Below are 455,000 nucleotides of genomic sequence, written 5' to 3' on the forward strand. Positions count from 1 at the left end.
GAAACACAGCCCAGCTGTCATGCCGCGACTCTCAGGCTTCCCTCGTAAGGATGACAAACTCCCATGAGCAGCGGTGGGGCCCTTGACCCGGCTTGTCCAGGGCTTCCCCAGGGTTGAACTCCTGTCCTGCCCGGGTCGCAGCGGAGGGTGATCTATTGGTCGTGTCCGTCCGGCTCTGCTCTCCCCTGGCCCGGCCCTCCGCCTAGCTGGAACAAACGGTGCTGTGTTTTGTTAGCTACCGGAAACAGGCCCTTCCTCTCGGTAAACACAGGGACTCGTTCATGGACTGCATGGCAGCGGCACGTGATGTTCATTGTCAGAACAGCACTTAATCTTCGAGGGGGTAAATGGACGGTCAAGGGGGATGAGCGTGCATGTAGCCCCAGGGACGCGCAGTTATCTGGAACCGAGTGATGAGTCCTGAGTGCGTAAAGCGGCCATTGATAGTGGAGCGGCAGGGTAGCCTAGTGGTTAGTGTTGGACTAGTAACCGAAAGGGTGCAAGTTCAATCCCCAAGCTGACAAGGTACAAATCTGTCGTTCTGCCCTTGAACAGGCAGTTAACCCTGTTCCTAGGCCGTCACTGAAAATAAGAATTTGTTCTTAACTGACTTGCCAAGTTAAAAAAATAATAATAACATTGGATAATAGACCTATAATCCAAGTCGGTAACAATAATTATTCTACATGTTTACAATTATTAAACAAGATTTTTCTTTATACACGCAGAGTGTATAAAACATTAGGAAAACCTGCTCTTCCATGACATAGACTGACCTGGTGAATCCAGGTTAAAGCCACTTCATATTAATGTAGATGGGGGAGACAGGTTAAAGAAGGTGTGTATGTGTGCCATTCAGAGGGTGAAAGGAGGGGAGACAGGTTAAAGAAGGGTTGTGTATGGGTGCCATTCAGAGGGTGAAAGGAGGGGAGACAGGTTAAAGAAGGGTTGTGTATGGGTGCCATTCAGAGGGTGAAAGGAGGGAGACAGGTTAAAAAGAAGGGTTGTGTATGTGTGCCATTCAGAGGGTGAAAGGAGGGGAGACAGGTTAAAGAAGGGTTGTGTATGTGTGCCATTCAGAGGGTGAAAGGAGGGGAGACAGGTTAAGAAGGGTTGTGTATGTGTGCCATTCAGAGGGTGAAAGGAGGAGACGGGTTAAAGAAGGGCTGTGTATGGGTGCCATTCAGAGGGTGAAAGGAGGGAAGACGGGTTAAAGAAGGGCTGTGTATGGGTGCCATTCAGAGGGTGAAAGGGCAAGACAAAAGATGAAATTACCTTTGAACGGGTTGTGGTAGTAGGTGCCAGGCGCAACGGTTTGAGCGCTGCTGGGTTTTTCACGCTCAACAGGGTACCGAGAATGATCCACCACCCAAACCACATCCAGCCAACTTGACACAACTGTGGGAAGCATTAGATTCAACATGGGCCAGCATCCCCGAGGAACGCTTCGACACCTTGTGAAGTCCATGCCCTGATGAATTGAGGCTGCTCTGAGGGTGTAATCAATATTAGGAAGTTGTTCCCTATGTTTGTACACTCAGTGTATATTAAATGTTGGATATAATAATTGTAAAAATGTGCAATGATTATTGTGCACTAATGCCAGCTGGTAGGCCTATGGTGGAATTGAGTTTTATTAAGCAAGCCCATAGCGGAGTTGATTACAAACCATAATCTGTTTTTTTAAACCACCCGCATCGGCCAAGAGAGAATACAACAGGTTGTAGTCTTTAATGTCAAATATGTTGTCCAAATATTCAATTTAGAGTACAACGCGAGGATGTTGACTTTAATCAGGTTGCTCTCCCAAGACGCAGGCGCATCTGATCCACGTCAAAACTTGGGCCAGCATCCCTGATGTTTAATCATAACATGTAATTTATGCTGTTATGACAAATCTTACAAATATTGTTTTGCAAATTCAAAAAGAACGAAGACATGGGTCATACATAGGCTAACACACAAGATGTATTGCGTAAAACAGATATGATGCTGCATTCAAAACAACTAGGGAACTGGAAATCTGAAATCCTCCGACTCCGAATTTAGTGCATTCATGACAACTGGGAACTTGGGGGAAAACGAGCTCCGACTGGACAAATTCTTTTGAAAGGTCATCCAACTGAGAATTCTAAGCGACAAACTCGGACATCTTTCTAGATCTCCGACTTTCCACCTGTAGATCTAGGACGTCATGATTTGACCTCTTTTTCCCACGTTCCCAGTTGTCTTGAAAGCACCATGAGCTGCTTCCCACTGGGCACCGATGTCAATTCAACATCTATTCCACGTTGGTTCAACGTAATTAAATTAAAATGACGTAAAAAACAACGTTGATTCAACCAGAGCATGCCCAGTGGGTTCATCCTAGATCAACATGCAGAATAGCAATTTAATGTTATTAAAACATAGAATTAATTTAATTAAAACAGAATTAATTTGAGTGTTTTTTTCTTCAGAGGCCAAGGAAAACCCACAGGCCTACAGTCCAAAAGCTGATGCCTGCCTCCAAGCCATAAAACACGGGATAACCATCTGTCGTAGAAATGTGGGGAAACCATTGACTGTATACACTCTCACATTCAAAGTTCATTTATCATGTGGCAGAAGATAGAGGTCGTGTGAGTAGAACTTTTTCGACACCTAAACAAATGAACACATGGGGAGGGGAAGTTTTTACACACTAAACCGTGCCCCTCTCCCTGTCTCCCGTCTCCTTATGGAATGCAACGGGAGGAGAGAAATTGAGGATCCTAAAATGGACTTGTCTTGCTAAAGATGTCAGATAAAAACCTTGATAATTTGAATAGATCGATTCACTGCGTGTCATCTCTCCCGCCCGTCCTCCTGACACCCACAGATGGCCTAGCCGCCCGAGTCAGCAGTCTCCTACGACTCACTCTCCTCCTCGTGTCCGAGGTGAGGCGCTCAGACCAGGGGGGATCCAGAGGCTACAAGCCTAGGACATAATTAATGGTAAGATCCGCTGCAGGTTGTAAAACAGACAGCCTTGGCCACCACTGAGCGGCAGCCAGGAGGAACTGTTTACCAGATAGAGAGCTGATAACTGCGAGGCTCTCGTGTGCTAATGGTAGGAGGGGGAATGTGGCTGTCTCGAGTTGTGATGGAGCGATCGTCCCCTTTAGGCACTAATGCCGTGGAGTTTATATACAGACCGTCCTTCACTCACTCACACACTCTCTCTCACACACACACACACACACACACACACACACACACACACACACACACACACACACACACACACACACACACACACACACACAAACACACACACACACACACACACACACACACACACACACACACACACACACACACACACAAACACACAGCGAGAGAGAGAGAGACATACACACCACTTTTTTAAAGATGGATGAATAATACACAGATATGCTAGCAGCGCGAGACATAGTCATGTTCCAGAGTTATCTGTAATATATTTCATCATAAAAGACTTTCCCTGGGCACTTGGAAGCCCTAGGAAAATTAAGCCGCTATGATAAGATTAAACCGACAGCAGTGACGTTAAAAACATTTTAAATGTACCATTCATTATTCATTTTAGACCAAACGTCACAGCTGGGTAGCATAATCAACAGGTAGACCTGAGCCTATAGGCAGTCATAATTCCCGAACTACTAAATAGTTGGCAAACGACAACGAGTGGTGGGACATTCCTACTTAAATCAGAAGCAGCACAGATTTATCAGAGTGCTAAAACGTAACGGCATGTTTTTACTTCTAATGATAACAACGGAAGTGGGGCGCATTCATTGTTAATGATTTTAAACTCGGTGGTGATTGAATTTCTGCTTACATTGAAGAGAACCCGTTGTCTATATAAACCCGTGATCCCCACGGGATTTGGTTTATTTCTTCATTCTCCATCGAGTCATCTGAACCCCTAGAAGTATTTTTTTTAAATAAAGTATTTAAAAAAAATAGAGGATGGAGAGGACGCATTTGTCAAAATAACATGTTTTCTGCGTTGTGTATAAATAAAGCTAATGTTTTTACGGATCATTATTTGCATCCTATAAATGTTTCATTCCCGTTCCATTTCCCACATAAATCAGGCACCCCTCTGCTGGTAAAAGTCGGTCGTTTGTCACCGGGCTCTGGCGTGCTCCGTGACAGAATAGGAGAAACAGAAGTACCATTAGGTAAACTATTCAACGCCACAATTTATACAACACCCAACGCGCGGGTATAAACAGAGAGGGGTTGCGTCACCCTACAGTATTTAGGTTTCTGTCATGCAGGACCCAGTCACAGAGCTTTATGGCTCAGTCCGGATTCTAAATTAACATCGTTTTGCAACCCGTGCACTGCATTTCTTATGATATGGCCAAACCCGTCTGTTTTCAGTGCACATATAACCTACTAAGAAGGTTAGGAATTTTAGATGACACGTGGAAAACATTATGAGGACAGCAGAAAGTTTCGTTTAAAAAAATAGATTTAGTATAATTCGGACTATTATTATTATTATGAGCCTACCAATATATGCCTGTGGCTTTTAGGTCTACAGTGATATGAGAAAGTAAACAGATTACATTTCTTCCTCAATCATAGTCTTAATATAAACAGGCTATATGTGTTCGCACCTGTCCGGAAAAGGCTCACCTTATCCGAGAAGGGAAGCTATTTACGTGGCTTAGTTTAGGCTGCTTGTTGACAATCATTATTTTGGATCGCCTGTCGGGTGTCTGTCTGGCCGGTGGGCTCAGGGCAGGGAGGGCCAGGCGGAGACTTCACGGATCAGTGAGATAGCGTCTCCCACTGTGGCTAATGGACTATTAGTCCTATTAGTGACGCGACCGCCGCTCCACTGTCCAAACAACCCCGGGAGGCTGGAGCACCGCACCACACAGTGAAGTGCCACCACACACTTTTACGCGCATCTTTATTGGGCAGCAGTGGACAGTGCAAATTTGAGACCAAGTCTAAAGATAATTTATATACTGAAAAATTATTGATACTTGTTTTCTTGCCTTATTTTAATTTTCATAGTTTGCCATATACAATTGATTAAATATTAGTTTTTGTCTCATCGATCTACACACAATACCCCATATTGAGGAAGCAAAAACTTTTTTAGATATTTTTGCAAATGTATAAAAATAAAAAACAACTGAAATACCTTATTTACATAAGTATTCAGACCCTTTGCTATGAGACCTGAAATTGAGCTCAGGTGCATCCTGTTTCCATTGAACATCCTTAAGTTGTTTCTACAACTTGATTGGAGTCCACCTGTGGTAAATGCAGTTGATTGGACATAATTTTGAAAGGCACAAACCTGTCTATATCAGGTCCCACAGCTGATAGTGCCTGTCAGACAACAAAAACAAGCCATGAGGTTAAAGGAATTGTCTGTAGAGTTCTGAGACGACAGGATTGTGTCGAGGCACAGAGCTGGGGAGGGTACCAGGTTCTGTCTATATCAGGTCCCACAGCTGCCTGTCAGAGCAGAAAACAAGCCATGAGGTTAAAGGAATTGTCTGTAGAGCTCTGAAACGACAGGATTGTGTCGAGGCACAGAGCTGGGGAGGAGTTTGGGTGGCCCAGCCAGAGCACGGACTTGAGCACGGACTTGAACCCGATCAAACATCTCTGGAGAGACCTGAAAATCGATGTGCAGGACGAACCCCATCAAACCTGGCAGAACTTGAGATTATCTGCAGAGTAGAATGGGAGAACCTCCCCAAATACAGGTGTGCCAAGCTTGTAGCGTCATACCCAAGAAGACTCAAGACTGTAATCGCTGCCAAAGGTGCTTCAATAAAGTACTGAGTAAAGTGTCTGAAAACATACATGAATGTGATATTTTTATTTTTTATTTTTAATAACTTTGCAAAAATTCTAAAAACCTGTTTTTGCTTTGTCATTATGGGGTATTGCATGTAGATTGGTGAGGATGGAAAAACAAACAATTTAATCAATTTTAGAATAAGGCTGTAACGTAACAAAATGTGTAAAAAGTCAAGGGGTCTGTATTGTAGCTTATAAAAATATGCCTGCTTGTCTATAATGCAGTATCTTATGTATGCTTAACGACAATTAAAATGTGTTACAAATGAGTGTACACAGCAGGCTGAACAAAAATATGAACGCAACACCAACCCTTGGGTTTGGTCCTATGTGTTGGTCCCATGATTCATGATCTTAAATAAAAGATCCCAGAAATGTTCCATACACACAAAGAACGTATTTCTCTCAAATGTTTGGCACTCTACGTCCAACCAGGCCTCACAACCACCGAACACGTCTATGGCCTCCTGTGATCGGTTTGTTGATGTCAATGTTGTGAACAGAGTGCCCGTGTTGACGGTGGGGTTATGGTATGGGCAGGTATAAGCTATGGTCAAGGAACACAATTGCATGTTATCGATGGCATTTTGAATGCATAGAGGTACGGTGATGAGAGCCTGAGGCCCATTGTCGTGCCATTCATCAGTTATCATCATGAGCTGGTGGCTATGTCACAAGGATCTGTACACAATTCCTGAAAGCTGAAAATGTCCCAGTTCTTCAATGGCCTGCATACTCACCAGACATGTCACCCATTAAGCACGTTTGGGATGCGCTGAGTGGACGTATATATTATATATATATAGCGTAAATCTATAGGCATAATGAATCAACAACGGCAATATCAAGGCCAATAATAGATTTATGTGAGGTAAGTGTTTCTGATTTTTCTAGGGATTATATATATATATATATATATATATAATCCCTAGAAAAATCAGAAACACTTACCTCACATTTTAATTCTCTATACTTTGATATAAATAAACCCTTGGGTTTTTAAATAAATCCTTGATATTGCCGTTGTTGATTCATTATGCCTATTCTATAATAACCGAGGGATAAATATTTGAACGTTATTTTTGGATGCAATAATCACCTTTTTAACCCTATTTTTATGTTAGTGCGTCAAAGTGAGTAAAAGTCAGAAGAATAAGCCACTGTTAAACGGAAATCAATAGGACATCAATATATTATTTCACAGGATACTTCCTACAGCAATTTACAAATAAAATAAACATATTTTCGTTGATTTTAGAAACAAAATGCCATTCGAGAAAATAGAAAGACCTTAATAATGAAATTACAGTAGGCCTTATACCAATGTATGATCAATTATCATATACATAGCGTACATTTTCATAAACAAATCTTAAATTAAAACGTGTCACTGTGGAAGGAAACTATTTTATGCACCTTTATCCGAATAAAGAAATCAAGTAAAACCGCCTTGTATTGAAGAACTGTCAATACAAACTGCAGTCTGTTCAGCCGCTCCTGACTGAGTGACGTAGGGAAAGCCACCTGCAGAAACGATGCAAATGTCCATTAATCAAATCAGCTGACTGGTTATCTGACCACTGTTGTTGTAGTCGCAGCATGCGGCAAGAAAACATAACCGTTATCTACATACAGTAAGAACAAACAACAACACGGATAGGCCGAAATGTTTTGTGATTATACCGTGATATAAACTATTGCGGTGTAGTAGGCCTATCAAGTTCATCAGAACACTAATAACAGAAAGTAAGACCACAGCAGCACACCAACGTTTTGGCGCAAAGGAAGGACACATTTTTGGAAGCTACAAGACATCACTCTTCGATTGTGAAAGTGTTTTTTTTACGCATGGAAACGTTCCTTATTCATAGACCCTATAGCCGTGGTCTGGTCTCCCATCGTGTTTGTTATTGGATGCATCTTACCTTATGAAAATAACCTAATTGTCCATAGTCATTGTCCAAAACAAACAAACGAACCGGTCATCACACGTGCACTCTTCTCAGTAACTTTTAAGTACAAAGATTGTGTTTACTTTGAGCCCGGGCCTCCCTTTAACTCTCTCAAACCGGCCGCTGTAAACGGGCGCGAGGCTCGAGGCCCGGGGAAGAAGACGCTGTCCCAATCTAAACATCGCGAGCGGATGAGATTATCTCTCGTCTCGCTCCCTTCCCTTTTCTCTCCACTATAGGCTGCCCAATGGTTCCAACCGCAACCAAGCATTCGGCCCTGGCGCCTATACTTGGCCACAATTGACAGATGACAAGAGGTGTAGCATTTCCTTTTGTTGACCCCCCACCCACCCCCTTACCCTCTACCCTTTAGCCCCGACTCCTTTCCCAAAAGCCCGGAAAACGCGTAACACTGAAATGTCAGTGAAATCTCATCCCCTCCCGATGTGACACAGAAAACAAATGAAATATATCGAATAAACATTGTTTGAAACAGCAAAGACCAAGGCCGGCGACGGGCTATTGTTATACCATTTTGATGTATCGTAATACTTTAACACTTAGAACAAGGCGGCAACATACTTTAATACGTGCAATTAAACATATCAAAGAGTTCTGATATATATTAGGACTTGGTTTATGTGATACATCCCGCCATAAAAGCAACATCAGCATTCAGAGAGAGAGACTTGGCGAGGTTCGGTGTCCCCTTGTGCTCATGTTTGGACCACAGCCCGGCGCGGAGGAAAGAGACGTCATGGGGCGTAATAAGGTGAGAAAATCCGAGGGTTCTGTGTTTTGTCCAACAGCGTTTGATTCTCTACGCTTTTCCGGTTCTCGTCGTTTCTGTTCGGAAGCTAAGGCTGCAGTCTATAACGGGGTAATTAAATGTTGGGGACTGACTAACCGGTCTGTCATCCTATGCACCTAAAATAAACAGCAGGATAATGAAGAATAAAGGACAAAAAGGCACAGATATTTCTGAGCAAATTAATGCAAATAAATATAATCAACGTTAACATATGAGTTTGCCAAAAATAACAACAACGATTACTGTTATGAATATGTGATAAAAGCATAATAGCTCATGAGTTTGACAGCACAAATTAGTTTTTGCAAACGTTGATTGTGAATAATAATGATTATAATCATTATAATTATAATTATGATTCACAATCAACGTGTTCAAAAACGAATTTGTTCTGTCGTATCCAAATAGCCTTCACCTACTAATAACTTGAATTAATAAATCACAATTGTATAAATGGCATGATCATGAGTAGAACACAGTACAACTCTCTCTACAATTACTTTTTAGGCCTAGTTATATATTGGTTAGAGCGTTGGACTAGTAACCAAAAGATTGCAAGTTCAAATCCCAAGCTGAGAAGGTACAAATCTGTCGTTCTGCCCCTGAACAGGCAGTTAACCCACTGTTCATTGAAAGTAAGAATTTGTTCTTAACTGACTTGCCTAGTAAAATTAAAATATAATAAATATTCTATCTAAATTATTTTTTATTTTTCGTGAAGGCCTATTTTCATTGGATGTACCAAACAAATACAATTCAAAAAGGTTGATCACTTTTCGTTCATAGAACAAGCATATGCCACTATGACCATTTAAACAAGGAAAGAAGCGTTGCGTTTAAAAAATAGCCATATGAATCTGCACGAGGCTACCAAACAATCAAACAATAAAAATGTACTACCGTGCAATTACACTTTCACGCAGTATGATTCATACAGGAGAAACATTTGGCCGAAATGTAAACAACGTTTTAAAAGGCTACAATAAATGTATGTTTTTCGAGATGCTTGTTTTTTTAATAATAAGTTAATGGAAAAACGTTTCAGTCGTTCGTGTAGCTATCGAAAATATTTCATCCACTTAACCATCCATCAACAACGCATAGCCTAACTTTTCCCGCATGAATCTCCTGAGCATCAAATCAAATCAAATTTGTTTATATAGCCCTTCTTACATCAGCTGATATCTCAAAGTGCTGTACAGAAACCCAGCCTAAAACCCCAAACAGCAAGCAGTGCAGGTGTAGGAGCACGGTGGCTAGGAAAAACTCCCTAGAAAGGCCAAAACCTAGGAAGAAACCTAGAGTGGAACCAGTCCTCTTCTGACTGTCCCGGGTGGAGATTATAACAGAACATGGCCAAGCATGGGGGCAAAACTATTTTCCAATGCTTCCCTTGACCTCAGAACGCATCGCGTTACCCAACAGTCGCTTGGCGTCGTTGGATTTAATGCTTATTTAAACTACATGAACGGACATGGTGACTCGAGCCCCGTTGTCAGTCTAAACACAGTCCACCGGTGGCCTTGTTAGGCACTATTTTACTATTTTACGACTTCCACGAGGACATGACCGGTGGCGTTGATATACCACGAATCAGAATGCGCGCCGGCGTGTCTGCGAGCCGTGTAACCAGACTTCATCATCAGACATATATCTGACAATATCCGCCCTCCTCCTCCTCCTCTAGGTCTCTTTCTAGTCAGTGAATCATTGTGATGAGTAGGCCTATACGCCTCTGCAGTGTCTTGCTATGGTTTATGGTTGGGCCTCGCCGGCATCTGTATTAAATCAGATTTCAGGTCAGATTTCAGATTGCATTTGATTCGACTTTATGGCACAGATATGGTGCACGCACATTTGAACGAAGGAACACACACACACACACACACACACACACACACACACACACACACACACACACACACACACACACACACACACACACACACACACACACACACACACACACACACACACACACACACACACACAAGCAGCAAATGGGTGGACTAATCTGTCTGTCAGAGCTAATACTATGGCACCTCTCTGCGTTGTGTCTGGTGAGGGAAAACCCTGCCTCGCTGCCATGCATGAAAAACGTTACTCAGGCTACAAGAGTGCCTGTGTGAGTGAGAGCACAAACCGAGAACCGAGGGCACAAAGTGACAGCCGTGTGTGTGTGTGTGAAACGGAAAGGGAGTTGATAGGGAGCAGATTGTATTGGCTAAAAACGTCAATCAGTTTTGCTGGAGGAATGTTAATTGCCGCGGATACCCTGCTTATCGTCCCCACGGAGTTATTAATATACCCGGATAAGAAGTCACAGAGACACCCGCCATGGGCTACTGCTGCAGCTAGCTACTCTTCGCATAGTCTTTTTGTTTACTTATAATGTGTACGATGTGCATGGCATCTTTGGGCTAACGGGCTGCTGCAGCACGACTAGCTTATAGGCTAGTCTAGGGCTAGGCTACTCATGTTATATCGGTTATTGCCAATGACCTACTGTTCAAATTTGGGAAATTACAAATAGTGTTATGTTTGTTATCCTTGATCAAAAACGTAGATCTGTTGTTCCACAGCATTAATTAATGTGGGGACCGGTGCTGCGTTTTAGCATGCGGTCTGTGGAAGGTCGAAACGTGCACCTGCTGTGACACATCTGCTCTGACAATACATACAGATGTCGTGTTTTGAATGCAGTAGAGTTACACCCTTTCCTTCTTGATTCATTGGTGTATTGTGAAGCAGATACACTGAGTGCACAAAACATTAAGGACACCTTCCTAATATTGAGTTGCGCCCCCTTTTGCCCTCAGAACAGCCTCAATTCGTCGGGACATGGACTCTACAAGGTGTCGAAAACGTTCCACAGGGATGCTGGCCCATGTTGACTCCAATGCTTCCCACAGTTGCGTCAAGTCGTCTGGATCTCCTTTGGGTGGTGGACCATTCTTTATACACACGGGAAACGTTTGAGCGTGAAACACCCAGAAGCTCTGCAGTTATTGAAACACTCACACCGGTGCACCTACTACCCTACCCCGTCCAAAGGTACTTCAATATTTTCTCTTGCCCACTGAATGGCACACACACACACACTCCATGTTTCAATTGTCTCAAACATTAAAAATCCTCCTTTAACGGGTCTTCTCCCCTTTCATCTGCCTGGTACCGTGTGGCTCAGTTGGTAGAGCATGGCGTTTACCACGCCAAGGTAGTGTGTTCGATTCCCACGAGGAACAGTAGGAAAAGATGTATCTACTCAACAGTTTAAGTCAAGCTGGATGTGAGTGGCAGTTAAATGACCAATACGTAAACATTGAAATGGATTTAATAGGGTCTATCAATAAGGGATTTCAAATTCTCTATAGAAAGTGTTCGAGTCCAATATCTCTGTGTCCGGGAAACCGGCATGTCTCTGTGGAATATGTTGGCCTAGCAGAGGCCGGACACTTGACCTTCACGCAGTGACAGGCATATAGCTCGGCGTTTTCTCCTCCTGCTTTTGCTCGATAGCCTGTACAGATTTGTCACTCACGTGCCCCAGACATATGGCACATCCACAACCTGTCATTGACGCACTCCAACACAATATGTAGATGAAGTTGACAAGCTCACAAAAAGGGAAATTACTTTATGTTCAGTATTTCATTGTCACAGCGCATGATCAGCTGGGTTTCATTTCCTCGTTTTCGCCGTGCCTAAAAGTCACATTTGAATTCCAGTTGATGGTCTATTTTGAAAAATATGTATATTTTTTGTCACTGTGTATGCTATTTCATGCGCTCCTGGAAAGAGGGAGCATGCATATGCGTTTGGTGAGAGTTGTCTGTCTCTCCGTCGTTCTCAAATGTGATTCCGGACCAAGTTATCTTAATTAAACAAATCATCCAAAACACAAGAATAAGAATAACACTGATAAATGCGTAAATTAATGGGCAACCTATATGCCTATAGCGTAGAAAATGTAGGGAGGGTATTACATATAGTGAGGGGGTGTACAATGGAGGCGGTTCACCCTCTTCAATACCTCCGCTCTTCTCCCCTCCCAACGCGTCCAAATACTTATCTCGCTCGCGCACTGGCTCCTCTCACCACCTTCCCTTTCTTTCTGTTTCGTACATCCCCGCCCCAGACCCAGACCCAGTGACATCACGGGAAGAGACAAGGGGCTTCGCCCAGCCCTGCTCCCATCTCCAGTTACAAAAACACACAGGAACTCAATTGTCAAAAGATCGCACCGCACGGCTGGTTTGTCTATAGCCTATGGAGAACCAGGCCACACTTATAGGACTAAACCTTTAACCAAACCTTTGTTTCTTTTCATCAGGGGATGAGTTGGGATATCCAGCCGTTTAGCGCGCGCACCTCCGATTACCGAGCCTCTAAATCAAGTATTATTTAAAACGGGCGATATAGTATCATATGTTACTCAGCGGGTTCCATTTCCTTGATGCGCGCGAGCAGGACCTCGATGGCATGATGCTCCCGAGCCCGCTCACTTCCACGCCGTTCTCAGTCAAGGATATTCTGAAACTCGAACAGCTAGAGCAGCAGCAGAGGCAGCGATCTCAACAGCACCAATCTCGACATCTGGACCCGCTACAGATCCAACACCTGTCCCACACCCAACAACACTTAGTACACCCGGACTCGACCCAGCAACAGCAGACCCAGTCCCAGCACTTCCAGGCGCCACCGTCCTGTATGCTTGCTTCAGCGGTCGACAGCCCTCCGTTCTCGGACGGGGAAGACAACATGGCTTACCTGAGTTCTCTGGCGGCCCAGGACGGGCATGGAGAGGCCAGTCTGTCCCCGGAGATGTTCGTCCATCCCGGGATGGGTCACCTGATCGACCCGAAGCTGGAGGTAAACCTGGAGGATCAGGAAAACAGTGAGTTGAATAATAAGATGATTATTTTGATATTTTTGTTCTGCTGAAATTATGTATGAACAAAGGGACACGAAGCGTTGCTTTGAATAAAATACCTAATACAGCCTCTCAATATACACACTCATGATCGTTTGCATCGACAGTATATATACAACCAGAAAATGTAAGGATAAAGCAATACATTATTGCGGAAGGTGACAATGTGTCTTATAAAGTGTCTTGGTTTCAGGCTAAATGTTGGGCAGGAGTTTCGTGAGTGTGTTATGATTTCAAAAGACACAAACGAGGCCTGTTATAATTCGACAAAACTACATTTTAATCCCAAATGGGGCCTGGAGATTGTTATATAATTCAATAATCTCGTTTTTAAATATCTGACTTTTTGAACGTATTACAAATAAAACATTAATTTAGGTTGGCAGGAGAATAAATATCTCAACGGGTATACATATGTTTTCATTATGATATTGTCTTTATTCTAAGGGCTGCATAGACTGGGAAAATAGTTGAAATCATGACACATAAATGTTATTGGACTATAACTACTTTATAACCAACAGAATAGCATGAATGTTATAACTAATAGAATAGCTTGAATGTAAATATGTCTTTAAAATAAACGACACAGAGTAGGCCTAGCCTGCAACCAAGTGAAAGTAAACATTGTGGGAAAATGGTTGTCTTTGGTTTTGATTTATGGTCATAACTTTAGACAGTATTTCTCGCAATATTGCGCTTTTGTTTCTTTTACTTCATTTATCTAAATTCATTTATCGTGAAGTTTACACGTTTTGAATAGTTTGGACGTTTTACTGTCACGGTTTTCATAAGGTAGGACTATACTGACTGACAAAATAATTATACATTAATGTCAGTAAAACGAAATTAGTTAGCTATACACATTAAAATAAGTTACATTATGAAATATATTTCCCAAAATATATTTTATTTTTGTAGGCTACTTTAATAAAACTATATTCCTATTTTCCGAGTAGCCTACAAAATGTTTATGCTCATGTCTTGACACCACAGAGAGCTGTGGCGTGGTGTCCAAGCCGCTGGAGGGAGAGGACAGCGGCCAGGGGGACTCGGATCGGCCGGCCAAGCAGAGAACCAGACGGAAACCCCGGGTCCTCTTCTCCCAAGCCCAGGTGTTCGAGTTAGAGCGACGCTTCAAGCAGCAGCGGTACCTGTCCGCTCCTGAACGAGAACACCTGGCGAGCACTCTCAAACTCACCTCCACGCAGGTCAAAATCTGGTTCCAGAACCGACGGTACAAGTGTAAGCGGCAGCGGCAGGACAAGTCCCTGGAGCTGGCAGGACACCACCACCCTCCCCGCCAAGACGAGTCGCGGTGCCGGTCCTGGTCCGGGATGGGAAGCCCTGTCTGGGCGGGACTCAGAACTACAATACTCCGTACGGGTCGAACCCCTATAGTTACAACGGATACCCGGCCTACACGTACAACAACCCGGCATACAACAGCAATTACAGCTGTACTTACACCAGTATCCCTACTCTCCCGCCAACCACCACGGCTAACCCCTTCATGGCCATGAACTTGGGGAACATTGGGGGGCTTAGCGCCTCTCCACAGCCCCAAACGCACCAAGGGACAGCGGTCACGACATGTCAGGGCTCACTGCAAGGGATCCGGGCCTGGTAGCCCCACTCCGGTTACACCTTGGATAAAACCAGAGCATTGTTTTACACCCACACAGGTGACATTAATCGAATCCTCTCATGCCGTGTTTTAAAGGGTTCTTCCCCTTTTTAAAATAAAGGGAGTTATTTCTCTGCAGTATTTCGGAAACAGTGTTGTTTTTATCTAGTTATTGGCCTTCGTGTCTGCCTGGTGGAGTGGCTGTCGTTGGATTAAGACTGAAAAGGTGCAAATTCAACATGTTTACTCCACTCTCGGTGACGGTCATCAGAAAGAAGCTGTGCGTAACGGTTGAAATGGATTTATGACCAACAATGGTCGCATTTTATTTGAATGACAAACTATCCAGTTAACGTTGGATATATAGGATAGGCCTAGTCACGGGACTAGACGTTTGATAATTGTGATGTACGGACTAAGGGTGGTCTAGTTACTTGTAAGCATGTGTTTAAAAGGATGTCCGGATTATTCAACACGGATGGCCTATAGGTGAAGTTCCCAATCTACTGTTCTCAAGGATTTGCTTGATATTTCTAATGTTTCTTTAGCCACGATGACATGAGAAGTGAGAGAGAGTGTTTGATTGTTTTCAAGCTTATGTAATTCATTGACATTTATTTGATTAATTCCATTTTCTCAGTTAAAAAAGTCCTGAAATGGCAGAAATTGAAATGGAATCCAACCTTGGGCTCTGAACACAACTAACACAATTATATAAAATCTCATAACTTGCTTTCGAAAACGAATAAATTCCATATTTTGCTACTTTGCGCAAACTTTCCACGGTCCATTACATTCTTTGTGAGGCTCTTGAGAGTTTTCTATGGTGGGATCCTAATTCTCCCACTGTGCGTGTGCGTGAGTGTGTGTGTGAGAGAGAGAGAGATGGATAGGCTAACTTCCCGTTATCTACAAGTTGTTCTAATTTATCAAGATGTCTGATATTATTGAAATATCACCTGCTTTTCGATGCGCCTTTAATTACGAGTCTATAAAATGGGGATAGAAATAAGCAATAATATTACAACATGCTGGATAAGAATAGTCTCTGCAAATCACTTTCATCACAATCATTTTCAAAAAGCCACATCTAAAGTAGAAAGACGACTGACAATGAATAGGCGACATTGAGGCATGAATGGCCTCTTGGCAAGATACGACATGGATATCAAGACAAGAAAAGGCTCATTCTCTCTCTTTAGACACAATTCCACTCAACCGGTGCACAATATTTCAATGAAAGCTGTGCATTCGAAATGTCCTATTCCCGCAATAGCAGGTAAACGTATTGCAATTGTAGCCTACTTATTCGAACACATGAAAATAGCTTTTTTAGTGCTAGTCTGATTTAGGTTGTTAGCCACAGCTTTGTTATAAAATCTTGCCATTTGGAAATGTGTCGCGCCCGGAAGGCGGTTGGAGAAGGCCAGGCAACAGGCACACTCGAATTAATTGTGCGGGTGCCAGTCTGTGTGAAAAGAGGAAGTTACTCTCCATTTGAGGCGCTTTAAGGACGCGATTAGCAACCTAAAATACCCTGAAAGAAGCAGCTCGAGCGGGGCTGGAGAGGCCGAATAATAGGCCTTATTGGATTCCTGGACAAAAGGTGTATGGTAGGCTGGCCCGGACACTCAGCAAAGACAAAAGAACCCAAGAGCTGAGAGATTGACGTCCTAATATTCCAAATTGAGGCACAGGCAGTGCGTTATTTTAACTGGCTGCGCTATACTGCGATTGGGATGGGGAAAAAAAGTGTTCACTTTTGTTCGCTTTTGGGGAGGTTTTTGTTCCCGAAGAAAGGGCCTCTGATTGGGGCGGAGAGGGAGAGCCCCAGCCGGGGCAGCAGGGCTGGAGGTTAGGCAGCGGGGGGCGGCTGTGTGAATGAACCGTTATTATTGCTACAAGTTTCACCATTTCTGTCTATCTGCGGGAAAATGGAGGACAAGGAGCAGAGAGAATTCAAGGAGGAGAAGAAGCATGGCGGCCTGGTTATGAGAAATGGGGCATTGCTTTATGAGAGAATAATATTTTTACAGAATAGAAATATAATCCATAGGTATTTGATCTTTCTTATATCAATTTTGCGACATGTCGAAAATACCAGATGATGATAGCCTGGGCTCTTTGAAATAACCACCATCGGCTATAGACTCAATGTCAGTCATTCAATACACTCTGAAGATTTGATTACGATGCCTACATCTAAGAAACTTGACAAGTCTAATGAATTAAAAGATGAACATAGCAGCCCACTTGGACTGCAGTGAGTAGACAATATGATGTTTAATGTTCCCACTATGTGACCATCTGAATTCACTATTCCTTATGGGCGGCTCAAACCTGTCATCATGACCTTTTGTAACAGCCAAACGTTTTGGATAAACGTTTTATTTAAAACATTTTGTGCATACTTTTTCCGTTCACGTTAGCCTACAATTGTTCAATTTCTCATATGTTAACCATGACAGACAGAGCTAGCCTCTGGCGGCAATGCCGTTGTCCCGGCTCTGTGGGAAACCGCCAGGCTCACGCATACCACAGTGGGCAGATCTGCAGAGCGCGAGGAGAGAGGAAGTGGAAATTAGACAGACACGCGAGCAGGGGTTCAGGCCAAAGACATTATCCAGACGAGGAGCAGCCGTCATCACAAGGCCTTGTCGATGAGCGCCATAAATACTGGTCTGGGGAGAATCTCTGAGGATACCTCCCAAATGGCACCCTATTCCTTGTTTAGTCCAATATTTTACATGGGCCTTGGACAAAAGTAATGGACTAGGCGATATAGGGAATAAGGTGTCTTTTAGGACGCACAATGGGGAGAATCTCTTATTACTAAACAGCTAAACTAGAGCATCAGATGAACACACTCAATGCGTACCAAATTGCACCACATTCCCTTAATAGTGCACTACTTTTGACCAGGGCCCATAGGGCATTATATTGGAAATAGAGTTCCATTTGGGACGTATCCACTGTTACAGGGACTGGGAAAGGAAGGATCACTGTTGGCCTAGCTTAAGTGAGCTCCCCGTGGGAAAGCGTCAGAGCGCGATAATAGTTGAAGAGTTGTCATGCAGCATAATCTTCCGGGGACATATTTTGAAGGGAGGAGAGGGGAGAGGCTCCTATACTCGACACAAATATAGTATGATTTCAGATCAACGCTGGACCTGTTGGACAGGTTTGGTTAAAACAGGAACTAGCGATGGGCCTACGATACATTTTTAAAACGTAGGTCTATAGGCTACAATGTATATATATATTTTTTTAAAGGTAACCTTTATTTAGATAGGTAAGTCAGTTAAGAACAAATTCGTATTTACAATGACGGCCATACACCGGCCAAACACAGAAGACGCTGGGCCAATTGTGCGCCGCCCTCTAATAATAGTATAATACTAATAATACATAATAATTATTGGTAATATTGTTATTAGGCCTTTATTAGTATATATTGTTACTATTGAACAACAGTGTTGCAATAATAGGCTATTAGAATAAGTTGTAAAATCACAAGCAATCATGCAGGGTTCATGCGCTACAGGCCACAAGAACAGTTCAACTGAATAATTCAACGGGAACGTTTTTTGTCTGAAGACAGGATTTTGACTGCAAATAGCCACTTGTTGTATAATTATTTTCCCAAGCTCTCTGACAACTCTCATCCTCCTTTGCTTAATTTGTTTTTCATCTTTCCCTTATCCCTCAGAGTCGCAAGAGATGCTCCCTCCACAACCACATACTCAACCAGTTCGCCCCTCCTGCGTGTACCTCTTCCGCTATATTTGTCTAGATCGAAATAATCAAATAAACCCTGATGGTTTGGAGCGACTCGACTACTGTATTATCCTATCGGGGCTCTATTTCGGAACCATGCTCTCCCTAATCTCCTGTTGGGCCCAAAACAGATGTAAACCAATCAGGACTCGCCTAGTGTTCTCGCGCTACTAATGGGGATTAATTGAGACGTAAACAAAAGGAGGCCTCGAGCTTGTCACCCCACTGATAAGCAACGTTCTAGACTAGAGTCTAGCTGGCGTTCTCACTCCACCGCTGCTTCAGGAGTAGAGCCATAGAGCATACCTGCTGTCACAGTGCGGGACCAGCCACTTGATGTATGTAAATAGATTTGGAGACAGCATGGCGTCGCCTCAGGACGCTAGCAGCCTCGTCGGTGGCTGCTGCAGAGTTTACGTTTCTGATTTGCATCAGTTTTAGAATCAGCCAGGACACCCATGACACAAGCCAGTATTTGACGTCCATGCAGGTATGAGGACGTCGGGAGATGACGTTGAAACCGCAACACTAGGGGCAACAGTGAGCGCTGTTACCTTCAAGTAGGTTTCGCTAGGCGTTATGGGATGGGAATGACGGGCGGCTGTGTAAGCGTCTGCCTCTGATTCCAAAGAATGCAAGTTCGAATCCAGCAATATAAAGTTGTTTTTGATATTTTTGTTTTAAGCCTATCCCAAACCTTAACCTGTAGCTTAACCATTCGGATGAACGTCTAATTCTAACGTGAGACTGTGAGAGCTGGTAGTTTAGAATACCCAATTGTGGTGTGAGGCTCTCAAATTCAAAGGACCAGAGCAAGCTGCAGCTTGCTGTGTTGGAGTGACATGGAACGTAGATAAAGAGAAGCGGTGACCACGAGGAAGAACAGCACAAATAGGCAAATTAAGATTCTAATCGATTCTCCATGAGTGGATTGGGAAGGTTAATTTAGCCTTATGTTAATACAATAAAACAATAATTACCCAAATGTTTGTGTTTTTGATTTGACATCAACACCCATGGAAAAATAGCAGAAAAGGTTGGTTTCAATTAGGCTATTGACACACATGCAATTTGGTCAAGCTTTTTCAATAGGCATAGAGTTAAAGCAGCCAATGCTTAAATGTGATTTTTATGGATTAATAGGATTTATTTTACGACATTCATATATTTTTGTAATTATGCTATTATTCTTAAAATATTTTCTGACATTGTGACACACACGCAAACAGTTTGATTATGCGGTTCTCTCTCTACACTCTACTGAAGTAAACTCTTTACACTAAACCTAACCACAACCGCATCCGGAGCCGTTTGTGTGTTTTCCTCTCAGATGGCAGATTAAGACCCATTAAACACTTATTAGTCATTAATTCTCTTTAAATCTACACAGCTGTGTGTGTGTGTGTATCGAAATGTCAGAAAATACTTTAAGAATAAACAAATATGCATGTTTAAAATAAGAAAAACACAAAAAGATGCATGAAATCTAGGAGTTTACACAACATTATAATAAACAATAGTTGACAGGCACACAAATAATTACAAAGAGAGATTGGTTCCAAAAAGGTTCGGGCCAAATTCTCTGAATTGGGCCGTCTTTGGACAAAAGGTGTCCGATTGGGTGTCACTTCTTAAGATCCGTTCTGACCAGAAGAGAACTGTACGGAAACTAGAGTCTTTCAGAGTGAAAGAGAAGTGGATAGGGCCTTGGCCTTTGGTTTTGAAGAGAACGGGTGAAACAGCACGCCCTAAATAGGGCCTGGCACCCTATTCCCTATATTGTAGCCAGGGCTCTCATCAAAAGTAGTGCACAATATTGGGAATAGGGTGTAATTTGGGACGCAGTACAGCCTTTGCTGATGCGGGTTGAAGACACATGACACCGCCTCCAGTTGTTGCTTTACAGTACCGCGTTTGGTTTGATTAATCGCCGGGGCCTTTAGTAACATCTCCGCTAAAAGAGAGAGGTAGTTACAAACAGAACCGCCCGCACCTACTGTATTTACCTGTAAGTGCGGTTACCCCCCCGCCCCCCCACACACACACACTTTCCAAACTGAAGTACGTCATTAGCAGCTGTTAAAGACTCGTGCACACTCACACAATATAGCTCTCTTCCTTGCTTCGTCAACATCGATATAACAAAGCCATGTTTTCTCCAAGACGTGCCCAAACAGCGCGCGCGCAATCTTAACTGGGAGAGGAGGAAGAGGGGCAGGGAAGGAAGAAAGAAAGAATCAACTGCTGTCATCACATTCCCCAAGCAGAGAAGAAATGTTAGTTAAAGACTGCAGTTAACCATTGGATGGTGTGGGATGTCGGCAGTGCTTAATTTTAGCTGGATCCTGTCGGAACAGGATCTGGCATTTCTCGGTTTTGGGCGGTTTGGTTCCGGTGCCACTTTATTGCATGACCTTTTTTCTCTCTCACATGTCGCAATGTCACAATTATAATAAAAGCTATCAACAAGTGCATTCGATTTGCCTCTTCGTTAATTCTCAGTTTGTCAGTGTCAAAGTAGCCTGTCATTTCGATCATTTGTGCAGTAGGGCCTATTATGGTGCCTTCAAGACAACTGGGAAAAACGAGGTCAAATCATTACGTCAGTTATCTTTAGGTTGGAAGTCGGATCTCTAGAAAGAGGCCTGGGTTCCAGACTTGGAATTCCGAATTGGATGACCGTTCAAAATGAATTTGCACAGTCGGTGCTAGTTTTATTTCGAGTTCCCAGTAGTCCTGAATGCACTGAAGTAGTAAGTATGAGAATTTCAGTTCCGAGTTCCAAGTTGTTTTGAATGTAGCATTAAAAAGGATTATGCCAAATATATTCAGTCATGTAAAATGACGTAGAATTGCATGAAATGCGTTTATAAACCGTAGCCCACTAAACACTTTCCCGAACCCTAGCCCACTAAACACTTTCCCGGACCCTAGACCACTAAACACTTTCCCGAACCCTAGTCCACTAAACACTTTCCCGGACCCTAGACCACTAAACACTTTCCCGGACCCTAGACCACTAAACACTTTCCCGGACCCTAGTCCACTAAACACTTTCCCGAACCCTAGCCCACTAAACACTTTCCCGAACCCTAGTCCACTAAACACTTTCCCGGACCCTAGCCCACTAAACACTTTCCCAGACCCTAGTACACTAAACACTTTCCCGAACCCTAGCCCACTAAACACTTTCCCGGACCCTAGCCCACTAAACACTTTCCCAGACCCTAGTACACTAAACACTTTCCCGGACCCTAGCCCACTAAACACTTTCCCGAACCCTAGCCCACTAAACACTTTCCCGAACCCTAGCCCACTAAACACTTTCCCGGACCCTAGTCCACTAAACACTTTCCCGGAACCTAGTCCACTAAACACTTTCCCGGACCCTAGTCCACTAAACACTTTCCCGGACCCTAGTACACTAAACATTTTCCCGTACCCTAGTCCACTAAACACTTTCCCGGACCCTAGTACACTAAACACTTTCCCGTACCCTAGTCCACTAAACACTTTCCCGTACCCTAGTACACTAAACACTTTCCCGTACCCTAGTCCACTAAACACTTTCCCGGACCCTAGTCCACTAAACACTTTCCCGGACCCTAGTCCACTAAACACTTTCCCGGACCCTAGTCCACTAAACACTTTCCCGAACCCTAGTCCACTAAACACTTTCCCGAACCCTAGTCCACTAAACACTTTCCCGGACCCTAGTCTACTAAACACTTTCCCGGACCCTAGTCCACTAAACACTTTCCCGGACCCTAGTCCACTAAACACTTTCCCGGACCCTAGTCCACTAAACACTTTCCCGGACCCTAGTCTACTAAACACTTTCCCGGACCCTAGTACACTAAACACTTTCCCGGACCCTAGTCCACTAAACACTTCCCGTACCCTAGTCTACTAAACACTTTCCCGGACCCTAGTCCACTAAACACTTTCCCGTACCCTAGTCCACTAAACACTTTCCCGGACCCTAGTCCACTAAACACTTTCCCGGACCCTAGTCCACTAAACACTTTCCCGGACCCTATTCCACTAAACACTTTCCCGGACCCTAGTCCACTAAACACTTTCCCGGACCCTAGTCCACTAAACACTTTCCCGGACCCTAGTCCACTAAACACTTTCCCGGACCCTAGTCCACTAAACACTTTCCCGGACCCTAGTCCACTAAACACTTTCCCGGACCCTAGTCCACTAAACACTTTCCCGGACCCTAGTCCACTAAACACTTTCCCGGACCCTATTCCACTAAACACTTTCCCGTACCCTAGTCCACTAAACACTTTCCCGGACCCTAGTCCACTAAACACTTTCCCGGACCCTAGTCCACTAAACACTTTCCCCATGTGTGCAACTTCTGTAATGCCTCAACACTACTGCTCTGTGCCACTACAAACATGTAGTGATATGCATGCAATGTTTTATTATTATAAAAGAGATGTGTTTCTCATGCGTTCCGGTATCTCTTATTCCTGTACCTCATGATTTACTACTGAAGCACTGGATGTCGGTTGTGTATGCGGCTATGATGCATGATGCAGCATATAGGGCTGGCTGGACAACGGACTAAAGTAGAGGTCTATATTATAGGCCGTTAAATATGGGCACTATGGTTTACAGACAGTCTCAGACATCCGAACAGCTGAACATTTTCGTTTTCTTCTCCTTGCCAAGTTTGTCATCCAAGTTTTACTGTTTCTTGTGCTGGGAACCAGGCTTTGGCTGCGGGTGCGGACCTCCAACCGGGCCGAGGATCGGTCGTTCATCAGCCGCAAACATCTAAATATTTATCCCCTCTCTGATCTTGGCCTTACACGATAACCACCCAATGCTACTTTCTAGGTCAAAACAGACCTCGTTTCTGGGAAATTTTGCTGGGAATCATTCATCCAGAGCTGACCAACACAACTGTCATCGTTTACATGCGCGAGGCTAACAATAACATTGTATTATTGTTACGTGGCAACCGATTAGCACCCCAGCCTGGCTGAATCACACAGGACACTTAAACCCACCCCAAAATAAAACATACAAATGTTGTAGTCTATTTTAAAGCTTTTTTTTGTGACACTAACTATTCTTGCCAAATTGAAGCCATGGGACTACAAGGATCTATGTGCGCAAAGCACAGTTCTGATATATTGAGCATTACACGTTTTCACATCCCAGATCTCAGAACTGTTTTGTTATTCTTTATAACCCATTAATAGCATCACCTTAAAAGGTAGGCTACCTAAAATGCAGAGTATCAAAATCCTAAAACATTTGTAAATCTGTTTTTTTAGGGGGTGCAATCGCAGATAGAACCGCATGGCTCTGAAATGTCAACCTGGGTTCAGCCATGAGGTTCTGTCTGGCCCAGAATGTACAAATTCTTTCAATAGAGAAGTAGGCTACAGACTTTTCATGATTAAATAAAGATCTTCTTTCTAATCGCAACATCAAATATATTAATTAATGTTCATCACACATTTGTTAAAGCGATAGTTCCCTAACATGACAAATACACTATATCCTATGAAGAACTAGCAACAATGCTAAAGCTTAGCTCTGGATGAGTAAACTGATGTAGTATTCTGGTCTCTGACACCCAAAGTCAGTAAACTACGTGCTAGTTATCAATAAAATGTGGTAAGATTGTAATTTTTGTGAAATAACCCTTCCATGGAGGTTTTCGTATTAATATAAAACAAGACAAAAACAACAATGTCTTTCCTAACTATAGATGCAACATGCAACAATTTCAAAGATTTTACTGTGTTACAGTTCATATAAGGAGATCAGTCAATTGAAATAAATTAATTAGGCCCTAATTAATGCATTTCACATGACTGGGCAGGGGCGCAGCCATAGGCCCACCCACCGAGGAGCCAGGCATAGCCAATCAGAATGAGTTTTTCCTCACAAAAGGTCTTTATCACATACAGAAATAGTCAGTTTCATCAGCTGTCCGGGTGGCTGGTCTCAGATGATCCCGCAGGTGAAGGGGTCCATTGCTGGTGTGGATACACGTGGTGTGTGGTTGCGAGGCCGGTTAGACGGCTTGTGGTAGAGAAACTAACATAAAATTCTCCAGCAACAATTCTGGTGGGCATTCCTGCAGTCAGCATGCCAATTGAAACTGCACAGTGGCCTTTTATTGTCCCCAGCACAAGGTGCACCTGTGTAATGATCGTACTGAATAATCAGGTTATTGATATGCCACATCTGTCAGGTGGATGGATTATCTTAGCAAAGGAGAAATGCTCACTAACAGGGATGTAAACAAATTTGTGCACAAGATTAGAGAAATAAGCTCTTTGTGTGTATGGAACATTTCTGGGATCTTTTATTTCAGCTCATGAAACATAGTAACAAGACTTTACATGTTCCGTTTATATTTTTGTTCAGTGTATATAACACACACACACACACACACACACACACACACACACACACACACACACACAGAAAGTATTGAGACCCCTTGAATTTTTCCACATTTTGTTACATTAATCTAAAATTTATGTAATTGTTTTTTCCCCTTCATCAGTCTACACACAATACCCCATAATGACACAGCAAAAACATCCTCCAGAAGTGACACTTGGCATTCAGGTCAAAGAGTTCAATCTTAGTTTCATCAGACCAGAGAATCTTGTTTCTCATGGTCAGAGTCCTTTAAGTGCCTTCTGGAAAACTCCAAGTGGGCTACTGAGGAGTGACTTCTGTCTGGCCACTCTATAATAAAGGCCTGATTGGTGGAGTGGTGCAGAGATGGCGGTCCTTCTGGAAGGTTCTCCCATCTCCAAAGATGAACTCTGGAGCTCTGTCAGAGTGACCATCGGGTTCTCGGTCACCTCCCTGACAAAGGCCCTCCTCCCCCAATTGCTCAGTTTGGCGGTGCGGCCAGCTCTAGGAAGAGTCTTGGTGGTTCAAATCTTCTTCCATTTAAGAATGATGGAGGCCACTGTTTTATATGTGACTCGACACAATCCTTTCTCGGAGCTCTGCTGGCAATTCCTTGGACCTCATGTCTTGGTTTCTGCTCTGACATACACTGTCAACTGTGGGACCTTATATAGACAGGTTTTTGCCTTTCCAAATCATGTCCAATCAATTGAATTTACCACAGATGGACACCAATCAAGTTTCAGAAACATCTCAAGGATGATGAATGGAAACAGGAGGCACCTGAGCTCAATTTCAAATCTCATAGCAAAGGGGCTGAATACTTATGTAAATAAGGTATTTGTTTTTTATTTTCAAAACATTTCTAAAATGTCTAAAAGCCTGTTTTCTCTTTGTCATTATGGGGTATTGTGTGTTGTTTGATGAGGAAAACGTGTATTTAATCAACTTTAGAGTAAGGCTGTATTCGAACATAATGTGGGAAAAGAGAACAGGTCTGAATACCTTCCCAATGCCCTGTATATAACCCTACATACAACTATGTTTGATTGTCAACCCAGCAGTGTGATTGGATTGCAGACATAACCTGCAGGCACAACATTATGGTGTTTGCCCAGATAGAACGTTAAAAACTATTCTTTATTAAACATACTTAAAAAAACAACAACAATCTGACATCTCACATGTAAAGGACCACCTAAAGAGCAACTACGTCAATTAACTATTTCCTTACCAAAATGTCAGAACCTTATAGTCCTAAGGTCATGAAGTAAAGCATTGCTGTGTGTTTGGTTCAAATGAGAAACACCCTTTGAAAGAAAACCATCTGAGTAATGAACTGTTTGTTATGCTTCAGCCCTTTTCCATCAGGACTAACCAGCAGCTGGTTAAGTCTGGTCTGTTCTATGGCTTATGTTCAGACTCTGGCTTAGAGAGGCCTGGTCGCTGTCTCTGTTCAGCTTGTACACTCCTTGCCATTCCTGTCATTTGCCAAAGACAGGAGAGGCATGTTAGATAAAAAGACCTTGGTAAACACCTTAAGGGAAGTGCACAAAAATAAGGAGTATGACTAAATCATAAATCATTAAGTCTTTTTGCTTAGACCTACTTCACCAATGTTGTCCATCTAACAGGGTCGGGGTCAATTCCATTTCAATTCAGAAAGTGAAACAAATTCCAATTCCACATGTTCCATATTAAAGAGCTTTGAGCAGAACCGAAATGTCAGTGTATTTACTGAATTGACTGGAATTGAAATGGATTTGACCCCAACCCTGATATCCTAGTAATTTTATCCTAACCTAATGCAATGGATGATGTAAGCTAGGCCCCACATGCTATTGTAACACGGTATACCTCGGGCTGTCGTCCCTCTGGGTGCAACTCAGAACCAGTATGACAGTGGATAGCCTAAACATTCATCCTTCTCTGTGTATTTCCAGGAGATATTATTCTCGTGTAAAAGACACAAGTAACTGCCAAAATAAAGGAAACAATATTATGAAGTGTGTTAATAGGGCATTGGGCCACCATGAGCCATTAGAACATCTTCAGTGCGCCTTGGCATAGATTCTACAAGTGTAGGGGACGCGACAGTTCTTCCACCAGAAATACCATCATTTGGTGTTTTTTTGTTGGTGGTGGAAAATGCTGTCTCAGAATCTCTCATAAGTATTGAATTGGGTTGAGACCTGGTGAATGACACACACACACACACACTTTAAATCACCTATGCTCCTTTGAGACCCCTCTTACAAATCACTAAAATCTCTTCTAGTCATGGTAGGCAAAATAATGGTCAACTGGGTAGTTTTCTACATGACCCTAGCCATGATGGGATGTTAATTGCTTAATTAACTCATATTCACTTTCTCTCTCTCATGTACTTCAATGTTTCCTTTATTTTGGCAGTTACCTGTATATCTCAATAGCTGGATATCATAGGGGTGCTGATACAGCTGACACACGCCATATTACCAAACTTAATTATGACGGATGTTATTTACACATTATCCACTCAAGGCTACGATGATGTGAGTTATTATCCTCTGTCCCAAATGACCCTACAGAGTGCACTACTTTTGACTAGAGCCCTATAGGCCCTGGTCAAAAGTAGTGCGCTAAATAGGGAATAGGGTGCAATTTGGGCTGCAGCCATTGTCTGTGTGTGTTTCATCTGCCACCAGCGGCATCACTGATGAAAAGGGTTTTCATCCCACATTAAAACACCACTGACACACAGTTTAAACTATGGACAGGGCTGTATAGGCTGGCTACAGCTGAGGTTATTCTTGAAAATATAGGCCTACGCACACGGGCAGACAGACAGATGACACACAGGGTTTGTGAGGAGGAGGGGTAGTGATGGAAGAGGGGGTAAGGATTGAGGAGAGTTAGGGACGGGCAATACAAGCCACCTTGGTATACAATGTGCAGGGGCAATACTTTCTACGACAAAATAAAAAGTTACAGACTGCAGCTTTAAACATGCACTTTTCCAGTGTTTTACTGTTCAAATAAGACATTTCTTACAGAACATTTTCAGGAAAAAAGAGACAAGACACATGGTAATGGATAATTTGTCTCCAGCACGTGGGGGCAGCAGTCCCAAGAGAAGACCCTGCTTCTGCGTGGCGCTGCCCGTTAGCCACTATTTATTTACAATTCACAAAGTAATACAGGAAGAAGTTTCTCTTTCAATACAGATCAATCCTCTTCTCTAGCTTTTCCTCATTTTCATCACATCAAATTCACCCATCCCCAGTTCTTTCAGTCTTTGGTTTCCACTCCCAAACATGGCATACGGCAGGAAACACTCCTACATTCAGTTCTCTTTTCTCTCAGCAACTCCTTTAAAGGGGACGTTCAGTATTTTAGGAGCTAGCGGTGGCTAAAGTTGGCTGACGTTTGTAGTGGCTGTTTAAAAAGCCCTGAAGCATTGATAGGTTTCTTCTGGCCCATAGACTACTTTCAGGATGAGAAGCCATCTGACAAAGTTGTAAAATAGTGAACTTCCCCTTTAAGTTAATTGTTAACATATTCAAAACGTTGTTCGCTACTTGTGTATTCAGTATGTTGTAGTATGTTGTTTCTACCTATAGGTTCTATAGGGTGCCGTTCTGGGTGGCAGTTTCTACCTATAGGTTCTATAGGGTGCCGTTCTGGGTGGCAGTTTCTACTTATAGGTTCTATAGGGTGCCATTCTGGGTGGCAGTTTCTACCTATAGGTTCTATAGGGTGCCGTTCTGGGTGGCAGTTTCTACCTATAGGTTCTATAGGGTGCCGTTCTGGGTGGCAGTTTCTACCTATAGGTTCTATAGGGTGCCGTTCTGGGTGGCAGTTTCTACCTATAGGTTCTATAGGGTGCCGTTCTGGGTGGCAGTTTCTACCTATAGGTTCTATAGGGTGCCGTTCTGGGTGGCAGTTTCTACTTATAGGTTCTATAGGGTGCCATTCTGGGTGGCAGTTTCTACCTATAGGTTCTATAGGGTGCCGTTCTGGGTGGAAGTTGCTACTTATAGGTTCTATAGGGTGCCGTTCTGGGTGGTAGTTTCTACCTATAGGTTCTATAGGGTGCCGTTCTGGGTGGTAGTTTCTACCTATAGGTTCTATAGGGTGCCGTTCTGGGTGGTAGTTTCTACCTATAGGTTCTATAGGGTGCCGTTCTGGGTGGTAGTTTCTACCTATAGGTTCTATAGGGTGCCGTTCTGGGTGGTAGTTGGTTAGTCTATATGAGGGGGATATCCTGCCAAGTAATCGATTACAAGGATCCAAAATTCCCCTAACTTCCCAAAAATGCCAAGTTTTCCAACAGGTCATTGTTGGGGATTCAGGATGCCCTGCTTTCCCCCCTATTGATTACAGGAACATTACTGGATAAACTGAGAATTTTGAAAAGTTCCCAGAATTTTTCAACCATAATAATGAAGGAACCTATATATTAAAATCTTCACTTATCAGGTCGGTTCCAGAACACTTGGCTGAAACTCTACTCCTTTACAGATAGAATGAGTTGATCTAGGATAAGAGTAGTCCTACTCACACGTGTTCTTCTCTGTGATAATATGGCTTAGAAATGAAGGGTCCAGCAGGACTTTGTATTTGTGCGTTTGACTCATGGCGGCTGATTCGAAGGCCGTGTGTACGTAGTAAATGTTGCTAAAAGTTACCATAGGATAAGTAACCACATGTGTATAAGTTACTATTTAAAATGATTAGTTACCATAGGATAAGTAACTACATGTATGTAAGTTACTATTTAAATGATTAGTTACCATAGGATAACTGTAAAATGACTATAAGTTGCTATTTAAAGTGATTAGTGGTCAGGTTCTGTCCCAAATGGCATGTAACTATATAAATGACTTTTGACCAGATCCATATGAGCCGTGATCAAAAGTAGTACACTAGATAGGGGTTCTGTCCCAAATGGGACATTACACCCACTCGCAAGGGAAAGGTCTTCTGACCAGATCCCTATGAGTCCTGATCAAAAGTAGTACACTATATAGGGGCCAAGATGCCATTTGGGACATTACACCCACTCGCAAGGGAAAGGTCTTCTGCTCCCTGTGGGTCCTGGCCAAAAGTAGTGCACTATATAGATGCCATTTGGGACACTACACAATCTCAAGGGAAAGACCTTCTGCTCCCTGTGGGTCCTGGCCAAAAGTAGTGCACTATAAAGGGGATAGGGTGCCATCTGAACCAAACCCCATAAATCTCAAGTCTGGTAGACTGGAGGTGTAGCACACCCTCCTACCATCCTCAAAGGTTCTGTCTCAAATGGCACATTATTCTCTATATGGTGTCCTAGCGCTTTGCACTCAGTGTTCTAGCGCTTTGCACTCAGTGTTCTAGCGCTTTGCACTCAGTGTTCTAGCGCTTTGCACTCAGTGTTCTAGCGCTTTGCACTCAGTGTTCTAGCGCTTTGCACTTGTTCAGCGCTTTGCACTCAGTGTTCTAGCGCTTTGCACTCAGTGTTCTAGCGCTTTGCACTCAGTGTTCTAGCGCTTTGCACTCAGTGTTCTAGCGCTTTGCACTCAGTGTTCTAGCGCTTTGCACTCAGTGTTCTAGCGCTTTGCACTCAGTGTTCTAGCGCTTTACACTCCTATTTGATTTATTTCTCTCTTCCTCATTCAGTCAGCCACATCCACACACAGTCAACTCCAATGGGTTAAGTTGAACATTTCAAGTCAAAATACTCATATTCCTCAATGTCTACATACAGGCGGAGAAATACGTGAACACAAGCCCAGTCACTATCTCAAAGATGGAAAAGGCAGTTATTGTTTTAAATAGCATTGCATGAAAGCATTTCTGGTGAATTTAATTCCCATTTCAGAATGCTAGACGTTAATCTAAATATAGCCCAGTGGTAGTCGTGACTATAGATATATCCTTAATGCTGAATCCACTGACTCCAGTAATCACACAATACAGAGGTCTTCACTTGGTCTACGTCCCCATGACCTCACCTTCCTCCCAAAGTGTGCCCTTGTTCACTTCCCTTCACTGGTTTGAAAGGAAATGACTGGTATAAGAAACACGGTGGAAACTAGCCCATTCCTCCACCAACCCAATACTATTAGATTAGTGGGAAGTAGTGAACGAGTGCACATTTGCAGGAGAAAGTAGATATTATTGGGGCTCTTTTAGATCTGTCCATAAAGTCAATGGAGGAGGGAGGTCGAGACTCAAAGCCCCTAGTGGTTATAGTAGGGAAATGCAGAAACATAATTCTAATATATACAGTAACTGGACAGTTTATTAGGTACATCACCTCATTCACCAAAATGGATCGCTCCTACAGACAGTGAGTAACGTGGCTGTGGCTTGCTATATAAAGCAGGCAGACAGGCATTCAGTTACTGTTCCATTGAAAGTTAGAATGGGCAAAACGAGTGACCTAAGCGACGTTGAGCGTGGTATGATTGCTGGTGCCAGGTAGGCCAGATCCAGTATCTCAGAAACCTCTGCCCTCCTGGGCTTCACACCAGACAGTCTAGGGTTTACCGAGAATGGTGCGACAAACAAAACACGTCCAGTCAGTGGCAGTACCGCGGGCGAAAACAGCTCGTTGATGAGAGAGGTCAAAGGAGAGGGGCAAGAATGGTGCAAGGTAACAGGCAGGCCACAAACAGACACATAACGGAGCAGTACTACAGTGGTGTGCAGAACATCATCTCAGACACACAACTTGTCGGTCCTTGTCACTGATGGGTTATTGCAGCAGACGACCACACCGGGTTCCACTCCTATCTAAAAACAACAGGAAGCAGCTCCAGTGGGCACACCATCACCAACACTGGACAATTTAGGAATGGAACAACATCTCCTGGTCTGACAAATCCCGGTTCCTGTTGCGTCAAGCTGATGGCAGAGTCAGAATTTGGCGTATGCAGCACGAGTCCATGGACCCATCCTGCCTGGTGTCACCGGTACAGGCTGGTGGCGGTGGTGTACTGGTGTGGGGAATGTTTCCTGGCACACCTTAGGTCCCTATATACCAATTGAGAAAATAACTTTTCCGACACCTTGTAGAATCCATGCCCCAAAGAATTCAGTCTGTTCTGGAGGCGAAGGGAGTCCGACCCGGTACTAGATGGGTGTACCAAATAAACTGGCCAGTGAGTGTATATTTGAATTAAAGTGCCATGTAAAGTATGTCTATAATAAACTATGTGAAAGATGGGGACTTGTTCTCTTATGTGAGAGGATAAGAGGAGGTCAGGTGTAGATGGGACACAGCTTTTGGCAACAAAAACAAAACTTCACTTTTGCTAACCCTTACACTTTTCCTAACCTTAACCTAATTCTCCTGAACTGCTACGACAATTCTCCTAACCTGCTGAGTAAGTTCTAAACCTGCTGTGTAAGGTGAATTTTGACAAAAGCTGTATCTCTTCTAGTCAAAAATACTAGGGGGGGCTTTTATTTCCTGGGTAGTTTAGAAGGTCAGAGGTCAAATGGTTAGAGGTGGGGTTACTGTGGGGTGGTTATAGAGTTAGATAGAGGGGGAACTTGGCCCAAAGATAGGAGCTGAGCCCTCTAGTACATATCTATGGGGGTGGGTTCCTTGGGGACATTTTGAATGAAGGTCTTCCCTCCCTCTCTACTTCTCTCCGTCTCGGTGGTGCAGCCTTCTCTCGTACTGGCGCTTGGTGATGATGTATTTGAAGAACTCGTAGACGGACCAGCTGATGGCGGTGGAGGGCATCTGATAGATGATCCTGGCCTGGACGCCCTTAAAGAACGCCGCCCCACCCCCATCCTGTACACAGTCCGGAACGCCTCCCCTAACCCCGAGATGTGGCGCCCCCAGTGGCAGACGCCGTCCCTACACTCGCTCCAACCCCAGTGCTCCTGGGACCTCAGCATGGACCGCTAGGGCCTCCTGGGTGTTGAGGAGGGTCTTACAGACATCAAGCGGGGTGGTGGCGGCGGCAGCAATGGCCCCGGCAAGCGCCCCAGAGATGACGTGAGAGGAGGGGTTGTACTGTCTGTGGGGGTTGAGCAGCTCCTGGAGGTACTCGTAGGTCATGAAGTGAAGAGCCTGGAAGGGGACGTTCATGGTCAGCTGGGTGGTGTAGGAGCGGTAGAAGGCCCCGGGGCCCTCACGCCTCCAGATGGAGCCCACGCAGTCAGACACGCCGCGGTACGGGGAGTTGTACATCTGCATACGCTGCTTCACCACTGGAGGGGAGAGAGACGGTTTAGAAAGAAAAATAACAGATGTTGAAAACACACTGGAGCTTTTAAAATACACAACCAGACAGAGCAAGGTCAGCCCAGAGGAAAAGGAAGGTCAGCCCAGAGGAAAAGGAAGGTCAGCCCAGAGGAAAAGGAAGGTCAGCCCAGAGGAAGAGGAAGGTCAGCCCAGAGGAAAAGGGAGAGGAAGTTCAGCCTGGAGGAAGAGGAAGGTCAGCCTGGAGGAAGAGGAAGGTCAGCCCAGAGGAAAAGGGAGCGGAGAGGAAGGTCAGCCTAGAGGAAAAGGGAGAGGAAGTTCAGCCTGGAGGAAGAGGAAGGTCAGCCTGGAGGAAGAGGAAGGTCAGCCTGGAGGAAGAGGAAGGTCAGCCTGGAGGAAGAGGAAGGTCAGCCTGGAGGAAAAGGGAGAGGAAGGTCAGCCTAGAGGAAAAGGGAGAGGAAGTTCAGCCTGGAGGAAGAGGAAGGTCAGCCTGGAGGAAGAGGAAGGTCAGCCTGGAGGAAGAGGAAGGTCAGCCTGGAGGAAAAGGGAGAGGAAGGTCAGCCTAGAGGAAAAGGGAGAGGAAGTTCAGCCTGGAGGAAGAGGAAGGTCAGCCTGGAGGAAGAGGAAGGTCAGCCTGGAGGAAGAGGAAGGTCAGCCTGGAGGAAAAGGGAGAGGAAGGTCAGCCTAGAGGAAAAGGGAGAGGAAGGTCAGCCTGGAGGAAGAGGAAGGTCAGCCTGGAGGAAGAGGAAGGTCAGCCTAGAGGAAAAGGGAGAGGAAGGGCAGCCTAGAGGAAAAGGGAGAGGAAGGTCAGCCTGGAGGAAGAGGAAGGTCAGCCTAGAGGAAAAGGGAGAGGAAGGGCAGCCTAGAGGAAAAGGGAGAGGAAGGTCAGCCTAGAGGAAAAAGAGGAAGGTCAGCCTGGAGGAAGAGGAAGGTCAGCCTAGAGGAAAAGGGAGAGGAAGGTCAGCCTAGAGGAAGCGGAAGGTCAGCCTAGAGGAAGAGGAAGGTCAGCCTAGAGGAAGAGGAAGGTCAGCCTAGAGGAAAAGGGAGAGGAAGGTCAGCCTAGAGGAAAAGGGAGAGGAAGGTCAGCCTAGAGGAAAAGGGAGAGGAAGGTCAGCCTAGAGGAAAAGGGAGAGGAAGGTCAGCCTAGAGGAAAAGGGAGAGGAAGGTCAGCCTAGAGGAAGGTCAGCCTAGAGGAAGAGGAAGGTCAGCCTAGAGGAAAAGGGAGCGGAGAGGAAGGTCAGCCTAGAGGAAAAGGGAGAGGAAGGTCAGCCTAGAGGAAAAGGGAGAGGAAGGTCAGCCTAGAGGAAAAGGGAGAGGAAGGTCAGCCTAGAGGAAGGTCAGCCTAGAGGAAGGTCAGCCTAGAGGAAGGTCAGCCTAGAGGAAGGTCAGCCTAGAGGAAAAGGGAGAGGAAGGTCAGCCTAGAGGAAGGTCAGCCTAGAGGAAAAGGGAGAGGAAGAAAAAACAGGTAATGGCAGGACAGAGAAGAAAATAGTTGAAAGGAAAAGACTACCACATCTAGTCAAAACAGAGATATTAGGCTTTCAATGAGGGATACAGTTGGGACACACACCATCAAGGGATTCCCCATTGCAGCCAATCAGAATGAGATGAAACCAGTCTCTAAAAGAAACACTACTTAGGAAAGTAAAAGGAAATGGGGCTTATGGAATTCAGAACACCAGAAAGTTCAAAGCGTCCAATCCGTCCCTAGTGACCCAGCCGGTGGACCAATGGCACAGCTGGCTGGCACACCTGGTCCCGGTCAGGTTGCTATGGAAACACCAATCACCACGGCCACATGTGTGAGAGCCAACGGATGTTAATGCTATAGAGCTATACACTTGAGGGAGCAGAATGTAAACACACACCTGCAAACCGGTCGACTAATGACACTCACAGATGTGTGTCCCGATGCCCCTTTAGTTAGATGATGCTAACCCTCAACACTGATCTAAGGCCAGTTTTACTTTTCCTGCCCTCAAGGTCAAGGATAGGATATGACTCATGTAAGCTGATCCTGTATCTGTGCCTACTAGCAACTTCTACCCAGGTGCTGCTCCTAATGGCCACCTAATGGCCGTCCAGTCTCAGAGCTCCCCCTAGTGTCCTGTGGCAGTATATAAAGAGTTGTGCTATAAATATTCAGACAGAGAAGGGATTACTGTTCTATTAATGTATCAGGGAGTCTGACGCTGCAGATATCTACAGTGTGTATCAGGGAGTCTGACGCTGCAGATATCTACAGTGTGTATCAGGAGTCTGAGGCTGCAGATATCTACAGTGTGTATCAGGGAGTCTGAGGCTGCAGATATCTACAGTGTGTATCAGGGAGTCTGACGCTGCAGATATCTACAGTGTGTATCAGGGAGTCTGACGCTGCAGATATCTACAGTGTGTATCAGGGAGTCTGAGGCTGCAGATATCTACAGTGTGTATCAGGGAGTCTGAGGCTGCAGATATCTACAGTGTGTATCAGGGAGTCTGACGCTGCAGATATCTACAGTGTGTATCAGGGAGTCAGACGCTGCAGATATCTACAGTGTGTATCAGGGAGTCAGACGCTGCAGATATCTACAGTGTGTATCAGGGAGTCTAGCTGCAGATATCTACAGTGTGTATCAGGGAGTCTGACGCTGCAGATATCTACAGTGTGTATCAGGGAGTCTGACGCTGCAGATATCTACAGTGTGTATCAGGAGTCTGAGGCTGCAGATATCTACAGTGTGTATCAGGGAGTCTGACGCTGCAGATATCTACAGTGTGTATCAGGGAGTCTGACGCTGCAGATATCTACAGTGTGTATCAGGAGGAGGCACCAGAACATCACATGTTATTTATTAGGTCCTCAAATCAGCAGTCTGAATACCTTACCTTCTGACGCTGCACCAGACATCACATTCATCAACATTTTGAAGATTGCTCCACAAATGAGGTATCAAAGAACTAAACGCTGCAGATCTACCTACACTGTGTAGAGACCACAGTAGATTCCCAGAGTTAACCATCCCTGAGACTGCAGATATCTACATGTGTATCAGTGAAGAGTCTGAGGCTGCAGGGGGATATAAACAGGCTTTAGGAATGAATGCACATATCAATGGATCAACCTGCTGCAGATATCATCAGTGTGAATGCAGTGATGAGTCTGAAATGGCTGCATCATAAAACACACCTCAGGGAGTCCGCGGTGCAGATATGACAGTGTGTACACCATGACCCACGCTGCAGATATCTACAGTGGCCAGGGAGTCTGCACTGACCTACAGTGTGTAATGAGTCCGACGCTGCAGATATCCCGTGTGCACAGGGGCCTGAGCTGCAGTATCCACAGTGTGCACCAGGGAAGGCTTGGCAGATATCATACAGATGATGTATCAGGGAGTCTGACAGCTGCGATAGAATCAACTGAACATTTATCAGAGGAGGACCTATTTCTACAGAATACCATCTACAGTGTGTATCAGCTTTTTACCAACTTATCAATATGCTTTGAAAAGTGTGTATCCAGAGATCTGAGGCTGCAGAGATCTATAGTATCCAGAGTCTGATGCTATCTATCCAGAGATCTATCTAGGCTCCAGATCTAATCTATCCAGAGATCTATCTACAGAGATGTATTCCAGACGCTGCCCAGTGACACAATCATGGACGGCATCCAAATATCACATGGATCAGGATTTTTACATGTGCTCCAGAGAACAACATGTGCTGATAGTCTGACCTGCATTCAATATCTACCCAGTGCTGTTCAGGTCTGCTGCAGATATCTACAGTTTCTGTTATACAATGAAGGCAGTCTGTACGTGCAGATCTGCCTGGTCAACAGAATGTCGCATAAACTGTATTACCGGCAGTACAAGTGCAGGTTACAATGTTTTTACAGGAGTCGATACTAAATATAAACAGACAGTATCAGGGATTGACTGCTGCTATTTTGTGTATCAGGAAGTCTGACGCTGCAGATATCTACAGTGTGTATCATTTCTGAAACTGCAGATATCTACAGTGTGTATCAGGGAGTCTGAGGAAAGCAGATATTACAGTGATATCAGGAAGTGAAAGAGTCTGAAGAGGGCAGATATCACAGTGTGTATCAGGGAGTCTAACGCTGCAGATATCTACAGAGACAGTGAGTCTAGCCATGCAGTTATCACACCAGTGAGTATCAGGAGTCTGAGGCTGCAGATATCTACAGTGTGTATCAGGGAGTCTGAGGCTGCAGATATCTACAGTGTGTATCAGGAGTCTGATGCAGATATCTACAGTGTTAGCCAGGGAGTCTGACGCTGCAGATATCACAGTGTGTATCAGGAGAGTCTAGCCATAGCTGCAGATATCTACAGTGTGTATCAGAGTCTGACGCCTTTGCCATAGATATCCAGTGTGTATCAGGGAGATGCAGATATCTACAGTGTGTATCAGGGAGTCTGACGCTGCAGATATCTACAGTGTGTATCAGGAGTCTTTGACGCTGCAGATATCTACAGTGTGTAAGGAGTCTGAGCTGCAGATATCTACAGTGTATCAGGGAGTCTGAGGCTGCAGATATCTACAGTGTGTATCAGGAGTCTGAGGCTGCAGATATCTACAGTGTGTATCAAGGAGGCACCAGAACATCACATCCGTTATTTATTAGGTCCTCAAATCAGCTTTCTGAATTACCTTTCTGAAGCACCAGAACATCACATTCATCAACATTTTGAAGATTGCTCCACAAATGAGGTGCAAAGAACTAAAAGCTGATCTACCTAACTGTGTAGAGACCACAGTAGTTCCCAGAGTTAACCATCCCTGAGAGGCAGTGGTAACACAGTCTCACGTTTAGTGAAGAGTTAACCGGTGCAGGGGACGTTTTGTAAAAGGGACAGGAATGAATAAACATATCAATGTATCAACCTGCATGACATCAGCAGAATGCAGTGATGAGCACTGAAATGGTCCCCCATCATAAAACACAGTGCACTATGAGAGATGCACATTTTTTTAGCCATAGTAACCACACTATGACCCGCGGTGCACTAGCCATGTTACCCATGGCACCAAGGAGGTGCAGCAGAGACAGTGATTTAGCCATAGTGCACTAACCACACCACTAGGAGAGATGCAACAGAACAGTGCGTTTGCATAGTTAACCACACCAAGGAGAGATGCAGCAGAGACCATTTTATTCCAGCTTTTAACCACACTTATCAAGATGCTTTTGAGACAGTTTCATCTATCCAGTTAATCACTACCAAGGAGAGATCTATCTAGACAGTCCAGCCATAGTTCTATCTATCCAGAGGAGAGATGCCAGAGACATCTCCAGAGTTTCAACCAGAGAGATCAATCCAGAGATCTATCTACAGTGCTATCTAGCCATAGTCTAACCAACTAAGGAGAGATTTAGCAGAGATCCTTTAGCCATAGTTATCTACACCAGGAGATCTATCTATCCAGAGATGCCTATCTTTAATTCAATCAGATGCATCAATTTTAGCCATAGTCTAACCACATCAGAGATATGCAGCAGAGACAGTGCCTTTAGCCATAGTTAACCATCATCCAGAGATCTATCTATCCAGAGATCTATCTATCCAGAGATCTATCTATCCAGAGATCTATCTATCCAGAGATCTATCTATCCAGAGATCTATCTATCCAGAGATCTATCTATCCAGAGATCTATCTATCCAGACGCCCAGATATTTGTAAGCAGGGACACAATCAATATGGACGCCATCCAAAATACATGCTTAAGTCAGAGCTATTTTTACATGTGCTCCAGAGAACAACATGTGCTTAGTTTGACCTGCATTCAATGCTAATTTCAGGTCAGTAAAGTTTCTGTTATACAATGAAGGCAGACTGTAGTTCAGATGCCTGGTGCCGTAGGGAATAATAGTTAACAACCAAGGATACAAGTGCAGGTTACAATGTTTTTACAGTCACCTCGATACTGTTAATGTAAACAGTACAAAGTACAGTACCCAGAATCCACCCCTGCGGGACACCTTTTGTAATATACAGGAAACCTGATACACATTGAGTTCTATCTGTGAAGTCATTTTTAAACCAGTTACATGCAGGCTGGTCCAGACCAATTGAGGAAAGACACAGAATTGGCAGTGATGATCAACAGTATCGGAAGCCTTTGAAAGGTCAATGAAGAGGGCAACACAATGTTGCCTTTTAGCCATAGTTAACCACACCAAGGAGAGATGCAGCAGAGACAGTGCCTTTTAGCCATAGTTAACCACACCAAGGAGAGATGCAGCAGAGACAGTGCCTTTTAGCCATAGTTAACCACACCAAGGAGAGATGCAGCAGAGACAGTGCCTTTTAGCCATAGTTAACCACACCAAGGAGAGATGCAGCAGAGACAGTGCCTTTTAGCCATAGTTAACCACATCAAGGAGAGATGCAGCAGAGACAGTGCCTTTTAGCCATAGTTAACCACACCAAGAGAGATGCAGCAGAGACAGTGCCTTTAGCCATAGTTAACCACACCAAGGAGAGATGCAGCAGAGACAGTGCCTTTTAGCCATAGTTAACCACATAAGGGAGAGATGCAGCAGAGACAGTGCCTTTTAGCCATAGTTAACCACACCAAGGAGAGATGCAGCAGAGACAGTGCCTTTTAGCCATAGTTAACCACACCAAGGAGAGATGCAGCAGAGACAGTGCCTTTTAGCCATAGTTAACCACATCAAGGAGAGATGCAGCAGAGACAGTGCCTTTTAGCCATAGTTAACCACATCAAGGAGAGATGCAGCAGAGACAGTGCCTTTTAGCCATAGTTAACCACACCAAGGAGAGATGCAGCAGAGACAGTGCCTTTTAGCCATAGTTAACCACACCAAGGAGAGATGCAGCAGAGACAGTGCCTTTTAGCCATAGTTAACCACATCAAGGAGAGATGCAGCAGAGACAGTGCCTTTTAGCCATAGTTAACCACATCAAGGAGAGATGCAGCAGAGACAGTGCCTTTTAGCCATAGTTAACCACATCAAGGAGAGATGCAGCAGAGACAGTGCCTTTTAGCCATAGTTAACCACATCAAGGAGAGATGCAGCAGAGACAGTGCCTTTAGCCATAGTTAACCACACCAAGGAGAGATGCAGCAGAGACAGTGCCTTTTAGCCATAGTTAACCACACCAAGGAGAGATGCAGCAGAGACAGTGCCTTTTAGCCATAGTTAACCACACCAAGGAGAGATGCAGCAGAGACAGTGCCTTTAGCCATAGTTAACCACATCAAGGAGAGATGCAGCAGAGACAGTGCCTTTTAGCCATAGTTAACCACATCAAGGAGAGATGCAGCAGAGACAGTGCCTTTTAGCCATAGTTAACCACATCAAGGAGAGATGCAGCAGAGACAGTGCCTTTTAGCCATAGTTAACCACATCAAGGAGAGATGCAGCAGAGACAGTGCCTTTTAGCCATAGTTAACCACACCAAGGAGAGATGCAGCAGAGACAGTGCCTTTTAGCCATAGTTAACCACACCAAGGAGAGATGCAGCAGAGACAGTGCCTTTTAGCCATAGTTAACCACACCAAGGAGAGATGCAGCAGAGACAGTGCCTTTTAGCCATAGTTAACCACACCAAGGAGAGATGCAGCAGAGACAGTGCCTTTTAGCCATAGTTAACCACACCAAGGAGAGATGCAGCAGAGACAGTGCCTTTTAGCCATAGTTAACCACACCAAGGAGAGATGCAGCAGAGACAGTGCCTTTTAGCCATAGTTAACCACACCAAGGAGAGATGCAGCAGAGACAGTGCCTTTTAGCCATAGTTAACCACACCAAGGAGAGATGCAGCAGAGACAGTGCCTTTTAGCCATAGTTAACCACACCAAGGAGAGATGCAGCAGAGACAGTGCCTTTTAGCCATAGTTAACCACACCAAGGAGAGATGCAGCAGAGACAGTGCCTTTTAGCCATAGTTAACCACACCAAGGAGAGATGCAGCAGAGACAGTGCCTTTTAGCCATAGTTAACCACACCAAGGAGAGATGCAGCAGAGACAGTGCCTTTTAGCCATAGTTAACCACACCAAGGAGAGATGCAGCAGAGACAGTGCCTTTTAGCCATAGTTAACCACACCAAGGAGAGATGCAGCAGAGACAGTGCCTTTTAGCCATAGTTAACCACATCAAGGAGAGATGCAGCAGAGACAGTGCCTTTTAGCCATAGTTAACCACACCAAGGAGAGATGCAGCAGAGACAGTGCCTTTTAGCCATAGTTAACCACACCAAGGAGAGATGCAGCAGAGACAGTGCCTTTTAGCCATAGTTAACCACACCAAGGAGAGATGCAGCAGAGACAGTGCCTTTTAGCCATAGTTAACCACATCAAGGAGAGATGCAGCAGAGACAGTGCCTTTTAGCCATAGTTAACCACATCAAGGAGAGATGCAGCAGAGACAGTGCCTTTTAGCCATAGTTAACCACACCAAGGAGAGATGCAGCAGAGACAGTGCCTTTTAGCCATAGTTAACCACACCAAGGAGAGATGCAGCAGAGACAGTGCCTTTTAGCCATAGTTAACCACATCAAGGAGAGATGCAGCAGAGACAGTGCCTTTTAGCCATAGTTAACCACACCAAGGAGAGATGCAGCAGAGACAGTGCCTTTTAGCCATAGTTAACCACATCAAGGAGAGATGCAGCAGAGACAGTGCCTTTTAGCCATAGTTAACCACACCAAGGAGAGATGCAGCAGAGACAGTGCCTTTTAGCCATAGTTAACCACACCAAGGAGAGATGCAGCAGAGACAGTGCCTTTTAGCCATAGTTAACCACACCAAGGAGAGATGCAGCAGAGACAGTGCCTTTTAGCCATAGTTAACCACACCAAGGAGAGATGCAGCAGAGACAGTGCCATGACCTGGTCTAAAACCCAACGGATGTACATTTACAATACATTTCAAAGATAACAAAGATCTTGGCTGAAAATGAATCAAGGATTCTAATAGTTTAGCAAGACAGTTCAGAAATAGCGCAGTGCCTTTTAGCCATCAATCATTATTTAGGTCACAAGGACATTATTCTGGTGACATGATGATCGATGTGGCTGCAGTTTGTGACAATTTAAAATAATCATGCTCTTTTGTCCAAAATCATCTCATCATCTAGGCTAGAGCCCTGCATGGGTAAGAATCATTTTAAGACCAAGCCCTACCACTACCCAGGCCCGCTGGCTTCTGCCAAAAGTAAGGCCCGGCCTGGCCCTGCCCGAAATCAGAAATAACTGTTAGTTAATCCATAAACTGCTCCTCTGTCTGTCATTCGCTCCATGTGCACAGCTCGCTCTGCACGCCGCGTATCCATAGCAACGGCTCAGCTTGGGCTGCTCTGCTCAATAAAGAGACATGCATACACACACAGTACACACAGAGTACACACACACAAAGTACACACAAAGTACGCGCCACACACACAAACACAATGTATGCATGCACAGTATACACACACAAAGTACACACAATACGCACACACAGTTCGCGCACAAAACACAAAGTACATGCACACACAAAGTACATGCACACACACACACACAATGTATGCACGCACAGTATACACACACACACAGTACACACACACAGTACGCGCATACACATAGTACACGCGCACACACACACGCACACAGTATACACACGCACACAGTATACACACGCACACAGTATGCGCGCACACACACACAGTATGCACACACACACACACACACACAGTATGCACACACACACAGTATACACACACACACAGTATGCACACACACACAGTATGCACACACACACACAGTATGCACACACACACACACAGTATGCACACACACACACAGTATGCACACACACACACAGTATGCACACACACACAGTATGCACACACACAGTATGCACACACACACAGTATGCACACACACACAGTATGCACACACACACACACACAGTATGCACACACACACAGTATGCACACAGTACACACACACACACACACACACACACACAGTATGCACACACACACAGTATGCACACACACACAGTATGCACACACACACAGTATGCACACACACACACACACAGTATGCACACACACACACAGTATGCACACACACACAGTATGCACACACAGTATGCACACACACAGTATGCACACACACAGTATGCACACAATCTACACACACAGTTTTACCTTCTGCTGGGTTCATGATTGCATCATGGAGTACAGTGGCCATGCAGCCTGCCATTCCTGTTAAAAGAGACAGCAGAGGGTAGAGAGATGGTTGGTTACCAGTGCAGTAAGACAAACACACAGCAGTAGAGAGATGGTTGGTTACCAGTGCAGTAAGACAAACACACAACAGTAGAGAGATGGTTGGTTACCAGTGCAGTAAGACAAACACACAGCAGTAGAGAGATGGTTGGTTACCAGTGCAGTAAGACAAACACACAGCAGTAGAGAGATGGTTGGTTACCAGTGCAGTAAGACAAACACACAGCAGTAGAGAGATGGTTGGTTACCAGTGCAGTAAGACAAACACACAACAGTAGAGAGATGGTTGGTTACCAGTGCAGTAAGACAAACACACAGCAGTAGAGAGATGGTTGGTTACCAGTGCAGTAAGACAAACACACAGCAGTAGAGAGATGGTTGGTTACCAGTGCAGTAAGACAAACACACACACAGCAGTAGAGAGATGGTTGGTTACCAGTGCAGTAAGACAAAAACACAGCAGTAGAGAGATGGTTGGTTACCAGTGCAGTAAGACAAAAACACAGCAGTAGAGAGATGGTTGGTTACCAGTGCAGTAAGACAAACACAGCAGTAGAGAGATGGTTGGTTACCATTGCAGTAAGACAAAACACAGCAGTAGATGCCGCAACTTTCCTTCATCTGTCGGTCTCTCAGTGACCGTTGGTCAAATTAGCATCATTGCTAATACCTCTAAGGTACAATACGTATGCACATGTTAATGTCTCAGGGAATGTGTGGCTGTAACACCGTACCATTAGCAAAGTGGCTATTAGCTCCCGGGTGGACCACGTTGCTGAGTGAGAACTTGAGTTTCTCATAACAGGCAAAGTACAGAGCATGGGCTGGCCCCGCCCCTATCGCCATGACGTTCAGCCCCCTCACAGGTCGCCACACCCCCTCGGTACGCACGATCTGACGTAGCGCGTCCATCACGTTACGGTAACGCGCCCCCGGCTCGGGCTGCAGGCTCTGCATCCGCGTCTGGAGAGAGAAAGAGAGACACAGAGACAGAGAGAAAGAGAGAGAGAAAGAGAGAGAGAGAAAGAGAGAGAGAAAGAGAGAGAGAGAGAGAGAAAGAGAGAGAGAAAGAGAGAGAGAAAGAGAGAAAGAGAGAGAGAAAGAGAGAGAGAGAGAGAGAGAAAGAGAGAAAGAGAGAGAGAGAGAGAGAGAGAGAGAAAGAGAGAGAGAGAGAAGAGAGAGAGAGAGAGAAAGAGACACAGAGACAGAGACACAGAGAGACAGAAAGAGAGAGAGACAGAGACACAGAGAGAGAGAGAAAGAGAGAGACAGAGAGAGAGAGACACAGAGACACAGAGAGAGACAGAGAGAGAGAGAGACACAGAGAGAGACAGAGACAGAGAGAGAGAGAGAGAGACAGAGACAGAGACACAGAGACAGAGAGAGAGAGAGAGAGAGAAGAGAAAGACAAGAAAGGGGGATAAAAGAGGGGAGGAGAGGGAGGGGGCGGGAGAAACGAGAGGGAAGGGCATCAATGCATGGTCAATCAACTATTTCAAAGTTCAGCTAATTAGTGGGTCAAGTGAAAGGTAACAGAGCAGTCACAGTGCAGTTCACCAGGTCCAATACACTAGACATTTCTCTGTATAGCCTAACAGTATGTTCCTGTTTACTGGCTCAAAGTCAGTTAGGTAGGTAGATGCATCACAATGCCAAGACATAATAACCAGGCCTGAGGCTACTGGGTTCCACCCTTCCTCTGTCAACAGGGCACCAGTCACTGTGTCACAACAGAATAATGCTCTGTATGGGAAGGATGGAGCAATAACCAAACTTCTGAGATTGCATCAACAGTAGAATAGCCTCCTTTATCCAATCACAGAGGACACCAAGATGGAAGGTTGGGGAAATGACTTCTGGAGGGCAGGGATGGAAAATCCCACTCATGACTACACACACTTCTGGGAAACGGAAAGTCAGAATGAATGTGGAGGAACAGTGTTTTGTTGTCATGTATATATATATATATATTTTTACACAAGGCTCTAAAAGACTGCCCCAACTTTCATTGTTTCTAAAGTGGTAAGTGTTTTATTTTGCAGCGACAGATCGCACAGGCCTTTTTAAAGGCCATTTCTGCACCTCACCAATTCTCAGAACCAATACAACAGTGTTAGATAGACCTCCACACCAGTCTGTCCTTGGCATCCCACTCCAACCCATGTTACTAGAAACACTGAGCTAACAGTCAACACCATCTCTACACAAATCACAAGTACTACCATATTTATTTCCATTTTACTGCCCTGTTCGTTTCACATGCGGCGGCATCTACGCCCTGTAGAAGTTCATCACCCACTCCTCTTCAGGAAATGTAAACATCAGAACACACCCGGTAGCATAACGTTCATGTAACCAGACTTAACACTACCAGGGTATAGACAGACACCTGAGAGTCCAGCTTCAGGGGAAATGAAAGGATAGGGGTTAACTTAACAGGGCTGAATCCCCTAGGAAAGCCCCCCGTCTCTCTGGTCCCCCTGATTCTCTTTCCCGCCCTCGTCTCTCTGGTCCCCCTCGTCTCTCTTTCCCCCTCGTCTCTCCGGTCCCCCTAGTCTCTCCGGTCCCCCTCGTCTCTCCGGTCCCCTCGTCTCTCCGGTCCCCCGTCTCTCTCTTTCCCCCCTCGTCTCTCCTTTCCCCCTAGTCTCTCCGGTCCCCCTCGTCTCTCCGGTCCCCCTCGTCTCTCCGGTCCCCCTTGTCTCTCTGGTCCTCCCTCGTCTCTCTTTCCCCCTAGTCTCTCTTCCGGTCCCCTCGTCTCTCCGGTCCCCTCGTCTCTCTCCGGTCCCCCTCGTCTCTCCGGTCCCCCTCGTCTCTCTTTCCCGCCCCGTCTCTCTGGTCCCCCTCGTCTCTCTTTCCCCCCCCTCGTCTCTCTGGTCCCCCTCGTCTCTCTTGGTCCCGTTCCCCCTCGTCTCTCTTTCCCGCCCTCGTCTCTCTGGTCCCCCTCGTCTCTCTTCCCCCCCGCCCCTCCCGTCTCTCTGGTCCCCCCTCGTCTCTCTTCCCCCCTCGTCTCTCCGGTCCCCCCTAGTCTCTCCGGTCCCCCTCGTCTCTCCGGTCCCCCTCGTCTCTCCGGTCCCCCTCCGTCTCTCCGGTCCCCCTCGTCTCTCCACTATATTGAGAAGCCCTAGATGTGCAGTCCAGTCAGGCCACAGCCCCTGCAGCAACAGAGTACAGACAGGACGGGGAAACCAGCTCAACATATTACTGGTCTTCTCTCCTGTGTGAGAAACCTTGTATCCCAAATGTCACCCTGTTGCATAGCCTATATTTCAGTGCCTCTGACTGGAGACCTACTGTAAGGGCCTTGGTCAAGTAGAGCACTATAGAAGGAATATGGTGTCATTTGGGATGCACATAAAAACAGTGTTTGGCCTTGTCTTGTGAGGAAAGTCATGGTTGCTGTGGCTGCCATTGACACTTCCATGTTGGTTTATACCAACTCAAGCGCTCATGGCTGCTATAACACTCGTCCTCATGGCTGCAATAACACCGTCCCATGGCTGCATAACCCTCGTACCCTCATGGCTGTTATAACACTCGTCCTCACGGCTGTAATAACACTCGCCCTCACGGCTGTTATAACACTCGTCCTCACGGCTGTTATAACACTCGTCCTCACGGCTGTAATAACACTCGCCCTCACGGCTGTAATAACACTCGTCCTCACGGCTGTAATAACACTGCGTCCTACGGCTGTTATAACACTCGTCCTCACGGCTGTAATAACACCGTCCTCACGGCTGTAATAACACTCGTCCTCACGGCATAATAACACTCGTCCTCACGGCTGTAATAACACTCGTCCTCACGGGCTGTAATAACACTGGCCCTCACGGCTGTAATAACACTGGTCCTCACGGCTGTAATAACACTCGTCCTCACGGCTGTAATAACACCGTCCTCACGGCTGTCATTAACACTCGTCCTCACGGCTGTAATAACACTCGTCCTCACGGCTGTAATAACACTCGTCCTCACGGCTGTAATAACACTCGTCCTCACGGCTGTAATAACACTCGTCCTCACGGCTGTAATAACACTCGTCCTCACGGCTGTAATAACACTCCCTCACGGCTGTAATAACACTCGTCCTCACGGCTGTAATAACACTCGTCCTCACGGCTGTAATAACACTCGTCCTCACGGCTGTAATAACACTCGTCCTCACGGCTGTAATAACACTCGTCCTCACGGCTGTAATAACACTCGTCCTCACGGCTGTAATAACACTCGCCCCTCACGGCTGTAATAACACTCGTCCTCACGGCTGTAATAACACTCGTCCTCACGGCTGTAATAACACTCGTCCTCACGGCTGTAATAACACTCGTCCTCACGGCTGTAATAACACTCGTCCTCACGGCTGTAATAACACTCGTCCTCACGGCTGTAATAACACTCGTCCTCACGGCTGTAATAACACTCGTCCTCACGGCTGTTATAAATTACACTCGTCCTCACGGCTGTTATAACACTCGTCCTCACGGCTGTTATAACACTCGTCCTCACGGCTGTAATAACACTAAACTCGTCCTCACGGCTGTAATAACACTCGTCCTCACGGCTGTAATAACACTCGTCCTCACGGCTGTTATAACACCTCGTCTTCATGGCTGTAATAACACTCGTCCTCATGGCTGTAATAACACTCGTCCTCACGGCTGTAATAACACTCGTCCTCATGGCTGCTATAACACTCGTCCTCATGGCTGTAATAAACACTCGCATCCTCACGGCTGTAATAACACTCGTCCTCATGGCTGCAATAACACTCGTCCTCATGGCTGTAATAACACTGGTCCTCATGGCTGTAATAAACACTCCCTCATGGCTGTAATAACACTCGTCCTCATGGCTGTAATAACACTCGTCCTCATGGCTGTTATAACACTCGCCCTCATGGCTGTAATAACACTCGTCCTCATGGCTGTTAAAACACTCGCCTTCATGGCTGTAATAACACTCGTTCTCATGGCTGTAATAACACTCGCCCTCATGGCTGTTATAACACTCGTCCTCATGGCTGTTATAACACTCGTCCTCATGGCTGTAATAACACTCGTCCTCATGGCTGTAATAACACTCGTCCTCATGGCTGTAATAACACTCGTCCTCATGGCTGTTATAACACTCGCCCTCATGGCTTATAACACTCGCCCTCATGGCTGTAATAACACTCGTCCTCATGGCTGTAATAACACTCGTCCTCATGGCTGTTATAACACTCGTCCTCATGGCTGTTATAACACTCGTCCTCATGGCTGTTATAACACTCGTCCTCATGGCTGTTACAACACTCGTCTCATGGCTGTAATAACACTCGTTCTCATGGCTGTAATAACACTCGTCCTCATGGCTGTTATAACACTCGTCCTCATGGCTGCTATAACACTTGTCCTCATGGCTGTAATAACACTCGTCCTCATGGCTGCTATAACACTTGTCCTCATGGGTTTTGGGGGCTTTGATCCTCAGGGCTGGCAACTGCCATTCCTCTTCGCTGTCACAGTGACCTCAATATAAACAGTCTCATCAGATCCAATACCACATTTAGAAGCTACTAGCGTCGTCCATTAATTCATACCAAGAATGATTCTTATTGTTAATCCCTTAAAGGTCTAGTGTGATCATGCCTCATACTGGCTGTGCATTGCAGTAAATCTCTATTGGCAGCTTTCTGAAATAGTTTCTGTACTGTAGCTGAATGGGCCTAACTGGAAATCATGCAACTACACTGATGATGCCAGGCTCAGGTCAACCGGCGTTACGGCACCCACGGGCCGGCAGGGCGCACGGCACCCACGGGCCGGCCGGCGTTACGGCACCCACGGGCGGGCGTTACGGCACCCACGGGCGGCGTATGTATGCACCCACGGGCCGGGCGTTACGGCACCCACGGGCCAACTGGTACAGTGCCAAGCTAGATAAGCGGCAGACCTGTCTTCTAGCTAAAGGTCCTTTAGAAGTCCTGGGTCGTATTCAAAAGGGGCGGGCAGTGAAGAGAAACGGCTCCTCAGCTCAGAACAGGGTGAGTGTGTCCTAAACGGCACCCACAGGCCAGTGTTGCAGCACCCTGTACCCTGAATAGTGCACTACTTTTGACCAGAGTCTTATGGCACTACAAATGGAATACGCTGCCATTTGAGACACAGAGAGACAGTGACACACCTTGTAAAAAGGTCCCAGCAGCAATGAGGAAATGGGTATTTTGAAAATCTATGGAGGAAACAGCAAGAGATGAGAAGGAAGGAGCGCCAACGCAAATTCCTTTATTTAACCACGAGTGACGTCTGTCAGAGCACCGTTTCAACAAGGCAGGACTCCGGGCTGGGAAATCAACCAGATCAAATGAAGAAGTAGTGGTCTCTAACTAGCCCATGAACACCAGTATCAGCCTTACAGCAACCCAATGACTTGAGACATGTCCCTAGTAAAATGAGTGACAGGAAAGTGTGCAACAGTCAAGATTGATCCTGAAAAGGTCAGGACAGTGAAAATACAGTACCTTGCCTTCAGACAGTATTCACACCCTGGACTTTTCACACATTTTGTTGTACTACATCTTCAACTTAAAATGGATTCAAATGTAGATGTTGTGTCACTGGCCGACACACACACACAATATCCCATAATGTAAAAAGTGGAAATATTTTTGAAAAGTTGACAAATTATTAAAAAACAAAATGCTGAAATGTCAGTGAATAAGTATTCAACCCTTTGTTATGACAAGCCACAACACATTAAGGAGTAAAACTGTGCTTCAGTCACATAATAAAGTTACATGGACTTAAACAATGTGCATAATAGTGTTTAACATGATTTATGAAAGACTACCTCATCTCTGTACCCCACACATACAGGTAGGTGTAAGGTCCTCAGTCAAGCAGTGAATTTCAAACACTGATTTAACTACAAAGACAAGGAGGTTTTCCAATGCCTCGCAAAGAAGGGCCCCTATTGGTCGATGGGTAAAAAGAAGCAGACATTGAATATCCCTTTGAGCCTCTGGTGAAGTTATTAATTACACTTTGATGATGTATCAGTAGACCCAGTCACTACAAAGACACTTCCTTCTCAGTTGCCGGAGACAAAGGAAACCGCTCAGGGATTTCACCATGAGGCCAACGGTGACTTTAAAACAGGTGCAGAGTTTAACGGCTGTGATGGGAGAAAACTGAAGATGGATCAACAAACTTGTAGTTACTCCACAATACTAACCGAAATGACAGAGCGAAAAGAAGGATGCCTGTACAGAATTAAAAATAATCCAAAATATGCATCCTGTTAGCAATACGGCACTAAAGCAAAACGCCAAAAAAAATGTGGCAATGAAATTAACTGTATGTCCATAATATAAAGTGTTAAGTTTGGGGCAAATCCATCACAACACATCCCTCACTGATTATTGTCAAGCATGGTGGTGGCTACATCATGTTATGGGTATGCTTGTCATCGGCAAGGATCAGGGAGTTTTTTGGGGGATAAAGCTAAAGCTGAATAGAGCTAAGCACAAGCAATAACCTATTGGAAAACCCGATTCAGTCTGCTGAGAGACCAATTCACCTTTCAGGAGGACAATAACCTAAAACACAAGGCCAAATATACACTGGAGTTGCTTACCAAGATGATAAAGAATGTTCCTGAGTGGCCGAGTTAGTTTTGACTTAAAAATCATCTTGAAAATCTATGGCAAGTCTTGAAAATGGCTATCTAGCGAAGATAAACAACTAATTTGACTGAGCTGGAGAAGTTAATAAATGATACTCTTAGAGACTTACCCAGAAAGACACACAGCTGTAATTACAGCCAAATGTCAGTCTAACATTTATTGACTCAGTGGTGTGAATACTTATGTAAATGAGATATTTATGCATTTCATTTTCAATAAATTTGCAAACATCTCTAAGAACATGTTTTACTTTGTCAATATGGGGTAGTGTGTGTAAATGGGTGAGAATACAATTATTAAATCAATTTTGAATTCAGTCTAACAACAAAATGTGGAATAAATCAAGGGGTATGAATTATTCCTGAAGGCTGTAAATGACAGGCCTTATGGTCGGCCAGGGCTCCAAAGCTTTCAGACATTAATAACTGATTTAAGGCAGACTGCCCAGAGCCAAAAGCAGACATCACAGTATACAGTGGTAGTATGGGACAGTGGTATTCTAGACCAAAGGGTATGTATGGGTGTACCATGGTTGTACAGGACAGGGGTATTCTAGACCAACGGATATGTATGGGTGTACCATGGTTGTACAGGACAGGGGTATTCTAGACCAACGGATATGTATGGGTGTACCATGGTTGTACAGTGACAGGGGTATTCTATGGTATGTATGGGTGTACCATGGTTGTACAGGACAGGGGTATTCTAGACCAATGGGTATGTATGGGTGTACCATGGTTGTACAGGACAGGGGTATTCTAGACCAACGGATATGTATGGGTGTACCATGGTTGTACAGGACAGGGGTATTCTAGACCAATGGGTATGTATGGGTGTACCATGGTTGTACAGGACAGGGTATTCTAGACCAAAGGATATGTATGGGTGTACCATGGTTGTACAGGACAGGGTATTCTAGACCAAAGGATATGTATGGGTGTACCATGGTTGTACAGGACAGGGGTATTCTAGACCAACGGATATGTATGGGTGTACCATGGTTGTACAGGACAGGGGTATTCTAGACCAACGGATATGTATGGGTGTACCATGGTTGTACAGGACAGGGGTATTCTAGACCAAAGGGTATGTATGGGTGTACCATGGTTGTACAGGACAGGGGTATTCTAGACCAACGGATATGTATGGGTGTACCATGGTTGTACAGGACAGGGGTATTCTAGACCAAAGGGTATGTATGGGTGTACCATGGTTGTACAGGACAGGGGTATTCTAGACCAACGGATATGTATGGGTGTACCATGGTTGTACAGGACAGGGGTATTCTAGACCAAAGGGTATGTATGGGTGTACCATGGTTGTACAGGACAGGGGTATTCTAGACCAACGGATATGTATGGGTGTACCAATAGACCAACGGATATGTATGGGTGTACCATGGGTACAGGGTATTCTAGACAAAGGGTATGTATGGGTGGGTATTCTAGAAACGGATATGTATGGGGTACCATGGTTGTACAGGCAGGGTATTCTAGACCAACGGATATGTATGGGTGTACCATGGTTGTACAGGACAGGGGTATTCTAGACCAACGGATATGTATGGGTGTACCATGGTTGTACAGGAAGGGGTATTCTAGACCAAAGGGTATGTATGGGTGTACCATGGTTGTACAGGACAGGGGGTATTCTAGACCAACTGTATGGGTGTACCATGGTTGTACAGGACAGGGTATTCTAGACCAACGGATATGTATGGGTGTACCATGGTGTACAGGACAGGGGTATTCTAGACCAAAGGGTATGTATGGGGTGTACCATGGTTGTACAGGACAGGGGTTTAGACCAAAGGGTATGTAGACCACAGGACAGGGTATTCTAGACCAACGGATATGTATGGGTGTACCATGGTTGTAAAAGGGGTTTTAGACCAACGCATATGTATGGGTGTACCATGGTTGTACAGGACAGGCATTCTAGACCAAAGGGTATGTATGGGTGTACCATGGTTGTACAGGACAGGGGTAAACCAAAGGGTATGTATGGGTGTACCATGTACAGACAGGGGTATTCTAGACCAACGGATATGTATGGGTGTACCATACCAGGGTATTCTAGACCAAAGGATATGTATGGGTGTACCATGGTTGTACAGGACAGGGGTATTCTAGACCAAAGGGTATGTATGGGTGTACCATGGTTGTACAGACAGGGGTATTCTAGACCAACGGATATGTATGGGTGTACCATGGTTGTACAGGACAGGGGTATTCTAGACCAACGGGTATGTATGGGTGTACCATGGTTGTACAGGACAGGGGTATTCTAGACCAACGGATATGTATGGGTGTACCATGGTTGTACAGGACAGGGGTATTCTAGACCAACGGATATGTATGGGTGTACCATGGTTGTACAGACAGGGGTATTCTAGACCAAAGGGTATGTATGGGTGTACCATGGTTGTACAGGACAGGGGTATTCTAGACCAAAGGATATGTATGGGTGTACCATGGTTGTACAGGACAGGGGTATTTAGACAGGGGTATTCTAGACCAAAGGATATGTATGGTGTACCATGGTTGTACAGGACAGGGGTATTCTAGACCAAAGGATATGTATGGCTGTACCATGGTTGTACAGGACAGGGGTATTCTAGACCAACGGATATGTATGGGTGTACCAGGGGACAGGGGCATTCTAGACCAATGGGTATGTATGGGTGTACCATGGTTGTACAGGACAGGGTATTCTAGACCAATGGATGTATGTTGGTTGTACAGGACAGGGGTATTCTAGACCAAGGATATGTATGGGTGTACATGGTTGTACAGGACAGGGGTATTCTAGACCAATGGGTATGTATGGGTGTACCATGGTTGTACAGGACAGGGTATTCTAGACCAATGGGTATGTATGGGGTACCATGGTTGGACAATAACCTAGACCAACGGATATGTATGGGTGTACCACACAGTGACAGGGGTATTCTAGACCAACGGATATGTATGGTATGGTTGTACCATTCTAGACCAACGGGTATGTATGGGTGTACCATGGTTGTACAGGACAGGGTATTCTTAGACCAACGGATATGTAAAACAGGACAATTCTAGACCAACGGATATGTATGGGTGTACCATGGTTGTACAGGACAGGGGTATTCTAGACCAACGGATATGTATGGGTGTACCATGGTTGTACAGACAGGGTATTCTAGACCAACGGGTATGTTAAACAGACAGGGGGTATTCTAGACCAACGGATATGTATGGGTGTACCATGGTTGTACAGTCATTCTAGAAAAGGGTATGTATGGGTGTACCATGGTTGTACAGGACAGGGGTATTCTAGACCAACGGATATGTATGGGTGTACCATGGTTGTACAGACAGGGGTATTCTAACAAAGGATATGTATGGGTGTACCATGGTTGTACAGGACAGGGGTATTCTAGACCAACGGATATGTATGGGTGTACCATGGCTGTACAGGACAGGGGTATTCTAGACCAAAGGGTATGTATGGGTGTACCATGGTTGTACCAATGTATACCATGGTTGTACAGGACAGGGGTATTCTAGACCAAAGGGTATGTATGGGTGTACCAACAGGACAGGGTATTCTAGACCAAAGGGTATGTATGGGTTACCATGGTTGTACAGGACAGGGTATTCTAGACCCGGATATGTATGGGTGTACCATGGTTGTACAGACAGGGGTATTCTAGACAACGGATATGTATGGGTGTACCATGGTTGACAGGACAGGGGTATTCTAGACCAAAGGGTATGTATGGGTGTACCATGGTTGTACAGGACAGGGCATTCTAGACCAACGGATATGTATGGGTGTACCATGGTTGTACAGGACAGGGGTATTCTTATGTTGGGGGTACCATGGTTGTACAGGACAAAGACCAAAGGGTATGTATGGGTGTACCATGGTTGTACAGGACAGGGGTAGATTCTAGCTACCAACATCTCTGCACACAGGGGTATTCTGACCAACGGATATGTATGGGTGTACCATGGTTGTACAACAATTCTAGACCAAAGGGTATGTATGGGTGTACCATGTTTAGGACAGGGGTCTAGTGTAAATGGTTGTACAGGACAATTCTAGACAACTGGGTGTACCATGGCTGTACAGGACAATAGACCAACGGATATGTATGGGTGTAATGGTTGACAGGATGTGGGGTATTCTAGACCAAAGGGTATGTATGTACCATGGTTGGAATTCTATAATACCATGGTTGTACAGGAAGGGGTATTCTAGACCAATGGGTATTATGGGTGTACCATGGTTGTACAGGCTAGACCAACGGATATGTATGGGTGTACCATGGTTGTACAGGACAGGGGTATTCTAGACCAAAGGGTAATGGGTGTACCATGGTTGACAGGACAGGGGTATTCTAGACCAACGGATATGTATGGGTGTACCATGGTTGTACAGGACAGGGGTATTCTAGACCAACGGATATGTATGGGTGTACCAAGGGGTATTCTAGACCAACGGATATGTATGGGTGTACCATGGTTGTACAGGACAGGGGTATTCTAGACCAAAGGATATGTATGGGTGTACCATGGTTGTACAGGACAGGGGTATTTTATGGGACCAAAGGGCATGTATGGGTGTACCATGGTTGTACAGGACATATTTAGACCAATGGGTATGTATGGGGTGTACCATGGTTGTACAGGACAGGGGTATTTAGACCAACGGATATGTATGGGTGTACCATGGTTGTACAGGACATATTCTAGACCAATGGGTATGTATGGGTGTACCATGGTTGTACAGGACAGGGGTATTCTAGACCAACGGATATGTATGGGTGTACCATGGTTGTACAGGACAGGGTATTCTAGACCAATGGGTATGTATGTACCATGGTTGTACAGGACAGGGTAGACCAATGGGTATGTAACCATGGTTGTACAGGACAGGGGTATTCTAGACCAACGGATATGTATGGGTGTACCATGGTTGTACAGGACAGGGGTATTCTAGACCAACGGATATGTATGGGTGTACCATGGTTGTACAGGACAGGGGTATTCTAGACCAATGGGTATGTATGGGTGTACCATGGTTGTACAGGACAAATAGACCAACGGATATGTATGGGTGTACCATGGTTGTACAGGACAGGGGTATTCTAGACCAACGGATATGTATGGGTGTACCATGGTTGTACAGGACAGGGGTATTCTAGACCAACGGATATGTATGGGTGTACCATGGTTGTACAGGACAGGGGTATTCTAGACCAACGGATATGTATGGGTGTACCATGGTTGTACAGGACAGGGTATTCTAGACCAACGGATATGTATGGGTGTACCATGTTGTACAGGACAGGGGTATTCTAGACCAATGGGTAATGGGTGTACCATGGTTGTACAGGACAGGGGTATTCTAGACCAACGGATATGTATGGGTGTACCATGGTTGTACAGGACAGGGGTATTCTAGACCAATGGGTATGTATGGGTGTACCATGGTTGTACAGGACAGGGGTATTCTAGACCAAATATGTATGGGTGTACCATGGTTGTAACATTCTAGACCAATGGGTATGTATGGGTGACCATGGTTGTACAGGACAGGGGTATTCTAGACCAATGGGTATGTATGGGTGTACCATGGTTGTACAGGACTCTAGACCAACGGATATGTATGTACCATGGTTGTTATTCTAGACCAACGGGTATGTATGGGTGTACCATGGTTGTACAGGCAGGGGTATTCTCAATAATGGGTGTACCATTTTACAGGACAGGGGTATTCTAGACCAAAGGGTATGTATGTGTACCATGGTTGTACAGGGGTATTCTAGACCAATGGGTATGTATGGGTGTACCATGGTTGTACAGGACAGTATTCTAGACCAATGGGTATGTAACCATGGTTGTACAGACAATTCACCAAAGGGTATGTATGGGTGTAATGGTTGTAAACAGGGGTATTCTAGACCAAAGGGTATGTATGGGTGTACCATGTTTGTACAGGACAGGGTATTCTAGACCAACGGATATGTAGTACCATGGTTGTACAGGACAGGGGTATTCTAGACCAAAGGGTATGTATGGGTGTACCATGGTTTACAGGAATTCTAGACCAACGGATATGTGTATGGGTGTACCATGGTTGTACAGGACAGGGTATTCTAGACCAAAGGATATGTATGGGTGTACCATGGTTGTACAGGACAGTATTCTACCAACGGATATGTAGTACCATGGTTGTACAGGACAGGGGTATTCTAGACCAAAGGGTATGTATGGGTGTACCATGGTTGTACAGGACAGGGGTATTCTAGACCAACGGATATGTATGGGTGTACCATGGTTGTACAGGACAGGGTATTCTAGACCAAAGGATATGTATGGGTGTACCATGGTTGTACAGGACAGGGTATTCTAGACCAACGGATATGTATGGGTGTACCATGGTTGTACAGGACAGGGGTATTCTAGACCAAAGGATATGTATGGGTGTACCATGGTTGTACAGGACAGGGTATTCTAGACCAACGGATATGTATGGGTGTACCATGGTTGTACAGGACAGGGGTATTCTAGACCAACGGATATGTATGGGTGTACCATGGTTGTACAGGACAGGGGTATTCTAGACCAACGGGTATGTATGGGTGTACCATGGTTGTACAGGACAGGGGTATTCTAGACCAAAGGATATGTATGGGTGTACCATGGTTGTACAGGACAGGGGTATTCTAGACCAATGGGTATGTATGGGTGTACCATGGTTGTACAGGACAGGGGTATTCTAGACCAATGGGTATGTATGGGTGTACCATGGTTGTACAGGACAGGGGTGGAAGCTTGAAGCCCGTGGAAGTCAGACTCTTACAGGATTCTTTATTAAAGGGCCAGTGCAGTCAAAATATTTTGTTTCCCTGTGTTTTACATCATATTGTACAGCAGCTGATGAAACTAACACCATCAAAAACTAAGTTATTTCATGATAGTTGCTGGTTGAAAATACATTCTAGCATTAGAATGTACAGTACTAGAGGCCACCAAAGTAGGCAGAAATAAAAAGCTCAGCACCCCGAGCTGAGAGGGAGCCCGCCTTGCTACTTTTTCTATCTGGCTGGCTACTCCATGTTCTTTCTGAAAACACTAGGTATTCTAGACCAAAGGGTATGTGTGTATCATGATCGTATGGGGCAGGATTATAAGGTAACAGAGGTTATAGGTGTTCAGTTGAGGTTCTCATTCTCACCCTACAACCTATTAATCTGTCCAGGTGGTGGGAGATCAGGGGTGAGGACAGCCAATGGGTGCCAAACCCTGTTTAAACTCAAACTAGTTGGATCAGTCAGTGGCTGGACAAAGTTCAGATACACAACCTAGCTATGCAAATAGAGCACAGGATGAACCAAAAACTCCATGTTGAGTTGAGAATCAATGGCATCCATTCTATAAAATAGCTACATTTATCTGCAGTTCTGTTTCAGTGAACCCTCCAGAGGTAATAACTCAAGTAAAAGCTTGTAATCATGTGCAACAACAGCAGCCCAGCTGACATCAGTGAGTAGACAGGAGTCTATTGAGTATCTCCAATCCAGGGCCTTGTGACCAACATACACTTTAACCAAGACTAACCAACTACTTTCCCTTCTCCTTGTGGATTATGAAACAAAGTGGTGATTATGCAATGATCTAGTCTAGCTCGATACAAATATGGATTTGATAACAGCCATAACAACTGTGCCTTTATAGCCTTTAGCTAGTGTTACTGCTCCAAAACAAACCGGTGTCATATAGTTAGATTGACAAGCTTCAATGCATTATAGTTGAGACTAGGAATGTATACAGTGTGAGGCAAGTGTGTACAACTAACTAGGCCCTACATGGGTACATAAGAGCACTTTGTGTGATACTTGGTTAGGTAGCTAACGTTTCATTACACACTTCTCAGTGTACATGTGTCACGTAACCTGGCCGGCTCCTCTCCTGTCGGTCAGCTAACTAACGCGGGAAATGATTAACCTTGGCTTAAAAGTACAACTACATTTAAAAAATAACAAACGAGCAGCCTAGATCATTATTTGGCGACATGTCACTTTCACCGTCGCTAGTTAGCAACCTACTCGAGCTCAGGCTTGGGCCTACCCACGGGATGCAGGTCAACAACGGTGAGATTCTGAATAACACCGTTAGCTAACGAACTAACTTAGCTGGCAATTTAAACAACTGCCGGTGGCTCCTCTGACAACGTACATGTCACCGGGGAATGTGTATATGTGTTATTTTAGCAACACTTGTGTGCAGACGTGCTGTATCTACACAATTAGTTAGCTAACTATTCCTCCCTCTTTCCATTCTGGAATAATTGTGAACAGCCAACTAGCCTCAGACACCGGTAACTGACGCTACAAGCTTAGCTACATAATAGCAATCAAGCGCCTGGCTAAAGGCTCATTTATTCATGTTGACTAGTTAGTTTTTTCTAGTTTTTATTTTATTTAACCTTTGTTCTTTTACCTTCACACAGTCGATGGGATACATTAGGCAGTGTTCCATGATGCCAGCCACGGCTCCGGCTAACATGTGTGTACTGGTGGCTACACCCTGGGGGAGCCCCTCGTAGTCTATTTCGGTCTCCGTAGCAGCCACCGTGGGCTCCGGGGCTGCTCGGAGTTGCAACACCGCAGTAAAGTCCGGTTCCGCTGTTATCCGTGGCGGTGACAGACCACCAACAAACCCCTCCGTAGCGTCCAAAATCCTCCCGCCGAGCCATCGAATGTCTGCCCCTGCAGCTCCAGCAGCAACCCCGGCATCGACGCTTGGTGTGTCCACCCGCCTGGACACGAAACCATTCGCTTCCATGCAGATACGATATAATACAGTCCAAGCTGCGCGATTATTCCTCGCTTTCGACACTTTCGCCGCCAATCTCTTGAGGGTTGTCGAGGATAGCTCCAGCCGATAACGGCCCCACCAGACCGACACTGGCTCAAGGGGAGGCTAAAGTCGGCAAGGGGAATAATGCACTTGGCGGACTGGAGAGGGCTTGTCAGTGAGTCACGCCGGAAACGGTTACATGATTGTGTATTTCACCGGTCAAACATTATGAAATATGGAATGAATCCCAGCGATTGGCTGATTTGCAGTGTAATTATTCATAAAATAAGGCGGGAATAGACCAAAGGGGAGGGATGTGGAAGGCTGGCAGTGACAATTTTATAATCTCCATTTTGGTAACCACAGCAGTCACATGTTTTACTGTAGTTGTTTCCGAATCCAGGGGTGTGTAATCACCACCAAGGTCAATCATTTGATTCAAATGACATGCATCGGCGCTTATTGCTCATCGGGTTTAGTTCTATTAAAATGTGTCCCTAACATTGGCTTCGAAGGTCATCACTGTTCTGTCTACTGTGAAATTACTGCGTGAAATGATGCATGACAGGCTCACTGTGCATGCAATGGAATCAATGCAAGAATATAAATGTATGCAGATAAATAATATACATCAAAAGATACACAACAGCTATAGATTTTAAACTGACCAATATCAATATGCATTGGTCAAACATGAATGTACAAATCGCACGCACCACACGGGGGCATCATTCAGCACATTGGACAGCGACGTGTTCCGTGACGTGTCCACGTCGGCTACCGGAAGCGACGTGATCTGATGGATTTAAAGCTTTTATTTTATTTTGCTGGATAAAGATTAATCTCGTTCGAAGAAAATTGATTTTTTTGTCGTTAATCTGTGACTCAGGGGTAGGATCCACCCGGGATTAAAACGACTGGTATGACGTGACGGCCAGTGTTAATTTGTATCAAAGTGAGTTTGGAACGGTGACAATGTCACAATGTATGACTATATCTCGCCACCTGGCTACAGCTGTAACATTCACCGGAAACCGGTTAGTTATCAGTATTGTTGTTCTAGTTTTAGTCAATCCAAATCGCTATGTTAATACAAATTCTCTGCACAGGCCACATATTCATTATTTGTTAAATTGCAGTCAGTGGGTGAATTGAGATTAGTTTAGCTTGTAGAGCTAACAATTTACTGGCAAGTAATACATCTTACATAACGTAAAACACTGTTTAAATAATATATTAACTCGTTGGCAGAGCAACCTGGACTCAGGGGTAGACGTAACATGTGGGGGATCCCCATCATCCATTTCGTATGATATGTTACGAATTGCAATTCGTTAGCTAGGTGGCTAACGTTAGCTAGGCTAGAAGGTAGGGTTAGGCGTAAAGTTAAATGGTAAGTGGAAGGTTTAGCTAACATGCGAAGTAGCTAATCGTAGTAAGAACTTGCAAGGTTGCCTAAACATCAAATTGTTGCCCTGGTTTCTCCATGGATATTCAGTTTGAAAGAAGTCACTGTAAAAAAAAAAGACTCCATAGTCTCTACAGGCCAGAATGTTGATTAAAAACATGTATTTGAGGTTACTTTACAGGTTGTCCTTTTGTCGGAAAGTAGTGGGCATCAAATGTACACAGTATTGTTAAATAAATAAAAATACAATTGTTTTGCGGCACTGGTAGGTTCTGTCATGTGTATTTTCCATCTCCTGACACATTTCATGTGATGCACAAAAATGTAACAGTAGCCGAATGTAACCAAACATAGACCAAAGCACATTCCCTCACACTCAGCTGGAAGTGCTTGTGAAATTTGCCAGCTGATTGCGCGGGACAACATTCGGTCTGTGCTTGACATTCAGCCATTGTTGACATTTTATGCAAGTTGCGTGCGGGTGCGTCTGCATTGAAAATATAAAACTGATATACAGACCAGCGTACGGAGAGTCTAGTTAATAACACTACTTTGTACATATTTAGCCTCAGATTACCTTCTACATAAGGATAAATCAGCGGACAACAGGTAATGTACATTCAAATGATTTTTTTCAGCATTCTGACTTCTGATGGGACTAACGTCAAGAAAGGAGTTTATTCATAGAGGCTAAAGTTGTCCGTGATGAGATTCGAACGCGCAACCTTTGGGTTGCTAGAAGTTTGCGTTCTACGCCCACCCTAACCAACCCCACTCTTTTCATTTTTTCCTTATGTAACCCTACCAAACGTAACATATACTAATTTGAGTTGCCCGGATTTTTGTTTACTATGTTACGTCTAGTCTATGACACCAGTCTGGGCAGAGGTAGGAGGGTGCGTTTCTATTGCACATGCATGTACTGTATCTATTCCTGTTGACACTGCTTTGAACTCAACACATCTAGCTAGTTGGCTGTTCCTTGGTGCCTCTGTGATTTACGAATGATAGGCCTAGCTACCTATGTTTCATGTCCACAACTAACTTGAAGGGATACGTGGTGACAGACTTTACTTCCGGCGTGACTATGTCTATGTCCTTCTCTCCAGATCACCAGGGGAAAGCAACACCTGGGTCCACGTAGTACGTTCCCAACCATGAGGAGGTGACAGCCAGATAACTCTGCTGCTAGGTCTTGCTGCTTGGACATATGGCAAGGTAACACACACTCTTTATTTGTGGGTTGTATTATTAGCCAATCTAGCTCGAATCTCCACCCGCGTAGGATAACCATCCATCGAAATACAGGGATATGTCTAGAGCTAGACCAGGGGTAGTATGTCTAGAGCTAGACCAGGGGTAGTATGTCTAGAGCTAGACCAGGGGTAGTATGTCTAGAGCTGGACCAGGGGTAGTATGTCTAGAGCTGGACCAGGGGTAGTATGTCTAGAGCTGGACCAGGGGTAGTATGTCTAGAGCTGGACCAGGGGTAGTATGTCTAGAGCTAGACCAGGGGTAGTATGTCTAGAGCTAGACCAGGGGTAGTATGTCTAGAGCTGGACCAGGGGTAGTATGTCTAGAGCTGGACCAGGGGTAGTATGTCTAGAGCTGGACCAGGGGTGGTGTGTCTAGAGCTGGACCAGGGGTAGTATGTCTAGAGCTGGACCAGGGGTGGTGTGTCTGGAGAGCTAGACCAGGGGTGGTGTGTCTGGAGAGCTAGACCAGGGGTAGTATGTCTAGAGCTGGACCAGGGGTAGTATGTCTAGAGCTGGACCAGGGGTAGTGTGTCTGGAGAGCTGGACCAGGGGTGGTGTGTCTGGAGAGCTGGACCAGGGGTGGTGTGTCTGGAGAGCTGGACCAGGGGTGGTGTGTCTGGAGAGCTGGACCAGGGGTGGTGTGTCTGGAGAGCTGGACCAGGGGTGGTGTGTCTGGAGAGCTGGACCAGGGGTGGTGTGTCTGGAGAGCTGGACCAGGGGTGGTGTGTCTGGAGAGCTGGACCAGGGGTGGTGTGTCTGGAGAGCTGGACCAGGGGTGGTGTGTCCATAAACACTCTTCCCAGGTGGTGGATCAGAGAGGATAAAAAAAATAGAACAAAAAGTTAATCGACACACTGGTATAATAGTGTTCTCAAAGGACAACGTCTGGATCACAAACTGGTTGTTCTTCAGAAGGACCACGAGGCAACACACACTAACTGGACTGCTGTGTTCACGTGATGGCAGGATGTGAACTTCAGCATGTGTTTAGGTGACAAGGTCTAATGTTTATGATTGATTGAGATGTTACCACAGTGTTATGTTATACAGAACTAGTAATGTAATAACTGTGTGTGTCCATGCGTTATGTTGTAGTAGGCCATATCTATGAAAGTAATGAAAACCTCCTCCTCCAGGATCACTTTCTCATGCCTGCCAGCCTCCTGGTACTGCAGTGTGTCCTTGCTGTCTCTGGGTTGTGTGCCCAGGCAAAGGGCCTTCTTCCTGGTGTTCCTCACCTGCTCTGCCCTGGTTTTCCTGGGGGTCTACCAGACTGAGCTCTGGGGGCCCCAGCGCCACAGGGGACACGTCAACAAGTGAGTGAGACGTCAGATGAACGGACAGACAGAATGACAAAAAGAGAGCGAGAGAAACAGGCACACACACACATGCATACATACACACACACATAAACACACAAAAAAAACACACCAGGCAAAGTGTTTGCACTACTACTAAGTCAACCCAGACTCTGCATTAGTGTATGGTGTCTAACATGTTTCTCTCTCCATCTCCCGCTCTCACCCCTAGATACCTCTCATCTGTGGAGACCATGGAGGCGACTGATGTCACCAACGCAGCTCTAAACTATGGGATCATGGTGGACTGTGGCAGCAGCGGCTCCAGGTGTATGTGTACTACTGGCCCCCCACCATGGAAACCTCCACACCCTGCTGGACATCAGGCAGATGAGGGACCACGACCGTCACCCTGTGGTCAAGAAGATCAAACCTGGTGAGGAAAGAGTGGGGGGGTAATGCCAATAACATCACAGCAGAGAACAAGTCTTAACTCTGAATGTCACCAGGTGAAAAGGATGTGAGTCTCTGGATAAGAGCGTCTGCTAAATGAGCAGAAACGATTAAATGTACTCTGTCAGATGCCCCTCTACCTCTTTACCTCTGGTACAGGGAGAGCTAACATACAGTAGCTAGTTACCGGTAACTGTCAAAATACAGGAAGCGCCAACAGAAAGTGTCTTAGTAGGGCGTTGAGCCATTACAACTACCAGAACAGATTCTACAATCTGTGTCTGGAACTCTACTGGAGGGATCTTCCATTAGAAATTCCTTCATTTGATGTTTTGGGTGGTGGTGGAAAATGCTGTCTCAGGTGCAGCCCAAGAATCTTCCATAAGTGTTCAATTGGGTTGAGATCTGAACACACACACACACTTTAAACACACTAAGCTCCTTTTGACCCCTTTTTCAATGTCCCTGAGATCCTCTTGTTCTAGCCATGGTTGCCAAAATAATGAGCAACTGGGTGTTTTTCTACATGACCCTAAGCATGATGGGTTGTTAATTGCTTAATTAACTCAGGAACCACACTTGGGTGGAAGCACCTGCTTTCAGTATACTGTGTCCCTCATTTACTCATGTCTTTCCTTTTATTCTGGGAGTTCTGTGGGAGTTCCTACATGTTCACCATGTAGGGGCATGTAGGGGCATGTTCAGGGGCATGTAGGGGCATGTAGGGGCATGTTCACCATGTAGGGGCATGTAGGGGCATGTTCACCATGTCAAGGGCATGTAGGGGCATGTAGGGGCATGTAGGGCGTGTAGGGGCATGTAGGGGCGTGTAGGGCGTGTAGGGGCATGTAGGGGCATGTAGGGGCATAGGGGCATGTAGGGGCGTAGGGCATGTAGGGGCATGAAGGGGCATGTAGGGGCATTCACCATGTAGGGGCATGTAGGGGCATGTAGGGGCATGTAGGGGCATGTAGGGGCATGTAGGGGCATGTTCACCATGTAGGGGCATGTAGGGGCATGTAGGGCGTGTAGGGGCGTGTAGGGGCGTGTAGGGGCATGTAGGGGGGCATGTAGGGGCATGTAGGGGCATGTAGGGGCGTGGCACCCCAGAAGAAGTTAGTTGTTGTCATACAGTGTGGAGGGTTTCTACCAGTTTTCCCATGTTGTCAGGCAACCTGCTCCTTATCTCAACATTCTTTCCATTACCACCTATTGGCCTGATACCTGAACACACTGGGACTGAGTGGGACCGAGTGGGACTGAGTGGGACCGAGTGGGACTACAATTGCTAAGCAGTTAGCAGCTGCTTTGTTCCCACTAAATTAACTGTAGAATTGACAGAGAAATAGTGAATCTGCCCTGTTACACCCCAGCCAAGGCCACTGCCTCGTCCTCAACTCAGATATCGCTAACCTCTCTCGCTTTTCTCTCTCTCTCCTTCCTTTCTCCCCTTTCCTCTCCAGGTATTTCCACCATGGCGCTGAGCCCAGCCAAGGCCAGTGACTACCTCCACCCCCTCCTTTCCTTCGCTGCCACCCATGTCCCCAGGAAGAAACACAAGGAGACTCCTCTCTATATCCTCTGTACTGCTGGCATGAGACTGCTTCCTGAGAGGTAGGCCTCAGCCCTCCACCTCCACTTTGTCAGGGTTCAAGGGTCAGCAGGGGGTCAAGCACAGTATCCCCCCCTAGAGATCTGTGGGAGGTTTAGAGCATTGATTTATACATCCCTAACAGCGGTTTAAAAAGTGTTTATTTCTCCCCATGTGACCCCCAGTCAGCAGGCTGCTATCCTGGAGGACCTGGTAAGAGATGTTCCAGTGGAGTTTGACTTCCTGTTCTCCAGCTCCCATGCAGAGGTGATCTCTGGGAAACAGGAAGGTGAGACAGAGCTGTGAGCCTGATGGGAATATGGTACAGTTATACCTAGACACTGTTCGGTTCCTGGGATCACCCAAACACAAACTGTATGCGCCACTAAGTGGCTTTGGATAAAAGTGCCTGCTGAATGTGTTTATACTGGTGTGAAAAGGACAAATGGTGTAATGGAACTAATATACTGCACCTGTCCTCTGTGTGCTTTGTGGCGTTAATGTTAACACTGCCTTTCTGCCTGCAGGTGTGTATGCATGGATTGGTATTAACTTTGTGTTGGGACGCTTTGACCATGCCGCTTCGTTGATGATGTCGCTTGTTTGTCCACTGCAAAGGATGAGGCTGGATTTTGTATGGAGTTATGGCTTAGCTGTAGGCCTGAAACATGTCGCTAGCCACCATTTTATAGGGCGTTAGATGACGTACATGGCGGCTATGCACACAACACGATTATTGTGAATGTTCAGATGAATATAATAGTTTGATCTAAGCGTTTAGCCTACATGCGCTGCAAGAAGAACGGTTTTCCTGATAGTCCTGTTTACATGGACACATCTGAAATCAGGCTACCCGATGGCCATTTTCACCATTTATCAACGAGGATAAACGTTCTACCACAGCGACCATGTTATTTTGGGTAAAGCCTATTTGATTCTGAGTTCGGACATGTAAAGTTTGTAAGTGAAAAGTGTGTCTAAGATGCACAGGGGAGAGCCAGGGAGAAAGTAACGCACCCATTTGCTCAGAGAACACAGAATTTAGAACGACGTGGTGAAGTCCGCAGGTTCCCAATGCAGAGGAGGATCTCTCTCAAAACAGCCCGGTCCAAACATGTTTCACCGAGTTACGAACAAAAGTGGTTTTGAGTGACGTTTAGAAAATACCGACCCGGAAGTGCTTTCCGGCTGTGGAGTTGTTTCTGAGTTTTACGGTTCCAAACATATTTATTTTTCTTCACCAATCTAGTGACTAAATGACATCACAGGTTCCATCTATCATGCTAGCTAGTCTTGTGTGTACGTCTGGGAGAAGTTACAGGAGAGAATGTGGGGCGGGACCTAAGTAACACAATGTAAACTGATGACCTGGAATAAAATCAACTCTACTTCTAAGCACATTGTCTCATCTCCCTCTAGTTCATATTGCTTTTATAATGTCAGCAAAACATTAACATGTGACAGAATGTTTGCAAATGATATGACATCATTACAATTCTGCCTTAATCAATTGACTTGACAGATCAGCTTTTCACAAACTTTTATCTAAAGGCAGGTTAGTGGTTAAAAAAATATATCTTATATAATATATTCTGGTGGTCAGTTACCTTCTGTCAAGCCGTGGAAATGTGATGAGCAGGATAATTGTGCCGTTTTGTGAAGAGAATGAAGTGTTTATTCTATCAAGACACGAGAAGCGCCTGACAAGGACCGCTGCAGAGCACCTGATTGGTAGAGCTAATCATGAATAGTCAGTGATTATTGTGAACAACATCTCCTACTACGTACCATTTAAAGTGAGATGAGAAAATGATGGTTAATATAGCTATTATGTGATCCATTTTAGTCCCATTTTTAGTATTGTGGTTGGTTCATTTTCATAAATTACGAACCTATAGCATTAATTATTCAAATTGACACAAACATGAAATGATGGCTGATGGTACATTTGTTGAAAGTAACGAGCATGACAAACTAGGAACATGGAGATGCTGTAGATATTGTGCTTCTCGCCAGCTGTTGTTTCCTTCCCAAAGCTGTGTTCCTCCCTCTCTGTTGGCAGGTACAAAAGTAACTCTGCCGTAGTTCTGTGTTCTCTGTCTATTTTTAAACTACTTTCACTTTTATTTCACTACATTTCTAAAGAAAATAATGTACTTTTTACTCCAAACATTTTCCCTGACACCCAAAAGTTTTCATTACATTTAGAAAAAACAGCCCGGTCCGAACATGTTTAAATTTAAACTCATTTACCCTAGAACTGCTATAACAGTTGCTAATGGTAGAGGACATGTATAAGATGTGTGTCATAAAATATGGTGTCTCCAGCTCTGTTGATCTCTGAGTAATTAGGGTCACAAAAAAAGTGTTACTTTTGTCCCAGTTCTCCCTTTCAGTTTTCACTGACTCACTTCACTCACATGCACAGATCAAATACAGAACTGAAGCAAGTTGTCAAATCTGTCCAGGATGATCAAGATTTTTATTTGGTAACATTGCGCAGTGTGACATGATAATTGTAAAAGACTGAATCCGACTAGCTAATCATGATGATGAACCAGATTTGACAGCATCTGATGACTTGTTTGCCAAAGGGTGATGTATATATGGACATGTTGTCAGGTCACAAAGGGTGATGTAAATATGGACACGTTGTCAGGCCACATGGACATGTTGTCAGGTCACAAAGGGTGATGTATGGACATGTTGTCAGGTCACGTTGTGGACATGTTGTCACAAAAGGGTGATGTGTATATGGACATGTTGTCAGGCCACAAAGGGTGATGTAAATATGGACACGTTGTCAGGTCACAAAGGGTGATGTAAATATGGACATGTTGTCAGGCCACAAAGGGTGATGTGTATATGGACATGTTGTCAGGCCACAAAGGGTGATGTGTATATGGACATGTTGTCAGGTCACAAAGGGTGATGTGTATGTGGACATGTTGTCAGGTCACAAAGGGTGATGTGTATATGGACATGTTGTCAGGTCACAAAGGGTGATGTATATGGACATGTTGTCAGGCCACAAAGGGTGATGTGTATATGGGACATTGTCAGGTCACAAAGGGGTGATGTGTATATGGACATGTTGTCAGGCCAAAGGGTGATGTGTATATGGACATGTTGTCAGGTCACAAAGGGTGATGTGTATATGGACATGTTGTCAGGTCACAAAGGGTGATGTGTATATGGACATGTTGTCAGGTCACAAAGGGTGATGTGTATATGGACATGGCCACATGGACATGTTGTCAGGCCACAAAGGGTTGTATATATGGACATGTTGTCAGGTCACAAAGGGTGATGCCGGGGACATTGTGTGATATATGGACATGTTGTCAGGTCACAAGGGTGAGGGTGTGTATATGGACATGTTGTCAGGTCACAAAGGGTGTGTATATGGACATGTTGTCAGGTCACAAAGGGTGATGACATGATGTGGGCCTAAAGGGTGATGTGTATATGATGCTGGCTGCCGGTTTGTGTATATATGGACATGTTGTCAGGTCACAAAGGGTGATGTGTATATGGACATGTTTGTTCACAAAGGGTGATGTGTATATGGACATGTTTCAGGTGTGATATATGGACATGTTGTCAGGTCACAAAGGGTGGTGATGTTGTCAGGCACAAAGGGTGGGACACGCTTGTCAGGTTTGTGTATATATGGACATGGGTTTGTGTATATATGGACATGTTGTCAGGTCACAAAGGGTGATGTGTATATGGACATGTTGTCAGGTCACAAAGGGTGATGTGTATATGGACATGTTGTCAGGTCACAAAGGGTGATGTGTATATGGACATGTTGTCAGGTCACAAAGGGTGATGTGTATATGGACATGTTGTCAGGTCACAAAGGGTGATGTGTATATGGACATGTTGTCAGGTCACAAAGGGTGATGTGTATATGGACATGTTGTCAGGTCACAAAGGGTGATGTGTATATGGACATGTTGTCAGGCCACAAAGGGTGATGTGTATATGGACATGTTGTCAGGCCACAAAGGGTGATGTATATATCAGGCCACAAAGGGTGATGTGTATGTGGACATGTTGTCAGGCCACAAAGGGTGATGTGTATGTGGACACGTTGTCAGGCCACAAAGGGTGATGTGTATATGGACATGTTGTCAGGCCACAAAGGGTGATGCCGGGGTTTGTGTATATATGGACATGTTGTCAGGCCACAAAGGGTGATGTGTATATGGACATGTTGTCAGGTCACAAAGGGTGATGTGTATATGGACATGTTGTCAGGTCACAAAGGGTGATGTGTATATGGACATGTTGTCAGGCCACAAAGGGTGATGTGTATATGGACATGTTGTCAGGCCACAAAGGGTGATGTATATATGGACATGTTGTCAGGTCACAAAGGGTGATGTGTATATGGACACACAAAGGGTGATGTGTATATGTTGTGGACAGGGTGATGTGTATATGGACATGTTGTCACAAAGGGTGATGTGTATATGGACATGTTGTCAGGTCACAAAGGGTGATGTGTATATGGACATGTTGTCAGGTCACAAAGGGTGATGTGTATATGGACATGTTGTCAGGCCACAAAGGGTGATGCCGGGGTTTGTGTATATATGGACATGTTGTCAGGCCACAAAGGGTGATGCCGGGGTTTGTGTATATATGGACATGTTGTCAGGCCACAAAGGGTGATGTGTATATGGACATGTTGTCAGGTCACAAAGGGTGATGGACATGGGGTTTGTGTATATATGGACATGTCACAAAGGGTGATGTGTCAGGTCACAAAGGGTGATGTGTATATGGACATGTTGTCAGGTCACAAAGGGTGATGTGTATATGGACATGTTGTCAGGTCACAAAGGGTGATGTGTATATGGACATGTTGTCAGGCCACAAAGGGTGATGTGTATATGGACATGTTGTCAGGCCACAAAGGGTGATGTATATATGGACATGTTGTCAGGCCACAAAGGGTGATGTGTATATGGACATGTTGTCAGGCCACAAGGGTGGTGTATGTGGACGTTGTCAGGCCACAAAGGGTGTGTATATGGACATGTTGTCAAAGGGTGATGCCGGGGTTTGTGTATATATGGACATGTTGTCAGGCCACAAAGGGTGATGTGTATATGGACATGTTGTCAGGCCACAAAGTGATGTGTATATGGACATGTTGTCAGGGTGATATATGGACATGTTGTTTGTGTATATATGGACATGTTGTCAGGCCACAAAGGGTGATGCCGGGGTTTGTGTATATATGGACAGGCATTTTTGAACAGACTGTTGGTTACCCATCGTTGACCTGACACTCAATTCTCCATTTTCCTAGAAGATGATGCAATGGTGGAGGTCACTACAGGGTCACAGAACCATCACCCAATTAGCCGGCGGCGTACAGTGGGCATCATGGACATGGGCGGAGCCTCGCTGCAGATAGCCTATGAGGTGCCTAGCGCGGTCCACTTCAGTTCACCTGAACAGGTAAGGAAGGATCCAGCTGAGTGCTCGTATTCTCATTGTATTTGTGTGGTATGACTGGCTGTTGTGTATACTGGTAGGCCTGATGTTAGGTTTAGTAAACCACACCATGTATTAGAGATAATGTCTGCGTCCTGATTCTCAACACCAGGGTCATATTCATTAGGGCACACCGTAGCGAAATGTTTTGTAACGGAAAAAATAACATGAGCATTTCGTATTGGACACATTCAGGTAGTCCCTCCCTGTTTCCATGTGTTTTCTTCCATTTGGTGCCTTTATGAATCTCCCATTTATCGCAAATAATTTAACGCCAAGATCTTTACAAAGCTATTATTCAAGGAGTAGGGTGAAGTTGCTACTGATCTTGGGCCAGTTTAGCATTTTCCACACTAAGGGTTAAGGTTAGAATTGGGAAGGGGAAGCTGACTCTAGATAGGTACCCAGGGGAAACTTCACCCCAGAGCATGATTTTATGGTTGAAGTCATGTATGTGGTTCTCTGTCTCCCTCTACAGGAGGAGTCGGGGAAGAGCCTGCTGGCAGAGTTTAACCTGGGCTGTGATTCAGAGCACACGCAGCACGTCTACCGTGTATATGTCACCACATTCCTGGGCTTCGGGGGAACATGGCTCGACAGCTACGAAGACCAGCTGGTCAACTCCACCATCACCAAGAACAGGTAGGACCGGCAGGGACACACACACACACACACACACACACACACACACACACACACACACACACACACACACACACACACACACACACACACACACACACAGTGCCTATTCAGACCCCTTGGCTCTTTTTCTTCATCAATCTACACACAATACCCCATAATGATAAAGCCAACAGGTTTTTAGAAATATTTGCTAAGTTATAAAAATCAGTGGCTTAAAGTACTTAAGATACTTTAAAGTATCTTTACTTAAGTTGAAAATAATGTACTTTTTACTCCAAACATTTTCCCTGACACCCAAAAGTTTTCATTACATTTAGAAAATGGTCCAATTCACACACTTATTAAGAGAACATCCCTGGTCATCCCTACTGCCTCTGATCTGACGGACTCACTAAACAGAGAACATCCCTACTGCCTCTGATCTGACGGACTCACTAAACAGAGAACATCCCTACTGCCTCTGATCTGACGGACTCAATAAACAGAGAACATCCCTGGTCATCCCTACTGCCTCTGATCTGACGGACTCACTAAACAGAGAACATCCCTGGTCATCCCTACTGCCTCTGATCTGACGGACTCACTAAACAGAGAACATCCCTGGTCATCCCTACTGCCTCTGATCTGACGGACTCACTAAACAGAGAACATCCCTGGTCATCCCTACATCTCCACTAAACAGAGAACATCCCTGGTCATCCCTACTGCCTCTGATCTGACGGACTCAATAAACAGAGAAGATCCCTGGTCATCCCTACTGCCTCTGATCTGACGGACTCACTAAACACAAATGCTTCATTTGTAAAATGTCTGAGTGTATGAAAATGGTGCTCGTCTGGTATGCGTAATATAAGGAATCTGAAATTATTTGTTTTACTTTTGATACTTAAGTATATTTAAAAGCAAATAATTGTAGACTTTTCCTTTTGCCTTCTTGGGTATGACTCTACAAGCTTGGCACACCTATATTTTGGGAGTTTCTCCCATTCTCTGCAGACCCTCTCAAGATCTGTCAGGTTGAATGGGGAGCGTTGTTGCGCAGCTATTTTTAGGTCTCTCCAGAGATGTTCGATCGGGTTCAAGTCTGAACTCTGGCTGGGCCACTCAAGGACATTCGGAGACTTGTCCAGAAGCCACTCCTGCTTTGTCTTGACTGTGTTTTTATTTGACCATTATTTAACTCGGCAAGGCAGTTAAGAACAAATTCTTATTTACAATGATGACCTACCCCGGCCAAACCCGGACGAAGCTGGGCAAATTGTGCGCCGCCCTATGGGACTCCCAATCACGGTCGGATATGATGCAGCCTGGATTTGAACCCGGTACTGCAGTTACTCCTCTTGAACTGAGATGTGGTGTCTTAGACCACTGCGCCACTCGTTGTCCTCTTGGAAGGTGAAACTTCGCCCCAGTCTGAGTGCCCTGGAGCAGGTTTTCATTAAGGATCTCTCTACTTTTCTCTCCATTCTTCACCGTAGGGATGGTGCCAGGTTTCCTCCAGATGTGACGCTTGGCATTCAGGCCGAAAAGAAAGTTCAATCTTGGTTTCATCAGACCAGAGAATCTTGTTTCTCATGGTCTTGAGAGTCTTTAGGTGCCTTTTGGCAAACTCCAAGTGGGCTACTGAGGAGTGACTTCCGTCTGTCCGCTCTATAATAAAGGCCTGATTGGTGGAGTGCTGCAGAGATGGTTGTTCTTCGGGAAGGTTCTCCCATCTCCAGAGAGGAACTCTAGAGTTCTTGGTCACCTCCCTGACCAAGGCCTTTCTCCCCTGATTGCTTAGTTTGGCGGGGAGGCCATCTCCCTGACCAAGGCCTTTCTCCCCTGATTGCTTAGTTTGATCTCCCCTTGCCTTTCTCCCCTGATTGTTTGGCGGGGAGGCCATCTCCCTGACCAAGGCCTTTCTCCCCTGATTGCTTAGTTTGGCGGGGAGGCCACCTCCCTGACCAAGGCCTTTCTCCCCTGATTGCTTAGTTTGGCAGGGAGGCCATCTCCCTGACCAAGGCCTTTCTCCCCTGATTGCTTAGTTTGGCGGGGAGGCCATCTCCCTGACCAAGGCCTTTCTCCCCTGATTGCTTAGTTTGGCGGGGAGGCCATCTCCCTGACCAAGGCCTTTCTCCCCTGATAATTCAGTTTGGCGGGGAGGCCATCTCCCTGACCAAGGCCTTTCTCCCCTGATAATTCAGTTTGGCAGGGCGGTCAGCTCTAGGAAGAGTCTTGGTGTTTCTACATTTCTTCCATTTTAAGAATGATGGAAGCCACTGGGTTTTTCGGGAACTTCAATGCTGCAAACATTTTTTGGGTAACCTTCCCCAGATCTGTGACTCGACACAATCCTTTCTCGGAGCTCTGCTGGCAATTCCTTGGACCTCATGTCTTGGTTTTTGTTTTGACATGCACTGTCAACTGTGGGACCTTATATAGACAGGTTTGTGCCTTTCCAAATCATGTCCAATCAATTGAATTTACCACAGATGGACTCCAGTGAAGTTGTAGAAACATCTCAAGGATGATCAATGGAAACAGGATGCACCTGAGCTCATTTTTGAGTCTCATAGCAAAGGGTCTGAATATTTCTTCATGTGAATAAGGTATTTCTGTTTTTTATTTTTTATTCATTTGCAAACATTTCTAAAAACCTGTTTTCACTTTGTCATTATGGGGTATTGTGTGTAGATGGCTGAGTTTTGAAAAATAATAAACATTTTAATAAGTCTAATGTAACAAAATGTGGAAAGAGTCAAGGGGTCTGAATACTTACCAAAGGCACTGTGCGTGCATGCATGCATACATACACAAAGGCACGTGCATATACAGACACTTGCATAAACAGAGGGTCACATTCTTAAATTCATCACCTTCCTACAATTTCTTCTCAACACCTTGAGTCTGAGAACTTAATGATTGATTGATCAACTGACTATCCCTTCCTTCGTGTCACTTCCTGGTTGTCCTCCAGGCTGACAGGCGATCAGACAGGCATGATGGAAGCCACTCCCCTTGCAGACCCATGCCTCCCTGTCGGCCTATCAGACGTGGTGCGTCGGGACGGCCGTGCGGTTCACCTGAGAGGGCAGGGGGACTGGGCGCGGTGCCAGGGGGCAGTCAGGCCTTTCCTGGGTCTCCACAATGGCACCATGGGATCCCCCAGGGGGGTGTACCAGGCCCCCATCGACTACAGCAACTCAGAGTTCTACGGCTTCTCTGAGTTCTTCTACTGCACTGAGGATGTACTGAGGATGGGGGGACCATACGACAGCGCTAAGTACTCCAAGGCTGCCACGGTAACCACAGCTCATCATTCTAAAACTTATCATGATCAGATATTCTAGACCTGGGTTTCCTCTGTCATTACCTAGGCAGGTTAGGTTTCTCCTCACTTAGCCCTCTTGTTCCTGATTTGTATTTATTTATTTATTTTAAGTCTGGTTTCAACAACAACAAAAATCCTTTGAAGAAGCCTTTCTGTGCACTGCCTAAGAAATCTAAGGGAAAATATTGGTTTTGTGAAAGGCAAGAAAATTACTTTTGTCATTCTCTTCAAGTTAGCCTGGTACCCGTCTGTTTGTGTCGTCAAGCCACTCCCTGTCAGGTTTGGCATGATGAGGAGTTGGAACGATAGCACAAACAGATCTGGGAACAGGCTGTCACGCCACTCCTTGTCAGGTTTGGCATGATGAGGAGTTGGAACGATAGCACAAACAGATCTGGGAACAGGCTGTCACGCCACTCCTTGTCAGGTTTGGCATGATGAGGAGTTGGAACGATAGCACAAACAGATCTGGGAACAGGCTGTCTTTTTAAGCTCTTATATCACCAAGAGATCTTTCCAGGAGGTAACTCTCTGTTCTCTCCTGTCTGTCTGCAGGACTATTGTGCCACCAAGTGGTCAACCCTCACCAAGCGTCTGGACAGCAAGCTGTTCTCTAAACAAGCAGACTCCTCCAGACTGAAGTAAGAAACCCTTCAACCCAGTTACCCAGGCAACCACTGTACTCAATATGTCTAGTAGATATTCATCTGTAACCCCAGTTACCCAGGCAACCACTGTACTCCATATGTCTAGTAGATATTCATCTGTAACCCCAGTTACCCAGGCAACCACTGTACTCCATATGTCTAGTAGATATTCATCTGTAACCCCAGTTACCCAGGCAACCACTGTACTCCATATGTCTAGTAGATATTCATCTGTAACCCCAGTTACCCAGGCAACCACTGTACTCCATATGTCTAGTAGATATTCATCTGTAACCCCAGTTACCCAGGCAACCACTGTACTCCATATGTCTAGTAGATATTCATCTGTAACCCCAGTTACCCAGGCAACCACTGTACTCAATATGTCTAGTAGATATTCATCTGTAACCCCAGTTACCCAGGCAACCACTGTACTCAATATGTCTAGTAGATATTCATCTGTAACCCCAGTTACCCAGGCAACCACTGTACTCAATATGTCTAGTAGATATTCATCTGTAACCCCAGTTACCCAGGCAACCACTGTACTCAATATGTCTAGTAGATATTCATCTGTAACCCCAGTTACCCAGGCAACCACTGTACTCCATATGTCTAGTAGATATTCATCTGTAACCCCAGTTACCCAGGCAACCACTGTACTCAATATGTCTAGTAGATATTCATCTGTAACCCCAGTTACCCAGGCAACCACTGTACTCAATATGTCTAGTAGATATTCATCTGTAACCCCAGTTACCCAGGCAACCACTGTACTCAATATGTCTAGTAGATATTCATCTGTTACCCAGGCTACCACTGTACTCAATATGTCTAGTAGATATTCATCTGTAACCCCAGTTACCCAGGCTACCACTGTACTCAATATGTCTAGTAGATATTCATCTGTAACCCCAGTTACCCAGGCTACCACTGTACTCAATATGTCTATAGATATTCATCTGTAACCCCAGTTACCCAGGCAACCACTGTACTCAATATGTCTAGTAGATATTCATCTGTAACCCCAGTTACCCAGGCAACCACTGTACTCAATATGTCTAGTAGATATTCATCTGTAACCCCAGTTACCCAGGCTACCTCTGTACTCAATATGTCTAATAGATATTCATCTACTACCATCTGTCTGGAAATGCCTATCTAATAAAAATGGAATGCGTATTGTGCATACCTTACCTCAGCATACCTCACCTCATCAACCACCTCTCTCCCTGTCCAGGTACCAGTGTTTTAAGTCAGCCTGGATGTTCCAGGTGCTCCACTCAGGCTTCAGGTTCCCTAAGGACTACCCCAGCCTGAAGACTGCTCAGCTGGTCTATGACAAGGAGGTGCAGTGGACCCTGGGAGCCATCCTGTTTAAGACGCGTTTCCTGCCTCTCAGGTCAGTAGGCACTTCTTGTGTGTGTCTGTCTGTCTGTGTGTCTGTTTGTTGTTAATCCATCTCTCTCCTCTCTAACAGGGACCTCCAGGCAGAGTCATTTAAACAGAGCCACTCCAACTGGCTGCGTTCCTCCTTCGTCTACAACCACTACCTGTTTTTTGCCTGTATCCTGGTGGTCCTGCTGGCCATTCTGCTGTACATCCTCCGCCTCCGCAGGATCCACCAGCGAGAACAGAGGCAGGCAGAGGCCCTGGACCTGCTCTGGGTGGAGGAGGGGGAGGCTCTTCTGGCCTGATCCAGGATCAGTTTAGACTCAGAATCTTTCTTGACCTGAGGCCTTGGGTGTGGGGGGGGGTTACTGATCTAGGATGAGTCGAGATGCTCTCAGTAACTGGTGTTCATAGCCTGGTATGCACAGCTCTAGGACCAACCTTTCACCCTCTGAGTTGTAGGCTTGACTGGGGCTCTATTTGTTAAGAGGCACTGATCTAGGATCAGATTATCAACCCGCAAATCATGACCTTGACTGGGACCAACGCCTGTTGGGACAATGATCTAGGACCAGCTTAGTCACGCTGAATCATAACGTTGACTATTGGCTAGAAATGCAATAGCAACGTCATCCTACAACGAAGGTTTTAATTATGGGGGTGCTGGACACTCCCGTTTCTTACAAATCTTTACACCCCAGATACAGATATCAACGTTGACCTGACCGTGAGCACCCTCGTAAAACAGAAAATATCAACCAAGGTCCAAATCACTATTTATAGTAACCTCTGACCTAGAGTGTTGAAACATAAGTAGGAGGGGCCATGTAACCGGAACCTTCAAAAGGGGGAGGAGAATTGCAGGATGTGGGCGAAACATCATGAAGGGAGAACTAGATCGTTAAAACAACGAAACAGGAGAATCCCAACAGGTGAAGGACTGAGGACCGAGCCATTCTATTTCTATTGGAGATAATTCACTGTTGCAGAGGGACCACTGTGTTGGACATTTTGTGTGAAGGAAGGTGAAGCTTGACATCTGAGGCTGAAGTTGCCCTTAACCACAGATCTAGAATCAAGTAACTTACTCCTAATCCTAACATTAACCATGAGGGGGATGCAAATAAAATCTGACCCTGTATCTGTGGTTAGTGGTAACTTCTAGCTACTCTTTGACGAAAAGGGTGCCTCTATGATTGTCTGTTTTGGACAGTATTGTAACCATGATGATAGTTTCTATCTGACCAGTATACTTCCTGTAAGTCTCACAAACAGGAAGTGCATTAATTCCTTAATAATCCCACTGTGGGAATGCTTTTGTATTGAAAAACTACAATCAGGAATCAAACATGGGGCGGCAGGGAGCCTAGTGGTTAGAGTGGAGGGGTGGCAGGGAGCCTAGTGGTTAGAGTGGAGGGGCGGCAGGTAGCCTAGTGGTTAGAGTGGAGGGGTGGCAGGGAGCCTAGTGGTTAGAGTGGAGGGGCGGCAGGTAGCCTAGTGGTTAGAGTGGAGGGGCGGCAGGTAACCTAGTGGTTAGAGTGGAGGGGGGCTGGTAGCCTAGTGGTAGAGGGAGGGGCTGGTAGCCTAGTGGTTAGAGTAGCCTAGTGGTAGAGTGGAGAGTGGAGGGGCGGCAGGTAGCCTAGTGGTTAGAGTGGAGGGGTGGCAGGTAGCCTAGTGCTTAGAGTGGAGGGGTGGCAGGTAGCCTAGTGGTTAGAGCGTTGGGCCAGTAACCGAAAGGTTGCTTGATCGAATCCCCGAGCTGACAAGGTAAAAATCTGTCGTTCTGCCCCTGAACAAGGCAGTTAACTCACTGTTCCACAGGCGCCGAAAGACGTGGATTTCGATTAAGGCCCCTCTCTGATTCAGAGGGGTTGGGTTAAATGTGGAAGACATTTCAGTTGAATGCATTCGGTTGTACAACTGACTAGGTTTCCCCTTTCTCTTCTCAAACAATTTATTACAGGGGTTCATTGAATGTCCTTAACGTTTTTAAACGGTTTGTTTTGGTGCTGGGAACAGATTGTTCTGAGCCAGTTATGTTGATGACAAGCTAGGAGTGAAACGGGTTGTCAGTGTTCAATGGATTGTAGTTGATGCCTTCTGATTGCATTGTGTTGAACTGTGGTACACACACAGCACACACAGTTGACACACACATTGTGTTGAACACACACACACACACACACACACACACACACAACTGAACTCCAAGTTGTGTGTTACGATGGGTCTATGTCAGACTGTCAATGTTAGTGACCCACTAGCTCCTCACCTGCCCTGTACTGTAAATATCCATTCAGACTATCGGTCTGCTCTACTCCTCTTCATAATGTTGGGAGGTATTGCTGTTGTTAAATGAGATGCATTGAATTGCTAATCAAAGGAGCTCTCTTGTTATTTTGAAGCTGTATAATTTGAGTCGTCACAGTGGAAGTGTAGCGTCAGTGATTTTAATGTCAATTCATCTTCCTTTTCTCTTTGGACTCTTTCTCCGGCTGAACCCTTCAGTGCAGCATCTGAATGGGGTCTTATACCTCCCCTCGGTTTGACCCGTTTGTTTTGTTGTTTAAATCTACAAGAGGAAGGGGCCTCTAATTGTTGCAGCTTTATTTTGAATTTTGACTCTTCCTAAAGAAGGACCAATGATCAACTGGACCAAGTGTGTGTTCCAAATGGCACCCTATTCCCTATATAGTGCACTACGTTAGTGGGGCCCTATTCCCTATATAGTGCACTACTTTAGAGCAGGTCCCATAGGGCTTGGGTTAAAAGTATTGCACAGTGTAGTAAATAGGGTGCCATTTCGGACATAATCCTAACTGTCTTGTCGGTCTCTTATTGAGGAAAAATAACTACATGGATGTGGAAAACAAACATCTGTTTTAAATAAATCAATGTTTTAAAACGTGTTGCTTCTCTTTGGGTACTTTCTCTTGGTACATGTTTAGGACCAGGGTTGCATTCATTAGTGCACATGGTAGCAAAAATGTTTTGCAATGGAAAACCAAGTTTTCTTATTGAACAAGTTCAGGTCGTCCCTCCCTGTTTCATTCCAGTTCTTCTGTTTGGTGCCTAGTGTATATGACTGAGCTGGTTTAGCAGGTCTTGGTAACGTGTGTCAATGTGCCCTGACATGAACCGAGGTTGGCAGCTGGCACTTTCCAGGGCATTCTGGGTGTTCATATCATCCAGGTACGAGAGACGGGTGCAGGTCGATGTGCCAACGGACCAAGGCTGACTCTCCCCGTTTTACTTTCTTCAGGGATGGAATTATCCAGAATAAAACTCTTGTGTTTGGCTTTCTCTCAGTTTGCTAACAATGTAGGAAAGGAAACAAGAAGGTGGAAGCTTTAAGAAGATTTGGCCACTGTCCAAACAAATTCTTCTCTAGGGGAAACAAAAAGAGCACCCTTACCAACCAGTTTTCTTAAAAATATACTTTAATACAACAGCTGCATATAAATATTAAAATATACATTATAATGGTGTACAGTACACTCACACAAAACAAAAAACAAATATTAGGCTTTATTTGTACGGCACTTTGTACTTTTTTTTTCTTGCTGCTTTTTAATGTTAAAAAAGTTATTCCTTTCTGTATTTTGCCAATCCAAAGCGTTTATTGTACTATTGTGATTATTGTAGGTTATTGAAAACGGAGAGGGGGGTTAGAGGAGTTGTGAAAGGATATGGGGGGTGCTGTACATGACATGATGACACTGTGTTCTGGAATGTATCCTGTTTGTAGTCCAGAAGAAATGTTTACAGTTCCAAAAGAGCTCGTGTCCTAGAATCTGTGTTCTAGAATGTCCATTCCTCTTCTTACTTCGCTCTGTTAGAAAATCATTGGTTTGGGTATCATTTGTCTTCCTCTGTCTGTGTGTCTGACAGTCCTGATGGGGTTTAGGGTAAAAAAAGTCTCCGAGCTCTCCGTCTCTCCTGTCTCGGGGCGTCACGTCATCTTTGAAACAGGAGAGGGCCTCCAGTCTCTGGGAGGACAATGTGTGAGTCTGTAGTGTGTGTGTGTGTGTGAGTGAGAGAAAGTCTTCAGTTCAGGACCAGTCACTGAGGGGTCGCTGTAGTCCCACCAGGGTCATCTTACATCCGAGCCCATTCAGGCTTTAAACAAAGCACACACAAGCCTTCTTCAGCTCTCTCTCTCTCTCTCACACACACACACACACACACACACACTGATTGAGCTAAGGTGGAATTCACCTCAGACAGTGAATGGAGAGAATCGTGTTCTCCACCTACAGAAGACCAACTAGATTAGAACACGAGGTAATGCTCCATTCTTCCTGGTATGAACATGGAAAAAGTAGCAAGAATACTTTGTATTGTTGTCAACCTCGTTATAACATACTACAGTATAGGCCTAGACATTTGGCAGAAAAATGCATCCTACAGATGTGTAATACAGTGCTCACACTTGTTGAACCGTCTGTCAGTTCAAACTGGATTCAGCCCTTGTTGTCGATTTGCTCAAAGGCATTCTAGAACTGGGTTTCTAAAGGCAGTATTATCAGGAAGGATCCGTCTCTGGGATCGGCTAGCTCTCCCTGTTGGTATGTCAGAGCCCACTCGTTTAGTTTCCCTTTAGTGTGAGGCTGTGTTAGACCAAGGAGCTAGGTAAATGGCTGGTCTGAAATAGCACCCTATTCCCTATAGGGGACTACTTTTGACCAGCGCCCTACAACCTGAGTCCTATGGGCCCTGGTGAAAAGTAGTGCACTATATCTTGAACAGGGAGTCAGTTCGGATGCACCCAATCTGTGATCGACCAGATGGCTGGCTTGTCCCCCCATATGCCAGGTGGCAAATCGGGCTGAAGGTGGAGATCTGACTCGACTACTTTCCCCTGGCACCCCCCTTCTATTCAAGGTAAAACATAAACAGTGTTCTGAGAAGCAGAGTGAGTGGGAGGAATGCTAGCAGAGTGTAGAGAGAGTCCTTGCCAAGACCTCGCCGCCACTCCTGCTCCATCAAAGTTAACCCAAAACACAACCCATGAAACGGTACATGAACAGGAAGGGGAAAAACTAATCCAGTTAGTGTAGGCCTAAGTGGGAGGGAAAAAAACAACAGTTTGTGAGTTTGTTAGTTATTTCTACAGTTGTTGTTGTTGTTGCAGAAAGCAGCAGGAGGGCAGTGCTCCTGCCAGAGAAGAGATCGTGTGACTGTTCTGGCACGGGTGTGTGTGTGTGGAGAAGAGAAGCCTCCCAGAGAGAGAAATATATAACCACAGTACAGTAACACTCACTCTCCACCATTTTACCAACACCGATGCGAGGCAATCCACCAAGGCTTGCATTCCAATTTCAATACTAACCAGCTCGAAAGACATGACAGAAATGACTTTATCAGGACCAGATTACAACCAGTTCTGGTAATAAACTAGTTGTAAATATGACTTCAACCAGCGTTTGCCCACTGGGTACACAACACTATCTGCCCACTACATTGCTCCATAATACATAGTATGGACATTTGGAACACAGAGGTCCTGACTTGGAGTTGAAGTTTCACTCAGTCGTGTATTGAAATCAATGGGAAAATGTCACTTACGCGGAAGTTACTATTCACCCCTAAAAGAGATGATGATGATCATTACTAGCCACTGTGAGCTCAAATCACAACGTGTGTTTGTGAGTTCATCATGATACACATTATGAGTAGTGTTAAAAAACCATTCAGAGAGCATTGTGTTGTTTTGGGCGATTTGGAAGAGGCCTGTCCCCTAGTAAAAGGTGCCTCAACGTAATGTCAGACCGGACTGTCCATTTGGTCGTCCTCTCCAGTGTCTCTTCTTTTAAATCCAGCCACCATCTGTCTTTGGCATCGTGTTCCCTTAGTGCTCCGGGCTGCATTCAGGACTACCAAAGTTACACGGAAACGTTCCAGATTGAAGCCCGATAGGAGTTTTCACATTTTTGTACTGTGTAATAACCATCCCGTGTCCTCTTGCTCTGTTTGAAACTTTTACAATGCTGCATTCCTTCTTTCCTCTCCTCCTTGAAAATCATATCAGTGATAATGTCAAGGAAGAGAAGGATGTTTTTTTACAGTATTGAAACAGGACATTGGTGTTTCTATGTATCTTCACAGCTCAGTTTGAGGACCATCACCACAGCAGCAGCCGGTGCACCTGAGCGCCAAATAGTTGACGGTAAAGGACCCTTTAGCCCGCTGGTGGGGCGTTCTAATGGATGGACTTTCCATAGGTGAGAATGGAACATTGGCTCTGGAACGCAGCCCGGGTTTCTCAAGCTTGGTTCTCTTTGAAAAAACAAAACAGAACAGTATTGCTTAACATCGCCATGGTGATCTGTCACTCCCACTTCTGAAATTGTCCTGCCGTGTATTTATTTATTTCTTCTCTTGTTTGGTTGCTTTGACTTCGTACATCGTTGGGGGAAAACCTACAGACGTTTATTCCACGTTGGGTCAACATAAATTCATTGAAATGAAGTGGAAACAACGGTGATTCAACCAACCCGTGGCCAGTAGGTATGTTCATTGCTAGGTTGTTTTGTTCAGGCATACTTTAGGTTATGTGGCTCATAGATCTAGTAGGCACTTCAAACACAACATTTGCCTTTCAACTTGAACACAACATTCCACTCTCTATGTTAACACAACATTTCCCTTTCAACGTTAAAGGCCCAGTGCAGACACAATTTAGATTTCCTGTGTTTTATATATATTTCCACTGAACGGCACGGCAAGAGGTACAGGAGCGCCAAGTCTAGGTCCAAAGGGCTCCTTAACAGCTTCTTCCCCAAGCCATAAGACTGATGAACAAAGTCAGGTACTTTATTTTCACCCAGAAATATTTGATATTAAGATAAAATGGCTGCATTGGTTAACACAACCTTTAACACAACGTTGTTCTTTCAAGGTTAACACAACATTGCTCTTTCAGGTTAACACAACGTTGTTCTTTCAAGGTTAACACAACGTTGCTCTTTCAAGGTTAACACAACATTGCTCTTTCAAGGTTAACACAACATTGCTCTTTCAAGGTTAACATTGCTCTTTCAAGGTTAACACAACATTGCTCTTTCAAGGTTAACACAACATTGTTCTTTCAAGGTTAACACAACATTGCTCTTTCAAGGTTAACACAACATTGCTCTTTCTAGGTTAACACAACATTGCTCTTTCAAGGTTAACACAACATTGCTCTTTCAAGGTTAACACAACATTGCTCTTTCAAGGTTAACACAACATTGCTCTTTCAAGGTTAACACAACATTGCTCTTTCAAGGTTAACACAACATTGCTCTTTCTAGGTTAACACAACATTGCTCTTTCAAGGTTAACACAACATTGCTCTTTCAAGGTTAACACAACATTGCTCTTTCTAGGTTAACACAACATTGCTCTTTCTAGGTTAACACAACATTGCTCTTTCTAGGTTAGCAGAATGTTCTGCCACATTGATGCTCAGGTGAGAAGTTAAATGTCACCAGAGCACCGTATATTATAGTATACCGAACCAAAAACCATATTCACCATTTACAGACCCAGACAACAATAGTTTCTGTTGCTGAAAACCATGACCAAATACAACAAATAGGCTGTCAATCAATCATCATGTTTTTTTTTTAAAGGTGCAGATACATGACTCTTTAGAAGGTGTTTGGTTGTACCCACCGCAGTGCAAATAGGTTTTGTGACTGGCGTGACCAACGACACTCTCTGGCCTTGAAAACACAATGTTCTCTGGTCTGCATCACGTCAGACTTCTGCTACAACACCACCTTTGGCTTGGCCAACAAAGGCAGCACCATAGAGGTAGAAAGAGGGCTGTAAAAAATAAAAAGATAGGCCCTCTTTCTAACTGTATGGGCAGAACAGAACTCAGACACTCTAGTCGCTAAAAGACCATCCCCACTTTGTGGGAGCATGGCTTTGTGAGTAAACAAAACACAAACAACTTTAACGACAAATGGAACAAAAACGCTCCACCACAATAGCTGTTGACTCTTGTTGCCTTTAAGAAAGGAAGGTGCACTACAGGTTGACATTAGGAGTGGGACGAAGCAGACGGCGTGGAGGACAGACGCATCCCTTAGTGTTCTGTTTATATCGAACACAAACACCCAGACAGCGTTATGCTGTAGCACTGAAGGCAGACCTATAGGAGCTTTCAGTCACTTCCATAGAGATGGGAAAGTGCACCCTCTATTCATCTCTATGGGCATGTCCTGTATACGCTAGCCTTACCCAACACTCCTCTCAGATTTAAATGTTAACAGTGATTTAATGAATGTCTGATTGATGTATCAAATCAACCTTTTTTTTTTTGGCAATAATACAGGTAGCAAAAGGCATCCTTTTCATAAAGGATGTGTGAGGGTAAACATTAAAACGATCAACGTTTTTTTAATTAATCAATTCAACTTCATCTTCAGATTGATGATACAATGATTGGGTAACGGCAGTAGGAGGGAGAGGGTTGGGTAACGGCAGTAGTAGGAGGGAGAGGGTTGGGTAACGGCAGTAGGAGGGAGAGGGTTGGGTAACGGCAGTAGTAGGAGGGAGAGGGTTGGGTAACGGCAGTAGGGTTGGGAGTGAGAGGGTTGGGTAACGGCAGTAGTAGGAGGGAGAGGGTTGGGTAACGGCAGTTGTAGGAGGGAGAGGGTTGGGTAACGGCAGTAGTAGGAGGGAGAGGGTTGGGTAACGGCAGTTGTAGGAGGGAGAGGGTTGGGTAACGGCAGTAGTAGGAGGTGAGAGGGTTGGGTGACGGCAGTTGTAGGAGGGAGAGGGTTGGGTAACGGCAGTAGTAGGAGGGAGAGGGTTGGGTAACGGCAGTAGTAGGAGGGAGAGGGTTGGGTAACGGCAGGGTTAGTAGGAGGGAGGGAGGGTTGGGTAACGGCAGTAGTAGGAGGGAGAGGGTTGGGTTAACGGCAGTAGTAGGAGGGAGAGGGTTGGGTAACGGCAGTAGTAGGAGGGAGAGGGTTGGGTAACGGCAGTAGTAGGAGGGAGAGGGGTTGGGTAGGAGGGAGACGGCAGTAGTAGGAGGGAGAGGGTTGGGTAACGGCAGTAGTAGGAGGGAGAGGGTTGGGTAACGGCAGTAGGAGGAGTTGAGAGGGTTGGGTAACGGCAGTAGTAGGAGGGAGAGGGTTGGGTAACGGCAGTAGTAGGAGGGAGAGGGTTGGGTAACGGCAGTAGTAGGAGGGAGAGGGTTGGGTAACGGCAGGGAGAGGGTTGGGTAGGAGTAGGGAGAGGGTTGGGTAACGGCAGTAGTAGGAGGGAGAGGGTTGGGTAACGGCAGTAGAGAGGGTTGGGTAACGGCAGTAGTAGGAGGGAGAGGGTTGGGTGAGAGGGTTGGGTAACGGCAGTAGTAGGAGTGAGAGGGTTGGGTAACGGCAGTAGTAGGAGTGAGAGGGTTGGGTAACGGCAGTAGTAGGAGGGAGAGGGTTGGGTAACGGCAGTAGTAGGAGTGAGAGGGTTGGGTAACGGCAGTAGTAGGAGTGAGAGGGTTGGGTAACGGCAGTAGTAGGAGTGAGAGGGTTGGGTAACGGCAGTAGTAGGAGTGAGAGGGTTGGGTAACAGCCGATCACTTCAGCTTTCATTTCAGTTCTTTGAAATGTCAGCTGTTCGTGTCATCTTTGGTCGGTTGGATTTAATAGCTACTTTTTAAAAAGTTAATTTTTCTTTCTTCTAACTGTGACGAAAGCTCCGCAAGTCTTAGCTGCTACAGTTGCATTGATGTTTGGTGTGATCACAGTTCATCCTCTGTTGGTTCTGAGAGAAGGAACTTGCATTTTCAGGGTCATGTTCATTCGGGCACCTAACAAAACGTTTTAAGATGTTTTGCAATGGAAAAAACAAACATTTGCATTTCTTATTGGAGAAGTCCAGGTAATATTCCCTGTTTCAGTCATTTTTGTTACGTTTGGTGCCTGATGAACAGGACCCAGGTATTTCTCAAGGGGGAATAGACAGGATACAGCTACGAATCAAAGTGCTCATCTATGCCCTCTGTGGCAAGCACCAATTATGTCGCTCGCTGGTCAAAAGAGGCTCATCCCACTGATCTTTACTAGCAGGGTTGATTCCAGGAGGGTGTAACCAAGCCTGCTAAACGTTGCAGATAGCAATGTTGTGAATAGAGAAGACATTACTCCTGACTCTAGATGTCAGAGATGCATGTCTGTTCCATACAGTCTATTTTTTTCTGAGCCTTCCAAGGAACGTTGTGGCCTACTGAACATGACCCCCCCCCCCACTTCTCTTTTTACCCTACCCTCATACCAACCCCCTGCCAACTTCTCTATCATCTACAAACAGTGCAATGTCTATTCATATAGGCACAATGGGATACCAATACAGTTTACTGAAGAAGGGAGAGATTAAACCAACCACACACATTCATACTACACACACACGCACACACACACTCACATAGAGCCACAGATCAGCTGACTCACACACATGGTCAGCAGCTAGCCTGTGTTGGTGATTAGCTGAAGGTGAGGAGTTACAGAGCGCTACTGAAGAGACAGAAGGAAACAGAGCTGAAACAGAGGAGGATTGAACTCAAACCTCAGTCTCCCCCACCTCCTCCATCTGCTCCTCCCTCTCTTTCTCCATCCCTTTCTCCATCCACCTATTCTCCAGGTGACAGAGTGTAGTGGGGGACGGTAGGAGTGGGTGGCTGTGTCCGAGGGGTGTCGCAGGGGAGCTGGTGGTGTTGGCCAGTCCATTAGGCAGCTGTCTCCTCTCCTGGTCCAGGATGGGGCAGGGGTGATGGGGGGTACATTAGGCAGCTGTCTCCTTTCCCGGTCCAGGGGGGGGGGTCAGGGGTGATGGGGGGTACATTAGGCAGCTGTCTGCTCTCCCGGTCCAGGGGGGTCAGGGTGATGGGGGGTACATTAGGCAGCTGTCCCCTCTCCCGGTGCAGGGGGTCTGTGTGTCTTTGCCCTTGGCCCCAGCCTTGGTCAGCCCCCTCCACTCACCTCCAGGATCCTCTGGACAAACTCTTTGGTCCGTCCAGCCACTAGAGGACCTGAGAACACACAGATGTTGAGGTTAGAATAGAGATACAAGCTCTTTGGTCCGTCCAGCCACTAGAGGACCTGAGAACACACAGATGTTGAGGTTAGAATAGAGAGCTCTTTGGTCCGTCCAGCCACTAGAGGACCTGAGACAGATGTTGAGGTTAGAATAGAGATACATGCTCTTTTTAGAGGACCTGAGAACACACAGATGTTGAGGTTAGAATAGAGATACAGAAGAGACAGAACTTTTCCCCCTGTTGAACTCTGTGTCTTTACGCTTCTAATCTGTGTCTTCCCCTCTCCCTTCCTTTCCATCCGCCACCCCCTCCATCTACTCTCTCCCTTCCTTTCCCTCCGTCCCCTCCCTCCATCTACCTCTCTCCCTTCCTTTCCCTCCCTCCATCTACCCCTCTCCCTTCCTTTCCCTCCCTCCATCACCTCCTCTCCCTTCCTTTCCCTCCGCCCCATCCATCTATCTCTCCCTCCATCTTCCCTCCCTTCCTTTCCTTCCCTTCCTTCCCTCCCTTCCTTCCTTTCTTTCTCTTTACCTCTCTCCCTTCCCTCCCTTCCTTCCCTCCCCTCCCTTCCTTTCCCTCCCTTTCCCTACCTTCCTTCCCTTCCTTTCTCTTTACCTCCCTTTCCCTCCCTTCCTTTCCCTCCATCTCTCCCTTCCCTCCCTCCCTTCCTTCCCTTCCTTTCCCTCCCTTTCTTCCCTTCCTTTCCCTCCCTTCCTTTCCCTCCATCTCTCCCTTCCTTTCCCTCCATCTCTCCCTTCCTTTCCCTCCATCTCTCCCTTCCTTTCCCTCCATCTATCCCTTCCTTTCCCTCCCTTCCTTCCTTTCCCTCCATCTCTCCCTTCCCTCCCTCCCTCCCTCCTTCCTTCCCTTTCTTTCCCTCCCTTTCTTTCCCCTCCCTCCCTTTCCTTTCCCTCCCTTTCCTTTCCCCCTCCCTCTCTCCTTTCCTTTCCCTCCCTTTCCTCCCTCTCTCCCCTCCCTTTACCTCCCCTCTCTCCTTTCCTCCTCCCTCTCTCCCTTCCTTAACCCTCCATCTCTCCCTTCCTTTCCCTCCATCTCTCCCTGCCTTTCCCTCCATCTCTCCCTTCCTTCCCTTCCTTTCCCTCCCTTCCCTTCCCTCCCTTTACCTCCCTTCCTTTCCCTCTGTCCCCTCCCTTCCTTTCCCTCCCTTTACCTCCCTTCCTTTCCCTCTGTCCCCTCCCTTCCTTTCTTTCCCTCCATCTCTCCCTTCCTTTCCCTCCATCTCTTCCTTCCTTCCCTTCCTTTCCCTCCCTTCCCTTCCTTTCCCTCCCTTTCTTTCCCTCCCTTTACCTCCATTTCTTTCCCTCCATCTCTCCCCTCCTTTCCCCTCCATCTCTCCCTTCCCTCCATCTCTCCCTTCCTTTCCCTCCATCTCTCCCTTCCTTTCCCGCCGTCCCCCCCTCCATCTACCACTCTCCCTCCATCTACCTCTCCCTTTCTTTCCCTCCATCCCTCCCTTCCTTCCTTTCCCTCCATCTATCCCTTCCTTTCCCTCCATCTATCCCTTCCTTTCCCTCCCTTCCTTTCTTTCTCTTTACCTCCCTTCCTTTCCCTCCATCTCTCCCTTCCCTCCCTTCCCTCCCCTCCCTCCCTCCCTTCATTTCCCTCCCTTTCCCTCCCTCCCTTCATTTCCCTCCCTTTCTCTTTACCTCCCTTTCCCTCCCTTCCTCTTTACCTCCCTTTCCCTCCCTTCCTCTTTACCTCCCTTTCCCTCCCTTCCTCTTTACCTCCCTTCCTTTCCCTTCATCTCTCCCTTCCCTCCGTTCCTTTCCCTCCCTTTCTTGGGGCGGATGGTCAGGGGGCCAGAACATAATTACAATTAATTAGTAGACTGGAAATTGACCACAAGAAGCCCAAACATACACTTTCCTGGTCAAAAGTTTTAGAGCACCTACTCATTCAGGGGTTTTTCTTTATTTTCTACATTGTACAATAATAGTGAGGACATCAACACTATGAAAGAACACATATGGAATCATGTAGTAACCAAAAAAAAAGGTGTTAAACAAATCAAAATATATTTTATTCTTTAAATAGTCTGCTTTTGCCTTGATGACAGCTTTGTGCACTCTTGAAATTCTCTCAACCAGCTTCATGAGGTAGTCACCAGGAATACATTTCAAATAACAGGTGTACCTTCTTAAAAGATAATTTGTGGAATTTCTTTCCTTCTTAATGTATTTGAGCCAATCAGTTGTGTTGTGACATGGTAGAGGGTATACAGAATATTTACCCTATTTGGTAAAATATCCATATTATTATTATTAATATGGCAAGAACAGCTCAAATAAGCAAAGATAAACAACAGTCCATTATTACTTTAAGATATGAAGGTCAGTCAATATGGAAAATGTCAAGAACTTTGAAAGTTCAAGTGCAGTTGCAAAAACCATCAAGTGCTAAGATGACACTGGCTCTCATGAGGACCGCCACAGGAAAGGAAGACCCAGAGTTACCTCTGCTGCAGTGGATAAGCTCATTAGAGTTACCAGCCTCAGAAATTGCAGCCCAAATAAATTATTTACAAAGTTCAGGTAACAGACACATCTCAACATCAATTGTTCAGAGGAGACTGTGTGAATCAGGCCTTCGTGGTCGAATTGCTGCAAAGAAACCACTACTAAAGGACACCAATAATATGAAGAGACTTGCTTGGGCCAAGAAACATGAGCAATGGACATTAGACCAGTGGAAATGTGTCCTTTGGTCTGGAGTCTAAATTGGAGATTTTTGGTTCCAACCGCCGTGTCTTTGTGAGATGTGGTGTGGGTGAACGGATGATCTCCCCATGTGTATTTCCCACCGTGAAGCCTGGAGGAGGTGTTATGGTGTGGGGGTGCTTTGCTGGTGACACTGCCTGTGATTTATTTAGAATTCAAAGCACACTTAACCAGCATGTTTACCACAGCATTCTGCAGCGATACGCCATCCCCATTTGATTTGGGTTTAGAGGGACTATCATTTGTTTTTCAACAGGACAATGACCCAACACACCTCCAGGCTGTGTAAGGGCTATTTTACCAAGAAGGAGAGTGATAACCCCGGACTCCACAATCCCCCGACCTCAACCAAATTGAGTTGGTTTGGGACGAGTTGGACCGCAGAGTGAAAGAAAAGCAGCCAATAAGTGCTCAGCGTATGTGGGAACTCCTTCAAGACCATTGGAAAAGCATTCCAGGTGAAGCTGGTTAAGAGAATGCCAAGAGTGTGCAAAGCTGTCATCACCCCCCCCATCCTCCCTCCCTCACCACTGGACTCTTTCAGTATGTCCTCCAGTCTCTGGGTCATCCCTCGTTCATCTTTGTCCACCTCCTCTCCGCTGCGCTCCACCCTCTGACCAATCACGTCCTTGATCCTCAGCAACGCCCCCAAAAGGTTCTCTATATACACACACACACACATCAAAATCTGTTGAAGTAGCAGTATACTATTCAGTTCATAGTATAATGAAATCAATGTGCTCTATTTGAATGGGCTTCAGTTGGCAGGCAGTTAGAAGATGGATAATGCAGCATGATGTACGACAGTTCCCATAATGCTCTCTGTCTCCTTAATACAGATAATAATCTCCCTGTAGGGGACACAGCCCTCCCCTCCTCTCACACACATCCTTCGCTCCAGATTTCCTTCTATTGCCTCCAAAGGACAGGCTCTCTGGGAGACACTAAACACACACACACACACACGGACATACACACACACACACACACTACTTTGTAGAGTAATGGAGGTCAGGCTGTCCAGAGTTGGCAGGTGTCCCAGCTCCAGTCATTTTGAAGTGAACTCCCCAGTCCACTGCTTATACACATGGAAACATGAGGCTTGTACACACATATAAAATGAGGAGGAAGAGAGAGGGGAGTGTGTGTGTTTATGGGTTGATGGGGGGTGAGAGAGAGAGCAAGGAAGAGAGGGAGGAAATGAAGAGGGGGAGCAAATGAGGTGAAACTCCTGCCTAGCCTCTAGCTCCTAGACCTCTGTTAGTGACGGATGGAGGGAAGGAAGGGGACGAAGGCCAAATCACAAGACCCCGCCCGTTCAGGCAGCGGAATGTTGGCCCGCCTTCTGGAATGTTTGGAATTCCAGCAACAAAAGAGCTGTTGGGAAGATTCCAACAGGTTAACCCGGGGTTGCCAGGTTTGACTGGGGAAGCGGAGGGGAGATTTGACTGGGGAGAGGATGGAGAGCAGAGGGAGATTGTCAGGTTTGGATGGGACTTGGTAGGGGAGGGAGGTGGGGAAGTTGCCGGGTTTGGTCAGAGGAAAGGGGAGAAGAGGTTTTGAGTTGCCAGGTTTGGTTTGGGGGAGGGTAGGGTTGCCAGGTTTGGTTTGGGGGAGGGTAGGGTTGCCAGGTTTGGTTTGGGGGGGAGGGTTGTCAGGTTTGGTTTGGGGGAGGGTAGGGTTGCCAGGTTTGGTTTGGGGGAGGGTAGGGTTGCCAGGTTTGGTTTGGGGGAGGGTAGGGTTACCAGGTTTGGTTTGGGGGAGGGTAGGGTTGCCAGGTTTGGTTTGGGGGAGGGTAGGGTTGCCAGGTTTGGTTTGGGGGAGGGTAGGGTTGCCAGGTTTGGTTTGGGGGAGGGTAGGGTTGCCAGGTTTGGTTTGGGGGAGGGTAGGGTTGCCAGGTTTGGTTTGGGGAGGGTAGGGTTGCCAGGTTTGGTTTGGGGGAGGGTAGGGTTGCCAGGTTTGGTTTGGGGGGGGAGGGTAGGGTTGCCAGGTTTGGTTTGGGGGAGGGTAGGGTTGCTAGGTTTATCTGGAGGGAAAGGAGGGTTAGGTCCAACTAGGGAAAGAGGGAGGGAGGGTTACACTTCAGCTCCACTACAGGCGTTGTGCTGTGTTGCATTCCCATCAGCGTCACTTCAATGTTCTACCTGATACACAGAGCGGGTTGTTTTACAGAGGAGAGGAGCAGCGGGGGACAGCGTCTTTGTTCTATGTTCCCCTACTGCTGTACCATAGAAACCATTATGCAGATGTACAATACAGAGATGGAGGATCTTCATTTGATCCGTCTTCTGTTGCTGAGAATTTTCCTGCACAGCAGGAAATTAAAACTTGCAGTGTATTCGAGGTTTACAAAGGCTTCTAAAGTTTGTAATTTCCACTTTAAAATGTCAGACTTATTTTGCCCTAATGTAAAATGTATCAACCCCTACAAGAAATTATAATCCACATAATAATTCAGATTCCCTGTTGTTGCAGGATTATTTTCCCACTGTAGCAAACTCAAAATGAAGATCCTGCATCTGTAGCTTCCCAATGGGCACCACGTCATTTCAACGAGGAAATGTGGGTCATATTTGGTGTCTAGAAAACTGTAGGATATTACACCGTTATTTATCATTACCGCATGTCAGATGCATGAGAAATGAGCAAATGGACATGAAAACGGGTGGTATAGCCTACGCTCCAAAACGCCATGTGGGTGGACGAGAACACTGACATTTTGCCAAGGCAGAGAAGAGTGGCTGAAAGGCCCGCGGACAGCAGTGGACACATTCATTCTGTCTTTACACTTCTTGGTGTTTCGTGTAACAGACGTCTCTTTCCATTCCCCGCTGCTGGGAGGTAATACGTTGTGAGTGGATGAGCACGGACAGCCTAGTAAAGGAGACCTGGGAAGGGATTGTTTTATGAACGCTGCTGGGAGGTAATACGTTGTGAGTGGATGAGCACGGACAGCCTAGTAAAGGAGACCTGGGAAGGGATTGTTTTACGAACGCTGCTGGGAGGTAATACGTTGTGAGTGGATGAGCGCGGACAGCCTAGTAAAGGAGACCTGGGAAGGGATTGTTTTACGAACGCTGCTGGGAGGTAATACGTTGTGAGTGGATGAGCACGGACAGCCTAGTAAAGGAGACCTGGGAAGGGATTGTTTTACGAACGCTGCTGGGAGGTAATACGTTGTGAGTGGATGAGCACGGACAGCCTAGTAAAGGAGATCTGGGAAGGGATTGTTTTACGAACGCTGCTGGGAGGTAATACGTTGTGAGTGGATGAGCACGGACAGCCTAGTAAAGGAGACCTTGGAAGGGATTGTTTTACGAACGCTGCTGGGAGGTAATACGTTGTGAGTGGATGAGCACGGACAGCCTAGTAAAGGAGACCTGGGAAGGGATTGTTTTACGAACGCTGCTGGGAGGTAATACGTTGTGAGTGGATGAGCACGGACAGCCTAGTAAAGGAGACCTGGGAAGGGATTGTTTTACGAACGCTGCTGGGAGGTAATACGTTGTGAGTGGATGAGCACGGACAGCCTAGTAAAGGAGACCTGGGAAGGGATTGTTTTACGAGCGCTGCTGGGAGGTAATACGTTGTGAGTGGATGAGCACGGACAGCCTAGTAAAGGAGACCTTGGAAGGGATTGTTTTACGAGCGCTGCTGGGAGGTAATACGTTGTGAGTGGATGAGCACGGACAGCCTAGTAAAGGAGATCTGGGAAGGGATTGTTTTACGAGCGCTGCTGGGAGGTAATACGTTGTGAGTGGATGAGCACGGACAGCCTAGTAAAGGAGACCTTGGAAGGGATTGTTTTACGAGCGCTGCTGGGAGGTAATACGTTGTGAGTGGATGAGCACGGACAGCCTAGTAAAGGAGACCTGGGAAGGGATTGTTTTACGAACGCTGCTGGGAGGTAATACGTTGTGAGTGGATGAGCACGGACAGCCTAGTAAAGGAGACCTGGGAAGGGATTGTTTTACGAACGCTGCTGGGAGGTAATACGTTGTGAGTGGATGAGCACGGACAGCCTAGTAAAGGAGACCTGGGAAGGGATTGTTTTACGAACGCTGCTGGGAGGTAATACGTTGTGAGTGGATGAGCACGGACAGCCTAGTAAAGGAGACCTTGGAAGGGATTGTTTTACGACGCTGCTGGGAGGTAATACGTTGTGAGTGGATGAGCACGGACAGCCTAGTAAAGGAGACCTGGGAAGGGATTGTTTTACGAGCGCTGCTGGGAGGTAATACGTTGTGAGTGGATGAGCACGGACAGCCTAGTAAAGGAGACCTGGGAAGGATTGTTTTAGAGCGCTGCTGGGAGGTAATACGTTGTGAGTGGATGAGCACGGACAGCCTAGTAAAGGAGACCTGGGAAGGGATTGTTTTACGAACGCTGCTGGGAGGTAATACGTTGTGAGTGGATGAGCACGGACAGCCTAGTAAAGGAGACCTGGGAAGGGATTGTTTTACGAACGCTGCTGGGAGGTAATACGTTGTGAGTGGATGAGCACGGACAGCCTAGTAAAGGAGACCTGGGAAGGGATTGTTTTACGAACGCTGCTGGGAGGTAATACGTTGTGAGTGGATGAGCGCGGACAGCCTAGTAAAGGAGACCTGGGAAGGGATTGTTTTACGAACGCTGCTGGGAGGTAATATGTTGTGAGTGGATGAGCGCGGACAGCCTAGTAAAGGAGACCTGGGAAGGGATTGTTTTACGAGCGCTGCTGGGAGGTAATATGTTGTGAGTGGATGAGCACGGACAGCCTAGTAAAGGAGACCTGGGAAGGGATTGTTTTATGAGCGCTTGCTGCTGGGAAATGGTACTTTCACCTCAATCAGATTTCAACCTTTATCTTCTTCAAAAAGACAGCCAGAAGTAGTGGATGAGCACTATGGACAGCCTGCCTCCTAAAAGACAAATCCCAGTGTTATCACTATGCTTTCAACGCTGCTCCTAAAAGACAAATCCCAGTGTTAATATGCTTTCAACCAACCGTCCAGTGTTATTATGCTTTCAACCAGCCTCCTAAAAGACGGACAGTGTTATCACTAGCTTTCAACCAGACCTAAAGACAAATCCCAGTGGACTTGCTTTTACAAACGCTCCCAGCCTCCTAAAAGACAAATCCCATGTTATCACTTGCTTTGAGTGGATGTGTTATCACGGCTTTTCAAGCCTACTAAAGACAAAGACACTGGGCCTCCTAAAAGACAAATCCCAGTGTTATTGTTAAAAGACAATTCCCAGTGTTATCACTATGCTCAACCAAGCCTAAAAGACAAATCCCATATTATCACTTGCTTTGAGTGACTAATCCCAATGGGAAAACATGTTTTGGTTACAGATGTCTAAATGTGTTTCACTGACTTTTCTGCATTTAAACGCACAACACAGTTGAAGTGGGAATATGAACGTGTTATATCACTATCTGACAGCACAACCAAATGACCTGGATTACAGATGGTGAGCGACCTCTGGATTACAGATGGTGCAAGCGACCTCTGGATTACAGATGGTTCGACCTCATTACAGATGGTGCAAGCGACCTCTGGATTACAGATGGTGCAAGCGACCTCTGGATTACAGATGGTGACGACCTCTGGATTACAGATGGTGGAAACCTCTGGATTACAGATCACCTCTGATTACAGAACCAGCCTCTAAATTACAGATCCCAACGCTGTTTAAGATTCTGTTCAGATTATTATAGTAATCATCTCCTACCTGCTTTCATGAGGACATGAGAAGACATGTAGGTGAACCTCAACAAGACAAATCCCAGGCTGTACTATTACTTTGCTGCCTTCAACCAACCAGAACCTAAAAGACAAATCCCAGTGTTACCACTAATGTTAAAGGCTTTCTAAAAGTGATATTGAATTGTGTTGAGATGTAGATTTCTTTGTGACTGAGTCTTTCAATCGTCTCAATCCCAGCCTCCTAAAAGACAAATCCCAGAATGGCGAATAACTTGAGATAAAATTGAAAAATCAAATTAAATTGATGTTCAACCAGCCTCCTGGTTGAAAAAGACAAATTCCCAGTTGATTATCACTAACAAATTTCAACCAGCCTCCTAAAAGACAAATGTTTAGTTGGACCCAGAATTGTTATGTTTAGTTGGACCTAGGTTGAATTGTCTATGTTTAGTTGGACCCTAGGTTAAAAGTTGGACCCTAGGTTGAATTGTCTATGTTTAGTTGGATCCTAGGTTGAATTGTCTAACCAGTTGGACCCTAGGTTGAATTGTCTATGTTTAGTTGGACCCTAGGTTGAATTGTCTATGTTTACAGACCCTAGGTTGAATTGTCTATGTTTAGTTGGACCCTAGGTTGAATTGTCTATGTTTAGTTGGAGGTTGAATTGTCTATGTTTAGTTGGACCCTCTGGTTGACAGTCTATGTTTAGTTGGACCCTAGGTTGAATTGTCTATGTTTATTGGACCCAGTTGAATTGTCTATGTTTAGTTGGACTTTCTGTCTATGTTTAGTTGGACCTAGGTTGAGATTGTCTATGTTTAGTTGGACCCTAGGTTGAATTGTCTATGTTTAGTTGGACCCTAGGTTGAATTGTCTATGTTTAGTTGGACCCTAGGTTGAATTGTCTATGTTTAGTTGGACCCTAGGTTGAATTGTCTGTTTAGTTGGACAGATGAATTGTCTATGTTTAGTTGGACCCTAGGTTGAATTGTCTATGTTTAGTTGGATTTCAGTTTAGTTGGACCCTAGGTTGAATTGTCTATGTTTAGTTGGAGATAGGTTGAATTGTCTATGTTTAGTTGGACCCTAGGTTGAATTGTCTATGTTTAGTTGGACCCAGTTGAATTGTCTATGTTTAGTTGGACCCTAGGTTGAATTGTCTATGTTTAGTTGGACCCTAGGTTGAATTGTCTATGTTTAGTTGGACCCTAGGTTGGTCTATGTTGAATTCTATGTTTAGATGGTGCTAGGTTGAATTGTCTTTTAGTTGGACCTCTAGGTTGATTACAGATGGTGGACCCTAGGTTGAATTGTCTATGTTTAGTTGGACCCTAGGTTGAATTGTCTATGTTTAGTTGGACCCTAGGTTGAATTGTCTATGTTTAGTTGGACCCTAGGTTGAATTGTCTATTTTTAGTTGGACCCTAGGTTGAATTGTCTATGTTTAGTTGGACCCTAGGTTGAATTGTCTATGTTTAGTTGGACCCTAGGTTGAATTGTCTATGTTTAGTTGGACCCTAGGTTGTCTGGACCCTAGGTTGAATTGTCAGATGGAATTGTCTATGTTTAGTTGGACCTAGGTTGAATTGTCTATTTTAGTTGGACCCTAGGTTGAATTGTCTATTTTAGTTGGATTACTAGGTTGAATTGTCTATTTTAGTTTAGTTGTCTATTTTTAGTTCCTAGGTTGAATTACATTGTCTATTTTTATGTTGAATTGTCTATGTTTAGTTGGACCCTAGGTTGAATTGTCTATTTTTAGTTAAACCCTAGGTTGAATTGTCTATTTTTACTAGGTTGAATTGTCTATTTTTAGTTGGACCTAGGTTGAATTGTCTATTTTTAGTTGGACCCTAGGTTGATTACAGATGGTTGAATTGTCTATTTTTAGTTGGATTAGGTTGAATTGTCAGATGGTGTCTATTTTTAGTTGGACCTAGGTTGAATTGTCTATTTTAGTTGGATCCTAGGTTGAATTGTCTATTTTTAGTTAAACCCTAGGTTGAATTGTCTATTTTACAGGTTGATGGTCTATGTTTAGTTGGACCTCTGAATTACAGATGGTGTTGAAGTCTATTTTTAGTTAAACCCTAGGTTGAATTGTCAGGTTGATGGTCAAGGTTTGGATAGGGGAAGGTCTAAAGTTGGAAAGGTTGAATGGCCTTGGTTGCCAGGGAATGGTCTATTTTTTTGATCCTAGGTTGAATTTAAAACAATAGAGGATCCATTTAATTTAATTTGTGTGGAATGTATTTGTATAAGGAAAGGGAGAGCAGGGTTAGGGTTGCCAGGTTTTGAAAGGAAGGAAAGGGAAAGGAGGCCTTGGTTGCCAGGTTTTGTAGAGGAAGGAAAGGGAGAGGAGGGTTAGGGTTAGGTTTTATAGAGGAAGGAAAGGGAGAGGAGGGTTAGGGTTGCCAGGTTTTGGAAGGAAAGGGAAAGGAGGCCTTGGTTGCCAGGTTTTGTAGAGGAAGGAAAGGGAGAGCAGGGTTAGGGTTGCCAGGTTTTGAAAGGAAGGAAAGGGAAAGGAGGGTTGGTTGCCAGGTTTTATAGAGGAAGGAAGGAAAGGTTTTGGAGGAAAGGGAGGCCTTGTTTGCCAGGTTTGTAGAGGAAGGAAAGGGAGAGGAGGGTTAGGGTTGCCAGGTTTTGAAAGGAAGGAAAGGAAAGGAGGCCTTGGTTGCCATGTTTTATAGAGGAAGGAAAGGGAGAGGAGGGTTAGGGTTGCCATGTTGGTACTAACCGTACTCCTGGTTGAGTCCCCACAGCTTGATCTTGTTGGCTTCGTGTTGCGCTTTCTTCTTCAACCGAACAGGCCCTGTGAACACACAAGTACTGTCAGGACACACTCCATCAGATTAGATAGATAGAGATGGTGTTGTTCTGTGGGCCTAACAACGAATAAACTTCTCTCCCTCCCTCCCTTCGTACCTGGAAGCTAGTTTGTTCTTCTCTTTGCGTGAGCGTGCCCTGGCCACAACAGGCAGGTCGTTAACAGGACCCATCCCATCTATGGTGGCGTTGAGTTTCTGCAGCTGTTCGCCGATGTTTGTGAGCTTCACAGGGTTAGGGGTCAGGTCACTGGCGTCAGTCTTCCTCGCTTTGCGCCTTCCTTTCTTTCCTGAGGAGAGAGGGATGAGTTACGAACCAGCAGCACTAAGCACTCACGATAAGTTAATGACCGCAGAGAAGAAGAAGTGACGAGGCAGAGTGCCTACCCTCTGGGTAGTGTACTAGGTAGTTTACAAGGTGTGCTAAGTAGTTCTAGTGTGCTTACCCTCTGGGTAGTGTACTAGGTAGTTTACAAGGTGTGCTAAGTAGTTCTAGTGTGCTTACCCTCTGGGTAGTGTACTAGGTAGTTTACAAGGTGTGCTAAGTAGTTCTAGTGTGCTTACCCTCTCTGCCGTATAGGGTACTAGGTAGTTTACAAGGTGTGCTAAGTAGTTCTAGTGTGCTTACCCTCTCTAGGTAGTGTACTAGGTAGTTTACAAGGTGTGTGCTAAGTAGTTCTAGTGTGCTTACCCTCTCTGCCGTATAGGGTACTAGGTAGTTTACAAGGTGTGCTAAGTAGTTCTAGTGTGCTTACCCTCTCTGCGGTATAGGGTACTAGGTAGGGTGCTAGCGTGCTTACCCTCTCTGCGGTATAGGGTACTAGGTAGGGTGCTAGTGTGCTTACCCTCTCTGCGGTATAGGGTACTAGGTAGGGTGCTAGCGTGCTTACCCTCTCTGCGGTATAGGTACTAGGTAGGGTGTAGGGTGCTGTGCTTACCCTCTCTGCGGTATAGGGTACTAGGTAGGGGTAGGGTGCTAGAGCTCCAGGAGAGGGACCATCTCCAGGAGAGGGACCATCTGACCTCCCCTCCAGTCTTCTTCTGTCTCCCAGAGTCCCGTGCGTGAGCGTGGCGGTACTCCCAGAAACACCTTCTCTTCTGGGGCCGTTCCCCTGGACCACCCCCCTGCTCTGGTTCCACCTCTGGAGAGGGACAGGGACGTCAGAGATGATACACAGACACACACACGTAGACACACACACACACGTAGACACACACACACGTAGACACACACACACGTAGACACACACACACACCGAATAGAAAAATATGTTAACATATGCGCACACACAACTAAATGCTCCTCTATAAAAATAAACCCACACACACAAATAAGAAGATCTGCATAGGCAGCAGGTTCTTTCCCAATACATAATCCACTCCAGTGCTCTCAACATTCCTCCAGTCAGCACTCATGTCCCTGTTCCCTGTAAACTGGGCTTCACCCCCTGGCTTTCAACTGGAGGCTGTCTGACTCAGACTGAGAGCCTTCACTGCTTGGTTATGTAGCTAGTGATGTAACAGTGTGTGTGTGTGTGTGGGGGGGGACCAGGGTCATCCAGTCTGTCTCAAACACCTTGACTTCTAGAGGGAGTAACACAGACAGACACACATATACACACCACCGGACAAAGACACACACACACCACAGACCAGGCACACATACCGCTCACTCTCGCTCTCACATACACAGCCAGACCAGTGGAGGCTGCTGGGGAGGACGGATCATAATAATGTCTGGAACGGAGAAAATGGAAACCATGTTTGATCTATGGGACCATTCCACTGATTCTGCTCCAGCCTTTACCACCAGTCTCCTCCCCAATTAAGATGCCACCAACCTCCTGTGAGCCAGACACACACACACACACACACACACACACACACCGCCAGACAAACACACACACACACCACACACACCGCCACACAAAAACACACACATACACATTCCGCCAGACACAACACACACACACACTCCGCCAGACAAACACACAAACACACACTCACTCAGACAAACACACACACCGCCAGACAAACACACACACCGCCAGACAAACACACACACTCCGCCAGACAAACACACACACAAACACACACACACACTCCGCCAGACAAACACACACACACACACACACACACACCACACACACACACACAACACACACACACACACACACACACACACACACTCCGCCAGACAACACACACACTCCGCCAGACAAACACACACACACACCGCCAGACAAAACACACACACACACACACACCGCCAGACAACACACACACACACACAGACAAACACACACACACCGCCAGACAAACACACACACACACACACAGCCAGACAAACACACACACACACTCCGCCAGACAAACACACACACACACACACTCCGCCAGACAAACACACACACCATACAACAATAGGAGTGTGACAATAGCCACCAAAACAAGGCAGAGTGATGTTTCATGAACACAATTCAGTTACTGTCTTGTCTGATATCAAATGGCTGAGATTGGCTCAACCGAAACATTTCAAATTTGCAGGAATGACAGAAGATACGCACAAGAAAATAGAGTAGAAAAAGTGACATAGCTATGACCTAATAGGTCATATCAAGTCTCTGAGATGACATCATAAACTCCAGAACTCCAGAATCCAGAACTCCAGAACTCACCAAATTCTGTTTCTGACGAGCTGGACAGTTCTGCTTCCACCGCAGTCTCATCCCCTGCTCCGTCCTCCCCTTCCTCCTCCTCCTCTTCTTCCTCCTCCTCCAACAATACCCCTTCTTGCTCTTCCCTCTCCTCCTCCTCCCTCTCTCCCTCCTCCTGCCCCTCTACCTCCTCTTCTGTCTCTGTCTCAGAGCTGGGGCTGGAGGGCGAGGGTCTATCCCCCCCCTGGGTCAGAGAGTAGTTGTGTTCCAACACTGACCCCCCCGGAAGAATCCCAGACGGCTCCGTCACCGCAGCAACGACTTCCGCGGCTGCCAACACAGCTGCGGCAACCTCCTCCTCCTCTGCCACCTGGTACACCTCCACCGTAGGAACCCTCATCCCCCCATCCTGTCCTCCTTTTTCTGTCACCCTTTCCATCGCCATGGTAACATCAAGTCCCACCTGCTCTCTGACCACCCTGCCTCTCTGGGCGTGGCCTAGACAGGGGTCGGGGGTCATTGTGATGCCGTTTCCGTGGAGATGCGTTATCATCATCGTGGTTACATGTGAGGTCTGCTGCTGAGCTATGGCCTGTGCCTTCCTCTTCCTCCTCTCCTCCTCCTCTTCCTCCCGGGTCCCGCTCCAACGGCCCATCAGCACGGCGTCCTCGGTGCTCGCAAGCTCCCCCCCGAGGCCCAGCTTGGTGTAGCGCGTGATGTCATCCAGCGCCGACACGTCCCAACGCTCCACGTGCAGCTCCTCGCCGAAGCCCCCGTCGTCCACCAGGTCGCTTAGCAACTCGAAGGGCCGTTTCCGCGGCGTCGCTGGAGAGCCCAGCATCAGGAGCACGCTCTGAGGTAAGGAGAGAGGGAGGGAGGGAGGGAGGGAGGGAGGGAGGGAGGGAGGGAGGGAGGGAGGGAGGGAGGGAGGGAGGGAGGGAGGGAGGGAGGGAGGGAGGGAGGGAGGGAGAAGAGCATTGTTCATTGTTGACATGGCCAGAATGTGTCGTTACTTTACATTGATCTATGTTACAGAAATAGAGTCTTGTTCATTACAGCTCTGTGGTGACGTCACCATAATAAACAGGTATGTCTGTTAACACTGTTATTACTATGTTCTGCCAGTGTAATAACATGCAGTCCAGGCAGTGTGGTAGTAGAGCAGAATACAAGGACAAGACTGACACATTATAAACACATGTTCATGTGTCAGACACCTGGACCTTAGAAGCAATTACAAGCAGTTAGTGAGTTAGTTACCTGGTCATATTCGGTCCTGCCCCCTAGAGGGGAGACAGCCAGGGGGTAGGGGCTGAGGAGACAGCCACGGCTCCCATACGCCTCGCCAAACGCAGGCTCCATCCCATTCATGCCCGGCTATAGGACACACACACAGACACACATTACTCTGCTGAGCTACCATTTTCACGAGCACCATTACAAACAGAATAGAACGTCCGTCTAAATATATTGTCTGTAATCAGAATCACAATCTCTGTTGTACATGTATTATTACCGGACAAGATATTTAGACAGTCAATTAATATCGATATTCAAGTTGGAAAGCAATTGTATCACCTTCACTCAAATAAAACAGCTAAAAAACAACTCTTAGTACGACACAGAATATACAGAGATCAGTGGTGTACCTGAGGCATGCCCAAGGTGGTGGGTGGTGTTAGGATATACAGAGATCAGTGGTGTACCTGAGGCATGCCCAAGGTGGTGGGTGGTGTTAGGTGGTGGTCAGGATGCCGTTGGAGCGTTCAGCCGGAACACAACACACTGCTCACTGACTGATGTTGAGGATCAGGATGGAGGAGGAAGTCTCCTGGGTCGGGCCAGATATGGACCATCTGTGACCTCACGGGGTCAGGGGTGAGAGGTCAAGGCTTTAGGGTCGACAGACACACTTCACATCACATGACGCGGTGCTCGCTGCTCACTGTTGGGACCGCTAAAGGGGGAGAGGAGACAGGGAGAGAAAGGCATCATGGGGTCAATAGTCTAAACAAGATGTGTGAGAGAAGTCTTCTAAGGACATAAGCAATGCTCTTGGGGCCAGTTTCCCAGACATGCAGTGCATTCGGAAAGTGTTCAGACCCCTGGACTTTTTTCACATTTTGTGACGTTACAGCCTTATTCTAAAATTGATTAAATGTTTTTTTCCCCTCTTCAATCTACACACAATACCACACAACGACAAAGCAAAATAGGTTTTTAGAAATGTTTGCAAATGTATAAAAAATAAACAGATATATGACATTTATAAGTATTCAGACCCTTTACTCAGTACTTTGTTGAAGCACCTTTGGCAGAGATTACAGCCTTGAGTCTTCTTGGGTATGACACTACAAGCTTGACACACCTGTATTTGGGGAGTTTCTCCCATTCTTCTCTGCAGATCCTCTCCAGCTCTGTCAGGTTAGAAGAGGAGAGTCGCTGCACAGCTATTTTCAGGTCTCTCCAGAGATGTTAGATCGGGTTCAAGTCCTTGCTCCGGCTGGGCCCTTCAAGGACACTCCGGAGTTGTCTTGGCTGTGTGCTTAGGTTCGTTGTCTTGTTGGAAGGTGAACCTTTGCACCAGTCTGAGGTCCTGGGTTCTCCGGAGCCGGTTTTCATCAAGAATCTCTCTGTACTGTGCTCCGTTCATCTTTCCCTCGATCCTGACATGTCTCCCAGTCCCTGTCGCTGAAAAACATCCCCACAGCATGATGTTGCCACCACCATGCTTCACCGTAGGGATGGTGCCGGGTTTCCTTCAGACGTGATACTTGGCATTCAGGCCAAAGAGTTCAATCTTGGATTAATCAGACCAGAGAATCTTGTTTCTCATGGTCTGAGTCCTTCAGGTGCCTTTTGGCAAACTCCAAGCAGGCTGTCATGTGCCTTTTACTGAGGAGTGGCTTCTGTCTGGCCACTCTACCATAAAGGCCTGATTGAGAGAGATGGTTGACCTTCTGGAAGGTTCCTGCATCTCCACAGAGGAACTCTGTCAGAGTGACCATCGGGTTCTTGGTCACCTCCCTGACCAAGGCCCTTCTCCCCCGGTTGCTCAGTTTGGCCGGGCGACCAGCTCTAGGAGGAGTCTTGGTGGTTCCAAACTTCTTCCATTTAAGAATAATGGAGGCCACTGTGGTCTTGGGGACATTCAATGCTGCAGAAATGCTTCAGTACCCTTCCCCAGATCTGCTTCTAGACACATTATTGTCTCTGAGCTCTATGGACAATTCCTTCGACCTCATGGCTTGGTTTTTGCTCTGACATGCACTGTCAACTGTGGGACCTTATATAGACAGGTGTGTGCCTTTACAAATCATGTCCAAGTAATTGAATTTACCACAGGTGGACTCCAATCAAGTTGTAGAAACATCTCAATTATGATAAATGGAAACAGGATGCAGCTGAGCTCAATATCGAGTCTCATAGCAAAGGGTCTGAATACTTATTTAAATAAGGTATTTCTTTTTTTTCCTTTAAATTCTTTTTTTATACATTTGTGAAAAATGATAAAAACCTGTTTTTCGCTTTGTCATTATGGGGTATTGTGTGTAGATTGAAGAGGAATTTGTTATAACGAACTCCACTCATCACTGTAAAACGCTCCCTGAAACACTTCAGCGAGCAGGCCTTTCTAATCGACCTGGCCGGGGTATCCGTCAGTAGAGGATGCCTTTTAAATGCCTTCCAAACCATCTTAAATAAACATGCCCCATTCAAGAAATGTAGAACCAGGAACAGATATAGCCCTTGGTTCTCCCCAGACCTGACCGCCCTTAACCAACACAAAAACATCCTATGGCGTTCTGCATTAGCATCGAACAGTCCCCGTGATATGCAGCTGTTCAGGGAAGCTAGAAACCATTATACACAGGCAGTTAGAAAAGCCAAGGCTAGCTTTTTCAAGCAGAAATTTGCTTCCTGGAACACTAACTCAAAAAAGTTCTGGGACACTGTAAAGTCCATGAAGAATAAGAACACCTCCTCCCAGCTGCCCACTGCACTGAAGATAGGAGACACTGTCACCACTGATAAATCCACCATAATTGAGAATTTCAACAAGCATTTTTCTACGGCTGGCCATGCTTTCCACCTGGCTACTCCTACCCCGGTCAACAGCACTGCACCCCCAACAGCAACTCGCCCAAGCCTTCCCCATTTCTCCTTCTCCCAAATCCGTTCAGCTGATGTTCTGAAAGAGCTGCAAAATCTGGACCCCTACAAATCAGCCAGGCTAGACAATCTGGACCCTTTCTTTCTAAAATGATCTGCCGAAATTGTTGCCACCCCTATTACTAGCCTGTTCAACCTCTCTTTCGTGTCATCTGAGATTCCCAAACATTGGAAAGCAGCTGCAGTCATCCCCCTCTTCAAAGGGGGGACACTTCTGACCCAAACTGCTACAGACCTATATCTATCCTACCATGCCTTTCTAAGGCCTTGAAAGCCAAGTCAACAAACAGATTACCGACCATTTCGAATCTCACCATACCTTCTCTGCAATGCAATCTGGTTTCAGAGCTGGTCATGGGTGCACCTCAGCCACGCTCAAGGTCCTAAACGATATCTTAACCGCCATCGATAAGAAACATTACTGTGCAGCCGTATTCATTGATCTGGCCAAGGCTTTCGACTCTGTCAATCACCACATCCTCATCGGCAGACTCGACAGCCTTGGTTTCTCAAATGATTGCCTCGCCTGGTTCACCAACTACTTCTCTGATAGAGTTCAGTGTGTCAAATCGGAGGGTCTGCTGTCCGGACCTCTGGCAGTCTCTATGGGGGTGCCACAGGGTTCAATTCTTGGACCGACTCTCTTCTCTGTATACATCAATGAGGTCGCTCTTGCTGCTGGTGAGTCTCTGATCCACCTCTACGCAGACGACACCATTCTGTATACTTCTGGCCCTTCTTTGGACACTGTGTTAACAACCCTCCAGGCAAGCTTCAATGCCATACAACTCTCCTTCCATGGCCTCCAATTGCTCTTAAATACAAGTAAAACTAAATGCATGCTCTTCAACCGATCGCTACCTGCACCTACCCGCCTGACCAACATCACTACTCTGGACGGCTCTGACTTAGAATACGTGGACAACTACAAATACTTAGGTGTCTGGTTAGACTGTAAACTCTCCTTCCAGACCCATATCAAACATCTCCAATCCAAAGTTAAATCTAGAATTGGCTTCCTATTTCACAACAAAGCATCCTTCACTCATGCTGCCAAACATACCCTTGTAAAACTGACCATCCTACCAATCCTCGACTTTGGCGATGTCATTTACAAAATAGCCTCAAATACCCTACTCAACAAATTGGATGCAGTCTATCACAGTGCAATCCGTTTTGTCACCAAAGCCCCATATACTACCCACCATTGCGACCTGTACGCTCTCGTTGGCTGGCCCTCGCTTCATACTCGTCGCCAAACCCACTGGCTCCATGTCATCTACAAGACCCTGCTAGGTAAAGTCCCCCCTTATCTCAGCTCGCTGGTCACCATAGCATCTCCCACCTGTAGCACACGCTCCAGCAGGTATATCTCTCTAATCACCCCCAAAACCAATTCTTTCTTTGGCCGCCTCTCCTTCCAGTTCTCTGCTGCCAATGACTGGAACGAACTACAAAAATCTCTGAAACTGGAAACACTTATCTCCCTCACAAGCTTTAAGCACCAACTGTCAGAGCATCTTACAGATTACTGCACCTGTACATAGCCCACCTATAATTTAGCCCAAACAACTACCTCTTTCCCAACTGTATTTAATTAATTAATTTATTTTGCTCCTTTGCACCCCATTATTTTTATTTCTACTTTGCACATTCTTCCATTGCAAAACTACCATTCCAGTGTTTTACTTGCTATATTGTATTTACTTTGCCGCCATGGCCTTTTTTGCCTTTACCTCCCTTCTCACCTAATTTGCTTACATTGTATATAGACTTATTTTTCTACTGTATTATTGACTGTATGTTTGTTTTACTCCATGTGTAACTCTGTGTTGTTATATGTGTCGAACTGCTTTGCTTTATCTTGGCCAGGTCGCAATTGTAAATGAGAACTTGTTCTCAACTTGCCTACCTGGTTAAATAAAGGTGAAATAAAAATAAATAAATATTTAATCCATTTTAGAATCTTGCAGACACCTGATTGGATTTTACACATATTACATTGATTTACAAATTCTGTGTTTTCAGATCAGACCAGAAGAAGGAGAGTATACAGGGTGAAGACTATTGTGACCCACCCATAGAGCTTATGTCCTTAGGTGACTCCTTTCAACGCTCACACAGCACTCCAAATATAGATAGATACGATGCAATGAAAAGAGCACAGCCATATATACAGTACCAGTCAAAAGTTGGGACACACCTACTCATCTATAGGTTTTTCTTTATTTGGACTATGTTCCACATTGTAGAATAATAGGGAATACATCAACACTATATATACAGAAGATGGCCCTATTTCATAAAATACCAAGCCCATATCATTGCAAGAACAGGTCAAATAAGCAAAGAGAAACTAAATTATTGATTGACCTTCGTGTCTTGAAGTAATGATGGACTATCATTACTTCAAGACACGAAGGTCAATCAATAATTTCTCTTTGCTTATGGACTTGACCAAATAGGGCCATCTTCTGTATACCCCCCTACCTTGTCATAACACAACTGACTGGCTCAAACGCATTAAGAAGAAAATACATTTGACAAATTAACTTTTAACAAGGCACACCTGTTAATTGAAATGCATTCCAGGTAACTACCTCATGAAGCTGGTTGAGAGAATGCAAAGAGTGTGCAAAGCTGTCATCAAAGCAAAGGGTGGCTACTTGAAGAATCTCAAATCTATTTTGATTTGTTAAACACTTTAGTTACTACATGATCCCATGTGTGTTATTTCATAGTGTTGATATTGTCACTATTATTCTACAATGTAGAAAATTGTAAAAAATAAAGAAAAACTCTAGAATGAGTAGGTGTGTCCAAACTTCTGACTGGTTTATACATGTTAATATATGGCCCTGGTATAGAGGAGAGGGAGGCATTTGAGATATTTTATGACTATTGAGATCCGCCCCTAGAGTGTGGCTATGTGATTATAGGTGACCCATAAAGTTTTATACAGTATTCCTGATGTAGATAAGATTCGTAGGGATCCACCCATAAGGCTGTCCCACAGTGCTCCACTAACAGACAACATGGAATGTATAAAACAAAAGAATGGAATGTATAGATGTAATGTATAGAATGGAATGTATAGAATGCCAGACACCGCAGCCCGTCTGGTATAGCTGGCTTTTGGAAAAATACGTCAAGCTCCTGCTCTCTCCACTGGCTTCCAGTTGAAGCTCGCATCTGCTACAAGACCATGGTGCTTTACGGAGCTGAAAAAAAAACCTCAAAATACCTCCAGGCTTTCAGGAAAATACACCCAAACAAGGGCACTGCGATAAATTTACCTTGCCTGCTCGCCTCCCTACCACTGAGGAAGTACAGTTCCCGCTCAGCCCAGTCAAAACTGTTTTTGGCCCCCAATGGTTCAAATCCCGGGACCGACGCCAGGAATGGAGTCAATCACCACCTTTGACTGAAGTACATTTGAAACCCCACCTCTTTAAGGAATACCTAGGATAGGATTATTTTTGCATAATTTAGTGGACTATTTAAAGTGACTATTCTACTGGATGTCATGAAACAGCAAACAGGTACAGAACCTAGTTGGAGCAGAAAGCGTCTGTAAATGACTTAAAGTAAATGTAAATGGAATGTATAGAATGGAATGTATAGAATGGAATGTATGAACATACACACCAGGGTTCAAACAGCCGTTAGCCCGTAATAGCTGGCTGGAAAATACAAAACTGAAAACAGATAAATTTGCTGCTGCCGCTCGAACAGCTTTTTTGGGGCTGAAAAAAAAATCTCCATTGCAAAATAACGTTTTTTGCCAATTCATTCCTGGAAACAGCATTTGATTGCATTTGCAGGTCATACTTATACAGCTTAGGTTCATTTGCATAATTTAGTGGAATTAAAACAGCTTGTTTAATCACATGAAACAGCAAACAACAGAACCTAGTTGCTGCAGAGAATCCTCCAACAGCTTGTTGCTGCTGCTCCTCCAACAGCTTGTTGCTGCTGCTCCTCAAACAGCTTGTTGCTGCTGCTGCTCCTCAAACAGCTTGTTGTTGCTGCTGCTCCTCCAACAGCTTGTTTCTGCTGCTCCTCCAACAGCTTGTTGCTGCTGCTCCTCCAACAGCTTGTTGCTGCTGCTGCTCCTCCAACAGCTTGTTTCTGCTGCTGCTCCTCAAACAGCTTGTTGTTGCTGCTGGTCCTCCATCAGCTTGTTGCTGCTGCTCCTCCAACAGCTTGTTGCTGCTGCTCCTCAAACGGCTTGTTGTTGCTGCTCCTCAAACAGCTTGTTGCTGCTGCTCCTCCAACAGCTTGTTGTTGCTGCTCCTCAAACAGCTTGTTGCTGCTGCTCCTCAAACAGCTTGTTGCTGCTGCTCCTCCAACAGCTTGTTTTTGCTGCTGCTCCTCAACAGCTTGTTGCTGCTGCTCCTCAAACAGCTTGTGCTGCTGCTGCTGCTCCTCAAACAGCTTGTTGCTGCTGCTGCTCCTCCAACAGCTTGTTGTTGCTGCTGCTCCTCAAACAGCTTGTTGTTGCTGCTGCTCCTCCAACAGCTTGTTGCTGCTGCTCCTCAAACAGCTTGTTGTGCTGCTGCTCCTCAAACAGCTTGTTGTTGCTGCTGCTCTCAACAGCTTGTTGCTGCTGCTCCTCAAACAGCTTGTTGCTGCTGCTCCTCAAACAGCTTGTTGTTGCTGCTGCTCCTCAAACAGCTTGTTGCTGCTGCTCCTCAAACAGCTTGTTGCTGCTGCTCCTCAAACAGCTTGTTGCTGCTGCTCCTCAAACAGCTTGTTGTTGCTGCTGCTCCTCAAACAGCTTGTTGTTGCTGCTGCTCCTCAAACAGCTTGTTGTTGCTGCTGCTCCTCAAACAGCTTGTTGTTGCTGCTGCTCCTCAAACAGCTTGTTGTTGCTGCTGCTCCTCAAACAGCTTGTTGTTGCTGCTGCTCCTCAAACAGCTTGTTGTTGCTGCTGCTCCTCAAACAGCTTGTTGTTGCTGCTGCTCCTCAAACAGCTTGTTGTTGCTGCTGCTCCTAAAACAGCTTGTTGTTGCTGCTGCTCCTCAAAACAGCTTGTTGCTGCTGCTCCTCAAACAGCTTGTTGCTGCTGCTCCTCAAACAGCTTGTTGTTGCTGCTGCTGCTCAAACAGCTTGTTGTTGCTGCTGCTCCTCAAACAGCTTGTTGCTGCTGGAGTGAAACATGCTTTTATAAGCCCAATCATTGCACAACTATCCTAAATACAATTGTGTGTTAAAAACAGTTTTGATGGCCACAATTAAAAAGAGATACTATTTTCTATTTGTCAACTGGTAATTAAAGAACGTTTCCCGTTCACCATTCCAGTGCATAAGCAACGGTAGGGAGGCTATCAGTGTGTCACCCACCACTTTGCAATGAGTTGGAGGCCGTATGCATTTTGAAAACATATACTTCGTTGTTTGAAACCTGAACGTTTTACTTCATATTATGAGGCATGTCCCACCTTGCTTCAAAGTAGCCGAGTCAAAATCCCACCATACAAAAGCAGAAGCAGTTATTTATTTTATAAAGACTTCCATATTGCTCTTTATCAACAAGTGAAAAGTTCTGATCTGTTGCATCAGCCTCATTGCTTTTTGAAGTTTTGTTTTATTCTAACATCTTCAAAATGTCCATCAGAATTCAGTAAGAAGGATGAGCGTCATTGCATCCTCAAGTTTCATCAAATCAAATGGATTTATATAACTTACATCAGCTGATATCTCAAAGTGCTGTACAGAAACCCAGCCTAAAACCCCAAGCACTGCAGGTGTAGAAGAGTTTCATGCTCTGTTAGGATGAATAACCATAATCTGAATGTGATTTGTGTCATTCTGAGCACCGTGGGTAGACACCCGGATCAGGTTACAATGCAGATGGGCCCGGTGCATTTCTCAAATGCCCGGTCAATTAAAAATGCTGCCGGTCAAAAGCCCGGCATCACATTTTACTAATGGAAAACACACACACACACACACACACACACACACACACACACACACACACACACACACACACACACACACACACACACACACACACACACACACACACACACACACACACACACACACACACACACACACACACACACACACACACACGATAATCCGAGGTGTTAAGAGAAATAGCAGCGGTAAGAACAGATCAAGGATCAGTCCACCCTGACCTCAACACAGGTCACCACTGACCTTAGAACTGTTCTTAAAGGAACAACAACATCATGCTACGCTTCTGAGCTGACCTAAGGCACATAGGAATGAGGAAACAAAGTGTGTCTGCGTGTGTGTGTGTGTGTGTGTGTGTGTGTGTGCTGTGCTGTGGAAGAGTGTGTCTGACATGTAGCCATTGTGTGTCTGCGATGTGTACCTATGCTGCTGTGTTTCATGTGTGTGTGTGTGTGTCTGTGTGTGTCTGTGTGTGTGTGTGTGTGTGTGTCTGTGTGTGTCTGCTGTGTGTGTGTGTGCGGAGAGTCTGCTGTGTGTGTCATGTGTGTGTGTGTGTGTGTGTGTGTGTCTGCGTGTGTGTGTGTGTGTGTGTCATGTGTGTGTAACGGTCTCAGACAGGCTCACTGTAGCTGCTGAAGTGTCTGATGTGTTGACATCATATACGGTTATGTAGCCATTAGCTGCTGTGTTTCCAGAGTCTCAAACTCCCCACTGACCTCCTGCTGTTTACTACGGTCATTACCTCACGATGTGTCACTGTACCTCTGCTGCTGTGTTTCATGTGGTGTCTCCATTTAGCCTACGGTCACTGTACCTCTGCTGCTGTGTTTCATGTGGTGTCTCCATTTAGCCTACGGTCACTGTACCTCTGCTGCTGTGTTTCATGTGGTGTCTCCATTTAGCCTACGGTCACTGTACCTCTGCTGCTGTGTTTCATGTGGTGTCTCCATTTAGCCTACGGTCACTGTACCTCTGCTGCTGTGTTTCATGTGGTGTCTCCATTTAGCCTACGGTCACTGTACCTCTGCTGCTGTGTTTCATGTGGTGTCTCCATTTAGCCTACGGTCACTGCTCCTCCAACAGCTTGTTGCTGCTGCTGCTCCTCAAACAGCTTGTTGCTGCTGCTGCTCCTCAAACAGCTTGTTGTTGCTGCTCCTCAAACAGCTTGTTGCTGCTGCTGCTCCTCAAACAGCTTGTTGCTGCTGCTGCTCCTCAAACAGCTTGTTGCTGCTGCTGCTCCTCCAACAGCTTGTTGCTGCTGCTTCTGCTCATCCAACAGCTTGTTGCTGCTGCTTCTGCTCCTCAAACAGCTTGTTGCTGCTGCTGCTCCTCAAACAGCTTGTTGCTGCTGCTGCTCCTCAAACAGCTTGTTGCTGCTGCTGCTCCTCCAACAGCTTGTTGCTGCTGCTGCTCCTCCAACAGCTTGTTGCTGCTGCTCCTCCAACAGCTTGTTGCTGCTGCTGCTCCTCAAACAGCTTGTTGCTGCTGCTGCTCCTCAAACAGCTTGTTGCTGCTGCTGCTCAAACAGCTTGTTGCTGCTGCTGCTCCTCCAACAGCTTGTTGCTGCTGCTGCTCCTCCAACAGCTTGTTGCTGCTGCTGCTCCTCCAACAGCTTGTTGCTGCTGCTGCTCCTCCAACAGCTTGTTGCTGCTGCTGCTCCTCAAACAGCTTGTTGCTGCTGCTGCTCCTCAAACAGCTTGTTGCTTGCTGCTGCTGCTCCTCAAACAGCTTGTTGTTGCTGCTCCTCAAACAGCTTGTTGTTGTTGCTGCTCCTCAAACAGCTTGTTGTTGTTGCTGCTCCTCAAACAGCTTGTTGCTGCTCCTCAAACAGCTTGTTGTTGCTGCTGCTCCTCAAACAGCTTGTTGTTGCTGCTGCTCCTCAAACAGCTTTTTGCTGCTCCTCAAACAGCTTGTTGTTGCTATGCTGCCTGCTGTTAGGTTGCATCCCAAATACACCCTATTCAGTGCTCTGTTGCTATGGAGCGATTTCAGTGCCAAAAGAAACTGTATTTGAATTCAACACATCTGAATTTGCATTTAGATATTGTAGTTGAATTCGATATTATTTTATTTGTAATGCTCAAATTGAATCATCGAATTAATACATTTAACTCGTATTTAATGATTTGAAACTGGAATGAATGAATATTGCATTCAATTAAAAAATTATATTTCTATGCATTTGAATATTCAAATGCAATATGTATATATTCAGTTTCATTATGGTAGATATTGCATTGGTTGTCTGTGTATCAAGTCTACGAACTATAAATTCAGTGTTACCCATTCAACTAAGAGACATTCAGATTCCGTTTTCAAATTCAGTTCTCTAAATTCTGATTCAAAAACAGAGACAACATCCAGATACTTTGCCAGCCAGGAAAGGTAGAGGAGAACAGATAGAATCAAACGCTCTCTGTGGTAAACAGAGACAACATCCAGATACTTTGCCAGCCAGGAAAGGTAGAGGAGAACAGATAGAATCAAACGCTCTCTGTGGTAAACAGAGACAACATCCAGATACTTTGCCAGCCAGGAAAGGTAGAGGAGAACAGATAGAATCAAACACTCTCTGTGGTAAACACTCTCTGTGGTAAACAGAGACAACATCCAGATACTTTGCCAGCCAGGAAAGGTAGAGGAGAACAGATAGAATCAAACGCTCTCTGTGGTAAACAGAGACAACATCCAGATACTTTGCCAGCCAGGAAAGGTAGAGGAGAACAGATAGAATCAAACGCTCTCTGTGGTAAACAGAAGGTAGCGGTACGGCTCTCTGTGGTAAACAGAAGGTAGCGGTACGGCTCTCTGTGGTAAACAGAAGGTAGCGGTACGGCTCTCTGTGGTAAACAGAAGGTAGCGGTACGGCTCTCTGTGGTAAACAGAAGGTAGCGGTACGGCTCTCTGTGGTAAACAGAAGGTAGCGGTACGGCTCTCTGTGGTAAACAGAAGGTAGCGGTACGGCTCTCTGTGGTAAACAGAAGGTAGCGGTACGGACAGAGGGGTTTCTGGCTGTTTTCTGAAGCCAATGTGGCATGTTGAACGCATGTTCTTCCTATGAATTTCACTCTAGAGTTTGAACGGTTTGGGCTATAAGCTATTATGACCCCATTCCCGAAAGCTAAGACTCCCTGGAACATGGACGCGTCCTCTGTTCCCTTCTGTGGTGATCACAGGCCGCGCAGGATACGTTAGCAGGGCGCGTGGGTCCCATAAAAATATAATTGAATAGCCTTGTCATGGTTCTTCGTAGGACAGCTTTTCCACGTCCTATTCTTGTGACTGACTGGGTGCGAACCGGATCTACTGCATGTCACAAGACTGTGTTATCCCACTTAGCTAAAGCCCATAGGGATGTGACTAGACTGTGTTATCCCACTTAGCTAAAGCCCATAGGGATGTGACTAGACTGTGTTATCCCACTTAGCTAAAGCCCATAGGGATGTGACTAGACTGTGTTATCCCACTTAGCTAAAGCCCATAGGGATGTGACTAGACTGTGTTATCCCACTTAGCTAAAGCCCATAGGGATGTGACTAGACTGTGTTATCCCACTTAGCTAAAGCCCATAGGGATGTGACTAGACTGTGTTATCCCACTTAGCTAAAGCCCATAGGGATGTGACTAGACTGTGTTATCCCACTTAGCTAAAGCCCATAGGGATGTGACTAGACTGTGTTATCCCACTTAGCTAAAGCCCATAGGGATGTGACTAGACTGTGTTATCCCACTTAGCTAAAGCCCATAGACAACAGATACTTTGCCAGGTGAACAGATAGATGTGACTAGACTGTGTTATCCCACTTAGTTAAAGCCCATAGGGATGTGACTAGACTGTGTTATCCCACTTAGCTAAAGCCCATAGGGATGTGACTAGACTGTGTTATCCCACTTAGTTAAAGCCCATAGGGATGTGACTAGACTGTTATCCCACTTAGCTAAAGCCCATAGGGATGTGACTAGACTGTGTTATCCCACTTAGCTAAAGCCCATAGGGATGTGACTAGACTGTGTTATCCCACTTAGCTAAAGCCCATAGGGATGTGACTAGACTGTGTTATCCCACTTAGCTAAAGCCCATAGGGATGTGACTAGACTGTGTTATCCCACTTAGCTAAAGCCCATAGGGATGTGACTAGACTGTGTTATCCCACTTAGCTAAAGCCCATAGGGATGTGACTAGACTGTGTTATCCCACTTAGCTAAAGCCCATAGGGATGTGACTAGACTGTGTTATCCCACTTAGCTAAAGCCCATAGGGATGTGACTAGACTGTGTTATCCCACTTAGCTAAAGCCCATAGGGATGTGACTAGACTGTGTTATCCCACTTAGTTAAAGCCCATAGGGATGTGACTAGACGGTGTTATCCCACTTAGTTAAAGCCCATAGGGATGTGACTAGACTGTGTTATCCCACTTAGCTAAAGCCCATAGGGATGTGACTAGACTGTGTTATCCCACTTAGCTAAAGCCCATAGGGATGTGACTAGACTGTGTTATCCCACTTAGCTAAAGCCCATAGGGATGTGACTAGACGGTGTTATCCCACTTAGCTAAAGCCCATAGGGATGTGACTAGACTGTGTTATCCCACTTAGCTAAAGCCCATAGGGATGTGACTAGACTGTTATCCCACTTAGCTAAAGCCCATAGGGATGTGACTAGACTGTGTTATCCCACTTAGCTAAAGCCCATAGGGATGTGACTAGACTGTGTTATCCCACTTAGCTAAAGCCCATAGGGATGTGACTAGACTGTGTTATCCCACTTAGCTAAAGCCCATAGGGATGTGACTAGACTGTGTTATCCCACTTAGCTAAAGCCCATAGGGATGGGTTCAATTCGTGAATTCAAAAATATTCTATTCAAATGCAATTAACTGATAGAAATTCTAAATGATGGAATTCAAATTAAACTTCTGTTGGCACTGAAATGTCTCCATATATGGACCCTGGTCAAAAGTAATGCACTATATAGGGAATAGGGTGCCGTTGCTATAGTAGCCTGGATATTAAAACAATGCATGTATTTTGTCTAGCTGCCTACTAGGCTTCATGGGGTAACTACCTGCCTGTACTGTAGCCTACTAATGTTATACAGTACCATAGAATAGTGGATCTCAAAAGATCTCCTCAACTTCCAAGTATTTGATCTATTTCAGAGCTAGCATACCTGACTCAACTGATCCACTATTCATCATACCCTCGACTAGGTGAATCAGGTAAGCTAGTTCAAGGCTACAACAGAAGAGTGAAACGTCTGAGGTTCCCCGGGAGAGGTTTGAGAACCACTGCCCGAGAGAGAGATAGAGATAGAGATATATATATATATATAAAAAGTGCAGTGTGGTTCCTGCCTAATACTAATCCTAATCCGAACTGTAAACTGCTCTGGATATGAGCTCACACTAAATTACTCAAATGTCCAATTGAATGCCTACGCTGCAATGCATACCTGCCTACAGCCTACCATAGTAGTCTGAATATAAAAACAACAATCTATCAATCATTTGTTGAGTGTTGATATAACTTAGACCGAGTCCAAAGGCCACTGGTGCCAGCCAACCAGGTCATAAGCACAGCCTTACTGAGACATTCCAGCCTGGACACTGGGACGATGTCCTAAATAGCACCCTATTACCTATACATTCGACCAGGGCCCATAGGGAATAGGGTGCAATTTGGGATGCAAACGGAGGCTCCCATAGGGACAGCTCTATGATCAGTTCAGCATCTTACTAGAAAGCCAAACCATGTAGACGTTTCCCCTTAAGGACACACCTAGGATCAGTTTAAATTTCCCCTAAATGCCGATCTTGGGTCAGTTTTGCACCCCCCGATCCTAGATCGATACCCAGGGGAAAACTTCACCCCAGAGCCCTAACGAGGGTCGATGACAGAGGGGAAACGTAAAACTGACCTTAGATCAGTGTCAATCGGACAATTTATCGAATTCCTGAAACAACGTTCCAGGTAGACATAGCCCCTTAGGGACAGATATAGGATCAGTTTACCTTCCCCAAGACCCTAACCTTCAACATGAAGAGGAGGGAACTAATAACTGACAATAGATCAGTCTCTAGAGAGGCTACTTAAACCTATATCTGTAAAACAATAGCAGTACATGAAAGGACCAGAGGGACACTAATGACCCAGTCAAATGTGACCCGTTTCAGGAAAGCTAGCCGCATGTCACATGACACTATTTCACAGGAGAGGCATTTGAAGGTCTTTTCAAAAAAAATAAAAAATGTCAAACATATTGATCAAAATACGTTTTTGGCAGAAATGCCTTCTGGAACATGTGAACTTTCATCTGCCTTAATAACAAACATGTATTCCATTGGTAAATACGAGTAAAATTGTTAAATGATGAGCCTAAGATAAAACGTTACCTATCGAGAACTACAAAAAAAGTTTTGCTACTTTTCTCAACAAAATTGATGCACTGAATTTAGCAGGCGGTATCGACAGATCAGTTTGAAAAAGTTGTGGCGAGATACTTTCTGCACACGCCACGGTCAGTGTGAACCGAGTGACTTGACACAATGCCAAACAAGATGTAGCTACAAACAAACCGGTGTTAAAAGGTTCCAGTCTGCCGTGAAGCATTCATCCATGTACATGGTTAAGAGTCTAGCTACATTTTCAGATATTATACGTTTCTAATTTAGTCAGAAAGTCATTTTCATTGCAAGTTAAAGCGTAATATTAGCTACCTAGCAAACGTCAGCTTGCTGGGCTCGCTAGCTAATGTTACGTGTATGATCTGTGTAGTAATATTACCAGAATCAGAAATCCATTTTCATTGCTAGTTATAGCCTAATGTTAGCTAGCTAGCTAACATTGAACCTAGTTGGTTAGCTTTAGCTACCTGCAGATTCATACTACTCATACTATGACAAACAGTTTGTATTGGTGGTAGTAGTATGAGTTGGGATTATACTGGTTCATTGTTTAGGTAGCTAGCTTCATGTCTAAACAAAAGTTAGCCAGATGTGTCTGGGGGTGATTACAGCCATCTATTGTATTTCAAGGACATGTGTACATGTCTAGACAATAGTGACTGGCTGGGGGTGGTTATAGCATTTCTTTCACATGACTCATCAATTTAGACAAGTGTGTCTGGGTAATAATTATAAAATATATTTTTATTGTTTTTGATATTGCTACTATGCAAGTGTAACGGATGTGAAACGGCTAGCTTAGTTAGCGGTGTGCGCTAAATAGCGTTTCAATCGGTTACGTCACTTGCTCTGAGACCTTGAAGTAGTAGTTCCCCTTGCTCTGCAAGGGCCGCGGCTTTCGTGGAGCGATGGGTAACGATGCTTCGTGGGTGACTGTTGTTGATGTGTGCAGAAGGTCCCTGGTTCGCGCCCGGGTATGGGCGAGGGGACGGTTTAAAATTATACTGTTACACAAGTAACCTTCTGTATCCTGTGCAACTTAGATTTGATTTGATACAGAGAGTGTTTACCAGAAGGTGAGAAGGTGATGCGAAGAACAACATGATATGCACTAAAGTCTGATTAGGATATAGGACTATATAAAGGGTATTTTTACCTGGAGTTTTTCCTTATTGTAGGCTACTACTTTTACCACTTTTAGTCTTGAAATCTGTGGTTGTTTACTACACTACTCACTCTGTTTAGCACATGGCCTCACATGTGAATCGTTAAAGAGATGGGTGGGGCTAAGTCTTAACTTCTTATGGATGGGGGGCAGTATTGAGTAGCTTGGATGAATAAGGTGCCCAGAGTAAACTGCCTGCTACTCAGGCCCTGAAGCGAAGATATGCATCTCATTAGTAGATTTGGATCGAAAACACTCTGAAGTTTCTGAAACTGTTTGAATGATGTCTGTGAGTATAAGATAACTTATATGGCAGGCAAAAACCTGAGAAAAAATCCAACCAGGAAATGGAAAATCTGAGGTTTGTAGGTTATCCAAGATACAGTGTAAATTTGGTCCGATTGCACTTCCTAAGGCTTCTACTGTGAAGGGGGAGCGAATAAGAGCTGTTTGACTAAGAGGTCTGGCAGAATGCCATGAGCTAAATCATGCGCGCAGCCGTGAGAGCGAGCTGCGTTCCTTTTCATTTCTAAAGACAAAGGAATTGTCCGGATGAAACATTATTGAAGATTTATGTGAAAAACATCCTAAAGATTGATTCTATACATCGTTTGACATGTTTCTACAAACTGTAATATAACTGTTTTTACTTTTTGTCTGGACTAAGTGCCTGCGCCTCGTGAATTTGGATTCGTGAACTAAATGCGTGAACAAAAATTAGGTATTTGGACATAAATTATGGACTTTATCGAACAAAACAAACATTTATTGTGGAACTGGAATTCCTGGGAGTGCATTCCGATGAAGATCAAAGGTAAGTGAATATTTATAATGCTTTTTCTGACTTCTGTTGACTCCACAACATGGAGGGTATCTGTATGGCTTGTTTTGGTGTCTGAGCGCTGTACTCAGATTATTGCACGGTGTGCTTTTACCGTAAATAATTTTATAAAATATCTGACACAGCGGTTGCATTAAGGAGAAGTATATCTTTAATTCCATGTATAACACTTGTATTTTCATCAACATTTATGATGAGTATTTCTGTAAATTGATGTGGCTCTCTGCTAAATCACCGGATGTTTTGGAAGCAAAACATTACTGAACATAACGTGTCAATGTAAACTGAGATTTCTGGATATAAATATGAACTTTATCGAACAAAACATACATGTATTGTGTAACATGAAGTCCTATGAGTGTCATCTGATGAAGATCAACGGTTAGTGATTAATTTGATCTCTATTTCTGCTTTTTGTGACCCCTCTCTTTGGCTGGAAAAATGGCTGTGTTTTTCTGTGACTAGGTGCTGACCTAAAATAATCACATGGTATGCTTTCGTCGTAAATCCTTTTTGAAATCGGACACTGTGGTGGGATTAACAACAAGTTCATATTTAAAATGGTGTTATAATACTTGTATGTTTGAGGAATTCATTTTAATTATGAGATTTCTGTTGTTTGAATTTGGCGCCCTGAACTGTCACTGGTTGTTGTCAAATCAATCCCATGATCGGGATTTCAGCCGTAATAAGTTAACCTCTTGAACCTCTGGGGGCAGTATTTCATTTTTGGATGAAAAACGTTCCCGTTTTAAACAAGATATTTTGTCACGAAAAGATGCTCGACTATGCATATAATTGACAGCTTTGGAAAGAAAACACTTTGACGTTTCCAAAACAGCAAAGATATTGTCTGTGAGTGCCACAGAACTAATGCTACAGGCGAAACAAAGATGTAATTTCATACAGGAAGTGAGCCAGATTTTTGAGGCGCTGTGTTCCAATGTCTCCTTATATGGCTGTGAATGCGCAAGGAATGAGCCTACACTTTCTGTATTTTCCCCAAGGTGTTTGCAGCATTGTGACGTATTTGTAGGCATATCATTGGAAAATTGACCATAAGAGACTACATTTACCAGGTGTCCGCTCGGTGTCCTCCGTCGAAACTATTGCGTAATCTCCAGGTGCGTGCATTGTTCCATTTTGAACAGAGGAGAAACCAAACTGCCACGAGTGACTTATCATCGAATAGTTATGTGAAAAACACCTTGAGGATTGATTCTAAACAACGTTTGCCATGTTTCTGTCGATATTATGAAGTTAATTTGGAAAAAGGTTCGCGTTGTGATGACTGAATTTTGGGGTTTTTTCTTAGCCAAACGTGATGAACAAAACGGAGCGATTTCTCCTACACAAATAATATTTTGGAAAAACTGAACATTTGCTATCTAACTGAGAGTCTCCTCATTGAAAACATCTGAAGTTCTTCAAAGGTAAATGATTTTATTTGAATGCTTTTCTTGTTTTTGTGAAAATGTTGCCTGCTGAATGCTAGGCTTAATGCTATGCTAGCTATCAATACTCTTACACAAATGCTTGTTTAGCTATGGTTGAAAAGCATATTTTGAAAATCTGAGATGACAGTGTTGTTAACAAAAGGCTAAGCTTGAGAGCCAATATATTTATTTAATTTCATTTGCGATTTTCATGAATAGTTAACGTTGCGTTATGGTAATGAACTTGAGGCTATAATTACGCTCCCGGATACGGGATTGCTCGTCACAACAGGTTAAGAGGAATTGAACAATGCTGAATGGGTGTAGACAAAGAAAACATCTCCAGTAGGTGTACCAAAACATTCAAGAGCCATTTTCTCAAAAATGGGTCTAGAAATGTATTGTTCCTCAACTGCAGTGTTGAGGAACAATACACCGTTTTCTAACTCTGAGTCTCTACTTGTATCAAATGTAAAAAACAACAACCATTTTGCTACATAAGACGGAATCCAGGTAGTAGGTCACAAATGAGGACAACACCAGGGCCTGTATTCATAAAGCATCTCAGAGTTGGAGTGCTGATTTAGGATCAGTTTAGGCTTTGAGACCATATTGAATAAGATACCCCAGTAGACAACTACAAATAAATCACACTGTATAGAGATCAGGAAAGGTTATTATCAAGGTTCCCATCTCCTTGAAGCTATTAGAAGGTCATGGGCCCTATTGGCCCTAGTCAAAAGATGTGCACTACATAGGGAATAGGATTCCATGTTCCCACATTTTGCAAACCCAATAGGACAAGAACAGTATGCTATATGCTACAAAATAACACCACAGCTTAGAGCAGTGGTTTTCAAACCAATCTTTTGGAACCCCAGACGTTTCACAATGTTGTCGCCCTGAACTAGCTCACATAATTCCCCTAATTAAGGACTTGATTATTAGTTGATAAGTTATTATCAAGGTTCCCAGACATCCCCTTGAAGTTATCAATAGGTTATGTATTAGGCCTAATATATACTCTATATACCTGTATATGAGACAATTATCCAACGTAAACAACATATCATATTGTGTGCTTCCGGTCTCAGTTCAGGAAATACCCGATCCTGTGTGGTTGGTGAATGGTGGACTAGTCTACACCCGACCTTGGCCGACCCTGAACAGAATATAGGCGACACCATATCACTAGAGCAACAACATATACGACCTTGGTGTGATTTTACACATATTTCATGTCTCGGAGGCCTGGATAATAATATAGGTCAAAAGGCAGTGTGACATATTGGAACAAGCCACATGGCCTATACGCTATAGGCCTACAATAATTTGACCACACACATAGCCTTTGCACTTCAGACAAAATCTCTATAAAGCCTACCATTAGTAGTCCTACTAATAACGCAATACTGTTTACATGCCACTCTTAGGTTGCATAACACGTTATATAGACTAAACAAAAAGTGTGAATAATAAGTAAGTTAGACATTTACATATGTAATAAAAGTGTCAAAAAAGTGCACCTGCTCGTCGGGACAGAGAAAGAGACGAGCCGTCCAGACAGCTCGTGATGTCAGCGTGGAACCGATCGACTCGCGTGCACCGAGTAGCCTACACAGCCACGAGAGAAGACCGGAGGCCAGCCCGATCAGTGAGACTGTCTGGAAAGCCAATTTGCCAAATTGGGTCCGACGCACGCACTGTCTATTCGTCTGGGGAAATACTTTAATTTATAATGTTCTTTTCCCATCTTAACGAATATTACTGGAAGACTTTTGATGAAACGGTGGTTTATTTCAGGACTAACTGGTGCCCAGCTTTCGTCCCCTCTCTTTCACTTCCCTTGTTTATTTACTCCTGAATGAAAGATAAACAAACTAACCTATTTCATTCTCATCCGCGCTTGTTTGCGTGCCCATCCGATGATCCCTTAATTAAGCGGTTTCCTCATCACCTCATCCTAACGATAAACCCCATCATAATAACCCACAACATGTGAACTTGGGGCAGCGTCTTGGTCTCACAGTGGTCTGGTCTGACTGCACCACTGGCTGATCACTGCACAACAACAAAGATAAAGAACCGTCTAGAGGAGGGTGCTATGGCAGACAGCAGGGTCCCGCATGGCATGAGACCGAGCGAGGGAGAACACACGACCCTCAAAACCCGATGGCTGCGCTCAAGCAAGGCATCTCACATCGCCAACAATGTTTTCATTTGTTTAAAATTGTAATAACATCTCTAAAATACCGGGCCAATATGATAAAACTCGATTTGACAGACAATGATAATCCCAAAATTCTCGCGCACCGCACACCACCCCCAAAAAATAAATTTGGGGCGCAGCTGGCACCATGCAACGCCGGATGTCCATTATTAATTTTTAATACCGCACGAAACGCGATTTAGAAAGCGTGTGGAGTGGCTTCGCACGCCACAATGGAGCCTACATTACAGTCTACATTCTTTATAGTCATGACCTAAAAAAAAACGAATAGGTTGCGAGTAAAATATTTCGATATAAAAGAAGTTACCTCGTTTCCCCTTTTGTCATTTCTTACACCTGACTGTGTAGGCTACAGTAGCCTAACCGACTCGAATGTGTACAGTAACAGCCAGTGACAATAGCCTACGGCCAAAGTTGAAAGGGTTTTCAGGAGATCGAAAAGCATGCACCGCTCTCAATATGCAGTTGAACCCTCCTCCCTAAATATACTTTGTATCGGTTCTACTAAAAATAATGTAACAAAATAATAGCGCAAATACTTAGCCAAAATACGAGGTAAATCCAAGAGGGGATAACTACCAACTTCAGTAAATTACAAAGCTTAAGTGACTAGCTACATAGCTATACCTTATTAGGTTTCGTCCGTGTCCCCTTGAAAGAATCCTCTTCAGACAAGTAAGGCTACCAGGTTACTAACCCACACCAGTGTAAAATGTCTGCCTTAACCACTCCAAAGATTATTACGCACATACAAGTGTGATAACACGGCGAAAGTCATAATACCCAAAACACATCATTTATCCTGACATAAAGGAAGTTAGTTTTAAACAGCTGGTGTCGAGCTAGTCCATAGTTGATCAAACGGGGACATCAAGGCTGTACAGGATAATGTCTGATCCAAAACAGATCAGATTTCGAAATGAGACCAGACACAATTAATACATTTTGAATGATTGCCTCCATAATGCCTATATAAACCTAATTATATTTTATAGAAGGTCGTAAATAACTTACACATCTCCACGGAGCGGTCTAACCCCCTTACGCATCACATGGTGTCGCCCGTATGACTCACAATTAAAAAAGAGCGAACTGGTAGCCTAGTCTACTTTCAATTTTTCGGCGGAATGATAACACTTTAGTTTCTCATCAGCTTTTTGGAGGGGAGGGGGGGGGCGTGAACATTGTTCCGAGGATGTTATATGTTTTGTTATTGTGCTTACATGTTAATGGTAGGATGGAATACACACTCGGTTAAATTTGACACGGCCTTCCCTTAAAAGCGAAAGGACCAACACACGCGCGCTCCGCTCGCAGAGCAACGGAGGAAAACTCCTGATGCAAAATGGAAACTGTGTCAACGGGTAAACACAGGCTCTCGGTGTACGAGGGCATACGAGTTCATGGCAGCGCTCAATTCTAGTGGTCGAGTTCGTTTTGCAAGTCCCGGTGCCCCGGTTTGCAGGATTTTGCTTATTTTAGACCACTCTCTTGGTCCTTAGGTGACGTCTTCATTCAACCGGGGCAACGGACCATGCAAAACGAACTCGCCTAGTGAAAACGGATATGGCTGGCGTAACGTCAGAGCTGGGGCGGGTTCATGTGAACCATCTTTAGGACACGGTGAAGAATGAGGGCCTGAACCCGGTGAACCGCACGACTACTTACTGTACCGAGGGCTCTAGCCTGCTTCCTGCTGCGCCGCTCTATAGGCAGATAATTACATTAAATCCGAGAATATGGGTCAGATTCCTATTAAAATGTAATGTAAAAAGTGTCTAGCCTAGCTAGCCTACTCTGCTACATGCAGACCAGTATCACAATGATAAGCAGCCCAGGCCTACAGACAGTAATCATATGTTCCTTTTCTATTTTAAATCTGAATGTCACACAAAAGTAGGTAGCCACTTGCCTGTGTGTGTGCAGAACGTCAAGTTACATTACCATGAATAATACAACAGTTTAGTGTGTGTGTGAGAGAGACAGGGAGAGTACGTTATCTTTCATTAATTATAGAACAGTTTAGTGTGGTGTGAGTGACAGAGAGAGACAGACACAGCGAGTGTGTGTTTGTTTGTGAGAGAGGGTGTGTACTTGTGTGTACTGTGAGAAACACAGCGAGAGAGAGAGTGTGTGCATGTTCATGCGCGCCTGTACAGTACAGTATGTCCTCTCCCAGTCGGCAGTAGATATAGGCCACAACATATGACACATTCCATATTCAATGGAGAGAACAACGCAGCTGACAGAGAATGATCACAGATATTTTGGCAAAGTGGGTGGGGTTATATCCTGACTGTTTGGCCCTGTCCGAGGGTATCATTGGATGGGGCCACAGTGTCTCCTGACCCCCCCTGTCTCAGCCTCCAGTATTTATGTTGCAGTAGTTTATGTGTCGGGGGGCTAGGGTCAGTCTGTTATATCTGGAGTATTTCTCCTGTTTTATCTGGTGTCCTGTGTGAATCTAAGTATGCTCTCTCTAATTCTCTCTTTCTTTCTCTCTTGGAGGACCTGAGCCGTAGGACCATGCCTCAGGACTACCTGGCATGATGACTCCTTGCTGTCCCCAGTCCACCTGGCCGTGCTGCTGCTCCAGTTTCAACTGTTCTGCCTGCGGCTATGGAACCCTGACCTGTTCACCGGGCGTGCTACCTGTACCAGACCTGCTGTTTTCAACTCTCTAGAGACAGCAGGAGTGGTAGAGATACTCTCAATGATCAGCTATGAAAAGCCAACGGACATTTACTCCTGAGGTGTTGACCTGTTGCACCCTCTACAAACACTGTGATTATTATTATTTGACCATGCTGGTCATTTATGAACATTTGAACATCTTGGCCATGTTCTGTTATAATCTCCACCCGGCACAGCCAGAAGAGGACTGGCCACCCCACATAGCCTGGTTCCTCTCTAGGTTTCTTCCTAGGTTTTGGCCTTTCTAGGGAGTTTTTCCTAGCCACTGTGCTTCTACACCTGCATTGCTTGCTGTTTGGGGTTTTAGGCTGGGTTTCTGTACAGCACTTTGTGGCACCAGCTGATGTAAGAGGAGCTATATAAATACATTTGATTAGATTTTAATCCAATCACTGAACAAGCCTGTCAGAACCATAGATATTCTAGAGTGTGTAGGTCTGTGTTCTCATTCTATCTCTATGGCCAGAACTGTGGAACATGGTAACTATGAGACACCAAGGCCATTTCATTCTGTTGAAAACAAGTCATAGCCCAGGTGGGTCGTTGTTAAAAATGAGACAGAGAGGTTTAGACTGTTGAAAGTGTGTGTGTGTGTGTTTGAGATTGTTGAAGGCCAAATAGGAATTTCAAAGTGAAAGCTTCCCTCCACTGTCTACAGTTCATCTCATATAGTCCTGTATCTTCTTCAGTCATCATTGTCTGTAGGATGCCATTTGGGATTTTCCATCACCTTCACACAGCAGCAGGCCCATAATGTTGAGTAATGACAACTGTCTGATCCTAGATGATGAATGATGTCTGTAATTTTATGTAACCCTGTAATCCCTAATCCGCTGGTTGCACAAATGGCTCAATAGTTTTTCCCCTCTATAGCCGTACGGCTAGAGGTTTCCTTTAGCTATAGCCTTAACGCCCATTTTAACTGTCTAAACGTCCCTTTAAACGCCATTCTAACTGTGTAAATGTCAACTTTAACTGTACAAACCTCCATTCTAACTGTGTAAATGTCAACTTTAACTGTACAAACCTCCATTCTAACTGTGTAAATGTCAACTTTAACTGTACAAACCTTCATTCTAACTGTGTAAATGAATGGTAAAGAACAGTGCTCATAATATCAGGTGTGTGTGTGTGTGTATGTGTCTGTACGATAGAGACAAGTGTCAGGTGCAGGCTGAGGAGGATTCAGAAGGAGACATGACACAGTGTACCAGACATTGAAATAGGGTTTTTACTAAGGGATTCACATGGACAATGTCACTGTATAAACCTACACATTAGATCACACTTACACAAGGCCTGAGTCAGACAAGTCTTTTTCCAGTGTCAAAAACACACACATCTATACGCTCAATGTTTCCATGGTGACCACAATGAACGAGCTGTTGTGCCCGTTGCAACCTCAGTCTAGTGTTCATAATAATGGACTGATGCTTCCACATATCCACATAGCTGGAATACATGGAACAGCTTTCTCTCATGTAAACGGATCTATTCATGTCAGCCCTGGGCTGAATCATGTCTACTTCAGGGAGCGTCCTAAATTACCCCCTATTCCCTACATAGTGCACTACTTTTGATCAGAGCCCAATGGGCCCTGGTTAAAAGGAGTGCGCTATAGAGTATAGGCAATAGGTTGCCATTAGGGACGTGGACTTGATCTATCACTTTTGATCCCTCTGTAAACCTGCCACCACAACGATCAACAAGGCTTAAAGGAAAACACAACATCATTTGGTCTTTCTCAAAAGTAGCTGTATATTGATGTATCTTTCTTGACTTTTTGGCTGAGCTGAGGAACAAGCTGTCTCAGAGATATGAGGCCCTAGCCTGGTCCCAGATGTGTTTGTGCCATCTTGACAACTACATTGGTGTGATTGTCAAGCCAAACATGTTTAGTATGACAGCGAATGACAAGGAGGAGTTGGCATGATGGCACTAACAAGACTGGCACTGAGGCTAAGATGGCTTTCTCTGGGTGGGGGTGGAGGGAGGGCAGGGAAGGTTGTTGTGGCTGGCTGGAGCTGGGGTGCCTTCCTACAGAAAGCATCACACATCGTTTACACAAGAAGGGGCAGAGGTTGATAGCAAGCACTTGCAGCGTTTGGAGTCAATTCAAGTTCAACTTATTTAGGAATGGAAATGTTTAATTGTGATTTTTCAGTTCATTAATAGGGAAATTTCCATTCAATTCCTGAATTGATGAGAGTTAATTGTTGAATTGGAATTGAGTCCTCCAACCCTGTCCCTGCAGCAAGACTAGTTGTATTGTGGTCGACGACAAACAACGGCTGATATTGTGATCATGATCACCATGGTAACTAGGAGGACCTAGGGTTGAAAAATTGTAGGAAATTTCCCCAAATTCCTAGTTTTCCAGAAATCCCAGTAGGGATATTCTTGGAATTAGAAGGGAATGTGTAGGAAATCTGGGTATCCTCCAACCAGGATTTCTGACCAGGGAATTTGGGGAAAGTTACTGGAATTTTGCAACCCTAGGAGGACCATAACGATCCTGGAGAGTGATGATGGGAAAGGAGAGAGGCTAGAGTAAATAGTTGTCCTAGTGGTTGAGATTTTAAAGACGCTTAAAATGGAGTGGGGCTCTCGAGTGTAGTTTCTCATGGCCGTCGGCCAGCCAACCCCTCCTGGAAATGTACTAGTATTTACACACAGAATGACTCAACAATAATCATCAAGGAAACATAATACAGACACTGACTCCACATAACAGTCAACTTATGTAAGAGCCTGGACGTCAGTCAAAATAAATACTACACTTCTATTAATAGTAATAATAACAACAACAACATGTAGAGGAATTGTAAACAATAACAGGTCAACTAAACCTCCAAGATTACACGTTTTAACTGTAGCTAGAGATGCAAATGACATCTATATGCAACCTGGTAATATCAGGTTTATCAGTGTGAGCTATGCCTTCCAGTGCATTATCAAAGCAAATACATCGTTTCGCTCAAAAATAGAACATTTCCCACATGTAAGGATGATATGTAACATATACAATTATATTATATAATTTGATATTTCATATGACTTTCATACCTGCTATCCAATAAATAGAATTCTGCATGCATTCTACAACACGTTGGAACAGCAGCAGCATGATGACCTCGATATATGTTTCATATAATCCTTACATATATAGTGTCATATACTTTTCTGTCTAAGGAGTATTATACATTGCTTATCTATGTTGACACAGATTTGATGAGACATTAGAACATGATTGTTTAAAACCCCCAAATTTTCACCTAAAATAACATACCCAAATCAAACTGCTTGTAACTCAGGACCTGACGCAAGGATATGCATATTCTTGATACCATTTGAAAGGAAACACTTTGAAGTTTGTGGAAATGTGAAATGAATTTAGGAGAATATAACACATTAGATCTGGTAAAAAAATAATACAAAGAAAAAAAACGGTGTTTTTTGTATTTTTTTACCATCATCTTTGAAATGCAAGAGAAAGGCCAAAACGTATCATTCCAGCCCAGGCACAATTTAGATATTGGCCACTAGATGGCAGCAGTGTATGTGCAAAGTTTTAGACTGATCCAATGAACCATTGCATTCTGTTCAACATTTTGTATCAAGACTGGCCAAATGTGCCTAATTGTTTTTTTCATAACTTTTCAAGTTCATAACCCCTCAAACAATAGAATGGTATTCTTTCACTGTAATAGCTACTGTAAATTGGACAGTGCAGATTCTCTCCTATCTGACTTGACTGCTGCAGGTTCAGATGGCGATGCAAAACATTCTGACAACGTTGCAGTGACGTAAGAAAGACATTGGGATGGAGGGATAGAGGAATGTAGCCGGGGATGTAAAGAAGAGGGTATAGACGGGTTTCAGGAGTCAAGTTGTAAAAGAATCCAGTCCAGGATGGATGAAGGGAATAAAGATATGTGGTCAACGGAGCATCAAAGAGAACCCAACCCTGAAGAGAGAAAGAGAGAGAGGAGCCATTATAAACTCTATATACCTAGTTTATTAATGATGATTCTTTTTACAATTATTTTTGTGGGGTTTTATGTGTTTTATTGAGCTAGGCCAGTGAAGAGAAGACAGGAAAGGTAGGAGAGACTGCGAGTCTGAATGACAGTAGGTCAGATTCCAACCCATGCCACCTCTGGTATCCTAGGCTGTGTGTGTCAGGGTTCGCGGCCCTGACACATTAACGCTTATTCTTGAAAGCTATTATACAGTGCTATGTCAGGCGTTATAATTAGACAGTAGGACTGACCTGGTGTTACTCCCAGAAGTAGCGGAGGTACCAGATAGTCTCGTTCTTCAGCTGAGGTCCAAACAGAGGGTTGGCCTGGGCTAGGATCGCTATCAGCCAGCTGCACACACACACACACACACACACACACACACACACACACACACACACACACACACACACACACACACACACACACACACACACACACACACACACACACACACACACACACACACACACAGTAGAGAACCTGGCATTAACTTATACAGCAACTAGAGAACCTGACATTAACTTATACAGTAAGTAGACTAAGAGATAACACAGAGTAGAGAACCTGACAGGACATTCATACTCACAATAACCAACAACAAACAGCTGTCAAGATCAAACTAGTGATGACAACCCTGTGAACAGAAAGAGTTAATACACATTACCATATCAGCTATCATCGCAAGCACACACTATAACCTGCTTAATATGAACGACATCTTTGATATACAGTAGCTACTACTGTGACAACTGCATTGCGAGCGGGCCAACAGCAGGGATGAGAGAGAGGATCGATGGGTATAAATAAGGCTTCTGTCCAGGGCCCATTGTTTCCATCCCGTTCATTCATTACAATCCGAGATATAGGAACACATCCTTACAATGCAAAATATTTGCCTTAAAAAAAAAGCAAATATAAATATTTACCAGATTACCATTAAATCAGATTACCATAATACACAATTTTTCGCTTCTGTTATGCGTTTGTATGGATAACGGTAGGTAGGACACCTACCCTCGGTTTGGTCCTTTGGGCACGAAAAAGGGTGCTACAATACCAACGAGCGCCCATAACGTGGTGAAACAGATCATCGGCAGCGCGAAAGAGCCCATCGTTACACCGAATAGATCACCGGCTGAAAGATAAATAAATATCAAATTGTGTCCTTAGCTAGAACAACAGCATCAACGGGTCCGCTGCGTTCCTTATCAAGAACCCCCTTGCAATTTTCTCCCGCCTTCTCCCATTAAAACGCCTCTGATTGGCCGGGAGCGTTGTGATTGCAGTCTTTGATTGGTTTAGCTTGTGTGTCCGTCAGTATTAAGAAAGGAGCGACTGGCTAGTGGAATGCGTATAGGCCTAGTCTGACAGCAGATCGGAAGTGAAATGTAACAATGTTGCCGAGTTAAAAGTAAGTATAGTTTGGACCACACATTTTCCTAAAATTAATACACTGGTCACTGTAATGGCGTTGGTTATAGCTAATTATAAACTGGGTAATTCGAGCCCTGAATGCTAATTGGCTGTGGTAAATCAGACTGTATACCAGGGGTATGACAAAGTATGTAATTTTACTGCTCTATTTACATTGGTAACCACTTGTGACATATGGCCAATATACCACGGCTACGGGCTGTATCCAGGCACTCCGCATTGTGCATAAGAACAGGCATTAGCCGTGATATATTGGCCATATACCACACCTCCCCTGGCCTTATTGTGTAATTATAAACTGGGTGGTTCAAGCCCTGATTGCTGATTGGCTGAATGCCGTGGTCGAGCAGACCGTATACCATGTTATGACAAAACATGCACTTTTACTGCTCTAATTTAGTTGGTAACCAGTTTATAATAACAATAAGGCACCTCAGGGGTTTTAGAATATATGGCCAATATGCCACAGCTTTGGGCTGTGTTTTAGCGCTCGTACCTAAGGACAGTCTTTAGCCATGGTAAAGCCATGGTATTGGCGATATACCACACCCCCTTATGGCCTTACTGCTTAAATATAATATGCTTAATCCGTAGGTTATTTTCAATGTGTTGCCACATTTAATAGCATAAATGCCAAGTAACAAACAACATGTTACTTGAATGCTAAGTAGCCATGTTCCCAGCTGCTGTCATGCTGTAGCGCAAGTCAACAGCATGAATTAACCCATTCACCAAAGACACGGATTTAGTTTTGTACTGTAGGATATCTACATCTTTTCTCATACACTGAGTATACCAAACAATAGGAACACCTTCCTAATGTTGAGTTGGGCCTTCATCACAGCCTCAGTTCGTCAGGACATGGACTGACTCCACAAGGTGTCAAAGGTGTTCCACAGGGATGCTTCAAATGCCCCCCACAGTTGTGTCAAGTTGACTGGATGTCCTTCTAGAAGGTGGTGGACCATTCCTGATGCACAAAGGAAACTGTTGAGTGTGAAAACCCCCAGCAGTGTTGCAGTTCTTGACACAAACCAATGTGTGTGGCACCTACTACCATATCCTGTTCAAAGGCACTTTTCTTGCCCATTCACCCTCTGAATGGCGCACACACACACACACACACACACACACACACACACACACACACACACACACACACACACACACACACACACACACACACACACACACACACACACACACACACACACACACACACACACACACACACACACACACACACACACACACACACACACACACACACACACACTTAATGTCTCAATTGTCTCAAGGCTTAAAAATCATTCTTTAACCTGTCTCCTCCCCTTCATCTTTAACCTGTCTCCTCCCCTTCATCTTTAACCTGTCTCCTCCCCTTCATCTTTAACCTGTCTCCTCCCCTTCATCTTTAACCCGTCTCCTCCCCTTCATCTTTAACCTGTCTCCTCCCCTTCATCTTTAACCTGTCTCCTCCCCTTCATCTTTAACCTGTCTCCTCCCCTTCATCTTTAACCTGTCTCCTCCCCTTCATCTTTAACCTGTCTCCTCCCCTTCATCTTTAACCTGTCTCCTCCCCTTCATCTTTAACCTGTCTCCTCCCCTTCATCTTTAACCTGTCTCCTCCCCTTCATCTTTAACCTGTCTCCTCCCCTTCATCTACACTGATTGAAGTGGATTTAATAACAAGTGACATCAATAAGGGATCGTAGCTTTAACCTGGATTCACCTGGTCAGTCTGTCGTGGAAAGAGCAGGTGTTCTTAATGTTTTTTTATACTCAGTGTATATATAATAAATATAGCTGGACAATGTTACTAATGGAATCATAACAGCATCATTTCTCTTCACACCAGATGAGCACTACTTTCAATTGAAATTAATTCAATTTTATTTGGGGTAAAAAATAATGCATCCAACAAGATGTGCATTTGTTTACTGAAGGATAACATGTGAAAGCATTATATAGGCCCAATGAAAACACTTATTTCCATAGTGGTCCTAGATGGTACCCTGGGTACCGGTCTTTTTGGGGTAAAATCCTTGTCACTGCTGTCATTTGGCAAAAAAGACATGGAGTGTCCGGGAGTGTTTCTCCTTTGCCAATATAATCTATCTACCTGACAGGTGTGGCATATCAAGAAGCTGATTAAACAGCATTATAATTACACAGGTGCACGTTGTGCTGGGGATAATAAAAGGCCACTAAAATATGCAGTTTTGTCACAAAACACAATGCCACAGATGTTTCAAGCTTTGAGGGAGCGTGAAATTTGCATACTGACTGCAGGGATGTCCACGCCAGCCCAACCTACACACCCAGCGGGATCGTCTGAAACCAGCCACCCGGACAGATGATGAAACTTAGGAGTCTGTCTGTAATAAAGCACTTTTGTGGGGAAACACTCATTCTGATTGGCTGGGCCTGGCTCCCCAGTGGGTGGGGCTATGCCTTCCCAGGCCCAGCCATGGCTGAGCCCCTTCCCAGCCATGTGAAATACAGTTATATGAACTGTAACTCAGTAAAATCATTGAAATGTTTGCATGTTGCTTTTATATTTTTGTTCAGTATATGTTGAAAGCAGGTGCTTCCACACAGGTGTGGTTTCTGAGTTGATTAAGGAATTAACATCCCATCATGCTTAATTAGGGTCATGTATAAAACATGCTGGGCAGGGCATGAAACAGCATTTTACACCACCGTCAAAAAAACACCAAATTCTGGAATTTATTGTGAAAGAATGGTGTCGCATCCCTCCAATAGAGTTCCAGACACTTGTAGAATCTATGCCAAGGCACATGGAAGCTGTTCTGGCTCGTGGTGCCCCAGCACCCTATTAAGACACTTTATGTTGGTGTTTCCTTTATTTTGGCAGTTACCTGTATGCGCTCCATTGTATCAACTGTAGGGTTGTACTGCCAAACTACATTCTGTACATTTCCTTTTCAGACAAAGGGCATAGTGTTACATCACCTCCCGTTGAAATCTAGCCCTCTCTCTCTCTCTCTCTCTCTCTCTCTCTCTCTCTCTCTCTCTCTCTCTCTCTCTCTCTATCTACAGTGGGGCAAAAAAGTATTTAGTCAGCCACAAATTGTGCAAGTTCTCCCACTTAAAAAGATTAGAGAGGCCTGTAATTTCCATCATAGATACACTTCAACTATGACAGACAAAATGAGGGGAAAATCACATTGTAGGTTTTTAATGAACTTATTTGCAAATTATGGTGGAAAATAAGTATTTTGTCACCTACAAACAAGCAAGATTTCTGTCTCTCACAGACCTGTAACTTCTTCTTTAAGAGGCTCCTCTGTCCTCCACTCGTTACCTGTATTAATGGCACCCGTTTGAACTTGTTGTCAGTATAAAAGACACCTGTCCACAACCTCAAACAGTCACACTCCAAACTCCACTATGGCCAAGACCAAAGAGCTGTCAAAGGACACCAGAAACAAAATTGTAGACCTGCACCAGGCTGGGAAGACTGAATCTGCAATAGGTAAGCAGCTTGGTTTGAAGAAATCAACTGTGGGAGCAATTATTAGGAAATGGAAGACACTGATAATCTCCCTCGATCTGGGGCTCCACACAAGCTCTCACCCCGTGGGGTCAAAATGATCACAAGAACGGTGAGCAAAAATCCCAGAACCACACGGGGGAACCTAGTGAATGACCTGCAGAGAGCTGGGACCAAAGTAACAAAGCCTACCATCAGTAACACACTACGCCGCCAGGGACTCAAATCCTGCAGTGCCAGACGTGTCCCCCTGCTTAAGCCAGTACATGTCCAGGCCCGTCTGAAGTTTGCTAGAGAGCACTTGGATGATCCAGAAGACGATTGGGAGAATGTCATATGGTCAGATGAAACCAAAATAGAACTTTTTGGTAAAAACTCAACTCGTCGTGTTTGGAGGACAAAGAATGCTGAGTTGCATCCAAAGAACACCATACCTACTGTGAAGCATGGGGGTGGAAACATCATGTTTTGGGGCTGTTTTTCTGCAAAGGGACCAGGACGACTGATCCGTGTAAAGGAAAGAATGAATGGGGCCATGTATCGTGAGATTTTGAGTGAAAACCTCCTTCCATCAGCAAGGGCATTGAAGATGAAACGTGGCTGGGTCTTTCAGCATGACAATGATCCCAAACACACCGCCCGGACAATGAAGGAGTGGCTTTGTAAGAAGCATTTCAAGGTCCTGGAGTGGCCTAGCCAGTCTCCAGATCTCAACCCCATAGAACATCTTTGGAGGGAGTTGAAAGTCCGTGTTGCCCAGCAACAGCCCCAAAACATCACTGCTCTAGAGGAGATCTGCATGGAGGAATGGGCCAAAATACCAGCAAAAGTGTGTGAAAACCTTGTGAAGACTTACAGAAAACGTTTGACCTCTGTCATTGCTAGCAAAGGGTATATAACAAAGTATTGAGAAACTTTTGTTATTGACCAAATACTTATTTTCCACCATAATTTGCATATAAATTCATTAAAAATCACTACAATGTGATTTTCTGGATTTTTTTTCAAAATTTGTCTGTCATAGTTGAAGTATAACTATGATGAAAATTACAGGCCTCTCTCATCTTTTTAAGTGGGAGAACTTGCACAACTGCTGACTAAATACTTTTTTCCCCCACTGTCTGTCTGTCTGTCTGTCTGTCTGTCTGTCTGTCTGTCTGTCTGTCTGTCTCTCTCTGTATCTCTCTTTCTCTTCTCTGTCTCTCATATATATATATATATATATATACAGTACCAGTCCAAGGTTTGGACACACCTACTCATTCCTGAGTTTTCTTTATTTTTACTATTTTCTACATTCTGTACATTTCCTTTTCAGACAAAGGGCATAGTGTTACATCACCTCCCGTTGAAACCTAGCCAGACTCCCTCTCTATCTCATCATCTGTCTGGTATGACGCCATGTCAACATGACATCTCCTATGCTTTAACAGACATGCTACAATGTCATAAGAATGTCACAAAAAACCTGTAGGCAACAAACAGAGATTTTATTTACATTTTATGGCATAAATCATCCCCATACATTTCCAGAAATGATAAATAAATGTTTGAATGAACTCTGACCTACAAAGCAAACCAATCAATATTTAGATCAGGGGTAGGCAACAAGGTTCAGAGGCGGGACGATTTTTGTCGGAGCAGATGGTTGGGGGTCCGGTACATAATAATCATTTGGCTGTCTGCTTTCCCCCTGCCGCAAGGTACTACCAAGGACACCGTGACTTGTGTGTACACTGTGACATTCAACACTGTGTGCTTGTTAAGAGTATTGTCCTTTAAACGGCGCAGTGTTCTGTTACCATGTGACGTGTGGCACCGCCCACCACTGGGGAACACATCACACACGCTGCACACACACACACACACACACACACACACACACACACACACACACACACACACACACACACACACACACACACACACACACACACACACACACACACACACACATTCACACACTTGAGTCTGTTTGTTTTGTCCATAGAATTTTAAATATTCAGATGTCACTGCATCCTTCCAAGTTCTTTGTGTCATCTCTAGCTGTGTAAACACATTATCACCAGTAAAACACCAGCCTCTAGAGTCTAGAGTCTAGACCCATAGAAAGGCCTCTCCACACCAGGGTCTCTAGACCCATAGGAAAGCCTCTCCACACGAGGGTCTCTAGCCCCATAGGAAAGCCTCTCCACACCAGGGTCTCTAGCCCCATAGGAAAGCCTCTCCACACCAGGGTCTCTAGCCCCATAGGAAAGCCTCTCCACACCAGGGTCTCTAGCCCCATAGAAAAGCCTCTCCACACCAGGGTCTCTAGCCCCATAGGAAAGCCTCTCCACACCAGGGTCTCTAGCCCCATAGGAAAGCCTCTCCACACCAGGGTCTCTAGCCCCATAGGAAAGCCTCTCCACACCAGGGTCTCTAGCCCCATAGAAAAGCCTGTCCACACCAGGGCTGCAATAGGAAAATGACAGTAGAGGGTTTAGTCATATTAAAGCTCTATAGCAGCTCATGGTTATCATGTCACTGCAAGAATGGTGATGGTCATTCCTTCATTCTAGAATCAACTCTTTTTTCTCTCTCTCTCTCTCTCTCTCTCTCTCTCTCCCACTCCCTCTGTCTACCTACTTCTTCCCTCGCTCGTTCTTTCTCTATGACAGTGAACTATCGCCACCTAGTGGTTTAAGGGATACTTTACTAGTCTGACTATGGACTCCAGTCTGTAACTTTACCCGGGTTGTTTACCGGACACAGATCATGTCAATGTACTAGAATAAATTCGTTTAACACTACAGTATATTGTAGCGTTCAGTTTTTTCCCCAAATGTCCTTTAGGTAAGTAGGAACTGAAGTTTCAATATCCCGAAACAAGCATATCAAAACATGTTTCATTTCAAAGCTCCCCTGATAGTTTTAATGACATTCACATCACAGTCCGCGGTTAATTTTAAGTTTCAGCTTTCATTTATTCATCTTCAGATGATATCTGAGTTTCATTATTGCTTTTCCAATAGAGTGGTCGTGGCAGGCAGACACATGCCCACATGCAGGAAACGTTGCGGTCAAGCTAGTCTCGTGTAGCCCTACCTAACTAAACAAGCTATGCATGCGCAACCACACATAGGAACACGGTATCAGGTGGAACTCGGATTTGGACGAGAGAGCGCTCGTAAAGCTTAGTGTAGAGGCGCATTGATTATGTCTGTCGGATAGCTTTATCATTTACGAGTGTCAGATGTAGCTCGTCTGCATTCAGGAAACGGCGCAGATAAAGGCAGTTGAACCAACAACGAAGATTGATTCACCCGGCGGTTAAACTGTGGGGTAACCGCGGTCAATACTGGCCCTTTTATCTAGTTTTAAAGTGATATACTTTCAGTGTTTTGTATATTTTGTATTCGAGTTGATAATGCTGGATGGTCGAACTGATGAAGTTCACAAGAGACATTTGCCGACTGCTGGGTATTGGAGGCGGTAAGTAAAAGTAACTGCGAGGCCACTGTAAAGTTATTGAACTCATAAATGTCTATGTATTTTACGTGTGTAGTGTTTATCGATGATCGATTTCTCGCTGGCGAGTCTACTCGACTGAAGACAAGTTACACAAGTTAACATGCTCCTATGCTGTGTGATAGCCTATTGTGATCACAAATAGGAGTGATATTATTTTGTTTATGTTAGTCATGTATGTTCCTATAAAAGGTTGCCTTGTATTTAAAGCGGCAGTCCGCAGTTGAAACCATAACAAGTCTGAGGGATGAAGTTGGAAGAATTTAACCGCTCTCAAATTCATAGTTCGAGTTACGGATGTAAGGATGGATCAGCCGTGATATCAAAATTATAGTTTTATTCATTTTTTGAGCCTGTATAGTGTTTGTTTACATATACTTTGTTTACAAACATTGGAGTAAAACAAGCTTATATTTTGGGTTCTGATGAGGTGCAACAGTTGAACTTAGCTCAAAAATGTATCTAGGAACTGCAGATTGGTCCTTTTTTAAATCAAGTATATTTGCTTTTTGGTTCCCGAGCGGCACAGCGGTCTAAGGCACTGCATCTCAGTGCTAGAGTTGTCACTACAGACCCTGGTTTGATTCCAGGCTGTATCACAACTGGCCGTGATTGGATGATCCATAGGGCGGTGCACAATTGACCCAGCGTCGTCCTGGTTAGGGTTTGGCCGCTGTAGGCCGCCATTTGTAAATAAGAATTTGTTCTTAACTGACTTGCCTTGTTAAAAAAGGTTAAATAAATAAAAATAAAACAATTTTTGCCCTCTCACTCACATAATCAGTATGTTTCTTCTTCAGTCCTTTGTGTGTTGCTTTTCTGTCTCTCTGCTCTGTCTGCATGTGCCGACACGCCACATCGGAATCTGAGACTTTGTTTCCATTATGCTTACAAGACACGGTGCAGTGCACATAGCTCAGGGGACACAGTCCTCTAAGCTCGAGGGTTGTGTGTCTTTGTGGAACAGATCTGGTCCTGTGTAGCTCAGATGCTAGGACCATGGGGCCTGTAATTCCAGGGTAGTGGGTTCAATTGCCGGGACCACCCATATGTAAATTGTATGACTAAAAGTCGCTTTGGATAAAAGAGTGTGCTAAATGGCATATGTTATGACATTAACTCTAGATGAAACTCTACCCTAAATGTAAGAGAACAAATTGATGACTAATTCCAATAGAACGCAGTCACCAGTAATTCCCAGACTCTTGTTTAAATCTAAAGGCCTTCTATTCCCTAGTTCCCGGTTTAGTCTTTTGTCTCAAATTGGTGGTGAATTCAGGACGCTTCTTCTATAAGTCAAGGCCACAGAGGACCGTAGTGTGTATATAAGCCAAGGCCACAGAGGACCGTAGTGTGTATATAAGCCAAGGCCACAGAGGACCGTAGTGTGTATAAGGCTGCAGTGTGTGTATAAGGCCACAGAGGACTGTGGTAGTTGAGGACTTAATTAAGAGTTGATCCGCTTTAAGGTTCTGTGGTAAAGTAATTGTTATATTGATTGTATGTTTAATACTGGGTTTACGCTACACGGAACGAACGGACAAACATCGCGTGACAAAAGTCACTTGAGTTCACTGAACTCCTTTACCGGGCAGGACTCTTTTTAGGCCCGAGGTACAGGACATTTCTGGAGGAACCAGAACTCATTGTGATATTATTATATATGTGTGTAATCATTGTTGTTGCTAATACAACCCTGCAACAGAATATAATTGTTTTTGAAGTTCTTTTCAATGTTTTAAGGGTTTATGAAAAGTTTATTTCCATCCTGACTTTTACATACGTCCTTTGTATTGGTGTAGACTTGACGGACCAGATGGGACTCATTCCCACCCAAACTAAAAGGAGAAACTAATGTTTTCTCTGGTAGGCACAACCTACCTGGCACCCCTATAAATAATAACCTCAAGTCAAAACCGTTACATAAAAAATGGCACCTCCAGATGGGACAGCTCAACATTGAGAACTAACCAAAGCAAATATTTTGTGTGGAATTAAACAATGGATTCACCCCAAGATAATGTGCTCATCCATGTCATACCTGTCAATGGGAATACACAGGGCCATTCTGACCATCAAGCTGACAATACAAATCATAATGTGAATGGAGATAATGGAGTTGATTTGGGCCAGAGCCCTGGGAATCTGAATGCTCGGCCTGAGCCACAGGCCACAGGAGGTCTAACCAGTTACTCACTTATTGACATGGATCTGTGTGGAAGTACTGAGCTAGTCCTCCCTCTGACACCCAACCTTCCTCCATTGTCTGGTTTATCTCCAGAGGTTGTAGTCTTACAACTTCAAGGTGACATCCTTGATATTCGTCGGACTCAACAACATCTCCAAACTCTTATCCACCATAAATTCAAATGTCTGAGGGAAGAGCAACAACAGAGTGCCATGGAATTCAGAAACTCACTGAGCACTCTAACCCACACGCTGACAGAGCTCAGTGAGAGTGGAAGACGGGAAATGACTAGTGCCATGGACAGGCAGTTTGACTACCAACGAAACCAACTCACTGCCACTCTCCAATGGCGCCTGCAACATCACCACACTGAGGTCCTCAAGGATGTTAATTCTGTTTTTTCTCCCATGGTTAACACTGTAGACCACTTGCAGACAGAGCTCTCTAATTGTGTTAAAATGTTGGATGACGTGTCTGTGGACATGGCCTCCATTAGGCACAACTCCTTACACAGAGTTTCCCTGGTGTCCACTTCAGTTCAGACCACTGAGGCCAAGCTGGCACCTCTGAACAGCCAAGACCAGACCATGCTGCAGCCACCCCTTGCAGGATGCAATCCACCATGCATCCTGGTGTTCATTTTCATTGTCCGATAACGCACTCCCCCTCTACTTCCTCAATCCCTCCTAGCTCGTTTGTTCGTGGTGATTTGAGTAGACTTCATCTGGGGGCGATGCCCATTAAATTGCAATTTCCCACCTTTGGGAAAAAAGATGACAGTCCTGATCCGCTAATGTATCTAGAAAGATGTCGTGACTTTCTTGCCCTCAATCCCCTGGCTGACGAAGAACTCCTTGCCACATTGAGGAATGTGTTGCATGGAACAGCTCGAGACTGGTGGGATGTGGCACGTCTCACCACTACCTCCTGGGCTGACTTTGAGGCCAAGTTTTCCTCTGCATTTCTGTCTGAGGACTACACAGATGAATTGGCAGACAGAGTCAGAAATCGAGTACAAAGAGAGAAAGAGAGTATCCGTGACTTTGCATACGGTTACCACTCCCTGTGCAGAAGGTGGAAACCTGGCATTGAGGAGGAAGAGGTCATTAAATTGATCTTGAAGAACATCAACCCACTACTAGCCAGTCAACTCCGAGAACGAGTCACCACTGTCGATGGACTGGTTCGCTTGGGACAGCAGTTTGAGAAGGACAGAGAATGCCAACAGCAATATGACCAGAGAAAGAAACAGACACCCAAGACAGACTATCAACAACAGCCCGAGTCTCCAACCAAGACCCTCTCATGTTTTGTTGGAGATGTAGCCAAAAGGGACATTCTTCAGCTACATGTCCAAGACCGTATCAAGTAAACCCTTCCAGAAACCACAAATCACAACAGGCCAACACACCTAACTCTCTTTGCAGCAATGACCATCCTTCTCTGGGTGCTTTAACCAGAGCTGAAACCCCAAGAGTCACTGCCTACCCCCCCATCGACATCCCCTTCCTTTCAGTTAATACCGCACCAACTGGTGTTACCCCTGTCCATAGGCCCATGGACAGGAAGAGCCATCTTGGATACCGGGTCATCCTACACCCTGCTCAATGAGAAACTGTGGAAGGAGGTTAACGGTCCACAATACCACTTGAAGCCGTGGACAGAAGGTCCACTCTATCTGGCTGATGGTGAGGCTAGACGACCACTTGGATGGAGTGAGGTAGAGTTCCGCCTGTGTAACCGCTCCTATATGATTCCTTCTGTTATCCTACAAACCAGGAACCTTGCTTTTCCTGTCGTGTTGGGAATTGATTTCATGTACTTCAGTGGTGTCCAGATTGATATCGCACACAATTGCTACTGGTTTCCATACAATCCGAGCGAGAAGCATTTCTTCCAATCAGAAGCTATGAAGTTACATGATTGGGGTTCAAATGTGGCAGTCTTCTCTGCCATTGCTCCGGTACCACTAACCCTCGATAATCCTTCTGACGATCTCCTTTTACAGGCTGTGAGAAGAGCTCAGCTGGAACAGCCAGAGGAGTTAAGGCTGTTGGAACAGCTGCAGAATAATGCTGATGTATGTACTTCAAAGCTGGGACGCACCAGGCTCCTGAAGCACAAAATATTCCTTACACAGGAAATGCCAATTAAGCAAAAGCCATATCGTTTGTCCCCAGCGAAGCTAATCATCCAAAAGGGACTCATAAATGATATGTTAACCCAAGATATAATAGAACGTTCCTCCTCTCCCTGGGCTGCTCCTGTTGTCCTCATCCCAAAAAAGACTGGTGGTCTTAGATTTTGTGTGGACTATAGGAAGACCAACAATGTTTCCCAGACTGATGCCTATCCTCTTCCCACCATCCATGAGATCCTGGAGTCATTATCTGGCGCTGTTGTGTTCACTACCCTTGACCTCAATAGTGGTTATTGGCAGGTTGAGATGGACCAGGAAAGCAAGGACAAGACTGCTTTTGTCTGTGCTGAGGGCTTGTTTTCCTTTAAGGTGATGCCCTTTGGATTAAAGAATGCCCCTGCCACTTTCCAAAGACTCATGGAGATTGCATTAGGTGAGCTCAAAGGGAAGATCTGTTTCGTCTACCTGGACGATATAATTATCTACTCTCAGAACAGAGAAAGACACTTTCAAGATCTTCAAGCAGTGTTGGACAAGTTAAGAGAAGCTGGTCTGACCTTAAATATGAAGAAGAGCAACTTCTGCCAAACCTCCTGAAGTTCCTTGGCCATATTGTGTCTTTCGACGGCATTCATGTGGATCCTGAAAAGACAAAGGCTGTACAAGACTTCCCTGTGCCAACCACACTCAAGGCCCTTCAACGGTTCCTTGGTATGGCTGGATGGTACCATCGGTTTGTGTCGAACTTCTCCCAGGTGGCAGAACCCTCAACGCGATGAAGCGAAAGGAGCGAAATTCCAATGGACGGCAGAGTGCCAGACTTCCTTTGAAACCCTGAAACGACATCTCGTAACACCTCCCATTTTAGGTCATCCCAACTTTGATTGCCCTTTTGTTGTTTACACTGATGCAAGTGATGTTGGACTTGGTGCTGTCCTAGTCCAACAGACTGGACTTGGCACTGAAGAAGTGCTAGCGTTCGCCAGTCGGACATTGAATGGAGCAGAACGGAACTACTCCACAACAGAGCAAGAGTGCCTTGCAGTGGTCTGGGCTTTGGAAAAGTGGAGGTACTACTTGGAGGAAGACACTTCACTGTGGTCACTGACCATTCCTCCCTTGTGTGGGTGTTCAAGACCAACAAACCAAGCACCAGACTCATAAGATGGGCTCTACGGTTGCAAGAGTTCACATTTGCAGTGGAATACAGGAAAGGAAAATACAACACTGTTCCAGATGCCTTGTCCAGAGCTCCTACTTGTGATAACGGTGGCCCTGATCTTACATGTGCTACTGTCCTGTCAAGCAGTCGAGACTCGCCCAAAACAGACTTTCCCATCTCTGATGAGGCAATATGGAAAGCTCAACAGGATGATCCAGAAGTACAGGCTTTGTACCAGACTATCCTGGAAGATGGAGAAAAGATGGTCAATCCTACCACAAAGCTGACCATCATTGAAGATAAAGTCTACCGAGTCGTACAACTACCTCACAGAACACTCTACCAAATGTACATACCGGACACTCTACGCCTACAACTGCTTCAACATTTCCATGAAGACCCATTAGCTGGTCATTTGGGCAGGTTCAAAACCTACAAGCGGTTGCAAGCGTTACTCTACTGGCCACATCTGAGCATGGATGTGAAGTCACACATCCGAAATTGTCAGGTTTGTCAAATGTACAAACCAGAAGGTAGAAAGCCTGCTGGCAAGTTGCAGCAAACGGTGGTTACCCGACCTTGGGAAATGTTAGGAGTGGATTTGATGGGTCCATTTCCTAGAAGCTCCAATCAGAATGTGTACATACTTGTTTTTGTTGATTACTATTCAAAGTGGGTGGAACTCTTTTCCCTGCGTCAGGCCACAGCAAGGACCGTCTCTAACATCCTTACGAAAGAGATCCTGACTCGCTGGGGAGTGCCTGATTACATCCTGTCTGATCGAGGTTCCCAATTTGTCTCTGATCTCTTTGAGGAGACCTGCCAAAGATGGAACCTGAGGCAGAAGTTGACCACGGCCTATCACCCACAGACCAATCTCACTGAGAGAGTAAATCGAACCTTGAAGACAATGATTGCTTCCTATGTAGGGACCCAGCACAAACACTGGGACAAGCACCTTCATGAGTTTCGATTTGCCCTGAATTCTGCTGTGCAAGAGTCCACTGGAGTCACACCTGCAGAGCTGAACCTAAGTCGTCCTCTCCGAGGACCCTTGGATATGGTGCTACAGCCCCAGCAGCTTACTCCAGACGCTGCTTGCTATGACCAGGTAGGCCATCTCCATGACTTGAGAGCTCTTGTCTCAAAGAACATGATCCAGGCTCGACTCAAGCAGAAGAGAAATTATGATAAGAACAGACGAGACATGCAGTTCCAGCTTCGTGATCGGGTGTGGCTTCGCTCTCATCCTTACTCGAAAGCTGAACAATTCTTCTCGGCCAAGCTCGCTCCTAAATGGCAAGGACCATATAGGATTGTGGAGCAGATGGGCCCTTTGAACTACCGAGTGGTGAAAGAGGACACAGGTGAAGATATGCGCATCGTCCATGTCTCACGCCTTAAGGCCTGTTACCCCTCGGCTGAGGAATTAGAGGCGATTGAGCGCCGCAAGGTCCTGGATATCTTTGAAGAGGATAGTGAGGATACTTTTCTCGGATTCCCAGACCCAGAAGTCTCGCACCTTAAGGCCTGTGACTCCTCAGCTGAGGAGCGTGAGCTCCAAAAAGTAATGAATCTTTTTGTAGAGGAAAGTGATGAGGAGACCTTTCGGTTTCCCGACCAAGATGTGCCTTCCAGGGCAATGGTCGGCTTTTTCCAGGGGAGGGGGTGTGACGGCCCTGAATTTTTCTGAACCGTCTCAGTGCAGCTCCTTCCAATAGGGGCGCTTTCCTTTAATTCCCAATTAAATAGCCAGCATCAGCTGCACGAAAGTGGGGTTGTGATGGAGACGTGCATGAGGATGTGTTCAACCCTCAGTTCCGAAGCATCTCTATTCCGTTTGTTTTGTTGCCGTTAAACGTGTGTTTTGTAGCCTAAGAGAGTTTACCCAGGATCGGATCCACTCTTTGCGTCCCTGGACTACACCTCTCCGTTCTTCGTGGCCTTTCTCCGCGGGAGATCTATTGGCGGATTGGATTGTCTGACTGACCGACTGACTACCACCTTTTTGTATACGGTATTTCATTTGTTTGGATGTGATGTATACTGTGATTTGTGTAGTTAGTGGTAGTTGAGGACTTAATTAAGAGTTGATCCGCTTTAAGGTTCTGTGGTAAAGTAATTGTTATATTGATTGTATGTTTAATACTGGGTTTACGCTACACGGAACGAACGGACAAACATCGCGTGACAAAAAGTCACTTGAGTTCACTGAACTCCTTTACCGGGCAGGACTCTTTTTAGGCCCGAGGTACAGGACATTTCTGGAGGAACCAGAACTCATTGTGATATTATTATATATGTGTGTAATCATTGTTGTTGCTAATACAACCCACGCAACAGAATATAATTGTTTTTGAAGTTCTTTTCAATGTTTTAAGGGTTTATGAAAAGTTTATTTCCATCCTGACTTTTACATACGTCCTTTGTATTGGTGTAGACTTGACGGACCAGATGGGACTCATTCCCACCCAAACTAAAAGGAGAAACTAATGTTTTCTCTGGTAGGCACAACCTACCTGGCACCCCTATAAATAATAACCTCAAGTCAAAACCGTTACAGTGTATACACCAAGGCCACAGAGGACTGCAGTGTGTATAAGCCAAGGCCACAGAGGACTGCAGTGTGTATAAGCCAAGGCCACAGAGGACTGCAGTGTGTATAAGCCAAGGCCACAGAGGACTGCAGTGTGTATAAGCCAAGGCCACAGAGGACTGCAGTGTGTATAAGCCAAGGCCACAGAGGACTGCAGTGTGTATAAGCCAAGGCCACAGAGGACTGCAGTGTGTATAAGCCAAGGCCACAGAGGACTGCAGTGTGTGTATATAAGCCAAGGCCACAGAGGACTGCAGTGTGTGTATATAAGCCAAGGCCACAGAGGACTGCAGTGTGTATACGCCAAGGCCACAGAGGACTGCAGTGTGTATACGCCAAGGCCAGACTGTAGTGTGTATATGCCAAGGCCACAGAGGACTGCAGTGTGTATATAAGCCAAGGCCACAGAGGACTGCAGTGTGTGTAAGCCAAGGCCACAGAGGACTGTAGTGTGTGTATAAGCCAAGGCCACAGAGGACTGTAGTGTGTATACGCCAAGGCCACAGAGGACTGCAGTGTGTATAAGCCAAGGCCACAGAGGACTGCAGTGTGTATAAGCCAAGGCCACAGAGGACTGCAGTGTGTATAAGCCAGAGGACCACAGAGGACTGCAGTGTGTACATAAGCCAAGGCCACAGAGGACTGCAGTGTGTGTACATAAGCCAAGGCCACAGAGGACTGCAGTGTGTGTACATAAGCCAAGGCCACAGAGGACTGTAGTGTGTATATAAGCCAAGGCCACAGACAGCCAAGGCCACAGAGGACTGTAGTGTGTATACGCCAAGGCCACAGAGGACTGTAGTGTGTATATAAGCCAAGGCCACAGAGGACTGTAGTGTGTATATAAGCCAAGGCCACAGAGGACTGCAGTGTGTGTATATAAGCCAAGGCCACAGAGGACTGCAGTGTGTATATATAAGCCAAGGCCACAGAGGACTGTAGTGTGTATAAGCCAAGGCCACAGAGGACTGTAGTGTGTATATAAGCCAAGGCCACAGAGGACTGTAGTGTGTATATAAGCCAAGGCCACAGAGGACTGTAGTGTGTGTATAAGCCAAGGCCACAGAGGACTGTAGTGTGTGTATAAGCCAAGGCCACAGAGGACTGTAGTGTGTATAAGCCAAGGCCACAGAGGACTGTAGTGTGTGTATAAGCCAAGGCCACAGAGGACTGTAGTGTGTGTATAAGCCAAGGCCACAGAGGACTGTAGTGTGTGTATAAGCCAAGGCCACAGAGGACTGCAGTGTGCCAAGGCCACAGAGGACTGCATAAGCCAAGGCCACAGAGGACTGTAGTGTGTATAAGCCAAGGCCACAGAGGACTGTAGTGTGTATACGCCAAGGCCACAGAGGACTGTAGTGTATATAAGCCAAGGCCACAGAGGCCACAGCCAAGGCCACAGGACCGTAGTGTGTATATAAGCCAAGGCCACAGAGGACTGTAGTGTGTATATAAGCCAAGGCCACAGAGGACTGTAGTACGCCAAGGCCACAGAGGTCTGTATATAAGCCAAGGCCACAGAGGACTGTAGTGTGTGTATAAGCCAAGGCCACAGAGGACTGTAGTGTGTATATAAGCCAAGGCCACAGAGGACTGTAGTGTGTATACGCCAAGGCCACAGAGGACTGTAGTGTGTATACGCCAAGGCCACAGAGGACTGTAGTGTGTATAAGCCAAGGCCACAGAGGACTGTAGTGTGTATAAGCCAAGGCCACAGAGGACTGTAGTGTGTATATGCCAAGGCCACAGAGGACTGTAGTGTGTGTATAAGCCAGGGCCACAGAGGACTGTAGTGTGTAGCTAGGCCTGGGCTATTGCACTCACTAACTGACATTGCTCAAGATGCACTCTACATGACCAAGATGCACTCTACATGACCAAGATGCACTCTACATGACCAAGATGCACTCTACATGACCAAGATGCACTCTGCTAGACCAAGATGCACTCTGCTAGACCAAGATGCACTCTGCTAGACCAAGATGCACTCTGCTAGACCAAGATGCACTCTGCTAGACCAAGATGCACTCTGCTAGACCAAGATGCACTCTGCAATTGACCAAGATGCACTGCAATTGACCAAGATGCACTGCAATTGACCAAGATGCACTACAATTGACCAAGATGCACTCTACTAGACCAAGATATAGGAATCAAACCTGCAATAATTGGGCCATGCTTTTAACAAAATGTCAATGCACACTTCTGTGAAACACATAATGAACCCTTGTATGTAGATACCTGTAATGTTCCACACTTCCACAGTAGGCTAACAACATGTATTTAAACAGTAATAATCCACACTCTAATTGATACCCCCAATCAACAAGTTGCTAGAGAGAGAGCCGGCTGGGATATACATAACATTCCTTTCTTCCACAGTAAACCTAAACTAGTTAAACATCATTCCCAGGCTTTCAGCACCTCTGATTCCGTCAGATGAAGGTGTTGCAACAGCATCAGAGCAGAGAGTCAGACAATCTGGACGTGTCATCAGTCTACCAGGTCATCGTTGTTGTTGTTGTGGTATTCAAATGAGAGGCACCTGATCGCTGTCATCACACTGAAGAGGCCGTGTAGGTTTGACGATAACATCTGGGGCTGTCCTCGTTCTAAATGGCGTTCCACCAGGAGGAAATATTTTACTTTCAGTTTGATTGTCCTCTGACTTTTAGCTGCCTGAGAAATCCTCTTCTGTGACGACTCACACACACACTACAGTCCTCTGTGGCCTTGGCTTATATACACACTACAGTCCTCTGTGGCCTTGGCTTATATACACACTACAGTCCTCTGTGGCCTTGGCTTATATACACACTACAGTCCTCTGTGGCCTTGGCTTATAAGTCGCTGGCCTGGCTTATATAACTACAGTCCTCTGTGGCCTTGGCTTATAACACTTAAATGTGGCCTTGGCTTATATACACACTACAGTCCTCTGTGGCCTTGGCTTATATACACACTACAGTCCTCTGTGGCCTTGGCTTATATACACACTACAGTCCTCTGTGGCCTTGGCTTATATACACACTACAGTCCTCTGTGGCCTTGGCTTATATACACACTACAGTCCTCTGTGGCCTTGGCTTATATACACACTACAGTCCTCTGTGGCCTTGGCTTATATACACACTACAGTCCTCTGTGGCCTTGGCTTATATACACACTACAGTCCTCTGTGGCCTTGGCTTATATACACACTACAGTCCTCTGTGGCCTTGGCTTATACACACTACAGTCCTCTGTGGCCTTGGCTTATATACACACTACAGTCCTCTGTGGCCTTGGCTTATACACACTACAGTCCTCTGTGGCCTTGGCTTATACACACTACAGTCCTCTGTGGCCTTGGCTTATACACACTACAGTCCTCTGTGGCCTTGGCTTATATACACACTACAGTCCTCTGTGGCCTTGGCTTATATACACACTACAGTCCTCTGTGGCCTTGTTTGGTCAAACCAGAAGGATGTCTTTGAAGTGTCATAAGAGAATGTAGGGAGGGAATGGATTAGAGCTGAACTGATCCATTATACTACAGGGGAAACATGGATTTTTTTGCTGACACAGACAGAACCCACCCCACCCGTCTGTTTCATTGGGCCGATGAGGGTGATGAGGGTGGTATGGAGATGGGTTGTGTTGTGTGTATTCTTTGTGGTTTACTGTGTGGAGGCTAACTACTAACAAAGTGTTCCGCTTTGATTTGACTCCCTTCTGTCTTCTTCTCTGGTCTGTCAGCCTAAGGCATTATGGGTGATGGGGGGGAGGGGTACTTTGTCTCTGAGTGGCAGGAAACCACAGGCATGCACAGAGAGAGAGATATATAAATACCACCAATATTTATCTGTTTATCGTCCTCTGCTATTCGAACTACAACTATTTACACATTGTTAAAACAGCTGATAATATAACACTTCAAATGTCTATTTTTTTTCAACCTTTTTAAGTGCAATGTTTACTGTTAATTTCAAATAGTTTTTTTGTTTGTTGTTCAATTAGTTTCTTCTCACTTGTTTATTTCACCTGCTTTGGCAATGTAAACATACAGTATGTTCCCCATGCCAATAAAACCCTTTGAATTTAATTGAGAGAGGCAGAGAGAGAGAGAGAGAGAGAGGGTGGCAGAAGAGGGAGAAAAAGAGATGTTCAGAGAGAGAAGGAGTGGCAGAGGGAGTGAGACTGAGATCATGGCAGAGAGAGAGACTGAGATCATGGCAAAGAGCGAGAGACTGAGAGCATGGCAGAGAGAGGAGTGGCAGAGGGAGTGAGACTGAGATCATGGCAGAGAGAGAGACTGAGAGCATGGCAGAGAGAGGAGTGGCAGAGGGAGTGAGGCTGAGAGCATGGCAGAGAGAGAGACTGAGATCATGGCAGAGAGAGAGACTGAGATCATGGCAGAGAGAGAGACTGAGATCATGGCAGAGAGAGAGACTGAGAGCATGGCAGAGAGAGAGAGACTGAGAGCATGGCAGAGAGAGGAGTGGCAGAGAGAGAGACTGAGATCATGGCAAAGAGCGAGAGACTGAGAGCATGGCAGAGAGAGAGAGACTGAGAGCATGGCAGAGAGAGGAGTGGCAGAGGGAGTGAGGCTGAGAGCATGGCAGAGAGCGGAGGAGTGGCAGAGGGAGTGAGGCTGAGTGCATGGCAGAGAGAGAAGGAGTGGCAGAGGGAGTGAGACTGAGAGCATGGCAGAGAGAGGAGTGGCAGAGCGAGTGAGACAGAGCATGGCAGAGAGAGAAGAGGGAGAGACTGAGAGCATGGCAGAGAGAGAAGGAGTGGCAGAGGGAGTGAGGCTGAAAGCATGGCAGAGAGAGAAGAGGGAGAGGCTGAAAGCATGGCAGAGAGAGAAGAGGGAGAGGCTGAAAGCATGGCAGAGAGAGAAGAGAGAGAGGGGGAGGTAAAGTCCTTTCCCATTTTTCTGTTCCCTATCAAAGTAGTGTAACACAAACAGCTTCTCTGCTGGCCTTGGGAACCAGATTCACAACATGGTTTTCATATCGCACAAGAAAGAAGGGTGTTTTTTCTGACAATGATGCTGCTTGTTTCTTAGCAGTGTAAGTTGTGTTTCAGTCATTGTTTATTTCTAACATGGGCTCAGTAAGAATTGATGGAAACAAAGACACAAAACTAACTAATATAAACTAATATGAGGTGTTTAGACGAGGGTCGTTAAGTAGGGCACTGAAAAGTTTTGAAACGGAAATGAGTTTCTTATTTGAAGAGATCAGGAAGTACCTTCCAGTTTCTAAAAGTTTCCCCAGTTTTGTGACTACTAAACATGACCCAGGGAGGAGCCGTTGTGCGTTTAAGGGGAGTGAGCCGTTGTTGACCGAGGTAACCCAACATTCCAGAATGTTCCGATAGAAATGCATTGTGTAGATATGATTGTCTATCTATCATGTCGAATAAGGCATGCTCTATATTATTCATTGCATTTCTATCTGCAATGTTCTGAACGTTTCACCTTACGGAACAAGAGCCCAGATGTCAGCCAGCCAGCCAGTCAGAAGTGCTGACAACGGCATGCAGGCTTCGCTCTCTGTCCTTGTGAGAAGCAAACATACTGGTTGGATCAGGCCCTTTTCCTGTGTGAACTTTGCAGCTTGATTACTCCATTATGAAGATGGAGAATATCTCATTCCACACATGGTTTAACACATGCGTCAAGATGAGGTTGTTTTGAGTATATTTGTCATGGTTGGAGTTGAGTTGGTCCGCATCTCAAATGGCTCCCTGTTCCCTTTATAGTGCACTACTTTTGCCCAGGGCCGATAGGGCTTCGGCATGCTTTGGTTCAGCTGGCGCCTAGCCCAACTCTGCCAGGTGAACTGAACGAGTGTGCTCGCGTACTCCCTTAAAAGACCTTTGCTTAAAAGAAACAGAAAACGGTAATAGTACGTTTTGTTCATCTTGAGTCGCTGCAGCCAGTATACACTTCCTCAAAATAGTTAGAATTCACCGAACTCATGAAATCTGTCATTCATTTGGACTTTTTTTTTGCTAAGGAGATCTTAGTCAAACAATTGTACATTTAACTAAGATGTTTGGTGCAGTATTTTTCAAGGGGAAGGGAAGGGGGATACCTTGTCCGTTGTACATCTGAATGCATTTAACCGAAATGTGTCTTCCACATTTAACCCAACCGCTCTGCATCAGAGAGGTGCAGGGGGCTGCCTTGTTGTTGGCTAACTGCCTTGCTCAAGGGCAGAACTGCAGATTTTTCCACCTTTCCGGCTTAGGGATTCGAACCAGTGACCTTTCGGTTACTGGCTCAATGCCCTTAACCGCTAGGAAATGAGTGTTCTATAAATGAAGTGTTCTAACAGACACTTCACTGAAGAATCCCTACTGTTGACCAATAACCAATGAAGGGGTGTCGACTTCAGTTTGCCTTGTGAAACGTTGTGCGCCCGTACAGCCACAAACACCTGCCGAAGACCAAAACAAACAAAAACATCACAGAAATACATGTATAAACTGTTTCTGCTGGGAAGAACACAGAGGCCTTTACATAATGTAAAATAACATCCTATTACTTATAGGCCTGTTGGGTCCCAGAGGTCACACGCACGGATGCATACACACACACAGGCACACACGTTCCTCCTCTCTTCCGTTGCTCCTCTCTGGGTGTGTTTGAGTCTGGCTGCTAATGCCAAACAGATAGAGTTTCTCTTCCTTCCTCAGGCCCAGGCGACAGGCCTGCTGCTGGTTGGTCAGTGGTGGTTCTATTTCTGGACTTACAGGGATCCTTCTGTAAGGCTGAGTCCCAAATGGCACCATTTCCCTATTTAGTGCACTTCCTTTGACCAGGGGCCATAGGGGAGTGGTGGAGGATAGGGTTTCACTTGGGACGCACCCCAGTTCTTCCGTCTCTGAACATCTGTTCTGGCTGCCGTCAGGTGGAATCACAAGGCAAACATATTCCTTTAGCCCTCTGTTTGGTTTCAGGTCTTCTGGCATTCTTTTTGATTGGCATTGTTTTGTTGAGAGAGAGGATTTGAAAACGAATTAAACAAATCCAGCATTGATAACACCCATATCTTCTAGATGAAATACTGCAGTGTGTAATCACAGCATCGAGATGTGTGGCCCGTTGCCATGAGAAAAGGGCAGCCAGTGGAGCACAAACAGCATTATAAATACCACCAATATTTATCTGTTTATCGTCCCCCACTATTCATACAACTATTTGCACATTGCTAAAACATAGCTGATAATAACACTTACATTGTCTATATTTTGTCAACCTTTTTGAGTGAGACGTTCACTTGTAATTTCTAATAGTTTTTTGTTGAAGTTGTTCAATTAGTTTCTTCTCACTTTTGTTATTTCACCTGATTTGGCAATGTAAACATACAGTATGTTCCCCATGTCAATAAAACCCCATGTAAACATACAGTATGTTCCCCATGCCAATAAAACCCCATGTAAACATACAGTATGTTCCCCATGTCAATAAAACCCCATGTAAACATACAGTATGTTCCCCATGTCAATAAAACCCCATGTAAACATACAGTATGTTCCCCATGTCAATAAAACCCCATGTAAACATACAGTATGTTCCCCATGTCAATAAAACCCCATGTAAACATACAGTATGTTCCCCATGTCAATAAAACCCCATGTAAACATACAGTATGTTCCCCATGTCAATAAAACCCCATGTAAACATACAGTATGTTCCCCATGTCAATAAAACCCCATGTAAACATACAGTATGTTCCCCATGCCAATAAAACCCCATGTAAACATACAGTATGTTCCCCATGTCAATAAAACCCCATGTAAACATACAGTATGTTCCCCATGCCAATAAAACCCCATGTAAACATACAGTATGTTCCCCATGTCAATAAAACCCCATGTAAACATACAGTATGTTCCCCATGTCAATAAAACCCCAATGTAAACATACAGTATGTTCCCCATGCCAATAAAACCCCATGTAAACATACAGTATGTTCCCCATGCCAATAAAACCCCATGTAAACATACAGTATGTTCCCCATGTCAATAAAACCCCATGTAAACATACAGTATGTTCCCCATGCCAATAAAACCCAATGTAGACATACAGTATGTTCCCCATGTCAATAAAACCCCATGTAAACATACAGTATGTTCCCCATGTCAATAAAACCCCATGTAAACATACAGTATGTTCCCCATGCCAATAAAACCCCATGTAAACATACAGTATGTTCCCCATGCCAATAAAACCCCATGTAAACATACAGTATGTTCCCCATGCCAATAAAACCCCATGTAAACATACAGTATGTTCCCCATGTCAATAAAACCCCATGTAAACATACAGTATGTTCCCCATGTCAATAAAACCCCATGTATTGAGAGAGAGAGACTGAGAGCATGGCAGAGAGAGAAGGAGTGGCAGAGGGAGTGAGACTGAGAGCATGGCAGAGAGAGAAGAGGGAGAGACTGAGTTATGGCAGAGAGAGAGAGGGGGAGGTAAAGTCCTTCCCTATCAACGTAGTGTAAGACAAACAGCTTCTCTGATGGCCTTGGGAACCAGATTCACAACATGTGGTTTTCATTTCGCACCAGATTTGTTTTGTGTCCACACTGCTTGTGTCACGTATACTCTCTCTCCGGGCTCGAGGTCGTCAGGCTCATTATTACGCACACCTGTCACCATTGTTATGCACATCAGCGCCTCGTCAGACTCACCTGGACTCCATCATCTCCCTGATTACCTTCCCTATATCAGTCATCCCTTTGGTTCCTTCCCCAGGCGTTATTGACTCTGTTTGTGTTCCATGTCTGTACACTACGCGTGTGTCTCGTTCTGGTCTATGCCTGTTTCGTTATTAAAGATCCACTCCCTGTACTTGCTTCCTGACTCCCAGTGTAGACGGTACCCCTTGTTTAGTTATTAAAGATCCACTCCCTGTCCTTGCTTCCTGACTCCCAGTGTAGACGGTACGGCTTGTTTAGTTATTAAAGATCCACTCCCTGTACTTGCTTCCTGACTCCCAGTGTAGACGGTACCCCTTGTTTAGTTATTAAAGATCCACTCCCTGTACTTGCTTCCTGACTCCCAGTGTAGACGGTACCCCTTGTTTAGTTATTAAAGATCCACTCCCTGTACTTGCTTCCTGACTCCCAGTGTAGACGGTACCCCTTGTTTAGTTATTAAAGATCCACTCCCTGTACTTGCTTCCTGACTCCCAGTGTAGACGGTACCCCTTGTTTAGTTATTAAAGATCCACTCCCTGTACTTGCTTCCTGACTCCCAGTGTAGACAGTACGGCTTGTTTAGTTATTAAAGATTCCTGTACTTGCTTCCTGACTCCCAGTGTAGACGGTACCGGCTTGTTTAGTTATTAAAGATCCACTCCCTGTACTTGCTTCCTGACTCCCAGTGTAGACGGTACCCCTTGTTTAGTTATTAAAGATCCACTCCCTGTACTTGCTTCCTGACTCCCAGTGTAGACGGTACGGCTTGTTTAGTTATTAAAGATCCACTCCCTGTACTTGCTTCCTGACTCCCAGTGTAGACGGTACCTCTTGTTTAGTTATTAAAGATCCACTCCCTGTACTTGCTTCCTGACTCCCAGTGTAGACGGTACCCCTTGTTTAGTTATTAAAGATCCACTCCCTGTACTTGCTTCCTGACTCCCAGTGTAGACGGTACCCCTTGTTTAGTTATTAAAGATCCACTCCCTGTACTTGCTTCCTGACTCCCAGTGTAGACGGTACGGCTTGTTTAGTTATTAAAGATCCACTCCCTGTACTTGCTTCCTGACTCCCAGTGTAGACGGTACCTCTTGTTTAGTTATTAAAGATCCACTCCCTGTACTTGCTTCCTGACTCCCAGTGTAGACGGTACCTCTTGTTTAGTTATTAAAGATCCACTCCCTGTACTTGCTTCCTGACTCCCAGTGTAGACGGTACCCTTGTTTAGTTATTAAAGATCCACTCCCTGTACTTGCTTCCTGACTCCCAGTGTAGACGGTACCTCTTGTTTAGTTATTAAAGATCCACTCCCTGTACTTGCTTCCTGACTCCCAGTGTAGACGGTACGGCTTGTTTAGTTATTAAAGATCCACTCCCTGTACTTGCTTCCTGACTCCCAGTGTAGACGGTACCCCTTGTTTAGTTATTAAAGATCCACTCCCTGTACTTGCTTCCTGACTCCCAGTGTAGACGGTACCCTTGTTTAGTTATTAAAGATCCACTCCCTGTACTTGCTTCCTGACTCCCAGTGTAGACGGTACCCCTTGTTTAGTTATTAAAGATCCACTCCCTGTACTTGCTTCCTGACTCCCAGTGTAGACGGTACCTCTTGTTTAGTTATTAAAGATCCACTCCCTGTACTTGCTTCCTGACTCCCAGTGTAGACGGTACCTCTTGTTTAGTTATTAAAGATCCACTCCCTGTACTTGCTTCCTGACTCCCAGTGTAGACGGTACCTCTTGTTTAGTTATTAAAGATCCACTCCCTGTACTTGCTTCCTGACTCCCAGTGTAGACGGTACCCCTTGTTTAGTTATTAAAGATCCACTCCCTGTACTTGCTTCCTGACTCCCAGTGTAGACGGTACCCCTTGTTTAGTTATTAAAGATCCACTCCCTGTACTTGCTTCCTGACTCCCAGTGTAGACGGTACCTCTTGTTTAGTTATTAAAGATCCACTCCCTGTACTTGCTTCCTGACTCCCAGTGTAGACGGTACGGCTTGTTTAGTTATTAAAGATCCACTCCCTGTACTTGCTTCCTGACTCCCAGTGTAGACGGTACCCTTGTTTAGTTATTAAAGATCCACTCCCTGTACTTGCTTCCTGACTCCCAGTGTAGACGGTACGGCTTGTTTAGTTATTAAAGATCCACTCCCTGTACTTGCTTCCTGACTCCCAGTGTAGACGGTACCCTTGTTTAGTTATTAAAGATCCACTCCCTGTACTTGCTTCCTGACTCCCAGTGTAGACAGTACGGCTTGTTTAGTTATTAAAGATCCACTCCCTGTACTTGCTTCCTGACTCCCAGTGTAGACGGTACCTCTTGTTTAGTTATTAAAGATCCACTCCCTGTACTTGCTTCCTGACTCCCAGTGTAGACAGTACGGCTTGTTTAGTTATTAAAGATCCACTCCCTGTACTTGCTTCCTGACTCCCAGTGTAGACGGTACCTATTGTTTAGTTATTAAAGATCCACTCCCTGTACTTGCTTCCTGACTCCCAGTGTAGACGGTACCCCTTGTTTAGTTATTAAAGATCCACTCCCTGTACTTGCTTCCTGACTCCCAGTGTAGACGGTACCTCTTGTTTAGTTATTAAAGATCCACTCCCTGTACTTGCTTCCTGACTCCCAGTGTAGACGGTACCTCTTGTTTAGTTATTAAAGATCCACTCCCTGTACTTGCTTCCTGACTCCCAGTGTAGACGGTACGGCTTGTTTAGTTATTAAAGATCCACTCCCTGTACTTGCTTCCTGACTCCCAGTGTAGACGGTACCCCTTGTTTCTTAGTAAGTTGTGTTTCAGTCATTGTTTCATTCTAACAGGCTCTGTAAAAAAGGGAATGAAAAAAGACAAACTAATATGAGACGTTTAGACAAGGGTTGTTAAGTAGGGCACTGAAAAGTTTTGACACGGAAATGAGTTTCTTATTTGAAGAGATCAGGAAGTACCTTCTAGCTTCAATCAGTTTCTCAAAGTTTCCCCAGAACTCAAATGTGTTTCACTTGAATTGAAACTGAATGAATGAGCGATCAGGCTGGATCCACCAGGCGAGCGGTTTCCAGATTGTGAGGCTTGAGTGAATAAGCCAGAAACAAGGACGCTGATGGAAATAAAGAATGAAACCATTGTAGGCAGCTTCCCTGTGTGCAGGAATACTATGGACCCTGCCAGGCGCAGCACCAATAGGTCTAGGCTGCTTCCCTGTGTGCAGGAATACTATGGACCCTGCCAGGCGCAGCACCAATAGGTCTAGGCTGCTTCCCTGTGTGCAGGAATACTATGGACCCTGCCAGGCGCAGCACCAATAGGTCTAGGCTGCTTCCCTGTGTGCAGGAATACTATGGACCCTGCCAGGCGCAGCACCAATAGGTCTAGGCTGCTTCCCTGTGTGCAGGAATACTATGGACCCTGCCAGGCGCAGCACCAATAGGTCTAGGCTGCTTCCCTGTGTGCAGGAATACTATGGACCCTGCCAGGCGCAGCACCAATAGGTCTAGGCTGCTTAAATGGCACCCTTTTCCCTAGGTAGTGCACTACTATTGACACTATGGGCCCTGGTTAAAAGTGGTGCACTACATAGCGATAGGGAATAGGGCTCCATTTGGGACACAGCTCCAGCACAAGGTACAGGAGGTTATCAGGGTCAGGTAAGGGAAGCACCCAGGTGGCAGACAGTGGGGTGTTTAAGGGGGAAGGTTCTGATCTGTCTGTGCTGCCCTCAACAAGCTACAGTTGGTCTGGATTGAACCTTTTTGTTAACCGTGTGTTCCAAATGTCACCCTATTCCCTATATAGTGCACTAATTCTGACCATGACCCAAAATAGTGAACTATATAATATAGGGTGCCATTTGGGATGTACTATATGAGTGTGTTGGGTGGAGGGGGAAGAGTCTAATTTCTTGTTGGTAAGGCAACGATACACTTCCTGTATGAATCCACTGGTCCAATATGTTTCCACCCAAAGAACAAAGGAGAATCTCTAGCAGCATGTGCACTGTACTGTGTTCTCTCATCTCCTCCCTGTCCTCTTTATTCCCTCTCCTTTCCCTCCAGTCCCCATCTCAATGACACTAACCTGTAGGGGAGAGTGGGGTATGTTGAGACATTTCTTACATTCAGCATCACTACGTCAAGGGAAATATAGTATTCTTTTTAACAACAATATCTACATATATTTCAGGATGTTGTGTATCCCTGGAAAGAATCAGAATCCATTCAAACATGGATATATCTGGGCTGCTGCCTCCTCCTTCTCATCTTTCTCCTCCTCTTCCTCTGTCTCTTTGTCCTCCTCTTCCTCTGTCTCTTTCTCCTCCCTGTTCTCTTTGTCCTCCTCCTCCAAAGTCGATAGGTCTAGGGCTTCCATTTGAGACCAGCTTCCTCTGCAAAGGTCAGGAGGTTATCAGGGTCTTTGTAAACAAGCTTCCCAGGTGGCAGACAGTTCTTTGTTTCTTTGGGGAAGGTTCTGATCTGTCTGTGCTTTGCTCCCCTCTTTGTCCTCCCAAGCTCTTTGGTCTGGATTGAGCCTTTGTTCCCTGGTCTCTTTGTCCTCCCTGTTCCAAATGTCCACCCTTTATGTCCTATCCTGGGGAGTGCTCTTAATTCTTCCTGACCATGACCTCAAAATAGTGAACTATGTCCTAATATAGGGTGCCATTTGGGATGTACTATATGAGTGTGTTGGGTCAACCTGGTCCTCCTCTTAACTCTTCAAATGTCCCTCTCTTCCTTGTTTCTCTAGGCACTCTTCCTCTGTCTCTTTGTCCCTGTACAGGAGGTTATTGTCCACTGGTCCAATATGTTTCCATTCCAAAGAACTTTGGAGTTCTCTTAGTCCTTATGTCCACTGTCTCTTTGTTCTGAATGAATCATCTCCTCCCCCTTTGTCCTAGAGTTTTTGTCCTCCTCCCTCTTCCTGTTCCCTGTTTTTTGTCCCCATCTCAATGAACTCTTGTCCTAACCTGTCTCTTTGTCCTCCTCTTCCTGGGTCCTCCTCTTCCTCTTATGTTGAGACATTTCTTACATTCAGCATCACTCTGTCATCAAGGGAAATATAGTATTCTTTTTAACAACAATATCTACATATATTTCAGGATGTTGTGTATCCCTGGAAAGAATCAGAATCCATTCAAACATGGATATATCTGGGCTGCTGCCTCCCTCCTCCTTCTCATCTTTCTCCTCCTCTTCCTCTGTCTCTTTGTCCTCCTCTTCCTCTGTCTCTTTCTCCTCCCTGTTCTCTTTGTCCTCCTCCTCCAAAGTCTCTAACTTTCTCAGTGAGACCAACCTGTAAAGATCATGTTACAGAAGTAACACTAAACAAACCCCAAAGTGTTTTCTTTGGTTCATTTGTGTTCGATCTCTGGTTATGTGTGTTTCTAGATGGGCCAGGTGAGCAGGAGGAGATGGAGCGGGGAGGAGGGAGGAGGAAGAGGGGGTCCAGGTCCAGCCGCGGGTGGAGAGGTCCTGAGTGGGGAGGAGGAGTTGAGTGAGGAGGAGAAGACCAGAAGGAGAGCAGAGAGACGCAGGGCTAAGAGAAAGGTGAGTGGAACACACACACACTTGTACTACGTCAGACCTATACCACATCATAATCAACCTGGTAACACTTCAAATGAAGTTTCTCTTCTACCTGTGTAACCTGTAATAACACTGTCATTACTACAGTAACATTGTTGCTACATAGTCATTAAGAAATGTCTGTAATTATTGTTAATGAATGAATAATTAATGATGTAATAGAGTTGAATAATGGAGTTGGTTTTTGATATTGCACCAGAGAAATAAGGAACCAGTGACTATTTGTTTATCTCTGTCATACCTGGTCCACCTGTCATTATCTCTGTCATACCTGGTCCACCTGTCATTATCTCTGTCATACCTGGTCCACCTGTCATCATACCTGGTCCACATGTCATTATCTCTGTCATACCTGGTCCACCTGTCATCATACCTGTTCCACCTGTCATCATACCTGGTCCACCTGTCATTATCTCTAGTATACCTGGTCCACCTGCCATCATCTCTGTCATACCTGGTCCACCTGCCATCATCTCTGTCAAACCTGGTCCACCTGCCATCATCTCTGTCGTACCTGGTCCACCTGCCATCATCTCTGTACCTGGTCCACCTGTCATCATACCTGGTCCTACCTGCCATCATCTCTGTCATACCTGGTCCACCTGCCATCATCTCTGTCATACCTGGTCCACCTGCCATCATCTCTGTCATACCTGGTCCACCTGCCATCATCTCTGTCATACCTGGTCCACCTGCCATCATCTCTACCTGGTCCACCTGTCATTATCTCTGTCATACCTGGTCCACCTGCCATCATCTCTGTGGTCCACCTGGTCCACCTGCCATCATCTCTGTCATACCTGGTCCACCTGCCATCATCTCTGTCATACCTGGTCCACCTGCCACCTCATCATCTGTCATACCTGGTCCACCTGCCATCATCTCTGTCGTACCTGGTCCACCTGCCATCATCTCTGTCATACCTGGTCCGCCTGCCATCATCTCTGTCAAACCTGGTCCACCTGCCATCATCTCTGTCGTACCTGGTCCACCTGTCATCATCTCTGTCGTACCTGGTCCACCTGTCATCATCTCTGTCGTACCTGGTCCACCTGTCATCATCTCTGTCGTACCTGGTCCACCTGTCATCATCTCTGTCGTACCTGGTCCACCTGTCATCATCTCTGTCGTACCTGGTCCACCTGTCATCATCTCTGTCGTACCTGGTCCACCTGTCATCATCTCTGTCGTACCTGGTCCACCTGCCATCATCTCTGTCGTACCTGGTCCACCTGCCATCATCTCTGTCGTACCTGGTCCACCTGCCACCTGGTCCACCTGTCATCTCTGTCGTACCTGGTCCACCTGGTCCACCTGTCATCTCTGTCGTACCTGGTCCACCTGTCATCATCTCTGTCGTACCTGGTCCACCTGCCATCATCTCTGTCTGTACCTGGTCCACCTGTCATCATCTCTGTCGTACCTGGTCCACCTCCACCTCCATCGTCATCTCGTCATCTCTGTCGTACCTGGTCCACCTGCCATCGTCATCTCTGTCGTACCTGGTCCACCTGCCATCGTCATCTCTGTCGTACCTGGTCCACCTGCCATCGTCATCTCTGTCGTACCTGGTCCACCTGCCATCGTCATCTCTGTCGTACCTGGTCCACCTGCCATCGTCATCTCTGTCGTACCTGGTCCACCTGCCATCGTCATCTCTGTCGTACCTGGTCCACCTGTCATCATCATCTCTGTCGTCCTTACCCTCCCTCAACACATCTTTTACCATTCTCTCTTTACAGAGACAGAAAGAACGAAAGAAACTGGAGAAGGAGAAGAGCACGGATGCTGAGCAGGAGGGAGAAGCGTCAGAGTCTGAGAGTGAAAGTGAGGAGGAGGAGGAGGTAGAGAGGGTAGTACCTCCTGCCAAGAACAAGCCCACGCCTCCTCTCGCTGTGTCTGGGAACAAGAGCAACCGCCAGCCCCCTGTCAGGATCCCAGAGGAGGTAGGGGAGGGAGGGAGGGACATGGAAGGCAGGGAGGTATGGAGGGGAGGATACACCAGAGAAAAATAGATATAGGATGATAGAAAGTATTTCTTTGTCTCTTTCTGTCTATTATATCTGCGTCCCAAATGGCACCCCATTCCCTATATAATGCCCTACTTCTGACCAGAGCTATATGATTCTATGGGCCCTGGTCATAAGCAGTGCATTATAAGGGTGCCGTTTTGGTTTATATCTCCTCCTCTAGGAGCCAGAGTGGGACGTCCGCAGTGCGTTTGTGGCCAACGCTGCCAGTCACATCAGACCCAAAGCCAGGACCAGTGCAGGCCACGCCTCTAGAGAGAACAAGGAGAACGAGTCTAGGACCAGCGAGGTGCGGAGGGCTGGATACACACACACACACACACACACACACACGCACACAGAGGCAGTGTTAACTGAGTTCTCATTTCAGGTGGTGAGTTCAGACCCTGTGAAGAAGAAGGGAGCTTCACTAACAGGTGACATGAACACAATTGTCTCAGAATGATTATTTCTATTCACTGAAATGACCCCAGTTTAACACTGTATGTGTGTGTTCTCCTCTAGAGAAGGGTATTCAGTTGTTTAAGCAGGGCCAGTACTCTCAGGCTGTGGACATGTTCTCTGAGGCTCTCCACTGTGACCCCAAAGACCACAGGTACACAACACCTTAAAGCTTGACCTCTGACCCTAAATACAACGTATCGCACCACTATGCTCTCTGACCTGAAATTAGATTTCTGTCAACTTGTGTTTTAATGTGTCCCCTCTCTCTCTCCTTCTTCCTTCCCTCTCTCGCTCTCTGTCTCTTTCAGGTTCTTTGGGAATCGTTCATACTGCTACTGGTGTCTGGAGCTCTACCCCTCTGCCCTATCAGACGCTCAGAGGTCCATCCAGCTCGCCCCTGATTGGCCAAAGGGATACTTCCGCAAGGGGAGTGCACTGATGGGGTTGAAAGTCAGTGTCTGAGCTCTCTACTGTCAACGTGAACATTCCTGTGTGTGTGTGTGTGTGTGTGTGTCTGTCTGTCTGTCTGTGAAATCTGACTCCATCTTCCTCCCCTCTTCTCTCTCCAGCGATATGGTGAGGCAGAGGGGGCCATGCAGCAGGTGTTGAAGCTGGATCAGGACTGTGAAGAGGCCTCCATTGAGCTCTTCAACTGCAAGGTCCTGCAGCTCATGGTGAGGGGAGACTGGGGTCAGGGGTCAAATCAAAATGTATTAGTCACTTGCGCCGAATACAATAGGTGTAGTAGACCTTACAGTGACATGCTTACTTACGAACCCCTATAAAAGTAACAAGTAATTAAAGAGCAGCAGTAAAATAACAATAGCGAAGACTATATACGGAGGGGGTACCGGTACAGAGTCAATGTGCGGGGGCACTGGTTAGTTGAGGTAATATGTACATGTAGGTAGAGTTATTAAAGTGACTATGCATAAATGATAACAACAGAGAGTAGCAGTGGTGTAAAAGAGGGGAGGGGGGCAATGCAAATAGTCTGGGTAGCCATTTGATTAGATGTTCAGGAGTCTTACGGCTTGGGGGTATAAGTTGTTTAGAAGCCTCTTGGACCTACACTTGGCGCTCCGGTACAGCTTGCCCTGTGGTAGCAGAGAAAACAGTCTATGACTAAGGTAGCTGGAATCTGACCATTTTTAGGGCCTTCCTCTGACACCGCCTGGTATAGAGGTCCTGGATGGCAGGAAGCTTGGCCCCAGTGATGTACTTGGCCTTTCTCACTACCCTCTATAAATCAATTTTTTAAAATGTATTTGTCACATACACATGGTTAGCAGATGTGCGAGTGTAGCGAAATGCTTGTGCTTCTAGTTCCGACAATGCAGTAATAACCAACAAGTAATCTAGCTAACAATTCCAAAACTACTACCTTATAGACACACGTGTAAGGGGCTAAAGAATATGTACATAAAGATATATGAATGAGTGATGGTACAGAGCGGCATAGGCAAGATACAGTAGATGGTATTGAGTGCAGTATATACATATGAGATGAGTATGTAAACAAAGTGGCATAGTTAAAGTGGCTAGTGATACATGTATTATTACAAGGATGCAGTAGATGATATAGAGTACAGTATATACGTATACATATGAAATGAATAATGTAGGGAACATTATATTAGGTAGCATTGTTTAAAGTGGCTAGTGATATATTTTACATCATTTCCCATCAATTCCCATTATTAAAGTGGCTGGAGTTGAGTCAGTGTCAGTGTCAGTGTGTTGGCAGCAACCACTCAATGTTAGTGGATGCTGTTTAACAGTCTGATGGCCTTGAGATGGAAGCTGTTTTTCAGTCTCTCAGTCCCAGCTTTGATGCACCTGTACTGACCTCACCTTCTGGATGATAGCGGGGTGAACAGGCAGTGGCTCGGGTGGTTGCTGTCCTTGATGATCTTTATGGCCTTCCTGTGACATCGGGTGGTGTAGGTGTCCTGGAGGGCAGGTGGTTTGCCCCCGGTAGTGCCTTGAGGTCAGAGGATGAAAAGTTGCCATACCAGGCAGTGATGCAACCAGTCAGGATGCTCTCGATGGTGCAGCTGTAGAACCTTTTGAGGATCTTAGGACCCATGTCAAATATTTTCAGTCTTATGAGGGGAAATGGGTTTTGTTGTGCCCTCTTCACGACTGTCTTGGTGTGCTTGGACCATGTTAGTTTGTTGGTGATGTGGACACCAAAGAACTTGAAGCTCTCAACCTGCTCCACTACAGCCCCATTGATGAGAATGGGGGCGTGCTCGGTCCTCTTTTTCCTGTAGTCCTCAATCATCTACTTTGTCTTGATCACGTTGAGGGAGAGGTTGTTGTCCTGGCACCACACTGCCAGGTCTCTGACCTCCTCCCTATAGGCTGTCTGGTCATTGTCGGTGATCAGTGCTACCACTGTTGTGTCATTGGCAAACGTAATGATGGTGTTGGAGTCGTGCCTACCCATGCAGTCATGAGTGAACAGGGAATACAGGTGGGGACTGAGCACGCACCCCTGAGGGGCCCCCGTGTTGAGGATGTGTTGTTACCTACCCTTACCACCTGGGGGCGGCCCGTCAGGAAGTCCAGGATCCAGTTGCAGAGGAGGTGTTAGTCCCAGGGTCCTTAGCTTATTGATGAGCTTTGAGGGAACTATGATGTTGAACTGTGAGCTGTAGTCAATGAGAATAGAATTCTCACATAGGTGTTCCTTTTGTCCAGGTGGGAGAGGGCAGTGTGGAGTGCAATAGAGATTGCATCATCTGTGGATCTGTTGGTTTGATATGCAAATTGGAGTGGGTCTAGGGTTTCTAGAATAATGGTGTTGATGTGAGTCATGACCAGCCTTTCAAAGCACTTTATGCCTACAGACGTGAGTGCTACGGGTCGGAAGTCCATCTGGCCCTGCGGCCTTGTGAATGTTGACCTGTTTAAAACCTCTTGGAACTACCCATCCTGGATCTGGGAGAATTGTCATCAACTACACTAATTAGCATAGCGCAATGGCCAAATAATCTTACTAGAAAATATTAATATTCATGAAATCACAAGTGAAATATAGTGAAACACAGCTTAGCCTTTTGTTAATCACCCTGTCGTCTCAGATTTTGAAATTATGCTTTACAGCCAAAGCAAGACAAGCGTTTGTGTAAGTTTATCGATAGCCTAGCATAGCATTATGTCCAGCTAGCAGCAGGAAGCTTGGTCACGAAAATCAGAAAAGCAATCAAATTAACCGTTTACCTTTTGATCTTCGGATGTTTTCACTGACGAGACTCCCAGTTAGACAGCAAATGTTCCTTTAGTTCCATAAAAAATATTTTTATACCCAAAATACCTCAGTTTGTTTGTCATGTTATGTTGAGAAATCCACTGGAAATAGCGGTCACGACAATGCAGAAAAAAAATCCAAATTATATCCATAATATCGACAGAAACATGGCAAACGTGTTTTATAATCAATCCTCAAGGTGTTTTTCAAATATCTATTCGATAATATATCAACCGGGACAATTGGCTTTTCAGTAGGACCGGGAGGAAAAATGGCTACCTTTTTTGTCTTTTACGCAAGAATCACTCTGAGAGCCCTCAGCTGGCCACTTACGCAATGTGGTCCTTTACGCTCATTCTTCAACATAAAGGCGTGAAACTACGTCTAAAGGCTGTAGACACCTTAGGGAAGACCTGGAAAAAGGAATCTGGTTGATATCCCTTTCAATGGTCAATAGGGATGCATAGGAAAACAGAGCGTTCAAAATAAGAGTCACTTCCTGATTGGATTTTCCTCAGGCTACACCTGCATTATCAGTTCGTTATACTCACAGACAATATTTTTTACAGTTTTGGAAACTTTAGAGTGTTTTGTATCCTAAGCTGTCAATTATGTGCATATTCTAGCATCCGGTCCTGAGAAATAGGCCATTAGGATAGAATTAGGTCAGATTTGCCAAATGGAGGGTGAGGGAGAGCTTTGTATGCGTCTTTGTGTGTGGAGTAAAGTTGGTCCAGTTTTTTCCCCCTCTGGTTGTACATTTAACATGCTGATAGAAATTTGGTCAAACAGATTTAAGTTTCCCTGCATTAAAGTCCCCAGCCACTAGGAGCGCCGCCCCTGGGTGAGCATTTTCCTGTTTATGGCGGAATACAGCTCATTCAGTGTGGTCTTAGTGCCAGCGGAGGTGGTATGTAGACAGGTAGACAGTGTGGTCTACAGCTTATCATGAGATACTCTGAGCAAAACCTTGAGACTTCCTTAGATATGGTGCACCAGGAGTTATTTACAAAAATACATAGTCCGCCGCCCCTTGTCTTTTATTTTTTTATTTAACTAGGCAAGTCAGTTAAGAACAAATTCTTATTTTCAATGACGGCCTAGGAACAGTGGGTTAACTGCCTTGTTCAAGAGCAGAACAACAGATTTATTTTACCGTGTCAGCTCCTGGATTTGATCTTACAACCTTTCGGTTACTAGTCCAACGCTCTAACCACTAGGCTACCTGCCGCCCCAGGTCTGAACGACGACACTGTTCTTTCCTGCCGATACAGCCTATAACCAGCCACCTGTTGATAATAATGTCAGCCACGACTCTGTGAAGCAGCAGATATTACAGTCCTGTATGTCCCATTGGTAGTTTCATCTTCCGCGTAGGTCATCGATTTTATTTTCAAGAGTTTGCACGTTTGCTAACAGAATGAAAGGAATTGGAGGTTTATTCGATCGCCAACGATCGGGTCAGGCTCTAGTCTTTTGTTATAGGATAACTTTGGTGTTGATTGGTGAACTTGTGATGAGATTTTTTTGTCTTTTCTGTTTTGTTCCTGAGATCTGATATCAGTTTATCAATTCACCCCTTCTCTCTCCTGTAGGATCTGGGCTTTGAAGAGGGGCAGAGTGTGTTGCTGTTGGAGAAGTTTACCACGGTTCAGGCTGCTCTCGGCTCCCCTGAGGCTGATAGAGGTATTGGGACAGGCTGCTCTACCAGACCCCACCACAGGGGGCGTAGTATAGACATGCTGCACTACCAGACCCCACCACAGGGGACATAGTATAGACAGGCTACTCTACCAGACCCCACCACAGGGGGTGTAGTACAGACAGGTTGCACTACCAGACCCCACCACAGGGACGTAGTATAGACAGGTTGCACTACCAGACCCCGCCACAAGGGGGCGTAGTTTAGGCAGGTTGCACTACCAGACCCCACCACAGTGGGCATAGCCATTGCATTTTAAGAGTTTGATTTACCAAATATACTACAACAATATAGAAATACTTACTGTACATCTAACATTGATTTGTTGTGAGGTTTCGCTACAATGTTTCATAGTAAAGTGAACCTTTTCCTCTTCTTTCTGCAGTGGTGGACCTCTCCTCCCCTGAGGACTCTACTGGGTGAGTGTTGAACTGGGTATCATACCTGGATTGTTAGTGTGACTCTCTACCATGTTATCCCACTGAGCTAAAGTCTAGGCATTAGCTTCGGGAGCTAACATGAATCTTCATGTCTCAGACAAGGTTCTCGTCATTTGAGACCAGCTTTGTTGAGGCCACCTCCACTCTGTTTGTTATTCGTCATCTAAATGGTCCTATAATACATCATTTCATTTACATCCCTACAGTTATAGAAGCTATAGACTGTCCCAAATGGCCTCCTATTCCAGGGTTTCCGGTAGGAAAATGTTGCGCTGGACATTTGGCAAGAAGCATTTGAATTTACCCGGACATTTGAGAAATTTAACGGACCTCATATGCATTGGGTGCTTAAGCTGATTAGGGCGTCCACCATCTGTCAGAATGACAGAAATCACATTTAAATGATGGTAATTCATATTAACAGAACATGCAAGTCCAAGATGCAACAATGTGTGGTCCTTATTACCAAATTCTGATGCACACTTTGAAGATGTTAGAATAACTGTCCAAATGTACTTTTGCTCAACCAACAAGACGAGTAACAAACAGCAAAATAACTAGCCTGTCAATCTTCTATCCCCCATAGGAGAAACGTTCACCGATTCTATTGGTCAACTTGTGGAGAAAGAAATAGCCTTTACCAAACAGACGCTGGGACAGTTGTGGGAAGACAGATCCCAAATTCATTCAACCAGTAGGACCAGGCTACATTAAAAAACATTAAAAAGTCATGAATCTGATGCAGAGCAGAAGGCTTAGATCAGTGGTCGCCAACCGGTCGATCATGATCGACTGCTCGATTTCCAAGCCACTCCTAGTCGATCACCAAGCATTTCTGTGAAAAACCCAACGATAAAGCCTTGCGTTCCTATAAAAAAAAAATTGGTTTCGCGCTGTTGATGGTAGGTGCACTTGATTCAGGAGCCCTGGTGCCGGGAAGGCAAAGTGTTTCCATTTTAAACCATTTCATGTGTCTAAAGGTAGAACTCCGCCTACTCGGCAGGCCCAGAGAGCAAATCAAGTGCACCTATAGGCCTACCGCTGCCCAATCAGATAGCTCAGATCACCGAGTCTGCACAGTTTCCTCGCTCCATAGACTGTAAAACGAATCCTTGAACTCACAGCAAAGTTGATCCTGTGAGATTTCAAAACGTTTAAAACCACGAGTAGAGAGACAACGAATACAGCAGAGAGCTGCTTTTTTCTTGACTGAGTTCATGTTTAAGTTGTTATTCAGCACGGTCAATACTTAGTTCATCCGTTTTATAAGCCATAAAATGCGAGTGTTTTCAATAAGCTTGCGTTGTTGTTATTTCTCTGGTCATAGGAGTAACAACATTTAATTGATTCATGAGGCAGAAGTAATGCAGTGCGACTTAAGCCTCACCATCAGCTGGAAGACTGTGTCCCCTTTTCTCAGCTGAAGGAGGGACAGAGGAGGGACGGTGAGGAGGGACAGAGGAGGGACGGTGAGGAGGGAGAGAGGAGGGACGGTGAGTCGGGAGAGAGGAGGGACGGTGAGGAGGGACAGAGGAGGGACGGTGAGGAGGGAGAGAGGAGGGACGGTCAGTTGGAGGGACCCTCCGCTGCTCCCTCCCCCAGACTGACCATCAGATGCTCCCTCCCCTCAGACTGACCATCAGATGCTCCCTCCCCTCAGACTGACCATCAGATGCTCCCTCCCCTCAGACCCATCAGACTGACCATCAGATGACCATCAGATCCCTCCCCTCAGACTGACCATCAGATGCTCCCTCCCCTCAGACTGACCATCAGATGCTCCCTCCCCTCAGACTGACCATCAGATGCTCCCTCCCCTCAGACTGACCATCAGATGCTCCCTCCCCTCAGACTGACCATCAGATGCTCCCTCCCCTCAGACTGACCATCAGATGCTCCCTCCCCTCAGACTGACCATCAGATGCTCCCTCCCCTCAGACTGACCATCAGATGCTCCCTCCCCTCAGACTGACCATCAGATGCTCCCTCCCCTCAGACTGACCATCAGATGCTCCCTCCCCTCAGACTGACCATCAGATGCTCCCTCCCCTCAGACTGACCATCAGATGCTCCCTCCCCTCAGACTGACCATCAGATGCTCCCTCCCCTCAGACTGACCATCAGATGCTCCCTCCCCTCAGACTGACCATCAGATGCAGGCCATCAGTACAGTACAAAAAATAAGCAAATTATTGTGTTCACTCAGCTGTGCCTCACAAGCAATAGAACAAATGATCTATTACCAGTGTGATCATATACCTACAATTTTTGAAATGGTCTGAGAAGAACAACATTGGCAGGCCAATTCAAGCACAGCCAATATGCAGTGATGATATATAGGGCCTATAGTCTACTGTACAAACCTCATTGCTACAGAACTGTGTTGAATTAGTTAATGTTGCAAAGGCTTATGTTTAAGTCATGTTTTTTAAATCTGAGCCGTAGATGTCTGCTTGCATTTTGACTCCGTGATCTTGACTCAGAAAAGGTTGTTGACCGCTGGTTTTGATTAAAATGTTCAACTATTTCCTCACATTATAAATGCAACAATGTGCACAAGGCAGTAGGCGATGCGTGAATGTTTGTTCCATAATGACATTAGCGGGAGAACACCATTGTCAAAAGGGCACTGCACATGCGAGCGGTTTCATGTGACAGAGATGAAAATATCTGTTAGAAATTTTGAAAGAGGGGACATCTGATATGCAACAACTAGCATGGGTTGCTGGTATGACTCGGCTTGTGCCTTTGTTTAGTGGACGAGAAAGAACGTTGATATAAAATAATTGCCTCCACAGGCTAGGCTACTTTGACGCAAAGTAAGACATGCCTAATAATGTGTAGTAAAACCAGGGGTTGGAACTGGTTTGGGGAACAGACTTCGAAAACGAAGAACAGAACCAGAACCGAGAACGAAAGTGATCTATACTGTACCGGAACAGAACTGTTATTTTAAAAGCATGGGAACCGGTTAATAATATTATTTTCTTTCTGGGATTTTTTTTCCAGTCCCACCAAAAACGAAACAAAGTGCCTATGCATAGCCCCCACTCTGTCACTCAGAAACTTAACCCAGTGTCTGCCTGCCTGCCAGCTGAAAATTGTGTGTGTGTGTGTGTGTGTAGGCTAACTGCCCCTCCCTCTGAAGCATAGTCTACTGTAGCTACTGACGTTACACGCTTGATTAAAATATTTTTTATTAGAGAAGAATGGATGAACCTTTTCATTGCTAGTTAAGGATACTATAGTACTATATACATGTTTTTATTTGAATTCTGGTGCTGCTCTGCACACACAAGCTTGTTAGCTAGCTAGTGTGTGACTAGGTGATGAAGCCTTCCGTTGCCTGTTCATAGTGTTGTGTGACGCGGTGATGAAGCCTTCCGTTGCCTGTTCATAGTGTTGTGTGACGCTGTGATGAATTTTGCCTGTTCTGGGAAGCCTTTTTTTTTTGACCGGTGATGAAGCCTTCCGTTGCACGTTCATAGTGTTGTGTGAAAAGCCTTCCGTTGCCTGTTCATAACTGTGATGAAGTGCCTATGCATAGCCTTCCCCCACTCTGTCACTCAGAAACTTAACCTGTTCATAGTGTCTGTGCCTGCCAGCTGAAAATGCCTGTGTGTGTGTGTGATGAAGCCTTCCGTTGCCTGTTCATAGTGTTGTGTGACGTGTGATGAAGCCTTCCGTTGCCTGTTCATAGTGTTGTGTGTGTGTGTGTGTGTGTGTGTGATGAAGTGTTGCCTGTTCATAGTGTGTGTGTGACGTGTGTGTGTTGTGGGGGTTGAACTGCCTCCCTCTGTTCATAAGAGGTGATAGTTCTACTGTAGCTACTGAGCCTTCCGTTGCCGTTACACGCTTGAATTAAAATATTTTTATAGTACGCTGTGATGAAGCCTTCCGTTGCCTGTTCATAGTGTTGTGTGACGCTGTGATGAAGCCTTCCGTTGCCTGTTCATAATGGATGAAGCCTTCCGTTGCCTGTTCATAGTGTTTTGATGCCTGTTCATAGTGTTGTGTGACGCTGTGATGAAGCCTTCCGTTGCCTGTTTAGTGTTGTGTGAGTGATGAAGCCTTCCGTTGCCTGTTCATAGTGTTGTGTGACGCTGTGATGAAGCCTTCCGTTGCCTGTTCATAGTGTTTTTGATGAATTTGTTCATAGTGTTGTGTCTGTGTGAAGCCTTCCTCTGACGCTGTGATGAAGCCTTCCGTTGCCTGTTCATAGTGTTGTGTGACGAGGTGATGAAGCCTTCCGTTGCCTGTTCATAGTGTTGTGTGACGCGGTGATGAAGCCTTCCGTTGCCTGTTCATAGTGTTGTGTGACGAGGTGATGAAGCCTTCCGTTGCCTGTTCATAGTGTTGTGTGACGCTGTGATGAAGCCTTCCGTTGCCTGTTCATAGTGTTGTGTGATGAAGCCTTCCGTTGCCTGTTCATAGTGTTGTGTGATGAGCCTTCCGTTGCCTGTACGCTGTGATGAAGCCTTCCGTTGCCTGTTCATAGTGTTGTGTGACGAGGTGATGAAGCCTTCCGTTGCCTGTTCATAGTGTTGTGTGACGCTGTGATGAAGCCTTCCGTTGCCTGTTCATAGTGTTGTGTGACGCTGTGATGAAGCCTTCCGTTGCCTGTTCATAGTGTTGTGTGACGGTGATGAAGCCTTCCGTTGCCTGTTCATAGTGTTGTGTGACGCTGTGATGAAGCCTTCCGTTGCCTGTTCATAGTGTTGTGTGACGCGGTGATGAAGCCTTCCGTTGCCTGTTCATAGTGTTGTGTGACGCGGTGATGAAGCCTTCCGTTGCCTGTTCATAGTGTTGTGTGACGAGGTGATGAAGCCTTCCGTTGCCTGTTCATTTGCTGTTTGAGGAGCTGTAGCAGCATCTCTCCTGCTGTCTGACAGATTTACCTCTCAGAGACTCTGCATCTGTAGGCTGTACGCCTGATAAATATAATGCATTACGAATATACTGTACACACGTGCCAATTTAATTCCACTGAATTATGCAAATTAACCTATAGACTGATAAGCATGACCAGTCAAATGTATTTAGATCAGCTGGTATTTCCATCAATCCCAGTAAAAAAATCCCTGTTTTAGGTAGGATCACCACTTTATGTTAAGAATGTGAAATGTCAGAATAATAGCAGAGAAAATCATTTATTGCAGCTTTTATTTCTTTCATCACATTCTCAGTGGGTCAGAAGTTTACATACACTCAATTAGTATTTGGTAGCATTCCCTTTAAATGGTTTAACTTGGGTCAAACGTTTCGGGTAGCTTTCCACAAGCTTCCCTCAGTAAGTTGGGTGAATTTTGGCCCATTCCTCCTGACAGAGCTGGTGTAACTGAGTCAGGTTTTTAGGCCTCCTTGCTCACACACACTTTCAATTCTGCCCACAAATGTTCTATAGGATTGAGGCCAGAGCTTTGTGATGGCCACTTCAATACCTTCGTTGTCCTTAAGGCATTTTGCTTCGGAAATATGGTTGGGGTAATTGTCCATTTGGAAGACCCATTTGTGACTGATGTCTTGAGATGTTGCTTCAATATATCCACTCATGATGCCATCCATTTTGTGAAGGACACCAGTCCCTCCTGCAGCAAAGCACCCCCACAACATGATGCTGCCACCCCCGTGCTTCACGGTTGGGATGGTGTTCTTCGGCTTGCAAGACTCCCCCTTTTTCCTCCAAACATAGCAATGGTCATTATGGCCAAACAGATCTATTTCTGTTTCATCAGACCAGAGGACATTTCTCCAAAAAGTACGATCTTTGTCCCCATGTGCAGTTGCAAACCGTAGTCTGGCTTTTTTTATGGCAGTTTTGGTGCAGTGGCTTCTTCCTTGCTGAGCGGCTTTTCAGGTTATGTCGATATAAGACTCGTTTTACTGTGGATATAGATACTTTTGTACCCGTTTCCTCCAGCATCTTCACAAGGTCCTTTGCTGTTTTTCTGGGATTGATTTGCACTTTTCGCACCAAAGTATGTTCATCTCTAGGAGACAGAACGAGTCTCCTTCCTGGGTGGAATGACGGCTGCATGGTCCCATGGTGTTTATACTTGCGTACTATTGTTTGTACAGATGAACGTGGTACCTTCTGCCGTTTGGAAATTGCTCCCAAGGATGAACCAGACTTGTGGAGGTCTACCATTTTTTTCTGAGGTCTTGGCTGATTTCTTTTGATTTTCCCATAATGTCAAGCAAAGAGGCACTGAGTTTGAAGGATTGGCCTTGAAATATATCCACAGGTACAACTCCAATTGACTCAAATTATGTTAATTAGCCTATCAGAAGCTTTTAAGCCATGACATCATTTTCTGTAATTTTCCAAGCTGTTTAAAGGCTCAGTCATTTAGTGTATGTAAACTTCTGACCCACTGGAATTGTGATACCGTGAACTATAAGTGAAATAATCTGTCTGTAAACAATTGTTGGACAAATTCCTTGTCATGCACAAAGTAAATGTCCTAACCGAATTACCAAAACGGTAGTTTGTTAACAAAAAATGTGTTGAGTGGTTGAAAACGAGTTTTAATGACTCCAACCTATGTGTATGTAAACTTCCGACATCAACTGTATGTAGGGAATAGGGTGCCATTTAGGTTGCATTCATAATGTTGTGGTGTTATGTTGCTGTAATGAATGTGTTTTTCCTCTTGTCCTCAGGTCCCCCTGTCCCTCTCTCTGGGTGGGGAACGTCACCGTGGACCTCACTGAGAAGCACATATGGGACCTTTTCAAAACGTACGACCACCATGCCCCATTTCCATCTGTTTTAGTTCAGTAGCCTGACCTATCTATCTCCATATCCACTGCTTAGGCTTCTCTTGCTGTGACTTTCGTTCTTTCTTACATGGTGTGTGGTGATAATCATCAAGAAACATCACATTAACACCTTAAATGGTTTACTCAAAATGGCCGCCGGTCTACCATTCTAATACTATGACATTTATCTGTTTGTTGAGTTGGAATGGTGATCATTATTCTTTTACGTTCTAATTCTATGTCCTTTACTGTAGGTGTGGGGAAATAGAGAGAATGTAGAACTGATACTAATTCTATGTCCTTTACTGTAGGTGTGGGGAAATAGAGAGAATGTAGAACTGATACTAATTCTATGTCCTTTACTGTAGGTGTGGGGAAATAGAGAGAATGTAGAACTGATACTAATTCTATGTCCTTTACTGTAGGTGTGGGGAAATAGAGAGAATGTAGAACTGATACTAATTCTATGTTCTGTACCATAGGTGTGGTGAGATAGAGAGTATCAGAGTTCTACATGAGAGATTCTGTGCCTTTGTCAACTTCAAGAATGCTAACATGGCCGCTCGCGCCTTAGAGAGGCTCCAGGTGAGTGGTGGGATGAAACATAATGCTGTCTAAATGCCTTCAACTATGTGAGTTGTGCTTTCAATTCCTCAGCTTGAACTTTAGGGGAGTGTACTTATGGGACTATGCCATTGTACCTTTGGAACTATGCTATTGGTCCCATTGCACTTTTGGGACTATGCTATTGGTTCCATTGCACTTTTGGGACTATGCTATGGGTTCCATTGTACCTTTTGGACTATGCTATTGTACTTTTGGGAGTATGCTTTTGGTTCTATTGTCCGATTGGAAATATGCTATTTGTTCCATTGTACTTTTGGGACTATGCTTTTGGTTCCATTGTACTTTTGGGACAATGTTTATTTAACCAGGCAAGTCAATTATTAATAACAAATGATTATTTACAATGACGGTGAGGCTTTCAATCTAATTAACATAATCAAAATTGCCTAAACCTGTCCGTTCAAGATGGAGATATCAGTCCAACGCATCCGCCGATGTCACTTGCGCGTCTGCGGTGAAAGGTGGCAGAGCGAGAGTGATGTTTGTCAGACCATGAGGCATCCCGAAAAACCAAAATGTCTGTACAAAAACATGATAAGGAGAAAAAAATACGTTTGATTAAATAAGGACAACACAAGATCAGTAGACACTAAAACAGGGTGTTGAAAATAAAGCAAACAACAAGAAAAACAACAAACAGTTTGCTGGTGTGAGTCCATGTGTGTGACACCTGGCCCAGGTGTGTGTGTTATTCTGGGAGACACCTGCCCAGGTGTGTGTGTGAACAAAGAGAGTGTGGGAGGGTCGTGTGTGTGTGTGTGATTTAAAAATAAGTTTGACTAAAAGGACAACACAGACCAAAGACACTGGCAACAGCTCAAATACATCAGTGTGTGTGTGTGTGTAAAACAACAGGCTTCCTTACATAAGGCAATACAAACTAGTGTCATGTGGTGACAACTAGAAACAGTGATATGGCTCAACAACCTGTTCATCTATTTAACCTTTGAACTCCTCCAGACATCAGGTCCTGGGTTTTGGGTTGGCTTGGAGGGAATTCAAGATCAGGGGGCTGAATAATGAAAGGGACTATTAGCATAAAACACGATTGAGATCTGAGCTTGTATTATGTGTTCTCATTTGCTGGAAGAGCAATGTTTCTAAACTGAATAGGAATGGACCAGGGTTTGAGGCTGCGTGTTGCTACTGATGTCCACCTGACAGCACTGTAGAGATCTCAATGTTGAGTCAGACGTCTCTGCATGACACACAGAGTCAAGAGCCTTCAGTGGAGAGCTTGAGTCTTGCACATAAATAGTATCACCATGTGTGGTCCAACACAGAGAGAAAAGTACAACGATTCAACTCCTTTCTGGCTGCAAAGGAAAAACAATCTTTGTGCCGGTAATAAAACCCAATACGTTGTTATTGGATCCATTGTACTTTTGGGACTATGCTATTGGTCCTATTGCATGTAGTATTTTGAATGTGCCTGCTGTTTGTCCTCCTGTCCAGGGTGTGGAGCTGGAGAGCACCAGGCTGGTAATCAGGTACCCAGACCGCTGGGTCCAGAGAACCCCTCCCTCTCCTCAGAGGACCAACCCTATAGGCTTCAACACCTCCTCAGCCTCCCAGTACGCCTCCACAGGGTAAAGACATCCGTCTGTCATTCAACACATCATTATGAGTTATTCTAAAGTGTTACCAATCATCTCAAATAAACTTTTGAAATGTACAAAGTGTTGGAAGGAGGAAGCAGGAGCTCAGGTGCAGGTGTTTGTGTTTTCATACTGTTTGTGTGTCTCTCTCCCAGGACCAGGAGGATGGCTCCCATCAATGGTGATGAGTGTTTCTTCTGGAGGACCACTGGCTGTTTCTATGGTGACAGGTGTCGCTTCAAACACAAGCCTGACCAGAGAGGAAGAGACAGGAAACCATGGCAACCCTGACCACCACGCAGGGACTGGATAGTACGGAGGGAGGAGAATGATGAGGATGAGGGACTGTGTCCCTACTTTAAAAGGGAAGAGGAGGTTGAGGGTGGGGGGGGGGGGGGTCACCCCGTTTGTAGTCCTCTGGCACAGACCACAGATCCCAGACAGAACACTGGACATATATAACGAGTGTGTGAAGTGTCAATCAAAGTGAAGAGGAGTGCACCTCTGATTTCCTTCCCCCTCTCCCTCGGCCTGAGCTGTGAAACATGGAAATGACATCATCATTAGAAGTTGAAGGGATCTTTGCCCAGTGAACCTCCTCTATGATGACCATGTTGTAGACACTAAGGGGGATGACATCTGTTGTTATCATGTGTTTTACTGTGTATGTATGGTCATGTGACTGGACACCTGAATGTGTCGCTTTGAGACTCAGTGCCAGCCTGATGCCATAGGGTGCCAAGTAATTGTCCCTACAGGGGATGAATAAACAATGCTTTTTAATTGAATATGGGGCATGTTCCAGGCAGACTAAATTGCAGTCACCTGCCTTCTCTCACAACACCTGGATAAGTGTTTGTTTAAGATGTCAGCTGACCCATCATGATATAGCAAACTGATGCAGGACTGCACAGTCAGTGACGTGGCACACAACCATGAGTCAGTCTGGAACGTCACCAGTGTCCATGGGGTGTTCTAACATCCAGACCACCTTAAATGAAACAAGTCGTGTCCTACTGTGGATATTGGAACAAGACCCGTAACACCTTCCTAATATTGAGTTGCTCCTCCATCTTTCACCCTCAAAACAGCCACAATTCATCATGGACTCTACAAGGTGTCGAAAGCGTTCCACAGGGATGCTGGTCCATGTTGACTCCAATGCTTCCTACTGTTGTGTCAAGTTGGCTGGATGTCCTTTGGGTGGTGGACCATTCTTTATACACACAGGAAACTGTTGAGCGTGAAAAACCCAGCAGTGTTGCAGTTCTTGACACACTCAAACCAGTGCACCTGGCACCGAATACTGTACCCCGTTCCAAGACACTTCAATCGTTTGTCTCGTCCATTCACCCTCTGAATGGCTCACATACACAACCCATGTCTCAAAGCTTAAACATCCTTCTTTAACCTGACTCCTCCCCTTCATCTACACCGATTTGAAGTGGATTTAACAAGTGATCATATCTTTCACCTGGATTCACCTGGTCATTTATGTTATAGAAATAGCAGGTATTCCTAATATTTTGTACACACAGTGTTCGCTTGGTGGACTAATACATGTCTGTTCAGTGGACTAATACATGTCTGTTCAGTGGACTAGTACATGTCTGTTCAGCGGACTAGTACATGTCTGTTCAGTGGACTAGTACATGTCTGTTCAGTGGACTAGTACATGTCTGTTCAGTGGACTAGTACATGTCTGTTCAGTGGACTAGTACATGTCTGTTCAGTGGACTAGTACATGTCTGTTCAGTGGACTAGTACATGTCTGTTCAGTGGACTAGTACATGTCTGTTCAGCGGACTAGTACATGTCTGTTCAGTGGACTAGTACATGTCTGTTCAGTGGACTAGTACATGTCTGTTCAGCGGACTAGTACATGTCTGTTCAGTGGACTAGTACATGTCTGTTCAGTGGACTAGTACATGTCTGTTCAGCGGACTAGTACATGTCTGTTCAGCGGACTAGTACATGTCTGTTCAGTGGACTAGTACATGTCTGTTCAGTGGACTAGTACATGTCTGTTCAGTGGACTAGTACATGTCTGTTCAGTGGACTAGTACATGTCTGTTCAGTGGACTAGTACATGTCTGTTCAGTGGACTAGTACATGTCTGTTCAGCGGACTAGTACATGTCTGTTCAGCGGACTAGTACATGTCTGTTCAGCGGACTAGTACATGTCTGTTCAGCGGACTAGTACATGTCTGTTCAGCGGACTAGTACATGTCTGTTCAGCGGACTAGTACATGTCTGTTCAGCGGACTAGTACATGTCTGTTCAGCGGACTAGTACATGTCTGTTCAGCGGACTAGTACATGTCTGTTCAGCGGACTAGTACATGTCTGTTCAGCGGACTAGTACATGTCTGTTCAGCGGACTAGTACATGTCTGTTCAGCGGACTAGTACATGTCTGTTCAGCGGACTAGTACATGTCTGTTCAGCGGACTAGTACATGTCTGTTCAGCGGACTAGTACATGTCTGTTCAGCGGACTAGTACATGTCTGTTCAGCGGACTAGTACATGTCTGTTCAGCGGACTAGTACATGTCTGTTCAGTGGACTAGTACATGTCTGTTCAGTGGACTAAAGTGACAATAAGAGGAGTACAGAATGACTGTTTGAGAGCATCAATGTAAAAAGACAATCTGTCTGTATCCTCTCAGCATGTGGGGGAGCTGAGTGTACAAATGACTTAGTGGTTTATTATGTCAATCAGTTCTATTCATTCATAATAAAATATAGTTTTATCAAATCAGATGAAGTTTCATTATTAAATGTAAATGTTATCTGCTGCCACGTGTTGTATATTTATATGTATGTTTCCCTCTGATTGGATTGTCTGAATTCACTCGTCGAGTGACAATTAACGAAAAAAAACGACATTGATGAAAGATGTGAATCCCTCTACCCTGGCAAAGACATAGACCGTATCTAGGAAAACGATTTAGGCTTTGCCTGTTCCTCTCTGCCCCTGTTCCTCTCTGCCCTGTTCCTCTCTGCCCCTGTTCCTCTCTCTGCCCCTGTTCCTCTCTCTGCCCCTGTTCCTCTCTCTGCCCCTGTTCCTCTCTGCCTCTGTTCCTCTCTGCCCCTGTTCCTCTCTCTGCCCCTGTTCCTCTCTCTGCCCCTGTTCCTCTCTCTGCCCCTGTTCCTCTCTGCCCCTGTTCCTCTCTCTGGCCCTGTTCCTCTCTGCCCCTGTTCCTCTCTGCCCCTGTTCCTCTCTGCCCCTGTTCCTCTCTGCCCCTCTCTGCCCCTGTTCTCCTCTCTGCCCTTGTTCCTCTCTCTGCCCCTGTTCCTCTCTGCCCCTGTTCCTCTCTGCCCCTGTTCCTCTCTGCCCCTGTTCCTCTCTGCCCCTGTTCCTCTCTGCCCCTGTTCCTCTCTGCCCCTGTTCCTCTCTGCCCCTGTTCCTCTCTGCCCCTGTTCCTCTCTGCCCCTGTTTCTCTCTGCCCCTGTTCCTCTCTGCCCCTGTTCCTCTCTGCCCCTGTTTCTCTCTGCCCCTGTTCTCTCTGCCCCTGTTTCTCTCTGCCCCTGTTTTCTCTGCCCCTGTTTCTCTCTGCCCCTGTTCCTCTCTGCCCCTGTTTCTCTCTGCCCCTGTTTCTCTCTGCCCTTGTTCCTCTGCCCCTGTTTCTCTCTGCCCCTGTTTCTCTCTGCCCCTGTTCCTCTCTGCCCCTGTTCCTCTCTGCCCCTGTTCCTCTCTGCCCCTGTTCCTCTCTGCCCCTGTTCTCTCTGCCCCTGTTCCTCTCTGCCCCTGTTTCTCTCTGCCCCTGTTTCTCTCTGCCCCTGTTCCTCTCTGCCCTTGTTCCTCTCTGCCCCTGTTTCTCTCTGCCCCTGTTTCCCTCTCTGCCCCTGTTTCTCTCTCTGCCCCTGTTTCTCTCTGCCCCTGGCCCCAGTCCTTTTTTGCCTGCGTCCCTTTTCTCCACCCTTCCCGAAGTGTGCACTAACAATCACCAATCACACACGCACACAGAGGCAGTGTTAACTGAGTTGTCTCATTTCAGGTGGAGAGTTCAGACCCTGTGAAGAAGAAGGAAGTCTCACTAACATGGGACATGAACACAATTGTCTCAGAATGATTATTTCTATTCACTGAAATGACCCCAGTTTAACACTGTATGTGTGTGTTCTCCTCTAGAGAAGGGTATTCAGTTGTTTAAGCAGGGCCAGTACTCTCAGGCTGTGGACATGTTCTCTGAGGCTCTCCACTGTGACCCCAAAGACCACAGATACACAGCACCTTAAAGCTTGACCTCTAACCTATGACAAACACCACAGGCACACAACATGAAATCACACAATACTCACAAATTAGATTTGTGTAATCTTGCCCAAACTCTCTCTCTCTGGTTCTTTGGGAATAATTGCTACCGTTAAGGGTGTTTGGAGATCTACTCCTCTGACTTCAGATGCTCAGAAGTCCATCCAGCTTGCTCCTGATTGGCCAAAGTGATGCTTCCACAAAGGGAGTGCACTAACAGGGTTGAAGGTCACTATCTGATCTACTGTGAACGTGCACAATGCTTTGTGTGTCTGTCTGTCAGAATTCTGACTCTCTCGCCATCTCTCTTCCTCCCCCCTCCCCTCTTCTCTCCAGCGGTATGGTGAGGCAGAGAGGGCCATGTAACAGAGTGGAGGCTCCTCAGAGGAGGAAGGGGAGGGACATCCCCCTTAGTTTCATCTAAAAAGGATAACTTTTTAAATTCACTATGTAATCAAATAAATGATTAAAACACACTATTTTGCAATTAAGGTCTATAGTAGCCTCAACAGCACTCTGTAGGGTAGCACCATGGTGTAGCTGGAGGACAGCTAGCTGCCGTGCCCTGGTACATTGATTTCCATACAAAACCTAGGAGGCTCATGGTTCTCGCCCCCTTCCATAGACTTACACAGTAATTATGATTCAGAGCATGTCCTCCAACCTGTTAGAGCTCTTGCAGAATAAACTTGCAGAATAAACTGACATTTTGAAAGCATAAGCTGCAGCTAGCTAGCACTGCAGTGCATACAATGTGGTGAGTAGTTGACTCAGAGAGAAAGACAATAGTTGAACAGTTTTGAACAAACACATTTTTTCCAAAATGAAGGAGGAGCAAAATAGAGAGCGATAGATCAAACACCCTGCTCAAACAGAGGGATGTTATATTAGCTAGCTGGCTATGATGATCCAACTCAACACTGGAAGTCTTCCACGTCAAGGGAAGCTTTTGGTTTGACTAATTTATTGCCACCAGGGCTCACCTGTGTAAGTGCTAAACTGCTTACTGACTGTACACAGTAACGTTACTGCATGATTTTAGAGGGATTACAAACGCGTTAGTTCTATTAGCTATTGTAGCGACCCGCACAGTGTGTTATGGGTTAGGCTATTAGTTGGTTGTGTTGTACTTACCAGTACCCAGTGTTCGCGGGGCTGACATGCCAATCAACCTGCCAATCACGGAACGCCTGGAATGTTCTGATGCCGGGCATCCTGGTGGTTGGTGGGGGTGGGCGTGGGGATGGGCGTGGGGATGGGGGGGGCGTGGGGATGGGCGTGGGGATGGGGGTGGCGTGGGGTGGGCGTGGGGGTGGAGTGGCGTGGGGGTGGAGTGGCGTGGGGGTGGGGTTGGGGGTGGAGTATACATCTTGTATTTCCAGGTGTTTGTTCTCTCTCTTACGTCTCTCTTACGTCTGGCCTTCACAAGAGAAGTTCATGGTTGTTTTATAGGGTATCCTTCATTTATTTGACGTGGGCTACGGCCAAACAGTAGCCTGTGTGGAGTTGGGTTAATAAAACGTACATTCGTAAACTCAATCCTCTGTCTGGACAATTGTTCCTTTATGATCTAGCCAGGTCATTGCACTATGTTGACTAGGACATTACTTTAGCTAATATGGTGACAACGATATAGAGTGTGTGTAGTAGTTTGACTTGGGAAGGTTTTTTTCGCCTGGTCACATACAGCTGGTGTGTTGTACATTGCTACTATAACAACCTCCACTCTTCTGGGAAGGCTTTCCACTCGATGTGGTAACATTGCTACAAGCATTTCGCTACAGCATTTGGCTAACACCCGCAATAACATCTGCTAAACACGTGTATTTGACAAATACAATTTGATATGATTGCTGTGGGGACTTGCTTCCCTTCAGCCAGAAGAGCATTAGTGAGGTTGGGCAGTGATGTTGGGCAGTGAGGTTGGGCAGTGAGGTTGGGCAGTGAGGTTGGGCAGTGAGGTTGGGCAGTGATGTTGGGCGATTAGGCCTGGCTTGCAGTCGGTGTTCCAAAGATCCCAAAGGTTTTTGATGGGGTTGATGTCTGGGCTCTGTGCAGGCCATTCAAGATCTTCCACCCCGATCTCGCCAAACCATTTCTGTATGGATCTTGCTTTGTACACTGGGGCATTGTCATGCTGAAACAGGAAAGTGACTTTCCACAAAGCACAGAATCGTATAGAATATCATTGTTTGCTGTCGCGTTAAGGTTTCCCTTCACTGGAATTAAGGGATCTAGCCTAAACCAAGAAAAACAGCCCCAGACCATTATTCCTCCTCACCAAACTTTACAGTTGGCACTGTGCATTGGGGCAGGTAACGTTCTCCTGGCATCCGCCAAACCCAGATACGTCCGTATGACTGCTAGATGGTGAAGCGTGATTCATAACTCCAGAGAACGCGTTTCCACTGCTCCAGAGTCCAATGGCGGCGAGCTTTACACTACTTCAGCCGACGCTTGGCATTGCGCACGGTGATCTTAAGAAATGGAAACCCATTTCATGAAGCTCCCGACGAACAGTTCTTGTGCTGAAGTTGCTTCTTGCCGCAGTTCGGAACTCGGTAGTGAGTGTTGCAGCCGAGGACAGATGATTTCTACACGCTACGCGCTTCAGCACTCAGCGGACCCCATTCTGTGAGCTTGTGTGGCCTACCACTTCACGGCTGAGCCGTTGTTGCTCCTAGACGTTACCACTTCATAATAATAGCATTTACAGTTGACCAGGGCAGCTCTAGCAGGGCAGGAATTTTACAAACAGACTTGTTGTAAAGGTGGCATCCTATGAAGGTGCCAAGTTGAAAGTCACTGAGCTCTTCAGTAAGGCCATTCTACTGCCAATGTTATGCAGATTGCATGGCTGTGTGCTCGGTTTTATACACCTGTCAGCAACAGGTGTGGCTGAAATAATCTAATCCACTAATTTGAAGGGATGTTCACATACTTTTGTATAAAAACAAACACATTTTATTATATCCCCTAGATAGAGGACAGCCACTTCAAAACATTAGTCCTTATGATACCTTTTTTCACTGTTTAAAAAACCATTTATGGTAGTGTTACTCAATGCGTTTGTATTGTCAATAGTAGTAAAGGACTAATTCAATATTTTATCAAATCATTTTTATGTATTTAATTTTTTTACCTAAAGGGATACTATAATTCAAAATCAAATAGCTAAATGATCCAGCTAAATGATCCATGGTACGACCACCTTAAAACAATTCCAATGTCCAGCAGCAAATCAAATCTAATTGTATTTGTCACATGCGCTGAATACAACAGGTGTAGACCTTGCTGTAAAATGGTTCCTGACAAGCCCTTAAGCAACAATGAATGCAGTTGTTTTTATGTAAGAAAATATTAAATTTTTTAAATGACAAAAATGATTAAAAAATGAATTACACAATAAAATAACGAAGCAGCAATAAACAATTACATGAAAGATTATTCATTGTAATTTTCAAAAAAGACGCATCATGCAGATACAGTAGGACACAATAATCCGAGACACAGACAGATTTAGCTATATGGATGTCAAGGTTCACTTTGAGTCCATTGCTCTGAAGATCAGTGAGCTGAACACATGTCTTTCACACAAAAACACACTGGAAACTCAGAGCAGCTTGCCTTGGCCTTGGCATAATGACAGCTGACTGTTGTCTGTTGTTTCTAGCAAGCTAATGTTGATAGCTAAATGACAGCTAACTAGCTAGCTCACTAGCTAACTGTAGGGTCTTGATGTAGTTCAACGGCAGCATATCGTATTGTTCACAATCCAGTACATTCAGAGTAGCTGTGTGATGCACCGAAATGCTTGTTTATCACTGAATAACAGCCACTTCATGTAGCAAACAAGTTAGTTGAGATCACTAGTTCACTCAATTCAAACGCCAGTTCAATATAACTCCCAATATCACAGTATTTTTATGTGTGTGCCTGGTTTATTCTATATATATATATTTACATTTTCAAATGTTATTTTACCTTCTATTTTGTATATTTTCATCGGACTAGTAGGGACATATGAAGCCTGGAGGCTGCAGTAATGTAGAGATGTCAGTAGGGAGAGCTCTGGTCTAGGACACTGGTACCAAAGATACTCCCCTTTCATCTGTTCTGGAACCTTCAGTACCAGCTGATGAGAAGTGATGGGAATGGGTCACATGTTGTCTCTTGTAAAACATGTAGGTCCACTCCTCAAATAAAGAAATGTAACTACAGTATTCTGACTTTAGACCATTTTCTATTTAGATACAGTAACATCCCTTACAGTGTCTTGCGAAAGTATTCGGCCCCCTTGAACTTTGCGACCTTTTGCCACATTTCAGGCTTCAAACATAAAGATATAAAACTGTATTTTTTTGTGAAGAATCAACAACAAGTGGGACACAATCATGAAGTGGAACGACATTTATTGGATATTTCAAACTTTTTTAGCAAATCCAAAACTGAAAAATTGGGCGTGCAAAATTATTCAGCCCCGTTAAGTTAATACTTTGTAGCGCCACCTTTTGCTTTGATTACAGCTGTAAGTCGCTTGGGGTATGTCTCTATCAGTTTTGCACATCGAGAAACTGATTCCCATTCCTCCTTGCAAAACAGCTTGAGCTCAGTGAGGTTGGATGGAGAGCATTTGTGAACAGCAGTTTTCAGTTCTTTCCACAGATTCTCGATTGGATTCAGGTCTGGACTTTGACTTGGCCATTCTAACACCTGGATATGTTTATTTTTGAACCATTCCATTGTAGATTTTGCTTTATGTTTTGGATCATTGTCTTGTTGGAAGACAAATCTCCATCCCAGTCTCAGGTCTTTTGCAGACACCATCAGGTTTTCTTCCAGAATGGTCCTGTATTTGGTTACATCCATCTTCCCATCAATTTTAACCATCTTCCCTGTCCCTGCTGAAGAAAAGCAGGCCCAAACCATGATGCTGCCACCACCATGTTTGACAGTGGGGATGGAGTGTTCAGGGTGATGAGCTGTGTTGCTTTTACGCCAAACTTAACGTTTTGCATTGTTGCCAAAAAGTTCAATTTTGGTTTCATCTGACCAGAGCACCTTCTTCCACATGTTTGGTGTGTCTCCCAGGTGGCTTGTGGCAAACTTTAAACGACACTTTTTATGGATATCTTTAAGAAATGGCTTTCTTCTTGCCACTCTTCCATAAAGGCCAGATTTGTGCAATATACGACTGATTGTTGTCCTATGGACAGAGTCTCCCACCTCAGCTGTAGATCTCTGCAGTTCATCCAGAGTGATCATGGGCCTCTTTGCTGCATCTCTGATCAGTCTTCTCCTTGTATGAGCTGAAAGTTTAGAGGGACAGCTAGGTCTTGGTAGATTTGCAGTGGTCTGATACTCCTTCCATTTCAATATTATCGCTTGCACAGTGCTCCTTGGGATGTTTAAAGCTTAGGAAATCTTTTTGTATCCAAATCCGGCTTTAAACTTCTTCACAACAGTATCTCGGACCTGCCTGGTGTGTTCCTTGTTCTTCATGATGCTCTCTGCGCTTTTAACGGACCTCTGAGACTATCACAGTGCAGGTGCATTTATACAGAGACTTGATTACACACAGGTGCATTGTATTTATCATCATTAGTCATTTAGGTCAACATTGGATCATTCAGAGATCCTCACTGAACTTCTGGAGAGAGTTTGCTGCACGGAAAGTAAAGGGGCTGAATAATTTTGCATGCCAAATATTTCCGTTTTTGATTTGTTAAAAAAGTTTGAAATATCCAATAAATGTCGTTCCACTTCATGATTGTGTCCCACTTGTTGTTGATTCTTCATAAAAAAATACAGTTTTATATCTTTGTTTAAAGCCTGAAATGTGGCAAAAGGTCGCAAAGTTCAAGGGGGCCGAATACTTTCGCAAGGCACTGTATGTGACATGTTGTTCCTGCATATTAATGACCTGACTAGACGAGGCTACTTTAAAATGTGTCAACCACAGAACTCACACTTAGGCTACGCCTGCTTCTACTAACACTTACAGTAGACTACTTCTTGTTTCCACGCAGTGACAGTACGTTGACTGACTGTTCAAGACCTCTCCCCTTCACTTCACTCTGTAAGTACACTTGATGATATCTTGAAATATAGTTTTAGTTTTGATGTTTTTAGCCAAACATCACATGACTTCCTGTATCTTTGTACTTGTTGGTTTATTTTGAACTGTGTTTTGGTTGTTACATCAGGGCCTGTATTCATAAAGTGTCTCAGCCGGTCCATATAATTATGATCCAAAAGGCTAAACTGATCCCAGATCAGCTCTCCTACTCTGATACACTTTGTGAATACTGACCCTGGACTGTGTTTTCATGTGTTTAGTTTAGTTCAGTTTATTCATTTACATGTTTAAAACATGATCAGTAGAGTTTGCCAGTAATACCCAGATCTCTAATCAATAGGGTCATGTTCACTGTCAAAGTACAACTGTGTAAGTGTGCATGTGTGTGTGCGTGTGCGTGTGTGTGTGTACGCATGCGTGTGTGTGTGTGTGTGTGTGTATATTTATTTTTACATATTCATCTGATTGTTGTGTGTGACCAAAATGTGTGTGTGTGTGTGTGTGTGTGTGTGCTACAAATGATGGGATATATTTTACATATTCATCTGATTGTTGGATATACAGTCACGACCAAAATGATTGGCACCCTTGACAAATACTGAGCTATATATTGTGTGCTACAAATGATGGGATGTAAATTGTACATGTTACACAAAAACTTGTGCTTGTTATTTTAAGAGCTCTGAGTGCAATAGATTGTTGTGGAGACATTTTGAAAATGGCTTAGAGTAAGAGTGATTGAGTTGATGTTTCAAAAAAGCTTTAGGAGTAGTATTAACATGAGACAGTGATGGTGGGTTGTGTTTAGGAGTAGTATTAACATGAGACAGTGATGGTGGGTTGTGTTTAGGAGTAGTATTAACATGAGACACAGTGATGGTGGGTTGTGTTTAGGAGTAGTATGAACATGAGACAGTGATGGTGGGTTGTGTTTAGGAGTAGTATTAACATGAGACACAGTGATGGTGGGTTGTGTTTAGGAGTAGTATGAACATGAGACAGTGAGGGTGGGTTGTGTTTAGGAGTAGTATTAACATGAGACACAGTGATGGTGGGTTGTGTTTAGGAGTAGTATTAACATGAGACACAGTGATGGTGGGTTGTGTTTAGGAGTAGTATTAACATGAGACACAGTGATGGTGGGTTGTGTTTAGGAGTAGTATTAACATGAGACACAGTGATGGTGGGTTGTGTTTAGGAGTAGTATTAACATGAGACAGTGATGGTGGGTTGTGTTTAGGAGTAGTATTAACATGAGACACAGTGATGGTGGGTTGTGTTTAGGAGTAGTATTAACATGAGACAGTGATGGTGGGTTGTGTTTAGGAGTAGTATTAACATGAGACACAGTGATGGTGGGTTGTGTTTAGGAGTAGTATTAACATGAGACACAGTGATGGTGGGTTGTGTTTAGGAGTAGTATTAACATGAGACACAGTGATGGTGGGTTGTGTTTAGGAGTAGTATTAACATGAGACACAGTGATGGTGGGTTGTGTTTAGGAGTAGTATTAACATGAGACACAGTGATGGTGGGTTGTGTTTAGGAGTAGTATTAACATGAGACACAGTGATGGTGGGTTGTGTTTAGGAGTATTAGTATTAACATGAGACAGTGATGGTGGGTTGTGTTTAGGTATTAACAGTAGTATTAACATGAGACACAGTGATGGTGGGTTGTGTTTAGGAGTAGTATTAACATGAGACAGTGATGGTGGGTTGTGTTTAGGAGTAGTATTAACATGAGACACAGTGATGGTGGGTTGTGTTTAGGAGTAGTATTAACATGAGACAGTGATGGTGGGTTGTGTTTATGGTGGGTTGTGAGTAGTATTAACATGAGACACAGTGATGGTGGGTTGTGTTTAGGAGTAGTATTAACATGAGACACAGTGATGGTGGGTTGTGTTTAGGAGTAGTATTAACATAAGTATTAACATGAGACATGAGACAGTGATGGTGGGTTGTGTTTAGGAGTAGTATTAACATGAGACACAGTGATGGTGGGTTGTGTTTAGGAGTAGTATTAACATGAGACACAGTGATGGTGGGTTGTGTTTAGGAGTAGTATTAACATGAGACACAGTGATGGTGGGTTGTGTTTAGGAGTAGTATTAACATGAGACAGTGATGGTGGGTTGTGTTTAGGAGTAGTATTAACATGAGACACAGTGATGGTGGGTTGTGTTTAGGAGTAGTATTAACATGAGACACAGTGATGGTGGGTTGTGTTTAGGAGTAGTATTAACATGAGACACAGTGATGGTGGGTTGTGTTTAGGAGTAGTATTCAACATGAGACACAGTGATGGTGGGTTGTGTTTAGGAGTAGTATTAACATGAGACACAGTGATGGTGGGTTGTGTTTAGGAGTAGTATTAACATGAGACAGTGATGGTGGGTTGTGTTTAGTGAGTAGTGGTAACATGAGACAGTGATGGTGGGTTGTGTTTAGGAGTAGTATTAACATGAGACAGTGATGGTGGGTTGTGTTTAGGAGTAGTATTAACATGAGACAGTGATGGTGGGTTGTGTTTAGGAGTATTAACATGAGACAGTGATGGTGGGTTGTGTTTAGTATTAACATGAGACAGTGATGGTGGGTTGTGGTAGTAGTATTAACATGAGACAGTGATGGTGGGTTGTGTTTAGGAGTAGTATTAACATGAGACAGATGATGGTGGGTTGTGTTTAGGAGTAGTAGACACAGTGATGGTGGGTTGTGTTTAATATGAGACACAGTGATGGTGGGTTGTGTTTAGGAGTAGACAGTATTAACATGAGACACAGTGATGGTGGGTTGTGTTTAGGAGTAGTATTAACATGAGACAGTGATGGTGGGTTGTGTTTAGGAGTGAGTTTGGTAATAACATGAGACAGTGATGGTGGGTTGTGTTTAGGAGTAGTATTAACATGAGACAGTGATGGTGGGTTGTGTTTAGGAGTAGTGTTGTGTTTAATATGAGACAGTGATGGTGGGTTGTGTTTAGGAGTAGTATGAACATGAGACACAGTGATGGTGGGTTGTGTTTAGACACAGTGATGGTGGGTTGTGAGTAGTGGTATTAACATGAGACAGTGATGGTGGGTTGTGTTTAGGAGTAGTATTAACATGAGACACAGTGATGGTGGGTTGTGTTTAGGAGTAGTATTAACATGAGACAGTGATGGTGGGTTGTGTTTAGGAGTAGTATTAACATGAGACAGTGATGGTGGGTTGTGTTTAGGAGTAGTATTAACATGAGACAGTGATGGTGGGTTGTGTTTAGGAGTAGTATTAACATGAGACAGTGATGGTGGGTTGTGTTTAGGAGTAGTATTAACATGAGACACAGTGATGGTGGGTTGTGTTTAGGAGTAGTATTAACATGAGACAGTGATGGTGGGTTGTGTTTAGGAGTAGTATTAACATGAGACACAGTGATGGTGGGTTGTGTTTAGGAGTAGTATTAACATGAGACAGTGATGGTGGGTTGTGTTTAGGAGTAGTATTAACATGAGACAGTGATGGTGGGTTGTGTTTAGGAGTAGTATTAACATGAGACACAGTGATGGTGGGTTGTATTAACATGAGACAGTGATGGTGGGTTGTAGTTTAGGAGTAGTATTAACATGAGACAGTGATGGTGGGTTGTGTTTAGGAGTAGTATTAACATGAGACAGTGATGGTGGGTTGTGTTTAGGAGTAGTATTAACATGAGACAGTGATTAACATGAGACAGTGATGGTGGGTTGTGTTTAGGAGTAGTATTAACATGAGACAGTGATGGTGGGTTGTGTTTAGGAGTAGTATTAACATGAGACAGTGATGGTGGGTTGTGTTTAGGAGTAGTATTAACATGAGACACAGTGATGGTGGGTTGTGTTTAGTGATGGTGGGTTGTGTAGTATTAACATGAGACAGTGATGGTGTTGTGTTTGTGTTTAGGAGTAGTATTAACATGAGACACAGTGATGGTGGGTTGTGTTTAGGAGTAGTATTAACATGAGACAGTGATGGTGGGTTGTGTTTAGGAGTAGTATTAACATGAGACACAGTGATGGTGGGTTGTGTTTGGAGTAGTATTAACATGAGACAGTGATGGTGGGTTGTGTTTAGGAGTAGTATTAACATGAGACACAGTGATGGTGGGTTGTGTTTAGGAGTAGTATTAACATGAGACAGTGATGGTGGGTTGTGTTTAGGAGTAGTATTAACATGAGACACAGTGATGGTGGGTTGTGTGTTAACATGAGACACAGTGATGGTGGGTTGTGTTTAGTATTAACATGAGACAGTGATGGTGGGTTGTGTTTAGGAGTAGTATTAACATGAGACACAGTGATGGTGGGTTGTGTTTAGGAGTAGTATTAACATGAGACAGTGATGGTGGGTTGTGTTTAGGAGTAGTATTAACATGAGACAGTGATGGTGGGTTGTGTTTAGGAGTAGTATTAACATGAGACACAGTGATGGTGGGTTGTGTTTAGGAGTAGTATTAACATGAGACAGTGATGGTGGGTTGTGTTTAGGAGTAGTATTAACATGAGACACAGTGATGGTGGGTTGTGTTTAGGAGTAGTGGTAATATGAGACAGTGATGGTGGGTTGTGTTTAGGAGTCGTATTAAATCAAATCAAATAACATTTTATTTGTCACATACACTGAATACAACAGGTGTAGTAGACCTTACAGTGAAATGCTTACTTTAAAGCCCTTAACCAACAATGCAGTTTTAAGAAAATACCCCCCAACAGCAAGAGATAAGAATAACACATAATCGACCCCACAAATGCTGATGCTCCAGATACTCAACTTGTCACGTTCTGACCTTAGTTCCTTTTTTATGTCTTTGTGTTAGGTTGGTCAGGGCGTGAGTTGGGGTGGGTAGTCTATGTTCTTTTTTCTATGTTATATTTCTTTCTATGTGTTTGGCCTCGTATGGTTCTCAATCAGAGGCAGGTGTCGTTTGTTGTCTCTGAGAATCATACTTAGGTAGCCTGTTTTCCCCATTTGGTTGTGAGTGTTTAATTTCTTATAATTTCTCTTTTGTTTCTGTTCACCTGGCAGAACTGTTTCGTTTTCGCTTCGTTATTATTTTGTGTAGTGTTCAGTTTGTTCTATTAAAACATGACGGACATTTACCACGCTGCATTTTGGTCCACCTCTCCTTCCACCAACGAGAAGCGTTACACAACTAGTCTAAAGAAGGTGTGGTGGTTCATTTCTTTACTATCAAATAAGGAGAGACAAACTTATCACACCAGTCAGAGTTATACTTAAACTAAATCTTTAATAATAAGATCTTTGCAATGACTTTCAACGATTCATCATTTCTCATGAACCGTTGAGAGTGACAACATAATGGCTACTGAGATCTTTTATAGCAAAGATCCACCCCCCTATTTGACATAACAAACCAGAGATATTAGGAACAGTTCACAAAGTGAGACTTTATAAATGAGAAAGGAGTATCCCGTAGCCTGGTCCTCCATCCTCAGGGTCTGGTGGGCAGTATGGCACCTTCCTGCAGTGGCTGGCATGGATACAAGTAGACCTATCAGCTACGCGAACAGCAGTGGGGGTAATCAGCATCACCTGGTATGGTCGAGCCAACCTCTGCTGGTTCCAATGCTTTCGTCTCAGGTCTTTCACCACCACTCAGTCACCTGGTTGCAGTTTTTGCAGGATCCCCACCAGAGGCTGGGGTAGAGCCGCTTTCACCCTGGGGAAAATAGCATTCAGAACATTGTCTAGAGCTGTACGATAACTTACCATGTCATCGTCACAGCCCATCAGTGTCAGCTTGTTCTGTGGGAAGGGAGAATTGATCGTCCTCATTGGTCTACCTGTTAGAACCTCATGAGGAGCCAATCCAGTGGCAACGTTTCGGTTACTAGTCCAACACTCTAACCACTAGGCTGCCCTGCCACAGTTAGTTTGACCTCTATACTGTGTAGGATGTGTGTTTTAACTTTTCTACATCCATAACAACCAGCTCTTTTGACTTTGTTACAGACTCAATGGGCCTTACGGGCCTTCACTACAGATGCTCTGTGTGTGTGTGTGTGTGTGTGTGTGTGTGTGTGTGTGTGTGTGTGTGTGTGTGTGTGTGTGTGTGTGTGTGTGTGTTGCTGTTTATCCTCACAGCTTGAGGATAGGAGCTATCATTGAACCTGGTGGTCAGTCTTTAGTCACTGGCTGTTTAGCCTCACAGCTTGAGGATAGGAGCTGTCATTGAACCTGGTGGTCATTGTTTAGGCTGCTGTACAGCTTGATGGACTGTAGAGGATTGAACATTTATCCTCCTATATTTGGGTTCTGAGAATAAAACAGCTTCACAACAATCAATGTAGAAATATGTGTTTACAGTAATACAGACCTGTTGAATAAGTGATTGTTGTTGATGGTGATGATCATGATGACTTTATTGAATTCATGAGGAAATTATTTTTGCATCATACGACACGTCATCTTAAATAGACAGACATGCAACACGTCACACACATTACATCCATAGTGGAATAGACTTACAGACAGACAGTATTCACATAGACAACCATATATCACATTACATACATAGTGGAATAGACTTACAGACAGACAGTATTCACATAGACAACCATATATCACATTACATACATAGTGGAATAGACTTACAGACAGACAGTATTCACATAGACAACCATATATCACATTACATACATAGTGGAATAGACTTACAGACAGACAGTATTCACATAGACAACCATATAGCACATTACATCCATAGTGGAATAGACTTACAGACAGACAGTATTCAGCACAATACATCCATAGACAACCATATTCACATAGACAACCACAATACATCCATAGTGGAATAGACTTACAGACAGACAGTATTCACATAGACAACCATATATCACATTACATACATAGTGGAATAGACTTACAGACAGACAGTATTCACATATAGACAACCATATAGACACATTACATCCATAGTGGAATAGACTTACAGACAGACAGTATTCACATAGACAACCATATAGCACAATACATCCATAGTGGAATAGACTTACAGACAGACAGTATTCACATAGACAACCATATATCACATTACATACATAGTGGAATAGACTTACAGACAGACAGTATTCACATAGACAACCATAGTGGAATAGACTTACAGACAGACAGTATTCACATAGACAACCATATCACATTACATCCATAGTGGAATAGACTTACAGACAGACAGTATTCACATAGACAACCATATAGCACAATACATCCATAGTGGAATAGACTTACAGACAGACAGTATTCACATAGACAACCATATAGCACATTACATACATAGTGGAATAGACTTACAGACAGACAGTATTCACATAGACAACCATATATCACATTACATCCATAGTGGAATAGACTTACAGACAGACAGTATTCACATAGACAACCATATATCACATTACATCCATAGTGGAATAGACTTACGGACAGTATTCACATAGACAACCATATAGCACATTACATCCATAGTGGAATAGACTTACGGACAGTATTCACATAGACAACCATATAGCACATTACATCCATAGTGGAATAGACTTACAGACAGTATTCACATAGACAACCATATAGCACATTACAACACAACACAATATGAGCCTGGTTCATTTTCAGTAATGAGGCCCTGTACCCCATTTACAGTTTATACTTCAATGTATCAGGTGGAGTTATTCACCAGCTATAGAGTGAGTTGTTGTTTATGTTTCTAAGACTGCAGGGTGGGAGATGCAACAATGTCCTTGAGAACAGCAGGAAGTGTGTTGGTGGTCTTTCTCTGGTCTGTGACAGGTCTGGTCTCATTCATAACTTATATGTTTTTCAATCTACAGGCATCAGTGTCATTGGCTTAATTCTGATACCATTGTGTTGTGTGACTGTGTTTCAGTGGTACTGGGTCAGGATGGCTGGAGTGTTACATACACCACTCAGAGTATCTGTACCTTAAAGGGGTCAACAGTAGAGCTGTCCTCCTCTTACACATATCCCAGTGGTTATACAATCACAACAACTTTCTGGTTCACTAAATATGATGCTGAGGAGAATTATGTGAGTCTGAAGGATGACCCAGACTACAAAGGACGTGTGACGTACCGTGAGGATGAAGAGAATGGTCACACCCTGACAATCACAGACCTGAGAGAGAGTGACTCAGCTATGTACATGTTCAGATTTACAGATCAGACTGGGAAATGGAGATATACTGGCAAACCTGGAGTCACTCTGTCTGTCACAGGTACAGTTACATTCAATATAGGAAAATTGTCTTGGTTTGTATTTATGTCTGTATAACATAGGATTTCTTCCATCTTTGTATTAGAGTGATAAATCAGTAAAGGGATTTACAGTGATATTGTTTTTCTCCAGGTCTTCAGGTGAAGGTGACTGGTGGACATCAGGATAAGACACTGACCTGTAGCACCACCTGTACTCTGACTGACAACCCCACCTACATCTGGTACAAGAACGGACACAAAGTAAAGGAGGACTCTTCCAGACTGGACTCAGACTCCTTTAGTGATGCAGACAGTTACTCCTGTGCTGTAAAAGGCCACGAGGATCTCCCTGCTCCAGCAGTGTGTAAGTGTGGACTTTTACATACAACATTGGCTTCAGGTTGTCAGACAATCATTATTGAATTTGCTGTGAATGTGACGTCCACTTCTGCTTTAGTTCCGTATGCTTTGCCACGCAGTGTTGAATGTGCTTCAAGATATATAATCAAATTCATGAAAATAGAGTCAATGGATGAATTTACTTCTACCAGATACCTCATTATGTTGTTGTGCTTGTACACTATTGCACTCCTTTTTTAAACAATGAAAAAATGGAAAAAAAAACTACAAAACTCAGGGACTAGTCACATCCTTGTTACTTTCACAGCATATGATTTTAACTGGTGAAAACTCGTGTTCCTACTTAATCAACAGTGTGGACTTCTTTGAGTTAATTTTTTCGAGATGGGATCACCTCGTTAGTCAGTACGTGTTACACATGTGCTCGCTTGCCCATCTGGTTAGTGGGAAGGTATTTCACCTTTGTTGGCCCAGGTGATATTTAAATGATGAAGTTTAAGAAATGTGGAGAGTCAACACCTTTACTTGATTTACTGATTTCTGGAAAAACAATTCTTTATCTTCCCTGCTTTTGTTTTTCTCCACTTTTTGGTTTGTTTCCTGTCTTCAAGTTTGGTGTAGGTTTTTACTTTTTTCTTATTTTTCTTATCTTAAAATATTGTGGGTGCTCATGTCTCTGGTTCCAGTTGTTGTTGCTAGTCAACTTTTAATGGACACCCCCATGAGTGTCTTTCACAACCTTTCCTAGAAACCGGTCTCATTTTGGTCTTTTTTAGTGACTCTTTGGTATTTCCCCCTTCTGTTTGAGTGACTTTTGGTTTTCTTGCAGGTGAACATAGCAACATAAGTGTATTGGTAATATAAAGGGATTATATTGTCTTCTTGTCTTTCAGGTCAGAAGTGTTGGAGTGTGACTTACACCCATCAGAGTATCTGTGCCTTGAAGGGGTCAACAGTGGACATATCCTGCTCTTATACATATCCCAGTTATCATGAGATCAAACAAGCTTTCTGGTTTACTAAATGGTCTGGTATGGAGGCTGAAGATCTGAGCTCAGTGCCAGGGTATGAAGGTCATATAGAGTACCTTGGGGATAAGGAGAGTGACTGTACCCCGAGAATCACAGATCTGAGATTGAGTGACTCTGCTGGGTACAGATTCAGATTCATAACATCTGGAGAAAAGTTTTCTGGCTCACCTGTCTCCCTGACTGTCACAGGTAAGCTGTCACAAATTTCACACACAGTTGAAGTCAGAAGTTTACATACACCTTAGTCAATGTAAAGGTTTTCCTCCTCTTCGTCTGAAGAGGAGAGGCGAGAAGGATTGGAGGACCAATGTTAAGTGTCGATGTTTTTTTAATAAGAAATACTCCAAATGAATACAACTGATACAAAAACAATAAACGTGAAACGAACAAAAAACGAAACAGTACCGTGTGGTGAAAAACACAGACACGGAAACAAACACCCACAAACAAACAGTGAAACCCAGGCTACCTAAGTATGATTCTCAATCAGACATCTACTGACACCTGGCTCTGATTGAGAACCATACTAGGCCGAAACATAGAAATCCCAAAATCATAGAAAAACAAACAGACTGCCCACCCCAACTCACGCCCTGACCATACTAAATAAATACAAAACAAAGGAAATAAAGGTCAGAACGTGACAGTCACATACATTTAAACTCAGTTTTGAACAATTCCTGACATTTAATCCTCGTCAGAATTCCCTGTTCTAGGTCAGTTAGGGTCACCACTTTATTTTAAGAATGTGAAATGTCAGAATAATAGTAGAGATAATTATTTATTTCAGCTTTGATTTCTTTCATAACATTTCCAGTGGGTCAGAAGTTTACATACAGTCAATTAGTATTTGGTAGCATTGCCTTTAAATGGTTTAACTTGGGTCAAACGTAGCCTTCCACAAGCTTCCCACAATAAGTTGGATGAATTTTGGCCCATTCCTCCTGACAGAGAAGGTGTAACTGAGTCAGGTTTGTAGGCCTCCTTGCTCGCACATGCTTTTTCAGTTCTGCCCACAAATTTTCTATAGGATTGAGGTCAGGGCTTTGTGATGGCCACTCCAATAACATTACTTCGTTGTCCTTAAGCCATTTTGCCACAACTTTGGAAGTATGCTTGGGGTCATTGTCCATTTGGAAGACCCATTTGCAACCAAGCTTTAACTTCCTGTCTGATGTCTTGAGGTGTTGCTTCAATCTATCCACATAATTTTCCTGCCTCATGATGCCATCTGTTTTGTGAAGTGCACCAGTCGCTTTTGCAACAAAGCACCACCACAACATGATGCTGCCACCCCCGTGCTTCACAGTTGGGATGGTCTTCTTCGGGTTGCAAGCCTTCCCCTTTCCTCTAAACATAAGATGGTCATTATGGCCAAACAGTTCTGAGAGCTATGACGGCTGTGTGGTCGCATGGTGTTTATACTTGCGTACTATTGTTTGTACAGATGAAAGTGGTACCTTCAGGCGTTTGGAAATTGCTCCCAATGATGAACCAGACTTGTGGAGGTCTACAATTTTTTACTGAGGTCTTGGCTGATTTCTTTAGATTTTCCCAAGATGTCAACCAAAGAGGCACCGAGTTTGAAGGTAGGCCTTGAAATATTTCCACATGTACACCTCCAATTGACTCAAATGATGTTAATTATCCTATCAGAAGCTTCTAAAGCCATGACATAATGTTCTGGAATTTCCAAGTTGTTTAAAGGCACAGTCAACTTAGTGTATGTAAACTTCTGACCCACTGGAATTGTGATTCAGTGAATTATAAGTGAAATAATCTGCCTCTCACACAATTATTGGAAAAATCACTTGTGTCATGCACAAAGTAGATGTTCTAACCGACTTGCCAAAAATATAGTTTGTTAACAAGAAATTTGTGGAGTGGTTGAAAACGAGTTTTAATTATGACTCCAACCTAAGTGTATGTAAACTTCCAATTTCAACTGTAGATAATTGAATTACCTTATTAAGGGCAGTAATACAGTCTTAGTAGTGGTATGTAACAGAAAAATAACAAATCTTGTATTTCACATCAGAGGACATAGAGTTTAAGTCGGAAGTTTACAAACGCTTAGGTTGGACACCAATCCCGAAAAAGTTCAAACTTTCCACCTTCTCCACGACTGTCCTGTCGATGTGGATGGGGGGGGGGGCTCCCTCTGCTGTTTACTGAAGTCCACGATCATCTCCTTTGTTTTGTTGATGTTGAGTGAGAAGTTATTTTCCTGACACCACACTCCGGGGGCCCTCGCCTCCTCCCTGTAGGCCGTCTCGTCGTTGTTGGTCATCAAGCCTACCACTGTCGTCTGCAAACTTGATGATGGAGTTGGAACCGTGCATGGCACGCAGTCATAGGTGAACAGAGAGTACAGGAGAGGGCTGAGAACGCACCCTTGTAGGGCCCCAGTGTTGAGGACCAGCTGGTTGGAGATATTGTTTCCTATCTTCACCCCCTGGGGGACCCAGGGTCTTAATGACTAGTTTGGAGGGCACTGAGCTGTAGTCAATGAAGTGTAGTCATGTTTCCGTTCTTATGTAGATATTCTTCTTGTCCAAATGAGATAGGGCAGTGTGCAGTGTGTTGGCGATTGCATCATCAGTGGACCTATTGGAGCGGTAAGCAAATTGGAGTGTGGGTCTTGGTCTTGGTCTATCACCAAGTCAGGTGATATGAGACTTGACTAGTCTCTCAAAGCACTTCATGATGACAGAAGTGAGTGCAACGGGGCGATAGTAATTTATTTCAGTTACCTTAGCTTTTTTGGGAACAGGAATAATGGTGGCCCTCTTGAAGCATGTGGGGAGAGCAGACTGGGTAAGGGATTGATTGAATATGTCCGTAAACACACCAGCCAGCTGGTCTGCGCATGCTCTGAGCACACGGCCAGGGATGCCATCTGGGCCGGCAGCCGTGCGAGGGTTAACCCGTTTAAATGCTTTACTCACGTCAGCCATGGAGAAGGAGAGCCCACAGTCTATGGTAGTGGGCCATGTCAGTGGCACTGTATTGTCCTCAAAGCGAGCAAAGAAGTTGTTTAATTTGTCTGGGAGTAAGACATTGGTGTCTACGACGGGGCTGGTTTTCTTTTTGTAATCCCTGATTGACTGTAGAGCCTGCCACATACATCTCGTGTTTGAGCCATTGAATTGTGACTCTACTTTGTCCCTATACCGACGCTTTGCTTGTTTGATTGCCTTGCGGAGGGAATAGCTGCACTGTTTGTATTCGGTCATGTTTCCAGTCGCCTTGCCATGGTTAAAAGCGGTGGTTCGCACTTTCAGTGTTCAATTCTGCCATCAATCCACGGTTTCTGGTTAGGAAACGTTTTAATAGTCACAGTGGGTACCACATCTCTGATGCACTTGCTAATAAACTCGCTCACCAAGTCAGCGTATACATCAATGTTATTGTCTGATGCTATCCGGAATCTTGAAGGGTGGAATCCGATTGGTCAGACCAGCGTTGAATAGACCTGAGTATGGGAGTTTCCGGTTTCAGTTTCTGTCTATAGGCTGGGATCAACAAAATAGAGTCATGATCAGATTTGCCGAAGGCAGGGGGGGGGGGTTGTATGCATCACAGAAGTTAGAGTAGCAGTGATCCAGAATGCTACCAGCTCGAGTCACGCAGTCGATATGCTGGTAAAATTTAGGAAGGCTTGTTAACAGGTTAGCTTTGTTAAAATCCCCAGCTACAATAAATGCAGCCTTGGGATGTATGATTTCCAGTTTGAGGTTCTTTCAGGGCCGACGAGGTATCTGCTTGGGGGGGATATACACGGCTGTGACTATAATCTAAGATAATTCTCTTGGAAGATAATGCTGTCGGAATTTGATTGTAATGAATTCTAGGTCAGGTGAACAGAAGGACTTGAGTTCCTGCATGTTGTTATGATTACACCACACGTATTTAATCACAAGGCATACACCCCCTCCCTTCTTCTTACCAGAGAGATGTTTATTTCTGTCGGCGTGATGCATAAAGAAACCGGGTTGCTGTTCCGACTCTGACAACGTATCCATAGTGAGCCATGTTTCCGTTAAACAGAGAATGATACAATCTCTGATATCTCTCTGGAAGGCAACTCGTGCCCAAATTTCATCCACCATGTTGTCTAGAGATTGGACATTGGCGAGTAATATGCTCGGAAGCGGTGGATGGTGTGCTCGCCTTCTGCGTCTGACCAGTGGGCCGCTCCATCTGCCTCTCCTGTGGCGACCGCGTTGTTTTGGGTCGGCCTCTGGGATAAGATCTGATGTCAGGGTGGAGTTCCGAACAAGGGATCCACTTCGGGAAAGACATATTCCTGGTCGAAATGTTGGGAAGTTGACGTCGCTTTTATATCCAATAGTTCTTCCCGTCTGTATCTAATAACACTTGAGATTTTCTGGGCTAACAATGTAAGAAATTATACATTAAAAAAACAAAGAACTGCATCGTTTTCTAAGGACCTGAAGAGAGGTGACCATCTCTGTCGGTGCCATCTTGTGTCGCCGCTTGGCATAGCTCATGGTGATCTTAGGTTTGTGTACGGCTGCTCAGCCATGGGAACCCATTTCATGAAGCTCCCGACGAACAGTTATTGTGTTGAAGTTACTTCCAAAGGCAGTTTGGAGCTTGATAGTGAGTGTTGCACCCCAGAACAGACGATTTTAAAGTGCTAAGCGCTTCAGCACTCGGCGGTCCTGTTCTGTGAGCTTGACTTGTGTGGCCTACCAATTTGCGGAAGAGCCGCTGTTGCTCCTATATGTTTCCACTTCACAATAACAGTACTTACAGTTGAACGGGGCTGCTCTAGCAGGGCAGAAATTCGACGAACTGACTTCTTGGAAAGGTGGCATCCTATGACGGTGACACGTTGAAAGTCACTGAGCTCTTCAGAAAGGCCATTCTACTGCCAATGTTTGTCTATGAGGATTGCATGGCTGTGTGCTCGATTTTATACACCTGCCAGAAACGGGTGCGGCTGTAATAGCTGGATCCACTAATTTGAAAGGGTGTCCACATACTTTTGAATGTATTGTGTATTTAGGAGGATATTAATGATTTGTTTCCTTTAACTCCAGATGTTGTGTTGGAGATGGATCCTACATCTGTGTCAGAGAGGAAGAATGTGACACTGACATGTAGAACCAACTGTACACTGGTCCCCAACACAGCCTACAGTTGGTATAAGAATGGACAGCCTATAGCAAACAGCAACACCTCCTCTCCTGTCTATATCCTATTCTCAGTCAGCAGTGAGGATACAGGCAGATACTCCTGTTCTGTAGAAGGACATGAGGATCTCCCCTCTGCTGAAGAGACTCTCACTGTCAGATGTAAGTACATGGGGTTCAAATCATTAGCTTGGTATATTAACATTGTAATTATTTTGTATCTATCTCCAGTTGTATTCTTTATTAAGTAACATCATGTTGGAACCTCAGAGCATGTGCTTTTAATTTTTCTCAATGTAATTATTTTAATCTGTCTTGTAAAATGCACCGATGTACTTTATTTGTTAAATCTAATGTCTTCAGAAAGCCAAGATAATATATACAATAACCAAGATGTTAATGACTTTTTAATGGTCCTTTACCAGATGGCCCAAAGAACACCTCAGTGTCAGTCAGTCCCTCTGGTGAAATAGTGGAGGGCAGTTCAGTGACTCTGACCTGCAGCAGTGATGCCAACCCACCTGTGGAAAACTACACCTGGTACAAGAGGAATGTAACCTCACCAAAAGCATCAGGACAGAGTTACACCATCCATAACGTCAGCTCTAAGGACAGAGAGGGATACTACTGTGAGGCTCTGAACATTATAGGGAGAGAGACTATCCCTGTCCATATTAATGTTATATGTAAGTATGACACATTCTGTCCATTTTTGGTGCTCTGTAATTTTACAGATTTCATTCTGACATCATGCATTTATAAACTCATGACCCTGCAGCAGTGTTTTCCTGGGTTCCTGTGGTGGGGGTGGGGGCTGTCCTGACTGCTGGAGCTCTGCTACTCACCATCTACTGCTATATGAAGAGGTGAGCCAGCCATTTACATCTACTGTATTAGTAACATATCAACTTCCACTAGAGGTCAGTAGAGAGCAGAACTCACTCTGTCCCTCATTACAGGAGATCCACAGGAGGAAGTGATGCCACAGCAGACACACTGGTAATAATGTCAACAACCAAAGTTATTTCAATACCAATACAGCAGAAACAGACAGGAAGCAAATACATTTATGTATGTGTGTTTTATACAGTATTGTATTTCTGTGTCTCTCTCTCGACAGAGTGTCCATCCTGATCCTAACAGTGAGACGTACACAGCTCTGAACATGAAGACCAGGTCACCAGAGTACGACACCCTAGCGGTAAGTATTTTATAATGCAGTTTGTGTGTCTGTGTCTGTAAAAGTGTTAGAGGGAGGGGTTTGTAAAGTGCTCATTCAATGTGTCTTCTTTCAGAATGTGAGGGACTCCCCAGTGACACAGCCCCTCAAATAGACACTTGGCCCTCCGATTATGAAAACTTCAGAGAACCATCACAGAATCTGGACTGAAGAGAACCACCACATAACCTGGATTGAAGAGAACCACCACAGATCCTGGACTGAAGAGAACCACCACAGAACCTGGACTGAAGAGAACCACCACAGAACATGGACTGAAGAGAACCACCACAGAACCTGGACTGAAGAGAACCACCACAGAACATGGACTGAAGAGCTAAAGCATCAAACCAAAGCTAGGCCTCACAATGCTATTCTCTTACTATCATATTGCTTTCTTATCTATTAGGTTTTCCAGACAATGACCTTTAACTTTTGAGTGAATGCTGGAATTTAGATTATTTATCATTAGGAGAACACAGTATGTATATCGATGATCAATACAGTATGTATATAGATGATCAATACAGTATGTGTATAGATGATCAATACAGTATGTATATAGATGATCAATACAGTATGTATATAGATGATCAATACAGTATGTATATAGATGATCAATACAGTATGTATATCGATGATCAATACAGTATGTGTATAGATGATCAATACAGTATGTGTATAGATGATCAATACAGTATGTATATAGATGATCAATACAGTATGTGTATAGATGATCAATACAGTATGTGTATAGATGATCAATACAGTATGTATATAGATGATCAATACAGTATGTATATAGATGATCAATACAGTATGTATATAGATGATCAATACAGTATGTGTATAGATGATCAATACAGTATGTGTATAGATGATCAATACAGTATGTATATCGATGATCAATACAGTATGTATATAGATGATCAATACAGTATGTGTATAGATGATCAATACAGTATGTATATAGATGATAAATGGAATAGATTGTGCTTCTGCTCTTTTTCTATAAGATTTTGCCATTTCCAGACTTGATTACATTTCACGTCGAAATATGTTGAACTATTCATTAGCTCTGCTCCTTCGGGGTAGCAGTAAACTATAGGAATCCCCCAGCAGGAACACAGAACCTAACAGGTGGAGGCTGGGGTGGTGGGAGGAGCTAAAAGCCAGCTCATAATAGCAGCAAGTGGCAGCAGGATGAGTGAGCAGACCTGGTCATCCTAAATAGACTGCCAAATAAGGTAGGCGTATGTCACGCCTTGACCTTAGTTATCTTTGTTTTCTTTATTATTTTGGTTAGGTCAGGGTGTGACAAGGTTGGTTTGTTTAGTTTTTGTATTGTCTAGGGGTTTTTCTATGTCTTGGGGTTTTTCTAGTCTAGGAGTTTATATGTCTATGGTTGCCTAGATTGGTTCTCAATCAGAGGCAGCTGTTTATTGTTGTCTCTGATTGGGGACCATATTTAGGCAGCCATATTCCTCAGATATTTTGTGAGTTGTTATTCTATGTTTAGTTGCCTGTTTTGCACTAGCCATATAGCTTCACGGTTCGTTTTGTTGTTTTGTATAGTTTTGTTCAGTGTTCTCTCTTTCATTAAAGAGTTATGTACGCTTACCACGCTGTGCCTTGGTCTCCTGTTTATGACGACCGTGACAGTGCACCTCTTGGTGCAATCTTAGCTGATGCATCAGCTGAGACAGGCACTCAGGTTTTTTTTTTAATGAACTGGCTCCACTTAGTTTCAGAAAGAAAACACCACAGAGAAATATATTTAACCATTTACAGTGTATTCAGACCTCTGGACTTTTTCCAAATTTTGTTACATTGGAGACTCATTCTAAAATGGATGAAATAGATTATTTCCCTCGTCAATCTAGACACAATACCCCATATTCACAAAGCAAAATGTTTTCTCATTTATAAAAACAAATACAGAAATACGTTATTTACATAACTGTTCAGGCCCTTTGCTATCAGACTTGAAATTGAGCTCAGTTCCTGTTTCCATTGATCATCCTTGAGATGTTTATAGAACTTGATTGGAGTCCACCTGTTGTCAGGTTGTGCTCTACTGGTATAGAGGTCAGGTGCGGGAGAGCAGAGAGTTGTAAGGCACACACTTTAATTGGCAGAAGCAACAACAGACGGACGCAACTGCTTCAAAAAACCTCCAGCCAATGGCAAAAGTGAAAAGCGCGACAACAGTCACAATGATGCAAATGTTTAACAATTAAACATACTTTGACTTAAACAAGGTACCCGGGGAAAAACCAGTCTGGCGCGTCGCACAAAACACGTAACAAAATAATTCCACACAAAGACATGGGGGGGGAACAGAGGGAATATATATGTAGTGTGATTAGGGAATGTAAACCAGGTGTGCGGGGAAACAAGACAAAACACATGGAACAATGAAAAATGGAGCTGCGATGGCTAGAAGACCAGTGATGTCGACCGCCGAACACCGCCGCCCAAACAGGGAGAGGAGCCGACTTCGGTGGATGTTGTGACGCCTGTGGTGAATTTAAGTTGATTGGACATGATTTGGAAAGACACACATCTGTCTATATATGATCACACAGTTGACAGTGTATGTCAGAGCAAAATCCAAGTCACGAGTCGAAGGAATTGTCCATAGAGCTCAGAGAAAGATTGTGTTGAGGCACAGATCTGGGGAATGGTACCAAAACATTTCTGCAGCATTGAAGGTCCCGAAGAACACAGTGGTATCCATCATTCTTAAATGGAAGAAGTTTGGAACCATCAAGACTTTTCCTAGAGTTGGCCGCCCGGCCAAACTGAGTAATCGGGGGAGCATCTCAGGGATGAGACCAAGAACCTGATGGTCACTGACAGAGCTCCAGAGTTCCTCTGTGGAGATGGGAGAACCTTCCAGAAGGACAACCATCTCTGCAGCACTCCACCAATCAGGCCTTTATGGTTGAGTGTCCAGACAGAAGCCACTCCTCAGTAAAAAGGCACATGACAGCCCTCTTGGAGTTTGCCAAAAGGCACCTAAAGGTCTCTCAGACCATGAGAAAAAAAGATTCTCTGGTCTGATTAGACCAAGATTGAACTCTTTGGCCTTGAATGCCAAGCGTCACGTCTGGAGGAAACCTGGCACCATCCCTACGGTGAAGCATGGTGGTGGCAGCATCATGCTGTGGGATGTTTTTCAGCCGCAGGGACTGGGAGTTTAGGAAGGATCGAGGCAAAGATAAACGGAGCAAAGTACACAGAGAACCTTGATGAAAACCTGCTCCGGGAGAGCTCAGGACATCAGACTGGGGCGAAGGTTCACCTTCCAACAGGTCAAAGACTGTAAGCACACAGCCAAGACAACACAGCAGGAGTGGCTTCAAGACAAGTCTCTGAATGTCCTTGAGTGGCCCAGCCAGAGCCCGGACTTGAACCCGATCAAACAACTCTGGAGAGACAGCTGCCCAGCAATGCTCCCCATTCAACCTGACACAGCTTGAGGGGATCTGCAGAGAAGAAACTCCCCAAATACAGGTGTGCCTAGCTTATAGTGTCATACCCAAGATGACTTGAGGCTGTAATCGCTGCCAAAGTTTTCTCAACAAAGTAATGAATAAGAACCTGAATAATCATGTTAGCGTGATATTTCCGTTTTTTTTTAAATACATTTGCCACAATTCCTAACAACCTGTTTTTGCTTTGTCAGTATGGGGTATTGTTTGTAAATTGATGAAAAAAAAACTGGAAGGGATCGCCTCCCATGGGAACAGGTGGAGGCATTCAGGAGAGGAGGCAGCAGGTAAAGGGAGCCAGCGCTTTGCGGGAACACGGCTGGCAAGGAAGCCCGAGAGGCAGCCCCAAACATTTATTGGGGGGGCACATGGGGAGTGTGGCTAAGTCAGGTAGGAGACCTGAGCCAACTCCCCGTGCTTACCATGGCGAGAGGTGGACCGGGCAGGCACCGTGTTATACTGTGAGCTGCACGATGTCCCCGGTGCGCAGGCATAGCCCGGTGCGCTTCATCGCAGCTCCTAGTATCGGCCGGGCTAGAGTGGGCATCGAGCCAGGTGCTATGAAGCCGCTCAGCGCATCTGGTCTCCAGTGCGTCTCATCAGCCCGGGTTATATGGCACCAGCCCTACGCACGGTGTCCCCGGTTCGCCAGCACAGCCCAGTGCGGTCTGTTCCACCCCGCCGCACATGCCGGGCTACGGGGAGTATCCAGCCAGGACAGGTTGTGCAGGCTCGGTGCTCGAGACCTCCAGTGCACCTCCACGGTCCGGTCCATCCGGTGCCTCCTCCACGCTCCAAGCCTCCTGTGGCAGCCCCACACACCAGACTGTCTCTCCGTCTCCTCCTTCCAGGTGCTCCCGCCTGTCCAGCGCTTCCAGAGCCTCCCTCCTGTCCAGCGCTTCCAGAGCCTCCCTCCTGTCCAGCGCTTCCAGAGCCTCCCTCCTGTCCAGCGCTTCCAGAGCCTCCCTCCTGTCCAGCGCTTCCAGAGTCTCCCTCCTGTCCAGCGCTTCCAGAGTCTCCCGCCTGTCCGGCGCTGCCGGAGTCTCCTGTCTATTTGGGGCCCGCTGCAAGTGTCCTCAGTCCGAGGTCGGAGGCGAACAGATGCCCACCCAGACCCACCCTAGGTTTCGGGTTTTGCGGCCGGAGTCCACAACTTTGGGGGGTACCGTCACGCCCTGACCATAGATTGTTTGTATGTTTCTATTTTTAGTTTGGTCCGGGTGCGATGTGGGTGGGTATTCTATGTTGTATGTCTAGGTGTTGTGTTTCTATGTTTAGGCCTGGTATGGTTCCCAATCAGAGGCAGCTGGTTATTGTTGTCCATTTTTGAGAACCATCTGTCTTTGTGTGTCTGCACCAGACAGAACTGTTTCGTTTGTTCCACTTTGTTGTTTTTTGTTGTTCTTGTGTTCAGTTTCTTTATTAAATTTACCATGAACACGTACCACGCTGCATCTTGGTCCTCTTCACCTTCTTCCACCTACGACAACCGTTACATAATCACCCTAGACCTACAGTATAGTCTACCTGAGCTGAAGGCTAATGTTTAACGGTATATACCGGTAAGCCATGACAGAAGAATAAATTATGGCCTGATAACAAGAGAAATAGACCCCGTACATTACTAGAATACGCCTGCATATACTGTAAGTGTGTCAAGTAAATTACAACAGACATTTCCACAAGATACATAGAACGCGTGATCACCAACACTGATCGCCATGTGGGTGTTAAGTAAGACCACCACATACTAGATAATGCTAGTATCAACATCCCATCCAACACAGCAGAAACTATAGTAAGACCACCACATGCTAGGTAATGTAGTATCAACATGCCATCCAACACAGCTGAAACTATAGTAAGACCACCACATGCTAGGTAATGCTAGTATCAACATGCCATCCAACACAGCAGAAACTATAGTAAGCCCACCACATGCTAGGTAATGCTAGTATCAACATGCCATCCAACACAGCTGAAACTATAGTAAGCCCACCACATGCTAGGTAATGCTAGTATCAACATGCCATCCAACACAGCTGAAACTATAGTAAGCCCACCACATGCTAGGTAATGCTAGTATCAACATGCCATCCAACACAGCAGAAACTATAGTAAGACCACCACATGCTAGGTAATGCTAGTATCAACATGCCATCCAACACAGCTGAAACTATAGTAAGACCACCACATGCTAGGTAATGCTAGTATCAACATGCCATCCAACACAGCAGAAACTATAGTAAGACCACCACATGCTAGGTAATGCTAGTATCAACATGCCATCCAACACAGCAGAAACTATAGTAAGCCCACCACATGCTAGGTAATGCTAGTATCAACATCCCATCCAACACAGCTGAAACTATAGTAAGACCACCACATGCTAGGTAATGCTAGTATCAACATCCCATCCAACACAGCTGAAACTATAGTAAGACCACCACATGCTAGGTAATGCTACTATCAACATGCCATCCAACACAGCTGAAGCTATAGTAAGCCCACCACATGCTAGATAATGCTACTATCATCATGCCATCCAACACAGCTGAAACTATAGTAAGACCACCACATGCTAGATAATGCTACTATCAACATGCCATTCAACACAGCTGAAACTATAGTAAGACCACCACATGCTAGGTAATGCTAGTATCAACATGCCATCCAACACAGCTGAAACTGTAGTAAGACCACCACATGCTAGGTAATGCTAGTATCAACATCCCATCCAACACAGCAGAAACTATAGTAAGACCACCACATGCTAGGTAATGCTAATATTAACAGCCCATCCAACACAGCTGAAACTATAGTAAGACCACCACATGCTAGGTAATGCTAATATTAACAGCCCATCCAACACAGCTGAAACTATAGTAAGACCACCACATGCTAGGTAATGCTAATATTAACAGCCCATCCAACACAGCTGAAATTATAGTAAGACCACCACATGCTAGGTAATGCTAGTATCAACATCCCATCCAACACAGCAGAAACTATAGTAAGACCACCACATGCTAGGTAATGCTAATATTAACAGCCCATCCAACACAGCTGAAACTATAGTAAGACCACCACATGCTAGGTAATGCTAATATTAACAGCCCATCCAACACAGCTGAAACTATAGTAAGACCACCACATGCTAGGTAATGCTAGTACCAACATCCCATCCAACACAGCTGAAACTATAGTAAGACCACCACATGCTAGGTAATGCTAATATTAACAGCCCATCCAACACAGCTGAAACTATAGTAAGACCACCACATGCTAGGTAATGCTAATATTAACAGCCCATCCAACACAGCTGAAACTATAGTAAGACCACCACATGCTAGGTAATGCTAGTATTAACAGCCCATCCAACACAGCTGAAACTACAGTAAGACCACCACATGCTAGGTAATGCTAGTATCAACATGCCATCCAACACAGCTGAAACTACAGTAAGACCACCACATGCTAGGTAATGCTAGTATCAACATGCCATCCAACACAGCTGAAACTACAGTAAGACCACCACATGCTAGGTAATGCTAATATTAACAGCCCATCCAACACAGCTGAAATTATAGCTAGCCTTGTTTAGTAATCACAGCGTCAGCTTCCCCACTAAGGTCCAATGTGATAACTTGAAATCTGAGGAAGAAAGTCAGGTTTAAGAAGTAGTGTGACATTTTAAATGATGCCGTATATCTATGAATATATGCTTAATGATAAAAAGATCCAGTAATGCTCGACTGCTGAACAGCGCGTATAGCGGCCAACAGCATTTGGGCAGCATGATGGTGGTAGATATGACCCACTCTCACTGAAACTACTGTAGCAGAGTGAGTCTCATCAGGGTAGAAGATGCCTGCATACTCACTATGTACAAGCATACATGATGACATGCGTAAATGTATTACTAGCAGAAGATTAATAAGAATGAACAACAGTAGCTAATACATGATGACTAGATGGAAGTGATCGCTACAGTAGCATATAATGTAAAGATGGACGGACAGGGAGGACTAACTATGTCAGGATGGACGGACAGGGAGGACTAACTATGTCAAGATGGGCCGACAGGGAGGACTAACTATGTAAAGATGGACCGACAGGGAGGACTAACTATGTAAAGATGGACCGACAGGGAGGACTAACTATGTCAAGATGGGCCGGCAGGGAGGACTAACTATGTAAAGATGGACCGACAGGGAGGACTAACTATGTAAAAATGGGCCGACAGGGAGGACTAACTATGTAAAGATGGACCGACAGGGAGGACTAACTATGTAAAGATGGACCGACAGGGAGGACTAACTATGTAAAGATGGACCGACAGGGAGGACTAACTATGTAAAGATGGACCGACAGGGAGGACTAACTATGTAAAGATGGACCGACAGGGAGGACTAACTATGTAAAATACAGAACAGGCTTAGAATATGGCTAATACATCAGAGCCTAAACCTACTGTTGTAGATAAGGATGAAGTAAATATATAAAATGGAAACTAATAATGTGACTCATGCAACAGTATGAAATAGTATTTGTCACATGTGCGGAATACAACAGGTGTAGATCTTACAGGGAAATGCTTACTTACAAGCCCCTTAACCAACTATGCTTTCAGAAGATACAAAAAAATAAGTTACGAAAAAATAAGTGGTAAGTAAAAAATAGAAAATAATAGTAACAAATAATTCAACAGCAGCAGTAAAATAACATTATAGAGGCTATATAAAGGGAAAGGGGGATACCTAGTCAGTTGTACAACTGAATGTATTCAACTGAAATTTGTCTTCTGCATTTAACCCCACCCCTCTACAGGGGGTATCGTACAGAGTCAATTTGGGGGGCACCGGTTAGTTGAGGTAATATGTACATGTAGGTAGGGTTAAGGTGACTATGCATAGATAATAAACAGGTTAGTTGAGGTAATATGTACATGTTGGTAGGGTTAAGGTGACTATGCATAGATAATAAACAGGGTAATTGAGGTAATATGTATATGTAGGTAGAGGTAAAGTGACTGTGCATAGATAATAAACAGGTTAGTTGAGGTAATATGTACATGTAGGTAGAGTTAAAGTGATTATGCATAGATAATAAACAGGGTAGTTGAGGTAATATGTACATGTAGGTAGAGTTAAAGTGACTATACATAGATAATAAACAGGTTAGTCGAGGTAATATGTACATGTAGGTAGAGTTAAAGTGACTGTGCATAGATAATAAACAGGTTAGTTGAGGTAATATGTACATGTAGGTAGGGTTAAAGTGACTATACATAGATAATAAACAGGGTAGTTGAGGTAATATGTACATGTAGGTAGAGTTAAAGTGACTGTGCATAGATAATAAACAGGTTAGTTGAGGTAATATGTACATGTAGGTAGAGGTAAAGTGACTGTGCATAGATAATAAACAGGTTAGTTGAGGTAATATGTACATGTAGGTAGAGTTAAAGTGACTGTGCATAGATAATAAACAGGTTAGTTGAGGTAATATGTACATGTAGGTAGAGGTAAAGTGACTGTGCATAGATAATAAACAGGGTAGTTGAGGTAATATGTACATGTAGGTAGAGTTAAAGTGACTATACATAGATAATAAACAGGTTAGTTGAGGTAATATGTACATGTAGGTAGAGGTAAAGTGACTGTGCATAGATAATAAACAGGGTAGTTGAGGTAATATGTACATGTAGGTAGAGGTAAAGTGACTGTGCATAGATAATAAACAGGGTGTTGCAGCAGCGTCTTGGTCGCCCTTTGATTAGCTGTTCAGGAGTCTTGGCTTGGGGGTAGAAGCTGTTCAGAAGCCTTTTGGACCTAGACTTGGCGGTCCGGAACCTCTTGCCGTGTGGTAGCAAAGAGAACAACAGCCTATGACTGGGGTGGCTGGAGTCTGACAATTTTTATGGCCTTCTTCTGACACCGTCAGGTTAGAGGTCCTGGATGTCAGGAAGCTTGGCCCCAGTGATGTACTGGGCCATACGGGCCTTTTGATCGGAGGCCGAGCAGTTGCCATAACAGTCGGTGATGCACCCAGTCAGTCAGTATGCACTAATGCAGCCTTTCTTAAAGTTGGGTCACGGACCTGTTAATGGTGGGTCGTGACGTGTCAGTGTAAATACGTCATTATTTCATGAATTACTGGAATTGATTTGTCCAAGTGCATCTGCGCTCTCTGTACGGTGCGCGTTCTGCTTAAGCAGCGTCTCTGCTCAGTTTGGCAGCTGCACCAGTGTGAGAGGGAGATGCCTGTGTGCATCGGAGTTGTGTACCTGATCTCCTTTTCTGCAGTTTTCTTGAAGATCCCTCGGCTCCACACGACGCAGCGCTGTCGTTCAGATTGTTGTCATGTTATAACGAAGATGAAAAATGATCAGGCCTACTTTACATCTTACTGTAGAAATTATTGTTGAAAACTAGTCTAGGTTGGAACTGTTGCTAAATACAACAATAATTGTTATTCTTAACTGGAATTAACTGATTGACGCAAGATGCTTTTTGAGGCAAACACACTCAGTTCTGGGTTGTTCATGTACAATAGGAAGCGGTCTCCTGCCTGACTGAGAAAGCAGTAGATGTTCTGGGTTGTTCATCTACAGTAGGAAGCGGTCTCCTGCCAGACTGAGAAAGCAGTAGATGTTCTGGGTTGTTCATCTACAGTAGGAAGCGGTCTCCTGCCTGACTGAGAAAGCAGTAGATGTTCTGCGTTGTTCATGTACAGTAGGAAGCGGTCTCCTGCCTGACTGAGAAAGCAGTAGATGTTCTGGGTTGTTCATGTACAATAGGAAGCGGTCTCCTGCCTGACTGAGAAAGCAGTAGATGTTCTGGGTTGTTCATGTACAATAGGAAGCGGTCTCCTGCCTGACTGAGAAAGCAGTAGATGTTCTGGGTTGTTCATCTACAGTAGGAAGCGGTCTCCTGCCAGACTGAGAAAGCAGTAGATGTTCTGGGTTGTTCATCTACAGTAGGAAGCGGTCTCCTGCCTGACTGAGAAAGCAGTAGATGTTCTGGGTTGTTCATGTACAGTAGGAAGCGGTCTCCTGCCTGACTGAGAAAGCAGTAGATGTTCTGGGTTGTTCATGTACAGTAGGAAGCGGTCTCCTGCCTGACTGAGAAAGCAGTAGATGTTCTGGGTTGTTCATGTACAGTAGGAAGCGGTCTCCTGCCTGACTGAGAAAGCAGTAGATGTTCTGGGTTGTTCATGTACAGTAGGAAGCGGTCTCCTGCCTGACTGAGAAAGCAGTAGATGTTCTGGGTTGTTCATGTACAGTAGGAAGCGGTCTCCTGCCTGACTGAGAAAGCAGTAGATGTTCTGGGTTGTTCATGTACAGTAGGAAGCGGTCTCCTGCCTGACTGAGAAAGCAGTAGATGTTCTGGGTTGTTCATGTACAGTAGGAAGCGGTCTCCTGCCTGACTGAGAAAGCAGTAGATGTTCTGGTCCAGTTTGGCACCACATACCTATGTGAGTCGGGGTTCTCAACTCTGACACTTATAAAACATATACAGAAACAGTTTCAAGGCTGAGCTTGACCTCAGTGTTGCACTGTTAAAAACAGAGCCCAGAATAGACCTGCTCTCATCAGGACTGTGTGGGGGCTTTCTGGTCTACAGATGTGATCAGTCACTTTATTCCAATTCAGAATTAAAATGATGTATTGTTTTTTAACAGCAACAGTTCCAACCTAGACAGATAAGAGTGTTTTCAATGGGGGAAAATAAACATTAATAGATATTTAATGTCATTGTTATTTGTCTTTATTATTTGATTGACTACTCCTGAGGCTAATTCTACATGTCCCCGGCTATTAAGTGAAATCAGAGCAGCAACATGGTTGATCCTCACAATCAATCACATCACCGCAGCAGCCAAACATTGCAACATGAGCATATTGAACGATGTGGGTGAGGTTCAAACACAGCTAGTGAGCACTTACAAAGAAAACATATCAGAAATCAGCAGCATAGCGAGCAACAGCTAGTTACAGCAGCAGAGTCAATGGAGAAAAAGGAGCCAGCGCTTAGTAGCAGCAAGCGGCAGAAGGATGTAAGAGCAGATCAGGTCAATAAGGAAGTCGTGAATGATACTAGCCTCTAATTGGTTCCATTCTCAGTTGAGGCGGGCCCTCGGGCTTCCTTTCTGAACTTGGTGCGCTTAATAAATAGCCTACTTTTCTTGTGTACTTTATCTGTTTTTGCTATTTTTCTATGGGATTTAGCCAATTCCAGATTTTTTTTACAATAGATAAAGTATTGGCTTGTTTTAGTGACACAAAATGAATAATATTGATAAGAGCTTTTAAATAATTTTAGCCCTGGAGTTGCTCCTGATTTGTTTTAATACGTTTTACTTTGTATTGGTGTCAGATATTATTGGGCATTTTATATTTTATATTATGTTATACCATATTGTTCAGTGTCATAATATTGCTTATTTAATTATCAAATTATGAGTTATTACCTATTTTAGATACATTACATTTTCAGTTTTTTTACATTGAATATAGTACAAGTATCATGTAAATAAGCTCAAAGTTAAATAAATAGACAACAAATAAATCAATTATGTTTCTTGTATTTCTGCCTATTGTACACATGATGGCGCCATTGAGCAACATAATGCATGAGTGGCTAGCCTATAGGCCAGCCAGAGATACTCCATTACTGTCAGGAGATAAACTGTAATAGATCAACAATCAGCACGTTTCATCAAAAAACACACACACAAACATGCACGCACACACGCACACACACACTGAGTTGGAACTTGCCAGAGTCTTTCCCGGTAGATCAGACGTTGTATGGGTGTGTGCGTGTGTGTGTTTAAATGTGTGTGTGCGTGTGTGTGTTTTTGCATGTGTGTGTGTGTGTGTTTGTGCTTGCGTCTCTGTGTGTGTGTGTGTGTGGTATGGGTATGTTGCTCCCTAGACTACTGCATGAGAACTCTAATGTAAGTGGTCCAACAGATTTACTCGGTGGTAAAGGTCTGGATGGACTATTTCTACATTGATCTAATTTCTTTGGTTCTTTGGGAATATGGTTTAAACTGCTACTGGTGTCTGGAGCTCTACCCCTCTACCCTATCAGACGCTCAGAATTCCATCCAGCTCAACCCTGATTGGCCAAAGGGATACTTCTTCAAGGGGAGTGCACTGATGGGGATGAAGGTCAGTGTCTGAGCTTGCTACTGTGAATATGGAAATTGCTGATTGTGTGTGTCGGTCTGTATTCTCCCTCTCCCCACTCCTTCTATCTCCCCATCCTTTCCTCCCTTCACTCTCTCACTTCATCTCCTCTACCTCCCCTCCCCTCAGTTTTCCTTAAATGGCCTTCTGAATGGACCAGGGTTTGAGGCTGCGTGTTGCTACTGATGTCCACCTGACAGCACTGTAGAGATCTCAATGGTGAGTTAGACGTCCCTGCATGATACACAGAGTTAAGAGCCTTCAGTTTAGAGCTTCAGTTTAGAGCTTTAAATCGTATCACCATGTGTGGTTCAACACAGAGAGGAAAGTACAACGATTCAACTCAGTTCTGGCAGGAAAGGAAAAACAAGCTTTGTTATTGATTCCATTGTACTTTTGGGACAATGCTATTGGTCCCATTGCATGTATTTGGACTGTGCCTGCTGTTTGTCCTCCGGTCCAGGGGGTGGAGCTGGAGAGCACCAGGCTGGTGATCAGTTACCCAGACAGCTAGATGCAGAGAACCCCTCCCTCTCCTCAGAGGACCAACCCTATAGGCCTCAACACCTCCTCAGCCTCCCAGTACGCCTCCACAGGGTAAAGACATCCGTCTGTCATTCAACACATCATTATGAGTTATTCTAAAGTGTTACCAATCAACTCATATTAACTGTTGAAATGTACAAAGTGTTGGAAGGAGGAAGCAGGAGCTCAGGTGCAGGTGTTTGTGTTTTCATACTGTTTGTGTGTCTCTCTCCCAGGACCAGGAGGATGGCTCCCATCAATGGTGATGAGTGTTTCTTCTGGAGGACCACTGGCTGTTTCTATGGTGACGAGTGTTTCTTCAAACACAAGCCTGACCAGAGAGGGAGAGACAGGAAACCCTGACAACCCTTACAACCCTGAACACCACGTACCGTCCGGATATGACAGAGTAAGGAAGAAGAGAAGGAATAACAGAATAATGAATATGAAGATTGAGGAAGGGGAGGAGGGACTGTGTAGCTACCTGAAAAGGGAACAGGAAGCTTGGAGAGAATGGGGCTGTTGGGAGGGTGTCACCGCTTTTGTAGTCCTCTGACACACAGCACAGACAGTACACTGGACACACAGTAGGAGTAAGTGTCAATCAAAGTGAAGAGGAGTGCTCCTCTGATTTCCTTCCCCCGCCCCCTCGGCCTGAGCTGTGAAACATGTTTGATTATTGATGTTAGATGATGGAGATGATGTCATCATTAGAATCTTGAGGGGGTTGTTGCCCAGGCCAACGCCTCTACAACAACCATGTTGTAGACACTAAAGGGGGTCCGTGCAGGGTCTTTGATGCAGCTGATGAGGAGTGTACATTAAATGGGTTAGTAGAATAGAATGAATAGAATGACATCATGACCAAATGTAAATGGAACTTTGACCTGTTCCATGTAGAACTCAGAGGGACAAGGCAACACATTCTAAGATATTATAGACATTCCATATAGAATAGTCAACATATTGTTAACATGGTGCTGTATTTAAATGAAAGTGGAAATGGGGGACATTTTGTCCATTCTAGAAATGTAGGACCCATTTTGCTACATTAACTTCCCCTTTCTGATGTGCTGGTCTGGTCGTCATGCATGTTAATGTCTTAAAGAGGAAGGAGAGGACAGTTCTGTCTCAGCTACTTTAAATATGTATCAACCACAGAACTGACACTTACTAGCAGTTCCCACTCACTACCAGTAAGTTGACTCACTGTACAATACCTCTCCCCTTCACTTCACTCTGTAAGTACTCTTGACAATATCTGGAAAAATAGTTTTTGGTAATTTGTTTTTAGTCATAAGTCATATACTTGAGGGTAATGTATCATTTTACTTGTTGTTATGTTTTGAGCTGTGTTTTGGTTGTTACATCAGGTCCAGTATTCATAAAGTGTCTCAGTGTAGGAGTGTAGGAGGATCTACATAGTGATGAGATGATTAACCAGGGTAAACAAGACAAGCAAACAAACATTGTAACTTTGCTGTGTGTGTGTGTGTGTGTGTGTGTGTGTGTGTGTGTGTGTGTGTGTGTGTGTGTGTGTGTGTGTGTGTGTGTGTGTGTGTGTGTGTGTGTGTGTGTGTGTGTGTGTGTGCGAGTCACTTCTGTTTAGCCTCACAGCTTGGGGATAGGAACTGTCATTGAACCAAGTGGTCAGTCTTTAGGCTGCTGTACAGCTTGATGGACTGTAGAGGATTGAACATTTATCCTCCTGTGTTTGAGGTTCTGAGAATAAAACAGCTTCAGAACATTCAGAAATATGTAATACAGATCTGTTCAATAAGTTGTTGATGTTGTGGTTTATAATGATGGATATGGTGATGATAATGATGACTTTTTTGTATCCATTAGATAAATAGGTTTTGCATCATACATCATGTCATCTTAAATAGACAGACATGCAACACGTCACACACATTACATACATAGTGGAATAGACTTACAGACAGACAGTATTCACATAGACAACCATATAGCACATTACATACATAGTGGAATAGACTTACAGACAGACAGTATTCACATAGACAACCATATAGCACATTACATCCATAGTGGAATAGACTTACAGACAGACAGTATTCACATAGACAACCATATAGCACATTACATCCATAGTGGAATAGACTTACAGACAGACAGTATTCACATAGACAACCATATAGCACATTACATACATAGTGGAATAGACTTACAGACAGACAGTATTCACATAGACAACCATATAGCACATTACATACATAGTGGAATAGACTTACAGACAGACAGTATTCACATAGACAACCATATAGCACATTACATACATAGTGGAATAGACTTACAGACAGACAGTATTCACATAGACAACCATATAGCACATTACATACATAGTGGAATAGACTTACAGACAGACAGTATTCACATAGACAACCATATAGCACATTACATACATAGTGGAATAGACTTACAGACAGACAGTATTCACATAGACAACCATATAGCACATTACATACATAGTGGAATAGACTTACAGACAGACAGTATTCACATAGACAACCATATAGCACATTACATACATAGTGGAATAGACTTACAGACAGACAGTATTAACATAGACAACCATATAGCACATTACATCCATAGCGGAATAGACTTACAGACAGACAGTATTCACATAGACAACCATATAGCACATTACATACATAGTGGAATAGACTTACAGACAGACAGTATTCACATAGACAACCATATAGCACAATACATACATAGTGGAATAGACTTACAGACAGACAGTATTCACATAGACAACCATATAGCACATTACATACATAGTGGAATAGACTTACAGACAGACAGTATTCACATAGACAACCATATAGCACATTACATACATAGTGGAATAGACTTACAGACAGACAGTATTCACATAGACAACCATATAGCACAATACATACATAGTGGAATAGACTTACAGACAGACAGTATTCACATAGACAACCATATAGCACATTACATACATAGTGGAATAGACTTACAGACAGACAGTATTCACATAGACAACCATATAGCACATTACATACATAGTGGAATAGACTTACAGACAGACAGTATTAACATAGACAACCATATAGCACATTACATCCATAGCGGAATAGACTTACAGACAGACAGTATTCACATAGACAACCATATAGCACATTACATACATAGTGGAATAGACTTACAGACAGACAGTATTCACATAGACAACCATATAGCACAATACATACATAGTGGAATAGACTTACAGACAGACAGTATTAACATAGACAACCATATAGCACATTACATCCATAGCGGAATAGACTTACAGACAGACAGTATTCACATAGACAACCATATAGCACATTACATACATAGTGGAATAGACTTACAGACAGACAGTATTCACATAGACAACCATATAGCACAATACATACATAGTGGAATAGACTTACAGACAGACAGTATTCACATAGACAACCATATAGCACATTACATACATAGTGGAATAGACTTACAGACAGACAGTATTCACATAGACAACCATATAGCACAATACATACATAGTGGAATAGACTTACAGACAGACAGTATTCACATAGACAACCATATAGCACATTACATACATAGTGGAATAGACTTACAGACAGACAGTATTCACATAGACAACCATATAGCACAATACATACATAGTGGAATAGACTTACAGACAGACAGTATTAACATAGACAACCATATAGCACATTACATCCATAGCGGAATAGACTTACAGACAGACAGTATTCACATAGACAACCATATAGCACAATACATACATAGTGGAATAGACTTACAGACAGACAGTATTCACATAGACAACCATATAGCACATTACATACATAGTGGAATAGACTTACAGACAGACAGTATTCACATAGACAACCATATAGCACAATACATACATAGTGGAATAGACTTACAGACAGACAGTATTAACATAGACAACCATATAGCACATTACATCCATAGCGGAATAGACTTACAGACAGACAGTATTCACATAGACAACCATATAGCACATTACATACATAGTGGAATAGACTTACAGACAGACAGTATTCACATAGACAACCATATAGCACAATACATACATAGTGGAATAGACTTACAGACAGACAGTATTCACATAGACAACCATATAGCACATTACATACATAGTGGAATAGACTTACAGACAGACAGTATTAACATAGACAACCATATAGCACATTACATCCATAGCGGAATAGACTTACAGACAGACAGTATTCACATAGACAACCATATAGCACATTACATACATAGTGGAATAGACTTACAGACAGACAGTATTCACATAGACAACCATTTAGCACAATACATACATAGTGGAATAGACTTACAGACAGACAGTATTCACATAGACAACCATATAGCACATTACATACATAGTGGAATAGACTTACGGACAGTATTCACATAGACAACCATATAGCACATTACATACATAGTGGAATAGACTTACGGACAGTATTCACATAGACAACCATATAGCACATTACATACATAGTGGAATAGACTTACAGACAGACAGTATTCACATAGACAACCATATAGCACATTACATACATAGTGGAATAGACTTACAGACAGACAGTATTCACATAGACAACCATATAGCACATTACATACATAGTGGAATAGACTTACAGACAGACAGTATTCACATAGACAACCATATAGCACATTACATACATAGTGGAATAGACTTACAGACAGTATTAACATAGACAACCATTTAGCACAATACAACACAACACAATATGAGCCTGGTTCATTTTCAGTAATGAGGCCCTGTACCCCATTTACAGTTTATACTTCAAAGGTTAGTGATTCATTTTATCTATATTTTTGCATTTGTGACTGTGAAATATCGCTGTGTGTGTTTTGGAATTTGGTGGTCATCTAACATAAATATATGTTGTTTTTTCGCTGTAAATCATTTTAAAAAATCGCACACGATGGGTAGATTAACAAGATGTTTATCTTTCATTTGCTGTATTGGACTTGTTAATGGGTGTAAGTTAAATATTTTTAAATAATATTTTGTCAGCTGAATGGGAGGGGGTGTTTCCCTAAGGGAACTCCTTGAGGCCCCCTAGCCCCAACAGGCTTTAGACTATATGTGGATAACAGGATAAATTAGACTACATGTGGAAAACGAGCTAATTAGACTATATATGGATAACATGCTACATTAGACTATATATGGCTAACAGGATAAATTAGACTACATGTGGACAACGGGCTAATTAGACTATATATGGATAACATGCTACATTAGACTATATATGGATAACAGGATAAATTAGACTACATGTGGACAACGGGATAATTAGACTATATATGGATAACAGGATAAATTAGACTATATATGGATAACATGCTACATTCGACTGTATATGGATAACAGGATAAATTAGACTACATGTGGACAACGGGCTAATTAGACTATATATGGATAACATGCTACATTAGACTATATATGGATAACGTGCTACATTAGACTATATATGGATAACAGGATAAATTAGACTACATGTGGACAACGGGCTAATTAGACTATATATGGATAACATGCTACATTAGACTATATATGGATAACAGGATAAATTAGACTACATGTGGACAACGGGATAATTAGACTATATATGGATAACATGCTACATTAGACTATATATGGATAACAGGATAAATTAGACTACATGTGGACAACGGGCTAATTAGACTATATATGGACAACAGGCTAATTAGACTATATATGGATAACAGACTACATTAGACTATATATGGACAACGGGCTAATTAGACTATATATGGATAACAGGCTACATTAGACTATATATGGATAACAGGATACATTAGACTACATGTGGACAACGGGCTAATTAGACTATATATGGATAACAGGCTACATTCGACTATATATGGATAACAGGCTACATTCGACTATATATGGATAACATGCTACATTCGACTATATATGGATAACATGCTACATTCGACTATATATGGATAACAGGCTACATTCGACTATATATGGATAACAGGCTACATTCGACTACATGTGGACAACGGGCTAATTAGACTATATATGGATAACATGCTACATTAGACTATATATGGATAACGTGCTACATTAGACTATATATGGATAACAGGATAAATTAGACTACATGTGGACAACGGGCTAATTAGACTATATATGGATAACATGCTACATTAGACTATATATGGATAACAGGATAAATTAGACTACATGTGGACAACGGGATAATTAGACTATATATGGATAACATGCTACATTAGACTATATATGGATAACAGGATAAATTAGACTACATGTGGACAACGGGCTAATTAGACTATATATGGACAACGGGCTAATTAGACTATATATGGATAACAGACTACATTAGACTATATATGGACAACGGGCTAATTAGACTATATATGGATAACAGGCTACATTAGACTATATATGGATAACAGGATACATTAGACTACATGTGGACAACGGGCTAATTAGACTATATATGGATAACAGGCTACATTCGACTATATATGGATAACAGGCTACATTCGACTATATATGGATAACATGCTACATTCGACTATATATGGATAACATGCTACATTCGACTATATATGGATAACAGGCTACATTCGACTATATATGGATAACAGGCTACATTAGACTACATGTGGATAACGGGCTAATTAGACTATATATGGATAACATGCTACATTAGACTATATATGGATAACAGTGCTACATTAGACTATATATGGATAACAGGATAAATTAGACTACATGTGGACAACGGGCTAATTAGACTATATATGGATAACATGCTACATTAGACTATATATGGATAACAGGATAAATTAGACTACATGTGGACAACGGGCTAATTAGACTATATATGGATAACAGGCTACATTAGACTATATATGGATAACAGACTACATTAGACTATATATGGACAACGGGCTAATTAGACTATATATGGATAACAGGCTACATTAGACTATATATGGATAACAGGATACATTAGACTACATGTGGACAACGGGCTAATTAGACTATATATGGATAACAGGCTACATTCGACTATATATGGATAACAGGCTACATTAGACTATATATGGATAACATGCTACATTAGACTATATATGGATAACATGCTACATTCGACTATATATGGATAACAGGCTACATTCGACTATATATGGATAACAGGCTACATTCGACTATATATGGATAACATGCTACATTCGACTATATATGGATAACATGCTGCATTAGACTGTATATGGATAACATGCTACATTAGACTATATATGGATAACATGCTACATTAGACTATATATGGATAACAGGCTTTAGACTATATATGGATAACAAGATAAATTAGACTACATTGGACAACGGGCTAATTAGACTATATATGGATAACATGCTACATTAGACTATATATGGATAACAGGATGAATTAGACTACACGTGGACAACGGGCTAATTAGACTATATATGGATAACATGCTACATTAGACTATATATGGATAACATGCTACATTCGACTATATATGGATAACAGGCTACATTCGACTATATATGGATAACAGGCTACATTAGACTATATATGGATAACATGCTACATTCGACTATATATGGATAACAGGCTACATTCGACTATATATGGATAACAGGCTACATTCGACTATATATGGATAACATGCTACATTCGACTATATATGGATAACATGCTGCATTAGACTGTATATGGATAACATGCTACATTAGACTATATATGGATAACATGCTGCATTAGACTGTATATGGATAACATGCTACATTAGACTATATATGGATAACATGCTACATTAGACTATATATGGATAACAAGCTACATTCGACTATATATGGATAACAGGATACATTAGACTACATGTGGACAACGGGCTAATTAGACTATATATGGATAACATGCTACATTCGACTATATATGGATAACATGCTACATTAGACTATATATGGATAACAGGCTTTAGACTATATATGGATAACAGGATAAATTAGACTACATGTGGACAACGGGCTAATTAGACTATATATGGATAACATGCTACATTAGACTATATATGGATAACAGGATGAATTAGACTACATGTGGACAACGGGCTAATTAGACTATATATGGATAACATGCTACATTAGACTATATATGGATAACATGCTACATTCGACTATATATGGATAACAGGCTACATTCGACTATATATGGATAACAGGCTACATTAGACTATATATGGATAACATGCTACATTAGACTATATATGGATAACAGGATAAATTAGACTACATGTGGACAACGGGATAATTAGACTATATATGGATAACAGGATAAATTAGACTATATATGGATAACATGCTACATTAGACTATATATGGATAACAGGATAAATTAGACGACATGTGGACAACGGGCTAATTAGACTATATATGGATAACAGGAGAAATTAGACTATATATGGATAACATGCTACATTAGACTACATGTGGACAACGGGCTAATTAGACTATATATGGATAACATGCTACATTCGACTATATATGGATAACAGGATAAATTAGACTACATGTGGACAACGGGCTAATTAGACTATATATGGATAACAGGATAAATTAGACTATATATGGATAACATGCTACATTAGACTATATATGGATAACAGGATAAATTAGACGACATGTGGACAACGGGCTAATTAGACTATATATGGATAACAGGAGAAATTAGACTATATATGGATAACATGCTACATTAGACTACATGTGGACAACGGGCTAATTAGACTATATATGGATAACAGGCTACATTAGACTATATATGGATAACATGCTACATTAGACTATATATGGATAACATGCTACATTAGACTATATATGGATAACAGGATACATTAGACTACATGTGGACAACGGGCTAATTAGACTATATATGGATAACAGGCTACATTAGACTATATATGGATAACATGATAAATTAGATGTGATAAATTACATGTGGACAACGGGCTAATTAGACTATATATGGATAACATGCTACATTAGACTATATATGGATAACAGGATAAATTAGACTACATGTGGACAACGGGCTAATTAGACTATATATGGATAACAGGATACATCAGACTACATGTGGATAACAGGCTACATTAGACTATATATGGATAACAGGATACATTAGACTACATGTGGACAACGGGCTAATTAGACTATATATGGATAACAGGATACATTCGACTATATATGGATAACAGGCTACATTAGACCATATATGGATAACATGCTACATTCGACTATATATGGATAACAGGCTACATTCGACTATATATGGATAACATGCTACATTCGACTATATATGGATAACAGGCTACATTAGACTATATATGGATAACATGCTACATTAGACTATATATGCATAACAGGCTACATTAGACTATATATGGATAACATGCTACATTAGACTATATATGGATAACAGGATAAATTAGACTACATGTGGACAACGGGCTAATTAGACTATATATGGATAACAGGATAAATTAGACTATATATGGATAACATGCTACATTCGACTATATATGGATAACAGGCTACATTCGACTATATATGGATAACATGCTACATTAGACTATATATGGATAACAGGCTACATTAGACTATATATGGATAACATGCTACATTCGACTATATATGGATAACATGCTACATTAGACTATATATGGATAACATGCTACATTAGACTATATATGGATAACAGGCTACATTAGACTATATATGGATAACATGCTACATTCGACTATATATGGATAACATGCTACATTCGACTATATATGGATAACATGCTACATTCGACTATATATGGATAACAGGCTACATTCGACTATATATGGATAACATGCTACATTAGACTATATATGGATAACAGGCTACATTAGACTATATATGGATAACATGCTACATTCGACTATATATGGATAACATGCTACATTCGACTATATATGGATAACATGCTACATTCGACTATATATGGATAACAGGCTACATTCGACTATATATGGATAACAGGCTACATTAGACTATATATGGATAACATGCTACATTCGACTATATATGGATAACATGCTACATTAGACTATATATGGATAACAGGCTTTAGACTATATATGGATAACAGGATAAATTAGACTACATGTGGACAACGGGCTAATTAGACTATATATGGATAACATGCTACATTAGACTATATATGGATAACAGGATAAATTAGACTACATATGGATAACATGCTACATTAGACTATATATGGATAACAGGATAAATTAGACTACATGTGGACAATGGGCTAATTAGACTATATATGGATAACAGGATAAATTAGACTATATATGGATAACAGGATAAATTAGACTACATGTGGACAACGGGCTAATTAGACTATATATGGATAACAGGATAAATTAGACTATATATGGATAACATGCTACATTCGACTATATATGGATAACAGGCTACATTCGACTATATATGGATAACATGCTACATTAGACTATATATGGATAACAGGCTACATTAGACTATATATGGATAACATGCTACATTCGACTATATATGGATAACATGCTACATTAGACTATATATGGATAACATGCTACATTCGACTATATATGGATAACATGCTACATTAGACTATATATGGATAACATGCTACATTAGACTATATGGATAACAGGCTACATTCGACTATATATGGATAACATGCTACATTCGACTATATATGGATAACATGCTACATTCGACTATATATGGATAACAGGCTACATTCGACTATATATGGATAACAGGCTACATTCGACTATATATGGATAACAGGCTACATTAGACTATATATGGATAACATGCTACATTAGACTATATATGGATAACATGCTACATTAGACTATATATGGATAACATGCTACATTAGACTATATATGGATAACATGCTACATTAGACTATATATGGATCAGGCTACATTAGACTATATATGGATAACAGGCTACATTAGACTATATATGGATAACATGCTACATTAGACTATATATGGATAACATGCTACATTAGACTATATATGGATAACAGGCTACATTAGACTATATATGGATAACATGCTACATTAGACTATATATGGATAACATGCTACATTAGACTATATATGGATAACAGGCTACATTAGACTATATATGGATAACAGGCTACATTAGACTATATATGGATAACATGCTACATTAGACTATATATGGATAACAGGCTACATTCGACTATATATGGATAACATGCTACATTAGACTATATATGGATAACATGCTACATTAGACTATATATGGATAACAGGCTACATTAGACTATATATGGATAACAGGCTACATTAGACTATATATGGATAACAGGCTACATTAGACTATATATGGATAACATGCTACATTAGACTATATATGGATAACATGCTACATTAGACTATATATGGATAACAGCTACATTAGACTATATATGGATAACATGCTACATTAGACTATATATGGATAACAGGCTACATTAGACTATATATGGATAACAGGCTACATTAGACTATATATGGATAACATGCTACATTAGACTATATATGGATAACATGCTACATTAGACTATATATGGATAACAGGCTACATTAGACTATATATGGATAACATGCTACATTCGACTATATATGGATAACATGCTACATTAGACTATATATGGATAACAGGCTACATTAGACTATATATGGATAACAGGCTACATTAGACTATATATGGATAACATGCTACATTAGACTATATATGGATAACATGCTACATTCGACTATATATGGATAACATGCTACATTCGACTATATATGGATAACATGCTACATTCGACTATATATGGATAACAGGCTACATTCGACTATATATGGATAACAGGCTACATTAGACTATATATGGATAACATGCTACATTAGACTATATATGGATAACATGCTACATTAGACTATATATGGATAACAGGCTTTAGACTATATATGGATAACAGGATAAATTAGACTACATGTGGACAACGGGCTAATTAGACTATATATGGATAACAGGATAAATTAGACTATATATGGATAACATGCTACATTAGACTATATATGGATAACAGGATAAATTAGACTATGTGGACAACAGGCTAATTAGACTATATATGGATAACAGGATAAATTAGACTATATATGGATAACATGCTACATTAGACTATATATGGATAACATGCTACATTAGACTATATATGGATAACAGGCTTTAGACTATATATGGATAACAGGATAAATTAGACTACATGTGGACAACGGGCTAATTAGACTATATATGGATAACAGGATAAATTACTATATATGGATAACATGCTACATTAGACTATATATGGATAACAGGATAAATTAGACTACATGTGGATAACGGGCTAATTAGACTATATATGGATAACAGGCTACATTAGACTATATATGGATAACATGCTACATTAGACTATATATGGATAACAGGGACTATATATGGATAACATGCTACATTAGACTATATATGGATAACAGGCTACATTAGACTATATATGGATAACATGCTACATTAGACTATATATGGATAACATGCTACATTAGACTATATATGGATAACATGCTACATTAGACTATATATGGATAACATGCTACATTCGACTATATATGGATAACATGCTACATTCGACTATATATGGATAACAGGCTACATTCGACTATATATGGATAACATGCTACATTCGACTATATATGGATAACATGCTACATTCGACTATATATGGATAACAGGCTACATTCGACTATATATGGATAACAGGCTACATTCGACTATATATGGATAACAGGCTACATTCGACTATATATGGATAACATGCTACATTAGACTATATATGGATAACATGCTACATTCGACTATATATGGATAACATGCTACATTCGACTATATATGGATAACATGCTACATTCGACTATATATGGATAACAGGCTACATTCGACTATATATGGATAACAGGCTACATTAGACTATATATGGATAACATGCTACATTCGACTATATATGGATAACATGCTACATTCGACTATATATGGATAACATGCTACATTCGACTATATATGGATAACAGGCTACATTCGACTATATATGGATAACATGCTACATTCGACTATATATGGATAACATGCTACATTCGACTATATATGGATAACAGGCTACATTCGACTATATATGGATAACAGGCTACATTCGACTATATATGGATAACATGCTACATTAGACTATATATGGATAACATGCTACATTCGACTATATATGGATAACATGCTACATTCGACTATATATGGATAACATGCTACATTCGACTATATATGGATAACAGGCTACATTCGACTATATATGGATAACAGGCTACATTAGACTATATATGGATAACATGCTACATTCGACTATATATGGATAACATGCTACATTAGACTATATATGGATAACAGGCTTTAGACTATATATGGATAACAGGATAAATTAGACTACATGTGGACAACGGGCTAATTAGACTATATATGGATAACAGGATAAATTAGACTATATATGGATAACATGCTACATTAGACTATATATGGATAACAGGATAAATTAGACTACATGTGGACAACGGGCTAATTAGACTATATATGGATAACAGGATAAATTAGACTATATATGGATAACATGCTACATTCGACTATATATGGATAACATGCTACATTAGACTATATATGGATAACAGGCTTTAGACTATATATGGATAACAGGATAAATTAGACTACATGTGGACAACGGGCTAATTAGACTATATATGGATAACAGGATAAATTAGACTATATATGGATAACATGCTACATTAGACTATATAAGGATAACAGGATAAATTAGACTACATGTGGACAACGGGCTAATTAGACTATATATGGATAACAGGATAAATTAGACTATATATGGATAACATGCTACATTCGACTATATATGGATAACAGGCTACATTCGACTATATATGGATAACATGCTACATTAGACTATATATGGATAACAGGCTACATTAGACTATATATGGATAACATGTTACATTCGACTATATATGGATAACATGCTACATTAGACTATATATGGATAACATGCTACATTCGACTATATATGGATAACATGCTACATTCGACTATATATGGATAACATGCTACATTCGACTATATATGGATAACAGGCTACATTCGACTATATATGGATAACATGCTACATTCGACTATATATGGATAACATGCTACATTCGACTATATATGGATAACAGGCTACATTCGACTATATATGGATAACAGGCTACATTCGACTATATATGGATAACATGCTACATTCGACTATATATGGATAACATGCTGCATTAGACTGTATATGGATAACATGCTACATTAGACTATATATGGATAACAGGCTACATTAGACTATATATGGATAACATGCTACATTAGACTATATATGGATAACATGCTACATTCGACTATATATGGATAACATGCTACATTCGACTATATATGGATAACATGCTACATTCGACTATATATGGATAACAGGCTACATTCGACTATATATGGATAACATGCTACATTCGACTATATATGGATAACATGCTACATTCGACTATATATGGATAACATGCTACATTCGACTATATATGGATAACATGCTGCATTAGACTGTATATGGATAACATGCTACATTAGACTATATATGGATAACATGCTACATTAGACTATATATGGATAACAGGCTACATTAGACTATATATGGATAACATGCTACATTAGACTATATATGGATAACATGCTACATTCGACTATATATGGATAACAGGCTACATTAGACTGTGTATGGATAACAGGCTACATTAGACTATATATGGATAACAGGCTACATTAGACTATATGTGGACAACGGGCTAATTCGACTATATATGGATAACAGAGTACATTAGCCTATACAGTCAACACAGCATCACTATGGTGATGATGATGTTGATGCCTCTGCTACTACCTGTACTGTCCAGCAGAGGAGGCTGGTGGGCAGATATATAGAAAGAAATGCTCATTGTAATGGCTGGAGTGGAATAAATGGAACGGTATCCATTAATTATATTCCAGTCATTGCAATTAGCCTCTCCTCCTATATATCTGCCAACCAGCCTCCTTTATTGTACACAAGGTCCTTTATTGTAATACAACAGTGTATGTTTGCTTAACTGTGACTTTGTCAAGTAAACAGTTGAGTTTTTCACTAGTTTATCTTATGTATTTCCAGTGTGTTATGTTGTTATTAACCCAACATTATTGAGGACATTATTATTAGGATGGTGCAGTAATGTTGAGATACCAGTAGGTGGAGCTCTAGTCTAGAACACTGGAACCTTCAGTATTAATTTGATACAGCTGATGAGGAGTGATGGTCACGGGTATTAAATGGAATGGGTTCTAATTGAATGAGATCATAGATCTTTGATCTGTATATACTGAACTCAGAAGGAAAAGACAACACATTCTGAGCAATTGTTCACATTCTAAATAGTATAGAAGGCTTGTTGTAGGTGTGTCACAAATCACCTAGCAACCACACCAAGCCCTCTGTCGTCGACACATTGTTTAAATGGTTTTTATAAATGTGTGTGTGTGTGTGTGTGTGTGTGTGAGTGAGTGAGAGAGAGTGACTTGCTGTTTATCCTCACAGCTTGGGGATAGGTGCTGTCATTGAACCTGGTGGTCAGTCTTTAGTCACTTGCTGTTTAGCCTCACAGCTTGAGGATAGGAACTATCATTGAACCTGGTGGTCAGTCTTTAGTCACTGGCTGTTTAGCCTCACAGCTTGGGGATAGGAGCTGTCATTGAACCTGGTGGTCAGTCTTTAGTCACTGGCTGTTTAGCCTCACAGCTTGGGGATAGGAGCTGTCATTGAACCTGGTGGTCAGTCTTTAGTCACTGGCTGTTTAGCCTCACAGCTTGAGGATAGGAGCTATCATTGAACCTGGTGGTCAGTCTTTAGTCACTTGCTGTTTAGCCTCACAGCTTGAGGATAGGAGCTATCATTGAACCTGGTGGTCAGTCTTTAGTCACTGGCTGTTTAGCCTCACAGCTTGAGGATAGGAGCTATCATTGAACCTGGTGGTCAGTCTTTAGTCACTGGCTGTTTAGCCTCACAGCTTGAGGATAGGAGCTATCATTGAACCTGGTGGTCAGTCTTTAGTCTGCTGTACAACTTGATGGACTGTAGAGGATTGAACATTTATCCTTCTATATTTGGGTTCTGAGAATAAAACAGCTTCACAACAATCAATATAGAAATATGTGTTTACAGTAATACAGACCTGTTCAATAAGTGGTTGTTGCTGTTGTTGTTTTTGATGATGATGATGATGATGATGATGACTATTGTATCCATTAGGAAGTTATTTTTGCATTAAATAGACAGATGTAGACAGACATGCAACACATCACACACATTACATACATAGTGATATAGACTTACAGACAGACAATATTAACATAGACAACCATATAGCACATTACAACACAACACAATATGAGCCTGGTTCATTTTCAGTAATGAGGCCCTGTACCCCATTTACAGTTTATACTTCAATGTATCAGGTGGAGTTATTCACCAGCTATAGAGTGAGTTGTTGTTTATGTTTCTAAGACTGCAGGGTGGGAGATGCAACAATGTCCTTGAGAACAGCAGGAAGTGTGTTGGTGGTCTTTCTCTGGTCTGTAGCAGGTACGGTCTCATTCTTATCTTTTAGTTGCCCAGTTTGTCAAACTACAGATATTTCTAAAAGCACAACCATTTTTTATGTCTCCACTTCCCTTTAAATAGTTGTCTTTCACACCTCACTGAGTGAATCTTATCTGTGGTTTCCATTCACACTCAACCAAAGAGCATTAATGTCTCAACTCAGCAACTATGGAACAAAGTTTTAGCGTGAGTCAAAAGACCTTGAACTTAATGTAACGTCCTTGTGATGTCTAACTGTGTTTCAGTGGTACTGGGTCAGGATGGCTGGAGTGTTAGATACACCACTCAGAGTATCTGTACCTTGAAGGGGTCACCAGTGGAGATGTCCTGCTCTTACACATATCCCAGTTGGCATAAAGTCACAACAACCTTCTGGTTCATCAAAAAGTATGATGTGGAGAATTATGTGAGTCTGTTAGATGACCCAGACTACAAAGGTCGTGTGACGTACCGTAGTGATAAGATGAATGGACACACCCTGACAATCACAGACCTGAGAGAAAGTGACTCAGCTGAGTACATGTTCAGATTCATAACAGATCAGACTGGAGGGAAATATTGTGGCTATCCTGGAGTCACTCTGTCTGTTACAGGTACAGTGATATTATATATAGTGTTGATCTGTTTAATCACTCTGTCTGTTACAGTGATATTATATATAGTGTTGATGTGTTTAGTCACTCTGTCTGTTACAGGTACAGTGATATTATATATAGTGTTGTGTTTAATCACTCTGTCTGTTACAGGTACAGTGATATTATATATAGTGTTGATCTGTTTAATCACTCTGTCTGTTACAGGTACAGTGATATTATATATAGTGTTGATGTGTTTAATCACTCTGTCTGTTACAGGTACAGTGATATTATATATAGTGTTGATCTGTTTAATCACTCTGTCTGTTACAGGTACAGTGATATTATATATAGTATTGATCTGTTTAATCACTCTGTCTGTTACAGGTACAATAAACATTGTCTATAATCCTAATCTGTTTAAGTGGTTCTGGAAAATTGTCTTGATTTGTACAGAAATAATATAATTAATATGAATGTATGGTATAATATGAATGTCTGAATTGATGATTTGAGAACGTCCACTCCTGCCTCATTTGAACTAGACAACACGGCATTGATGGTTTTAATGTTGTTATCTACTCCAGACCTGCAGGTGAAGGTGACCACTACATGGTGGTCAATGACACTGACCTGTAGCACCACCTGTACTCTGACTGGTAACCCCACCTTCACCTGGTACAGTAACAGTAAGATTGTACAAAAGGACCCCTCCCCCTCATACACAATCCACTTTAAAACTGAAGACAGCTTCTACTGTGCTGTAAAAGGCATCAATTCTCCTGCAGTGTGTGAGTGTGACTAATACACTTTTTAAAGTCTGTCAAAATCCTCCAATACATCACTGGTCAGTGTTGATGTTTAGTGAAACAGACATGAGGTAGAGCTACTATTCCATTTAGATTAATGGTGGTTGATGTTTAGTGAAACAGACATGAGATAGAGCTACTATTCCATTTAGATTAAAGGTGGTTGATGTTTAGTGAAACAGACATGAGATAGAGCTACTATTCCATTTAGATTAATGGTGGTTGATGTTTAGTGAAACAGACATGAGATAGAGCTACTATTCCATTTAGATTAATGGTGGTTGATGTTTAGTGAAACAGACATGAGATAGAGCTACTATTCCATTTAGATTAATGGTGGTTGATTTTACAGTTCTACATACTGACACCATTTGAAAAATGTACTTGTGTTTCAGCTGTTGAGGGTCACAGTTATTTCCACGTGACTTACACCCATCAGAAGATCTGTACCTTGAATGGGACATCAGTGGACATATCCTGCTCTTATACATTTCCCAGTGGTCATACAGTCTCTGAAACAATCTGGTATACAAAAGGAAAACTTAATGAGGCGCCTCAAATCCTGAGCCCGGGGTATGGAGGTCGTGTGGAGTACCTTGGAAATATGCAGAGTTACTCCATCCTGAGAATCACAGACCTGAGAGAGGAGGATTCAGCTGAGTATAAGTTTAGATTCAGAACAGATCAGACAACCTGGGAGCCCACCTTCCCTGGAACAACTCTGACTGTCACAGGTAACACTGCAGGTCACATCCTATCAATACTGCAAACGATTACTTTATGACGTACTCAGTGTTTTAATCCTCTTTCATTTAGGTCTGCAGGTGAAGGTGACTCCTGCCACTGTGACAGAGGGACAGAAGGTGACACTGACCTGTAGCACCACCTGTACTCTGGGTGACAACCCCACCTACATCTGGTACAAGAATGGACACGTAACCAACCAATCTACCAGTCTGTTCCTAAACCCAGTCAGCAGTGAGGATACAGGCAGATACTCCTGTTCTGTAGAAGGACATGAGGATCTCCCCTCTGATGAAGAGACTCTCACTGTCACATGTGAGGATGTGTGATCCATCTCCAGTTGTATTCTTTTAATAACATCTTCTCTCATCTATTATATCCATTATTTCAATCTTTGTCCAAGTTCCATGATTGTACTCATCTCATTACTGTAGTAACTACAAGTACTTCACAAACACTGTATTGTTACATTATTGTCTAAGTTATACATATTTATATGAATATTTAATTTATTTTAATCATAAATCCAAGTTCCATGATGCTCCTCATGTAAAGCTCTATGTATGAACAATGTGTTACATATTGTCCACCAGACGGCCCAAAGAACACCTCAGTGTCAGTCAGTCCCTCTGGTGAAATAGTGGAGGGCAGTTCAGTGACTCTGACCTGCAGCAGTGATGCCAACCCACCTGTGGACAAATACACCTGGTACAAGAAGAACGTAACCTCACCAAAAGCATCAGGACAGAGTTACAGCATCACTAACATCATCTCTGAGGACAGAGGAGAATACTACTGTGAGGCCCAGAATAGAAGAGGATCTATGAACTCTACATCTCTGATGATCATTGTAGCAGGTAAAGTTACATCTTCAATACTTCAATACAAAACTACATGTTTCAATCTAATGTTAATACTTTTAATATGGCTTTTTATCATTAAACATTGAGTGTACAAAACATTAAGAACACCTGTTCTTTCCATGACATAGACAGACTGACCAGGTGAATCCAGGTGAAGCTTTGATCCCCCTTTGATGTCACTTGTTAGGAAGGTGTTCCTAATGTTTGGTATAGTGGCTGATTATAGTATAAATGTCCATTGTTAGTGTATATTCATTGTCAGTTCATAGGAACACCATTACAGTCTTGTATTACCATGTACTCATGTCATCCATATTTTATTATAGGGAAACAAACATCAGTTCTGACTGCTGCTGTAGGAATCATAGTGGTTGTTCTGGTTCTCATCCTCTGTCTCTCTGGACTCATGTGGTTCAGGTGACAGAATTTTTTCAAATGTTTTATAAATTCCCATTAGCACTCTGATTTGTTGTGAATGCATTAATATATTAATTTATTCATGTGCAAAACTGTATTAGTAACATATAAACTTCCACTAGTGGTCACTAGAGAGCAGAATTCACTCTGTCCCACTTTACAGGAGATCCACAGCAGGAAGTGATGCCACAACAGGGATACAGGTGACTATATCAGTTACACCTCCACCTCCACACCTGGTGACATTAATTTACTATGTCATGAAAGTCTCTCTCATACTATTTTCACTCTTACCGTGACAACTCTCTCTCTCCACAGAGTGTCCATCCTGATCCTAACAGTGACACGTACACAGCTTTGAACATGAAGACCAGGTCACCAGAGTATGACACCCTGGCAGTAAGTGTGTTTAATGTGTGTGTGTCTACAAAAATGTTACGGAGTGGTGTGTAATGTGCTCATTCAGTGTCTTATTTCAGAATGTGAGGGACTCCCCCACTGTCACAATCCCTCAGATAGATGCTGATGCCTCTGATTATGAGAACTACAACCCGTCCTGAAGAGAACCACCACAGAACCTGGACTAAACTGAAACACCACAGAACCTTGAGTGAAGAAAACCACCACAGAACATTGAGTGAAGAGAACCACCACAGAACCTGGACTGAAGAGAACCACCACAGAACCTGGACTGAAGAGAACCACAACAGAACCTGGACTGAAGAGAACCACCACAGAACATGACTGAAGAGAACCACCACAGAACCTGGACTGAAGAGCAACAGCATGAAACCAAAGCTAGGCCTCACAATGCTATTCTCTTACTATCATTATGCTTTCTTATCTATTAGGTTTTCCAGACTATGACCTTTAACCTTTGAGTGAATGCTGGAATTTAGATTGTTATCCTAATGATAAATACAGTATGTATATAGATGATAAATACAATTTGTATATAGATGATAAATGGGATAGATTATGCTTCTGCTATTTTTCTATAATATTTTGCCATTTCCAGATTTGATTACATTTCATGTAGAAATATGTTGACCTATTCATTAGCTCTGCTCCTTCAGGTGTTTAGTAAGCCCACCACATGCTAGGTAATGCTAGTATCAACATGACATCCAACACAGCAGAAACTATAGTAAGACCACCACATGCTAGGTAATGCTAGTATCAACATGCCATCCAACACAGCAGAAACTATAGTAAGCCCACCACATGCTAGGTAATGCTAGTATCAACATGACATCCAACACAGCAGAAACTATAGTAAGACCACCACATGATAGGTAATGCTAGTATCAACATGCCATCCAACACAGCTGAAACTATAGTAAGCCCACCACATGCTAGGTAATGCTAGTATCAACATGACATCCAACACAGCAGAAACTATAGTAAGCCCACCACATGCTAGGTAATGCTAGTATCAACATGCCATCCAACACAGCTGAAACTATAGTAAGCCCACCACATGCTAGATAATGCTAGTATCAACATGCCATCCAACACAGCAGAAACTATAGTAAGACCACCACATGCTAGATAATGCTAGTATCAACATGCCATCCAACACAGCAGAAACTATAGTAAGCCCACCACATGCTAGGTAATGCTCGTATCAACATCCCATCCAACACAGCTGAAACTATAGTAAGCCCACCACATGCTAGGTAATGCTAGTATCAACATCCCATCCAACACAGCAGAAACTATAGTAAGCCCACCACATGCTAGATAATGCTACTATCAACATGCCATCCAACACAGCAGAAACTATAGTAAGACCACCACATGCTAGGTAATGCTAGTATCAACATGCCATCCAACACAGCTGAAACTATAGTAAGCCCACCACATGCTAGATAATGCTAGTATCAACATGCCATCCAACACAGCAGAAACTATAGTAAGACCACCACATGCTAGGTAATGCTAGTATCAACATGCCATCCAACACAGCTGAAACTATAGTAAGCCCACCACATGCTAGATAATGCTAGTATCAACATGCCATCCAACACAGCAGAAACTATAGTAAGACCACCACATGCTAGGTAATGCTAGTATCAACATGCCATCCAACACAGCTGAAACTATAGTAAGCCCACCACATGCTAGGTAATGCTAGTATCAACATGCCATCCAACACAGCAGAAACTATAGTAAGACCACCACATGCTAGGTAATGCTAGTATCAACATGCCATCCAACACAGCAGAAACTATAGTAAGACCACCACATGCTAGGTAATGCTAGTATCAACATGCCATCCAACACAGCTGAAACTATAGTAAGCCCACCACATGCTAGGTAATGCTAGTATCAACATGCCATCCAACACAGCTGAAACTATAGTAAGCCCACCACATGCTAGGTAATGCTAGTATCAACATCTCATCCAACACAGCAGAAACTATAGTAAGACCACCACATGCTAGGTAATGCTAGTATCAACATGCCATCCAACACAGCTGAAACTATAGTAAGCCCACCACATGCTAGGTAATGCTAGTATCAACATGCCATCCAACACAGCAGAAACTATAGTAAGCACACCACATGCTAGGTAATGCTAGTATCAACATGCCATCCAACACAGCTGAAACTATAGTAAGCCCACCACTTGCTAGGTAATGCTAGTATCAACATCCCATCCAACACAGCAGAAACTATAGTAAGCACACCACATGCTAGGTAATGCTAGTATCAACATGCCATCCAACACAGCTGAAACTATAGTAAGCCCACCACTTGCTAGGTAATGCTAGTATCAACATCCCATCCAACACAGCTGAAACTATAGTAAGCCCACCACATGCTAGGTAATGCTAGTATCAACATGCCATCCAACACAGCAGAAACTATAGTAAGACCACCACATGCTAGGTAATGCTAGTATCAACATGCCATCCAACACAGCTGAAACTATAGTAAGCCCACCACATGCTAGGTAATGCTAATATTAACATCCCATCCATCACAGCTGAAACTATAGTAAGCCAACCAGATGCTAGGTAATGCTAGTATCAACATGCCATCCAACACAGCAGAAACTATAGTAAGACCACCACATGCTAGGTAATGCTAGTATCAACATGCCATCCAACACAGCTAGTATCAACATGCCATCAACACATCAGAAACTATAGTAAGCCCACCACATGCTAGGTAATGCTAGTATCAACATGCCATCCAACACAGCTGAAACTATAGTAAGCCCACCACATGCTAGGTAATGCTAGTATCAACATCTCATCCAACACAGCAGAAACTATAGTAAGCCCACCACATGCTAGGTAATGCTAGTATCAACATGCCATCCAACACAGCAGAAACTATAGTAAGCACACCACATGCTAGGTAATGCTAGTATCAACATGCCATCCAACACAGCTGAAACTATAGTAAGCCCACCACATGCTAGGTAATGCAAGTATCAACATGCCATCCAACACAGCAGAAACTATAGTAAGCCCACCACATGCTAGGTAATGCTAGTATCAACATGCCATCCAACACAGCTGAAACTATAGTAAGCCCACCACATGCTAGGTAATGCTAGTATCAACATCCCATCCAACACAGCAGAAACTATAGTAAGACCACCACATGCTAGGTAATGCTAGTATCAACATGCCATCCAACACAGCAGAAACTATAGTAAGACCACCACATGCTAGGTAATGCTAGTATCAACATCCCATCCAACACAGCAGAAACTATAGTAAGACCACCACATGCTAGGTAATGCTAGTATCAACATCCCATCCAACACAGCAGAAACTATAGTAAGACCACCACATGCTAGGTAATGCTAGTATCAACATGCCATCCAACACAGCTGAAACTATAGTAAGCCCACCACATGCTAGGTAATGCTAGTATCAACATGCCATCCAACACAGCTGAAACTATAGTAAGCCCACCACATGCTAGGTAATGCTAGTATCAACATCCCATCCAACACAGCAGAAACTATAGTAAGACCACCACATGCTAGGTAATGCTAGTATCAACATGCCATCCAACACAGCAGAAACTATAGTAAGACCACCACATGCTAGGTAATGCTAGTATCAACATCCCATCCAACACAGCAGAAACTATAGTAAGACCACCACATGCTAGGTAATGCTAGTATCAACATCCCATCCAACACAGCAGAAACTATAGTAAGACCACCACATGCTAGGTAATGCTAGTATCAACATGCCATCCACCACAGCAGAAACTATAGTAAGACCACCACATGCTAGGTAATGCTAGTATCAACATGCCATCCAACACAGCAGAAACTATAGTAAGACCAACACATGCTAGGTAATGCTAGTATCAACATGCCATCCAACACAGCTGAAACTATAGTAAGACCACATGCTAGGTAATGCTAGTATCAACATCCCATCCAACACAGCAGAAACTATAGTAAGACCAACACATGCTAGGTAATGCTAGTATCAACATGCCATCCAACACAGCAGAAACTATAGTAAGCCCACCACATGCTAGGTAATGCTAGTATCAACATGCCATCCAACACAGCAAAAACTATAGTAAGCCCACCACATGCTAGGTAATGCTAGTATCAACATGCCATCCAACACAGCTGAAACTATAGTAAGACCAACACATGCTAGATAATGCTAGTATCAACATGCCATCCAACACAGCAGAAACTATAGTAAGACCACCACATGCTAGATAATGCTAGTATCAACATGCCATCCAACACAGCAGAAACTATAGTAAGCCCACCACATGCTAGATAATGCTAGTATCAACATGCCATCCAACACAGCTGAAACTATAGTAAGCCCACCACATGCTAGGTAATGCTAGTATCAACATGCCATCCAACACAGCTGAAACTATAGTAAGACCAACACATGCTAGATAATGCTAGTATCAACATGCCATCCAACACAGCTGAAACTATAGTAAGCCCACCACATGCTAGATAATGCTACTATCAACATGCCATCCAACACAGCAGAAACTATAGTAAGACCACCACATGCTAGGTAATGCTAGTATCAACATGCCATCCAACACAGCTGAAACTATAGTAAGCCCACCACATGCTAGATAATGCTACTATCAACATGCCATCCAACACAGCAGAAACTATAGTAAGACCACCACATGCTAGGTAATGCTAGTATCAACATGCCATCCAACACAGCTGAAACTATAGTAAGCCCACCACATGCTAGGTAATGCTAGTATCAACATGCCATCCAACACAGCAGAAACTATAGTAAGCCCACCACATGCTAGGTAATGCTAGTATCAACATGCCATCCAACACAGCTGAAACTATAGTAAGCCCACCACATGCTAGGTAATGCTAGTATCAACATCCCATCCAACACAGCAGAAACTATAGTAAGACCACCACATGCTAGGTAATGCTAGTATCAACATGCCATCCAACACACGGAAACTATAGTAAGACCACCACATGCTAGGTAATGCTAGTATCAACATCCCATCCAACACAGCAGAAACTATAGTAAGACCACCACATGCTAGGTAATGCTAGTATCAACATCCCATCCAACACAGCAGAAACTATAGTAAGACCACCACATGCTAGGTAATGCTAGTATCAACATGCCATCCAACACAGCAGAAACTATAGTAAGACCACCACATGCTAGGTAATGCTAGTATCAACATGCCATCCAACACAGCAGAAACTATAGTAAGACCAACACATGCTAGGTAATGCTAGTATCAACATGCCATCCAACACAGCTGAAACTATAGTAAGACCACCACATGCTAGGTAATGCTAGTATCAACATCCCATCCAACACAGCAGAAACTATAGTAAGACCAACACATGCTAGGTAATGCTAGTATCAACATGCCATCCAACACAGCAGAAACTATAGTAAGCCCACCACATGCTAGGTAATGCTAGTATCAACATGCCATCCAACACAGCAGAAACTATAGTAAGACCAACACATGCTAGGTAATGCTAGTATCAACATGCCATCCAACACAGCAGAAACTATAGTAAGCCCACCACATGCTAGGTAATGCTAGTATCAACATGCCATCCAACACAGCAGAAACTATAGAAAGCCCACCACATGCTAGGTAATGCTAGTATCAACATGCCATCCAACACAGCTGAAACTATAGTAAGACCAACACATGCTAGATAATGCTAGTATCAACATGCCATCCAACACAGCTGAAACTATAGTAAGCCCACCACATGCTAGGTAATGCTAGTATCAACATGCCATCCAACACAGCTGAAACTATAGTAAGACCAACACATGCTAGATAATGCTAGTATCAACATGCCATCCAACACAGCTGAAACTATAGTAAGCCCACCACATGCTAGATAATGCTACTATCAACATGCCATCCAACACAGCAGAAACTATAGTAAGACCACCACATGCTAGGTAATGCTAGTATCAACATGCCATCCAACACAGCTGAAACTATAGTAAGCCCACCACATGCTAGATAATGCTAGTATCAACATGCCATCCAACACAGCAGAAACTATAGTAAGACCACCACATGCTAGGTAATGCTAGTATCAACATCCCATCCAACACAGCAGAAACTATAGTAAGACCACCACATGCTAGGTAATGCTAGTATCAACATGCCATCCAACACAGCAGAAACTATAGTAAGACCACCACATGCTAGGTAATGCTAGTATCAACATGCCATCCAACACAGCAGAAACTATAGTAAGACCAACACATGCTAGGTAATGCTAGTATCAACATGCCATCCAACACAGCTGAAACTATAGTAAGACCACCACATGCTAGGTAATGCTAGTATCAACATCCCATCCAACACAGCAGAAACTATAGTAAGACCAACACATGCTAGGTAATGCTAGTATCAACATCCCATCCAACACAGCAGAAACTATAGTAAGACCAACACATGCTAGGTAATGCTAGTATCAACATGCCATCCAACACAGCAGAAACTATAGTAAGCCCACCACATGCTAGGTAATGCTAGTATCAACATGCCATCCAACACAGCAGAAACTATAGAAAGCCCACCACATGCTAGGTAATGCTAGTATCAACATGCCATCCAACACAGCTGAAACTATAGTAAGACCACCACATGCTAGGTAATGCTAGTATCAACATGCCATCCAACACAGCAGAAACTATAGTAAGACCACCACATGCTAGGTAATGCTAGTATCAACATGCCATCCAACACAGCAGAAACTATAGTAAGACCACCACATGCTAGGTAATGCTAGTATCAACATGCCATCCAACACAGCTGAAACTATAGTAAGACCACCACATGCTAGGTAATGCTAGTATCAACATGCCATCCAACACAGCTGAAACTATAGTAAGACCACCACATGCTAGGTAATGCTAGTATCAACATGCCATCCAACACAGCTGAAACTATAGTAAGCCCACCACATGCTAGGTAATGCTAGTATCAACATGCCATCCAACACAGCAGAAACTATAGTAAGACCACCACATGCTAGGTAATGCTAGTATCAACATGCCATCCAACACAGCTGAAACTATAGTAAGCCCACCACATGCTAGATAATGCTAGTATCAACATGCCATCCAACACAGCAGAAACTATAGTAAGACCACCACATGCTAGGTAATGCTAGTATCAACATCCCATCCAACACAGCAGAAACTATAGTAAGACCACCACATGCTAGGTAATGCTAGTATCAACATGCCATCCAACACAGCTGAAACTATAGTAAGCCCACCACATGCTAGATAATGCTAGTATCAACATGCCATCCAACACAGCAGAAACTATAGTAAGACCACCACATGCTAGGTAATGCTAGTATCAACATCCCATCCAACACAGCTGAAACTATAGTAAGCCCACCACATGCTAGGTAATGCTAGTATCAACATCCCATCCAACACAGCTGAAACTATAGTAAGCCCACCACATGCTAGGTAATGCTAGTATCAACATGCCATCCAACACAGCAGAAACTATAGTAAGCCCACCACATGCTAGGTAATGCTAGTATCAACATCCCATCCAACACAGCTGAAACTATAGTAAGCCCACCACTTGCTAGGTAATGCTAGTATCAACATCCCATCCAACACAGCAGAAACTATAGTAAGACCAACACATGCTAGGTAATGCTAGTATCAACATGCCATCCAACACAGCAGAAACTATAGTAAGACCACCACATGCTAGATAATGCTAGTATCAACATGCCATCCAACACAGCAGAAACTATAGTAAGCCCACCACATGCTAGGTAATGCTAGTATCAACATGCCATCCAACACAGCTGAAACTATAGTAAGACCACCACATGCTAGATAATGCTAGTATCAACATGCCATCCAACACAGCAGAAACTATAGTAAGACCACCACATGCTAGATAATGCTAGTATCAACATGCCATCCAACACAGCAGAAACTATAGTAAGCCCACCACATGCTAGGATAATGCTAGTATCAACATGCCATCCAACACAGCTGAAACTATAGTAAGCCCACCACATGCTAGGTAATGCTAGTATCAACATGCCATCCAACACAGCTGAAACTATAGTAAGACCACCACATGCTAGGTAATGCTAGTATCAACATGCCATCCAACACAGCTGAAACTATAGTAAGACCACCACATGCTAGATAATGCTAGTATCAACATGCCATCCAACACAGCAGAAACTATAGTAAGACCACCACATGCTAGGTAATGCTAGTATCAACATGCCATCCAACACAGCTGAAACTATAGTAAGCCCACCACATGCTAGGTAATGCTAGTATCAACATGCCATCCAACACAGCAGAAACTATAGTAAGACCACCACATGCTAGGTAATGCTAGTATCAACATGCCATCCAACACAGCTGAAACTATAGTAAGCCCACCACATGCTAGGTAATGCTAGTATCAACATCCCATCCAACACAGCTGAAACTATAGTAAGCCCACCACATGCTAGGTAATGCTAGTATCAACATGCCATCCAACACAGCAGAAACTATAGTAAGACCACCACATGCTAGGTAATGCTAGTATCAACATGCCATCCAACACAGCAGAAACTATAGTAAGACCACCACATGCTAGGTAATGCTAGTATCAACATGCCATCCAACACAGCTGAAACTATAGTAAGCCCACCACATGCTAGGTAATGCTAGTATCAACATGCCATCCAACACAGCAGAAACTATAGTAAGCCCACCACATGCTAGGTAATGCTAGTATCAACATCCCATCCAACACAGCTGAAACTATAGTAAGCCCACCACATGCTAGGTAATGCTAGTATCAACATGCCATCCAACACAGCAGAAACTATAGTAAGCCCACCACATGCTAGGTAATGCTAGTATCAACATCCCATCCAACACAGCTGAAACTATAGTAAGCCCACCACATGCTAGGTAATGCTAGTATCAACATGCCATCCAACACAGCAGAAACTATAGTAAGCCCACCACATGCTAGATAATGCTAGTATCAACATGCCATCCAACACAGCAGAAACTATAGTAAGACCACCACATGCTAGGTAATGCTAGTATCAACATCCCATCCAACACAGCAGAAACTATAGTAAGACCACCACATGCTAGGTAATGCTAGTATCAACATGCCATCCAACACAGCAGAAACTATAGTAAGACCACCACATGCTAGGTAATGCTAGTATCAACATGCCATCCAACACAGCAGAAACTATAGTAAGACCAACACATGCTAGGTAATGCTAGTATCAACATGCCATCCAACACAGCTGAAACTATAGTAAGACCACCACATGCTAGGTAATGCTAGTATCAACATCCCATCCAACACAGCAGAAACTATAGTAAGACCAACACATGCTAGGTAATGCTAGTATCAACATGCCATCCAACACAGCAGAAACTATAGTAAGACCACCACATGCTAGGTAATGCTAGTATCAACATGCCATCCAACACAGCAGAAACTATAGTAAGACCACCACATGCTAGGTAATGCTAGTATCAACATGCCATCCAACACAGCAGAAACTATAGTAAGACCACCACATGCTAGGTAATGCTAGTATCAACATGCCATCCAACACAGCAGAAACTATAGTAAGACCACCACATGCTAGGTAATGCTAGTATCAACATGCCATCCAACACAGCAGAAACTATAGTAAGACCACCACATGCTAGATAATGCTAGTATCAACATGCCATCCAACACAGCTGAAACTATAGTAAGCCCACCACATGCTAGGTAATGCTAGTATCAACATGCCATCCAACACAGCTGAAACTATAGTAAGACCACCACATGCTAGATAATGCTAGTATCAACATGCCATCCAACACAGCTGAAACTATAGTAAGCCCACCACATGCTAGATAATGCTAGTATCAACATGCCATCCAACACAGCAGAAACTATAGTAAGACCACCACATGCTAGGTAATGCTAGTATCAACATGCCATCCAACACAGCTGAAACTATAGTAAGCCCACCACATGCTAGATAATGCTAGTATCAACATGCCATCCAACACAGCAGAAACTATAGTAAGACCACCACATGCTAGGTAATGCTAGTATCAACATCCCATCCAACACAGCAGAAACTATAGTAAGACCACCACATGCTAGGTAATGCTAGTATCAACATGCCATCCAACACAGCAGAAACTATAGTAAGACCACCACATGCTAGGTAATGCTAGTATCAACATGCCATCCAACACAGCAGAAACTATAGTAAGACCAACACATGCTAGGTAATGCTAGTATCAACATGCCATCCAACACAGCTGAAACTATAGTAAGACCACCACATGCTAGGTAATGCTAGTATCAACATCCCATCCAACACAGCAGAAACTATAGTAAGACCAACACATGCTAGGTAATGCTAGTATCAACATGCCATCCAACACAGCAGAAACTATAGTAAGACCACCACATGCTAGGTAATGCTAGTATCAACATGCCATCCAACACAGCAGAAACTATAGTAAGCCCACCACATGCTAGGTAATGCTAGTATCAACATGCCATCCAACACAGCTGAAACTATAGTAAGACCAACACATGCTAGATAATGCTAGTATCAACATGCCATCCAACACAGCAGAAACTATAGTAAGACCACCACATGCTAGATAATGCTAGTATCAACATGCCATCCAACACAGCAGAAACTATAGTAAGCCCACCACATGCTAGATAATGCTAGTATCAACATGCCATCCAACACAGCTGAAACTATAGTAAGCCCACCACATGCTAGGTAATGCTAGTATCAACATGCCATCCAACACAGCTGAAACTATAGTAAGACCAACACATGCTAGGTAATGCTAGTATCAACATGCCATCCAACACAGCAGAAACTATAGTAAGACCACCACATGCTAGATAATGCTAGTATCAACATGCCATCCAACACAGCAGAAACTATAGTAAGACCACCACATGCTAGGTAATGCTAGTATCAACATGCCATCCAACACAGCTGAAACTATAGTAAGCCCACCACATGCTAGATAATGCTAGTATCAACATGCCATCCAACACAGCAGAAACTATAGTAAGACCAACACATGCTAGGTAATGCTAGTATCAACATGCCATCCAACACAGCTGAAACTATAGTAAGACCACCACATGCTAGGTAATGCTAGTATCAACATCCCATCCAACACAGCAGAAACTATAGTAAGACCAACACATGCTAGGTAATGCTAGTATCAACATGCCATCCAACACAGCAGAAACTATAGTAAGCCCACCACATGCTAGGTAATGCTAGTATCAACATGCCATCCAACACAGCAGAAACTATAGTAAGACAAACACATGCTAGGTAATGCTAGTATCAACATGCCATCCAACACAGCAGAAACTATAGTAAGCCCACCACATGCTAGGTAATGCTAGTATCAACATGCCATCCAACACAGCAGAAACTATAGAAAGCCCACCACATGCTAGGTAATGCTAGTATCAACATGCCATCCAACACAGCTGAAACTATAGTAAGACCAACACATGCTAGATAATGCTAGTATCAACATGCCATCCAACACAGCTGAAACTATAGTAAGACCACCACATGCTAGGTAATGCTAGTATCAACATGCCATCCAACACAGCTGAAACTATAGTAAGACCACCACATGCTAGGTAATGCTAGTATCAACATGCCATCCAACACAGCTGAAACTATATCCACCACATGCTAGATAATGCTACTATCAACATGCCATCCAACACAGAAACTATAGTAAGCCCACCACATGCTAGGTAATGCTAGTATCAACATGCCATCCAACACAGCTGAAACTATAGTAAGACCAACACATGCTAGATAATGCTAGTATCAACATGCCATCCAACACAGCTGAAACTATAGTAAGCCCACCACATGCTAGGTAATGCTAGTATCAACATGCCATCCAACACAGCAGAAACTATAGTAAGACCACCACATGCTAGGTAATGCTAGTATCAACATGCCATCCAACACAGCTGAAACTATAGTAAGACCACCACATGCTAGGTAATGCTAGTATCAACATGCCATCCAACACAGCAGAAACTATAGTAAGACCACCACATGCTAGGTAATGCTAGTATCAACATCCCATCCAACACAGCAGAAACTATAGTAAGACCACCACATGCTAGGTAATGCTAGTATCAACATGCCATCCAACACAGCAGAAACTATAGTAAGACCACCACATGCTAGGTAATGCTAGTATCAACATGCCATCCAACACAGCAGAAACTATAGTAAGACCACCACATGCTAGGTAATGCTAGTATCAACATGCCATCCAACACAGCTGAAACTATAGTAAGACCACCACATGCTAGGTAATGCTAGTATCAACATCCCATCCAACACAGCAGAAACTATAGTAAGACCAACACATGCTAGGTAATGCTAGTATCAACATGCCATCCAACACACAGCAGAAACTATAGTAAGCCCACCACATGCTAGGTAATGCTAGTATCAACATGCCATCCAACACAGCAGAAACTATAGTAAGCCCACCACATGCTAGGTAATGCTAGTATCAACATGCCATCCAACACAGCTGAAACTATAGTAAGACCACCACATGCTAGATAATGCTAGTATCAACATGCCATCCAACACAGCAGAAACTATAGTAAGACCACCACATGCTAGATAATGCTAGTATCAACATGCCATCCAACACAGCAGAAACTATAGTAAGCCCACCACATGCTAGATAATGCTAGTATCAACATGCCATCCAACACAGCTGAAACTATAGTAAGCCCACCACATGCTAGGTAATGCTAGTATCAACATGCCATCCAACACAGCTGAAACTATAGTAAGACCAACACATGCTAGATAATGCTAGTATCAACATGCCATCCAACACAGCTGAAACTATAGTAAGCCCACCACATGCTAGATAATGCTACTATCAACATGCCATCCAACACAGCAGAAACTATAGTAAGACCACCACATGCTAGGTAATGCTAGTATCAACATGCCATCCAACACAGCTGAAACTATAGTAAGACCACCACATGCTAGATAATGCTAGTATCAACATGCCATCCAACACAGCAGAAACTATAGTAAGACCACCACATGCTAGGTAATGCTAGTATCAACATCCCATCCAACACAGCAGAAACTATAGTAAGACCACCACATGCTAGGTAATGCTAGTATCAACATGCCATCCAACACAGCTGAAACTATAGTAAGACCACCACATGCTAGGTAATGCTAGTATCAACATGCCATCCAACACAGCAGAAACTATAGTAAGACCACCACATGCTAGGTAATGCTAGTATCAACATCCCATCCAACACAGCTGAAACTATAGTAAGCCCACCACTTGCTAGGTAATGCTAGTATCAACATCCCATCCAACACAGCTGAAACTATAGTAAGCCCACCACATGCTAGGTAATGCTAGTATCAACATGCCATCCAACACAGCAGAAACTATAGTAAGCCCACCACATGCTAGGTAATGCTAGTATCAACATCCCATCCAACACAGCTGAAACTATAGTAAGCCCACCACTTGCTAGGTAATGCTAGTATCAACATCCCATCCAACACAGCAGAAACTATAGTAAGACCAACACATGCTAGGTAATGCTAGTATCAACATGCCATCCAACACAGCAGAAACTATAGTAAGCCCACCACATGCTAGGTAATGCTAGTATCAACATGCCATCCAACACAGCAGAAACTATAGTAAGCCCACCACATGCTAGGTAATGCTAGTATCAACATGCCATCCAACACAGCTGAAACTATAGTAAGACCAACACATGCTAGATAATGCTAGTATCAACATGCCATCCAACACAGCAGAAACTATAGTAAGACCACCACATGCTAGATAATGCTAGTATCAACATGCCATCCAACACAGCAGAAACTATAGTAAGACCACCACATGCTAGGTAATGCTAGTATCAACATGCCATCCAACACAGCAGAAACTATAGTAAGACCACCACATGCTAGGTAATGCTAGTATCAACATGCCATCCAACACAGCAGAAACTATAGTAAGCCCACCACATGCTAGGTAATGCTAGTATCAACATGCCATCCAACACAGCTGAAACTATAGTAAGCCCACCACATGCTAGGTAATGCTAGTATCAACATGCCATCCAACACAGCAGAAACTATAGTAAGCCCACCACATGCTAGGTAATGCTAGTATCAACATGCCATCCAACACAGCTGAAACTATAGTAAGCCCACCACATGCTAGGTAATGCTAGTATCAACATGCCATCCAACACAGCAGAAACTATAGTAAGCCCACCACATGCTAGGTAATGCTAGTATCAACATCCCATCCAACACAGCTGAAACTATAGTAAGCCCACCACATGCTAGGTAATGCTAGTATCAACATGCCATCCAACACAGCAGAAACTATAGTAAGCCCACCACATGCTAGGTAATGCTAGTATCAACATGCCATCCAACACAGCAGAATCTATAGTAAGACCACCACATGCTAGGTAATGCTAGTATCAACATGACATCCAACACAGCTGAAACTATAGTAAGACCACCACATGCTAGATAATGCTAGTATCAACATGCCATCCAACACAGCAGAAACTATAGTAAGACCACCACATGCTAGATAATGCTAGTATCAACATGCCATCCAACACAGCAGAAACTATAGTAAGCCCACCACATGCTAGGTAATGCTAGTATCAACATGCCATCCAACACAGCAGAAACTATAGTAAGACCACCACATGCTAGATAATGCTAGTATCAACATGCCATCCAACACAGCAGAAACTATAGTAAGACCACCACATGCTAGGTAATGCTAGTATCAACATGCCATCCAACACAGCAGAAACTATAGTAAGACCAACACATGCTAGGTAATGCTAGTATCAACATGCCATCCAACACAGCTGAAACTATAGTAAGACCACCACATGCTAGGTAATGCTAGTATCAACATCCCATCCAACACAGCAGAAACTATAGTAAGACCAACACATGCTAGGTAATGTTAGTATCAACATGCCATCCAACACAGCAGAAACTATAGTAAGCCCACCACATGCTAGGTAATGCTAGTATCAACATGCCATCCAACACAGCAGAAACTATAGTAAGACCACCACATGCTAGGTAATGCTAGTATCAACATGCCATCCAACACAGCTGAAACTATAGTAAGACCACCACATGCTAGATAATGCTAGTATCAACATGCCATCCAACACAGCAGAAACTATAGTAAGACCACCACATGCTAGATAATGCTAGTATCAACATGCCATCCAACACAGCAGAAACTATAGTAAGACCACCACATGCTAGATAATGCTAGTATCAACATGCCATCCAACACAGCTGAAACTATAGTAAGCCCACCACATGCTAGGTAATGCTAGTATCAACATGCCATCCAACACAGCTGAAACTATAGTAAGACCAACACATGCTAGATAATGCTAGTATCAACATGCCATCCAACACAGCTGAAACTATAGTAAGCCCACCACATGCTAGATAATGCTACTATCAACATGCCATCCAACACAGCAGAAACTATAGTAAGACCACCACATGCTAGGTAATGCTAGTATCAACATGCCATCCAACACAGCTGAAACTATAGTAAGCCCACCACATGCTAGATAATGCTAGTATCAACATGCCATCCAACACAGCAGAAACTATAGTAAGACCACCACATGCTAGGTAATGCTAGTATCAACATGCCATCCAACACAGCTGAAACTATAGTAAGCCCACCACATGCTAGGTAATGCTAGTATCAACATGCCATCCAACACAGCAGAAACTATAGTAAGACCACCACATGCTAGGTAATGCTAGTATCAACATCCCATCCAACACAGCTGAAACTATAGTAAGCCCACCACATGCTAGGTAATGCTAGTATCAACATCCCATCCAACACAGCTGAAACTATAGTAAGACCACCACATGCTAGGTAATGCTAGTATCAACATGCCATCCAACACAGCAGAAACTATAGTAAGCCCACCACATGCTAGGTAATGCTAGTATCAACATGCCATCCAACACAGCTGAAACTATAGTAAGACCACCACATGCTAGGTAATGCTAGTATCAACATCCCATCCAACACAGCAGAAACTATAGTAAGACCAACACATGCTAGGTAATGCTAGTATCAACATGCCATCCAACACAGCAGAAACTATAGTAAGCCCACCACATGCTAGGTAATGCTAGTATCAACATGCCATCCAACACAGCAGAAACTATAGAAAGCCCACCACATGCTAGGTAATGCTAGTATCAACATGCCATCCAACACAGCTGAAACTATAGTAAGACCAACACATGCTAGATAATGCTAGTATCAACATGCCATCCAACACAGCAGAAACTATAGTGAGACCACCACATGCTAGATAATGCTAGTATCAACATGCCATCCAACACAGCAGAAACTATAGTAAGCCCACCACATGCTAGATAATGCTAGTATCAACATGCCATCCAACACAGCTGAAACTATAGTAAGCCCACCACATGCTAGGTAATGCTAGTATCAACATGCCATCCAACACAGCTGAAACTATAGTAAGACCAACACATGCTAGATAATGCTAGTATCAACATGCCATCCAACACAGCTGAAACTATAGTAAGCCCACCACATGCTAGATAATGCTACTATCAACATGCCATCCAACACAGCAGAAACTATAGTAAGACCACCACATGCTAGGTAATGCTAGTATCAACATGCCATCCAACACAGCTGAAACTATAGTAAGCCCACCACATGCTAGATAATGCTAGTATCAACATGCCATCCAACACAGCAGAAACTATAGTAAGACCACCACATGCTAGGTAATGCTAGTATCAACATCCCATCCAACACAGCTGAAACTATAGTAAGCCCACCACTTGCTAGGTAATGCTAGTATCAACATCCCATCCAACACAGCTGAAACTATAGTAAGCCCACCACATGCTAGGTAATGCTAGTATCAACATGCCATCCAACACAGCAGAAACTATAGTAAGACCACCACATGCTAGGTAATGCTAGTATCAACATGCCATCCAACACAGCAGAAACTATAGTAAGCCCACCACATGCTAGGTAATGCTAGTATCAACATGCCATCCAACACAGCTGAAACTATAGTAAGCCCACCACATGCTAGGTAATGCTAGTATCAACATGCCATCCAACACAGCAGAAACTATAGTAAGCCCACCACATGCTAGGTAATGCTAGTATCAACATCCCATCCAACACAGCTGAAACTATAGTAAGCCCACCACATGCTAGGTAATGCTAGTATCAACATGCCATCCAACACAGCAGAAACTATAGTAAGCCCACCACATGCTAGGTAATGCTAGTATCAACATGCCATCCAACACAGCTGAAACTATAGTAAGCCCACCACATGCTAGGTAATGCTAGTATCAACATGCCATCCAACACAGCAGAAACTATAGTAAGCCCACCACATGCTAGGTAATGCTAGTATCAACATGCCATCCAACACAGCAGAATCTATAGTAAGACCACCACATGCTAGGTAATGCTAGTATCAACATGACATCCAACACAGCTGAAACTATAGTAAGACCACCACATGCTAGATAATGCTAGTATCAACATGCCATCCAACACAGCAGAAACTATAGTAAGACCACCACATGCTAGATAATGCTAGTATCAACATGCCATCCAACACAGCAGAAACTATAGTAAGCCCACCACATGCTAGGTAATGCTAGTATCAACATGCCATCCAACACAGCAGAAACTATAGTAAGACCACCACATGCTAGGTAATGCTAGTATCAACATGCAATCCAACACAGCTGAAACTATAGTAAGCCCACCACATGCTAGATAATGCTAGTATCAACATGCCATCCAACACAGCAGAAACTATAGTAAGACCACCACATGCTAGGTAATGCTAGTATCAACATGCCATCCAACACAGCAGAAACTATAGTAAGACCACCACATGCTAGGTAATGCTAGGTAATGTATCAACATGCCATCCAACACAGCTGAAACTATAGTAAGACCACCACATGCTAGGTAATGCTAGTATCAACATGCCATCCAACACAGCTGAAACTATAGTAAGCCCACCACATGCTAGGTAATGCTAGTATCAACATGCCATCCAACACAGCAGAAACTATAGTAAGCCCACCACATGCTAGGTAATGCTAGTATCAACATGCCATCCAACACAGCTGAAACTATAGTAAGCCCACCACATGCTAGGTAATGCTAGTATCAACATGCCATCCAACACAGCAGAAACTATAGTAAGCCCACCACATGCTAGGTAATGCTAGTATCAACATCCCATCCAACACAGCTGAAACTATAGTAAGCCCACCACATGCTAGGTAATGCTAGTATCAACATGCCATCCAACACAGCAGAAACTATAGTAAGCCCACCACATGCTAGATAATGCTAGTATCAACATGCCATCAAACACAGCAGAATCTATAGTAAGACCACCACATGCTAGGTAATGCTAGTATCAACATGACATCCAACACAGCTGAAACTATAGTAAGACCACCACATGCTAGATAATGCTAGTATCAACATGCCATCCAACACAGCAGAAACTATAGTAAGACCACCACATGCTAGATAATGCTAGTATCAACATGCCATCCAACACAGCAGAAACTATAGTAAGCCCACCACATGCTAGGTAATGCTAGTATCAACATGCCATCCAACACAGCAGAAACTATAGTAAGACCACCACATGCTAGATAATGCTAGTATCAACATGCCATCCAACACAGCAGAAACTATAGTAAGACCACCACATGCTAGGTAATGCTAGTATCAACATGCCATCCAACACAGCAGAAACTATAGTAAGACCACCACATGCTAGGTAATGCTAGTATCAACATGCCATCCAACACAGCTGAAACTATAGTAAGACCACCACATGCTAGGTAATGCTAGTATCAACATCCCATCCAACACAGCAGAAACTATAGTAAGACCACCACATGCTAGGTAATGCTAGTATCAACATGCCATCCAACACAGCAGAAACTATAGTCCAACACAGCAGAAACTATAGTAAGCCCACCACATGCTAGGTAATGCTAGTATCAACATGCCATCCAACACAGCAGAAACTATAGAAAGCCCACCACATGCTAGGTAATGCTAGTATCAACATGCCATCCAACACAGCTGAAACTATAGTAAGACCAACACATGCTAGATAATGCTAGTATCAACATGCCATCCAACACAGCAGAAACTATAGTGAGACCACCACATGCTAGATAATGCTAGTATCAACATGCCATCCAACACAGCAGAAACTATAGTAAGCCCACCACATGCTAGATAATGCTAGTATCAACATGCCATCCAACACAGCTGAAACTATAGTAAGCCCACCACATGCTAGGTAATGCTAGTATCAACATGCCATCCAACACAGCTGAAACTATAGTAAGACCAACACATGCTAGATAATGCTAGTATCAACATGCCATCCAACACAGCTGAAACTATAGTAAGCCCACCACATGCTAGATAATGCTACTATCAACATGCCATCCAACACAGCAGAAACTATAGTAAGACCACCACATGCTAGGTAATGCTAGTATCAACATGCCATCCAACACAGCTGAAACTATAGCTGTAAGCCCACCACATGCTAGATAATGCTAGTATCAACATGCCATCCAACACAGCAGAAACTATAGTAAGACCACCACATGCTAGGTAATGCTAGTATCAACATCCCATCCAACACAGCAGAAACTATAGTAAGACCACCACATGCTAGGTAATGCTAGTATCAACATGCCATCCAACACAGCTGAAACTATAGTAAGCCCACCACATGCTAGGTAATGCTAGTATCAACATGCCATCCAACACAGCAGAAACTATAGTAAGACCACCACATGCTAGGTAATGCTAGTATCAACATCCCATCCAACACAGCTGAAACTATAGTAAGACCACCACATGCTAGGTAATGCTAGTATCAACATGCCATCCAACACAGCTGAAACTATAGTAAGACCACCACATGCTAGGTAATGCTAGTATCAACATCCCATCCAACACAGCTGAAACTATAGTAAGACCACCACATGCTAGGTAATGCTAGTATCAACATCCCATCCAACACAGCAGAAACTATAGTAAGACCACCACATGCTAGGTAATGCTAGTATCAACATGCCATCCAACACAGCAGAAACTATAGTAAGACCACCACATGCTAGGTAATGCTAGTATCAACATGCCATCCAACACAGCAGAAACTATAGTAAGCCCACCACATGCTAGGTAATGCTAGTATCAACATGCCATCCAACACAGCTGAAACTATAGTAAGACCACCACATGCTAGATAATGCTAGTATCAACATGCCATCCAACACAGCAGAAACTATAGTAAGACCACCACATGCTAGATAATGCTAGTATCAACATGCCATCCAACACAGCAGAAACTATAGTAAGCCCACCACATGCTAGATAATGCTAGTATCAACATGCCATCCAACACAGCTGAAACTATAGTAAGCTATAGTAAGACCACCACATGCTAGGTAATGCTAGTATCAACATGCCATCCAACACAGCTGAAACTATAGTAAGACCACCACATGCTAGATAATGCTAGTATCAACATGCCATCCAACACAGCTGAAACTATAGTAAGCCCACCACATGCTAGATAATGCTACTATCAACATGCCATCCAACACAGCAGAAACTATAGTAAGACCACCACATGCTAGGTAATGCTAGTATCAACATGCCATCCAACACAGCTGAAACTATAGTAAGCCCACCACATGCTAGATAATGCTAGTATCAACATGCCATCCAACACAGCAGAAACTATAGTAAGACCACCACATGCTAGGTAATGCTAGTATCAACATCCCATCCAACACAGCTGAAACTATAGTAAGACCACCACATGCTAGGTAATGCTAGTATCAACATGCCATCCAACACAGCAGAAACTATAGTAAGACCACCACATGCTAGGTAATGCTAGTATCAACATGCCATCCAACACAGCAGAAACTATAGTAAGACCACCACATGCTAGGTAATGCTAGTATCAACATGCCATCCAACACAGCTGAAACTATAGTAAGCCCACCACATGCTAGATAATGCTAGTATCAACATGCCATCCAACACAGCAGAAACTATAGTAAGACCACCACATGCTAGGTAATGCTAGTATCAACATCCCATCCAACACAGCTGAAACTATAGTAAGCCCACCACATGCTAGGTAATGCTAGTATCAACATGCCATCCAACACAGCAGAAACTATAGTAAGCCCACCACATGCTAGGTAATGCTAGTATCAACATCCCATCCAACACAGCTGAAACTATAGTAAGCCCACCACATGCTAGGTAATGCTAGTATCAACATGCCATCCAACACAGCAGAAACTATAGTAAGCCCACCACATGCTAGGTAATGCTAGTATCAACATGCCATCCAACACAGCAGAATCTATAGTAAGACCACCACATGCTAGGTAATGCTAGTATCAACATGACATCCAACACAGCTGAAACTATAGTAAGACCACCACATGCTAGATAATGCTAGTATCAACATGCCATCCAACACAGCAGAAACTATAGTAAGACCACCACATGCTAGATAATGCTAGTATCAACATGCCATCCAACACAGCAGAAACTATAGTAAGACCACCACATGCTAGGTAATGCTAGTATCAACATGCCATCCAACACAGCTGAAACTATAGTAAGACCACCACATGCTAGGTAATGCTAGTATCAACATGCCATCCAACACAGCTGAAACTATAGTAAGCCCACCACATGCTAGATAATGCTAGTATCAACATGCCATCCAACACAGCAGAAACTATAGTAAGACCACCACATGCTAGGTAATGCTAGTATCAACATCCCATCCAACACAGCTGAAACTATAGTAAGACCACCACATGCTAGGTAATGCTAGTATCAACATCCCATCCAACACAGCTGAAACTATAGTAAGACCACCACATGCTAGGTAATGCTAGTATCAACATGCCATCCAACACAGCTGAAACTATAGTAAGACCACCACATGCTAGGTAATGCTAGTATCAACATGCCATCCAACACAGCTGAAACTATAGTAAGACCACCACATGCTAGGTAATGCTAGTATCAACATGCCATCCAACACAGCAGAAACTATAGTAAGACCACCACATGCTAGGTAATGCTAGTATCAACATGCCATCCAACACAGCTGAAACTATAGTAAGACCACCACATGCTAGGTAATGCTAGTAACATGCCATCCAACACAGCTGAAACTATAGTAAGACCACCACATGCTAGGTAATGCTAGTATCAACATGCCATCCAACACAGCTGAAACTATAGTAAGACCACCACATGCTAGGTAATGCTAGTATCAACATGCCATCCAACACAGCTGAAACTATAGTAAGACCACCACATGCTAGGTAATGCTAGTATCAACATGCCATCCAACACAGCTGAAACTATAGTAAGCCCACCACATGCTAGGTAATGCTAGTATCAACATCCCATCCAACACAGCTGAAACTATAGTAAGACCACCACATGCTAGGTAATGCTAGTATCAACATGCCATCCAACACAGCTGAAACTATAGTAAGCCCACCACATGCTAGGTAATGCTAGTATCAACATGCCATCCAACACAGAAACTATAGTAAGCCCACCACATGCTAGGTAATGCTAGTATCAACAGCCATCCAACACAGCTGAAACTATAGTAAGCCCACCACATGCTAGGTAATGCTAGTATCAACATCCCATCCAACACAGCTGAAACTATAGTAAGCCCACCACATGCTAGGTAATGCTAGTATCAACATCCCATCCAACACAGCTGAAACTATAGTAAGCCCACCACATGCTAGGTAATGCTAGTATCAACATCCCATCCAACACAGCTGAAACTATAGTAAGACCACCACATGCTAGGTAATGCTACTATCAACATGCCATCCAACACAGCTGAAGCTATAGTAAGCCCACCACATGCTAGATAATGCTACTATCAACATGCCATCCAACACAGCTGAAACTATAGTAAGACCACCACATGCTAGATAATGCTACTATCAACATGCCATTCAACACAGCTGAAACTATAGTAAGACCACCACATGCTAGGTAATGCTACTATCAACATGCCATCCAACACAGCTGAAGCTATAGTAAGCCCACCACATGCTAGATAATGCTACTATCAACATGCCATCCAACACAGCTGAAACTATAGTAAGACCACCACATGCTAGATAATGCTACTATCAACATGCCATTCAACACAGCTGAAACTATAGTAAGACCACCACATGCTAGGTAATGCTAGTATCAACATGCCATCCAACACAGCTGAAACTATAGTAAGACCACCACATGCTAGGTAATGCTAGTATCAACATGCCATCCAACACAGCTGAAACTATAGTAAGCCCACCACATGCTAGGTAATGCTAGTATCAACATGCCATCCAACACAGCTGAAACTATAGTAAGACCACCACATGCTAGGTAATGCTAGTATCAACATGCCATCCAACACAGCTGAAACTATAGTAAGCCCACCACATGCTAGGTAATGCTAGTATCAACATGCCATCCAACACAGCAGAAACTATAGTAAGCACACCACATGCTAGGTAATGCTAGTATGAACATCCCATCCAACACAGCTGAAACTATAGTAAGCCCACCACATGCTAGGTAATGCTAGTATCAACATGCCATCCAACACAGCAGAAACTATAGTAAGCACACCACATGCTAGGTAATGCTACTATCAACATGCCATTCAACACAGCTGAAACTATAGTAAGACCACCACATGCTAGGTAATGCTACTATCAACATGCCATCCAACACAGCTGAAGCTATAGTAAGCCCACCACATGCTAGATAATGCTACTATCAACATGCCATTCAACACAGCTGAAACTATAGTAAGACCACCACATGCTAGGTAATGCTAGTATCAACATGCCATCCAACACAGCTGAAACTATAGTAAGCCCACCACATGCTAGGTAATGCTAGTATCAACATGCCATCCAACACAGCTGAAACTATAGTAAGCCCACCACATGCTAGGTAATGCTAGTATCAACATGCCATCCAACACAGCAGAAACTATAGTAAGACCACCACATGCTAGGTAATGCTAGTATCAACATGCCATCCAACACAGCTGAAACTATAGTAAGCCCACCACATGCTAGGTAATGCTAGTATCAACATGCCATCCAACACAGCTGAAACTATAGTAAGCCCACCACATGATAGGTAATGCTAGTATTAACATCCCATCCAACACAGCTGAAACTATAGTAAGCCCACCACATGCTAGGTAATGCTAGTATCAACATGCCATCCAACACAGCTGAAACTATAGTAAGCCCACCACATGCTAGGTAATGCTAGTATCAACATCCCATCCAACACAGCAGAAACTATAGTAAGACCACCACATGATAGGTAATGCTAGTATCAACATGCCATCCAACACAGCAGAAACTATAGTAAGACCACCACATGCTAGGTAATGCTAGTATCAACATGCCATCCAACACAGCTGAAACTATAGTAAGACCACCACATGCTAGGTAATGCGGGTATCAACATGCCATCCAACACAGCTGAAACTATAGTAAGCCCACCACATGCTAGATAATGCTACTATCAACATGCCATCCAACACAGCTGAAACTATAGTAAGACCACCACATGCTAGGTAATGCTACTATCAACATGCCATTCAACACAGCTGAAACTATAGTAAGACCACCACATGCTAGGTAATAATACTATCAACATGCCATCCAACACAGCTGAAGCTATAGTAAGCCCACCACATGCTAGATAATGCTACTATCAACATGCCATCCAACACAGCTGAAACTATAGTAAGACCACCACATGCTAGATAATGCTACTATCAACATGCCATTCAACACAGCTGAAACTATAGTAAGACCACCACATGCTAGGTAATGCTAGTATCAACATGCCATCCAACACAGCTGAAACTATAGTAAGCCCACCACATGCTAGGTAATGCTAGTATCAACATGCCATCCAACACAGCTGAAACTATAGTAAGCCCACCACATGCTAGGTAATGCTAGTATCAACATGCCATCCAACACAGCTGAAACTATAGTAAGACCACCACATGCTAGGTAATGCTAGTATCAACATGCCATCCAACACAGCTGAAACTATAGTAAGCCCACCACATGCTAGGTAATGCTAGTATCAACATGCCATCCAACACAGCTGAAACTATAGTAAGCCCACCACATGATAGGTAATGCTAGTATTAACATCCCATCCAACACAGATGAAACTATAGTAAGCCCACCACATGCTAGGTAATGCTAGTATCAACATCCCATCCAACACAGCTGAAACTATAGTAAGCCCACCACATGCTAGGTAATGCTAGTATCAACATCCCATCCAACACAGCTGAAACTATAGTAAGACCACCACATGCTAGGTAATGCTAGTATCAACATGCCATCCAACACAGCTGAAACTATAGTAAGACCACCACATGCTAGATAATGCTACTATCAACATGCCATCCAACACAGCTGAAACTATAGTAAGACCACCACATGCTAGATAATGCTACTATCAACATGCCATCCAACACAGCTGAAACTATAGTAAGACCACCACATGCTAGGTAATGCTAGTATCAACATGCCATCCAACACAGCTGAAACTATAGTAAGACCACCACATGCTAGGTAATGCTAGTATCAACATGCCATCCAACACAGCTGAAACTATAGTAAGACCACCACATGCTAGGTAATGCTAGTATCAACATGCCATCCAACACAGCTGAAACTATAGTAAGAGCACAACATGCTAGGTAATGCTAATATTAACAGCCCATCCAACACAGCTGAAACTATAGTAAGACCACCACATGCTAGGTAATGCTAATATTAACAGCCCATCCAACACAGCTGAAACTATAGTAAGACCACCACATGCTAGGTAATGCTAATAATAACAGCCCATCCAACACAGCTGAAACTATAGTAAGACCACCACATGCTAGGTAATGCTAATATTAACAGCCCATCCAACACAGCTGAAACTATAGTAAGACCACCACATGCTAGGTAATGCTAATATTAACAGCCCATCCAACACAGCTGAAACTATAGTAAGACCACCACATGCTAGGTAATGCTAGTATCAACATCCCATCCAACACAGCTGAAACTATAGTAAGACCACCACATGCTAGGTAATGCTACTATCAACATGCCATCCAACACAGCTGAAACTATAGTAAGCCCACCACATGCTAGGTAATGCTAGTATCAACATCCCATCCAACACAGCTGAAACTATAGTAAGACCACCACATGCTAGGTAATGCTACTATCAACATGCCATCCAACACAGCTGAAACTATAGTAAGACCACCACATGCTAGATAATGCTACTATCAACATGCCATCCAACACAGCTGAAACTATAGTAAGACCACCACATGCTAGGTAATGCTAGTATCAACATGCCATCCAACATAGCTGAAACTATAGTAAGATCACCACATGCTAGATAATGCTACTATCAACATGCCATCCAACACAGCTGAAACTATAGTAAGACCACCACATGCTAGATAATGCTACTATCAACATGCCATCCAACACAGCAGAAACTATAGTAAGACCACCACATGCTAGGTAATGCTAGTATCAACATGCCATCCAACACAGCTGAAACTATAGTAAGACCACCACATGCTAGGTAATGCTAGTATCAACATGCCATCCAACACAGCTGAAACTATAGTAAGACCACCACATGCTAGATAATGCTACTATCAACATGCCATCCAACACAGCTGAAACTATAGTAAGACCACCACATGCTAGGTAATGCTAGTATCAACATGCCATCCAACACAGCTGAAACTATAGTAAGACCACCACATGCTAGGTAATGCTAATAATAACAGCCCATCCAACACAGCTGAAACTATAGTAAGACCACCACATGCTAGGTAATGCTAATATTAACAGCCCATCCAACACAGCTGAAACTATAGTAAGACCACCACATGCTAGGTAATGCTAATATTAACAGCCCATCCAACACAGCTGAAACTATAGTAAGACCACCACATGCTAGGTAATGCTAATATTAACAGCCCATCCAACACAGCTGAAACTATAGTAAGACCACCACATGCTAGGTAATGCTAATATTAACAGCCCATCCAACACAGCTGAAACTATAGTAAGACCACCACATGCTAGGTAATGCTAATATTAACAGCCCATCCAACACAGCTGAAACTACAGTAAGACCACCACATGCTAGGTAATGCTAATATTAACAGCCCATCCAACACAGCTGAAATTATAGCTAGCCTTGTTTAGTAATCACAGCGTCAGCTTCCCCACTAAGGTCCAATGTGATAACTTGAAATCTGAGGAAGAAAGTCAGGTTTAAGAAGTAGTGTGACATTTTAAATGATGCCGTATATCTATGAATATATGCTTAATGATAAAAGATCCAGTAATGCTCGACTGCTGAACAGCGCGTATAGCGGCCAACAGCATTTGGGCAGCATGATGGTGGTAGATATGACCCACTCTCACTGAAACTACTGTAGCAGAGTGAGTCTCATCAGGGTAGAAGATGCCTGCATACTCACTATGTACAAGCATACATGATGACATGCGTAAATGTATTACTAGCAGAAGATTAATAAGAATGAACAACAGTAGCTAATACATGATGACTAGATGGAAGTGATCGCTACAGTAGCATATAATGTAAAGATGGACGGACAGGGAGGACTAACTATGTCAGGATGGACGGACAGGGAGGACTAACTATGTCAAGATGGGCCGACAGGGAGGACTAACTATGTAAAGATGGACCGACAGGGAGGACTAACTATGTAAAGATGGACCGACAGGGAGGACTAACTATGTCAAGATGGGGGAGGGAGGACTAACTATGTAAAGATGGACCGACAGGGAGGACTGTAAAAATGGGCCGACAGGGAGGACTAACTATGTAAAGATGGACCGACAGGGAGGACTAACTATGTAAAGATGGACCGACAGGGAGGACTAACTATGTAAAGATGGAGGACTAACTATGTAAAGATGGACCGACAGGGAGGACTAACTATGTAAAGATGGACCGACAGGGAGGACTAACTATGGACCGACAGGGAGGACCGACAGGGAGGACTAACTATGTAAAATACATAACAGGCTTAGAATATGGCTAATATTGCACAGACCATACAATTGCACAGACCATACAAACGCTCCACACCGCGTGGCCGCGGCCACACTAATCTGGTGGTCCCAGCGCACACGACCCACGTGGAGTTCCAGGTCTCCGGTATTCTCTTGGCACTGACGGAAACATGGATCACCACAGGCAACACTGCTACTCCTACTGCTCTCTCTTCGTCAGCCCACGTGTTCTCGCACACACCGAGAGCTTCTGGTCAGCGGGGTGGTGGCACCGGGATCCTCATCTCTCCCAAGTGGTCATTCTCTCTTTCTCCCCTTACCCATCTGTCTATCGCCTCCTTTGAATTCCATGCTGTCACAGTTACCAGCCCTTTCAAGCTTAACATCCTTATCATTTATCGCCCTCCAGGTTCCCTCGGAGAGTTCATCAATGAGCTTGATACCTTGATAAGCTCCTTTCCTGAGGACGGCTCACCTCTCACAGTGCTGGGCGACTTTAACCTCCCCACGTCTACCTTTGACTAATTCCTCTCTGCCTCCTTCTTTCCACTCCTCTCCTCTTTTGACCTCACCCTCTCACCTTCCCCCTACTCACAAGGCAGGCAATACGCTCGACCTCATCTTTACTAGATGCTGTTCTTCCACTAACCTCATTGCAACTCCCCTCCAAGTCTCCGACCACTACCTTGTATCCTTTTCCCTCTCGCTCTCATCTAACACCTCCCACACTGCCCCTACTCGGATGGTATCGCGCCGTCCCAACCTTCGCTCTCTCTCCCCCGCTACTCTCTCCTCTTCCATCCTATCATCTCTTCCCTCTGCTCAAACCTTCTCCAACCTATCTCCTGATTCTGCCTCCTCAACCCTCCTCTCCTCCCTTTCTGCATCCTTTGACTCTCTATGTCCCCTATCCTCCAGGCCGGCTCGGTCCTCCCCTCCCGCCCCGTGGCTCGACGACTCATTGCGAGCTCACAGAACAGGGCTCCGGGCAGCCGAGCGGAAATGGAGGAAAACTCGCCTCCCTGCGGACCTGGCATCCTTTCACTCCCTCCTCTCTACATTTTCCTCCTCTGTCTCTGCTGCTAAAGCCATTTTCTACCACTCTAAATTCCAAGCATCTGCCTCTAACCCTAGGAAGCTCTTTGCCACCTTCTCCTCCCTCCTGAATCCTCCTCCCCCTCCCCCCCTCCTCCCTCTCTGCAGATGACTTCGTCAACCATTTTGAAAAGAAGGTCGACGACATCCGATCCTCGTTTGCTAAATCAAACGGCACCGCTGGTTCTGCTCACACTGCCCTACCCTGTGCTCTGACCTCTTTCTCCCCTCTCTCTCCAGATGAAATCTCGCGTCTTGTGACGGCCGGCCGCCCAACAACCTGCCCGCTTGACCCTATCCCCTCCTCTCTTCTCCAGACCATTTCCGGAGACCTTCTCCCTTACCTCACCTCGCTCATCAACTCATCCCTGACCGCTGGCTACGTCCCTTCCGTCTTCAAGAGAGCGAGAGTTGCACCCCTTCTGAAAAAACCTACACTCGATCCCTCCGATGTCAACAACTACAGACCAGTATCCCTTCTTTCTTTTCTCTCCAAAACTCTTGAACGTGCCGTCCTTGGCCAGCTCACCCGCTATCTCTCTCTGAATGACCTTCTTGATCCTAATCAGTCAGGTTTCAAGACTAGTCATTCAACTGAGACTGCTCTTCTCTGTATCACGGAGGCGCTCCACACCGCTAAAGCTAACTCTCTCTCCTCTGCTCTCATCCTTCTAGACCTATCGGCTGCCTTCGATACTGTGAACCATCAGATCCTCCTCTCCACCCTCTCCGAGTTGGGCATCTCCGGCGCGGCCCACGCTTGGATTGCGTCCTACCTGACAGGTCGCTCCTACCAGGTGGCGTGGCGAGAATCTGTCTCCTCACCACGCGCTCTCACCACTGGTGTCCCCCAGGGCTCTGTTCTAGGCCCTCTCCTATTCTCGCTATACACCAAGTCACTTGGCTCTGTCATAACCTCACATGGTCTCTCCTATCATTGCTATGCAGACGACACACAATTAATCTTCTCCTTTCCCCCTTCTGATGACCAGGTGGCGAATCGCATCTCTGCATGTCTGGCAGACATATCAGTGTGGATGACGGATCACCACCTCAAGCTGAACCTCGGCAAGACGGAGCTGCTCTTCCTCCCGGGGAAGGACTGCCCGTTCCATGATCTCGCCATCACGGTTGACAACTCCATTGTGTCCTCCTCCCAGAGCGCTAAGAAACTTGGCGTGATCCTGGACAACACCCTGTCGTTCTCAACTAACATCAAGGCGGTGGCCCGTTCCTGTAGGTTCATGCTCTACAACATCCGCAGAGTACGACCCTGCCTCACACAGGAAGCGGCGCAGGTCCTAATCCAGGCACTTGTCATCTCCCGTCTGGATTACTGCAACTCGCTGATGGCTGGGCTCCCTGCCTGTGCCATTAAACCCCTACAACTCATCCAGAACGCCGCAGCCCGTCTGGTGTTCAACCTTCCCAAGTTCTCTCACGTCACCCCGCTCCTCCGCTCTCTCCACTGGCTTCCAGTTGAAGCTCGCATCCGCTACAAGACCATGGTGCTTGCCTACGGAGCTGTGAGGGGAACGGCACCTCAGTACCTCCAGGCTCTGATCAGGCCCTACACCCAAACAAGGGCACTGCGTTCATCCACCTCTGGCCTGCTCGCCTCCCTACCACTGAGGAAGTACAGTTCCCGCTCAGCCCAGTCAAAACTGTTCGCTGCTCTGGCCCCCAATGGTGGAACAAACTCCCTCACGACGCCAGGACAGCGGAGTCAATCACCACCTTCCGGAGACACCTGAAACCCCACCTCTTTAAGGAATACCTAGGATAGGATAAGTAATCCTTCTCACCCCCCTTTAAGATTTAGATGCACTATTGTAAAGTGACTGTTCTACTGGATGTCATAAGGTGAATGCACCAATTTGTAAGTCGCTCTGGATAAGAGCGTCTGCTAAATGACTTAAATGTAAATGTAAAATGTCTAATACATCAGAGCCTAAACCTACTGTTGTAGATAAGGATGAAGTAAATATATAAAATGGAAACTAATAATGTGACTCATGCAACAGTATGAAATAGTATTTGTCACATGTGCGGAATACAACAGGTGTAGATCTTACAGGGAAATGCTTACTTACAAGCCCCTTAACAAACTATGCTTTCAGAAGATACAAAAAAATAAGTTACGAAAAAATAAGTGTTAAGTAAAAAATAGAAAATAATAGTAAAAAATAATTCAACAGCAGCAGTAAAATAACACTAGAGAGGCTATATAAAGGGAAAGGGGGATACCTAGTCAGTTGTACAACTGAATGCATTCAACTGAAATTTGTCTTCTGCATTTAACCCCACCCCTCTACAGGGGGTATCGTACAGAGTCAATTTGGGGGGCACCGGTTAGTTGAGGTAATATGTACATGTAGGTAGGGTTAAAGTGACTGTGCATAGATAATAAACAGGTTAGTTGAGGTAGTTTGTACATGTAGGTAGAGGTAAAGTGACTATACATAGATAATAAACAGGTTAGTTGAGGTAATATGTACATGTAGGTAGAGGTAAAGTGACTGTGCATAGATAATAAACAGGTTAGTTGAGGTAGTTTGTACATGTAGGTAGAGGTAAAGTGACTATACATAGATAATAAACAGGTTAGTTGAGGTAATATGTACATGTAGGTAGAGGTAAAGTGACTGTGCATGGATAATAAACAGGGTAGTTGAGGTAATATGTACATGTAGGTAGAGGTAAAGTGACTATGCATAGATAATAAACAGGTTAGTTGAGGTAATATGTACATGTAGATAGAGGTAAAGTGACTGTGCATAGATAATAAACAGGTTAGTTGAGGTAATATGTACATGTAGGTAGAGGTAAAGTGACTGTGCATAGATAATAAACAGGTTAGTTGAGGTAATATGTACATGTAGGTAGAGTTAAAGTGACTGTGCATAGATAATAAACAGGGTAGTTGAGGTAATATGTACATGTAGGTAGAGGTAAAGTGACTGTGCATAGATAATAAACAGGTTAGTTGAGGTAATATGTACATGTAGGTAGAGTTAAAGTGACTGTGCATAGATAATAAACAGGTTAGTTGAGGTAATATGTACATGTAGATAGAGGTAAAGTGACTGTGCATAGATAATAAACAGGTTAGTTGAGGTAATATGTACATGTAGGTAGAGTTAAAGTGACTATGCATAGATAATAAACAGGTTAGTTGAGGTAATATGTACATGTAGGTAGAGTTAAAGTTACTGTGCATAGATAATAAACAGGGTAGTTGAGGTAATATGTACATGTAGGTAGAGGTAAAGTGACTGTGCATAGATAATAAACAGGTTAGTTGAGGTAATATGTACATGTAGGTAGAGTTAAAGTGACTGTGCATAGATAATAAACAGGTTAGTTGAGGTAATATGTACATGTAGATAGAGGTAAAGTGACTGTGCATAGATAATAAACAGGTTAGTTGAGGTAATATGTACATGTAGGTAGAGTTAAAGTGACTATGCATAGATAATAAACAGGTTAGTTGAGGTAATATGTACATGTAGGTAGAGTTAAAGTGACTATGCATAGATAATAAACAGGTTAGTCGAGGTAATATGTACATGTAGGTAGAGTTAAAGTGACTGTGCATAGATAATAAACAGGGTAGTTGAGGTAATATGTACATGTAGGTAGGGTTAAAGTGACTGTGCATAGATAATAAACAGGTTAGTTGAGGTAATATGTACATGTAGGTAGAGGTAAAGTGACTATACATAGATAATAAACAGGTTAGTTGAGGTAATATGTACATGTAGGTAGAGGTAAAGTGACTGTGCATAGATAATAAACAGGTTAGTCGAGGTAATATGTACATGTAGGTAGAGTTAAAGTGACTGTGCATAGATAATAAACAGGTTAGTTGAGGTAATATGTACTCGTAGGTAGAGTTAAAGTGACTGTGCATAGATAATAAACAGGGTAGTTGAGGTAATATGTACATGTAGATAGAGGTAAAGTGACTGTGCATAGATAATAAACAGGGTAGTTGAGGTAATATGTACATGTAGGTAGAGTTAAAGTGACTGTGCATAGATAATAAACAGGTTAGTTGAGGTAATATGTACATGTAGATAGAGGTAAAGTGACTGTGCATAGATAATAAACAGGGTAGTTGAGGTAATATGTACATGTAGGTAGGGTTAAAGTGACTGTGCATAGATAATAAACAGGTTAGTTGAGGTAATATGTACATGTAGGTAGAGTTAAAGTGACTGTGCATAGATAATAAACAGGTTAGTTGAGGTAATATGTACATGTAGGTAGAGGTAAAGTGACTGTGCATAGATAATAAACAGAGTGTTGCAGCAGCGTCTTGGTCGCCCTTTGATTAGCTGTTCAGGAGTCTTGGCTTGGGGGTAGAAGCTGTTCAGAAGCCTTTTGGACCTAGACTTGGCGGTCCGGAACCTCTTGCCGTGTGGTAGCAAAGAGAACAACAGCCTATGACTGGGGTGGCTGGAGTCTGACAATTTTTATGGCCTTCTTCTGACACCGTCAGGTTAGAGGTCCTGGATGTCAGGAAGCTTGGCCCCAGTGATGTACTGGGCCATACGGGCCTTTTGATCGGAGGCCGAGCAGTTGCCATAACAGTCGGTGATGCACCCAGTCAGTCAGTATGCACTAATGCAGCCTTTCTTAAAGTTGGGTCACGGACTTGTTAATGGTGGGTCGTGACGTGTCAGTGTAAATACGTCATTATTTCATGAATTACTGGAATTGATTTGTCCAAGTGCATCTGCGCTCTCTGTACGGTGCGCGTTCTGCTTAAGCAGCGTCTCTGCTCAGTTTGGCAGCTGCACCAGTGTGAGAGGGAGATGCCTGTGTACATCGGAGTTGTGTACCTGATCTCCTTTTCTGCAGTTTTCTTGAAGATCCCTCGGCTACACACGACGCAGCGCTGTCGTTCAGATTGTTGGCATGTTATAACAGGTGATGATAAGCAGTAATACGGGAGTACTAACTAACTCATAGTGGTAGATGTGAGTTTCTCTTTCAATCCCCTGGCCTTGTACACAGCTAATAGCTAACATTCACCAAAACAAGCTAGCTACTGATAGTGCAACCCTAGTAACAGTACAGATGAAAATGAAAAAAATGATCAGGCCTACTTTACATCTTACTGTAGAAATTATTGTTAAACTAGTCTAGGTTGGAACTGTTGCTGTTAAAATACAATAATAATTGTTATTCTTAACTGGAATTAACTGATTGACGCAAGATGCTTTTTGAGGCAAACACACTCAGTTCTGGGTTGTTCATGTACAATAGGAAGCGGTCTCCTGCCTGACTGAGAAAGCAGTAGATGTTCTGGGTTGTTCATGTACAGTAGGAAGCGGTCTCCTGCCTGACTGAGAAAGCAGTAGATGTTCTGGGTTGTTCATGTACAGTAGGAAGCGGTCTCCTGCCTGACTGAGAAAGCAGTAGATGTTCTGGGTTGTTCATGTACAGTAGGAAGCGGTCTCCTGCCTGACTGAGAAAGCAGTAGATGTTCTGGGTTGTTCATGTACAGTAGGAAGCGGTCTCCTGCCTGACTGAGAAAGCAGTAGATGTTCTGGGTTGTTCATGTACAGTAGGAAGCGGTCTCCTGCCTGACTGAGAAAGCAGTAGATGTTCTGGGTTGTTCATGTACAGTAGGAAGCGGTCTCCTGCCTGACTGAGAAAGCAGTAGATGTTCTGGGTTGTTCATGTACAGTAGGAAGCGGTCTCCTGCCTGACTGAAAGCAGTAGATGTTCTGGGTTGTTCATGTACAGTAGGAAGCGGTCTCCTGCCTGACTGAGAAAGCAGTAGATGTTCTGGGTTGTTCATGTACAGTAGGAAGCGGTCTCCTGCCTGACTGAGAAAGCAGTAGATGTTCTGGTCCAGTTTGGCACCACATACCTATGTGAGTCAGGGTTCTCAACTCTGACACTTATAAAACATATACAGAAACAGTTTCAAGGCTGAGCTTGACCTCAGTGTTACACTGTTAAAAACAGAGCCCAGAATAGACCTGCTCTCATTAGGACTGTGTGGGGGTTTTCTGGTCTACAGATGTGATCAGTCACTTTATTCCAGTTCAGAATGAAAATGACTGATTGTATTTTAACAGCAACAGTTCCAGCCTAGACAGATAAGAGTGTTTTCAATGGGGGAAAATAAACATTAATAGATATTTAATGTCATTGTTATTTGTCTTTATTATTTGATTGACTAGTCCTGAGGCTAATTCTACATGTCGCCGGCTATTAACTGAAAACAGAGCAGCAACATGGTTGATCCTCACAATCAATCACATCACCGCAGCAGCCAAACATTGCAACATGAGCATATTGAACGATGTGGGTGAGGTTCAAACACAGCTAGTGAGCACTTACAAAGAAAACATATCAGAAATCAGCAGCATAGCGAGCAACAGCTAGTTACAGCAGCAGAGTCAATGGAGGACAAGAAGCCAGCGCTTAGTAGCAGCAAGCGGCAGAAGGATGTAAGAGCAGATCAGGTCAATAAGGAAGTCGTGAATGATACTAGCCTCTAATTGATTCCATTCTCAGTTGAGGCCTACTTTTCTTGTGTACTTTATCTGTTTTTGCTATTTTTCTATGGGATTTAGCCAATTCCAGATTTTTTATAATAGATAAAGTATTGGCTTGTTTTAGTGACACAAAATGAATAATATTGATAAGAGCTTTTAAATAATTTTAGCCCTGGAGTTGCTCCTGATTTGTTTTAATACGTTTTACTTTGTATTGGTGTCAGATATTATTGGGCATTTTATATTTTATATTATTTTATACCATATTGTTCAGTGTCATAATATTGCTTATTTAATTATCATATTATGAGTTATTACCTATTTTAGATACATTACATTTTCAGTTTTTGTTACATTGAATGTAGTACAAGTATCATGTAAATAAGCTCAAAGTTAAATAAATAGACAACAAATAAATAAATTGTGTTTCTTGTATTTCTGCCTATTGTACACATGATGGCGCCATTGAGCAACATAATGCATGAGTGGCTAGCCTATAGGCCAGCCAGAGATACTCCATTACTGTCAGGAGATAAACTGTAATAGATCAACAATCAGCACGTTTCATCAAAAAACACACACACAAACATGCACGCACACACGCACACACACACTGAGTTGGAACTTGCCAGAGTCTTTCCCGGTAGATCAGACGTTGTATGGGTGTGTACGTGTGTGTGCCTACGTGTGTGTGCCTGCGTGTGTGTGTTTAAATGTGTGTGTGCGTGTGTGTGTTTTTGCGTGTGTGTGTGTGTGTTTGTGCTTGCGTCTCTGTGTGTGTGTGTGGTATGGGTATGTTGCTCCCTAGACTACTGCATGAGAACTCTAATGTAAGTGGTCCAACAGATTTACTCGGTGGTAAAGGTCTGGATGGACTATTTCTACATTGATCTCATTTCTTTGGTTCTTTGGGAATATGGTTTAAACTGCTACTGGTGTCTGGAGCTCTACCCCTCTACCCTATCAGACGCTCAGAATTCCATCCAGCTCAACCCTGATTGGCCAAAGGGATACTTCTTCAAGGGGAGTGCACTGATGGGGATGAAGGTCAGTGTCTGAGCTTGCTACTGTGAATATGGAAATTGCTGATTGTGTGTGTGTGTGTGTCGGTCTGTCTTCCCCCTCTCCCCACTCCTTCTATCTCCCCATCCTTTCCTCCCTTCACTCTCTCACTTCATCTCCTCGACCTCCCCTCCCCTCAGTTTTCCTTAAATGGCCTTCTGAATAGGAATGGACCAGGGTTTGAGGCTGCGCTACTGATGTCCACCTGACAGCACTGTAGAGATCACAATGGTGAGTTAGACATCTCTGCATGATACACAGAGTTAAGAGCCTTCAGTTTAGAGCTTCAGTTTAGAGCTTTAAATAGTTTCACCATCGTTCAACACAGAGAGGAAAGTACAACGATTCAACTCATTTCTGGCAGGAAAGGAAAAACAAGCTTTGTTATTGGTTCCATTGTACTTTTGGGACAATGCTATTGGTCCCATTGCATGTATTTGGACTGTGCCTGCGGTTTGTCCTCCGGTCCAGGGGGTGGAGCTGGAGAGCACCAGGCTGGTGATCAGGTACCCAGACAGCTAGATGCAGAGAACCCCTCCCTCTCCTCAGAGGACCAACTCTATAGGCTTCAACACCTCCTCAGCCTCCCAGTACACCTCCACAGGGTAAAGACATCCGTCTGTCATTCAACACATCATTATGAGTTATTCTAAAGTGTTACCAATCAACTCATATTAACTGTTGAAATGTACAAAGTGTTGGAAGGAGGAAGCAGGAGCTCAGGTGCAGGTGTTTGTGTTTTCATACTGTTTGTGTGTCTCTCTCCCAGGACCAGGAGGATGGCTCCCATCAATGGTGACGAGTGTTTCTTCTGGAGGACCACTGGCTGTTTCTATGGTGACGAGTGTTTCTTCAAACACAAGCCTGATCAGAGAGGGAGAGACAGGAAACCCTGACAACCCTTACAACCCTGAACACCACGTACCGTCCGGATATGACAGAGTAAGGAAGAAGAGAAGGAATAACAGAATAATGAATATGAAGATTGAGGAAGGGGAGGAGGGACCGTGTAGCTACCTGAAAAGAGAACAGGAAGCTTGGCGAGAATGGAGCTGTTGGGAGGGTGTCACCGCTTTTGTAGTCCTCTGACACACAGCACAGACAGTACACTGGACACACAGTAGGAGTAAGTGTCAATCAAAGTGAAGAGGAGTGCTCCTCTGATTTCCTTCCCCCGCCCCCTCGGCCTGAGCTGTGAAACATGTTTGGTTATTGATGTTAGATGATGGAGATGATGTCATCATTAGAATCTTGAGGGGGTTGTTGCCCAGGCCAACGCCTCTACAACAACCATGTTGTAGACACTAAAGGGGGTCAGTGCAGGGTCTTTGATACAGCTGATGAGGAGTGTACATTAAATGGGTTAGTAGAATAGAATGAATAGAACGACATCATGGAACTGACCAAATGGAACTTTGACCTGTTCCATGTAGAACTCAGAGGGACAAGGCAACACATTCTAATATATTATAAACATTCCATATAGAATAGTCAACATATTGTTAACATGGTGCTGTATTTAAATGAAAGTGGAAATGGGGGACATTTTGTCCATTATAGAAATGTAGGACCCATTTTACTACATTAACTTCCCTTTTCTGATGTGCTGGTCTGGTCGTCATGCATGTTAATGACTTAAAGAGGAAGGAAAGGACAGTTCTGTCTCAGCTACTTTAAATATGTATCAACCACAGAACTGACACTTACTAGCAGTTCCCACACACTACCAGTAAGTTGACTCACTGTACAATACCTCTCCCCTTCACTTCACTCTGTAACTACTCTTGACATTATCTGGAAAAATAGTTTTTGGTAATTTGTTTTTAGTCATAAGTCATATTATTGAGGGTAATGTATCATTTTACTTGTTGTTATGTTTTGAGCTGTGTTTTGGTTGTTACATCAGGGCCAGTATTCATAAAGTGTCTCAGTGTAGGAGTGTTGATCTACATAGTGATGAGATGATTAACCAGGGTAAACAAGACAAGCAAACAAACATTGTAACTTTGCCGTGTGCGTGTGTGTGTGTGTGTGTGTGTGTGTGTGTGTGTGTGTGTGTGTGTGTGTGTGTGTGTGTGTGTGTGTGTGTGTGTGTGTGTGTGTGTGTGTGTGTGTGTGTGTGTGTGTGTGTGTGTGTTGCTGTTTATGTGTGTGTGTGCTGTGAGGATAGGTGCTGTCATTGAACCTGGTGGTCAGTCTTTAGGCTGCTGTACAGCTTGATGGACTGTAGAGGATTGAACATTTATCCTCCTATATTTGGGTTCTGAGAATAAAACAGATTCAGAACAATCAATGTAGAAATATGTGTTTACAGTAATACAGACCTGTTCAATAAGTGGTTGTTGTTGTTTATAATGATGATGATGGTGGTGATGACGATGATGATGGTGGTGACTATTGTATCCATTAGGAAGTTATTTTTGCATTAAATAGACAGATGTAGACAGACATGCAACACATCACACACATTACATACATAGTGATATAGACTTACAGACAGACAATATTAACATAGACAACCATATAGCACATTACAACACAACACAATATGAGCCTGGTTCATTTTCAGTAATGAGGCCCTGTACCCCATTTACAGTTTATACTTCAAAGTATCAGGTGGAGTTATTCACCAGCTATAGAGTGAGTTGTTGTTTATGTTTCTAAGACTGCAGGGTGGGAGATGCAACAATGTCCTTGAGAACAGCAGGAAGTGTGTTGGTGGTCTTTCTCTGGTCTGTGACAGGTATGGTCTCATTCTTATCTTTTAGTTGCCCGGTTTGTCAAACTACAGATATTTCTAAAAGCACAACCATTTTTTATGTCTCCACTTCCCTTTAAATAGTTGTCTTTCACACCTCACTGAGTGAATCTTATCTGTGGTTTCCATTCACACTCAACCAAAGAGCATTAATGTCTCAACTCAGCAACTATGGAACAAAGTTTTAGCGTGAGTCAAAAGACCTTGAACTTAATGTAACGTCCTTGTGATGTCTAACTGTGTTTCAGTGGTACTGGGTCAGGATGGCTGGAGTGTTAGATACACCACTCAGAGTATCTGTACCTTGAAGGGGTCACCAGTGGAGATGTCCTGCTCTTACACATATCCCAGTTGGCATAAAGTCACAACAACCTTCTGGTTCATCAAAAAGTATGATGTGGAGAATTATGTGAGTCTGTTAGATGACCCAGACAACAAAGGTCGTGTGACGTACCGTAGTTATAAGATGAATGGACACACCCTGAGAATCACAGACCTGAGAGAAAGTGACTCAGCTGAGTACAAGTTCAGATTTATAACAGATCAGACTGGAGGGAAATATTGTGGCTATCCTGGAGTCACTCTGTCTGTTACAGGTACAGTGATATTATATATAGTGTTGATGTGTTTAGTCACTCTGTCTGTTACAGGTACAGTGATATTATATATAGTGTTGATGTGTTTAGTCACTCTGTCTGTTACAGATACAGTGATATTATATATAGTGTTGATCTGTTTAATCACTCTGTCTGTTACAGGTACAGTGATATTATATATAGTGTTGATCTGTTTAATCACTCTGTCTGTTACAGGTACAGTGATATTATATATAGTGTTGATCTGTTTAATCACTGTCTGTTACAGGTACAGTGATATTATATATAGTGTTGATCTGTTTAGTCACTCTGTCTGTTACAGGTACAGTGATATTATATATAGTGTTGATCTGTTTAATCACTCTGTCTGTTACAGGTACAGTGATATTATATATATTGTTGTGTTTAATCACTCTGTCTGTTACAGGTACAGTGATATTATATATAGTGTTGATCTGTTTAATCACTCTGTCTGTTACAGGTACAGTGATATTATATATAGTGTTGATCTGTTTAATCACTGTCTGTTACAGGTACAGTGATATTATATATAGTGTTGATCTGTTTAGTCACTCTGTCTGTTACAGGTACAGTGATATTATATATAGTGTTGATCTGTTTAGTCACTCTGTCTGTTACAGGTACAGTGATATTATATATAGTGTTGATCTGTTTAGTCACTCTGTCTGTTACAGGTACAGTGATATTATATATAGTGTTGATCTGTTTAGTCACTCTGTCTGTTACAGGTACAGTGATATTATATATAGTGTTGATCTGTTTAATCACTCTGTCTGTTACAGGTACAGTGATATTATATATAGTGTTGTGTTTAATCACTCTGTCTGTTACAGGTACAGTGATATTATATATAGTGTTGATGTGTTTAATCACTCTGTCTGTTACAGGTACAGTGATATTATATATAGTGTTGTGTTTAATCACTCTGTCTGTTACAGGTACAGTGATATTATATATAGTGTTGATGTGTTTAATCACTCTGTCTGTTACAGGTACAGTGATATTATATATAGTGTTGTGTTTAATCACTCTGTCTGTTACAGGTACAGTGATATTATATATAGTGTTGATCTGTTTAATCACTCTGTCTGTTACAGGTACAGTGATATTATATATAGTGTTGATCTGTTTAATCACTGTCTGTTACAGGTACAGTGATATTATATATAGTGTTGTGTTTAATCACTCTGTCTGTTACAGGTACAGTGATATTATATATAGTGTTGTGTTTAATCACTCTGTCTGTTACAGGTACAGTGATATTATATATAGTGTTGTGTTTAATCACTCTGTCTGTTACAGGTACAGTGATATTATATATAGTGTTGATCTGTTTAGTCACTCTGTCTGTTACAGGTACAGTGATATTATATATAGTGTTGATGTGTTTAATCACTCTGTCTGTTACAGGTACAGTGATATTATATATAGTGTTGTGTTTAATCACTCTGTCTGTTACAGGTACAGTGATATTATATATAGTGTTGATGTGTTTAATCACTCTGTCTGTTACAGGTACAGTGATATTATATATAGTGTTGTGTTTAATCACTCTGTCTGTTACAGGTACAGTGATATTATATATAGTGTTGATGTGTTTAATCACTCTGTCTGTTACAGGTACAGTGATATTATATATAGTGTTGATCTGTTTAATCACTCTGTCTGTTACAGGTACAGTGATATTATATATAGTGTTGATGTGTTTAATCACTCTGTCTGTTACAGGTACAGTGATATTATATATAGTGTTGATGTGTTTAATCACTCTGTCTGTTACAGGTACAGTGATATTATATATAGTGTTGATCTGTTTAATCACTCTGTCTGTTACAGGTACAGTGATATTATATATAGTGTTGATGTGTTTAATCACTCTGTCTGTTACAGGTACAGTGATATTATATATAGTGTTGATCTGTTTAATCACTCTGTCTGTTACAGGTACAGTGATATTATATATAGTGTTGATCTGTTTAATCACTGTCTGTTACAGGTACAGTGATATTATACAGTGATATTATATATAGTGTTGATGTGTTTAATCACTCTGTCTGTTACAGGTACAGTGATATTATATATAGTGTTGATCTGTTTAATCACTGTCTGTTACAGGTACAGTGATATTATACAGTGATATTATATATAGTGTTGATGTGTTTAATCACTCTGTCTGTTACAGGTACAGTGATATTATATATAGTGTTGATGTGTTTAATCACTCTGTCTGTTACAGGTACAGTGATATTATACAGTGATATTATATATAGTGTTGTGTTTAATCACTCTGTCTGTTACAGGTACAGTGATATTATATATAGTGTTGATGTGTTTAATCACTCTGTCTGTTACAGGTACAGTGATATTATATATAGTGTTGATCTGTTTAATCACTCTGTCTGTTACAGGTACAGTGATATTATATATAGTGTTGATGTGTTTAATCACTCTGTCTGTTACAGGTACAGTGATATTATATATAGTGTTGATGTGTTTAATCACTCTGTCTGTTACAGGTACAGTGATATTATATATAGTGTTGTGTTTAATCACTCTGTCTGTTACAGGTACAGTGATATTATATATAGTGTTGATGTGTTTAATCACTCTGTCTGTTACAGGTACAGTGATATTATATATAGTGTTGATCTGTTTAATCACTCTGTCTGTTACAGGTACAGTGATATTATATATAGTGTTGTTGTGTTTAATCACTCTGTCTGTTACAGGTACAGTGATATTATATATAGTGTTGATCTGTTTAATCACTGTCTGTTACAGGTACAGTGATATTATACAGTGATATTATATATAGTGTTGATGTGTTTAATCACTCTGTCTGTTACAGGTACAGTGATATTATATATAGTGTTGATGTGTTTAATCACTCTGTCTGTTACAGGTACAGTGATATTATACAGTGATATTATATATAGTGTTGATGTGTTTAATCACTCTGTCTGTTACAGGTACAGTGATATTATATATAGTGTTGATGTGTTTAATCACTCTGTCTGTTACAGGTACAGTGATATTATATATAGTGTTGATGTGTTTAATCACTCTGTCTGTTACAGGTACAGTGATATTATATATAGTGTTGTTGTGTTTAATCACTCTGTCTGTTACAGGTACAGTGATATTATATATAGTGTTGTTGTGTTTAATCACTCTGTCTGTTACAGGTACAGTGATATTATATATAGTGTTGATGTGTTTAATCACTCTGTCTGTTACAGATACAGTGATATTATATATAGTGTTGATGTGTTTAATCACTCTGTCTGTTACAGGTACAGTGATATTATACAGTGATATTATATATAGTGTTGATGTGTTTAATCACTCTGTCTGTTACAGGTACAGTGATATTATACAGTGATATTATATATAGTATTGATCTGTTTAATCACTCTGTCTGTTACAGGTACAGTGATATTATATATAGTATTGATGTGTTTAATCACTCTGTCTGTTACAGGTACAGTGATATTATATATAGTGTTGATGTGTTTAATCACTCTGTCTGTTACAGGTACAGTGATATTATATATAGTGTTGATCTGTTTAATCACTCTGTCTGTTACAGGTACAGTGATATTATATATAGTGTTGATGTGTTTAATCACTCTGTCTGTTACAGGTACAGTGATATTATACAGTGATATTATATATAGTGTTGATGTGTTTAATCACTCTGTCTGTTACAGGTACAGTGATATTATACAGTGATATTATATATAGTGTTGATGTGTTTAATCACTCTGTCTGTTACAGGTACAGTGATATTATACAGTGATATTATATATAGTGTTGATGTGTTTAATCACTCTGTCTGTTGCAGGTACAGTGATATTATATATAGTATTGATGTGTTTAATCACTCTGTCTGTTACAGGTACAGTGATATTATATATAGTGTTGATGTGTTTAATCACTCTGTCTGTTACAGGTACAGTGATATTATATATAGTGTTGATCTGTTTAATCACTCTGTCTGTTACAGGTACAGTGATATTATATATAGTGTTGATCTGTTTAATCACTCTGTCTGTTACAGGTACAGTGATATTATATATAGTGTTGATGTGTTTAATCACTCTGTCTGTTACAGGTACAGTGATATTATATATAGTGTTGATCTGTTTAATCACTCTGTCTGTTACAGGTACAGTGATATTATATATAGTATTGATCTGTTTAATCACTCTGTCTGTTACAGGTACAGTGATATTATATATAGTGTTGATCTGTTTAATCACTCTGTCTGTTACAGGTACAGTGATATTATATATAGTATTTATCTGTTTAATCACTCTGTCTGTTACAGGTACAGTGATATTATATATAGTGTTGATGTGTTTAATCACTCTGTCTGTTACAGGTACAGTGATATTATATATAGTGTTGATCTGTTTAATCACTCTGTCTGTTACAGGTACAGTGATATTATATATAGTGTTGATCTGTTTAATCACTCTGTCTGTTGCAGGTACAGTGATATTATATATAGTATTGATCTGTTTAATCACTCTGTCTGTTACAGGTACAGTGATATTATATATAGTGTTGATCTGTTTAATCACTCTGTCTGTTGCAGGTACAGTGATATTATATATAGTGTTGATCTGTTTAATCACTCTGTCTGTTGCAGGTACAGTGATATTATATATAGTGTTGATCTGTTTAATCACTCTGTCTGTTACAGGTACAGTGATATTATATATAGTGTTGATCTGTTTAGTCACTCTGTCTGTTACAGGTACAGTGATATTATATATAGTATTGATCTGTTTAATCACTCTGTCTGTTACAGGTACAGTGATATTATATATAGTGTTGATGTGTTTAATCACTATGTCTGTTACAGGTACAGTGATATTATATATAGTGTTGATGTGTTTAATCACTCTGTCTGTTACAGGTACAGTGATATTATATATAGTGTGGATCTGTTTAATCACTCTGTCTGTTACAGGTACAGTGATATTATATATAGTGTTGTGTTTAATCACTCTGTCTGTTACAGGTACAATAAACATTGTCTATAATCCTAATCTGTTTAAGTGGTTCTGGAAAATTGTCTTGATTTGTACAGAAATAATATAATTAATATGAATGTATGGTATAATAGGAATGCCTGAATTGATGATTTGAGAACGTCCACTCCTGCCTCATTTGAACTAGACAACAGGTCATTGATGGTTTTAATGTTATCTACTCCAGACCTGCAGGTGAAGGTGACCACTACATGGTGGTCAATGACACTGACCTGTAGCACCACCTGTACTCTGACTGGTAACCCCACCTACATCTGGTACAGGAACAGTAAGATTGTACAAAAGGACCCCTCCCCCTCGTACACAATCCACTTTAAAACTGAAGACAGCTTCTACTGTGCTGTAAAAGGCATCAATTCTCCTGCAGTGTGTGAGTGTGACTAATACACTTTTTAAAGTCTGTCAAAATCCTCCAATACATCACTGGTCAGTGTTGAGGTTTAGTGAAACAGACATGAGATAGAGCTACTATTCCATTTAGATTAATGGTGGTTGATGTTGAGTGAAACAGACATGAGATAGAGCTACTATTCCATTTAGATTAATGGTGGTTGATGTTTAGTGAAACAGACATGAGATAGAGCTACTATTCCATTTAGATTAATGGTGGTTGATGTTTAGTGAAACAGACATGAGATAGAGCTACTATTCCATTTAGATTAATGGTGGTTGATGTTTAGTGAAACAGACATGAGATAGAGCTACTATTCCATTTAGATTAATGGTGGTTGATGTTTAGTGAAACAGACATGAGATAGAGCTACTATTCCATTTAGATTAATGGTGGTTGATGTTTAGTGAAACAGACATGAGATAGAGCTACTATTCCATTTAGATTAATGGTGGTTGATGTTTAGTGAAACAGACATGAGATAGAGCTACTATTCCATTTAGATTAATGGTGGTTGATGTTTAGTGAAACAGACATGAGATAGAGCTACTATTCCATTTAGATTAATGGTGGTTGATGTTTAGTGAAACAGACATGAGATAGAGCTACTATTCCATTTAGATTAATGGTGGTTGATGTTTAGTGAAACAGACATGAGATAGAGCTACTATTCCATTTAGATTAATGGTGGTTGATGTTTAGTGAAACAGACATGAGATAGAGCTACTATTCCATTTAGATTAATGGTGGTTGATGTTTAGTGAAACAGACATGAGATAGAGCTACTATTCCATTTAGATTAATGGTGGTTGATGTTTAGTGAAACAGACATGAGATAGAGCTACTATTCCATTTAGATTAATGGTGGTTGATGTTTAGTGAAACAGACATGAGATAGAGCTACTATTCCATTTAGATTAATGGTGGTTGATGTTTAGTGAAACAGACATGAGATAGAGCTACTATTCCATTTAGATTAATGGTGGTTGATGTTTAGTGAAACAGACATGAGATAGAGCTACTATTCCATTTAGATTAATGGTGGTTGATTTTACAGTTCTAAATACTGACACCATTTGAAAAATGTACTTGTGTTTCAGCTGTTGAGGGTCACAGTTATTTCCACGTGACTTACACCCATCAGAAGATCTGTACCTTGAAGGGGACATCAGTGGACATATCCTGCTCTTATACATTTCCCAGTGGTCATACAGTCTCTGAAACAATCTGGTATACAAAAGGAAAACTTAATGAGGCGCCTCAAATCCTGAGCCCGGGGTATGGAGGTCGTGTGGAGTACCTTGGAAATATGCAGAGTGACTCCATCCTGAGAATCACAGACCTGAGAGAGGAGGATTCAGCTGAGTATAAGTTTAGATTCATAACAGATCAGACAACCTGGGAGCCCACCTTCCCTGGAACAACTCTGACTGTCACAGGTAACACTGCAGGTCACATCCTATCAATACTGCAAACGATTACTTTATGACGTACTCAGTGTTTTAATCCTCTTTCATTTAGGTCTGCAGGTGAAGGTGACTCCTGCCACTGTGACAGAGGGACAGAAGGTGACACTGACCTGTAGCACCACCTGTACTCTGGGTGACAACCCCACCTACGTTTGGTACAAGAATGGACATGTAACCAACCAATCTACCAGTCTGTTCCTAAACCCAGTCAGCAGTGAAGATGCAGGCAGATACTCCTGTTCTGTAGAAGGACATGAGGATCTCCCCTCTGATGAAGAAACTCTCACTGTCACATGTGAGGATGTGTGATACATCTCCAGTTGTATTCTTTTAATAACATCTTCTCTCATCTATTCTATCCATTATTTCAATATATGTCCAAGTTCCATGATTGTACTCATCTCATTACTGTAGTAACTACAAGTACTTCACAAACACTGTATTGTTACATTATTGTCTAAGTTATACATATTTATATGAATATTTAATTTATTTTAATCATAAATCCAAGTTCCATGATGCTCCTCATGTAAAGCTCTATGTATGAACAATGTGTTACATATTGTCCACCAGACGGCCCAAAGAAAACCTCAGTGTCAGTCAGTCCCTCTGGTGAAATAGTGGAGGGCAGTTCAGTGACTCTGACCTGCAGCAGTGATGCCAACCCACCTGTGGACAAATACACCTGGTACAAGAAGAACGTAACCTCACCAAAAGCATCAGGACAGAGTTACAGCATCACTAACATCATCTCTGAGGACAGAGGAGAATACTACTGTGAGGCCCAGAATAGAAGAGGATCTATGAACTCTACATCTCTGATGATCATTGTAGCAGGTAAAGTTACATCTTCAATACTTCAATACAAAACTACATGTTTCAATCTAATGTTAATACTTTTAATATGGCTTTTTATCATTAAACATTGAGTGTACAAAACATTAAGAACACCTGTTCTTTCCATGACATAGACAGACTGACCAGGTGAATCCAGGTGAAGCTTTGATCCCCATTTGATGTCACTTGTTAGGAAGGTGTTCCTAATGTTTGGTATAGTGGCTGATTATAGTATAAATGTCCATTGTTAGTGTATATTCATTGTCAGTTCATAGGAACACCATTACAGTCCTGTATTACCATGTACTCATGTCATCCATATTTTATTATAGGGAAACAAACATCAGTTCTGACTGCAGCTGTAGGAATCATAGTGGTTGTTCTGGTTCTCATCCTCTGTCTCTCTGGACTCATGTGGTTCAGGTGACAGAATTTTTTCAAATGTTTTATAAATTCCCATTAGCACTCTGATTTGTTGTGAATGCATTAATATATTAATTTATTCATGTGCAAAACTGTATTAGTAACATATAAACTTCCACTAGTGGTCACTAGAGAGCAGAATTCACTCTGTCCCACTTTACAGGAGATCCACAGCAGGAAGTGATGCCACAACAGGGATACAGGTGACTATATCAGTTACACCTCCACCTCCACACCTGGTGACATTAATTTACTATGTCATGACAGTCTCTCTCATACTATTTTCACTCTTACCGTGACAACTCTCTCTCTCCACAGAGTGTCCATCCTGATCCTAACAGTGACACGTACACAGCTTTGAACATGAAGACCAGGTCACCAGAGTATGACACCCTGGCAGTAAGTGTGTTTAATGTGTGTGTGTCTACAAAAATGTTACGGAGTGGTGTGTAATGTGCTCATTCAGTGTCTTATTTCAGAATGTGAGGGACTCCCCCACTGTCACAATCCCTCAGATAGATGCTGATGCCTCTGATTATGAGAACTACAACCCGTCCTGAAGAGAACCACCACAGAACCTGGACTAAACTGAAACACCACAGAACCTTGAGTGAAGAAAACCACCACAGAACATTGAGTGAAGAGAACCACCACAGAACCTGGACTGAAGAGAACCACAACAGAACTTGGACTGAAGAGAACCACCACAGAACCTGGACTGAAGAGAACCACAACAGAACCTGGACTGAAGAGAACCACCACAGAACATGACTGAAGAGAACCACCACAGAACCTGGACTGAAGAGCAACAGCATGAAACCAAAGCTAGGCCTCACAATGCTATTCTCTTACTATCATTATGCTTTCTTATCTATTAGGTTTTCCAGACAATGACCTTTAACCTTTGAGTGAATGCTGGAATTTAGATTGTTATCTTAATGATAAATACAGTATGTATATAGATGATAAATACAGTTTGTATATAGATGATAAATGGGATAGATTATGCTTCTGCTATTTTTCTATAATATTTTGCCATTTCCAGATTTGATTACATTTCATGTAGAAATATGTTGAACTATTCATTAGCTCTGCTCCTTCAGGTGTTTAGTAAGCCCACCACATGCTAGGTAATGCTAGTATCAACATGCCACCCAACACAGCTGAAACTATAGTAAGCCCACCACATGCTAGGTAATGCTAGTATCAACATGCCATCCAACACAGCAGAAACTATAGTAAGACCACCACATGCTAGGTAATGCTAGTATCAACATGCCACCCAACACAGCAGAAACTATAGTAAGACCACCACATGCTAGGTAATGCTAGTATCAACATGCCATCCAACACAGCAGAAACTATAGTAAGCCCACCACATGCTAGGTAATGCTAGTATCAACATGCCACCCAACACATCAGAAACTATAGTAAGACCACCACATGCTAGGTAATGCTAGTATCAACATGCCATCCAACACAGCTGAAACTATAGTAAGACCACCACATGCTAGGTAATGCTACTATCAACATGCCATCCAACACAGCTGAAACTATAGTAAGACCACCACATGCTAGGTAATGCTAGTATCAACATGCCACCCAACACATCAGAAACTATAGTAAGACCACCACATGCTAGGTAATGCTAGTATCAACATGCCATCCAACACAGCTGAAACTATAGTAAGCCCACCACATGCTAGGTAATGCTAGTATCAACATGCCATCCAACACAGCTGAAACTATAGTAAGCCCATCACATGCTAGGTAATGCTAGTATCAACATCCCATCCAACACAGCAGAAACTATAGTAAGACCACCACATGCTAGGTAATGCTACTATCAACATGCCATCCAACACAGCTGAAACTATAGTAAGACCACCACATGCTAGGTAATGCTAGTATCAACATGCCACCCAACACATCAGAAACTATAGTAAGACCACCACATGCTAGGTAATGCTAGTATCAACATGCCATCCAACACAGCTGAAACTATAGTAAGCCCACCACATGCTAGGTAATGCTAGTATCAACATGCCATCCAACACAGCTGAAACTATAGTAAGCCCATCACATGCTAGGTAATGCTACTATCAACATGCCATCCAACACAGCTGAAACTATAGTAAGCCCACCACATGCTAGATAATGCTAGTATCAACATGCCATCCAACACAGCTGAAACTATAGTAAGACCACCACATGCTAGGTAATGCTAGTATCAACATGCCATCCAACACAGCTGAAACTATAGTAAGCCCACCACATGCTAGATAATGCTAGTATCAACATGCCATCCAACACAGCTGAAACTATAGTAAGACCACCACATGCTAGGTAATGCTAGTATCAACATGCCATCCAACACAGCTGAAACTATAGTAAGCCCATCACATGATAGGTAATGCTAGTATCAACATGCCATCCAACACAGCTGAAACTATAGTAAGCCCACCACATGCTAGATAATGCTACTATCAACATGCCATCCAACACAGCTGAAACTATAGTAAGACCACCACATGCTAGATAATGCTACTATCAACATGCCATCCAACACAGCTGAAACTATAGTAAGACCACCACATGCTAGGTAATGCTAGTATCAACATGCCACCCAACACAGCAGAAACTATAGTAAGACCACCACATGCTAGGTAATGCTAGTATCAACATGCCATCCAACACAGCAGAAACTATAGTAAGACCACCACATGCTAGGTAATGCTAGTATCAACATGCCACCCAACACAGCAGAAACTATAGTAAGACCACCACATGCTAGGTAATGCTAGTATCAACATGCCATCCAACACAGCAGAAACTATAGTAAGACCACCACATGCTAGGTAATGCTAGTATCAACATGCCACCCAACACAGCAGAAACTATAGTAAGACCACCACATGCCAGGTAATGCTAGTATCAACATGCCATCCAACACAGCTGAAACTATAGTAAGCCCACCACATGCTAGGTAATGCTAGTATCAACATGCCATCCAACACAGCTGAAACTATAGTAAGACCACCACATGCTAGATAATGCTACTATCAACATGCCATCCAACACAGCTGAAACTATAGTAAGCCCACCACATGCTAGGTAATGCTAGTATCAACATGCCATCCAACACAGCAGAAACTGTGCTGGGTTGTTCATGTACAGTAGGAAGCGGTCTCCTGCCTGACTGAGAAAGCAGATGTTCTGGGTTGTTCATGTACAGTAGGAAGCGGTCTCCTGCCTGACTGAGAAAGCAGTAGATGTTCTGGGTTGTTCATGTACAGTAGGAAGCGGTCTCCTGCCTGACTGAGAAAGCAGTAGATGTTCTGGGTTGTTCATGTACAGTAGGAAGCGGTCTCCTGCCTGACTGAGAAAGCAGTAGATGTTCTGGGTTGTTCATGTACAGTAGGAAGCGGTCTCCTGCCTGACTGAGAAAGCAGTAGATGTTCTGGGTTGTTCATGTACAGTAGGAAGCGGTCTCCTGCCTGACTGAGAAAGCAGTAGATGTTCTGGGTTGTTCATGTACAGTAGGAAGCGGTCTCCTGCCTGACTGAGAAAGCAGTAGATGTTCTGGGTTGTTCATGTACAGTAGGAAGCGGTCTCCTGCCTGACTGAGAAAGCAGTAGATGTTCTGGGTTGTTCATGTACAGTAGGAAGCGGTCTCCTGCCTGACTGAGAAAGCAGTAGATGTTCTGGGTTGTTCATGTACAGTAGGAAGCGGTCTCCTGCCTGACTGAGAAAGCAGATGTTCTGGGTTGTTCATGTACAGTAGGAAGCGGTCTCCTGCCTGACTGAGAAAGCAGTAGATGTTCTGGGTTGTTCATGTACAGTAGGAAGCGGTCTCCTGCCTGACTGAGAAAGCAGTAGATGTTCTGGGTTGTTCATGTACAGTAGGAAGCGGTCTCCTGCCTGACTGAGAAAGCAGTAGATGTTCTGGTCCAGTTTGGCACCACATACCTATGTGAGTCGGGGTTCTCAACTCTGACACTTATAAAACATGTACAGAAACAGTTTCAAGGCTGAGCTTGACCTCAGTGTTACACTGTTAAAAACAGAGCCCAGAATAGACCTGCTCTCATTAGGACTGTGTGGGGGTTTTCTGGTCTACAGATGTGATCAGTCCTTTTATTCCAATTCAGAATTAAAATGATTTATTGTATCTTAACAGCAACAGTTCCAACCTAGAGAGATAAGAGTTTTTTCAATGGGGGAAAATAAACATTAATAGATATTTAATGTCATTGTTATTTGTTTTTATTATATGATTGACCAGCTAGTTACAGCAGCAGAGTCAATGGAGAAAAAGGAGCCAGCGCTTAGTAGCAGCAAGCGGCAGAAGGATGTAAGAGCAGATCAGGTCAATAAGGAAGTCGTGAATGATACTAGCCTCTAATTGGTTCCATTCTCAGTTGAGGCGGGCCCTCGGGTTTCCTTTCTGAACCTGCTCCGCTTAATAAATAGCCCACTTTTCTTGTGTACTTTATCTGCTTTTGCTATTTTTCTATGGGATTTAGCCAATTCCAGATTTTTTTATAATATATAAAGTATTGGCTTGTTTTAATGACACAAAATGAATAATATTGATAAGAGCTTTTAAATAATTTTAGTCCTGGAGTTGCTCCTGATTTGTTTTAATACGTTTTACTTTGTATTGGTGTCAGATATTATTGGGCATTTTATATTTTATATTATGTCATACCATATTGTTCAGTGTCATAATATTGCTTATTTAATTATCAAATTATGAGTTATTACCTATTTTAGATACATTACATTTTCAGTTTTTTTACATTGAATATAGTACAAGTATCATGTAAATAAGCTCAAAGTTAAATAAATAGACAACAAAAAAATAAAAAATTAAAAACAAATAAATAAATTATGTTTCTTGTATTTCTGCCTATTGTACACATGATGGCGCCATTGAGCAACATAATGCATGAGTGGCTAGCCTATAGGCCAGCCAGAGATACTCCATTACTGTCAGGAGATAAACTGTAATAGATCAACAATCAGCACGTTTCATAACAAAACACACACACAAACATGCACGCACACACGCACACACACACTGAGTTGGAACTTGCCAGAGTCTTTCCCGGTAGATCAGACGTTGTATGGGTGTGTGCGTGTGTGTGCCTGCGTGTGTGTGTTTAAATGTGTGTGTGCGTGTGTGTGTTTTTGCTTGTGTGTGTGTGTGTGTGTTTTTGCTTGTGTCTCTGTGTGTGTGTGTGGTATGGGTATGTTGCTCCCTAGACTGCATGAGAACTCTAATGTAAGTGGTCCAACAGATTTACTTGGTGGTAAAGGTCTGGATGGACTATTTCTACATTGATCTCATTTCTTTGGTTCTTTGGGAATATGGTTTAAACTGCTACTGGTGTCTGGAGCTCTACCCCTCTACCCTATCAGACGCTCAGAATTCCATCCAGCTCAACCCTGATTGGCCAAAGGGATACTTCTTCAAGGGGAGTGCACTGATGGGGATGAAGGTCAGTGTCTGAGCTTGCTACTGTGAATATGGAAATTGCTGATTGTGTGTGTGTGTGTGTGTCGGTCTGTCTTCTCCCTCTCCCCACTCCTTCTATCTCCCCATCCTTTCCTCCCTTCACTCTCTCACTTCATCTCCTCTACCTCCCCTCCCCTCAGTTTTCCTTAAATGGCATTATGAATAGGAATGAACCAGGGTTTGAGGCTGCGCTACTGATGTCCACCTGACAGCACAGTAGAGATCACAATGGTGAGTTAGACATCTCTGCATGATACACAGAGTCAAGAGCCTTCAGTTTAGAGCTTCAGTTTAGAGCTTTAAATAGTTTCACCATCGTTCAACACAGAGAGGAAAGTACAACGATTCAACTCATTTCTGGCAGGAAAGGAAAAACAAGCTTTGTTATTGGTTCCATTGTACTTTTGGGACAATGCTATTGGTCCCATTGCATGTATTTGGACTGTGCCTGCGGTTTGTCCTCCGGTCCAGGGGGTTGAGCTGGAGAGAACCAGGCTGGTGATCAGGTACCCAGACAATGCAGAGAACCCCTCCCTCTCCTCAGAGGACCAACCCTATAGGCCTCAACACCTCCTCAGCCTCCCAGTACGCCTCCACAGGGTAAAGACATCCATCTGTCATTCAACACATCATTATGAGTGATTCTAAAGTGTTACCAATCAACTCATATTAACTGTTGAAATGTACAAAGTGATGGAAGGAGGAAGCAGGAGCTCAGGTGCAGGTGTTTGTGTTTTCATACTGTTTGTCTCTCTCTCTCCCAGGACCAGGAGGATGGCTCCCATCAATGGTGATGAGTGTTTCTTCTGGAGGACCACTGGCTGTTTCTATGGTGACGAGTGTTTCTTCTGGAGGACCACTGGCTGTTTCTATGGTGACGAGTGTTTCTTCAAACACAAGCCTGACCAGAGAGGGAGAGACAGGAAACCCTGACAACCCTTACAACCCTGAACACCACGTACCGTCCGGATATGACAGAGTAAGGAAGAAGAGGAAGGCTGTTGGGAGGGTGTCACCGCTTTTGTAGTCCTCTGACACACAGCACAGACAGTACACTGGACACACAGTAGGAGTAAGTGTCAATCAAAGTGAAGAGGAGTGCTCCTCTGATTTCCTTCCCCCGCCTCCTCGGCCTGAGCTGTGAAACATGTTTGATTATTGATGTTAGATGATGGAGATGATGTCATCATTAGAATCTTGAGGGGGTTGTTGCCCAGGCCAACGCCTCTACAACAACCATGTTGTAGACACTAAAGGGGGTCCGTGCAGGGTCTTTGATGCAGCTGATGAGGAGTGTACATTAAATGGGTTGGTAGAATAGAATGAATAGAATGACATCATGACCAAATGTAAATGGAACTTTGACCTGTTCCATGTAGAACTCAGAGGGACAAGACAACACATTCTAATATATTATAAACATTCCATATAGAATAGTCAACATATTGTTAACATGGTGCTGTATTTAAATGAAAGTGGAAATGGGGGACATTTTGTCCATTATAGAAATGTAGGACCCATTTTACTACATTAACTTCCCCTTTCTGATGTGCTGGTCTGGTCGTCATGCATGTTAATGTCTTAAAGAGGAAGGAGAGGACAGTTCTGTCTCAGCTACTTTAAATATGTATCAACCACAGAACTGACACTTACTAGCAGTTCCCACACACTACCAGTAAGTTGACTCACTTGTACAATACCTCTCCCCTTCACTTCACTCTGTAAGTACTCTTGACAATATCTGGAAAAATAGTTTTTGGTAATTTGTTTTTAGTAATAAGTCATATTATTGAGGGTAATGTATCATTTTACTTGTTGTTATGTTTTGAGCTGTGTTCTGGTTGTTACATCAGGTCCAGTATTCATAAAGTGTCTCAGTGTAGGAGTGTAGGAGGATCTACAAAGTGATGAGATGATTAACCAGGGTAAAAAAGACAAGCAAACAAACATTGTAACTTTGCTGTGTGTGTGTGTGTGTGTGTGTGTGTGTGTGTGTGTGTGTGTGTGTGTGTGTGTGTGTGTGTGTGTGTGTGTGTGTGTGTGTGTGTGTGTGTGTGTGTGTGTGTGTGTGTGTGTGTGTGTGTGAGTCACTTCTGTTTATCCTCACAGCTTGGGGATAGGAGTTATCATTGAAACTGGGCGTCAGTCTTTAGGCTGCTGTACAGCTTGACGGACTGTAGAGGATTGAACATTTATCCTCCTGTGTTTGAGGTTCTGAGAATAAAACAGCTTCAGAACATTCAGAAATATGTAATACAGATCTGTTCAATAAGTTGTTGATGTTGTGGTTTATAATGATGGATATGGTGATGATAATGATGACTTTTTTGTATCCATTAGATAAATAGGTTTTGCATCATGTCATCTTAAATAGACAGACATGCAACACGTCACACACAATACATACATAGTGGAATAGACTTACAGACAGACAGTATTCACATAGACAACCATATAGCACATTACATACATAGTGGAATAGACTTACAGACAGACAGTATTCACATAGACAACCATATAGCACAATACATACATAGTGGAATAGACTTACAGACAGACAGTATTCACATAGACAACCATATAGCACATTACATACATAGTGGAATAGACTTACAGACAGACAGTATTCACATAGACAACCATTTAGCACATTACATACATAGTGGAATAGACTTACAGACAGACAGTATTCACATAGACAACCATATAGCACATTACATACATAGTGGAATAGACTTACAGACAGACAGTATTCACATAGACAACCATATAGCACATTACATCCATAGTGGAATAGACTTACAGACAGACAGTATTCACATAGACAACCATATAGCACATTACATACATAGTGGAATAGACTTACAGACAGACAGTATTCACATAGACAACCATATAGCACATTACATACATAGTGGAATAGACTTACAGACAGACAGTATTCACATAGACAACCATTTAGCACATTACATACATAGTGGAATAGACTTACAGACAGACAGTATTCACATAGACAACCATATAGCACATTACATACATAGTGGAATAGACTTACAGACAGACAGTATTCACATAGACAACCATATAGCACATTACATCCATAGTGGAATAGACTTACAGACAGACAGTATTCACATAGACAACCATATAGCACATTACATACATAGTGGAATAGACTTACAGACAGACAGTATTCACATAGACAACCATATAGCACAATACATACATAGTGGAATATACTTACAGACAGACAGTGGTCCTTCTGTAGCTCAGTTGGTAGAGCATGGCGCTTGTAACGCCAGGGTAGTGGGTTCGATTCCCGGGACCACCCATACGTAGAATGTATGCACACATGACTGTAAGTCGCTTTGGATAAAAGCGTCTGCTAAATGGCATATTATTATTATTATTATTATTAACATAGACAACCATATAGCACATTACATACATAGTGGAATAGACTTACAGACAGACAGTATTCACATAGACAACCATATAGCACATTACATCCATAGTGGAATAGACTTACAGACAGACAGTATTCACATAGACAACCATATAGCACATTACATACATAGTGGAATAGACTTACAGACAGACAGTATTCACATAGACAACCATATAGCACAATACATACATAGTGGAATAGACTTACAGACAGACAGTATTAACATAGACAACCATATAGCACATTACATACATAGTGGAATAGACTTACAGACAGACAGTATTCACATAGACAACCATATAGCACATTACATACATAGTGGAATAGACTTACAGACAGACAGTATTCACATAGACAACCATATAGCACATTACATACATAGTGGAATAGACTTACAGACAGACAGTATTCACATAGACAACCATATAGCACATTACATACACAGTGGAATAGACTTACAGACAGACAGTATTCACATAGACAACCATATAGCACATTACATACATAGTGGAATAGACTTACAGACAGACAGTATTCACATAGACAACCATATAGCACATTACATACATAGTGGAATAGACTTACAGACAGACAGTATTCACATAGACAACCATATAGCACAATACATACATAGTGGAATAGACTTACAGACAGACAGTATTCACATAGACAACCATATAGCACATTACATACATAGTGGAATAGACTTACAGACAGACAGTATTCACATAGACAACCATATAGCACATTACATACATAGTGGAATAGACTTACAGACAGACAGTATTCACATAGACAACCATATAGTACAATACATACATAGTGGAATAGACTTACAGACAGACAGTATTCACATAGACAACCATATAGCACATTACATACATAGTGGAATAGACTTACAGACAGACAGTATTCACATAGACAACCATATAGCACATTACATACATAGTGGAATAGACTTACAGACAGACAGTATTCACATAGACAACCATATAGCACAATACATACATAGTGGAATAGACTTACAGACAGACAGTATTAACATAGACAACCATTTAGCACAATACATACAGTGGAATAGACTTACAGACAGACAGTATTCACATACACAACCATATAGCACATTACATACATAGTGGAATAGACTTACAGACAGACAGTATTCACATAGACAACCATATAGCACATTTTTTAATTTTTATTTTTTTTATTTCACCTTTATTTAACCAGGTAGGCTAGTTGAGAACAAGTTCTCATTTGCAACTGCGACCTGGCCAAGATAAAGCATAGCAGTGTGAACAGACAACAGAGTTACACATGGAGTAAACAATTAGCAAGTCAATAACACAGTAGAAAAAAATGGGCAGTCTATATACAATGTGTGCAAAAGGCATGAGGAGGTAGGCGAATAATACAATTTTGCAGATTAACACTGGAGTGATAAATGATCAGATGGGCATGTACAGGTAGAGATATTGGTGTGCAAAAGAGCAGAAAAGTAAATAAATAAAAACAGTATAAAAACAGTATGGGAATGAGGTAGGTGAAAAGGGTGAGCTATTTACCTATAGACTATGTACAGCTGCAGCGATCGGTTAGCTGCTCGGATAGCTGATGTTTGAAGTTGGAGAGGAGATAAAGTCTCCAACTTCAGCGATTTTGCAATTCGTTCCAGTCACAGGCAGCAGAGTACTGGAACGAAAGGCGGCCAAATGAGGTGTTGGCTTTAGGGATGATCAGTGAGATACACCTGCTGGAGCGCGTGCTACGGATGGGTGTTGCCATCGTGACCAGTGAACTGAGATAAGGCGGAGCTTTACCTAGCATGGACTTGTAAATGACCTGGAGCCAGTGGGTCTGGCGACGAATATGTAGTGAGGGCCAGCCGACTAGAGCATACAAGTCGCAGTGGTGGGTGGTATAAGGTGCTTTAGTGACAAAACGGATGGCACTGTGATAGACTGCATCCAGTTTGCTGAGTAGAGTGTTGGAAGCCATTTTGTAGATGACATCGCCGAAGTCGAGGATCGGTAGGATAGTCAGTTTTACTAGGGTAAGCTTGGCAGCGTGAGTGAAGGAGGCTTTGTTGCGGAATAGAAATTACATTATTACATACATAGTGGAATAGACTTACAGACAGACAGTATTAACATAGACAACCATATAGCACATTACATCCATAGTGGAATAGACTTACAGACAGACAGTATTCACATAGACAACCATATAGCACATTACATACATAGTGGAATAGACTTACAGACAGACAGTATTCACATAGACAACCATATAGCACATTACATACATAGTGGAATAGACTTACAGACAGACAGTATTCACATAGACAACCATATAGCACATTACATACATAGTGGAATAGACTTACAGACAGACAGTATTCACATAGACAACCATATAGCACAATACATACATAGTGGAATAGACTTACAGACAGACAGTATTAACATAGACAACCATATAGCACATTACATACATAGTGGAATAGACTTACAGACAGACAGTATTCACATAGACAACCATATAGCACATTACATACATAGTGGAATAGACTTACAGACAGTATTAACATAGACAACCATTTAGCACATTACAACACAACACAATATGAACCTGGTTCATTTTCAGTAATGAGGCCCTGTACCCCATTTACAGTTTATACTTCAAAGGTTAGTGATTCATTTTATCTATATTTTTGCATTTGTGACTGTGAAATATCGCTGTGTGTGTTTTGGAATTTGGTGGTCATCTAACATAAATATATGTTGTTTTTTCGCTGTAAATCATTTTAAAAAATCGGACACGATGGGTAGATTAACAAGGTGTTTATCTTTCATTTGCTGTATTGGACTTGTTAATGGGTGTAAGTTAAATATTTTTAAATAATATTTTGTCAGCTGAATGGGAGGGGGTGTTTCCCTAAGGGAACTCCTTGAGGCCCCCTAGCCCCAACAGGCTTTAGACTATATGTGGATAACAGGATAAATTAGACTACATGTGGAAAACGAGGTAATTAGACTATATATGGATAACATGCTACAATAGACTATATATGGATAACATGCTACATTCGACTATATATGGATAACATGCTACATTAGACTATATATGGATAACAGGATAAATTAGACTATATATGGATAACATGCTACATTAGACTATATATGGATAACAGGATAAATTAGACTACATGTGGACAACGGGCTAATTAGACTATATATGGATAACATGCTACATTAGACTATATATGGATAACATGCTACATTCGACTATATATGGATAACAGGATAAATTAGACTACATTTACATTTACATTTACATTTAAGTCATTTAGCAGACGCTCTTATCCAGAGCGACTTACAAATTGGTGCATACACCTTATGACAACCAGTGGAACAGCCACTTGCATCTAAATCTTGTTGGGGAGAAGGGGGGTGAGAAGGATAATCCTAGGTATTCCTTGAAGAGGTGGGGTTTCAGGTGTCTCCGGAAGGTGGTGATTGACTCCGCTGTCCTGGCGTCGTGAGGGGACTATTTGTTCCATTAGACTATATATGGGGGCCAGAGCAGGAACAGTTTTGAACGGGAACTGTACATTCCTCAGTGGTAGGGAGGCGAGCAGGCCAGAGGTGGATGAACGCAGTGCCCTTGTTTGGGTGTAGGGCCTGATCAGAGCCTGGAGGTACTGAGGTGCCGTTCCCCTCACAGCTCCGTAACAGGCGAGCACCATGGTCTTGTAGCGGATGCGAGCTTCAACAGGAAGCCAGTGGGATTAGCGGAGGAGCGGGGTGATAACAGAACTTGGGAAGGTTGAACATTAGACTTCTGGATGAGTTGTAGGGGTTTAATGGCACAGGCAGGGAGCCCAGCCAACAGCGAGTTGCAGTAATCAAGACGGGAGATGACAAGTGCCTGGATTAGGACCTGCGCCTGCTTCCTGTGTGAGGCAGGATAACGTACTCTAACGGATGTTGTAGAGCATGAACCTACAGGAACGGGACACCGCCTTGATGTTAGTTGAGAACGTCAGGGTGTTGTCCAGGATCACGCCAAGGTTCTTAGCGCTCTGGGAGGAGGACACAATGGAGTTGTCAACCGTGATGGCGAGATCATGGAACGGGCAGTCCTTCCCCGGGAAGGACTACATGTGGACAACGGGATAATTAGACTATATATGGATAACAGGATAAATTAGACTATATATGGATAACATGCTACATTCGACTGTATATGGATAACATGCTACATTAGACTATATATGGATAACAGGATAAATTAGACTACATGTGGACAACGGGCTAATTAGACTATATATGGATAACATGCTACATTAGACTATATATGGATAACGTGCTACATTAGACTATATATGGATAACAGGATAAATTAGACTACATGTGGACAACGGGCTAATTAGACTATATATGGATAACATGCTACATTAGACTATATATGGATAACAGGATAAATTAGACTACATGTGGACAACGGAATAATTAGACTATATATGGATAACATGCTACATTAGACTATATATGGATAACAGGATAAATTAGACTACATGTGGACAACGGGCTAATTAGACTATATATGGACAACGGGCTAATTAGACTATATATGGATAACAGGCTACATTAGACTATATATGGATAACAGGATACATTAGACTACATGTGGACAACGGGCTAATTAGACTATATATGGATAACAGGCTACATTCGACTATATATGGATAACAGGCTACATTCGACTATATATGGATAACATGCTACATTCGACTATATATGGATAACATGCTACATTCGACTATATATGGATAACAGGCTACATTCGACTATATATGGATAACAGGCTACATTCGACTATATATGGATAACATGCTACATTCGACTATATATGGATAACATGCTGCATTAGACTGTATATGGATAACATGCTACATTAGACTATATATGGATAACATGCTACATTAGACTATATATGGATAACAGGCTACATTAGACTATATATGGATAACAGGCTACATTAGACTATATATGGATAACATGCTACATTCGACTATATATGGATAACATGCTACATTAGACTATATATGGATAACAGGCTTTAGACTATATATGGATAACAGGATAAATTGGACTACATGTGGACAACGGGCTAATTAGACTATATATGGATAACATGCTACATTAGACTATATATGGATAACAGGATGAATTAGACTACATGTGGACAACGGGCTAATTAGACTATATATGGATAACATGCTACATTAGACTATATATGGATAACATGCTACATTCGACTATATATGGATAACAGGCTACATTCGACTATATATGGATAACAGGCTACATTAGACTATATATGGATAACATGCTACATTCGACTATATATGGATAACAGGCTACATTCGACTATATATGGATAACAGGCTACATTCGACTATATATGGATAACATGCTACATTCGACTATATATGGATAACATTGCATTAGACTGTATATGGATAACATGCTACATTAGACTATATATGGATAACATGCTACATTAGACTATATATGGATAACAGGCTACATTAGACTATATATGGATAACAGGCTACATTAGACTATATATGGATAACATGCTACATTAACTATATATGGATAACATGCTACATTAGACTATATATGGATAACAGGCTACATTAGACTATATATGGATAACAGGATAAATTAGACTACATGTGGACAACGGGCTAATTAGACTATATATGGATAACATGCTACATTAGACTATATATGGATAACAGGATAAATTAGACTACATGTGGACAACGGGCTAATTAGACTATATATGGATAACAGGATAAATTAGACTATATATGGATAACAGGATAAATTAGACTACATGTGGACGACGGGATAATTAGACTATATATGGATAACAGGATAAATTAGACTATATATGGATAACATGCTACATTAGACTATATATGGATAACAGGATAAATTAGACTACATGTGGACAACGGGCTAATTAGACTATATATGGATAACAGGCTACATTAGACTATATATGGATAACATGCTACATTAGACTACATGTGGACAACGGGCTAATTAGACTATATATGGATAACAGGCTACATTAGACTATATATGGATAACATGCTACATTAGACTATATATGGATAACATGCTACATTAGACTATATATGGATAACAGGATACATTAGACTACATGTGGACAACGGGCTAATTAGACTATATATGGATAACAGGCTACATTAGACTATATATGGATAACATGCTACATTAGACTATATATGGATAACATGATAAATTAGATGTGATAAATTACATGTGGACAACGGGCTAATTAGACTATATATGGATAACATGCTACATTAGACTATATATGGATAACAGGATAAATTAGACTACATGTGGACAACGGGCTAATTAGACTATATATGGACAACGGGTTAATTAGACTATATATGGATAACAGGCTACATTAGAGTATATATGGACAACGGGCTAATTAGACTATATATGGATAACAGGCTACATTAGACTATATATGGATAACAGGATACATTAGACTACATGTGGACAACGGGCTAATTAGACTATATATGGATAACAGGATACATTAGACTACATGTGGATAACAGGCTACATTAGACTATATATGGATAACAGGATACATTAGACTACATGTGGACAACGGGCTAATTAGACTATATATGGATAACAGGATACATTCGACTATATATGGATAACAGGCTACATTAGACCATATATGGATAACATGCTACATTCGACTATATATGGATAACAGGCTACATTCGACTATGGATAACATGGCTACATAATATGGATAACAGGCTACATTAGACTATATATGGATAACATGCTACATTAGACTATATATGCATAACAGGCTACATTCGACTATATATGGATAACATGCTACATTCAACTATATATGGATAACAGGCTACATTCGACTATATATGGATAACATGCGACATTCGACTATATATGGATAACATGCTACATTCGACTATATATGGATAACAGGCTATATTCGACTATATATGGATAACAGGCTACATTCGACTATATATGGATAACATGCTACATTCGACTATATATGGATAACATGCTGCATTAGACTGTATATGGATAACATGCTACATTAGACTATATATGGATAACATGCTACATTAGACTATATATGGATAACAGGCTACATTAGACTATATATGGATAACAGGCTACATTAGACTATATATGGATAACATGCTACATTCGACTATATATGGATAACATGCTACATTAGACTATATATGGATAACAGGCTTTAGACTATATATGGATAACAGGATAAATTAGACTACATGTGGACAACGGGCTAATTAGACTATATATGGATAACATGCTACATTAGACTATATATGGATAACAGGATACATTAGACTACATGTGGACAACGGGCTAATTAGACTATATATGGATAACATGCTACATTCGACTATATATGGATAACAGGATAAATTAGACTACATGTGGACGACGGGATAATTAGACTATATATGGATAACAGGATAAATTAGACTATATATGGATAACATGCTACATTAGACTATATATGGATAACAGGATAAATTAGACGACATGTGGACAACGGGCTAATTAGACTATATATGGATAACAGGAGAAATTAGACTATATATGGATAACATGCTACATTAGACTACATGTGGACAACGGGCTAATTAGACTATATATGGATAACATGCTACATTAGACTATATATGGATAACATGCTACATTAGACTATATATGGATAACAGGATACATTAGACTACATGTGGACAACGGGCTAATTAGACTATATATGGATAACATGCTACATTAGACTATATATGGATAACATGCTACATTAGACTATATATGGATAACAGGATACATTAGACTACATGTGGACAACGGGCTAATTAGACTATATATGGATAACAGGCTACATTAGACTATATATGGATAACATGCTACATTAGACTATATATGGATAACATGATAAATTAGATGTGATAAATTACATGTGGACAACGGGCTAATTAGACTATATATGGATAACATGCTACATTAGACTATATATGGATAACAGGATAAATTAGACTACATGTGGACAACGGGCTAATTAGACTATATATGGATAACAGGTTAATTAGACTATATATGGATAACAGGCTACATTAGACTATATATGGATAACAGGCTACATTAGACTATATATGGATAACAGGCTACATTAGACTATATATGGATAACAGGATACATTAGACTATATATGGATAACAACGGGCTACATTAGACTATATATGGATAACATGCTACATTAGACTATATATGGATAACATGCTACATTACATGTGGACTAATTAGACTATATATGGATAACATGCTACATTAGACTATATATGGATAACATGCTACATTAGACTATATATGGATAACAGGATACATTAGACTACATGTGGACAACGGGCTAATTAGACTATATATGGATAACAGGCTACATTAGACTATATATGGATAACATGCTACATTAGACTATATATGGATAACATGATAAATTAGATGTGATAAATTACATGTGGACAACGGGCTAATTAGACTATATATGGATAACATGCTACATTAGACTATATATGGATAACAGGATAAATTAGACTACATGTGGACAACGGGCTAATTAGACTATATATGGACAACGGGTTAATTAGACTATATATGGATAACAGGCTACATTAGAGTATATATGGACAACGGGCTAATTAGACTATATATGGATAACAGGCTACATTAGACTATATATGGATAACAGGATACATTAGACTACATGTGGACAACGGGCTAATTAGACTATATATGGATAACAGGATACATTAGACTACATGTGGATAACAGGCTACATTAGACTATATATGGATAACAGGATACATTAGACTACATGTGGACAACGGGCTAATTAGACTATATATGGATAACAGGATACATTCGACTATATATGGATAACAGGCTACATTAGACCATATATGGATAACATGCTACATTCGACTATATATGGATAACAGGCTACATTCGACTATATATGGATAACATGCTACATTCGACTATATATGGATAACAGGCTACATTAGACTATATATGGATAACATGCTACATTAGACTATATATGCATAACAGGCTACATTCGACTATATATGGATAACATGCTACATTCAACTATATATGGATAACAGGCTACATTAGACTATATATGGATAACATGCAACATTCGACTATATATGGATAACAGGCTACATTAGACTATATATGGATAACATGCTACATTCGACTATATATGGATAACATGCTACATTAGACTATATATGGATAACAGGCTTTAGACTATATATGGATAACAGGATAAATTAGACTACATGTGGACAACGGGCTAATTAGACTATATATGGATAACATGCTACATTCGACTATATATGGATAACATGCTGCATTAGACTGTATATGGATAACATGCTACATTCGACTATATATGGATAACATGCTGCATTAGACTATATATGGATAACAGGATAAATTAGACTACATGTGGACAACGGGCTAATTAGACTATATATGGATAACAGGAGAAATTAGACTATATATGGATAACATGCTACATTAGACTATATATGGATAACATGCTACATTCGACTATATATGGATAACATGCTACATTAGACTATATATGGATAACATGCTACATTCGACTATATATGGATAACATGCTACATTAGACTATATATGGATAACATGCTACATTCGACTATATATGGATAACAGGCTACATTCGACTATATATGGATAACATGCTACATTCGACTATATATGGATAACATGCTACATTCGACTATATATGGATAACAGGCTACATTCAACTATATATGGATAACATGCTACATTCGACTATATATGGATAATATGCTACATTCGACTATATATGGATAACAGGCTACATTCGACTATATATGGATAACAGGCTACATTCGACTATATATGGATAACAGGCTTTAGACTATATATGGATAACAGGATACATTAGACTATATATGGATAACAGGATACATTAGACTACATGTGGACAACGGGCTAATTAGACTATATATGGATAACATGCTACATTAGACTATATATGGATAACAGGATAAATTAGACTACATATGGACGACGGGCTAATTAGACTATATATGGATAACATGCTACATTAGACTATATATGGATAACAGGATAAATTAGACTACATGTGGACAACGGGCTAATTAGACTATATATGGATAACAGGATAAATTAGACTATATATGGATAACATGCTACATTCGTCTATATATGGATAACATGCTACATTAGACTATATATGGATAACAGGCTACATTAGACTATATATGGATAACATGCTACATTCGACTATATATGGATAACATGCTACATTAGACTATATATGGATAACATGATACATTCGACTATATATGGATAACATGCTACATTCGACTATATATGGATAACATGCTACATTCGACTATATATGGATAACAGGCTACATTCGACTATATATGGATAACATGCTACATTCGACTATATATGGATAACATGCTACATTCGACTATATATGGATAACAGGCTACATTCGACTATATATGGATAACAGGCTACATTCGACTATATATGGATAACATGCTACATTAGACTATATATGGATAACATGCTACATTCGACTATATATGGATAACATGCTACATTCGACTATATATGGATAACATGCTACATTCGACTATATATGGATAACAGGCTACATTCGACTATATATGGATAACAGGCTACATTAGACTATATATGGATAACATGCTACATTCGACTATATATGGATAACATGCTACATTAGACTATATATGGATAACAGGCTTTAGACTATATATGGATAACAGGATAAATTAGACTACATGTGGACAACGGGCCAATTAGACTATATATGGATAACATGCTACATTCGACTATATATGGATAACAGGATACATTAGACTATATATGGATAACAGGATAAATTAGACTATATATGGATAACAGGCTACATTAGACTATATATGGATAACATGCTACATTAGACTATATATGGATAACATGCTACATTCGACTATATATGGATAACAGGCTACATTAGACTGTGTATGGATAACAGGCTACATTAGACTATATATGGATAACAGGCTACATTAGACTATATGTGGACAACGGGCTAATTCGACTATACATGGATAACAGAGTACATTAGCCTATACAGTCAACACAGCATCACTATGGTGATGATGATATTGATGCCTCTGCTACTACCTGTACTGTCCAGCAGAGGAGGCTGGTGGGCAGATATATAGAAAGAAATGCTCATTGTAATGGCTGGAGTGGAATAAATGGAACGGTATCCATTAATTATATTCCAGTCATTGCAATTAGTCTCTCCTCCTATATCTCTGCCAACCAGCCTCCTTTATTGTACACAAGGTCCTTTATTGTAATACAACAGTGTATGTTTGCTTAACTGTGACTTTGTCAAGTAAACAGTTGAGTTTTTTACTAGTTTATCTTATGTATTTCCAGTGTGTTATGTTGTTATTAACCCAACATTATTGAGGACATTATTATTAGGATGGTGCAGTAATGTTGAGATACCAGTAGGTGGAGCTCTAGTCTAGAACACTGGAACCTTCAGTATTAATTTGATACAGCTGATGAGGAGTGATGGTCACGGGTATTAAATGGAATGGGTTCTAATTGAATGAGATCATAGATCTTTGATCTGTATATACTGAACTCAGAAGGAAAAGACAACACATTCTGAGCAATTGTTCACATTCTAAATAGTATAGAAGGCTTGTTGTAGGTGTGTCACAAATCACCTAGCAACCACACCAAGCCCTCTGTCGTCGACACATTGTTTAAATGGTTTTTATAAATGTAGTCCCACTCCTCAAATGAAGAAAAGTACATATAGATATGTTGTCTGTTGCACAATCTCTGTTGAAATACAGTAACATCCCTTTCCTGATGTCCTGGTCTGGTCATCTTGCATGTTAATGACTTAAAGAGGAAGTATAAGGGCAGTTAAATAGGTGTCAACAAAATAACTCACATTAACTGACAGTAAGTTGACTCTGTACAAGACCTCTCCCCTTCACTTCACTCTGTAAGTACAATTGTCAATATCTTGAAATATAGTTTGGGGTTATTTGTTTTTAGTCATGTAATTGAGGGTAATGTATCATTTTACTTGTTGTCCAGTTTTGAGCTGTGTTTTATGGCCAGTATTTATGAAGTGTCTCAGTGTAGGAGTGTTGATCTATGTAGGGATGAGATGATTAACCAGGGTAAAAAAGACATGCAAACAAACATTGTAGCACTGCAGTGTGTGTGTGCATGTGGGCCTGTGTGTGTGTCTGCGTGTGACACAGTTGATTTATCTGAGGGCCCTTCAGGACCAGACTGATAGGGAGTAGAGTTGACATCTATACTGTGTAAGATGTGTTTTAACTTTTCTACATCCATAACAACCAGCTCTCTAGACTTTGAAACAGACTCCATGGGCCTTATGGGCCTTCCCTACAGATGCAGGGTACCTACACTACATGACCAAAAGTATGTGGGCACCTGCTCATCAAACAAATCATTAAAAAATCATGGGCATTAATATGGAGTTTGTCCCTGCTATAACAGCCTACAGGTTTGGGAAGGCTTTCCACTAGATGTTGGAACATTGCAGCTTGGACTTGCTTCCATTCAGCCACAAGAGCATTAGTGATGTTGGGCACGGATGTTGGGCGATTAGGCTTGGCTTGCAGTCGGCATTCCAATTCATCCCAAAGGTGTTCGATGTGGTTGAGGTCAGGGCTCTGTCAGTTCTTCCACACCGATCTCGACAAACCATTTCTGTATGGACCTCATGCTGTAACAGGAAAGGGCCTTCCCCAAACTGTGGCCACAAACTTGGAAGCACATAATTGTCTCGAATATCATTGTCTGCCGTATCGTTAAGATTTCCTTTCAACTAAGGGGCCCGAACCATGAAAAACAGCCCCAGACCTTTATTCTTCCTCCACCAAACTTTAGTTGGCATTTTTGGGGGGGCTGGTAGTGTTCTGTCATCCACCAAACCCAGAAACGTCCGTCGAACTGCCAGATGGTGAATCATTATTCATCACTCCAGAGAACGCTGCTCCAGTGTCCAACGGTGACAAGTTTTACACCTCTCCAGCCAACGGTTGGCTTTGCGCATGGTGATCTTAGGCTTGTGTCCGGCTGCTTGGCCATGTAAACCCTGTTCTAGCAGGGCAGAAATTTGTCAAACTGGAAAGGTGTCATCCTTTGACGGTGCCACGTTGAAGGTCACTGAAGTCTTCAGTAAGGCCATTCTACTGACAATGTTTGTCTATGGAGATGGCATGGCTGTGTGCTCGTTGTTATACACCAGTCAGCAACGGCTGTGGCATAAACAGCTGAATCCACTCATTTGAGGAGGTGTCCACATTATTTTGTATATTTCGTTTCCCCACAGGAATAGTAAACCAACAAACATTTGACCAACTGGGGACGTTTTGTTGGTCCCCACAAGGTCAAATGCTATTTCTAGGGGGTTTAGGGTTAAGGTTAGAATCAGTGTCAGGTTTAAGAGGGTTTCTGTTTGTGCTGGTATCAACCCTTGTGTTGCACGGGCCTATTGCAACTTTCTGCCTCGTTTCTATATTGTACATCCAACCGGTCTGGAGAGGGTGGGAGAACATGACAGGCCGAAGTTCAACAGGAGGAAGACAATTATTGATTAAGTGCTGAGGTTAAAAAGGTTTAACTTTAAAACAAATGTTTTAATAAAATCATAATAAAAGATGCAAACTGCATCAATTAAATAAATAATCCCAAGTGTCACGATCGTCGTAATGATTGGACCAAGGCGCAACGTGAATAAAGTTCCACATCTTTTAATAAATTGAAACTCACCAAACAAAACAATAACGAACACGTGAACCGTGACACTACTTGTATGCACACAGGAAACTATCTGTAGACAAGATCCCACAAAACACAATGAGGAAATGGCTGCCTAAATATGATCCCCAATCAGAGACAACGATAAACAGCTGTCTCTGATTGGAAACCATACCGGACCAACATAAATCTTTAATCTATAACCCACCCTGGTCACTATCACGCCCCAACCAACATAGACAATAAACAGCTCTCTATGGTCAGGGCGTGACACCAAGAGATGAAGGGATTAAGTGCTCAAAAAATAAGTGCTAGGTTAAAGTGCATGGTATAATAAAATCCAATATTAAATACAAGACTAAACCAGTTAGAATCACTGTTACAGTTCGAATTAGGTTTAGGGTTTGGAGCTAGGGTTCGGGTTAGGGTTAATAGGTTTTGGGGTTAAGGTAAAGGATAATAGGATTGTGAATGGGACTGAATTTTGTGTCCCCACAAGGTTAGTTTTACAAGACTGTGTGTGTGTGTGTGTGTGTGTGTGTGTGTGTGTGTGTGTGTGTGTGTGTGTGTGTGTGTGTGTGTGTGTGTGTGTGTGTGTGTGTGTGTGTGTGTGTGTGTGTGTGTGTGTGTGTGTGTGTGTGTGTGTGTGTGAGTGAGAGGGAGAGAGAGTGACTTGCTGTTTATCCTCACAGCTTGGGGATAGGTGCTGTCATTGAACCTGGTGGTCAGTCTTTAGTCACTTGCTGTTTAGCCTCACAGCTTGAGGATAGGAACTATCATTGAACCTGGTGGTCAGTCTTTAGTCACTGGGCTGTTTAGCCTCACAGCTTTGGGGTTTATAGCTTGGGGATAGAACTGTCATTGAACCTGGTGGTCAGTCTTTAGTCACTGGCTGTTTAGCCTCACAGCTTGAGGATAGGAACTATCATTGAACCTGGTGGTCAGTCTTTAGTCACTTGCTGTTTAGCCTCACAGCTGGATAGGAACTATCATTGAACCTGGTGGTCAGTCTTTAGTCACTGGCTGTTTATCCTCACAGCTTGAGGATAGGAACTATCATTGAACCTGGTGGTCAGTCTTTAGTCACTGCTGTTTATCCTCACACTTGATGGACTGTAGAGGATTGAACATTTATCCTTCTACTGGCTGTTTATTTGGGTTCTGAGAATAAAACAGCTTCACAAGTCAATCAATATAGAAATATGTGTTTACAGTTCTAGCAGATCTGTTCAATAAGTGATTTGGGTTTGAATAAAACATATTGCTGTTGTTGTTTTTTGATGATGATGATGATGATGGTGATGACTATTGTATCCATTAGGAAGTTATTTTTGCATCATACATCATGTCAGGTTAAATAGACAGACGTAGACAGACATGCAACACATCACACACATTACATACATAGTGATATAGACTTACAGACAGACAATATTAACATAGACAACCATATAGCACATTACAACACAACACAATATGAGCCTGGTTCATTTTCAGTAATGAGGCCCTGTACCCCATTTACAGTTTATACTTCAATGTATCAGGTGGAGTTATTCACCAGCTATAGAGTGAGTTGTTGTTTATGTTTCTAAGACTGCAGGGTGGGAGATGCAACAATGTCCTTGAGAACAGCAGGAAGTGTGTTGGTGGTCTTTCTCTTGTCTGTAGCAGGTATGGTCTCATTCTTATCTTTTAGTTGCCCGGTTTGTCAAACTACAGATATTTCTAAAAGCACAACCATTTTTTATGTCTCCACTTCCCTTTAAATAGTTGTCTTTCACACCTCACTGAGTGAATCTTATCTGTGGTCATTCACACTAAACCAAAGAGTATCTATGTCTCAACTCAGCAACTATGGAACAAAGTGTTAGTGTGAGTCACAAGACCTTGAACTTAATGTAACGTCCTTGTGTGTTTCAGTGGTACTGGGGCAGTATGGCTGGAGTGTTACATACACCACTCAGAGTATCTGTACCTTGAAGGGGTCAACAGTGGAGATGTCCTGCTCTATCAGATATCCCAGAGGTTATATCGTCACAACAACCTTGTGGTTCACTAAAGTTTATGATGTGGAGAATTATGTGAGTCTGTTAGATGACCCAGACAACAAAGGTCGTGTGACGTACCGTAGTGATAGGATGAATGGCCACACCCTGAGAATCACAGACCTGAGAGAAAGTGACTCAGCTGAGTACAAGTTCAGATTTATAACAGATCAGACTGGAGGGAAATATTCTGGCTATCCTGGAGTCACTCTGTCTGTTACAGGTACAGTGATATTATATATAGTGTTGATCTGTTTAATCACTCTGTCTGTTACAGGTACAGTGATATTATATATAGTGTTGTGTTTAATCACTCTGTCTGTTACAGGTACAGTGATATTATATATAGTGTTGATCTGTTTAATCACTCTGTCTGTTACAGGTACAGTGATATTATATATAGTGTTGATGTGTTTAATCACTCTGTCTGTTACAGGTACAGTGATATTATATATAGTGTTGATCTGTTTAATCACTCTGTCTGTTACTGGATAAGTATTGATCTGTCTTGAGGTTTGTACAGAAATGTCTTGATTTGTACAGAAATAATATAATTAATATGAATGTATGGTATAATAGGAATGTCTGAATTGATGATTTGTGTTTAATCACTCCTGCCTCATTTGAACAGACAACAGGTCATTGATGGTTTTAATGTTATCTACTCCAGACCTGCAGGTAAGGTGACCACTACATGGTGTTCAATCACTCTGACCTGTTAGCACCACCTGTACTCTGACTAGTATTGACTGTTTAATCCTACATCTGGTACAGGAACAGTAAGATTATATAGTGTTGATCTGTTTAATCACCTGTCTGTTACAGGTACAATCCATTTTAAAACTGAATCTGACAGGTTCTGGAAAACTGTGATTTGTAAAAATAATATAATTCTCCTGAATGTGTGGTATAATAGGAATGTCTGAATTGATGATTTTTAAAGTCTGTCAAAATCCTGCCTCATTTAAACATCACTGGTCATTGATGGTTTAATGTTAACAGACCTGAGGTGAGCTACCATTCCATTTCAATTAATGACCTGGTTGCACCACCTGTTTGACTGGTGAAACAGAGGAACATGAGATAGAGCTACTATTCCATTTAGATTAATGGTTGAAACAGAAAGGAGCACCTTCATGTGGTGACTTACATGTTTTAAAGACTGAGATAGAGCTACTATTCCTTTACATCAATGGTCAGTTGATGTTTAGTGAAACAGACATGAGATAGAGCTACTATTCCATTTAGATTAATGGTGGTTGATGTTTAGTGAAACAGACATGAGATAGAGCTACTATTCCATTTAGATTAATGGTGGTTGATGTTTAGTGAAACAGACATGAGATAGAGCTACTATTCCATTTAGATTAATGGTGGTTGATGTTTAGTGAAACAGACATGAGATAGAGCTACTATTCCATTTAGATTAATGGTGGTTGATTTTACAGTTCTAAATACTGACACCATTTGAAAAATGTACTTGTGTTTCAGCTGTTGAGGGTCACAGTTATTTCCACGTGACTTACACCCATCAGAAGATCTGTACCTTGAAGGGGACATCAGTGGACATATCCTGCTCTTATACATTTCCCAGTGGTCATACAGTCTCTGAAACAATCTGGTATACAAAAGGAAAACTTAATGAGGCGCCTCAAATCCTGAGCCCGGGGTATGGAGGTCGTGTGGAGTACCTTGGAAATATGCAGAGTGACTCCATCCTGAGAATCACAGACCTGAGAGAGGAGGATTCAGCTGAGTATAAGTTTAGATTCAGAACAGATCAGACAACCTGGGAGCCCACCTTCCCTGGAACAACTCTGACTGTCACAGGTAACACTGCAGGTCACATCCTATCAATACTGCAAACGATTACTTTATGACGTACTCAGTGTTTTAATCCTCTTTCATTTAGGTCTGCAGGTGAAGGTGACTCCTGCCACTGTGACAGAGGGACAGAAGGTGACACTGACCTGTAGCACCACCTGTACTCTGGGTGACAACCCCACCTACATCTGGTACAAGAATGGACACGTAACCAACCAATCTACCAGTCTGTTCCTAAACCCAGTCAGCAGTGAGGATGCAGGCAGATACTCCTGTTCTGTAGAAGGACATGAGGATCTCCCCTCTGATGAAGAGACTCTCAATGTCACATGTGAGGATGTGTGATCCATCTCCAGTTGTATTCTTTTAATAACATATTCTCTCATCTATTATATCCATTATTTCAATCTTTGTCCAAGTTCCATGATTGTACTCATCTCATTACTGTAGTAACTACAAGTACTTCACAAACACTGTATTGTTACATTATTGTCTAAGTTATACATATTTATATGAATATTTAATTTATTTTAATCATAAATCCAAGTTCCATGATGCTCCTCATGTAAAGCTCTATGTATGAACAATGTGTTACATATTGTCCACCAGACGGCCCAAAGAACACCTCAGTGTCAGTCAGTCCCTCTGGTGAAATAGTGGAGGGCAGTTCAGTGACTCTGACCTGCAGCAGTGATGCCAACCCACCTGTGGACAAATACACCTGGTACAAGAAGAACGTAACCTCACCAAAAGCATCAGGACAGAGTTACAACATCTCTAACATCATCTCTGAGGACAGAGGAGAATACTACTGTGAGGCCCAGAATAGAAAAGGATCTATGAACTCTACATCTCTGATGATCATTGTAGCAGGTAAAGTTACATCTTCAATAATTCAACACAGAACTACATGTTTTAATCTAATCTTAATCATTCTACTCTGACTAATTACACCTTAGTTTACACTGGGTTATTAGATCCCTTAACAAGTATTGTATTACTGTCCTGTATTATAGTTCATTTGTAGTTCATTATATCATGCCATGTTCTCATATCATCTATATTTTATTGAAGGGAAACAGACCTCAGTTCTGACTGCAGCTGTAGGAATCATAGTGGTTGTTCTGGTTCTCATCCTCTGTCTCTCTGGCTTCATGTGGTTCAGGTGAGTGAAGTGAAAACACATTTTGCAGTTTTATTATTTAGCTTTAGTAACATTGATTGATTGATTCATTAATGTGTAAAACAGGAAGAAGGCCTCCACATCCACCTCTGACACAAGAGACACATCAGAGAATGTACAGGTGAGTCTGTTGTAATCAGAAGATGACTGTTTATTCTTTGTGAACATTTCTACTCCTCATGTTGTCTGTCCTCTTTCTCCATCAGGGAGACTCTAGTCCAGTGTATGACAACATCTCAAGCATGGCCATGACCCCTACTGCAGCACAGACAGCAGCCACCAACGACCAGGATGATGTTCACTACGCCAGCGTCCACTTCTCTGGCTCCAAAAACCAGGAAGTGCCTCTGTACTCCACCGTCCAGCTGCCTCAGTCCCAGAATCAGGACGAGGATGTCCAATATGCTGCTGTGAAATTCAGCCGCCCCAGTGCTGCCACCCGGTGAATGTTTTCTGCCATTACAACAGAGTCAATACTAGAACACTGAACTCACAGACATCATCAAGGGCATTCATATGCTGCTGTTTATTGGAAGAGTAGACAATGATGTCATCAATAAGCAAAACGGTTGACCCCTCGTGACAACTCATTGTTCCCTGAGATCTCCCTCCATCAATAGTTGAAGCACAGGGGGATGGTGGAACCTTCATTGGGGAGGATGGGCTCGTGGTAATTGCCGGAGTGGAATAAGTGGAATGGTATAAAATACATCAAACACATGGTTTCCACGTTCCAGCCATTATTATGACCCGTTCTCACCTCAGCAACCTCCTTCAGAACAAAGTGCATTTCCTTGAACTCATAATATGGTGTAACAATGGACATTTTGAAAAGTTGCACTCAGGGTTGGGGTCAATTCCATTTCAATTTAGGAAAATTCAAATTCCAATTGTTCTTCATTGAAAAGCATTGAGAAAAGATGACATTTCAGTTTCCTTCCTGAATTGAAATGTGTTTCTTAAGTGATTGTTTTAGGACAATTTCTAGTTGTCTTTAGAATAAACTTCAGCAAAAAAAATCTGCACAAGACTATACAGCTGCACTCTTATCTGATTCGATGTATGACATTAACTTGGCATTGATATTGAGACTGTCACGCATGATACTATAATGCTTATTTAATTGCTTATCTAAATGTGTTTCTTACTTTTTGTCAAATGTGATGAGTGGCCAGTGTTTGTTTATCCATGAGAAAAGGTTAATAAATGGTTTCATCCTCCATTGGTTCTCACGCTCTTCCATCTTGTCAAACAGTGAATGTGGCCTCCTATAAGTCACTGATATTTTAACAAAGTAAAACAATGACAGAGATAATGCCTATAGGGTTTATTTTAAAATAAGTTGAACAAAGAAGAAATATCAGTTTGACAAGAGAGTATTATGCTGATAGAACATATATAATTAATATCATGCAAATGAGCAAGCATTTCAGTTCTAGCATGATGTCACTGGTCCTCTTCTATACACCTGTGAAATTTACGTACGGTGTACATTTTAGGACATCCTGACTCCTTATGACAAAAGTTGACTATGGGTCTCCATCCAATGGTTTCACTTTCGTTTGCATTACAAGCAAAAGCACAACTACACAAAAATGACATTATTAACAAAATGTATTATATCATCTAAAACTACATTCTGTGATAAAACAAAACCACGGTCACTTCGCCATCTGTTTTGGTAAACAGCTGAGAATTCTGTCTGGAGAAATGTAACCACTCTGGAATTCTATCCATGAGATGGAAATGATTGTTTTAACCCTGTTTGAAAGGGTTCTGATGGGGTTGTACCGTTGAAAGAAGCTCCTAAGCATTTATGTTATATTCTTCAAGAATTAATGGCCATACATCATTCATTTAAAACTCTGAAAATGGATGTACCAATCACAGACTGTAGCTTTAAGCTGACTTAGACACATGCCTTTTGTTGTATAGAATTCACTGTTCCTGTACCCCTTGGTAGGACACAGGACATAAGAAAAATTGTTTGTTGATCTGAGAGTACATGATGTATCAACATAAATCCACATTATGCAAATGAGAATGCTTTCCAATTCTGACATGATGTCACTGATCCTCTTCAATAGACATGAAATGATCTTCTCTACGGTGTACATTTTAGGACATCCCTAAAACAAAGTCTACTATGTAATTTCATGGGACTCCTTCCAATGTGTTTACTATAAGATCACGGGTATTGTGTTTGCTGTTAATGACACACACACACACACACACACACACACACACACACACACACACACACACACACACACACACACACACACACACACACACACACACACACACACACACACACACACACACACACACACAAGCAAGTAATGTTATGGTATTGTGGTATTGTGGATTCTATAATGCAAATGTGAAATATTAGATGAATGATGTAATAATGTATTATATGATGTATTGTTTTATTGATGATTTTATTTGTATTATTTTATTTCACCTTCATTTAACCAGGTAGCAAGTTGAGAACAAGTTCTCATTTACAACTGCAACCTGGCCAAGATAAAGCAAAGCAGTGCGACACAAACAACAACAGAGTTACACATGGAGTAAACAAGACACAGAGTTACACATGGAGTAAACAAGACACAGAGTTACACATGGAGTAAACAAGACACAGAGTTACACATGGAGTAAACAAGACACAGAGTTACACATGGAGTAAACAAGACACAGAGTTACACATGGAGTAAACAAGACACAGAGTTACACATGGAGTAAACAAGACACAGAGTTACACATGGAGTAAACAAGACACAGAGTTACACATGGAGTAAACAAGACACAGAGTTACACATGGAGTAAACAAGACACAGAGTTACACATGGAGTAAACAAGACACAGAGTTACACATGGAGTAAACAAGACACAGAGTTACACATGGAGTAAACAAGACACAGAGTTACACATGGAGTAAACAAGACACAGAGTTACACATGGAGTAAACAAGACACAGAGTTACACATGGAGTAAACAAGACACAGAGTTACACATGGAGTAAACAAGACACAGAGTTACACATGGAGTCAACAAGACACAGAGTTACACATGGAGTAAACAAGACACAGAGTTACACATGGAGTAAACAAGACACAGAGTTACACATGGAGTAAACAAGACACAGAGTTACACATGGAGTAAACAAGACACAGAGTTACACATGGAGTAAACAAGACACAGAGTTACACATGGAGTAAACAAGACACAGAGTTACACATGGAGTAAACAAGACACAGAGTTACACATGGAGTAAACAAGACACAGAGTTACACATGGAGTAAACAAGACACAGAGTTACACATGGAGTAAACAAGACACAGAGTTACATGGAGTAAACATGGAGTAAACAAGACACAGAGTTACACATGGAGTAAACAAGACACAGAGTTACACATGGAGTAAACAAGACACAGAGTTACACATGGAGTAAACAAGACACAGAGTTACACATGGAGTAAACAAGACACAGAGTTACACATGGAGTAAACAAGACACAGAGTTACACATGGAGTAAACAAGACACAGAGTTACACATGGAGTAAACAAGACACAGAGTTACACATGGAGTAAACAAGACACAGAGTTACACATGGAGTAAACAAGACACAGAGTTACACATGGTTACACATGGAGTAAACAAGACACAGAGTTACACATGGAGTAAACAAGACACAGAGTTACACATGGAGTAAACAAGACACAGAGTTACACATGGAGTAAACAAGACACAGAGTTACACATGGAGTCAACAAGACACAGAGTTACACATGGAGTAAACAAGACACAGAGTTACACATGGAGTAAACAAGACACAGAGTTACACATGGAGTAAACAAGACACAGAGTTACACATGGAGTAAACAAGACACAGAGTTACACATGGAGTAAACAAGACACAGAGTTACACATGGAGTAAACAAGACACAGAGTTACACATGGAGTAAACAAGACACAGAGTTACACATGGAGTAAACAAGACACAGAGTTACACATGGAGTAAACAAGACACAGAGTTACACATGGAGTAAACAAGACACAGAGTTACACATGGAGTAAACAAGACACAGAGTTACACATGGAGTAAACAAGACACAGAGTTACACATGGAGTAAACAAGACACAGAGTTACACATGGAGTAAACAAGACACAGAGTTACACATGGAGTAAACAAGACACAGAGTTACACATGGAGTAAACAAGACACAGAGTTACACATGGAGTAAACAAGACACAGAGTTACACATGGAGTAAACAAGACACAGAGTTACACATGGAGTAAACAAGACACAGAGTTACACATGGAGTAAACAAGACACAGAGTTACACATGGAGTAAACAAGACACAGAGTTACACATGGAGTAAACAAGACACAGAGTTACACATGGAGTAAACAAGACACAGAGTTACACATGGAGTAAACAAGACACAGAGTTACACATGGAGTAAACAAGACACAGAGTTACACATGGAGTAAACAAGACACAGAGTTACACATGGAGTAAACAAGACACAGAGTTACACATGGAGTAAACAAAACAAGACACAGAGTTACACATGGAGTAAACAAGACACAGAGTTACACATGGAGTAAACAAGACACAGAGTTAACAAGAGTAAACAAGACACAGAGTTACACATGGAGTAAACAAGACACAGAGTTACACATGGAGTAAACAAGACACAGAGTTACACATGGAGTAAACAAGACACAGAGTTACACATGGAGTAAACAAGACACAGAGTTACACATGGAGTAAACAAGACACAGAGTTACACATGGAGTAAACAAGACACAGAGTTACACATGGAGTAAACAAGACACAGAGTTACACATGGAGTAAACAAGACACAGAGTTACACATGGAGTAAACAAGACACAGAGTTACACATGGAGTAAACAAGACACAGAGTTACACATGGAGTAAACAAGACACAGAGTTACACATGGAGTAAACAAGACACAGAGTTACACATGGAGTAAACAAGACACAGAGTTACACATGGAGTAAACAAGACACAGAGTTACACATGGAGTAAACAAGACACAGAGTTACACATGGAGTAAACAAGACACAGAGTTACACATGGAGTAAACAAGACACAGAGTTACACATGGAGTAAACAAGACACAGAGTTACACATGGAGTAAACAAGACACAGAGTTACACATGGAGTAAACAAGACACAGAGTTACACATGGAGTAAACAAGACACAGAGTTACACATGGAGTAAACAAGACACAGAGTTACACATGGAGTAAACAAGACACAGAGTTACACATGGAGTAAACAAGACACAGAGTTACACATGGAGTAAACAAGACACAGAGTTACACATGGAGTAAACAAGACACAGAGTTACACATGGAGTAAACAAGACACAGAGTTACACATGGAGTAAACAAGACACAGAGTTACACATGGAGTAAACAAGACACAGAGTTACACATGGAGTAAACAAGACACAGAGTTACACATGGAGTAAACAAGACACAGAGTTACACATGGAGTAAACAAGACACAGAGTTACACATGGAGTAAACAAGACACAGAGTTACACATGGAGTAAACAAGACACAGAGTTACACATGGAGTAAACAAGACACAGAGTTACACATGGAGTAAACAAGACACAGAGTTACACATGGAGTAAACAAGACACAGAGTTACACATGGAGTAAACAAGACACAGAGTTACACATGGAGTAAACAAGACACAGAGTTACACATGGAGTAAACAAGACACAGAGTTACACATGGAGTAAACAAGACACAGAGTTACACATGGAGTAAACAAGACACAGAGTTACACATGGAGTAAACAAGACACAGAGTTACACATGGAGTCAACAAGACACAGAGTTACACATGGAGTAAACAAGACACAGAGTTACACATGGAGTAAACAAGACACAGAGTTACACATGGAGTAAACAAGACACAGAGTTACACATGGAGTAAACAAGACACAGAGTTACACATGGAGTAAACAAGACACAGAGTTACACATGGAGTAAACAAGACACAGAGTTACACATGGAGTAAACAAGACACAGAGTTACACATGGAGTAAACAAGACACAGAGTTACACATGGAGTAAACAAGACACAGAGTTACACATGGAGTAAACAAGACACAGAGTTACACATGGAGTAAACAAGACACAGAGTTACACATGGAGTAAACAAGACACAGAGTTACACATGGAGTAAACAAGACACAGAGTTACACATGGAGTAAACAAGACACAGAGTTACACATGGAGTAAACAAGACACAGAACAAGTAAACACAGAGTTACACATGGAGTAAACAAGACACAGAGTTACACATGGAGTAAACAAGACACAGAGTTACACATGGAGTCAACAAGACACAGAGTTACACATGGAGTAAACAAGACACAGAGTTACACATGGAGTAAACAAGACACATGGAGTAAACAAGACACAGAGTTACACATGGAGTAAACAAGACACAGAGTTACACATGGAGTAAACAAGACACAGAGTTACACATGGAGTAAACAAGACACAGAGTTACACATGGAGTAAACAAGACACAGAGTTACACATGGAGTAAACAAGACACAGAGTTACACATGGAGTAAACAAGACACAGAGTTACACATAAACAAGACACAGAGTTACACATGGAGGAGTACATGGAGTAAACAACAAGACACAGAGTTACACATGGAGTAAACAAGACACAGAGTTACACATGGAGTAAACAAGACACAGAGTTACACATGGAGTAAACAAGACACAGAGTTACACATGGAGTAAACAAGACACAGAGTTACACATGGAGTAAACAAGACACAGAGTTACACATGGAGTAAACAAGACACAGAGTTACACATGGAGTAAACAAGACACAGAGTTACACATGGAGTAAACAAGACACAGAGTTACACATGGAGTAAACAAGACACAGAGTTACACATGGAGTAAACAAGACACAGAGTTACACATGGAGTAAACAAGACACAGAGTTACACATGGAGTAAACAAGACACAGAGTTACACATGGAGTAAACAAGACACAGAGTTACACATGGAGTAAACAAGACACAGAGTTACACATGGAGTAAACAAGACACAGAGTTACACATGGAGTAAACAAGACACAGAGTTACACATGGAGTAAACAAGACACAGAGTTACACATGGAGTAAACAAGACACAGAGTTACACATGGAGTAAACAAGACACAGAGTTACACATGGAGTAAACAAGACACAGAGTTACACATGGAGTAAACAAGACACAGAGTTACACATAAACAAGACACAGAGTTACAATGGAGTAAACAAGACACAGAGTTACACATGGAGTAAACAAGACACAGAGTTACACATGGAGTAAACAAGACACAGAGTTACACATGGAGTAAACAAGACACAGAGTTACACATGGAGTAAACAAGACACAGAGTTACACATGGAGTAAACAAGACACAGAGTTACACATGGAGTAAACAAGACACAGAGTTACACATGGAGTAAACAAGACACAGAGTTACACATGGAGTAAACAAGACACAGAGTTACACATGGAGTAAACAAGACACAGAGTTACACATGGAGTAAACAAGACACAGAGTTACACATGGAGTAAACAAGACACAGAGTTACACATGGAGTAAACAAGACACAGAGTTACACATGGAGTAAACAAGACACAGAGTTACACATGGAGTAAACAAGACACAGAGTTACACATGGAGTAAACAAGACACAGAGTTACACATGGAGTAAACAAGACACAGAGTTACACATGGAGTAAACAAGACACAGAGTTACACATGGAGTAAACAAGACACAGAGTTACACATGGAGTAAACAAGACACAGAGTTACACATGGAGTAAACAAGACACAGAGTTACACATGGAGTAAACAAGACACAGAGTTACACATGGAGTAAACAAGACACAGAGTTACACATGGAGTAAACAAGACACAGAGTTACACATGGAGTAAACAAGACACAGAGTTACACATGGAGTAAACAAGACACAGAGTTACACATGGAGTAAACAAGACACAGAGTTACACATGGAGTAAACAAGACACAGAGTTACACATGGAGTAAACAAGACACAGAGTTACACATGGAGTCAACAAGACACAGAGTTACACATGGAGTAAACAAGACACAGAGTTACACAGTCAACAAGGAGTCAACAAGACACAGAGTTACACATGGAGTAAACAAGACACAGAGTTACACATGGAGTAAACAAGACACAGAGTTACACATGGAGTAAACAAGACACAGAGTTACACATGGAGTAAACAAGACACAGAGTTACACATGGAGTAAACAAGACACAGAGTTACACATGGAGTAAACAAGACACAGAGTTACACATGGAGTAAACAAGACACAGAGTTACACATGGAGTAAACAAGACACAGAGTTACACATGGAGTAAACAAGACACAGAGTTACACATGGAGTAAACAAGACACAGAGTTACACATGGAGTAAACAAGACACAGAGTTACACATGGAGTAAACAAGACACAGAGTTACACATGGAGTAAACAAGACACAGAGTTACACATGGAGTAAACAAGACACAGAGTTACACATGGAGTAAACAAGACACAGAGTTACACATGGAGTAAACAAGACACAGAGTTACACATGGAGTCAACAAGACACAGAGTTACACATGGAGTAAACAAGACACAGAGTTACACATGGAGTAAACAAGACACAGAGTTACACATGGAGTAAACAAGACACAGAGTTACACATGGAGTAAACAAGACACAGAGTTACACATGGAGTAAACAAGACACAGAGTTAACAAGACACAGAGTTACACATGGAGTAAACAAGACACAGAGTTACACATGGAGTAAACAAGACACAGAGTTACACATGGAGTAAACAAGACACAGAGTTACACATGGAGTAAACAAGACACAGAGTTACACATGGAGTAAACAAGACACAGAGTTACACATGGAGTAAACAAGACACAGAGTTACACATGGAGTAAACAAGACACAGAGTTACACATGGAGTAAACAAGACACAGAGTTACACATGGAGTAAACAAGACACAGAGTTACACATGGAGTAAACAAGACACAGAGTTACACATGGAGTAAACAAGACACAGAGTTACACATGGAGTAAACAAGACACAGAGTTACACATGGAGTAAACAAGACACAGAGTTACACATGGAGTAAACAAGACACAGAGTTACACATGGAGTAAACAAGACACAGAGTTACACATGGAGTAAACAAGACACAGAGTTACACATGGAGTAAACAAGACACAGAGTTACACATGGAGTAAACAAGACACAGAGTTACACATGGAGTAAACAAGACACAGAGTTACACATGGAGTAAACAAGACACAGAGTTACACATGGAGTAAACAAGACACAGAGTTACACATGGAGTAAACAAGACACAGAGTTACACATGGAGTAAACAAGACACAGAGTTACACATGGAGTAAACAAGACACAGAGTTACACATGGAGTAAACAAGACACAGAGTTACACATGGAGTAAACAAGACACAGAGTTACACATGGAGTAAACAAGACACAGAGTTACACATGGAGTAAACAAGACACAGACACAGAGTAAACAAGACACAGAGTTACACATGGAGTAAACAAGACACAGAGTTACACATGGAGTAAACAAGACACAGAGTTACACATGGAGTCAACAAGACACAGAGTTACACATGGAGTAAACAAGACACAGAGTTACACATGGAGTAAACAAGACACAGAGTTACACATGGAGTAAACAAGACACAGAGTTACACATGGAGTAAACAAGACACAGAGTTACACATGGAGTAAACAAGACACAGAGTTACACATGGAGTAAACAAGACACAGAGTTACACATGGAGTAAACAAGACACAGAGTTACACATGGAGTAAACAAGACACAGAGTTACACATGGAGTAAAAACAAGACACAGAGTTACACATGGAGTAAACAAGACACAGAGTTACACATGGAGTAAACAAGACACAGAGTTACACATGGAGTAAACAAGACACAGAGTTACACATGGAGTAAACAAGACACAGAGTTACACATGGAGTAAACAAGACACAGAGTTACACATGGAGTAAACAAGACACAGAGTTACACATGGAGTAAACAAGACACAGAGTTACACATGGAGTAAACAAGACACAGAGTTACACATGGAGTAAACAAGACACAGAGTTACACATGGAGTAAACAAGACACAGAGTTACACATGGAGTAAACAAGACACAGAGTTACACATGGAGTAAACAAGACACAGAGTTACACATGGAGTAAACAAGACACAGAGTTACACATGGAGTAAACAAGACACAGAGTTACACATGGAGTAAACAAGACACAGAGTTACACATGGAGTAAACAAGACACAGAGTTACACATGGAGTAAACAAGACACAGAGTTACACATGGAGTAAACAAGACACAGAGTTACACATGGAGTCAACAAGACACAGAGTTACACATGGAGTAAACAAGTTACACAGAGTAAACAAGACACATGGAGTAAACAAGACACAGAGTTACACATGGAGTAAACAAGACACAGAGTTACACATGGAGTCAACAAGACACAGAGTTACACATGGAGTAAACAAGACACAGAGTTACACATGGAGTCAACAAGACACAGAGTTACACATGGAGTAAACAAGACACAGAGTTACACATGGAGTAAACAAGACACAGAGTTACACATGGAGTAAACAAGACACAGAGTTACACATGGAGTAAACAAGCGTAGTCAATAATACAATAGACATAATAGTACATGTGTTTAGTTAAGTCCAGATTATTATATTGTGTGTTTAAAATATGATCAGTAGAGTACAGTATGCCAGTAATACCAAAATGCATTTCTGCCGAAGGATTGTGTTGGGGTTGTGTTTAGGAGTAGTATCAACATGAGACAGTGATGGTGGGTTGTGTTTAGGAGTAGTATCAACATGAGACACAGTGATGGTGGGTTGTGTTTAGGAGTAGTATTAACATGAGACAGTGATGGTGGGTTGTGTTTAGGAGTAGTATTAACATGAGACACAGTGATGGTGGGTTGTGTTTAGGAGTAGTATCAACATGAGACACAGTGATGGTGGGTTGTGTTTAGGGAGTAGTAGTTAACATGAGACACAGTGATGGTGGGTTGTGTTTAGGAGTAGTATTAACATGAGACACAGTGATGGTGGGTTGTGTTTAGGAGTAGTATCAACATGAGACACAGTGATGGTGGGTTGTGTTTAGGAGTAGTATTAACATGAGACACAGTGATGGTGGGTTGTGTTTAGGAGTAGTATTAACATGAGACACAGTGATGGTGGGTTGTGTTTAGGAGTAGTATCAACATGAGACACAGTGATGGTGGGTTGTGTTTAGGAGTAGTATTAACATGAGACACAGTGATGGTGGGTTGTGTTTAGGAGTAGTATTAACATGAGACAGTGATGGTGGGTTGTGTTTAGGAGTAGTATTAACATGAGACACAGTGATGGTGGGTTGTGTTTAGGAGTAGTATTAACATGAGACACAGTGATGGTGGGTTGTGTTTAGGAGTAGTATTAACATGAGACAGTGATGGTGGGTTGTGTTTAGGAGTAGTATTAACATGAGACAGTGATGGTGGGTTGTGTTTAGGAGTAGTATTAACATGAGACACAGTGATGGTGGGTTGTGTTTAGGAGTAGTATTAACATGAGACACAGTGATGGTGGGTTGTGTTTAGGAGTAGTATTAACATGAGACACAGTGATGGTGGGTTGTGTTTAGGAGTAGTATTAACATGAGACACAGTGATGGTGGGTTGTGTTTAGGAGTAGTATTAACATGAGACACAGTGATGGTGGGTTGTGTTTAGGAGTAGTATTAACATGAGACAGTGATGGTGGGTTGTGTTTAGGAGTAGTATTAACATGAGACACAGTGATGGTGGGTTGTGTTTAGGAGTAGTATTAACATGAGACACAGTGATGGTGGGTTGTGTTTAGGAGTAGTATTAACATGAGACAGTGATGGTGGGTTGTGTTTAGGAGTAGTATTAACATGAGACAGTGATGGTGGGTTGTGTTTAGGAGTAGTATCAACATGAGACACAGTGATGGTGGGTTGTGTTTAGGAGTAGTATTAACATGAGACACAGTGATGGTGGGTTGTGTTTAGGAGTAGTATTAACATGAGACACAGTGAGGTTGGGGTATCAGGAATCTGTATAAACACATTAGACTGTACAGAATATAGTTCCCTGTAGCTCCGCTGGTAGAGCAATTTTTGTATTCCTATTACTTCCCAAATGAATGAGGACATCATATGAAGACTGGAGGCTGCAGTAATGTTGAGATGCCAGTAGGAGGATCTCTAGTCTAGAAAACTGGAACATTCACTAACACTGATGCAGCTGATGAGGAGTGATGGGAATGGGTCACATTTTTCCTCTTTAAAAAATGTATGGCCCACTCCTCAAATGAAGAAATGCAACCCTCTTCTGAGATGCTGTTTATGCATGTTAATGTCTTATCTCCCTGTTTAGAATTCACACTTACAGGAGGATACTTCTTGTTTCTCTGCACTGCCAGTAAGTGTTGTTGGTTCAGATCAGTGGTTCCCAAACTTTTTATAGTCCCGTACCCCGTCAAACATTCAACCTCCAGTTGTGTACCCCGTCTAGCACTCTCAAATATAGTTTTTTTTTGCCATCATTGTAAGCCTGCCACACACACACACTATATGATACATTTATTAAACATAAGAATTATTATTATTATATTATTATATAAGAATGAGTGTGAGTTTTTGTCACATCCCGGCTCGTGGGAAGTGACAAAGAGCTCTTATAGGACCAGGGCACAAAAAATACTATAATATTAGTGAATAATTTTTCTCATTATGTTGCCATCTTTCATGTAAAACCTTATTTGTTCATTGTGAGTAACTCAGCACAGGTTAATGAGATGGGTGTGCATGAAAGGATGCACATAACTCTGCAACGTTGGGTTGTATTGGAGAGAGTCTCAGTCTTAAATCATTTTCCACACACAGTCTGTGCCTGTATTCAGTTTTCATGCTAGTGAGGGCTGAGAATCCACTCTCACATAGGTACAGTTGAAGTCGGAAGTTTACATACACTTAAGTTGGAGTCATTAAAACTTGTTTTTCAACCACTCCACAAATTTCTTGTTAACAAACTGTAGTTTCGCAAGTCGGTTAGGACATCTACTTTGTGCATGACACAAGTAACTTTTCCAACAATTGTTTACAGACAGATTATTTCACTTATAAATAACTATCACAATTCCAGTGGGTCAGAAGTTTACATACACTAAGTTGACTGTGCCTTTAAACAGCTTGGAAAATTCCAGAAAATGATGTCATGGCTTTAGAAGCTTCTGATAGTCTAATTGACATGATTTGAGTCAATTAGAGGTGTATCTGTGGATGTATTTCAAGGCCTACCTTGAAACTCAGTGCCTCTGCTTGACATCATGGGAAAATCAAAAGAAATCAGCCAAGACCTCAGAAAACAAATTGGAGCCCTCCACAAGTCTGGTTCATCCTTGGGAGCAATTTGGCCATAATGACCATTGTTATGTTTGGAGGAAAAGGGGGAGGCTTGCAAGCTGAAGAACACCATTCAAACCGTGAAGCACAGGGGTGGCAGCATCATATTTTGGGGGTGCTTTGCTGCAGGAGAGACTAGTGCACTTCACAATATAAATGGCATCATGAGGAAGGAAAATGTGGATATATTGAAGCAACATCAAGACAGTCAGTAAGTTAAAGCTTGATCGCAAATGGGTCTTCCAAATGGACATTGACCCCAAGCATACTTCCAAAGTTGTGGCAAAATGGCTTATGGACAACAAAGGCAAGGTGGCCATCACAAAGCCCTGACGTCAATCCTATAGAAAATTTGTGGGCAGAACTGAAAAAGCGTGTGCGAGCAAGGAGGACTACAAACCTGACTCAGTTACACCAGCTCTGTCAGGAGGAATCGGACAAGAATCACCCAACTTATCGTGGGAAGCTTGAGGAAGGCTACCCAAAAGGTTTTACCCAAGTTAAACAATTTAAAGGCATTGCTACCAAATACACTCAATTAGTATGTAAACTTCAGACCGACTGGGAATGTGATGAAATAAATGAAAGCTGAAATAAATCATTCTCTCAACTATTATTCTGACATTTCACATTCTTAAATCAAAGTGGTGATCCTAACTGACATAAGACAGGATATTTTACTGGGATTAAGGAATTGTTAAAAACTGAGTTTAAATGTATTTGGCTAAGGTGTATGTAAATTTCCGACTTCAACTGTATATATGGACAACAGGCTACATTAGACCATATATGGACAACAGGCTCCATTAGACTATATATTGATAACAGGCTACATAAACCTACACATGGACAACAGGCTACATAAACCTATACATGGACAACAGGCCTATGGTAACAGGCTACATTAGCCTATACATTCAACACAGAATCACAATGGTGATGATGGTATTGATCCCTCTACTACTACCGGTACTGTACAACGGAGGAGGCTGGTGGGCAGAAAAATATAGAAGGACGGGCTCATTGTAAAGGCTGGAATGGAATAAATGGAACGATATCCCATAATTCTATTCCAGCCATTACAATGAGCCTCTCCTCCTATGTCTCTGCCCACCATCCTTCTCTATTGTACAAAATGCCCAACAGTGTAACAGAATATGATAGTGGCAAATTCTACTACAACAGTGTGTTTGCTAAATTTGGGATGCAATCCCGTTAACGGGATGATATGACAAAGCCAGTGAAAGTGCAGGGCGCCAAAATCAAAACAACAGAAATCTCAAAATTAAAATTCCTCAAACATACATGTATCCTATACTGTTTTAAAGGTAGTCTCGTTGTTAATCCCACCACAGTGTCCGATTTCAAATAGTCTTTACGGCGAAAGCACCACAAAAGATTATGTTAGGTCACCACCAAGCCACAGAAAAACACAGCCATTTTCCCAGCCAAAGAGAGGAGTCACAAAAAGCACAAATTGAGATTAAATGAATAACTAACCTTTGATGATCTTCATCAGATGACACTCGTAGGACACAATACATGTATGTTTTGTTTGATAAAGTTCATATTTATATAAAAAAAATATATATAAAAAAAATCTGATTTTACATTGGCGCATTACATTCACTAGTTCCCAAATAATCCATTGATTTTGCATAGCCACATCGATTCAACAGAAATACGCATCATAAATGTAGATGATAATACAAGTTATACACATGGAATAATAAATATACCTGTTCTTTTTTAAATTTTTATTTTTACCTTTATTTAACTAGGCAAGTCAGTTAAGAACAAATTCTTATTTACAATGACAGCCTAGGAACAGTGGGTTAACTGCCTGTTCAGGGGCAGAATGACAGATGTGTACCTTGTCAGCTCGGGGGTTTGAACTTGCAACCTTCTGTTTACTAGTCCAACACTCTGACCACTAGGCTACCTGCCACCCCATGACTCCTCATTGTAGTTTTTCAATACAAAAGCATTCCCACAGTGGGATTATTAAGGAATGAATGCACTTCCTGTTTGTGAGATTTACCGGAAGAATACTGGTCAGATAGAAACTGCCGCCCCGTCCTTAATGCAACCGCTGTGTCCGATTTTTAAAAAACTTTATGGAAAAAGCAAACCATGCAATAATCTGAGACGGCGCTCAGAACAATCAAGTCAAAATAGCCGCCATGTTGTGGTCAACATAAACCATAAATTACATGCTAAATATTCCCTTACCTTTGACGATCTCCATCAGAATGCACTCCCAGGAATCCCAGGTCCACAATAAATACTTGATTTGTTCGATAATGTACATTATTTATGTCCAATTAGCTACTTTTGTTAGCGCGTTTGGTATACATATCCATACGCTCGCTCTGGTCAGCGTTACGTCGGACAAAAACTTCAAAAAGTTATATTACAGGTCGAAGAAACATTTCAAACTAAGTACAGAATCAATCATTAGGATGTTTTTATCATTAATCTTCAATAAAGTTCCAACCGGAGTAATCCTTTGTGTCTTGAGGAGTCATGGAACGCAGGTCTCTATATCATGTGAAATGCACTTGACCAGGAAATGGCTGACTGTCAGCGACACCTGATTCATTCTGCTGTCATTCAGTCCCACAACACAGTAGAAGCCCCGTTCAAATTTCTATAGACGCTTGACATCTAGTGGAAGACCTAGGAAGGGCAACTTCATTAATATCTCAAGGGGATTCCAATGGGAACTGTGTTGAATACATACCAACCTCAGATTTCTCACTTCATTAATATCTCAAGGGGATTCCAATGGGAACTGTGTTGAATACATACCAACCTCAGATTTCTCACTTCATTAATATCTCAAGGGGATTCCAATGGGAACTGTGTTGAATACATACCAACCTCAGATTTCTCACTTCATTAATATCTCAAGGGGATTCCAATGGGAACTGTGTTGAATACATACCAACCTCAGATTTCTCACTTCATTCATATCTCAAGGGGATTCCAATGGGAACTGTGTTGAATACATACCAACCTCAGATTTCTCACTTCATTAATATCTCAAGGGGATTCCAATGGGAACTGTGTTGAATACATACCAACCTCAGATTTCTCACTTCATTAATATCTCAAGGGGATTCCAATGGGAACTGTGTTGAATACATACCAACCTCAGATTTCTCACTTCATTAATATCTCAAGGGGATTCCAATGGGAACTGTGTTGAATACATCAACCTCAGATTTCTCACTTCATTAATATCTCAAGGGGATTCCAATGGGAACTGTGTTGAATACATACCAACCTCAGATTTCTCACTTCATTAATATCTCAAGGGGATTCCAATGGGAACTGTGTTGAATACATACCAACCTCAGATTTCTCACTTCATTAATATCTCAAGGGGATTCCAATGGGAACTGTGTTGAATACATACCAACCTCAGATTTCTCACTTCATTAATATCTCAAGGGGATTCCAATGGGAACTGTGTTGAATACATACCAACCTCAGATTTCTCACTTCATTAATATCTCAAGGGGATTCCAATGGGAACTGTGTTGAATACATACCAACCTCAGATTTCTCACTTCATTAATATCTCAAGGGGATTCCAATGGGAACTGTGTTGAATACATACCAACCTCAGATTTCTCACTTCATTAATATCTCAAGGGGATTCCAATGGGAACTGTGTTGAATACATACCAACCTCAGATTTCTCACTTCATTAATATCTCAAGGGATTCCAATGGGAACTGTGTTGAATACATACCAACCTCAGATTTCTCACTTCATTAATATCTCAAGGGGATTCCAATGGGAACTGTGTTGAATACATACCAACCTCAGATTTCTCACTTCATTAATATCTCAAGGGGATTCCAATGGGAACTGTGTTGAATACATACCAACCTCAGATTTCTCACTTCATTAATATCTCAAGGGGATTCCAATGGGAACTGTGTTGAATACATACCAACCTCAGATTTCTCACTTCATTCATATCTCAAGGGGATTCCAATGGGAACTGTGTTGAATACATACCAACCTCAGATTTCTCACTTCCGCTTTTGATTTCTCCTCAGGTTTTTGCCTGCCATATGAGATCTGTTATACTCACAGACATCATTCAACGTTTTAGAAACTTCAGAGTGTTTTCTATCCAATACTAATAATAATATGCATATATTAGCAACTGAGACTGAGGAGCAGGCCGTTTACTCTGGGCACCTTATTCATCCAAGCTACTCAATACTGCCCCCCATCCATAAGAAGTTAACTGTAACTTTGTCAAGTAAACAGTTTCGTTTTTCTACTAGTTTATCTAATGTATTTTCAGTTTGTTATGTTGTTATTAACCCAACATTATTGAGGACATTATTATTAGGATGGTGCAGTAATGTTGAGATACCAGTAGGTGGAGCTCTAGTCTAGAACACTGGAATCTTCAGTATTAAGTTGATACAGCTGATGAGGAGTGATGGTCATGGGTTTAAAATGGAATGGGTTCTACTTGAGTGACATCTTGGAAATTTGACCTGTATATACAGAACTCAGAAGGACAAGACAGCACATAAGAAATTGTAAACATTCTAAATAGTATAGAGGGCTTTTGGATACGTCAGAAATCACCTAGCAACCGCATCAAGCCCCCTGTAGTCGACACATTGTTTAAATGGTTCTCTGTGTAGTCAAAATATCACATAGAAAATTTGAAACATTTAGCTAATTTAAAAAATGTAGTCCCACTAATTAAAATGAAGGCAAGTAGATATGCAGTCTGTTGCACAATTTGTATTGAAATACAAGAACATCCCTTTTTCTGAGATGCTGGTCTGGTCATCATCCATGTTAATGTCTTAAAGAGGAAGGAAGGACAGTTAAATATGTGTCAACCACAGAATTCACACTAACTGCCAGTATGTTGACTCCTGTACAATACCTCTCCCTTTCACTTCACTCTAAGTACTCTTAACAATATCTTGAAATATAGTTTCTGGTTATTTGTTTTCAGTCAAGTCATATTATTGAGGGTAATGTATCATTTTACTTGTTGTTACGTTTTGAGCTGTGGTTGTTACATCAGGGCCAGTATTCATAAAGTGTCTCAGTGTAGGAGTGTTGATCTACGTAGGGATGAGATGATTAACCAGGGTAAAAAAGACATGCAAACAAACATTGTAGCACTGCAGTGTGTGTGTGCATGTGGGCCTGTGTGTGTCTGCGTGTGACACAGTTGATTTATCTGAGGGCCCTTCAGGACCAGACTGATAGGGAGTAGAGTTGACATCTATACTGTATAGGATGTGTTTGAACTTTTCTACATCCATAACAACCAGCTCTCTAGACTTTGATACAGACTCCATGGGCTTATTTGCCTTCCCTACACATGGTCTCTCCTACAGATGGTATCCGTGTATGAGCATTATCAGCCAGAAGTCCCCACAAGAATAGTAAACGGACAAAAATGTTGTTAGTTCCCACAAGATCAAATGCATGTTCTAGGGGTTTAGGGTTAAGTTGAATGAATGAATGAGGTTTAGGAGCTAGGGTTAGTAGGTTTTGGGGTCAAGGTAAAGGAAAATAGGATTGTGAACAGGACTGAATTGTGTCCCCACAAGGTTTTAACACGGGGCGAGACACGTAATACACGGGGCGAGACATGTAATAACACGGGGCGAGACATGTAATAACACGGGGCGAGACACGTAATAACACGGGGCGAGACACGTAATACACGGGGCGAGACACGTAATAAACGGGGCGAGACACGTAATAACACGGGGCGAGACACGTAATAACACGGGGCGAGACACGTAATAACACGGGGCGAGACACGTAATAACACGGGGCGAGACACGTAATAACACGGGGCGAGACACGTAATAACACGGGGCGAGACACGTAATAACACGGGGCGAGACACGTAATAACACGGGGCGAGACACGTAATAACACGGGGCGAGACATGTAATAACACGGGGCTAGACATGTAATAACACGGGGCGAGACACGTAATAACACGGGGCGAGACATGTAATAACACAGGGCGAGACACGTAATAACACAGGGCGAGACACGTAACGTAAACACGGGGCGAGACACGTAATAACACGGGCGAGACATGTAATAACACGGGGGGGCGTAATAAGGCGAGACACGTAATAACACGGGGAGAGACACGTAATACACGGGGCGAGACATGTAATAACACGGGGCGAGACACGTAATAACACGGGGCGAGACACGTAATAACATGGGGAGAGACACGTAATAACACGGGGCGAGACATGTAATAACACGGGGCGAGACACGTAATAACACGGGGAGAGACACGTAATAACACGGGGCGAGACACGTAATAACACGGGCGAGACACGTAATACCACGGGGCGAGACATGTAATAACACGGGGCGAGACAGACACGTAATAACACGGGCGAGACACGTAATACACGGGGCGAGACACGTAATACACGGGGCGAGACACGTAATAACACGGGGGGCGGGGCGAGACACGTAATAACACGGGGCGAGACACGTAATAACACAGGGCGAGACACGTAATAAACGGGGCGAGACACGTAATAACACGGGGCGAGACACGTAATACACGGGGCGAGACACGTAATAACACGGGCGGGGCGAGACACGTAATAACACGGGGCGAGACACGTAATACACGGGCGGGGCGAGACACGTAATAACACGGGGCGAGACACGTAATAACACGGGCGAGACACGTAATAACACGGGGCGAGACACGTAATAACACGGGGCGAGACACGTAATAACACGGGGCGAGACATGTAATAACACGGGGAGAGACACGTAATAACACGGGGCGAGACACGTAATAACACGGGGCGAGACACGTAATACACGGGGGCGAGACATGTAATAACACGGGGCGAGACACGTAATAACACGGGCGAGACACGTAATAACACGGGGCGAGACACGTAATACACGGGGCGAGACACGTAATACGGGCGGGGCGAGACACGTAATAACACGGGGCGAGACACGTAATAACACGGGGCGAGACACGTAATAACACGGGGCGAGACACGTAATAACACAGGGCGAGACACGTAATAACACGGGGCGAGACACGTAATAACACGGGGGGCGGGGCGAGACACGTAATAACACGGGGCGAGACACGTAATACACGGGGCGAGACACGGGGCGAGACACGTATAACACGGGGCGAGACACGTAATAACACGGGGCGAGACACGTAATACACACACGTAATAACACGGGGGGCGAGACACGTAATAACACGGGGCGAGACACGTAATAACACGGGGCGAGACACGTAATAACACGGGGCGAGACATGTAATAACACGGGGCGAGACACGTAATAACACGGGGCGAGACACGTAATAACACGAGGCGAGACACGCGAGACACGTAATACACGGGCGAGACACGTAATAACACGGGGCGAGACACGTAATACACGGGGCGAGACACGTAATACACGGGGCGAGACACGTAATAACACGGGGCGAGACACGTAATAACACGGGGCGAGACACGTGAGACACGTAACACACGGGCGAGACAGGTAATACACGGGGCGAGACACGTAATACACGGGGCGAGACACGTAATACACGGGGCGAGACACGTAATAACACGTAGCACGAAAGCCAAAGGAACAATGCACAGGTACTCACAAGACCAACAGACATGGAAACAATACCTGACCAAGACAATGGTGAACAAAGGGCACATTTATATAATTGCTAATCAGAGGAAATGGGAACCAGGTGTGCGTAATTAGACAACTCAGTGATGCCTAGAAAGCCAGTGACGTAGACTTCCAGAACTGGTGCACAGAATGAGCAGCAGTACTGGAGGGATCCCTGACATTTAGAAGCCTTTATAAACCTTGAATACACTACAAGTTTGCATTTCCAGGAAGCAGGAAAATTATCGACAACAAAAGAGTGATCAAATTAAGATCCACGTCTGTAGCACAATACAACACAACGCAATATGAGCCTGGTTCATTTTTAGTAATGAGGCCCTGTACCCCATTTACAGTTTCTACTTCAATGTATCAGGTGGAGTTATTCACCAGCTATAGAGTGAGTTGTTGTTTATGTTTCTAAGACTGCAGGGTGGGAGATGCAACAATGTCCTTGAGAACAGCAGGAAGTGTGTTGGTGGTCTTTCTCTGGTCTGTGACAGGTAGGGTCTCATTCTTATCTTTAAGTTGATCTGTTTAATAATCTACAAACACTTATAAAAGGTTAAGAATCGTAATGTTATTCTGGTGTGTTCTGTTAGGCGTCTCCACTTCACTTTAAATAGTTATCTTTCACACCTCACTGAGTGATGCTTATCTGTGGTTTCTATTCACACTCAACTCTATGGCAACAACAACTATGGCAACAAAATGTGAACAAACCCTACAGTCAGTGTGAGCCAAAAGACCCCGTTCTCATTCTGATACCATTGTGTTGTCTAACTGTGTTTCAGTGCTACTGGGTCAGGATGGCTGGAGTGTTACATACACCACTCAGAGTATCTGTACCTTGAAGGGGTCATCAGTGGATCTGTTCTGCTCTTACACATATCCCAGTGGTCATGAAGTCACAACAACCTTCTGGTTCACTGAAATTGTAAATCTGAGAGACGACCCAGACAACAAAGGTCGTGTGACGTATTCACCGTAGTGATAGGATGAATGGCCACACCCTGAAAATCACAGACCTGAGAGAGAGTGACTCAGCTGAGTACAAGTTCACATTTATAACAGAATCTCAGACTGGAGAGAAATATACTGGTGATCCTGGAGTCACTTTGTCTGTTACAGGTACAGTTACATTATATATACTGGTGATCCTGGAGTCACTCTGTCTGTTACAGGTACAGTAACATTCTATATACTGGTGATCCTGGAGTCACTCTGTCTGTTACAGGTACAGTTACATTCTATATACTGGTGATCCTGGAGTCACTCTGTCTGTTACAGGTACAGTAACATTCTATATACTGGTGATCCTGGAGTCACATTTGTAACAGGTACAGTAACATTCTATATACTGGTGATCCTGGAGTCACTCTGTTACAGGTACAGTAACATTCTATATACTGGTGATCCTGGAGTCACTCTGTCTGTTACAGGTACAGTTACATTCTATATACTGGTGATCCTGGAGTCACTCTGTCTGTAACAGGTACAGTAACATTCTATATACTGGTGATCCTGGAGTCACTCTGTCTGTTACAGGTACAGTAACATTCTATATACTGGTGATCCTGGAGTCACTCTGTCTGTAACAGGTACAGTAACATTCTATATACTGGTGATCCTGGAGTCACTCTGTCTGTTACAGGTACAGTTACATTCTATATACTGGTGATCCTGGAGTCACTCTGTCTGTAACAGGTACAGTAACATTCTATATACTGGTGATCCTGGAGTCACTTTGTAACAGGTACAGTAACATTCTATATACTGGTGATCCTGGAGTCACTCTGTCTGTTACAGGTACAGTAACATTCTATATACTGGTGATCCTGGAGTCACTCTGTCTGTTACAGGTACAGTTACATTCTATATACTGGTGATCCTGGAGTCACTCTGTCTGTTACAGGTACAGTTACATTCTATATACTGGTGATCCTGGAGTCACTTTGTCTGTAACAGGTACAGTAACATTCTATATACTGGCGAACCTGGAGTCACTCTGTCTGTTACAGGTACAGTAACATTCTATATACTGGTGATCCTGGAGTCACTCTGTCTGTAACAGGTACAGTAACATTCTATATACTGGTGATCCTGGAGTCACTCTGTCTGTTACAGGTACAGTAACATTCTATATACTGGCGATCCTGGAGTCACTCTGTCTGTAACAGGTACAGTTACATTCTATATACTGGTGAACCTGGAGTCACTCTGTCTGTTACAGGTACAGTAACATTCTATATACTGGCGAACCTGGAGTCACTCTGTCTGTTACAGGTACAGTAACATTCTATATACTGGTGATCCTGGAGTCACTTTGTAACAGGTACAGTAACATTCTATATACTGGTGATCCTGGAGTCACTCTGTCTGTTACAGGTACAGTAACATTCTATATACTGGTGATCCTGGAGTCACTCTGTCTGTTACAGGTACAGTTTACATTCTATATACTGGTGATCCTGGAGTCACTCTGTCTGTTACAGGTACAGTAACATTCTATATACTGGTGATCCTGGAGTCACTCTGTCTGTTACAGGTACAGTAACATTCTATATACTGGTGATCCTGGAGTCACTCTGTCTGTTACAGGTACAGTAACATTCTATATACTGGTGATCCTGGAGTCACTCTGTCTGTTACAGGTACAGTTAACATTCTATATACTGGTGATCCTGGAGTCACTTTGTAACAGGTACAGTAACATTCTATATACTGGTGATCTGTTTAATGACTCTGTTACAGGTACAGTGATATTATATATAGTGTTGATGTGTTTAATTGGTTCTGGAAAAGTGTCTTGATTTGTATTTAAATAATATAAATATGAAAGTATGCATTTAATAGGAATGTCTGAATTGATGATTGAGAACATCCACTAGACAACAAGTCATTATGGGTTTTATTTATTTTGTTATCTACTCCAGACCTGCAGGTGAAGGTGGCCACTACATGGTGGTCAACTACACTGACCTGTAGCACCACCTGTACTCTGACTGGTAACCCCACCTACACCTGGTACAGGAACAGTAAGATTGTACAAAAGGACCCCTCCCCCTCGTACACATTCTACTTTAAAAGTGAAGACAGCTTCTACTGTGCTGTAAAAGGCATCAATTCTCCTGCAGTGTGTGAGTGTGACTAAAACACTTTTTAAAGTCTGTCAAAATTATCCAATCATTGGTTAGTGTTGATATGCAGTGGAACAGATATGAAATCTATCTATTATTTCAATCTTTGTCCAAGTTCCATGATTGTACTCATCTCATTACTGTAGTAACTACAAGTACTTCACAAACACTGTATTGTTACATTAATGTCTAATTTCCACATATTTATATGAATATTTAATTTATTTTAATCATAAATCCAAGTTCCATGATGCTCCTCATGTAAAGCTCTATGTATGAACAATGTGTTACATATTGTCCACCAGACGGCCCAAAGAAAACCTCAGTGTCAGTCAGTCCCTCTGGTGAAATAGTGGAGGGCAGTTCAGTGACTCTGACCTGCAGCAGTGATGCCAACCCACCTGTGGACAAATACACCTGGTACAAGAAGAACGTAACCTCACCAAAAGCATCAGGACAGAGTTACAGCATCACTAACATCATCTCTGAGGACAGAGGAGAATATTACTGTGAGGCCCAGAATACAATAGCTTCTAAGATCTCTACAGCTCAGATGATCATTGTAACAGGTAAAGTTACATCTTCAATACTTCAAAACAAAACTACATGGTTCATTCTAATGTTAATACTTTGAATTTGGCTTTTTTAAACTTTGGTTTATCATTAAACATTGAGTGTACAAAACATTAAGAACACCTGCTCTTTCCATGACATAGACAGACTGACCAGGTGAATCCAGGTCTTTGATCCCCCTTTATTTGATGTCACTTGTTAAATCCTCTTCAATCAGTGTGGATGAAGGGGAGGAGACAAATTTGACCAAATTATATTTGTTTTTAGTTCATTATATCATGCCATTTACTCATATCATCCATATTTTATTATAGGGAAACAAACCTCAGTTCTGACTGCAGCTGTAGGGATCACAGTGTTTATTCTGGTTCTCATCCTCTTTCTCCCTTGCTTCATGTGGTTCAGGTGACATACATTTTGTTTTACCTTAGCACCCTGATTTGTTATGAATGCATTAATATATTCATTCATTCATTCATTAATGTGCAAAACTGTTTGTAACATGTCAACTTCCACTGGAGGTCAGTAGAGAGTAGAGCTCACTCTGTCCCTCATTACAGGAGATCCACAGGAGGAAGTGATGTCACAGCAGACACACAGGTGATGATATCAGCTATGCCTCCACACCTGGTGACATGAATTTACTATGTCATGACAGTCTCTCTCATACTGTTACCATGACAACTCTCTCTTTCTCTCTGCACAGAGTGTCCATCCTGACCCTAACAGTGACTCCAACATGGACACGTACACAGCTCTGAACATGAAGACCAGGTCACCAGAGTATGACACCCTGGCAGTACGTGTGTGTGTGTTTGTGTTTGTGTGTGTGTTTGTATCCATAAAAATGTTATATAGTGGTGTGTAATGTGACCATTGCGTTTTCTTTCAGAATGTGAGGGACTCCTCTAGTGACACAGTCCTTCAGATAGATGCTGAGCCCTCAGATTATGAGAACTGTAGAGAACCACCACATAACCTGGACTGAAGAGATCCACCACAGAACCTGAACTGAAGAGATCCACCACAGAACCTGGACTGAAGAGAACCACCACAGAACCTGGACTGAAGAGAACCACCACATAACCTGGACTGAAGAGATCCACCACAGAACCTGAACTGAAGAGATCCACCACAGAACCTGGACTGAAGAGAACCACCACAGAACCTGGACTGAAGAGAACCACCACAGAACCTGGACTGAAGAGAACCACTACAGAACCTGGACTGAAGAGCTTCAGCACCAAACCAAAGCTAGGATTTACACCTCTATTCTCCTATCATACTGCTATCATATCTAGAAGGGTTTCCAGATAATGAGCTTTAACTTTTTTTTAAATGATGTCATTATTTTTATTTTCTTGTAAAGTTAAGGAAAGGGAAAGGGGGATACCTAGTCAATTGTACAACTGAATGCATTCAACTGAAATGTGTCTTCCGCATTTAACCCAACCCCTCCTAAACTTTAACTTCTGAGTAAATGCTGGAGCTGAATTATCTTTCCTTGTAATGATAATTGTGTATATTGATGAGAAATAAGATTGATTATACTTCTGCTCTTTTTCTATGGGATTTGACCATTTGTAGATTCTCTGTAACACATAAAGCTTCTCTGTTTACTCTCTGTAGATTAATATTATGTTTCTGCTCTTTTTCTATGGGATTTGCCTTTTCCAGATTTTACAACAAAAATAGGCCGACATTTCTCAGTGACTAAAATTGATTTACATTTACATTTACATTTAAGTCATTTAGCAGACGCTCTTATCCAGAGCGACTTACAAATTGGTGCATTCACCTTATGACATCCAGTGGAACAGCCACTTTACAATAGCGCATCTAAATCTTAAAGGGGGGGTGAGAAGGATTACTTTATCCTATCCTAGGTATTCCTTAAAGAGGTGGGGTTTCAGGTGTCTCCGGAAGGTGGTGATTGACTCCGCTGTCCTGGCGTCATGAGGGAGTGTGTTCCACCATTGGGGAGCCAGAGCAGCGAACAGTTTTGACTGGGCTGAGCGGGAACTGTACTTCCTCAGTGGTAGGGAGGCGAGCAGGCCAGAGGTGGATGAACGCAGTGCCCTTGTTTGGGTGTAGGGCCTGATCAGAGCCTGGAGGTACTGAGGTGCCGTTCCCCTCACAGCTCCGTAGGCAAGCACCATGGTCTTGTAGCGGATGCGAGCTTCAACTGGAAGCCAGTGGAGAGAGCGGAGGAGCGGGGTGACGTGAGAGAACTTGGGAAGGTTGAACACCAGACGGGCTGCGGCGTTCTGGATGAGTTGTAGGGGTTTAATGGCACAGGCAGGGAGCCCAGCCAACAGCGAGTTGCAGTAATCCAGACGGGAGATGACAAGTGCCTGGATTAGGACCTGCGCCGCTTCCTGTGTGAGGCAGGGTCGTACTCTGCGGATGTTGTAGAGCATGAACCTACAGGAACGGGCCACCGCCTTGATGTTAGTTGAGAACGACAGGGTGTTGTCCAGGATCACGCCAAGGTTCTTAGCGCTCTGGGAGGAGGACACAATGGAGTTGTCAACCGTGATGGCAAGATCATGGAACGGGCAGTCCTTCCCCGGGAGGAAGAGCAGCTCCGTCTTGCCGAGGTTCAGCTTGAGGTGGTGATCCGTCATCCACACTGATATGTCTGCCAGACATGCAGAGATGCGATTCGCCACCTGGTCATCAGAAGGGGGAAAGGAGAAGATTAATTGTGTGTCGTCTGCATAGCAATGATAGGAGAGACCATGTGAGGTTATGACAGAGCCAAGTGACTTGGTGTATAGCGAGAACAGCTTTTTATTACTTCTAGCTCTTGGACCAGGTTTCTCCTAATTATTTACTTTGTATTCCTGTCAGACATTATTGCACATTTTATATTCACTATTTTAGATACATTAAATACGTTTACCTTTGCAGTTTTTACAATTTGGTTTGGTGTCAATACAGTATAAGTGCAATGTTGTAAATAAGCTCAAAGTTTAGGACAATAAATATATTAATTAGTTCATTAACTATTAATACATTGATTCATAACTATTTCCATTCTGCTGTTGTTTCTTGTATTTCTGTGTATTAGACACATTGAACAGAACAACACCCAGCACTGATCCTCACCAGTTACATTGGTTTACGCTCGCTAGTGGTGCGCGGGTCAGCTGTTTGTTAACCCGCAACCGCCCACAACTAATAACCCATCTGCAACCGCCCGACTGTGATAAAGTGAATCTCTGAGGCCTGCACCCAAACCTAACTCTAAAATATAGAACATGTACTGTAGGCTCCAGTCAAAGATGGCAGAACACATTTATTTGTATTTTTTTTAACAGAGTGGCTGATCTTTTTTTGCCTGATTTAATTATGTTTCTGCCTTTAATTTGTGACATTTTGGCAGGCTATTTGTTAGTCAACTTGTCTATAATTTCTAGATATATGTAGTTTCTCTTTTGTCATGTTGCCCTAGAAGACTAAAGCCTAAACAGAATAATGTAATTGATCAATAGAAGGAATTCTTCAATCTAGGTGACATCTACAGTTTAGGGACTGGGGAGAAACTACAATAATGCAAAAAACAGGAAAGATATTCTGTGAAAAATGGCCAAATGACATCAGTTTGACCAGTTGTAAGGAAAAAGAGAGCTGTGACAACATAGTATAGACAGACTGTACTACCAGACCCCACCACAGGGGGCATAGTATAGACAGGCTGCACTACCAGACCCCACCACAAGGGGCATAGTAAAGACAAGCTGCACTACCAGTACCCACCACAGGGTGCATATAATATACAGACTGTACTACCAGACCCAACCACAGGGGATAGAGTATAGACAGGCTGTACTACCAGACCCCACCACAGGGGGCATAGTAAAGACAAGCTGCACTACCAGACCCCATCACAGGGATCCTAGTATTGACAGAATGTACTACCTTTTTGGACAATGCTATTGGTTCCACTGTACTTTTGGGACTTTGCTATTGGTTCCATTGTACTTTTGGGACACTGTTATTGATTTCATTGTATGTATTTGGACTGTGCCTGCTGATCGTCTTACTGCTCAGGGGGTGGTGCTGGAGAGCACCCAGACAGCTAGATGCAGAGAACCCCTACCTCTTAACCCCCCTCCCCAGTCCCCCAATAAGTCTCCACAGGGGTAAAGAAACCTGTCTTTGTCAAAACATCAACTATCATTAATAAACATATATAAGCAAGTTTTACGAATCAACTCATAACTTGATAAAAAAATAAATAACAGACAAATGCCGGATTGTGCAGGCAGGAGCACAGGCATGAGTACGCAGTTGTTTTCATATGTCCATAGAGATGGATAGATGGATAGAGGACTCTAGTGCCCAAAAGCTAGTTCTAGCATGGGCAGCACCATTGAGGACTTTCACATTCAAGGTTCTCTCTCTCTCTCTCTCTCTCTCTCTCTCTCTCTCTCTCTCTCTCTCTCTCTCTCTCTCTCTCTCTCGACCTCTCTCTCTCGACCTCTCTCTCTCGACCTCTCTCTCTCGACCTCTGAATGTTCGGTTTTGAAAAGCCAACTGAAATGTACTCCTGAGGTGCTGATCTGTTCCACCCTCTATAATCACTGTGATTATTATTTGACCCTGCTGGTCATCTATGAACCTTTGAACATCTTTGGCTCCTGAGTGGTGCAGCAGTCTAAGGCACTGCGTCTCAGTACTACAGACCCTGGTTTGATCCCAGGCTGTATCACTACCGGCCGTAATCGGGAGTCCAATAGGGCGGTGCACAATTGGCCCAGCGTCGTCCGGGTTAAGGTAGGGTTTTGCCAAGGTAGACCGTCATTGTAGAATACGATTTTTTCTAAATGTACTTGCCTAGTTAAATAAAGGTTAAAAAAATAAATACAAATAACGATCTGGCTTTAATGGCAATGTACTGTTATAATCTCCACCCATCACAGCCAGAAGAGGACTGGCCACCCCTCAGAGGCTAGTTCGTCTCTAGGTTTCATCCTAGGTCCCCTGTCTTTCTAGGGAGCGTTTCCTAGCCACCATGCTTCTACATCTGCAATGCTTGCTGTTTGTGGATTTAGGTTGTGTTTCTGTCTAAGCACGTGGTGACATCTGCTGATGTAGAAAGGGCTTTATAAATACATTTTATTTTATTTGAATGTGATTTTAGCTGTTAAATCATGGCCTGTGTTTGAGCTGTTATTTCAGGGCCTGTGTTTTTAGGTTCAAAGTTTGGTTTATTTGTCATATATATATATATATATAAATACATTGCACTGCTCAATGACAAGCGACCTCACCATACAATACATCAAATAATGAAGGCCTAAGCTACGGTCAAAGTACATCTATGTGTTTAATTCATAAAGGTCATCTTAACTGACTGATCTTAACTGACTGATATTAACTGACTGATCTTAACTGACTGATCTTAACTGACTGATATTAACTGACTGATATTAACTGACTGATCTTAACTGACTGATATTAACTGACTGATCTTAACTGACTGATCTTAACTGACTGATCTTAACTGACTGATATTAACTGACTGATCTTAACTGACTGATATTAACTGACTGATATTAACTGACTGATATTAACTGACTGATCTTAACTGACTGATATTATCTGACTGATCTTAACTGACTGATCTTAACTGACTGATCTTAACTGACTGATATTAACTGACTGATCTTAACTGACTGATATTAACTGACTGATATTAACTGACTGATATTAACTGACTGATCTTAACTGACTGATATTAACTGACTGATATTAACTGACTGATATAAACTGACTGATCTTAACTGACTGATATTAACTGACTGATATTAACTGACTGATATTAACTGACTGATATAAAAGACTGATATTAACTGACTGATATTAACTGACTGATATTAACTGACTGATCTTAACTGACTGATATAAACTGACTGATATTAACTGACTGATATTAACTGACTGATCTTAACTGACTGATATTAACTGACTGATCTTAACTGACTGATCTTAACTGACTGATCTTAACTGACTGATATTAACTGACTGATATAAACTGACTGATCTTAACTGACTGATATTAACTGACTGATATTAACTGACTGATATAAACTGACTGATCTTAACTGACTGATATTAACTGACTGATATAACTGACTGATCTTAACTGACTGATATTAACTGACTGATATTAACTGACTGATATTAACTGACTGATATTAACTGACTGATATTAACTGACTGATATTAACTGACTGATCTTAACTGACTGATATAAACTGACTGATATTAACTGACTGATATTAACTGACTGATATTAACTGACTGATATTAACTGACTGATATAACTGACTGATATTAACTGACTGATATTAACTGACTGATATTAACTGACTGATCTTAACTGACTGATATAAACTGACTGATATTAACTGACTGATATTAACTGACTGATATTAACTGACTGATATAAACTGACTGATATTAACTGACTGATATTAACTGACTGATCTTAACTGACTGATATAAACTGACTGATATTAACTGACTGATATTAACTGACTGATATTAACTGACTGATATTAACTGACAGATATTAACTGACTGATCTTAACTGACTGATCTTAACTGACTGATATAAACTGACTGATATTAACTGACTGATATAAACTGACTGATATTAACTGACTGATATTAACTGACTGATATAAACTGACTGATCTTAACTGACTGATATTAACTGACTGATATTAACTGACTGATATAAACTGACTGATATTAACTGACTGATATTAACTGACTGATATTAACTGACTGATCTTAACTGACTGATATAAACTGACTGATATTAACTGACTGATATTAACTGACTGATATTAACTGACTGATATAAACTGACTGATATTAACTGACTGATATTAACTGACTGATATTAACTGACTGATCTTAACTGACTGATATAAACTGACTGATATTAACTGACTGATATTAACTGACTGATATTAACTGACAGATATTAACTGACTGATCTTAACTGACTGATATTAACTGACTGATCTTAACTGACTGATATAAACTGACTGATATTAACTGACTGATATTAACTGACTGATATTAACTGACTGATATTAACTGACAGATATTAACTGACTGATCTTAACTGACTGATCTTAACTGACTGATATAACTGACTGATATTAACTGACTGATATTAACTGACTGATATTAACTGACAGATATTAACTGACTGATATTAACTGACTGATATTAACTGACTGATATTATTTGACTGATATTAACTGACTGATATTAACTGACTGATTTTACTGATATTAACTGACTGATATTAACTGACTGATATTAACTGACTGATTTTACTGATATTAACTGACTGAAATTAACTGACTGATATTAACTGACTGATATTAACTGACTGATATTATTTGACTGATATTAACTGACTGATATTATTTGACTGATACTAACTACTGATATTAACTGACTGATATTAACTGACTGATATTAACTGACTGATATTAACTGACTGATATTAACTGACTGATTTTACTGATATTAACTGACTGATATTATTTGACTGATATTAACTGACTGATATTAACTGACTGATCTTAACTGACTGATCTTAACTGACTGATATTAACTGACTGATATAAACTGACTGATCTTAACTGACTGATATTAGCTGACTGATATTAACTGACTGATATAAACTGACTGATATTAACTGACTGATATTAACTGACTGATATTAACTGACTGATCTTAACTGACTGATATTAACTGACTGATATTAACTGACTGATATTAACTGACTGATATAAACTGACTGATATTAACTGACTGATATTAACTGACTGATCTTAACTGACTGATATAAACTGACTGATATTAACTGACTGATATTAACTGACTGATATTAACTGACTGATATTAACTGACAGATATTAACTGACTGATCTTAACTGACTGATATTAACTGACTGATCTTAACTGACTGATATAAACTGACTGATATTAACTGACTGATATTAACTGACTGATATTAACTGACAGATATTAACTGACTGATCTTAACTGACTGATCTTAACTGACTGATATAAACTGACTGATATTAACTGACTGATATTAACTGACTGATATTAACTGACTGATATTAACTGACTGATATTAACTGACAGATATTAACTGACTGATATTAACTGACTGATATTAACTGACTGATATTAACTGACTGATTTTACTGATATTAACTGACTGATATTAACTGACTGATATTAACTGACTGATATTAACTGACTGATTTTACTGATATTAACTGACTGAAATTAACTGACTGATATTAACTGACTGATATTAACTGACTGATATTATTTGACTGATATTAACTGACTGATATTATTTGACTGATACTAACTGACTGATATTAACTGACTGATATTAACTGACTGATATTAACTGACTGATATTAACTGACTGATATTAACTGACTGATTTTACTGATATTAACTGACTGATATTATTTGACTGATATTAACTGACTGATATTAACTGACTGATATTAACTGACTGATTAACTGACTGATATTATTTGACTGATATTAACTGACTGATATTAACTGACTGATATTAACTGACTGATATTAACTGACTGATATTAACTGACTGATTTTACTGATATTAACTGACTGATATTAACTGACTGATATTAACTGACTGATATTAACTGACTGATTTTACTGATATTAACTGACTGATATTAACTGGCTGATATTAACTGACTGATATTAACTGACTGATATTAACTGACTGATTTTACTGATATTAACTGACTGATATTATTTGACTGATATTAACTGACTGATATTATTTGACTGATATTATTTGACTGATATTAACTGACTGATATTAACTGACTGATATTAACTGACTGATATTAACTGACTGATATTAACTGACTGATTTTACTGATATTAACTGACTGATATTAACTGACTGATATTAACTGACTGATTTTACTGATATTAACTGACTGATATTAACTGACTGATATTAACTGACTGATATTAACTGACTGATTTTACTGATATTAACTGACTGATATTAACTGACTGATATTAACTGACTGATATTAACTGACTGATTTTACTGATATTAACTGACTGATATTAACTGACTGATATTAACTGACTGATATTAACTGACTGATTTTACTGATATTAACTGACTGATATTAACTGGCTGATATTAACTGACTGATATTAACTGACTGATTTTACTGATATTAACTGACTGATATTAACTGACTGATATTAACTGACTGATATTAACTGACTGATATTAACTGACTGATTTTACTGATATTAACTGACTGATATTATTTGACTGATATTAACTGACTGATATTATTTGACTGATATTATTTGACTGATATTAACTGACTGATATTAACTGACTGATATTAACTGACTGATATTAACTGACTGATATTAACTGACTGATTTTACTGATATTAACTGACTGATATTAACTGACTGATATTAACTGACTGATTTTACTGATATTAACTGACTGATATTAACTGACTGATATTAACTGACTGATTTTACTGATATTAACTGACTGATATTAACTGACTGATATTAACTGACTGATATTAACTGACTGATTTTACTGATATTAACTGACTGATATTAACTGACTGATATTAACTGACTGATATTAACTGACTTACTTTACTGATATTAACTGACTGATATTAACTGATTGATATTAACTGACTGATTTTACTGATATTAACTGACTGATATTAACTGACTGATATTAACTGACTGATATTAACTGACTGATTTTACTGATATTAACTGACTGATATTAACTGACTGATATTAACTGACTGATATTATTTGACTGATATTAACTGACAGATATTAACTGACTGATATAAACTGACTGATATTAACTGACAGATATTAACTGACTGATATTAACTGACTGATATTAACTGACTGATATTAACTGACTGATATAAACTGACTGATATAAACTGACTGATATTAACTGACTGATATTAACTGACTGATATAAACTGACTGATATTAACTGACTGATATAAACTGACTGATATTAACTGACTGATATAAACTGACAGATATTAACTGACTGATATTAACTGACTGATATTAACTGACTGATATTAACTGACAGATATTAACTGACTGATATTAACTGACTGATATAAACTGACTGATATTAACTGACTGATATTAACTGACTGATATAAACTGACTGATATTAACTGACTGATATAAACTGACAGATATTAACTGACTGATATTAACTGACTGATATTAACTGACTGATATTAACTTACTGATATAAACGGACTGATATTAACTGACTGATATACACTGACAGATATTAACTGACGATATTAACTGACTGATATTAACTGACTGATATTAACTGACTGATATTAACTGACTGATATTAACTGACTGATATTAACTGACTGATATAAACGGACTGATATTAACTGACTGATATACACTGACTGATATTAACTGACAGATATTAACTGACTGATATTAACTGACTGATATTGACTGACTGATATTAACTGACTGATATACACTGACAGATATTAACTGACTGATATTAACTGACTGATATTAACTGACTGATATTAACTGACTGATATTAACTGACTGATATTAACTGACAGATATTAACTGACTGATATTAACTGACTGATATTAACTGACAGATATTAACTGACTGATATTAACTGACTGATATTAACTGACTGATATTAACTGACTGATATAAACGGACAGATATTAACTGACAGATATTAACTGACTGATATTAACTGACTGATATTAACTGACTGATATTAACTGACTGATATTAACTGACTGATATTAACTGACTGATATTAACTGACTGATATTAACTGACTGATATTAACTGACTGATATTAACTGACTGATATTAACTGACAGATATTAACTGACTGATATTAACTGACTGATATTAACTGACTGATATTAACTTACTGATATAAACGGACTGATATTAACTGACTGATATACACTGACAGATATTAACTGACAGATATTAACTGACTGATATTAACTGACTGATATTAACTGACTGATATTAACTGACTGATTTTACTGATATTAACTGACTGATATTAACTGACTGATATTAACTGACTGATTTTACTGATATTAACTGACTGATATTAACTGATTGATATTAACTGACTGATTTTACTGATATTAACTGAGTGATATTAACTGACTGATATTAACTGACTGATTTTACTGATATTAACTGACTGATATTAACTGATTGATATTAACTGACTGATATTATTTTACTGATATTAACTGACAGATATTAACTGACTGATATAAACTGACTGATATTAACTGACTGATATTAACTGACTGATATTAACTGACTGATATTAACTGACTGATATAAACTGACTGATATTAACTGACAGATATTAACTGACTGATATTAACTGACTGATATTAACTGACTGATATTAACTGACTGATTTTACTGATATTAACTGACTGATATTAACTGATTGATATTAACTGACTGATTTTACTGATATTAACTGACTGATATTAACTGACTGATATTAACTGACTGATATTATTTGACTGATATTAACTGACAGATATTAACTGACTGATATTAACTGACTGATATTAACTGACTGATTTTACTGATATTAACTGACTGATATTAACTGATTGATATTAACTGACTGATTTTACTGATATTAACTGACTGATATTAACTGACTGATATTAACTGACTGATATTATTTGACTGATATTAACTGACAGATATTAACTGACTGATATAAACTGACTGATATTAACTGACTGATATTAACTGACTGATATTAACTGACTGATATTAGCTGACTGATATAAACTGACTGATATTAACTGACAGATATTAACTGACTGATATTAACTGACTGATATTAACTGACTGATTTTACTGATATTAACTGACTGATATTAACTGATTGATATTAACTGACTGATTTTACTGATATTAACTGACTGATATTAACTGACTGATATTAACTGACTGATATTAACTGACTGATATTAACTGACTGATATTATTTGACTGATATAAACTGACTGATATTAACTGACAGATATTAACTGACTGATATTAACTGACTGATATTAACTGACTGATATTAACTGACTGATATAAACTGACTGATATTAACTGACTGATATTAACTGACTGATATTAACTGACTGATATTAACTGACTGATATTAACTGACTGATAACTGACTGATATAAACTGACTGATATTAACTGACTGATATTAACTGACTGATATAAACTGACTGATATAAACTGACTGATATAAACTGACTGATATAAACTGACAGATATTAACTGACAGATATTAACTGACTGATATTAACTGACTGATATTAACTGACTGATATTAACTGACTGATATAAACTGACTGATATTAACTGACTGATATTAACTGACGGATATTAACTGACAGATATAAACTGACTGATATTAACTGACGGATATTAACTGACTGATATAAACTGACTGATATTAACTGACAGATATTAACTGACTGATATTAACTGACTGATATTAACTGACTGATATTAACTGACTGATATTAACTGACTGATTTTACTGATATTAACTGACTGATATTAACTGACTGATATTAACTGACTGATATTACTGATATTAACTGACTGATATTAACTGACTGATATTAACTGACTGATATTACTGATATTAACTGACTTATATTAACTGACTGATATTAACTGACAGATATTAACTGACAGATATTAACTGACTGATATTAACTGACTGATATTATTTGACTGATATTAACTGACTGATTTTACTGATATTAACTGACTGATATTAACTGACTGATATTTGACTGATATTAACTAACTGATATTATTTGACTGATATTAACTGACTGATTTTACTGATATTAACTGACTGATATTAACTGACTGATTTTACTGATATTAACTGACTGATATTAACTGACTGATATTAACTGACTGATATTAACTGACGGATATTAACTGACGGATATTAACTGACTGATATTAACTGACTGATATTAACTGACTGATATTAACTGACTGATTTTACTGATATTAACTGACTGATATTAACTGACTGATATTAACTGACTGATATTAACTGACTGATATTAACTGACTGATTTTACTGATATTAACTGACTGATATTAACTGACTGATATTAACTGACGGATATTAACTGACTGATATTAACTGACTGATATTAACTGACTGATATTAACTGACTGATTTTACTGATATTAACTGACTGATATTAACTGACTGATATTAACTGACTGATATTAACTGACTGATATTAACTGACGGATATTAACTGACTGATATTAACTGACTGATATTAACTGACTGATATTAACTGACTGATATTAACTGCGGATATTAACTGACGGATATTAACTGACTGATATTAACTGACAGATATTAACTGACTGATATTAACTGACTGATATTAACTGACTGATTTTACTGATATTAACTGACTGATATTAACTGACTGATATTAACTGACTGATATTAACTGACTGATATTAACTGACTGATGTTAGCTGACTGATTTTACTGATATTAACTGACTGATATTAACTGACTGATATTAACTGACTGATTTTACTGATATTAACTGACTGATATTAACTGACTGATATTAACTGACTGATATTAACTGACTGATGTTAACTGACTGATTTTACTGATATTAACTGACTGATATTAACTGACTGATATTAACTGACTGATTTCACTGATATTAACTGACTGATATTAACTGACTGATATTAACTGACTGATTTTACTGATATTAACTGACTGATATTAACTGACTGATATTAACTGACGGATATTAACTGACTGATTTTACTGATATTAACTGACTGATATTAACTGACTGATATTAACTGACGGATATTAACTGACTGATATTAACTGGCGGATATTAACTGACTGATATTAACTGACTGATATTAACTGACGGATATTAACTGACTGATATTAACTGACGGATATTAACTGACTGATATTAACTGACTGATATTAACTGACTGATATTAACTGACTGATATTAACTGACTGATATTAACTGACGATATTAACTGACTGATATTAACTGACTGATATTAACTGACAGATATTAACTGACTGATATTAACTGATGGATATTAACTGACTGATATTAACTGCTGATATTAACTGACTGATATTAACTGACTGATATTAACTGACTGATATTAACTGACTGATATTAACTGACTGATATTAACCGACTGATATTAACTGACTGATATTAACTGACAGATATTAACTGACTGATATTAACTGACTGATATTAACTGACTGATATTAACTTACTGATATAAACGGACTGATATTAACTGACTGATATACACTGACAGATGTTAACTGACAGATATTAACTGACTGATATTAACTGACTGATATTAACTGACTGATATTAACTGACTGATTTTACTGATATTAACTGACTGATATTAACTGACTGATATTAACTGACTGATTTTACTGATATTAACTGACTGATATTAACTGATTGATATTAACTGACTGATTTTACTGATATTAACTGAGTGATATTAACTGACTGATATTAACTGACTGATTTTACTGATATTAACTGACTGATATTAACTGGACGGATATTAACTGACTGATATTAACTGACGGATATTAACTGACTGATATTAACTGACTGATATTAACTGACGGATATTAACTGACTGATATTAACTGGACGGATATTAACTGACTGATATTAACTGACTGATATTAACTGACTGATATTAACTGACTGATATTAACTGACTGATATTAACTGACAGATATTAACTGACTGATATTAACTGACTGATATTAACTGACAGATATTAACTGACTGATATTAACTGACTGATATTAACTGACTGATATTAACGACTGATATTAACTGACTGATATTAACTGACTGATATTAACTGACGGATATTAACTGACTGATATTAACTGACTGATATTAACTGACTGATATTAACTGACTGATATTAACCGACTGATATTAACTGACAGATATTAACCGACTGATATTAACTGACTGATATTAACTGACTGATATTAACTTACTGATATAAACGGACTGATATTAACTGACTGATATACACTGACAGATATTAACTGACAGATATTAACTGACTGATATTAACTGACTGATATTAACTGACTGATATTAACTGACTGATTTTACTGATATTAACTGACTGATATTGTGACTGATATTAACTGACTGATTTTACTGATATTAACTGACTGATATTAACTGATTGATATTAACTGACTGATATTATTTTACTGATATTAACTGACAGATATTAACTGACTGATATAAACTGACTGATATTAACTGACTGATATTAACTGACTGATATTAACTGACTGATATTAACGACTGATATAAACTGACTGATATTAACTGACGATATTAACTGACTGATATTAACTGACTGATATTAACTGACTGATATTAACTGACTGATTTTACTGATATTAACTGACTGATATTAACTGATTGATATTAACTGACTGATATTAACTGACTGATATTATTTGACTGATATTAACTGACAGATATTAACTGACTGATATTAACTGACTGATATTAACTGACTGATTTTACTGATATTAACTGACTGATATTAACTGATTGATATTAACTGACTGATTTTACTGATATTAACTGGCTGATATTAACTGACTGATATTAACTGACTGATATTATTTGACTGATATTAACTGACAGATATTAACTGACTGATATAAACTGACTGATATTAACTGACTGATATTAACTGACTGATATTAACTGACTGATATTAGCTGACTGATATAAACTGACTGATATTAACTGACGATATTAACTGACTGATATTAACTGGCTGATATTAACTGACTGATTTTACTGATATTAACTGACTGATATTAACTGATTGATATTAACTGACTGATTTTACTGATATTAACTGACTGATATTAACTGACTGATATTAACTGACTGATATTAACTGACTGATATTAACTGACTGATATTATTTGACTGATATAAACTGACTGATATTAACTGACAGATATTAACTGACTGATATTAACTGACTGATATTAACTGACTGATATTAACTGACTGATATAAACTGACTGATATTAACTGGCTGATATTAACTGACTGATATTAACTGACTGATATTAACTGACTGATATTAACTGACAGATATTAACTGACTGATATAAACTGACTGATATTAACTGACTGATATTAACTGACTGATATAAACTGACTGATATAAACTGACTGATATAAACTGACTGATATAAACTGACAGATATTAACTGACGATATTAACTGACTGATATTAACTGACTGATATTAACTGACTGATATTAACTGACTGATATAACTGACTGATATTAACTGACTGATATTAACTGCGGATATTTGACAGATATAACAGCTGATATTAACTGACGGATATTAACTGACTGATATAAACTGACTGATATTAACTGACAGATATTAACTGACTGATATTAACTGACTGATATTAACTGACTGATATTAACTGACTGATATTAACTGACTGATTTTACTGATATTAACTGACTGATATTAACTGACTGATATTAACTGACTGATATTACTGATATTAACTGACTGATATTAACTGACTGATATTAACTGACTGATATTACTGATATTAACTGACTTATATTAACTGACTGATATTACTGACAGATATTAACTGACAGATATTAACTGACTGATATTAACTGACTGATATTAACTGACTGATATTAACTGACTGATTTTACTGATATTAACTGACTGATATTAACTGACTGATATTAACTGACTGATATTAACTAACTGATATTATTTGACTGATATTAACGACTGATTTTACTGATATTAACTGACTGATATTAACTGACTGATTTTACTGATATTAACTGACTGATATTAACTGACTGATATTAACTGACTGATATTAACTGACGGATATTAACTGACGGATATTAACTGACTGATATTAACTGACTGATATTAACTGACTGATATTAACTGACTGATTTTACTGATATTAACTGACTGATATTAACTGACTGATATTAACTGACTGATATTAACTGACTGATATTAACTGACTGATTTTACTGATATTAACTGACTGATATTAACTGACTGATATTAACTGACGGATATTAACTGACTGATATTAACTGACTGATATTAACTGACTGATATTAACTGACTGATTTTACTGATATTAACTGACTGATATTAACTGACTGATATTACTTACTGATATTAACTGACTGATATTAACTGACGGATATTAACTGACTGATATTAACTGACTGATATTAACTGACTGATATTAACTGACTGATATTAACTGACGGATATTAACGACGGATATTAACTGACTGATATTAACTGACAGATATTACTGGCTGATATTAACTGACTGATATTAACTGACTGATTTTACTGATATTAACTGACTGATATTAACTGACTGATATTAACTGACTGATATTAACTGACTGATATTAACTGACTGATGTTAGCTGACTGATTTTACTGATATTAACTGACTGATATTAACTGACTGATATTAACTGACTGATTTTACTGATATTAACTGACTGATATTAACTGACTGATATTAACTGACTGATATTAACTGACTGATGTTAACTGACTGATTTTACTGATATTAACTGACTGATATTAACTGACTGGTATTAACTGACTGATTTCACTGATATTAACTGACTGATATTAACTGACTGATATTAACTGACTGATTTTACTGATATTAACTGACTGATATTAACTGACTGATATTAACTGACGGATATTAACTGACTGATTTTACTGATATTAACTGACTGATATTAACTGACTGATATTAACTGGCGGATATTAACTGACTGATATTAACTGACGGATATTAACTGACTGATATTAACTGACTGATATTAACTGGCGGATATTAACTGACTGATATTAACTGCGGATATTAGCTGACTGATATTAACTGACTGATATTAACTGACTGATATTAACTGACTGATATTAACTGACTGATATTAACTGACAGATATTAACTGACTGATATTAACTGACTGATATTAACTGCAGATATTAACTGACTGATATTAACTGATGGATATTAACTGACTGATATTAACTGACTGATATTAACTGACTGATATTAACTGACTGATATTAACTGACTGATATTAACTGACGGATATTAACTGACTGATATTAACTGACTGATATTAACTGACTGATATTAACTGACTGATATTAACTGACTGATATTAACTGACTGATATTAACTGACAGATATTAACTGACTGATATTAACTGACTGATATTAGCGGCTGACTGATATTAACTTACTGATATAAACGGACTGATATTAACTGACTGATATACACTGACAGATATTAACTGACAGATATTAACTGACTGATATTAACTGACTGATATTAACTGACTGATATTAACTGACTGATTTTACTGATATTAACTGACTGATATTAACTGACTGATATTAACTGACTGATTTTACTGATATTAACTGACTGATATTAACTGATTGATATTAACTGACTGATTTTACTGATATTAACTGAGTGATATTAACTGACTGATATTAACTGACTGATTTTACTGATATTAACTGACTGATATTAACTGACGGATATTAACTGACTGATATTAACTGACGGATATTAACTGACTGATATTAACTGACTGATATTAACTGACGGATATTAACTGACTGATATTAACTGGCGGATATTAACTGACTGATATTAACTGACTGATATTAACTGACTGATATTAACTGACTGATATTAACTGACTGATATTAACTGACAGATATTAACTGACTGATATTAACTGACTGATATTAACTGACTGATATTAACTGACTGATATTAACTGACTGATATTAACTGACTGATATTAACTTGACTGATATTAACTGACTGATATTAACTGACTGATATTAACTGACGGATATTAACTGACTGATATTAACTGACTGATATTAACTGACTGATATTAACTGACTGATATTAACTGACTGATATTAACTGACAGATATTAACTGACTGATATTAACTGACTGATATTAACTGACTGATATTAACTTACTGATATAAACGGACTGATATTAACTGACTGATATACACTGACAGATATTAACTGACAGATATTAACTGACTGATATTAACTGACTGATATTAACTGACTGATATTAACTGACTGATTTTACTGATATTAACTGACTGATATTAACTGACTGATATTAACTGACTGATTTTACTGATATTAACTGACTGATATTAACTGATTGATATTAACTGACTGATTTTACTGATATTAACTGAGTGATATTAACTGACTGATATTAACTGACTGATTTTACTGATATTAACTGACTGATATTAACTGATTGATATTAACTGACTGATATTATTTTACTGATATTAACTGACAGATATTAACTGACTGATATAAACTGACTGATATTAACTGACTGATATTAACTGACTGATATTAACTGACTGATATTAACTGACTGATATAAACTGACTGATATTAACTGACGATATTAACTGACTGATATTAACTGACTGATATTAACTGACTGATATTAACTGACTGATTTTACTGATATTAACTGACTGATATTAACTGATTGATATTAACTGACTGATTTTACTGATATTAACTGACTGATATTAACTGACTGATATTAACTGACTGATATTATTTGACTGATATTAACTGACAGATATTAACTGACTGATATTAACTGACTGATATTAACTGACTGATTTTACTGATATTAACTGACTGATATTAACTGATTGATATTAACTGACTGATTTTACTGATATTAACTGACTGATATTAACTGACTGATATTAACTGACTGATATTATTTGACTGATATTAACTGACAGATATTAACTGACTGATATAAACTGACTGATATTAACTGACTGATATTAACTGACTGATATTAACTGACTGATATTAGCTGACTGATATAAACTGACTGATATTAGCGACAGATATTAACTGGCTGATATTAACTGACTGATATTAACTGACTGATTTTACTGATATTAACTGACTGATATTAACTGATTGATATTAACTGACTGATTTTACTGATATTAACTGACTGATATTAACTGACTGATATTAACTGACTGATATTAACTGACTGATATTAACTGACTGATATTATTTGACTGATATAAACTGACTGATATTAACTGACAGATATTAACTGACTGATATTAACTGACTGATATTAACTGACTGATATTAACTGACTGATATAAACTGACTGATATTAACTGACTGATATTAACTGACTGATATTAACTGACTGATATTAACTGACTGATATTAACTGACAGATATTAACTGACTGATAACTGACTGATATAAACTGACTGATATTAACTGACTGATATTAACTGACTGATATAAACTGACTGATATAAACTGACTGATATAAACTGACTGATATAAACTGACAGATATTAACTGACGATATTAACTGACTGATATTAACTGACTGATATTAACTGACTGATATTAACTGACTGATATAAACTGACTGATATTAACTGACTGATATTAACTGACGGATATTAACTGACAGATATAAACTGACTGATATTAACTGCGGATATTAACTGACTGATATAAACTGACTGATATTAACTGACAGATATTAACTGACTGATATTAACTGACTGATATTAACTGACTGATATTAACTGACTGATATTAACTGACTGATTTTACTGATATTAACTGACTGATATTAACTGACTGATATTAACGCTGATATTAACTGACTGATATTACTGATATTAACTGACTGATATTAACTGACTGATATTAACTGACTGATATTACTGATATTAGCTGACTTATATTAACTGACTGATATTAACTGACAGATATTAACTGACAGATATTAACTGACTGATATTAACTGACTGATATTAACTGACTGATATTAACTGACTGATTTTACTGATATTAACTGACTGATATTAACTGACTGATATTAACTGACTGATATTAACTAACTGATATTATTTGACTGATATTAACTGACTGATTTTACTGATATTAACTGACTGATATTAACTGACTGATTTTACTGATATTAACTGACTGATATTAACGACTGATATTAACTGACTGATATTAACTGACGGATATTAACGGCGGATATTAACTGACTGATATTAACTGACTGATATTAACTGACTGATATTAACTGACTGATTTTACTGATATTAACTGACTGATATTACTGACTGATATTAACTGCTGATATTAACTGACTGATATTAACTGACTGATTTTACTGATATTAACTGACTGATATTAACTGACTGATATTAACTGACTGATATTAACTGGCGGATATTAACTGACTGATATTAACTGACTGATATTAACTGACTGATATTAACTGACTGATTTTACTGATATTAACTGACTGATATTAACTGACTGATATTAACTGACTGATATTAACTGACTGATATTAACTGACGGATATTAACTGACGGATATTAACTGACTGATATTAACTGACAGATATTAACTGACTAATATTAACTGACTGATATTAACTGACTGATTTTACTGATATTAACTGACTGATATTAACTGACTGATATTAACTGACTGATATTAACTGACTGATATTAACTGACTGATGTTAGCTGACTGATTTTACTGATATTAACTGACTGATATTAACTGACTGATATTAACTGACTGATTTTACTGATATTAACTGACTGATATTAACTGACTGATATTAACTGACTGATATTAACTGACTGATGTTAACTGACTGATTTTACTGATATTAACTGACTGATATTAACTGACTGTATTAACTGACTGATTTCACTGATATTAACTGACTGATATTAACTGACTGATATTAACTGACTGATTTTACTGATATTAACTGACTGATATTAACTGACTGATATTAACTGGCGGATATTAACTGACTGATTTTACTGATATTAACTGACTGATATTAACTGACTGATATTAACTGACGGATATTAACTGACTGATATTAACTGGCGGATATTAACTGACTGATATTAACTGACTGATATTAACTGACGGATATTAACTGACTGATATTAACTGGCGGATATTAACTGACTGATATTAACTGACTGATATTAACTGACTGATATTAACTGACTGATATTAACTGACTGATATTAACTGACAGATATTAACTGACTGATATTAACTGACTGATATTAACTGACAGATATTAACTGACTGATATTAACTGGCGGATATTAACTGACTGATATTAACTGACTGATATTAACTGACTGATATTAACTGACTGATATTAACTGACGGATATTAACTGACTGATATTAACTGACTGATATTAACTGACTGATATTAACTGACTGATATTAACTGACAGATATTAACTGACTGATATTAACTGACTGATATTAACTGACTGATATTAACTGACAGATATTAACTGACTGATATTAACTGACTGATATTAACTGACTGATATTAACTGACAGATATTAACTGACTGATATTAACTGACAGATATTAACTGACTGATATTAACTGACTGATATTAACTGACTGATATTAACTGACAGATATTAACTGACTGATATTAACTGACTGATATTAACTGACAGATATTAACTGACTGATATTAACTGACGGATATTAACTGACTGATATTAACTGACCGATATTAACTGACTGATATTAACTGACTGATATTAACTGACGGATATTAACTGACTGATATTAACTGACTGATATTAACTGACTGATATTAACTGACTGATATTAACTGACAGATATTAACTGACAGATATTAACTGACTGATATTAACTGACGGATATTAACTGACTGATATTAACTGACGGATATTAACTGACTGATATTAACTGACTGATATTAACTGCGGATATTAACTGACTGATATAAACTGACAGATATTAACTGACAGATATTAACTGACTGATATTAACTGACGGATATTAACTGACTGATATTAACTGACGGATATTAACTGACTGATATTAACTGACTGATATTAACTGACGGATATTAACTGACTGATATAAACTGACAGATATTAACTGACAGATATTAACCGACTGATATTAACTGACAGATATAAACTGACAGATATTAACTGACTGATATTAACTGACAGATATTAACTGACTGATATTAACTGACAGATATAAACTGACAGATATTAACTGACTGATATTAACTGACTGATATAAACTGACAGATATAAACTGACAGATATTAACTGACAGATATTAACTGACAGATATAAACTGACAGATATTAACTGACAGATATTAACTGACTGATATTAACTGACAGATATAAACTGACAGATATTAACTGACTGATATTAACTGACTGATATAAACTGACAGATATAAACTGACAGATATTAACTGACTGATATAAACTGACTGATCTTAACTGACTGATATTAACTGACTGATATTAACTGACTGATATAAACTGACTGATATTAACTGACTGATATTAACTGACTGATATTAACTGACTGATATTAACTGACTGATATAAACTGACTGATATTAACTGACTGATCTTAACTGACTGATATTAACTGACTGATATTAACTGACTGATATAAACTGACTGATATTAACTGACTGATATTAACTGACTGATATTAACTGACTGATATAAACTGACTGATATTAACTGACTGATCTTAACTGACTGATATTAACTGACTGATATTAACTGACTGATATTAACTGACTGATATTAACTGACTGATATTAACTGACTGATATTAACTGACTGATATTAACTGACTGATTAACTGACTGATATAAACTGACTGATATTAACTGACTGATATTAACTGACTGATATTAACTGACTGATATTAACTGACAGATATTAACTGACTGATATTAACTGACTGATATTAACTGACTGATATTAACTGACTGATATTAACTGACAGATATTAACTGACTGATATTAACTGACTGATATTAACTGACTGATATTAACTGACTGATATGATTTGACTGATATTAACTGACTGATATTAACTGACTGATATTAACTGACTGATATTAACTGACTGATATTAACTGACTGATATTAACTGACAGATATTAACTGACAGATATTAACTGACTGATATTAACTGACTGATATTAACTGACTGATATGATTTGACTGATATTAACTGACTGATATTAACTGACTGATTTTACTGATATTAACTGACTGATATTAACTGACTGATATTAACTGACTGATATTAACTGACTGATTTTACTGATATTAACTGACTGAAATTAACTGACTGATATTAACTGACTGATATTAACTGACTGATATTATTTGACTGATATTAACTGACTGATATTATTTGACTGATACTAACTGACTGATATTAACTGACTGATATTAACTGACTGATATTAACTGACTGATATTAACTGACTGATATTAACTGACTGATTTTACTGATATTAACTGACTGATATTATTTGACTGATATTAACTGACTGATATTAACTGACTGATATTAGCTGACTGATATTAACTGACTGATATTAACTGACTGATATTAACTGACTGATCTTAACTGACTGATATAAACTGACTGATATTAACTGACTGATATTAACTGACTGATATTAACTGACTGATATAAACTGACTGATATTAACTGACTGATATTAACTGACTGATATTAGCTGACTGATATTAACTGACTGATATTAACTGACTGATATTAACTGACTGATATTAACTGACTGATCTTAACTGACTGATATAAACTGACTGATATTAACTGACTGATATTAACTGACTGATATTAACTGACTGATATAAACTGACTGATATTAACTGACTGATATTAACTGACAGATATTAACTGACTGATATTAACTGACTGATATTAACTGACAGATATTAACTGACTGATCTTAACTGACTGATATTAACTGACTGATCTTAACTGACTGATATAAACTGACTGATATTAACTGACTGATATTAACTGACTGATATTAACTGACTGATATAAACTGACTGATATTAACTGACTGATATTAACTGACTGATATTAACTGACAGATATTAACTGACTGATATTAACTGACTGATATTAACTGACTGATATTAACTGACTGATTTTACTGATATTAACTGACTGAAATTAACTGACTGATATTAACTGACTGATATTAACTGACTGATATTATTTGACTGATATTAACTGACTGATATTATTTGACTGATACTAACTGACTGATATTAACTGACTGATATTAACTGACTGATATTAACTGACTGATATTAACTGACTGATTTTACTGATATTAACTGACTGATATTATTTGACTGATATTAACTGACTGATATTAACTGACTGATATTAACTGACTGATATTAACTGACTGATATTAACTGACTGATATTAACTGACTGATATTATTTGACTGATATTAACTGACTGATATTATTTGACTGATATTAACTGACTGATATTAACTGACTGATATTAACTGACTGATATTAACTGACTGATATTAACTGACTGATATTAACTGACTGATTTTACTGATATTAACTGACTGATATTATTTGACTGATATTATTTGACTGATATTAACTGACGGATATTAACTGACTGATATTAACTGACTGATATTAACTGACTGATATTAACTGACTGATATAAACTGACTGATATTATTTGACTGATATTAACTGACTGATATTAACTGACTGATATTAACTGACTGATATTAACTGACTGATTTTACTGATATTAACTGACTGATATTAACTGACTGATATAAACTGACTGATATTAACTGACTGATTTTACTGATATTAACTGACTGATATTAACTGACTGATATTAACTGACTGATATAAACTGACTGATATTAACTGACTGATATTAACTGACTGATATAAACTGACTGATATTATTTGACTGATATTAACTGACTGATATTAACTGACTGATATAAACTGACTGATATTAACTGACTGATATTAACTGACTGATATTAACTGACTGATATTAACTGACTGATATTAACTGACTGATATTAACTGACTGATATTAACTGACTGATATAAACTGACTGATATTAACTGACTGATATTAACTGACTGATATTAACTGACTGATATTAACTGACTGATCTTAACTGACAGATATTAACTGACTGATATTAACTGGCTTTCCAGAAAATTATGGCATGGCTTTAGAAGATTCAAATAATTGACATAATTTGAGTCAATTGGAGGTGTACCTGTGGATGTATTTCAAGGCCTACTGTCAAACTCAGTGCCTCTTTGCTTGACATCATTGGGAAATCAAAAGAAATCAGCCAAGACCTCAGAAAAAAATGTAGAACTCCACAAGTCTGGTTCATCCATTTGCAAACACCAGAAGATACCACATTCATCTGTACAAACAATAGAATGCAAGTATAAACACCATGGGACCACGCAGCCGTCAGACCGCTCAGGAAGGAGACGCGTTCAGTCTCCTAGAGATGAACGTACTTTGGTGCGAAAAGTGCAAATCAATCCCAGAACAACAGCAAAGGACCTTGTGAAGATGCTGGAGGAAACACGTACAAAGATATCCACAGTAAAACAAGTCCTATATAAACAACCTGAAAGGCTGCTCAGCAAGGAAGAAGCCACTGCTCCACAACCGCCATAAAAAACTGCACATGGGGACAAAGATCATATTTTTTGGAGCAATGTCCTCTAGTCTGATGAAACAAAAATAGAACTGTTTGGCCATAATGACCATCGTTATGTTTGGAGGGAAAAGGTGGAGGCTTGCAAGCCGAAGAACATCATCCCAACCGTGGAGCACGGGGGTGGCAGATTCATGTTGTGGGGTTGCTTTGCTGCAGGTGGGACTGGTGCACTTCACAAAATAGATTGCATCATGAGGGAGGAAAATTATGTGGATATATTGAAGCAACATCGCAAGACATCAGTCAGGAAGTTAAAGCTTGGTCGCAAATGGGTCTTCCAAATGGACAATGACCCCAAGCATACTTCCAAAGTTGTGGCAAAATGACTTAAAGAGAACAAAGTCAAGGTATTGGAGTAGCCATCACATAGCCCTGACATTAATCATTAACATTAATCTGAAAATTTGTGGGCAGAACTGAAAAAGTGTGTACCAGCAAGGAGGCCTACAAACACCAGCTCTGTCAGGAGGAATGGGCCAAAATTCACCCAACTTATTGTGGGAGGCTTGTGGAAGGCTACACGAAACATTTGACCCAAGTTAAAGTCAATTTAAATGCTACCAAATACTAATTGAGTGTATTAAACTTCTGACCCACTGGGAATGTGATGAAAGAAATAAAAGCTGAAATATATCACTCTCTATTAATATCCCGATTTCCGATTTCAACTGTACACTTTCAGTATTTTACAGTATTCTACATTCAAGCAAAAGAGACAGGTCTTACTTACCAATCATCATTATAGATCTAAATATATTTATTTTCCTCATTGTTAATATTATGTTGACAATCCATTTACATCAGATAAACCAAAGACCACAGTGTCAGTCAGTCCCTCTGTTAAAATAGTGGAGGGCAGTTCAGTGACTCTAACCTGCAGCAGTGATGCCAACCCACCTGCGGACAAATACACCTGGTACAAGAAGAATGTTACCTCACCAAAAGCATCAGGACAGAGTTACAGCATCACTAACATCATCTCTGAGGACAGAGGAGAATACTACTGAGAGGCTGAGAGTATATATGGACGTCTCATCTCCTCTTCTGTGTTTGTGTATGTTCAGTGTAAGTACACCTAATCTTCATATATTCATTGATAATCACACAGGTCAACAACCATAAATAATCATGAACAATGTTACACAGTTATCATACCATAAGATACAATTTGTAGGTCTCTATTTAAATAAATATTGTTTCATTTTCTTCTTTCCTGTTTCCCCATTCATATCTCCATCTCCGTATTCAACAGCCTGTGTCCAGCTCTCCAGACTCCAGTGTTTCTCTGGGTTCCTGTGGTTGGGGTGAGGCTTTCCTGACTGTTGGAGCTCTCCTCATTACCATCTCCTGCACGCTGAAGAGGTCAGTGTTCCCTAGCCAGGTTTAAATGTGATATATATCAACTTCCACTAGAGGTCACTAGAGAGCAAAACTCACTCTGTCCCTCTTAGCAGTTGATCCATAGGAGGAAGGGATGCCACAGCAGACACACAAGTGATTATATCAGTTAAAATTCCACCCCCACACCTGGTGACTTGAATTTACTGTGCCATAATAGTCTCTTTTCGACAATGTTCACTGTCACCTTGGCACAGCTCTCTCTCTCTGTCTCTCTTTCTATCTCCATATTGTCCATCCTGACCCTATCAGTGACTCTGAAAATGAGAACCAAGAGCCCTGACTATGAAACACTGGCAATACGTATGTTTTATTGTATTAATGTATGTGTTTATTTTGTATATAGTATTTATGTGTGTGTGAGAGTGTGTGAGAGGGCGAGAGAGAGAGTAAGGAGGAGGAGAGATAGAGAGAGAGTAAGGAGGAGAGAGATTAAGGAGGAGAGAGAGATAGAGGAGGAGGAGAAGAGAGAGAGAGAGAGAGAGCGAGTAAGGAGGAGAGAGAGAGGACAGAGAGATAGTAAGGAGGAGGGGAGAGAGAGTAAGGCAGAAGAGGAGGAGGAGAGAGAGTGTAAGGAGGCGAGAGAGAGAGAGAGAGACAGACAGAGACAGGAGGAGGAGGAGAGAGATGGACACAGAAAGTAGAAGTGAGAGAGAATACTATAGAGCAGTGTGTAAAGTGCTCATACTGTGTTTCCTGTGTCGCTGTCTCTCTCTCAGAGTGTGAGGGACTCGCCCAGTGACACGTTCACAGCTCTTCAGAGAGATGCTCAGCACTCTGTTTATCAGACCATCTAGGGGAGAAAACCACCACTGAACCTGGACTGAAGAGAACCACCACAGAAACTGGATTGAAGAGTATCATCACAAAATCTGGCCTGAAGACAACTAACATATTGTTATGATATCTAGAATGTTTTCCCGAAAATTAGCTTTAGAGAGATAATTCACCCAAATGACAAAATGGCACAGACTGCTTACAGGGTAAGGAAACCAATGGACATGGTATGACAGCAATCCATGCTTTGGTTTAGTTTCCATTGGCACAGTTTCCACTTGCAAATCCCATTCAAGCCATGCGACCAATATTAGCATTTTCGCGTATCTTTGAAGCTCAACAAAGTCACTTATAGAGGATTTGAACATGATGTGCGATTGTTAATATGTGAAATACTAATATCGGTCACATGACTTGAATGGGATTTTGCTACAAAGGCTATAATGTTAGCTGACTTCATAGGCGAGTCGAGATCTACAAATCACCTTGCTTGATGAATAACTACTCAATATTATTTATAGATCACTCAGTCAGTCACAATTTACCCATTATACATCACAGTCTTGATGCTCTCAAACAATGTCTGTGTGACTGCGGAAGGAAGCCCTCTGCATAAGCTTCTTGGTCCCTGACATAGAGTTGGGTAGAGGGTACATTTTTGCACCTTTGTCATGATGTCTTCTGTGACAGAATGAGCAGCATCATTGAGGGCTATTTCCATTTTAAAGTAGTTCATCTATTCTTCAACTTCCACAAGTTAAATGACAGTCGGTAAATCAGCTGAAATGGTGTATTCAATGGCTTTGAAGCAATTGTGCCAACTATTCAACTCTATTGTCCCTGACTAGTTCAAAGTTGGCCAACCACAGACCTCAAACCTCCAACCTCACACTCAGTGTCTATTTATATAGACTGATAGTAAGTTAACTTACAACACATCTCCCCTTCACTCTGTAAGTATGCTTGACGATATCTTACAATATTTATATTTTACAATTTGTTTGTAACCACGAACACCTAAATCCTGTTATGCGCATGGTGATGCTAATGTAATGTATGTTGTTTTGTTTTTCTGTTATGTACAGTACATTTTGTAGATGTATTTTTGCATATTAATCTGATACAGTATTGTACATGTTGTTTCACATACAATAATTTAGCATGCTATTTTAAGGTCTCTGAGAGTAATAGATTGTTATGAGGCATTTTTAAAAATGGTCTAAAGTAGGAGTAATAGTGATTGGGTGGATGCTTCATAAGAGCTTTAGGAGTAGTATTAACATGAGACACAGTGATGGTGGGTTGTGTTTAGGAGTAGTATTAACATGAGACACAGTGATGGTGGGTTGTGTTTAGGAGTAGTATTAACATGAGACACAGTGATGGTGGGTTGTGTTTAGGAGTAGTATTAACATGAGACACAGTGATGGTGGGTTGTGTTTAGGAGTAGTATTAACATGAGACACAGTGATGGTGGGTTGTGTTTAGGAGTAGTATTAACATGAGACACAGTGATAGTGGGTTGTGTTTAGGAGTAGTATTAACATGAGACACAGTGATAGTGGGTTGTGTTTAGGAGTAGTATTAACATGAGACACAGTGATGGTGGGTTGTGTTTAGGAGTAATATTAACATGAGACACAGTGATGGTGGGTTGTGTTTAGGAGTAGTATTAACATGAGACAGTGATGGTGGGTTGTGTTTAGGAGTAGTATTTTTTTTTTTTTTTTTTTTTTTTTTTTTTTTTTTTCTGTTTCAAATATTTTTATTAAACACACACAAGAATGGTGTATAGGTATACATGACAGGTATACACTTCTTATCTAAACATAAAAGAGCATACAGGAACAACAAGACCCAGAGTTCTGGGTGCAGAACAAATAATACAGAACACGACATACAAAACAAGGACACGTAGAAAGAAAGAGGGAAGATGTCCCCCCTATCCCCCCTCCCCTGTCCCCCCCCCCCTCCCAACTGCTCGGGTGGTAGGGCCAGCACACGCTGCCCAAAGGTAGATTAAAATTTTACCATTGCGAGTGCGTTAATAAGTACAAATTCACAGCGCCGACTCGTCCAAGTAGGAGAGGAAAGGCTGCCAGATTTTATCAAATGTTGATAATTTATTGTTCAGAATATATCTAATTCTTTCTAAGTGTACAGTGTTTGCCAATTCACTGAGCCATAATTTGGTGGAGGGCGCTTCCCTCCTTTTCCAAAACAACAAGATTAGTTTTTTTGCCGCGATCAGACCATACGAGATTAGTTGTTTTTGGGGGTTGGTTAATCTGTTTAGGGACTCAGATACTCCCAGAATTATCAGAAGCGGGTCTGGATCTATTGAAGTCTCCAAAACTTCAGAGAGGATCCTAAAATTCCACACCAATAACCATGCAAGCTAGAGCATAGGGCAAAGCAGTGGAGTAGTGTACCCTGCGTAGCCTGACATTTATCACATGTAGGGGATGTATCAGGAAATATCCTATGCAGTTTAGTTTTGGAATAGTGTAATCTGTGTAATACCTTGAATTGTATGAGACGATGTCTGGAATTAATGGAGCATGTGTGGATATACTCAAGCTCTCTTCCCAGTCTGCCACTGAGATGTCAGTCCCTAGTTCTTCCTCCCATTTTGCCTTGATGGCATCAGTAGAAGGTGTGCTAACAGATTGAAAAGCATCATATAGACGCGATATCAGTTTATCTGAGGTGGGGCATATTTTTATGCATCCGTCAAACATGGAAGGTTTAGCATTCCCAAATGTTGGGAGGTGTTTTCTAACGTAGTCTCTAATTTGTAGGTATCTGAAAAAATTACTTCTGGGAAGATTATAAGTTTCCCTCAGCAGCTCAAAGGAAGCAAAGGTCCCTTCTATGTATAAATCCCCTATGGTGCTTATCCCCAACTCTCCCCATCGCTCAAAGGTGTTGTCAAGGTTAGAAGGGGCAAAGGAGGGATTCCTGGCGACAGGGAGCATGAATGACATTGGTCTGAGCTCAAAGTGGACTTTAATTTGCTTCCAGATTCGGACTGTGCTATGTATTATAGGATTGTTACAATAAAGTGACATCTCCAGATTGACAGGCGACAAAATCACAGCGCCAATAGAGAAGGGGTGACACTCCTCACGCTCCATACTAAGCCAGCTGGATGCCGGGAGTACGTCATCCAACAGAAACGTAACAATACGGAGGTTAGCGGCCCAGTAATAAAATATTAAATTTGGGAGAGACAATCCTCCTTCCGTCTTGGATTTACAGAGGTGTTTTTACCTATCCTGTGTGTTTTATAATCCCAGATGAAAGGATTGATAATTGAGTCCAGTTGTTTATGAAAGGATTTAGGTATGAATACTGGGATGTTCTGATATAGGTAGAGCAGTTGTGGGAGGAAGACCATTTTAATGGCATTAATTCTTCCGAGCAGAGAAATTGGGAGAGTTCTCCAAAATAGTATGTTTGCTTTGAGTTTTTGTATCAGAGAGGGAAATTCTCTTTAAATAGTAAGGAGTATTGTTTGGTAACTACAATTCCTAGGTAGGTAAATTTTTCTGAAGATAACTTAAATGGGAGATGTTCTAGCCAGGAGGTATTTTGCGACCGTATGGGCATTAATTCACTCTTGTTCCAATTTATTCTGTATCCCGAGAAGGTACCAAACAAATTGATCACATCAAGAATAGCTGGGATACTAGCCTGGGGTTCTGTTACATAGAGGAGGATGTCATCTGCGTATAGGGAGATCTTATTTAGAGTATCTTTAGTATTATAGCCGTGTATTGCTGCATAAGATCTAATCGTCTGAGCGAGCGGTTCGATAATTAGGGCGAAGATCATAGGCGACAGCGCACAACCCTGCCTTGTCCCCCTGTTGAGGTTAAATCGGGCGACAATGATTGGTTAGTGAGTATTCTGGCACAGGGGTTCCTATATAAAAGCTGGATCCAATTTATGAACCTATCTCCAATATTAAATTTCTGTAGGACCTTGAATAGATAGGGCCACTCAACTTGGTCAAAGGCCTTTTCGGCGTCAAGAGATATGACGGCAAGGTCCACGTTGGGTAACCTCTGAGAATACATAATATTGAAGAGGCGCCTGAGATTGAAGAATGAGTTTCTGTTAGGGATAAAGCCGGTCTGATCCGAATGGACCAATTTGCCAATTAAAGTGCTAAGCCTGTTAGCCAGCGTTTTTGCTAAAATCTTTTGGTCTGTATTAAGGAGAGATATTGGTCTGTATGACCCTACCTCTTCTGGATCTTTACCCTTCTTATGTATAACTGTAATGAACGCTTCGTCCAAAGTAGAAGGGAGAGCTCCATTCTCATTGGCCTGAATCAACATTTTGTGCAGATAGGGGGTAGGAGTAGTATTAACATGATACACAGTGATGGTGGGTTGTGTTTAGGAGTAGTATTAACATGAGACACAGTGATGGTGGGTTGTGTTTAGGAGTAGTATTAACATGAGACACAGTGATGGTGGGTTGTGTTTAGGAGTAGTATTAACATGAGACACAGTGATGGTGGGTTGTGTCACTCCCTGACCATAGTTTGCTTTGTATGTTTCTATGTTTTGTTTGGTCAGGGTGTGATCTGAGTGGGCATTCTATGTTGGATGTCTAGTTTGTCTGTTTCTGTGTTTGGCCTGATATGGTTCTCAATCAGAGGCCGGTGTTAGTCGTTGTCTCTGATTGGGAACCATATTTAGGTTGCCTGTTTTGTCATTGTGGGTTGTGGGTGATTGTCTATGTTAGTTGCATGTGTCAGCACAGTTCTTATATAGCTTCACGTTCTTGCTCGTTTATTATTTTGTATATTTTGTTCAGTGTTTTCTGTTTTTTAAATTCACGATGAACACATACAACGTGGCATTTTGGTCCTCCGATCCTTCCAACTACTTCTCCTCGGACAAGGAGGACGACGATCGTTTTGGTCCTCCGATCCTTCCAACTACTTCTCCTCGGACAAGGAGGACGACGATCGTTTTGGTCCTCCGATCCTTCCAACTACTTCTCCTCGGACAAGGAGGACGACGATCGTTTTGGTCCTCCGATCCTTCCAACTACTTCTCCTCGGACAAGGAGGACGACGATCGTTTTGGTCCTCCGATCCTTCCAACTACTTCTCCTCGGACAAGGAGGACGACGATCGTTTTGGTCCTCCGATCCTTCCAACTACTTCTCCTCGGACAAGGAGGACGACGATCGTTTTGGTCCTCCGATCCTTCCAACTACTTCTCCTCGGACAAGGAGGACGACGATCGTTTTGGTCCTCCGATCCTTCCAACTACTTCTCCTCAGACAAGGAGCACCGTGCGCTCCACAGCATAACATGGTGCCTGCCAAGTCTCTCTAGCCCCCGGTAAGCACAGGAAGTTGGCACAGGTCTCCTACCTGGCTTCACCATGCTCCCTGTGTGCCCCCCATACATTTTTGGGGCTGACTCTCGGGCTTCCTTCCACGCCGCTGCGTTCGTCTCTCCAACTCCATTCTCCTATAACCTTCCTCACACTGCTCCAGCGAATCCCAGGCGGGCCCTGGCACTCTCCCTGGGTCGACCGCCCACCTGTCTATTTCCTCCCAAGTCGTATAGTCCATACTTCGCTGCTCCTGCTGCCTGTCACCACGCCGCTTGGTCCTGTTGTGTTGGGTGATTCTGTTTAGGTTTTCTTCCTTCGAAGGAGAGGCGGACCGAAACGCAGCGTGGTTATCTTGATACATCTTTAATAAAGATAATAACGAACAATACAAAACACTAAACGTAACGTTAAAAACCAAAACAGCCCTATTTTTTTAAATAAAAAATCATTTATTATCTTCAATACCATTCATTCTTTACAACTCATAATTTTCATACATACTCAAATAATGGTATTTTAATTAAACTAATTTAACTAAAGATAAACCCCAAACAAAACCTCAGGGAGCATCTTCCCTCCCCGTCACACTACAAAATAACTTTCCCTTTATCCCCGTCCCTAATCTATCCCTTTACAAATCTAAATGACACCCAGCCCTAAACCTCCCTTCCACCTCTCCCGAGCAGCATGCTGCCCCCACTTCCTCTCCTCCCTCTTCATCCTCCCCCTCAAATCTCCTTCCACCCTCCTCACTATCCCTTCCACCCCCAATCTTTCCCTGTCTTCACCATGTTCTGCCTGGCTTCCCACAGCCCCGTTTAAAGAGACTCATGAGAAGCCAGAGCAGAAACCTGTCCCTATCCGTCCCTCTCGCTCTCCCTACACCTCTCTCTAACCTGGCCCACGTCAATACAAAATCCCCCCTTATCAAACCTAACAACACCCGTGCCCTAGCCCATACTACTCCGGCAAAGGCACAGTCCCAAAAGACATGGCGCACAGTCTCCTCCCTGCCACAAGAGGATCTTGGACAGGTGGGGGATTGCACCAAACTATACCGGTACATGATGGAACGTACCGGCAAGCACTTATGGAGGCTCAACCAATTCAGGTCCTTGAGCCTGTTGTCCAGACCCCGCACCTGCACTCCCTCCCAGACCACTTCCGAGATGCCCACTACAGGCGCCGGACTCCCTGCCTTTCTGACCTCATCGTACAGGTGCCTGTGATCTAAACCTACTCGGGCTACTTCAACCTCAGGGTGCGCACGCAGCCACTTGGCCGCATGACCAAAGTGCCACGGCAGCTGTTCCGCCCGAGGACCCGTGTTAGACCACACCATTACGCTTCTCGCCTGATACGGGAAGAACACCCGCAGGAGATAACCGGACGGGTGTATCACTGGATGAGCAAGCTCCGTTAACAAGAAAGAAACGAAAATTGTGTCCAGCTTGAGGGGAAATGTGGTACCCCCTACCTCCCTCCCCCGATGGGACAGATCATGCGTGCCCTGGCGACCCACACGCACCTGCCACTCCACATAAACTGAAACACAAGCCTCACTAGAGGCCTCCTCAGACAAGCCGGCAATGGGTAGATGTACGCCAAATACAAAAGAGACGGCAAGACATCCACCTTTAGGACCAGGACTTTGCCCATAAAAGACAAATACCTAGCCTTCCACATTGCTAGCTTCCTCTGTACCACTGCGATACGCATGTTCCAGTTTAGCGTCGCTGAGCCGGAGGTCTCAAAATGGACCCGAGAATCCTCAGGGCCCCTCACAGAGAGATAACCCCCAGGCACATCCGTTCTATCGCGCCATCTTCCGAAAAACTTGAAGGAAGACTTTGCATGGTTCAGAACTGCTCCCGACGCTCGGGTGAAATCCCCAAAGATGGCAAGGGACCTTGTCAGGCACGAGTCCTTGCACAGTAGCAAGGAAGTGTCGTCGGCGTACTGCGTCATCTTAACACGCAGCCCACCACTTCCAGGGATCAACAATCCTTCCACCCCTGTGTCTGCCCTAATGGCAGCCCCCAGAGGCTCCATGTACAGAACGAAGAGGAGAGCCGAGAGTGGGCACCCCTGCCTGACCCCAGACGAGAGGTCAAAAACGTCACCCAAGTGACTATTTACACTAACTCGGCACCCCGCTCCAACATATAATGTACGAATCCATCCTATGAACTTCTCCCCAAATCCTAATCGACCTAACACTCTGAATAAAAAGGATCTATTCACGCGATCAAAGGCTTTCGCCTGATCTAGCGCTGCTACTATTAAAAGCAGTCCTCTATCTTCAACCCAAGCGATGGAGTCCCTGATTAACTGTAGGTTCCATCTAATAGAGCGGCGCTCTACCCCGCACGTCTGATCCTCATGGACGACGTAGGGAAGGGCTGTGCGCAACCGGTCTGCTAAAACCTTTGCAAGTAGCTTGTAATCTACACACAGCATGGTCAACGGCCGCCAGTTGCCAAGGTCTGTTACTTCCCCCTTCTTATATAAAAGTGACAGCACACCAACAGCCATTGATCCCCGGGACCCCGTCTCAAGGATGGCCTTCAAGACTTCGAGGACCACTGGTCCAAGTATACCCCAAAACTTGAGATAAAACTCAGCCAGCAGCCCATCCATCCCAGGCACCTTCCCTTTTCCCATCCTCCTAAGAGCGCTCTCAACCTCTCCTAGTGAAATCTGGGCCTCCATCACTTCTCTAATGTCCTCCAGCAACCGCCTGGACAAGTGTTCTAAAAACACATTTCCCAGCTCTACATCTATTTCCCTTTCCTTAAATAAACCTTGAAATGATCAGTTGTCACCCTGACCATATCCTCTGTTCTCTAACTATACTACCATTTTCTTCCCTAACGCCATGCATTACCTTCCTACTCTGTCTGGCCCTAACCGACTTAAAGAACATAGCAGAACAAGTCTCATTATGTTCTAGAAAGCCACTATGCACACGCTCCAGGAAAGCTGGAGCCTTCCGCTCCTGCAACTCTCTGAGCTGCGCCTTTAGGGTTGCGGATCTGTCCCAGTCAAACGACCCGCCGAGGTTGCCTGCCTCGTATTCGAGTTCAATTAACCTTTGGATACGATCCACCTCCCTCCTCTCCTCCCTTTTTTCCTCTTGCAATACCCGATTATAAAAGCCCTAATCCTCACCTTAACTAATTCCCACCACTCTAACACCCCTCGCACATGGACCGGAGGCCTTCAAGCCTCAAGAGAAACCATAAAACCCGTCAACAAAAGCCTGCTCCTCCAGCACATCCCGATCTAACTTCCAGTATCCCCTACCAAAGAGGCAGACTGGCGACCCCACCTGCAGGAGCACCCCGTCGTGATCCGAAAAGAAAACAGGCAACAGCCGCCCAGACAACTTACCCAAAGACCTGGGTACAAAAATATAGTCGAGCCTCCGCTCAACCCCCTGGAGTTGCGCCATGTAGGACCGTCCATTTTCGGAGTAGTGTGCAGACCACCATCTACCAGACCACGGCAAGCCATTAGCCCGGCAATGGTGCCTGCACTGCTATCCCCCATTCCTAAATCTGTATTAAAATCCCCCCTATCACTAATTTCCTATTTGTGACACACAGGGGCGTCAGACAGTCCACCATCTCCCTCCTGTCTGCCACCACCTGTGGCCCATACACCACCACTAATCTAAATGTACAATCCCTTATCGTGACATCCACCCCTATAACCCTCCCTGCATTACCACAAAAGAATCCTCCACTTTTACCTCCCTGTGCCCACACAAAATCCCTACCCCGATGAGTGCACCCCCAATACCCCAAACCGACTCCCCCTTGTCCCACTCCCTCTTAAACCTATTAACATCCTCTCCATCCCTCAGGTGAACCTCCTGTAAAAACAAAAATCAAACCCCACACCCTCCAAATAACTAAAAACCGCCCTCCTTTTAACACAATCCCTTAAACCCCTTACATTTAAACTAACAAAAGTAAAATTAGACCCCATGAAAGAATAAAATAAAAACATGTAATACACTCAAATTCTAAACCCAGACAGAAAAAAACAAAACCAGGAGACTCACCCGATGCTCCCCTGCTCCATATCTACCGGTGAGAACACCATCCGTACTCCCGACATCCCCCCTCTTCCTCCATCTCACCAACCCAGGATGCAGGAATAGTGTTTGGCTCCGGGGTGCCCCCCTGCACCCTGGGTCTACCCCCACAATCCTCCCCCTCCCCAGTGCTGCAGCTGGATTGGGAAAAAAATCGGGGAGGCTGAGTCCCCAAACAAAAAACTCCCCACCTCCTCCTGTACCCAGTCCTAAGTCTTGTTAGATGTGTCCACACCCAACAGAAGTTGAGGGCCTGGGGAAACCAGCAGCAACCCAGAGGTTTCTCCCACCCCCATCACTCTCTTGGCCATCCCTTCCCTCTCACTGTCGGCCAATCGCACCCTCCTCTTCATTCTCTTCTTTGGTGATGGCGGCAGTGGAGAGATACCACCCTCCCCCCTGCCAGCTCCTCCACCATACCCCTCATCTCTTCCACCAGGGCACTTTCCCCCCAGTCCACTTGCTCTTCCACCATCTCCTTCTCCAACACTCCTCCCTCGCTTTCTTCTCTCTCATGCTCCTCCACTCGGTTGCCTTCTTCCGCCGCTTTTCCTGGTTCTCCTACTCCTGTGCCTCCCGTTTCCTTCTCTCTTCCATCCGCTGCTTCTTGCTCCTCCTCCTTCCTTGCTGCCTTCCCCTCTGGACCTGTACTCTGGTCATGAGGCGTGCTTCCTTCCCCTCCTCTTCTTCCCCCATCCCCCGCTCCTGCTCCCCCCAGCCGCAGACCCATATGACCTCTAACGAGCCGGGCACCCCCGCCACAGGTGTGCTGACGAGCCACACCCGTGGCACGTCTTAGGCTTGTCACAATCCCTCGCCTCGTGTTCCTCAGATCCACAAAATCTGCATTTTCTTGTGCTGCACGAGGCGAATATGTGTCCGTAGGCCATACAGCGCCTGCAAAATGGGGGCTGACGTGCATAATACAACGTCCCCCTGTCAGCCCCTAGGGAGAACATAGCAGGAGGATGGAGGTAGCCACCATGTCCCTTTGGGTCCTCTCTGAGGAGGGCCTGGAAGCCTCTCCTCCCATTCCAAAACCCAAGGGAGTCTTTGAGGTGCCTTGCTGAGGAGACGTTATCCATGCATCTCCCCAAAAAGGCCCTCACCTCTTCGTCCTTAAAGTATGGGTTGTAAATGTTGACAGTTACAACCCTAAAGTTGTTCTTTGCCAGGCTTGTTATTTCATAGTGGCTCATCGGCCTCTCACCTCTCACTGCTCTTGCCCTTCTCAGGATATCATCGTGTTTCTCCTCTGTATATAGTGCCACGTCGTATGCTCCCTCCAACGAGTTGCCTTGGAAACAAAACACGTCCTTCACCGTCAGTTTTAGAATCCCCATCAATATTATCCTTCCAAAAGATTCCCGTCCTAAAGGCTCCAACTCCTTTTCCTTCCAAGCAAACCGAATGGTGTTGGCCAGCCCAATCCCATGGACCGACCGTGTTGATGTATTTTGCACCATCTCTGCAAGGAGAATGGCGCTCGTTCTCTTCTCTTCCAAGACAAGGAAAAAGAAAAACCAAAGTGACTGAGCCTATCTGGTGCAACAAACACAGAGACAGGAACAATCACCCACAAAACACTCAAAGAATATGGCTGCCTAAATATGGTTCCCAATCCAAGACAACGATAAACACTTGCCTCTGATTGAGAACCACTCCAGGCAACCATAGACTTTTCTAGACAACTATACTACACCACAATCCCATAACCTACAAAAAAACCTAGACAAAACACACCACATAAATAACCCATGTCACACCCCGGCCTGACCAAAATAATAAAGAAAACACAAAATACTAAGACCAGGGCGTGACACGCCCTCTGTTTGAGCCAGGTGTTTAAGTAGGCTAAACTAGGTAGCTAAGTGAAAGGGAAAGTTTAAAAAAAAATAAAACCAAATATTGCTCTCTCTCTCTCTCTCTCTCTCTCTCTCTCTCTCTCTCTCTCTCTCTCTCTCTCTCTCTCTCTCGCTATCTCTCTCTCTCTCTCTCTTGCTTATTATTAATTTTGGAAGAAATTAATTTGTTCAAAACTGTTCAACTATTGTCTTTCTCTCTCTTTGAGTCAACTACTCACCACATTTTATGTACTGCAGTGCTAGCCTATGCTTTCAGGACTAGATTCATTCTCTGATCACTTGATTGGGTGGATTACATGTCAGTTCATGATGCAAGAGCTCTGATAGGATGGAGGACGTCCTCCGGAAGCTGTCATTTATTACTGTGTAAGTTTATGGAAAGGAGTGAGAATAATGAGCCACCTAGATTTTAACCATAGTGCTACACTACAGAGTACTGCTGAGGCTACTGGAGACCTTCATTGCAAAATAGTGTGTTTTAATCAATTATTTGGAGACATGAGAATACATTTAGTATAGTTTTGTTAAAATGTATAACTTTTTTCATGTTTTACTATTTTTATTTATATGAAATTCACTGAGGAGGATGGTCCTCCTTGGCTCCTATGGTGTGTGTGTGTGTGTGTGTGTGTGTGTGTGTGTGTGTGTGTGTGTGTGTGTGTGTGTGTGTGTGTGTGTGTGTGTGTGTGTGTGTGTGTGTGTGTGTGTGTGTGTGTGTGTGTGTGTGTGTGTGTGACTTGCTGTTTAGCCTCATAGCTTCGGGATAGGAAATATCCTTGAACTTGGTGGTCAGTGTTTAGCTTGCCGAGCCGCAGAGAGTTCCTATATTTTGGCTCCTGGGAATAAAACAGCTTCTGTACAATCAATGTAGAAATATGTGTTTACAGTACTACAGACCTGTTCAATAACTGATTGTTGTTGATGATGTTGATGATGACTTTATTGTATCCATTAGGAATCCGGTGGAGTTATTCACCAGCTATAGAGTGAGTTGTTGTTTATGTTTCTAAGACTGCAGGGTGGGAGATGCAACAATGTCCTTGAGAACAGCAGGAAGTGTGTTGGTGGTCTTTCTCTGGTCTGTAGCAGGTATGGTCTCATTCTTATCTTTTAGTTGCTCTGGTTAATTAACAGACATTTCTAAAATGTTAAGTATCATAATGTTATTCTGGTGTGTTCTGTTAGGTGTCTCCACTTCACTTAAATAGTTGTCTTTCACACCTCACTGAGTGATGCTTATCTGTGTTTTCTATTCACACTCAGCAACTACGGCAGCAAAGTCTGGAAAGATGTTACTGTCAGTGTGAGCCAATAGACCTTGCCTTAATTCTGATACCATTGTGTTGTGTGACTGTGTTTCAGTGGTACTGGGTCAGTATGGCTGGAGAGTGACTTACAACACTCAGAGTATTTATGTCTTGAAGGGGTCAACAGTAGAGCTGGCCTGCTCTTACACATATCCCAGTGGTTATACAATCACAACAACCTTCTGGTTCACTAAAATATATGCTGAGGAGAATTATGTGAGTCTGAAGGATGACCCAGACTACAAAGGACGTGTGACGTACCGTGAGGATGAAGAGAATGGTCACACCCTGACAATCACAGACCTGAGAGAGAGTGACTCAGCTACGTACATGTTCAGATTTACAGATCAGACTGGAGGATGGAAATATTTTGGCAGTCCTGGAGTCACTCTGTCTGTCACAGGTACAGTTACATTCAATATAGGAAAACTGTTGAATTCCATTTAGTTCAGGACAATTGTCTTGGTTTGTATTTATCTCTGTATAACATAGGATTTCTTCCATCTTTGTATTAGAGTGATAAGTCAGTGATAAAGGGATTTACAGTGATATTGTTTTTTCTCCAGGTCTTCAGGTGAAGGTGACTGGTGGACATCAGGATAAGACACTGACCTGTAGCACCTCATGTACTCTGACTGACAACCCCACCTACATCTGGTACAAGAACGGACACAAAGTAAAGGAGGACACTTCTAGCTCGTACCCAGACTCCTTTAGTGATGCAGACAGTTACTCCTGTGCTGTAAAAGGCCATGAGAATCTCCACTCTCCTGCAGTGTGTAAGTGTTGACCTTGTAAACAACATTTCAATAAACATTTCAGTTGAGGGACTATCATATTTGTATATGCTTTGAGTGTGACGTTCACTTCTGCTTTAGTTCCGTGTCTATTCCCAAGCTGTGTTGAATGGGCTTCAAGAATATATAATCAAATTCATGAAAATGTGGTAATTTATTAAAATTGTGGTAAACCGTAGGGTGTTGGGTTGAGCGTGCAGAGATTAACACAGAGACCGGGAGGTTTTAGTCAGCAAACATAACTTTACTAGGCCATAAAATAACCATAACAAAGAAAATCACATAGGTTTGGCTCAGTAACTTCTTCTCAGCTTTGGCTCTGTGTCGGTCTCTCCCGGGTCTCCCGCGTTTTATGTGGCCTCCACGGCCGGTTGGCACTTTCCCTAATTACCTTCACTTGGAGACATCAATGTCGGGGTGCATTCATGTCACTGGGAGAATTTACTTTTTGAAGACCTTTGCACTATGTTTTTGCACATAGAACACCCGTTCAATTTTCATAAAATTAAAACTACAAATGTTGAAAAACTACAAACCTGAAGGGGTGGTCACTTCCTCGTTACTTTTACAGAATATAATTATGGTTTTACAAACGGTTAGGAAGTAATTATTATTTTCCTACTTTATGTGTGAGTGTATACTGGTAAATATTGTCATTAAAGATTTATGAAAGGTGTTCTGTTGTCTTCTTGCATTTCAGGTCAGAAGTGTTGGAGTGTGACTTACACCCATCAGAGTATCTGTGCCTTGAAGGGGTCAACAGTGGACATATCCTGCTCTTATACATATCCCAGTAATCATGAGATCAAAAAAGCTTTCTGGTTTACTAAATGGTCTGGTATGGATGCTGAAGATCTAAGCTCAGCACCAGGGTATGAGGGTCATATAGAGTACCTTGGGGATAAGGAGAGTGACTGTACCCTGAGAGTCACAGATCTGAGATTGAGAGACTCTGCTAGGTACAGATTCAGATTGATAACAAACGGAGATCAGTTTGCTGGCTCACCTGTCTCCCTGACTGTCACAGGTAATCTGTCACTCATCTCACATCTATTACTGTAATGACCTTATTAAGGGCAGTCATACAGACACAGTAGTGGTATGTGATGGAAAAATACAAATCTAGTATTTCATATAAGAGGACATATATAGGAGGAAAATAATGATTTGTTTCCTTTAACTCCAGATGTTGTGTTGGAGATGGATCCTACATCTGTGTCAGAGGAAGAATGTGACACTGACATGTAGAACCAACTGTACACTGGACCCCATCACAGTCTACAGTTGGTATAAGAATGGACAGCCTATACCAAACAGCAACACCTCCTCTCCTGTCTATATCCTATTCTCAGTCAGCAGTGAGGATACAGGCAGATACTCCTGTTCTGTAGAAGGACATGAGGATCTCCCCTCTGCTGAAGAGACTCTCAATGTCACATGTAAAGTACAAGGGGTTTAAACCTTTAGTTTGGTAAATGAACATTGTATTGACAGATATTGGCTCCAATGATACTTGAATTGATCATCTTCAATAAGAGGGTGAATCTAAAAGTCATTGTGTGGAAAAGTACATTTGTGGAAAGTTAATAGAATATTTTTAACTGACCTAATTAGTTATCTTACTAAATCCACTGTCTTTTACATCAGATGGACCAAGGAACACCTCAGTGTCAGTCAGTCCCTCTGGTGAAATAGTGGAGGGCAGTTCAGTGACTCTGACCTGCAGCAGTGATGCCAACCCACCTGTGGACAAATACACCTGGTACAAGAAGAACGTAACCTCACCAAAAGCATCAGGACAGAGTTACAGCATCACTAACATCATCTCTGAGGACAGAGGAGAATACTACTGTGAAGCTAGAAACATTAAAGGGACAGAGACTTCCATCCCTGTCCATATTAATGTCATGTGTAAGTATATCATGTTCTGTCTATTTCTGCTCTGTGATATGACTGTTTTAACAGATAAGCACTATAAACACATGTACACATGGATTTTGTGTTCTAGATATGTGGTAGTAGAGTATGGGCCTAAGGTCATATACATAATGTGTTGTGCAATCTGTAGTGAATGCATTGTAATGATTTTAAAATTGAATAATTGCCTTAATTTTACTGCCTAAATGTTGCTAATGAGGATCCATAATAAATACAAACAGATATATGTTCTAACCTACTGACACCTAAACCCATGATCCTGCAGCAGTGTTTCCCTGGGTTCCTGTAATGGGGGTGGGGGCTGTCCTGACTGCTGGAGCTCTTCTAGTCATCATCTACTACACTCTGAAGAGGTGAGGATTTTCTAACCAGGGTTAAATATGGAATGTTTATAAACCTCCAGTAGAGGTCAGTAGAGAGCATAACTCACTCTGTTCCACTTTACAGGAGATCCACAGGAGGAAGTGATGCCACAACAGACACACAGGTGATTTTTTCAGCTACACCTCCACCTCCACACCTGGTGACATTAATTTACAGTATCACAACAATCTCTTTCACACTATTTTCACTGTTACCATGTTCTCTCCCTCTCTCTATTTCCCGCTCTCTACACAGAGTGTCCATCATGATCCTAACAGTGACACATACACAGGTCTGAACATGAGGACCATGTCACCTGACTACGACACTCTGGCAGTAAGTCTCTTATTATGTGTTTGTGTTTTATACAGTATTTGAATTTGTTTAGAGAAAATGAAAGAGAGAGTGGTGTCACAAAGTGCTCATTAATTTCTCTCTCTCTACTCCCTCCCTCCTTCCCTCCCTCTCACGCTCTCTCTTTGCCTCTTTCTCACTCTCTCGTTCTCCCCACAGAGTGTCCAGCCTGACCCTAACAGTGACATGCGCACAGCTATGAAGAAGAAGACCAGATCACCAGAGTGACACCCTGGGAGTAGGTGTTTGTGTGTTTTGTGTGTGTGTGTGTGTGTGTGTGTGTGTGTGTGTGTGTGTGTGTGTGTGTGTGTGTGTGTGTGTGTGTGTGTGTGTGTGTGTGTGTGTGTGTGTGTGTGTAAGTGTCCATAAACATTTTGTGAAGTGGTGTGTAAAGTGTTCATTCAGTGTGTCTTCTTTCAGAATGTGAGGGACTCCCCTGTGACACAGACCCTCAGATAGTTGCTGAGGCCTCCGATTATGAGAACTGGAGCAAACCACCACAGAACCTGGACAGTGACACAGACCCTCAGATAGATGCTGAGCCCTCCGATTATGAGAACTGGAGCAAACCACCACAGAACCTGGACAGTGACACAGACCCTCAGATAGATGTTGAGCCCTCCGATTATGAGAACTGGAGAGAACCAACACAGAACCTGGACAGTGACACAGACCCTCAGATAGATGCTGAGCCCTCCGATTATGAGAACTGGAGCAAACCACCACAGAACCTGGACAGTGACACAGACCCTCAGATAGATGTTGAGCCCTCCGATTATGAGAACTGGAGCAAACCACCACAGAACCTGGACAGTGACACAGACCCTCAGATAGATGTTGAGCCCTCCGATTATGAGAACTGGAGAGAACTAACACAGAACCTGGACAGTGACACAGACCCTCAGATAGATGCTGAGCCCTCCGATTATGAGAACTGGAGAGAACCAACACAGAACCTGGACTGTAGAAAACCATAACAGAACCTGGTCCGAAGAGAAGAGAACCCCCAATGTTTTTTTCCTTGTAATGTTAATTAAATATATTGAAGATAAATAGGCTGGATTATACTTCTACTCTTTTACAATGGGACATTTCCCCCAAAATGTCCAAAGTTATTCTCATGTAGTAATGAAAACAACAATGCATCGGGCACCAGCTGGAAAATGTGAAAAAGTTTGTGCAGGTCCTGTTCTGACTGGAGATACGCAAATGTCTGCATACTTGATCTGAGGAAACAATTGGGAGGTGCTTGGGAAAGTTCGTCAGGCTCGGTAATTCCCAAAAAATTAATTGTCAGCAAAAGTGAAATGGCCTACTTTTATGTGAATTAATGAGGACCCCAACTCAAACTGTTGTTAGAAAATAAAACTTGTTAGAAAATCATATGAATTTGACAAGTTGAAACAGCCTATACATAAAAGCAGGCAGCGTGCCTTAGTTTGAGGGCAGCGCGGATTAAGACATTAACCTTTTCACATGAGTTCCAATATCTCTAACGGTTGCCCCAGCATACGTTTTTATGCACGTGATGTCAGAATGCCCTCACTGTTCCAAAATGTCATTGTTACGCAACAGGACAGTTGAGCTAACGTAGGCTAATGCAATTAGCATGAGGTTGTAAATAACAAGAACATTTCCCAGGACATAGACATCTCTGATATTGGCAGAAAGCTTACATTCTTGTTAATCTAACTTCACTGTACAATTTACAGTAGCTATTACAGAGAAATAATACCATGCTATTGTTTGAGGAGAGTGGACAATTTTGAACATGAATGTTATTAATAAAGAAATTAGGCACATTTTGAACAGAAATGCAATGGTTCATTGGATCACTCTAAAACTTTGCACATACACTGCTGCCATCGAGGGGCTAAAAATCTAACCTGGGCTGGAATAATACATTATGGCCTTTCTCTTGCATATCAAAGATGAAGGTCCAAAAAATTAAAAAGAACGGTTGATTTTTCCTTTGTATTATCTTTTACCAGATCTAATGTGTCATATTCTCCTACATTCCTTTCATATTTCCACAAACTTCAAAGTGTTTCCTTTCAAATGGTAATGTACCAAAAATATGCATATCCTTGCTTCAGGACCTGAGCTACAGGCAGTTAGATTTGGGTCATTTTAGGCAAAAATTGAAGAAAAGGGGCAGATCCTTAAGAGGTTTTAAAATATGATGAAAAGAAACATGACTGTAAATAATTAATTACAAACCTTCAAACGAAATGTAACTTCTTGGCAGGAAAAAACACATTTCAATAAAGGTGGGTTTTGACACTCTTAAGTAGGTGTCATAATCAGCCATAAAATAACACAATATATGTCACAGCAGGTGATAGGTCATGAGAGTGTTATGACCGTATTATGACAGGTTATGATAAGTTATGTCAGCTGTTATGACATATTGTGACATGGTCATGACAAAGTCATAGCGTGCTATGACACTGTGTCAAATAAATTGTTACCATTGGGGTCAATCCCATGTCAATTCCAGTCAATTCAGAAAGTAAACCAAATTCCAATTCTACATTTTCACTCATTGAAAAGGTTTGAAGATAATTGGAATTAGAATTTCAATCTACTTCCTGAATTGAGTGGAATTGAAATGGAACAACTCGCTTGTGGTTGACATCATTCTTATTCAGCTCCTGCTGCTGATGTGCAGAAGTGTGAATGAAACCTCAATGAGGTTTGAAATATAACTATTTAAAGTGAAGATGAGACACTTAACAGAACACATCGGAATAACATTGGGATTTTTAACCTTTTAGAAATGTTTTTAGATTGTTAAACAAAGCAACGAAAAGATAAGAATGAGACCATACCTGCTACAGACCAGAGAAAGACCACCAACACACTTCCTGCTGTTCTCAAGGACATTGTTGCATCTCCCACCCTGCAGTCTTAGACACATAAACAACAACTCACTCTATAGCTGGTGAATAACTCCACCTGATACATTGAAGTATAGCTTCTTAAGCTGGTGAATAATGTTGTGGAAAAAGCCTAACAGCCAGATCTTATACCCGGTCAGCAGTGAGGATGCAGGGAACTACTCCTGTGCTGTAGAAGGCGTTGAGAGAATCCTCTCTCCAGAAGAGACTCTCACTGTCAGATGTGAGTACATGGAGTGTTGATATATCTACAGTGAAAGTCATTGATATCATCTCTGTAATACATGGTTCTACATGTCAGTGTAATATACTAATCTCTACTAATTTACATCATCTCTGTAATACATGGTTCTACATGTCAGTGTAATATACTAATCTATACTAATTTACATCATCTCTGTAATACATGGTTCTACATGTCAGTGTAATATACTAATCTCTACTAATTTACATAATCTCTGTAATACATGGTTCTACATGTCAGTGTAATATACTAATCTCTACTAATTTACATCATATCTGTAATACATGGTTCTACATGTCAGTGTAATATACTAATCTATACTAATTTACATCATCTCTGTAATACATGGTTCTACATGTCAGTGTAATATACTAATCTCTACTAATTTACATCATCTCTGTAATACATGGTTCTACATGTCAGTGTAATATACTAATCTCTACTAATTTACATAATTTATTGGTTCCTTACATGTTATATGACTTGTTATTTGTTCTGTCATCTTCAACACCAGATGGTCCAAGGAAAACCTCAGTATCAGTCAGTCCCTCTGGTGAAATAGTGGAGGGCAGTTCAACCCACCTGTGGACAAATACACCTGGTACAAGAAGAACGTAACCTCACCAAAAGCATCAGGACAGAGTTACAGCATAATAATATAATAATATATGCCATTTAGCAGACGCTTTTATCCAAAGCGACTTACAGTCATGTGTGCATACATTCTACGTATGGGTGGTCCCGGGAATCGAACCCACTACCCTGGCGTTACATCACTAACATCATCTCTGAGGACAGAGGAGAATACTACTGTGAGGCCCAGAATGGAAGAGGATCTACAGCTCAGATGATCATTGTAGCAGGTAAAGTTATTGTATTGTTGATATTCTGAATTATGTTTGTTTTTACATTATAAGACATTTATTTATTTTACCTTTATTTAACTAGGCAAGTCAGTTAAGAACAAATTCTTATTTGCAATGATGAACTAGGAACAGTGGGTTAACTGCCTGTTCAGGGGCAGAACGACAGATTTGTACCTTGTCAGCTCGGGGTTTGAACTTGCAACCTTCCGGTTACTAGTCCAACGCTCTAACCACTAGGCTACGCTGCCGCCCCATATCGTCCATTTGATCTTTTAAGGAAACATACCTCAGTTCTCGCCTGAGAAAAAAAAAAAAAAAAGTTCTGAATGCAGCTGTAGGAATCATAGTGTTTTTTCTGGTTCTCATCCTCTGTCTCTCTGGACTCAGTTAGACGTCTTTGTCCTGTCGTGTCCCTTGTATATATCGTTTTACATCTTTTTCTTCGCATATCTTTTAAAATATTTTGCTAAACCTCAACATCTAAATACTCTCCTGCATCCTGCCTCACCCAATGTGGCGTGGATCTGCTTTTTTTTTCTAAAGTATTTATATTTACTTTGGATCTGGAATCACTCAACTGAAGCTAGCCAGCTAACTACCAGCTATCAGTCAGCAAACCATTGCCAGCGGTCTTCAGCTAACCTTCAACTCGGAAAGCTCTCGCCAGTTCGAACAACGTGACTCTAACCAGAGCATAACGAACCTATTATTTTATCCCTGGATTCCTACCGCAAACTGAACATTTTCATCCGGATCTTCACAACTAGCTAACCACAATCCCGGATGGCTACTCCTGGCTAGCGTTTCTATCCCAGAGCAAGCACCAATTAGCTTGAAGCTAGCCCGGCCAGGGCTACTGTGCTACCACCGAAGCATACTCCTGAGCTACAATATCCGGACCCCTTCTACAGCCGGTACGGGGCATGGAACCCCGTAGATCCCCTACAACTGGAATACCGACATAATCTGCCGAGGACTCCAACAGGTCCCTCAAGCGCGACGCCCGCTGAAGGCCCATTATGCTAACATACATTTACATTACATTACATCTAAATCTTTTAAGGGGGGTGAGAAGGATTACTTTATCCTATCCTAGGTATTCCTTAAAGAGGTGGGGTTTCAGGTGTCTCCGGAAGGTGGTGATTGACTCCGCTGTCCTGGCGTCGTGAGGGAGTTTGTTCCACCATCGGGGCCAGAGCAGCAAACAGTTTTGACTGGGCTGAGCGGGAACTGTACTTCCTCAGTGGTAGGGAGGCGAGCAGGCCAGAGGTGGATGAACGCAGTGCCCTTGTTTGGGTGTAGGGCCTGATCAGAGCCTGGAGGTACTGAGGTGCCGTTCCCCTCACAGCTCTGGAAGCCAGTGGAGAGAGCGGAGGAGCGGGGTGACGTGAGAGAACTTGGGAAGGTTGAACACCAGACGGGCTGCGGCGTTCTGGATGAGTCCAAAATAACAGTCCAAAATGTTGTCAAACTAGTAGTCAGAGAATTGTTCAGTGAGAATGTGATGTCATATAGAATGAGTGCTATTATTGTCCTGTGTTGCCATATATTAATTTTCAGTTTATAATAACATGTACTCATATCTTCTGTTTTACTGTGTCTGTTAGGCAAACAAACGATCATGACACAAGGCGAGACCCAGATGCAGAAACAGGAGACAGATGGTTGGAGTTTAAGATGTTTATTAATCCAAAGGGGTCGGCAAGAGAATGGTCGTGGACAGGCTCAAAGGTCAAAACCAGATCAGAGTCCAGGAGGTACAGAGTGGCAGACAGGCTCGAGGTCAAGGCAAGAGAATGGTCGTGGACAGGCTCAAAGGTCAGAACCAGATCAGAGTCCAGGAGGTACAGAGTGGCAGACAGGCTCGTGGTCAAGGCAGGCAGAATGGTCAGGCAGGCGGGTACAGAGTCCAGAGAACAGGCAAGGGTCAAAACCGGGAGGACTAGAAAAAGGAGAGTAGCAAAAGGAGTACGGGAAAAAAACACTGGTTGACTTGACTTAAACATACAAGACAAACTGGCACAGAGAGACAGGAAACACAGGGATAAATACACTGGGGAAAATAAGCGACACCTAGAGGGGTGGAGACAATCACAGGAACAGGTGAAACAGATCAGGTCGTGACACAAACATTAGTTATCAGCTGTTGGAGTCATAGTGGTTGTTCTGGTTCACATATTCTGTCTCTCTGGCTTCATGTGGTTATGTTGTGAAGTGAAAAAGCATCTTTCAAAAAATTATTCCACTGTATTAACAAACATTTATTCATATATTAATTCATTTGTTTACAAAATAGTTAGTTCCCCTTATCCATCTCTGACACAAGAGACACGGTAGACAACTGTCATGTTCTGACCTTAGTTCCTTTGTTTCGTCTTTTGTTTTAGTATAGTCAGGACGTGAGTTGGGTGGGTTGTCTATGTTAGTTTTTCTATGATTTGCTATTTCTGTGTTTGGCCTGGTATGGTTCTCAATCAGAGGCAGCCGTCAATCGTTGTCCCTGATTGAGAACCATATTTAGGTAGCCTGTTTTCTATTGTGTCTTTTGTGTGGCTGCACTAGACAGAACTGTTTCAGTTGTTGTTTTGTTATTCAGTGTTCAGTTTTCATTAAATAAGATGAACATGTACCACGCTATGCATTGGTCCTCACCTTCTTCCCACGACAGCCGTTACAACAATGGACAGGTGAGTCTGTTCAAACAGATGTAAGATATTTTGTATTGCTTTGTGGGAAACATCCACTCTACATGCTGTCTGTCCCCAGTTCTATTTATGTTGTCTGTTCTCTCTCTCCATCAGGGCGACTATGCCAACGTTAAATTCTAGCGCTCCAAAAACCAGGAAGTGCCTCTGGACTTCATTGTCCAAATGCCTCAACCTCAGGAATAGGATGTGGATGTCCAGTACGCTGCTGTTAAATTCAGCCACCCCAGTGCTGCCACCCGGTGAGCATATTCTGCCATTTGCAACATGGAGTCAACGCTAGAACATTGTAAAACACACACAGACAGCATCAAGGTCATTCATATGTTGCTGTTTATTGGAGGAGTAGACGTTGACGTGACCCACCTTATCGACCTCCCGGGGCTGAGTTCTCCCTGCTACTGAGGGATGAGGAGGATGACTCCCTCCTTCACTATCTCAAGGGTTGAAGGAGCATTATTCAAGTCAAATGACATTTCATTGAATTCATACTATGGTGTAACAGTGGACATTTTGAAAAGTTTCGGTTTTAATGTCTAAAGTTCCAGGAGTATTCTTCAGGCCAAATGGCATTTCCTGAAACTACAAACTGTACAATGGACATCTCAAGATCAATTACTATGACATGCCTATAATGAAGAAGTGATGTTGGTTTTAAGGAACTGTTCTGTCTGCAATCCAAATGGCACCCTATTCCCTATTTAGTTCACTACTGGTCAAAGTAGTGCATGCAAAAAGGGAGTAGGGTGCCGTTTGGGACTCTCATTCAGTTTAATGGATGTTTCTTTCTCCAGTCCCGTGGATGAACCCCCTTTTCTCAAAAGCACAGTCAACAAACCAAGAAGAACTGAACACAAACCCAGAACCAATAAGACCTGAACACAACAAGTTTGACAAAATGCTCTATATAGACCCATATATTTGAACTAAGTGATATAATAATATACAGTGTAGGAACATGATACCCTTTTCCATTCACCCTTGAAAGGCACACATATACAATCCACACACAATTTGACACAAAAATCCCAGACTGGCAGGCAGGCAGACAAACAGTTCAATATGTGTATCATTGGTCGTAGGAATGGTGTGCCAGTGATATCAACTGTGGAATTCAATGCTATCTATTTTTTATTTTTTGTTAGCCAGTGTTAGATTCTGTGGGGTGAAGTTTGTTTAAAAATAATTGAAAAGGGCAGGATAGTATCTGATACTTTGAGGTGAAATTGTCGGTGCTTGAGAAGAGGTTTGATTGTGTGTGTGTGAATACACCTCTGGTTGATGACCTTTGTGTTTGAGGAAGTTGAAGGAGTGGAAGAAGCACCCTCTGCTCCCCCTCCAGCCTCCTTGGGGTCTTGGAGCCACCCTCATCCCTCAGCAGCAGGGAGAACTCAGCCCCGTGGAGTTCGATAAGGTGGGTCACGTTACTCAGCACCCTCTGCTCCCCCTCCAGCCTCCTTGGGGGTCTTGGAGCCACCCTCATCCCTCAGCAGCAGGGAGAACTCAGCTCCGTGGAGTTCGATAAGGTGGGTCACGTTACTCAGCACCCTCTGCTCCCCCTCCAGCCTCCTTGGGGGTCTTGGAGCCACCCTCATCCCTCAGCAGCAGGGAGAACTCAGCCCCGTGGAGTTCGATAAGGTGGGTCACGTTACTCAGCACCCTCTGCTCCCCCTCCAGCCTCCTTGGGGGTCTTGGAGCCACCCTCATCCCTCAGCAGCAGGGAGAACTCAGCCCCGTGGAGTTCGATAAGGTGGGTCACGTTACTCAGCACCCTCTGCTCCCCCTCCAGCCTCCTTGGGGGTCTTGGAGCCACCCTCATCCCTCAGCAGCAGGGAGAACTCAGCCCCGTGGAGTTCGATAAGGTGGGTCACGTTACTCAGCACCCTCTGCTCCCCCTCCAGCCTCCTTGGGGGTCTTGGAGCCACCCTCATCCCTCAGCAGCAGGGAGAACTCAGCCCCGTGGAGTTCGATAAGGTGGGTCACGTTACTCAGCACCCTCTGCTCCCCCTCCAGCCTCCTTGGGGGTCTTGGAGCCACCCTCATCCCTCAGCAGCAGGGAGAACTCAGCCCCGTGGAGTTCGATAAGGTGGGTCACGTTACTCAGCACCCTCTGCTCCCCCTCCAGCCTCCTTGGGGGTCTTGGAGCCACCCTCATCCCTCAGCAGCAGGGAGAACTCAGCCCCGTGGAGTTCGATAAGGTGGGTCACGTTACTCAGCACCCTCTGCTCCCCCTCCAGCCTCCTTGGGGGTCTTGGAGCCACCCTCATCCCTCAGCAGCAGGGAGAACTCAGCCCCGTGGAGTTCGATAAGGTGGGTCACGTTACTCAGCACCCTCTGCTCCCCCTCCAGCCTCCTTGGGGGTCTTGGAGCCACCCTCATCCCTCAGCAGCAGGGAGAACTCAGCCCCGTGGAGTTCGATAAGGTGGGTCACGTTACTCAGCACCCTCTGCTCCCCCTCCAGCCTCCTTGGGGGTCTTGGAGCCACCCTCATCCCTCAGCAGCAGGGAGAACTCAGCCCCGTGGAGTTCGATAAGGTGGGTCACGTTACTCAGCATCCTCTGACTCCGCTCACTTCTTCTCAAATTGTCCCGATATAAAAAAAATAGGCGGGCTGAGCGGCATAGATTTGCATACTTCACTCTCTGATTGGATTGTTTGAATTCATTTTAATTCAGGACCAATCATGGAAAAACCACAGCATTGATTAAATACTTATTGGAAAATGTGAATCCCTCATCCGGTTTCCTGTTCCTGTTCCTTGTTCCTTGGCAAAGATTTCAGCTTCATCTCTTATTCTCTGCCCCTGACCAGAGCCCTTTCTGACAGCATCCCAATTCTCCACCCTTCCTGAAGAGTGCACTTGCATACTTTTTTCGCATGGATTTAGCTAACAAAGATGGAAAATCAAGCCAGTCAATGTTCACACCAATTCCATGATGGGAAGTGTGCCCTTGCACACTTGGGAAAGGGTGGAGAATGGGGAACTCTCAGGCCCCTTATTGCCAGTTTGTTATTGAACCAAGTGAATGAGGATATGATTGGGACATATTATTCACCCTAGGCAGAAAGGTTGCCTCCCACAATGTTAACAATGTTCTTGCTGTTTCACTAGGTGTGGGATTTCCTAGACTGGTAGAGACATGGAGACTGTAGTCTGCAGTAATGTTGAGATGCCAGTAGGGAGCGCTCTAGACCACTGGAGCCAAACATACTATATAGTCTACTTTCAGTTGCACATTGATGCAGCTGATGAGGAGTGATAGGAATGATGGGTCTCTTAATAAATGTAGGTCCACTCCTCAAAGAAAGAAATGCAAATATGCTGACTTTTGTCCATTTTCTATTTAGAAACAGTAACATCGCTTTTGTGACATGCTGTTTACACATGTTAACACCCTGACTAGGCTACTTTTAAAATGTATCAACCACAGAACTCACACTTAGGCTACACCTACTTCTACTAACACTTACAGTAGACTACTTCTTGTTTCCACACAGCGATAGTAAGTTGACTCACTGTACAAGACCTTCCCCTTCACTCTGTAAGTACTCTTGACAATATCTTGAAATATTGTTTGTCATGTTTTTCTTGTAATATATCATATATTTGAGGGTAAGACTTACTGTATCGTTTAATTTTTGTGATGTTTTGAGCTGTGTTTTGGTTGTTACATCAGGGCCAGTATTTATAGTGTATCAGAATAGGAGTGCTGATCTAGGATCAGGTTCACCTCATCCAAACAATTATGATCTAAAAGGCAAAACTGATCCTAGAACAGCACTCCTACTCTGATACTTTCTGAATACCGGCCCTGGACTATGTTGATGTGTTAAGTTTATTTGTGTGCATGTTTTTTGTGTGTATGTGGGTTGTGTTTAGGAGTAGTATTAACATGAGACACATTGTGAAACATTAGACTATGCAGAGTATGGTCCCCCTGTAACTTAGTTGGTAGAGCACGGCACCTGCAACACTGGAACCTTCAGTAGCAGCTGATGAGGAGTGATGGGATTTGGTCACATTTTGCCTGTATGGCCCACTTCTCAAAGGCAATTATTTTTTGACATGTTGTTTATGCATGTTAATGTCTTAACGCCTTGACTGGGCTACTATTAAAATGTGTCAACCACAGAATTCACACTTACAGTAGGCTACTTCTTGTTTCTATGTACTGCCAGCATCACCTTCCTGTCATCCATAGACCTCTACAGCCTGAACCATATCAGAGTTCTTTCTATGGACATTATACTGTATGTACTTAATTAGCACTTTATATTCACATAATAGTATATGAACAACATCCTATATTAGACTATACAGTCGGGCAAAAGAGTATTTAGTCAGCCAGCAATTGTGCAAGTTCTCCCACTTAAAAGATGAGAGGCCTGTAATTTTCATCATAGGTACACTTCAACTATGACAGACAAAATGAGAGAACATTTCCAGAAAATCACATTGTAGGATTTTTAATGAATTTATTTGCAAATTATGGTGGGCTAGCTAACTGTATGATCTTATTACTTGTATCTCAGATACATTTGCTTGGCCAGCTATAGCCGAATGTTAGCTAGCTAACATTGGACCTGGTTGGTTAGCTACCTGCTGATTCATGCAGGGTTGTAAAGTCATGAGTTGGGATTATGGTTCATTGGTTACCTAGCAACCTACATGTCTTAACAAAAGACTCCACTACGCAAGTAACAATTTGGGGTGCGTTCGTAAATTCAGTCTGGCCATCTAATCCAACATTAGACTATATATGGATAACAGGCTACATTAGACTATACAGTATATGGACAGCAGCAGTCAATACAGCAGACTATGGTGATGATACTGATTCCTCTGCTAACTAATGCTACTAGCAGTACTGTACACAAGGGTCAACAGTGTAACATAATATGATAGTGACATGTACTACTACAGACATCAGTGTTTGTTTGCTTAAACGTGACTTTATCAAGTAGCCAGTGTTGTTTCACCATTCTATCTGCTGTATTGTCGGTTTGTAATGTTGTTATTACCCCAACATTATGGATGACATTATTATTGGGATGGTGCAGTAATGTTGAGATGCCAGTAGGAGGAGCTCTAGTCTAGAACACTGGAACCTTCAGTACCACGTTGATGCAGCTGATGAGGAGGGTAAATTGAATGTGTTTGTAGAATAGAATGAATGACATCATGGAACTGACCAAATGTAAATGGAACTTTGACCTGTTCCATGTAGAACTCAAGAGGGACAAGACAACACATTCTAAGATATTATACACATTCCATATAGAATAGTCAACATATTGTTAACATGGTTCTGTATTTATATAAAAGTGGAAATGAGGGACATTTTGTCCATTTTAAAAATGTAGGGTCCACTATAATACAGTAACCTCCCTTCTGACATGCTGTTCTGATTATAATGCATGTTAATGTCTTAAAGAGGAAGGAAAGGACTGTTCTGCATCAGCTACTTGTGTCCTGACTATATAAATATGTATCAACCACAGAATTGACACTTACTAGCAGTTCCCACTCACTAAAAGTCAGTTGACTCACTGTACGGGACCTCTCCCTTTCACTTCACTGTGTAACTACTCTAGACAATATCTTGAAAAATAGTGTTGGGTTATTTGTTTTTAGTCATTTGTCATATTCTTGAGGGTAATGTATCATTTGACTTATGTTTTGAGCTGTGTTTTGGTTGTTACATTAGGGCCAGTATTCATAAAGTGTCTCAGTGTAGGAGTGTTGATCTACATAGTGATGAGATGATTAACCAGGGTAAAATAGACATGCAAAACAAACATTTGAATCTCTGCTCAGTGTGCATCTGTGAATGAAGCAGTAGGATTTGTGTTAACTTTTCTGCATCCATAATTACCAGCTCTCTAGACTTTGTTAAACTCCCTGGGCCTTATGGGCCTTCCCTACAAAGTGTGTGTGTGTGTGTCACTTGCTGTTTAGCCTCACAGCTTGAGGATAGGAGCTGTCATTGAACCTGGTGGTCAGTCTTTAGGCTGCTGTACAGCTTGATGGACTGTAGAGGATTGAACATTTATCCTCCTATATTTGGGTTCTGAGAATAAAACAGCTTCAGAACAATCAATGTAGAAATATGTGTTTACAGTAATACAGACCTGTTCAATAAGTAGTTGTTGTTGTTGTTTATAATGATGATGGTGATGACAACTATTGCATACATTAGGAATTTATTTTTGCATCCTACAGCATGTCAGATTAAGTAGACAGACATGCAACACGTCACACACATTACATCCATAGTGGAATAGACTTACAGACAGACAGTATTCACATAGACAACCATATAGCACATTACATACATAGACTTGGAATAGACTTACAGACAGACAGTATTCACATAGACAACCATATAGCACATTACATACATAGTGGAATAGACTTACAGACAGACAGTATTCACATAGACAACCATATAGCACATTACATACATAGTGGAATAGACTTACAGACAGACAGTATTCACATAGACAACCATATAGCACATTACATACATAGTGGAATAGACTTACAGACAGACAGTATTCACATAGACAACCATATAGCACATTACATACATAGTGGAATAGACTTACAGACAGACAGTATTCACATAGACAACCATATAGCACATTACATACATAGTGGAATAGACTTACAGACAGACAGTATTCACATAGACAACCATATAGCACATTACATACATAGTGGAATAGACTTACAGACAGACAGTATTCACATAGACAACCATATAGCACATTACATACATAGTGGAATAGACTTACAGACAGACAGTATTCACATAGACAACCATATAGCACATTACATACATAGTGGAATAGACTTACAGACAGACAGTATTCACATAGACAACCATATAGCACATTACATACATAGTGGAATAGACTTACAGACAGACAGTATTCACATAGACAACCATATAGCACATTACATACATAGTGGAATAGACTTACAGACAGACAGTATTCACATAGACAACCATATAGCACATTACATACATAGTGGAATAGACTTACAGACAGACAGTATTCACATAGACAACCATATAGCACATTACATACATAGTGGAATAGACTTACAGACAGACAGTATTCACATAGACAACCATATAGCACATTACATACATAGTGGAATAGACTTACAGACAGACAGTATTCACATAGACAACCATATAGCACATTACATACATAGTGGAATAGACTTACAGACAGACAGTATTCACATAGACAACCATATAGCACATTACATACATAGTGGAATAGACTTACAGACAGACAGTATTCACATAGACAACCATATAGCACATTACATACATAGTGGAATAGACTTACAGACAGACAGTATTCACATAGACAACCATATAGCACATTACATACATAGTGGAATAGACTTACAGACAGACAGTATTCACATAGACAACCATATAGCACATTACATACATAGTGGAATAGACTTACAGACAGACAGTATTCACATAGACAACCATATAGCACATTACATACATAGTGGAATAGACTTACAGACAGACAGTATTCACATAGACAACCATATAGCACATTACATACATAGTGGAATAGACTTACAGACAGACAGTATTCACATAGACAACCATATAGCACATTACATACATAGTGGAATAGACTTACAGACAGACAGTATTCACATAGACAACCATATAGCACATTACATACATAGTGGAATAGACTTACAGACAGACAGTATTCACATAGACAACCATATAGCACATTACATACATAGTGGAATAGACTTACAGACAGACAGTATTCACATAGACAACCATATAGCACATTACATACATAGTGGAATAGACTTACAGACAGACAGTATTCACATAGACAACCATATAGCACATTACATACATAGTGGAATAGACTTACAGACAGACAGTATTCACATAGACAACCATATAGCACATTACATACATAGTGGAATAGACTTACAGACAGACAGTATTCACATAGACAACCATATAGCACATTACATACATAGTGGAATAGACTTACAGACAGACAGTATTCACATAGACAACCATATAGCACATTACATACATAGTGGAATAGACTTACAGACAGACAGTATTCACATAGACAACCATATAGCACATTACATACATAGTGGAATAGACTTACAGACAGACAGTATTCACATAGACAACCATATAGCACATTACATACATAGTGGAATAGACTTACAGACAGACAGTATTCACATAGACAACCATATAGCACATTACATACATAGTGGAATAGACTTACAGACAGACAGTATTCACATAGACAACCATATAGCACATTACATACATAGTGGAATAGACTTACAGACAGACAGTATTCACATAGACAACCATATAGCACATTACATACATAGTGGAATAGACTTACAGACAGACAGTATTCACATAGACAACCATATATCACATTACATACATAGTGGAATAGACTTACAGACAGACAGTATTCACATAGACAACCATATATCACATTACATACATAGTGGAATAGACTTACAGACAGACAGTATTCACATAGACAACCATATATCACATTACATACATAGTGGAATAGACTTACAGACAGACAGTATTCACATAGACAACCATATATCACATTACATACATAGTGGAATAGACTTACAGACAGACAGTATTCACATAGACAACCATATAGCACATTACATCCATAGTGGAATAGACTTACAGACAGACAGTATTCACATAGACAACCATATAGCACAATACATCCATAGTGGAATAGACTTACAGACAGACAGTATTCACATAGACAACCATATATCACATTACATACATAGTGGAATAGACTTACAGACAGACAGTATTCACATAGACAACCATATATCACATTACATACATAGTGGAATAGACTTACAGACAGACAGTATTCACATAGACAACCATATACAGACACATTACATACATAGTGGAATAGACTTACAGACAGACAGTATTCACATAGACAACCATATAGCACATTACATACATAGTGGAATAGACTTACAGACAGACAGTATTCACATAGACAACCATATAGCACATTACATACATAGTGGAATAGACTTACAGACAGACAGTATTCACATAGACAACCATATAGCACATTACATACATAGTGGAATAGACTTACAGACAGACAGTATTCACATAGACAACCATATAGCACATTACATACATAGTGGAATAGACTTACAGACAGACAGTATTCACATAGACAACCATATAGCACATTACATACATAGTGGAATAGACTTACAGACAGACAGTATTCACATAGACAACCATATAGCACATTACATACATAGTGGAATAGACTTACAGACAGACAGTATTCACATAGACAACCATATAGCACATTACATACATAGTGGAATAGACTTACAGACAGACAGTATTCACATAGACAACCATATAGCACATTACATACATAGTGGAATAGACTTACAGACAGACAGTATTCACATAGACAACCATATAGCACATTACATACATAGTGGAATAGACTTACAGACAGACAGTATTCACATAGACAACCATATAGCACATTACATACATAGTGGAATAGACTTACAGACAGACAGTATTCACATAGACAACCATATAGCACATTACATACATAGTGGAATAGACTTACAGACAGACAGTATTCACATAGACAGCGTTGCCCCTCACCATATAGCACATTACATACATAGTGGAATAGACTTACAGACAGACAGTATTCACATAGACAACCATATAGCACATTACATACATAGTGGAATAGACTTACAGACAGACAGTATTCACATAGACAACCATTTAGCACATTACATACATAGTGGAATAGACTTACAGACAGACAGTATTCACATAGACAACCATATAGCACATTACATACATAGTGGAATAGACTTACAGACAGACAGTATTCACATAGACAACCATATAGCACATTACATACATAGTGGAATAGACTTACATACAGACAGTATTAACAAAGACAACCATTTAGCACATTACATACATAGTGCAGTAGACTTACAGACAGACAGTATTAACATAGACAACCATATAGCACATTACATCCATAGTGGAATAGACTTACAGACAGACAGTTTTCACATAGACAACCATTTAGCACAATACAACACAATACAATATGAGCCTGGTTCACTTTCAGTAATGAGGCCCTGTACCCCATTTACAGTTTCTACTTCAATGTATCAGGTGGAGTTATTCACCAGCTATAGAGTGAGTTGTTGTTTATGTTTCTAAGACTGCAGGGTGGGAGATGCAACAATGTCCTTGAGAACAGCAGGAAGTGTGTTGGTGGTCTTTCTCTGGTCTGTGACAGGTATGGTCTCATTCTTATCTTTTATTTGCTCTGTTTAACAAACTACAGACATTTCTAAAAGGATAAGAATCATAATGTTGTTCTAGTGTGTTCTGTTAGGCATCGCCACTTCACTTTAAATAGTTATCTTTCACACCTCACTGAGTGATGCTTATGCTATGCAGAGCAACAAAGGTCAAGCACTACGCCCACGTTGAAAGTCAAATCAGGGCCCAGAACCAACGACCCTTCGGCCACCGGCCCAAGCTCCCAACCGCCAGGCCACCAACCATCAAAGACCCCCCTGCAGTTCCCTGTGAGCTGCCCCTCAACCATCCTCACTCAAAACAAGCAGTGGATGTAACAGCGCTGCCCCTCAACCATCCTCACTCAAAACAAGCAGTGGATGTAACAGCGCTGCCCCTCAACCATCCTCACTCAAAACAAACAGTGGATGCCCCTCAACCATCCTATCAGCGTTGCCCCTCAACCATCCTCACTCAAAACAAACAGTGGATGTAACAGCGTTGCCCCTCAACCATCCTCACTCCAAACAAGCAGTGGATGTAACAGCGCTGCCCCTCAACCATCCTCACTCCAAACAAGCAGTGGATGTAACAGCGCTGCCCCTCAACCATCCTCACTCAAAACAAGCAGTGGATGTAACAGCGTTGCCCCTCAACCATCCTCACTGCCCCTCAAAACAAAAAACAGTGGATGTATCAGCGTTGCCCCTCAACCATCTCACTCAAAACAAGCAGTGGATGTAACAGCGCTGCCCCTCAACCATCCTCACTCAAAACAAGCAGTGGATGTAACAGCGCTGCCCCTCAACCATCCTCACTCAAAACAAGCAGTGGATGTAACAGCGCTGCCCCTCAACCATCCTCACTCAAAACAAACAGTGGATGTATCAGCGTTGCCCCTCAACCACTCATCCTCAGCGTTGCCCCTCAACCAACAAACAGTGGATGTAACAGCGTTGCCCCTCAACCATCCTCACTCCAAACAAGCAGTGGATGTGGAACAGCGTTGCAGTGGATGTAACAGCGCTGCCCCTCAACCATCCTCACTCAAAACAGTGGAAGCAGTGGATGTCAAAACAGTGGAGCGCTGCCCTCAACCATCCTCACTCAAAACAAGCAGTGGATGTAACAGCGCTGCCCCTCAACCATCCTCACTCAAAACAAGCAGTGGATGTATCAGCGCTGCAAAACAAGCAGGATGTAACAGCGTTGCCCCTCAACCATCCTCACTCAAAACAAGCAGTGGATGTAACAGCGTTGCCCCTCAACCATCCTCACTCCAAACAAACAAGCAGTGGATGTAACAGCGCTGCCCCTCAACCATCCTCACTCAAAACAGTGGATGCAGCGCTGCCCCTCAACCATCCTCACTCAAAACAAGCAGTGGATGTAACAGCGTTGCCCCTCAACCATCCTCACTCAAAACAAGCAGTGGATCCAAAACAGCAGTGGATGTGCCCCTCAACCATCCTCACTCAAAACAAGCAGTGGATGTATCAGCGTTGCCCCTCAACCATCCTCACTCAAAACAAGCAGTGGATGTAACAGCGCTGCCCTCAACCATGCCCCTCAACCACTCCAAAACAAGCAGTGGATGTAACAGCGTTGCCCCTCAACCATCCTCAGCGTTGCCCCTCAACCAAAACAAGCAGTGGATGGATGTCAACCATCAGCGTTGCCCCTCAACCATCCTCAAAACAACAGTGGATGTCAGCGCTGCCCCTCAACCACAAGCAGTGGATGTAACAGCGTTGCCCCTCAACCATCCTCACTCAAAACAAGCAGTGGATGTAACAGCGCCCCTGCCCCTCAACCATCCTCACTCAAAACAAGCAGTGGATGTAACAGCGTTGCCCCTCAACCATCCTCACTCAAAACAAGCAGTGGGATGCCCCTCAACCATCCTAACAGTGGATGTAACAGCTGCCCCTCAACCATCCCCTCAAAACAACCATGCCCCTCAACCATCCTCACTCAAAACAAGCAGTGGATGTACTCAGCGTTGCCCCTCAACCATCCTCACTCAAAACAAGCAGTGGATGTAACAGCGTTGCCCCTCAACCATCCTCACTCAAAACAAGCAGTGGATGTAACAGCGCTGCCAACCATCCTCAACCATCCTCAAAACAAGCAGTGGATGTAACAGCGCCCCTGCCCCTCAACCATCCTCACTCAAAACAAGCAGTGGATGTAACAGCGCTGCCCCTCAACCATCCTCACTCAAAACAAGCAGTGGATGTAACAGCGTTGCCCCTCAACCATCCTCAGCGCTGCCCCTCAAAACAAGCAGTGGATGTATCAGCGTTGCCCCTCAACCATCCTCACTCAAAACAAGCAGTGGATGTAACAGCGTTGCCCCTCAACCATCCCCTCAAAACAACCATGCCCCTCAACCATCCTCAAAACAAGCAGTGGATGTAACAGCGTTGCCCCTCAACCATCCTCACTCAAAACAAGCAGTGGATGTAACAGCGCTGCCCCTCAACCCCTCAACCATCCTCAACCATCCTCAAAACAAGCAGTGGATGTAACAGCGCTGCCCCTCAACCATCCTCACTCAAAACAAGCAGTGGATGTAACAGCGCTGCCCCTCAACCATCCTCACTCAAAACAAGCAGTGGATGTAACAGCGCTGCCCCTCAACCATCCTCACTCAAAACAAGCAGTGGATGTAACAGCGCTGCCCCTCAACCATCCTCACTCAAAACAAGCAGTGGATGTACCACAGCAGTGGCAGCGTTGCCCCTCAACCATCCTCACTCCAAAACAAGCAGTGGATGTAACAGCGCTGCCCCTCAACCATCCTCACTCAAAACAAGCAGTGGATGTAACAGCGCTGCCCCTCAACCATCCTCACAAAACAAGCAGTGGATGTATCAGCGCTGCCCCTCAACCATCCTCACTCAAAACAAGCAGTGGATGGATGCCCCTCAACCATCCTCACTCAAAACAAGCAGTGGATGTAACAGCGTTGCCCCTCAACCATCCTCACTCAAAACAAGCAGTGGATGTAACAGCGCTGCCCCTCAACCATCCTCACTCAAAACAAGCAGTGGATGCCCTCAACCATCCTCACTCAAAACAAGCAGTGGCAGCGTTGCCCCTCAACCATCCTCCTCAAAACAACCATGCCCCTCAACCACTCAAAACAAGCAGTGGATGTAACATGTCCAAAACAGCGCAGCGCTGCCCCTCAACCATCCTCACTCAAAACAAGCAGTGGATGTAACAGCGTTGCCCCTCAACCATCCTCACTCAAAACAAGCAGTGGATGTAACAGCGCTGCCCCTCAACCATCCTCACTCAAAACAAGCAGTGGATGTAACAGCGCTGCCCCTCAACCATCCTCACTCAAAACAAGCAGTGGATGTAACAGCGTTGCCCCTCAACCATCCTCACTCACTCAAAACAAGCAGTGGATGTAACAGCGCTGCCCCTCAACCATCCTCACTCAACCAAAACAAGCAGTGGATGTAACAGCGCTGCCCCTCAACCATCCTCCTCAAAACAACCAGCGCTGCCCCTCAACCATCCTCACTCAAAACAAGCAGTGGATGTAACAGCGTTGCCCCTCAACCATCCTCACTCAAAACAAGCAGTGGATGTAACAGCGCTGCCCCTCAACCATCCTCACTCAAAACAAGCAGTGGATGTAACAGCGCTGCCCCTCAACCATCCTCACTCAAAACAAGCAGTGGATGTCCAAACAGCAGCGTTGCCCCTCAACCATCCTCACTCAAAACAAGCAGTGGGATGTCAAAACAAGCAGTGGATGTTGCCCCTCAACCATCCTCACTCAAAACAAGCAGTGGATGTATCAGCGTTGCCCCTCAACCATCCTCACTCAAAACAAGCAGTGGATGTAACAGCGCTGCCCCTCAACCATCCTCACTCAAAACAAGCAGTGGATGTAACAGCGCTGCCCCTGCCCCTCAACCATCCTCACTCCAAAACAAGCAGTGGGTAACATGTAACAGTGGAGCGCTGCCCCTCAACCATCCCCTCAACCATCTGCCCCTCAACCATCCTCACTCAAAAAACAAGCAGTGGATGTATCAGCGTTGCCCCTCAACCATCCTCACTCAAAACAAGCAGTGGATGTAACAGCGCTGCCCCTCAACCATCCTCACTCAAAACAAGCAGTGGATGTAACAGCGCTGCCCCTCAACCATCCTCACTCAAAACAAGCAGTGGATGTAACAGCGTTGCCCCTCAACCATCCTCACTCAAAACAAACAGTGGATGTAACAGCGTTGCCCCTCAACCATCCTCACTCAAAAAACAGTGGAAACAGTGATCAAAACAAACAGTGGATGTAACAGCGCTGCCCCTCAACCATCCTCACTCAAAACAAGCAGTGGATGTAACAGCGTTGCCCCTCAACCATCCTCACTCAAAACAAGCAGTGGATGTAACAGCGTTGCCCCTCAACCATCCTCACTCAAAACAAGCAGTGGATGTATCAGCGTTGCCCTCAACCATCCTCACTCAAAACAAGCAGTGGATGTAACAGCGCTGCCCCTCCTCAACCATGCCCCTCAACCATCCTCAAAACAAGCAGTGGATGTAACAGTGGATGCAGCTGCCCCTCAACCATCCTCACTCAAAACAAGCAGTGGATGTAACAGCGCTGCCCCTCAACCATCCTCACTCAAAACAAGCAGTGGATGTAACAGCGTTGCCCCTCAACCATCCTCACTCAAAACAAGCAGTGGATGTAACAGCGCTGCCCCTCAACCATCCTCACTCCAAACAGTGGATGTATCAGCGTTGCCCCTCAACCATCCTCACTCAAAACAAGCAGTGGATGTAACAGCGCTGCCCCTCAACCATCCTCACTCGCTGCCCCTCAACCATCCTCTCAAAACAAGCAGTGGATGTAACAGCGCTGCCCCTCAACCATCCTCACTCAAAACAAGCAGTGGATGTAACAGCGCTGCCCCTCAACCATCCTCACTCAAAACAAGCAGTGGATGTAACAGCGCTGCCCCTCAACCATCCCCTCAACCATCCTCACTCAAAACAAGCAGTGGATGTAACAGCGTTGCCCCTCAACCATCCTCACTCAAAACAAGCAGTGGATGTATCAGAGTTGCCCCTCAACCATCCTCACTCAAAACAGTGGATGTAACAGCGCTGCCCCTCAACCATCCTCACTCAAAACAAGCAGTGGATGTATCAGCGTTGCCCCTCAACCATCCTCACTCCAAACAGTGGATGTATCAGCGTTGCCCCTCAACCATCCTCACTCAAAACAAGCAGTGGATGTATCAGCGTTGCCCCTCAACCATCCTCACTCAAAACAGTGGATGTATCAGCGTTGCCCCTCAACCATCCTCACTCAAAACAAGCAGTGGATGTATCAAAACAGCGTTGCCCCTCAACCATCCTCACTCAAAACAAGCAGTGGATGTATCAGCGTTGCCCCTCAACCATCCTCACTCAAAACAAGCAGTGGATGTAACAGCGCTGCCCCTCAACCATCCTCACTCAAAACAAGCAGTGGATGTAACAGCGCTGCCCCTCAACCATCCTCACTCAAAACAAGCAGTGGATGTAACAGCGCTGCCCCTCAACCATCCTCACTGAAACAAGCAGTGGATGTAACAGCGCTGCCCCTCAACCATCCTCACAGTGGATCAAAACAAGCAGTGGATGTAACAGCGTTCAACCATCCCCTCAACCATCCTCACTCAAAACAAGCAGTGGATGTATCAGAGTTGCCCCTCAACCATCCTCACTCAAAACAGTGGATGTAACAGCGCTGCCCCTCAACCATCCTCACTCAAAACAAGCAGTGGATGTATCAGCGTTGCCCCTCAACCATCCTCACTCCAAACAGTGGATGTATCAGCGTTGCCCCTCAACCATCCTCACTCCAAAACAAGCAGTGGATGTAACAGCGTTGCCCCTCAACCATCCTCACTCAAAACAGTGGATGTATCAGCGTTGCCCCTCAACCATCCTCACTCAAAACAAGCAGTGGATGTATCAGCGTTGCCCCTCAACCATCCTCACTCAAAACAAGCAGTGGATGTAACAGCGTTGCCCCTCAACCATCCTCACTCCAAACAGTGGATGTATCAGCGTTGCCCCTCAACCATCCTCACTCAAAACAAGCAGTGGATGTATCAGCGTTGCCCCTCAACCATCCTCACTCCAAACAGTGGATGTATCAGCGTTGCCCCTCAACCATCCTCACTCAAAACAAGCAGTGGATGTATCAGCGTTGCCCCTCAACCATCCTCACTCAAAACAGTGGATGTATCAGCGTTGCCCCTCAACCATCCTCACTCAAAACAAGCAGTGGATGTATCAGCGTTGCCCCTCAACCATCCTCACTCCAAAACAAGCAGTGGATGTGGAACAGCGTTGCCCCTCAACCATCCTCACTCAAAACAGTGGATGTATCAGCGTTGCCCCTCAACCATCCTCACTCAAAACAAGCAGTGGATGTATCAGCGTTGCCCCTCAACCATCCTCACTCCAAACAGTGGATGTATCAGCGTTGCCCCTCAACCATCCTCACTCAAAACAAGCAGTGGATGTATCAGCGTTGCCCCTCAACCATCCTCACTCAAAACATTTACATTACATTTAAGTCATTTAGCAGACGCTCTTATCCAGAGCGACTTACAAATTGGTGCATACACCTTATGACAACCAGTGGAACAGCCACTTGCATCTAAATCTTGTTGGGGGGGGGTGAGAAGGATTACTTACCCTTACTTACCCTATCCTAGGTATTCCTTGAAGAGGTGGGGTTTCAGGTGTCTCCGGAAGGTGGTGATTGACTCCGCTGTCCTGGCGTCGTGAGGAGTTTGTTCCACCATTGGGGGGCCAGAGCAGCGAACAGTTTTGACTGGGCTGAGCGGGAACTGTACTTCCTCAGTGGTAGGGAGGCGAGCAGGCCAGAGGTGGATGAACGCAGTGCCCTTGTTTGGGTGTAGGGCCTGATCAGAGCCTGGAGGTACTGAGGTGCCGTTCCCCTCACAGCTCCGTAGGCGAGCACCATGGTCTTGTAGCGGATGCGAGCTTCAACTGGAAGCCAGTGGAGAGAGCGGAGGAGCGGGGTGACGTGCCCGGAGGAGCGAGGGGGTGTCAGAGAACTTGGGAAGGTTGAACACCAGACGGGCTGCGGCGTTCTGGATGAGTTGTAGGGGTTTAATGGCACAGGCAGGGAGCCCAGCCAACAGCGAGTTGCAGTAATCAAGACGGGAGATGACAAGTGCCTGGATTAGGACCTGCGCCGCTTCCTGTGTGAGGCAGGGTCGTACTCTGCGGATGTTGTAGAGCATGAACCTACAGGAACGGGACACCGCCTTGATGTTAGTTGAGAACGTCAGGGTGTTGTCCAGGATCACGCCAAGGTTCTTAGCGCTCTGGGAGGAGGACACAATGGAGTTGTCAACCGTGATGGCGAGATCATGGAACGGGCAGTCCTTCCCCGGGAGGAAGAGGAGCTCCGTCTTGCTGAGGTTCAGCTTGAGGTGGTGATCCGTCATCCACACTGATATGTCTGCCAGACATGCAGAGATGCGATTCGCCACCTGGTCATCAGAAGGGGAAAGGAGAAGATTAATTGTGTGTCGTCTGCATAGCAATGATAGGAGAGACCATGTGAGGTTATGACAGAGCCAAGTGACTTGGTGTATAGCGAGAATAAGAGAGGGCCTAGAACAGAGCCCTGGGGACACCAGTGGTGAGAGCGCGTGGTGAGGAGACAGATTCTCGCCACGCCACCTGGTAGGAGCGACCTGTCAGGTAGGACGCAATCCAAGCGTGGCCGCGCCGGAGATGCCCAACTCGGAGAGGGTGGAGAGGAGGATCTGATGGTTCACAGTATCGAAGGCAGCCGATAGGTCTAGAAGGATGAGAGCAGAGGAGAGAGAGTTAGCTTTAGCAGTGCGGAGCGCCTCCGTGATACAGAGAAGAGCAGTCTCAGTTGAATGACTAGTCTTGAAACCTGACTGATTTGGATCAAGAAGGTCATTCTGAGAGAGATAGCGGTAGAGCTGGCCAGGACGGCACGCTCAAGAGTTTTGGAGAGAAAAGAGAGAAGGGATACTGGTCTGTAGTTGTTGACATCGGAGGGATCGAGTGTAGGTTTTTTCAGAAGGGTGCAACTCTCGCTCTCTTGAAGACGGGAGGGACGTAGCCAGCGGTCAGGGATGAGTTGATGAGCGAGGTAAGGTAAGGGAGAAGGTCTCCGGAAATGGTCTGGAGAAGAGAGGAGGGGATAGGGTCAAGCGGGCAGGTTGTTGGGCGGCCGGCCGTCACAAGACGCGAGATTTCATCTGGAGAGAGGGAGAAAGAGGTCAGAGCATAGGGTAGGGCAGTGTGAGCAGAACCAGCGGTGTCGTTTGACTTAGCAAACGAGGATCGGATGTCATCGACCTTCTTTTCAAAATGGTTGACGAAGTCATCTGCAGAGAGGGAGGAGGGAGGGGGGGAGGATTCAGGAGGGAGGAGAAGGTGGCAAAGAGCTTCCTAGGGTTAGAGGCAGATGCTTGGAATTTAGAATGGTAGAAAGTGGCTTTAGCAGCAGAGACAGAGGAGGAAAATGTAGAGAGGAGGGAGTGAAAGGATGCCAGGTCCGCAGGGAGGCGAGTTTTCCTCCATTTCCGCTCGGCTGCCCGGAGCCCTGTTCTGTGAGCTCGCAATGAGTCGTCGAGCCACGGAGCGGGAGGGAGGACCGAGCCGGCCTGGAGGATAGGGGACATAGGGAGTCAAAGGATGCAGTAAGGGAGGAGAGGAGGGTTGAGGAGGCAGAATCAGGAGATAGGTTGGAGAAAGTTTGAGCAGAGGGAAGAGAAGATAGGATGGAAGAGGAGAGAGTAGCGGGGAGAGAGAGCGAAGATTGGGACGGCGCGATACCATCCAGTAGGGGCAGTGTGGGAAGTGTTGGATGAGAGCGAGAGGGAAAAGGATACAAGGTAGTGGTCGGAGACTTGGAGGGGAGTTGCAATGAGGTTAGTGGAAGAACAGCATCTAGTAAAGATGAGGTCAAGCGTATTGCCTGCCTTGTGAGTAGGGGGAGGGTGAGAGGGTGAGGTCAAAGAGGAGAGGAGTGGAAAGAAGGAGGCAGAGAGGAATGAGTCAAAGGTAGACGTGGGGAGGTTAAAGTCGCCCAGAACTGTGAGAGGTGAGCCGTCCTCAGGAAAGGAGCTTATCAAGGCATCAAGCTCATTGATGAACTCTCCGAGGGAACCTGGAGGGCGATAAATGATAAGGATGTTAAGCTTGAAAGGGCTGGTAACTGTGACAGCATGGAATTCAAAGGAGGCAATAGACAGATGGGTAAGGAGAAGAGAGAAAGACCACTTGGGAGAGATGAGGATCCCGGTGCCACCACCCCGCTGACCAGAAGCTCTCGGGGTGTGCGAGAACACGTGGGCGGACGAGGAGAGAGCAGTAGGAGTAGCAGTGTTATCTGTGGTGATCCATGTTTCCGTCAGTGCCAAGAAGTCAAGGGACTGGAGGGAGGCATAGGCTGAGATGAACAGTGGATGTATCAGCGTTGCCCCTCAACCATCCTCACTCAAAACAAGCAGTGGATGTATCAGCGTTGCCCCTCAACCATCCTCACTCAAAACAAGCAGTGGATGTAACAGCGTTGCCCCTCAACCATCCTCACTCCAAACAGCGGATGTAACAGCGTTGCCCCTCAACCATCCTCACTCAAAACAAGCAGTGGATGTATCAGCGTTGCCCCTCAACCATCCTCACTCCAAACAGTGGATGTATCAGCGTTGCCCCTCAACCATCCTCACTCAAAACAAGCAGTGGATGTATCAGCGTTGCCCCTCAACCATCCTCACTCAAAACAGTGGATGTATCAGCGTTGCCCCTCAACCATCCTCACTCAAAACAAGCAGTGGATGTATCAGCGTTGCCCCTCAACCATCCTCACTCAAAACAAGCAGTGGATGTAACAGCGTTGCCCCTCAACCATCCTCACTCAAAACAGTGGATGTATCAGCGTTGCCCCTCAACCATCCTCACTCAAAACAAGCAGTGGATGTATCAGCGTTGCCCCTCAACCATCCTCACTCCAAACAGTGGATGTATCAGCGTTGCCCCTCAACCATCCTCACTCAAAACAAGCAGTGGATGTATCAGCGTTGCCCCTCAACCATCCTCACTCAAAACAGTGGATGTATCAGCGTTGCCCCTCAACCATCCTCACTCAAAACAAGCAGTGGATGTATCAGCGTTGCCCCTCAACCATCCTCACTCAAAACAAGCAGTGGATGTAACAGCGCTGCCCCTCAACCATCCTCACTCAAAACAAGCAGTGGATGTATCAGCGTTGCCCCTCAACCATCCTCACTCAAAACAAGCAGTGGATGTAACAGCGCTGCCCCTCAACCATCCTCACTCAAAACAAGCAGTGGATGTAACAGCGCTGCCCCTCAACCATCCTCACTCAAAACAAGCAGTGGATGTAACAGCGTTGCCCCTCAACCATCCTCACTCCAAACAGTGGATGTAACAGCGTTGCCCCCAACCATCCTCACTCAAAACAAACAGTGGATGTATCAGCGTTGCCCCTCAACCATCCTCACTCAAAACAAGCAGTGGATGTAACAGCGCTGCCCCTCAACCATCCTCACTCAAAACAAGCAGTGGATGTAACAGCGTTGCCCCTCAACCATCCTCACTCAAAACAAGCAGTGGATGTATCAGCGTTGCCCCTCAACCATCCTCACTCAAAACAAGCAGTGGATGTAACAGCGCTGCCCCTCAACCATCCTCACTCAAAACAAGCAGTGGATGTAACAGCGCTGCCCCTCAACCATCCTCACTCAAAACAAGCAGTGGATGTAACAGCGTTGCCCCTCAACCATCCTCACTCAAAACAAGCAGTGGATGTAACAGCGCTGCCCCTCAACCATACTCACTCCAAACAGTGGATGTATCAGCGTTGCCCCTCAACCATCCTCACTCAAAACAAGCAGTGGATGTAACAGCGCTGCCCCTCAACCATCCTCACTCGAAACAAGCAATGGATGTAACAGCGCTGCCCCTCAACCATCCTCACTCAAAACAAGCAGTGGATGTAACAGCGCTGCCCCTCAACCATCCTCACTCGAAACAAGCAGTGGATGTAACCGCGCTGCCCTCAACCATCCTCACTCAAAACAAGCAGTGGATGTAACAGCGTTGCCCCTCAACCATCCTCACTCAAAACAAGCAGTGGATGTATCAGAGTTGCCCCTCAACCATCCTCACTCAAAACAGTGGATGTAACAGCGCTGCCCCTCAACCATCCTCACTCAAAACAAGCAGTGGATGTATCAGCGTTGCCCCTCAACCATCCTCACTCCAAACAGTGGATGTATCAGCGTTGCCCCTCAACCATCCTCACTCAAAACAAGCAGTGGATGTATCAGCGTTGCCCCTCAACCATCCTCACTCAAAACAAGCAGTGGATGTATCAGCGTTGCCCCTCAACCATCCTCACTCAAAACAAGCAGTGGATGTATCAGCGTTGCCCCTCAACCATCCTCACTCAAAACAAGCAGTGGATGTAACAGCGCTGCCCCTCAACCATCCTCACTCGAAACAAGCAATGGATGTAACAGCGCTGCCCCTCAACCATCCTCACTCAAAACAAGCAGTGGATGTAACAGCGCTGCCCCTCAACCATCCTCACTCGAAACAAGCAGTGGATGTAACCGCTGCCCCTCAACCATCCTCACTCAAAACAAGCAGTGGATGTAACAGCGTTGCCCCTCAACCATCCTCACTCAAAACAAGCAGTGGATGTATCAGAGTTGCCCCTCAACCATCCTCACTCAAAACAGTGGATGTAACAGCGCTGCCCCTCAACCATCCTCACTCAAAACAAGCAGTGGATGTATCAGCGTTGCCCCTCAACCATCCTCACTCCAAACAGTGGATGTATCAGCGTTGCCCCTCAACCATCCTCACTCAAAACAAGCAGTGGATGTATCAGCGTTGCCCCTCAACCATCCTCACTCAAAACAGTGGATGTATCAGCGTTGCCCCTCAACCATCCTCACTCAAAACAAGCAGTGGATGTATCAGCGTTGCCCCTCAACCATCCTCACTCAAAACAAGCAGTGGATGTAACAGCGTTGCCCCTCAACCATCCTCACTCCAAACAGTGGATGTATCAGCGTTGCCCCTCAACCATCCTCACTCAAAACAAGCAGTGGATGTATCAGCGTTGCCCCTCAACCATCCTCACTCCAAACAGTGGATGTATCAGCGTTGCCCCTCAACCATCCTCACTCAAAACAAGCAGTGGATGTATCAGCGTTGCCCCTCAACCATCCTCACTCAAAACAGTGGATGTATCAGCGTTGCCCCTCAACCATCCTCACTCAAAACAAGCAGTGGATGTATCAGCGTTGCCCCTCAACCATCCTCACTCAAAACAAGCAGTGGATGTAACAGCGTTGCCCCTCAACCATCCTCACTCAAAACAGTGGATGTATCAGCGTTGCCCCTCAACCATCCTCACTCAAAACAAGCAGTGGATGTATCAGCGTTGCCCCTCAACCATCCTCACTCCAAACAGTGGATGTATCAGCGTTGCCCCTCAACCATCCTCACTCAAAACAAGCAGTGGATGTATCAGCGTTGCCCCTCAACCATCCTCACTCAAAACAGTGGATGTATCAGCGTTGCCCCTCAACCATCCTCACTCAAAACAAGCAGTGGATGTATCAGCGTTGCCCCTCAACCATCCTCACTCAAAACAAGCAGTGGATGTAACAGCGTTGCCCCTCAACCATCCTCACTCCAAACAGCGGATGTAACAGCGTTGCCCCTCAACCATCCTCACTCAAAACAAGCAGTGGATGTATCAGCGTTGCCCCTCAACCATCCTCACTCCAAACAGTGGATGTATCAGCGTTGCCCCTCAACCATCCTCACTCAAAACAAGCAGTGGATGTATCAGCGTTGCCCCTCAACCATCCTCACTCAAAACAGTGGATGTATCAGCGTTGCCCCTCAACCATCCTCACTCAAAACAAGCAGTGGATGTATCAGCGTTGCCCCTCAACCATCCTCACTCAAAACAAGCAGTGGATGTAACAGCGTTGCCCTCAACCATCCTCACTCAAAACAGTGGATGTATCAGCGTTGCCCCTCAACCATCCTCACTCAAAACAAGCAGTGGATGTATCAGCGTTGCCCCTCAACCATCCTCACTCCAAACAGTGGATGTATCAGCGTTGCCCCTCAACCATCCTCACTCAAAACAAGCAGTGGATGTATCAGCGTTGCCCCTCAACCATCCTCACTCAAAACAGTGGATGTATCAGCGTTGCCCCTCAACCATCCTCACTCAAAACAAGCAGTGGATGTATCAGCGTTGCCCCTCAACCATCCTCACTCAAAACAAGCAGTGGATGTATCAGCGTTGCCCCTCAACCATCCTCACTCAAAACAAGCAGTGGATGTATCAGCGTTGCCCCTCAACCATCCTCACTCAAAACAAGCAGTGGATGTAACAGCGTTGCCCTCAACCATCCTCACTCAAAACAAGCAGTGGATGTAACAGCGTTGCCCCTCAACCATCCTCACTCAAAACAAGCAGTGGATGTAACAGCGTTGCCCCTCAACCATCCTCACTCAAAACAAGCAGTGGATGTATCAGCGTTGCCCCTCAACCATCCTCACTCAAAACAAGCAGTGGATGTAACAGCGTTGCCCCTCAACCATCCTCACTCAAAACAAGCAGTGGATGTAACAGCGCTGCCCCTCAACCATCCTCACTCAAAACAAGCAGTGGATGTAACAGCGTTGCCCCTCAACCATCCTCACTCAAAACAAGCAGTGGATGTATCAGCGTTGCCCCTCAACCATCCTCACTCAAAACAAGCAGTGGATGTAACAGCGTTGCCCCTCAACCATCCTCACTCAAAACAAGCAGTGGATGTAACAGCGCTGCCCCTCAACCATCCTCACTCAAAACAAGCAGTGGATGTAACAGCGCTGCCCCTCAACCATCCTCACTCAAAACAAGCAGTGGATGTAACAGCGTTGCCCCTCAACCATCCTCACTCAAAACAAGCAGTGGATGTAGACTGTATTCTTGGATACGTCATTTCCGGTCACAACTTGCAGGCTTGTTTTCGAATTGCTGTGCGTTTTGTTGCCAACCTATTTTGCTACCTGACAACTTTACGGGTTTCACTTTTTAATTACCGTTCATATATTTATTTATTTTTTCCTCAACTTTTTCACTCCGGACGCTTTATCTGGACACGATTCGTCAGGACCTCCAACAGCCGAAGCTAAGTAGTAACATTAACATGATGCCTTCTAATTGCAGCCGCTGTGCTCGCCTTACGGCGAGGATAGCTGTACTGCAAGCCCAGCTTCAGACGCAATCGTTAGGCAAGGGTAATTTCAGTGTAGGAAAGGATGAAACAGCGTCTGTGCCACCAGTAAGTACAGATAGTAGTATAAATCCCCTGGCACAGTCCCCGCAGCCGGACAACTTTCTCACGGTTTCTGGAAGGAAATGCTGTAGGAAAGCTCAACCGGTGTCGCTCATTCAGCAGACAGAAACTTTCAACCGGTTCTCCCCATTAAGCAGCGGGTCGGTGTCAGAGGCCGAGTCTTCTCTGGTCTCTACTCCTCCCGTTACGGGGTCTGAGACGCCGAAGCTTCCCACCATTAGCTCTGACAAATTGAAAACTCTAGTCATTGGCGACTCCATTACCCGCAGTATTAGACTTAAAGCGAATCATCCAGCGATCATACACTGTTTACCGGGGGCAGGGCTACCGACGTTAAGGCTAATCTGAAGATGGTGCTGGCTAAAGCTAAAACTGGCGAGTGTAGAGAGTATAGAGATATTGTTATCCACGTCGGCACCAACGATGTTAGGATGAAACAGTCAGAGATCACCAAGCGCAACATAGCTTCTGCGTGCATATCAGCTAGAAAGATGTGTCGGCATCGAGTAATTGTCTCTGGCCCCCTCCCAGTTAGGGGGAGTGATGAGCTCTACAGCAGAGTCTCACAACTCAATCGCTGGTTGAAAACTGTTTTCTGCCCCTCCCAAAAGATAGAATTTGTAGATAATTGGCCCTCTTTCTGGGACTCACCCACAAACAGGACCAAGCCTGACCTGCTGAGGAGTGACGGACTCCATCCTAGCTGGAGGGTGCTCTCATCTTATCTGCCAACATAGACAGGGCTCTAACTCCTCTAGCTCCACAATGAAATAGGGTGCAGGCCAGGCAGCAGGCTATTAGCCAGCCTGCCAGCATAGTGGAGTCTGCCACTAGCATAGTCAGTGTAGTCAGCTCAGCTATTACCATTGAGACCGTGTCTGTGCCTCGACCTAGGTTGGGCAAAACTAAACATGGCGGTGTTCGCCTTAGCAATCTCACTAGGATAAAGACCACCTCCATTCCTGTCATTACTGAAAGAGATCATGATACCTCACATCTCAAAATAGGGCTACTTAATGTTAGATCCCTTACTTCAAAGGCAATTATAGTCAATGAACTAATCACTGATCATAATCTTGATGTGATTGGCCTGACTGAAACATGGCTTAAGCCTGATGAATTTACTGTGTTAAATGAGGCCTCACCTCCTGGCTACACTAGTGACCATATCCCCGTGCATCCCGCAAAGGCGGAGGTGTTGCTAACATTTACGATAGCAAATTTCAATTTACAAAAAAAAAATGACGTTTTCGTCTTTTGAGCTTCTAGTCATGAAATCTATGCAGCCTACTCAATCACTTTTATAGCTACTGTTTACAGGCCTCCTGGGCCATATACAGCGTTTCTCACTGAGTTCCCTGAATTCCTATCAGACCTTGTAGTCATTGCAGATAATATTCTAATCTTTGGTGACTTTAATATTCACATGGAAAAGTCCACAGACCCACTCCAAAAGGCTTTTGGAGCCATCATCGACTCAGTGGGTTTTGTCCAACATGTCTCTGGACCCACTCACTGTCACAGTCATACGCTGGACCTAGTTTTGTCCCATGGAATAAATGTTGTGGATCTTAATGTTTTCCTCATAATCCTGGACTATCGGACCACCATTTTATTACGTTTGCAATTGCAACAAATAATCTGCTCAGACCCCAACCAAGGAACATCAAAAGTCGTGCTATAAATTCACAGACAACACAAAGATTCCTTGATGCCCTTCCAGACTCCCTCTGCCTATCCAAGGACGCCAGAGGACAAAAATCCGTTAACCACCTAACTGAGGATCTCAATTTAACCTTGCGCAATACCCTAGATGCAGTTGCACCCCTAAAAACTAAAAAAATGTCTCATAAGAAACTAGCTCCATGGTACACAGAAAATACCCGAGCTCTGAAGCAAGCTTCAGAAAATTGGAACGGAAATGGCGCCACACCAAACTGGAAGTCTTCCGACTAGCTTGGAAGGACGGTACCCTGCAGTACCGAAGAGCCCTTACTGCTGCTCGATCGTCCTATTTTTCTAACTTAATTGAGGAAAATAAGAACAATCCGAAATTCCTTTTTGATACTGTGGCAAAGCTAACTAAAAAGCAGCATTCCCCAAGAGAGGATGACTTTCACTTTAGCAGTGATAAATTCATGAACTTCTTTGAGGAAAAGATTATGATTATTAGAAAGCAAATTACGGACTCCTCTTTAAACCTGCGTATTCCTCCAAACCTCAGTTGTCCTGAGTCTGCACAACTCTGCCAGGACCTAGGATCAAGAGAGACGCTCAAGTGTTTTAGTACTATATCTCTTGACACAATGATGAAAATAATCATGGCCTCTAAACCTTCAAGCTGTATACTGGACCCTATTCCAACTAAACTACTGAAAGAGCTGCTTCCTGTGCTTGGCCCTCCTATGTTGAACATAATAAACGGCTCTCTATCCACTGGATGTGTACCAAACTCACTAAAAGTGGCAGTAATAAAGCCTCTCTTGAAAAAGCCAAACCTTGACCCAGAAAATATAAAAAACTATCGGCCTATATCGAATCTTCCATTCCTCTCAAAGATTTTAGAAGGCTGTTGCGCAACAACTCACTGCCTTCCTGAAGACAAACAATGTATACGAAATGCTTCAGTCTGGTTTTAGACCCCATCATAGCACTGAGACGGCACTTGTGAAGGTGGTAAATGACATTTTAATGGCATCGGACCGAGGCTCTGCATCTGTCCTCGTGCTCCTAGACCTTAGTGCTGCTTTTGATACCATCGATCACCACATTCTTTTGGAGAGATTGGAAACCCAAATTGGTCTACACGGACATGTTCTGGCCTGGTTTAGGTCTTATCTGTCGGAAAGATATCAGTTTGTCTCTGTGAATGGTTTGTCCTCTGACAAATCAACTGTACATTTCGGTGTTCCTCAAGGTTCTGTTTTAGGACCACTATTGTTTTCACTATATATTTTACCTCTTGGGGATGTTATTCGAAAACATAATGTAAACTTTCACTGCTATGCGGATGACACACAGCTGTACATTTCAATGAAACATGGTGAAGCCCCAAAATTGCCCTCGCTAGAAGCATGTGTTTCAGACATAAGGAAGTGGATGGCTGCAAACTTTCTACTATTAAACTCGGACAAAACAGAGATGCTTGTTCTAGGTCCCAAGAAACAAAGAGATCTTCTGTTGAATCTGACAATTAATCTTAATGGTTGTACAGTCGTCTCAAATAAAACTGTGAAGGACCTCGGCGTTACTCTGGACCCTGATCTCTCTTTTGAAGAACATATCAAGACCATTTCGAGGACAGCTTTTTTCCATCTACGTAACATTGCAAAAATCAGAAACTTTCTGTCCAAAAATGATGCAGAAAAATTAATCCATGCTTTTGTCACTTCTAGGTTAGACTACTGCAATGCTCTATTTTCCGGCTACCCGGATAAAGCACTAAATAAACTTCAGTTAGTGCTAAATACGGCTGCTAGAATCCTGACTAGAACCAAAAAATTTGATCATATTACTCCAGTGCTAGCCTCTCTACACTGGCTTCCTGTCAAAGCAAGGGCTGATTTCAAGGTTTTACTGCTAACCTACAAAGCATTACATGGGCTTGCTCCTACCTACCTCTCTGATTTGGTCCTGCCGTACATACCTACACGTACGCTACGGTCACAAGACGCAGGCCTCCTAATTGTCCCTAGAATTTCTAAGCAAACAGCTGGAGGCAGGGCTTTCTCCTATAGAGCTCCATTTTTATGGAACGGTCTGCCTACCCATGTCAGAGACGCAAACTCGGTCTCAACCTTTAAGTCTTTACTGAAGACTCATCTCTTCAGTGGGTCATATGATTGAGTGTAGTCTGGCCCAGGAGTGGGAAGGTGAACGGAAAGGCTCTGGAGCAACGAACCGCCCTTGCTGTCTCTGCCTGGCCGGTTCCCCTCTTTCCACTGGGATTCTCTGCCTCTAACCCTGTTACGGGGCTGAGTCACTGGCTTGCTGGGGCTCTCTCGTGCCGTCCCTGGGGGGGTGCGTCACCTGGAGTGGGTTGATTCACTGTTGTGGTCGGCCTGTCTGGGTTGCCCCCCTTGGGTTGTACCGTGGCGGAGATCTTTGTGGGCTATACTCGGCCTTGTCTCAGGATGGTAAGTTGGTGGTTGAAGATATCCCTCTAGTGGTGTGGGGGCTGTGCTTTGGCAAAGTGGGTGGGGTTATATCCTTCCTGTTTGGCCCTGTCCGGGGGTGTCCTCGGATGGGGCCACAGTGTCTCCTGACCCCTCCTGTCTCAGCCTCCAGTATTTATGCTGCAGTAGTTTGTGTCGGGGGCTAGGGTCAGTTTGTTATATCTGGAGTACTTCTCCTGTCCTATTCGGTGTCCTGTGTGAATCTAAGTGTGCGTTCTCTAATTCTCTCCTTCTCTCTTTCTTTCTCTCTCTCGGAGGACCTGAGCCCTAGGACCATGCCCCAGGACTACCAGACATGAGGACTCCTTGCTGTCCCCAGTCCACCTGGCCATGCTCCTGCTCCAGTTTCAACTGTTCTGCCTTACTATTATTCAACCATGCTAGTCATTTATGAACATTTGAACATCTTGGCCACGTTCTGTTATAATCTCCACCCGGCACAGCCAAAGAGGACTGGCCACCCCACATATGCTCTCTCTAATTCTCTCTTTCTTTCTCTCTCTCTCGGAGGACCTGAGCCCTAGGACAGTGCCCCAGGACTACCTGACATGATGGCTCCTTGCTGTCCCCATTCCACCTGACTGCTGCTGCTCCAGTTTCAACTGTTCTGCCTTATTATTATTCGACCATGCTGGTCATTTATGAACATTTGAACATCTTGGTCATGTTCTGTTATAATCTCTACCCGGCACAGCCAGAAGAGGACTGGCCACCCCACATAGCCCGGTTCCTCTCTAGGTTTCTTCCTAGGTTTTGGCCTTTCTAGGGAGTTTTTCCTAGCCACCGTGCTTTTACACCTGCATTGTTTGCTGTTTGGGGTTTTAGGCTGGGTTTCTGTACAGCACTTTGAGATATCAGCTGATGTACGAAGGGCTATATAAATAAATTTGATTTGATTTGATTTGATTTGATGTAACAGCGTTGCCCCTCAACCATCCTCACTCAAAACAGTGGATGTATCAGCGTTGCCCCTCAACCATCCTCACTCAAAACAGTGGATGTATCAGCGTTGCCCCTCAACCATCCTCACTCAAAACAGTGGATGTATCAGCGTTGCCCCTCAACCATCCTCACTCAAAACAGTGGATGTATCAGCGTTGCCCCTCAACCATCCTCACTCCAAACAGTGGATGTAACAGCGTTGCCCCTCAACCATCCTCACTCAAAACAGTGGATGTATCAGCGTTGCCCCTCAACCATCCTCACTCAAAACAAGCAGTGGATGTATCAGCGCTGCCCCTCAACCATCCTCACTCAAAACAAGCAGTGGATGTATCAGCGCTGCCCCTCAACCATCCTCACTCCAAACAGTGGATGTAACAGCGTTGCCCCTCAACCATCCTCACTCAAAACAGTGGATGTATCAGCGTTGCCCTCAACCATCCTCACTCCAAACAGTGGATGTAACAGCGTTGCCCCTCAACCATCCTCACTCAAAACAGTGGATGTATCAGCGTTGCCCCTCAACCATCCTCACTCCAAACAGTGGATGTAACAGCGTTGCCCCTCAACCATCCTCACTCAAAACAAGCAGTGGATGTAACAGCGCTGCCCCTCAACCATCCTCACTCAAAACAAGCAGTGGATGTAACAGCGTTGCCCCTCAGCCATCCTCACTCAAAACAAGCAGTGGATGTAACAGCGTTGCCCCTCAACCATCCTCACTCCAAACAGTGGATGTAACAGCGCTGCCCCTCAACCATCCTCACTCCAAACAGTGGATGTAACAGCGTTGCCCCTCAACCATCCTCACTCAAAACAGTGGATGTATCAGCGCTGCCCCTCAACCATCCTCACTCCAAACAGTGGATGTAACAGCGCTGCCCCTCAACCATCCTCACTCAAAACAAGCAGTGGATGTAACAGCGCTGCCCCTCAGCCATCCTCACTCAAAACAAGCAGTGGATGTAACAGCGCTGCCCCTCAACCATCCTCACTCAAAACAAGCAGTGGATGTATCAGCGTTGCCCCTCAACCATCCTCACTCAAAACAAGCAGTGGATGTAACAGCGCTGCCCCTCAACCATCCTCACTCCAAACAGTGGATGTATCAGCGTTGCCCCTCAACCATCCTCACTCAAAACAAGCAGTGGATGTAACAGCGTTGCCCCTCAACCATCCTCACTCAAAACAAGCAGTGGATGTAACAGCGTTGCCCCTCAACCATCCTCACTCAAAACAAGCAGTGGATGGAACAGCGCTGCCCCTCAACCATCCTCACTCAAAACAAGCAGTGGATGTAACAGCGTTGCCCCTCAACCATCCTCACTCCAAACAGTGGATGTAACAGCGCTGCCCCTCAACCATCCTCACTCCAAACAGTGGATGTAACAGCGTTGCCCCTCAACCATCCTCACTCAAAACAGTGGATGTATCAGTGTTGCCCCTCAACCATCCTCACTCCAAACAGTGGATGTAACAGAGTTGCCCCTCAACCATCCTCACTCAAAACAAGCAGTGGATGTAACAGCGTTGCCCCTCAACCATCCTCACTCAAAACAAGCAGTGGATGTAACAGCGCTGCCCCTCAACCATCCTCACTCAAAACAAGCAGTGGATGTAACAGCGTTGCCCCTCAACCATCCTCACTCAAAACAAGCAGTGGATGTAACAGCGCTGCCCCTCAACCATACTCACTCCAAACAGTGGATGTATCAGCGTTGCCCCTCAACCATCCTCACTCAAAACAAGCAGTGGATGTAACAGCGCTGCCCCTCAACCATCCTCACTCAAAACAAGCAGTGGATGTAACAGCGCTGCCCCTCAACCATCCTCACTCAAAACAAGCAGTGGATGTAACAGCGCTGCCCCTCAACCATCCTCACTCAAAACAAGCAGTGGATGTAACAGCGTTGCCCCTCAACCATCCTCACTCAAAACAAGCAGTGGATGTAACAGCGCTGCCCCTCAACCATACTCACTCCAAACAGTGGATGTATCAGCGTTGCCCCTCAACCATCCTCACTCAAAACAAGCAGTGGATGTAACAGCGCTGCCCCTCAACCATCCTCACTCGAAACAAGCAGTGGATGTAACAGCGCTGCCCTCAACCATCCTCACTCAAAACAAGCAGTGGATGTAACAGCGCTGCCCCTCAACCATCCTCACTCAAAACAAGCAGTGGATGTAACCGCGCTGCCCCTCAACCATCCTCACTCAAAACAAGCAGTGGATGTAACAGCGTTGCCCCTCAACCATCCTCACTCAAAACAAGCAGTGGATGTATCAGAGTTGCCCCTCAACCATCCTCACTCAAAACAGTGGATGTAACAGCGCTGCCCCTCAACCATCCTCACTCAAAACAAGCAGTGGATGTATCAGCGTTGCCCCTCAACCATCCTCACTCAAAACAGTGGATGTAACAGCGCTGCCCCTCAACCATCCTCACTCAAAACAGTGGATGTAACAGCGCTGCCCCTCAACCATCCTCACTCAAAACAGTGGATGTAACAGCGTTGCCCCTCAACCATCCTCACTCAAAACAATGGATGTATCAGCGTTGCCCCTCAACCATCCTCACTCAAAACAAGCAGTGGATGTAACAGCGTTGCCCCTCAACCATCCTCACTCAAAACAAGCAGTGGATGTAACAGCGTTGCCCCTCAACCATCCTCACTCAAAACAAGCAGTGGATGTAACAGCGTTGCCCCTCAACCATCCTCACTCAAAACAAGCAGTGGATGTAACAGCGCTGCCCCTCAACCATCCTCACTCAAAACAAGCAGTGGATGTAACAGCGTTGCCCCTCAACCATCCTCACTCCAAACAGTGGATGTAACAGCGTTGCCCCTCAACCATCCTCACTCAAAACAAGCAGTGGATGTAACAGCGCTGCCCCTCAACCATCCTCACTCGAAACAAGCAGTGGATGTAACAGCGTTGCCCCTCAACCATCCTCACTCAAAACAAGCAGTGGATGTAACAGCGTTGCCCCTCAGCCATCCTCACTCCAAACAGTGGATGTAACAGCGCTGCCCCTCAACCATCCTCACTCAAAACAAGCAGTGGATGTATCGGCGTTGCCCCTCAACCATCCTCACTCAAAACAAGCAGTGGATGTATCAGCGTTGCCCCTCAACCATCCTCACTCAAAACAAGCAGTGGATGTAACAGCGCTGCCCCTCAACCATCCTCACTCAAAACAAGCAGTGGATGTAACAGCGCTGCCCCTCAACCATCCTCACTCGAAACAAGCAGTGGATGTAACAGCGCTGCCCCTCAACCATCCTCACTCGAAACAAGCAGTGGATGTAACAGCGCTGCCCCTCAACCATCCTCACTCGAAACAAGCAGTGGATGTAACCGCGCTGCCCCTCAACCATCCTCACTCAAAACAAGCAGTGGATGTAACAGCGTTGCCCTCAACCATCCTCACTCAAAACAAGCAGTGGATGTATCAGAGTTGCCCCTCAACCATCCTCACTCAAAACAGTGGATGTAACAGCGCTGCCCCTCAACCATCCTCACTCAAAACAAGCAGTGGATGTATCAGCGTTGCCCCTCAACCATCCTCACTCAAAACAAGCAGTGGATGTAACAGCGCTGCCCCTCAACCATCCTCACTCAAAACAAGCAGTGGATGTAACAGCGCTGCCCCTCAACCATCCTCACTCAAAACAAGCAGTGGATGTAACAGCACTGCCCCTCAACCATACTCACTCCAAACAGTGGATGTATCAGCGTTGCCCCTCAACCATCCTCACTCTAAACAAGCAGTGGATGTAACAGCGCTGCCCCTCAACCATCCTCACTCAAAACAAGCAGTGGATGTATCAGCGTTGCCCCTCAACCATCCTCACTCAAAACAAGCAGTGGATGTAACAGCGTTGCCCCTCAACCATCCTCACTCAAAACAAGCAGTGGATGTAACAGCGTTGCCCCTCAACCATCCTCACTCAAAACAAGCAGTGGATGTATCAGCGTTGCCCCTCAACCATCCTCACTCAAAACAAGCAGTGGATGTAACAGCGCTGCCCCTCAACCATCCTCACTCAAAACAAACAGTGGATGTATCAGCGTTGCCCCTCAACCATCCTCACTCAAAACAAGCAGTGGATGTAACAGCGCTGCCCCTCAACCATCCTCACTCAAAACAAGCAGTGGATGTAACAGCGTTGCCCCTCAACCATCCTCACTCAAAACAAGCAGTGGATGTATCAGCGTTGCCCCTCAACCATCCTCACTCAAAACAAGCAGTGGATGTAACAGCGCTGCCCCTCAACCATCCTCACTCAAAACAAGCAGTGGATGTAACAGCGCTGCCCCTCAACCATCCTCACTCAAAACAAGCAGTGGATGTATCAGCGCTGCCCCTCAACCATCCTCACTCAAAACAAGCAGTGGATGTATCAGCGTTGCCCCTCAACCATCCTCACTCAAAACAAGCAGTGGATGTAACAGCGCTGCCCCTCAACCATCCTCACTCAAAACAAGCAGTGGATGTAACAGCGTTGCCCCTCAACCATCCTCACTCAAAACAAGCAGTGGATGTATCAGCGTTGCCCCTCAACCATCCTCACTCAAAACAAGCAGTGGATGTAACAGCGCTGCCCCTCAACCATCCTCACTCAAAACAAGCAGTGGATGTAACAGCGCTGCCCCTCAACCATCCTCACTCAAAACAAGCAGTGGATGTAACAGCGCTGCCCCTCAACCATCCTCACTCAAAACAAGCAGTGGATGTATCAGCGTTGCCCCTCAACCATCCTCACTCAAAACAAGCAGTGGATGTAACAGCGCTGCCCCTCAACCATCCTCACTCAAAACAAGCAGTGGATGTAACAGCGCTGCCCCTCAACCATCCTCACTCAAAACAAGCAGTGGATGTAACAGCGTTGCCCCTCAACCATCCTCACTCCAAACAGTGGATGTAACAGCGTTGCCCCTCAACCATCCTCACTCAAAACAAACAGTGGATGTATCAGCGTTGCCCCTCAACCATCCTCACTCAAAACAAGCAGTGGATGTAACAGCGCTGCCCCTCAACCATCCTCACTCAAAACAAGCAGTGGATGTAACAGCGTTGCCCCTCAACCATCCTCACTCAAAACAAGCAGTGGATGTATCAGCGTTGCCCCTCAACCATCCTCACTCAAAACAAGCAGTGGATGTAACAGCGCTGCCCCTCAACCATCCTCACTCAAAACAAGCAGTGGATGTAACAGCGCTGCCCCTCAACCATCCTCACTCAAAACAAGCAGTGGATGTAACAGCGCTGCCCCTCAACCATCCTCACTCAAAACAAGCAGTGGATGTATCAGCGTTGCCCCTCAACCATCCTCACTCAAAACAAGCAGTGGATGTAACAGCGCTGCCCCTCAACCATCCTCACTCAAAACAAGCAGTGGATGTAACAGCGCTGCCCCTCAACCATCCTCACTCAAAACAAGCAGTGGATGTAACAGCGCTGCCCCTCAACCATCCTCACTCGAAACAGTGGATGTATCAGCGTTGCCCCTCAACCATCCTCACTCAAAACAAGCAGTGGATGTAACAGCGTTGCCCCTCAACCATCCTCACTCCAAACAGTGGATGTAACAGCGCTGCCCCTCAACCATCCTCACTCAAAACAAGCAGTGGATGTAACAGCGTTGCCCCTCAACCATCCTCACTCCAAACAGTGGATGTAACCGCGTTGCCCTCAACCATCCTCACTCAAAACAAGCAGTGGATGTAACAGCGTTGCCCCTCAACCATCCTCACTCCAAACAGTGGATGTAACAGCGCTGCCCCTCAACCATCCTCACTCAAAACAAGCAGTGGATGTAACAGCGTTGCCCCTCAACCATCCTCACTCCAAACAGTGGATGTAACAGCGCTGCCCCTCAACCATCCTCACTCAAAACAAGCAGTGGATGTAACAGCGCTGCCCCTCAACCATCCTCACTCGAAACAAGCAGTGGATGTAACCGCGTTGCCCCTCAACCATCCTCACTCAAAACAAGCAGTGGATGTAACAGCGTTGCCCCTCAACCATCCTCACTCCAAACAGTGGATGTAACAGCGCTGCCCCTCAACCATCCTCACTCAAAACAAGCAGTGGATGTAACAGCGTTGCCCCTCAGTGTCATTCAAAAATGTTTTGTTTATTTTGACTTAATTTTGGACTCATCTTTGACCGTCATTCTATCCCCCACCCAGAAACTCCACTCCCACATCACAACTCTGTTTCCCTCAGCCCATCCCACCTATCCCTGCTGGCCACACTCTGGATTTCTCCATACCATGTATCTTTCAACTGTGCTGTGATGTTTAACATACAATTTGAATATACATAGAATCCACAGATTGCGAGTTGATTCGTAAGAGTATTAGTAATTGACTGACCAGATCTCCCAACAATGCTATATCTAGAGTCAATTTTAGATTCATGGTATGCTTTTCGGCCATTCCTGAATCTGAGACCAGCAAGAGGCTAACTGAGGGCAATACCAGAACAAATGGTCTATTGATTTTTGTATCCACACGGCAAAATCTGAAGAGCTACGATAATGGAATGCCCCAAATATTCAACATTTTGTTGGTGGCAAGAATTCTGTCGAATAATTTTAGCTGAAAAGCAAGAAGTCTTGAATCTTGAGTCATGTTAAATATACAGATAAAGTCAGAAGTTTACATACACCTCAGCCAAATACATTTAAACTCAGTCTTTCACAATTCCTAACATTTAATCCAAGTACAAATTCACTGTCTTAGGTCAGTTAGGATCACCACTTTATTTTAACAATGTGAAATGTCACAATAATAGTAGAGGAAATTATTTATTTCAGCTTTTATATCTTTCATCACATTCCCAGTGGGTCAGAAGTTTACATGCACTCAATTAGTATTTTGTAGCATTGCCTTTAAATTGTTTAACTTGGGTCAGACATTTTGGGTAGCCTTCCACAATAAGTTGGGTGAATTTTGGTCAGGGCTTTGTGACGGCCACTTCAATACCTTGACTTTGTTGTCCTTAAGCCATGTTGCCACAACTTTGGAAGTATGCTTGGGGTCATTGTCCACTTGGAAGACCCATTTGCGACCAAGCTTTAACTTTAAAAAAAATAATAAAATAAATTTTACCTTTATTTAACCAGGCAAGTCAGTTAAGAACACATTCTTATTTTCAATGACGGCCTGGGAACAGTGGGTTAACTGCCTGTTCAGGGGCAGAACGACAGATTTGTACCTTGTCAGCTCGGGGTTTGAACTCGCAACTCGCTTCAATATATCCACATCATTTTCATCCCTCATGATGCCATATATTTTGAAGTGCACCAGTCCCTGCTGCAGCAAAGCACCCCCACAACATGATGCTGCCACCCCGTGCTTCATGGTTGGGATGGTGTTCTTCAGCTTGCAAGCATCCCCCTTTTCCTGCAAACAACGGTCATTACGGCCAAACAGTTATATTTCTGTTTTATCAGACCAGAGGACATTTCTCCCAAAAGTACGATCTTGTCCCAATGTGCAGTTGCAAACCGTAGTCTGGCGTTTTTATGGTGGTTTTGGAGCAGTGGCTTCTTCCTTGCGAAGGACTTGTTTTACTGTGGATATAGATACTTTTGTACCTGTTTCCTCCAGCAACTTCACAAGGTCCTTTGCTGTTGTTCTGGGATATTGATTTGCACTTTTCGCACCAAAGTACGTTCATCTCTAGGAGACTGAACACTTATCCATCCTGAGCGGTATGACGGCTGCGTGATCCCATGGTGTATATACTTGCATACTATTGTTTGTACAGATGAATGTGGTACCTGTCAGACAGTGATACAGCACGACAGGATGCTATTACTGTAATTACCTTATTTAAGGGCAGGCATACAGACACAGTAGTGCTATGTCACAGAAAAATACCTAATTTAGTATTGCACATAAGAGGACATAATACACAGTTAATGCAGAAAGTGTTCAGACCCCTTGACTTTTTCCAAATTTTGTTACGTTACAGCCTTATTCTATAATGGATTAAATAGTTTTCCCCATCAATCTACACACAATACAAAAACAGGTTTTTCAATTTTTGGGGGTAATGTATAAAAAAAACTGATATCACATTTACACAAGTATTTATACCCTTTACTGAGTACTTTGTTAAAGCAACTTTGGCAGCGATTACAGCCTCGAGTCTTCCTGGGTATGGCGCTACAAGCTTAGCACACCTGTATTTGGGGAGTTTCTCTCGTTCTTCTCTGCAGATCCTCTCAAGCTCTGTCAGGTTGGATGGGGAGCGATGCTAAACAGCTATTTTCAGGTCTCTCCAGAGATGTTAGATCGGGTTCAAGTCCGGGCTCTGGGTGGACCACTCAATGACATTCAGAGACTTGTCCCGAAGCCACTTCTGGGTTGTCTTGGCTGTGTGATTAGGGTTGTTGTCCTGTTGGAAGGTGCCTTTTGGCTGTCATCTGCCTTTTACTGAGGAATGGCTTCTGTCTGGCCACTGTACCATAAAGGCCTTATTGGTGGAGTGCTGCAGAGAAGGTTGTCCTTCTGGAAAGATCTCCCATCTCCACAGAGGAACTGTTGAGCTCTGTCAGAGTGACCATCGGGTTCTTGGTCACCTCCCTGACCAAGGCCCTTCTCCCCGGTTGATCACTTTGTCCGGGCATGGGGCCTTATGGAGACAGGGGTGTGCAAATCATGTCCATTCAAATGAATTTACCACTTGTGGACTCCAATCAAGTTGTAGAAGCATCTCAAGGTACGATTCACGGAAACAGGATGCAACTGAGCTCAATTTCAAAGCTCCTAGCAAAAGGTCTGGATACTTATATAAATAAGTTCATGATTATTTTCTTTATTTTTACATTTCCCTGACCAAGGCCCTTCTCTCCCGATTGATCAGTTTGGCCAGGCGACCAGCTCTAGGAAGAGTCTTGGTGGTTCCAAACGTCTTCCATTTAAGAATGATGGAGGCCACGGTGTTCTTGGGGACCTTCAATGCTGCAGAAATGTTTTGCCACCCTTCCCCAGATCTGTGCCCCGACACAATCCTGTCTTGGAACTCGACGGACAATTCCTGTCGACCTCATGTCTTGGTTTTGCTCTGACATGCACTGTCAACTGTGGGATATATATATATATATATATATATATATATATATATATATATATATATATATATATATATATATATATATATATATATATATATATATAGACAGGTGTGTGCCTTTTCAAATCATGTCCAGTCAATTGAATTTACCACAGGTGGACACCAATCAAGTTGTAGAAACATCTCAAGGATGATCACTGGAAACAGGATGCAGCTGAGCTCAATTTCAAGTCGCATAGCTAAGGGTCTGAATACTTATGTAAATCAGGTATTATTTTTTATTCGTTTATAAAACAAATAATCTAAAATCCTGTTTTTGCTTTGTCATTATGGGGTATTGTGTGTAGATTGAGGGAAACAATTATTTGAATACATTTTTGAATAAGGGTGTAACATAACAAAATGTGGAAACAGTGAAGGGGTCTGAATACTTTTCGAATGCACTGTATAGGAGGACGATATTAATTGTTTTATTTTTCTCTAGATGTTGTGTTGGAGATGGATCCTACATCTGTGTCAGAGAGGAAGAATGTGACACTGACATGTAGAACCAAATGTACACTGGACCCCATCACAGTCTACAGTTGGTTTAAGAATGGACAGCCTATACCAAACAGCAACACCTCCTCTCCTGTCTATATCCTATTCTCAGTCAGCAGTGAGGATACAGGCAGATACTCCTGTTCTGTAGAAGGACATGAGGATCTCCCCTCTGCTGAAGAGACTCTCAATGTCACATGTAAGTACGTTGGGGGTTTGGACGTCCAGTTTGATATACTGATCATGTTGATAATTGAGAATAGATTGTTTTCCATATAAATATATCTATCAATATATATTTTAGGGTGCAACATCTGTTCCCCTGAATTCCCATAATTGAATCATTCTTGTTAATGATTCTGTTTCTGATTTGTCTTTTACTCTGAATTACATTTTTTCAAACTCACCCGTAAAATGTAAACACAAATGTTGCTATAATTAAATACAAAGTATTTTACACTAGATGGCCCAAGGAACACCTCAGTGTCAGTCAGTCCCTCTGGTGAAATAGTGGAGGGCAGTTCAGTGACTCTGATCTGCAGCAGTGATGCCAACCCACCTGTGGTCAAATACACCTGGTACAAGAAGAACGTAACCTCACCAAAAGCATCAGGACAGAGTTACAGCATCACTAACATCATCTCTGAGGACAGAGGAGAATACTATTGTGAAGCTAGCAACATTAAAGGGACCGTGACTTCCGTCCTTGTCCATATTAATGTTATGCGTAAGTATGTCATGGTGTCTCTTTCTGGTGCTCTGTTGTGTGACAGATTTGAGTGATATACAGTACATGTCAGAAGTTTGGACACATCTACTCATACCATGGGTTTTCTTTATTTTCACTGTTTTCTACATTGTAGAATAATAATAGTGCAGAATGCCAAGAGTGTGCAAAGCTGTCATCAAGACAAAGGCTGGCTACTATGGAGAATCTCAAATATAAAATATATTTTGATTAGTTTAACACTTTTTGGTTACAACATGATTCCATATGTGTTTTTTCATAGTTTGGACATCTTCACTATTATACCACAATGTTGAAAATGTAAATAAAAACTAAAGGATAACCTTGAATGAGTAGGTGTGCTCAAACATTTGACTGGTACTATCAATCCATGATCCTGCAGCAGTGTTTCCCTGGGTTCCTGTAATGGGGGTGGGGGCTGTCCTGACTGCTGGAGCTCTGCTACTCACCATCTACTGCACACTGAAGAGGTGTGTATTTTCTAGCCAGATTTAAATATAACGATCTTATAAACCTCCACAAGAGATCAGCAGAGAGCTGAACTCACTCTGTCCTTCTTTACAGGAGATCCACAGGAGGAACTGATGCTACAACAGACACACAGGTGATGATATCAGTTACACCTTCACACCTGGTGACATTAATCTACTGTGTCATAACAGTCTCTTAAACACTATTTTCACTGTTACCATGTTCTTTCTCTCTTTCTCTCCACAGAGTGTCCATCCTGACTGTAACAGTGACACGTACACAGGTCTGAACATGAAGACCACGCCCCCTGACTATGACACTCTGGCAGTAAGTCTCTTTTATGTGTTTGTTTAGAGAAAATGATAGAGGTGTCTCAAAGTGCTCATGCATTTCCCTCTCTTTCTCTCTAGAGTGTCCATCCTGACCCTAACAGTGACAAGTGCACATCTCTGAAGAAGAATACCAGGTCACCAGAGTGACACCCTGTGTGTGTGTGTGTGTGTGTGTGTGTGTAAACATTTTATGAAGTGGTGTATAAAGTGCTCATTCAGTGTGTCTTTGTTCAGAACGTGAGCGACTCACCCAGTGACACATCCCCTAAAATAGATAGTGAACCACCACAGAACTTGGTCTGAAGAGAAACACCACAGAACTTGGTCTGAAGAGAAACACCACAGAACTTGGTCTGAAGAGAAACACCACAGAACCTGGTCTGAAGAGAAACACCACAGAACCTGGTCTGAAGAGAAACACCACAGAACCTGGTCTGAAGAGAAACACCACAGAACCTGGTCTGAAGAGAAACACCACAGAACCTGGTCTGAAGAGAAACACCACAGAACCTGGACTGAAGAGAAACACCACAGAACCTGGACTGAAGAGAAACACCACAGAACCTAGACTGAAGAGAACCACCACAGAACCTTGCATTAAAATAATCAATGCAGAACCTGGACCTAGGTTTTCCAGACAATGAACTTGAACTTCTCCGTAAACACTGAAGTTTAATGTTTTTTCCTTGTAATGTTAATTAAATATATTGAAGATAAATAGGATGGATTATACTTCTACTCTTCTACAATGTTACATTTCCCCATTGTAAAATATGTATAATATTGAAAACAGCTTTTAATGTGTTGCTTTCAGACCTAGTTACTCCTGACGTGTTAATTGATGTACCTTGTATTGCTGTCAGACATTGTGCTATGGCATTTATGAATATTAATATCACAATCACACTTTTATGGTAATTTTTTTATGATTTCCAATACAGTGTAAAATTATGCATTTTGTAAATGAGCTCAAAGTTTAACCTGTTGATCCTACCCCCTACTTTTTCGAACATTCTGTTAAAAATCGCGCAACATTACAGCGCCCTACTACTCATGCCAGGAATATAGTATATGCATATGATAAGTATGTGTGGATAGAAAACACTCAGACGTTTCTAAAACTGGTTAAATCACAGCTGTGACTATAATAGAACGTGCGTTTCATCGAAAAGCGCAGGAAAATCTGATCACTGAAAATGGGAAAATATATCAATGCGCCACTTGAATGCATTGTTGAATGGAAACCACATTACCTGGAGCCGAGATTGCAATTCCTACAGCTTCCACACGATGTCACCAGTCTTGTCAATTGCCTAGGCTTTGTTTATTGGTCAAACGAGCAAGAGACGGCCCATTTCTTCCGGTCTCCGACCGGATGTTTTGGAGTAGAAATTTCTGAACATGATTTGAAGACGTGAAGCTATTGAATATACATCGCCCCGTGATCAATTTGATATATTATTAATGTTTACTAATACCCAAAGTTGCATTACAAAAGTATTTCGAAGTGTTTTGTGAAAGTTTATCGTCAACTTTTTAATTTAAAAGAATGACGTTGCGTTATAAGACGCTGTTTTTTCCTTGATCACACAGTCTTCATAGATCGATATCTAGGCTGTATATGGACCGATTTAATCGAAAAAAGACCCAATAGTGATGTTTATGGGACATCTAGGAGTGACAACAAAGAAGATCGTCAAAGGTAATGAATGTTTTATATTTTATTTCTGCGTTTTGTGTAGCGCCGACTATGCTAATTATTTTGTTTACGTCCCCTGCGGGTCTTTTGGGGTGTTGCATGCTATCAGATAATAGCTTCTCATGCTTTCGCCGAAAAGCATTTTAAAAATCTGACTTGTTGGCTGGATTCACAACGAGTGTAGCTTTAATTCAGTACCCTGCATGTGTGTTTTAATGAACGTTTGAGTTTTAACGAGTGCTATTAGCATTTAGCGTATAGCATTTGCATTTACAGATGTCTAGATGGGACGCCTGCGTGTCGGGTGGACGCAAGAGGTTAAGACAATACAAATATAATTTTGCTTTAAATATTACAGCCTAGAGCGTCTGCTAAATGACTTAAATGTAAATGTAGTCTGTCATTCTTTATCTGTTAACTTGAAAATCTTAGAGCTGAATTTATACAAGTATTCCACAATACAGTAGAGAGTTATTATAATAAGCTCTCCCCCACCTCCATTTGGCAAATCTGACCATATTTATATCCTACTGATTCCTGCTTACAAGCAAAAACTAAAGCAGGAAGTACCAGTGACTCGCTCAATACGGAAGTGGTCAGATGACGAGGATGCTCAGCTACAGGACTGTTTTGCTAGCACAGACTGGAATATGTTCCGGGATTCATCAAATGGCATTGAGGAGTATACCACCTCGGTTATCATCTCCATCAATATGTACATTGACGACGTTGTGACCGTACATACATATCCCAACTAGAAGCCATGGATTACAGGCAACGTCTGCATTGAGCTAAAGGCTAGAGTGCACAATTATGGACAAACCAATTAGGCACATTTGGGCTATCTTGATTTTGAACATTTTGAACAGATATGCAATTAATTATTCATTGGATCAGTCTACTTTGCACATACACTGTTTCCATCTAGTGGCCAAAGTCTAAATTGTGCCTGGGCTGGAATAATACATGATGGCTTTTCTCTTGCATTTCAAAAATGATTATACAAAGAAAAAAGAAAAACCATGTTTATCTTTTATCAGATCTAAAGTGTTATATACTAAAGTGTTAAATATACTACAGAAGAATGACCTGTTTGTCGGTACCGCTGACAACAGAGTACACAGTTGTTTCCTAATCCCCACTTTGCCTGATGGCCATTGAAGTTGAACAAGGACATCAGGCCATTAGATAACCTTGCATCAGGCCATTGCCTAACCTTGCATCAATCAGGCCATTAGATAACCTTGCATCAGGCCATTGCTTAACCTTGCAATCAGTGTCAAGAGACTTTGTCTGAAATACCGGAAGTTATGCAGTAAACACTGTCTCAGTATGACAAATAAAAATGTTAAAAAAATCTACAGGCATTGCTTGTGAGAGTGGAATTAACCAATTGTATCGCTTTAGGTAGTGTGAAAGATGCTGACTAAATCTACAGTGTAAATGAAATGTCAAAAATAAATGTCAATTTCACCATCAGATTCTGTGCATCCACACTTTGGCGCTGCTTCTCTAGTTGCTCAAAGTCTCCATCCTCTTGACATGGAACTCAAAGAGTCTTGGGGCTCTGATCTCCCAACACGTTTCACCTCCAATATCTCTACCAATTTAGTTAGGACACACTTCTGAAATGAGAACATTGTGTTGACATTGTTGTCACACACAAGAGGATCCTGACAGACAAGATTGTGATTGCAAATAAAAGTGACATTTTACTTGCAATATACATATACTGTAGTTCAAGTTTCAATAATATTCTAATGGTTTCATTGTTGAACTTTAACACAAGTTTCAATTTTGTAGTACATTCCACAAAATAGGTGCCTTTTGAATTAGTGCTCAATTTATACATAAAATATCAGAGGGAATCAAAAGTCACACATTTCGTGGAACAATCCACTTACTGTCATTATTCATGGAAAACAGCTCTGGTCTAGAGCTGTGATGCTCTTGGCTCTGTTGGGACTGGCAAGTAGAAGCCCTGGATGAATCTACAAAATTCAAAGCCAACTCAGTGTCAACCCAGAGGTAAATAGACAAAATAAATAGTACTTGATGTTTGTAAACCTACACACAACAATACATATTTTAAGGACAGTTATCAAGACTGAACATGATGTGTATCATTTCTGCTCATTGTAAGAAAACTAACACTGATGCAAACGCGTCCCCGTCGTGTGCATGTTGTCTGTGTGTGCTCTTTAGTTACTAGATATCTGCTCTCACCTTGTCTGGTTGGGTAACAAGATGGATATTGAGAATGTCTGTGCTCTCTGCTCTGGAGGTGGGACTGGCTAGCAGAAGCTCTGGAGGATTCTGCAACGTTCAAAACCAATGAATAAACCTTCTTAAGGACTTGACCAGTTAGCGGATTAAGATTAAGAGTACGGCTTGTCTGGCAAGCTGTCCTCTTGACCCACCGTGTGTGAAGTGAGATGGGAAAGGAGAGCATCTGGAAAAGCCAGCCGAATCCCTGAATTTCCCGAAACACAAATAAAAACCCAATTTGGGTGTGATGAGGACAACTTACAAGCAAGGATTTGGATAGGAACATGTATATGTATTGTCTATCATGTGTGAATAATGATTCTGATAGACAGAGATGCCTAACACAGTAATGATTATCCCATCTGTGCTACCCTGTGAAAGGTTTGACATTTCCCACTGACTCTTCAGTTTCTCTTACCCCGTCCAGGCATGTCCCCATTAAATTCATCCTGGGCTGGGGTAGAGGGAAAAAAGACAGGCTTTTCTGCCTTTTTTGGGATTGCCCAGGTGAACTTCTGGACAGTCTTGCAACAAACATGTAAGCACTGTAATGAACACAAGGGGAGACAGAGAGCTGGTTTCAAGAGCAGGGCACAGCAGGTGTTTATTGCATAGGACCACAGGAGGAGGCATGTAGCTGGGTCCAGGGGCAGGCAGAAGGTCATACACAGGAGGAGGCATGTAGCTGGGTCCAGGGGCAGGCAGAAGGTCATACACAGGAGGAGGCATGTAGCTGGGTCCAGGGGCAGGCAGAAGGTCATACACAGGAGTCCAAAAGGCCAACAGTACAGGCAGGGAAAAGGCTAGTAACGTAGTCCAGGAGATCAGGCAATAGGTAGATAACAGGAAATCTGATAGGCTAGAGTACAGGCAGGGAGTAGGCAAAGGTATCGCTAGTGAGGCAGGCAAAAACTATCATAAATGGGAGGAGTAAATCACGGGAAAACAAGCGCACCAAAAGAAGTGTCACAAAACAAAAAATAACTCACAGTGATGGGGTGCAAAGAACTGAACAAAATAGTGTATGATAATGACCTACAGCTGTGTGAACAGGTGATTAGAATTCAGATGATTTGGATCTAGAGAGTGAGCTGCGTTCAGGTGATCAAGGTGTTTGAGGGTGTGAGCTGGAAGCAGACGTTACAAGCACATGACACATACAGTAAATCATGCATGCAATGTTATAAGACGCACATTAAAACCCATCATTTACACATAAAATATCAGAGGTAATGAAAAAAGGCACACATTTCGTGGAACAATCCAGTTACTGACATTATTAATGGGAAACAGCTCTGGTCTTGATCAGTTGTGGATGTATAATTATCATCTTCACTCTTTTCATTTTCTGCGAAAAGGTCATAAAGGTAAGTAGCAAACATACTGTAGGAATAAATATAGCGAGAGCATGTTTGAACTACATTTTGCCATGGTTCTTAGCTAGTTAATTTTGATCAATGCATTTTGCACTCATTCTCCTGTCTTATTTGTGACATATTATTGCCCTCTCTCCTGTGAGCTAAGGTTCTTAGCTAGCTAGATATCTAGGTAGCTAACGTTAGTTAACCTATATCACAGTTTGTTTGCAAACCAACCAGCTTCACACCTAGCTCGCTAGCGAGCTAGCTAGCATATGCAGGTACCCAGAGAGTAAAGTTGATGACTCCACACCCGTTACCAGAAATATGTAGCTAACCGTAGTTAGCCCCGGACTGATACAGTAAGCTAGCTAACAGTTAGTACAACCATCAAATCTGTTAGTGCAAGGCGGGAAAGCAGGTCTATCTAGCTAGCAACTAAGTTAGTGTTAATGTTAGCTAGCTAGTTAGCTAGAATGCTAGCTAACGCTAGCCTAAAAATAATAGTTTGCAACATTAACAGAAACTGATCATTAATATACCTTATCTAATTACAAAAGTTTTCAGAAATGTTGACGCTTACAAAAATCCTTGTGTTACCATCTTGAAGAACAAATGGCGGTTGAATGACTTGCTTGTTCTGACTGCCAGGTTTGAAGCATGATGGTTAAAAATGGAATAAATTCGATTGTGAAATTGTAAACTAATGACTTGAAATTACAGGTAATTGTCAGTAATTCTGTCTATATGAGAACATCTAACAAGCTATTCAAAAAGGTTTGTTTTAAATCAATATATTTTACTATATTGTGTATCAAATAAATTACAAAACATATCCTATATACAATATTGTATAACTGTATTTGTGTATGTGATCAGGCTGACCTTCGGGCTATATTTGGACCAAAACGGACAGACTTAACACAGCCCAGTTTTTGGGAAGACAATTTTGGGCGAAATAAAGTCCATCACAGAAGGACGTGATATAGCCGAAAATTCGCCGCCCGTGGACGTCATGTGCTGGGTGGGTTAAGAGTAGGCTAGTATTAACATGAGACACAGTGATGGTAGGTTGTGTTTAGGAGTAGTATTAACATGAGACACAGTGATAGTGGGTTGTGTTTAGGAGTAGTATTAACATGAGACACAGTGATGGTGGGTTGTGTTTAGGAGTAGTATTAACATGAGACACAGTGATGGTGGGTTGTGTTTAGGAGTAGTATTAACATGAGACACAGTAATGGTGGGTTGTGTTTAGGAGTAGTATTAACATGAGACAGTGATGGTGGGTTGTGTTTAGGAGTAGTATTAACATGAGACAGTGATGGTGGGTTGTGTATAGGAGTAGTATTAACATGAGACACAGTGATGGTGGGTTGTGTTTAGGAGTAGTATTAACATGAGACAGTGATGGTGGGTTGTGTTTAGGAGTAGTATTAACATGAGACACAGTGATGGTGGGTTGTGTTTAGGAGTAGTATTAACATGAGACACAGTGATGGTGGGTTGTGTTTAGGAGTAGTATTAACATGAGACACAGTGATGGTGGGTTGTGTTTAGGAGTAGTATTAACATGAGACACAGTGATGGTGGGTTGTGTTTAGGAGTAGTATTAACATGAGACACAGTGATGGTGGGTTGTGGTTAGGAGTAGTATTAACATGAGACACAGTGATGGTGGGTTGTGTTTAGGAGTAGTATTAACATGAGACACAGTGATGGTGGGTTGTGTTTAGGAGTAGTATTAACATGAGACAGTGATGGTGGGTTGTGTTTAGGAGTAGTATTAACATGAGACACAGTGATGGTGGGTTGTGTTTAGGAGTAGTATTAACATGAGACACAGTGATGGTGGGTTGTGTTTAGGAGTAGTATTAACATGAGACACAGTGATGGTGGGTTGTGTTTAGGAGTAGTATTAACATGAGACAGTGATGGTGGGTTGTGTTTAGGAGTAGTATTAACATGAGACACAGTGATGGTGGGTTGTGTTTAGGAGTAGTATTAACATGAGACACAGTGATGGTGGGTTGTGTTTAGGAGTAGTATTAACATGAGACAGTGATGGTGGGTTGTGTTTAGGAGTAGTATTAACATGAGACACCGTGATGGTGGGTTGTGTTTAGGAGTAGTATTAACATGAGACACAGTGATGGTGGGTTGTGTTTAGGAGTAGTATTAACATGAGACACAGTGATGGTGGGATGTGTTTAGGAGTAGTATTAACATGAGACACAGTGATGGTGGGTTGTGTTTAGGAGTAGTATTAACATGAGACACAGTGATGGTTGTTTGTGTTTAGGAGTAGTATTAACATGAGACAGTGATGGTGGGTTGTGTTTAGGAGTAGTATTAACATGAGACACAGTGATGGTGGGTTGTGTTTAGGAGTAGTATTAACATGAGACACAGTGATGGTGGGTTGTGTTTAGGAGTAGTATTAACATGAGACACAGTGATGGTGGGTTGTGTTTAGGAGTAGTATGAGACACAGTGATGGTGGGTTGTGTTTAGGAGTAGTATTAACATGAGACACAGTGATGGTAGGTTGTGTTTAGGAGTAGTATTAACATGAGACACAGTGATGGTGGGTTGTGTATAGGAGTAGTATTAACATGAGACAGTGATGGTGGGTTGTGTCACAGAAAAACACAGCCATTTTTCCAGCCAAAGAGTGGACTCACAAAAAGCAGAAACAGAGAATTAATCAAATTAATCACTAACCTTTGATGATCTTCATCAGATGACGTTCATTGGACTTCATGTTACACAATATAATAATAATAATATATGCCATTTAGCAGACGCTTTTATCCAAAGCGACTTACAGTCATGTGTGCATACATTCTACGTATGGGTGTATATTTTGTTCGATAAAGTTCATATTTATATCCAAAATCTCAGTTTACATTGGCGCGTTATGGTCAGAAATGCATTGTCTCAAACAAACATCCAGTGAAAGTGCAGAGAGCCACATCAAATTAAAGAAATAATCATCACAAACATTGATAAACAATACAAGTGTTAAACATACAAATAAAGATAAACTTCTCCTTAATGCAACCGCTGTGTCAGATTTCAAAAAGTCGTTACGGAGAAAGCACACTTTGCGATTATGTTAGGTCTGCACCTAGCCACAGAAACCCATACAGCCATTTTACAGCCAAGGACAGTGTCACAAAGTCAGAAATAGCATTAAAATTAATCACCTACGTTTGATGATCTTCATCTGGTGGCACTCCCAGGTCTCCATGTTAGACAATAAATGTTTGTTTTGTTCAATAATGTCCCTCTTTATGACCAAATACCTCCTTTTTGTTCGCGTGTTTTGTCCAGTAATCCGAATGCTTAAATTAAGGTGTGTGCACTAATTCCAGTCGAAAAGTTTTTAAAAAGTAAAATAAAAGTAAGTAGAAACATACCAAATAATGTTAAAAATTAATCCTCCGGTTGTTTTTGTCATAAATAATCAGTAATATTTCAACCGGACAAAAGCTTCGTCAATAGGAAAGGAGGAACCAGAAAGGCGCGTTCCCGATCAGGGCGCATGGCTGATGAATGGACATTTCCACTGGCCTCTCATTGAAACCCATGATCCTGCAGCAGTGTTTCCCTGGGTTCCTGTAATGGGGGTGGGGCTGTCCTGACTGTTGGAGCTCTTCTAGTCACCATCTACTGCACTCCGAAGAGGTGAGGATTTAAATATAAAACATTTATTAACCTCCACCAGAGATCAGCAGAGAGCTGAACTCACTCTGTCCCTCTTTACAGGAGATCCAGAGCAGGAAGTGATGCCACAACAGACACACAGGTAATAATGTTAAAAAAATAAAAAATACCAGACATTCCTTCAGTTACACCTCCACACCTGGAGACATTAATTTACTTTGTCATGACAGTGTCTTTTGTATTTTTTTCACTGTTACCATGACTATAATCTCTCTCTCTACAGAGTGTGCATCCTGACCCTAACATTGACACAGACACAGGTCTGAACATAAGGACCATCTCCCTGACTACGACACATTGGCAGTAAGTCTCTTATTATAAAATGATGAGTGTGTTTGTGTTTAGAGTCATTTAGAGTCTGTCTGTCTGTCTGTCTGTCTGTCTGTCTGTCTGTCTGTCTGTCTGTCTGTCTGTCTGTCTGTCTGTCTGTGTGTCTGTGTGTCTGTGTGTCTGTCTGTGTGTCTGTCTCAACCACCACAGAACCTGGACTGAAGACGAACACAGGCCAAACCCTTCGAACGCTACTGTACATATGATTTTGTGAGAAGACCGATTTTCGGGATATCCCATGATCTGACAAACATCGCTCTAGCTCTGCCACCTTTCAGCACAGATGCGGAAGGGCGATATCGGTGGATGTGGTGGATTGACACGCAGCCTATCAACAAAAAAGAAGATATCTCTATTGTTAACAGACGGATTTTGATATTATGTTAATTACATAATTGTATGCTCTTTAATACAGTATTATAGGCCCAGCTGTTGGAACTTTGTCTTTCCTGGATATAGCCACTATAGTGATCACTGTATCCAAAGGGTACAGATACACTGCAGCCAATGCTTCTACACTATTAGTCAAAATGTGACCGATACATGTGGATGATCTTGTTCCTGTAGTGTTTGTAAACACCCTGGTAGGTTGATTAATAACCTAAACCAGATTACAGGCACTGGTTACAGTGAGAAGCTTCCTCTTGAGTAGACAGCTTGATGAAAACCAGTCAATATTCAGGTCCCAAAAAGTAGACCTCTCTGTTTACATCACATACACCATCAAGCATTTCACACATATTATTTAGATACTGACTGTTAGCACTTGGTGGCCTATAAAAACACCCCAAAAGAAAAGGCTTTAGATGAGGCAGATGAACCTGCAACCACAACACTTCAATAACACTTGACATCAGATCTTCTCTAAGCATTACAGGGATATGGCTCTGAATATATACAGCAACACCTCCCCCATAAGCATCCCTGTCTCTTCTATAGATGCTATATCCTTGTATTGCTACTGCTGTATCATCAAATGAATTCAAATGAAAGTGGGTCGAAGAAATGGCTAATATATGAATGTTATCTGATGGTAGCAAGTTATTGATTTCATGACCCTTATTTCTAAGGCTACATATATTAATATGGGCTATTTTCAGCCCTTCCCTGGGTAGCTTATCAGAGATAGACATAATATGGAAAACAGCAAACAAAGCTACATTTAAAAAAATGTACATTCAGCAGTCCATTAATCAGTAAGTGTGTGTGTTTGCTGTGAGGTTGAAGCTACGAACCCATAGGCTTGGCTCTCTCATCCCTTCCAGGCTCATATTTTACAGACTTTAACTTTAACGTTTTAGTTGAATTCTCTTAACTTGTAATTATAATTATGTATATTGGTGAAAAATGGGTTGGTTTATGCTTCTGCTCTTTTTCTGTGTGATTTTACCAATTTCATGATTTGTGATCACATTCTCAGTGATTAATATGGATAATATTGATAACAGTTTTTTTTATATATTCTGCTCCTGGACCAAGTTGCTCCTGATGTGATTAATGATGTTTTACTTTTTATTGCTGTCAGTCATTACTGGTTATTTTATATTTTATATTATGTAATACCATATTGTTCAGTGTCATGATATTGCTTGTTTTATTATCACATTTGTAATTATTACCTATTTTAGATGCATTAAAGACAATTTTACATGTGCATTTCTTACATTGTGGTTAATTGTCAATAGAGTATAAACATGATGTTGTAAATAAGCTCAAAGTAAGACAATAAATGAACCAAACAATAAATGGACTATTTGATGAACTATTAATACATTGATTCATAACTATTTCCACTCTGTTGTTTCTTGTATTTCTGCCTATTGGACACATGATGTCACCATTGAACCATATAAACCTGAGTGGCGAGGCTGTATGCTAGCCAGGGATCCTCCACTGCCCTTACCTAGAACTGTTCATCAGCACACACACACACGTGTGCGTCCATGTGTGTGTAATGGGTGTGCCGCCCCCTCAGCCAGGGCAGCACATCATAGGCTATAGTATAGACTCTGATGACAGAGAAACTAAAAACAATTAGAAACGTCCCCCGACACATACTGACCCAAAGTGTAAAAGCTTGGTAATAGGTGAAAGATATAGAGAATTAAGTTGAAGACTTTCATTGTTCAGGACTTGTTAGTCACTTAGCAGTCTATCAGAGCCAAGAATGAATGTCTGTTTGTCTGTCTGCTCCTCTTCCTCCTCCCCTTCCTCCCCTCGTCCTTTTCCTCATCCTCATCATCCACCTCCTTTTTCTCCTCCTTCTCCCCCACCCTCCTCCCCTTCCTCCACTCTTCCACCTCCTCCTCCACTCTTCCTCCTCCTCCCACTCCTCACCCCACCTCCTCCCTTTCCCCTTCCTCCCCTCTTCCCCTCCTCCTCATCTTCCTCTCCTCTTCCTCTTGCTCCTCTTCCTCAATTTTCAAACAAAATAATAACAAAACGGTTGTGAGACTTACGTTTGATCTTGAAAGAGATCTTTCATATGTGTATAAACTACAATTAGGGCCATCCAGATACAAACCTCTACCCTTGAAGAGGTTTCTCTGGTCGGAACTAGAGAACAACCCAACCGATTTCTGCTATTGTTGTGGTATACATCCTCTTCTAGGGCTCTTTTAAGGCTCCTAGCCCCATCAAAGATCATGGGGGAGGGGGGCATCTGTGTGTGTTAACTGTGTGTGTTAACTGCTTAACTATTTGCTGTACACTGTACTGTGTGATTGTACACATTGATTCTTGGTTAGTTTGAGTAATTATGTTGACTATGACATTAGCTAATATGGTGACAACGATGTTTAACATTTGTTCAACTAAAGTAAACGGAATGAAACGGGGTACGACCTGAATTTATCTAATTTAATTATATCACCCTAGTTCAAGTGAATGTGTCACTGTTTGCCACATTGGTTACTCACATTTTACTACAGTAGGCCTCAACACATACAATAATCTATATTACTACAGTAGGCCTCAACACATACAATAATCTATATTACTACAGTAGGTCTCAACACATACAATAATCTATATTACTACAGTAGGCCTCAACACATACAATAATCTATATTACTACAGTAGGTCTCAACACATACAATAATCTATATTACTACAGTAGGCCTCAATACATACAATAATCTATATTACTACAGTAGGCCTCAACACATACAATAATCTATATTACTACAGTAGGTCTCAACACATACAATAATCTATATTACTACAGTAGGCCTCAACACATACAATAATCTATATTACTACAGTAGGTCTCAACACATACAATAATCTATATTACTACAGTAGGCCTCAACACATACAATAATCTATATTACTACAGTAGGTCTCAACACATACAATAATCTATATTACTACAGTAGGTCTCAACACATACAATAATCTATATTACTACAGTAGGTCTCAACACATACAATAATCTATATTGAAGGAAGAGAGTCGGACCAATGCAGCGTGTTTGTTACAATGATCTTTAATGAATGAAAACGTGATACATGAAATAACTCAATACAAAACAACAAACGGAATGAGAAACCTATTACAGCCTATCTGGTGAAACTACACAAAGACAGGAACAATCACCCACAAAATACACATAACTCAGGCTACCTAAATACGGTTCCCAATCAGAGACAACGAGAATCACCTGACTCTGATTGAGAATCGCCTCAGGCAGCCAAGCCTATACAACACCCCTAATCAGCCGCGATCCCAAATACTACAAACCCCAATACAAAAAACAACATATAAACCCATGTCACACCCTGGCCTACCCAAACATATAACAAAAACACAAAATACAATGACCAAGGCGTGACACATACAATAATCTATGTCACCTACAGTAGGCCTCAACACATACAATAATCTATATTACTACAGTAGGTCTCAACACATACAATAATCTATGTCACCTACAGTAGGCCTCAACACATACAATAATCTATATTACTACAGGAGGCCTCAACACATACAATAATCTATATTACTACAGTAGGTCTCAACACATACAATAATCTATATTACTACACTAGGCCTCAACACATACAATAATCTATGTCACCTACAGTAGGCCTCAACACATACAATAAATGTCACCCACTAGGCCTCAACACATACAATAATCTATATTACTACAGTAGGCCTCAACACATACAATTCTATATTACTACAGTAGGCCTCAACACATACAATAATCTATATTACTACACTGGCCTCAACACATACAATAATCTATATTACTACACTAGGCCTCAACACATACAATAATCTATATTACTACACTAGGCCTCAACACATACAATAATCTATGTCACCTACAGTAGGCCTCAACACATACAATAATCTATGTCACCTACACTAGGCCTCAACACATACAATAATCTATATTACTACAGTAGGCCTCAACACATACAATAATCTATATTACTACAGTAGGCCTCAACACATACAATAATCTATATTACTACAGTAGGCCTCAACACATACAATAATCTATATTACTACAGTAGGCCTCAACACATACAATAATCTATATTACTACACTAGGCCTCAACACATACAATAATCTATGTCACCTACAGTAGGCCTCAACACATACAATAATCTATATTACTACAGTAGGCCTCAACACATACAATAATCTATATTACTACAGTAGGCCTCAACACATACAATAATCTATATTACTACAGTAGGCCTCAACACATACAATAATCTATATTACTACAGTAGGCCTCAAATCATACAATAATCTATGTCACCTACACTAGGCCTCAACACATACAATAATCTATATTACTACACTAGGCCTCAACACATACAATAATCTATGTCACCTACAGTAGGCCTCAACACATACAATAATCTATATTACTACAGTAGGCCTCAACACATACAATAATCTATATTACTACAGTAGGCCTCAACACATACAATAATCTATATTACTACAGTAGGCCTCAACACATACAATAATCTATATTACTACAGTAGGCCTCAACACATACAATAATCTATATTACTACAGTAGGCCTCAACACATACAATAATCTATATTACTACAGTAGGCCTCAACACATACAATAATCTATATTACTACAGTAGGCCTCAACACATACAATAATCTATATTACTACAGTAGGCCTCAACACATACAATAATCTATATTACTACAGTAGGCCTCAACACATACAATAATCTATATTACTACAGTAGGCCTCAACACATACAATAATCTATATTACTACAGTAGGCCTCAACACATACAATAATCTATATTACTACAGTAGGCCTCAACACATACAATAATCTATATTACTACAGTAGGCCTCAACACATACAATAATCTATATTACTACAGTAGGCCTCAACACATACAATAATCTATATTACTACAGTAGGCCTCAAATCATACAATAATCTATATTACTACAGTAGGCCTCAACACATACAATAATCTATATTACTACAGTAGGCCTCAACACATACAATAATCTATATTACTACAGTAGGCCTCAACACATACAATAATCTATATTACTACAGTAGGCCTCAACACATACAATAATCTATATTACTACAGTAGGCCTCAACACATACAATAATCTATACACTACAGTAGGCCTCAATACATACAATAATCATATTACTACATACAACAGATACAATAATCTACACACACACACACACACACACACACACACACACACACACACACACACACACACACACACACACACACACACACACACACACACACACATACATACATACATACATACATACATACATACATACATACATACATACATACATACATACATACATACATACATACATACATACATACACACATACATACATACATACATACATACAATAATCTATGTGACTACAGTAGGCATCCAACTCAAAACTAACTCAAAGGGCCAGTTTCCCAGACACACATTTTGCAAAGTCCTAGATTTAAAACTACATCTCTGTAGAACACGGTTTTTAGTCCAGGACCTGGCTGGATTACATTTCCATTTGAGTCATTTAACAGACGCCCTTTTCCAGAGCGATTTACAGGAGTAATTAGGGTTAAGTGCCTTGCTCTGTGTTGGATTGTGATAAATCACTGGTTCTTCTACCCTTCGTGTGTTGCTCCAGCAACACAAGGTTGATACACAGAAGCCATATTGCACAATGCACCTGAGGTCTTACTACATGAAGGGGCTTCCCCAGACATGTCCCTCCTGTGTAGACCACATCCATGTTGTCTACACATGTCTTACAACAGAGCATTTTATGTCTTCTAGACCAAATCAAGTCGAAATCAATCTAAATCGTATTTTATTTCTCACATGTGTCAAACACAATGGGTGTGGACTTAACCGTGAAATGCTTGCTTACGTGCCCTTCCCAATGATGCAGAGTTAAACAATTATAATAACAATGAAAATAGTAACAGAATGGAGCTATATACAGGGAGTACCCATATCTGTGTGCAGAGGTACAAGGTATTTGAGGCAGATATGTACATGAAGGCAGATTTTGGGACAGTCTACAAAGTGAAGATTCCCTAACTAAGGTTTTGGACACAGACCTCTGGCTAGACAAACCAACAATGCACTTTGGTCGTACAGATTCTATTGTACCGGGCTCATTCCATTGGTGGGCCAAACACTCTAGTCCTTCGAAAGCCCAACGGTCGCAGCCGCGACCTTCAGATGACCTTCAGATGAACTTCCAATGACCTTCTATTATGGTTCCCTTTTACCTTCAGGAGGTGACCTTTGAACTTTGTGAAGACTGGTATATTATGTAAAATAATCCAACCCACTGTTCTTTGATCCTGGTTTTAGAGAACCACAATATGGTTTTGTTCCAGCTCAGGACCAACACACCTGAATCCATGAATCAATCTGGAGTTAGGATTATCATTGTTATCAGTTATGAAATCATAACAAAGACATTACAGTCAAATCCCACTGACTACCCAGCTAACTCAACGTCCAGAATACATCCAGGCTACAGGACTAAGACGTCAGGGGATTTTCTGGGAGCCATTTTTTTTAAGTGCCCAGAAAAGTGCTTGGTATTTCCTGGTTGTTCCATATTTGATAAATAAAGGCCTATCAGCCGTGCAGACCAGACCCCATGACCTATGAGCTAAACTGGTCCTCGGTGTGTGTGTGTGTCTCGAGCCCATTGTCTCGGAATCTGTTATCATTATACAGCAGTTTCCTCTGGCAGCCTTGAGAGAGAGGGGGAGGGGGAGAGAGTGAGGCGGTGGGGGAAGAGAGAGAGAGAGAGAAAGAGAGAGAGAGAGAGAGAGAGAGAGAGAGAGAGAGAGAGAGAGAGAGAGAGAGAGAGAGAGAGAGAGAGAGAGAGAGAGAGAGAGGGGAGAGAGAGAGAGAGAGAGAGAGAGAGAGAGAGAGAGAGAGAGAGAGAGAGAGAGAGAGAGAGAGAGAGAGAGAGAGAGAGAGAGAGAGAGAGAGAGAGAGAGAGAGAGAGAGAGAGAGAGAGAGAGAGAGAGAGAGAGAGAGAGAGAGATTAATAAGAATAGTAACAAAATTGTAGACCTTTGGAATACACATTTTAGATAAACAGATTGCATATAAAGGCAACTGACAAAATAAAATAAACTTGAGGGAGGGGAACAGTGTATTGAAAGCAGGTGCTTCCACACAGCTGTGGTTCCTGAGTTAATTCAACAATTAACATCCCATCATGCTTAGGGTCATGTATAAAATGTCATTATTTTGCCCATAATTTTGGCTACAATGGCTATGCCACCATAGGATGACAATGTCCCCTTTCTCATGGACACGAGGGGTCACTGAATGGTCTGTAAACCTTATGCCATGACCGCCTCAGTCACCAGATCGCAACCCAACTGAACACCTATGGGAGACTCTGGAGCAGTGACTGAGACAGTGTTATCCACCGCCATCAACAAAACACCACATTTATTGTGGAAGAATGTTGTCGCATCCCTCCAATAGAGTTCCAGACACTTGTAGAATGTATGTCAAGGTGCATTGAAGCTGTTCTGTCTCGTGGTGCCCCAGCACCCTATAATGACACTTTATGTTGGTGTTTCCTTTATTTTGGAAGTTACCTGTAAATTGACAGTACAAAGTTTTTATGAAAGTAACATCACATAAAAATGTTTTTACATTTTTTATCTACGGGCAAGTGAGTTATGTACAAAGTAAATTTTGTTGTTGGTTGCTGTTGGTTGACCCAGACCTAATGCCAGAAAACACAAACACATGATGTCATAGGGAGGAGGGGAAGGAGGAGGGGAGAGGAGAGGAGAGGAGAGGGAGGAGAGGAGAGGAGAGAGGAGAGGAGAGGAGAGGAGAGGAGAGAGGAGAGGATGTTTGTTTTTAAAATCAGAAAGGGGGACGGAGAGAGTGAAAATAGAGAGAGAAACACAGACGTGTTGAAATAGACAGACTGTTATTTCAGACACATTACGTGCTTGACTCACACACACTGGCACACATTGATGCACACACATATACACCCTGGCACACGTACACACAAACACATGCGCGTGCACGTTCAGACACAGTGACACAAGCACACAGACGGTGACACACACAGTCATAACACTCCTAGTGACTCATTCTACAACCATTCACTGATCCACGGTGTTAATTATCTACTTATACACTCGACTATACCTCAGACTAAGGCTGAGTCCCTAACAGTAACCCATTCCCTATATGGTGCACTACATTTCACCAGACCCACGGGGGGCTAGCCAAGAGTAGTGCTCTATATAGGGAATAGGGTACCGACTTAGACCAAAGCCACTGTCAAACACATTAGGTCACTGATCTCAGACCAGTGTGAGGGTTATTCTGTATCAAGTGTTACTGCTGATCTCAGACCAGTGTGAGGGTTAGTAGTATCAGTGTAACTTCTGATCTCAGACCAGTGTGAGGGTTAGTCAGTATCAGTGTAACTTCTGATCTCAGACCAGTGTGAGGGCTATTCTGTATCAGTGTTACTTCTGATCTCAGACCAGTGTGAGGGTTATTGTGTATCAGTGTTACTTCTGATCTCAGACCAGTGTGAGGGTTATTGTGTTTCAGTGTAACTGCTGATCTCAGACCAGTGTGAGGATTATTGTGTATCAGTGTTACTGCTGACCGTAGACCAGTGATATTTTTATCAGTGGACTGGACAGTATGAGTTATGGTTTCATTAGATGCACTATGCAGGAATCACTCCGTCATTTCCTGGTCGCCAAAGTCGGCCTAATTTCAGTTGATGTGACAAAACAAGAAATTATAGTGTAGAAAATCATTGCACCGTCTAAACTGCGGTGAAATATATTTTCCAGAACCAATGTTGTATTTTCTACTGTTTGAATCTGGTGTAAAAGATGACAGAACTTAATAGAAATAGCGCAAATACATCAGATTCTTAGACTTGCTTTCAATGAGAATGACAGATCTATAACTCACATTTCTATGTGATTTTAGTTACATGTTGCAGCTGTAAATACATCACCGTAACATAGTTTCTGCTCTCAGAATGACCACCGGCTGACTACTCATCTGATACAACGTGAGGATGAGGAAGTGGTTAGAAACACGCGGGAGAGTTAAATCAGGAGATTCACCGATGTCCTTATCTGGCGGTGTTCTGTCAGAAACATCCTCACGTAAAGCTGGACACCTTGTCAGCTGTACAACTGAATGCATTCATTAGGCATTTAACCCAACCTCTCTGAATCAGAGAGGTGCATCATCAGCGCCCGGGGGAACTGAGGGTTAAATGCCTTGCTCAGGGACTCTGGACACCTGTGATGTCACAGATAAGGAATTCCCCTCCGGCGAGAGAGCGGGGGGGTTAATGTGTGACACAAGGAAAACAGAAAGGTCTCACACACACTGCAGACAGAGTGGGTCAGAGTTGCTATTTATTTATTTGTTACCTTTATTTAACTAAGCAAGTCAGTTAAAGAACAAATTCTTATTTACATTGACAGCCTAGGAACAGTGGGTTACCTGCCTTGTTCAGGGGTAGAACGGCAGATTTTTATCTTGTCAGCTAAGGGGATTTGATCTTGCAACCTTTCAGTTACTAGTTCAAGACTCTAACCACTAGGCTACTTGCTAGGTGAGACTTTAACTACAACAGAACTTAGTAGACTGAAGAGACTCACGCCATACAATCAAATGATTCATTGATAGATGAGAAGGGTGTGTGTGTGTGCGTGTGTGTGTGCGTGTGCATGTGTGTGTGTGTGTGTGAGCAAGAGAACACATCAGACAGATGTACAGACAGACAATGTTCACAGAGTCATGTTTGTCGGTGTTCGAAGGTTGCGACCTCCAAAAGAGAGCGATTTCTCGATGGTTAGTGCAATCCGGGATCCTTGGGACATCCCTAAACCCTAGCCTTGACCCATGCCCTTAACTATTTAAAATGTCAACTTAAATAGGATGATATCAGAGTTGTTTCCATTTCTCTATAGGCAACCTTCTATAACATATCTATCTCTCCTCTCAATTCTCTCTCCTTTTTCTGTCTATTTTTTCCCTCCATCATTTCTCTCTTGTTGTCTTTCTTTCTATCATTTTCTTTCTTTACTTTCTACCTCCTCTCTCTATGTCCCAAGTCCTGTCATATCTCTCTCTCTCCTTCTCTCTCTATATCCCCTCTTGCCCTGTCTCTCACCTCTCCTTCACTCTCCACGTCCCAAGTCCTGTCAT

At 42.5% G+C, this 455,000-nt stretch overlaps 8 protein-coding genes, 15 long non-coding RNA genes and 1 pseudogene across 83 annotated transcripts; 19 read left to right on the plus strand and 5 right to left on the minus strand.

Annotated features, from left to right (window-relative positions):
* Positions 1 to 12,408: 12,408 nt before the first annotated feature.
* On the plus strand, positions 12,409 to 15,931 carry LOC118375596 (homeobox protein Nkx-2.3-like; annotated as a pseudogene).
* A 12,478-nt stretch (positions 15,932 to 28,409) lies between these two features.
* On the minus strand, positions 28,410 to 30,119 carry LOC118375593 (uncharacterized). Of its 8 annotated transcripts, none has more exons than XR_008135794.1 (2): positions 29,525 to 30,119; positions 28,410 to 29,314 (listed from the first exon to the last, which is right to left on the minus strand). It is a non-coding gene; the product is annotated as an uncharacterized LOC118375593 (long non-coding RNA). The 8 variants fall into 8 exon arrangements; XR_008135791.1 differs by having other exon boundaries at positions 28,410 to 29,230; positions 29,483 to 30,119; XR_008135790.1 differs by having other exon boundaries at positions 29,483 to 30,119.
* Positions 28,842 to 29,510, plus strand: LOC127929690 (uncharacterized). The gene is made up of 3 exons (XR_008135795.1): positions 28,842 to 28,984; positions 29,027 to 29,236; positions 29,363 to 29,510. It is a non-coding gene; the product is annotated as an uncharacterized LOC127929690 (long non-coding RNA).
* A 2,836-nt stretch (positions 30,120 to 32,955) lies between the features above and the next one.
* LOC127929693 (mitoferrin-2-like) lies at positions 32,956 to 60,387 on the minus strand. Its single transcript, XM_052517830.1, has 5 exons — positions 59,939 to 60,387; positions 44,518 to 44,746; positions 43,703 to 43,759; positions 33,185 to 33,536; positions 32,956 to 33,139 (listed from the first exon to the last, which is right to left on the minus strand). The coding sequence occupies exons 1-5, from the start codon at positions 60,281 to 60,283 to the stop codon at positions 32,956 to 32,958; spliced, it is 1,167 nt and encodes a 388-aa protein (XP_052373790.1). The 5' UTR covers positions 60,284 to 60,387.
* On the plus strand, positions 33,618 to 34,418 carry LOC127929688 (uncharacterized). Of its 4 annotated transcripts, XR_008135786.1 has the most exons (4): positions 33,618 to 33,691; positions 33,736 to 33,934; positions 34,013 to 34,334; positions 34,385 to 34,418. It is a non-coding gene; the product is annotated as an uncharacterized LOC127929688 (long non-coding RNA). The 4 variants fall into 4 exon arrangements; XR_008135783.1 differs by having other exon boundaries at positions 33,736 to 34,056; positions 34,135 to 34,412; XR_008135782.1 differs by having other exon boundaries at positions 34,013 to 34,412.
* Positions 60,388 to 61,088: 701 nt separating the features above from the next.
* Positions 61,089 to 79,240, plus strand: LOC118382473 (ectonucleoside triphosphate diphosphohydrolase 7-like). Its single transcript, XM_052517843.1, is given in 15 exon segments — positions 61,089 to 61,253; positions 62,816 to 62,924; positions 64,099 to 64,278; positions 64,493 to 64,587; positions 64,590 to 64,607; positions 64,610 to 64,696; positions 66,177 to 66,327; positions 66,490 to 66,593; positions 66,832 to 66,909; positions 71,634 to 71,782; positions 72,297 to 72,460; positions 75,423 to 75,747; positions 76,332 to 76,417; positions 77,664 to 77,825; positions 77,904 to 79,240. Coding segments are annotated over 14 exon segments (1,824 nt in total). The 5' UTR covers positions 61,089 to 61,253; positions 62,816 to 62,916; the 3' UTR covers positions 78,121 to 79,240.
* On the plus strand, positions 69,416 to 71,177 carry LOC127929710 (uncharacterized). The gene is made up of 3 exons (XR_008135839.1): positions 69,416 to 69,514; positions 70,015 to 70,236; positions 71,077 to 71,177. It is a non-coding gene; the product is annotated as an uncharacterized LOC127929710 (long non-coding RNA).
* Positions 79,241 to 84,748: 5,508 nt separating the features above from the next.
* Positions 84,749 to 85,334, plus strand: LOC127929711 (uncharacterized). 3 transcript variants are annotated; one of them, XR_008135842.1, is made up of 4 exons: positions 84,749 to 84,790; positions 84,861 to 84,960; positions 85,086 to 85,135; positions 85,186 to 85,334. It is a non-coding gene; the product is annotated as an uncharacterized LOC127929711 (long non-coding RNA). The 3 variants fall into 3 exon arrangements; XR_008135840.1 differs by lacking the exon at positions 84,749 to 84,790 and having other exon boundaries at positions 84,844 to 84,960; XR_008135841.1 differs by lacking the exon at positions 84,749 to 84,790 and having other exon boundaries at positions 84,850 to 84,960; positions 85,036 to 85,135.
* An 8,995-nt stretch (positions 85,335 to 94,329) lies between these two features.
* On the plus strand, positions 94,330 to 96,151 carry LOC127929702 (uncharacterized). The gene is made up of 3 exons (XR_008135824.1): positions 94,330 to 94,423; positions 94,588 to 95,653; positions 95,897 to 96,151. It is a non-coding gene; the product is annotated as an uncharacterized LOC127929702 (long non-coding RNA).
* A 4,858-nt stretch (positions 96,152 to 101,009) lies between these two features.
* Positions 101,010 to 104,438, minus strand: LOC118371351 (myelin transcription factor 1-like). The gene is made up of 4 exons (XM_052517844.1): positions 104,407 to 104,438; positions 104,018 to 104,134; positions 102,779 to 103,610; positions 101,010 to 101,242 (listed from the first exon to the last, which is right to left on the minus strand). Exons 1-4 carry the CDS (start codon positions 104,413 to 104,415, stop codon positions 101,010 to 101,012), a joined length of 1,191 nt encoding a protein of 396 aa, XP_052373804.1. The 5' UTR covers positions 104,416 to 104,438.
* Positions 104,439 to 128,843: 24,405 nt separating this feature from the next.
* On the minus strand, positions 128,844 to 132,886 carry LOC127929687 (V-type proton ATPase subunit e 2-like). Its single transcript, XM_052517818.1, has 4 exons — positions 132,670 to 132,886; positions 132,242 to 132,289; positions 131,904 to 132,003; positions 128,844 to 131,597 (listed from the first exon to the last, which is right to left on the minus strand). Exons 1-3 carry the CDS (start codon positions 132,765 to 132,767, stop codon positions 131,910 to 131,912), a joined length of 240 nt encoding a protein of 79 aa, XP_052373778.1. The 5' UTR covers positions 132,768 to 132,886; the 3' UTR covers positions 128,844 to 131,597; positions 131,904 to 131,909.
* A 6,861-nt stretch (positions 132,887 to 139,747) lies between these two features.
* LOC118371352 (uncharacterized) lies at positions 139,748 to 182,110 on the plus strand. Of its 2 annotated transcripts, none has more exons than XM_052517878.1 (14): positions 139,748 to 140,080; positions 162,294 to 162,452; positions 164,234 to 164,437; positions 164,685 to 164,810; positions 164,892 to 164,937; positions 165,026 to 165,116; positions 165,274 to 165,415; positions 165,535 to 165,624; positions 169,817 to 169,907; positions 170,309 to 170,342; positions 177,027 to 177,104; positions 177,608 to 177,710; positions 179,208 to 179,341; positions 179,506 to 182,110. In XM_052517878.1, the coding sequence occupies exons 2-14, from the start codon at positions 162,294 to 162,296 to the stop codon at positions 179,639 to 179,641; spliced, it is 1,434 nt and encodes a 477-aa protein (XP_052373838.1). In that variant the 5' UTR covers positions 139,748 to 140,080; the 3' UTR covers positions 179,642 to 182,110. The 2 variants fall into 2 exon arrangements, with proteins under 2 accessions (XP_052373838.1, XP_052373837.1); XM_052517877.1 differs by having other exon boundaries at positions 139,751 to 140,080; positions 165,535 to 165,639.
* Positions 172,092 to 177,016, plus strand: LOC127929720 (uncharacterized). Of its 4 annotated transcripts, none has more exons than XR_008135869.1 (4): positions 172,092 to 173,777; positions 174,600 to 174,731; positions 174,876 to 175,137; positions 175,182 to 177,016. It is a non-coding gene; the product is annotated as an uncharacterized LOC127929720 (long non-coding RNA). The 4 variants fall into 4 exon arrangements; XR_008135870.1 differs by having other exon boundaries at positions 174,876 to 175,093; XR_008135868.1 differs by lacking the exon at positions 175,182 to 177,016 and having other exon boundaries at positions 174,876 to 175,175.
* A 1,246-nt stretch (positions 182,111 to 183,356) lies between the features above and the next one.
* LOC118371355 (B-cell receptor CD22-like) lies at positions 183,357 to 206,005 on the plus strand. The gene is made up of 12 exons (XM_052517851.1): positions 183,357 to 183,393; positions 189,634 to 189,686; positions 197,435 to 197,512; positions 197,610 to 197,957; positions 198,089 to 198,301; positions 199,191 to 199,517; positions 204,398 to 204,652; positions 204,916 to 205,176; positions 205,269 to 205,356; positions 205,450 to 205,489; positions 205,611 to 205,691; positions 205,786 to 206,005. Exons 3-12 carry the CDS (start codon positions 197,458 to 197,460, stop codon positions 205,822 to 205,824), a joined length of 1,707 nt encoding a protein of 568 aa, XP_052373811.1. The 5' UTR covers positions 183,357 to 183,393; positions 189,634 to 189,686; positions 197,435 to 197,457; the 3' UTR covers positions 205,825 to 206,005.
* Positions 206,006 to 211,931: 5,926 nt separating this feature from the next.
* LOC127929718 (uncharacterized) lies at positions 211,932 to 215,399 on the plus strand. Of its 13 annotated transcripts, none has more exons than XR_008135851.1 (5): positions 211,932 to 212,111; positions 212,240 to 212,367; positions 212,432 to 212,559; positions 212,752 to 214,647; positions 214,900 to 215,399. It is a non-coding gene; the product is annotated as an uncharacterized LOC127929718 (long non-coding RNA). The 13 variants fall into 13 exon arrangements; XR_008135852.1 differs by having other exon boundaries at positions 211,949 to 212,111; positions 212,432 to 212,623; XR_008135854.1 differs by having other exon boundaries at positions 211,949 to 212,111; positions 212,752 to 214,710.
* A 4,676-nt stretch (positions 215,400 to 220,075) lies between these two features.
* On the plus strand, positions 220,076 to 264,620 carry LOC127929715 (B-cell receptor CD22-like). 2 transcript variants are annotated; one of them, XM_052517850.1, is made up of 13 exons: positions 220,076 to 220,126; positions 235,844 to 235,921; positions 236,185 to 236,532; positions 237,102 to 237,305; positions 237,719 to 238,057; positions 238,140 to 238,382; positions 238,661 to 238,924; positions 239,257 to 239,347; positions 239,511 to 239,550; positions 239,666 to 239,746; positions 239,827 to 240,450; positions 264,054 to 264,309; positions 264,502 to 264,620. In XM_052517850.1, the coding sequence occupies exons 2-11, from the start codon at positions 235,867 to 235,869 to the stop codon at positions 239,905 to 239,907; spliced, it is 1,746 nt and encodes a 581-aa protein (XP_052373810.1). In that variant the 5' UTR covers positions 220,076 to 220,126; positions 235,844 to 235,866; the 3' UTR covers positions 239,908 to 240,450; positions 264,054 to 264,309; positions 264,502 to 264,620. The 2 variants fall into 2 exon arrangements, with proteins under 2 accessions (XP_052373810.1, XP_052373809.1); XM_052517849.1 differs by having other exon boundaries at positions 220,125 to 220,171.
* Positions 236,630 to 237,055, plus strand: LOC127929725 (uncharacterized). The gene is made up of 3 exons (XR_008135884.1): positions 236,630 to 236,685; positions 236,740 to 236,793; positions 236,848 to 237,055. It is a non-coding gene; the product is annotated as an uncharacterized LOC127929725 (long non-coding RNA).
* Positions 264,621 to 264,873: 253 nt separating the features above from the next.
* On the plus strand, positions 264,874 to 267,560 carry LOC127929721 (uncharacterized). Of its 2 annotated transcripts, none has more exons than XR_008135872.1 (4): positions 264,874 to 265,205; positions 265,718 to 266,037; positions 266,102 to 266,229; positions 267,062 to 267,560. It is a non-coding gene; the product is annotated as an uncharacterized LOC127929721 (long non-coding RNA). The 2 variants fall into 2 exon arrangements; XR_008135873.1 differs by having other exon boundaries at positions 264,874 to 265,141.
* Positions 267,561 to 271,314: 3,754 nt separating this feature from the next.
* LOC127929723 (uncharacterized) lies at positions 271,315 to 275,093 on the plus strand. 5 transcript variants are annotated; one of them, XR_008135880.1, is made up of 5 exons: positions 271,315 to 271,882; positions 272,135 to 272,237; positions 272,301 to 272,426; positions 272,616 to 273,172; positions 273,551 to 275,093. It is a non-coding gene; the product is annotated as an uncharacterized LOC127929723 (long non-coding RNA). The 5 variants fall into 5 exon arrangements; XR_008135879.1 differs by having other exon boundaries at positions 271,842 to 272,008; positions 272,301 to 272,489; XR_008135877.1 differs by having other exon boundaries at positions 271,842 to 272,008.
* Positions 275,094 to 279,617: 4,524 nt separating this feature from the next.
* LOC127929717 (B-cell receptor CD22-like) lies at positions 279,618 to 317,832 on the plus strand. 25 transcript variants are annotated; one of them, XM_052517856.1, is made up of 10 exons: positions 279,618 to 279,695; positions 279,959 to 280,306; positions 284,496 to 284,603; positions 285,357 to 285,757; positions 315,097 to 315,435; positions 315,518 to 315,760; positions 316,039 to 316,302; positions 316,504 to 316,594; positions 316,679 to 316,733; positions 316,819 to 317,832. In XM_052517856.1, the coding sequence occupies exons 4-10, from the start codon at positions 285,529 to 285,531 to the stop codon at positions 317,056 to 317,058; spliced, it is 1,461 nt and encodes a 486-aa protein (XP_052373816.1). In that variant the 5' UTR covers positions 279,618 to 279,695; positions 279,959 to 280,306; positions 284,496 to 284,603; positions 285,357 to 285,528; the 3' UTR covers positions 317,059 to 317,832. The 25 variants fall into 25 exon arrangements, with proteins under 25 accessions (XP_052373816.1, XP_052373833.1, XP_052373828.1 ...); XM_052517875.1 differs by lacking the exons at positions 279,618 to 279,695; positions 279,959 to 280,306; positions 315,097 to 315,435; ... (3 more) ...; positions 316,679 to 316,733; positions 316,819 to 317,832 and adding exons at positions 282,811 to 282,894; positions 286,879 to 287,217; positions 287,300 to 287,542; ... (3 more) ...; positions 288,826 to 288,906; positions 288,987 to 289,133 and having other exon boundaries at positions 284,442 to 284,603; XM_052517855.1 differs by lacking the exons at positions 279,618 to 279,695; positions 279,959 to 280,306 and adding an exon at positions 281,283 to 281,370 and having other exon boundaries at positions 284,442 to 284,603.
* LOC127929724 (uncharacterized) lies at positions 289,094 to 343,497 on the minus strand. Its single transcript, XR_008135883.1, has 3 exons — positions 342,787 to 343,497; positions 342,679 to 342,732; positions 289,094 to 289,220 (listed from the first exon to the last, which is right to left on the minus strand). It is a non-coding gene; the product is annotated as an uncharacterized LOC127929724 (long non-coding RNA).
* Positions 328,262 to 442,948, plus strand: LOC127929719 (uncharacterized). 2 transcript variants are annotated; one of them, XR_008135866.1, is made up of 3 exons: positions 328,262 to 328,746; positions 441,277 to 441,842; positions 442,753 to 442,948. It is a non-coding gene; the product is annotated as an uncharacterized LOC127929719 (long non-coding RNA). The 2 variants fall into 2 exon arrangements; XR_008135867.1 differs by having other exon boundaries at positions 441,277 to 441,798.
* On the plus strand, positions 339,017 to 340,577 carry LOC127929722 (uncharacterized). Of its 2 annotated transcripts, none has more exons than XR_008135876.1 (3): positions 339,017 to 339,222; positions 339,689 to 340,112; positions 340,428 to 340,577. It is a non-coding gene; the product is annotated as an uncharacterized LOC127929722 (long non-coding RNA). The 2 variants fall into 2 exon arrangements; XR_008135875.1 differs by lacking the exon at positions 340,428 to 340,577 and adding an exon at positions 340,268 to 340,343.
* Positions 339,274 to 339,635, plus strand: LOC127929726 (uncharacterized). Its single transcript, XR_008135885.1, has 3 exons — positions 339,274 to 339,374; positions 339,428 to 339,533; positions 339,587 to 339,635. It is a non-coding gene; the product is annotated as an uncharacterized LOC127929726 (long non-coding RNA).
* Positions 442,949 to 455,000: the final 12,052 nt, after the last annotated feature.

Source organism: Oncorhynchus keta, unplaced genomic scaffold (assembly GCF_023373465.1).
Source record: "Oncorhynchus keta strain PuntledgeMale-10-30-2019 unplaced genomic scaffold, Oket_V2 Un_scaffold_984_pilon_pilon, whole genome shotgun sequence".
In the NCBI taxonomy this organism is placed as follows: Eukaryota; Metazoa; Chordata; class Actinopteri; order Salmoniformes; family Salmonidae; genus Oncorhynchus; species Oncorhynchus keta.

Bases quoted from the DNA above. Each gene is read 5' to 3' on its own strand.
- LOC127929693 (XM_052517830.1), bottom strand. From the start codon at position 60,283: ATGGAAGCGAATGGTTTCGTGTCCAGGCGGGTGGACACACCAAGCGTC. The intron at 44,747-59,938 runs GTAAAAGAACAA...TTCTCTCTCCAG, and splicing joins ATCCCATCGACTGTGTGAAG to ACGCGGATGCAGAGCCTGCA. The intron at 33,537-43,702 runs GTAAAACTGTGT...TCTCCCCTCCAG, and splicing joins AATCATGAACCCAGCAGAAG to TGGTGAAGCAGCGTATGCAG.
- LOC118371351 (XM_052517844.1), bottom strand. The intron at 103,611-104,017 runs GTAACTAACTCA...TCCTTACCTCAG, and splicing joins GCAGGACCGAATATGACCAG to AGCGTGCTCCTGATGCTGGG. The intron at 101,243-102,778 runs GTGAGTTCTGGA...GTCCCTCTCCAG, and splicing joins CTCGTCAGAAACAGAATTTG to AGGTGGAACCAGAGCAGGGG.
- LOC127929687 (XM_052517818.1), bottom strand. From the start codon at position 132,767: ATGGGCTCTTTCGCGCTGCCGATGATCTGTTTCACCACGTTATGGGCG. The intron at 132,290-132,669 runs GTAGGTGTCCTA...TTCTGTTCACAG, and splicing joins CCCAAAGGACCAAACCGAGG to GGTTGTCATCACTAGTTTGA. The intron at 132,004-132,241 runs GTGAGTATGAAT...GTGTGTGTGCAG, and splicing joins GCTGTTTGTTGTTGGTTATT to CTGGCTGATAGCGATCCTAG.
- LOC118371352 (XM_052517877.1), top strand. From the start codon at position 162,294: ATGGGCCAGGTGAGCAGGAGGAGATGGAGCGGGGAGGAGGGAGGAGGA. The intron at 164,811-164,891 runs GTGCGGAGGGCT...TTCTCATTTCAG, and splicing joins ACGAGTCTAGGACCAGCGAG to GTGGTGAGTTCAGACCCTGT. The intron at 177,105-177,607 runs GTACGACCACCA...TCTGTACCATAG, and splicing joins ATATGGGACCTTTTCAAAAC to GTGTGGTGAGATAGAGAGTA.
- LOC118371355 (XM_052517851.1), top strand. From the start codon at position 197,458: ATGTCCTTGAGAACAGCAGGAAGTGTGTTGGTGGTCTTTCTCTGGTCT. The intron at 197,513-197,609 runs GTCTGGTCTCAT...ACTGTGTTTCAG, and splicing joins CTTTCTCTGGTCTGTGACAG to TGGTACTGGGTCAGGATGGC. The intron at 199,518-204,397 runs GTAAGCTGTCAC...CTTTAACTCCAG, and splicing joins TGTCTCCCTGACTGTCACAG to ATGTTGTGTTGGAGATGGAT.
- LOC127929715 (XM_052517850.1), top strand. From the start codon at position 235,867: ATGTCCTTGAGAACAGCAGGAAGTGTGTTGGTGGTCTTTCTCTGGTCT. The intron at 236,533-237,101 runs GTACAGTGATAT...TATCTACTCCAG, and splicing joins AGTCACTCTGTCTGTTACAG to ACCTGCAGGTGAAGGTGACC. The intron at 238,058-238,139 runs GTAACACTGCAG...TCTTTCATTTAG, and splicing joins AACAACTCTGACTGTCACAG to GTCTGCAGGTGAAGGTGACT.
- LOC127929717 (XM_052517856.1), top strand. From the start codon at position 285,529: ATGGTTTTAATGTTATCTACTCCAGACCTGCAGGTGAAGGTGACCACT. The intron at 315,436-315,517 runs GTAACACTGCAG...TCTTTCATTTAG, and splicing joins AACAACTCTGACTGTCACAG to GTCTGCAGGTGAAGGTGACT. The intron at 316,734-316,818 runs GTGAGTCTGTTG...TTTCTCCATCAG, and splicing joins ACACATCAGAGAATGTACAG to GGAGACTCTAGTCCAGTGTA.